The sequence below is a fragment of the Cydia strobilella genome, chromosome 23, assembly GCF_947568885.1.
Source record: "Cydia strobilella chromosome 23, ilCydStro3.1, whole genome shotgun sequence".
Lineage (NCBI taxonomy): Eukaryota > Metazoa > Arthropoda > Insecta > Lepidoptera > Tortricidae > Cydia > Cydia strobilella.
Window position 1 is genome coordinate 1,249,950 of NC_086063.1, and position 547,182 is coordinate 1,797,131.

Genomic DNA, 547,182 nt, shown 5'->3' on the forward strand with positions numbered 1-547,182 from the left:
TAAATAAGTTTAACATAAAATGGAGTAATAAAACACAGTTAAAATGCGTGGATAAAAGGCTATCGTTACTATATAATTCATTTTTTAAACTTTATGCCTAATCTGTAAATAATGAGTTAGGTAATCATTTGACGTTAATGTTAGGTACTTTTAGGTACAGTGACCCGCAATAATATATTATGTTACACAACGAAGCCTGCAAAAATATATGACAGGATCTTATTTATAGAAAGACCCTGGAGCTCTGGCAACCTTATTCACCAGCAGGAACGCAACACTGAATTGGGCCTTAAAGGCTAAAATTTGAACGTAATTGAAAATTTATTTTTACTAAGTTTAACGCCAGCTCTTGTCCTATAAAGGTCTCATATGATGCGTTCGCATTTTACCGAGTTATAAAAGAAAGGGGTGCGTCGACAGAATCGTCAAATTGCCAGCCCTGGGAGCTGGGACACGCTATGAAAATTTGATGACAACCCTAGCGGTGATACTTGACCGTTGATAATAATGCGTGCAAATTTCAAGGTCTAAGTATTGTTAGTATGATTAAGATGTTTCGATACGGTTCTACAGGGTGTCCTTAGCCATTGGACAAAGCCGACATGTACATATGCATTAGGGTATTTGTATGTTGTATTTAAAGTATCATAACAACCGGTGTACCTACTGGTTAAGAAGAAATTAACAAATTAGGATTTTTTACTTTGGAGCAGCCTGTATGTGTTAATAGCTCTGGAGGTAATAAATAGTATAAAACCTTCTTCTACCTTATTGATTATCTTTTTTATTTATGACATTAATAAGATTCTGACTTTTGGCAAATGTCATCATTGCCGCACCTTTTCTAACAAATTGTCAAAAACACTGCCAATGATTAATACAGTATGTTTCTTTTTGTTGTCGATCATTGGAATTAATTTTTGTTTGAAAATTGATTTTTTTATCTTTGGTTCTAATTAAAAAAATATTAACGTTAGAGCATTCCTGAGAAGTAACCCTACGTGGGATTTCAGGGTTTGTCCAATGGCTAAGGTCACCCTGTATAAAGGCCTGGGTGCGCAGCCAACGTGCCAATCGCTAACGCTCCGTAACGAACTAAACGCAACTGTCACTGTCGCACTAATATGGAAGAGTGATAGAGAAATGACTACGCTATGCTTCGAAGCGTTAACGCATTCACTGCCAGGGGGCGTGGCCTAGGAACAAACTTGTATGACGGTGAACGCACATGTGCGTTGGGGGCAGTGAATGTGTTAATAATTGTCACGTTGGGTAAGCACCCTGTATCATTAATATAAGTGGCGTTAATTATGTAGAAATCATGTTTTAGAGTTCAGAGCCCGGTGTCGATTTTAGTCGCAAAAATGTAAAATTGATAGATTTAGTCGGTGAAATTGTACACCTTTTGTCACCTAATTGAAATAACAAGTACTGGTTTCTATTAGCACGTCTTTATCTTACCTTTTATCGGATAAATTTTTTGAAAACAGACTCACTAAATTAGTAATGTTTGCTTTTCTGATGGACGTTTAGGTAAACGCGGGTAAAGCACTGATTTTGTCGCTCTTATTTGTAAATTCCGTAAAGTTTGGACGGCTAAACTTGGTAATTTTGTATTACACATATCCTGTGCTTGACGTTTATCAGACTACATTTTTATTTTTATGACTTTGAAGTAGTGTAAATGAAAGTTAGACGAAATCAATTTTCTCCAGAAATTACTTCAAAACAAGTGACAATTTCTCTGAAAATCTACTTAAATTCAACGTCATTTTGATACTTAAACAATCTACAACATTTGCTGAAACTATTCTTATACATCAATTTGTATAATTTACCACCATAAATTTTTGATGAATTTTTAAAAACTGCCCCTGCTTTTCATATATTACCGGTGACGCACGCTCGCGACCTCATAATTAAAAGGCAAGATGAGAAGAAATGCTAATAGAAACCAATACTTGTTATTTAGTTATTACGTAACAAAACGTATATAATTTCAACGACTAAATCTATCAATTTAAAATTTTTGCTCCAAAATCGACTACGGCCTCTTCAGCATCAAAAACTTTATGTTAATTTAAAATAAAACATTTTTTAACGAAGCTTATAATTAGGTATTCGGCCTATTCGGCCACATTGCCGAATATTCGATATTCGGCCGAATGTTGCCTACTACTATTCGGACGAATATCGAATATTTCTTGCACCTACCTAAAAAGATAAATTAGACCCTTCAACGCGCACGGTCCCTATAAGGAAGTTATGTAGGTAAGTACCTACCAAATTAGTATAATCGCGAATAAATTTAAAATTAGCTTAATGAGGATAATGTGCTTATTTAAGTAAATAACTTGCGTACATTCTATATTAAAGCGCAGTAGGTTCAGCCAGTAGAGTTGTTGAAGAACCGGCCAAGTGCGAGTCGGGCTCGCGCACGAAGGGTTCCGTACCATTACGTACAAAACAGCAAAAAATCACGTTTGTTGTATGGGAGCCCCACTTAAATATTTATTTTATTCTGTTTTTAGTATTTGTTGTTATAGCGGCAACAGAAATACATCATCTGTGAAAATTTCAACTGTCTAGCTATCACGATTCGTGAGATACAGCCTGGTGATAGACAGACAGACATACAGACAGACAGCGGAGTCTTAGTAATAGGGTCCCGTTTTTACCCTTTGGGTACGGACGGTTTAGAAACTCAAAATCCCATACAAAATGACACATAACGCACGTCACGTCACGCTATATAATGAAATTTCAGGTTTAAGAATCTTTATTCTCAAGAAGATATAACAAACTTCACTTAAATTAAACTATTACTGAATTTAAACTGGAGTTCAGAACCCTCGGCAATACCTATTATTTAGTATTTACTAGCTATTTGATACTTTTTCTTTTTTTTTCTTTTTTTTTTTAATACCACGACGGTGGCGAACAAGCATACGGCCCGCCTGATGGTAAGCAGTCAACGTAGCCTATGGACGCCTGCAACACCAGATATATTACATGCGCGTTGCCGACCTTCCCTTAAACGAATAAGTTCGCCTTTGTACTGCCTATTCTGTGCCATATTTTGTGTTCTATGTTTTGTACAATTAAGAGTTTATACATAGGTACATACTTTATAATGGTCTAAGTTTTTTGGCCTTATTCGCTGCTTCCGTTAGATATAATAACTATTCATATGCATATCAACTTAGGATATCCTGTAATAACAGTAACACTTAACTCTAATAATGGGCCTTATTCCTCTACTTTAAGGTTCATATACAACTATGTCGGCTGGTAACGAACTTTAATTCCTTATCAAACTAAAACGTACCAGTGCAGTGGCGCAATACGTAGACGAAACTGCTAGTACATTTTTGACTACAAAACTTGCGAGTATTTAGTACTGGGTCAAAGCGGGAACAGTGGCTCAACGCAAACAGTGGCTCAGTCCAAGTATTGCTATACACTGTAGCACCCTTACGGGTTAGAATAACCATTGCTAGTCCATTTGAATTTGTTAGATTACCTGAATGTTTCTGTTATATTAGCAGAGAAGCACATAGCTTCTCTCATGTTGGAATTAGGTTGAGTGAGCCTATGTACCCGGCTTTTTTTCCGAGTCACTGTTCCCTACTTGACCATTATTATTATTTTTATTAGACCTTTAAATCCACATCTTTAAAATATAATTATGTTTGCTGGTGTTGTTTCAACTACCTACTAGAAATTGAAGATTTTTCCGTTTTTTTTTGCCGTAGGAAAACCATCACTGTGTCCTCATCCACATTTCATTAATTAAAAACTGCGGGTAATTTCAGCTATGAGATAACACTAAGCATTATTTAATTCAAAATACATTGATATATTACTGAATTATCAATTTATAAATTTAAGAATTATGTAAAGCGTAAACTTATTTCGACAGCTTATACACACACATACAAGACTACATGAATGATAAAACAACGTGGGATTAATTTTGATACGAAACGATTAATTATTTATTAGGTATATTTGATTAATGATGAGGAAATGGATAATCCAATGTATGTACTTCTTTTGTTTTTTTTTTTTACATTTAGATTTTATTCTAGTAACATTATAAACTAGTATTTTTTATACAATTTTTTTATGTTGACGATCTTTTTGTAAAATTCGTAGTATTAAATTTGATCTGTATAATAATTCAATATTATTATGGAATAGGCCTCCCCCAAGGCTCGCCACTCCGACCGAGCCTTGGGGGAGGCCTATGTCCAGCAGTGGACGTCTATCGGCTGACATGATGATGATGATGATGATTATGAAATAATATTAACATGGAGAAGTAGAAGTGGGAGTTGGAAGGGGTAGACCTCGGCGGACTTTGATCAGATCGGGGAAATCCTTAAGAAAGGCCAGGTCAAGAAGCACCCTAAACCGGCGAGCGTGTATGAAAAATGTTATGAAAGTGAAGGAAGCGAAAGAAGTGTCAGGATCGTAGCAAGTGGAAATCCGTGGTGTCTGCTTACCCCTCCGGGAAATAGGCGTGATTATATGTATGTATGTAATATTAACATTAATAAATTGCTCTGATAATTAGCTTAAGATACACATATTATTCACCATTCATAAGTGCTTGTTGCTAGGCCTACAGTAATAAAGTATATTTTAACTTTGAACATTGTTAAATTTCTGGCAAATTAGTTTACTTTGGTATTTCAAATAATATCGTATGTATACAGGTATACATACGATCACAGATTAGTAGATATATGTTATGTATACGATACGTGCCCTTTCTTACTTGATCCTTCTTTCTTGTATTGGAGGCCAATACTAATTTTGGGTCATCGCACCAAACTAGTAAGTAAACGTTCAAGTGAATAAACAAGACCAAGTGCGGGTAGTTCGAAAAATCGCGCGCCTAGAAGATGTTGATGTCAACTTTAGCCAGTCGTCTCCGAGACCACGGGGACAACGCCGTCTTCAAAACGTCGGAGATAAATTTAAAACTTACGCGATTAACTTAAGTCCCGTCGTTGTGAATAATAATGAGTAAAAATCGTGAGTTTAAATTATTGTTTAGTAAGTAAGTATTTAGTACGAGTTTAAGTCATCATAATCATAATTTAAGAGCATGATGGCTCTTCGGTTACTAACTTAGCTTTTTCCATTTTTTCCTTTAATATAAAATTAGGCGTACCTTTTTTGTATCGTAAAAATTCAAACAATCCAACACTGCATCAAAATTCACCACTATCACTAAATCTATGTACAAATAAATACCTATATACACCCATCAACAATGAATGAACCCAACTAACTAAATATCAACCATCCCAGTATGATTTATCATTTAAAACAAATGTCAAAAATAACAGATCATTCCTACACTTTCACCCGTTGTATTACGGGTCACAATAGCTCAAAACTAACAATGGTACTAACTTACCACGTATGACAAGTAGCCAAAAATACTGACTATTATTGTATTTTAATAGTATAGCAATAAGACTTACTAATGCTCAAAATTTTACAGTACGGTACAGCGAGGTTAAAGTGGTATAAGTGTATATGATATTGAATGGTACATAGGACTTTTTAACTCAGTTTACTTAGTGCATTTTATCCTGCTATTTGGCTTTTCCTTATGACTTGTAATAAATCAACAGTTAGTAGCTATTACCTATTTTTTATACATAACATACATGGTTCACATACTTACATATAATATAACCAAAGATAGATACAGTAATAGATGGATACAGTCTAAGGAAAAAACGTGCCTCGAAAATCAAGAAAATTTGATTCTCGTTCAGAGGGCGCTACTAGTTTTGGCCTACAGTCGTATAGATGGCGTTGACGGTTTCGTTTGTTATTTAACAATTTTAACGCATATCAGTGAAAGAACATGGGTCAAAACCATAAAAATAATTAATGCAAATAAAAAAAATCATTTATTTATATTTAAATACATTCTATGGTATTTTTATAAATCTTCATTTTTAGTTTTAAAGTGTGTCGACAGATGGCAGTGAATTTACTGGGGTTACAAAATTTATTATGACAGTACCGCTCTAGTATAAGTTACTCTATGATATAACGAATTATAATAACTTAAGAAGTCTGACTTTAGCTAGAGGCTAGAGGTCAAAAATTATCCCACGTGGCGCTCCGCGAGCGAGTCAACTGCATACCTATACTGCGCGCATGTGTCATCAATAGTATTTTACAGTACATATGGTGCTACTTTTTCGCACTAGTGCGTAAAGAGCACTTTTCGTGCATATGTCGAAAGTTTAAAGGGCCATATGTACTGTAAAACGTTGTACGATACACGTGCGAATAGGTAATTCGCAACTCGTGTCGATTTAAAACACTCCCTGCGGTCGTGTTTTAATTTATCGCCACTCGTTTCGAATTTCCTCTTTTCCGCACTTGTATCGTAAATAACTATTTCATCACGCTTACTCGAAAAAGATCATATTTCATGCAGGCCTATATTGTTCCCGCGTGAAATTTTGGCGCATTTGAATTTGGAACTTTCTTTTATTTCTATATATGAGTTCAAAACTCGAATTTAATTTGTACTTGTACAAGTACACGGGGACTTACGAGTATGTTTTATAATATTTAATTTGATTAATTTAATAGCCGTTTCAAATAATTTTAGACATTTTTTTTATGATGCAGGCGTTTGACCACGATTTCAATTGTGGCTGAATGCCGATGGGTGTGCCTCCGATGCCTAAACTGCCAAAAAATTTCAAAATGGCGGACGAATGTTTGAAATGTCACCGTATTTAAGAATGATTTCGCTTAACATTTTGTTTTTTTGTGATGTGATTGTGAAGTGTGATGAAAAACATTGTGTGTAACAATATTGTTACTCGAGTCTTTAATTCACAATGAATATATAAGACTCGTACAATTTTTTACTTACACCCCACGTTGTACCATGTTCTATTGTGCAACAGGCAGGGGGTATTACTGCAATGTTCTGTTACCAGAGTGCAGCACTAGCCGGTTTAGTAAACCATAGAGTAACTTATACATACTGTACCTTTATCAGGTTTTTGACACAGATAAATATGACATTGATACATCAAGGCGGTTTGATTACAGTACCTACCGGGAAACGCGAATCCGAAAATTCGCTATCTGCCTCTTTATCGCTCGAATATGCAAGTGACAGAGATGTTTTAGATAAAGAAATTTTCTTGTTCCACGATAGACCCTCAGATTGTGGTAGTGGCGCCCTGGCGCCCCCTACGCAGAGTTTCGCGTAATATTCCCTATTGTTTACTGGTCACATTAAAAAATTATTGCTCGTGTATTCCTTTCAGGCGTTTTTAACACTTTGACTGCCGTGTAGATTTTAGTGGACAATACTTAACTTTACTCGCGTTTTTAGGGTTCCGTACCCAAACCACCTCCACTGTCCGTCTGTCACCAGGATGTATCTCATGAACCGTGATGCATGAGCTAGACTGTTGAAATTTTTACAGATGATGTATTTCTGTTGCCGCTATAACAACAAATACTAAAAACAGAATAAAATAAATATTTAAGTGGGGCTCCCATACAAAAAACGTGTTTTTTTTTGCCGTTTTTTGCGTAATGGTACGGAACCCTTCGTGCGCGAGTCCGACTCGCACTTGGCCGGTTTTTTGACCTCTAGTCAGACTTCTGTAGTTGTTCTAATTCGTTGGAAGTACGTAAGTGCATTAGTAACCCTCCTTTTACGGTATCTGGTTGATTATAGTATAATACTCAGCAAATGGACCGCGTATAATACCTGGCGGTTTGCGTAATCGTCTGATGCGTGTGTCGTCAAGTTGTGAGACGCAGCGTTTTTTTTTTTTAAATAGCCTATATTGTGTCCCACTGCTGGCCAAAGGCCTCCCCTGTCTTCCGCCAATCGTCACGGCTTTGTGCATGCTCCCGCCAGTCGCCACAAAAAGAGTCCAGGTCGTCTCGCTATCTCCTTTTTGGCCTGCGTCTGCCTCGGGTGATGGTGATTTTTTAACCGACTTCAAGATTTCAAAAGGAGGAGGTTATCAATTCGGTTGTTTTTTTTTTTTTTTAATGTTTGTTACTCTATAACTCCGTCATTTCTGGACCGATTTTGAAAATTATTTTTTTGATTGTAAGTATATACATACAGATTGGTCCCGTTTTTCTCAAAACGCAGTTCTGATGATGGGATCCACGAGGAATCGAGGGAACTCCTCAAATGTTAAAGGCTTACATATAGTGATTTTAATATTTTCATCAACAAATCAAGCACTTACATTTAAAAAAGTGACATTTGATGAAGTGGAACTGCTGATGATGATCAGAACTGAACTCTTCAATGACGCATAGTTCACGTTTGGCGATTTGTCCTCTTCGTTATGTTTGTTAAGCAAGTTAGGTTTTCAAGAATCATTTTTGTCAAGCTCGAGTTCTGATGATGGGATCCATGAGGAATCGAGGGAACTCCTCAAATGTGAAAGGTATACATATAGTGATTTTTGTATTTTTATCAACAAATCCAGCATTTCCATTTTAAAAAGTGACATTTGATGAAGTGGAACTGCTGATGATGATCAGAATGGAACTCTTTAATGACGCATAGTTTACGTTTGGCGATTTGTCCTCTTCTTTATGTTTGTTAAGCAACTTAAGTTTTTAAGGCATATTTTTGTCAAGCTCGAGTTCTGATGATGAGACCTATGAGGAACCAAGGGAACTCCTCAAATGTGAAATGCATACATATTGTGATTTTTTATTTTCATCAACAAATCCAGCATTTACATTTAAAAAAGTGACATTTGATTAAGTGGAACTGCTGATGATGATCAGAATGGAACTCTTCAATGACACATAGTTCACGTTTGGCGATTTGTTCTCTTCCTTATGGACCCAGACCCAAACTTGGACCCGGACTCGGACCCGGACCCGGGTCTGGACATGGACCCCAACTCGGATCCGGACCCAGACCGAACTCTGACCCAAACTTGGACCCGGACAGCCGGACACGGACCCGGACTCGGATCCGGACCCAGACCCGGACCCGGAAATGCTACTAGAAAAGTGGGTTAGGTTGGGTTAGAACTGTGACCCTTACAGAAACGAAATGCTATCAGAAAAGTAGGTTAGGTTAGGTTAGAACTGCGACCCTTACAAAAACGAAATGCTACTAGAAAAGTGGGTGGTTTTACCTCCTTTTCTACATTATTAGGCAATATTATAATAATTAGGCAATTAGGCAAAATTAGTCAAAAGATGGATTAGGATAATTACGCAAAATATGCTGTCTATTTCATTTCATTGTCTGGAATCTAAGAGTGCACCATCAACAATAAGTAAACTTTCAGCGGCATCCCCCATTGAAGTCGGTTTTTTTTCTTAAAAATTATTTAATTAAAAGAGAAAAATACGCTTTAATGATAATTTATTTTCTATTCTACTTTTGTTACTATTTATTATCCCTTTTTAAGGGAAAGCGAAACATTGCTGTCCGAAGTGAACCTGGCGACGGCTATTAGGCCATGCAACGAATGCTAAAAAAAAGGTATAGAGGGAAATGTTTGGAACATAATTTTTGACTTCATAACTATGGACCATTAAAAACTAAATATAAAATGTAAGTACTAAACTAAGAAGATGAGGGGTAAGATGAAAAGTCGTCCGTAATGCTTTGGCATACGGATTTTTTTTTTGTCTTACCCCTCATAAAAAAACCCTTCAATCTTAACCCAACGCACCCTATCTCGGAAACAATGCGTATTTCTATAGCTCTTTTTATTTACGTGAATCTGTTTTTCGTGTAGAGTTAGCGCTATCTCTACTAAGCTCGTTCACTTACCTGTACTAACAATGGCATTCTGTTAAACAAAAGCCATTATTTCTTTTGGGTGAGCGCGTGGCCTTTGTGCCTGCGCGCGTGGCCAATTGTGTGTGAGCCTCAGGCACAAAGGCCACGCGCTCACACAAAATAAATAATGGCTTTTGTTTAACAGAATGCCATTGTTAGTACAGGTAAGTGAACGAGCTCAGTAGAGATAGCGTTAACTATAATTATCTAATAAAAACATTTTTATTATATTTTTAAAGGAAAATAGGCTATTACAATCGTCATGAGATGCCATTCCTCGCACCGAGACATTAATGTTACCTAATTGGAGCCACGGGCTTGATATGCAAATTTGTATATTGGCGCCATACCCAATTAATGCAGTGAGTCTTACAAGTTACATCAACTCAATATTAGTGAGATCTGAACACGCTTTCCATCAAAATATTCGTTATTATCACATGTTCAGACACACAAAAGGCCCACTGTGCACCGATAGCGGGCTGCACCGTTGGATGCGCCCCACCTCCCAAAACCAGACGCGATCCGAGCGCGGTCACGCGAACACACATCATACTTACCTATATATATTGTAATTTCCTAAAAGTTATTAAAAACTAGTTACATCATAAAGGGTGAATTTATTGAAGAGAACCTCATAGAAGTTCGAACATCACAGATTATTTGAAATTAGGCCTGTTCCGAATGTATAATTAACAAACTCGGATGGTCTCATCGGAAGATCAGCGCTGGAAGTCGCCAGCAACATGCTGAGGTGAGTCCATTTTGTGTCACTTTCTCTTTCCTATTTTTCTCTGTTTTGTATAATTTTTTATTTTTGTGTTTGTGCTCACGAATAAATTATTTCTATTCTATTCAATTCTAAAATCGCATTTTAGCCCAAAATGTCATGTGTCAGGAACTACGTTATAGGAAGATACCTTTCTAACTTCTAATTCCTACTTATTCTATTAGTTATAGAACTTCAGGTCCAGGTGCTTATTCTGTGGATTTTGGCTGATGTCTGACTTTCATGTTTTTGTATCAGAATTAGATTAAGTGAAATTAAAATAGTTTTAAGAAGTAAACTAAACTATATTACTTAAATATTCTACAACCAATATGTAGTACTTCTAGCGCAGCGAGCATTTGTGTTTATATAATGTACATTCTCGTGTTTTGTTATTTTTTTTTTTGTTATTTTTTTATCGTTGCATAATGTAACTCAATGGACGACTGTTATTGGCCTTGTTTTATGTAAACATAATTATGTCTTAGTTATATTTACGGCTGTTGTTATCCTTAATACCAATAAAATAAATAAAAAATAAAGAACTCCAATTTTCAAAGAACCGCTGTTCACTTATACCTTGCACCACATCCTAATGAGTATTTGAGTACAGAGGCAGTAACGCTCACAATACTAAGTGCTGCCTAATGAATATCTACATGTATTGTGTGCTCTTCTGTACTAGCCCTTACATCTGACTTTTATCTATCTCATAACAGTTTGCATAAAAATATACGTACTGGCATAGGAAATGTTTAGGCGTGTTGCGAACGCAACTTTTTATTTATATAAAATATTCCTAGCAGTAGCTAAACGCAGCCGTCGGGCTCGGTTAGTATGCGGAGGCTTTTTAGGGTTCCGTACCCAAAGGGTAAAAACGGGACCCTATTACTAAGACTCCGCTGTCCGTCTGTCCGTCTGTCACCAGGCTGTATCTCATGAACCGTGATAGCTAGACAGTTGAAATTTTCACAGATGATGTATTTCTGTTGCCGCTATAACAACAAATACTAAAAACAGAATAATATAAATATTTAAGTGGGGCTCCCATACAACAAACGTGATTTTTTTGCTGTTTTTTCCGTAATGGTACAGAACCCTTCGTGCGCGAGTCCGACTCGCACTTGGCCGGTTTTTTAAAGCACCAATAGGAGCGCTCCATATCATTGTATCGCGGCCAATTAGAGGCACCTAAATTTAAATCACCTTTTTTCTGTTTAATTTCGCTTAATCACTCTCTCATCAGCCTCCATACCATAACCACCACTTCTACACTTTTTAACCGTTTTGTCAACTGTACCTTGTAACCAGTACCTATTGAAAATTATATTAGTTTACTTCAAATCGAAGTCTTTTTATTTGAGTCGTCGAGACCTGCACGGCGGTTACAAGGCGCTACATTTGTAGATAAGTTCTTTCGTCGGTGAATAAAGGTAACAAAACAAATTATAAATGTGATTAATGTGTTCAAAGCGCGAAGGTTTTAAATGTTATACTCAAAATATTGTCTCTTTGACAATTGAGTGCTAAAATTGAGTAACTTTAGCGTTCTAACGTTCCTTTTATTCCTGAACAAGTCGTGGATTTTTTTAATTCGATTCTAGCGAGGATCCCATGGCGCTGTAATGGATAGGAATCTAATAAATCAGAGGGTAATGGCGCAGTGGTCATAATACAGCAGAACTCCTAATGTAAATTTCATTCGATATCGTGACGTGTCAAAGAGAAAGCCTGAAAGTTGCACCCATAACAGAAAAAGTAAGGTCAAATCGCCTAGCGTGGTAAGGGCATGTGATGCGGAAGAATGAAAGTCATGTGACGATAAAGGTATTAAGAATGAATGTGGAGGGAGGTACGAGGAGAGGAAAACTGAGGAAGAGGTGGACGGACTGTGTGAGAGATGATATGAAACGAACGCAAGTGAATGATGAGATGACGGGTGACAGAGAGGTGTGGAAGAAAAAGACATGCTGCGCCGATCCCAAGTGAATGGGACAAGGGCAAGCGAATGAAAAGCGTGACGTGACGTACTGCGTTAAGTCTCATTTTGTATGGGATTTTGAACAGCGCGCCAAGCGGGACGTTTTGGAAACTCAAAATCCCATACAAAATGAGACTTAACGCAAACGCGTACGTCACGTCACGCTGTTAAAGAATTTTGTATTTTGTTTTGTTTTTTGTTTGTTTGTATTGAATGAAAACACTAGGGGTACCTACAAGCTCTATGCCTGTCGGGTCAAATTGTGATCCCTAATACCAAAGAAAATTTAGTAGACATAGGGTGCTCACTCCATACATCTGTTTTGTTACCAAAAAGACTGTTATTTTCGTAGTCGACATCTTGCGTCAAGTAGCGGAATTATCAGTACAGAAAAAAACACGTTTGTTGTATGAGAGCCATACAACAAACGTGATTTTTTGCCGTTTTTTGCGTAATGGTACGGAACCCTTCGTGGGCGATTCCGACTCGCAATTTGGCCGGTTTTTAGATATTATTTTTGTGATCATCCGACATCCGATACCGGATCGGACAATGTAAAAACGCTCATACGCGTCTAATCTCTCTACTGTTATTGTGTAAACTGTAGCACAGAAGAGAGGTCCCTATAATGGTGTTATACTGAGAACATTAAGGCCGCGCTCCACCGCTTTGGATGCCGGATTTAGCTGAGACGTATTTTATAGCTTTTACTTATATCTCATTTCAAACTAGGTTCACTCTTAATCGAACATTTATCTGTCTAATTAATTTCCTATATATTATTTTACTCATATTGAAACGTAAGATAATTATGACTTACCGTTTCTCCCAATCACCACTGAATGATTAAAAAAAAATTTCAATATCCAAGGAAGAAAATGAACGTTTGAATTAAACTAAAGGGGCCCACTGAATCAGTCCGCTTGATGATATCGGCCTGTCAGTTGTTCGGAACTGTAAAATTTTTGTTCTAACTGGCAGGTCGATATCGACAAATACGATATATACAAATGTAACTTTTTACTCTTAGGATTCAAAATCCAAATTAAAATTATTCAGAGCCAAAGAGGATATAATAAGATAGAGCGGTACTGTCATAGTAAATTTTGTAACCACTGTAAATTCACTGCCATCTATCGACAAACTTAAAACTAAAAATGAAGATTTATAAAAATACGTTAAAATGTATTTAAATATGGATAAATGATTTTTTTATTTGCATTAATTATTTTTATATGATTTTGACCCATGTTCTTTCACAGATATGCGTTAAAATTATAAATAACAAACGAAACCGTCAACGCCCTCTATACGAGAGTAGGCCAAAACTAGTGGCGCCATCTGATCGAGAATCAAATTTTCTTTATTTTCGAGGCACGTTTTTTCCTTAGACTGTATCCATCTATTACGGAGTTATATCTGTCTTTGGTCAGAGCTAAGCCAGGTAGTGGACGGTTGGCCTTAACCGAACCGGAGTGCGTGGTTTTAGTGAAATCTGAAGCAAATCTGGACCAGGGCAGATTTAAAAGCGAAATCCGCCTAAGCTGTGTGACACTTAGCCGAAAAATAGGGCTTGTTTAGATAGCTGCTGGGAACTTATGACCGAATAAAAGTTTGTTGTCAAATATTTCAGTTTTGATACAAGTTTTAACACTGAATGTACCTTTTTTTCGTACATCTAGACAGTTCTAGCAAACAAAAACAATTACGTTGCGATGTACTCGTATTATCACTGAGTTATGGCCACCTTTTGTGTCCATCATGAGATCAGCTTGCTGGTACCACAATATTGCATTGTCACCTGACTTACATATGTATGTGCAGTTTCAGCTCAATGGGAATGGGGTCAAATTATTCAGCTTACAAAATTTGACCCAAACATACATTAGGTAAAACTATGAAATCGGATTATATCGCGTATATTGAATTTAATACATCCCGACGTTTTAACTTACAGCGTTCGTAGCACAGAATAAGTAATAGTATTATCATACAGAACGGCCACGCACCGTTTGCCGGCCGCTGTACTATTTTTAAGCAACTTACACTATGACGCATGACGCGTGTACAGACGTGCCGTTCACACATAGAAACGCAAGTGAATTTTGATGTATAGCGTGTCCGCCCTGTGGTTCGTAGTCAACGGGAGACTCGTTCGCTTGGTCGGGTGACAACCCTATAGGGTGAAAGCCAGCGTAGCTTTATTTATGCCTACTTGAATACTATCTTTATCTTATCTTTATCTAGTTACTGGGTTCGTTCATACTTGGGTGTCCCTCCACAGACAAGACAGTTGCAGTTTATTTGCAGTCCGTAAGTAACCGGTGAGACGATGCAGCCGTTTTATTGCCGTTCCGGACGTGACTGTCTGAATAGTGACAACTGTGGAGTCGATAGCGATAAAAGAATAGTAAAGAGTTGAATTATGTATGTACCTACTTATATCCTTTACCCCTTATTCATAAAACTTTACGGCCTTTACGGGCCTGATTTAGTTAAATTATGTTTTATCCCTTTCTTACAAATACATTAGTCAAAATGACAGATAAAGACAAACGGTTCATAGCTAATTCAGGCGAGTAACGCGTTTATGAAGCGCCATATTGTCTTTATCTGTCATTTTGACGTACATGTTGTACATGTTGCGGCATTTGTCATGCTCTTTTCACTTTCTTTAACTAGAGAGATCGCAAAAAGGGATAAGTTCGCCTTTGTACTTCGCTTTACCTAATTGTGTGTTACCTTTTAATATCTTTTGTACAATGAAGAGTTTACTACTGCTTGTACTACTAAAAAGTTACTAGGAAACGAAAATAAATATTTTAAGTCGCCTAGTTTAAGTAATGTAATGTGTATATACTATCTTTGCATGTTCTACCGTCTATACAATGGGGAATGCTCTGAAGAACTTTTTGAATTGGTGCCATCGTATTGCTTTTATTATCGCAGCTCCCGCCAAGGAGCAAAAGTCATCCCCACTTCTTAGATACAGGACGCACCAAGAATAAGCGGTCATCTCGCTCGTTTCTACGAGTCAACGATTGGCAAAAAGTAGCGTAGGACCGAGAAAAGTGGTGCCGTCTTGTATTGGAGGCAAACTTTTATTTTGGGTCACTGAGCCAACGAAGTAAGTAATATAATTTAACGGGGGACACAGTAGTGAATACAGGGCTACAGGCATAATGTGAAGGGTACACGGTAAGAACATGTCTAGTCACTTAAGTAACATTTTGAGTAATCGCGGTTTTACAATTTGGAACCATCTCAAAATGTATGGTAGTTCAGTGACCAGGTTTTTTTAACTTAAAAAAAAGTTGTGTTACATATATTATACAGTGGTAGCAAAATATATAACTAATAGTTTATCAAGAGCTCTACATTTTGAGATGAAAATCTCATTTTCCGAAAAAAGTGACGACATGTTTTTTCCGTGTACCCTTCATGTGCTTATTTTATGTTAGGAAACATCTTTTGCCTAAAATTTAGAAGCTCAATGTTTACTCCACATCTCTGTGCCAGCTCCCTCGGCTTCTAGTGTAACTTATTGTCAATAACGTACGTCAACATACCGGCTTACTGCCAGGTGCGTATCTTCCAGTTAACTATAGCGTGTGTGGATGTAGGGTTAGTCCTAGATAGGTATTTGAATAAATTCGAAGGATTCGGATAAATTTACAAATATAATTAATTTATTATGACCATACCAGCAGTTCGTAAAGGCTCTCTTTTACCGTAAAAAAACTGATGAGAAAATTGCATTTTATCCACAAGAGTGGCAAGGTGATGCAATGTTAAGTTGATTTCTCATTAGACTTATATTGACCGGGATATAGACCGTGATTAACTTTTGTATTATTTACAAAAGGTAATCACGGTCTATATCCCGGTCAATATACCTATAAGTCTAGTGAAACTAACCGTGAATCATTCAAAACTCTAATTGATTCCTTATGTTATCTGATGGAATTGAGTATTTTGAGTGACAAATATTTAATACCATTCATTTGAATTTTATTTGTAATGTTTAACAGTTAGTGTTTTCCTCTCGTTGGTGTGGGGGAAAAAATGTGTTTTACTCGGTAACAAAATTTACCTATAAATACTTGGTCTACTTATACAAAATTTGTGCCTAACTTGTTTCGATAGAAATGAACTTTGAATCCGCAAGACATTAAAACAAATTAGGTATTAACGCTTAAAAATTCGATAGCAAAAACATTCACGTCAAAAAACTCCGCTCTAACAAGCGGAAAAAAATGGCGGCAATTTTACTTTCCGAGCATTAGTTACGCTCAAAATGCAGGTGTAAGATAAGAATACTTATAATTTCAAACTCCACTTAGAAATTCAGAGTTGTGGAAACTTCTCAACAATAAGTATTCTTTGCATTACAGATTTTTTATACACCCGCAGGTTTTAACTTCTTACGCATGTATAATTTCCACTCATTTCGGTCTTCGGCAACTTTTGTTTTCTAGGGTTCCGTACCCAAAGGGTAAAAACGGGATCCTATTACTAAGACTCCACTGTCCGTCTGTCTGTCACCAGGCTGTATCTCATGAACCGTGATAGCTAGACAGTTGAAATTTTCACAGATGATGTATTTCTGTTGCCGCTATAACAACAAATATTAAAAACAGAATCAAATAAATATTTAAGTGTGGCTCCCATGCAACAAACGTGATTTTTTTTGCCGTTTTTGCGTAATGGTACGGAACCCTTTGTGCGCGAGTCCGACTCGCACTTGGCCGGTTTTTTTAACTAACAAGAGGGCGCAAGTTGAAGCCTTTGCGTTGTTTCTTTTTTTAAGTTCGTTAAGCTTGAGCCAATCAAGTACAGCCTGGCTTGATTGTAAGTCTTTGTAAGTTTTTCCTTTTTTTGTTTGTTTCGTGGAGGTAGAAAATAGTAAAGTTTGGAACGGATGCTTAATTTATCATTATTTCACCTCGGGAAAGTTTGGGATCTTCAGTAATGAGATGTTAGTTTGAGTGTTTAGTTTAGTTTGCAAATTATTTGGAGAGGATAAACGGTATAGTTAGCTAAATATCACGGCTAAATATACATACAAGGTGATTGAGTTGTTGCGAACTTCATTAAAACTAATTAAACTGAGTAAAGGATGGGGTCGCCTAATAATTGATTGTCCTTATGTAATGTTACGCATAAAACTCATTTCGCATAATAGGCTAGATGACAAATTAATCGATCAGGTTTATTTTTAGGATCAAATGTCTATATGGGTCCCATTTCATTAAAGCAATACAAAAGTCAGAAATGATATGCAAAGCCATACAGTCGTACTTCACTCGCGAAACGCTTCTAACAAAACGATAAGTGAACGTGACGTCAAGTTCACTGAGAGCCCATTTTGAATGTATGGACAAAATAAGAAAATTGCGTTTTTGTCGGTGAAATCTTGCGTTTATGTATATAGTTGATATACAATATTTTTTTGGATAAAATTTAAGAAATCGAATGGTACCCTTACTTTATTCCTTTTTGGAAGTTGAAAAGTTACTTAAATTTTAAAACTTTCTATTTTTGTATTATTTCCATATATTATTTTAATATCTACATTATTGTGATAAATTACTCATTTGCTATCTATGTTACTCATCATCTTCCTCGCGTTATCCCGGCATTTTGCCACGGCTCATGGGAGCCTCAGGTCCGCTTGACAACTAATCCTAAGAATTGGCGTAGGCACTAGTTTTTACGAAAGCGATTGCCATCTGACCTTCCAACCCAGAGGGGAAAACTAGGCTTTGTTACACCTATGCAAAACATTTTCGAAAATACTTTCTGTTTCAGCTGGAGATAAATTATGCGAAAAGAGTTTTATGCTATTACACTAGGACAATCAATTATTACGCGACGAGATAGGCACCCGCAACGGATAGTTATTTGGCCGGATACCGGATGTTCGGCCGGCGGAACTATACCTACATTACGGTTTTTCTACGACCGTGACTGTTTCTTAAATCCAATTTATTTACTCCGAAATCAAGCAAAGATACTATCCGGTATCCGGCCGGATATTATAATAAGGGACGGATACCGGATAGTAACCGAATATCTGGTGCTACTACCAATCTACTACTTCTCTTACCGCTCTGCCAAATTTACTTGTGCGGACAAGTCTGAGCAAAATGAGCGCACTAATGACAGCTAACTAAACATTTTTGGAATGAGTTGCCTCAGCACGGTAACATTTTTATCACCTATCACTATGCCTGTCACTTTCGCACTTACATACTTGTTAGAACGTGACAGGCATGGTGACAGGCGATAAAAATGCTAGCGTGCTAAGCCCGCTGAGGTATTTCCTTTGCGTTACCACATGGGATTCTTCAAGAAGCGGGTATTTAGGGTTCTCAAGGGTCGGCAATGCTTAAGTGGCTCCTGTGATGCTGCTTATGTCCATGGGCGACGATGACCGCTTCCCATCAGGCGGCTCGTCTGCTCGTTTGCTGACTATCACATAAAAAAAATATTTAACTGATATGCTTCAATATCATTCTAATATCGGGTTGTCAGTGCGCGTTCGAATTCGCCTGTGAGTGTGTTACAAAGCTCACCTAATTGTTCCATATAATATGTTTGTTTCGAACTTTAGATTACTGGCAGGAAGTTTGCTGCTAACAGTGCTAACTTATAGTGCTTCACTTTAAGGTAATTACATTAAGAGCCAGTCGCACCAACCACAATTAACAGACTGATCAACGTCACGCAGGCACTGCAAAGATTTATGAAACTTCCCATACAATAAAATTTAGCGAACGCTTTAACGGTGACAGAAGGTTTGGTGCAACCGACCCTAAGAGTCCTCTGCAAGCTCGGTCGAATTGCACCTTCCCATACAAACGTAGTTCCGCTCTCATTTTAAAACTACGTGTTGGATTGTAATGAAACTTTGCACATACAATGATATGAGCTAGGTATATTTCGGTCTGAAATTAGTTTGTACAGCTCCAGTTTATAAAACTCACGAAATAGATCAATAACAAGTTTTGTATGAAAAACTTAAATTCGCTGTATTTTTTTAACTATGGTATCTGAAGCTACATAGACTAATTACAGACATAGATATACCTTATCGTATTAAAAGTACAAAGTTTCAGAGCAATCTAGCTAGTCGTTTTAAAATGAGAGCGGAACTACGCTTGTATGGAGAACTGAGCTTGCCAGAGACCCGTAATTCTGTTAACTAACATACTTTGCCTTTAGCGAGAGATTGACAAAATGAAATATCGACATAACTTTTATTGATACGTTAACTCTATAGGCCTCCAGTTTAGGGCTGGAAACGAAGCGTCCTCTGTTTACGCGACAGATGCCTAAACCGCTTGGCCACCCGGCCACGGTGGCAAGGGGTGCCATAAATCCTCAAGAAAATGCATATACATACTTAGAAATTTCGACCCATGCCACCGTGGCCGGATGGCCGTGCGGTATAGGCATCTGTCGCGTAAACAGAGGACGATGATTCGATTCCAGCCCTGGGCACTGGGGGCCTTGGTAATTGTTTCCTTCGTATATGACAAAAACTTTCAGGATAAAAGTATACGTTCTCCTTATTCCTTTCCAGAAGCACAAAATAAAGAAACTTTCATCCGGCGTTCGTTAAATTTCACTTCCCGCGAAACACTTCAAACGAAGTAAACTCGTGTTCTAAATTTGAATGGCGGAATTCAAATGGCGTCAAACTTCCTGATTTTGTCGGAAACTTTTTAAACAGATGTTTCGGCACGTCAACTCTTTACAAGTTTCCGTGACCTTTGGAGTCTTTGTAAAATTTTCACTCGAATTGTTAAAAAACGGTGTATATCTTTTGTAAAACATTTTTAAATTTATCTTTTCATTTTCAACTTGTGGGATCGGAGGGGATCAAAGAGATTTAAAGATTCAAAGTTACATTTTGTCATGAAAATGATATCTAAACATTGAACTATTATTACTAACGTATAAAACCGGCACAGAGAACCAGTATTTTGCGTCATGAGTTGCTGCCGTTTTGGCATCAAACCATAGAAGCGTAGCGTGAATCTCGCGACCTAAACGCGTAAGCGCTAATTTTACGGCGCTTACCACGTTTTGGTCGCATGGTACAGTCGCCATCAGATATATCGGAGCGGCCGAGGTGCTCAAAATATCTTAACACGCACTCTAACGCCTTGACAATAGAGACGTGTTCAGATATTTGTGAGCACCTCGGGCGCTCTGAAATATCTGATGGCGACTGTACAGGGCGTGGTTCTTTTATAGACAAGCCATTCCAAATAATAAAATTGTCGTAATAACTCAATTTTGGTAACAATCTAGATGTAAATCTACCAAAATAATTATATTAGGTATACTTTAAAACCAAAGATAGATATAACTCCGTAATAGATGGATACAGTCTAAGGAAAAAACGTGCCTCGAAAATCAAGAAAATTTGATTCTCGTTCAGAGGGCGCTACTAGCTTTGGCCTACTGTCGTATAGATGGCGTTGACGGTTTCGTTTGTTATTTAACAATTTTAACGCTTATCAGTGAAAGAACATGGGCCAAAATCGTAAAAATAATTAATGCAAATAAAAAAAAACATTTATCCATATTTAAATACATTTTATCGTATTTTTATAAATCTTCATTTTTATTTTTAAAGTGTGTCGACAGATGGCAGTTAATTTACTGGGGTTACAAAATTTACTATGATAGTACCGCAGCGCTCTAGTATAAGTTACTCTATGTTAAAAACTAATGAATACCCCATCAGTATTGTAAATCTGATTTTATCTTCATAATTTGTTGTGCGTTTCATATCAGTTGTTTGGCGACCATGGATTTGAATATGTGCAGTTTTGTTATTTGTTTTCTAACCTTAACTGCGACTCGAATAAGTTTTGCTGAGGTAAGTTTATGACAATTATAACCTACTGAATTTGTAAAATTTGCACACTACACTAAAAATAAAATACAGAATTTGAGAAAATCTTAAAAAATAATATAGTTACATGTAAAAAATCCGCAACGCAGGCTTCGTCAGGTGGCCACAAATACAAATAAGCAACATGCTTCGTCCCAAAAATACCAATGATGATATCCGCAACAGGCTTCGTCACTTTTTATCACTGAATTTGTGAAACGTAACACATATGTGCCATTTTTAATCAAAAGGGTACTTATTGTCGGTTGTCAATAAGGCGCTATTTCCATATAGCTTCAAATTAGGGTTCATTTAGGGTTCTCAAGGGTCGGCAATGCTTAAGTGGCTCCTGGGATGTTGCTTACGTCCATGGGCGACGATGACTGCTTGTTTGCTGAATATCACATAAAAAAAAAAAAATAAATAAAAAAAAAATTGAAATCAACCTTATCGACAACCGACAATGTGGTACCTTTTGATATAAAACGTCACCATTCCAAAAAGCACTCAGTACCTAATTTCCATTAATTCTAGGTTATTTTTCGTTGATTTTTTACACGAGTTTCATGACGCGTTTCCATTATCAATAATAGGGTATTTCACAATTTATTAATGGTATCAGTCGATCAGGTTTGTTTTGAGGATGAAATGTTTGTATGGGACCCATTGTCTTAAAGAAAATCACAATTTAATGACTGATCGTAACAGTTGTGAGCCGAACATGGAGGTACATAAAGAGAGGAAATGGCCCCTCCCCCATTTGACCGAACGAGATGCACTTGTCCGGTTGCTTGTTTAATTATTTCAGGTAGGTAATTAGAGAGTTTTGGTTGTCACCTGACTATAGACATAGTATAGTAGTTATAGACATGAAACCGAGCGACCAGGGGTAAGAGAAAGACATATTCATGTATTGACAGGTTAATGTATGGCAGCATAATCCTTTTTCTCTTTCACTCTTATAAATTTCGGTATTTCGCCATCGCCTCCTTGCTATGATGCCATAACCCGACCATGAAAAAAACCCGGTCGGTGATAAGGATTTTCTATCAAAGAGTGTCAGGCCCTTGCACCTGACGTTATGTTTGTTAGCAACAAACCACTGTGTGGTTTGGCAGAAGAAAATAGGTATTTAGTTGTAAGTAAGATCTTTGAATAAACGTTTATTTATTTATTTATTTATTTTTTTTTTTGGATTTTTTTTCAGAAATCCATATATAACATCTCTCACATAGGAGATTGTGAATTATCACAAAAAGCATATGCTCCAAAAACTATAAAGCATTTTGCGAATGTCGTCACAGTAAAGAAAAAGAAGATTCTTGAGTTAAATTTCACGGTTTTGGAAAAAACTTTGCCTGTAATCGTAAGTACTTAGGCTAATTCGAATTTCAGTTATTCCATCTGTATTCGATATGATACTGATCTGTCATTGTCAGGAGTGACGTTTTTGGTTGAAGAAATGTCACTTTTTTATCGTAAAGAGATCTTATAACTAAAACTCGAATTGGCTTGTTATTGATTCAGTAATTTAAGTAAATAAACTTATCGTATAAACACGACCAGCACGGCTACCACGAGTTGGCATTTGACATTTACGTTAGCGACTGCGAACTCGATCGCATTCCTTCTCTATCGCACCCAATCAGTGCGAGCAAGTTTAAGCAGTCGCTAACGTAAACGTCAAGTGTCAACTAATGGTACGGCTACAGGGGCCTAGGGAATATAAATAAGTTTTTGGCAAAAATGTAGTTTTTGGTACAAGCTTTTATCGCTGACTGTACTTTTCTTTCCACAGGCAACTAATACTCGAGACAATTCTAAAAACTTTAAACACAATTAGGTTTCGTTGTTTTATCACAGAGTTCCTATGGCCACCTCCTGTCTCCATCATCAGATCAGCTCGATGGTAACATAATATTGCATTGTCACCCGACTTACATGTGTATGCAAATTTTCATCTTCATCGGAAACCGGGAAGTAGGTCAAATTTAACTTGCAAAACTTGACCCTTACAAGGCACCCTTAATTTACAGAAATTTGTATGCAGTAGGGGTGCCTTTTCTCTGCAGCTGACTGTACAGTCAGCAAACCTAGCTTGGCACCCCTGCATAAACATTTACGAACGAACGAACTGTCGTGACCGAACGAACGTACTGAACGTGGTACGAACTGTCAGTTAACAGAGTGTGGGCGACGGTACTCCCCGTTGACCTAGAACTCTAGAATTCCTAGAACTATGAAATTTGGCAAGTAATATCGTCTTACACATTGTACTTGTGTACAGGGAAAATAAAACTCTGAAGACTCTCTTCTTCCTACCCTTATCCCACGTTATGTGGGGTCGGCACAACATGTTTTTCTCTTCCATTCTCCTCTATCTTTCGTCATCTCAGCACTCACTCCTTTCTTTCTCATATCCTCTTTTACACAATCCATCCATCGCTTTTTGGGTCTACCATACGCTCTCCGTCCATCAACATTCATCCCTAACATTCTTTTGCCTATATGGCATTCATCCCTCCTCATCACATGCCCATACCACGCTAACCTACTACTTCTTATCTTCTCCGTTACTGGTGCTAAAACTCTGAAGACTATAAATAAAAATAATTTGTAAAAAACAAAATAATAAATATTTTTAATTTGTACGGTACCCTCAGAGAAGCGCTGGTGGCCTAGCGGTAAGAGCGTGCGACTTTCAATCCGGAGGTCGCGGGTTCAAACCCCGGCTCGTACCAATGAGTTTTTCGGAACTTATGTACGAAATATCATTTGATATTTACCAGTCGCTTTTCGGTGAAGGAAAACATCGTGAGGAAACCGGACTGATCCTAACAAGGCCTAGTTCCCCCTCTGGGTTGAAAGGTCAGATGGCAGTCGCTTTCGTAAAAACTAGTGCCTACGTCGATTCTTAGGATTAGTTGTCAAGCGGACCCCAGGCCCCCAGGAGCCGTGGTAAAATGCCGGGATAAGGCGAGGAAGAAGGACGGTACCCTCGGTGGGCGAGTCCGACTCGCACTTGTTCGGTTTTTAGGGTGCATCTGTCTGTCTGTTCTGTCTGTCCGTCTGTCACAGCCTATTTTCTCCGAAGCTACTGGACCAATTAAGTTGAAATTTGAAACACATATATTATGTAAGTTCCTGACCTGACAGACATGTACTGAAACAAACGAATTTTAAACATGGGGGCCACTTTTGGGGTATAAATGAAAAAATAAAAAAAAAATAACCTAAGTCCTGCGGTACCAAATTTTGTACATAATAAAAGTCACCCTTCAGTCCCAGCATTAAGTAAAGTACGAGTACTATAGTAATAAACACCGATAGTACATACTCGTATTTCGGTACAAAATGTTTAGATGCCCCCCAAATTTGAATGCTCGCGCGGAATATTCTGACAGTCCATAGAGTTGTAAAAAATCTGTTCAGGACTGACAGCAAATATTTATTACTAGCTTTTGCCCGCGACTTCGTCTGCGTGGACTTAGTAACCGCAGCTAGAGTAAGAATAGCGCCTGGAAAAATTCTCATAGCAATCTAAGTTTGAGCATATTATGCACACAAATTAGCAGGCACTTCGTTAATTATCTCAATTCCACCCCGCTTTTTACTTTCTTAAGGGATGATTTTCGGGATAAAAACTATCCTATGTCCTTCTCAGGGACTCAACCTATCTCTATGCGAAATTTCATCTAAATCGGTTCAGCGGTTTAAGCGTGAAGAGGGAACACACAGACAGACAGACAGACTTTCGCATTTATAATATTAGTATGGATGGATGGATGGATTTAAAAAAAGCTGGGACTTAGGAGGCTAAGTTTTTCAAACTTGTTAGATATCAAAGAGCTCATTGTGAGTATCTCAAATATATTTTTGCTATAATTTTAGGATCAACAGTTTAGAAGTTATTTAAGAAAATAGGCAAAAAATTACCATTCCCCCTTTATCTCCGAAACTACTGGGTCTAAAATTTTGAATAAAATACATAAAATTGTTCTTTACCTGTAGATGACAGGGAAAACCTATTAGAAATGTGCAGTCAAGCTAGAGTCGGACTTAATTACTTGGTTTTTGATCCAACCCCTAAGGGCACGTTAGACACGTTTTACATTAAAAAAATAATACATTTGTAGGAAATTACCAGAGATATAGCCCGGATGAAAACACGCCCTAAACGTTTAGCCATTTATTTCAGAGTGACATTGATTGTAAAAATCATATAAAATACAAATTTAAATATTTGACACATATCAAAAAGGAGTTTGCAACAACATTGTTAAAAATTGTGTAATGTACGGAACCCTTGGAACGCGAGTCCGACTCGCACTTGATCGGTTTTTTGCTCATTAATATCATATTCTCTACATTCTTTATGCTCATATATCTACTGCTCATTAATATCATAAACTCATATTCATAGCTGATTATGCATGTAAACTAAGTGTGGTAGAGAGAGATAGTAAAGAATTAATCTTGAAACGCGTTTAACATTCCCGCGTGGCTGCTTGTAAATTCCAGCTATCGCTTTACAAAAGCTCATTAAGAGGAAAAGGGACAGCCACTTCTCCATGCAAACGTAGTCCCCATTTTCCTCTCCGGATATTGACATTATGGAAAATATTTTTACATAGTTTGATGTATATTAACAATAGATACACTACGTTTGACTTTTTTCTATTTTTTGATAATAGCAAAAATTGGGAGCAAAAAACAGATTTCATACATATTTTTAAATGCTCCTAACTTGTATAATAATAAAAAATTCGGAAAAAATCAAACGTAGGGGCATAGCTGTTGTTGATATATAACAAATAGTTAAAATATTTTCAATACTGTTAATATCCAGGGAGCAAAATGAGGACTACTTTTGTATAAAAGGGCGATTTCGCGCGGGTCCTCCACTTTCGTCTTAACCGTACACAGTCTTGTACGAACCGTACAATAATCATCGTATAATTTAGCTCTCAATACCTTGACACTGGCTAAAGTGTTCCACTGGACAAAAGCCATTTTAATTAAAAAAACCGGACAAGTGCGAGTCGGAGTCGCCCAGCGAGCGTTCCGTACTTTTTAGTATTTTTTGTTATAGCGGCAACAGAAGTAAATCATCTGTGAAAATTTCAACTGTCTAGCGGACGGTTCGTGAAATACAGCCTAGTGACAGATAGATAGACAGACAGACAGACAGAGAGGCGGACAGACGTACAGACGGACAGTGGAACCTTAGTAATAGTCCCGTTTTTACCCTTTGGGTATGGAACCCTAAAATTGAACTGAACTCATTATGGCAATCATTTCAGAACACAATTAGAGCATTTCGAATGATACAGAAGAAGAAACAGCTACATTATACTATTGCAAATTTGACTTGCACTAATCCAGTAGCCAGACTCGTTTGGAAGAAACTCCACTTGAAATACGATAGAAACTGTTGTTTACTACCTGTAAGTATTAAATTCAATTCTAATTGACCTTTACTTCATTTTTTTAGATTAAATAATTTCACGGTTTAAGGATGACTCACGTTAGACCGGGCCGTGACAGACGGACAGACGGACAGACAGACAGACAGACGGACAGACAGACAGACAGACAGACAGACGGACAGACAGACACGGTTTGCTCGCTCATTTTTTCCAAAGTCACAGAAAACTCTGGTGACCAGTAGCGCGGAGACCGGCACGACGCGTCACGCACGATCAGTTGCCGACGCGTTACTAACCGGTTTGTGACTAGTCGCGTCGTGTGCGAACCTCAATGAGAATGTATGGGCGGTGACGCTCAAGCAACTCGTTAGTAATTTACGTTTGTAACTATAGTTATTTTTGAGTAGCTCCGTGAGCGAAGGGCCTTAGACTCACTTGTTTTAGTCACTCGCGCGACAAGTGAGTCTAAACCGTGAAATTGTTTAATGTTAGTATGTCTCACAACAGTTTAAATAGATTTTTTTAGATTAGTATTTTTCTAACCTCAAAAGTAGGTAGTTCATAACTTTTCCTTCCGAAATGCTACGGTTGCGATGATATATGTTATTGCGGTACAATAATATGACAGTATAATTTAGAGCATAGTTACTCAGATAATCTGTAAGATTTAATTTTGGAGGCAAAAAGGCACTACTTTTGAGGTTATAAAATTTCTAATCTAAAAAGAACGGGGTATAGCGTAGCGTTAGCGAAGGTTTTCGTTTCAGCTTGAGCAAAACTGAGAGCCTACCGCGAACCACGTTCAACGTGTTGCCTCTCTGTCCCACTTGTAAATTCGTACGTAAGTGTGACATAGGCAACACGTCGAACTTGGTTCGCGGTAGGCCCTTGATTTCGTATGTTCAGATGTTCTCGTCTACAGTTGGCAATTCTTAATCGAATCTTGTAAAATTTTATGACAAGATTCTATAATTAAATAGATTTTTTGTTTTGAATTGTTCAGTTTTTGGATTTCAAAATGGCGGAGCTATACATTTATTTAGTTTTAAATTATACTCGCGAGGTCTACAGCTCACAGATTTCAAATTAAACAACCTAGTACCCACTGCTGAGCATAGGCCTTTGTGTACGCCACTTATTCCGGTCCTGCGCTAGTCTCATCCAGAAAAAGCCCGCGATCTTCCGAATGTCGTCCACCCAACGAGCCACCGGAATGGATTCCATTTTAATGGCGTCACCCACACACTTATTTAAAAAATATTAGCTTTATATTTTAGGGTGTTGTCACAGTGAATAACTTATCCTTGGACGATATCGTAAGCAAACGGGACCCCGCATCGAGTGGTGCCTGGGACACTGGCGTGTAAGTGTTTTACTCGTCTTAGATTTTACAGAATAACTAGGTGGTTAAGGTGGTAATAATCTTCGACGTCACCATCCCTCAGAAATACAGACTTTATTAGTAAATATAAGCATAGTACATTTTACACGTCATAAACTTAACACTATTGAGTACTTAATTATGTCCTTATCATTAGATATAAGTAACATACAAGTAACATCATGAAGAAGAATCTCGCGAAAGAAGGACCTAGACTTGGCTCACGAGATAACCGCCATGTGGAAAGTTGACTCGACGATCATTGTTCCGATAGTTGTGTCAGCGAACAGTCTCATAGCGAAGAGCCTCGACCAACACCTGAGAGACTCGCTGGGTGGCTGGATCAAGGGTCAGATGCAGAAGGCGGTCGTCATAGACATGGCGCTGATAGTTCGTCGGTTCCTTTCTCTGCGGCCTTATCCACCGGCAGCTTGGGCCCTGCCCCGCTGCCGGCAACACTACATACACTTTTGAATTTATATATTTGTGAAAATTCTTACAAGTATTTTTGTTACAGCTCAATGTTTGATTATCAGTTCCACACTAGAGCGGGCGTTCTTCTGTGTATCTCCATCAAAATCGACATTATAACATAGAAATATTGACTATTCAAGCAAAATGTACAATTTTACAGTCACGGAATTTGAAGGTTTATCAATTTGAGATTCAATGGTATTGGCATTAATGTTCAAAAGTGACAAACCTTCAAATTCCTAACCTAACTTTCGTTTCTTTTTTGCAAAATAAAGGTCTAACACTGGTATAAATATGATTGGTTATCTTTGCTGATACTCATCCCTATCATATTACCTATTGTAAATGCTAAAAAGTAAAATGTATCTGTCTGTCTTTTACCTCTGCGTCTTACGTAAGCGAACAACTCGCGAACGCGAAGCGAAGCGGCGCGGCGCGGCGGGCCCACGGCGTTCGCGTTCGCAACGAGATCGCCCACGTAGGACACTTCTATAGGTATCAAAGGATTGATTCATCTCGCGCCGCATCGCTTCACTTCGCGTTCGCGTGTTGTTCGCCTATGTAGTACGCTGCGTTTATTCAAACACGCGAATGACAGCCGATATGATTCCAATATCATTCTGATATCAGTTTGATGTCAGGGCACGTTTAAATTGGCCTGTGTGAGTATCAAAAATTTATTTACAAGTCAATTATAGTTTACATGAAGTGCGTAAAAATTGTATACATATTAATGACCGTGACCGTACCTAAACATGCGGGTATGTAAAAGGTATGGTGGATGTTTAGAATATTTTAACCCTCAGCTCTTTTTTTTTCTTCCATTATTCTCTTTTAATTTTATATAATTTTATTTATAATGCCGACAAATGTTTATTCTGTAGATATACATAGTTGTTATTCTGTTATTCCGTTCTGTTTCTTTATTTTCGTATACACGTTAGTAGTTGGTGGCAACTTCATTGGTTCATGTATTAATTTAATATCCTGTAAGAATTATTCTACCGTTTGTGCCCAATGAAACATTAAAACATTAAAAATACGTTGCGAACAATTCAGGGTTTTTGAAGCACTGAAATATGGCTCAGTAATTTCAGGTAGCTATTAAAAAGTTTTCGTTTTTGTCAAAAGCGGTACCACTGGTTTTTGGATGATAAATCAAATCGAGATCTCACAATTTAAACTGAAAATTACGAACTACCCCTACCCCTAGTATAAAGCCCGCTTCGCATTTGTTTGACGCAGCGTGCATACAAATGTAAGAAACTGATATGCGTCACGAGTAGTCACGACACAACACAACACGACACGTCAGGCAAATGTGAACTGGGCTTAAATTTCATTCGATAGCGTGACGTGACGTATGCGTTTGAGTTGACAAATTTCCAGAAATTTCGATAATCTTGAAAATGTTCTGTAACCGGGATAATGCGTCTTTTGGAAATATCTTCGAAACGCAACATATTATAACTATTATAGCCGTCTGCATTAAAAGTTGAGTGACTACACTTCGAATAGAGAGATATATTACATACCTCAAGTGACGCATTTATCTCGGTTGACCTTAGGCCGCTTCCCCATTTGGCGGCGCGGTATCGGTGCAGTACGCAGTATTTCTTCCTGATTGGCGCGCCCGCGACTCCGCCAATCAGGAAGAAATACTGCGTAAGTCTCTCGTAACGTACTATACTTACTCGTAAGTCGAACAAAACTCGAACCGTTTGATTTAAAAATAGAAGAGTTGCGTAGTAACACTGAAGTCCGCAATTTAAATCTGAGCATTAACGCTTTATATGGATTTTATGAATAGCCTGTTTGTATGTTTGTTCATGTAGCTCGTTAGGTTTAACTTTATGAGGTATGAAGTTATTTATTTTAGCTGTGTGTAATATAAGTTGAATGTGTGCGAAATACTTGTAAGGTACCTGCGCCTAAAAAGGCCCGGTTCTTAAGCTTGCCTACTTTCATAATTTTATCCTCTACAAGTTCGCTAATAGGGGAGACCGAGGTGAGTTGTGACAGTAGATCGTCGATTTAATAACGAGCTCGCTCGCCTACCATAGGCAAAACTGCAAGTTGATATATTTTTTTGTAAATGATGTACCTTAGACGCAAAGTACCTTACAAGGTATTTCATGCTAAAGTCCTCTGGAGTTGCAGGCGTACATACATAGGCTACGATGGTCGGAGTTTGCTTAGCATCAGGCGGGCCGTATGCTTGTTTGCCACCGACGTGATATAAAAAAATACTAAAGTAATTTTAATAACAAAACTTCGAGACACAGACATATTAAACATATTAATAACGGGTCATTCACGTATTTTAAGTCGAAAAACGCTCGACATGTTCGACTTAAAATACGTGAGTGACCCGTTATTAATATGTTTAATAATACTAAAGTAATGTTTTCAATATGAGTAGCAGAAAACTAACTACGTCAAAAGATTAGAAGTTATGTCATAGGAAACTAAATAAAATGTAAACCAACACCCTTACCATCCCTTACAGAATCCATGTCACAGATACGAGAAATGAGGTGGGAACAAATTGTACACATATCGGCATTTGTGACAACCGAACGTTTCCAATGTTCACCGACATTTAATATACTCGTATTATGACTTTTGATACCTATAGGCGTATTTCAATTTCAGTACCAGGTTGTAAATTAGATCTGAATTAGTTATGAATCTGATTCGCCAGTGTCAAAGGTGACGTGCTTCAATCAAAAACGTCAATAGTCAAGAGTCAAAATATTCTTTATTCAAATAGGCCTAGTAACAAGCACTTTTAAATTGTCAAGTTTTACAAATATTACCTTAATCTAAATATCAGAGCAATTTATTAATGCAGTTATTATCGTTCTTAAGGCTTCACTTCACTTTCACTTTTGACACGGACAGGCCACAGACCAGATCCATAACTAATCCAGATCTAATTCACAACCTGTTATTAAAATCAGAATATTATAACAAATACCGCTGGTTTATGGTTTTAATCCTATTAAGCTTACCTTCATCATCATCATCTCAGCCGAAAGACGTCCACTGCTGGACAAAGGCCTCCACAAGGATCTCCACAACGAACGGTCATTCGTTGCCCTCAACCAACGGTTTCCCGCGACTTTAACCAGAACGTCGGTCCATCTAGTCTGGGGCCTTCCCACGCTGCGTCTTCCGGTACGTGGTCGCCACTCTAGAACCTTTCTGCCCCATCGGCCATCGGTTCGGCGAGCAATGTGGCCCGCCCACTGCCACTTAAGTCTGGCAATTATCTGAGCTATGTCGACAACTAGTTCTCCTGGGGATCTCCTCATTTCTGATTCGATCGCGCAGGGAAACACCGAGATTGAAAACATATCAGTTAGCTGTCATTCGCGCGTTCATTTCGCTTGTCTTCGCTTTCGAGTTGTCCGCACAAGGGTATTACGCAGCGTACTACGTAGGCGAACAACACGCGAACGAGAGGCGAAGTGATGCGGCGCGGGGTGAATCAATCCTTTGATACCTATAGAAGTGTCCTACGTGGGCGATCTCGTTGCGAACGCGGACGCCGTGGGCCCGCCGCGCCGCTTTGCTTCACGTTCACGAGTTGTTCGCTCACGTAAGACGCTGCGTTAGGTTCAGCAGTAGTTCAATACTAAATAGTGCTATTTTCATTTTGTCGAGGCTTTTATTGTCAAATATGTTTAACAGAAAAGCTAAAATATCGCATGAACAATGGAAACGAACGCTTGCCACAACCTCGACTTAGGTTTCTATTAACGACCCGATATGTCGCCTGAGTCTAGATATGACGAACAAAACGCCATACGGCCATAACAGCGATTGAACCAGTTTGAAAATGGAATCTATTACATTAGGATACGGTAGATATTTGAATGAGTTTCGGAATGGCTGTTACGCTGTAGTGTGCGGTGGGGCATCATTTTCACACTGGCCAGTTTGTAGTTAATTATGTTTTGAGCTTGTATGATCCTGCCATGTTTTTTGACAAGCTATCATACTAGCGTGGAATAATAGGCCAATACTAGCGTGGAATAATAGGCCAATTCGAACGTGCATCTGACATGCACGATGTCTAAATGATGCCGCGAGGTGAATCAATCCTTTGATACCTATATAAGTGTCCTACGTGGGCGATCTCGTTGCGAACGCGAACGCCGTGGGCCCGCCGCGCCGCGCCGCTTCGCTTCGCGTTCGCGATCGCTTACGTAAGACGCAGCGTAATACTAGTTTAAAAGGAACTAAGCGTTAGTGAGTTTTACAAATTTCAATAAATAAAACTAATTTACAATTGAATTCGAAATAAAATCAAGATCCCTATTTTAATAAAAACGAAAGAAGAAATAAAACGGGATTTCCTAAGGATGCTTGGGCCGATAGAACCTGCAGTGAATAATTCAGTGGCTAACCGACCGTCGGTAATTAATGGTACAACCGGGCGTCGGCCGAGAAAATTGCACGGGTAATGGGAGAACCAATGAATAGAAATGGGGGAAGCTGATAGACATATTTAAATAAACGGAAACAAATAAGTAAATAATCGAAATTAAACTATCGTGAGACATATTTCAAAACACTAACGGTTTCACTCACTATTATTTCTAGTCGCTTTTGGCGACATGTTTCGGACTATTCGGGAGTCCTTCCTCAGGCACGAGTGTCCGCGGCGGCTCTGTTATTATTTTGAATAATGTTTTTTTTTTCAATCGTCAGAATAAGGATACTGCTCTACATTATCTAAACCTGTCTGTATAATAGTCTGACATGCTCGAGTATTTCAATATAATTTTTGCTTTGTGACTGCCATTTGCTTACGGATCGTTGAAATCGTCAGATTACTGAAATATACACTTTTGTAGGGTCCATTTATAGTCAATAGTCAAAATATTATTTATTCAATTAGGCCTAGCAACAAGCACTTTTAAATTTAACAACCCCTTTGAATATCTGACCCGCTCGAGTAAATTATTCTTTTTCCAAATTTTCTCACCTTCCGTATGACCACCCTGACCGTGACCATGTAAACCGGCAGAAACATACCCTTGTTATCAGAGACATGTTGCGCGACTGACACTATCAATATCTGACGCGCTCGAGTAACTTCACATGGTGTTCTTTTAACATTTTCATAAATCTGTAGACGCTTTCCTGCTCGCTAAAAAAGAAAATAATACATAACCTTTTATTCTTCTTATCATCTAATCTTTCGATTCCAATAGGTCTTTACGACACTCGAGTAACTACACATTTAGCATCGCCGCCTCCCCAGCTATAAGTATAGTAGGTAGTAGGTACCTACAAAACATAAAATAAGAAATAAAATGTGTACTGTTTGCAAACCTATCGTATTCATTATGAATACCGACTCTTCTCGACTAGATGTCATGCCTTACAGTATCGATATTAAAGCAACGCGTGGCTTCACACGGGTTATAGTGCCAGTCATATACTTTTTATACTTATAGCACAGAATAAGTAATAGTATTATCATACAGAACGGCCACGCACCGCCCCGCCCCGACTCGAATTACCTCGCCCCGCGACACCAGAATCAGATTGACGGCCGTTTGCCGGCCGCTCAGTACTGTTTTTAAGCAACTTACTCACACAATGACGCATGACGCGTGTACAGACGTGCCGTTCACACATAGAAACGCAAGTGATTTTTGATGTATAGCGTGTCCGCCCTGTGCTTATAGCTAAATTTATTATAATTTATAATTCATTAATATGGCCACATGACCCCTATTTCACCACGGTGACAGGATCGACAATTGTCGACATCACTGTTACTGACGTCACAGGCCTCCATAGGCTACGGTAACCGCTTAACATTGGACGGGCGGTGTGCTTGTTTGCCACCAACATTTTAATTAAAAAAAAACCTTTATATGGCCAATCAACAAATAAGTAATTATTTTGTGAAGCTAATGACAATTGTCACAAGAAACACCCATACACGCATAGTACAAGTTTTGGGGCTAAGTCGGTCTGTGTAAGATTGTCCCCAAATGTGTCGTTTTCAAGCAAAAGGTAACATTGTCGCTTGCCATAAGTACGCTCTGACAGGTTTTTTTCGTATAAAGATACAAGCAATTTTCGTCCTTATGTTAAGCGACAATGTGGTACCTTTTGATTGAAAACGTCACAAACATTTATTTATCCTATGTCCTTCCCCGGCCCTAAACTATCTCTATGACAAATTTTATCTAAACTGAAGATGTAACAGACATACAGATTGAGTTACTATTGCCTTAATAATAAATATAATTTTAATATTAGGGTTCATCCATTAATTACGTCACACGAATTTCGAGGTTTTTTGACCCCTCCCCCCCTCCTCGTCACACTTGGTCACCCCCTGGTGTGACGTCACATTTTTTAAATGAAATCGGCAAATCGAAAAAAAAAAATCGAATTAGGTATTTTAACTATAAAACTCCCGTGAGACTCGAACATATTAGATTATTAATATTTTATCGAAATATTTTTGACAAAAGAAATATTAGTGATTTTATAACCCAAAACAGATTAGAAAAGAAAATTAAATAAAAGGAAAAGACATTAAAAACATCGACGATGAGTATAAGTCTGGTTAAAATTAAATTATTAAAAACGATTATCGTTCCAAAAACTTGTTATTTAACTGTACAGCGAATAAAATAATTTAAATCAGTTAAAGTGACGTCACAAAGTTTATGACTCCCTCCTCCCCCATGTCACAACATGTCACATTTTCGTGACCCCCCCCCCCCCCGCCCCCTAAACGTGTGATGTAATTAATGGATGACCCATTAGTAGGATTTTTTTACTTTTGAAGGGCCTTCACAGAAATCTATCGCTTCCTCTTTTGACTTGACACCGTTAACCAGGGGACAGGCAGTATAAACAGATTTTTACATTAAAAGCATTGATTAACTTCTGACGTTCTGACCTGGCTTCAGGTTAATAAATAATGTGGATATATAATGTCAGGCCAATTCGCACGTCGCTTGACATCAAAACGATATCCGAATGATGTCAGCAGCGTACGTAGGCGAACAACACGCGAACGCGAAGCGGCGCGGCGCGGACCGGGGTGAATCAATCCTTTGATACCTATATAGGTGTCCTACGTGGGCGATCTCGTTGCGAACGCGAACGCCGTGGGCCCGCCGCGCCACACCGCTTCGCATTCGCGAGTGTTCGCCTACGTAAGACGTAAGTAGTTAGGTATCATTCGCAGACGTTTCTGCTTGTTAAAAAATAAGTTCGAATGGGTAGCACATCGTAACTGGTTAATTTCTAATATGACTTGGAACTCCGGTGGCCGTTTAAGAAGTGTAACGCTCTTACGGTAGATGTCGCTAGGGTCCCCTAGACCCATATAGTGGGAAGATTTGCTGACTATGGATAAGGGTTTGGTGGCTCAGTTGGCAGAGCGCTGGAGTATCGATCCCCCGGGCAGTAATTTTTCCATTTTTAAATTTATTCTAAGCTTGATGTCAGTTAGTTCGCCCGTGCGTCTCGGTCGCGCTAATACGTGTGGCCAAGTCCCAGGTAGCAAAGTGACGTCAGCGACGTCATAATGACGTAATAATGACGTAATTATGGCGTCATAACGACGTCGCTGACGTCATTATGACGTATAAATGCTGTTAGGGAGTGCGAGCGAAATGAACGCGCAAATGATAACTAACTGACATCATTCAGATATCGTTCTGATGTCAAGTGTTCGTTCGAATTAATATTCAGAAACACGTTTGCTTGTATTTGTTCTCGTTGATTGTGTGCGCGTTCAGGCGTGCGCGACGCAGTAAATGCTGTGATAAGTGATAACAGTATGGCAAGCTGACGGTCTGGCAGACTGTCCGGGTGCCTACTTGAACCATTGGGTTGCGTAACTTATCGTAGCCTTAATGTCATGAGTCATGAATCTAGTATAACTGGATCGGGCATGAGGGGTGGGGGAATGACCGAACGGGATAGTCTTATACCCTAACATCATTTATACGTCATAATGACGTCAGCGTCGTCGTTATGACGCCATAATTACGTCATTATGACGTCGCTGACGTCACTTTGCTACCTGGGTACCCATTGACTTGCCCAGGTGGGAGAAATGAACCATTTTATTGAAAAAAGTGCCAAAATCAAAATATTTATTCTATTCCGCGCTCCAACATCACCTATATCACCAATATTACCATAGTCTCACTCAAAGTACCTACTGCATTTTTCTTTTAATTATACAGTTGCCATCAGATATATCGGAGCGGCCAAGGCGCTCACAAATATCTGAACACGCCTTTATTGTCAAGGCGGCCTTGGCCGCTCCGATATATCTGATGGCGACTGTAGGTGTGCATCCATTACTGTTTTAAACACGTAGACTGTGCCCAAACGCAATATGCGGGCGACGTGAAGGTACTACCGGATTTTTTGCTTTGTGTTTTTTTACGGTAACACGACAATGGGGGAGGATACAAATACGTGTTAATATAAGGCTGTTTAAACCAATTATGGGAAGGGAAATTTTGGTTTTTAGGGTTCCGTACCCAAAGGGTAAAAACGGGACCCTATTACTAAGACTCCGCTGTCCGTCTGTCCGTCTGGCCATCTGTCCGTCTGTCCGTCTGTCTGTCACCAGGCTGTATCTCATGAACCGTGATAGCTAGACAGTTGAAAAGTTCACATGACGTATTTCTGTTGCCGCTATAACAACAAATACTAAAAAGTACGGAACCCTCGGTGTGCGAGTCCGACTCGCACTTGGCCGGTTTTTAAAGGGAAACAAGGGTATGAGTAAGGTTAGGTGGGGGAGGTAGAAATCAGTGTGGCTACCACCAGTTTGGCACTGACATTAACGCTATTGAGAACGTAACTTACTTTCTATGCATCTCGCTCGTACTGGCATATTAGTGCGAGCGAGATGTATAGAAAGTAAATTACGTAGACGTTAGCGTATATGTCAGTTTTGACGCTGTCAGTGACTCATGGTACGGGTACAGGGCAAGAACACTTGTAGTAAGGAAAATAAACAGAAGGGACACTTGCACCATCCCACTAACCCAGGGTTAACCGGTTAAATCTGGAGTTACCATGGTTACCAGTACAATTTGACACTGGGTTAACGGTTTAACTGGTTAACTCCGGGTTAGTGGTATGGTGCAAGTGGCGCTTACTGTACTACAATCGGATCAGGCCGAGTCACAGAGAGAAAGTTTCCTACAAAACCGAAGTTTGACAGCGGCTCAGGGTCGAATCATGATGTTCCTTTCTAATATATGGCACTATCCCTTTCGGCTATTTAGGGTTGTCAAAATTCAAGTCATTATCTTATCTTATTAAATGCTAAGTTTAGTAATAAGGAGTTAGTTTTAGTTTAATGTAAGCATTTACATTTAGTTTAGTAATAAGACTTAGTAATAGTATTTTGTGTGACATTCAGCCACAAAATCTAGACTTAATATTTGCATACTTTTTAGTAGAGTATGGTGGACTATGTAATTAAAATTGTAACAACTTATTGTAACCCATATTCCGAAAATAAACATTCATTCATTCATCTGTGGTCGTGCACGCAAAGGGACGTCAAGTTGTGCCAATCCTAATAATTGCTCGGAGCAATGCTGAGCCGAACGGAGCCGAGTTTGCCCGAAGCGAGGAAATTCGCACCCCTGACCAGGCGTGCCTCACTCTGCGATTTCGTCGCGTCGCTACAAGCACCTGCGGCCGCCTCAATTTTGAGGTTTTGCCATAGTAATGAGGGCTAACGCGTATGAATTCGCCGCTAGGGGCGCTAGTGTAGATGGTGGTCTTTTCCATAGTTCGAAATGACAAATGTCACTTGTCACTTCAATGACTGACAGCTTTTCTATACCTAGTCTTTTGGACCACCATCAACAGAGGCGCCAACTGGTGAGCAAAAAAACGATAGCCCTCATTGGAACGGACACGGCCTGCACGCGCTTGCGCCGCCTTGCGCGTAGTAGTCGCGTTTTGTTAGGGAGTGAATCTTCTGTACCTAGTACTATTATATGTATATTCTGTGCCCTGGCCGAGTGTGAATTCGCTTCCCGTTATCTCCCCGGGTCTTCTCGTTTCTAGACGGAGAGTAATCGTACACTATTTTTTCTTCGCCCTTTTGTTATCTATTGTACGCGTTATGGGGCTTTTGACGAGCAAAAATACGTGTATTTTAACATGTTTATACTTAGTTTGTAGGGTTCTGTAGATAAACGATAAAACGGACACTACAGTTTCTTCATGTCCGTCTGTATTTAATCGAATCGATGACACTGACATTTTGTAATTTAATTATTAATTTATAACATTATTCTATGATTATTAACTTGAACCAATAACTGACATATTGAAATTGTATTTAATTATATCTATCGTACATTTAAGTCTAATCTTCTTAAGTCTAATCTTCTTAAGGGAGCACTTGGAAATATGGCGTGTAAAAAGTTGTATTATTTTTACCAATAAATAATCTGAATCTGAATCTGGATCTGTCAGTACATTTGTCGCAGCCGTTTTAGTCAAAAACTATTTACAATGCAAATGGCAATAAAAACTAGTGCCTCCACCAATTTCTAGGCTGCTAAAACGAACCCGGTTCTTTTCAAGGTCACAATATGTTATTAAACTTTTCGGAAACGACGATATTTTATCGTTTTTTTATGGGTGTGTCGTAAAATGTGAGTGATAAAAAATATTGTATTTTGTAATCGTATCCTTTCATGCGTGGAGATTAACTGTCATTAAATATGTCATTATTGACTGGTGTAGATAACGTTTTTCCAGTTTAACTTTAAGGTGCCGTAAGTTCAGCCAGCCTGTCTATCCGTCTGTCTGTTACCAGGCTGTATCTCCCGAACCGTGATAGCTAGACAGTTAAATTTTTTACAGATGATGTAGGTATTTCTGTTGCTGCTATTACAACAAATACTAAAAAGTACGCAACCCTCGGTGGGCGAGTCCGACTCGCACTTGACCGGTTTTTCAGATCATAATACGGTTGCCTAAAAATATGAGTAGCCATCTTGATGCCTTTCTCAAGTAAATCCTGATTAAACAACTTTCACATCTAAAAAATCACAAACATTATAAGTGAAAAGAAGCATTAAAAAATTGTAATCATTTTTGCACAAAAGCTCTATCAAACTCACTAGTAAACTGAACATTTTAATAAAATAAATCAAATAATAAGCGAAAATCTTTAATCGTGATATCTATATAGAAATTTTAATAACACAACTTCCGTGAGACACAGACATATTAAATACAACACATGAATGAAACATGTTAAGCGTTTTCGACTTAAAACACGTGAGTGACCCGTTATTAATATATTTAATATGTCTATATAGAAATATTTGGGCAGATACCATAATATCCCATAACCGAAACGTTCACGCTTCAAAAAACTAAGGATCACCTTCAAAATCGGTTTATTGCCACCACCCACCCCCATACCTCGGGGCAGGGAGGGGGAAGGGGGTACAGGTGAGAACTAATATCGCAGGCACGGATTTTAATTACGTACACTCCAAACAATGGAACAAAAGTGGGGAGGAGACGAATAGAGTTTGTAAGTAATATGAAATGTTTTACGAAAATTACGATTGTACGTCTACGCTGCAAGCGATAGGCACAACAATTTTTTATACTAAAGGAAAAATGGAAAAATTCACAGTTTCGGACAAGACTCGAACTTGCGACTGTTCGGAACACCGGTCCGATCGCTCTTAACTTAACCAAATGAGCTACCGAAGCTTACTGGAACAGGTAGCAAAGTGACGTCAGCGACGTCATATTCACGTAATAATGACGTCATATTCACGTAATAATGACGTCATTATGACGTCATAATGACGTAGAAATGCTACCTGGGAACCGTGTGAATATTTCCATTTCTTTCTTTTTTACACGCCTTAGGAAGGCACATAGCGACATCTACCTTGAGAATGTTCTATAATGTTCAGTTATGAGCACAGACGGTGCCACACCGCAGGCTTCTGAGTAAAAATGGACATGAATGGACATGACATGACTTAAATGCCGCGATTTTGTTCGAAAAAGTAATTCTATTGCTATTTTAAATAAGATTTATTAAGAGTTTTTAAATAAGATTTCTACTCGGAATCCCGCGGTGTGGCACCGTCCGTGCCGATTACTGATCACGTCACAGTTACCTAACGTTTTATCTTACTGTGAGGTCACACGTTCCAACATTCCGGTCTTTGTTAAATAGGAGAAAAGAACTGTCCCAAAATTTACCTACATATTTCGCTCCTCCCGTTCCGATACCGTCATACAAATTCTATAAAAATGGCAACGGAGTGGAAATAAAACTGGTGATGGCACCAAAGTTATTTAATAAGTTACCAGAATCATGGCAAACGGCACCAATACAAACATTTAGGTCCTTATTTTTTTTTTACTAGTGTTATTATAGTGTAACTGATTATTTTAATGATATTGACATATGCCAAATGTAATGAATTTTATTGTAATTGTAATTTATTAGCTTAATTATTTCCTAGCTTAGCATAACATATTTGACATTGTTTTAGCGTTCCTAATTTTACTAAGTTCCTATTACTAAGACTCCGCTGTCCGTCTGTCCGTCTGTCCGTCTGTCCGTCCATCTGTCCGTCTGTCTGTCTGTCACCAGGCTGTATCTCATGAACCGTGATAGGTATACAGTTGAAATTTTCACAGATGATGTATTTCTGTTGCTGCTATAACAAAAAATACTAAAAACAGAATGATATAAATATTTAAATGGGGCTCCCATACAACAAACGTGATTTTTTGCTGTTTTTTTCCGTAATGGTACGGAACCCTTCGTGCGCAAATCCGACTCGCACTTGGCCGGTTTTTATATATGAATTGTCTTATTAAATTATGTTTGCATATGCCAATCTCATTACCCATGTAAAAAAAATGTATATACCTGTTAGATAATAAGTAGTAATTTCTTACGCCAAAATGCACATCATAGCTGTTCCTTAGAATACTAAGTTCACCTATTTATGTACCTGTGATGAATGAATAAAAAATTGATTCATTGATTGATTGATTAAATAAAATGGCCCATAAACCATACCATTTTTTAGCTACTCCACAGCCGGCCCTGTCCCGAACAGATATCTCCTATTGAGTGCTATAATTCCGCTAAAATTCAACCGTTCCAATAAAACTCTTATTGGCTCGCAGCCAAGACTTTACATAGCTCCTAATAGCCTATTGTCATCGGCTAATGAGAGCGCACAAAGGTTTTCGTTAGATAATGGGTGATGATATGGGTGTCTTTGCCAGCTTCATTATTTATTTATTGATAATAACGATAATCATATCATAACAGTTGCCCAATGCGATAGTGTAGCAAAATGTAAACTAGACATAATGAAATCAATCAATCAAACAATCAATGAAATAAAAATGATTGATTGATTGATTGAAATATTTATAAAACTATTCCTAAGTATAACATAACACAAACAAAGTGAATTTGATGAAGTCATTCTCATAACAATGGAACACATCAATCCGGGTAGCAACTTTTGAGCGTGCTGGTGGCTCTCGTCCACGGCGCCTCGTGCAGTAGGTCGGTGCGTGCGCGCGGCACGGCTAGCAGCTGCGGTTGGTGTCGGCGCCACACATACGGCGAGGGCGCCACACATACCGCGAGGGCGCCACACATACCGCGAGGGCGCGCATAGGTTTACCGCGGCCAGTACCTCTGGGATACTGATCTTATGAGGGTCTTGGTCCGGTCTTTGTTTGAAGGGTTTTTGTATTCGGTTTAGCAATGTGCAATTTGCTGAATATTTTCAAAACTTCTGAAAATTTTCATGAGAAAATTCTCATGCTAGATTCCACTTAAAAAGTGCCCGTTCAGATTAGGGATTATTACTCAATGTTCTAAACTGGTAACGATTATTTCATTTAACATTTACATCACTCAGGGCCACTTGCACCATCCCACTAACCCGGGGTTAACCGGTTAAACCTGGAGTTATAATGGTTACCAGTATAGTTTGACAATGAGTTAACGGTTTAACCTGTTAACCCTGGGTTATTGGGATGGTGTGTGCGCCTTAAGGGCTACTGACTATCAGTCCGCCGGACGATATCGGCCTGTCAGTTAGAACAAAAATTTTAACAGTTCCGAACAACTAACAGGCCGATATCGTCCGGCGGACTGATAGTCAGTGGGCCCCTTTATGGCGTCTATTTTCAAGTGACATAGAAAATAAAATTCGAATACCATATATGTTCGACTTTGTACACTTGACTCCAAAAGTGGAACAACACTCGTCCGCGAAGCATTATCATTATCAGAGGCACTTACCCTACCAAACCATGTCCGAAACAGCGCTGTTGTTATCATCGCTTAAGAGTGTAGGCGAGATGGTCGCTCTGCCAAAATTACTAGAGACTAGAGATACACCGGATATTCGGTTACTATCCGGTATCCGGCGTATCCGGTACTTATTTTAATATCCAGCCGGATATCGGATAATAACCTACTATCCGGTCGGATACCGGATAGTGACCTACTATCCGGCCGGATACCGGATGGTAACTGCTTGATTTCGGAGTAAACGGGATCATACCGTACTCGTTTATTATTTTAAAACAATTTACTTGTAGCGACGCGACGATATCGCGGAGTGAGCCACGCCTGCCGTATAAGTTTGAATTGGCCTCCTATGAGTCCTATGCTTGCCGGCTACATTTCAGTGGTTATTACTCGCTCGTAAGCGCGCCGGCAATGTGAATTCCTGGCCTACGAACTGTTTTAACGACTTGCATTAGAGCCTGCAACTTGTTAATAGCGGCGGAACAAGCTCAAACATGCTCGTTGTACAACTTGTTTCATTTTGAGTTAGAATTGCTAATGCGTCGCGTCAGATGAATCTGCTACTGTAGCTAAAGGCCGATTCGAACACACACTTGAGATCAAAACTATATCATAAATTTATTCGCTTGAAAAGGGTACAGTTACAGATGTTCACGTTTGTTGTTTGTCCTTCAGCTGTCCACAAACAGCATGCAAACAATACAATTCTAAGCAAGAATATTGAAATATGCCTACTTACTGCGTCTTACGTAAGCGAACAACACGCGAACGCGAAGCAGCACGGCGCGGAGAGGGGTGAATCATTCTTTTGATACCTATAGAAGTGTCCTACGTGGGCCATCTCGTTGCGAACGCGAACGCCGTGGGCCCGCCGCTCCGCGCCGCGCCGCTTTGCTTCGCGTTGCGAGAGCGTTCGCCTACGTAAGACGCAGCGTTACAATATCATTGGAAGACTATGGTTCTTTACATGAGGACGTATTCACAAGAACTACAACGAGAATCGCCTCGTAAACCCGCGGGGAGCACATATCAACTTCTGTCAGGTCGCGGAACGTTCACATTGTTGGCCGGGACGGGAATATATATTTCCGGACAACTGTCAACAAATAACACTGTGTTTGTTTAAATGCTTTGGTTGAACTGAGTGAACAGAAAAATAAAGAAACAGGAAGCTTTGGGCAAAAAGCCACGGTAAATGCGCTCCAACAGTTTAAAGATATACGGTAAAAAACGGGAGAAAAAACAATAGTACTTAATTATTTATTTATAACTACGAGTAATTACGTATTGTGGTCCATAATTGGGTGGTTTGACGGTAGATATAATAGACAAAAAAAAAATTAAAAGCTTTTACTACCGAACATACCTATTACAAAATTAAATCTATATAATAAGGTAAAACAACATAAATTAAATAATTACATAATTAAAATGAGTACAAATTATTAAAATTAAGTTACATATTTATAAGTTACATTTTGTGCATTGTCACTTTTCGCTCAGTGGCCAAATATTTATTTATTTATTTATCTATTTAATCTTTATTGCACAAAAGAAAAACTTATCGTACAAAAGGTAAATTTCGGGCTGTAAAACAAACAATGGAAACACGCCGCACCCTTGCCGAAAATAAAAAGGGGCACCGTAGTTTTATGTAAAGTTTTACTCTAAGCCTTCAGCGGGCGTACTAAAACTGGGCTTCCCTATAATTTCACGACTCGAGAGAGGATGAAATGTGGAAGGATTTACCTACCAGAGGTCCAGTGGCGTCATCTTTTGCAGACAAAATTTAACTTTAGCACTGTATGTATAGAGTTCAAACTATGTAATAGATTTATGCCACGGGGCTTCCAAAGGTTAGTACCGTTTGGATTCTGACTACAACAGCATTACTGCAGCAGTATTGCAGCGCGACATTGCTACCGCAAATGTCAAAAGCCGGATAGCAACATCGATTTTGTAGTTGGCAAAATCGATGTTTTCCCCGGATTTTTGATATTTGCGGCAGCGACATTACTGCTGCAAATGTCGTAATCCGGGCAGAAATATAGATTTTGACAGTTGCGGCTCCGATATAATATATATTAATTGCTTATTTAAAAACGCTACTGTTAGTACATAATGTATTTAAAGATGAATAAATAAAAATAAATAAATAATTAATTATCATAATGTTATACCCAGACAAGTCATTAATATAATAAAATAATAAATAAATAAGCTTCTAATCTTATGCCTGGGACATTAAGTAGCAAAAATACGGTTAAATTAATTTGTCCATAATATGTGCCTGCACCTTTCTAATTTTAAGAAATACTTGCTGTGCCCTAACGCAGCGTACTACGTAGGCGAACAACACGCGAACGCGAAGCGAAGCGGCGCGGCGCGGGGTAAATCAATCCTTTGATACCTATAGAAGTGCCCTACGTGGGCGATCTCGTTGCGATCGCAAACGCCGTGGGCCCGCCGCGCCGCGCCGCGCTGCGAGTTGTTCGCTTACGTAAGACGCCGCGTTAGGTACTATGCAGTCAATGAATTATGAAATTAAATGAATCATGAATTACTTTAGTGGCCAAAACACAAATATTTCAGTACTCTAGTTTTCCCCTTCACCCACCATTTTCATACAACACAACATTTGTTGTAACGTTTTGACTGATTACTCAAAACTTATCTTATGATAAATGACCGTCGCAATTAAGAACCTTTTAAAAGTTTAAAAATTCCAGACTGGGATCGTTAATCTTTCCAGCATCAGTTATACGGAGATTCGTTTTGTATACATTGCTCCTTTATAATTTTAAAACTAACAAGGGACTTAATCGCGTACAAACTTACGTTTATTTCTGGCCTGACGTTTCGAACGTGACGTTACGTTCGTGGTCACAGGCAGACTGGCGAGGAATTGTATCAACATCTACATCATCATCTTCGTGTTAGTTTTAAAATTATGAGTGAAAATCGTGTTAGTTTAAATCAGTATATGATGTCATTTAGTTATCGTACGGCGTACGGTATTTAATTTATGTCATTAACGGGTCTAACGCAAATTTCATTATTTTACCTTTTTCCGACGTTTCAGCTAGGTTGCACTTAGCTGAAACGTCACGGATGACTGACGTCCCAGCAAAATGTCAATTGAGATATTGGTAAATAATACTAAACTAAATTAATTTTTAACAAGCAGAAACGTCTGCGATCGATGCTATTAAGCTTAGAATAAATTTAAAAGTGGAAAAAATACTGCCTTGGGTTCTCTCATCTTATTGGGGCCATTGTGGATACACTTCGACCCATAGGGATTTTTTGTGCAGTTACCCCTTAGGAAAGATCCGTCCGCTACTCAAGAGCTTTTCCCACCATCTCCATATGCCGGATGATGGATCTCATGGGTAGCGTTTTGAATTCCTTTGGTTCTAGATAGCCAGTTCCAAAGTCCTTTATTCTTTGTCTGGCGAGGGCGTGACATTCACACATAAGGTGTTCTACTGTCTCTTCCTCTTCGCCACACATACGACAATCGGTGTTGTCAGCGTGCCCCATCTTTGCCAGGAGCCTTGGGTTCTTACTCAAGACAGTAATTTTTCCTTGAACTCAAGACCTCTGGATGGAACACTAAACTACCCGGTATTATTTAGGTGTCATTTGATATCAGTGTACGTTCGAATTTACCTGTTTACTAACATACAACATTTCGCAAATAATAAGCAGTTTTTAATTTATACAAATTTTCACTTTATTTCCATTAATTTCACGTAGGGACAATGCTACTTATCTGGATATATAAATAAGAAAAGAATATTCAGTTGATGTTTCGAGTTGACTAAATAAAGATTATTTAGTAACCAACAAAAATAACAAATTGAACTTGAACATGAAAAACTTCTGAGAAAATATATATTTTTTTAAGTGGAAAAGGTACAATTTTATTTAGGCTTAAGTATTCCCAAACCTATCGCTATATTCCTGTATCGTAAATGTCCACCCACGCTTTGAGTATTACGATATTTTGAAATGTCTCTGATAAATAATTTTCTCAAGAATCGAGACAAGGAATTTCTAAGAAATTGAACAATTGCTGATCCTCCAGTTTGGTATTTTAATATAAATAATGTAACGTTCAATGTATATAATCCATTCACTCTATTCATTCCGGACTACAACAGATCTTTTGTGTAGTTCTTAAAAGGAACGCTTTCCGATACAAAGAGTATTCGCATTAGTTTACGAGCACGGGTGAATTAATTCCTCAAAGAAAAACCGGGTACTAAATTAAGCAAGAGTGGGTCTATATTAGGTAGCATAATAATTGATTGTCCTAATGTAATGTTACGCATAAAACTCATTTCGCATAATTGTAATTGTGCAAAACAAACCTAACCTAACCTACCCTAGTCTACACAAACTATCCATACTAATATATCTATCTATCATAAGTTCATATACTTCCTCCAATACATAACTATTAAATTCAGCTTGCACACCATACTAGCAATTCTGTCCAAATTCTAATACATATAGTTTACACTCATACATACATATTCTAAGCCATTTAGTTTTCGACTAACAGCGAGTAAGGGATAATGTATCAAGGGTCTGCCTGTAAACCAGCGTTGTAGTAAATACACTGCAACATTATGCTGAAGCAAGCTCCTATTTAACACGCATGAATATTTCTCTCTGATATGTGCAACTCAATTTAGGTTTTTAAGTCTAAATTTAAGGTTTATCTGTAAAAAATGTATTATGCTATCTTAACAGATAACACAAGTTAACACTTTACTTTGCCATTTCATGTGATTAGAGTTTTGAATGATTCACGGTTAGTTTCACTAGACTTATATTGACCGGGATATAGACCGTGATTACCTTTTGTATTATTTGTGAGTTCCCGATATTTCGACGCAGTTACATGCATCATGTTCACGGGTGACTGAAGCCCACCCGCTATCTTCAGCCCCGTGAACATGATGCATGTAACTGCGTCGAAATATCGGGAACTCACAAATAATACAAAAGGTAATCACGGTCTATATCCCGGTCAATATAAGTCTAATTTCATGTGATGTTGAATAAAAATGTTCTATGTCTCTATGTCTATTATTATAAATGTATAAGCCTGTCTGTCTGTGTGTTACCTCTTCACGCTTAAACCGCTGAACCGATTTAGTTAAAATTTAGTATAGAGATAGTTTGAGTCCCTGAGAAGGATCCCGATTTTATCCCGAAAATCGTCCCTTAAGAGGGTGAAAGTGGGGTGGAATTGAGATAATTAATGACTTGCCTGATAATTTGTGTTCATGCTCAAATAGAATGATTTCCATGAGACTTTATCCAGGCGCTATACTTACTTTAGGTGCTGTTACTCAGTCCACGCAGACGAAGTCGCGGGCAAAAGCTAGTGCAAAATATTTTCGAAAGTACTTTGTTTTAGCACAAAACCAATTATGCGAAAAGAGTTTTATGCGTAACATATTACATTAGGACAATTAATTATTATGCGACGAGATCGCCGAGCAAGAGTATCTGCTAGAGTGAGAAAGTTATATCGGTATTACCATCTCACTCTATTGTAAAGATGGGACCCAAGACAGAAGTAAAACACAAGACTGTCGAGTACAACTGAACTATTTATTCATTAAACTAGGTATATATAAACTTATGAATCTAGGTTACACGTGTTTAAGTGGGGATGGCTACACGTGGAAGGTGTCATATGGTGTGACCTCCATTCCTTATATAGAGGAGAGTCATCTTACATGAGTCTCCGATGACTCTCCGTATATGGCTACATTCCTAACCTAATATGGAGGAGAGTCATCTTACATGACTCTCCGTATATGGTACCGCTAAGCTATATGATCCTTATGATCTAATTACATGTTATTTGAATCCTATAAATACCTAATATTCTATACCTACACTTCATCTCCCTCCTTTTGGAAAAGGAAAAATATATTATTGAATATATTTTTTCTTTTTTTTAAAATTTTATATTATTGTTTTTATATATTTTTTTTTACACTTTTTTTTTTTGACACTTTTTTTTATAATTATTTATCCATAACACAAAAATAATATTCATATGTCTTCCACTATAGTGGAAATTTTATTTTAGTATAACCATAATTATGCTAAAATAAAATTTTACTTACATGTTAAAATAAAACCATTAATAATACAAAAATCTCTTATCTTAATAAAATTAAACTTATTTGATAACAAAGTAATTCTTAATTCAATCTCCTCTTCTATTAATTCTCTTATTTCTCATTGTCATTGTCATAAAATAATACGCGTATTAATTATTTGTCACAATCATAGGTACCTTAAATTACACAGGTTTTTTTTCATATTGTCAGTATGCATAACTTTTCATAGTATCGTCTTTCCTATTTACTTGCAAGAAAATAATGTTTCACAATTTATTTATTTATCTCTTTCTTTTTTTATGACGTCTTCACATGCTTATTATGTTTATTATTTGTTTTCATACTATCTCTTTTATAAAGCATGCACTGTATGCGATTCTCATTGCAAGGGTATACAGCATAATTATCTATTCTGTAGCGCTACAATATCTCTTCAATATATCATATATTCATTAATTCACTCATTTATTATTTTATTCATTATTTCTTTCAGGATACAAGGTATATTTTTATTATTATTTCTTTCTTTATTGCGCATATATTATTTATACCATTAATTATTTCTTAACAGGCAGTTCTTTTAACACTTCCTTTCTTTAACAAACATACCACGTGTCCAAGGACCTTCACGAAAGGTAGCTCGACCGAATCATGATCAGGTAACAAGGATTTCGTGCCTGCCCTTGTATCCCCGTGTACCTTGCTACATTATTTTAATTCGCACAACAGGTCCCTTCGGGCCACTGAAGCTAACGAATATCATTACTACCGCTCTCATATAATCTCTTTTAAAATAATTAATTTTCCTCATAACCTAAAAACAATTATTATCTGCTTCATATTGCTCACAAACCATCAAAACTATAACATATAAGGATTTAATTCGCTCTTAGGTGATCAGGCTAATTGCATCATAAAAACTTATCTGCTTAGCTTTGCCATCTTTAACACAACTTTATAAACCTCACAATTTTAACCTTCTATCTTCGCGAATTTTATCTTTAAACCAGTCCTTTACATTGTAATAACTTCATTTTCTAAAATAATCATTTAACTTCACTTTACAAAATGTTACCTACGAACATTTAATTTTCCATATCCCATAGTAAAATAATATCAAGTTTTATTTCATAGACATATCATAATATTTAACCTTTTTTCGTTTAATCTTTGTTACATATATGTATTCCACGTTTATATCACTTACTTTCTTCCTAGTTATTTGTTTATCATGCATCAAGTCCGTGTTAACAAAGTAAAAACCGGTAAAAAAAAAAATATTTTTAAATATAAAGTGCAAGTTAAATATCCACATGTACACTTAAAAAATAATTCAAATCTCGAACACAATTATTGAGTGTACCTTAATATAATAGGAGTCCATTTCTTCTTGTCTATTTGGGTCCACTTAGAGTCATCCAGCCGCGCCCACAGCTTTCGTTACTGGTTAGCAATAACCGTCATCACATACACATGCAGTCTTGGTTCGCGGATTTGCACAGTACTTTATCCGAATAGTTAAATCACGTTTTCACATTCACGCTGATAGATTTCTCATCTTGTCCATATTATGTCTTGCTTTATTTAATTTTACGTATGTTTATCACTAGAGTCCACTTTCCCACACATTATTTTAGTTTATTTAAATTATTGTTTGTTTTTCACTTTCAGTTTTTGCTTTTTGATATTTTAGTTTTTCACTGTTTTTTTTTTCTTGCGAATGTCCACATATTAAGAGTTTTAAATTATTTTCTTGTATTTTTCACACGAATTTTTGCCATTGAAGCGCGCCCCGCCAGTGCAGAACTACCTACTGCACCGGCAGGCGCCATATGGCGTAGACTTTACGCCACTGGCAGGATCGCCATGTAAGGATGGGACCCAAGACAGAAGTAAAACACAAGACTGTCGAGTACAACTGAACTATTTATTCATTAAACTAGGTATATATAAACTTATGAATCTAGGTTACACGTGTTTAAGTGGGGATGGCTACACGTGGAAGGTGTCATATGGTGTGACCTCCATTCCTTATATAGAGGAGAGTCATCTTACATGAGTCTCCGATGACTCTCCGTATATGGCTACATTCCTAACCTAATATGGAGGAGAGTCATCTTACATGACTCTCCGTATATGGTACCGCTAAGCTATATGATCCTTATGATCTAATTACATGTTATTTGAATCCTATAAATACCTAATATTCTATACCTACACTTCACTATAATATAGCTGTCTCCCGCGGTTGCAGGATTGCAATTAGGATCGTGAGGTAAGTGCAGTTGCCATCAGATATATCAAAGCCGCCAGTGCTAAAAAATATCTGTACATGCACTTTAATGGGTCCTGTTAATAGAGGCTTTGCTCAGATATTTGTAAACACGTCGGCCGCTCCGATATATATGATGGTGACTGCAATGCAAAAATATCCTCACATCCTGGAATCAAAACTGTAACATCGCCCATATTTGTAAAGCCTGTTGCGCCATGTTGCGGAATTTCACTGGAACTAATTTTTTCATACTAAACTGAATTGTCTCCCTATACATGAGAATAACAGCGCCCTCTTGACAATAATTATATATATTAATGGTCAGGCTTTATCTCGACAGGAGTGATTGGAATAGTTATAGTAGTAGTAGTAGTAAACTCTTTATTGTACAAAAATACATATTAAAAATTACATGGTACAAATAATAAGATGTACAAAGGCGAACCATTTATTTAGGCGAGTTATTTGTTTTTCGCTGCGTCTTACGTAAGCGACAACTCGCGAACGCGAAACGAAGCGGCGCGGCGGGCCCACGGCTTTCGCGTTCGCAACGAGATCGCCCACGTACTTCTATAGGTATCAAAGGATTGATTCACCCCGAGCCGCGCCGCGCTGCGCCGCGCTGCGCCGCTTCGCGTTCGCGTGTTGTTCGCCTACGTGGTACGTAGTTGAAATTTTCACAGATGATGTATTTCTGTTGCCGCTATAACAACAAATACTAAAAAACAGAATAAAATAAATATTTAAGGGGGCTCCCATTCACCAAACGAGATTTTTTTGCCGTTTTTATAGATAATGGTACGGAAACCTTCGTGCGCGAGGCGTGAGTCCGACTCGCACTTGGCCGGTTTTTTTTTGTGTAAGATTTCGTTAGGCGGTGGGAATATCACTGAACTGTTCAGTTAGTAATTCATTTGCTATGAGTATCAAGTTTCGATATAAAGTAGCGAAGCACCTTTATGTAATTAGGAGGAAAAGACTTATGAAATAAAACTATGAAAACGGATTATATCGCGTATATTGAATTTATAATACATCGTGACCCGTCACCCCCCCCGTCACCCGTTGACCACGAACGCTGTAAAGGGTTCGAAACGTCGGGATGTATTATAAATTCAATATACGTGATATAATCCGTTTTCATAGTTTTATTTCATGAGTAACTATCGCGGTAACCGAAGACAATATTAGGAAAAGACTTGTTAAATTGCTTACACGTGACCAGACATAGATTGGGTAGGTTCCATAATATAAAGCGAGGTTTAGACTAGCAAGAACTTGCATACAATTTAAGTTACATTGACGACTACTAAAGTAAACTGTATTCAAAGGTTGATCAGATACCGCAATGTAACGAAAATTGCATGCAAGTTCTTGCGAGTCTAAACCTCGCTTTATTCGCTTTGGAACCTACCCAATCTATGTCTGGTCACGAGTAAGCAATTTAACAAGTCTTTTCCTCCTTATTACATAAAGGTTCTTCGCTACTTTATATCGAAACTTCGTTTCATACACATATTATAGTATGTTTAACTTGTTCGCGTCTTTCATGTAGACATCGCAAAGTTAAGGCAATCAGTAATTTTTACACCATGCCTTACAGTAATGTTACTGCAGCAGTATTGCAGCGCGACATTACTGCCGATGTTGCTGCATGGATCTTGACATTTGCGGCACTAATGCAGTCGGCAGTAATGTTGCGCCGCAATACAGCAGCAGTAATGCAGCAGTCTCAATCCGAACGGTACCTTTATTGTCGGCTGGCTGACGGGACACAATAACAGGGCGGACACGCTATACATCAAAAATGTTTTCTTCGTGTGAAACTTCGCGTTTCTATGTGTGAACGGCACGTCTGTACACGCGTCATGCGTCATAGTGTGATTAAGTTGCTTAAAAACAGTACTGGGCGGCCGGCAAACGGCCGTCAATCTGCTGTCGCGGGGCGAGGTAATTCGAGTCGTGGCGGGGCGGTGCGTGGCCGTTCTGTATGATAATACTATTACTTATTCTGTGACACAATAACAACATGAAATTTGATTAACCTACTTACTTACTGTGCGGTTTCAACCGTCATGTGAATGCTACATCAGTAGCCATCAGATATATCTGAGCGGCCAACATGTTCACAAATATCTGAACACGCCTATCATCAAGGCGTTAGTGTGCGTGCTTAGATATTTCGGCTTTGGACCGCGTGCAGCGCGCCACGTATGTCGGGCTCCGCTCGACTCCTTTCTTTAGTATGAGGGCGCCAAAGGCGCCCGGTTTTGGACCGCGTGCAGTACGCCACGTACGTGATACAGTGATACAGTACTTTATTGGTAAAAGAAACATATACAATTACACGTCATTTCATTACTTAATTACTATTTACATTTTAATATACAATTTATAATAATAACATTCAGACACGTCGGACTACGCCACTCTTTTAGTATGAAGGCGCCCTCGGCGCCCGTCTTTAGAACGCGTACCGCGCGCCACGTACGTCCGGCTACGCCGCTCCGATATATGTGACGTTTTCAACCAAAAGGTACCACATTGTCGCTTGTCGATTGAAGCTATATGGAAATAGCGCCTTACTGACAAGCGACAATAAGTACCCTTTTGGTTGAAAATGGCAGATATAATTATCTAAAAATGGCTGTACCTAACACTACATCAATAACGCCTGACCTTAAATATATTTACATTTAAACCCAACATGTCCATATTCTTAATCACGAAACCGCATCTACCAATATCCGTGTTACATCCGGATCCGATACCCGGTCAAGCCGGGCATGTATTGATAAAGGTCAGAGTTCGGACATACACCGATCTATAAGGACTGGAAGTGCCTGTGAAATCCGCCAGATCATGAAATCTCTCGGCATATCGTGAAACATGAAAATCATTGTCTCATTCCCTGAGTCGACATTCCCTATTTCTGAACAGTTTACCCTTCGGGCTGAATAAATAAATGTGCCATTTTCAACCAAAAGGGTACTTATTGTCGCTTGTCAGTAAGGCGCTATTTCCATATAACTTCAATTAGAAATTTAATCAACCTTATCAACAAACGACAATGTGGTACCTTTTGGTTGAAAACGTCACAGATGTTGGCTGCTCTAAGGGCTGTCGAAAAAAAGAAAAAAAGAGAAAAAAATTTAAATTTACCAAAAAATTAAAACGGTTCTGAAACAGAAAATAATAATACACACAGTGATCTCTTTTTATTATTTTTAATGAGTCAATAATAGTAGTTTAACAAAATACAGTTAAGAAACTAAGTTACAAAGAGTATAAAACTCCCGTGAGACTCAAACATATTAGATTATTTTAAAACGGGTCACTCACGTTATTATTAAGTCGAATAGCTCGACATGTTTCGACCCAATTTAACAACATGTCGAGCTATTCGACTTAATAATACGTAAGTGACCCGTTTTAAAATAATCTAATAAGTTACAAAGAGCTATGAAAGTTATTAGCATAACATTCGTAAGTCAAAATAAAAGTAAATATTAAGCAGTTTTATGAAATAATATATATAATTAATAATCAATAGTATCAGTTGATTATTATATCATGATTGTAGTATATCCCTATTTAGAAAATATACCTATGTTTATACCTATTCATCGCATTTCAATAGTTTTTATTATATGGTACTTAAATTACAAATGAAACTACAAACAACAGGGTCGAGTGGAGGAAGCGAGGGGAGGCCTTTGCTCAGCAGTAGACACTAAATTAGGCTAGTAAAAAATATATATATATGGGACTTAAATTACAAATGAAACTACAAACAACAGGGTCGAGTGGAGGAAGAGAGGGGAGGCCTTTGCTCAGCAGTAGACACTAAATTAGGCTAGTAAAAAAATATATATATGGGACATATAGGTAAATTACAAATAAAACTACAAACAACAGGGTCGAGTGGAGGAAGCGAGGGGAGGCCTTTGCTCAGCAGTAGACAATAAATTAGGCTAGTAAAAAAAATATATATATGGGACTTAAATTACTGGGTCCAGTGGACCCCTTAGCGACTAAAAGTGTTTGAAACTAGACCGTGACAGTCCAAGTGTTAATTTAAAGTTAGCAATTTTAAAGTTAAAGCCATAAGAATGCAAACTTTTTTTATTATGCTTAAAAAATAGTTACTACATAGTATAAAACAAAGTCCCCAGGTAGCATTTATACGTGATTATGACGTCAATGACGTCTTTACGGCGTCATAATGACGTCATTATTACGTCATTATGACGTCGCTGACGTCACTGCTACTTGGGTCGCTTTCCGCTCTGTATCTATGTCTGTCCCTATGTATGCTTAGATCTTTAAAACTACGCAACAGATTTTGATGCGGTTTTTTTATAGATAGAGTGATTCAAGAGGTAGGTTTATTTATGTATTATTTGTAAAGGTTTTGTGTAAATTAGTTGAACTATCCGTGCGAAGCCGGGGCGGGTGGCTAGTTGTATATAAAATTGATGACAATGCGCTTTCCAGTTATCCGTAACGTTTAATCCATGTTCGAAGGTCGGGTGTTCGTTGAATATGCTGTTTTTACATAATTTTCAGCACCATTTTTGTGACAATGTTCCGGGTTTCAAATCCAATTTGGAAGTCGTTTCATCGTTATGGGCATTCGCTGTTTCTGTAAACTATATTACGTGCTGCAGGGATATATACCTACTAAGGTATATAAATATATTTTAGCATTATTCAGGTGGTCTAAAAATATGAATAATTATTCCTTTTCTACAAGGTTATTTTTTAAGGAACGGACATAGAGACAATATCGGCCTGTCAATTGTTCGGAACTGTCAAAACTGACAGTACTCGTTTGCTCGACGTTTGTATGAGATTTTGAGTTTCCAAAACGTTCCGCTTGGCGCGCTGTTCTAAATCCCATACAAAAATAGACATCATGTAAACGCGAACCCTCGTCACCCTATCGTCACAGAATAAGTAATAGTATAGAACGGCCACGCACCGCCCCGCCCCGACTCGAATTACCTCGCCCCGCGACAGCAGATTGACGGCCGTTTGCCGGCCGCTCAGTACTATTTTTAAGCCACTTACTCACACTATGACGCATGACGCGTGTACAGACGTGCCGTTCACACATAGAAACACGGTGATTTATGATGTATAGCGTGTCCGCCCTGTGCTATCATATTAAATTTACAATAGGGTATATTGTAAGACTTATTCAAATTATTTATTAAAATTCCAATTAAACCTTATAGAGGTTCGGAGTCTGAAACATAAAATACAACGTTCGACATCGAATCCGGTATACGGGTAAAATCTGGGTATCATTACTAATTCAAAACACTTTTCTGGAGCCTTATTCTGAAATGCGTATTTTGAAAATGGGTCTCTATTATTTCCCATATAGTTTTAAATCATAATGTATTTTGTCCAAATTTTCGTTAGTCATAATTTGGTTTTTCTCAGAAACGCGCAACTTTTCAGGATTGCCATAAAGCAAACCTAACCTAACCTATCTGAGGAAAATCCTAAAAAGTTAACGGTTTCAGAATTATGACTAATGATAATAATGACAAACATTACATTACAATATGAATAATTATGTCAAACAAGGGGACTCCTTTGAAAATGTATTAGTTTTGTGCTCAGTTCATAGCACTAGCTAGCCATACACGCACGGATTTGCCCGTCGGATCTGCCTGAAAGATGTGTCTGGCGACTCTGGCGGACACGTCCGTCAATGTGTGGCGAGAAATAGACACAGATGGGCAGCGGACGGGCATCCGGCGGACAAATCTGTGTCTGTTTCTCGCCACACATTGACGGATGTGTCCGCCAGACACATCTTACAGGCAGATCCGACGGGCAAATCCGTGCGTGTATGGCTTGCTAATGCCACATAATGTGACAGCGCCGTGTGCTGGTATTTACATAAAGCCCAGTAAAGATACGGAACCAATTGCATAACAACCTTGTAACTAAAATAATATTAGCGGTAGTCTCTTTCTAAACAAAGCAATTGAAAAGAGACTTCCGCTAATATTATTAGTAACAAGTTTTTATGCAATCGGCCCACGGTTTGACATTCAATTAATAATGTTAAAAGCGTTAAATAATTTATAAAGTTTGTAAAACATGTATGATGCACAATTAACCGTTTATTAAAAAAATACAAAAACCGGACAAGTGCGACTCGGACTATCCCACCGAGGGTTCCGTACCTTTTAGTATTTGTTGTTATAGCGGCAACAGAAATACATCGTCTGTGAAAATTCCAACTGTCTAGCTATCACGGTTCATGAAACACAGCCTGGTGACAGACAGATAGACAAACAGACAGACGGATAGTGGAGTCTTAGTAATAGGGTCCCGTTTTTACTCTTTGGGTACGGAACCCTAAAAAGGATATTTTACTAATTAATGTTTAGTATTTGAAACCTACTAATAATCAGCCCAAAGATAGCATATTTTAAACCCCTGTAATCCGATACCCGGATGAAAACCGGGTGTAACATTACTAATTCAATACACTATTCTGATTACTTACGTACACTACATTATATCCGGATATACAGGGGGTATGTCGGCTAATATACATTTTATATGCCATGGCGTGAGAGCAATTTACCCCGGTTTATCCGCCTAAGTATAAACAATTGGCGCAAGTCATAGGCGGATAAAAATATGGATGGATGAATAGGAATCAGTTTATTTGATAAAAAAAAATTAATTAAATTCTAGTTTTGGCTAAGTTTCTCCCAGTCAGCCGGTAAGGGAATGTTCAATTACATTTTACACCCACATTTGACACATACATTGGCATTTTTTTCTCTTTCTCATCTACGTAAGTTTTCAATAATCATATTATAATAAATTAGACATTTTATTACGGTTCCTCGAAAGGAATAAACGGTACCCTTATAGGGTCACTTTGTTGTCCGTCCGTCTGTCTGTCTGTCAAGACCCTTTTTCTCAGGAACGCGTGAAGGTATCAAGCTGGAATTTATATCAAATACTCAGGTCTACTGTCCCTTGGAGCTGTGAAAAAATCAAAGTTCTAAGCCAACGCAATCAAAAGATACAACCGTTTATGCCGCAAATTTTCGACACACAAGGGAATCAAAACCTACAAGGTACTTCCCGTGAACTCAGAATCTTGATATTTGGCCGGTTTTTTTTATTCATTACATTTCACAGCATAACAGTATTCCAAAGCACTGTGAATCCAATAGACATTTCATACACATAGTACATAAGTCAACATTAACATATCACTGAAGTTTTTTGTAGTTCGCAGTGCCTTAATAGTAATACTACTACTAAGGCACTGCGAACTACAAAAAACTTCAGTGATGCTGTGTAACGACGATGACTGCTTCCCATCAGGCGGCTCGTCTGCTCGTTTGCTGACTATCACATAAAAAAAACTAATTTGAATAATAATAAAAAAAAAAAACACAGAAGAAGGCCGTTCATTCATCGTCTCGCAGAACCTCAAGCATTCATAACATACGGCATAGGCAGGGCAGGGGTTAGATAACTTTTCTTATACATGTACTTGATATTTTGACCGACGAAATTTCAACGTTTTCTACTAGTAACTTGCTAACTCAAATTCCGCCGCCTGACAGCCAGATTACTCACAAGAAATTAATTAACCTAAAATTAGAATCTCTAAAATCTCAGGATTGTTTTTTTTTTTTTAAATTGTCAATATTCGAGCGTATTCGAATCACTTTTGCCGGATGTTTTGTAGGTGCAATATTCTTTATTCTACCAGATAACCAAATACTCCATTAAAACGACCTGTTTTCTGTAGGAAAACGTGTCCACAATTTGGTAAATATATAATAAGTGTAAATTAATAAACCAAATTTAATAACATCAAACCATTAGTAATAATAAGTTGGAAATAGGTTAGCAGGAAGCGAACTGTCTAAATTACCTAAATTTATAAAGAAAATCGCGATTCGCTCATAACTTGCAGCCCGCAAAGAGTTGACCCCGCCGACCCAGATGAGCAGCCTTCTTATTAAAACTTGTGCTCTTTCGCTTTAGATATTCCAACAACCGAACATATATGCGTTGTTCCGGCGATATTGAGAGTTTGCTGTGGAGCCGCATTTTGCTGGAGATTTTATAGGAACAAGAAACTTTAGCGTGATATCCACTTTAAATGAAAACGATCTTAAAAAAATGCATTTTACTGAAGTAAAAATTTAACAACGCTGTATGGAGAATAAGAAATTTACGGAATCCAATTACGATTTATTGCAAATTCATACAATATAACAAAATAGGGAAAATACGAGTTCTTTTTAGGGTTCCGTACCCAAAGGGTAAAAACGGGACCCTATTACTAAGACTCCGCTGTCCGTCTGTCCGTCTGTCTGTCTGTCACCAGGCTGTATCTCATGAACCGTGATAGCTAGACATTTGAAATTTTCACAGATGATGTATTTCTGTTGCCGCTATAACAACAAATACTAAAAAGTACGGAACCCTCGGTGCGCGAGTCCGACTCGCACTTGGCCCGTATTTTAAACTTTAACAGCTTTTGCAAAAGCACTCGTAGTAATTGTTTCCTATGAGTGGTAATATTATAAACAGGTATATAGGGTTAGCTGGTCTAGGAGTACCTACACATTTCAAAAAAAAAAAAATATATATATATATAATGATAAACAGGTAATCAACTTTTCCATTATGCCACGTATATATTATTAATCTTTTATAAAAAGACATAAAAAGTAACAAAACTAAGATAGTTTTCTAATAACAAAACAAAACAATTAATAACAAAAATGGCAAATGCGTACTCTTACAAGCCCTATTGTGTAAGAACTAAGAGCCTATGACATTATGTCAATCGCCCGTGCGTCACACTCGCGCCGATACAAGCACGAAATACACATGCGGTTGTCATCATTTTGATGTCACAATGTATTGAATTGGCCTCCTTGTTAATCTCCATAAAAAACCATATTACAAGAATACTCGTTATTACAAATAATCTTAAACATGTTAGAAATCCACTCCCACTCCCTTTAAACTTTAAACCCAAAGGCCACAAAGCACCCACCCGGGTAACCGTTTGCGCGCACCGGATCATACCGCTCTAAACCGGATTAGCTGGGCAGGCGGGCGGTTAAGCCGATGTGTTTTTAAAGGTTTAGTTTTCATATAGTTTGGTAGATTATGTTCTCATTTTGATGCGTGATTTCGTTTTAATATAACATTCAATTGCATTATGGCTGCGTATGATTTCGTTTAGTTGTTTTACTTTAACCCTTATTTCTCTACATTTAAATTAAAGTAGATTATTATATATTTTAAATGATATACAGGGTGATCAATCCAAATGGGTCAGTAGGGATAGGTCAGAAACTATCAGAGATAGCGACATCTGTTGTTAGGAACCATGGCTTCGATTATAGATTTAATAATAATGGCATTCAGTTTTTTTTAAAGCGCTGTTGGCTGGTGAAGGGCGTGCGACTTTCAATCCGGAGGTCGCGGGTTCAAACTCCGGCTCGTAAATGAGTTTTTCGGAACTTATGTACGAAATATCATTTTGATATACCAGTCGCTTTTTGGTGAAGGGAAACATCGTGAGGAAACCGGGCTAATCCTAACAAGGCCCAGTTCCCCCTCTAGGTTAAAAGGTCGGATGGCAGTCGCTTTCGTAAAAACTAGTGCCTACGTCAATTCTTAGGATTAGTTGTCAAGCGGACCCCAGGCTCCCATGAGCCGTGGCAAAATGCCGGGATAACGCGAGGAAGAAGATATTTTAAATGATATAAAATCAATCTTTATTCAGGTACGAAAAAAACAAAGTAGAAACAAGTCATCCATCCATATTAAACATATTAATAACAGGTCACTCACGTATTTTAAGTCGAAAACGCTTCGACTTAAAATATGTGAGTGACCCGTTATTAATATGTTTATCGTTTATCGTATGGCAATACAATATACACTTCTTAAATTAAACTTAACATCAAAATTTACAATTCTGCAGATACAAACTCGCGCCAACCAGCCACCACCAAACCAAACCAACCAAAATCAACCAAATGAAGCTAATATTAAATAAATAATATGATAATATTAAATAAATAGTAAATGAAGGTAATAAAACGATTTCCAATTTGCTGGGAACTAATTCTTCAAAAAAATCGAATTTGATTATAAAAATAAATCGTTAAATATAAATAATTACAAAAATCTGCCACCGCTCCTATCCATCATGTCATAAACATCTTCCAAAGACAAAGGGCCAAGTAAAATCCAAGACAAGTCCCTATTAACTGACTACATAAATAACAGACCCACAAAAGGCCCAAACAATGGGAGGATTAAACGATTATCGACCTTATGATGTGAAGAATAAGGCGCCGCTGCAAATGACTGGTTTGGAGAAATATGGGCGCTTTAGATAGCAAGGATGAAGGAATGTTTTTGGAGGAGGTAATTATGAATTGTCGTGTCGTACGAATCCTCAAAGCTTAGAAATAAATGACAAGTGGAATTCACTATGTACATACATAGTACTTGTATTTATAAACTCTTTATTGTACAAAACACAGAACACAAATATGGCACAGAAATAGGCAGTACAAAGGCGAACTTATCCCTTTAAGGGATTTCTTCCAGTTAACTTTTGAGTAAATGAGAATTGATGAAGAACGGTAGACAAATATAGCACTGCGTACAATAGACTAGAGGAAAGTCAATAAATTTATAAAAGAGGGCGAAAATAAATAAAATAAGATAAAAAGATAAAAATCTATCTATATCTATAATATAGGATAAAAAGATAAAACTATCTCAGACGAGACGAACTCGCGTCTTTGGATCACTAAGTCCATCGCTCTACCAACTGAGCTACCAAGACTTCACTTGATGGCAGCGAATATTTCCACAATATCAGTCATACCTGTTATTTTACAGCTGTCAAATATTTACACTAATGTGTCTCCCATAGCCGCCAAGGCGGCTTCAAAGTCACGCACAGAGCGAATTGACGAGAATCACAACGAGGATTCCAATATGACTTGGAACTCCTGTAGCTCATACAGTAGTGTAAAGCTCAGTAGATGTTGCTAGGCGCCTCTCTTAGGCGGGCATATGAGCGATATGGTGGAAATATTCGCTGTCATAGAGTGAAGTCTCGGTAGCTTAGTTGGTAGAGCAATGGGCTAGTGATCTAAAGTCGCGAGTTCAAACTGCGCCCGAGAAAGTAGGTACATTTTTCCACTTTTCATTTAGCAATGTTATGTGAAAACATTACGAAAAATACCTCGAGTACTATACAAGGGGCATAGCACAGCTTCGCACTTGAGAATGACGTCCGATGCTGCGATTTTTAACTTGTACTGTAGAATCTCGATTTGTATGCAAAAATCGCATGGTATAACACATTGGCTCCGTCACTCCGTGCGAAGGTGCGAATCGCACGACGATTCGCGCTTTCAGACGAAGATGCGGTGCGCGCCGCAGGGTATGCCGAGCTCCATAGTACCGTACGGATTTTTGTACATAGACACGATTCGTCGCGCATCGCACCACCACCGGACCGTCGTCGCCGCATGCGAATTCGTCATTTCGCACTTCGGAACGACATTTTTATTTTATTTATTATGGCAACAAACAGTAATTACATAGAAAGATATATACAATAGATGGACTACAGAGAAGACAAACAGTGCCGAAAATTTTACATGTGATATTATAGAAACATTATAAGTTGATACTAAGTGGTAGAGAGAGATTCATCGTGCAACCCAACAGACAGGTTTACAACATTTCAACTGATGATCTATTACTTGACATGCGATCCCCCTTTAAAAACTGCCTCATCCAAACCGCAGACATCTGGCACGCGGGGCGAGTAATTGCTCGTTTCTCGCCCCCTAATTGTGGATGGCGAACCACCATAAATCGGTACACAGATTTTTGGCGCCTTCAAAAATTTACAGGTTTTACATTTGGCGGAATGGAAACAAAAACAATATAACACTTTAAACTCTCGCGTTTTATACACATAATTAATGTTATTAACGGGTTTAACGCGATTTAATTTCATTAATTTACCTTTTCCGACGTTTCAGCTAGGTTGCACTAGCTGTGGTCACGGAAGACTGTCAGAAACAGGTAGATAAATTTATTTGTCTACCCCGAGCATGTATAATGTAGGGTAGTTTAGTGTTGTTTGCCAATATCTCAATTAACATTTTGCTGGGACGTCATGCAGTCTTCCGTGACCACAGCTAGTGCAACCTAGTTGAAACGTCAGAAAAAGGTAAATTAATAAAATTTTATCGCGTTAGACCCGTTAATGACATTAATTGTGTGAAACAAAAACAGTCGAGAAACAACAAAAGTTCAATACTCAAATACAGTGTCAGAAGGCTTTTGAACAGCGCACCAAGCGGGACGTTTTGGAAACTCAAAATCCCATACAAAATGAGACTAAACGTAAACGCATACGTCACTTCACGCTATCAAATGAAAACACTAGGGGTACAGAACCCTAAGAATTCAGTAAATTATATGATGGTCCCTATGACACTTCATTTTTATGTCACGTAAAATGTTTGTAGACAATTTTTTGCATTACTTAATTCATTTCATCATCATTAAGAGTCCAAATTCCGATCACCTAAATCGATTTTGACATTTTGACGATTCCTGCAGTAATGCAGTCGACTGCAGCAGTATTGCAGCGCGACATTACTGTCGCAAATGTCAAATCGATTATTCGATTAGATTTTTAATTACTTTTGACACTTTACAATTCAAATACCGTCACTCCGTCCGTAACCTAATTAATTGATAAAAATATTCATATCAATATTATAAGTAGGTACCTACTCGGTAGGTACAATTTGATAGTCATGTACAACCTCTCCTCTTCTTCCTGCCCTTATCCCACGTTATGTGGGGTCGGCACAACATGTTTTTCTCTTCCATTCTCCTCTATCTTTCGTCACCTCAGCACTCACTCCTTTCTTTCTCATATCCTCTTTTACACAATCCATCCATCGCTTTTTGGGTCTACCATACGCTCTCCGTCCATCAACATTCATCCCTAACATTCTTTTGCCTATATGGCATTCATCCCTCCTCATCACATGCCCATACCACGCTAACCTACTACTTCTTATCTTACATAATCATACCTTATCTTTCGTAGTCATGTACAACCAAAGTCACAAAAAGTCACAAAACAGGTTTTATCATGTCACTTTACCGCTCACGAGATAAAATGACGTTGAAGTTGTAACACGGGCCCACACGGGCCCCAAACAGGTTAAAATCATCAACGCAGCGATATTGGAATTGGCGATGAATCCGCTTATGCGTCGGTCTGTTGCGGCGGGATACACGGGATCGAATTGGGGACTGTTCAATTCAGAATGTCAGCTAGTTCTTTAATAGTAGTTTTTGTGACTGTTACATAATGAAAGGTGTTAAAATACGAGTGTGGATTGTACGCCTGTTGTTTTTTCTACACTCATAATTATAGCTGTCTATGATGTGTTCAGGAACCGTATGTTACGATAGGTACAAAATTGGCAATTAAATGCAACGTTAAACCAAACGCAACAGGGTAACGTAAGTACTCGACTATAATAATGCTGCTTTTGCTATTTTAGAATAGAGTAGAATAAAATAGAAACGTTTTTATTGAGTGAAAATAAAGTGTCACGAAATTGCCCCATCTCAGCATGCTGCTGGCGACTTCCAGCGCTGATCTTCCGATGAGACCATCAAGTGAGAATCACGGAAGGTAACAGACAAAAAGAAAGCAACATAAAGGAAAGAGACGTAAAATATGGCGAAAAATAAATTACACATCGTTTACACAAACTAATACAAAAAGAGATACAATATGACGACATAAGAACATAACGTAAGTACATAACATTAAGTAGACTTACACGGATCAACCGATCGAACATGTACCGGTCCGGTCGGACCATATCGTGGCGCTACATTATTTTCTGTGGCAGATTCTCCATCTTCTAATTCTAACCTTGGAAGTATATAACGTATAAGTATGCGTCTTGAATCACCCACCCGCTGACCGCTCTTTTGATGTCAATTATCTAAAAACTTAAACAATTGGGTCAGCAAAATATTATCAACGCGTGACAATAACTTGAGAGAAGTTAGCGCACGCGCTGATCCAGTTAAGATTATGTATGCATCACCGTAGATTGAGAATGTATGATTATGATAACACGACTGTATATAAGCCTTGTTAATAATGAATTAAATCATTAAGTTTACCCTCTGGAAACTTTACTCATATTGCCCCTTCCCCTAAATTGGGCAATCTTGTCGAATCAAATAACGCAGCGTTTTTTTTCCAAACCATCACCCGTATGTTTTACCAGAATGACGTATCGTGCGGCCGGCAACCCGTAAATTTGGCCGACGCCCCCGCCGAATGAGCCGTAACTGTAATTTACGATACACGCTCACCTCGGTGTTAGCGCGTAACTAGGACTAGGACTAATGAACAGAGTCTTTTATTAATAGTTGTTTAAATCCACTGTTATGTATTGAAATCGATTGTTTTTTGCAATATTTTTCGCCTAATATTATGAATGAGGTGTAAAGGTTTTTTTAATTTCACAAAAAGTGTATCTGGAAATATTTATACCAGTCAAAAGCCAAATCTAGCTGGCATTTTCAAAAATAAGTGCACGATTTAGTTTTTTTTTTATCATCGACTTTTTGGGTTAACTATTTCGACTCATAATTCAATCAAGAGTTGTTAGTTTTTCAAAGTAAATGGTACACTTTTTTCTGAAAACCCCCATCTAGGTATATAATTATAATTTAATACTCTGCACTCAGCTCTACTATTAATTCTTGGGTAATTATAATTAATTAATTTTAGTTACGTAACTGTATTTGTAAATACACGATGTTTCTGCCAGACACGTAAAAATAAAGCATAAAAACAAGAAAGATATTTAATTTCAAGCCCAAACATTAAACCCAAGCTTAACTCATATTTAAAAACAGAGCGCGGTTTTTAAAAGTCGTTAAAACTGTTTGAAATTCGAAACTCTGGATTCGAATTACAAATCGCCTCCACAAAGGCTCGCAAAAATTAAAACTAAGTATTTTTTAGTTTTTCTTTCAAGAGGGTTCTGCTGATGGGAAAATAATTGTCAAATGGTTAGTTAGACCAAGAAAAGTCTGCAACGATTTTGATAGCATACGCAGTGCAAGTGTTATTTATACGTCATAATTACGTAGAAGTTTGACGTTTGAAATAACACTTGCACTGCGTGTGCTATCAAAATTGTTGCAGACTTGTCACAAGACAAGAGTAAATAGAGTTAGAACAATCTAACTCTATTTAATTTTTAGGTAATCAGGGATAAAGAAATAAAAAAACTTTCGTATGTACAGTCGAGTTCATAAATATGTATACATATCTTCACCTTAATTCAACGCAATAAGATGAAAAAATGTATAAATATTTATGAACTCGGCTGTACAGTCAGTTTATTATTGTATCAAATCTACTGCGGATGGTGTACCGAGACAAACCTTACTGTTTTAACGGTACTTTTGTAATTAAGTTGTATATTTTCAATTTCAATTTATTTATTTCGCTTGTTGTTATGGTTACATGTAATTGGGATGTTATAGGTACATAGTGTAGCTATTAAGTGTTACATGCATGTATGGTCTACCACAATATGGCATGCAAAATCTTAGACTAACTTAAAATAATAATCTAAATAATCTAATTACAATGTTTTAGGTTAGTTTAATTTTTATACTTTAGGTAGTTATTTATTTAATTTTAAATTGTATTTCAATAAAAACTTTAAATATTACAATTAAAATGTAAAGTTATCAAAATATTCATTCAGATTATAAAATGGTCTTATTAGTAGAAATGATTTTAATTTCTTAGAAAAGTCAATAATGTTATCACATTGCCTTGCCATGTGATAATATTATTGTATTTACCTTATTACCATTATGTGTATTTACCTGAATAAAAAAAAATAACTTTATTTACTATACTATTAGCTTAGCACCTTTGTATAATGCAAGTATGACACTTAACATGAACATTAACGTAACACTCATATCTATCTGGTACGAGTTTTTGTTGCTAAAAATTGTACTTCTACTCACCCTAAATTTCTTTGTATTACAATTTTAAATTTTAATTTTGGAAAGTTTTAATGCGGCTCTATTATTAATAAAAAAAAGCATGAAGCAAGCATTTTTGAATAAAAAAAAATTGTACTAAGTAGGTATACCAAATTTTCCAGACAAATTCCCTCTTCATATAAAATTACGAGCAATATTCACATTTTTTTCGGTGAACCCTAAATTATTCAAAAATGGAATTTAAATGTAAGCAGCCTTACACCTGTGTACGAGTTGTAAAATAATGTTTTTCGTTTGAATTGCAAATTATTGCTGCTAAAAAGTATGCGACCATGAATAGAGTCCCACACAAGGGGCCTGACACTCTTTGATAGAGAAAGATAGTCTTATTGCGATTCCTATAAGACGAAAGAGAAAATAGTGGCATGCTTTGTCCTTATCACCGACCGGGTTTTTTTTCATGGTCGGGTTATGGCAGCATAGGTAGGAGGCGATGGCGAAATACCGAAATTTATAAGAGTGAAAGAGAAAAAGGATTATGCTGCCATACATTAACCTGTCAATATATGAATATGTCTTTCTCTTACCCCTGGTCGCTCGGTTTCATGTCTATAACTACTATGCCTATGTCTATGGTCCCACAAGAAAGAATAAGAATATAGAGGGCTCCACTGAGCGAATGCAAGTATCTAAAATGTGCCTACTTTTCTTCAAAATATGCTCTAAAATTATGTATTTAATTAAACACATTCACTGGCAGCGACTTGCTTTGCGGGTTCCCTTGCTGTATAATATGTACCCCCCCATCCTCTAACATTTGAGCCATAGGTACAAAAAATATGAAAAAAATCCTGAAAAAATATGATTATAAATATATTATTATTGTGTGTATTGTGTGTATAAATTATTGATTGATTGATTGATAGAAACAAATGCTTAATAAAAGATATATACAGTGGTACTACGTAAACTCTAGGTCCATGGGGTCCCAGCGCGCATAAGTTGTTTGCAGAAATCGCGAAGCGTCTGGTTGACGTAACTGGTGACCGAAGAGCTGGCGGCTTTCTCGCACAACGTATCAGCATTGCGATACAGCGGGGAAATGCCGCCAGCATCCTTGGTACAATGCCTCAAGGGCCTATTTTAGATTTAAGCTCATGCTTAATAAATACTTTCAATGAAAACTATAGCGAACATGATCGGTCCAGTCGTTTTTGAGTTATTGCAAAAACTGTTCACTTCCTACTAAGCAGACGTACAAAGGGCTGCAAAGGTACTCCCTCGTGCTTGTAATAAATATAAATAAAATAAATAAATATTATAGGACATTCTTACACAGATTGACTAAGTCCCACGGTAAGCCCAAGGAGGCTTGTGTTATGGGTACTCAGACAACGATATACCTATATATAATATATAAATACTTGAATACATAGAAAACATCCATGACTCAGAAACAAATGTCTGTGCTCATCACACAAATAATTGCCCTTACCGGGATTCGAACCCAGAACCATCGGCTTCACAGGCAGGGTCACTACCCACTAGGCCAGACCGGTCGTCGATGTAATGTACATGATTAACATGATTCTTACTAAATAGCCCCCGTTTGGCCTGTTTTTTTTTGTTTTTTTTTTTGACAGAATGGTAATCACGAAACCCTACACTGAGCATGGCCCGACATGCTCTTTGCCGATTTTTTATAAGGTCTTTGACCCTGTACTATCACTATATCGTTGATAAATTTCGTGAAATTTCTGTAGACCACTACAGACTTACTTATCAGCGGGCTTAGCACGGTAGCATTTTTATCGCCTGTCACCATGCCTGTCACGTTCTAACAAGTATGTAAGTGCGAAAGTGACAGGCATAGTGACAGGTGATAAAAATGAAACCACGAGGACACCGCAGGTGATCAGGGTATCAGGAAGAGGAGGTGTGAGGTTCGTTGATCAATTTCGTGAAATTCCTGGAAATAGAGCGAATCGTATTACATTTGGAAGCCCATTTCAGCCTCGATCGCTGTAATTTCGAATGAAACCGACTAATTTCCGGCCAACTCTGGTTTCAATGTTAATTATCACTTTAGCCAGATTCTTCAACTGAAATTGTTTCTGCGAATTTTTACTTTTTTTTTAGTCATTTAGTCATTTATTCCATATTGCATTGTCATGTACATAATAAGGTGTTACATTTTATATAGCCAGTTCATGACACCCTGTAAGGGCACACAATAGTACAGTTTTTCTATTCTATTAATTCTAATTTACACATTGTAATTAAGGTAACATAATAAAATTAACATATTAGCGTATCAGTGGTTTAGTAACCTATTAGTTAGTCTCATAAATTAATTTAGTAACTTCAACAATAGCAACGTCAACAATGCACCGATACAATAATTTCTGATTGAATTAACTTGTCAAATTATTATAATTATTATTTATTTAATGAATATCAATTAATATTAAAGTGATGGCAGCAATATGTCAAGTTAACAGTCTTACACTAATTCGGTGTCATATTTATCTAACGTATTATCTTCCAGGAATGATTCGACTGTGTAATAACAATTTTCTATTAATAGGCTTTTTAGTTTAGAGTTAAAAGTTTTCTCATTTCATTCATTCATTCTCATTTAGTTCGTATCCGACATCCGATATCGTATCGGACAATGTGAAAACGTTCTTAGAGTGCGTTTTGTGGTGTTTTTGTGTTTAACTACAAATATAAAACGCCCGTGACCTTAAAACGGATCACTATCATGCAAGTATAAAACTTCCACCAAAATTAGGTAATAATAAGAGCAGTTTGAAATTTTGAATAATTGTTTTATTTTATCAATTACTATGTATTAAAACAACCTGTAATAAAAAGCGTAATTGGCCTCTGAAAACGTATTAAGAGAATCGCTTGAAAATCTTGAAAAAAGCTTAAACGACTTCGAGAAAAATACCTACTTGAATTTATTGACCTTCCAAATCTCAGCAAACTCTTCAATAGCTCAAGCACCCCAAACTCAAATAAAACTTAGCAATTAAATTGATTGACACAACCAATTTCAAGTACAAAACGAATTTCATTGCAAAGTTTTTCATGAATCCTTTTATAACGCATCTAAAAGCCACTAGAAACTCCATTTTACATTCACAAATTGGACGCCGCAAAATAGAGTTACTTTGACAGTCTTACTTAGAATCGAAAAGCAACCTTGCTTTACAATATATAAAGTGGTTTTTACAGTAAAGATTATGTTAAAGTAGAACTTAAGGGGTTAAGCAATAGAAAATGTAACCTGCCCGAACAAAACGAGACAGTTTAAGGGACGTGAAAAGGTGTATTTTAGAATTATTCCCAAGTCTCGAGGGATCGGAAGGAAACGAGAATCTATTTTTACATAATGGCTATTAAATTGCGTTTGTGCGAACATGTGTCTTATATACAGGATGGCAAAAAAAATAAGTGCATTCCCGTTGCCTGGGAGGTTTTGGGATTATACTGAGCAACTTTTCCTATGGGACCGACCACGAAATCGCGAAAAAAAATTTACCCTCCCATAGAAAATGGACCAGCCAAAATGTATGAAACAGCCAAATTTTTTTTCGCGATTTTGGGGTTGGTCCCATTGAAAAAGTTGCTCAGTATAACCCCAAAACCTCCCTGGCAACGGGAATGTACTTATTTTTTAGCCACCGTGTTTAAGAGAAAACGAATAAAGTTTTTGAAGTAAAACTTCTTTAGGCGCGACTAGAGGGAACTCAGTTTTTTTTCCGACAGAAGTAACGCTCAGTATTCTATAGTCTATGTAGATAGTTTCCGCTATTCAAAAATATAAAATATATAACAAATACTAGAAACAGAATAAAATAAATATTTAAGTGGGGCTTCCATACAACACACGTGATTTTTTCCGTTTTTTGCGTAATGGTACGGAACCCTTCGTGCCCGAGTCCGACTCGCACTTGGCCGGTTTTTATTTTTGGCCAATCTACTTCACAGCGTACTCAAAAATACAAACTGCTAGAGTTAACACGAAACACGGAAATGACCTCGTAGTAAAAAGTCGTTAGAACCGTCTTGAAGGTCCAACGAATTAGACTAAATATCTCTATGAATAAAAGATAAAGTGACATAAAAGAAACCTTATCCTAAATGACCATTCTCAGGTAATGGTGGCCATACACCATCCTTCCTATCGTCCAATCGGCAAGACGCTGCAGGCTTGATCCAATCTGCAGTTCGTCTATATACACCAGAAACGATCAGTTTAAATTGTCCAATCGGCAGCGACGTTCAGTTGTGGTAGCCATACACCATCCTTCCTATCGTCCAATCGGCATGACGCTACCGATCACGGTGCCCTGATCACCGACATAAATCTTGACCTGACTGAACTGATGATCGCCGACCGCCATACACAGTCCAATCGCCATGATCAAGCTAAAAGAATCGAAATTCGATTGTGCCGTCAAGTATAACTGTCATGCCAATCCACTCACACACACGGTCAGTTCTAACTGATCCAATCGGTAGCGTCATGCCGATTGGACGATAGGAAGGATGGTGTATGGCCACCATAAGTATTCAGGTATGTATCTAACGCGTGACGTGTGACATGAGTGGTCCTTTATCTATTATTTGACTTGTAATCTATTGCATATAGAAATAAAGTTGATAATCCGTTGGACCTACAAAATAGTTGTAATGAATTTTTACTACATGGTCATTTCCATATTTTGCGGTAAATAAAACAACTGTGTTGTATTCTTAAGTACGCTGTGAAGAGTGTGAAGTGAATTAGAGAAAAGAAAAATGAAACGCTATAGTAATGTCATTTGTTGCCTTTTTTGTGACATTTTATTTGGCTCATTTCTTTTATTTAATGTGAATGGGAAATTGCCATTTAAACAGAATTCGACTGTTAATTAAACTGTAAAAAGCAGATGTATTAAAACTCCCCCGTTTTAAAGCAACCGCCGAATAAATCAGGGCACTCCGCGTCTAATATATTCGGCATCGGACGGTAATAAATCGTGCTAAATTATCACTCCTAGGATAAGCGGCTCTATAGGCCGAATGAGGGCTAAAACGTGGTAAATATAAAATCGTGAAAATCGTGAAAACATATCTCGCAGAATTGCAAACCTTAAGTGACAGTGGGCGGGGCACATTGCTCGCAGAACTGATGGCCGGTGGGGCCGGAAGGTTCTGGAGTGGCGTCCGCGTACCGGAAGACGACAGACAGACAGACTTTCGCATTTATAATTTTAGTATGGATTATAGTATGGATTACCGAAGACGAACTGCTGGTAGGCCTCCAACGTGGTGGAGCGACGACCTGGTGAAGGTCGCGGGAATTCGGTGGATGCGAGCGGCACAGGATCGGTCAGAGTGGCGAGCCTTGGGGGAGGCCTATGTCCAGCAGTGGACGTCTATCGGCTGACATGATGATGATGGTGATGATAAAATCGTGATATAACGGAGAGATTTTCAGTCGAGTACCGTGTTTAGGCTACGAAACTTTTTCCACTGGATGCCCTGCGGCCCTGGGTTTGAATCCGTATAAGGACATTTATTTGCGAATAGCGCTGGTAGCCTGGTAGCCTAGCTGTAAGAGTGTGCGACTTTCAATCTGGAGGTCGCGGGTTCAAAGTTCAAACCCCGGCTCGTACTAATGAGTTTTTCGGAATGAGAGACGAAGTGCAGAAAGACCTCAGCGAACTCGGCGCCGTCGACTGGACAGGAACGGCTTTGGACAGAGTAGCATGGCGGTCTTGGTGTCGGAGGACAAGATCCATTTCGGTGTAAGTAAGTATGTATGAAATATCATTTAATAATTACCAGTCGCTTTTCGGTGACGGGAAAGATCGTGACGGGAGGAAACCGGATTTATCCCAACAAGGCCTAGTTTCTCCTCTGGGTTAGAAGGTCAGATGGCAGTCGCATTCGTAAAAACTAGTGCTTACGCCAATTCTCGGGATTAGTTGCCAAGCGGACCCCAGGCTCCCACGAACCGTGGCAAAAAGCCGGGATAACGCGAGGAAGATGAAGGACATTTCTTTGTGGGATAACCACGAATATTTTTTCGCGAATTATTCAAGCTTTCTATGATTATAAATATTTATTTTAATTTCTATTATAGATATAATAGTGCCGTCTAGTATCCACAATATAGGCGTAATTGAGCTTGCTGTGGAATTATTTTTGTAAAATTGTCTTATTATATAAACAAACAAGCTTCTGCCCGCGACTTCATGTGCTTGGGATGATGATGATTAATAAAAACTATCCTATGTCCTTCCTCGGGCCTCAAACTATCTCCATACCAAATTTCATCTAAATCAGTTCAGCGGTTTAGGCGTGAAGAGGTAACACAAGAAACATAGACAGACAGACAGACAGAGCTACGTTCATATTTATAATATTAGTAGGGATTAACAAATTGTAAAATCGAAATACCCTAATAGCCATCGGTTAATCGGTCACGTACCCGGTCTTGTTCCTCGCCAGCGGCGGTGGGCGTAATTCTTTGCGATAAGCCGGGATTTAATCGTTAATTTGGACTTATAGGTTTATATGGTTTTGTTAGCAGCTTGATGGGCTCACGATATACTCGGCCGTTTGCCAGGGGACTTCACCATGTATTAAGTACTGCGGGGGTAGCAAGGTCGCATTTTTATAGCTTGTCACCATGCCTGTCACGTTCTAACAAGTAAGTGAAGTGTGAAAGTGACGGTCATAGTGACAGGCGGTAAAAATGGAACCATGCTGCGCCCGCTGGACAATGGACATACGCACGGGAGGAAACGCGCGGAGGCGGGCAGCACGCGACGTCATTGCGGCAGGCCGCGAGCTACGCGCGGCACACACTCGGCTTCACCTACTTCACCGGCAACGGACGAGTACCGAATTAGTTCTTATAATAATAATAATAATAAGCCCGCAGGGCAGCTTGTGGCGAGCTGTTGGGGAGTGACGACCCCACGGACCCGAGTGCTCCAGAGAGTCGGTCAGGGTCTCCGTCTCCGGCGTGTCTTCGTCGGTCGGAGTGGACCCCAAGGGGACCCGCAGGACTCTCAGCTCTGGCTTGCCTTCATTGGCCGTCCAGAGGGGAGTCGTAAGAGTTATATGCTCCAGGGGTGGAAGTGTTAAAGGGCATAACGCCGCGAGTAACTTCGGAGAAAGCGCAGCACACCTCTCGACACCCCTGAGCCGCTCACTCCGGTGTTGCGTCTGGCCATCTTTACGATGGCGCATCAGGTGCCCATCTAACGAGTGGCGAGTCACCGTCTGCCTCGATAACTTGTGCAAGCAATGTTATGGCAGGTGTCCGGACTTCTATGTAATAGCCCAGTCTTTTAACCACCCAAACTTAAACCATAGATCAGTACTCTGTCCATACTCTCTACAATAGTTTCCAATGCCTGCTGAAACCGGTTCACGGATATCTATTGATGTACCCGTGAATGGGTTCCACCAGGCGTTCTACATGACATCAAATCTCTCCAAACGGCCTCTACGTGTTGGATCTATATCCCCACGCACGCCTTATAAATGACCGGGCTCGAAAGACCCGAGAGTTTTAAAACGGAGATACACATAATAATAATATATTCTTTATTGTGCATAATTAAAACAAATTTAGATACATTATAATTAACATAGCGAACTAAGCAACAACAGGCTTATAATTGTTTGGTCGGGATTTCTAGTTCTAATTAAGGCGGAATAAACCAGCCTATTTAATACAGTCCGCGATATCATTTATACGTCCCTGCCAGGAAATAAATGCCCAAAAAAAGGTATAGAGGGAAATGCAAGGAACACAATTTTTAACTTCGTAGCTTTGTTTGGACTAGTTAGGAGATGAACATATCAAAAGTCCCCGGCCATAACCCTGGTGCTGGGGGGGGGGGGGGGGGGATTTGAAGGTTCCATTTTTCGGTTTTTCGATTATATCTCGGAAACTATGCGTCTGAGCGACTTGGCCACTTATACAAAATGAGAAGAGATTTAATTTGTTACAAGTTTTATTCAGTCAAGATTTTCGATATCTTTATAGTTTTTCAGATATCCGCTCTTCAACGTTTATTTAGGACTCTCATTTTTATCTTGATTATCTACATCGGTGAAGCTGCTAGGCCGGGTCGGGGTCTTCAAATATATCTTGGGTCCCATCGTGTGTAGACATTTTCTCGATTTGGCAAGCCGTGTTCGAGGAGGTCACCGCGTGTAGGAAAGTGCGCAAGATTACGTCGCACGTACTTTGCCACCTCGAGAATGTATACACACGGTAATGTGAGTATTTTAGTGGCTTTAAATAGCTCTTGAGCCGGATGGTCCCATGGTACCCCTGATATACAACGGATCGCGCGTTTCTGCATAAGGAATGGTCTCATTCGGTCAGCGGCATCCCCCCATAGGTCAACACCATATGTAAGTAAGGAATGGGCGTAGCCAAAATAGGCCTTCCTGACATTGGACGTCTTATTAACTACCAAATTGACCAAATTGTATGCAAACATGTTTCATTTCTACTTGTCATCTGAAATATAATCATCATTATTGGCGATAAACAATAATTAAAAATGTCATTAGGTTTATCTTTTAATTCTGTATGGTCTTGTTCTCTTGCTCCACGAACCCGAAATCATTCTGTATAGTAGTGTAAATACTTACTTAAAAACACAAATCAAAATATTTGATTAAAATAATTTGACATGCTTTTTATGAATATCTTGTCAAAAAAGTGCCGGCCGTTTTTCAAGACATGCGTCGCTTAATGACATAATCCGTCGGTCTCTTGCCACCATCAATGTACCCGCTCTTCTTGAGCCGACTGGCATTATCAGAGATGATGGCAAGAGGCCCGATGGGGTGTCCTTGGTTCCTTGGAGCTTGGGACGGATGTTGGTGTGGGATGCTACCTGCGTAGACACACTGGCACCGTCCCACCTCCAACGGACTAATGTAAAAGCGGGCGGAGCGGCGGAAAGCGCCGAAATTTTAAAACGTAATAAATATAAGAGCCTCGGTAGAGAGTATCATTTCGTTCCATTTGGAGTTGAAACTCTAGGTCCATGGGGTCCCAGCGCGCATAAGTTGTTTGCAGAAATCGCGAAGCGTCTGGTTGACGTAACTGGTGACCGAAGAGCTGGCGGCTTTCTCGCACAACGTATCAGCATTGCGATACAGCGGGGAAATGCCGCCAGCATCCTTGGTACAATGCCTCAAGGGCCTATTTTAGATTTAAGCTAGTTATTAATTTCGTTTACGTAGTACCACTGTATATATCTTGTTTTTTATGAATTAAATCAAATTATATATATATATATATATGTATGTACAGAACAAAGCCAATTTATCCTAAACATAATTATATTTGTGCCTCACTTAATGAACATCTCAATTCCTTAACTAGATCGCTTTGAGAACACGAAATAATTTCAGCTAGACCTCAAAGCTAGAAGATTCGTTTGTAGCGTTACTGGGGCATATTATTCATAGTTAAACTTATCTGACTTTGCCCGGGCATAGTTTGGATATACGAGCTGGTTTTTTATTTTATTTTAACGAAAGAGGGGTCATGATTTTCAGACTTTAAAATACCGTTATTTTCGGGTATCGTTAACATTTAAATATAGGTACCACGACCAACATTTTAATATAAAGTTATTGAAACATTGTTTAAATATTATTATTATATATTGTTTAATACACTAGAAGCTGGAAGCTGATGCGTGTATATCACTGCACTTGTTTTTTTAGGTCTATTGTGTTCATTTTGTTAGTTGTTTTAAGTGTTTGTCAAGTCTGTTTTTAAAGGTGTTCACTGAAGGAGCACATATCACTGCTTCTGGTAATTTATTCCACTCGCGTACAACGCGGTTTGATAGAAAGTGCTTCCTAGGATTGCTTGTGCTGGGAACTCGAATAATCTTTAAGCTTATAGCGTTATTTCGTACCGTTACTTAATATTATAAATGCGAAAGTGTGTCTGTCTGTCTGTCTGTCACGGTCAAACCGCTGAACCGATTTAGTTGAAATTTGGTATAGAGATAGTTTGAGTCCCGGGGAAGGACATACGGTAGTTTTTATCCCAGAAATCACCCTTTAAGGGGGCGAAAAGGGGGTGGAAGTTTGTATGGGAAATCGATAAAAAGCAGATTGGATAAAAAATAAGCTACCCAAATTACTAACTCTACGCAGACGAAGTCGCGGGCAAAAGCTAGTAAGCTTTTTTTGTATAGTTTTTTGACAACAAGCACGACCACTGCTAGAACAGGTAGATGCTACAATAGGTAGACAATAGGGGGTATTACTGCAATGTTCTGCCCCCAGAATGCAGCACTAGCCCCTTTAGTGGTTCTCTGCCTTTTCGCCGAAAATTGTATTGCCGAATTTCACTTACCAACTTGAATTTTACTTACTTTTGGCAGAAGTCTCATTTGGCCGAATTTAATTTCCTAACATTACATAATCCAACCTAACCTAACCCAACCTAGTACGTCATTTTCATTTCCCAACTAAAATTGAAAAATGATTGGGTAATGAAATGGTTGGGAAATAATTATTTGGTAAAAATTATTCGGCCAAATGAAACTTATGCGAAAAGTTGGTTGGCAAGTGAAATTCGGCAATACAATTATTGGCGAAAAGGCAGATCCCCCCCTTTAGTAACTTATACATACTGTACCTTTAACAGGTTATTGACAAGTTTTCAGGGATAATAAAATATGTATTGTTTACAGAGGACCTATCGGGAAATGCGAATCCGAAATTTCGCTATCTGCCTCTTTATCGCTCGAATACCTATGTAAGAGTGACAGAGATGTTAGATAACGAAATTTCGATTTTCTTGTTTCGCGATAGACCCTCAGATTGTGTAAGTGGCGCCCCCTACGCAGAGTTTCGCGTAATATTCCCTATTAGTTTCGAATATGAAACTTGCCTCTGTCGCCAGTGTAATAAAACCTTATGCTATAAATTATCATACTTAATTTGTAACGTTATAATACTATACTCAATACCTACTCAATATCTTTATTGCTCATATAGAAGAATCCAATAAATAATAACGTTCATATGAAGTAATAAGTATTAATAGCGATACGTTTTGAACGGAATTTCAAACAAACGAAATATAACGAAATATTCACATTTTTTCATAACTCTGTAAGGATCGATCAAGTTTTAGCAGTCTTTATTTATGTATGTACGGTTAAGATAAGATAAGATAAGATAAGATAAGATATCTTTATTTCATTATAAAATACATTATAAATTTGCCTTCAATCAAACCTAAAACGCATAACTATAATGATCGTCAGAGATTATGTTCATAGGAATACAATTTTGTATTATTATTATTATAGTACAGTATATAAGGAATTTGATTTCTCTGCCATTTCGAATTTTGTCACAGTGACAATAATAACCCTCTTAACTTGAAACGGCGAAACAGGCATTTTATTAAACGGACACCTTACAAATTTTAACTCAATTTGCGCTTTGATAAAAATATTTCGTTAGCATTCGTCTCCACTGCGCCATTCAAATTCATTTAGCACCCGACTCAACTGAATAATATGATGAAATTCTGATTTTAGTTGCCAAAAATATGATTCAGAAATTCTTAGAAAGGAATGTTACAGCCAATATCTTCCTCGCGTTGTCCCGGCTGTTGCCACGGCTCATGAGAGCCTGGGGTCCGCTAGGAAACTAATCCCGAGAATTGGTGTAGGCACTAGTTTTTACGAAAGCGACTGTCCTGGAAGGGTAAACTAGACCTTATTGGGATTAGTCCGGTTTCCTCACGATGTTTTCCTTCACCGAAAAGCGGCTAGTAAATATCAAATGTGCCATTTTCAACCAAAAGGTTACTTATTATCGGTTGTCAATAAGGCGCTATTTCCATATAGCTTCAATTCGAAATCAACCTTATCGACAAGCGACAATGTGGTACCTTTTGGTTGAAAACGTCACAAATGATATTTCGTACATAGCTCATTGATACGAGCCGGGGTTCTAACCCGCGACCTCCGGATTGAAAGTCGCACGCTCTTACCGCTAGGCCACCACAATCGCTCTGTAAATTGTTATAGCAAAGATAGATATAACTCCGTAATAGATGATTACAGTCTAAGGAAAAAACGTGCCTCGAAAATCAAGAAAATTTGATTCTCGTTCAGAGGGCGCTACTAGTTTTGGCCTACAGTCGTATAGATGGCGTTGACGGTTTCGTTTGTTATTTAACAATTTTAACGCATATCAGTGAAAGAACATGGGTCAAAATCATAAAAATAATTAATGCAAATAAAAAATATCATTTATCTATATTTAAATACATTCTATCGTATTTTTATAAATCTTCATTTTTAGTTTTAAAGTGTGTCGACAGATGGCAGTGAATTTACTGGGGTTACAAAATTTACTATGACATTACCGCTCTAGTATAAGTTACTCTATGGTTATAGCCAATATTTTTACTATATAAGATTTTAAAAATGTATAAGGCAACTTCAATAAATTACTTGTAACATATTATATGTAGAATGACGCTTAGATACGTTTAAAGATAATCAAAGTGTGCAAATTGGAATCCATCACAACTTTTATTAGAGTGTAGAGTGAGTATTCTTAGCCCAAGTACAAGTTCAAAAATAATAGGGAATATTTAATTTAAAAATATACATAAAATCTAATATATCAAGAAGCTCGATAAAACACGCACTTTCGTAAAAAATTACATCAAGCGCAGCCGCAACCTCCCTTTCTGACTGTATGGATGCTACTGAGAAAAGAAAATAGCGACGCGTGCGAAGACTCCGTTGTTGCCAGCTCGTTATATCTGCTACTTCTATGTGTGCGTGCGTGTTGAACAAATAATACTAGTGCAACTACTATTTTTGAATGCTGGGCCATGTTACCCGCCGGGCCTTATGTGCCTCACCAACCTTACATTTTGTATGGGCCGTCACAAAGCTGGCATCCAAAATTTTTATAAAAAACTGGGGACAATTTTTTGTTGTTTCATTCAATAGTCCTCGTGATTTTGAGTCGTAATAATCCAAAAGTTGATAGTTTTTCGAAGTAAACGGTAAGTACCATTTTTTCTGAAAACCCCATATATCAAAAATTTTAGATCAAACTTTTTAAACCATCAAGATCCCAGCGCGTCTGACACCAGTTAAAATCAAAATGTTGCATATCTTAACCGGTTTTAAATTTCAAATTCATACTTGTCCGTATAGACAGAGAGCTAGGCCCGGAAAACTTAATTAAATAAAGTGTATAGGAAGATATACCACACGACATAAAAATGCCACTAGTATAAAACCAAGTCGCTTTCCGCTCTGTATGTATGTCTGTCCCTATGTATGCTTAGATCTTTTAAACTAGGCAACGGATTTTGCTGCGGTTTTTTTAATAGATAAAGTGATTCAAGAGGAAGGTTTATGTGTATAATTTGTAAAGGCTTTGCGTAAATTAGTTGAACTACCCGTGCGAAGCCGGGGCGGGTCGCTAGTTTAGAAATAAACTTAAAAATAGACTACTGGCTGAGGCCTCATAATATGTGCCATTCTCAACCAAAAGGGTACTTATTGTCGGTTGTCAATAGGGCGCTATTTCCGTATACTCGTAGCTTCAATTTGAAATCAACCTTATGGACAAGCGACATTGTGGTACCTTTTGGTTGAAAATGCCACATATGTTAGCAGTATCTGGTAGTAGCTTGTAGCTCCGCCCACAATCTCTGCTTTGCCTTAAGGTTGAATGCCTTTTAGAATAGAATAGTTTTTATTCGTAAACACACAGACAACAGACATATATTAAAAGAACAAGTGAAAATAAAGTGTCACGAAATAGCCCCATCTCAGCATGCGTGTTTTGGCGTTAAGTCTCCCTTTTGTACGATAAGTTTTCTTTTGCGCAATAAATTTATAAATAAATAAATTAACTGCACCTTGGAGGCCTTTCTTCGAGTGCCAGACTAAGCAATATATTTAAATTGATTTTTATTCTAAATGATGAAGACGTGAAATGTAAACTGTTTTTTAGGGTTGGCCAAAGGGTAAATACGACCCTATTACTCCGCTGTCTGTCCGTGTTTCACCAGGCTGTATCTCATGAACCGTGATAGCTAGAAAGTTGAAATTTTCACCGATTATGTATTGCTGTTGCCGCTATAACAACAAATACTCACAACATAATAAAATAAATATTTAAGTGGGGCTCCCATACAACAAACGTGATTTTTTGCCGTTTTTTGTGTAATCGTACGGAAACCTTCGTGCGCGACCCCGAGTCGCACTTAGCCGGTTTTTTTATCATTTTATTGCTCTTGAAATCTTTGACCATTTTCAAAGGCCAGCTCTTAGCCTAGAACTTTCGAGCTGCAATTGCCACGCTCTTGGACTTTCGCGAGACTTACAGTTTAACATGATACTTGGTTGGAGTTTAAACCTGATTTTCAAATTTGCGTTTACTTTGTTAGGATTAAAAATCAGCGAATTAAAATTTGAAATTCTTGTTCCTTTTAAGTTTATCCTGGAATGTTCGAATTTTAGAATTTGTTGAGGTTTTAATCTCGTTATGATACCTTAAGAGGATAGTGGACTACTAATACAAAAGTAGTCCTCATTTTCCTCTCTGGATACTGAAGGGCTACCGCGAAAACCGAAATTCGCAAATTGCGGGGATCCTTCTCTTTTACTTCAATGTAGGCGTAATTAGCGTGACAGAGAAAAATGCCCGCAATTTGCGAACTTCGATTTTCGCGGTTTTAGCCCTGACATTACGGAAAACATTTTTACACAGTTTGTTGTAAATTCGTAGCAAAAGCGCGTAGACTCGACGCATCGTAGAGGTTTCGTAGCAGTGCCTACGTAACAACGTAATGACCATCTCGCGTCGTCACTTGGGTACTTATAGACATTTGTGACGTTTTCAAGCAAAAGGTACCACATTGTCGCTCATAATGAAGACGAAATTTACTTGCATTTATAAAGATAAATCGTATCAGATCTATATAGAGATATAAACCTCTATGAATAACCTTTTAACCTTTTGGTTAAAAACGTCACATTTTAGGATGTTGTGTCTATGGCGCGCTGTCAGCGATCTATTCATTCTGTGCCATCATAACCGATTGTAGTAGTAATTTAGCTTTCAATCAAAGTAATTGCATTTTGATTCATACATGCGATTGTTGGTCCTTCTAACCGGATATGAACCAGTGACCTATGGATACGGGTACTTATTTTTAAAATACGTCAACACAAATGCATTTGAAATAAAACATCAAAATCCCAACCATATCAGATCATATTAGAATTTTGCATAAACGGAGTTTCCGCTCCGTACGTCCAATATGGTGGATTGAGTCGCCGATATTTCAACAGGCCCCGCTGAAATGTGGGCAGGGTCAGCAGAAAAATTCTATTCTTTTTATTCTATTCTATTCTATAACTAGCGACCCGCCCCGGCTTCGCATGGGTACAATGCTGATGTAATTATATCATATATTAAAATCCGTTGCGCAGTTTTAAAGATCTGGGGGGGATGCAGCAAGCCTTCCAGAAGAGCAGAGCTTACAGCCACAACTCACTGCTCGGGCCCTCCCCGTGAGTAGCGGCCCACCAGCCGTGAAACCGATTGCTGCACACCAGAGGTGATCAAATAGTGCCAAATATGCTAAAGAAAATGCCACGAATGCTACCGAGAAAAATGCCCTTCTCAGAACCAAGCATGACAATAATATCCATCAATATAGAAGGAATATCAGCCCAGAAAGAATTTATCCTCTCAAACATCATCATCTTCCTCGCGTTATCCCGGCATTTTGCCACGGCTCATGGGAGCCTGGGGTCCGCTTGACAACTAATCCTAAGAATTGACGTAGGCACTAGTTTTTACGAAAGCGATTGCCATCTGACCTTCCAACCCAGAGGGGGAAACTAGGCCTTGTTAGGATTAGTCCGGTTTCCTCACGATGTTTTCCTTCACCGAAAAGCGACTGGTATAAATATCAAATGATATTTCGTACATAAGTTCCGAAAAACTCATTGGTACGAGCCGGGGGTTTGAACCCGCGACCTCCGGATTGAAAGTCGCACGCTCTTACCGCTAGGCCACCAGCGCTTATCCTCTCAAACATGTGCATGATAAATAAGTGTGACATCCTCTGCATGCAAGAAACCCATAGAGGACCTGACAATTGCCGCCCTGCCATCGAGGGGATGGTCCTCATAGCGGAGATCAAACACCGTCAGTATGGAAGTGCACTGTTCACTAGACCAGGGTTAGACATCAAATCTGTACACAAAACCAATACGAACAACATCGAGATCATCACTGTAGAGCTTAACAATTGCACTATCACATCGGTGTACAAACCACCCAACGAAACTTTTCAATTTGATAAACCCCTGAATTTCGACTCACAGCCCACAAGGTTTGTGGTGGGAGACTTTAATAGCCATAGTGAGAGCTGGGGTTATAGGGCTGCAGATGAAAATGGAGATCTAGTGGAGGAATGGGCCGACTCGTATGGAATTTCGCTGATCCATGACCCCAAGTTGCCATCATCTTTCAACAGTGGTAGATGGAAGAGAGGCTATAACCCCGACCTCATTTTCGCCAGCGAAAGCGTCTCAAAACAGTGCAGAAAGTCAGTATGCGAAGTCATCCCTAAAACTCAACACCGGCCAATAGTTTGCAGGACATACGAAGCAGTCCGACCACGCATAGTTCCGTTCAGGAGAAGATACAACTTCGTAAAAGCGGATTGGGAATGCTACTCGAAAGAGCTAGACAACCTCGTGTCACACCTCCCGCCTACTACCGATGGCTACGAGCAGTTCATTAGATTGGTGAAATTGGCGTCAAGACGACATATACCACGCGGCTGTAAAACCCAGTATATCCCAGGGATGTCCGACAGCCTTAAGGACCAAGCCAATTCTTACTATAACGCATATGCGGCAGATCCGTTTTCCCAGGAAACTATCCTCCTGGGTAATAAATTCATGGATGAGATATCGGAAACCCAAAGGAAAAAATGGAACGAACTCGTGGAAAGTGTCGATATGACCCACAATAGTTAGAAAGCGTGGAACTTTATAAACAAGCTTAGCAGTGACAACAAACAACACACTCACTTAGCTAACATAACAGCAGACCAGATAGCCCACCAACTTCTACTTAACGGAAAAGCGACAGATAAGTGCAAACCACTAAAACTCGCCCGGCACCGGCACTCACCTGAAAATGAAAGAGACCATCTAAGAGACCCCTTTTCGATGTCGGAACTGGAGGCGGGTATCCAAAAGCTTAAAGTAGGGAAAGCTGCCGGTATCGATGACATAAGAGTCGAACAAATAAAACACTTCGGGCCTGCAGCTAAGCTGTGGCTACTGAAATTGTTCAATGCTTGTGTGGAGACTACATCTTTCCCGAAGATATGGAGGAAATCCCACGTAACTGCCATTCTTAAACCTGGTAAAGACCCCGCCGACGTGAAAAGTTACAGACCGATCTCTCTTCTTTGCCATACCTTTAAACTCTTTGAACGCCTCATACTTGAACGCATGACAACAACCCTGGAGGATGCGCTCATAGCCCAACAGGCAGGTTTCAGGGCAGGTAAATCATGTACCTCGCAAGTGCTCAACCTGACACAGCACATCGAGGACGGTTTCGAGAGGGGCATGGTGACAGGTGCAGTCTTCGTCGACCCCACGGCTGCATATGATACCATAAACCATAGGAGACTAGTATCCAAGCTATATCAAACTACAAAAGATTATAAACTCACGCAGGTTATATCTGAACTACTCTCCAACAGAAGGTTCTATGTATCGTTTCAAGGGAAAAAAAGCAGGTGGAGGTCGATGAAAAATGGTCTTCCTCAGGGTAGCGTACTGGCACCAGCACTCTTCAATATCTATACGAACGACCAACCGATCATAGATAACTTACAACATTTTCTTTTTGCCGATGACCTTGCACTTACATCGCAAGAAAAATCCTTTGAGGCAATAGAGAATCGCCTGGCGGAAGGGTTGGCGAACTTGTCACTGTACTATAAAGAAAATCAGCTTAAACCGAACCCACCTAAAACACAGGTTTGTGCGTTCCACCTAAGAAACAGCCAGGCCACCAGACAGCTGAACATCGTTTGGGAAGGCAGCCGGCTGGAAAACACTGCCGCCCCCAAATACTTAGGGGTGACGCTGGACCGTTCACTGACCTACAAAACTCACTGCCTCAACACCAAGCAAAAAGTGGCGGCGAGGAACAACATCTTGCGACGCATCACCGGGACCACGTGGGGGGCAACCCCACATACCCTACGCACAACGGCTCTGGCACTCAGCTTCTCTGCTGCGGAATATGCATGCCCAGTTTGGAATAATTCTACACATGCTGCCCAGGTTGACATAGCTCTCAACGAGTCCTGCCGCCTAATAACTGGATGCCTAAAACCCACCAAACGTGACCACCTATACCAACTGAGTGGAATTGCACCGCCGGACATACGCAGAGACGTAGCCGTGGCTGTGGAGCGAGAAAAACAATTACGCGACCCGCGTCACCCACTGCACGACCACAAACCAGTTGCTGCAAGGCTTAAGTCCCGGAAGAGCTTCATTACAAATTCAGCTCTACACCACCAAACCCCCCAAGAGACTCGCCTCAAATCATGGAACCTGCAACTCAGCGAGACATCGTTACGAATATCAGCTGCGGAACACCTGCCTCCAGGGGGAAAGGAAAAGTGGGCAGTATGGAAAGCCCTTAACAGACTTAGAACGGGAGTTGGTCGGTCAAAAGATAATCTTCTGAGATGGGGAATTGGGCGACAAGGTGATACATTCTGCGAGTGTGGAGTAACCCAAACAACAATACACATGAGACAGTGTTCTCTGTGCTCAACGATGTGCACTGAGGAAGATCTCCTGAGGGCCACACCCCGAGGGCTAGAAGTGGCAAAACATTGGCAGACAAAAATTTAGTTTAAGAAGTTTGATCCCTCTACACGAGCAAGAAGAAGAAGTTTTAAAGATCTAAGCATACATAGGGACAGACAGACAGCAGGGAGCGACTTTGTTTTATACTATCACCGAGTTTGGCGTGTTTATCTAAAACGAGCATGTCGAGCACATATTTACACCGCCTTATTATCCAGCATCTAATGGAGCCGCGGAAAATGCAGTAAAGACTTTAAAGAGGGTAATTAAAAAGCCTTTGACGGAATCCAATGATGTTGAAATGGCATTACATACCTTCCTAAAATACTATAGGAATACTAACCATGCTAGTACTGGTGAAACTCCTGCCGCGATTTTTTTATAAAACAAAGTAGCTTCCTGCTGTCTGTCTGTCCCTATGTATGCTTTGATCTTTAAAATTACGCAACGGATTTTGATGCGTTGTTTTCAATGAGTGAAGTGAGTGGAGTGAGTGAGTGAAGTGAGTGAGTGAAGTGAAGTGAGTGAGTGATAAAGTGAAGTGTATTTTTTCCATTTTTTCCTTTAATATAAAAATTTGGAGTATCGCTCGCAGACGTATCTGCATGTTAAAAAATTGATTTTGAATAAAGTGAACCAAGAAGAAGGTTTATATGTATAATACATTAGCATTGCATCCGTGCGAAGCCGGGGCGGGTCGCTAGTGTAGTGATATAACAGGAAGATTTGGTTGCAATAGGTTTGTTGACTGTATTCTGAATTATGCTTTCTCGTGTTATTATGTGTTTCTTAACCTGTAACTTTAAAAAACCCAGCCTTCAACATAGTAAACAATCGAGTTTAAACTATCGTGACACATATTAACTTAGCTAACTTAGCGGTTTCACTCACGTATTTTTTGTCACTCGCGCGACATGTTTCGGAGAGCCTAGGTCTCCATTTTCAAGCACTAACAGTGCCTGAGTGAGTAGCAGTCACGACGGGTGGGCGTCACCAGCGTCACGTACTGCGGCGCGCCGCAATACAAACTAAATAGCCGCCGTAATAGTAAACAATGTTTTTGCAGACCGTACACGCTTAGTTTAGATTCCCGCAAGTTCTTTATGTGAAACAATATGAGCGGGTCAGCTCCTTACGATAGCCGCGATAAACGAAATATTCAAAATACAGAGCACAACAGCTAGGTCACTTTTATTTTAGGGGAAATGGTGTGAAATAATGAATAGAAATCAGGCGTTACTTTACGGAAATCCATATTTATATAAAAATATTACTTTTCTAATCCGCGGAAAGATAACGTGCTAGTCGGTCAGTGCTAACCCGTTATACTGACTTGCGTATTTTTAACGTGTAAATAATATTCCCACCCTGCCGCCGCGAAAATAAATACGCAAATAAATATAACAAACCACCACCAAAAGAACAATCTCTCAATCATCTTTATCTTAAGTCATTTAGACGTTTCTGTACTGATTGTCAAGTATCTATATCAGTTAACTAAAGAGGTTGACAGATGATTAATTCTTACGAAAATACTAATTGGAATCATAGTCTATGTGGCGTGACGTCATTTTTCCGTCAACGGCATGAAATGTACGGGCCCTGCTTATGAATAACGCAGCGTACTACGTAGGCGAACAACACGCGAACGCGAAGCAAAGCGATGCGACGCGGGGTGAATCAATCCTTTGATACCTACATAGACTACGTGGGCGATCGCGTTGCAAACGCGAACGCCGAGGGCACGCCGCGTTCGCGAGTTGTTCGCTTACTTACGTAAGACGCTGCATGGTAGTATCACAGGGCGGACACGCTATACATCAAAAATCACTTGCGTCTCTATGTCTGAACGGCACGTCTGTACACGCGGCATGAGTCATAGAGTGAGTAAGTTTCTTAAAATTAGTACTGAGCGGCCGGCAGCCGTCAATCTGGTGTCGCGTGGCGAGGATATTCGAGTCGGGGCGGGGCGGTGCGTGGCCCTTCTGTATGATAATACTATTACTTATTCTGTGGTAGTACCAGTGACTACGCTGATCACTTCTGTGCAAGGCCTTGTATCGTCGAAAGGCAAACACGATTGAAGTTCTGATCTGATTCCTTTCAGATGCTTCTCGGTAAACGGATTATAAACATTTCTAAGGAAAATACGAGCAAAGGGATCAAAATGTTGGGGAAAGAAACTATGAGCATAGTTATTTTTGTCTGTTTGAAAAAATCGTCTATAGATTATACAGAGCAACTTTTATTATTGGATCAACCACGAAAAAATGGCTGCTTTATACATTTTGGGTGATTCAGATGTCAACGTTTTGTATGGGAGAGCCAACATTTTCTGGTTAATCTCATAGTAAAAGTTACTTAGTATGACTCACATTACATATTCATCTCCTAAAATTTGGCTAAGAGTAGAAAAACATCCCATTTATTATATTATTATATATACCTTTCACACCATGAGAATTAGTATAAAAAATTTTTTTTACATGTTCATGTCATCAGCTGACGGTCTTTCCACCGCGATACAACCGGCTGACTATTTTTTTAAATCATGATAGCATCTAAACTATCATCTGACAAAGTATCAACCGGGAGGCGATGACTGACGATATATGCTCCTGGCCCGCGGTCTATAGGTAAAATTTCTATTCGGATTCCGATTTTTTATTGGTAAAAAATACATGTTTTTAATCCGTCGCATACTATTTTACGTTAACCCGCTCAACCGCTCCGTAAAACCGCGCTAGCTAGCGGACGCCCTAAAAAGTTAACGGTGCTATCGCAAGGCAGTGTTTTCTTTGCGTTTGCAACAGCCATTAACATATCAATATGTATTCCAACTCCACCCGATGGTGGTATAAATTGAAGGATATAGCGGAAACAGAAGGCCTAAGATGGACGGCTCTTTATCATTTGTCACCATGCCTGTCACGTTCTAACAAGTATGTAAGTGTGAAAGTGACGCGTGACATGACAGATGATAAAAACGCGACCATACCGCTGCAGGACCTTTAAAGAGGCCGCAAAGCCACGAAATTTGAAAGGAATAAAAGATATGGCGTGCTGCGCGAAACTTGCGACGGAAGATTTGGCGATCGCGTGGGTTTTGACGTTATACGAGTACTTCAGTAACTCTGAAAGTAATGATAACTAATACTGACATTGTTTTGATATCAATTGTACTTACAGCTGTGTACAATATGATAGCAGTCAATAGGAAAATGAAAATTAGGGGAAAGCTATAACTGTAGATCAATCATATTGTATCTTTTGGTGAAATGAATGTATGAAAATTGGCTTTTTTACTACCTCACGGTCATGACTCCACTTTTGGCACTCGCTATGCTCGTTGGCTCCTTTGGGCATTGTAAAACAAATGACTATTATTCCGCTACACTAACAAAACATATTCTCCTAGACTGTAAACAGGTAGAAGTATATAGGAGCAAATACCTAGGGAATTCATGCACACTGAAGGAGGCAGCTAGCAACCGGTAGGGCTAAGATGGTCGGCTCTTTATCATTTGTCACGTTGTAACAAATATGTAAGTGCGAAAGTGACGCATGGCATGATAGGTGATAAAAAGGCGACCATGATTCCGCTGCTGAAGACTTTGCTAGGCTTCGTGGAGGAGCTGGGGTGGTTAGAGTAGCGCTACCTCGTTTCACGCAAAATAGGCACATTTGGATGTCGATTTGCGGAAAATGCCCAGCAAAACTAACTATTCCGCTACCTCTCCTGTCCCAGTCCCCGCTCCGAATCAAACTAGTCTGGGTTTGACGTTTGGCCCTGTATTTAGCATATTAGGTTTAGATTTAGACTCTAGACTGAATATTAACTGCCGCCAACACTTCAGTTACGGAGTGACGTATTTCAATATGTCTCCTTTGGCGCTTACGCTCTTTTCGAGTTGATGAGTGTGGTGGAGGTGATTTTGTATGCATTCACGCGGGCCAACATTTCCTTAAACAAATTTAGGATTTCCCGTATGAAATCTAAATATATTGTTTTTAAATCATGTGCGGTTTCTCATTAGTAGGGGAGACCGACTCGAGGTGAGTTGTGACATCGTCGTTTTTTTGGAATCTATTAACTAATAATGAGCTAGCAATAGCGCGCGTTTGAAAGTTAAAGTTACTAGCTAACAAACGCGCACTGTTGCGAGCTCGCTAACAGTTAAGAGGTTCCAAAAAATCGACAATATCACAACTCTCCTCTGTCTGTCACAACTCACCTCGGTCTGTAACACAGGGTGGCTCAGAAATATGTAGACAAATATTTTTTTTACTGTGCATATTGTTGATAGGACAATATTTTGAAGATAATAACGCGTTGTTTTGTATTATACAAGGAACACGTTTAAAAAAATCGGGTAAAACTATATAGTCGTCCATGTCGTGTCCGACAACGGCGACCTTTACAAACTCCTCTGATGAGCACGTATATGGCTCGCAAAACCGAACTCAGATCACTCACTCATCACATCACACTCATCAGATCAGTCGTATCGATCACATGGGTAAAACTACAATGACAACAATGGCTATCGGACCAGAATTAACTGTTTGTGACTATGGATGTATATTTATTTTATAAAACGTAGGTATTATATATATTTGTTATACTGTTACTTCAAATTTTTATCTTATTTTATTTATTTTCGCCCTCTTTTATAAATTTATTGACTTTCCTCTAGTCTATTGTACGCAGTGCTATATTTGTCTACCGTTCTTCATCAATTCTCATCTACTCAAAGGTTAACTGGAAGAAATCCCTTAAAGGGATAAGTTCGCCTTTGTACTGCCTATTTCTGTGCCATATTTGTGTTCTATGTCTTTGTACAATAAAGAGTTTATACATACATACATACATACATACAACAAACAGTTCATACTTATATTACAAGAATAAGTTATATATTACTGCGAAGTCTGCACATGAAGTTGAAATTCATTTCTCTTTTGTTCAGCACGCTCGGTTCGCCTGAAGGAGCAATTATCGATCGATGCCTATCTAGAGTATTTAGTTAGACCAGTTATTCTGTGAAATAGAATGCTTTTCAACTATTATATACACATGAAAAAATTCTCGATAAAAATATACGAAACAGACGCACTGATGGATAATTCCCAACCTAAGCTATTGAAGGTAGATTACTCGTTACTTAGTTTTAAGATTTAAAGTTAACCTTATCTTTATTAGTTTTTTAACTGCAGCCTGATCTTAGGTTACTTAGGTTCAGTTACTAGCTATTTATAAATTTATTTAACAACATATTACCATAATATTATTCAATTAAAAGTAAAACTAAAACTAACTAAGAATAACAACTTATAAATAATAAAAATTAAAAAACAAAACTACTCTTAATTAAAACACATCTAAATAAGGCCCCCGCGGCATTGTGCCAAAGATGCTGGCAGCATTCCCTCGCTGAATGGCAATACTTACGCGCTGCGAGAGAAAGCCGCCAGCTCTCTGGTCACCGGTTGCGTCGACGAGCTTTTTGCTAAGTTCTTTAAAAATAATTTTTGCGCTTGGACCCCACGGCCCCAGTGTCTCGACACCAAATGCCACAAAGTGGTATTGTGGGCCGAGACCTCTGTAGATTTAAAGTATAAATGTGAAACATGTCTTGCAAGTTAAATTTGACCCACTCCCCGACTTCCAATAAAGCTGAAAATTTGCATACATATGTAGCTCAGGTGACAATGCAATATTATGGTATCATCGAGCTGATCTGATGATGGAGACAGGAGGTGGCCATAGGAACTGTGATAAAACAACGCAACCTAATTGTGTTTGGGGTTTTTAGAATTGCCTCGATGAGTATTAATTGCATGTGGAAAGAAAAGTACAGTCAGCGATAAAAGCTTGTACCAAAAATGAAATTTTTGCCTAAAATATTTTTTCCTAATTTCCTCGCTTTACGACCCCTCTTGGGTCTACCCCTTACAAAATATAGTCTACGAGTGATTTTTTTTTCATGGCATTTGCTCTTGACTAAAACGTGTCAAAATTCAATAAAAACCGGACAAGTGCGAGTCGGACTCGCCCACCGAGTTTTCGTACTTTTTAGTATTTGTTGTTGTAGCGGCAACAGAAATACATCATCTATGAAAATTTTAAACTGTCTAGTTATCACGGTTCATGAGATACAGCCTGGTGACAGACAGACGGACAGACGGACAGAACAGACGGACATCGGAGTCTTAGTAATAGGGTCCCGTGTTTACCCTTTGGGTACGGAACCCTAAAAAACTAAAACCGTGGTGTCATTGTTACATTCATCTGTCATCAGATACTTTCATCAAATACATGGTATTTTGATCGCTCCCATAGAGAGAGTAATATCATCATTCGCTTGCCCTTGTCCCATTCACTTGGGGTCGGCGCAGCATGTCTTTTTCTTTCATACCTCTGTCGCCCGTCATCTCATCATTCACTAGCGATGCTTTCAAATCATCTCTCACACAGTCCATCCACCTTTTCCTCGGTAGAGAGAGGCAGTAATTTATTTTATTTATTTATTTTATCAAACAAGTTAAACAGCATGACAGTAAATTACCAAACCACTGCTAACTTACACAGAAAATACAAAAAGAAAAAGAAACAATATACAAATAATCACAAATTAAAATACTAACATTTAAAAATAAATAATTAACACATTTTAAACAGTCGAAGGACGTGCATCCATCTTCTCACAGAACCTCAAACATTCATCACGCACAACCACCTGTCTGCCTGCAAACAAATCACACTGAGAGGCTGATGCAAGGAGCGCATTCAAAAGGAGCAAGGAACGAACCAGAGGGGAATTCCTACGCGATACAGTACGCAAAGCCGGGACTGCCAGGAGACAACGGTCACGAGGTCTGAAATCGATTCTGGTCCGCGAGGGAACGTACAGACGTACCAATTGCTCCGCCAGTTCGATACAGTCCGACTCCCCGCGCAGGATACAGCAAGCAGTAGTGAGAAGTGCAAAGTTACGCCTTACCTCCAGCGAGTTGAAACCCAGTATGCCTAGCAAAAATTTGGTTGGGTATAAAAACGGATAGTACCCATACATTTTTTTATAGAGGAACCGTAAGAATACTTTTTGCACTCTCTCCAGAAGTAAGACATAAGATGCTTCATAAGGGTTCCAAACAACGGAGGCGGACTCCACTTTGCTTCTCACTAGGGCACAGTAAAGGAGCTTTATGGTACCTGTGTCATGAAAATCCCTAGAATTCCTGATTACAAACCCTAACCTCTTATAGCAGTCACGCGCTAATGACAACATGTGATCATGAAAGTTGAGGCGGGAGTCAAGGATAACGCCAAGGTCCCGAATGGAATTGACACGGGATATAGCCTCTGAATCCAGAGTATACTCGTAGAGAAGTGGATTGCGAGCTCTACTAAACGTCATGACTGCACACTTTGTAGTATTAAAAGTCAGCCTATTTTTGATACTCCACCGGTAAACTCTGTCTACGTCTTCCTGGAGAGATAAACAGTCTGATATGTCTTGGACACCGTAAATAATTTTGAGGTCATCGGCATACAGTAAGCATCTGGCAGATCCAAGAACAGATGGTAAGTCATCGATCATGATTCCAAAAAGCAATGGTAATATATTAATAAACTAGATTTAGACTTAGTAATCCCAACTAGAGTAAGAATAGCGCCTGGAGAAAGTCTTATAGCAATCATTCAATTTGAGCGTAATATGCACACAAATATTAGGCAACTCATTTATTATCTCAATTCCATTATTCCACCCCGCTTTTCACCCTCTTAAGGGATGTTTTTCGGGATAAAAACTATCCTATGTCCTTCCCCGGGACTCAAACTATCTCTACGCCAAATTTCAACTAAATCGGTTCAGCGGTTTAAGCGTGAGGAGGTAACACACAGACAGACAGACTTTCGCATTTATAATATTATAGTATGGATTACCGAAGACGAACTGCTGGTAGGCCTCCAACGAGATGGAGCGACGACCTGGTGAAGGTAGTTATTGCTTAGTTATTGCATGTTAATTGTACTTTTGTGGACATCTGTTATTGGCTATGTTTTCTGTTCACTATGATTTATATTAATTTTTGTATTGCTGTTGATGCCCCAAATAAATAAAATAAAATAAAAAATAAATAAAAGATCGCGGGAATTCAGTGGATGCGAGCGGCACAGGATCGGTCGGAGTGGCGAGCCTTGGGGGAGGCCTATGTCCAGCAGTGGACGTCTATCGGCTGACATGAAGATGATGATGATGATGAGTATGGATTAAAATAAATGAAATCTCCAGTTCTTAACATACATCTTTAATTCAATTTCATGCAGATTATACAATGATGAGCGTTACGTAATAAAGTCACATTTGGAATTATCGAATAATTTACAACCTTACAATTTTAACGAGCGAGTATAATTTACAATTAATGAAGATGAGTTTAATAATTCGTTAATTATCGACGGAACAAAACCTGAGTGGATATTTGTACTTGTATAAAAGAAATTACGGTGGTAAGCCGCGTAACTTATAATATAACTTAATATTTAATTAAAATAAGGTTTCAATATCTTTACAATTTACTTTTCCCGAAAATAAATGAATAATTAGAATTATTCGTTATTGAAAGTTATGCGTTATTTGACATTAGAAAACAGTTAACGCGTATTGAAATAATTTAATTAAGACAATAAAACAAAAACGTCTATTATTCGCAAATATAAAATACTATAAATACGGCATGTAAAGGTAAACGGGCGGAAAACGTCCGTCTGGGCGTCCCAGATACCGCTGGAGTGACGAAGCCCTTAAAGACCTGTCCGCCCTCGGAATATCCAACTGGCGTAAAGTGGCACAGAAAAGGGCAGAGTGGCGCTCTCTTGTGTCAGAGGCCAAGATCCTTTTTGAGTCACTGAGCCAGTGAAGAAGAAGATAAATACGGCGTAAGTGGTGTTTAAGTCAATAGTTTTATAAAACTTATATGGGGCATTTTCTATGAAGAGGGACCTTATTGTCGATGGCGCTTACGCCGCACAGCGTCGCGCGGCTTTGTGTTTATATCGGAGCATCGTTAATAATGGCGTAAGCGTCCCTTTTTATAGAAAATACCACATATTGCAAATGACAGCGATAAACTAGACAACCATTGTTTAGTACAAAAATCCACTAACAAGTTGTACAAGGTCTTATACAGGATGGCTGAAGATAAGAGCATTTCCGTTGCCAGGGAGGTTTTAGGATTATACTGAGCAACTTTTACTATGGGACCAACACAAACATCGCGAAAAAAAATTTGGCTGTTTCATAGATTTTGGCTGGTCCATTTTCTATGGGAGAGCAAAATTTTTTTTCGCGATTTCGTGGTTGGTCCCATTGTAAAAGTTGCTTAGTAACCCAAAAGTCTGGCAATGGGAATGCACTTGTTTTTAGTCAACCTGTATAAAAAAACAATTCGTTATTAAAGTTGAAGATACCGAAAGAAAAGGTTTAAATTGTTCTGAACAGAACATTTGGAAACGCAAATGTTTTTGAGAGCCTCACAGGAACTTCTCAAGGTATCTCCATCTGAAAAGTTACCAGTTACCAACAAGTTAATTAATTTAGTCCTTTAAAATATTAAAGATTGATGAATTAAATTTAACGACTTTTAACATTCATTTCAACTCTGAAATTAAAACATGTATTTTGTGAAATTAATTGACTACAGTACAGTTTTAAAACTTAATTAACTGGACTGGACTAAGTTGTACTTCGCTTTGAAGCTCTTTAGGGAAATAGATATTCACCAGTCGCTTTGAATTAGATATACATATTTATGTATAATGTTTGGGTAAACATTATTTTTAGGACTACGAATCGCAGATTTTTCAAAATCTGGTTCGTTAACGTACGTACGTTCGGTTCGTGGTTCGTAGTCCTAAAAATTCAGTATGACAAAAATAATAAAAAAGATCATATACCTAATAAGGTCATCATTTTTGACTTACTATTTAGATAATCTAAAACATATGCAGTAATCGCAGTAGCAATGTCATGCAATTGTACCTATATATCTTGTTCTCTTTGAATAAGTTCTATATTTAAACAATGTTTTTCATGCGAATACTGCACATGCGATTAGCAGGGCAGAATAATTGTGCTCTATAATTTGTTGAAGATATTATTTGAACATGAAGTCTATAGATTTGAGGGTACCTCTAGGAACATGAAGGGACATCGAGGGAACATGAAGTATATAGATTTGAGGGTACCTCTAGTGTAAATTTCATTCGATAACGCGACGTGACCGTACGCGTTTGCGTTGTGTCATTTTGTATGGGATTTTTAGTTTCCAAAACGTCCCGCTTGGCGCGCTATTCAAAATCACATACAAAAATATAACGCAAACGCTATCATTACAAATACATTCTTAATTCTTTGGGATTTTGAAACTCGCATGACTGCATAGGTTGTAATGAGGGTTCCGTATTTTTAAAATGTTTTGCCATGTGACGGTAAAATACAACTTACTTGCCGGAAATGTCCCCTTTTGTGTTTGGAGGGTTTTTTATGGAAATAATGTCACGTAACGATGAAAAAGATTTAAAATAGTAGGTTCAGTTTATATGAAAGTATGTCGAATTAAGGGTCTCCGGCAAGCTCGGTTCTCCATACAAACGTTTCGCGCTCGAAACTTTGTACTTACAATAGGATAAGGTATATCTATGTCTGCAATTAGTTTATGTTGCTTCAGTATCAACATAATCAAAATGAAGGTCATTATTTCACACAATATTTGAAATGCCTACATTCGAGAATACGGTCCAAATACTAGCAAATGTTTCACTTAGTTTGAAATTAATTGAAATTTTGCTATCAAAATAGAAACAGCAAGAAATCAATTTCATTTAATAACAATAAATGCAATATTCTGAATGAAGTTCATCGATAATTGTGTTTTGACATTGAATATCATTTTAATAAGAATTGTCACTTAGGTAAATAATAAATATTTGACGATCACTATCAAGAAAATGGAAGTCTTGATTGATTTTCAGTCATTAGATTCTCTATTGTCAAAACATTATCATTGAAAAATTGGCCGACACTGCGGGGTTGAGAAATGCGTGTCTTTTACTTTTAAGATATATTTATAAATAATATGTAGGTTAGGTATGCTAGTTTTAAGGTATTTATGTATGGGCCAATACTTGCCGGAAAATAAAGATTTCTTTTTTTATTTCACAATAATAAAAAAAACGAGATAATCATGTTTTAATTCAGAGTTAACATCAGATTAACTAATTTATTTACTATTTAATTTAACTGTATTGACAATATGTTTTGAACATTTTAATTAGCACTTACACTAAGATGACAAGCTCTTGAGTTTTGAAAAAAGAAAAAAAAATGGTCTTTTTACGAGATATAACACAATTTGTTGAAGCAAAAATTGTACAAAAATAGGCATTTGAATAACCTCCAACGAAGAAAAATTAAATACTTATTTAAATAAAAAATAAGTACTATCTTTATGATGTTACTGCATAATTAAAACTCCTGATCCATGAAGATCGGTTACTTATGTCAATTGTCAATTGGATTTTTTTAAATACCTGGGCGTTTTCTAAAATAAATATTGAAAACCTGATTCTTTCAAATCTGGACATTCTTGGGCTCATTCTACTCAGAATCGATAGACTTCTCCATCTTACCATTAAAAAAGATGTCCCAAAATGACCATTCTATTACGTCACGTTTATGTGCGTGACGTAGTGGAATGTATGTGCGTGACGTAGTGGAATGTACAGTTTTCACACAAATTTTTGGGATTTTTTTATCATCAGGATTGAATATGCTAGTGATTCTGAGTTGAAATAACCCAAAAACACCAGGATCTGTGAGAATCAGGTTTTCAATATTTATTTTAGAAAACGCTTACCTACCAACATAGTTTTCCGGGTGCAACTTTTTTGTTTACTTTGTAATGGTAGATAACACACAATGTTACCTACTACCGTTTACGTGAGGCGGTTGGTAAGTACTTACTAGTGTCTCTGTGAGCTGTGGACCTCAAGGTAAGCTTAAAAATTGTAAAAATAAAAAATAGTTACCGTCGATTACGTTTTCGACATTCTGAGGAAGATTTTGTAGGACATACGTTCATATTGTGCAGAATAGGGAAGTCTATTCATTAACCAAATTTTATCGAATTCTGTTATAAAAAAAAAAAAAAATATCGGCCCATTTTATAAAATGCAGTAACATCAATTTGTGATCTCAAATAAGTTTGTAAAGTTTTGACGTGTGAATGATATTCATAATATAAATTGAGGCCAACATAAATTTGCTTTACTTCAGTCTTGCTTTGTTTATAATTCTCTGAAATTTCAGAACTAAATAATGTGAACAACATGTATTTGAAAGGATTTCACATAATTCACTCTTATATTCTACAAAGTTCGTATTTTAATCTAAAGTTTCGGCATTATTTAAGTGATATTTTAATTTCAAAATGGCATATAAGTATAAGGCACGATTTTAATATTTACTAATTTTACTTAAGATAACGTAGGGACGTTTGACACAGCTACAATTTTTTTTTCTATCTAGAAACTCTTAAAGACTATTTAAATAACGAAGTTAGAAAAAAATAAATTGTAACTATACTTGGCACTTTTATCACTCATAAAATAAAATGGAGAAGACTTATTCAGTATAAAAAAATGCCGTTTTTTAATTTTGAGAACAATGATATGTTTGGAAATTTTATTACAACTTAAAAATAAACGGAAAATAAGGAAAATAAATAAAACAAAAACATTTCAATTAGTTTTTTTATTTAAATTCGAAATGTAACAACAAATATGTTTGTTCATGTATATGAAATCGTATTTTTCATCAATGGATGGATTTATAATTCAATTATTAATCAATAGACAAAATCAATTATAAAATCAGTCCATGGCAGTATCGTTGATTAAAACATTGTTACAAATTCGAAAAACAAAAATAAAATAAAAATAATTAAGTAGCTTATTAACTTAAAAATAAAAATTAATAAAACTTTGGTATCTGTATTAAAACCGATTAAATTTTGGAGTAGAAAAGCTATTAATGTAATAGTAGAGAAAATAAAAATAATTTATTTACAGTTATCTAAGCAGGATAAATTAAAATTAAACGATAAAACTTACATTTATTGTCAGTTTGCGATTGAGTATTAGTTTTATTTACATGTGATGAAGAAAATAAAATCTAGTCATTTAAATTATACATAATGAAAATTTGGCAGTACAATTTAGTTAACTTAAACCTAAAACGAAGATACTGAGATAGTATCAAGATAGTCAAAATGAAGGTCATTAATACACACAATATTTAAAATGCCTACATTCGAGAATACAGTCCAAATACTAGCAAATCTTTCACTTAGTTTGAAATTAATTGAAATTTTGCTATCAAAATAGAAACAGCAAAAAATCAAATTCATTTAATAACAATAAATGCAATATTCTGAATGAAGTGCTTGGACAATTGAGATTTGACATTGAATATCATTTTAATAGGAATTGTCACTTAGGTAAATAATAAATATTTGACGATCACTATTAAGAAAATTGAGGTCTTGATTGATTCTCAGTCATTAGATTCTCGATTGTCAAAACACTATCATTGAAAAATTCTAAAAACAAACGACGGTAACCGCCGCTGGGAAAATTCAAAATTCTCCCATAAATTTTGTAAAAAATTCAAGATCAATTTTATTAACAATTAATAAGAAAATCTATTAAAAACTTAATCAAAAGAGATCCTTCGCGGGAATCGTTTGTATCAATTACAAATTACATACGTTAATTTCAATCAGCAAACATTTCGTAATGAAATCAATTATTAGTAAAATACTCTAAAATGATTACAATTTTGGACAATGAAGTATTTTCAATAATTCGCATAAGAGTGGACGTTAATTAAATTTACAAGAATATTGATAAGTCAGTCAATCATTGAGAGGTTCGTTCAATAATGACTTAAGTATATCATTATTGAAAAATGTTTGGTACTACAAGTAAATTAGTTTTACATTTATAGTTTTCATGGATTTAGTTTTACAATACAATGCCGAAATGCAAAGTTAATTACTAGGTGTTTATTTTCGATAGATACTTCTATTATTATAGGTTATTCAGGCTTGACTTATTTAACCTTCAGAATACAAATAAACATGCGGTTTTGGAGATGTATTTATATTGAATTGTTTTTATAAATTAAGTACTTAACTATGTAGTGTTTTATATTGCAAATACCAAATTTACTTGAAATACCTACTGCAAAATCAGCCATCTTAATAAAGATCAACTATAAAAAGAAGTACTTTAAAAATAATTATGGAATAAAGATACGTTTATCAAATTGACCAATTGCTATGTAGAATATTATATCTACTAAACTTATAGATAAAGAAGAAAATGTTTGTAGTATATTTAATGATGGTGCAAGAAGCAAGGTTATATTTTAAGTTTTCTTAGTTCATAATAATTAAATAAATATCATAACCCTGCTTTCTTGTAGCTTGTCAGACAAAAAGTTGACTTGAAAACATCATCATCATACTTAAATTTTAATCCTTGTCCATTCATGGAAAGATGGCATGACTTTGCTTTATCCCAAGCCTTAGATTCAAAATACAACAATGTAATTCATCCATTTAGGCAAGCATATTACTTTATCAATAAAACTGGATTTAAAATAGTCACCGAAATGTCCAGCAAGCGGTTTTGATTTTAAATCCAATTCATCTGATAAAAAGCAACAAGACCGAAAATTCGAATTGTGCCATTTTGGAACATTCCCAAGGTCACAAATCGGTCCTATCACGTTTATTGTGCCGAACGGCACATTGAAACCAAGTTCAAAAGTCCAGGTACCACCGTACCAAAATCACTTACTAATCACTAACTACACTTATCACATTGAATAAATTTTTAAGTCTATCTACATTACCTAACTGTATTTACACAAACACTAACACTTATTTATAATTTTATACCACGTGCGTTTCACTTCTTTTATTATATGATTCATCTATAGTAACGTTTTGTTTTTTGTTTTCTTTTCTAATGGTACCGTATTGTGGTACGTCTGAGGTGAGGTTTTGCACTGTGAGGATCTGACTGGAGTTACTTTGGGGCGTGCTTGAGGATATGGGGCTGCCGTATTGGTTTCCATATTTGTGTCTCGATGGGTCTTTTAGGATGGACTGTGGCTGCTTTGGCACTGGTGTTTGGGAGAGCTGGTGCTGCAACAAAATATTCTTGTTAGTCTGAATAATACAAAACACTGATTTAATCTTGCACTATTTTTACACTTTTTTTTAATAAAGTTTTAAAATTATCTTCGATGTTTCTCGTGGTCGTGGTTTTCCGAGACCACGGAGACAACGCCGTCCTCGAAACGCCGGAGGTAATTTTAAAACTTTATATGCGATTAAGTCCCGTTTTAGTAAAGAAAAAAGTCTGGTTAGTGACGGGATTGAAAGGTTATAAGAGCAATTTGTCACTGGAATGACCACCAAAGGTTGGTTTTATACAGTTGACAAAATATTATTCAGTGCAAATTATATATCGTCAACTAACAGAAATGTGTTAAACTTATTCACTTGCTACTACTACGTATAAATAACATTATTGCAATTTTGAATTTATTCCATTACTTATAGTTTTTTAATTCGATTTGATTTTGTCCTTTTAAAATGACATCAGGATTTAGGAGGTTCAGGGCACGTTCACATTTCGATTGTAGTTAGCAGCATACTATCTGTTGTTCTGTAAACGCTCTATTATTTATAGCACAAAATGAGCCTGATAATAGTAAATATGAAAATATATGAGCTACAATCGTGATATGTATGTTCAGGAACGCATTGTTCTCAAAACGCAGTCAACTAAAGATGTCACCGTAAAGTTAGATGTTTTGTTTGGCAACAAAGCATGTCGCATTGTTTTTAACAAACAAAACATTGCAACTTTGCTGCCCAAAACTAGATTCAGTTCAGAGAAATTATCCAACACCATTTTTACCGACTTTCTTTCACAAACACCAAACAGAGGAAATAGGTACCTATAGGTATATGTCACGTTGTCTTTCACTAAAAGCATCGATATATCCGTATTAAATTTTTTGCCAGATATTTATGCACAGGAAAATCTAAGTTTTTTAAGATATAAATCTTTCGGTAATTCTTTATGAATCAAGACCTTTTCAAAAACATAAAAAACATATTGTAGTTGATTTTAAATAGAACCTGTTTATTTTTAGTCGCCATCAGATAATTATATCGGGGCGGCCTAGGTGTTCACAATTATTTGATCAAATCATTAATCATTTAAGTGCAGGTTCAGATATTTACGAGACCTTGGCCGCATCAATGTCCTACCTTATTTCCAAACTACTTGTAAGCTTCAAAAGCAGTCTGTTTAATGTATTAAACTAGTCCAAAACTGAACGCAGCATCCAGACCTCTGTGTAATGAAGCTTAAACCGTCTCATTTTCGCCTGGGCGACGTCAAAATGAGCTTAATTTCGTCCCCGGTAAGCCAGCGAGAGTTGGAGAAAATTAAATGAACATGAAATTAAATGTGCTTAAAATTTTAGTGTCCGGATAACCTTGTGGTTTGAATGGCGCCTGGAGAGTTTAAATGTGGGGTTTGAAATGTGCTGGATTTATTCGTCTTTCACTAATTATTATTTGGACTGTTGTTTAAAAAATAGTCGATTAAATGATTGATAGCACGTATTATAATCGAACACCCACCTCTGTTACCATATTGTAAAACAAGCGAGCTAGTTGAACACTGCTTTTATCCGAGCAAGCTTTTTTTTTGTTAATTTTTTTTATCCAAGTAGGTAGGTACAGTATTTTACAAATACCCTTAACTAATATACTACAGTCTCCAAAATTTAGACGAGTAAGATAAAACTCAGATTTATGAGACTGCGGTTAAAAGACCTTTTAGTCAGTCAGTCAGTATTTTGAGTCATAAGTCCAGTCCAATCCTTTTTCGAGTATTTGGTGCTATTCATACTACTAGTGTTATAAACAAACACACATTTCACTTTGCTTAATGACGTAGTCTCGGGCTAATTAAAACATAGACTGAAATCTAAATTATATCTTTCAGTTATCGTGCATTTCCCTCGTTATTGTCAGTAGTGTCATTCAGATATCATTCTGATGCCAGTGTACGTTGGGCGTTGGGCCTGTTAGTCTCTGCATTAACTACAATAGGTAAGATTTGTAAGCCGAGGGACAGTAAGTACTACGATACTCTGGATAGTTTCCCCGTACTTGACTGGGACAGCTACAATGAAACCTAATATTCATCGCAAACAAACATTATAAATGCTAGGAGGATTGTCGTCGTCCCAACGCATCTGGGGTCAAGGACGTTCTTATCCCCATGGTCGCCATTCGAGTAGTTTACTCCACGAATCGGTGTTTCGTGCTATATGACCAGCCCATTTCCACTTCAAACTGGCTACGCGTTTTTCAACATCAGTGACCTTGATCTGTTGTCTCAGCCACTCATTCGTTTAACGGTCTCTCAATGTGATCCCCACCAGTTTTATCTCTAGCTGGACAACGCTCAATTTACGTAGTATGTTTGGTGAAAACCCGGGTTTCAGGAGGATATAATGCTATATACAGGACCTCATGAGATTATAGGAACCAAGGTCTCACCTGATTACACCCTGGATGTAGCACGGTGACGTCTGGTGGAGGCACGGGGGCCATTTTTTCGTTTCGTCGTCGCAACGTGCCGCCTGCGGATTGCCGGTCCAAGGGAACTGTGGACAAAAAAGGTAACTGATGTAGCCCTCCGAATCGCTAAACTTAAGTGGCAGTGGGCGGGACACATTGCACGTTTGGGGCGGTAAGGTTCTCGAGTGACGACCTCGTACCGGAAGGCGCAGCGTGGGTAAGCCCCCCACAAGGTGGACTCATGACCTGGTCGCGGGAGTCCGCTGGATGCGGGTGGCGCAAGACCGATCGTTGTGGCACTCTTTGGGGGAGGCTTATGTCCAGCAGTAGACGTCCTCTGGCTGATATGATGATAATGAATGTATCGAATATTGCATGCAAGTTCTCGCGCCATGTAAATGGGGTTTTAAGCAAGAATAAAATCGATCATACATAACGTAGCACAGATTAAGCGTAAGATCGTTAAAAACTGTTTTGTACGAATAATCCACAATATGGGAGCAATTATGTGGTTTGTTAGTAGAAAATCGACATGATTCTGCAAGAAATAAGTTACCAAAGGGTCAATATTCTCCGTGCCTTATTAATAATCGGCTGTATGAGATTCAGACATATTTTACTATAGTGTTAATGTAGAATAAGGTCACGAAGCATGTGGCATGTGTGGATCACTTTTGTGTTTGATTATGTTTGGCTAATAAATTGGTATAGTGGTTGTGTTTTACCAGATTGTCGCTTATGAACGTTTTTTCGGGATTGATTACTTCTGATAATGCTGGAAATCTGAAGGCTTGACTTAAGAATTGAACAATATTAAGCCAACAAATACTGTTCTAACTATTCTCAGAAAAACCAAAAGGATTATTTAATGGTATTTTAGTAGTTTGTCTGATCATAAATTTTCTTACCATCAATTCCATAGCTCATAGGCGGACTCGCGACGTGAGAGGGAGATCCACTCATCCCATTCAGCATGTGCTTCTGAAGTGGTGCCGCTCCGTACTGCTGAGGTGGGGTTGGAGTTCGTCCGGTTTGCTGCAAATAGGGTACGGTCATGTCCAGTCATCATCTCACCAGGCTTATGTACAGTCAGCTACAGAGTTAGTTGACCTCAGTGCAAACAAATTTCTATGCAGGAGTAGTCAGTTATATTTGCAGCTGACTGTCCACACAGCTGCAAAACTGCTTCCACTAAATTAATACTTTTGCACCTCGCTGTACGTGGCATAATGGGCACAGACCTTTCTCAGAAGAAAAGGTGATGGGGATATACTTATGAATTCTTAGATGAGTGCAGGGTACTCACGATGGTTTCCTTTATCGAAAAGTAAATAGTAAAACGAATGATTTTTCGTGCGTCAATACCGAAAAACTCACTGATTCTACCTCTGATTTGGAAGTACGCCTTACGTGTATGTAATCGGCTACATATCGAAATTAATAAGGTAAATACTCGTAATGTTTGCTCGAGAACTAGACTGGAAATAAATCCACATCGATTTGGGCCCGTCTGTTAGGCTCCAATTTATAAAGAACTTTAAGAGCTTTTCTCAAGAGCTTAGATACCTACCAAATTAATCTACTCTTACAAGCCTTTTATTAATTTTGTTCATAAGTTTAGGTCAAAATTACTGCTAACTTATTCGCACGTTATCTTCAATACGATCTTTGTCGAATAAGTCTTCGATATTACGCTTAATCGCTATTAACGGTTCTTCTGCCGTATCCCATTAAATTTCGCGCTGTTCCTTTATTTCAAAGTTTACAAGAACATACCTGTTGCTGCAAGTACTCGCCGATAAGAGGCGGGTAAGAGAGGTAGCGGTCAGAAGCCATGTTGTAGTAGGAGCCATCCAGCGGTGGCATAGGCGAAGGTGCGGGGGCATAGTTCTGTTTGCCTGTCAACAATAAATTGAGTTAATTTGAATTGTAGTTACACTTAAAATATACGTGTAGTATGGAACTCACTTCCTGCAAATCTATTCCGAGCCCACTATAACTTGGATCTTTTTAAATCGAGAGTGAATATCTTTTAGGTAAGCATGCTCCATCTTAGTTACATCGGCACTTAAGTATGAATTAAATTCTTCTGAGATGATTTTTCTCCTCAAACCCTAATCAATTAAAAAAAACCTTTGTTTCTTTTATGCAGAGCGGTCAGCTCCCGTCTTAAGCACGCGGCAAATTAACAATGTCGTTTAAAAAGCAACTGTATCGTGATAGTATTTAAGTTCAAATCTATGTAACAGCTCATTCCAGATATGTTTTGGTAATTTCGAATGATCGACCACCCCAATGTAGGAGAGAAAACACAGCGCTCATATTATACTCGTACTATCGTGAGATTATGGTCGAATGCTTAACTTTTTCCGATAAAAAAAATATCTTACCTGCACTACGGCCAAGCGTGCTATGCCCACTCATATCCTTATGCCTATGCGGATGCGGCAGCGTCCTAGCATGATCCCCTTCATACACGGCATAGTTCGGAGGAGGGTAGTCCAATGGTGGAGGAATGACTAAACCTTGGTCATCCATTAGGTAAGCGTCGGTTTGCTGGAAGGAATAAAGTAGTTTAGAATCTGATTTTTATTATCATCCTAATTAAAATCTGTGCTCTTGTTGATGCATCACAAACTAATGTTATAAAGGTGAATTTACGGTACGTAGTTTTTCTAACGGGTCACGTCTGCCGCATGCATCCGAAGTAAAGCCACCAAGTGGATGCCTCAAGGTGAGCGCGGACGTGGCAGGCCCAGACGGACACGGAGGTACGACTTATACACCTTTTAGTAACTGGCCCGAAAAAGCACAACCACGGGAGTCGTGAAAATGAAGGCTTTGCCTAGCAGTGGGACACTATTAAGGGTTAAGAAAAAAAAAGTTTTGCCAATACCAATGAATTGCAGCAATGATAATGATTCTTACCTGCAGCATATGTCTGCTCGGCATACTCGGCACCTCAGGTATCGGCGGCGGCTGCCTATCATCCATCCCCTCATCTTGTGAATACGTCTCGGACTTCTCAGACACAGAACTCAACGTTTCTCCCGTCATAGTATCGTTGTAGGAGGATGGCGCGTACATCTCTATCGTTGCTGATTTTGAAGCTTGACCGGCTTGTTCTGCGAAAAATATTGGAAGTTAGGGGTGAAATTTATGAATAGAGATGAAAATGTGAGGTGAAATTTGTGATTGAGCATCACAAATTGCAAAAAAATCACAAAAAGCAGATTTGGGGGTTTATTATTAAACTAGGATTTATTTTCCTAGAATATCTTTCTTTTAATCTACATATTTAAAAGAAGCCTTTATCAATGAGACAAGGCGGCTCCGTTGGGCCTCTACATTACAGCCAATAAGTGTTACTAGATATCAAATAAACTGTACACGAATTTCGCAGTTAGACAGGGGTTCCGCCAATATCGAGTGAAAAACCCCAATATATGTTACTGCATAACCCATAGCTTCAAATAGTTGCGCCCTGTTTTCTCGAGTCCGAAGACATTCCATTAGGAAGTGCTGTACATCCTCGACAGAGTCGCAAATATCGCAGTTGGGCGATTCTGCTTTCCTCATTAGATGAGCAAACATGTTTAATGGAATGTGACCGGACCGAAGCCTGTGAGCACGTACAATTTTCGCCCGGTTTGGAATATCTTAATCAGCGTTGGATTCAACATCACTATTTGAGCGCTTATGGAAAATAAATACAATTCGAAATTTTGAATTGTAGATAGAAGCAAATTTTACAACAAACTGTAATTTTCACTACAGATTAAATATACGTAAAATTAAAGTTGTTAAGGTTTTTCCTATATTAGTTAGAGTATCCGTAAGCGCCCTCTGTCGTTATTGGGTCATAATTACCATATCAAAATATTATTATAACGTATTTTATAACCAGAATATTATTATATCGTTTTAGAGGCCGATTTTGATTTTAAAGAAATGTTAAGGTTGTGATACGACCTGATGGCTCACGTCGTGCAAAATGCTACCAAAGCCGTGTCATTACTTTAATGCCAATAAAAAATAGTTAAGTCGGAATTGGCTTCCTAGTATGCAGAAAATACATGAAGCATCATGATTGAGTGCAATGCCAGGGGGTAATCAATTAAATTCGATTATCTACGTTCACAGTCGAGTAAACTAATCGACATGAGAATCATTAAGTGCTAACGCAAGAGGTTGAAATTTGAACGCTGACGGGGGTGAAATTAGGTTCATAGTCGCTTGTGTGTGTTGAAACTTTATGGTTCCTTTTTGCAGTGTAAGCATTTTAGAATTTAGCTTGCATTTACATAGTAGTAGTTTTTTTAAATCAATAGAATAAACTTGTTTACGACTAATACCTTAAAACGACATTTAAAGGCACAATAAAAACTATTTTATATTTATCATGACTAAACAGACAAGAGTATAGACAATAAAATATCTTATAAATTCTCTGAACAATTTTGTACTAAACCTTTTTTGTTCTAAGACGTAATGATATTGCGTTTGAAAAAGCATTAAATTTTAATGAAGGTAAATCAATGTTAATTTAACCTAATGTATGCAGTGCATATTAATGGAAAAGAAAATTGGAAGAAAAATTTGATTGTTTCATTATTCTAATAGCTTGTTAACTGATGTGATGAATTACTTTAAGATAACCACTTATTACTGATAGATACGCAGGAAGTGGATATTTATATTAGCAGGAGATCTGCAATCAAACTTGCAATAATTCTTCTGTCGAAAAGAAAGTGAGGAATGAAGGACTGACATTATTTTACTTTTTGTTGGTACATAATTTAATTAGAGACATAAACGGAGACAAACTATTCGCCTTTTAACACAATTAAATAATAAAAGTAGCTTTTAGGAACTACATTCGCCATCAGATATATCGGAGCGGCCGAGGCGCTCACATTATCTGAACACGCCTCTATTGTCAGGGCATTAGAGTGCGTGTTCAGATATTGTGAACACGTTGTCCGCTCAGATATATCTGATGGCGACTGTACAATACAGAAACGAACTACTACTTAACACTTATAACTTAAAAAATACAAATGATATACAACAATCCAAAGCTTTGCACAATTTTACTAAATTCTGTGGAAATAAGTATAACAATGGCAGCTATCAAAATAATGAATTGACAAAAAAAGGAAAGAAAATGTATATTATCAAAGCTTTAGATTAAAACAAAACAAAGAACTAAACAAACTCACCTTTCAACCGTCTAGATCGGCGTTTAAAAACAAAACAAGCGACTAACGCAGCGTTAACCAAAACTAGAAGTGCTCCTGTGATAGACACATAGACAACTACGCTCTTCGATACGTCGGCTGTTTCTACGTACTCTGTAGTCACTACGTTCAACTCGCCTACTTCTGAAGAAGCTTTAAAGAAAATAAATAAACGAAATCAGCAAATGAATAGTGGAATCTTTTTTAAAACATCTTTATTGGCAGTTTTTGGAAACAATGTTGTCAATATTAGGAATTTTCTTATATTCCTAATAAATAAATAAACCCGACCAAAAAAAATATATCACACGTTATTAAGAGGAAAGGGGACGGCCGCTTCTCCATTCAAACGTAGTCCCCATTTTCCTCTCTGGATGTTGACATTATGGTACATATTTTTACAAAATTTGATGTATATTAACCATAGGTATGCCCCTACGTTTGACTTTTTTCGATTTTTTGATTATTGCTAAATGTAGGAGCAAAAAACAGATTTCATTCAAATTTTTAAATGCTTCTAACTCTTATAATAATTACAAGTTCGAAAAAAGTCCATGTTACGAAGCAAAACATGTCGAACAATTTTCGACATAAAAAACGTGATTTGTCTGAATCATAATTATGGCAGTTTTGTATCTAAAGAGCCTCTTGATTCAAAAGTTTTTCGATTAAACAAAGCAAAACTATTAAATGTAACTTTAGTAAGATCGACAAAAAGTAAAGCTGCCAGTAAAGATCCTTTAAAACTCTACAAGCACATTAACAAAGACAATGATCCTTGTCGTTTACAACTAAACATATAATCGACGAACATTCACATCAAAAACATCAAACATCACACCTCTGATCCTCTTATTTGTCCTCCTGTGCAGACAAAATCCTATCAACAGTACATTCAGTAGAATCAGCGCAGTACCGACAATGGTGCCGGTTATGATGAATACGCCGGGCACATTATAGTTATATTCTTCAGAACTTGAATGTACTGATGATGGGACGAAGTCTGGTGCGTGAAAAAGTTGGGATATTTCATTAAAAAAATTTTTATTAATATGTAAAAAAATGGAGTTTATGTTGCACTGGTCAACATAAGGTATTTTTACGTTTTAAGAATATTTTACCTAAACAAATGAAATTTCAGAAATAAAACTTTTGTACCTACACTGATAAAGTGTAGAAATAGCAAAAATGCATTGGATTTCACTAGTCCTCAGACTACTTTTTTAAATGTGAAATTAAATAGTAGGTACTTAGTACAGATTTTATCTGATACAAAACCAGGTACTACTATTTCACATTTTTTTGCATTATAGTATTTTGAATGAATATATTTTAAGTTCATTTCCTTTATTGTAGTAATTTAAAGTCATTTTGTGCTACCGGTTACTTTATATTTGGTTTAATAATATTACAAAGATAAATGTAAAATTTGCTTTGAATATACTGTATAAATACATAGTAACTTTTTATAATTGCTATGCATTCATTACACTAAGAAAATTAACTCGTCTCATCCGGCGTGGAGGCTCTTCTTAATAATTTATGCCTTTTCCTTAATTATTTACTAAGATTTCTTTGAGGAAAACCATCAAACGGAATGGTAATTCTTTGAAGTGGGTCTCATTTTTGTTCAAGTTAAATAACCTTTAACTGAGTCATAGTAATTATTTCTTTGGAAGCCTAAGTCCTTTTTCAATATTTACACTTGGGGGTACTTATAGGAAATCGACGGTTAAAATTTTTTTTTTAAGTTTTTGTCTTTTTTAATTTAATTCGTCATTTCAATCATAAAATAACGTTAAGGCCGTTCCATCGGTTTGCCGCTGTCTCTGTGTCACATTTCGCAAGAAAGAACGGGAAAGATCATGCGCGCCAAGTGTCAATTTTGATCGAATTTTGTCGATTTTTATTTATTTTAAAAACGTTACCCTACAATATCAAAATTCAAAAGCTATGAAATTATTATTTAAGTTAAGATTGTTTTTTCTTCTTTTATTGTTTATAGTATCAGATAATAAATAACCGAGTGAAGTTGGATTAAAAGTCCGAGTTAGAGGTTACTTTGCGAATTAATTGTATCGAGCGAAGTGTCATAATTCGTGTATCGGAAGCTATGATATTAAAGATAATATAGTCAAGAACTACATATATTTTTTCCACGTCTACGAATATCAACGCCTCTTAGAAAAACAGGATCATATAAGGAGATTTTTCGCCTTCTGGCTCAGGGAACCGTCTTAACAAAATCACTAGTTCGACCAATGATATAATATCATAAAAACAAAATGTAAGTATTTATAATTTACGTAGTCTAAAATTGTTAAATGTTTCAATAAAAATAAAAAACATAATTATTATAGTAGTTTTAGATGCAATATTTTCTTGCTACATTTTTCATTCTACCTAGTACCTACATTAGAACTTTATTAGTTAATTTACTTTTTTGTGTTTGATTTATTTTAACTATCAAACCAGTGGAACATAAATTATAGTTTATTGTATTCTAATCAGAACTATAAAACTAAGGATACTTACTAAGTGTTGTGGCTTTAGTATCGTCTGGCCTATATTTGCTCTGTCCTATTTTGTTAAGCGCCATAACGGAGAAAACGTAGTCTGTATTCTTTTCCAGTCCACCAATCGTATACGACGTTGCATTCCTTGGTGATACGTCGTCATATCTGTATGTTTCTTCATAAGGTTTCCTGCAAAGACCAAGAATAGAACTTAAAGAAACTTAACGCGTCTTTTGTTTTGTGCGCCTCTTCATGGAGTAACCTTTATAGGTCGTGAACAATTGCTAATTCGTTAGACACATGATGTACTCGTAACAGAGAAGCATGCCAATGGTATATCAGGTCATGTCAAAACATTTGCGATTTTGTGCATAAAGCAATATGGTTGAGGCTCTTCTTAGTCATGAGGACACAAGGATAATTTAGGCGTATAAAAATGCAAATTCTGCCTTATTAAATATTACAGAGGATGCATAGAAGTCATTTAAAAACTTACCGATATCTAAGTCTAAACCAAGTAGTAAGGCCGCCGTCAAACCCTGGTACCCATTCCAAAGTCACTGAGTTGTATGTTACGTTTGTCACCGATATTGACATCACTTGATCTGTTAAGAAATCAATGATTATAAAAAGGAAATACTTAATGTACTGAAAAAAAAACATACAAAATATCTAGTTACCTAGTCTAGCCATAAATGCAGTTATAACGTTATTATTATAACGTAAATTACACATAACAACTATAAATTAAAAGTTATTGAAACAAATTTTATATACCAAATAGACAAACTAATGAAGAATTTAAAAACATAATGATTATTAGATTTCATCATCTCTTGCGTATTTACGTGCTTTTTAATGAAGCAGAGAAGTGCCTCAAAAATATGCACGCCTTTTTCACCACCTCCGTCGGGAATTTCGACCCCATAGATAGCTTTAATTTTTTTTCTGTAACAAACTATTTTTTATGTATCGCGTAGAGCAGGCCTTGTTCTCTAAGATACATAACATTTATTTTTATCCAGTGGATCAATCATTGACTTGCCGAGAGTCAGTAAGTTACCTCATTAACCTTGGTAAATTAGTCCATATTCAGGTTTGGGAAGTAGCAGTTACGTCTTTTACAAAATCTTTTATCATGGAATATGGTGTTGTAAATAGGTTAAACTTTAGCGTCTTTTACGGTATTTTGTTACACTCGTGCACGTGTATTCACTAAAATGTATAATTTTTCTGGGCCTGCTCACAAAACCAATAAAATACACGAGATAATAGTCTCGCAGCACTTTATTAACTACATCTGCCGCTTACCTAGATCTGTATTCAAAGAAGGAATGCGTAGAAAATTGAAAAAAATTGGTCACCTGAATATTTTTTTCACAACAAGAATGCCTAATTTCCGCAAAAAATGGTGCGTAAATTAGGCCCTCTTCGTTTGCTCCTTAAAAGGCATGTATTAAGGTGAGGGCTGGCAACATGGAATAATTATTAGGCATTTTTTATTCGTTATTAGTCTCTTTATTAGGTATATAAAACTTAATTAAATAACTTTAAAATAATAGTCTCTAGAGGCAATTAACTTTGTAACAGAATGTATGGCTAGATTAGGTATAAAAAGTGCGTCACTACTCCTGATACTTGGAATTGATTTTTGGACTATAAATAAATTATCAGTGATATTAATGCGAATTAAAGTTTTACTGTTGAAATATTTGAAAAGAATAGGTCTTTTTCTACCAGGACAGACTTTAAACAAATATATGTGATTGAAAATGAAAAAAACAAGACTGAATTAATTCGGAGCAGAAACAGAATTGATAAAACATCATTAAAACTGTAATAAAGAGGAATTATAAAGTTGACAGGATCCTATTAAATTAAAACAACATAAGATTTACTCCGCTTACCTGGTGCACTAGTGATATCCAACTTAACCTTAGCCGTATCAAATCCCAGCTCATTTCTAGCATCACATACATAAGAACCATAATCAGACGAAGAAACGTCGTTAATCAGAAGAATGGACATATACGTCACTGGGTCGATTTTGTGGTATTCAGCGTAGTATTTGGTGGAAGTGTTTACTGGCAACTTTGCTCCGCTTTTGGACCATGTAAAATTTGGTGCTGGAGCTGATTTGCACCTAAATAAAGATTAAATTGTTAGCAAATTTTTAATAAAACAAACTACAAAATTAATTTAATTTAAATTTGATATATAATTATCATATAAAATGTAAAATGTTGATGTTATTTAAAATTTTAATCGCAAAAGATGGTTGTGAAATGATTGGATTTGGTTGGACGATTGTAATCTTATCAAAATGTATACGTACTTGCAAATTAGTCTTCCAACTTGTCCAACATTTGAAGCAGACTTGCTCAAATTCGGAGCTGTATCCATCGTAGGCTGAGTCTTCACTACTAGCATTACTTCCTGCTTACTCTCTCTTTCACCTATACCATTGTTTACAACACATTCGAAATTGCCAACGTCATCTTTGGTGGCTTGATTTATAACTAAATAACTAGTGAGATTCTTTGAGTCGAAACTGCTTGATGTTCTTGATTTCAAGTTGAAGTCTTTTCGCTCCCATCGAATATGTTCGGCAGTGAGAGGGTTACCTGAGGAATAATAAAATAGTGTTAACCTTCTGGTTCAGTAGCATAATGAAGACAACCAGCTTCATATTTAGTTTTTAATCATAAACTAAATTGTTTAAGAAAACTATAAAGAATAGAAGACCCAGAATTGGGCCTTGGGGCACTTTGAAATAAGTAGCCAGTATGTTAGTTTAGATTTAGAAGTATTTAACAGTGGGGTCAAATGTATGCAATATGTTTTCTTTGTCATTGAAGCCTAATGTGGATACTTCGCTTCCCCTTTTGTTGAAGTTCATCACATTTGTATGCATTGTTTGTATGCAGGTTTCTTCCTCTGGTAAACATGAAAGGAGGTTTCGTACGATAAGTTTAGAAGTTTTGAAACTGCATGACTACAAAAAAAGGCGTTACTTATTACAAAAAAAAGACCACACATGTAATGTTTTATTACTGTAACTAAAGTTTGTATAGAAGTCGAAACACTATTGGAAAATGCTACAGATAACTTACCAGTAGCAGTGCACGCTAGTGTGGCGTCTTCACCAGAATTTCGTATTTCGTTTTGGCTGACTGATACTACACTGGCTGAATCTGTAACAAAAATATAGTTATTACGTTTCCTGCTATAAACGTATTTTTGGCGTGGTCCCTTCAGATCCTTCTTAAACGAATTTAACTGTATTGAATAAATTAATGATAATTTAAGTGTTTAAAATGATTCACGGTTAGTTTCACTAGACTAGACTTATATTGACCCAGTCATCCGTGAACAAGATGCATGTAACTGCATCGTAATATCGGGAGCTCAAAAACAATACAAAAGGTAATCACGGTCCATATCCCGATCAATATAAGTCTAATGATAAGTTTTTTTTAAATCAGCGTCCTCTTATTGAATACAGTAATTGTAAGCAAAAAGATATGAATTTCGTAATAAAAACATTATTAAATATGTCTTCTCGGGACTATACTGAAATACCAAAAAATAACTTTACGCACGGTTACTTTCGCACCTGAATAAATTTAAACTTTTTGCACAAAATATATACAACAATGTACAAATAGTGGATTTAACATCAAATGGCATTTTCTACCAGTCAACCATTATATAAACTACAATCATAGTAATATATCAGTAAGAATATTATTTAAACTTACAATGAACTGAAACGCTGATGTTAGCAGTGGCGGCGCCCTGAGAGTTGACAGCTTCGCAGGTGTACACGCCGGCATCGTTGCGAGACAGCCGAGTTATGTTCAGCATGGAGCCTTCGGAGATTATGCGGTCGCCTGTTGGAACAAATAAGTGCCATTATAAACTGCCATTATAAACTGAAATAGATGACCTAAATAAAGATGAATTTAAAATCTATATAAATCGCCCTAGATTAACAAGAATAACGAGTAAAAGAATGAAATAAATATCATATACGAAGGAAAAAATGACCAAAGCCTCCAGTGTCCAGAGCTGGAACTCTGGACACTGGAGGCTTTGGTCATTTTTTCCATCGTATATGATATTTATTTCAGTTTATAGTTTAAATAGTAGTGTGTCTACTTGAAAAACCACAAATTAAAATATTTTCATAGAAAATAATTTAATTTGTTCTTAGAGTATTAATGGCAGCGCCATCTCTCTTCGCTAGCCCGTAATCACCTGAGTTTATTCAGTTAGAAGGTCGAACCATACTGTTCTACCTTAGAGATGGCCAGGGGGCGCCACAAGCCTTCGGGAATTGTCATATACTTGGAAATTTCGACCCATGCCACCGTGGCCGGATAGCCGAGCGGTTCAGGCACCTGTCCGGTAAACGGGGTACGCTGGTTCGCTTCCAGCTCTGGACACTGGAGGCTTTGGTCATTTTTTCCTTCGTATATGATATTTATTTCAGTTTATAGTTTAAATAGTAGTGTCTACTTGAAAAACCACAAATTAAAATATTTTCATAGAAAATAATTTAATTTGTTCTTAGAGTAAAAGAATGTTAGAGGTGTGGTAATAATTATTATGGGAAAAGAAGTAGAAAGTACTTGGTCCCCAAATTGTATAATGAAATATCGTATTATATAAGGGAATGTAAATCACTTAGGATGTTTAAATTTAAAATGAAATTGTTTCTATTAAACAAAATTAAATTGAAGTTACCACCATAAGCAATAAGATGTACCAATGTACTTAATAATTAACTAGGCAAACATAGATATGGAACCTTAAAACATGATGGAAATTTAAACGTTGTATCGTGTCATATCAGGCTGTCAACGAGAGGGCAGATGACAGACATACATGGAAATTGCTCGATCGTCATGAGGCCGATACTAAAAACGATGAGAAGAAGTTTTCATTTGTTAACTTGTACTTACTAGCACTGCTGTACGACGACTGCGTGATCGGCTGGCCGTCTTTAGTCCAAGTATACGTGATGCTGCCAGGGTTGCCATCAGCTCGTAACACGATGATGAGAGGCTCGTTCTCAACGCCGACGGTGGTGGCGGGAGTATTTTCGTCGAAGATTGGCGCGTCTGTTGGGAGAAATGTTAAATTTTAAAGAGGTAAAGGTTAGGTAATGTCAAGGAGTTTGATTTCTGTGTAACGTTATATCTTGTCCCAGTGACATAAATTAGCGGTTTTCATATAGATTATCACTATAACAAGGTCACACAGTGTCAAGTGTCATGGTCCCATAGCACATAATTTTGATTCCTTGGCTGTATCTTGTTTGGTGTAAAAGAACTAACACAATTAGAAGGTGGTCCCTTTTTTAAGTTTTGTAGTCAAATTGCGAATTGTAAGTCTGGCTGTTCTTAACAGGTATTGTAGTTAGAATTAATTACCATTTATCGCTGATTATTTATATATTTAAATGTGTCAGAATAACCAATAATTGCGTGTATTTTAATATAACCCGTGTATAAACATTAGTTTTATACACGAAAACAATCCAAGTTTTATTTTTTAAGCATGCTCGAAAATATATTGTTCAACAAATATAACAGCAGAAACAAACACTGTTGTTTGTAGTTGTCAGTCTGCCTAGAAATACAGATTTAAAAAATAACTTTAAAACGAGGTAATAAATGTTGGATTATATTGTGTACGACGGCCGAGAGATTTATTTTGCTTGCATTAACAATTCAGAATATCGAAATTGTGGCAGTTGTTGCCTACTTTTGGTTTTATCGACAATTGTAATCCATGTTATATCCGAAATTCGGCAGGTAAGATCAAACTTGGTGAATTGATAGTATTTTTGAAGTAAAACTTCTTTAGGCGCGACTAGAGGGTAACTCAGATTTTTTCTGACGGAAATAACGCTCAGTAGTGACACACGCACAATAGGATACACGTCAAAGTGCCAACATAGCGATAAACGTCATCGTCAAAGAAGTTTACTTCAATTGCGCGTAAAAATTACATGCACACACTTTATTTTACACGTAAAGAAAGTAATTCCGTTGATTTTAATTAATGTTTGATTATGTACCATCAATTGCTCAAAGGTTAACTGGAAGATATCCCTGCAAGGGATAAATTTGTCTTTGTACTAATGATGTGGTTTTTCCTGTTTTATGTTTCCTTTTTGTACAATGACGTGTTTTACTACTACAAACTTCTACTTACATAAAACTTTCAACGCAGTAGCATCGTGTACGCTCCTCTGCAAGGCTTCGTTCATCGCCTGGCATGTATATACAGCTCCGTTCATGTCCTTAGTGACGTTCAGTTTAAGCTCCATGGTCGACAGCGTCCCGCCGTATAGGCCTTGGTTCATCTTCATTGGGAGACCTAGAATAATTAAATTGTTTTAATATTGATTACTACTTATTGAGGTCGCGGGAATTCGGTGGATGCGAGCGGCACAGGATCGGTCGGAGTGGCGAGCCTTGGGGAGGCCTATGTCCAGCAGTGGACGTCTATCGGCTGACATGGTGATGATGATGATGATGAATATTGATTAATATTTTAGTCTCATCACTTAAAAAACTTTACAGTGCATCTGGTGCTACATTACGACACCAGGTGCTATAATAAGCACATTACGTAACTAGGGTAAAAATTTAAAGGACCATATGTACTGTAAAACGTTGTACGATACACGTGCGAATAGGTAATTCGCAACTCTTGTCGATTTAAAACACCCATCGGTCGTGTTTTAAAATTCGCCACTAGTTGCGAATTTCTTATTTTTCTCACTTGTATCGTAAATAACTATTAAAAGATACGACCTCCTTTAAATAATCGACTAAGGTTTAGTCCTGGTCCTAGACAAGTCCTCAAAATTATAAAATAATCAAAGAAGATTTAGCATTTAAATAATTCTGCAAAAAAGTTTTTTGGGCCTTTTTCACATAATCTGAATTTATAGCTTCGACAATTCCGGAAAGAAAAAACTCTGGAAGAAACTTAAAGGGCTCATACTCATAAAATATGTGTGCGGTCTAATTGCCGCGACCGATACAAAATGTATGAAAAGAGTCGTGGAAATTAGACGCAACCGCATACATAATTATTCTCAGAAAATTACTTGCCTATTTTTTTTTTGGGAAACCGTTCTTAGTTAATCACAATTTAGGTCCCATATTATATAAATTTTCAAATAATAATAATTCTGTATGAGATTAAAAGTCAAAAGTATAATAAAATTAATTTAACAGACTTCCTATTTCTAATTCAAACGTATGGCTATAAAGAGTCAAGGGAGACCTGAGCTTATACAATTCAAAACAGTCTAATAAACCAACATCATTCAAAGGTTTTGTTACCCTTCTTATCTCTCACACTGGGCGTAATAAAACCCAAAAAGTTATACATAAACATTAATATTAACTTCAACTGTAGTTCTTATTTCACAGCTCGAGTCGTAAAAATTTTACTCTTCTGTAAACGTTTTTGACAGAGTTGGTATCATCGTTATGTGCCGTTAAAAAAGTTCATTTCACTGCGTTTATTCTTTGTTGGACTCAGTGAATCTCGGCTTTAAAAATTTGATATGGTTTTGATCCTATTTTTATACGACCCAACCTGACAGTGACAATTCATCGCAGGTACACTGATTTTTCAACAAGAAAATATGTAGGAACGCTACGTACGGTACAATTTTATGGCGTAAACGTAAATCCTACAGACCTTACGGATTCAGCCGTCCGTAAACTTCGCGGGGACTGGATTCGAAGTTATAAAGGCATATAAAAAAATACTATCCTTACTTATCAACCTAGAATTGTGTGAAAAAAGTGGCCTGGAATCTCACGCGTGCCAATCAGTGGGAAAGAAAGGCCTTATGAGACGACTCCTGGCTGCACTCCGTGAGGAACAATCAGCTTATTTGTGCGTACCAAAATAAGATGAAAACCGTGATTCCGATTTCGATTTAAAATTCTTATTCTAACACTTTCTTATTATGGATAATTAAATATACGATCAGCTGTCAGAACATTAAATCAAAATCAAGGATCGGGCTCCATTTCAAATTTTCCAAACAGAATTGGCTTCAATGTCTGATTAAGTTTATTAAGCGTGAGGTGGTAATGGTTTCTAGTTAGGTACTTAAATATTGCGACTGAAAGGAGCACAGTAAAGAAGTTTTCTTTAAAATGTACACTGAAGAACTACTTTTGCCAGCTAGAGAGAAATTAACCAACTTGCTTTTATTGTGCAATCAACTTTGTGATACAAATTATGAAAATGTTTGTTAACTCTTCTTTATGTTTCATTCTTGTTTTAAAGCAAAGTAGTATATAGTGCGATTGCAAAATAGTACATTATTGTCGAGGCTCGGAAGTAGCTACTTGCTGGCTGAGGATTCGTTTTAAACGGACGACCCTGGGAGTCCGTTTAATTGAATCCGAACCCAGCAAGTAGCCTTCCAGCCGAGTCATATATAGTGCTTTTCGAAAATGGCGCAATAATAACAAATATAATAGAAATATTTAGTAGCAACGTTCTTATGTATATATTTTCACAGAAAAAAGTAAAAAGATTTGCTTTGCCGCCGTTTTAAAAATAGAAGTGTATTTTTCTGCTGAAAATACGCCAACCTATTTGAGACACCTAAATAGTCGCGGTACCAACATTATAATAATAAGTACTGATCATCTGTTTGGCTGTTTAATGGACCTATGCCTTCATTTGATATGGCCACTTCAACTTTTAAAAAGTTTGGAACTCGACAAATAATGGAATTTGTATGCAACATTGCAGTCCTGAAATAGAGACTGCAATGTTTTTAACTTTTTAATTTTTTGACTGACCATAAACTACGCACTTCGCGACCTACTTTTTAACCGGCAACGTCGACTTTGCCGTCCATTTTTGAGAAAAGTTTCTTATATTACCCAACATAGAATGTGTTTAAAATAATCACCGCTTGCCCTTGTCCTGTTCAGTCCCAAGGACTCCCAGGGGGCCAGCGTCTTGAATACATTGTAAGTAAAATATTCCTTAAATCATCAGTAGTTTTATTTCTCTTGACGATAAAATAGTACTTGCAGTTAATCTCGATTCCAATCCTGTCAAATATAATACAACCGCAAAAAAAAGGACGCTCTAATCTTAAATATAAGATTAGAAGAAAACATAATTAAAGAAAATATAAGTTACCTTGCACGGGTATGCCATCTCGCCACCAAGATAATGTTGCTGGCGGGTTGCTAGCGGCCGATTTGCAAGATAGTGTGGCTTCGATTCCCGGTTTGAGCTCGCTGGGTTCCGTTGTCACTTTCACGGTTTCTGGAGCGACTGTTGACAAAAAAATGTAAGGTGAAAATGTAACAGCAAAAAAACCTATAATATTTCAACCTAAGTGACTGGCAAGTTTAATACATAGAGAGAAGAATATATGAAGGTCCGTATATAAATGTAAAATAAAACAAAATTATAATAGTTACCATTTTGTAAAAGAAAATTCTGAAGCTAGACTCAGAATCAGAAGGCTTATTATTTTTATTAACATGAAATACTGTTTATTCCAAAACATCGTCAGTAGACCTTTTGATTGTTATGTTGATCTTTCAAGCAGAAATAAAGTAAAAAGGCCAATTTAATTAAAACAATATTTACAATATCAAAACTTAAACTAGAGAAATATCTCGATACGCAAACTCAGAAGCCGAATAAAGGACTTAGAATAATTATTTTAGTAAACAAATGAAAGTATCTAGCCAACTGTAAATGTAGGTAATTAATGTTTAAAATTTGTGTCGTAGCTTTACTTATTTGAATTTATATATTTTGTCGTAAAATTTTAATGTTAAGTTTTTATTAGCATTTCGTTTATATTATTAGTTTCTTTGTCCATTCGACCTGCCTCGTTTAGTATGTCTCCTTTCTTTATGATGTCTGTTAATTTATTTAACTTCTTGTCCTCGCCTCTCTGTATCTCTGCCTATTATGCTGTATCTATTGTTAGGCCTTCATGGTTTAGCTATCTATGACTAGAGGACAAAGTGCTGTGTCTGACTCGGTAACATTACCTGTACCTACGAATGTACAACCAGAACCTCAAGCTTTAGAAAAAGCATCGGAAGCTACATTGCCAGAGACAGTTGAGATTCCTACAGAACGCGTATTTCGCCGCAGCTCAAGAAATAGAAAAGCACCAACACGCCTAAACCTCTAGCCTGAGCTTGAATTCAATAACGAGGGAGAGTGTTAGGCCTTCATGGTTTAGCTATCTATGACTAGAGGACAATGTCAATTTGAATTCATTGACTTATCGATTGAGCTATCAAATATAGCATATCTATATTCGTATATTATTATTTAATGTAATTAGATACACAACATCTATAATTATCGAACAAATTGTTACTTGCCTAAAATGTTCTTGTTATATCTGCCTAACTCTCGATCAACCGCATGTTTGGTCGTTTTGTCTTGAAATTGGCAAAAATCCGTACATCTTTCTGACTACTTCAATTTAAGCATAAAACAAGGAGCTTATGGGTGCTTGTAAAACCTCTACTGGTACGTTATAAAGAACCAGAGAATATACAGGCGCAAGAAACTGAGCGTCTGTTTAAACTCTTTCAAAGCGTCGTTGTTAAAATGTTCTATTGATCAATTGTCCTAATGATTTTGGTTAGGATAAAATGCAAAAATATTGATCCTTCAAGTTACGGTGTTTCTGACCTACAAAGCACTTCAAATTTTAATCAAATACTTACAATGCACATTCAAAGTAACCGTCTCGAACAGTGGTATCTCCGTGGCGCTGTTAGTAGCCTCACAACGATACTGAGCTTGATTATCAGTAACGTTGGCCAAAATGGAGATCTCAGCGGTGACAGACTTGTCCGCAGTTCGTGTTATGGTATGAGGGATCTGTTGAAGAAAAACAAGATTAATAAAAAAAACGAAAATAAGAATACTGAGATAAATTTTCCTAATTTCAGTAGTTTGGAAGATTGCAAATCAGTTCTGTATGATAGTTCAGGAATGGGATAAGTGTGGTCTCTGCTCAGCAATAAGAATAAGCGATAAAAGGCTTAAATTGCAAGGTTAGTCTTAGAAATCATAGTGTGAAAATGATCCAGAAAGTTATGAAAGTTCAACGTGCTTTTAACAAAGAATTTAAGTCTGTAGATAGGGTCGAAATTACAAAGAATTCATGGATTAGAGAAACAACTATTCGCAATGTGCTGATCTTTGTCAATGTACAGTTTTTCGGCTGATATGACAATGGCGTTACTTTCATAATTTGTACAATTCATCATCTCTCAAAATAATTTTGCTCGTTGTAATAAAATAATGTGATCTAGTAACACAAATGGAATATAACAAACATACTAACAAAAACATTACATTCCCGTAAATAATGCTAGGAGTGAGAGTTTATCTGATTAATTAATTAACTTTATTTACTGCCCATTATATTCATTAACTAATGAATTCTAATAAAATATTCCACAACTTATCCAATTATTGTTCGTGAATTTTAATAATCAAATTTGCAAAACAACGATGAACTGCAAAATTCTGAAAACTAAACAATATTCTTATCCACTTTACTTTATTGTGTCTACCCTTTTCAATACAATAATGTAACCAATTTAGACTTTTAGAAACTTTATACCTAACTTTATACCTATCTACTTAAATAACAAAATGATCTTTCTTACGAAGATATAATAAAAACCCTTGTTTCTCTTTTGCAACAAAACAATTATATAATCAGTATCTTAATTACTTTAGCCTTACATTTAAGTACGTAATGTTAGCAGATAAGTTGACTAGGACATTGTCTGAAATCCTATGTCACTCAAATACTTAAGCAGTTTTAAAATTTATCAAAATGCTTTATTTGATCGTGATTTAGGACATTTTTTTTTGTGTTGATACATACATTTATTCACTGTTCATTATTATTTTGTTATACAATCTTGTTAGTAACGTAACGGCCAAGCCACATATTTTGACTAAGGTTTAGCTGTAGAGTTTGTGAAGTTGGGGCTTGTAGAGTTAGGGCGTGTAGAAGAGTTAGAAGCTTGGATCTTCATGAGATCTGATAACTTTTTGACAGTGCGAGGCATATGGTCTCGTCTTGGCAATTTTTGGTGTAATCAACTTAGTTCATTCAAAGATTTTGATATATTTAGCAGTCACTATACTGGTTACTTATGCTACGATCTCACGCTTCGCTGACAGCGTCCTTGGAAATACATTAGCTCTTATCTGAAGGCACTACGTTATAATAACATTTTATCTTTATTCGTACTGTTCCCCACGTTTTCGTTCGAGAGTTGTCACATGTCCGTATATTGGGGACAGTTTGTGTAGTTCAAGTTTATTTACTTATTGCTTACTGCTTACTTACTGCTAGCCTTTCTCCGCAGACGTCTTGTCTGGTTGCTCTTGGCATAGGCCTGTCCCATATTCCTCTACGAGTCCCTGTCCAGAGCCTGTCTTCTCCAGAAGGCTCCAGCCACCTGCCTGAACTCTTCTTCCCATCTCATTTTTTGTCTTCCATCATTCCTTTTTCCGTCTCTTGGGTACCATGTTGGGTCACGTTTATTTACTCATAAGTAAATAGACTAATATACGAAAACAAAAATTGAATAAGGCTTCCAGTGCCCATGTCTGGAAAGGAAGCGTCCTCTACATTCGCGGCAAATGCCTTGACCACTTGGCTACTAGGGCCACGGGGCATTAGTCGATTTTCTCAAGTATATGCAATCGCATAACGCAGGGCTCACGGCGCCCTGTAGCTAACTCTAAGGTAAAACAGTGTACACCTCCTATCCGAATCAGCTCTGGTAATTTCGGGATTGATTTGATTTCTGACACTAGCTACAATAAAATAAACATGTTAAAATACTACGAGTACTAGATTCCCTATTAGGCATCGCCTTGCATAATCTCACCATGCCAGGGAAACCTTAGCTGAGAACCGTGATGGATGGCGCAAGCGTTGTGTGGTATTCGACCAAGCCTGGTTTAATGTGTTAGATAGCAGAAGGTGTCACAGAAAGCAAACCGGGACTGGAACCTCAGGTGGCATGCGAGCTTTCTCTGCTAAAAATGTGGGAGGTCGTGCCGCTCATCGGCCTCCACAGTCACCAAACCCGTTGTCTAAACAGCAATGCATAAATCGTCTGCAATAGACGCAAAAGCCTGTGATGATGCATAATCTCCAACATTACTGGGGTCATACGTTTCGTGACGCATTGGTGATACTGCAATTCTAGTAATCGTTTTTATCAATAAATATTTAGAGCTGAGTCATACCTTCTTATCGTTTTTGAACCACGTGAGAGTAGCCAGAGGATTGCCGCCAGTAGACATGCAGGCTAGCTTCTGCACCGTTCCGGCTTGCAGCGTGGTGCCTGGGATGTAGCCAGTGATCATTGGTGCTGAGGGGGCGTCTGTAACAAAACAACAAACGTTTAATTAAATATCCTCCTCTGTCTTGCTCTTATCTTTTCTCTCATCTCTTTCATAGCTTTGGCCCGCGACTTCGTCTGCGTGGAATCAGTAATAGCAGCTAGAGTAAGATTAGCGCCTGGATAAAGTGTAATAGCAATAATTCAATTTGTCAAGCAAGCTTATTTGCTTGACATCAATTATCAGGCAATTCATTAAATCTCTCAATTTCACCCCCCTTTTCACTCTCTTGAGGGATGATTTCTGACATAAAAACTATCCTATGTCCTTTCGCGGGACTCAAACTATCTGTAATTGAGGCATTTTCTATGAAAAGGGACCTTATTGTCGATGGAGCTTACGCTATTATTAACGATGCTCCGATATAAATACAATGCCGCGCGACGCTCTGCGGCGTAAGCGCCATCGACAATAAGGTCCCTTTTCATAGAAAATGCCTCAATTAATGTCATTACCGGGTCTAACGCGATTTAGCTATCTGAAAAAATATATATATTTTTAAAGGTACCATTATTAGTATAAATATTTAGGAGGTCAAGGGTTTAAATCTCGACACGTACCTTCTAATAAGCAAACCCCATGATTAATGTTGAAATTCATTAAAAATATCATATTATATTCATATCAGTTTCTTCTAAGATAGCCTCTTAAAAACCTCAGGAACCAGGAAACAAAACAATTCAGTTTTTACGCTCATTATAATCATGTTATAAAACGAATATAAACTAAAACCTTTTACATCACAAAGCATTACTCAAACTCAACCATGTATCTGATGTTCAATAAAAAGTGTCATTTGCCCTGCGTTGCGATGTACAATGAAAGCGCACTAACATTGAACCTTATCTTGTTGAATTAAGGTTCATATTAGATTAGCGACGTTCGTTGATAGAACATTCCTCGTGTTTTGTCGCCGCTTTCTAGCAAAAACTCTTGTACGCGGTTCTGTTATGAGTTATGTGAAATGCAAAAAGTTCACAAATTGCTGTTAAAAATTTGTCATTAAGAGGAAAGGGGACGGCGGATGGCCGTTTCTCCATACAAACGTAGTCCCCATTTTTCTCTTTGGATATTGACATTATAGAAAATATTTTCACATAATTGGATGTAAATATTAACCATATACATCCAATGGTACCATTTTTTCTGAAAATCCCCATATGAAGTTAGTCTTTGGTTTACGGTTTGTGCTAGTGCTGCCTCTGGCGGATGAAACTTGCTGTATTACTCCCTAACTTCAAACAATAAATTAGCGATATCAGAAACACAGGCAAAACAAATAGCGCTTATCATGTTCATACACACAACCTATAATTGTGTGTGTGAGACCTTCCCTTTCTGTGTAGGTTTCCCTTTCTGTGTAGGTACATAGGCATAAATCATCAGACAAAAATTTGGTAGTTTACCGAAACAACATCATTTCAAGTTTTTTTATACCACGTCGGTGGCAATCAAGCATAGATAGATATATATGCGCGTTGCCGACCCTTTAAAAACCTGTACACTCCTTTTTTAAAGAACCCCATACTGTAGCCCGGCAGGGAGCTCATTCCACAGCCGAAGCGTACGCGGGAGGAAATTCCTCTTAAACCGCACAGTAGAATAGAATAGAATAGAATATTTTTTATTCGTAAACACACAGACAATAGACATACATTTAAAGAACATAGTGAAAATAAAGTACGCGACCATTTAGGTTCTAGGGTGTGAGGATGAACACCCTGCCGACGGCGAGCGGTGCGGTGATAGAAAGCGGCCGTTGGCATCATGTCAAACTATTCTTCAGAGCACAGCCCATTGTTTGTACAGAGCATTTATTTATATAATTTACTAAAAAGAGTAAGTTTAAAGGGATATATTTTACATAAGTAGATAACAAGAACTGAAATACCTTGATCTAAGATAATTTCACTATCGGTTCAAAGATATTTAATTCTCAAAATTCCAGATTGAAAATTCTTGTGACTACAATTTTATAACTTGGGTCAAGAACTCAAGATGCACATATTAAATCAAAACAGAACTTTTATCGGGTTCCGTGCCCAAAGGGTAAAAACGGGACCCTATTACTAAGACTCCGCTGTCTGTCCGTCTGTCTGTCTGTCACCAGGCTGTATCTCATGAACCGTGATAGCTAGACAGTTGAAATTTCCACAGATGATGTATTTCTGTTGCCGCTATAACAACAAATACTAAAACGTACGGAACCCTCGGTGCGCGAGTCCGACTCGCACTTGGCCGGTTTTTAGGGTTCCGTGCCCAAAGGGTAAAACCGGGACCCTATTACTAAGACTCCGCTGTCTGTCCGTCTGTCTGTCTGTCACCAGGCTGTATCTCATGAACCGTGATAGCTGGACAGTTGAAATTTTCACAGATGATGTATTTCTGTTGCCGCTATAACAACAAATACTAAAACGTACGGAAGCCTCGGTGCGCGAGTCCGACTCGCACTTGGCCGGTTGTTAGGGTTCCGTGCCCAAAGGGTAAAAACGGGACCCTGTTACTAAGACTCCGCTGTCTATTCGTCTGTCTGTCTGTCACCAGGCTGTATCTCATGAACCGTGATAGCTAGACAGTTGAAATTTTCACAGATGATGTATTTCTGTTGCCGCTATAACAACAAATACTAAAACGTACGGAAGCCTCGGTGCGCGAGTCCGACTCGCACTTGGCCGGTTGTTAGGGTTCCGTGCCCAAAGGGTAAAAACGGGACCCTATTACTAAGACTCCGCTGTCTGTCCGTCTGTCTGTTTGTCTCCAGGCTGTATCTCATGAACCGTGATAGCTAGACAGTTGAAATTTTCACAGATGATGTATTTCTATATCGCTATAACAACAAATACTAAAAATTTATTTCTCGAACGAAGACATTTTCAAACCTTATATCTAAATTCGAAAAAATCTTTAAACATAATACCTCTTCCTTGGTTTAAAACCGTTTTTTTATCCGCGTTCAGTAAAAACTATGCAGTCACAAGATAAAGTAAAGGAACTTACATCTAACTGAGATATAAAGAGTCTCCACGTAACAAACATTAAGTAGAGTCTCCTCAACAGCAATGGATGGTAAATGTAGTCTAAGAAAGAAATTTTACCAATTTTCAACCCTAATTTTATACAGCTAAGGTTTAAAATGGTGGTTTTTGTTCCGTAAAGGTACTCGTTCATTCGCTATCAGATATATCGGGGCGGTCAAGGTGCTCACAAATATCTGAACACGCCTCTATTGTCAAGGCGTTAGGGTGCGTGTTCAGGTATTTTTGAGCACCTTGGCGGCTCCGATATATCTGATGGCTACATACGAGCTTCAACGATTGCTATTTGGACTTCGGTGCTCCGGGCTCCGGCATAGTTTCAGAATTGTTTAGTTGTTTCTACATGTTTAATTTTATAACAAAATCTAGTTAAATAGATAGAAAATGAGCAATTTATCACAAGACTTATTCATTAAATACAAGACTTCAGTTTAAAAAAAAAACCAAATAGGAATAAAATAATGGTACCATTCGATTCCACACATTTTATTTAAAAAAATATTGTATGGCATATTGTACGTTACATGCTGACGTCATGATGTTATGCCAATTTTCATAGACATTTTGATCCTCAAAAGAAACCTGATCGACTAATACTAATAATAAAAAAATGTCGAATACCCTATTATGTACAATTACAACGTTTGGATACAGAAATTAGTTGTTGTAAATTATTTTATCACCAAAGCGAGTTAGTTTTAATTAATTAGTTTATGTAGCTTCAGATACCAGCATAGTTAAAAAAATACTCTTTGCTCTAATTCGTTTGTTTTATAAACTGGAGCTATATAAACTATTTTCAGACCTAGATATACCTCATGTCACTGTATCTGCAAAGTTTCATTACAATCCAACCCGCAGTTTTAAAATGAGAGCGGAACTACGTTTGTATGAGAAGCTTGCCGGGGACTAAATAACTAGCTTAAATCCAAAATGCTGATACGTTGTGCGAGGAAACCGCCAGCTCTTCGGTCACCTGATCATTTGTGTCGTTTTCAAGTAAAACGTACCACATTGTCGGTTACCATAAGGCCGCTCTGACTGGTTTTTCGTATAAAGATACAAGCAATTTTCGCCCTTATGGTAAGCGACAATGTGGTACATTTGCTTGAAAACAACATTATCATTTTGATGTCAAACTGTAAGTTTGAAATAGCTTCCCGATAGGCTTTAACACTGTTCACAAGTCTCCAAAATTCCCGGCATAATATAATTTTCGTGTAAGCATCCATCAAAATCAGGGTAGCTCCCGGGGCGGTAATCGAATGACTGATTATGACAGGCGAGCGGGATTTTTATGCTAAGAAGTTAATAGTTTTAGTTGTGAAATATGTGATCCATGATCTTTTAAAGAGTTAGGTTGAAAGGTTTTGTAGCTGCTTTTGTGAAGGTATGAAGTATAATATTAGTATGGATATGGATTGATCCTTATGTTTTTGTTACTTACTTAATTTTGAACTTATTTTTGCTACCTAGTTAGTTTTAGTTTAAGTTTTAGTTCTAGTTTTAGTTTTATCAGGCCTCACTGAAAATCAGCGTCACGTAGTGTGTCCTAGGATTCACTTCGGGACGGTGAGGACCTTTTAAGACAATTCTGTTCGTATAGAGTATAGACTCTAAATGAATCAATGTTTTGTGTTCTTTTTTTGTGCTAATAAATATTTCTTATTCTTATTCTTAAGTATACGTATTTTTTGATGTTCAGGGTGAACATTTAAAACTTGCTCGAATGAAGTTTTATGATGGTCTTTAGGTGGTAGGTATTATTTTATTCTTTAAATACACTGGCATATAAATCATATAATATTTATTTGGGCTATAGTAATAATTAACCAAAATCAGTTTAAAAATTTAAGACAAATTCAAAAATATCTTAAATTAAAATGGTGTACTTCCTTTTTGGCGAAATTTATTTCGCCAAATTTCACTTGGCAACCAACTTTTCGCCAAAGTTTCATTTGGCAAACCAATCGTTGGCATAACCTTACTTCGCAACCATTTCATTTCCCCAACCCCATACTTGCGAAATGAAAATGATGTACTAGGTTGCGTTAGGTTAGGTTGGATTATGTAAATTTGCGAAATGAAATTTCGCCCAACTAAAAATATGGGATAAATAGTTTGGGAACTGAAAGTTTGTCAAGTAATTTTCGCCGAAACATCAGTAAACCAATTAAAATTAAAACCGGTTTGTCGCTCAAAGTTTAGCTGATCGTATGTTTTTTTTTAAATGAATGTTTTCAATTTTCATACAAGATAATCCTGTATGCCCATATATAACAGGTTACATGCAGACTGAAACGTGGTTATTCTAATAGCTTAGCATTGTTTAAACTCAAAACATACATCTTTATATATCAATAGTTATTTACGTACCTACTTCACGATCATATTGAAATTATGTATAATAATGTATATTAATTACATTAATTAATAATGGCGACAGCGCGAAATTATTAGTAAAAGAAACTACTTCTCGGTTTAAAAAAATTTGAAACTATTTTTCGGTTCACGTAAATAATGCGAACGCATATGATTTACTTCTGAGATTTGCTGATAAATAGTGTTTAGGCTATCTGTTAGTGCGAAATTCGAGGCACGTAGTTGCGTCAGTCAGCAGAGGGTTTAAGATGGAGGTTGAGGGTGAATTTATTAGTAAAGGAAACTATTTCTCGGTAAAAAAATGTTGCGTTGAAACTATTTTTCAGTTTACATAAATAATGTTGCATTTTGTGGGTGCATATGATTTTCCTTTAGCTTATATATGTATGTAACGTAGTACTAGGTTTATGTATGTATGTATATTCTTTATTGTACATAAAAAACCAAATACGAGAAACACAGTTACAAAGAGAATTAAATACAACAAAGGCGAACTTATCCCTATATGGGATCTCTTCCAGTCGACCTTTGAGGAAATGAGTGGAAAAAATGTAACAATGAATGACAAACAAAACAACAATGTACTAAAAGTAATGAAATATAAATCGCAAAATAAAATGAAGCGTGGCGCGTAGGCGTGGGTGCGTGGTGGCGCCGTGGGTTTAACCTGGAGGTTGAGAGCGAATTTAGTAGTAAAGGAAACTAATATTGTCTTCGGTTACCGCGATAGTTACTCATGAAATAAAAGTAATAAAAAAGGGAACGCGTAAATATATTGAATTTATAATACATCCCGACGTTTCGAGGAAAGAAAACTAGTTCTCGGTTATGGCTGCGTTTCGACCAAATGTGCAAGAGATGTGTTTGTTCAGAACCATAGAATCACGTCATTTGTTTTCGTCGCTCAACGTGCAGTGATTCTATTGGTTCTTAAAAATCGATTGTAAGATTAGAAGCACTATATATATACAAAGGTAAGTATATACAGGGTCAAGCTAAATAAAACCGTTTAATGTTACGTTGAAACTATTTATCGGTTCACATAAATATATTGTCGCGTTGGTGCATATAATTTTGTTTAAGGTTATGTTATGTTATGTTAAATTTGACGTATATTTATATGTGGTATTTCCTATAAAAAGGGACCTTATTGTCGATGGAGCTTACGCCATTATTAACGATGCTCCGATATAAATACAATGCCGCGCGACGCTGCGCGGCGTAAGCGCCAACGACAATAAGGTACCTTTTCATAGAAAATGCCCCATATCATCGCCTAGTACCAACAACACAATCGTAATTGAGCTTGGGTTCTGTAGGAGTCGGTCGTCTTGTGTGAGATTGTTTCATAATATGTGTCGTTTTCAAGCACTACATTGTCGCACCATAAGGGCGAAAATTGTTTGTATCTTTATACGAAAAACCTGTCAGAGCGGCTTTATGGTAAGCGGCAATGTGGTACCTTTTGCTTGGAAACGACACATATTTATTTACCGCGCACTCCTTAAACTTACTCCACCGGTAACCGGACTGAATCGATGCGTACCTTATTTACGTCGGTAACGTCTCCGCCGACGCCGCGTCACGCAACATTGATACACATTCACCAATTTATATGAAACATTGACATGTTCCACCAATTTATATGAAACATTGACACGTCCTACAAATTTATGTGGCGTGGAAGTTCGTGTGGAATTATCGTCAGGTTTTTATGGTAGCATTTCGATGCCTTTTTGATGCGAGGACATAACTCAGAAATGATTTAGAGCTCCCGCTAGCTAGCGCGGGTGCACGAAGCGGGCGGATTCACGCGGGTGCCGTTGAAGGTAGATGAAATCCGTTGCACGCTGTGGTTGCACGCGTCCGCGCCAGTTAGCGTTGCTCATTACTATTATTGTTATTATTCAGAGCCCAATGTATCCCACTGCTGGGCAAAGCTAGACAGTTTTTAGTATTTGTTATTATAGCGGCAACAGAAATACATCATTTGTGAAAATTGAAACTATCTAGCTATCACGGTTCATGAGATACAGCCTGGTGACAGACAGACAGTTGGACGGATAGACGGTCTTAGTAATACGCTTTAGGTACGGAACCCTAAAAATACATTTCGTATGAATATAATTTTATAAAAGAAACTACAGAATTAAAATTAATTTTATTATAATCTTCGAAATAAAGAACTTGACGGATAAAGGAGTCACCCAAGAAAATGTTGATGTTGATAATCGTGAAAACGATGGTAATTATGACGAAAACAATGGTAGTAATAATGAAAACGATGGTAATAATCATGAAGAAAAAAACGATATTAATGATGAAATAGATCTCTGAATGTCGGTGGAAATAGTAGCAGTATTAAATGGTTTTAGAAGTATAATATTTTAGTCTTCGGTTACTGCGATAAGTACTAATGAAATAAAACTATGAAATAATTTACGTCCTGTAATCAGATTTTATAGTTTTATTTCATGTTTTAGAAGTATTAACTTAGCATTTCACATCTACAAAATAATAAAATTTAAAGAAAATACTTCTGTTTTACTAATTACTAACATATATTGTATGTTTCGAGTTATCAAACGTAAAGCCTATTGTCGTAATTTAAATCCCGCAATATTGGTTTTGCACAAAATTATACGCAAACAATATTCAAAAATATAATCATATCTATTAAACAAATAAACATTCACGCATATTCCATAAATGTCATAAAGGAAATCCACATTTCCGACCAACCCGTCTCTCGCTTCAATATTTCATTAATAAAACGATGTATCATCAGTTTGAGAGTTGAAAATTGTATTAAAATTTTCGCAGAAATAATGATCGTTATATTTGTATTGTTTAAGGTGTCAGTTTGGGTGATAATTAAAATTTGTATTCGCTGAATCGTGAAGAATACAGTGAACGCTTTCGGATCTATTTTGGCTCGGCAAATTAAAAATTCAATCAGTCGAGCCGATTTATAAAGGTTTTAAGCCTCATATCTATGTTATTGTGCCGTTGCATTATATAAGTTATTATGATAAAGAAAAAGTAAGTACAACATTTAGTAAAAAAAAATAACAAATATTTTGATTTGTCCAACTACGCTATTAACTACTTTATTATTTACCTCGAAATTCAGTAAAAGGCTGCAAATGGTGTTAAAAGTATGAAAATCGGTACGATTGATCTTTAGGCCATTTAAATCAATTTGACCCGTAGAACCACAAAAAAATAAAAATCTGGAGAGGAGTTATGACGTCATCTTTTTTTGTGTGGAAAAAAATGTTTAGACACCTATCATGTGTGGTATTAAATGAAATGGCTTTCTGAAATATATGATTGATCTTTAATCAATAAGTTTTTTGGCGTACCACTAGCACTAATCCTAACTATACTTAGTGCACAACAAATGTGAAAAAATAATGTACATTTTTATTAACAAAAAAAAAACAAAGGAACAAATGTGGTGCAATAATATTAAATTTACATTGATATAAATACTGCTTAATTCACTATTGGGTCGTAATACTAGTTTAATTAAATAATATTTGGGTATTTACGAAATTTTACGGTAAACAAAGTTCAATGTCCTTCAAATTCAAAACCCTTTACCATATAATATTACTACACGAGCAACACTATACGCTAATCAACGCGTAATTGCCGTAAACTTAGCGTATGGTGACGTCATTACGCGTAACATATAATTTCGAGAGTAATTAAAATAATTGAAACCTAGAAGGGATAATTTAACACTGTAATTAACTACTATTCAGTATTCGTTATACTTATTGTTTATTTAATTAATAGGTATAGACCTACATAGGTATAAACAAATATGCGATTTTAATAACAAAACTTCCGTGAGACACGGACATATTAAAAGCGTCATCAGGAGCTTGCGACGACGGTGACGCAAGCTCCTGATGACGCTCCTCGGTACGGAGTGAAACATGTCGAGCGTTTTCGACTTAAAACACGTGAGTGACCCGTTATTAATATATTTAAATATGCGATTAGCTGAAAATTTAAAGCTGTATTAGTAATATGTGCCATTCTCAACCAAAAGGGTATTTATTGTCGGTTGTCAATAAGGTGCTATTTCCATATAGCTTCAATTTGAAATCAACCTTATCGACAACCGACAATGTGGTACCTTTTGGTACCTTATATAATAGTATCAAAATTAATATAATGATTTATTCGATATTTTTATGTAACTTTTAGATATCATGTTTGGTAAAAGTTGCATGTCGTTTTTGCGGTTGACTACTTTGCCCTAGAATAATTATAATAATAATAAAAAAATCCTTTATAAAATAAAGTTACAGAAAATACATTGGCGTATATAATAACATAAAAGTATAAAAAAACTTTATCTTTATTCTCTTCTTTTTTTATTTATTTACAAAGTGGGCCCGAACAACTTGAACCACAGAACTCGAAATTAATTTTTAACAAGCAGAAACGTCTGCGATCGATGCTATTAAGCTTAGAATAAATTTAAAAGTGGAAAAATTAATTTAGAATGGGTAGCACATCGTAACTGGTGAATTTCCAATATGACTTGGAACTCCGGTGGCCGTTTAAGAAGTGTAACACTTACGGTAGATGTCGCTAGGGTCCCCTAGACCCATATAGTGGGAAGATTTGCTGACTATGGATGAGGTCTTGGTGGCTCAGTTGGCAGAGCGCTGGAGTATCGATCCAGAGGCCGTGAGTTCAAGTCTCACCCAAGGCAGTAATTTTTCCACTTTTAAATTTATTCTAAGCTTCACAGAACTCGAATTAATCAAATATAAAATGTAACTGAATTCATGTTTATAATATCAATTATATAAATGAAAACGTAACTGATGACATCGTTAAAATATGTTGTTTATTTGAACGCAATACCATCAGAAATACGAGATTATATTTAAGCAATTTATTTATTTAAACTTTATTGCACAAAGATATACAATTATGTACAAATGGCGGACTTAATGCCAAAAGGCATTCTCTACCAGTCAACTATATATTATTCGGTACATTTGGTTTTTGAAATTATCATAAAACAAATAAATACTTATAGATTTAAACCAACAGTTAATAAAAAGGATGCTTATTATGGGCTCTAATCTGATAATTAAACAAAAAGGAAATATTATTACTACGAATTACGAATTAAATCTTATTCTATTCTATTCAAATGTCAGCAAACACATAATAAAAAATCATAAACAACCAACCGAACATAAAATAAATAACACCCAGTCTAAAACGGTAGTCAACGTTATAAATTTCTTGTAAGTAGTCACCAGTGAACACAAAACAGCAATTCCTCGCTAAATAATATACGGATCTATCTGTTTACGACTCACTGATTACGGCAAAAACGGATGACATGTTTTGTTACTTGTAATGACACCTGTCAATTGGTACCGTTGTTTGATCACGACTTGTCAAGTAATTTTCACATACAAGTATATGATTTGAGAAAAATCATATAACTGCATTATAATTATGTAGTTGCATGTAAGTACATTAAAAAAAACAATAGCTGATAAATGATTATAAAGCGCGCGGTTGTTTTATGCGATGAACGCAGCGTTGAGCGGAATCAACGGAATGTAGGAAAAATGACAATGCTTACCGCAAAGTCATTATTAGATTAGGTATCCGATGTAAAATTGTGTGCGGGAAACGCATCGCGTTTATCGCATAAAACAACCACGCGCTTAAGAGAGTTCGAAGACAATCGGGCATCAAATTAAACCGAGGAGTTTCAAGTTTAAACCGTAAAGACGCAAAATATTAGCTTCAACTTGCTAAAACTTCTAAAATCAGAGCAAATCTCAGATTAAATAATTTTACGGTTTAGATTCACTTGTTTTTAGTCACTCGCACGACATGTTTCGGAGTCTAGGTTAGGTTAATGTTAGTATGTCTCACATCAGTTTAAATCGAGCAAATCTCAGCTTTAATATTTGTGGTACACATTTTTGAGGCAGTATTATGAAGACACATTTATGGTTTATCACATAATAATACTTTATGAAGCTGAAGGTGGAAGAGATTTTATGAAGTTGCCGCCGTCAAAATAACCTTATAAAATTTGTGTAGGTACCTACCGCCTCCTCCATAGTCGGTTAGACAATGAATCCGCAATAACAGCGCCTCAGAAATTATAAAGAAACAGTATTACGGCGGTAATGCCTTAAAAATTACGTTGTTTTCCGGACTGGCGTAACCCCGCGGCCCCGTGTTTCAGGGGTCCGTGTAGCGAGAGGAAACCCTTGGTTGAACTATGAACTATGTGGCCTAATTCCAAGGAGGCCTGGTTTAACGCCAAAGTTGAAAGGTCAGATGGCAATCGCTCCCGTTACTACGGTAGTAAAGATTAAAAATGTTCTATGTACGATAATTGTATCTACAATGAAAAACGGGTTATTCACCATTTGTTTTTAAAAGTTTCCGATATTTCAACACAGTTGCACATATTAAATATATTAATAACGGGTCACTCACGTGTTTTAAGTCGAAAACGCTCGACATGTTTCACTCTGTACCGAGGAGCGTCATCAGCTGGAAAACTGTTTTGGGTACTTCGTCGGTGGACAGTGTGGACGAACCATTAGCGAATGACGTAGTGAGTGTTGTGTGCAACCCATCATTTGACAATAATGCCGTAAACGAGGGTAGTTTCTCGCCCCCCCTGCCGCCACCGGCGCCCGCGCCGAGTCATCGGGCGCGGAGGGCTGCGGCCCGCAGTCTGCGTCGGTCCGTCACCGTCGACGCAAGCTCCTGATGACGCTCCTCGGTACGGAGTGAAACATGTCGAGCGTTTTCGACTTAAAACACGTGAGTGACCCGTTATTAATATATTTAATATGTCTATGTCTCACGGAAGTTTTGTTATTGAAACAGTTGCACATGTCATCTTTTGGGAGTAACTGACATCCTGCGAGTTTTGTGGTATAGCCTGTAGCCACACACCGCAGCCACCATTTTCATGAAGCTCTATGACGCGTAATAATAATTATTATAAAATTAAGATCAAGTCTATGTCGTGTCTCGTGTCCAGATCTTAGAATTGATCATTTCATGATGCGGCAATCATTTTATAAAATGATCGCTTGGCCGGCCACATCATGAAAAAGTCAAACCTAACCGAACCGCATGAAGTGATCAATTCTTAAATGGCTTTTCATAAAATGACAAAATGATCTAGGCACGACATCTACATACTATTATGATTTAAATAGAGCAGGACTTATTTGAAATCTGATATCTTGTACGCAATTTACGTCTTTCTACAAAGCAAAAGGGTCACTCAAGTTCCAACTTATACTTTTTGGTCTAAAAACCGCTCCAGCAAAATGTTATGAATCTTTTAATAAAGTTTGAACCCTCTCGGTCTAACGTGATAAAACCCAGTGGGGCATAAGCTGGCTTTAAGTACGTCCTCGTGTTTTTTACCCCCTCTTTAACCCCCCTTCACCCCTCACGAAGTCACGTTCGCTTTAGTGTTGATTATTTTTTCCTAGATTTTATCAAGTCATTTGGTGAGTAAAAATGTTACGGCAAATTTTGTTTTTATGAGATTATGGTGTTCCGTTTTGCGATACTGAGAGTTATGGCTTGTTTTTTCTATAAAAGCTGTGACGTAAATTTTAAATGAAACTTTGGATTTTGCTGGATTTATGTTTTTATCGGATACTGCTGACGTGTTGTTTAAAAATATGTTTTTTTTAAGTTATAGGAGTCAAACGAGCGAATCGCCTTGATGGTAAGCCGACGCCTGCAATACCAGAGGGGTCGTAAGTGCGCTGCCGGCCTTTAAGCTGGGAGTATGCTCTTTTCTTGAAGCTTTGAAAACGTATCGGTTCAGAAATACCGCAGGCGACAGTTCATTCCACAGTTTTAGCTGTCCAAGGTGGTAGGCAGGAAGCAGCAGGCAGTTTAAAATAATTTTGTTCATTTTTATTTTAAATACGTGATATATGTACTCTAAAATTAGTCTTATATATTAGTTTTTTTATATATTGTTGTTGTTTTTTTAAACGCATTTCATACTAAGTCATTTAAGCAAATTTATGAGGTTACATATTTAAAAGAGTTTATTCGCCCAAATTTCGAGCACAGGCCTAATAAGGGTTTTGGGCTATTCCCTCGGTATATCATGTAAATAGGAATTTATAATACTACCTTTCACTCACAACAACAAAATTACTTACTTAACACAGTTATATAGAAAACGGATTATATCGCTATATAAATTCAATATACGCGATATAATCCGTTTTCATAGTTTTATTTCATGAGTAACTATCGCGGTAACCGAAGACAATATTACATATTTATAATGTACAAATTCTTAAGTACCTTGGGCTTAACAAATACATCTATTCTATTATTAGCACAAAACTATTCCTCAGTGTACATTAAATCGTCTCACCACAACAATCACACTCACATCACACTATGATCTATGTTTAATGAGACATCCCTTTGAACGTTATATGTAACGTCCTATACGAAGTACGTATGTATTATTATGTATAACGGCCTATATGTAGTACATATGTTTGTACGTTAACCGGCATATTGGGGAGCACAAACTTGTTATCTGCCATGCATTAATCATTTCTTCCGCCGTGCGATGGTGTTGGTGTTAAGTTTAAAGCGGATTTAATAAAGAAAATCTACAAAAGCAAATTTAATTTTTAAGTAGTATCTGTGTGTTAAATAGTCTCCATATAGATACCTGTTGACTTTAAAACTTTACTTACTAACTAACTTACTTTACTAACTTTACTTTACTTTGAAATCTACAAAAGCAAATTTAATTTTTAAGTAGTATCTGTGTGTTAAATAGTCTCCATATAGATACCTGTTGACTTTTGTATGAGTTCTACATTTCCTGCTACCCAAAGATTGTTTGGAAGAGATCGCTGTTTAGCGATAAGACCGCCTGTTTTGTTAACTGGTTCTATTTTTCTTTAAAATGTCTTTGTACTTTTACATGTATGCAAAATTTATAATTATTGGTGCATTAAAGAATATTTACTTACTTAATGCTTAAAGGTATTAGAAAAATGTTAGTAGCTGAAATTAAATATTATAAATTGTAATTTCACCATCATAAAGAATAAACCGCAATTGACTACATTTTTTGAGAAAATATAAGTAATATTTAAACAATAAAATGTAATTTTAGAGATAAAACATAAGGTAAGGTAACCTGTAAAATAGTAAGAGCGTCAATAATATTAATAATTATATATATTGACTGGTAGATAAATATATTTATGTAGAATGCGTGAAAATGTACGTATGTGTAACACGTAAATATAATATATGTAATCCATTACTACTCAACCATTATTTATTACAAATCTATCACACACTAAGTCATAATCAAACTATCATATTCGTTTTGAAGAAAATGCAAAAATACTTTTAATCAAACCTAAACAAGCATCGAAACACTAAAATTACTTTATTTCGTTGAATCGCTAATAGCCCCCGCTACCTTCTATCCCAGATCCCACACCTCCTAGAGAGGTGACAAGGCGAAAAACCCTATTCAGATATGTGTATGAATGAGGCTCACGCTCGCATTACGGCTCAAAAACACGTCTTGTCTCTGATGAAAACTGAAGGGAACATCTCTTTTTCAGAGCCCTTTTTAGGATTTGCGTAGGTATAGGTTTGAATAACAGACAGGGAATTAGCTGAGAAATAGGAGTCTGTTCGAGTTGAGTTTTTTTAATGATTAACAACTCGGCCATCCTGATATAAAGGGTGTCCTCGTGACTCAAGCTCTGATGAAAACTGACTGAAGGGAATGAACATCTCTTTTTCAGAGCCCTTTTTTAGGATATTCGTAGGTATAGGTTTGAACAACAGACAGCGAATTTGCTGAGACATAGGAGGCGAACAGCAAGCAGCAGTTACGTTCTTTTTTGTAAAATATGATGTTTCACAACTTGGCCATCCTGATAGAAAGTGTGTTCCGTGATTCTCAAAAATTTTCAAAATTCGCTGACAAAATATTAACATTGTTATGACATAATTATGTTTTAGCGGGTCTTTAGCGAATTTATTTTGTTTATCTTTATTTTATGATTCATTCTTGCTGTTTTGATTGTTTAATATGTGTCAAAAGTATTTCAAAGACATTATTGTTGTACCGCTGAAAACATTTAAAAATAATAATAATATCTAGCTTAAAAATAACTGTTTTACTTTACTTAAAAGTAGCACAGAAAATTCATAGTCTACCCGAACTCCTTTTTGATAATATGCCATAAAATATGTACAAAATTACCTACAGGGTCGTTATTTCGCAACTTTAGCTCTACTGCGGTTCTTCGTCGATATACCCCACTTCATTACACATTATAATATATTATTGTTTGAGTATAGACCTATAACCCTGCACGTAGGTGTGTAGGGTTGCCAACTAATACACAACTAAGCAAAAAGGAAAAGTACACGTAACTAAAAATGAAAATTTACAGCACGATAAATATAGTTGGTCAAGCAAATCTTGTCAGTAAATAAGAACAAAAAAAAACTATACTCATCCTTTCCTTTTGGGTGCTAGTACTAGTGTGAGACAAATATAGTATGATTCTTTCTGTCTATGTTTGAAATGAGACAGTCCTTTGACAAACTATAGGTATGATATGAACATTGAGCTTAAACCTTTTTCCGGCGGTCAAATATATTTTTTATGATATTAGAGGCAAACGAGCAGATAATTCGTAAGCGATTACCGTCGCCCATGGACACTCTTGCAACACCAGAATGGTTTTTAAATGCGTTGCCGGCCTTTAAGATGAGAGTACGCCCTCTTCTTGTGACTGAGTCCCTGTAAAGTTGATAGTCCGATGTGTAATAAATTTAGTTATTAAAAACCGAATGCAATTGTTACTAACTTACCAATATGGAAGCATAAATTTACAAAAACCAAAAAGTAGTTGCTTACATGTTCTCACTTAATAAAAAAGTTTTTTAATAAACTTATTAAAATCTTACTAGCCTTAGTAGCGATCCACATAATGATAAAAAAAATACCATTTCTTAATCTACTTGAAAAAACTTATTGAGTATAATGAGTATATTTCATTTGCGTTTAACACAAACTCACTTACTTTGCTCATGTTAATTAAGCAAAAAATAAGATAATCAAATAACGCCTTGTCACAGCCCTGACACGCACGTAGCTCGCAGGGCTGTCACCGCGTCACGTCGCGCTCATTACGGTAATGAGGGCCCGTGAATTAATTACAGCACTATTTTATGCGCTCGAGTATTTGTGGCAGCCCTAAGCTTTGTACTTTATATATAAAACCGGATAAGGATACGTGTATGGGGTTAATGGGATTTTTATTAAGTTTATGTGGAGGACAAATTAAGGGGAGGGATATAGCAAGATAATTATTGTTTTATGAACATATTAAATTATTTTAAAACGGATCACTCACGACTGCTTCGATCCAATTTACGAGGATCTTCTTTACGGAGCAACGACACGTCTTCACTGGTCGAGGGCGCGCCTCGTGGGCGTGATGCGTGAGAGACCCATTTTAAAATAATTTAATGTTTGATTCTCACGGGAGTTTTATAGTTAAAATTGTTTTATGAATATAGTGGCTGAAATAGTGTAATATTTTTTTTTATATTTATTTGAATCAATCTGTAGGTAAATATTATAGGACATTGTTACACAAATTGACTTACTCCCATGGTAAGCTCAATAAGGTTTGTGTTATGGGTACTTAGACAACGATATACATTAGGTATGATACAAATACTTAAATACCTACATAGGAAACACCCATGACTCAAACACCCACAAAAAAACTCAAAATCTGAGTTAAAACTTGGCTGGGTATACTCTTATTAATCAAAAAGAAAATTGGTATTACGAGTATTAGGGCCACATTACTAATAAATCAAAAGAAAATGTCAATGTCTTGGATAATTAATATTTCCTGCAGCAATGCAGCACAGGAACTCTGCAGGAGCATGCTGGTGCAGTCTCACTCCAAATGTTACCTTGTCATAGAATAGATGCTATGCATACTTTAAATTAAATTAAATTAAATAAGCCTTTTATTTTTCTTATTCTTAGGGTTCCGTACCCAAAGAGTAAAAACGGGACCCTATTACTAAGACTCCGCTATCCGTCTGTCCGTCCGTCTGTCCGTCTGTCCGTCTGTCTGTCTGTCACCAGGCTGTATCTCATTAACCGTGATAGCTAGACAGTTGAAATTTTCACAGATGATGTATTTCTGTTGCCGCTATAACAACAAATACTAAAAACAGAATAATATAAATATTTAAATGGGGCTCCCATACAACAAACGTGATTTTTTTGCTGTTTTATTCCGTAATGGTACGGAACCCTTCGTGCGCGAGTCCGACTCGCACTTGGCCGGTTTTAACACATGCATACTTTAGACACCCGCAATCTTTGGGAAAGGTTGTCCGAAAATAGCAACGGTCATGAAAATTAGATTTGTTTTATACGCAGTCACATCGTATTGTAGAAAATTACAAAATAACCCGTTAAAAATAAAGGCAAAGATAACAAACTTACAAACAACACTTCACGAACTGACTCTTAGTTTCATCCCCCTTAAAATAAAGACAATGTCGAGTGACAAGATAACTTTGTAGTTCTTTGTACCGCTATTATTTGCAAGGAAAAGACCAGTGCATTGAGTTAAAGGGTTGAGACAAATCTTTTATGAATCTTAATGTGTTGGTTTAAGGTTCATTTTTGGTGAATCAGGGTTTTAGTGAAATGATTTGATAGCAAGTTTGTGGCTCAAAAGATGAAGATAGTTAAATAGCTGGACGGAGCGAATCTGAAGCGTGAAAGGAAATAAAGAGTTGGGTGATATTTATTTTATTTGAGACAAAAGTTGCTGTCGGATTGTGGAAATGATAGTATGAAAGCGTGAACGCAGAAAAGCGTTTATGACACATGGAAAGACAGATTTTGAAGTGATTCTACAATTCAATTTTAAAGTAGGATGGTATTTTTAAAATTTGAAGTCACAACGAATCATTGAGAAATATATTTGGTAAGGCTCTTAGGTATAAATTTGAGTAACATCAAATCAAGAATATTTTTAGGAATAGAGGCCAATTCGGAAGTACACTGACATCAGAATGATATCATTTACGTCGCGCCAATACAATTGTCATCTACGAGCAAAATGCACGATAGCTAAATGCGACGTTCCATGTCTAAAGGGTCCTTATGCACATGGAGCACAAATGACATTATTCAGATATAATCCTGATGTTAGTGTACGTTTGAATTGGCCTGATAGGATTAACATTCACAAGATAATGGATTATTTCGGCTCTCAGACCTCAGTGAAACTTTATTGTTAGTACATGATATTAGCAGCTTAGTTATATATATTTAGATTCACTATGGGCTGCAATGTCAATTATTTAAAAAATGTCTGTGATGAAAATTTCTAAAGTAAAATTTCTTTAAGAATGTCCTCCTGACGAAAATTTCTAATAGTACATTGTGATACAAGTGTGCTAAGTTGGCCATTACATACGAGCCGATGTGTGTAATGACCAATGCACACGCGTTTCATACGATGTTTTTCAACACACTTGCGAGAAGAAAAAGTAACATTATTTCTTCGCTTAAACGTAAAATTCGTACAAAGCTTACTTATCCCATTTTCAAGTATTTACCAGTTATCCTATACTACAAACTTATAATATAATCCCTCCAGAGATCAAGTTTCAACCAAACTGTCGACATTGAAAACTAAATTCAACAAAACGTCAAATATTTAAATTTGAACTAACGTAAATTACAGTTTGAATTTGAATTGTGAACTATCCGTAAACAGCCACGCCGGACTTCCGGTTGAATTATCATATTTCCGGAAACGGAAGCGACGGCCCAACCTGGCCGCCCCTTTTTTAAGGCTAGCTGCGTTTTTTGGGAAATGACGTCACATATTTGGTGTGAAAATTTTGTGAAATTTGCTTCCGATGAAAATGAAATCGGGTGAAAGATTTTGTTAAGAAGTATAATGAAATATAATATGGCACAACTTTTTAAATATGTAAAATAAAATGTAACTAAGGCTAAGCTAAGCTAATTTACGGTTTAACTACGTGAGTTAAATCGTAAAATTAGCTTAATGTCTCACGATAGTTTAAATTCTAAAATGGATATCTTTTAAACTCGTATTTTGTACAGTAAATAAATTGATGTTTTCTAAACTCTCTCTTGTTTGTATCAGTAAATTAGGATGAATTTCGTTTGTTGAAAAAACAATGAAAAAAAAAGCTACTTTATTTGGTTCATGATAGCAAAGATAGATATAACTCCGTAATAGATGGATACAGTCTAAGGAAAAAACGTGCCTCGAAAATCAAGAAAATTTTATTCTCGTTCAGAGGGCGCTACTAGTTTTGGCCTACAGTCGTATAGATGGCGTTGACGGTTTCGTTTGTTATTTAACAATTTTAACGCATATCAGTGAAAGAACATGGGTCAAAATCATCAAAATAATTAATGCATATAAAAAAAAACATTTATCTATATTTAAATAAATTTTATCGTATTTTTACAAATCTTCAATTTTAGTTTTAAAGTGTGTCGACAGATGGCAGTGAATTTACTGGGGTTACAAAATTTACTATGACAGTACCGCTCTAGTATAAGTTACTCTATGATGATAGGTTCTAATGAGGGCTACCGCCTTTAATTTCGCCGCTAGGGGCGCTAGTGTAGATGGTCTTTCAAAATGTCAAATGCACAGAAGTTTTGGGGGTTTCAAGCTTTTTTGTCGGGAAGTTTCACTCCTTATTCATAATTGTGGTAAATCTTTATCCATCTTTGATGAATCATGGTAAACAATAGATATAGCTCAATAAATGTTAGTGGTTTAAAAAAGTGCCAACTAAAATATAAACAGGTTGAAAAAATGGCACATTTAGACGTTAAAATACCTTTGTGTATATAAGAACGTATTGATTTTATAAAAATAAGCATAGAAGAATTTTGAGATCTGTTTTTCTGGACCTACATCTACAGTGGCGCCAAATGGTGAGCACAATAACGGTAGCCATCATTAGGATGAATTTCGTTTGTTTAAAAAAACAATCAAAAAAAAAAATATATATTTTTATTCGGTAGCTTAAAAAACACAAATTACAATATCTGCGCTGGTGCCTCTTTTTAAGTGAGAAAACACTTGTGCTAAGAGAGCACCGCTCTTCCACGCGGTTAGTTAACAGTTATCTTAGAAGTATATTAAAGTATATTTAACTACATTTTTTTTTTTTTACATTAACAAAACAACTAAACATGATTTCAATGTAATTATACTACTATAGTAGTACTGTAATTATACAATGAAACAAAATAAAATATTATTTGGTTGTAATTAGATTGCAAAAAATGTTCATGTACATTGTATTGTACATTGAGCCTCACGAGGATAAAGAGTTGGCTACATGGACGAGACGACCCTTAGTGTAACAGCCGTAAACGCAGCGGCCCCGCAGCTCGCGTTAGCGCATCATCCGCCTCGCTGAGCTCACGCTCGCAAAACGCTGTAACTGCCTTGCGGAAAATTACGGATATAAGCTAGAAAATCTGTCGATGGTTTGCGGAATTAGGCAAAAATGTGTCCGTGGACGGATCTGTAGACTTAACAAATTAGTATTCCATACTATCTCCTATGGGCAGTAATTTATAGTTAAAAACCCGGCCAAGTGCGAGTCGGACTCGCGCACGAAGGATTCCGTACCATCGTATGAGTTAAATTTTAATTTTATTCTGTTTTTAATATTTGTTGTTATATCCGCAACAGAAATACGTCATCTGTAAAAAATTCAACTGTCTAGTTATCACGGTTCATGAGATACAGCCTGATGACAGACGGACGGACAGACGGACAGTGGAGTCTTAGTAATAGGGTCCCGTTCTTACCATTTGGGTACGGAACCCTAAAAAACAGACTATGAAATAAGTTAATTACAACTTTGAAACTTTAACGAAGTCATTTAAAAAATCGCGTTACATCTTTACCAGTCTTGTTACTCTTCAACGATATAAAGCCCTCAAAACTTCAAAATGAACTCCAAACCTTGACCCAGCATTTTTATCGGGACCTTTGGACCCTTGGAATGTCTTACTAACTCAGAGCGACGCGTGACTCGAAAACATAGCAGGCAAACGTTACGAGAGGGTTACACTGTGCGTTTACTGATGTCTTATGTATGTGTATAGCCAGCTTTAACACAACTGGCATGGCATAAATACTTACTGTACTTTATGAGCAACGAGCTAGAATAACTAAAGAAGTCTGACTAGAGGTCAAAAATGACCCCAGGGTCACTTTTCATGTGTATTGTGCCGCGAGCGACTCAACAGTTAAGCACATTTACTGTGCTGCGCGTATGTTGACAACATCAAATATTGTAATACTGCGCAATATGTCTGAAATATAGAGGTAGAATTTTGTTTGAGCCAATCAAACCTGTATTGGCCAATCACAACTTTTTTTACTAGCGGGAAAGGTGTTAAGGTGTTTATGGAGAAGGGATAACTTTCAGTGATAGGTATGTGTCAGACATTTGAAATGGTTGAGCTGTTTATGGTCGGTTTATATTTACAAACACTGAGCGTGCCACACATGTGCCGTGGCAGACAATAATATAATATTCTTCTATACAGTGTCTATTAACGTATTAAACGGCCACGCAGACGCCGACAGCCAACTCTATAGTAAAAAAACCGGCCAAGTGCGAGTCGGACTCGCGCACCGAGGGTTCCTTACTTTTTAGTATTTGTTGTTATCATCATATACTTAAGAGTAAGTCTCTTGTCGGTGGAGCAATTTCCATGTTTCGCGGTCCTCTGCCTTCTCTTTGACAGCCTGTTATAGCGGCAACAAAAATACATCATCTGAAAATTTCAACTGTCTGTCTAACACGGTTCATGAGACAGCCTGGTCACAGACAGATAGATGGACAGACGGATAATAAGGTCCCGTTTTTACCCTTTGGGTACGGAACCCTAAAAAAGTGTGTGCGTGTAATCTTTACGTGCGATTGAAGTAAAACTTCTTTGACGATGACGTTTATCGCTATGTTCGCACTTTGACTTTTGTCCTATTGTGCGTGTGTCACTACTGAGCGTTACTTCCGTCAGAAAAAAACTGAGTTACCCTCTAGTCGCGCCTAAAGAAGTTTTACTTCAAAAATGCACGGCACGTGTCTAGCACGCTAAATGTCTTTAGATATAAACCGAGCTTTAAGCGTGAAGTGGTAACAGATAGACAAACATACCAAGTTACTTTCATATTTATAATATTAGTAGGAATTAACTAAAGTTATGTTCATAGTTCTCTATAGAGATATGTTAATCTGTCCGATTGTTCGACCAAACCAAACAGTGGCATAGGTATATTATGATAGGGATAGATGTGTGTCTTATACCGCAGTCATGTATATGTGTTATGTATAGCTAGCTTTAGCTGCAGGCGTTAGTCTACATAACGTCTAAAATTCACTGGCTATATAAACGGTTTCTTGGTCGAGTTAGACGTGAGGTGCTCAAACTGGAGATGGTGTGCTCAAAATTTGAATACCTTGAATTTACGTTCGAATTTTGAAATTATTGCATTTGGATTCATTATAGAGATTGTATATTTGTGTGCGGCGATATATAAACAAACATATAGTGACAAACTTGCAAGTTATCCCACAAGATCATCAATTTGACCGTCTACCTCAAATTCTCGCTGTATTTGGTTGAATACTAGTAGATCTCAAGCTCGTATTAATACTCGAGACAATTACCTAACTACACTCGAGTAGCCATTCGATAGAACCACGAATTAATAAACTAGTGGATGTGAAATGACTCCTATTTAGTATGAAAACCAGTGTCGCTAAACTCACACATTCATAGCCACGTTAAAATACGTCACACACTTACAAAATTGCTCTGATTCGTAGCAACTTTCCATACCAAAAAGTTATTACCGGTGGACATTTCTCGAACGAATATCAACTGTAGGCTACATGAGTGACGGTTTAAATTATAATGTCAAAGCTATATGACATACGACTCTTTCATTATCTCATTCATCTCACAAAAGCTCGCTCAACGTTCACCTAATACAACTACTCAACACCAGATGGCGTTATTTTATAGTTTTAAAATCACTTACTTATTACAGGCGAGAAAAGGGCTAAAAACCCAGTATAAGTAAGGTCTAATTACGCATGGTTTGTTACGGATCTCACGGTCACGTTACACTGGTGTTTTCGAGATCTCTACACGCCTGCGAGTAGCTAACCGTTGGAACATCGTTCCATTCGATATAGGGAGGGGACAGTGTAATCGGAGTGTTTTATCGATATTTGTGTGTTCAGTTAGGTATTGATATTTCATTACCGTATGTACACATACACATATACACATTTAGATGATACTTTATTTATGATTATAATATAGGTAGTGATAATCGTGATTGTATGAAAAATAATATGTAGTACAGTACAACAATTATCTAACTAGAAATTTGTTTCTTATTAATTGACCAACTAGGTTGTTAATGTGAACATTAAATATATCTTAAAGTCAAACAGATAAAATCATAGTTCTTTAAAGGTCTATTAACTCGGTATTGCTGTTATTTTGTGATCACAAATCTGCAATTACTTACATAGGTAAGTATTCGTCTTTAACAATATATTTACTTGTAGCAGCATTTAAGGCCAATCTAGACGGGACAACCTGATTAAATTGTCAAATTAATTGTATGGTGTGAAAGCATACATGAAACTGGCTCATCGATCCCACTTGATTTGATTGTAAGATTGTGACCTATCAAATCAGGAAGGGGGGCGGCAAAATTCCAATATTTCACGCTAGTTTGCGTGGTACGGAACACTTTTTATTAATTAAGTGAGCCCGAATGTCACTAATAATTACTAAATTAGTAACTAAGTTTTAGGCGTGTGGACGCTAGATGAGATGTATGGCAATTTTATCCCCAGAAATCTTTCTCTAAGAAATGCTCCTAGCAAATGGTGCTATATTTTTGCGGAAACTAATTTTCTTGCCCAGTAGCATTGACCCATTTATTTTTAATATCGGCATCTTGTGGTAACCTACAATAATTAATAATAAAGAAATAGAAAATATAAAACGTTTATTCATGGCACATTGTATGCATTGTACGCATAAGTGCATTAAGTACCTAGTCTAATTATATTAACGATGAAAATATGATAGGTGTAAAAAACAAAAACTTATATAAAGGAATACGAAGGTTTGAAAGGTTGCCATGAAATGACCCCGACTTAACTTAGTGCTTGATGACCAGAGCTGCCATATTTACTAAGACATTGATTATCCCAAATAATAATTAGAAACGTGTCTAAAATAATAATTTATTACCGAACTACCAAACATCAAACTTGAAATATCGTAACTTTAACTTTATCGATATAAATATCGACATTGCGCAGCATCTGAGTAGCGAAGTTATTTGACATTTAGGATAGCGAATATTCCAGATAAACGTAAAGAATAGTGACAAAGGATTGTGAACTCTAAGTTCTAACTGATAAAATATAGATTTACTTAACGAACATTCGTAAATAATGCAATAGAAACAGATTTTTCGTATTTATCGGATTATATTTAAATAAATAACCACCGGTGATAGGAAATACCTCCACGTGAAAGATTTTTTAAACCGCTGTGATTTCTGCAGCTTAATACTGCACAATACGGCATTTTAAATTTAATTATCAATTTTTGTTAGACGAGCGTACGTACGACGTGAATGTCATTCGAGCATGAAGTTTACACAACAACTGAGCATAGTCTGTGTATAAAGTGAGTCGGTCGCTACTAACTGTCGGATAGACGGGAACGCCCACTTGCCATCTCCATCCTACTCCGTGGATAGAACTAATATCGATATCGATAGAGTCATCAACATACTCCGGGGTTTTGGGTGCGGGAATAATTTCGTGTTTTTACTCGAACTTAGTTTACTGTAAAATACAATAAGTGTAAGTTGTAACACTAAGCTTTTAAGCTTTATTAGAATATGTACTTCACATAGATAATTCAATAAGTATAGATTATAACAGCGGTTCTTAAACTTATTTGGTAACGGAACCCTTTTAGAAAGCGAAATATTTGACGGAGCCATAAATAAATAAAAAACATTCGTCACTGTAGACCTATACCTATAGAAAAGCTGTTATATTTCTTATTATTACAAGTATTCTCGCGGAGCCCCAACAGAAGCTTTGCGCAGGGATCCCGTTGTTTCATAATTATTGAAAGTAGCATAAGCTTTAAATTAATAAATCTTATCTTATCTTATCTTATCTTATCTTATCTTATCTTATCTTATCTTATCTTATCCCCAACAGAGGTTTTGCGGAGGGATCCCGTTGTTTGACATAATTATTGAAAGACGTAATGATTGTCGTTTGTTTTATTTATGGCAATCCTAAAAAGTTACGCGTTTCTGAGAAAAACCAAATTATAGTCATAATTCGGACAAACAATACATTATGAGTTATGACTTAAAACTTTACGAGAAACAATAGAGACCCTTTGCGGAGCCCTAGGCGTCCGCGGAGAACACTGATGACTTAAAACTTTACGAGAAACAATAGAGACCCTTTGCGGAGCCCTAGGCGTCCGCGGAGAACACTGAGAATGTCTGGGTTATAATATTGGATGTACTTACATAACACGTTGATAGTATGCGTAGCAACGACATTTTCAGTCAGCTGCGCGTTGATGCCATGGCAGACAACGACGATGGACCGTCTGTCTTTCTCCACTGTCACTGTGATGTTCGACGTTGTGATCCAACCGCCTAAAATATAAAAAAAGAATTTGTTTGTATTCTATGACTGTTAAGACCACATTAGATAGATAGATAGATAAACTGTTTATTTGTTTGCCACAATACACACAAAATATTCAAATACAGAAATGTCATAGGTACACAGAACAATCCAGAAAAAAAATAAAAATTACAACAACAAATAAGTCACACAGATTTTTACATAATAGAGAAAAAGGAAAAAATACATAAAAATACTGTTTTATACAAATAAAAACACATTACATAATACATTAAGACCAATGAAATTCCAAAGTAAAAATTTACGCATTTACGCAAAAATTGGGGAATTTCGAAAGCTTACGAAAAGCGTGTAAAGGAAATGACTATTCAATAAGGACCACTTTCAAAATGTAAAACGACCTTTAACTTTTTGAACGCCACGCCTATAATATGTGTCGTTTTCAAGTAAAACGTACCACATTGTCGCTTACTAAGGACGCTTTGACAGGTGATTAGTATAAAGATACAAGCAAATATCATCCCCAAGGTAAGCGACAAAGTATTAGTAGTAATTTCAGTTGTCTTAAGAGGAGACTAATGCAATAATTGTAGCTTTAATTTATTTATTTTTACGTTTTATCACGGGCTAATTCTATGAGAAAATTCACACGGAAACTAGGCTACTTATATAGGGTGCGTTGGTTGGTTTTTCGTGAGGGGTAAAACAAAAAATCGACCGCATGCCGAAGCATTACGGGCGACTTTTCATCTTACCCCGCATGAAAACCCCGTTCAATCTTAACCCAACGCACCCTACCTACTACTTATTCACGTCGCACTCTGGACCAGTAAAGGCGGAACTCTATGAAAACGATCCTCGAAAATTGGATCGAAACATGTCGAGCATTTATTCTACTTAATAATACGCAAGCCATCATCATTGGCCACATACAGCCAACTTCACCCACTAACTGGTATAATCCGCAACAGGCTTTGCCAATCTTAACTACAAAATTAACTTGCATGATGCATCAACTTGTTAGCGAAGCAACGTTTCAGTTTGGGCAAAAATTCGTATGTCCGGGTGTTGTCCTCTGATGCAAAAATTGCAGCAACTTAAACACCTAAAACCTCACCTTCAGGGGATATAACAGTGCGATTGCTAGCTTCCTTATGATGCTTGCCGAGCACCAGCCACTTGATGTCAGCAGCGGGATTCGAAGGGGCTGTGCTGCAGGTTAAGGGTACTGGATCCCCTACCCTGGCTTCAGTTGGGCCGGTGATGGTGACGTGGGCTGGAGCGACTGCGGAAGAAAGAAAAGTAAAGGTGAGATTATATTATTACATCAATCTCCCTATACCCCAAGGTTTAAGCTTGATAAGGCTTGTGCTGTGGATAATAGACGACGATATATATGATAGATAGATATAGAAACGTCCCAATTCGAACAATGTTTATAAGAAGTCACACCGGTACGATACCGATCTGTCGTAGTCAAAAGCGACGTCTTTGGTTGAAGAAATGTCACTTCGGTACTATCGATGTGACATCTTTAAGCATTGTTCGAAATGGGCCGTATTACATAGAAAACATCCATAACTCGGGTACCTAACTACAAGTATCTGTGATGAATACACAAATAAATGCTCTTACCAGGATTTGAACCCGGGACCTCCAGCTTCGTGGGTCACTACCGACTAGGCTAGGAGGCTGTTAAATGTCACCGCATTGTAAAGTCCTTACTTTAAGTACGAAATATAATACTTATGCTAAGTACGAAAAATTTCGTATATCGTTATGCCTTCCTTTTTTACTATATATTTTTAGTCCCCAAGTCGCTTAAAAGGTCAGAACTTGAAGACTCTACTTTTACTTGTTCAAGCTCCAATCTTGTAAGCCTCAGAATATTAACTATCTAGAAAAGATCGTTCTCATTCGTTTTATATTCGATATCTACATTTCAATCTTATAAACTTACCGAGGCTGTCTCAAGGACTTACTCATTAGGGCAAATTGTCTTGAGCTGGGGAGTACCATAGGTTCTCGATAAGTGCTTTCTCATCTGAGTTACAGTCGAAGAGTATTAATTTTCTCAAAAGCCAGGAGAAAATAAGTCCTGTATCAATGCTATAAATTATTTACCATAAAAGCCTGGTTATGACGGTATTTCCTCAATAAATAAAAAAGTTTTGAATGCTCGAACAATATCAATACCTATGTAAATTAAAAAGAGAATTAATAATTAAATATTGTCTTTGGTTACGGCGATAGTTATTCATGAAATGAGTCACCCGTTGATCACGAACGCTGTAACGTGTTCGAAACGTCAGGATGTCCTATAAATTTATCATACGCGACGCGAAATATCCGGTCAAATTCATACCTAGTTTTATTTCGGAAAAGTACAACATTTAACTAACACAAAATAAGTAGGCATATTCTTTGACTTAACGGTTTTAAATAAATACTTTACTAGTTTCAAATTTTTGTGAGATAAAATAGTAACGAACCTTGATTACAGTAGGTACAATCAGAATGTGATTAAGGTATAATTCAGTAGAATGGGACTAATGTAAATGTCAATATTAAGCATCAGGTATTCCACTAACAAACGGAATTGAGTATTCTGTTTAGGATAGTTATACTTAAGAAGACGTATACATAATCATGTTGTTTTTTTCTACGAGTAAATAATGTCAAAAGCTTTCACGAAAACATCTTAAATTCATGAAAATTATTAGATTCATCGAAAATTATTTTTTAATTGTTACTTACGAAGTAATTTCTCTTTTATTTTAAAAACAAACCGAATCCAGACACTAATCGCTTGAATTATTAAAAAAAATACCAGGTATTCCACTAACAAACGGAATTGAGTATTCTGTTTAGGATAGTTATACTTAAGAAGACGTATACATAATCATGTTGTTTTTTTCTACGAGTAAATAATGTCAAAAGCTTTCACGAAAACATCTTAAATTCATGAAAATTATTAGATTCATCGAAAATTATTTTTTAATTGTTACTTACGAAGTAATTTCTCTTTTATTTTAAAAACAAACCGAATCCAGACACTAATCGCTTGAATTATTAAAAAAAATACCAGGTATTCCCCAAGGCAGCACTCTGGACCCAAATTTATTGCTATAACAGCTTAAGTGTTAATAAAAAAAGTTTGATAAACTCCTTAAAAAAATAACGCCAATCGCCTCGGAGTCGTCGATTTGACATTTATTTTCGTTCAACGCAAACCTGAAGTTTTAATTTCTTTTCACAAGTCCATCGACGCGCCGAACTTCGAGAATTTACTTAAAAAACGGACCAAGTGCGAGCTGGGATGAAAAAATGGGGTTTGTGATAGAGTTTTATTTTATTGATCATTTTTTTATTACACTAAAACATCGAGTTGTACAGTCGCCATCAGATGTATCGGAGCGTACATAGTGCTTAAAAATAACTGAACAGGCTATATCTAAGGCCGTTTGGGCTCTTTTTGTAACAGAAATATTTCTGTTAAATTACAGTAACCTCAAGATGAGGACCAAGGGGACTCAAAGCATGTAAATAAATCTGTACGGCTACCACCCGTTTGACACTGGTATATTCGCTAGTGTGTGACTAACTTTCTAGGCATCTTGCTCGTACTGGCATATTAGTGCGTGCGAGATGTATAGAAAGTAAGTAACGCAGGTGTTAGCGAATATGTCAGTTTGACACTGCAGTCATAGCAAAGATAGATATAACTCCGTAATAGATGGATACAGTCTAAGGAAAAAACGTGCCTCGAAAATCAAGAAAATTTGATTCTCGATCAGAGGGCGCTACTAGCTTTGGCCTACTGTCGTATAGATGGCGTTGACGGTTTCGTTTGTTATTTAACAATTTTAACGCATATCAGTGAAAGAACATGGGTCAAAATCATAAAGATAATTAATGCAAATTAAAAAAAAACATTTATCCATATTTAAATACATTTTATCGTATTTTTATAAATCTTCATTTTTAGTTTTAAAGTGTGTCGATAGATGGCAGTGAATTTACTGTGGTTACAAAATCTACTATGACAGTACCGCTCTATCTTATTATATCCTCTTTGGTCATAGTAAGGCTAGTTGGTTGTAAATTAAATTACGTAATTAGAGAAATAAACTGCAAATTTTTTAACTTAACTAAATAATATAATAGAAATATCACCGAGGAGCCCTAAAAACTTGTCACCAAAGATCGCCATCGCTAACTGAATGGTTTCGTAGATTGACTTTAGAAAAATATTGACGATTCCAAACTTCGTCGCTCACACTGTTTTTTGGCGGTCTGGAAAGTTACCACTAACCCTAGTGTAAATTTCATTTGATAGCGTGACGTGACGTACGCGGTTGAAAGTGTCATTTTGTATAGGATTTTGAGTTTCCAAAACGTACCGCTTGGCGCGCTGTTCAATCAAAAAAAATAGAGATAACGTAAACGCGAACGCTCGTTCGAAATTTACTCTAGGGGAACAGGTATCTAGTAAATTAATGTTAATCCTTAATACTTTACATATGATTACATATATTACATATCCATGTAAAAGGGTAAATATATTTTTGATTTCAGGGTTTATTTCCTCTAAAAAGTTCAATGCTGGTATTGCCCAGTGCGATTATAAAGTAAATCGTTATGTTTCTTTTAATTCATGATTTTACTCTTCAAGTTTAGTATCAGTGAAGCATTTCTATCGTTCGTACTAGCTTTGTGGTCACTTACTTTCCTTCTGTGCCTTTCTTACGAGTCATTTTCTTATTGATACCATCATTTTGTTATACAAATTTTCTTTTCTAATTCCAATTATATACGTAGGTACTCCCATTTTCTTAAGTACTGGATTGAAATCATTTATTAGGGTTCCGTACCCAAAGGGTAAAAACGGGACCCTATTACTAAGACTCCGCTGTCCGTCTGTCCGACCGCCTGTCCGTCTGTCTGTCTGTCACCAGGCTGTATCTCATGAACCGTGATAGCTAGACAGTTGAAATTTTCACAGATGATGTATTTCTGTTGCCGCTATAACAACAAATACTAAAAACAGAATAAAATAGAGATTTAAGTGGGGCTCCCATACAACAAACGTGATTTTTGACCGAAGTTAAGCAACGTCGGGCGGGGTCAGTACTTGGATGGGTGACCGTGTTTATAGTTAATGGTACGGAACCCTTCGTGTGTGAGTCCGACTCGCACTTGACCGGTTTTTTACATAATAGTTAAATACAGAAGTATTAAAATAACTGTACAAGTACTGAACTAAATTAATAACTACTTGCCCTTGAGGCACAATACCAAGGATGCTGGCGGCATTTCCTCGTTGTATCGCAATGCTGATATGATACGTTGTGCGGGGAAGCCGCCAGCTCTTCAGTCACCATTTATGTCAACCAGACGCTTCGCGGTTTCTGAAAAAAACTTGTGCGCGCTGGATGGATGAATTAAAAGTGACATATCCTTTTAACAAAGAGTATGGTGAAAATAGCTTCAAACGAATCCAAATTCCAAAATTTGATTAGTACCTACCCAATAAAAAAAAATGGTAATCTTCATTTTAACAAAAAAGATTTACATTAATATTAAAAGACCTCAACAAAATAAAATGGCACTGCAAAATTTTACATACATGATATATACACCCTTCCCAAAGAGCTCAAGTTCTGATTGGACAAAGAAACCAATCATCGAAGGAAATGTGTAAGATATAAAGGATTGCAGAACAAATCATTGCTTGTTTACACACAAAATACAAACAAAACAGTTAGAAAACTTTGTATAGAAAATTTCTCTTGAACGGACTCTCTTATCCATAGGTTTACTGAAATCTCGAGTAGGTATAATTCTCGGTCTATACTTTTCGAAATGTTTTGTATGACTGAATTTATCTTTTTTGGTATGAGTCGCACTGTTTTTTTACAATTATCACTTCAACTATAAATAGTTGAATAATACCTATCTCAATAAAAATCTTTTATCATCATCATATTAATCAAAACATGATTTTATATTTCCGAAATATAGAAATTCTTTCAGTACGATCTTCTTTTGTAAATCTAAAAATATATGTTTTAGAAAAATCTTCAACACAAATGTTCGTTAAAGGGAATTTTAATTAGGCATAATAAACATCAGTACCTAACCTATTTTACTTTTCGCTTTCCTCTCAAGTTAAACCAGTACACTTACTGACCCACTTAGCCAACCATTTAGAATGTAAAGTAAATCAAGGACTTCATTTTATTTATCCTTGTCTAATTCCAATTCAATCTTAATCAGAGTCTCACTTGCACACCTTCACCAGAACGATTTTAATCTAATAGCAAGACAGTAAAAATTTTATTCGAGAATTGATTCCTAGGTTCAATATTAAGGCAACGTCTCGCTTCGCCGCTCACTTTGAGACCACGACAGTCCAAAATTGGGTACCTCTAGGGAAGTTCAAATCTTGAATCGCGTATAAATAAAGAATCAGGTGAATGGCAGTAATTTAGATGGCTCAAAATCCTTCGAAGTCCCAATAGAAATCTGTTTTTACGTTTTCTTATAAGATTTACTTAGCTATAACAAGTGGTGAAGTATACATATAAGTAGGAGTGGCGTTAAACTTTAAACTTCAACATTTATTCAGTACATAAGCCACAAGTGCACTTATACACGTTAACATCGAATTTACATACAAGCAAAAAATAATAATACATCAACAGGAGCACTGTGTTGTCAAGATGTTGCTAAAATTTGTAGCAAGCGCCTTTGCTCTTGAATTGTATCCAATATGGGAAAATTGATCAGAAAAGGCTAAACCAATGACAAAATCATTTACGTTGGTACAAAGCGCGGGTAAAACCAAACATCATATTTTGTGACCTTTGTTTGTACTTTTCTGAAACTATTGTTACTTTTAGGTGAAGTAAAACATCGCGTGGAAACCTGCATACATCTGCGCTGTGTGTTGATTATAAAAGAAATCCATCATAATAAATCCAAATAATTTAAGACAGCTAAAAAAGTATACCGCGAAAAACGAAATATTGCACGAATAAGGAAGGGCGATAGAGAGGCAGATAACGAAATTTCGAGTTTTGTTTTTCGTGAACGTAAGTACTAATAGTAACCCTGGCCTCTTAAATTTACCATAGATAGATTTATGTTTTCGCATGGTTTACGAATTTTCAAACTATTAACCGACAGTAGTACTTACAAGGTTTACGGAAATAGATTGGTACTGAAAGATAATGTATAAATTTGAAGGATTAAAAGAATTGGAAATATAACTAAGTAGAATACTTACAAAGGACAGTGAGATCGATTTCAGCCTTCAAAGTGTTGCTGATCATGACGTTTTTGGCCTCACAGGTATACCGAGCCTTATTGTCAGATGCGTCCGCCTTGAATGAGTAGATGTTTTCGGACATACGGCCACTGGTTCTGTAACAAAGAGATAATAACATTAATACAAAGGGAAAATATATGTGTTGTGGAGACTAAAAGCTTCCGTTAAAACGATCTTAATACTGCTATAGACTAACTAGATAGATGAAAGGAAATCTGTTTTGCGTCGTACTGTTTAAATTATTCAAGTTCTTTTAAAACATAAAACTTCAAAAAATACAGCCTCATCTTTACATGAAAACCTGAAGAGAACACCCACTGCCCTCTTTTTTACTAAACAAATATTTGCAGGTAAATGCCGAGCCGTCTGACCTTTAAGATAAAAGAACTCGCAACATTTCACTCGAACGTTTAAATAGGCAAATATTTTTAATTTTGAACATTAAAATACGTAAACCAATAAGTAGGTACCTATATTTTTATTGCAGAAAATATATGGCTACTTGTTAATAAAGTTTATCACATGATTTTAATTTCAATATTACGAATTGGTACAAACTTACCTACTAATAGGTACTACTGTAATGCATATTAGTTTTTCATTGTAATGAATATAAGAAAAACAAATATTTAGAAATAAAAATACCGAATAACAAAGTAATCCTATTGTTTACAGAATGTTTTCTATTTCCACGAATATTCTATTCTTCTTTGTCATTATTGAATTTAAGTATCAGAATAAAACCATAAGTAGTCAAGTTTATTCAGAACATTACGATACTTTTGTAAGAGGACAAAAGATTGAGCCAATATTAGACAACGGTTTTGTATTCTTTCACTTCAAAGAAAGTTTGCTCCTCCAAATAAATTTTTTTCTTTTTTTTTTGATAAAATAATAAACGACAGATTCAAACGCAGTTACTTATAGAATTATCATAGAGTAACTTATACTAGAGCGGTACTGTCATAGTAAATTTTGTAACCCCAGTAAATTCACTGCCATCTGTCGACACACTTTAAAACTAAAAATGAAGATTTATAAAAATACGATAAAATGTATTTAAATATGGATAAATGTTTTTTTTATTTGCATTTATTATTTTTATGATTTTGACCCATGTTCTTTCACTGATATGCGTTAAAATTGTTAAAACCGTCAACGCCATCTATACGACAGTAGGCCAAAGCTAGTAGCGCCCTCCGAACGAGAATCAAATTTTCTTGATTTTCGAGGCACGTTTTTTCCTTAGACTGTATCCATCTATTACGGAGTTATATCTATCTTTGGAATTATGTAAAAAAAGAACAATAAGTCTTCGATGTGTGAGTTTTACACTACTAAAATATAATTCAGTAATTTAACGAAATGACCTGCTTAAAAATCAATTAAATTTTTCTATTTTAATAATTGTAGATTAATTTAAATAGGCTATATTAAAAAACAACATATCTAGGAATTTTGTTACTCAAAAGAGTAACACCCAACGAGCAGCAAATGAATTACCGACAATGAAACGAAAATGTCAAACGTAACGCAAATCCTATAGACGAACAACCTCAAGATAGCTGTTTATTACAAACAACAAACGTACACATCTGCTCTAAAATCCTCATTAACGAAACCACCAACCCGGTTGCGTAAGACGGATAATAGAAATGATATTGAAATCAATTCACACGGAGCCGTGGGAGCGGCACGGGGCGGAACGGGGCACCCTACCATGAAGAGGGCTAATGGTTTTTGTCTTAGGAGAATTATAAAGGCCTACTCTCCCATCTTGACCTGTGGGTGCATTTGAAGAGATAATATTGAAGATGTAAAAATTATGCCTAAGACTGTTCCTTAAGGCCACCGTCAGTCAGACTGTTCATCAAAAGTCAAGTTATTTAAAGACAGTTATGTAAAACAGTATTAAAGGGAAGAATCGTTAATGAATAGAAATAGTAAGGCACAATATAGACCTAATTAGATTTAAGTCTACTTTTTTGATCTAGTGAGCAAAATGGGTTAAAATATTAAGTCATTTGACTTAGTATTAATCTTGATACTGATACAATTTTTTTTTGTATTGTCCAGTTTCAGAAACAATAACAAATTCCTGCTAATACAGACCTGCTAATTCTTAAATCCATGGATAAAATTAAAATACATTTTCCCTTAGCTTATTTTAACCATGCTTATCGCAGCATTCCCAAACAGAATCATTATGTATTCAAAACCGTCAAGACGAGGAGGCCGATTGTGTTTTAAGAATTGAACATGGTTTTCAACTTATTTTGATACGAACTGTTAGCACCAATCAGCGTTAGCGGCTCACACAGATTGGTTCTGGCGAAATGCAATCAGGAGTCTTCTCATGAGGCATCTCGCTCGCACTTATTGGCACGTGAGATGCCCGATGACACGACTCAAGGTCGTATCAAATTGAGATTAAAACCTATCAAATTTGTATAACACAATCGGCCCCAAGAAAGAGCTCCTGCCCTTCGGAATATATTACAGAGAAACAATTAAAGTTGGACTTTCCGCGTTTCCATTTAAAATTCTAGCAACTAGTAATAATAAGGCATTTGTAACTGTCTGCTGCAAAGGGAAATGTGTCTTATACACATTTGGATAAAATTTATTGTCTTCAAATAGACGTGTAGCATTTGTCTTGTTAGCACCAAGACTGCGAAGTAATTTTTGTCCTCCAATCTAAATTTCTCATTTGTTGTCTAAGTTTACTTCCGAACTTGGGTGTAGTACTTATTTTTATTATATATTATTTTCTAGAAATAAATGTTAACTGTTTTACAACCCTGTTTACAATGGGTTTTCTTCTGTCAATACCTATTGTACCTTTCTCAAAATTAATACGTATTCTAACACTAGTCATCTCATTTCCAAAGGAATAAAAGAAAAAGTCACTAGTGTAGTTTTTCTTATAACTTTTGGTCTTCTTCTTCCTCTCCTTGCATTTATTTTTGATTCAATGATGTTCCTGATGAAGCGGTCGTATCGTAGCAGGTGGCCGATAATTTTTCCTCTTATATTTTTAATAATGCTCAAAACTTATCTTTTCCTTCACTCTTTTAGTTATATGAGCCAAGTAAAGGAACATCTAGGGGCCGTGTCGTACCAGGACACGAGGGCTGGCTTCGGATCGACCAAGGTGGAGACAACTTCATCACGCTCTTAAATTGATTGAATGAATAAGTGTAGTTTTTGTGTAGTTTTCTGTACGATTGTAAGCCATCCAAATCAGCTCCGAAATCCCGTTCCTCAAATTGTTGTTACCTCAAATTCTAAGAAAAAATCAGCTTATACTAAGAGCTATTTAAGTAGCTTCTTTCCAAAGGCTAAACCTCAAGAGCTTCAACAAAAAACTACTTCGCCACAATTTCCTCTATTTTCTTGAAATAATTCAAAATCCTTCTTAAACTGATGGGAGTTACGGGTAGTTGAGAACTTTGTGGAAATAATTGCCGTCTAAATTTAACTGGGACTTATCTGCCGGTTAAACTGCTAGTTGGAAATGTTTTCGACGGTTAGGCGGCTCTGGTTCACTGGCTTGATTTAAGTAATGTAAGTCTGGGTAATGCTGATTTTAAGTCCTATTTCTCTGTATGATAAATTTAATATATAAGAAGAACATCTAGAGTGATTTTTTTTTATGTATAACATTTTTACTGTATTTTTGTTATTTTCTATTTCCACCTCCTTCTTTCTCTTACAGAAATAGTTTCGCTTTTAAACAACCATTTCGGTACGATTGTATAGTAACGTATATTGTGTGAATAAAGCCTTTAATAGGTGCTACAAAACATTTTCTAAAACTAAAACCCCTTTGTTACAAAATCTTCAATGATCATTCTTTCATCACATTCATCTGTAGTTTCCAAAATCTTCATCTTTGTATTCTATTTATAGTTTATTCTGTTTACAAGCATAAAGCAGAAATTGTTGTACAGTTTGTAAGGTCGATTCGATGCCATCATTAAAATAGTCCGAAACTATGTAATTATAACGCTCCTAACCAACTTAACAACTTTATGCGAAAGGGCGTCTCCTAATACAAAGTCTGCGTCAGTTAAGTCACTGACTTGACTTTAAGGACCGTTCGCTCCTAAAATAATTATCCCCGAAATTTCAAGCTTCCTGTTATTAATTCCATTAATGCAATACGATATTATTAACACAAATAATCCCAATTGATTAACATCGCCATTAAAGTAAGATGATCCCGTGCGATGCTTTGACCACAAATGTCTTAGCGTGGGAATTGTGGTTGAGTTTTAATAATTGAAAATTTCTCTTGTGAGTTGTTTAGTTGTTTTTTAGAGAAACCATTCTTTGGCATTAAATATTAAGCTGTGTTCGGTGGTCGTGTTGTTTCTTAAGAGTAAAATATAGGTATTTAGAAAAAGTTTGTTGTGAATTGCGTTAGCAAGTGATAATAATATTAATCTCAAATATTTTAATAACGATCTGGTGTCTCGTTAGTTTTTGTTTTGATTTTTTTGATATTATTATTTTAGATTTTAATAGTCTATTATTATTTATACCTATTAATACAAATCCTGTTAAAATATTAGTTTTAACTGAGCATTATTCAAAAAGTGAAACAAATTTTTAACATGCAATGCTATTGCCTATTGACTATTGACCCAATTTTTTTAAACATATATTTCTTTCGGGACTTAAAACACACAAGCACAAGTTGGTATGCAAAAGGCGAACTAAAGGCTATCTCAAACCAATTATGCAATATTGTTATATTATGTAGGCATTGTACGTATACAATTGTAAAGGCCCCTGTAATGTCGAATGACCAAATTTAGGCTAAATACATTCCATGTTTCAGTAATATCACGTTTACAAAGTCAAATAGAACCTTGTTAACAAAGCAATGACCAAAGTTGAAATCGAATGGTAAGCGTGTTTGTAATGGTCGAAATAAACCAAAACCAACTGAAATGTACACAACTCCAGTATTAAGGACAAGCGACAATTACAACTGAATCATTAGTCGTATCATAGACTAGATCCCTTGACTAATAGATGGATGATGTAGAGAAATTTGCAGTCACATTTTAGAGATTGTATTTTATTTTTCATGTACATGCTTTCGGCAACCTTTACGGCATGTGTTCGCAAAATTATATTTTGATAATATTAATATAATTCAGAGATAATTTTGAATAATTGGTCACATCAATATACTACTCTTGAATTGGGTAATGATTTATTGATACAACGAAATACAATTGTTATTAAACATGTAGAATGTTGCAGAAATTGTAACTGAAAGGTTGGTGTGGGTATGAAGGTGGTACTTAAGGACGACAGAGTTGGTTAGTGAAACGACCAAAATAACAATACTTAAATACGTAAGTAAGTATAACGGGTTAACACTGATTGACTAGCACGTTATCTTTTCGCGGATTAGCAAAGTAAAATTTTGGTATTAATTAATAAGGATTTCCGCAAAGTAACGCCTGATTCTATTAATTATTTAAAATAGCACAACCTAATTGTGTTTGGGACTGTAAAATCTTAGCTGGTCTCAGGTGTTGTTTAGGTGGTGAAATAAGAGGACTGTAGTATTAACACTGGTTTACTTTCTAAATTACAAAAAGTGCAAAAGTGGCAAAGTGAATTGTCGTTAAGAATCGAGATGAATGGTCTAGAATGAAAGCTCTAACTATCAAAAGCTGCGAATATAACAATTGCCAGTGTAAAATTTGAACATTGAGATTTGAATTATAATATCATTGAATATTTTAGTAAAAAAACATGCAATTTGAATTGAATTAATTATAATAACATATTGATACATTAAATTAAATTACCTATAATGTAGAATTTAATTTACCTAGTTAATTTTTAATATACCTAGATATTCGCTATTTATCGTAACGAATACAGGATCGAAACTGAGTACATTTTCGAACGATTCGTGACAGGGACTTTGGATTTGTTAGAATTTCCTCGATGAGTATTAATTAGTTCCTTATTGAAAGAGTGAAACGTAAAACAGTCAGTGATAAAAGCTTGTATCAAAAATTATATTTGTCAAAAAACATTCAATTCTAAGCTACGCGGTCGTTAAATATTTTTCATAACGCGTAGTCTATTGGAGACATTCAACGTGTCGCAGTCAATAATCTGCCTAACCACTAACTAGGACTGGACTAACCCAGGTTGTGGTTCCAACTAGTTAGGTTAACTGTCTGTTATTTTGGTGGTAAACTTTGACATTGATTGGGCAATGAGAAATAACAAGTTTTACTTATAATTATAATGAAAAACGCGGTATTACATTTACCATGTGTAAGCGACGTTCACAACACTGCATTAGGAATTAATAATAGTAATTAGTATGTGTGAACAGTATTTGCAACTCCAGAGGAGTTACATGCGCGTTGCCGACCCTGCACCCTCGTTGAGCTCTGGCAACCTTACTCACCGGCAGGAACACAACACTATGAGTAGGGTATTTGGCTGCGGTTTTCTGTAAGGTGCAGGTCTTTCCCGTTGGGGTCTGCTCTAGATCTGGAATAGCATCCGCTGTGCTGTGCCCTACCATGCACAACGCGATATGACATTCACAGTGCCCCTATCTCTCTTACACCAATGACCATGTTAAGATTACTGAACATATTCTAACGTAGTTAAATATCTACGCAATCGGAATAACTGAACACCCCTAGCTTAAATTAGCTCGCGACAGTAACAGACGTGCTTCTGAGATCTACTCAAGAAGCTAGCTGAGAACGTTGTCTGAAATAGTGATGCGCAAAGGAACATTACTTGGAATTATCGTGGGATCTTTTAAATATTTATACGTTAAACCATTTATTTTTGGTATAAACAAAATTTATTTTATTGTTTGGACTAAAATTCTCTATTTTCAATATCTCAAAAAAATCTGTTTATTTTACTCAATTTCCAAGGTGGTTTATTGAGTGCGAGTAAGTGCGTTGAATTTGCAATAAGAACCTATTATTGACATAGAGATAAAATTATTAACTTTTCAGGTAAATCCTTATCACGACTATAACAATATTGCAATCAGATCCCCTGTTTGGAGAACATACCTGGAATTTCACCATACTGTTGACTAAGCGCAGCAAGCTCTTGAAAATCAAATTCCCTTATCCTCTAAGGCCCCCTTGCACCATCCCACTAACCCGGGGTTAAGTGGTTAAACCGTTAACCCTGTGTCAAATTGTACTGGTAACATGGTTAATCCAGCTTTAACCGGTTAATTCGGGTTAGTGGAATGGTGCACTGTAAAACTAAACGGATATTCCCGTTAATTTCCCGTATCACTAGTTACCAATGAATGGATTTAACCAAGACCCAACGAAGATACCACAAGTGCAGTTAATTGCGGAGCACTCACGCCAATCGCGAGCATTCATACCGCTAATTTGTTTAGTAGTGGTACAAATTATAGGAATTTAGAGCTTAAAACTGCCTAGGTACCTAAGGTTAGGTGGGGTAGAAATACTTGTAGGGAAAAGAAAGAGTTAGAGATACTTAAAGATAATAGAAACTATATTAAATGGTAATAATAACAATATAACTAATGCACAAATAAAAATAATTGAAAAATACTTACGTAGAAGGACTTTGCGAGCAAAATAAATGATTCAGTGACAGACAATCCCTTGTGGGAGTACTACTTATGTCCAATAGTCCAATATTTATTTATTTATGTTATCAAGAAAATTATTAAACTTACTGGTAAGTTTTAAATATGCCAGTCTTTGTTTGAGTTTGATTATTAGTATTCAACAAGAACAATACAGGACTTAGGATTGAACCCTGAGGCAGTCTTCAATGCAACAAATATAAGTTAAACGTTTAAATTGCTTTAAATATGGAAATTTCTCCAATCTAAAATAAACAATACTTTGATATGAAATAAGATAAGAATATATGAAGATATTGAGGAAAAAAAGTATAAATCGGTACTTTAAATGTATTTAAACTAACTAGGTATAGAGCTTGACTGATCAAAAGCTTAAATAGTTACAAACATTAATCAGTTTCATGTTTGATTTACCTTTTTTTTATCTAAAATTATATTCAAATTTTTAAGTCAAGTATTATAATTGTATCATCGTATAGATATTAAGTTAGATTATTTATTGAATATAAATCTAAAAGACCGCTTTCAAAGGATTAAAAAGCATTTTCTCTTAAAAGCAAATGCAGCGAAATGGAATCTCATGCAATTTCAAACTCCCTATGCTAGAGATAATCATACTGTCTTATTCTTATGCTAGTATTTAATTAGGCCTGAGATACACTTGTAAGTTTTACTTACGTAAATAGGGACAAAGCTATTTGTTAGAATGAGATAACGATATTCATCTCTCATTCTGTAGTATAGCTGTCCTGCTTAAGTAAGTAAAACTAGAAAGTGTATCTTAGGCCTTAGGCATATTCCCAAAAAAGGCATGGCTATAGTTTTCTCTTTCTACTGTTACTAACAAAACTTGTTAGCCAGATTATTCGCTATCTCCCGTAACTTGATTCGTTACGGTTTCCAATCAGAGATAAGTTTTTATAAAGACGGCAAACTTCCCACGGATTTCCGGGTCAAACGCTCTCAGTTCAGTTTGAGTTCGTAGTTTTTACTCAAGTTTAGAAGGAGATGGATGGCATAAGTTGAGACAAGTGAAACCATTATGCCATTGGTTAAGAAAGGAGACTAATATATTCGAGTGTACGGATATATATACAGGGTGGAATAAACTAATGGGCCCTGGAGGGAAAGTGCCTTAAAAGCTTAATTTAGGTAATTTTACATACATTTTTTCCACAGTGTTTGAGTTGTATGTTTTAATCAAAAGCAGCGAAATATAAAATAAATAATAGTGGCGAAATAAAACATGTGAAGATGTTTAAAAGAGTTTTTATATATACATTTTAAGTATTTAAACAATATAAGAACTTCATTCAAGTGTTACAACATGATAGTAGTCAAGTGATGGTTAACATACCAGATAATAATAATAAAAAATATAGAATTTTGGAGCAAATTCAAAGGTATAACATTCTAAGCATTCCGATTTCTCAAAACTCTCTGTTTCTGGGAAGCACTATTTTTCCACCATCGTCGATTTACTCTTTTGTCGAACGCCAAGCCTCGAGTCTTTTATATTCGCGAAACAACGACACGCTTCTACATAAATAGCTAATCCCCCGCCCAAAATCTTTGATACCAAACATCCGGCTTCCCGTCTCCAAATTAAACTTTTCCACCCTTGTTAAAATTCCCATTTCCTTTCTGAAAACATTCTGAGATCTAATCTTGGAACCCTTTTTGTAGAAGTTGCCCGTTCGATAGATGTCACTTGAAACGACCTATATACGTTTAAGGGCGTTTTGAGAACGTTAGTTCAGGGTGGGAAGCAATAATAACAGGCAAAGAAATCCTTTACAAACTGTCCGCATATTGTAAAGGATTCGCATTTCACTTCACAATGAGGGACAAGTGTTTGCTTATCCTCGAATTGTAAAAATAAATGAAAAAAAATATTGTAATGACCGGCAAGACCAGCGCTGGCTTTACAGCCAGCATTATGCTGAGTTGGGTCCATTTTGTGATGCACACTCAATGATTTCTTTTTTTTTTCTTGCTGTTGTTGTCTGTACATGTTCGTACATGTGTTGTGATCGTCATAAATAAATATCTTTTATCTTTATCTAATGAGACTGACATTGAAATGACAACGAATTTTCTCTTCTTACTTAATAGGGAATAAAGTTATTTTTCAACGACGTTGTACAATGAAAAGTTAAGTTAAGTTAATTCAAATGGAACAAATAATGAATAATTACAATGGTAGTAGGAATATATTTGAGTAATCACACAACTATAAAATTGCAACAGGAGCATAGGGTCCAGCAAAAGTTGCGAAGCGGGCGCGGTGGTTAAAATAACCTACACAAGCACTCTTATTTTCTTAAAATATATTATGCTGTGTTTTTTGTTTTAAGGTTAGGTTAAATTAGTAGTTTTTGCTAATCGTTTAAATAACACGTTTTTCCTAGTAACAAAGATGTATGTTTAGTTAGTTACAAACAACTCTCCCGCTTAGTTATTTCTGCTGCTATATCTTTGACCAATTCAATATAATAATAAAAAGAAGCCTTATTACGAAAACACATCAAAATGCCGAGCAAATGCCCCGAAACTCCGAGCATCTCTCCCTCAGCCAAAGATAATATTTAAAACATTAGGACGGCACTTATGGAGCTCTGGCAAAAAGGACCACGTTTTCTGACTTATAATGTCGTATACAGCGTGACCTCCGAATAGGTTAGTGATGTCAATAACTTCAAAGATAGATACCGACATGTTTCTTAACAACTACTACATTGAAACAGTTAAACACGATACGATATAACAGCTGTACGTAATTATGCCATTTATTGGAATATGTATTTTTAACTTATTTCTGTCTTAGTCTTTTGTATGTTATATATTAATTTGTTGTTTTTCTTGTTACCTGTCGTGATTATTTCACCGGATGGCCTCATCGGAAGATTAGCGCTGGAAGTCGCGTTACGTTTACGTCTTACTTTTTTATCTTATACATATTTTTAATAAAAAGAAGCATTGTGAGAAGATTCTTTTAATATATTTGACCCGGTTCTATTTTAATTGTGAGATGATTAAAACTAATGGCAATTTTCATAAAATCCGTCATTTTGACATTTTTGTTGGTTAAAATTACGGAAAAGGACAGTAGGTTTGTAGTAGGTTTTATGAATAAGGGAGTAAGAAAAGAAAGCAATTTTTATCTGCAAATTCAAAGTTCATATTCCCTTATCTACTCGTGTTTTTTTATAGTTTCAAATATCCTCCATTCGGGTTCTTCACCCTGTATTTCTAATCTAATATGTCGCGCTGTGTAAATGTTTGGAAAAATATTTATATGACATTATAATAAGGATTCTACAAATATTTCCTGTAGGTAGTGGAATGTACTTAATATGATTTCTCGTAATTTTTGCCTGAGGCTATATAATAATACGATATTTACAATGCTTTGCTCAAAACGAAGCAGTCATCCAAATTATTACTAAGGATATTCCTTAACACTCAATATCCGCTCGAGCTAAGCCATACGAGCGTAGTCGATAACGTTGTTTTTCCCGTTTGTAGCGAAAAGCAGATTTGAACAAACAGAAAACCCGCCTAGTGACAGTGAATGTGTTAAAATTCAATCTTCACCAACAGCTAATTACTTATCAATTATGTAAATTGACCTCAAAGAAGCTAAAAACAACAACTGAGGTTTGAAAAGTTCTTAATCTACCAAGTTAATACCGCATGCGTGAACCATATTATAATTGCTTGTGAAGCAACCAAATGTACCGCCAGTAAGTTTGCGAGTCCTCTATCTCGGGGCGGGAGAAATATGTCACGGTACCCTTAAGATGTGGGGCAAGGGACGAGATTAGAAATTACATTTTAATTTTACCCGCTTCCTATCTTCTCGTAAACGGCAGTTGCCATTCCGTTAGTGGGTTGAGGAACAACCCTCACTGTAAACCACCTTACCCTATTTGATATAAATTTATAAGTAATTATGATTTTTTTCCAAGTTAATTGAAATAGCAACAACTGATGTTCGCGAGGTTTCATTTTACATCTTCTATATCCACTTTGGTGATGAAATAGGGTCCTGGTACATTTAAATAAGTGATAGATGTCCTCGTATGGCTTCTGCGTTACGACTTTTAGGGGATCAGCTGACAGTCTTTCCACCACGATACAGCCGGCTGACGACATAATGAAATAAATTATTATTAATATTAGATTTGTCGTTTTTACACAGTGTATCTTTTGGTAAAATTGTGAATTTGTAAAAGGATAGTTTAATTAGTTTACTATCTATTTATTTTTTGAGCGTAACTTTAATGTTAAATTTAGGGTAAGCATAGAATGATAACAACTTAAGAAGGTGCATAAACTTGTAAAAAATGAGCGCTGTCTCGCCAACAAACTGCATAAGCAGTTTGGCGAGTAACTTTAAAACTGATTATGTATATTTGCCTTTGAAAAGTAAATGAAAAAATATATATTAACATCTGACAAAGTACTTTTAATTGGGTTGCGATAACTAAGTTGCGTCTTTACGTGTAAGTAAGTAAATACACTTTATTGCACCACAAAAGAAAAGTCAATAACATATTTACAAAGTAAATAAAGGTAGCAACAGGCGGTCTTATCGCTGTAAGCATGTACGTGTTTGGGTGGCTCAAAGCTCGCTCCGTTGGTGGGTTAAGGAACGGCAGCTGACGTTCACGAGAGTTCATTACACATCGTCATCAATGAGGATATAATAAGATAGAGCGGTACTGTCATAGTAAATTTTGTAACCACTGTAAATTCACTGCCATCTATCGACATACTTTAAAACTAGAAATGAAGATTTATAAAAATACGTTAAAATGTATTTAAATATGGATAAATGATTTTTTTATTTGCATTAATTGTTTTTATATGATTTTGACCCATGTTCTTTCACTGGTATGCGTTTAAATTATAAATAACAAACGAGACAGTCAACGCCCTCTATACGAGAGTTGGCCAAAACTAGTGGCGCCATCTGATCGAGAATCAAATTTTCGTGATTTTCGAGGCACGTTTTTTCCTTAGACTGTATCTATCTATTACGGAGTTATATCTATCTTTGTCGTCATTAACCACTTATTACATTACGAGCTATCGCCCGGGGTGCTATTGGTCAGTACTTACTTGCTTAAATTGATTTTTCTCTAAGTAAATCATACTCCATTCCTTCATCCTCAAATCTTTACAAATCCCATCTCATACGTCAGAATATATCAAACTTACAACCGTTCACGTAACATTAATACTCCCGCTCATAACTTACGCCGGCAAAGTAAATTCTCTCTAAATTTCCCGGCCCGTTATTTATTACTTAATCTGGCCTGCAATGTTTTCTGCCTCCAGTTCTTTTACAGTCTAGTCTTTATGGTTTTGATGATCTATTCCTTTACTGAACTTTATCACTGATTATGCCATATTTAACACTAATGTTGGGATTTTTTATTTATTTTGCAACATCAGATGATACTTACGTGTTACATGTTCTAATTTTTTGCCTTAAAAATTTCAAATTATTGATGTATTTTTTTACCTGTATCATCACATTTTTTTAATTAGTCGTAACAATGTAGGTAATGAAGGTATTTTTTCTCTAATGCTATTTAGTTTTAACTTAGTTTTTTGCACCTCCTAATTGGTTAATTTATGTGTCATTTCTCCACTACCTACTTGCTGGTTGTCTGGAAGAGATCGCCTGTTGTCACCTCTGTCTTCATGTACTATTTGTGTTTCCATGTACATTTTTTCTGAGGTCGTGCAATAAAGAGGATTTGTATTGTATTTTTTTCTTTTGTAATGATCATCTTCATAGTCCGTAAATTTTTAAGCGTAAAATCATTATAATGTTGTGTTTTCAATGTTACTGTAATATTTTTGAAAATATTTAGTGATATATCCAATACTACTAGGTAACAAAATTATAAAATTAGGTATAAGGTAACAAAATTAATTCGCGATAATCCTGATAAAATTATGTTTTAATGTGTTTAAAACGCGAATATATTAAATATTATAATATCCAAAGACTTTCACAATAGCAAAAAAATACTTTTACTGATACAAATATCAGAAGCCAAAAATACTGGAATTTTTAATCAAACTTCGTAATGCAAACTTCCAAATTACTTCGAAACCCTTGAACTAAGCTTCCTCGCCTTACAAACTACTTTAGAAGAAAAACAAAAGACCAATTTAAACGAAATGACGATAGATGGCGCACGGAAGGTCTATTTATTACTTCAGTTGAACTAAAAAAAAGATAGCACATTGCACAAGGTCGAGCCCTTGAGCCATTTATCAATCTATCATTAGACCCTGCGAAAAGCCGGCTTATCAACGTCTACTTATATACTCGATATGTTTTTAGCTGTTATGCTAAGGAACTTAAGGTATAAGATTGAGTTAAACTATATTTGTGTCATTTGCTATGTTAATGTGTAATTACTCATATGACATTTTGTATACAAACATAAAAATGGTTAATACTTATACTTTATTACGTCTTGAACTTGTGGACTATAGTTGATGAGTGTCTTTTCAAAAGGGCTTATTTCTCTATGAAATCCATACAAAAATAAACCCTTTTAATAGCCCATATATAACCCCATGAAATAAACCTTACTTAAAGTTTATTTTTGTATGGATTTCAAAGAGAAATAAGCCCTTTTGAATAGACACTCCTCAGTTGTACTGGACTATCCTCTAGCTGCCCACTGTACAAGGAAAATTGGCAATCGAATTTGAATCAATGATATTAGACCATAGAGTCCAATTTGTTTTATTTTAAAATCGAACGAAAGAAAACACACGACCGGTCTGGCCTAGTGGATAGTGACCCTGCCTGTGAAGCGGATGGTCCTGGGTTCGAATCCCGGTAAGGGCATTAATTAGTGTGATGAGCACAAATATTTGTTTCTGAGTCATGGGTGTTTTCTATGTATTTAAGTATTTATGTATTATATATATCGTTGTCTGAGTATTCATAACACAAGCCTCCTTGGGCTTATCGTGGGACTTAGTCAATCTGTGTAAAAATGTCCTATAATATTTATTTATTTATTTAATGAACCCCAACGGCTATTGTTGGGTGGTTTTAAGGTACGTAAAATGTTAATTCTGTAGGCAATTGACTACTTGGTTCTAATTAAAGTTATTGTCAAAACCAGGGACCCGTCAACCCCTTCCCAGAAAAAGCCTTAAAATGGCTTAGTCGTTTATCGAATAGCGAATGTGATTGACATCTGTATATACAATTTATACTTTCAGATACCGCTAAAATAAAAGGGTATCCCCTTCCTAATAAAAAAAATGATATCTGTGCTGTCAACGCGTTAGACACCCAGTCCTTCACTTTAAACATAAATAAGCAATATATGTAAGCATAGCAAAAATAAGATTCTAATTTTACCGAAATTTGAAAATGGAATAAGCGTTATAATTTATAATCGATACCCCTTCAAGAGCTTTAAGCCTCATGAACGGGTATCGAAAGGGTATCATTTATATGCTTACGTGAAGTAAATACCTAAGTCTTGATAAGGAAAAAATAATAATTTGTGTGTTACCAGATTCCTTATAAAAAAACTTTCCCTTTATTAGATTTAGCTATTGAGTAACAAATCACCAGAATTGTACCTACAACATTTCTACTACTACTTCGAAAATTTAGGACATCACTCCCATTATATCTGAATTCTACTTAAGCAATGAGTAATTTCCGTGCCCTAAAAATCTGACAAATTCTACTTTACTAACAATCAACAAAAAACTTAAACGTTCCTTAATTTGTTTACACAAATATATTTCTCGTGAAAAATTACATTTGGACTCGTCTCCCATGATGGATAGGTCCGGAGTCAACAAGACTTGAATTATGTATCAGTAGGGACGGTATTTTTACACCCTCTATGAGGCCTATTCTTTTTAATTTTATTTTGATACGACCTCCAGTGGTGGCTACTAGGTGGGCCAATTATTTTGTTTTCGATTTTATTTTTAGTTCGATTTTGATACCTCATTCTGGACGGAAAAACAAGATATCCCAATATTAGGGACAAAACAATTTATGTAATTTTATAATGAGTTACAAATGAAGGACATATATACGCATATATTGTAAAGAATAGGGAACTTTACGAGTATTTATTTACCAAAATTTTATAGATTTTTTTATATGATAGCAAACGAGCAGACGTGCCGCCTGATGGGAAGCGGTCATCGTCGCCCATGGACATAAGCAGCATCACAGGAGCCACTTAAGCGTTTGCCGACCCATGAGAACCCCATGTCGTAGCGCAAAGGAAATACCTCAGGAACAAAAAAACAAAAATAAGATAAAAATCAGCCAACGTATCTCAATATAAAAATAAATATCACCAATAAAGAGCGAATTGCCTTATGAGACGACTCGAGGGCCTACCGCGAACCACGTTCGACGTGTTTCCTCCTTGACACACTTACGTACGAATTTACAAGTGCGACAGAGAGGCAACACGTCGAACGTGGTTCGCGGTAGGCCCTCTGGTTACATTTTGTCAGCACCAATCAGCCTGCGCCGTTAACGCTGATCGGCGCTTACAGTCAAGGTCATATCAAAACAAGATGGAAACCAAATGAAATTATAAAAACGGATTCGGCCCCCACATTGGTCAGAATTGAATCGAGATCCCTCATTGTTTTGATTGTCTTGACCTTTTCGGCTCCGCTTTTTATAGGGTTCGTACTCTGTATATAGATTGAACGGTTTTAGTTGAACACGCCTATCCTTCTTATGAGGTTTGTATTTGAGTGTCTAGATATTTTGATGTTTCTTACTCCACGCGCAAACACCTTTACATATTTGGCTTAAATTCGGATTATAATATATTATTATGGTTTGTCTGAGAAAAGGAAGGATACATTTTATCCTGTTTTTTTTTTTTTCATATTGTGGATTATAGTAACGGGGTTAAAAATTAGTTAGACGGAGACTGTAGAGGGAAAGTTTAATAACTTCTACACAGATAATGTTGCGGGTACAGGCTTAGAGAGAATGAGTATCTCTTGTTAGTAGAGTTGGACATATATTACTTAAACACAATTTATTTCACGTATTTTACGGACTCCATAGGAGGTTATATGAAAATATAATATACTTAACAAATGTCATTATAAAACATGTCCATATACTATTTAAAAATTATATTACAATAGGCATTATATAGAAGAAAGAAAGAAAGAAAGAAAAGACATATATATCAATGATAATTTAGATGAAATCACAATATAACAAAGGAAACGTATAATAAAAATTACATTATAACATATAATATATCAAATGGCGTTATAACAAATGTATGTTATTATATATATATATATATATATATATATATATCAAAATATTTATCAGTACGGTTTTTACTCCTTTTATTGCACGTTGCACGACGAACAACCGCCGCGGACACTCGTGCCTGAGGATGGATTCCCAAAGAATCCGAAACATGTCGCCAAAAGCGACTAAAAATAATAGTGAGTAAAAACCGTACTGATAAATATTTTGAAATATGTCTCACGATAGTTTAAGTGCGATATATATATATATATTAACATTACACACCCCTCCTATGGTATATAATGTAGTATTGGAATATGCAAACAACATCAAAATTAGATATTTATTGACATCGGAGGGAAAAAAAGGGTATCGACATAGTATAGGCACCAATTTTTGTTATTAACACAAATATTTTCCATCAAAAACTTATTCTTCGATAAGGACTTGTATTACTTATTTTGCGGAGAAGTACACATTTATCTATACACATAGGTACTTATAATATGTGCCATTTTCAACCAAAAGGTACCACATTGTCGCTTGTCAATAAGGTTGATTTTCAATTGAAGCTATATGGAAATAGCGCCTTATTGACAACCGACAATAAGTACCCTTTTGATTGAGAATGGCACATGTACGTATACAAACATCGCTATGATAATAAGTCACGAATTCTCTTAGATTTTCCTCCTTCGATAAACATTCAAGCATTTCCTTTTCCTATACCTACGTACTTTCGTTACCAAGGACAGAGACAAATATGTAATATAGACTGAAAATCTCTATATGTTATGATATGATATGATATAATTTATTTATCTCACAATTGTACAATTGCACTTAAAATTACACATGGTAAATTCTAAGGAATTTATATTGTGATTGTCGGTTTTTTACATTATGAATAATTGAATATAAAAAATTACAGTGACCATCAAAATTACATTCAAAATTATTGCATTACGTGACGTTCGACGAGTAAAGGTACATTATGGCGGTTGGCGTTTATATTTGTCACGTAGCACCGCATTAGTATCAGAGCGTCATTAATATCGACCTAGCCCTACATTAAGCTTAATTCGGCTTGTTGTGGGTTGTTTAGTATTCCACCTCCTCCTTGCTTCGTTCTCCTCAGTGCTGAGAATAGTATTCCACCTAAATCCATACTAATATTATAAATGCTAAAGTCTGTCTGTCTGTCTGTCTGTCTGTGTGTTCCCTCTTCACGCTTAAACCGCTGAATCGATTTAGATGAAATTTGGCATAGAGATAGGTTGAGTCCCTGAGAAGGACATAGGATAGTTTTTATCCCGAAAATCATCCCTTAAGAAAGTAAAAAGCGGGGTGGAATTGAGATAATTAATGAAGTGTCTGCTAATTTGTGTGCATAATATGCTCAAATTGAATAATTGCTATAATATTTTCTCCAGGCGCTATTCTTACTCTAGCTGGGGTTACTAAGTCCACGCAGACGAAGTCGCGGGCAAAAGCTAGTGCTATATAAACTCATTAAAAGTAGCGCGGCTACTGGCCGGTAACACAAAAGAGGTCTAGAAAAACAAATAACTGACAACTTCAGTGTCATTAAAAACGTGAATAAAACTAACACGAATCCGAAAATAATACTCAGTAAAAACCTATTTAAAGTACTAAATAAAGAAAGGATACCAGAAAGCTACCACCAGCCACCAGCAGAGGCCTCTGCCAGCCGCAGACCCGAAACCATACCGGTAAGCAATCCCCAATTACAGTCCACTGGCTTTATGCCACGTGGGTACTAGACTATACATTTGTATATATTTGCGATGAACACACAAACAAATACCCTTACCAGGATTTAAACCCGGGGCTTCGAAGGCAGGGTTGCTACTGACTAGGAGGCCGTTATTTATTTATGTATTGAATCAACATTACGGCTTACGCCAAAGCGTTACATATATTCATAACTTAAAACTACTTATTTACTAATTAAAAAGTAACTTACACCTGCGAATCTTACATCCTTCCAAGCACTTCCTTCCACTCAGATATCAGCCTCCCTATCGCAAACAAATCACTCTCAGGTAGTGCCGTGAGTAAGGAGTTGGCGAGCGCAGTTGCGCGCAGTACGGCGGAGTGTACAATAGTTCATATAGTAAAGAGTACATGTAAGTTGTAGACAGTCTTTATTACTCAATATCTTTGATCTTGCCTGTAGATATGTGGAAATAGATTGACATAAGCTACAGTGTTGGCTTACAGTCGCCATCAGATATATCGGAGCGACCAAGGTGCTCACAAATATCTGAACACGCCTCTATTGTCAAGGCGTTAAGTGCGTGTTCAGATATTTTTGAGCACCTCCGCCGCTCCGATATATCTGATGGCGACTGTACAAAGAAAATCTCCACGTGTTCTATTACAAAAGGGAAGACAAAAGACTATTCGATAGTTCTTAGAACCAAACAAAGCACGAAAAAGAACGAAAATAATTCGTGTTCCAGCGAAATAAGGTAGTAATATCATTATAATGAGGATCAATACGGGGTTTTTTTTGTTAGGGATAAGAATGGAAAGAGTTTATCAAGGTTTACCAGAAATTGGTGACCTACTTTTAATAAATAAATAAATAATAATAAATAAATAATAATAAATAAATATTATAGGACATTTTTACACAGATTGACTAAGTCCCACGGTAAGCCCAAAGAGGCTTGTGTTATGGATACTCAGACAACGATATATATAAATACTTAAATAAATAGAAAACACCCATGACTCAGGAACAAATATCTGTGCTCATCACACAAATAAATGCCCTTACCGGGATTCGAACCCAGGACCATCAGCTTCACAGGCAGGGTCACTACCCACTAGGCCAGACCGGTCGTCACTTTTGATGAAGAGAATAACCAACGTCAATAATAAAATTAATTACCTTCCTAATTCTGCCAATCAAAATACAAATATCGATAATTACCTATACCAAAGATAGATATAACTCCGTAATAGATGGATACAGTTTAAGGAAAAAACGTGCCTTGAAAATCACGAAAATTTGATTCTCGATCAGATGGCGCCACTAGTTTTGGCCTACTCTCGTATAGAGGGCGTTGACTGTTTCGTTTGTTATTTATAATTTTAACGCATACCAGTGAAAGAATATGGGTCAAAATCATATAAAAATAATTAATGCAAATAAAAAAACATTTATCCATATTTAAATACATTTTAACGTATTTTTATAAATCTTAATTTTTAGTTTTAAAGTATATCGATAGATGGCAGTGAATTTACAGTGGTTACAAAATTTAATCTATCTTAATATATACTCATTGCCTATACCAATCAAAATAACGAAAATCATTTTATATCGAGTTTATGATATAATTTCCTCATTGTAATGAATGCCTGTTTGTCCTCAAAACATGTGGAGCGGAGCTTTTTTAGGGTTCCGTACCCAAAGGGTAAAAACGGGACCCTATTACTAAGACCCCGCTGTCCGTCCGTCTGTCACCAGGCTGTATCTCATGAACCGTGATAGCTAGGCAGTTGAAATTTTCACAGATGATGTATTTCTGTTGCCGCTATAACAACAAATACTAAAAAGTACGGAACTCTCGGTGCGCGAGTCCGACTCGCACTTGGCCGGTTTTTTTAATTCATAGAAGATACAAGCGCGACAGAGTGGTCTGAAACAAGACAACGGAAATAATTTTGTCCCGACGAACGAATAAGATATAAAAATTCGTCAAATTCCCGAAAAGTAACATTTTCTGTAATCCTCTTATCTCCAGTTATACCACAAAAACCTCGAAGACAACCTGATAAATGTCCCTGGATTAGCCCGGGGTGGGTCAAAGTTCGATTCCCGGGCCAGACCTATCCGTAAATACGAAAGGCATTATCTTATTTGTACGTTTTTCTGACTTATGTCCTTTTAAGCTTAATTTTGTTGAAAACGTTTTATGTCCGGTCTGCTTGTGTTTGTTCTGAGGATTTGAATCTTAATATCTTTTTAGCAAATGAATTATAGAGTGGTTTGGGATTAGTCCAAAAATACTTTGTTATTAATGTTGGTTGCTTAAAACAAAAATCTTTTTAGAATGTACCATAATAATAAGGAAACATCACAGAAATATAATATCTTTTAAAATCAAATCTCATTTACGGAAATATACAGATAGATATATAAAAAAAACGAAAGTAGAAGTGACGCGCACGATTGGTTCCGTACCATTCCGTAATATCGAGCAAAAAACGGCAAAACGTTTGTTGTATGGGAGCACCACATATATATTTATTATATTCTGTTTTTAGTATTTGTTGTTATAGTGGCAACAAAAATCATCTGTGAAAATTTCAACTGTCTAGCTATCACGGTTCATGAGATACAGGCTGGTGACAGACAGACAGACGTACAGTGGAGACTTAGGCAGCGTTACGTAGGCGAACAACTCGCGAAAACTAGGCGGCGCGGCGGCTGACAAACCATTGATACGTAAGTATAGGTGTGTTCTACGTGAGCGATTTAAGGGACCCACTGATTATCAGTCCGCCGGACGATATCAGCCTGTCAGAACAAAAATTTGAAAGTTCCGAACAACTGACAGGCCCCTTTAGACGCGAAGCGGCGCGGAGCGGCGCTGCGCTTCCTCCCCTCCCCTCCCCCCTTTATCGATATAGGAACTCTCTACCTGTCATTATTTTTTGCGCCCTAAATTCCTAGGTGCGGACGGATAAGATCTATTTTTGGTCAGCTGCAGAGAAAAGGTACCCCGCGTCCATACTAATTTACAGAACTTTGTATGCAGGGGGGTGCCTACAAACACCAACACTCTTAACCCAACGCTTCATCCAACTTTTTAAAATCCTTTTGTGTTACCATTTCCCCATATTTGTATGGCGGTAACAAAAAGGAAAGTTTGAAAAATGAGTGGAAATTTTGGGACACTTCTTTTCTCCTATAAGTTTGAAAAGGGCTCGTGAGCCTAACCAGAAATAACGCAAAAGTGGCAAAAAAATGGCAAAAAAAGAAACGCTCAAATAATACTTTTTTTCCTTTGAACCCCAAGTCGTACTTAATATCTGAAAATACACTGTAATCCATCCATCAAATATTCATGCGTAGGTTTAAAGGAGAGAAGCTAATTAAGAGTCTTTTTTCTAAGACGTACAAAAATAACACTGGCCTCAAAATACACGGCAAAATTCGAACTTCTACAAGACAGCAAATTAAGTCTGCGAGATACCAGAAATCCCTACAAAACGACTTGAAGCGGTATTTAAATTTTAAAATGTATTAATGTTTTGATATAAGCGCTGGTGGCCCGTGAGACTTGCAATCCAATGAGTTTTTCGGAACTTATGTACTAATTATCATTTGATATTTACTAGTAGCTCAGCAGCTTTTTTTGTGAAGGAAAACATCGTCAGGAAACCGGACTAATCCCAATAAGGCCTAGTTTACCCTCTGGGTTGGAAGGTCAGATAGCAGTCGCTTTCGTAAATGCCTACGCCAATTCTTGGGATTAGTTGCCAAGTGGACCCCAGGCTTCCATGACCCGTGGCAAAATGCCGGGACAACGCGAGGAAAATGATGATGATGTTAATGTTTTGATATTAGTGATATTACCTAATAATCAGGGCTCGAAATTTTATTAGTGCCGGTGACGTCAAACCACACATAGGTGATTTCAAATATTAGGGGGATTTTTGTAGTTACTTGAGCGTGTCAGATTAAGTTATGGGTGATATCTTACCCGTGGATAGATACCTTAACTACTTTTAGCCGTCTGTTTGTGGCTTGGTTCGTGGGGGGTTGGTAGGCTGTTAACCCGTTAAGTAGAATGTGGAATTGGTCATTTTGGTCCAGTCCAAGTCCAAGGTTCAAAAAACTCACTCAGCGCTAACGCTCGTATCGTTTCAATATCCAAACATACAGATTTTGTAATCAGAATACCGCTCGAAACTTCGGGAATTTTCGATTTCCCGTAAATCTAATTATCTGATGGTAATAATATGTCTTGAGTGCTTTTGTGCTTTGGAATAATATGAATATTAATGATGATATCGACTGCGGCGTGTTTTGTATGTAGCGTATTATTAAACTCATTGCGGCTGTATCGTTTTATTTGAAGAAATTAAATGAAGCATAGAGCAAAAATAGGTACTAAGTGTTTAAATGAATTATTAAAATTTTCAACCAATTTTCAAATTAAGGAAAATATACACGGTGTTTCATGACCGACTGAAAACCTAAAAAACAGTTTGTTCAGAATCGATAGGAGAATCGATATTTTATTGGGGGTATTTTTTTTTTTTACATGCAAAGTCTACAAATTTGAAATGCAACGATATCAATAACTAGCATTTGACACGTTATTTGTTAATGAACCACCCTTAACTGGCCATTGGTAAACCTTATCTCGTTGCAGTAAGGTATGCAAATGGTCAGTTAACAGTGTTTACGATGGTAACTAGCAATTGTTTGACGTCACTCAAACAACGAAGTATCTTGTGTAGCATTTGACCAGTAGAATAGAATTGTTAAGAAAACTAAACAACAAATATTTTTTAAAATATTTATCGGATTAAAGAATAAATACTAAAGATGAGTTCCAAATAAAAAAAACTGTTGGGGTGTCTCAGTTTGAATTAGTTTATCATACAAATATTTGTATTGAACGATGACTAAACACAAAAAAAATTGTAAACTTTTTAAATTTTTTAAACGGTTGCAGGATAGTGCATATAAAGGGGCCCACTGACTATCAGTCCGCCGGACGATATAGGCCTGTCAGTTAGAACAAAAATTTGACAGTTCCGAACAACTGGCAGGCCGATATCGTCCGGCGGACTTATCAGTGGGCCCCTTAATATATGCATTGCACTATTAGAATAAGCCACGCGCACACCGTGTCGTGTATGTATGAAATTGTAAGGCTTAGGCAATTTTAATTTAGTTTACATTTTTTCTATCTGTGTACGAGATGCTTTTCTTTTACCATTTCCATTTGAACACAAATTATGTCAAAGCGTATAAATCAATTGAAAATGTTTTTAACAAGTATTAATCCAATAGCTTTACTTCTTGCCCCACAAAATTTTTAAAAGATTTTAGAATCACCTTTAAAATATCGCCCAGCGAACATCGTAAAACTGTCACCGCTCTATTGTAGCGGCGCGGTCGGGCTATCGATATGTCGATATATAGACCATTACGATGTGCATCACTAGTGATGTATTTTCGCGCCATAATACCGTTTTTGTGGTAAAAGATACATGTAATGTGTGTAAATATTGCGTTTCGGTAGTGTTGTGTGTAATATATATCGATGAATAGGGTAATAAAAAAAATATCTAACTTACTAAATTGGGGCATTTTTTTTATTTTATTTTTATTTAAATATGAAACAAACGGTCATATATAAAATATTGTTACAGTTTCTTCTCTTAGTCTAGACCAATAGTTTCCATTTTTATTAAACATCTTTATATATAGCACGAAAAAGTACCTATCTTGGCTTAAGTTTCTATGAAAAGAGACCTTATTGTCGATGTCGCTAACGCCGCACAGCGTCGCGCGCCATTGTATTTATATCGGAGCATCGTTAATTATGGCGTAAGCGTCATCGACAATAAGGTCCCTTTTTATAGAAAATACCACAATTAGCATTTAAATAAAATTATGATTATTTACCTACTTACTGATCTTTGATAATGTATATTTTTTATTGCTTGACTAAAGTATAGGATATAAAAATATACTGCGACGACTAACGTCTTAACAGGTTTAAGGGAAAAATTATAAATATAATAAAGCTATAATAGCAAGGCCAAAACACCTTATCAGGGGCAATATATAAATAAGGCGAAATCCCCTTATGCCATGAGAAAAAGATTACAATTGATATGTCGATGACGTATAAATTTACGGTAAAATTACCTGCATTTTGAGTAACAAATTTACGCGTCAAAGAAATAAACAGGGTTTGGCTAGTCAATATAAAGGTATATGTGCTATTTTCAATCAAAAGGGTACTTATTGTCAGTTGTCAATAAGGCGCTATTTCCAAACAGCTTCAATTTGAAATCAACCTTATTGACAAGCGACAATGTGGTACCTTTTGGTTGATAATGTCACATATTAATAATTATAATAAACGTAGAGTAAGATACTCTACGTTTGTTTTTATCACTTGAAAGTAGCAACACCATTTATTTAAACAGATAAGTAAGTATTATCCAAAATGTATCGTGTAAATTCGCTTTGAAGTGGATTGCAGCAAAATTTCATTGTCTTTAAAACAGGCTTTAAACAAAGACATCGTAAAGCTGTCAGCGCAGTATTGGGACATTATGTGCCTCCTGGGATACATCGACTATCGATAAACAGTATTAACGACACGAGATATCGACTATCGATAGTCTATTAACGACACTAGTGATATACGTCTGTGAATAAATTTTGAACGAAATTTCCTTAAAAAGATGCCCGTTTTATTTATTATTTATGTTATCAGTAGCGAGGTCAGGATTCGGAACGGGAGCGCGATATTGTATTTATACAATATTTTTAGCTTGTGACATTGCCTATATTAATATATAATTTATTATAGTCATGATATCATAAATCATCATGAATGATATCATGATATCATAAATGATATAGGTAAGTATAATGTACTTTAACTAACTTATCTCTCTCTCTATACATCTCGTCAAGTCTCGGTACCTCGGTAGCTCACTGAGCAGAGCGATGGGCTACTGTTTCAAAGTCGCGAGTTCGAGTCTAGCCCGAGACATGGAATTTTGCCACTTTTCATTTATTTTTAAGCTTTGTAGAAGTTTCTGCTTAACACAGTCGCCACCAGATAAATATCGGAGCGCCCGTGGTGCTACAAAATATCTCAACACGCACTCTAACGCCGTGACAATAGAGGCGTGTTCAGATATATGTGAGCACCTGTACAAGATTAATTTAAATAAAAAAATATTTAAAATAATTATTATATTATTTCCCAAGTTGTATCATTCGCTATTTAGTACGTTATACTGCATTTGGCTAAAATGCAATTAAAAAATGGGAAGGTGCAGGATTTTTCGGAAAACAACCCTCCAGAGGGTAAGTCGAGTTTAAAAGTTGGAACGAAAGGCCAATTTGCGTAATTAATTCATTTAAATGGTGGGGTACAATGTACAATCTACTTTGTTTCTTGGTGAGTACTTTTATTTTTATATACATTTTGCTCGGCTAATGCTTTTCTGTACCCCTAGTGTTTATAATTCGATAGCGTTACGTGAGGTACGCGATACGCGTTTGCGTTAAGTGTCATTTTGTATGGGATTTTGAATTTCCGAAACGTCCCGCTTGGCGCGCTGTTCAAAATCCCATGCAAAAAGAGACATAACGCAAACGCGAACGCACGTCACGCTATCCATGAGTGTATAATGTCATGCAAAGTTAGCTCCGACTCTAACGCAGTGCACTACGTAGGCGAACAACACCCGATATCGAAGCGATGCGGCGCAGTGAATAAATCCTTTGATACCTATAGAAGTGTCCTATGCGGGAGAACTCGTTGCGAACGCAAACACCGTGGGTCCGCCGCGCCGCGCCGTTTCGATTCGCGTTCGCGAGTTGTTCGCTTACGGAAGGCGCTCGACTGACACGAGATGACGGTCAACAGGCCGCCGGCCGGTTATCTGATAGTGTGCGTTTAACTGGCTTGCAGGCCACGGGCTGTCAGGCAGATATCTGTCGACGCTGACCGGAATCGAAGAGTCGTCAGTCCGAATAGTCGTCAGTCCATCGTCAGTCCGAAATCTAAAATAGAACTGTTAATGTGTGGCCTGTTGCGATTAACTGACAAGCGATATCGTCCGGCGAACTGTCAATTTGTAGGGACCTGTCAAACTTATATTATACGGTTGCCGGTGGGCGGCCGTATGGCGGAAAACTGACGACTCTCAACTGCTAGTTTGTAGCCGCAGAGCCGGCAGGCAATAATCGCTTATGTGTGTGGACGTGGTCTAGGACTGCAGGCCGCCCGATAAGATCTGAGACTGCAGGCGGACTGGTAGTCAGTGGGCTCCTTAAGACGCTGCGTAAAACATTTATTCTGTGAAAATGTCGTCTGTACATATCTCAGAAAGTAAATGTCAAATTTTAATTAAAACCTACAAAGATTACCATATTTTATGGAAGACGTGTGCGCCGCACAGTTTTAAGCATTACCGGCTTTGAGAGCCACTTGAAAGCTTTTTCGGAGTTAATCTTAAGCTTTGGCGGTCAATTTGCACTTTTTACTTAGGTTACTAATTGTGTTTATACTTATATATGTATTTTGTTTTAATACTAATAAATTAAGTTCATTTTTGATATAAAATTTAAATAATTATATTTTTTATCATATTACCTACATATTTATTATATTATTTTGGACATATCTGTGTATTTTCGCATTCACCGGGAATTCGGTGGATGCGAGCGGCACAGGATCGGTCGGAGTGGCGAGCCTTGGGGGAGGCCTATGTCCAGCAGTGGACGTCTATCGGCTGACATGATGATGATGATGATGATGATGATGTATTTTAAATAATTTACTTTCATTTATTATGATTTTGTGTAACTAAAGTTTTTTGTACACAATGTTAGCCAAGTAAACAATAGTATCTAAAGAACGGGAACATTTATCTACTTTTGCTGACACTAAAGACCCGTTTATACATAATAAATAATTTAAAATAACCGCGTAAGAAATTGCCAATACTAACAAAGCTGAAGGAAATAAAAGTGCCTCAATATAAATTTATGTCAGTTGTATAAACACAAACCTCCGAGACTTACTTGCCAGGAGATTGAAATACTTGGTATAAATACTTTAAAATACTAACTAGTATTATACCCGTAAAATATGACATGTGATAGCGGTGATAAGACCGCCTATTGTCTGTCTCTATCTTTAATCAATTGTTTTCTGTTAATGAGGTGAGTTAATAAAGAGTATTCTATCTATCTCTCGCCTGAAACACAGGGTACCCAAGTTCAGCCACATGTAAAACGTCACTATTTTGAAAGTCTTGCATGCCACGTATTATTGAATAAATTATGTTTATGTTTATCTATTTATCTAAATTTTTCTTACAATTTAATCAATTTTGTAACCTCTTTTTTACCATTTTTTTCCTTATAATTTCGTAAATGACTCTTGTTATGTTATGCAAGATAAAATTCACTTTAATAACACAAATAGTACTTTTTCGCAATCGGTCTGTTCACCATTCAAATATCTATCACCGATTCGAATTAAGACAATCACATAACTCTCTCATTCTCTTATGAACTACTCAAATAACAAAATGTTTTTATTTTGTTTATTTATCGTATGGGATTGAATTTACTGGATTTAATCAAATATTTATCCAGAGATAAATATTCGCATGCTTCAGATTCTCATTGACCCTTTTACTGAGGTTTGCGTAGTCTTCAATCCGTCCCTTGAATTGACGATTAAAACATGAGACAAGATTTTTAAAGTACGAATTTTCTTTTTTTAACACTTGGTTATCATGCCATGAGTTTGGGCACAGCCTGTAAAAAAAAACTTTCAACGCTGATGCAACAAAAAGTATGGTTCTTAAAGTAGTAGTAGTAGTAAACTCTTTATACTCTTTACTCTGCTTTATACTCTTTATTAAAGTATACCTGTTCCTAAAATACCAAGTACAAAATACTTGTTCCATCAACGAAATGCAAACAGAAAAAATGAGAGTACTTCTTACACCTCATTGGTCGAGAGATATAAACTAAAGGAGGACTCTTTGGAGTTTTCGAAACAAAAAGTGGAGCGGAGTGCTTCAAATGAAATGGTTTTTATAGGCTGAGTGTACGGATAAATTTAGAATTAGAAATGTGTGCGACTGAGTAGAACTAACGTGATACTTTTTTGATGGAAACGTCAAATTATTGAATAATGACAGTTGTTGAACTGAGATAATAAATAGATCTTACATGCCAAATTGTTACGTACACTCACATCAGAATGACATCGAAATGATATCATTCAGTTATTGGTTATAAACTGAAATTAAATAGATGTCATATACTAAAGAAAAATCGGCCAAGTGCGAGTCGGACTCGCGCACCGAGGGTCCCGTACTTTTTAGTATTTGTTGTTATAGTGGCAACAGAAATACATTATCTGTGAAAATTTTAACTGGTCTATCACGGTTCATGAGATACAACCTGGTGTCAGACAGACGGACAGACTGGCAGCGGAGTCTTAGTAATAGGGTCCCGTTTTTACCCTTTGGGTACGGAACCCGAAAAAGTAACCAAAGGACCCTAGCTAACTAGCCTTGTAAATTTTTTAAATTTGGGACGGGTACCGCCGTGACCGGGTAGTCTAGTGGTTAGGATGTTAGCCGCGTAAGCTGAAATCACCGGTTCAATTCCGGCCTCGGCCACCAGTGGGAATTAATAAATAAATAAATATCTGGGGACAATCTTACACAAATCAACCTAGCCCCAAACTAAGCAAAGCTTGTACTGTGGGTACTAGGCGACGATATGTGATGTTTTCAACCAAAAGGTACCACATTGTCGCTCGTCGATAAGGTTGATTTCGAATTTAAGCTATATGGAAATAGCGCCTTATTGACAACCGACAATAAGTACCCTTTTGGTTGAAAATGGCACATATACATACTTACATAGATAAATACATACTTAGATAGATAAATACATACTTAGATAGATATAAAACATCCATAACTCAGGAACAAACATTTATGGAATACACAAATTAATGCCCTGACCGGGATTCGAACCCGGGAACTCCTGTTGCATAGGTAGGGTCACTATACCGACAGGCTATTAAATGGCTAGGTAATTTTTTCTTTAGTATATGACATCTAATATAATTTATATATGTATTGTGACTACTTAAAAACCCAATATCAAAAAAATATTTGTTATAGGTAAATATTGATTCCTAAAGCTTCTATAGTAAACAGTCGAAATATCAAACCGTTTATTTTCCGGGCCGTTACTAAGGAATGGATCGAACGAACGAAATGTATATAGTGAACGGATGAATGAATTGAATGGATTGTTATTATCCGAGCGGATTTGATGGCAAACAGGGAAATGTTCCAATCGCATTGAGTTGCGGCTCAGAGGAACTTATAGTAAAAGTGTTTCAACCACATATGCTTGTAAAAACTATTCTTCAAAAACTGATGAAAAGTTACATTTTATCCACAAGTGTGTCAAAGGAAATTGATGAAATTTTTTTATTGTTTCCCTTATGTTGGCTGGTAGAATTGCCTTTTAGGTTACGATTTTGAATGTTAAATATTTAACTTTGTTTATTTGTAAAGTTTTATAATTTTGGGACACTTTTTTTAGGGTTCCGTACCCAAAGGGTAAAAACGACACCCTATTACTAAGACTCCGCTCTCTGTCCGCCTGTCTGTCTGTCCGTCTGTCACCAGGCTGTATCTCATGAACCGTGATGGCTAGAGTTGAAATATTTACAGGTGATGCATTTCTGTTGCCGCTATAAAAACAGATACTAAAAACAGAATAAAAGAAATATTTAAGTGGGGCTCCCGTGTGGGGTGTACAACAAACGTGAGGTTTTTGCCGTTTTTTGCGTAATGGTACGGAACCCTTAGTGCGCGAGTCCGACTCGCACTTGGTCGGTTTTTCTCCTATTAGGATTGGATCGGAAAATCGAAAGAGCTCGTGATTCTAAGTAGAAATAATACAAAAAATCTCAAATCTAAAAAAGTGTAATGTCCAACTGTAAATGAAATGGCCAAGTAGCCTTACACAGCGTACTACGTAGGCGAACAACACGCGAACGCGAAGCGGCGCGGCGCGTCGCGGGGTGAATCAAACCTTTACGTAGGCGATCTCGTTGCGAACGCGAACGCCGTGGGCCCGCCGCGCCGCGCCGCGCCGCTTCGCGTTCGCGAGTATTCGCCTACGTTCTTACGCAGCGTTAGCACTAATATGCAAGTACGAGCGAAAACGACATAGCGAGTACTAGTGCGATATATGGAAACTACATGTAATATTATAAATTGGATGTAATTAATTTTTCTTTTCTATATGCCTGTATTTGATTTTATTTTAATTTGACAATAATGATGAGATCCATGCTTACTTGCTTAGCCATATTGACATTGTTTTCATTTTAAATAAATTATTTGACATTATTCATAATTTAGTTAATTCATTGATTGCTTATAACGGTTTTTTAACATTTGCTTGACATTTGTATAATTATTGTCAATCATAATATAAATTCGTATAGATTAGTGTAAAATAATTTATATTGTAACTTCATATTATAAAAAAAATGCATAGAAAGTAAGTTACGCAGATGTTAGCCAATATGTAATGTTTAAACCAAAAGGTACCACATTGTCGCTTGTTGATAAGGTTGATTTCTCATCGAAGCTATATGGAAATAGCGCCTTGCTGACAAGCGAAAATAAGTACCCTTTTGGTTGAAAATGGCACATAATATAAGGAAGAGATCGCTGTTTAGCAATAAGTCCGCCTGTTGTTACCTACCAATTTATATCTTTTCTCAATGTCTGTATCTTTTTTCATGTAGTGTGCACAATAAAGCATTTTATTATTATTATTATAATATATGTCAATGCTGGTTTACCGATAAATCTCCTGAACTCGCGTCGCAGTAGGAACATGAACGGGGCTTTTCAGGCGTATGTTTATTTTCAGAATGGATTTTTTACAAAAAACAGATTGTAATAGTAGGGAATGGAATGAACCATCTCTTGATTATTAAAAAAAGCTAAAAAAAGCTGATGAAAATCTTGTTAAAAAAATATTTCTGGGGTTTTTTTATTAGTCGGAGGCAAGCCTACAAACGGTTCTCGTAGCCCATAAAATAAATAAATAAAATAAATAATATATATCATAACATATATATCATATCATATCATTTATTCATAAAAACAATTTTACATTGTGTTTGAAAGAAACATGTGTTCGTTTTTAGGGTTCCGTACCCAAAGGATAAAAACGGGACCCTATTACTAAGACTCCGCTGTCCGTCTGTCTGTCACCAGGCTGTATCTCATGAACCGTGATAGTTGAAATTTTCACAGATGATGTATTTCTTTTGCCGCTATAACAACAAATACTAAAAAGTACGGAATTCTCGGTGCGCGAGTCCGACTCGCACTTGTCCGGTTTTTAAGAACCCTTATTGCAATGGTTTACAGTAAAGAAATGGAGAGTTGCAAGCGTCCATGATCCATATGCTATGATCGCTACTTACCATTAGACTTTATGCTTATTTGCCACCATAGTATAAATATTATAATATGTTTTAAGTGTTATAACTCTTAGACTATAAACAGCTCTTGGCCTATAATATGGGCATTGTAAAAAGCAACCCCACCCCGTTCAGGGATCGTATTAAGCCGGCAACAGATAGGGCGTATGTCGCCATGATTTATATTGGTTAGTAAGGGGACAGACAGAGTCGATGGAATCTGTCGAGTTTTTCCAAGCTACTGGTAAACAAGAGAGACATGTCGATAATCAGGCCAATTCGAATGTACTCTGACATTAAAATGATATTTGAATCATGTTATTCAGTTAACCTGCATCTCGCACGCTAATATGGGGGTTCTCGCACAAGTTGAGCGCCACTTTGACTGCGAAGACATCTCTTCTCATGACATGGCCGTACCAGTTTAGTCTACGTTCTAGCAATTTATCCGTGATTGGAGCCACTTTAAAACTTTCGCGGATGTATTCGTTGCGTATCTAATCGGGTACCGCCGCCAGCCCATCGAAGCATCTTCATTTCATTTACATGAAGACGTTGCTCATGAGTTTTCTTCTTGCTCCAACACTCAGTGCCATACAGCAAAACAGGTCTAACAGCTGTAATCTTTGCCTTTTACCTTTATGGGCATATGGGCATCACAAATAACTCCTGAGAGGCTTCTCCACTTCAGCCATGCAGCGTTTACTCTGTGGACCACATCATCATCCATCCTCTGTATCCACATCCATTTACTACATTACATTAATTAGTAATATTTACAATAAAGTAAAAAGCTTGTAGGTGTACAACTGACATCTACAAAGCGAAATCCTACAAGCGCAAATTTAGAATTGTCCTCTTGACAGGAATAAACTATCGATATCGATATATTCAGTCCATCCCTAAGGAATTGTATTAAGACGTGCGTGGCGGATCTGATTTACGGGCCGACTGCAGCGACTGCGAGTAATTTTATTAAAAATGACAGCCCGCCATCTTTGCGATATGCCGGAAGCATTTCCTACAAGAAATTACATTACTATAGGTATATACAGATTTTGCAACATTCGCTGCTTCAGGGTTTCGTGAAACAAAAACTTTTTTAGTATGAGTTAATGTTACGTGACTCTTGTAGACATCATAAAATAATAGTATTTTGTGCAACAGGTACATAATAGGGGTTCTTAAAATTTAAGGACCGAAGTTACAAAACGAAACGAAGCTGTGTTTTGTTAAGACAGCCCCGAGAATTTTAAGACCTAATTAAATGTACCTACCGTAAAACACAATTTATTTTCTAAGACAGCAGCAGTAAACACCTAAAATTATAAATAGAATCAAAGTAAATAATTGTTTGTAGATCTTTGCCTAGAAGTCAGATTTAAAACAAAAAACACAACAGTTACATAATATTGTATGAATATTCCTAAGAACACTGCTGTTAATAGGATCCTAAGAACAGTAAGAACACTGCGCCGGGGCCCCGCGGGCCGCACTCATTATGAAGTTGATTTCAATCTCACAGGCAGTCATTTAATCTACAAATAAGAGTGCTGGAGTAGAAAAATGGACTTTAAAGCCTTATTTATCCTTCTAATTTCAATTCGTATGATGAAAGTCTTCGAAAAATGTATCCAAATCGTACACTTTTGTGATTTCCAAAAAAGATGCCGGTTAACCCGAACGCTTTTGACTCTTAAATCATGACATCTAATTCGAAGTATTCATGTATGTCTGTAGTGACACTGGCGTTCTTATATTCTTTAAAATGGCATTTAATTAAAATATATACTTCCTCGAATTGAAACTATCGTGAGACATACTACTATTAAGCTAATTTAGGGTTTAACTCGCTTGTTATTAGTCACCGGTGTCGGTTAACCCGAACGTTTTTGACTCCTAAATCATGACATATAATTCAGAGTATTCATGTATGTCTGTAGTGACACTGGCGTTCTTATATTCTTTAAAATGGCATTTCTTTAAAATCACATTTAATTAAAATCGAATTTAAACTTTCGTGAGACATACTAACATTAAGTTAATTTAGGGTTTAACTCACTTGTTATTAGTTACTCGCGCGATATATTAAACTTCCTATTTTCAAAGTCGGTACAAAACAATTTCAGTAACAACGAATACGAGGAAAACATAACAAAGCAGAGAGAAAAGCCACGTTGTTCAACCGTATCACGTTGCGGCAAATATTATATCTTGGCTGTATGTTCTGGGAATCATATGTCGATTTATTTTTCAATTACATAGAATTTTCCAATTGGATGGAGCAGGTGAATTCATATATAGGAAATATGTTAGTACAAGGTATCTACACTAACTAAATATACATTGGGTTTGGATGAGTAAAGGAATGTAGTATAAGCAGACAAATAATAGTCGGTGGATTTAAAAAAAAAAACATCTTTAAGACGATACGCGAGTAATATTTATGCTCAGCAGATTCTAATTTTCTTCGCAAACGATTTTAAACTAGGTACTTATATATTACCCAAGTTTTTTTATAATCATATAAGCCCTTTATTGCCCACTGCTGAACATAGGTATCCTTCTAGTGCACACTTGTCCCGGTCCTGAGCTAAATCTCATTCAGAAATGACCCGCAATCTTTCGAGTGTCCCAACGAGCCAACGGACGCCAGGACCAAATATTTTGGCCATAAACATGTCTCCTGGTAAGCGTTGTTAAAACGGATTTATAATACTTGTTTATGTCAGCGGCCGATCGTAATATCCGCCATATCATGAAATAGGCATATCGTGATACGTGAAAATCATTGTATCGTTCCCTGAGTCGACGGAGCCCCGCCTAGCGGGACTCCTATTTCTGGAGAGTTTGTCCTTCGAGCATCCCGCACCTAAAGCAACCTAACGAACCTATCCTATCTATTATTATAACTATTGATTGTAGTGACACTAACTTGTGACAAAAACCCGTCAAGACATTACACAGGAATTTTCTGATCGGGCGGATTATCCGATCGGCCGCCGACATATAACATTTACAAAAATGCACTGAAAACTTAAACTGAAACCTACCTGTACGCCATCCGTATCTGCTCTCCGTTCTTATACCAGATGAGCTGAGCTGGTGGGTTCCCTCCACGGCTTCTGCAGACCAGCTCCAGGCTTTGTCCTCGCCTGACTGTCTCGCCTTCGGCGTAACCTTCAATGTACGGGGCTCCGGGGGGATCTGAGGACGAAGAAAGTTTTTGTTAATTAGGGAAAATCAAGGCATAACACTAGGATCTGTATTCAATGAAAGAATAATCCAAAATAATAGAATAGGCTCCTGTGATACAGTTTTTTTAACTAGTACGGGGGCCACTGTCCATTTTTATCATTAATAAGTAAATCATAGCAATATATTAAAGATTTTGTAACATATATTATTATGAACATACTTGTGTTCAATGACAATACAATACAAATTTTAATGATAAGAAACCTTTCAAGAACCTCCAAATCAATCTAAACGAAGCTATATCATCACACTAACCGCCATAAGAGACTTTACACACTGTCCGATATCCGAGTCAAGACACTGTGCGGTGGTCTCATGCTAAGCCAGGTCTTTCCTTTGATACCTACAACTTAGGCAATTATTTATTATAATACCTATTTATTATAAATCTGTCGAAGTCAAACAGACTAAAATATTATTTAACCTCTCGCTGAACAAAAACAACATGAGGCAAGCTTTATATTCCAGTTAGGTAAATGAAAAAAAACGACGCCGAAGTGAAGCGGCGCGGCGCGGCGCGGCGGGCCCACGGCGTTCGCGTTCGCAACGAGATCGCCCACGTAGGACACTTGTATAGGTGTCAAAGGATTGATTCGCCCCGCTCCACATCGCTTCGCTTCGCGTGTTGTTCGCCTACGTAGTACGCTGCGTTAGCGTCCTTTCTTTATTAGACATCACAAATGAAGTGAATTTGCGTGACGAAGGACTATGGGCATTTAAAGCTCAATCCTTTACAAAGTTATTAAATCTTTGCTTGTTATTAAAGTATCGGCTCCGTTATCGTACCGTGTAAAAACCCCTTAAAGGTTAATGAACTCTTTAAATTTTCTTGCCCAGTCATTCGAAAAAGTATTTAAACATTCTTTGTGGGTAATCTTATGAGTTTCTTTGAGAAAAAATGATGCGACGGATTATTAAATGGGTAATTTTAAATTAAACTTTTTTAAGTTTCCCCTTCGAAGTTGATTGGGAAATTGAGCTTTGTGCCCTGGTGTTTAGATTAGGTTTTGATTGGTAAATTTCAGGTTGATTTTATTTAGGAAAGAAGTATTCGAAACACTTCAGTTACTCTTACCATTTTGAGATAAAGAAATACGCTCGCTTAGTATTTTCCGGATTTCTTTTCATGTTTTTTTAAATGATATAGTAGGTATGATTATAAAACATGAAGAAAATGAAATTATCTGACACTAGCTTTGTTTTTAAGGTTCCGTACCCAAAGGGTAAAAACGGGAACCTATTACTAATTGCTCCACTGTCCGTCTGTCTGTCACCAGGCTGTATCTCATGAACCTTGATATGATTTGTGTTTCTGTTGCCGCTATAAAAACAAATACTAAAAATTAAATTTGTACGGAACCCTCGGTGGGCGAGTCCGACTCGCACTTGTCCGGTTATTTTTCAAGCAGGTTATCTATACCAGGCAAATAAAATGGATGAAGTTAAGCAAATAACTAGGAACCATTCTCAATAGATGTAGAAGCGAAAAGGAACCATTGTCAAAAATTTGTAGTTACTGAAGTCAAAGACTTTCCCTATTGACGAGCCGAGCGCTGGACCAGCGAGATGGCCATGCGATGGTTATGGCTCCTCTACACGATGGCCCAGGGCTGGACCAGCGAGATGGCCATGCGATGGTTGAGAGCACGCACTATGGAATGGGCCACGTGTGGATACGTACGCACCATCGCTGGCCCACTGCCTTTGATATGCGGACGAAAAACTGAGACCGTGGCCATCCCATCGCCATCCCGCCGCGCCATAAGCCATCCGACATCACTACCCTCTTTTGGGCCCATTTTAGTGGGCCAGAATGATGGCCCATCGTGTAAAGCCATTATAAATTAAAACCGATTTGCATTTAATGTCTCTAGTGCGAAACCATCCTGTATTAAGTTATCCGCTACTAACTCCTGAGCTATTCAAATGAGGTAATCCAATTTGTACAAATTCCAGAACATTGGTTTAGGTTAAGTTCATAGTAATGATTAAAGTTAGCTTTTAGTTTTAGTTGGATTACGTTTAGTTTCCAATCTGAGCGAAGCAAACAACGGAGACATCTTTAGAGGACGATGTTACACCGAAGACATATAGGGTGATGAATCCTAATGTCCCAGAAAAAAAGGGGAAAAAAAGAATAAAAGTTATAAAAAAATATAAAAATCGAATTTAAACTGTCGTGAGACATACTATAGTCAGTCACATGTTTCAGAGAGCCTAATAAGTTTGCAATTTCAAGGACTAACTAAATTGATTAATAAAACGACGTAAGTGCCGCGAAGATACGCCTTTTTGCTTGTATGGCTTATTTGTCTCTAAAATCGGCCTTGCGGTTCCCAAAATGAAATTTAGTTTCTATTTTTACTATCTACTCGTAGTAAACTTCCTGTATACTTTTATAGCTGCAATAGGCCGTTTAGCCGTTTTATTGTAAGTCTTTTTAGGGTTCCGTACCCAAAGGGTAAAAACGGGACCCTATTACTAAGACTCCGCTGTCCGTCTGTCCGTCTGTCTATCACCAGGCTGTATCTCATGAACCGTGATAGCTAGACAGTTGAAATTTTCACAGATGATGTATTTCTGTTGCCGCTATAACAACAAATACTAAAAAGTACGGAACCCTCGGTGCGCGAGTCCGACTCGCACTTGGCCGGTTTTTTTCGCAAGCTCTTTCGACCCTTATAGGAGAAAAAAGGTGTCCATAGATTTTTCTTTCCATTCCATAACCGTTTTTCAAAGACTTTGTGTCATAAAAACGGGTAACGGAAGAAACGAAAAATAAAACGAAAATTTTAGACAGTTTTTTTCTCATTAGGATAGAAAAAGGTCGTGATTCTGAGAAGAAATAACATAAAAACACCAAAATCTAAAAAGTGTAGTACACAATATTTATCAGTACGGTTTTTACTCACTATTATTTTTAGTCGCTTTTGGCGACATGTTTCGGATTCTTTGGGAATCCATCCTCAGGCACACAAAACATAACAACACATCGCCAAACATGTCGCCAAAAGCGACTAAAAATAATAGTGAGTAAAAACCGTACTGATAAATATTTTGAAATATGTCTCACGATAGTTTAAGTGCGATGAGTGTAGTACACAACTTCAAATAAAATAGTCGATAGACCTCCCTGTATAGTTAACCTAACCTAGCATCCACCTAAACTGCAATACGTCACGGGTAGAGCAACAAGAGTAAGCCAAGTTCGAAACAATTCGGTGTGACGCGCGACTCGAATTCTCGCTTCACGCAACAATGTGCGTTTAATTACTAACTCTACTTGGAACTAAATTACTTGCCTCGGGGCTAAATTACTCGCTTACTCGCACGGCGTTTAGCTTTGCGAGTAGAAATCACGCAGGCGTTTTGGTTAACGGTTTTAGAAACTGTCTCTGTCTGTGCTGTGTATTTATAAAGTTTAATTTTATTTTATAAAATATGAAATGGCAGGCTAGGTTTTTTAGGATTCCGTACCCAAAGGGTAAAAACGGGACCCTATTACTAAGACTCCGCTGTCTGTCTGTCTATCTGTCTGTCCGTCTGTCACCAGGCTGTATCTCATGAACCGTGACAGCTAGACAGTTGAAATTTTCACAGATGATGTATTTCTGTTGCCGACAGACGGACAGACGGACAGAAGGACAGATGGACAGCGGAGTCTTAGTAATAGGGTCCCGTTTTTACCCTTTGGGTACGGAATCCTAAAAAACCTAGCCTGCCATTTCATATTTTATAAAAATAAAATTAAACTTTATAAATACACAGCACAGACAGAGACAGTTTCTAAAACCCTTTGGGTACGGAACCCTAATTATGCGAGCACAGGTCCTTCACTTTATACGGTTCCTCAAGAAGTCAAGACTACTGCGTTGCTCGCTCGCTAAGGACATTAAAATAGATATCGTTATGCCAAAAAAAAATTATTTCCAGCAGACCCCAAATAATAATAATAATATAAAATAAATAATATAATATATGGACGCATTCTACCCCAAATGGTGGGAAAATGCCGATGACAGGGTCGAGTGGAGAAAACGAACGGGAGGCCTTTGCCCAGCAGTGGGATACCAAAGTAGGCTAATAAAAAAAATATATATATAATAATATAATTGGCTTACTGGTATTCCGAAACTCGTTTTTCTTCAAAAGACCTTGAAAAAACATCAAATCCGATTCAATTATTTTTACTAAGTAAATTTTATTTCGTTACAAATTTGCAAAGGTCTTTTTTAGCCCATTACACCTCCAGGCCATTTTTCCTACCTTTTATTTTTTTACGAAACCCAAACGAAAGCTTTTGTTTTCGTAAGCATGTTAATAAATAAACATTGAAAATACGAAGGCTCTGCGCGAATTTTCAAAGCCGTGTAGAGAGGTGGGTAGGTCGATGAAAATGTAAGGTAAATATCGATAAATTCGAAAACACTGGCGACTGCTGTGAGATATAATAAAAAAAATCGGACAAGTGCGAGTCGGACTCGCCCACCGAGGGTTCCGTACTTTTTAGTATTTGTTGTTATAGCGGCAACAGAAATACATCATCTGTGAAAATTTCCACTGTCTAGCTATAACGGTTGATGAGATACAGCCTGGTGACAGACAGACGGACAGACGGACAGAGGAGTCTTAGTAATAGGGTCCCTCTTTTACCCTTTGGGTACGGAACCCTAAAAAACACAAATGAGTCAAAAAGCTAAAACTGAACTGACTGTGTACTCGCGATAAGATAAAAATAACAAGAAAATCTTTGAAATAGAATAAGTTAAAGCAAAATAATGATATAAACAGGCATTTTTATATCCATATTTATTGTACATTACGAAAGCGAATACTATTTAAGAGTGATTAAGAGAAATACTTATTGTATTCAAGATATTTTTATTGTACTCTTAAGTATGGTCACCTAAATCTTCAAAAGAAAAACACCAACATTGTGCTTAAAATTAATGTAACTTTCTTTTAAAAGAGAACCCTTATCCTAACCCATGTCGACAAAATGACATGTTAATTAATGCTATTAAACATTCATCGACACCCGGTCCCATCCCTACACGTAAGCTGAGCATAGGGGCAAAGCAAACAAAGTGTACCATGTAATTACGAACCGATGGAATCCACTCTCCCATCTCCCCTAATATACTAATTATGTGATATTACATTAATATAGACATGTCAAAGACTTATTCGAATTTAATATCAGTACGAGTATTTGCGTGCAAGCTTTCATTTTGAATTCTCGCTAATATTGCTTCGTGGAAATAAGTATAATGACATGTGTTAATAAATACCCCGAAATTATTATTATAAACAGTTAAATATACAAAACTTGAACGTATTTAAGACTAAGTAGCTTTGTGAATCCCAAACGCCGACCCGCCATTTTGGAAAATTTGCAAAAACCAACTCGATAAACTTTTTAGGGTTCCGTACCCAAAGGGTAAAAACGGGAATCCGCTGTCCGTCTGTCCACTCTGTCTTACCAGGCTGTATCTCATGAACCGTGATAGCTAGACAGTTGAAATTTTCACAGATGATGTATTTCTGTTGCCAAAAACAGATACTAAAAAGTACGGAACCCTCGGTGCGCGAGTCCGACTCTCACTTGGCCGGTTTTTTTATATAATTATCAAACCTTGAGCAAAGTTTTATGAGAATCGGTTGAGAAATGGGACCTGAAGAGCAGAATATCCTATAACCATTTTTGTACAAGCTTAGTTAAGTATTTTAAAATTGTTTTTGGCCAATAACAGAGTTAAGGCACAGAATAAGTAATATTATTATCATACAGAACGGCCACGCACCGCCCCGCCCCGATTCGAATGACCTCGCCCCGCGACAGCAGATTGACGACCTTTTGCCGACCGCTCAGTACTGTTTTTAAGCAACTTAATCACACAATGACACATGCCGCGTGTACAGACGTGCCGTTCACACATAGAAACGCAAGTGATTTTTGATGTAACGCGTGTCCGCCCCGTGGTTAAGGCACTCAAGATCTTTCGAATAATATTGGTTTTCTTTTTGGATATAAATATAAATATCAACATACAAATCGTTGTTATGAACGAGCCTAACCTAACACCCCAAAGCTGAACGCAACGAGATTTACAAGAAACCCTTTAAGCGACAAGCTAAATAGAAAAATCCAATTCCCATCAAAAGGGTTTCATTAAACAGCTTACAGACGAAGAAAAGGAGATCAAAATGAAATAAAAATAAACCTCGTCTGTGACATACATTCAATTTTAAATCTCTAGTTGAATGAAACAGGCTTTACTTAGCTACAAAAAAGATGGGTGGATAAAAAAGCCAAGTTTGAGAATTGAGAAAGAAGCCTTTCTGTTTTATATTTAGTTATGCATTTTATTGAATTGGTTTAGAATTTAGATAATAATATATCCGACATTTTTCTTTATTTTTAACGTTATTAATATAAGACAAGTGATATGTAAACAAAAGTCTCTAACGTAAAGTTTCTCAATAGCTTCATAAAATGCGCGGTCACATTTCTAACGAAAACAGTCAAATAATGAATAAATTGCAAATTGCGTCCGGTAGTAACGAAATTGTACATTTAAAGCAAATACCTACTTAGCTTGTTAATGACAGGTTGTTATCAGTACGATTGAACATTTTATTACATAAATATACCAAATATATCAATATAATTGTTATAATTGACAATGACAATGGAATTTTCCAATACATATCGATTACAAGACATTATAAAAGCTTCCTCTAAATGATTGAATCAAAGGACAATTAATAATTCATTGGACAGTGTCGTGCTGCGAAAACATTTGAGCATGGCACGTTTAAACGATCTTACATCCATTGGCAATCCTTTGTAAAATGAACCTTACATAAAGGTAGATAGGTTCAAATTTCAACGGAGAATTTAAATGTAATACGAGTTACTGATAGTTAATATGATTCGAACGTCGAATTGTGAAAATGGAAACGTTGGAATTTGAAATTTGTTTATACAAGAGTCTTTGCGGTGTATTTAAAATGAGGTTCGGGTCTGTTTTCTGAAGTCGTGGTGGCTGGTGTTTTTACAGCGTTAACCATGTGCATTTTGTGGAACTTGGCGAATCGTCTACCGTGCACAAAAAAACTTGCTGCTGATATAAGTCACAAGCTTTTCTGTGGATCGCGTATTTATTTAAAAGCATGACTCTGTATACAGCTTGGATTTAAATGTGGGATTTAAAATAATATGAAACGATTTCAACTCTTTTTGAATTCATATTAAATCAAGTACAATCGGGTCTATCGCGAATTTATTATGTTACCTTTATTTACCGACGTTTCGACACAGGTTTCACTGGTCGTGGTCGCGGCTAACTGATGTCCTAGCAACATGTCAAAACAGAGATTTGAGAATTATTAGTGTTTATTACAAATTAAATTTTTTTGTGGATCTACAACATTTCAACGTGTTTCAAATTTCAAGGACCTTTAACGATTTTTTTGTGCATTTTATTTTAGTATCTATGCAACGGAACTATTTTATCCTAGTATGGCCCAATCTATACGCCGTTTCAATCAAATTAGAATCTTTTATAAACCAAATAAAGCTTTTCTTTTGTTTCACTGCTTTCTTAAATAAAAGAAATTAATCCCAATTGAGTAATACAGCAGGGTTAAAATCAAAAATAGGAAATTTAGCCTTAAAGGGATTATGGATTTGGCTAAGCCCTCTAGCCATCAGAGTTGTACTAAATCTCTGTCTTTCTGTGGTCGCTCCTTCATGACTGAGGATAGTGGTGATCAGTGGATGTAGATGCTCCACACCTGGTTCTTGTGATCTGCCTCCATCGGTGCCTGTCCATCGCATCTTACGACCGAGCAAAAGCTGGTTGAGGATGGGGCCCCTTTTACTTGATCTTGATCTAGTTGGAGACCGTCCCCGGCCTTGTTTGCCCTCCGTGTTCCCAACAATGATCAGTTTTTCAAGACTTTCATCTCCCCTCCTAATTATGTGGCCGAAGTAGGACAATATGAGCTGCTGGCAGACTGTGGATAGGCGAGTTTGGACACGAAGCTGTGAAAGGATCGATACATTTGGCGATCCAGGGTATCCTCGGTATACATCAGGGTATAAATACGCCTTCAGCGCCACATCCTACTACTAAATAGACTTAACAAAACTTAACTTGTACTTAATAAAGTTACAAAAAGGGTCAACGGCCACTCTCAAAGGTGAAAGCCAAAAATCCCTAATGAAGTCGCAGAATCTGAGGGAAATAAACTATTTATGTATTTATTCTATCCCGCAGGACAGACGGAATACGATATTGCTGGGCACAGACTACCTTACATAGATCTCGCCTTAAAAGAAAATTCAAAATTCGCGCTCAATATACATCCTTTTACAACAAGTCTTAAACGTGGACGCAATTGAAATAAGTTTAATAGTTGATTTACTAGAAAATTAAGATATTTTCATCCAGTAAAAAAGTCGAAGTCACACGCAGAAATTGTTACTTTATACAAAAAAACCGGACAAGTGCGAGTCGGACTCGCCCACCGAGGGTTTCGTACTTTTTAGTGTTTGTTGTTATAGCGGCAACAGAAATATATCATCTGTAAAAATCACGGTTCACGAGGTACATCCTGGTGACAGACAGATGGACAGACGGGCAGTGGAGTTAGTAATAGGGTCCCGAACCCTTTGGATACGGAACCCTAAAAATAACATCGTATTATCTCATGCTTCCTCTGCCATTTCTTGAAGCTTACCGCCTTAAAACCGCCGTATAACCGCCTTGAAATGTCAGTATAAATTAACGACTCTTTTTTTAAACAATAGACTACAAAATACACTAACTAAATAATGGCTAACATAACTTTATTTGCATTTTACAACCGTCGACACCCAAAACGAATGCACTTTGTAGAAAACCATTTGTTACAACATGTTTTTAGACCATTTTAACCCCATTCAACAAGGAATAAGTTAAAAAATTCAATATACATACAATGCACTTCTAACTCATTTTGTAAGTAACTAGTTGGCGGCTACGAGAACAAAAGCAGATAATAGTATCGTAATAATACAATGCCATTGTTAGTACAGGTAAGTGCATTAGCTCAGTTGAAATGATTCCATCTATACTAGTTTTCGTTGCTAAAAATTGTAATATAAAGAAAGAAGAAATACTAAAAGAGACAGATGATTTTGTCGCAGTTACTCCATCTAATGTTAGGGATCAGTCACCAAGGGTCGGATGAATTATTAATATCCCATTTAAACCGACTGTTGACGGCGACTGTTGACTCTATCGGGGCTCTAATTGCGTGTGCAGTCGAATTGATGTGTTTTGCAATTCCGATTGTCGCGGACCGTCGTTAAGTGTTTACACCCCTTTTTACCAGGAAAAAACGCAAATTGCCTGTGACATCGTCGGTTTTCATTGCAGAAGTAAATGTTCCGTTTGGAATCAGACTACAGCAGCAGTATTGCAGCGCGACATTACTACCGCAAATGACAAAAAATTGGGCAAAAAAAAACATCGGCAAGACACCTACGCATACCCTGGACGGCTATGAGAACCAATAAGTCCATCCTAGAGAGCTGAAATCAACAAGGCTCTCTACAACATGTCAAGAACGCGCACTCAGCTTTTTTGGTCATAACATGCGGTCTAAAAAGCATGACCAGGCGTGACTCACTCCGCGATTTCGTCGTGCCGCTACAAGTACATGCGGCCGCCCCCAGTTCTGAGGTCTAGCCATATAGTAATTGCCGCGCACCGCTACGGAACGGACGCCTGTTCGCGCATGCACCACCTAGCGGTCATATCTGTCGTAATAGACAGGTTTTGTTAGAGAGTGAATCTTCTGTACTGTTCTGTGTTGTGTTTCTGTTCTGTTCTGTTCTGTGTAGTACTATTATTTATTCTGTGGAATGACCTAGAAAGGCAGATTATCTTGGGTCAAATGGATGGCAAGCGTGAGCAAGGAAAAGCACCCACGAGATGGTCTGATGCTGTGAATAGGGTGGTTGGTGCCTTGGTGGCAACATGCAGTGCGTGATCCATATGGCTAATGACCGCACAATATGGAGACGGAGCATACATGGTCGGGATTCTCAGCAATGAAGGACCGAAGAAGATGACATTTGCGGCAGTAATGTCGCGCTGCAATACTGTTGCAGTAATGCAGCCGACTACATTGCTGCACAAAACGTCATAATAGTCATTTTATCGAGAAATTTGTGTAGATAGAGAATTTGTGTAGACGTTTCGTGCAGCAATATAAAAAAACGTAAACATTCGCTAAAAAAATATCGCTATATTGCTTTTTAGCGATTGGTTACCTTTTTAGGGTTCCGTACCCAAAGGGTAAAAACGGGACCCTATTACTAAGACTCCGCTGTCCGTCTGTTGACAGTTGAAATTTTCACAGATGAAGTTGGAAGGGGCAGACCTCGGCGGACTTTATCTGATCAGATCGGGGAAATCCTGAAGAAAGGCCAGGTCAAGAGCACCCTAAACCGGCAAGCGTGTATGAGGAATGTTATGAAAGTGAAGGAAGCGAAAGAGGTATGTCAGGATCGTAGCAAGTGGAAATCCGTGGTCTCTGCCTACCCCTCCGGGAAATAGGCGTGATTATATGTATGTATGTATGATGTATTTCTGTTGCCGCTATAACAACAAATACTAAAAACAGAATAATATAAATATTTAAATGGGGCTCCCATACAACAAACGTGATTTTTTTGCTGTTTTTTTCCGTAATGGTACGGAACCCTTCGTGCGCGAGTCCGACTCGCACTTGGCCGGTTTTTTTTTTCTGTATTATTTATATAGTTTTCTGTATTGAGGTGTGAAATAGAGAGTATTTTTTTTGTATTGTATATTAATATCCCATTTAAAACCGACTGTTGACTATCGGGACTCTTAATTGCGTGTGCAGTCGAATTGATATGTTTTGCAATTCCGATTGTCGCGCACCATCGGCGTCGTTAAGTGTTTATACCCCTTTTTGGCTTTAGCCAGGGAAAAACGCGAATTGACTGTGATATCGCCGATTTTCCGCTGCAGCAACACTGCAGCAAGAGGAAAGGGGACGACCGCTGCCCCATACAAACGTAGTCCTCATTTTCCTCTCTGGATATTAACATTACAAACAATATTTTTACACAATTTGATGTGTATTGGTCACGGCTATGCCCCTTCATTTTTATTTTTCCTTACCCAAAGGGTAAAAACGGGACCCTATTACTAGACTCCGCTGTCTGTCCGTCTGTCACCAGGCTGTATCTCATGAACCGTGTTAGCTAGACAGTTGAAATTTTCACAGATGATGTATTTCTGTGGCCGCTACAACAACAAATACTGAAAACAGAATAAACTTGACCTCTCTCTTGAAATTGGACCGAAACATGTCGAGCTATTCGACTTAATAATACGTGAGTGACCCGGTTTAAAATAATCTAATATGTTTTATAGTTAGAATAAACTTAATATTTAAGTGGGGCTCCCGTACAACAAATGTGATTTTTTTGCCGTTTTATGCGTACCATTACGCATAAAACGGAACCCTTCGTGCGCGAGTCCGAATCGCACTTAGCCGTTTTTTTTTGTTATTATAAAAGTTAGCTTTTAAAATTTGGTATCGAATTTGTTTTTTGCTCCTTATTCGGTAATAAAAAAAAGGAAAAAAGTAGCGGAAACCGAAGCGGCTTAAATATGGTTAGTATAAAATACTCGTAAATTGTATAAAGGTTCAATTGAACTTCAGCTGTCAATTATGCGACCATTCCGTCAAATAAACGCGCCGTATCACCAAATTAGCTAAAACCATAAGACCATAACTATACGATCATTCTCTCGTAATTGGTTGTAAGTCTCCCGCGTCGCTTATTCCAGTTATAGTTTCATTAAATTGGGACTACTCCCTGTTATAAATATTACGACCTGGGTGGTACTTGTTTTATGAATGCCTATTGCAATGGGATAAGGTGCATATTTGTGTGTTCTGAAAGTTCGTATTATGTACATTTTTACGTATTGCAACGGGAGGTTATACAATTGTGTTTTTATGAACGATACTGTATTGTTGTGGTGTAATAAGGATACCAAAAATAATAATATAATAAGAGTAGGATGGGAAATAAATTGATTGCTAATAAATGCTATATTACGCGTGATTGGTCATCTTAATTCTTTCTAATATCTTATTGTGCTCTATAATAAAACACGCTTGATATTTTTTCTGCGTATCTTCGTTCTGATTTCATGACCACTGTGAAATAATTTAATTCATTATTATTCACAACGACGGGACTTAATCGCGTAAAATAAGTTTTAAATTCACCTCCGACGTTACGAGGACGGCGTTGTCCCGTCTCGGAGAAGACACCACCACCGAGACCACGGGGACAACGCCGTCCTCGAAACGTCGGAGGTGATTTTAAAACTTATTTTACGCGATTAAGTCCCGTCGTTGTGAATAATAATGAGTGAAAATCGTGAAAGTTTAAATCAGTGTTTAACAATTTAATTTATCTAAATATTGCTACTATTGAAAGCACCGATACCTACAGTAATGGCGTAGTAACCGGGCGCCCTCAGGGACTGTTTCAGGAGCTATTGGCTTGAGTAAATACAGCCCCTTGGCCGTTATCACGTAGCCATAATATTATTAGTTTAATATCGTTACTAAAATGGCTGCACCATTTACGTTAGTCAGTGTCAGGGAGTGTTTGTTCTTTGTTGCACCACACTGACATTATCAACTGATAATGACAATTCACCGTTTTTTTGTTAGATTTAGATAAAATATGCCCCGTTCGTTGAGCTTCTCATTTTGAATGGAATAAATACGAAATCACAACTTGTCCTGAAACAAATTTATGCAATTTTATGGGCTACAAAAATAACTATACTTTTTGTATTTTTTTATTTATTACTGTAGTGTTGTTGGCCTTTTTGCTTTTCGTAACTGATTGGAAGATTTTTTAGGACATATACTAAGAAATTTCGCTTATATTGTACAGAATAGGGAACTCTTTATTTCAAATCATTTTGATTTTGATCCATATAGTGTAATAATTACCGTATTTACCTTTCCTACATTTAACATGTTTCTTTTTTTAAACTATGAAGTCGTATTTCGACCTAAAGGCACGAAAGAAATTACTTCTTTTAAGACTCTTTATAAAGTAAAGAGGTCAATACTGGAGCACTTGAGCCTGATTTCTCTCAGCCTCTTTATCTGAGATTGCCGGCCTAGGGACTTAAGTGTATCACGTTTTATTAGATAAGTGGTTTCATTTTAAGTATGATACCTTATTAATGTTTAATATTGTAATTGTTGAATTTTCGGTTCGGATTCTGACTACACCATAAAATCGAACTTAAACTATCGTGAGACATATTTCAAAATATTCACACACACTTTCGCATTTATAATATTACTAGCGACCCGCCCCGGCTTCGCACGGGTTGTTCAACTGATTTACACAAAACCTTTACAAATTATACACATAAACCTTCCTCTTGAATCACTCTTTTAAAAAAACCGGCCAAGTGCAAGTCGGACTCGCGAACCGAGGGTTCCTTACTTTTTAGTATTTGTTGTTATAGCGGCAACAGAAATACATCATCTGTGAAAATTTCAACTGTCTAGCTATCACGGTTCATGAGCAGCCTGGTGACAGACAAACAGACGGACAGACGGACAGCGAAGTCTTAGTAATAAGGTCCCGTTTTTACCGTTTGGGTACGGAACCCTAAAAAGCATCAAAATCCGTTGCGTAGTTTTAAAGATCTAAGCATAGTGGTTTCAAATTCGCATTGTTTAGTTCTTTAGCACTAGATCTAGAGATAGTTTAATTGAATTGTACAAACAAGTCTTGTCTGAGCAACCATAATTATCTAATTTCAGTAGTGGAAACTGTTTTGGCTTATGTATGTATTTAAGTGTAATTATCTATATGTGTCATATTTCGCTGTTTGTTTCCCATTATCAATAAAATATATATATATATATATATATATATATATATATATATATAGGGACAGACGGACGGACAGACGGCGGAAAGCGTCTTTTCTCAAAAATGGACGGCAAAGTCGACGTTGCCGGTTATAAAGTAGGTCGCGAAGTGCGTAGTTTATGGTAAGTCAAAAAATTAAAAAGTTAAAAACATTGCAGTCTCGATTTCGGGACTGCAATGTTGCATACAAATTCCATTATTTGTCGAGTTCCAAACTTTTTAAAAGTTGAAGTGGCATATCAAATGAAGGCATAGGTCCATGAAACAGCCAAACAGATGATCAGTACTTATTATTATAATGTTGGTACCGCGACTATTTAGGTGTCTCAAATAGGTTGGCGTATTTTCAGCAGAAAAATACACTTCTATTTTTAATTAAAAAAATAAAAAGGCGGCAAAGCAAATCTTTTCACTTTTTTCTGTGAAAATATATACATAAGAACGTTGCTTCTGTAAAATATTTCTATTATATTTGTATTTATTGCGCCATTTTTGAGAAAAGCACTATATATGACTCGGCTGGAAGGCTACTTGCTGGCTTCGGATTCAATTAAACGGACTCCCAAGGTCGTCCGTTTAAAACGAATCCTCAGGCAGCAAGTAGCTACTTCCGAGCCTCGACAATAATGTACTATTGTTTTATACTCGTACTATAGTGAAGTATGGATTTATTTGTACGCTTATTTGACACTGACATAAAAAGTAAGTACTTACAGAGCACACTAAGTTGCACTGTGCTTCGTAAAGGCGCATCTCGCTGCAATGCCTCATGTCGAGCTTCGCACGTGAAATCTGCGTAGTCATCGTCTGCTGTCGCTTTGAAATGGACCCTGTGGACAAGGAATAAGGTTCAATTTAGATTGTGGTGCAACATAGTGGGGTTTACAATAACTGCTAGAGTCTTGTGGGACGAGTAATAAAGTTACATTTAGATGAATGCTGGTAAATAACATAGTTTATGTCAAAATTTAATTTGTAGTACAAGCTTGTATCGCTGACTGTACTTTTCTGACCACAGGCAACTAACGCTCATCGGGACAATTCTAATAAGCCCAAACACAATAGATAAAGAGCTGTTTTGTATATTTTTTGCAAAATTTTAGACCCCTGGTAGTTTCGGAGATAAAGAGGGAAAGGTAATTTTTTGGTTAGTTTCTTAAATAACTTCTAAACTTTTTATTTTAAAATTAAAAAATATATATATTTGAGATTCCCATAACGAGCTCTTTCATTTGATATGTAACACGATATAGTTTTAAAAACTTTATTTTTATTTTTCTCATTTACCCCCCAAAATTGGCCTCCATGTTTAAAATTCATTTGTTTACGTTACATGTCCGTCTTTGGGTTACAAACTTACGGTCGTGTACCAAATTTCAACTTAATTGGTCCAGTAGTTTCGGAGAAAATAGGTTGTGACAGACGGACAGACAGACAAGACGCGCGAGTGGTCCTATAAGGGTTCCGTTTTTTCCTTTTGAGGTACGGTACCCTAAAAATTGTCAAATACCCTATTCGTATAAGACTGTCATTCAAATCCAATTCAATTAATAAGCTAACAAAAAACTTGTCAACTTCTACAAACTTGTAAAAATGCAAACTCAACCCTAGGGTGACAAGGCGCTAATTGTGCCAATTTAGGACAGTCCCCGTCTGGCAGTTTTCAAATTAGTTTAATATTACAAAGTGACTGTAAAATGGTGTCCACGCTTCAGGGAATACCTAATGCAGCGGGACGGGAATTCCATTTTCTGTTCGGGAATTTTATTCTCTTAGAATTTAGATGGTGCTGGTGATAGATGGAAATGCTGGAAATGCTAGTGTGCCTGGGATTTGGGTGTAGTGAAGGATATATTTGGCTAAATGTTGTATTATTTATGATCTCTTGTTTGTTCAAACAGATCATAAAGCCTTTTATATACATTTACAGTACATATGGTGCTACTTTCTCGCACAAGTGCGTAAAAGAGCACTTTTCGTGCATATGTCCAGTTTTAATAGCCATATGTACTGTAAAACATTGTACGATACACGTGCGAATAGGACACTCCCTGCGGTCGTGTTTTAATTTATCGCCACTCGTTTCGAATTTCCTCTTTTCCGCACTTGTATCGTAAATAACTATTGTTACAATACTAATCATATTACTGAATTATCATATGACGACCGGTCTGGCCTAGTAAGTAGTGACCCTGCCTGTGGAGCCGATGGTCCTGAGTTCAAATCCCGGTAAGGGCATTTATTTGTGTGATGAGCACAAATATTTGTTCCCGAGTCATGGGTGTTTTCTGTGTACATACAAGTATCTATATATATATATATATATATAAGTATGTATATCGTCGCCTAGCACCCAAAGTACAAGATTTGCTTAGTTTGGGGCTAGGTTGATCTGTGTAAGATGTCCCCTAATATTTATTTATTTATTTTATTTATCAATTAACAAATTTAAGAATTATGTAAAGCGTAAACTTATTTCTAAAGCTTATTATACCACACAAGACCACATGAATGATAAAACAACGTGGGATTCATTGGGAGCTTTTGCCCGCGACTTCGTCTGCGTGGACTTAGTAACCCCAGCTAGAGTAAGAATAGCGCCTGGAGAAAATCTTATAGCAATTATTCAATTTGAGCATATTATGCACACAAATTAGCAGACACTTCATTAATTATCTCAATTCCACCCCGCTATTTACTTTTTTAAGGGATGATTTTCGGGATAAAAACTATCCTATGTCCTTCTCAGGGACTCAACCTATCTCTATGCCAAATTTCATCTAAATCGATTCAGCGGTTTAAGCGTGAAGACGGAACACACAGACAGACAGACAGACAGACTTTCGCATTTATAATATTAGTATGGATATTGGACTAATGTGTTTTTTATTTATTACAAATTAAATGACCTAAAACTAAAGCTTACAAATAAAAATTAAAACTATAAATTTAAAAAAATTAAACCGCACCCTGCCGTTCCCGGTGCAAAGGTGCCCATGATATTTATACTAATCATAGGTATTTAATTTTAAATTACGAACACATTTTAAGAGGAAAGGGGACTAACTTTTCCATACAAATGTCATCCCCGTTTTTCTCCCTGGATATAGACATTATGGAAAATATTTTTGCACAATTTATTGTATATTAACAATCTCCTAGTTTCACTTTTTTGACTTTTTGATTATTTTAGGAGCGAAAAACATTTTGTATTGTTTTTGCCTACGGCTACGTAACCCCAAAACGGGCCATTATTGATGATCCTAAAATCTTCTATAATAAGGTATATTAATACTGTGTAGTTTAAGATAATAATAAGTAATTATTAAGAAGTAAAACATATTTAAAAATAAAAGCATTGCTAGAATAAATAAGCTATCTTATTCTTAAGAGCTGGAAGAAGAGAATTCCGCTTAAGTGATAAGTTATCGATAACATCCAAGTTTCCGTCCCAATTAAAACTTACTTTGAAATTTCTGAGCTGAGATATTTACAAGGTCACGCCAAACTTTTGAAAATGATCTGTAACTTTCAGTAGACAGCGGAATGAACACGAGATATTAACATTTCTTTATACAATAGAAACCTCGTTATATGAAATCTCAAGACTAGCAAATTCGACAACGAACTGAGTTTATAACTTTAACATAAAATAAGGGTTTCATAAGTTTAACATGGTGTCGAGTCTGTGTTTGTGGCATCAATTCCTGATCTACTGCAAAACCATTAATTGATTTAAAACCGGACAAGTGCTAGTCGGACTCACCCACCGAGGGTTCCGTACTTTTTAGTATTTGTTGTTATAGCGGCAACAGAAATGCATCTCTTCTTCCTACCCTTATCCCACGTCATGTGGGGTCGGCACAACATGTTTTTCTCTTCCATTCTCCTCTATCTTTCGTCACCTCAGCACTCACTCCTTTCTTTCTCATATCCTCTTTTACACAATCCATCCATCGCTTTTTGGGTCTACCATACGCTCTCCGTCCATCAACATTCATCCCTAACATTCTTTTGCCTATATGGCATTCATCCCTCCTCATCACATGCCCATACCACGCTAACCTACTACTTCTTATCTTCTCCGTTACTGGTGCTACTTTCAAACTGCCCCTAATATACTCATTCTTAATCCAAACCTTCCTCGTCACTCCACACATCCATCTCAACATTCTCATTTCCGCTGCGTGCACTCTTCTTTCATCCGTCACTTTCGTCGCCCAGCATTCTGATCCATACATTACAACAGAAATGCATCATCTGTAAAAATTTCAACTGTCTAGCTATCACGGTCCATGAGATACAGCATGGTGACAGACAGACAGACAGACAGACGGACAGTAGAGTCTTAGTAGTAGTCTTTGGGTACGAAACCCTAAAAAATCACACAAATCGGTTTGTTCAATTGCACACCCTGTCTCGTCGCAGATATTTAATGCCTTGTCCCCCTTACTTGACTAAATAACTCAAAAGCCATTGATGAAACAGAGCAATGAGTGCACTGCACTTAATGTTCTGTGTTCACACTCATATCTGTCTCAAGGGACGTACTCACATAAAACATTTTAATGCTAGCCATTGTGGTTGGCGTTCTACACTTCTACATTACTGACACTTCAGGCAGAAACGTCTGGCCGGTCGCTTAGAAATAAGTGGAAATACTTACTGTCTCGGGCGAGACTCGTACTTGCGAGTCTCGAATACCAGCCCATCGCTCTCCCAACTGAGCTACCGAGGCTTACCCGATGCATAGAGTAACTTATACTAGAGCGGTACTGTCATAGTAAATTTTGTAACCCCAGTAAATTCACTGCCATCTGTCGACACACTTTAAAACTAAAAATGAAGATTTATAAAAATACCATAAAATGTATTTAAATATGGATAAATGATTTTTTTTATTTGCATTAATTATTTTTATGATTTTGACCCATGTTCTTTCACTGATATGCGTTAAAATTGTTTAATAACAAACGAAACCGTCAACGCCATCTATACGACAGTAGGCCAAAGCTAGTAGCGCCCTCTGAACGAGAATCAAATTTTCTTGATTTTCGAGGCACGTTTTTTCCTTAGACTGTATCCATCTATTACGGAGTTATATCTACCTTTGCCCGATGACAGCGAATGTTTTCATCATATCCTTAGGGAGGCGCGTAGCGACATCTATCGTAAGAGCATTACACTTCTTAAACGACCGGAGTGTCAAGTTATATCGGAAATTTACCAGTAACGATGCGCGACCCTATACGAAATTAATTTTGCATTATGCAGAAACTTCTGCAAACGATACCAAAATAAGTGCTGCAGAGAGTTATTTTTAGTCAAAAATGGCACTGTGTTTAAAAAAAGACAATGCTAAGAAATCTCTTCATCCTATCATTAAAAATACAAATCAACCGACTCGTCGCGCTGTCAGTTTCTTGTCACGTTGCTGACAAGGCGAGAGTGACAATTTTACAAAGCTGAATTAAACCGAAACTGAATTGATGTGGGTTAGGGTCTGGAACATATTCACTTCAGAGTACAAAATCACTGTAACGAAATCCAGCCGAACGTACCTATTTTTATTGTCCTTGAGTATATTCATTACAGGCCTTTGTCCGCAACAATATTTAATTCAAATTCTATTAATTCCATTGTCTTGAAGCCTACTAAATTCCGAGAATCAGGTAATCCAGGTCCCTGGGGTTTCAACCCCTGTCAACGCCGCGGGCAGTTCAAGAGGTATTTCCAATAGTTTACAAGTTTAATTAAAAGGTTTTTCGATTGTGAATATATTGGTATTAAATTTAATACGTTTTTGATGGAGAGATTTACAATAAATAAAGATAAGGAATAAATATAAATACTTATTTTATTTATTTATTTATTTTTATTTCATACATAGAAAACCAACAGCTATAAACATTTTTAAAGCTACAATACAATTACAGAGCCAATTACAGGTTCTCACTTATAAAAATTTAATATACAAAAATCAAATATAACTCATTAGTTTTTATTAGGTGTTAATTTATTAGTTTTTATTATTCACAACGACGGGACTTAATCGCATAAAATAAGTTTTAAATTTACCTCCGACTTTTCGAGGACGGCGTTGTCCCCGTGGTCTCGGAGAAGACTGGCTAAAGTTGACATCAACAACTTCTAGGCGCGCGAGTTTTGCGCACTACCCGCACTGACCGTTTTTCGCACTAGGGATGTCACCGGATCGACACCAAAATTGGTGTGGGCCGCATGTACTTGTAGCAACGCGACGAAATCGCGGAGTGAGCCACGCCTGGTTCAACCTACATTTAGTGGCAGACTGTGCGTTGTCTGTATCTATATAACTTGACTGTTTTATTGATCGAGCGTTCGCGAAGGTCTCCGTTTCAGCTTGGGCAAAAATTATTACGTATGTCCTGAAGTTCTCCTCTACAGTTCGCAATTCTCAACCGATTCTCGTGAAATATTTGCAGTTTCAATGATTAAATAGTTTTTTTTGTAGATTAATTTGGATTTTTTCAAAATGGCGGAGTCGCACATTTATTCAGTTTTAAGCTATGCTTGCGAGGTCAACAACTCACACAACCACTACTACCATACAGGGTGGCTAAAAATAAGTGCATTTCCGTTGCCAGGGAGGTTTTGGGATTAAACTGAGCAACTATTACTATGGGACCAACCACGAAATCGCGTAAAAAAAATTTACCCTCCCATAGAAAATGGACCAGCCAAAATGTCTGAAACAGCCAATTTTTTTTTCGCGATTTTGGAGTTGGTCCCATAGTAGAAGTTGCTCAGTATAATCCCAAAACCTCCATGGCAACGGGAATGCACTTATTTTTTTGCCACCGTGTATAGCTAAATAACATAACTTCCGTCTCGAGGTTGTTTTAACAAGATAGCGAACCCGCGTCAAATGTTGACAGAAAATGTCATTATGCGGAATTGGCTGCCCGCTTTTTCATGCAGAATAGATGAGCTGTCAAAATAACTGTCCGGAGATCGCAGGAGTTGAAGTTTGAGAAAGTTTTCTTTATACAGGATGGAAAAAATTAATGGGCCCTGGAGGAAAAGTGCCTTAAAACTTTAAGTTAGCTCATTTTACTTAAAGAAAATATTCCTTTATTAAAAAAAAAGTCAAAACTGCATTCAAAAGTTTTATTTCATTTTTTTATTTCGCTTGTCTAAAAATATTTTTGAGTAGGTACTAAATATTCAGTTTTATTGATATTTTGTACCACAGACGAGTGTAAGACCTTAATATTTCTTGGAGAAATGTTTTCATTAACAATAACTCTATCGACTAGTAGAATAAAATAGCGTATTTACTTTTTGAAATTTTTGTCGGTTCGATTCCCAGGCGAGACAAGCGAATTTAAGAAATCTTTGAATGTAGTTTTGTTTCTTTTTAAAAATCAAAGAATGTTTCCTTTATGTAAAATGATTAAGTTACTTTCCCTTCAGGGCCCATATTATTTTTCTACACTGTATACCTAGTAGAGCCAAGCTCCTAACTCTACAAGCCCTAACTTCACAAACTCTACACCCTGCAGCTGAATTGTAATGATTTTTTTAATCTATATCAACCCTTCCATTTCCATGGGAGCTAAAATTAAATGTGTGTTGGAAATGTGGGTTTTCTTATAACATTTAAAACTTTCTCGTTTTGAACACATATTAAATCACATTTACAATCGGGTCTATCGCGAATTTATTTTGTTACCTTTATTTACCGACGTTTCGACAGAGGTTTCACTCGTTGTGGTCGCGGCTAACTGACGTCCCAGCTAAATGTCAAAACAGGGATTTGTGTGACTACCCGACGAAAAGTGCATTTTTTTTTTATTTGAATGTGGTGGACGGAAAGTGGTGAAGGGTTTTCTTACCTCGATATGGTGGTGTATCTTGTAGACTTCGGATTTCCATTCTGGCTTTCGACATCTCTGATTTCCTCCTTCGACACTGTAACAAACAAACGAACAATTAATGAGTTGAATATCTCAATATAATTATCATTTTAAACAATGAAGAAATAAATTGGTACACAAAAAAAATGTACTTCAAGGTCTTTTGGAATTTCGATATAAGGAAAGTCGAAAATGTCTTCGCCAAGAAATAAAATGTCTTCCAAGTCAGTCAAGTACTACTTTTTTGCATCAATAGAACAAATTAGTAGAAGGTATTTAGTAGTAAGTGAGGTTTAGACTAGCAAGAACTTGCATGCAATTTTCATTACATTGCGGTATCTGATAAACATTTTGAATGCAGTTTACCTTAGTAGTCAGCAATGTAACGTAAATTGCATGCAAGTTCTTGCTAGTCTAAACCTCGCTTTAGTTCCTAGTAGTAAAACTCTTTATTGAACAAAATAACATATTAAAAGTAACATACTATTAGGAAAAACGGAGTACCTACAAACTATCAAATAGAAAAGTTCAGTTTTGATTCAATATGTATACTCGTATCTTGACCCAAGTAATAAAATTGTTGTCAGAATAATAGGATATAATATAAATATTTTCCAATGTACCTAATGGATGTATTTAAGGGTTCGTATCTACACGTCATCTCATACCCACAACACAAGTTTTATTGAGATTATGGGACTTTTTTTATAACTTAATGGCCTTCTAATCGGTAACTGTAGCCGCCCCACTAAGTAGCAAAAGCGCATAACCCCAAAATTAGCAAATTTGTCAGGTAAGTCACGATTCCGGTAAAACAAACGATATCCGTTTTAAGCTTGGGAGTAATTAAAATGTGCCGTAATCGATGCTGGGTTAATGGCGCAGAGAACTTGGCCACTAGATGGCGCATTAAGAGCCACCCCACACAAGCGTCTTTTGAGCGCCGGCGTCTAAGCGCTATGGAAAATGGCGTCGCCGTTGCCTCGAATAGCAGCCATAGTGTAAGGCCTGAGTGGACGCTCGAGTTGGACGTGCAGCGGGGCGGGGCGTGTGGCGTGCATGTTAAACAAATGCAAACGTATAGGAGCGGCCTTAGTGCACGCTGCTCACATCACTTGTGAGCCCGACGCCACACTGCACGCCCCGCCGAACGCACCGCTTCGAGCGTCCACTCAGGCCTTACACATAGTTGAGTACACGCCGCACTCGGGAGACGCCAGCGTAGGGTGGCTCTAAGAATGACTTGCGTCATACATTAGCCTAGGTTCTAATAGGTTCGTATTTTGATTAATGACCTGTTTGTTGATTTCGTAAATCAAAGATTAGTAATAATATAATTACTTAAATAAATAACAAGAAACATAATCGAATTTAAACCATCGTGAGACATATTTCAAAATATTCATTTTTAACATGTCGCCAAAAGCGACTAAAAATACTAGTGAGTGAAACCGTAGTGATCTAAATATTAAGAATACATAATTTACATAATTCATCACAAATATTTGACCACCGACTATTATGACTCATAATAGTCGGTGGTGAAATTTATGAGGCCATTAAAATTTACCTTCTTGAAAAATGAATTTGTCTTTCTAATGCGCCCTCTATAGGGGGTGGTCTACGTTTAATGGTCGGTACGAGGGCCCTCTTAATTTCGTCTAATTGGTTTTTAAATTTCGCCGGTTATCCCCGGGTCAGGAGTTAAATTTTACGTTTCATCCGATGAGTAGGCATATTACTGTTGTGAGTACGGGCTAATATCATGGGTACAGGCAGAGTTGTTTACAAGAATACTAACTTTTGCCCGCGACTTTGTTTGCCTTGGAATCTGTCATATATTAGCATGTGGAGGGTTGTTGAAGAAAATAATAAACCAGTCTTAAAGCAGTGCTCGTCTTTGACTCACGCTCCCTGTGCTCATCTACTAAACATGGCGCAGTCGGTAGGATACGAACCTACGCTCCCATAAAAATCATTTATTTCAAAAAACATAGGTTCCATAATATGGTTAGTAACTCTTTACTTAAGAACTATGTTAAATAGAATATATTTAAAGAAAAACTAAAATAAAATAAAATTAAAATTACAACAAATTAGTTCCAATTAAATAAATATATAAATAGGTAACAAAACAAAACAAAAACAAATAAGATGCGACCACCCCCTCCGCCGCTTCATGCATCCCGTGAACTCCTTCTCATAACATGCATAGGGAATCGGATTACGATACTGTTAGAAGTATTAGAACAAATTAAATTATTTCCGTTTATAATCGGATTTCGGTTCGAGATAATTTTAGTCGGTTTTATATACCCACACATTTTTTTCAAATTTTCGTCATCCAAGGAATAAGTGGTCAGTAAAAAATAAATAATAGGTAAAGCCTGACAATATTATACTTGGCCCAGAGATGTCGCTACAAGCAAGACGAAACTACAACAAGACGAATTTGCTATCATTTACCCAAACTTTAAACTGCTAACTTGCCATATTAAACATATTAAAAACGGGTCACTCACGTATCACGTACGTAAGTTTGTGATTCAGCGAAAAGTACGGGAGGCTATCGAAATTAGTCGTCATCCGAATTTTAACCGTGATTGTGGTTGGTCAGTGCCTCCGAGCTGGAAAACTGTTTTGGGTACTATGTCGGTGGACAGTGTGGACGAACCATTAGCGAATGACGTAGTGAGTGTTGTGTGCAACCCGTCATTAATGCCGTAAACGAGGGTAGTTTCTCGCCCTCCCCTGCCGCCACCGGCGCCCGCGCCGAGTCATCGGGCGCGGAGGGTTGCAGACTGCGGTCTGCGCCGGTCCGTCACCGTCGACGCAAGCACCTGATGACGCTACTCGGTACGGAGTGAAACATGTCGAGCGTTTTGACTTAAAATACGTGAGTGACCCGTTTTTAATATGTTTAATATGTCTGTGTCTCACGGAAGTTTTGTTATTAAAATTGCTAACTTGCCTTTTATATACAAAATATCATACTTTGTATTTGTTCACAGAATGTTCAAAATTAACATAACACTAGTGTTTTACGAGCGAGAGCGACGCTGGATATAAAGCCGACAGCACGCTCTGGGGGCGGTTCTACCTAATTCTAGCAATTTAGGTGTTACTGCGACACAGTGGATTCTGCCTCAGTAGGTTCAGTAGCCTTGTCACTGACATATTCGCTAGCCTGTGCGTAACTTACTTTCTGTGCATCTCGCTTGTCGCATATTAGTGAGAGCGAGATGTATAGAAAGTAAGTTACGCAGACGTTAGCGAATATATCAGCTTGACACTGCTAACGGCTCGGCCACGACTTTGCGCGATTCGCGACGGCGGCGGCGACAACCATTGGTGGGAACGAAAGGCCCGATCGCTGTTCCGCTTCAACCTATGGTTATCGCCGCCGCCGTCACCAGACGCGCAAAGCCGTGGCCGAGCCGTAAGCAGGGGTAGGAAACTAGAGCGTTCGGGCTTTTTCAGCTCAGTTCGGCTCAGCATTGCTCCGAGCAATTATTAGGGTTGACACAACTTGACGTCCATTTGGGTGTACGACCACAGATAAGATACCCTGAATTTGGACAACCCTAAGTAGCCAAAAGGGATAGTACCATATATAAGAAAGGGACACCATGATTCGTCCCTGAATCGCTGTCGAACTTCGGTTTTGTAGGAAGTTTCCTTTCTGTACGGTAGTACTACTATTACTTGACGACCGGTCTGGCCTAGTGGGTAGTGACCCTGCCTGTGAAGCCGATGGTCCTGGGTTCGAATCCCGGTAAGGGCATTTATTTTTTGTGTAATGAGCACAGATATTTGTTCCTGATTCATGGGTGTTTTCTATGTATTTAAGTATTTAAATATTATATATATCATTGTCTGAGTGTTATGGGTATAACACAAGCCTCCTTGGGCTTACTGACTTAGTCAATCTGTGTAAGAATGTCCTATAATATTCTCCTATAATAACTCGCCAACAAACTGCATACGCAGTTTGGCGAGTAATTTTGAAATTGATCATATTTTATTCTGTGCCGTAAGGCAGTTGTGGTAAGGCTACTTGACTATGCCTGACCTACTGTCGCTGTATGCACAATGCAATCCCACAACGATCGTAGCGAGAGACAAAGCGCTCATAGCGCGGGACAAAATAATTACATCCACCTTAGCGTTGTCTTACTCATATCTGGTTTATAGGTCTACTTTATATAAATGTCTTGCTTGAAACCGAACAATGCATGTATTTATTAGGGTATCCAAAGGGTAAAAACGGGACCCTATTACTAAGACTCCGCTGTCCATCTGTCCGTCCGTCTGTCTGTCTGTCACCAGGCTGTATCTCATGAACCATGATAGCTAGAGAGTTGAAATTTTCGATGATGTATTTCTGTTGCCGCTATAACAACAAATACTAAAAAGTACGGAACCCTCAGTGCGCGAGTCCGACTCGCACTTGGCCGGTTTTCTTGTTTTATTTAAGTTGCAGTAGAGTCACTACCAAACTCGATTGCGCCTTTCATTTCATAACATAGTGCTATGTTTTTAAATTTTTAAAATGCATATACAGGTTGGATAGAAAATAAGTGCATTCCCGTTGCCAGGCAGGTTTTGGGATTATACTGAACAACTTTTACTATGGGACCAACCACGAAATGCACTTATTTTTTTGCCACCCTGTATAATTATGTTAGTCTGTAAGGTATTTGTAATATGGGTTTTGTTGTCTGATTTAAAATAAATAAATAAACTACTATTAGTTTATATAGTACCTACTTAACTACTGTAGTAGCTATGTTTGTATATTTTTAAATATTAATATCTGGTCGCGATTTTCATTTATTTTTTAATCTTATTTTAATAGTGAATAAAAAATATTGGGAATAAATGAAATAAATTACATATTTTTATAATATTAAAAACTTTCGCGTTTAAAAGTGTATTTAAAGTTCGGGGTAGACATCACATTTTCGACGTCTTTTCGTCGGGTTGTCACACAAATCTCTGTTTTTACATTTTGCTGGGATATCATGCAGTTAGCCGCGACCACGACCAGTGAAACCTGTGTCGAAACGTCGGTAAATAGAGGTAACATACACATACATATAATCACGCCTATTTCCCGGAGGGGTAGGCAGAGACCACGGATTTCCACTTGCTACGATCCTGACATACCTCTTTCGCTTCCTTCACTTTCATAACATTCCTCATACACGCTCGCCGGTTTAATCCTTTCTTCAGGATTTCCCCGATCTGATCAGAGAAAGTCCGCCAAGGTCTGCCCCTTCCAACTCCCGTCAAATGTGATTTAATATATATTATATTACATATTATTCTTATCTGACTATCATTACATTCATTACTTTCAGATTAATATTCAGACTTGAAATTGATAATATAAAACTAAGATCAACAATTCTAAACCCGTCACAATCCTAAATTAATATCTACAACTTATAATTAGAAAACTTTTTTCTTCTTAATCTAAAGTTCCGCGGATCCTTAGGTCACAGATCAAACTTCTGATATCTTAGTTATTCATAGAGTTCAGTGCTTGCTAACTTGCGTACATTTCGAATAAATATAAGTTTCCTGTTGGTGGTGAAAATAAATATTTGTTGTTAGGTGTTTTGTATAACATTACTTCTCTCTTTCGTAGTATTTATTTATACTACGTCGGTGGCAAACAAGCATACGGCCCGCCTGATGATAAGCAGTCTCCGTAGCCTATGGATGCCTGTAACTCCAGAGGTGTTACATGCGCGTTGCCGACTCTAACACTCCGCACCCTCATTGAGCATTATTAAAGTGCATGTTTAATATTAAGTTTGTATAGGTAAGTGCTGTATCTTCCGTCGCAAGTTCGTAGCGACATCTTTTGTTTCCTTCTAAAAAAAATGAATAAAAATAAAATAAATTCCTAGCTCTGAAACCGTCTGAAGAGGGTACCGAATGAGAACTTTACGTCCAAGGAGTGAGCGCCAGGCATTTTCGACCTACCGTAGGGTAGGTATTATAACATATTTTTCTTGCTATCTGTACAAGACTTTAAAGCATTTATTAAATCACATATACAATCGGGTCTATCGCGAATTTGTTTTGTTACCTAAAGCAATTTTTGGAACATTTTCTACTAACATGTAGACAAATTTACAATATTTAGTAAGTACAACTTAGTAACTTTACAGGTTTTTAAAGGGTCGGCAACGCGCATGTAATCTCTGGTAATACTGTAATATAATACTGTATTTAGTAAGTAATATACTGTATTATACTATATTTAATATACTGTAATATACTGTATTTAGTAAGTAACTTTACAGGTTTTTAAAGGGTCGGCAACGCGCATGTAATCTCTGGTAATATACTGTAATATAATACTGTATTTAGTAAGTAATTTACTGTATTATACTATATTTAATATACTGTAATATACTGTATTTAGTAAGTAACTTTACAGGTTTTAAAAGGGTCGGCAACGCGCATGTAATCTCTGGTAATATACTGTAATATAATACTGTATTTAGTAAGTAATATACTGTATTATACTATATTTAATATACTGTAATATACTGTATTTAGTAAGTAACTTTACAGGTTTTTAAAGGGTCGGCAACGCGCATATAATATCTAGGGTTGCAGGCGTCCATAGGCTACGGTAACTGCTTACCATCAGGCGGGCCGTATGCTTGATTGCCACCGACGTGGTATAAAAAAAGTTTTATCACATTTTATATTTGCTATTTTAATAAGCCTATGAAATACAGGTAGGTAAAACATAATAAAACACAAATAAATACCTTTAACATTAGCGGAAAACAATCCATCATATTTTTTCAAATACATTTGCATATTTTTTGGTAATTTCTCAAAAACGGCTCTAGAGATTACGATGAAATTTACAATATCCGGACGTATGAAAAGGACAATTCGATCAAATTAAGTACGGTACATTATTAAAATAATTTATTTTGCCTGAGTTTTCGCGGTAGCGTATTAAATTGTGAAGTGATTCGATTTAATGTTCAAACCAGGCTGACGAGGGTGAAAAATCGATCCATCTAGGTTTTATTGTTGGTAAGATTCTCTTTACGCGTGGCGTGCTTATGTTTACTTCAAACGTATCCAAAAATACTTCAGAGGTAGGTATTAAACTGAGGTATTTAAGAAAAAAAATTGAGATTGTAACAACTTCGGTCGAATGGAGTATTTCTTTACAAAATAATATTTCTGCCTGAGATCCAAGAGTAAAAAGAATTTCGCGAAATTTGTTACTCTTTAATTATATATAGGTATAAAAATGTTACTAAAAGATTTGTCTATAAACTAACTAGTAGAAGGGATAAAAGCTATACCTAGAGCAATATTTTGATTTTATAATACCTATGTTAAAGTTTTTTTTTTATACTACGTCGGTGGCAAACAAGCATACGGCCTGCCTGATGTTAAGCAGTCTCCGTAGCCTATGTACGCCTGCAACTCCAGAGGAGTTACATGCATGCATGTGATGGAGTTGCATGTGCGTTTTAATATTATTATGATAATATTCGTTGTTGTTACTTAGTGGTATCTACCCGATTGCGCGATGGAAAAGAGGATCGTGTGTTTATCAGTCTAGATTTAGGTATATACAGTACCGACCAATAATATATCACCTTTGAGTGTTTTTGTATGAACTTGTATAGAGTAAACAATATAGGTTAGTTTGTAGATTGCATATTTTACTAGTCATTTTATACAAAATATATGATAAATACTGCAATGAAATATTGTGAATTACAGGATACTCAGCATATTACTAAAAAACCTCTAGCAAAACAATGAAGTTAACAATACATTTAAAAAAAACTATGAAAAAACCATTACATGGGACCAATTTTTCTCATCGCCCGTACGAAGGAATACTACTAGCAAAGATAGATATAACTCCGTAATAGATGGATACAGTCTAAGGAAAAAACGTGCCTCGAAAATCAAGAAAATTTGATTCTCGTTCAGAGGGCGCTACTAGTTTTGGCCTACAGTCGTATAGATGGCGTTGACGGTTTCGTTTGTTATTTAACAATTTTAACGCATATCAGTGAAAGAACATGGGTCAAAATCATAAAAATAATTAATGCAAATAAAAAAAATCATTTATCTATATTTAAATACATTCTATCGTATTTTTATAAATCTTCATTTTTAGTTTTAAAGTGTGTCGACAGATGGCAGTGAATTTACTGGGGTTACAAAATTTACTATGACAGTACCGCTCTAGTATAAGTTACTCTATGCTACTAGACTACCTAAAGCAGTGAGGTGGAAGTCACTCACAAATATATAAATAAAGGTATAAGTACCGTAAAAACATGGAGGTGAATTGGCCGGTACTGTATGTACCTAATATGTCTCATTCCGGCACTTTAAAAGTAACATTCGGATGTAAACTTTTTGATAAAATGAGTTAAGGGTCTCCGGCAAGCGTAGCTTCGGTTTTCCATACAAACGTAGTTCCGCTCTCGTTTTAAAACGACTAGCTATATTGCTCTGAAACTTTGTACTTATAATAGGATAAGGTATAACTATGTCTGTTTAGTTTATGTAGCTTCAGATACCATCGTTAAAAAAATAAGGAGAATTTAAGTTTTTCATACAAAACTTGTTTTTGTTCTATTTCGTTTGTTTTATAAACTGGAGCTATCAACTAATTTCAGACCTAGATATACCTCATGTATGTGGAAAGTTTTATTACAATCCAACACGTAGTTTTAAAATGATAGCAGAACTACGTTTGTATGGGAAGGTGCAATTCGGCCGAGCTTGCCCCGGCATAATCCCCGGATTATGACGTTTAATCCTTCACTCCTTTTATCGAGAAAATTGACAGATACAGCGGGCGCAAAGCAGTAATATAGCAACAGTAAAGCAGCTGCAGCTGACATGCGAAGGTCACCTTAATTTTACATATGAATTTTACCGCTATTGCCATGTTGTTAAGCTTCCAATTGATATAAATCTTACTCAATATCCTATTTCGAGCGAAAATTTTCGAAACAGGTAATTCAGTGAGAAAGTTTTTTAATTACCTACCCACCTCGCAACTATCGGGGCCCTGTCAAACTATAACCATTAATAATAATAAGTTCAGTTTGAACGGGGTAAAGTGGGGAATAAGGGAGTTAGTAAAACTACCGATAGATGGCGTTAAACAAGAAGAATGGACGTCTAAGCTAATGAGGGCTACCGCCTTTAATTTCGCCGCTAGGGGCGCTAGTGTAAATGGAGGTCTTTCAAAATGTCAAATGCATAGAAGTTTGGGGGGTTTCAAGCTTTTTTATCGGGAATTTTCATTCCTTATTCATAATTGGGGTAAATCATTGTCCATCTTTGGTTAATTATGATAAACAATAGATATAGCTCAATTAATTTTAATATGTACTTAACAACACACAAAAATTAGACATACGCACACATAAATCCACACACACAGACAGTTTAGGTAATTTGTAATAAATGTTCAAAGACGCCTAGTCTTACAAAGATGGCATATAGTCGAGAAATTCGGACGGGCACCGCCGTGGCGGGGTGGCCTAGGGGTTCATGGCGTTAGCCGCGATAGCTAAAGACGCCGGTTCGAATCCAGACTTCACCACTGGAGGGCTTCTTCACTTTTTCTTTAATATATGACATCTATTACAGTTCTTAATTTGTAATATATTAAAATTTCCTCAAATTTAATCAAATCAAACCAAATTAAAAGAAGTGGAAGTTTGTATGGGGAACCGATAAAAAGCAGATTGGATAAAAGAAGGCTACCCAAATTACTAACTCCACGCAGACGAAGTCGCGGGCAAAAGCTAGTGAGGTTATATATTTCGATTTATGGAGGTTTTGGGCTTCGAGGGGGGAATAAATAGCATTTTATTTCGTGTTAAGAATTTCGCCTTATCGAGGTTCCACTGTAGTATATTAGGGATACGGATACCTTCGCTCAGTAGTGGCGGGTAGAGTATTTTGGCCCCATGCCAAGAAACGACCTATCACAATAAATCAATATTGTAAATTTAACAGACATAAGTTGCTTCAACAAGTATCTACGCGGCGAAAACTTGGAAACTAGTAACACATGATTGACAAATTTCAATAATACTTCGTCACAGTTTGGCCAAATGGTTTCGGAGTAAGCTACTCGAAATTTTTTTGAGCTGCATGGAACATTGCTTTTTGAAAACGAATATATATATATATATATATCCGTTTTCAAAAAGCATATATATAAAGTAAGTATATATATATATATATTTATTAATATAGTGGAGCACTTTTTTTTTCACACAAGACGTTTAAAAAAAGCTTTACGAATTTTATTTTTTTATTTGTATGCACAAACTGAATAATTGGTCATTTATACAAAGGTTTCGTATTGTTTTTTTTAATAAATTAGTGTTTTATATTTTTTCAATATAAGAAAAAATACCCTTTTGAAATAAATAACATTTAACGTTCGGCAGGTTCGCCCACACATGGAATACTGTTCTCATCTATGGGCAGGGCACCCCAATACCAGCTTCTCCCTCTGGACCGCATCCAACGAAGAGCGACTCGAATTTGTCGACTGCCAGCGTATTTCGGAACGGCTTGACTCCTTGGCGCTGCGTAGAGATGTGGCCTCGCTCTGCATCTTCTATCGCGTGTATAACGGGGAGTGCTCCGAGGAATTGTTCGGATTAATCCCTGCCGCTTCTTTTCGCCATCGCCCTACGCGACAACATTACCATCCTCACCACTTAGATGGTTGGCAGTCCTCAACTGTGCGTTTCTCTAGAAACTTCCTGCCTCGCACAGCTAAACTGTGGAATGAACTGTCGCCTGCGGTATTTCCGGACCGATATGACCTTCAAACCTTCAAGAAAAGAGCGTACTCCCATCTTAAAGGCCGGCAACGCACTTTCAACCCCTCTGGTGTTGCGGGTGTCCATGGGCGGCGGTAATCGCTTACCATCAGGTGATCCGTCTGCTCGTTTGCCTCCTATTTCATAAAAAAAACGTACTTTTAAATTGTCTATTTCAGTAGTGAAACTGCAGTAATTATATTTTAACTTTCATTTTAAATAACTTTGCCAAAAATAGTCCACCAGTATGTTATAACTTAAAAATATTACCTTTTACTGAACAAAAAAATTGCGGTTCAAAAGTGACAGTTTAAATTTCGAACGCTAAAACAGAAACAGTGACGTCATATCTGTTCAGTGATACTATGGATGGTATAGAAAGGATCGCAATCTCTTATGGCAGAATTGTTGTAAAAGTGACCGCGTTAAGCTTTAAATAATAGTTCCTAATCTCTCCGGTGGCGCTAGTTAGGCTCTGGGACATGAGTATAACATGAACCATATAAGGCAACAAATAACCCGACCAAATTACGTAGGTTGTTTTTGGTAGAATTTCGGTGTATGGTGGCGCCGCCTAATTACTGTTTTTTGATGGACACTTTTCATACATAGAGATTTGGCTCCTTTATACAGTCTCCACTACAACAAAATTATGACGCCATACCGCGAATAACGAACATCGAAATTTAAACCTTCCTTTTCGTAAAAAAAGTTTAGCCAGTGATTTAGGAAGAATATAAATTTCATACCCCGGTTTGAATATCAAAAGGAGGCCAATTCGAACTTACACTTATATCAGAATGATCTAAATTAATGATGTCATTTAGTTACTCTCGCGCCAAAACGTACAGCCAATCCATACTATAATATTATAAATGCGAAAGTCTGTCTGTCTGTCTTTCTATCTGTGTATTCCCTCTTCACGCGTAAACCGCTGAACCGATTGAGATGAAATTTGGCATAGAGATAGGTTGAGTCCCTGAGAAGGACATAGGATAGTTTTTATCCCGAAAATCATCCTTTAAGAAAGTAAAAAGCGGGGTGGAATTGAGATAATTAACGAAGTGCCTGCTAATTTGTGTGCATAATATGCTCAAATTTAGATTGCTATGAGATATTTTCCAGGCGCTATTCTTACTCTAGCTGCGGTTACTAAGTCCACGCAGAAGAAGTCGCGGGCAAAAGCTAGTATGTAATAAGTACTAGCGAAATGCATTCCCGCGCTGGATTGCTATGGCTAATCTTTGCGCGAGAAAGCCGCCCGCGCTAGGGTCACCTTTTATTTTTACAATTTTTATTTTGCTAAGTAGACTGTCACTCTTTCTTTATTTGATTGACACTGTTAATTTATATAAATCTGCTAAGTTCCAAATAATGACATCATGTCATTTAGTTACGCTCGCGCCAACACGTACAGCCAATATGTAATAAGTACTAGCGAAATGCACGAAAACTAAATTACATCATTTTGATATCAATGTACGTTCCGTATCTGACAGAACTGATGACGATACAGGCAAAATAGTCGCCCAAAATTCAACGTTATGGAATCCATCTGACGTACACGGATCTAGTTTCACTCTGAAGCATTTTCAAGCAAATGTAATAACGGCCAAAGAACAATCCCGAATGTCCTCGCATACCGGTCCTAAACGAAATTGGAATACCGGCCGTGGGGACCATTGCCGGTTATTTGTCCCCGTTTTCAATATGGCGACTGTGGTGCATTGAACATTGTTTTTTGGAAGCTTGAAGTGTAAAATGATTGTAAAACGAGGTTCGACGGGTTATTTTTTTTATTAAGATTGTTAATAGAAATTATAGCACGATGTTATTCTATTGGGAATTTAGCATGCCGAGTTCTGGGATGTTTATATTAATAGTTTATTAATTTCAGAAATCGAATCATTCTGAAAATCAATCATATACTTACAGTTGCAATAAGAGTCCCTTTTCGGAATTATCCGCCACTTATTTTTGGATTTTTTTTCTTTCGGCATTACCCAAATACACATTTACGTTTATAATTAAATAAAGAGAAAGACATTTATTTAACCAAAACAAATTACAGTAAGAATATAAAAACTAAAAGATACTTAAACAATAAACAAATTACAAACTAAATTAAATGATAATACTAAAGTAAAAATATTTCGGACGGGCACCGCCGTGGCGGGGTGGCCTAGGGGTTCATGGCGTTAGCCGCGATAGCTAAAGACGCCGGTTCGAATCCGGCCTTCACCACTGGAGAGCTTCGTCACTTTTTCTTTAATATATGACATCCATTACAGTTTTTAAAAATATTTACATAAAAGGACCTTCTAAATTTTGCCCCCTAGGCAAGGTGCCCATCACGCAGGCGGTATTCCTGCGCTGGATTGCTATGGCTAATCTTTGCGCGAGAAAGCCGCCCGCGCGAGGGTCACCTTTTATTTTTACAATTTTAATTTTGCTAAGTAGACTGTCACTCTTTATTTTAAATAAATGCGCTAAGTTCCAAATAATGTTACACACATTTTACGTTACAGCTACTTCGGTACAGGAAAGTCAAGTATAAAGAAGTTACATTGTTAATAGTTTAAAGTACCATCAAAATAAGCTTGAGTTGCCGGTGTGATGAGATGCGCTCACTTGTGATTCTTTGCAATTATTGTGTTGTTTACGAACTGGATGTGTACCTAAGTATTGTATTGTATATTTGATTATGTAAGTACTGCGGAATAGAGTATCGAGACAAACCATTCTGGTTTAACAATACTTTTTATTAATTACCATGTAAAATTTGTGATTTATCTCTAGTAAATAAATAAAATAAATAAAAATTTCAAATAAAGATAGTTACAACTTGGAATATTCCGTGATACATTATTTAGGTTATGAAAAATGTAAAAAACTACTAACATTTTGTTACAAAGTTGTCTAGCTAAAGTTAAAATGAGAAAAAACAGCTTTAGTTCAAGTATCATTAAATCGAGGCTCCTCTAGCCAACATAATATAAATCTCATAATATTAAATTTATGATAAAAAATATCCACGTTCTAGAGATGAGTTAAAATTTTGACTCGAAAAAAATGTATTTCATTTTACCATCCAAAGGTTCCGTTTTGGAGTGAATTTAATGCCAAATGCATTAAATTTAGAGGCTTTGGAGAAATTTAGTCGTTGTAGTAGTTTTTAAGATAAACATTTATCTTTTATCTTTTTCTTTTGCTAAGTAGGCTGTCACTATTTCTTTATTTGATTGACACTGTTAATTTATATTAAATTTAGGTTGAAGTATTTTTTAAGTGTTTTCCTTTTAAGATTTTTTCTATTTCTTTTAGATATAGTTTTAAAAATCAAAATCAGAAGTATTTTTAGTAGAATTGTAGGTATACACTTAAAGTATATTTTTTTCTGATGTTTACTAACCAGTAACCAGTGTAATTTTAATAACAAAACCTCCGTGAGACACAGACATATATTAAACACCGTTATTAATATGTTTATTATAGTAACCAGTGTAATTTGTTCAAGCTTTCATTAAAAACCGGCCAAGTGCGAGTCGGACTCGCTCACCCACTTTTTAGTATTTGATGTTATAGCAGCAACAGAAATATCGTCTGTAAAAATTTCAACTGTCTAGATATCACGGTTCATGAGATACAGCCTGGTGACAGACAGACAGACAGACGGACAGACAGACAGACGAACAGCGGAGTCTTAGTAATAGGGTCCCGTTTTTACCCTTTGGGTACGGAACCCTAAAAAAGCATGACATGATTGTATAATGGTATCATTATGACAAATTTGATCACACAAAAGTAAATATATCCATCAAACTTAAATGTTATTTAGGTACACTAAATAAATTCATCGTTTCTTTAAAAACTTTTAAAATACATTTTGGCAAACAGTCAAACTCTATCATTCGGATTGAAAATTGGTCGTCATATTTCAAACTTTAAACTTTTCGTACAGTCGCCATCAGATATATCGGAGCGGCCGTGGTGCTCAAAAATATCTGAACACGCACTCTAACGCCTTGACAATAGAGGCGTGTTCAGATATTTGTGAGCACCTTGGTCGCCCCGATATATTTGATATCGACTATACATTTTGTAAGTTACATGTGGGCTCCTACTCGATCGTTATAGGGGCTTTTATTTGATGATTCATGTGCATTTTCCATTTGGCTTTGCAGACAAACATTTTTCAGAGTTCGATTTGTATAATAACTTACGGTTGTTGCGAACGCAACCTTTTATTTGTATAATTCAGTAGCAAAACGCAGCCGTCGGGCTCGCTTACTATGCGGAGGCTTATTTAAATGCACCAATAGGAGCGCTCCACATAACCTGTATCGTGGCCAATTAGATACGAAATCCGATACGGCTTAATAATATGGGGTAACTCTACCGAGGCCGATAGAGCTTTTAAAGCCCAAAAAAAATGTGTGAGATCAATGTGCGAGGCCCACTACCTAGATAGCTGCAAGCCATTATTTAAACGAAAAAAAATACTGCCTTTACCATCCTTGTACGTGTTCGAAATGTGCAAATTTGTTAAAAATAATATAAATTTGTTTAAAAAAAAGGGCAACGATAAACGGCACAAATACGATCTAGAGATACCGATGCATCAAAGGCTAAAGCTGTTCCAAAATAACTGCTACTGTATGGCTATAAAGTTGTATAATTCTATTCCTGTTGGTATAAGAACACTAGAAGGAAAGGCTTTTCGAAAAAAACTGTACAGTATATTACTCGAACATTGTTTTTATAACATAAATGATATAATACAACATTTTAAAATTAATAACTTTTAGATATATAATTTAGCTAAGTACCAAATTTGACATTGATACATATTAACATTTGATTCGTTTTCTTTATTTTACATTATTCTGTCATGCTTCTTTTACCTGTAATTTATTTTTATTTTTGTGCTTAATAGAATGCTGAAGCCAGACATGGGAAGAACTGTACAGTTTACTGTTGGAAAATTGTTTTATGACATTAATAATTAAATATAACTATTTAAAATTAATAATTTTCAGATAATTTAGTTTAGTAGTTTGACATTGACACACATTGACATCTTTTCAACATTTTTTTGTACTTCTTATTTAATATTTGTAATTATTTTTGTGATAAATATTTGAATGCTGAAATTCCGGCCAGACATGTAAAGAACTGAATTTGTACATATTTACATCCTATATGTAACTCGTGTATTTATCAAATAAACGATTATCTTATCTTATCTTATCTAGAGGCACCTAAATTTTGACTACTTTTATCCATTCAAAATTAGCTTAATCACTTTCGCATCAGCCTCCATTATATTACCACCACTTCTACACTTTTAACCGTTTACGTCAACTGTACCTTGTAAAGCAACCAGCACCTATAATTACACGTTTACTTCAAATCGAAGTCTTTTTATTTGTCTTCGAGACCTGCACGGCGGCTACAACGGTCTAGTATTTTATTTTAACTGATAGTATTTATATAATCTTTGTCAGTCTTATTTCACATTTATTTGAAGTGTAACATTTGTTTAGGTCAGCGTTTTAAGAGTCCCCGGTAAGCTCGGCCGAATTGCACTTTCCCATACAAACGTAGTTACGCTCTCATTTTAAAATTACGTGTTGGATTCTAATAAAACTTTGCACATACAATGACATGAGGTATATCTAGGTCTGAAATTAGTTTGTATAGTATAGTTTATAAAACAAATGAAATAGAGCAAAAACAAGTTTTGTATGAAAAATTGAAATTCGCTGTATTTTTTTAACTTTGGTATCTAAATGCACATAAACTAATTTATAGACATAGATATACCTTATCCTCTAGCTTACACTTACTAGCAGAATGTACTATGTACGCGGCACCGCGTTATAATACATTCGGTAGAGACATACTAGAAGAAAACGAACTAAAGGATATCGAACTTAAAGATGTCCTTCTGTTCTGCAGGAAAACAAGAAGATTTGAGGAGAATGGTGTGGGAATGCCGCCGGGACAGTAACCTGCAGCTCCAACTACAGGGAATCGGGCTGAATGAACACGACATGTGATCGACAGCCCGCCTGCTTCCGGCCGGGCGGCCCTACACTACATCTACTACATCTACCTTATCCTTGAATTTAAACTGTTGTGAGACATACTAACATTAAATCATTATCTTATCCTATTGTAAGTACAACGTTTCAGAGCAATCTAGCAAGTCATTTTAAAATGAAAGCGGAACTAAGTTTGTATGGAGAACCGTGCTTGCCGCAGACCCTTAAGATATTCTTTGTCTGATTTATTTTTTGCTCCAAAAATATTCTAATGTAAAAAGCTCCTTTTGCTATAAAAGATAGACATTGAAAAATTTATATTTCTACAAAAATATGATAATTAAAGACAAACTAATAAAATGTTTGCCTAAGATAAGAAAGTTTCTACAGAGTATCATACTGTAAAATTCAGAAACAAAGGTCAGGCTCCAGCTTCACGGACCCTAAACCCAAGGGCCCTTCAGCACGCAAGAGGCAGAAAATGATTCGCAACGGCTAACGAGTTGGAGGGTAGGCAGAAATGTTAAATAAATGAAGGAGCCGCAGGCCTTTACTTATTGGTGTATCACATGGCAAGGCCAGGTATACAAAACATGTGTTTATTTGTTTATTTGTTTATTTGTTTATTTGTTTATTTGTTTATTTGTTTATTTGTTTATTTGTTTATTTGTTTATTTGTTTATTTGTTTATTTGTTTATTTGTTTATTTGTTTATTTGTTTATTTGTTTATTTGTTTATTTGTTTATTTGTTTATTTGTTTATTTGTTTATTTGTTTATTTGTTTATTTGATTATTTGTTTATTTGTTTATTTGTTTATTTGTTTATTAGGATCACCAACAGAAGATACACTTTACATACTAGTATTAACTTACAAAAAGGGCACATTTTTTATTGATCCCCCACTTACAGGCAATCACAGCATGCATTATTATTATTAACATTATTATTTTTGTGTCATGAAACTGTCAGCGTCTTTTGAAATTAAAGTGCAATTTTGTAGCGCTTTTTAGGGTTCCGTACCCAAAGGGTAAAAACGGGACCCTACTACTAAGACTCCACTGTCCGTCTGTCTGTATGTCACCAGGCTGTATCTCATGAACCGTGATAACTAGACAGTTGAAATTTTCACAGATGATGTATTTCTGTTGCCGCTATAATAACAAATACTAAAAACAGAATAATATAAATATTTAAATGGGGCTCCCATACAAGAAACCTGGTTTTTTTGCTGTTTTTTTCCGGTACGGAAATGGTACGGAACCCTTCGTGCGCAAGTCCGACTCGCACTTGGCCGGTTTTATTTAGATCACAAATGATAAGATGTTGTGAGTGTTGTGTGTCGGACTATTGACAATAATCAACATTTATGTGTAGTGGGTGGTTTGAAAATGTGATGTCTCCCCTAAACTTTTCGTCGGGTAGTCACACAAATCTCTGTTTTGACATTTTGCCGCGACCACGACCAGTGAAACCTGTGTCGAAACGTCGGTAAACAAAATAAATTCGCGATAGACCCGATTTTAAATGTGATTTAATCTTTTATTTTTTTATTTATTTTTTATTTTATTTTAATATGTGTTCAAAACGCGAGTTTTAAATGTTATAAGTATTTATCTTGTTTGAAATGTCTAATTCTATGAAATAAAGGTAAGAAGTGTTACAGAATAAAACCTCATAGAAAACATTTGCCGTTTTTGCTGATTTATACGGTACCCAGGTACTAGAGTTTTGTTAAAAACCCTCCAAAGAGGTAGGAAATGATCCCAGCTCCGTAATAACAAATAATTTTTCCCTGAAGTCACGCAACGTTTCCATTTCTGTGGAAATATATATTTTGAAAACATAATTTATGCTATTTCTGAACAGCACTGATGTAATACATGACTTTCTGACCTTTTTGTATATTTCTAAGGACTAAAACATATCAAATTAATTTCATATATTTATAGAGACAACGTAACACATCAGAGTTTTGAATGATTCACAGTTAGTTTCACTAGACTTATATTGACCGGGATATAGATCGTGATTAATTACCTTTTGTATTATTTGTGAGCTCCCGATATTTCGACGCAGTTACATGCAGATGAATTATATCGGGAGCTCACAAATAATACAAAAGGTAATCATGGTCTATATCCAGGTCAATATAAGTCTAGTGGAACGTAACACATCACTATATCAGCGACATCATTAAAATGTAATTGTTATCATATAAGTCCCGTTTATATCATAATTTTAATGTAAAAATGCAAGGAACTATAGAATTACATTCGTTATCTTGCTTGGTGAATTTGGGTGGGCTAATTTGTAGTTTTAATAAATAAACATTATTATAGGACATTCTTACACAGATTGACTAAGTCCCACGGTAAGCCCAAGGAAGCTTGTGTTATGGGTACTCAGACAACGATATATATAATATATAAATACTTAAATACATAGAAAACACCAATGACTCAGGAACAAATATCTGTGCTCCTCACACAAATAAATGCCCTTACCGGGATTCGAACCCAGGACCATCGGCTTCGCAGGCAGGGTCACTACCCACTAGGCCAGACCGGTCGTCAATCCACTAGGCCAGCCCGGTCGTCATAATTCAATTCAGTTTTAATTCAATTCAATTTTTTATTTCGAATCATGTTGATCCATATAGTGTTAATAAGTACAACAAAACTTCAAGTTAATTAAGGTTAGTGACATACCTAACAACAAATAATACCTAGTAACAAATTTTAGAGTTTTGTAATAAGTTTAGTGTGGAATTACATATTAAATTGGTTGTCATAATTAGCCAGTACAGAAAGCAAGTATCATACCCGCAACGGCCTTGTTTATAAAGTAATGTCCAGGTGTGAAATAAAACTAAACAACTTTAAACCAAATTTTTCACGTAGAGGCGTATTTAGATTATAATAACAGGTTATGAATTTGAGCTGGATTTGTTACGGATATGATTTGTTCGAAACGTCTCGAAAAGTCTAGGGGTAGACCTTTGTCCACCCGTGGGAAACTTTCTAGACTTTAAAAATAGTAATAGTTTCTCAAAAAAGTGAGGGGACACGCTTTCAATCAGAAAGGCCGGTTTTTTTGTTTTTAATTATTAAGCAATCATTATGCCCTTGCCGGCCTTGTCAATAAGGCTAGATGAAAATTTACTCTACTTACCAAACTTTTTACAAACTCAAAATGGATATACAAGTACGTACACAGTAAGTACGATAATTACAAGCAAGGTAATTGGCAAGTCGATTGGCCTATGCGTTGGTGTCAGCTCTGCCTACTAATTACGCAAGTTTTCGATTTCAATTAGCGTTACAATTGGCGTGTTTGATGCTCGTTAGTGATATGCGAGTGTCGATGAGTGTATCGATATTTTAAGTGGTTTGAGAGAAGGATTTTTTTGCGCCAGAAATTGAATTCGTTTTAATAGGGTGGTGTATTCCTCACTAGCTAGGAAATTCATACCAAGAAAACAGGCGGCCTACCCAAGGTGACAATCGCTTGCGCTTCGCCATCGTATCGCTTTGTTCGCTACACAGCGTTAGCGATGAGCCTGTTTTCTATGATATTGCGACTTAATAATGATTGAAAAAATAATAGTCTCAGTGAGTGGCTTTCATTTGTTTTAAAGAAGTGATGGTAAGCAGGTAAAAACATTAACAAGACTAACAGATTTTTGTTTAATGCGACCAAACTAGCTAAAGATTTTTTGATAAACAGTGTCTTAGGACTCGCGGTAATGGTACAACTGATAGCAATACTTAGTTCCATTTGATGGATGAGTTTTCACTTATTATCCAAGTTTGCTCAAGATTTTGTGATTATTTAATCTAGATAAATATTCTAAGAACAAATTAAATTATTTTCTATGAAAATATTTTAATTTGTGGTTTTTCAAGTAGACACACTACTATATATACTTGGAAATTTCGACCCATGCCACCGTGGCCGGATAGCCGAGCGGTTCAGGCACTTGTCCGGTAAACGGGGTACGCTGGTTCGTTTCCAGCTCTGGACACTGGAGGATTTGGTCATTTTTTCCTTCGTATATGACATTTATTTCAGTTTCTAGATAAATATATCAAGAAAAACTAATAATTTGCCCTAAAAGCACCTACTTAAGTCTTTTGTTAAGCCTGTCAGATTATTCAATCTCAAAGTGTTAAATAGAAAAAGGTCGTTATTAAAAGAAAGTAAAGAAAAACCTAAACAAAGATCAGTATTTTTTTATTTCAATCTCCAGTCTTTGTAGCAACAATTATCTGTGTCGCCGACACTAATCTTGAAAGAAGAAAGTTCCCAGCTTTTATTTCTAAGTTTTCAATTCGATTGCGGGCCGCAATCACCTGAGCCACAGGTTGGTATTAGTTGGGGTCTTAATTTTAACGAACTTGCACACTGCGCTATTACGAGGTATTGGGCGAGTTTACTCTGTCTATTAGGTGCCAAGTCACAATTTGATTGGGCGTGAAATAAATACAAGTATGATTATCATGTAAATATTTGATATTAATAAAAAAAGATTTGATGGTGTATAGATGTCACAAAATGAGTTGTTAGCGGTTTTAGTGTAAATAAACATATTGAAAGCGTGATGTGTGTTTACTTGTGTTTAGTACAAAGTGAGTTCGGTTGACCAAATGTCAGAAAGATGACTTATATACAAACTCTAATTGTCAGAAAGATATTTGAGCCCTTCGTATTATGAAATACTGGCTTCTACCCGTGACTTCGTCTGCGTGGAATGATGATGATTGATAAAAACTATCCTACGTCCTTCCTCTGGCCTAAAACTCCATAGAAAATTTTATTTATTTATGATATTTCAAAAAGTACAGTAAATATCCGACAAGCTTTGTTTTTCTTGTTTCACGATACACGAGGCAGGTAATACGAGAATCTATAAAATCAACGTGCAATGGTCCGTGTACCAAGTAAGCTACTAGTAGTAAATAAGTGACTATTCACGGTCAAGTAACTCGCATCTTATAATGCAGCCTTAAGTTCAAAGGTTCAAACGTGGATCCAGTGTTGGAAAGTTTTCATTGAATTGATGTGAAAAAACTTATAGTTACCGCAATCGCTAGTCTGAACACGTCTGCTTTTAAGATTGGACAGTTAGTGGTGCTAATAAAGTTAGAAATGGCTTTAAATAAAGTTTCAAGTTAAGGAGAAACTTGAAGGTTATCAGTCTGGGACTGGGACTTAATTATACAACTGGGATTAAATAAAATTATTTAATAAATATTTTGATTTGTGTTTTTCTATGTAGCATGTAGTAGTATTTTTAGTGGACGGCTTGTTTACTTTTTTTTTAGTATAACATTTATTTCAGTTTATAATAATTATGTTAATTTGATTTGAACAATTCTAATGATGTTTAATGATATCCTAATAGTGTATGGTTAAAAGTAAATTGACATCTTTAATATCTTTATTAAATAACTTGAAAATAAACTTGAATAAGCAACCACTACAATTAAAAGCCGATTGGTACAGATATTGACAAAATTTGAATAATTGTAATTTTGAACTGGAATAGATGTTTTATATAAAAGTGGCTTAGTCACTGTTTCTTCAGTATATGGCATCTATATCGGTTTACAATTTATACTCGAATATTTTTTTTTCTAAAGACATATAATTCAATTTTATAATTTCATTTGTTCCCTAACTTGTATCGTAATATCGTCAAAACAAATGTATAAGTGAGTGTTACACTCACATTGTTTTTATTTTCACTGAATCCTTAAAACAATTCGTCTCAGGTGGAAAACAGTGCCGATCATACCGATAGTTTTGAAATTCCATTACACCAACATAACAGATTTCGGAGGCATAATATATTGCCTGTCGATATAACTTAGTCGCCTCACTAGCTACTGTGGAAACGCGCTCGCTGGATATGGCAGCCATTTTTTTTTATTTGGCGTGAGTGACATGTTAAAACATATTTTTAAAAGCGTATAATTTTTACGCAACGCGTAATGGAGAGCTATTTAAATTATTAAGTAATATGCGTATGAAAAACATACATAGCAAAGTGTTTGTTGCGAGTGCTGATTTTGAGTTCCAAGCGGCACATTTCGTAATTTATAATCATGGGCGTAGCGTGAGACGCAAGAGGCACGATGTCAAAAATAACTAACGCAGCGTACTACGTTGGCGAACAACAGGCGAACGCGAAGCGAAGCGACGCGGGGTGAATCGATCCTTTGATACCTATAGAAGTGTCCTACGTGGCTACGTGCGAACACGAACGCCGTGGGCCCGTTGCGCCGCGCCGCTTCGTTTCGCGTTCGCGAGTTGTTCGCTTACGTAAGCCGCAGCGTTAAGCATCGTAGATATAGACATAACCCTTACCTTACTCCTTTTTCTATAACTACCATTGTACCTAGCTTTAAGTGTTTAGTGAGTAAGTTCTTTTTTGTAACTGAGGTGGCGCTGTTTGTAGAAGGTCTTTACAATAAATGTCTTTTCTTTCTTTCTTTCTTTCTTACATACTGTAAGGTGTGGCGTCAATGATACAACTGTTGGTGTCTAAATACGAATATATTCTGTTAAAATAACGCGTACATGCTATTATATACTACAGCTACGTACATGTGGTGGTGAGGCATAGTACACACACTACAATACGGCCCAATTCGAACAATGGTTATAAGATGACACAGCGATACAATTCCGATTTGTCAGTGTCAAAATTGACGTTTTTGGCTGAGGAAATGTCATTTTTGACACTGACGTATTGATAGGTATCGTATCGCTGTGACATCTTATAAGCATTGTTCGAATTGGGCCGTTTCGTATACACCATACCATAGGTATAATTTATTTATTATCCGGTACGGTATATGTTCCGTGTCAGCTCAAAAACAATACAAAAGGTAATCACGGTCCATAGACCGTCCATAGACCGTCCATAGACCGTCCATAGACCGTGATTACCTTTTGTATTGTTTTTGAGCTCCCGATATTCCGTGAATGATTCAAAACTCTTAGTATTTATTAATTATAAGTAGTATCCTGTGTTTAACCTGTCAACTCAGTGTATGCTACAGGGTGTAAAATGTCGCTAACGCTGTCCCTGTCGCTGATCCATACACTACGGTGTCAGCTTTACATCAGTTGTTTGCGACTTTTTTTGTATTTCAGTTAGTTTTTACCGTCTTTGATATAATTCACAAGAAAAGATAAAGGTAAAATCAACTTCCTGCTTATTTATTTATTTTTAAATTTAACATACATACATACATACATATAATTACGCCTATTTCCCGGAGGGGTAGGCAGAGACCACGGATTTCCACTTACTGACATACCTCTTTCGCTTCCTTCACTTTCATAACATTCCTCATACACGCTACCCGGTTTAGGGTGCTCTTGACCTGGCCTTTCTTCAAGATTTCCCCGATCTGATCGGAGAAAGTCCGCCAAAGTCTGCCCCTTCCAACTCCCGTTTCTACCTCGTTTCTCGTTTTAAATTCAAGTCAGGCAACAAGGCCCATATTACATATACCTTAGACTAACATACATATAAATTGCATAAAATTAAAGACTAAACACTATTTTGGCGATAGAACGGCGTGGCTCCGTTGAATCGTCTGGTCTTGTGTCGGATTCGGCAGTTTGTCCGAAACACGACACCCTTAATATTAATTACTTGTTTTCCATTAACTTAATCAATTATTGAGAAACCTTATTAAAGTTTTATTTGCCGGATAATTCCATAAAGTTATTTCAATTTATATTCTTAAAACAAACTTTGAGGGCCTTCAATTGTAAGGAAACTCGAGTTTATGACGAAATCGTATAACTTATAATTATAATTTTAAGTGGCAATTATATGCTTAATTTAATGTAATATCTTTGAATTTGTTTTACTATAGTATATTTAAATTCGATGATTGGCGAACTGATTTTACGAGATTTGGTGTTTCAGCTTATAAGACCAGCGCTAACCCAGGCAGGCTCTCCATGCTGAGTCGAGACTACTACACTAACTTGACCTAGTGGGGCATTTTTCATATTTAATAAATAAAATAAAAAATAATAAAATAAAATAAAAAATATTAAATAAAATAAAAAATAATAAAATAAAATAAAAAATAATAAAATAAAATAAAAAATAATAAAATAAAATAAAAAATAATAAAATAAAATAAAAAATAACACAGCGTTATTCATGACTATTCCAAATTTCAAATCAATATCTTAAGTAGTGACATGTGCTAGACAGACGGACGGACAGTCGCACCATAACGGTTCCTTTTGTACCTTTTTGGTACGGAACCCTAAAAACGAACCGTCCCACACGCCGCGCTTTTAATGAAGTTGATTTTTAATTGATAAATAGAAATGCTGAAGTAGAAGATATAAAACAAAAACCAAAATAGATTTAGATGCCTAATTGGAATAAGGATTAAACAAAGCTGAGATTGGATGGAAATTCCGTAGAATCACTGGATTTGTCTATTTTTGGATCCATTGTTAAGCAAAAAAAATCTCTGGCACATGTATTTATAATACAAGTTTTTTCAGCGTCAGTAACGACAGCAACCGAAACGATTTTAACAACGTTTTCTTATAAATCAACTTTATGGCGTCTTTAACTCAAAATAGGTACTTTAACAATGTTTTCTTACAAAAACACGGCAAAATAATTAAGTAGACGTATTTATTCAGACAAAACAAATCAGTTTACAAGCCGTGCTAAAGTAAAAAATATTAACAATTGAAAACTGAATGCGAGAGGTATATGACATTTTCCATCTGATTAACATAAGATTACCAATTTTTAATAGTCACGTTTGAAAATAATAGTAAGGAATATATCGTAAGATAAGCTTTTTCGAAATTACGTCAAGAATATTTACGTATATTTATCAGTACGGTTTTTACTCACTATTATTTTTAGTCGCTTTTGGCGACATGTTTCGGATGCTTTGGGAATCCATCCTCAGGCACGAGGTTCGATACAGCCGCCCTACCAGACCTTCACTTGACGACTCCATCTGCGGACTGCCCCGCGCCCCCCGCCCCATGCCCCGCGTGCGCAACGAGCGATGAGGCGGGCGGCGCGGGCAGTGCACGACGTACAACCGCCGCGGACACTCGTGCCTGAGGATGGATTCCCAAAGAATCCGAAACATGTCGCCAAAAGCGACTAAAAATAATAGTGAGTAAATACCGTACTGATAAATATTTTGAAATATGTCTCACGATAGTTTAAGTGCGAATATTTACGTATAAAAAATATTGCACGACACGTGTCTGGCACGCTTAATGTCTGTAGATATAGTTGGTCAAGCAAAACTTGTCAGTAAATAAGAACATAAAAACTACCTATACACTCATCCCCTTCTTCTGGGCGCCAGCACCAGTGCAAGTCAAAGACAGTATGACTCTCTCCGTCTACGCCCGAAATGAGACAGTCCCTTGACAAACTATATAGCTTTAATCCGAACTAGGGTTGTCACACATTAAAATCCTACGCAGGGTTTCCACACAAAATAGACCTGACCTGTCACATCCAGTGCCTGTTTAGTTCACGGCCTGACGCCAATAACATTGAGTGACAGTGACACGGCCATATTGGATCGCGATACGAAACGCTATTCGCATTGATTTTGTTTTTTTAATTTCGGTTCGCGGTAGCGATGTGGGTTAGTTTTTGAAAAGAATCTGGATTGTTGTGTAGTTTTATTGATGTGTTTTGGTATGTGATTCGAAAAATACGACAATGAAGAGGAATCCAAAAAATTTAGTTTTTTCTAAAGACAAGTAAAACGACTCATAATCATGTTGATTTTCTGATATGAGTTCAGTATTTTTTTTTGTGATTTTCCTTTAAAAGCTGTTTTATATTTTAACCCATTTAATATCGCTACCCTTAAACATATACATCGTATAGAAATTTTATAATTTTCAGATATAGAGAATATTTAATTCTACGACAACAAAAGATAATATTGTAGTCGAAAAACATTTTTTTCCGCAATATTGGCAATTTATAATGGAAAAATTTAAACATTCCCGTTTCTACAACGCAAGCCGTTAAAACGTTCGAAAAATTCAAATTGAGATATAAAATGGCCGGTTTTTTTCCAATAACTGCGACTAGGATTAATAGCTAGTTTTGTTTCCATTTCAATATAGTAAGAAATATAACGAGTTATTCGTCAAACTATTCGTTTAAGCCGTTTTTCCGATATTAGATTTTTTAAATAGTAATAAGATTAAAAATTCCAATTGACTACAATATACCATCGTATCATGATACAAAAAAATAGCGATGATATTTATTGTTTCTGTGTCTTCTGCTCGCTATTCCAAAAATATAATGTCATTTAGCTACCTATTTTATTCCTCTGATTACGACTAAATATAATTATTGATAGTGTAGTTTTGTCTTGCCTCCAATGGGCATGGGCATTCAAGGTTTGCGTAAAACGTAGCAAGCGAATAGTATGTATATTCATGATTGAGACCCTGTGCTCATTGCTATTCTTGCCTTAGAACAACAAAAGGCTTTTGCGATCTGTGACGGAGTGGCAATGGCAGCGCCCGCAGGGTTCCAACGATTCCCAGTTGTCTCGTTTTATTCAATACTAGCTTTTGCCCGCGACTTCGTCTGCGCGGACTTAGTAACAGCAGTTAAAGTAAGTATAGCGCCTGGAAAAATTCTCATAGCAATCTAAACTTGAGCATATTATGCACACAAATTAGCAGGCACTTCGTTAATTATCTCAATTCCACCCCGCTTTTTACTTTCTTAAGGGATGATTTTCGGGATAAAAACTATCCTATGTCCTTCTCAGGGACTCAACCTATCTCTATGCCAAATTTCATCTAAATCGATTCAGCGGTTTAAGCGTGAAGAGGGAACACACAGACAGACAGACTTTCGCATTTATAATATTATAGTATGGATATTGTACCTGACGGTGACAAGTTACGTAAAACTTTTTTTACTTAATTTGTCACCGTGAGGTTAAACGGTAAACTTATTTTACGTAGCTTGTCATTGTCACCGTCGTCATTTTTACTTCATCAGCACTAAAAGTTCGAGCCCTGTTTATGAACCATTTGGGTAAAAACAGGGGCGTAGCTAGAGGATATGGCGCACGGGGCAGTCACCAAATTTGCGCCCCCTGACGACTGACAAGTGCCCCTGCTGCTGCCTTTTGCCCATTTTGGCGCCCCCCCTTGGATGGCGCCCGGGGCACTTGCCCCCTCTGCCCCCCCTAGTTACGCCACTGGGTAAAAAAACTTACCTTTATCTCCTTTAAGCTCCACATTGCCCCGATACCACACGATCCTAGCGGCAGGCTTGGCGTTCTTCGCCTGGCACTCCAGCACCACGTCCTCCCCCTCCTTGACTTCCAGTTTGGGGTTGGGGTGGTTCGTGATCTCCACTGAGGTGGGGGGTGCTGGGGACAAAAAGGGGGGTAAGTGTTTTATAGGGAAAAAAGTATTTAAAAGGGCGAGAGAGTATTTTGAAATGTCGGAGCGGCTAAAGTTAACGTTCAAATGTTAACTGCAGATGCATTACTGCGGGTGCGGTGGCATCTTCATGTTTCTGCCAAAAAAATAGTTTTTAAAAATGCACTTCATTATCGTCGAATCTCTCGATCGTCGAATCGTCGATCTTTGTCTTTTACTCCAATGAAGACGTAATAAGAGTTACAGAGAAAAAATCCCGCAATTTTCGAAACTTCGATTCTCGCGGTTATAGCCCAGGAGCCAGATTATGATTTAACTTTGTTACGATTTTAATCTTATTTTGATACGATCCTGAATATAGCTCTCATTGATCGGATTAAAATGGTGTGTTAAAATATGAAAGAATTCTGTAATGGTTACTTAAGTTTCCATTTCGTGTATAAAGTGAATTTAATATTGAATATTAATTTAAGCTCATTACATTATTTTACAAACGCTAAATTCTAAAGTGACCGTACCCTTTTTAATCACTGTGGCTTTATGTTTTAATGAATACCCAAAAGCGGTATTCCTATTTTAAAAAATGTTAAGGGGATCCCATGCCCCAATGACCTTCGATTTGAATCCCTTAGTTTTCTAATGTTTGTTGTAGCTTATCATATTAACAGCAACGGATTTTAGCAATATAGTATCCCATATTTACTTCAAAGTTCATTGTTTTCGAAATATTTGGCATCAAAGTTGAACAATTTTAGGCCAAAAAATTGGTTTTCTGGCCATAACTTTTGTGTTAATTAGTTTAAAATTAAAACCTTATACAAATTTTTAGGGACGTCTAAGACGAACCCAATTATGTAGATTTCGTATAAGTAAGATCTTTCACAGCAATCGAGATACGAAAAAAGTGTTTTTTTAGACAACGTTTAAAACAATCATAAATAAATAAGTATTCATTTTTTTCACAATCCGGTAGACAAAAATGGAGATAAAAGATTGAAGAACCGATAGCCGCTTGTCTTATAATTCTATATGTAGTGCAAAAGTAGGAGATACGATTCAAAACTTGTCAAAAATCGATGAAAACCTCAGGTAGCCCCTTAAGTTCTGACATTTACATTATACGCTCGCGCTGATTGGTGAATTTTACCGCGAATGTATCACAGGGTTCACTGATCCGTTGGGTTGTGTTGTGTCGCGTCGTTGCAACGCATTTAAGCATAGTAGCATGTCATAAAAATATATGTAAAACGAAGCAGCGTTGACGCTGCGACGACGCTTGCGGCGAAACAACGCGACGCAACGTACCATTGGAGCCTTTCTCTTAGAGCTACGCCACCCTAGACTATATGGGGCATTTTCTATGAAAAACCTTATTGTCGATGGCGCTTACGCCGCACAGCGTCGCGCGGCATTGTATTTATATCGGAGCATCGTTTATAATGGCGTAAGCGTAAGACAATAAGGTCCCTTTTTATAGAAAATACCACATATATAGCGTCTGGCCAACGTCGGCGTTTAGTCAACTCTATGTAGTTGCTCGGCTCGACGCAACGTTGGCGCAACGGCGCAGTGACGCTATTTTACATAGCGTTGACTAGGCACCAACGCTCAAAAGACGCTAGTGTAGGGTTGCACGCGTTGTGAATCGTGAGTCGTGGCGTGATGTTCGTATCATATCAATATCAAAACTACAAAAACAGAATTCCTCTACGTTTTAAAAGAATTAATAATTTGGATCGTTTTTAATTAACTTAACGACTATAAATCATCATTTAATAGATAAAGAGGCATAAATTTAATATTAGAGGAAAAATGTCGGATTACGCCAATTAATACTAATTGAGGCCGTGAAAAATTACCTGCCTGTATTACTTTATTTGATTTGGAAACCGGGCTTCAGGGAAAAGGTTTTTTCGAAAACGTAGTTCGCGGAGTTGGTTTTTAATTTGATTTTAAATGGAAACGAATATTTTTTGTAAATCTTTTTATTAGCTTCCTGGAACAATTTATTAAAATATTTTCAGTCTCATATATTTTGTAAGGTTTTATTTATTTTCAGGTTGAGTATCGGTTCAATTACAATTTGAAGTTTATATGAAGCTGAAAGCTGAAATGAAAATTGGAAATACACTGTCCTGGGCGAAACTCGAACTTAGGATTCTGGATCACTAGCCCATCGCTCTGCCAACTGAGCTACCGAGACTTCGATGATAGCGAACGTTACTACCATATCACTCATATGCGCCGACAAAATAGTACTGAAATTAAATTCCTAGACTGTAACATCATTATTTCAATTTTTTTAATTAAAGGAAAAAAAAATTGACATCGGCAGAACTCGAACCTGCGACCATTGGAACACCGGTCCAATCGCTTCTGCCAACTGAGCTACGGAGGCCTACCAGATGTGTGCGTATCTTTCCATCCCTTCCCTCAACGCCTTAAGGGTGGTGTATAGACATCTACCTGTAAGAATTGATCTTAGCAGGCACCGGAGTCTCAAGTTATATAAAATTTGGAGTAACGCCCGCAAACGTTTCCGCTTCATAAAAAAACATCTTTATTTTCAATTAAAAACTCATCGTTCACAAAGTGCTATTTGAAGGAAAATTTACTTCTAAAATGCACTAAATATTGTCACGAGCTCAAACGAAAAGTGGTTGAAATGTAAAATGTCTGGCATATTCTGGTTATTTATTACGGGGATTGTTTAGTTGAGGTAAGTTGCAAGTCAACTTGAATAGTTGCTAATCACACTGAAAAAAATGCGCGAGCGGTTAGCTCCCGTATAAGCCACGCGTCAAACCACCTGTCCACCTGTGACCGGTCTGGCCTAGTAAGTAGTGACCCTGCCTGTGAAGCCGATGGTCCTGGGTTAGAATCCCGGTAAGGGCATTTATTTGTGTGATGAGCACAGATATTTGTTCCTGAGTCATGGGTGTTTTCTATGTATTTAAGTTTTTATATATTATATGTATCGTTGTCTGAGTACCCATAACACAAGCCTCCTTGGGCTTACCGTGGGACTCAGTCAATCTGTGTAAGAATGTCCCATAAAATGTATTTATTTATTTATTTAAACCAACAATGTCCTTTAAAAAGCAACTGTATCGTAGTGGTTTTATGGTTCAAGTCTATGTACATCTAACATGTTTTGGTATTGTAGGACGATCGACCACCTCAATGAAGGCGAGCGCTCATATTATTAGATAGATTTGAACCTTAAAACCAATACTATATAGCAGTTTTTTAAACGACATTGTTGCTTTGACACGCGTTAAAAAGAAGCTGACCGCTCGCTTAAAAGAAACAATGGCTTTTGTTTAACAGATTAGGGTCTTAGGCGTAAAAATAATTTGAGAAAATTCATACTATACACACTCCAAAGTTTCATCAACGTTTCATTTCGTTTCATATTTTATGAATGCCTTTCAGTTTTTGGTTCGCTCAGTTTGCTTGGATTGGTCTAGTTCTTACTTCTCACCTACTTACCTATTATTTAGTGCAGTCATATCAGAATACATAAAAGCGGGCAAGATGTTTAAATAATTATCTGGACCTATACTCTATAGTTGACAAAAGATGTGTGTTCAGAAATTATAGAGCACAGCTTCCACAAAAGCTAAATCAAATCTACTCACTTTTCCGTTAGTAAATGTAAACGAGGCACAAGTAACAGGATATTGCCCGCAACAGTTCCGCACCCCTGCCGCCGCACAAAGGTGCCAGGCCGGCTTTGACGCGGCCAGGGAACGTCAACCGCCGGTCCGGTTGTCAATTTGGATATTTTTGCCTTTGTACTTTATCGAACGCGTGGGTGTTATTTCGGAATTTCGGAGTGATAAGGGATGACCCGAAATAATTGTATTATATACACTAAAGTTTTCAAAGTTCAAGATGTCACTAGACATCTCTAAAATCGTGTCCACATTTTTTACACAACTACGTCAACTCTTCTAATTGAAAGTACTTACATAGAACTATTTCTAAATAATCTACGTAAAGTCAATTTTATAATAATAAGAACGGATGTATAATTTAACACATGCGACCTAACAACTAAGGTTTAACGTAACACGAATAAGTAACCTCAACAGTAATACGAGTAACTTTGTATGGAAATATTACACATACTGATCCGTTTGCATTGCGCTTAAGGTGCAGTTGGTTCAGCCAGCAGTTTTAGAAAAATCGTAGTGAAAAAAAAATCTTTATTTCAGAACATTAGATTCCAAAACACATTAACCTTGTGGTAACATAAAAAAAAACACTTTAAACAACAAACACAACAAAAAACATTTTTTTTTTATAAAATCTTTAATTTATTTTTATTTATCTTATTTCAGATCACATTACGGTTGCCAAAAATTAAATTCCCAATCTTGAGGCCTTTCTGTAGTAACTTCATCGATTCGAAACCTGTTTTCTGGATTTTCGCTCGAAAGACAAATATCACGAACATAGGTTTAAACGCACCTTAATAATTTGTAACAAATTTTGCACAAAAGCTAATAATATGAAAATTTCTTCTAAAAATGCGCACTTTTATGTTTGATCGAAGTCATCGATTGTTTTTGGTAAAACTTACAAAAACATGATCCCAGGCACGCGGCTATCTCGCTCACGCTTGCGCTCAGAAAGAGTGTGCTATCCTGAACCCACGGGTCCTTAAAAAAATTAAATGTAAGTCGTTTGGGTAATGTTTGGTTTCCGTGACTTTAAAGATGGCGGCCGGAAGTCGGAGTCGTGATTTAAAACTTGACAAGCTAGTGGCTTTTTCTGTGTTAGTTTTCTGTTACATATTTTAAATTTCTAGACATCAAAAATGGTTAAAATTATTAATTTTCGGATATTGAAAGACATAAGTATTTTATGATATTTTTTGGTACATAAAAGTGTACTAAATATTATTTTAGAATATTAGCTTATCAATTACCTATATTTTATTATTTACTAGAAAACTAGCCTCCGTTTCGTCATCCTCCGTGTATACGAAGTCATCAAAAAGGTAACACCATTAGTATTTAAATAAAAAAAATACATGTTTTAAATTGTTCTATCTATAATACTTTAGGTACTATCTACATAATATATCATTCTTAAGTATAATTTGAACAAACTTAAATATTACACAAACGTAGCCCCAATCAAATCTAACAAGTACTTCCACTGGCATGCGAGTAACTCGCATTGTAACTTGGCTTCTAAATTAACAATGTCCGCCTTCCAAACTTTCAACTCAGATTGCCAATTCTTGGCAAAGAATTCAATTTCCGCACAGTTAACCAATAAAAACCAATAACAATATATTAAATAATAAATTAGACTACGCATCCCCCGTAATTCAATCCCTAAAAGATACGAAAAAAACAACTTCTCAAACCCCCGCCGAAAACTGCTTACCAGACAGTTTTGTCCAATAATGATTTATGGTACAGAAATTGTTGTACAGTTTCTTTTCGGAGTAAATGACAATGGGAGAGCATAGCCCAGCAATTTGTTAAGATTTTCGTATTTTGTTCTTTAGATGAAAAAGGTGAAAATGTATTGATAACGTTTGATGGATGGAGTTTTATTCCGAGCGTATTTTCAGTGCTTTAGAGGTATTTAAAGAAAAATTAAGAGATCATTTTGTAACAAATCTGATCGAAGCTTAGTACGAAATAAAATGATAATGCAATTTCTGTGTTAGGTGTCGTGTCACAAAAATCTAATAATTGGCATTTACTATTTTATAATTATTTGAATGTAACTAAAACAGTTGTAGGTACATTTCAAATATTGTACATACTTATTATAGGTTAGTAAAAATTTGGCTGTTTCATACATTTTGGCTGGTCCATTCTCTATGGGAGGGTAATTTTTTTTTTTTCGTGTTTGGCCCCATAGTAAAAGTTGCTCAGTATAATCCCAAAACCTCCCTGGCAACGGGAATGCACTTATTTTTTGGCCACCTTGTATAAATAAATAAATAGGTACATAATCGCACTTAAACTATCGTGAGACATATTTCAAAATATTTATCAGTACGGTTTTTACTCACTATTATGTTTAGTCGCTTTTGGCGACATGTTTCGGATGTTTCATGTTTGAGTGCACGACGTACAACCGCCGCGGACACTCGTGCCTGAGGATGGATTCCCAAAGAATCCGAAACATGTCGCCAAAAGCGACTAAACATAATAATGAGTAAAAACCGTACTGATAAATATTTTGAAATAGGTACATAGAAAACAACCATGACACAGGAACAAATATCCTATTGTTTATCAAACATAAATGGAATTCGAACCCGTGATCTCACTCTGAATGTATATTTAGCAACAAATCTCTATATATACCTAAAGTGTAACTTTACTATAACATAGTATACATACGTTGTGTAACCCTCCCAGTACCCGGGCACATTGTTTACTTTGTGTATGCGGGTTTCTTGTCAGCGTTTGAGGGTTAAATTTCATACGTTTGAATCGGGATTGCTATGGTAAGCTTGTTTATAATGGTTTTCTATTGTATAAGGATTAAGCGTGACGTTTTCAACCAAAAGGTACCACATTGTCGCTTATTGGTAAGGTTGATTTCTAATTGAAGAAGCGTTATGTAAATAGCGCCTTACTGACAAGCGACAATAAGTACCCTTTTGGTTGAAAATGCCACAAATATACAATAACACTAAAATGTTGATATAATTTCTGACTACCTAGGGTACCTACACCAATCCCTTTTGAATATCTGGTTAAGATGAGATAGGTAGACTTGGTAATATTATTTCATTCCCAAACATTATAATTAGTATCTACCTACTTAGGTTGGTATAAAACGGTAAAATTACTAAGAAATTACCTTTATTTTTGAGTTAGTAATTTGGTTTTTTTTTATCCAATCTGTTTTTTATCGATTTCCTCTACAAAATTCCGCCCCCTTTTCACCCCCATAAATGATGTTTTCTTTAATAAAAACTACCCTATGTCCTTTCCCGGAACTCAAACTGTCTCTATAAGTACCAAATTTCAACTTAATCGGTTTAGCGGTTTAAGCGTGAAGAGGTAACAGGCCGACAGACAAACAGGCAGACACACTTTCGCATTTATAATATTAGTATGGAGTAGTATGAATTTTTAACGAATTGTGAAGGTAAAATGCACTGTGCATACTCTCACTGCAAGTAGTTTACAGGGCGTATCAGAACAATAATCAAACTTAATATAAATATCTCAATATCTTTTGCTTTTCAACATAGAATCCACAACTTTATCATTTTCATTACCAAAGCAATTCCTAATTCAGATCACTCCTCACTAAAACCTGAGGGTTCCGAAACTCTATAAAAACTTTACGGAACCCCAACGGACCCCTTTTAATTACAGCCTTATCTTCCCCGCCAGGCGAAAGTCAATAAGTACCTTTTCTCATGGTCTGAATTGGTTCTTACCATAGACAACCAGCTGCCAGATGTCGCATTAAGAAGACTTGCCAAACATTCTTCACACGATCTTCTTCATATGTACCTAGCGACCGCCATGCAACCTACGTCCTCGAGGAGCTGCGCTGGGAGGACTAGCCCACCCCCCCTGTCACGCAAAATAGGCGTCAGTCGTCGAGTTGCGGAAAATCGACCGAACTACAATAATACAATACAATACAATACAATACAATACAATACAATACAATACAATACAATACAATACAATACAATACAAATAGTATAGGACCGCCTTATTTAGGCGAGTGCGTGTGACTTTTAAGTCAATACATTTTTTACCATAAGTTTTACTATTAGGCTTAAAATAAATTAAAAGTGGAAAAATTACTGCCTTGTGTCAGGCGTGACTCACTCCGCGATATCGTCACGCCGCTACAAGTGCATGCAGCCGCCCCCAATTCTGAGGTCTAGCCATAGTAATTGCCGCACACCGCTACGGAACGGACGCCTGTTCGCGCATGCGCCACCTAGCGGTCATATCTGCCGTATTAGACGCGTTTTGTTAGAGTGAATCTTCTGTACATAGTACTATTATTTATTCTGTGCTTGGGTGAGACTTGAACTCACGGCCTCATTAATAGCGTTCGCAGACGTTTTTAAGTTTTACTATGTCTAAAAAATAATCAATTTTCAATGTCATAGCCTTTTATTAGGCCTTCGGGTGGCTAGAGGATAAAGCGGAATCTGAATGTGGTAATCTATGGCTCTAACAGTACGGGGTTGCTAGATAGCTGGTTTTAACTGTTTGAGGCAATTAAAAACTTCAGAAGTGGAGAAAATAGTGCATTTAGGTGTAAAGTCCTTTGTACACTTGGTGTTAAAACATTCGAAAATTAAATAAATAACCCGTGGAGCGCTCCAGTATCACAGTAGTATGGAACTCCTATACCACAGAATAAGTAATAGTATTATCATACAGAACGGCCACGCACCGCCCCGCCCCGACTCGTATTACCTCGCCCCGCAACTGCAGATTGACGGCCGTTTGCCGGCCGCTCAGTACTATTTTTAAGCAAGTTACTCACACTATGACTCATGACTCGTGTACAGACGTGCCATTCACACATAGAAACGTTATTTGTTTTTATATTTGCAGTAGTTAAAAGTGCGTAGGTACTCTAGGTACCAATGGCGAGGCGTCATACTTTCCTGTTGTGCGAGACACTATAACATCAATGTCATATAAGAAAGCTAAATTCTTTGTGTAGGATTGTTTTTATTGGGTATACTAATTTATTAGATGATTCAGTCCGAATTCCATATCGGCGAAACAATGGGATTTAGTAATAAAATAAAATTATAGCCATTGCAGCATATTATTATAATTCAAAACCAAACTACTCCCTTCAAATCATAAACAAAACCTAATAACACCACACATACATTTAAACTCACAATCAACGCAACAATAGGGGTCCTTGGTAAACAAACCCGTGCAAACTGATCTGTTACAGAGAAAAACAGAATGGACAGTCGAAAATTAAACGCTTATAAAATCTAGCCTAGTAGGTAGCTGTCTAAAGGAGCCCACTTACCAGTCCGCCTGCAGTCCCTGGCCTGTCAGTTGTTCGGAACTGTCAACTTTTTGTTCTGACAGGCTGATATCATCCGGCAGACAGGTAATCAGTGGGCCCCTTAAGAAGCAGGAGGTAGGATTGAATCCTAGTACGGGTATTTATTTGTGTTTGTCACAAATTATCACGGTGTGCGCTAAATCCGCTGCGAGTCGTTCCAAATTTGTATCAAAACATTATCAAACATGACACATTTTAACAGCCTCCTATCCTAGTCGGTAATGACCCTGCCTACGAAACACGAGGTAGTGTTCAAATCCTGGCAGTACCTGACTTAGATATGTCTTGTCGATAAGCTACGGTAACTGCTTACCATCAGGCGGGCCGCTTGTTTGCCACCGACATTATATAAAAATGGATAGTTTATATCCCTCCCTATGCATAATACTTAGCAAACCTCTGTTAAATTTTGTCTCTTTCTATCAAACACAAATGCCAATTTACCGGATAAGGACAAACGGATACCGGATAAGGTATTGTGATATACTACAATTATCAACGGCTTATTACAGTTTATAAATAACGCCAAATGTATTTAAGTGTTTATCTATATCTATCTATTGTATACATCGTAGTCTAGTACCCACAATTGAGCTTACTGTGGGATTAGGTAGTCTTGCGTATGATTCTGCCATAATTTTTTTTTTTAAGAGCGTTTTTTCTTCACCGCTCTAGAGTTTCTACTCTACGAGGGTAAGTCAAACAGCTTTTGTCACAAAACCCACTGCCCACTACTCCAAGGGCCCTTTCACGTTTCGGGATATATAGGCGAAAACGATACACTGGAGTCGGACCAAGCTAACTCTGCATGCAATTTGCAATGACCAAGTGTGGCAATGTCATCATTAAGAGCAAAAGGGACGCAAACATAACATATGAACAGATATGTGTGATAAACACACTTAATGCTCTTATCAGGATTCGAACACGAGACAAATCCATTCGAAAAGCGCACTACAATAAAAATAGAAAGACAAAACTCCCTGAGGCAGTCATGTGGATAATTTACAACTCGCATTTCCATCCTAAAAAGCCAAAAACATCTCAACTCTACTGGCACTTACGTCATTTTGCTTTTAAGTTCCACAATTGGCTAAAACGTCGTAGGTTTCATAGAAAATTTTAGGACTTACGCCTTTTCAACACGATACTAAAGAGATACCGCTTTTGTGTAGAAGGCAGTAAATTATGTGTGAGAATATGTCCGTTACGTCTTTTTTGTCGCAAGACTGAAATTGCAGTCACTATGCGTTACGTATTTTGGATGGCCGCCAACGAAATATGGGAAGGGGACAGAGATAATCTAGAGGGTTGTAAGTTCCATTGCCTACCACATACCAGTTTGCTTGGACCCTATATTTGTAACAACTATATTATAACCAGAGATCACGCTTTTATTGGTCTTTTCAGGCTTTGTGTTTCGTATTCGATGAAAATACAGATTTTCAGGAAATTTTTGCTACGGATGGAAGATATTGATTTGGATAATGAATGGTCATAAAATCATTCGCGATTTATGTGTTTTAAAAAACGATTGCGTTTTTTAAATTAATTCAAGCAGTAATAATGACAAGCGAAACGTGAAAAGCGATGTTAAAATTTAACTCAATCAAACTGCGAAAAGACAATGTTACTGAAAAATGTTGTCCCTAACTTTTATATGAATTTGATTTAAAATTTGTAAGTTATTTTATCACTGAGTTCTCACAAGTTTGTGCAAGACTTTTGTCATATACAGAATTTGATTAATTTGATGCAAAGTATTATTTTATTTAAAATAAATGAAGCCTTAACATGTTTCAAATTGAAAACCAAAGCAATTTTTTAATTAAAATGTGCCATTCACGCTACTAGGTATATTTAAACAAAAGTAATGTATCGGAAATCGTATTCATAATGTATATATTACCGAATTTTATTTGAAGCAATCTTATTTATATAAAATACGTAACGGACAATTTTTTTTTAAACGTACCGTGAAGTTGCTAAATATTTAACAACGTTACACCCCATTTGCGCTGATGAGGAAAAACCTGACTGTACTCCCTTGGGTTACCAAAATAAAAAATATTATATAATAATATATGAGCTCTAGATACATAACAATTGTGTGTTATCGGAGACCATACTTAAATTGGATTTCCTGAAAAGCTTTTATACTGTAAGAAATCAGAATTAGAAATTAGAACTCATAACGAGTTAACGTAGCGTACGAAAAATGTTGCAATGACTATGAAGCTTATAATGTACTTACGTCCTTTTTGATATTATACTACGTTTGCCAGATTTTTATACAAAATTATTAATGTTAAATTCTACTTGTAGAAAAGGAAAATATCAAGCTACATTACTGATATAGAGATGGATGGATACGTTTGATAATAAGGTAAAAATCAATACAAATGAATTTCAGAGGTGTCTATTATCAGGTGTCTATGGGGACGTAAAATTTACATAAATATGATCGGTGAAACATTAGCATGTTTCATGTAGCTAACATTTATCATCTTCAACTGACGGATTTTTTTCCATTGCCGTAATGTTTTTGCTTGTTAATTATTGCTACACGGATGCTTAACCTTAAGAAAATACATTTCACATCATACTATTTAAAATTAACGGCTAAGCACGTATATCCATAACTGTCCAATACGTCATTAAAACCTATAATTGTCCTTTACGCCATTAAAACCTATAATTGTCCTTTACGCCATTAAAAATGCACACTCAAAACCCAATCGTTAACCTTAAAAGCCGCATTAAAACCAGTCATATAAATAAATCCCATAATTCACGCAGCCTGTGGTTTTAAATCACGTTAAATATAGCCATTAATTAACCGATTACGACGATTACTAACCGGAAGGGAGGTTCGATGTACCATACTTCACATTACCGAGCAACAGGGAAGTGATTTTAAAGATGTTATTATAGGATAACGTATATATTGTGAAAACTGGAATTTACATAAATTATTTGAATCTTAATTAAGTCTCGCTACCTTGTATATTAATTTTAAAAGAGTAATCAAAACCACCCTGGTTCCAAGAAACATTTAGTGCCTAAGCTATAAAATTATGTGTATGTATAGTTACAAAAAATTGTTTTTTTAAGTAAATAATTTTATAGTGCCCGCCTGGCTGCGATGCCTTTGAGATATGGGTGTCGGCGCATGCTCCGAATACCCTGGATGGCACGACGCACTGAAGTATCCACATTAGCGCAGCTCTAATTGGAAAAAGAACCTAGACTATCCACCATCTGTCTTCAACGAGATACTTCGGTCACATAGCGCGCAGAGACCCTGATAACTTGGAGAGACTTGTGGTGGGGAAAGGTGGACGGCAGACGGCCTAGAGGACCAAGTCCAACGAGATGGTGTGACCAAATATCCGCCCGATGGACATCACACTAAGCAACGCTTTCCATAAAGCAACCAATAGGGAGAAGTGGAGAGCTGCCGTAGGGAAAATTAGAAAGAGAGTCACCACAGAAATAAATATACCAATAGAAAACACAAATGCATCTACTTCGCGTGTCCGAACCCCGACCAAGCGTGGATTTTGACCGTCGTTACAGTCCTCGCCACCGTTTGTTGCCGCCGGACGTCCGTGAAAACTTAAAAAATGCTTCGTTGCATGATAATTAGCTGCAACAGCCCAAAAATTGCGAGCACCTAAAGGCAAGAACATATTTCCTATCACAGATAAGTAATTTTAAAATTATATTATGCGTAAATTTTGTATGAAAAAGTTGGCACGTTTGGTTTCAATACAAATCGTGGTATTTGCGTCATCTAGCGTATATATTATATTAAATCTGTGGGAGTCACGATCCTCAGCAGTGAGGGACCGACTTAGAAAAAGAGAAATCATATTATAGTAATTTCTGTAAAACAACATCTACACCAAAACTATCTTACGCGACATAAAAACAACAAATAAAACAAGAACATCTTCCACGGACATTGATCTTAAATACGTTACAACCAAAGTGCAAAACGTCGTAAGTGCATTATTTAAAATAATACTTAATCCCTTTGAATCTTATATCACTATTTTCGTATCGCTAGCTGTGCCAACTTTTCAAGATATGCATCAGGCAATGCTTGGCATACGATACGTATTGTTTAATTTTTAACCCCCCCTTTTGGGGGGTTTGGCTTGGATTGGGATTTTTTTCCCGGTTTTGTTTCTACGGATCGTTTTGGTGATGCCTGTGATAGGTATAAGGAATAGTAACGTAAAATGTTCGTGTGAATTTGTTCCAAAATTTGTTTTTTTTTTTTTAATTATTATATTGTGACTGTTACTTTAAATAGCTTCTGCACGCAATTACGTCTGCGTGGAATGATGATGATGATTGATAAGAACTATATGTGACATTTTCAACCAAAAGGTACCACATTGTCGCTTGTTACTAAGGTTAATTCTTAATAAATTGAAGCTATATGGAAATAGCGCCTTATTGACAACCGACAATAAGTACCCTTTTGATTGAGAATAGCACATATCCTTCCCTGAGCCCCAAGCTATCTCCATACCAAATTTTATCTAAATCGGTTCAGCGTTATAAAACTGAAGAGTTAACAGACTGTTATTTTTACATTTATAATGTAACCAAGGATTCTTTTTTTTAAGCACTAAGAAAATAAATGAAATATACAGGGTGGCTAAAACATAAGTGCATTCCCGTTGCCAGGGAGGTTTTGGGATTATACTGAGCAACTTTTACTGTGGGACCAACAACTAAATCGCAAAAAAATTACCTAATGGACCAGCCAAAATCTATGAAACAGCCAAATTTTTTTTCGCGATTTCGGGGTTAGTCCCATAGTAAAAGTTGCTCAGTATAACCCCAAAACCTCCCTGGCAACGGGAATGCACTTATTTTTTAGCCATCCTGTATAACATATACATAGACACCTTTAAAAAGCAGTAAAATAAAAACCCCTACAAAAAGCACCTGAATACGTTAAAGAGCATTTTAGCCTAATGAAACGCTTGGATGTATTAAAATGGCGGATTCTTTTCAACCGTTCAAGAGGAATTGGGTTCTATTTTAAAAAAATTTAGCTAGGACCGAAATCGACTAACAATTTAATGCGTTTTTGCCAAAAAATTACAGTTTTAGTACAAACTTTTTTCGCTGACTGTACTTTTCTTTCCATAGGCAACAAATAGAATAGAATAGAATAGAAATCATTTATTCAGACAACACATCAATACAACACATATATAGCAAATACAAGACAAAGATAAACGAAACAGTAGAAATAGAGATGTGAAGCCGAAATGGTCTCCACTCAGCAATGCAGCTGGCACGACTAGCGTGGTCAACGGCGCTGGTTTTCTGTGGAGCCAGCGGAGTGTGCGGGACAGCATAGTGCGGGACGGGACAAATACTCATCGAGACAATTCTAACAACCTCAAACACAATTAGGTTCCGTTTTTATTGCATATGTAGTTCCTGTGGCCACCTGTCTCCATCATCAGAGCTGCTCTGTCATCATAATATTGCATTGTTATCCGATTTACATATGTATGTAAGATTTCAACTCTATCGGAAATCGGGAAGTAACTAAGTAACAGGGCAATAGGGGGTATTACTGCAATGTTCTGCCATCAGTGTGCAGCACTAGCCCCTTTAGTAAACCATAGAGTAACTTATACATAATGTGCCTTTAACAGTTTTTTGGCAAGTTTTCAGAGATAATAAAATATGGCATTGATGCATCAAGGCGGTTTGTTTACAGAGGACCTACTGGGAAACGCGAATCCGAAATTTCGCTATATGCCTTTATCGCTCGAATATGCAAGAGCGACAGAGATAATTATTGTCTTCGGTTACCGCGATAGTTACTCATGAAATAATACTATGAAAAGGGATTATATCGCGTATTGAATTTATGATACATCCCGACGTTTCGAACCCTTTCCAGCGTTCGTGGTCAACGGGTAACTGAGGAAAAGCTACAAAAATACCCACATACAAAAATTATGAACTAAGATCATAAACTTTAAACTTTAAGGCTGGTTGTACATGCAAAATCGGTCCATTAGCCTAAATAGTTACGTCGGGATGTATTATAAATTCAATATACGCGATATAATCCGTTTTCATAGTTTTATTTCATTAGTGACAGAGATGTTAGATAACAAAATTTCGATTTTCTTGTTTCGAGGTAGATTGTGTTAAGAGTTGTGCGTAATATTCCCTATTTAAATAAAAGCTTGTAAAAATTGAGACACTGTACAAACCGATGTTATTTATTAATTTCAGTAGATTTTAATGTATGCATGCCTAAAGAACCCTAAAATTCACACGAATGTTGAGCGTACTTTAAAATCGTATTCATTTTGTTTCTAAGGGTTTCTCTCTCATTTTAAATCAAAGCGCTCTTCAATGCGTCGCCATTTTCTTTTTCCTTTTTTCTGCTTTGACGCGGACCCCGGAATTCGGGAAGTCGGAGTGTGAAAAAACTACTGAAAGTGTGATAGTTATTTAACATTTATTTTGTGGTCAATACTCCAAGTAGATCCTTTGAGCTTAGAATAGATTTAAAAGTGGAATAATTACTGCCTTGGGTGAGACTTGAACTCACGGCCACTGGATCGATACTCCAGCGCGCTGCCAACTGAGCCACCAAGACCTCATCTATAGTCAGCAAATCTTCCCACTATAGGTCTAGGGGACTCACTATATCGTTCGCAGATGTTTTTGCTTGTTAAAAATTAATTTAGGTCCTTTGAGATTGCTATTATTTAATATCATTCTCGTATACCTGTACGAGTATTTAAGTCTACTCTTTACATGTTGGAGTGATTTCCATGGACCTGACAGTCTGATACGATGATTTCTCCTTTACTTGATTCATGTACGCTCTCCTTGGACTTTTCATCAATTACTATACCTAGGCTTATACATATATATATATCCCTAAAAATGTAGATTATGGACGGTATAGAAAGGACGACAATCTCTTATGGCAAAACTATTGCAAAAGTGACCAACTTTCAGCTGTAAATAATAGTTCCTAATCTCTCCGGTGGCGCTAGTTAGGCTCTGGGACATGAGTATAACATGAAACATATAAGCATAGAGTAACCTATACTAGAGCGGTACTGTCATAGTAAATTTTGTAACCCCAGTAAATTCACTGCCATCTGTCGACACACTTTAAAACTAAAAATAAATATTTATAAAAATACGATAAAATGTATTTAAATATGGATAAATGATTTTTTTTATTTGCATTAATTATTTTTATATGATTTTGACCCATGTTCTTTCACTGGTATGCGTTAAAATTATAAATAACAAACGAAACAGTCAACGCCCTCTATACGAGTGTAGGCCAAAACTAGTGGCGCCATCTGATCGAGAATCAAATTTTCGTGATTTTCGAGGCACGTTTTTTCCTTAGACTGTATCCATCTATTACGGAGTTATATCTATCTTTGATATAAGGCAACAAATAACCCGACCAAATTACGTAGGTTGTTTTTGGTAGTATTTCATTGTATGGTGGCGCCGCCTTAATTACTGTTTTTTGATGGACACTTTTCGTACATAGAGATTTGGCTCCTTTATATAGTCTCCATGATGTAGATATTTAAATACTTCGCATAGCGCGGTCTGATACTATGTTTGAAAATGGAAAGCAAAAGTTTGTGACGGAATTATCTAGTTACGAGTATACCTACTTTTAGAGCGCGATTATTTAGAAGTCGGGTTTTAGTTTTTCGAACAACATACATAATATATAACTAGCTTCTGCTAGCGACTTTAACCATGACTAAAGAAAAGAAAAGATAATAAATATAATATCAAAGTTGACTGAGATGCCTAGAGATAATGGATTTACGAAGTATTTTTACCAATATTTTTTATCACAAAAGCGAAATGCTTACTTTTTAACTTTTTTGTGCAATTTATTTCATATTACTTTGATATCTAGTTTGCAGTTTAACCCATAAATTATATTGTATGCATTGTATGACGTCACACGTTATAATAAGATAGGAAATATTTGAATATTTGATTTAAACTTTCACGATTTTTACTCATTATTATTCACAACGCCGTCCTCGAAACGTCGGAGGTAAATTTAAAACTTATTTTACGCAGTTAAGTCCCGTCGTTGTGAATAATAATTCGAATATTTGTCATGTCTAACATTATTTTTCTCCCACTTTAATTTTAATGTCCGGATGTTCTCTTCTACAGGGGCCCGTTTCTCAAAAACTTGTAGCTTGTAATACAAGCGGATGTCACTTTTTGTCAGCTTTTGTCAGAAAGGGACTTCCACTTTGTATTACAAGCTACAAGCTTTTGAGAAACGGGCCCCAGAGGCCTATTTCTCGAACGGTATTAGGCTAATATTGTTAGTGCGTCGCCATGGCAACCCATACGATTTGACAGTTCGTGGACTAATAATATTAATGTAATGCCGTTCGAGAAATGGGCCCCAGGTCGCAACTCGCAACCTATTCTCATAACATTTTGTGAGCAGGTTTGATGATCAAATAGTTTTTTTGTTGTTTAAGTATTTGGTAATTATCAAAATGGCGTGGCGGAGCCATACATTTATTAGTTTAAAGCTATCGTCGCGAGGTCTACAGCTCACAGAGCCACTAATAGGGTATGTCATACCTAGTTATTGGCCACTACAATATAGTAATTGGCCACTCATAATAATAAGACTTCTTGTGGCTTGTTTCTTTCTGATTTGTTAGGAGTGGCCAATTACTATGTAGTCGCCAATAACTAGAGCAGTCACCCAACATAATACCTATTGTTCTAAAAAAGATATTGCTTATTTTTTTATGTCCTAAATGTAATAAATTACGCACTTGTATCGAAAATAATTCGATTCTCATACCGCGCTTGAAATAGAATTCGATTTGAACTCAATGACGTCACGGTTCACTTGTTTGCCGTATCATGCCCACATTGTTGAATGAAAATGAACCTTACTGGAAGAATATAAGGTCGACCAGTGGTCAGCCAGAAGTGTTGTTAGGAAAATGGCGGTTTTGTTATGTTAGAAGAAAATAATGAAAACGTAAGTATATTGAGTAAAATGTATTTGCAAGCGACGCTCGCCCGTGCACGCAATCCATACTAATATTATAAAGATAAAAACCGGCCAAGTGCGAGTCGGACTCGCGCACGAAGGGTTCCGTACCATTACGGAAAAAACAGCAAAAAAACCACGTTTGTTGTATGGGAGCCCCATTTAAATATTTATATTATTCCGTTTTTAGTATTTGTTGTTATAGCGGCAACAAAAATACATCATCTGTGAAAATTTCAACTGTCTAGCTATCACGGTTCATGAGATACAACCTGGTGACAGACAGACAGACAGACGGACAGCGGAGTCTTAGTAATAGGGTCCCGTTTTTACCCTTTGGGTACGGAAACTGCTGGAAGGACATATTAGGGTAGTTTTTATCTCAGAAGTCATCCTTTAAGGGGGGGGGGGGGGGGGGTGAAAGTTTGTATGTGAAATTGATAAAAAGCAGATTGAATAAAAAATAAGCTACCCAAATTACTAACTCCAAAAGCTAGTAGTTAATAAATACCTCTTTTGAATTAGTTCGTCAGGTTGTCGCCGTAGACGAATACGACGTCGTCTGGGAGTACATCATCATCATCATCATCATCAGTATTCTCGTATGTAGCCAAAATCTATAAGTAACAACGACAACGTGTCGTGGTGCCGAATAAATTGAAATTTCAAAATCTAAAAGATTAACTCCACCTTCTGCTCCATTAAAAACAAATAAAACAATAAACCCCCATTCACTCCGAATCAAGTCATCGGCTGAAATGAAGCAATTAAAAAAAGAATAAAGGGCGCCACACACTGCGCAATTAGTGGGGAAGTGCCAAATGTGAATGGCGCAGGGGAAAGGGGAGAAGGGGGCGCATTGTTGACGGTGTCCGTTTGAATCGGCATTTAGGTCGACGTTATTTTGCGAGTACCTATTTACGTATAATTATTTGACCTAAGTTTGGACATTTATGGTATTTAGTTTTATATTAAGCAGAGACATAACGATATGGTGTCGTGAACCTGAATCCTGTCCGAGTCAGTAATTTTTAATTTTTTCCTTCTTTCCAAAACATTTAGGGCATCTGTGTAAGATAAAGATTATAGACCGCAAGCCAGGAACAGATTACCATGACCAATCGCCTCCCAGGCGATAACTCGTATAGTGGTTAACGGCTATGTATGATGAACCCTCGGACGTCAGCTGACGCTCCGTTGGTAGGTCGAGAAATGGCAGACACGTAAAAAAAATTGTCATTGCCTTCCATTTGATACTCTGTCAGATGATAGTTTAGTAGCTATTGTGAATAATAATCGTCAGCCGGTTGTATCGCGGTGGAAAGATCGTCAGCTGGTCGCATAAACATGTAAAAAATACGTGCCGTCTAAGTCTAGACTTTATTAAAAAAACTTGTTGTTATATAATATATGTTTTTATTTAGAAAACATGAAACGACGATAATAAGAGTCCCGTCTGCCAACAAACTGTCTTGCAGTTTGTCAGAAGAATGTAAAAATAGGGTTTTTTTTTTTCGCCAGAATAAATGATTTATTTATTTATGTATATTTTAAATATTATATTACCATCTCACTCTAACATGGGGCTTCTCTGACTGTAAGCACTAGCTTTTAAATAGGAAAAAAGACAACAATCGAAAGTAGATTCTAACGAGTGTGTCATATTTCCAAAACCTTCATTTTAGGAAATTCTTTATTACTTCATATATAATAATTTCATATTCCATGTTTATAGCTCAAACCATAATAACTAGAAGTGTGACATTTTAACGTCTTTACTGCGCTCAATTTAGAGTACATTTTTGTATAGCAATGTCAAAAGCAATTATGACTCGCGAGTACCTACCTACGAGTACCTACCATCTAATTTTCTCCCGATTGAAAGCAAATTTGTATTTCGTAAATGTATAATTTTCGCGTCCTGATTGAGTTTCATTTTGTGCATTTAGGTCGTAATATTATTTAATATAAACATCCGTACCTACATTAATAAACTTAATTTAGACAGTTTGTAAATTTAGATTTGGAAATGAAATTCAATAGGAGCATTTGCAAATCTTAATGGTATTAATATTGTTTTCAATTTTAATTAAATTATTACAAAACTTCAATTTGTTATTTTCATGCATATGTGTAGGGGAGACTGGGGTAAATTGAAACTATCCCAGTCTTCCTTATATTTAATATGTTATAATTAAAATGTGTTTTTATATTACGATACCACAAAATGTAAGACGTCTACGTGTTATCAACGAAACAACGAAACATAGAAGTTTATTTCAAGATAACCTCACATTAAGAAAGCGGAAGAAATACTGAGAAAAGAACAATTTAAAGACTATTAAATATTATAATGCTTCCTTTTGGTTAGATTCGATTACAAGCAGTCGCAAATTTTAGCCACAACTTAATGTAATGGTAATCAATCTACCCCCCCCTCCCCCCCCTGAAAGTGGGATCCCTGAAAGGCCCTTTGTACAAAATGATGTGTGATTTCATTAAAAAAAAAAACAATTTTCTAAATTTCTCATTTTATGTGGTTATTAGAAATCCATGGTTCTGTTTAGAACCACGACAATTATTATTTTGAGTCTGAATGTTTCACGAGATAAGTAACGATTGTTGAAATAATAATTGCTATGGTAAAATGCTTTGACGACAAATTTTCATTACTTTCGTTAGAAATAACGAATACCATGACACATTATTTTATGACAAGCATACTGAAAATCTAGTATTTATTACGAATAGTGATTTAAAACAATTTTGTTTTCCGGGTCGTGTTTTTTCGCCATGACAAACTCCATTCATTCCCAATTTTAAATTTTAATGTTTACCTTGTTAAAACTTGTTGCGCGCTCAATTTGCAATAATTTTACAAGCTTTAACTATAAAACTCCAGTGAGACTCCGTTACAAGCTTGGTACAGTATGATTCTAACTTCCTACTATTCGTACAGCTCACAGCCTGAAACACAAATTGTTCAGCAGGAACAATGTTTTTCAGGAAAGGTCAATATTAGGCCTAAAATATCAAATACGGAAGGAAAAACAAACCAATGACTAGGGTACCTAGCCCTAGGTAATATAAGTCTAGTTAGAATCGAAGTAGGCCAAGCAATTTTTCACTCAATTAAAAACCCGCTGATTGCCAAAACCGCTCTTGCCCAACCCTATCCCCCTGCCCCGTTCGGAACATAATAATTCGTCATATTTATCTCCGCGACCAGCTTACGCTTATCTTCCTCCAAAACGACATATGTATATACATTTATATTGTCACTTACGACGTTCCTAGCAATTCTTTACGACCTCTTTATATATTTTTATTTCCTCTATCATTGTGTTTTTGATATTAACATGTGGCGAAATGGCTCTGAAATATTACGGAGGAGGAATGGATGCATGACAAAGGTTTTAACTGCCCGGAAATAGTGTATGGGTTTGTATGGACTGTGAAGAAAACAAAAACAAGCACTTAGTTTCAAAGGGCAGTATTTGTGTCTTCAAAGAAAGTCTTTGTTATGCTTAAAAATAATGTTTTATAAGGGGGCAAAGTTGTTTAACCTCTTGTGCTAATATTGATACCCGATCAAGCGAAAGATTGAGCGTTGCGAGGGTTTTAAGGCACGAGGGTTAAACAAATTTTGCTACCGAGTTAAACACAAAAAATTTCACCGCACCAACACAAGGAAAATACTAACTGTAAAATATCAAACAAAATCAAAGCAAATCGATTCAAAATGAATGTTATTAAATCTTTATCATTTAAAATGATAATTTGAAAGTTAATTCTACCAGCCAATATAAGGAAACAACTCAAAATTTTGTGAAAAAAATATTGTTTATTTAAGCCTATAAAGTGTCCCACTGCTGGGCAAAGGCACAGGGCGGACACGCTATACATCAAAAATCACTTGCGTTTCTATGCGCGTCATGAGTCATATAATAATAGTGTGAGTAAGTTGCTTAAAAATAGTACTAAGCGGCCGGCAAACGGCCGTCAATCTGCTGTCGCGGGGCGAGGTAATTCGAGTCGGGGCGGGGCGGCGCGTGGCCGTTCTGTATGATAATACTATTACTTAATTTGTGGCAAAGGTCTCTCTCATAGACTTCCCGATTAAGTGCAATATCCGACCAGTTGCTGAGAAAATCCGTCCAGGGGCCTAGTCAAGGTGACAATTATTGACAGAAAACGCCAATCTCAACTTAAATAATGTATGGAAATAGTCACGTGAATTTTCGGGTCTGTCATCCGTATACATTTTTCTTTTCGTTTAACGTTTGTACGATTGTCATTTTGGCTAGGCCCCCAGGTCGTACCGCCATCTCCTCCTAGGCCGACCATTCCGTAAATTTGGTATGGTAAATTTAATCACATAATAAAATACAAAATACCTACCGGCAAAATGTTAACCAGCGGCGGTAGCACGGTCGCGTTTTTATCGCTTGTCACCATGCCTGTCTCGTTCTAACAAGTATGTAAGTGGGAAAGTGACGGGCATAGTGACAGGCGATAAAAATGGAGCCATGCTGCGCCCGCTGATTAGGTAATGTTTAAAAAAGTTACAAAACCTATAACCACTTATCAAAGTCGCTATGCAAAGTCATTTAGACCAGTTGTTTACAAAAGCACTTTTTACATTTTTCGACCCATTGCGCATTACCTCGACCTAATTGGGGCCAATCTTTGCTTTTAACAAAATTACTTTCAGTATACGAGATTTTGTTGAAACAAAGTTATCGGAGTGGTTTTTATGACAGCTATTTCATCTATTTAAAAGGTTAGGTATAATACTACCTACACTTAAAAAAAATAAGCCGATCTCAGTGACCAATTCTATAAATAACTGAAGCTAAGTAATAATGAAATAAATTTTGCTCAATATCCTAAAACGGATGTTGTACCAGGAAAACACATAGTTCTCGTTGAGGGCTCGGCTGAATGAAGCTGTTTTGTATGTTAAGTAAAGATGTAATATATATTATGGCTCCTCTACACGATGGCCCAGCGCACTATGGAATGGGCCACGTTTGAATGCGTACGCACTATCTCTGGCCCACTACCTTTGTGCGGACGAAATACCAACACCGTGGCCATGCCATCGCCATCCCGCCGCGCCATAAGTCGCGCGCGCTCGAAACCCAAAACTCCAGTCAAGACTTGTGAAATTACCCTATTTTAGCAACGTGCCCTAAAGCAATGGCTTCTAACAAGGTTTTTTAATGCCGATCGAGAGCTACAGGGTGATTTATCTTGTCCGTAGGGCAGATGAGGCGATAGTCGGAGGCAGGAAAATTGGATAAGGCGAATTTTAAATTGTGATACGTATGGTAGGTATGATGATTTTGTTTTGTCCATCCAAAAGTCCGACTTCCCAGATGTTATTCGTATAAAGAGACAAGCAAATCTCGTCCTTATGGTAAGCGACAAAGTGGGACCTTTGACTGGACTTCGAGACTTATAACAAAGAAATTTGCAAATAAACTTGGGCCAATATCTTGTTAATTACTAGCACTAGCTTTTACCTCCGAAAAACCGGACTATGTTCATGTTTCACGGATTGATAGCGTAACAATCATACAAAGCAGTTCATATCCTGCCTTTTTTAAGTCGGTTATAATTATAAATGATAATTATTCTCAAAAAAAAGTTTGTTAAAATATAACGCTAATAAAACTAAGACCTAAAGAAAAGCCAAAAGTAAAACTGCCGTATCCCTCAAACTTTAGTTCTCAGACATCTAATCACAAAATTCAAAGTCGGAGCGATATGGACCCATAATGGGCGAAGTTGTTCTACTTTCCCCATTTTACTACCCGCCTAATAACTTTAGCAGGAAAATTTTTAATATTTTATATACTGTATCGAAAGCGGTCACGTAAAATTGGATTTTCGTACGTATGCGCTTTTATTACGAGATTAGAGGGCAATTACGTTAATTAACATTTTAATCTCTCATTATTTATACAATAAAACCAAGAAGACAAGATAACTTTATAGGTTTTGCGCCCTCTAGACTTATGCCTTCCCGAAAAAGTGCTCCATTTTATATGGAAAACGCTTTCGATCGAAAATATTTCCCATGGTTTTAACATTCTCGAGAACGTCAGAAGACTCAGCAAACGAGGCGTAAGCGTATTGTAAAAGCGATACAAGTACGAGAGGCGTAGAGTTCTGGGCACCAAGCGTTGCGTAAGCGTGATCGTTCTGTTTGCAACTTTGCATACAAGTTCATCACGCTTACGCCTATCGTAATAACGACAAAGATCTCGTACGCTACATTACGACTACGCTTCGTATGCGGACTTGTTTAAGATTGTCCGTGCTCGTAGCGCTCTTGTTCTACGCGCGTATTACGCTACGCTTATACGCGACGCTTACGTCTACGCCTCGTGTGCTGAGGGCCTTAATAACAGAACTGCTTGATATTGGGCAAATAATATAATTGATTTTGATAGTTTACTATTGTAAAATTAAGTTAAATTAATGCATGTCACGTTTGTGGTTTCAAATTGTTTAGTTCTTTAGCACTAGATCTAGAGATAGTTTAATTGAATTGTCAAACAACTCTTGTCTGAGCAATCATAATTATCTAATTTCAGTAGTGGAAACTGTTTTGGCTTATGTATGTATTTAAGTGTAATTATCTATGTGTCATTTTTCGCTGTTTGTTTCCCATTATCAATTAAAAAAAAAATATTTTCCTCTAATTTTCGAGATTCATTACGATTTTAAGAAAAATGATGATTTTACACACCTATAGCGTAAACTATCATTGGCACATTCAGTAGTGTGCGTAGCTACAAACGTAGCCGATAACATGGGAAAACCCGTACGTAGCGAAAAGCGCCTACGAACAGAGAACCCGCCTGCAGTGAATGTGTTAAGCAGTTAATTAAATCATCATTTATACAACAAAAGTAACATGCGCCTGATGGATTTCCCCTTAAACGCGTGTTAAACCAAACACATTGCATTGCAGGAATCAGTTCAAAAAGCCATTACGGCACCTCGCCTGATTTATCCCCGTTCCGCAGGATATATTAGGGTTCCGTGTGGGGTTCCGTTACTTATAGCGCGGTTACGGACCGGCTCAATAATCGTATGTAAGTTTGCGGGTTGTGGTTGGATGTCTTAAGCGGAGGGATAGGTCTTTTAAACGTGTTCTAATAATACTTAAAGATCGATGAAAATGCAATAGTTTGAAATAGGATAAATGACAAGTTTTTGACCGAGTGTTATCGTTTTTGTCTACGCGTTTTAAGGGGCCCACTGACTATCAGTCCGCCGGACGATATCGGCCTGTCAGTTAGAACAAAAATTTGATAGTTCCGAACAACTGACAGGCCGATATCGTCCGGCGGACTGATAGTCAGTGGGCGCCTTTAGGCGCTCGACTGACACGAGATGACGGTCAACAGGCCGCCGGCCGGTTATCTGATAGTGTGCGTTTAACTGGCTTGCAGGCCACGGGCTCTCCGGCAGATATCTGTCGACGCTGACCGGAATCGAAGAGTCGTCAGTCCGAATAGTCGTCAGTCCATCGTCAGTCCGAAATCTAAAATAGAACTGTTAATGTGTGGCCTGTTGCGATTAACTGACAAGCGATATCGTCCGGCGAACTGTCAATTTGTAGGGACCTGTCAAACTTATATCAGACGGTTGCCGGTGGGCGGCCGTACGGCGGAAAACTGACGACTCTCAACTGCTAGTCTGTAGTCGCAGAGGTGGTAGCAGGCCATTGCCGGCAGGCAATAATCGCTTATGTGTGTGGACGTTACTGGTCTAGGACTGCAGGCCGCCTGATAAGATCTGAGACTGCAGGCGGACTGGTAGTCAGTGGGCCCCTTAAGAATGTCCGGATGTTCTCCTCTACAGGTCGCAATTCTCAACCGATTTTCGTAAAATGGTGTGAGGAGGTTCAGTTTTTGGACACTGGTGGAGCCATACATTTATTCAGTTTTAAGCAAGCTCGGTTTTCCATACAAACGTTGTTCCGCTCTTATTTTAAAACGACTAGCCAGATTGCTCTGAAACTTTGTATTTACAATCATCATCATCATCATCATCATCATGATGATGAGCTAGATTGCTCTGAAACTTTGTACTTACAATAGGATAAGGTATATCTATGTCTGTAGTAGTAGTAGTAGTAGTAGCAGTAGTAGTAGTAGTAGTAGTAGTAGTAGTAGTAGTAGCAGTAGTAGTAGTAGTAGTAGTAGTAGTAGTAGTAGTAGTAGTAGTAGTAGTAGTAGTAGTAGTAGTAGTAGTAGTAGCAGTAGTAGTAGTAGTAGTAGTAGTAGTAGTAGTAGTAGTAGTAGCAGTAGTAGTAGTAGTAGTAGTAGTAGTAGTAGTAGTAGCAGTAGTAGTAGTAGTAGTAGTAGTAGCAGTAGTAGTAGTAGTAGTAGTAGTAGTAGTAGTAGTAGTAGTAGTAGTAGTAGTAGTAGTAGTAGTAGTAGTAGTAGTAGTAGTAGTAGTAGTAGTAGTAGTAGTAGTAGTAGTAGTAGTAGTAGTAGTAATCACTTTATCGTACACAACACAGGTTTACAAAAATAAACTACAGTAATGGAAGTACAAAGGCGAACTTATCGCTATAAGGGATCTCTTCCAGCTAACCTTCGAGTAGATGAGTGGAAAACTATAGTCTGTAATTAGTTTATGTAGCTTCAGATATCATAGTTAAAAATACAGCGAATTAAAGTTTTTCATACAAAAACTTGTTTTTGCCCTATTTCGTTTGTTTCATAAACTGGAGCTATATAAACTAATTACAGACCTTGATATACCTCATGTCATTGTATGTGCAAAGTATCATTACGATCCAACATTATTGTAATATTACATATTATAAGGCTTTATGTTTAGATTTTGTACACTATTCATCTTCGGCAAAGATCTCTTGTAAACTCCTAAGGGAGATACGATGATACAGGTTTCAAACCCATAAATTCTTCCATACTGACGCGAACCCTCCGAGGAGGCAAATTAATATGTCTTGTGTTTGCCTTACAATATTGCGACGCAAAATGACTTATGTGAGCTGGCAAGGAATCGGAATTATCACTTGGAAATGCGGAAAGCAAATTTTCAATCCTGGTTGTTGTTTTGTTTTAATTAAACCATAGAGTAACTTATACTAGAGCGGTACTATCATAGTAGATTTTGTAACCCCAGTAAATTCACTGCCATCTGTCGACACACTTTAAAACTAAAAATAAATATTTATCGAGAATCAAATTTTCGTGATTTTCGAGGCACGTTTTTTCCTTAGACTGTATCCATCTATTACGGAGTTATATCTATCTTTGATTAAACAAACAAATGACAGATGCCGGGTAAGGTGAAGTCGCCCGTAATGCTTCGGCATAGGGACGATTTTTTGTCTTACCCCTCATGAAAAACCCGTTCAATCTTACCCCAACGCATTCTACGTTTTTTAGGGTTCCGTACCCGAAAGGTAAAAACGGGACCCTATTACTAATACTCCGCTGTCTGTCACCAGGCTGTATCTCATGAACCGTGATAGCTAGACAGTTGAAATTTTCACACATGATGTATTTCTGTTGCCGCTGTAACAAAAAATACTATAAACAGAATAAAATTCATAATTAAGTGATCCAACATTATTGTAATATTACATATTATAAGGCTTTATGTTTAGATTTTGTACACTATTCATCTTCGGCAAAGATCTCTTGTAAACTCCCAAGTGACATACGATGATACAGGTTTCAAACCCATAAATTCTTCCATACTGACGCGAACCCTCCGAGGAGGCAAATTAATATGTCTTGTGTTTGCCTTACAATATTGCGACGCAAAATGACGTATGTGAGCTGGCAAGGAATCGGAATTATCACTTGGAAATGCGGAAAGCAAATTTTGAATCCTGGTTGTTGTTTTGTTTTAATTAAACCATAGAGTAACTTATACTAGAGCGGTACTATCATAGTAGATTTTGTAACCCCAGTAAATTCACTGCCATCTGTCGACACACTTTAAAACTAAAAATAAATATTTATCGAGAATCAAATTTTCGTGATTTTCGAGGCACGTTTTTTCCTTAGACTGTATCCATCTATTACGGAGTTATATCTATCTTTGATTAAACAAACAAATGACAGGTAAGGTGAAGTCGCCCGTAATGCTTCGGCATAGGGACGATTTTTTGTCTTACCCCTCATGAAAAACCCGTTCAATCTTACCCCAACGCATTCTACGTTTTTTAGGGTTCCGTACCCGAAGGGTAAAAACGGGACCCTATTACTAATACTCCGCTGTCTGTCACCAGGCTGTATCTCATGAACCGTGATAGCTAGACAGTTGAAATTTTCACACATGATGTATTTCTGTTGCCGCTGTAACAAAAAATACTATAAACAGAATAAAATTCATAATTAAGTGGGGCTCCCATACAACAAACGTGATTTTTTTTCCCGTTCTTTGCGTAGTGGTACGAAACCTTCGTGCGCGAGTCTGACTTGCACTTGGCCGGTTTTTTTCTATTCAGGAAAGCAAATGATACAGGATGTATAATGTCTTTTACTTTTAATATATCTTGAAAACATTTTCTTTGAATATTGAGGGTAATTCTCAGGGGACACAAATCAATTTCCTTTAAGTATTTGCATAGATCTTTTTGTTTTAAAATATTATTTTCCTTGCTTCAATATCCGCTAAAGGGTTATATTTTAAGGTATATTTCCATTCTTTTGCATCTCTCATCATCATCTTTTCAATATTTTATAATATAACATGTTTTTAATATAACATGTTGTTTTCATCTTGAATTTTTTTCGATAATTATTTTTTATGCTCAATACAGCACAACCGAGGTTTGAACCCACGTCTTTAAGGGGCCCACTGTCTATCAGTCCACCGGACGATATCAGTTAGAACAAAAATTTGACAGTTCTGAACAACTAACAGGCCGATATCGTCCGGCGGACTGATAATTAGTGGGCCCCTTTAGACCGCCACACACATCGCTGGCCAAATATTACAGGATTCTATGTTTCACTTTTATTGAACTGAAATTTGAACTTTATCATAGTGACATTAAGTCGAATTTTAGCTATCTTGAACCCTTGTAACATAGAACCCTGTAATATTGGGGCAGCGACATATGTAAGGTTAAGCACCCGCTCTGACTTTAAAGGGGCCCACTGACTGTCAGTCCGCCGGACGATATTAGATTATAGAGTAGGCTGTAGAGAAGGTTGACTACTATGGTTATTGACCACTACATAGTAATTGGCCACTCTTAACAATAAGGCTTCAATTGGCTTGTTTCTTTCTGATTTGTTAGGAGTGGCCAATTTATATGTAGTGGCCAATAACTATAGTAGTCACCTATATCAATTTTGTTTTTACTAAATTTGAAAATACATAAAAAGAACAAACAATCAAATGTGTTTGTATATACTTTTCGTGAAATTAAGTTAACATTTACAACACCTATTTTACCTTACTCTGAACTTCCCCTTAATACCAATCAATATCCCGATGATATATGATTCATTACTTTATACCTCGCCAACTTTTCCTCCAGAGAACCCTAACCTGAATTATCTCTCATACTAACAAATCTCAGCCTCTAAGCACCTGCTTATTCCTTCCATTTCTCCTAACACACTCATAAACATATTTTTCCACCCCTGATTTAATTTCCTCTACCAATAATTTAAGAAGGGCTTACGTATGGCCCCAGTAGTAAGAAATTGTGGCGTTATCGAGCACGGAGGCAGAATATCCATTACATGAAGAAGAGCTTAACTACCGCTCGAGTTGTATGGAATTTTGACGTAATGGATATCACAGGCTACATTATCAATAATTAAAAAGACTTAAGAACCGCTCAAGTTGTACCAAATTGTGACATTATGGATATTAAGACGAATGATCAATATTTAAAGAGCTAAAGTACCGGTCCATTTGTATGAAATTGTGGCGTTACGGAATACTGAAGCAGAATATACGGCCCAATCCTACTTCGAGAGATAAATTTCACAACTTTTACGAATAGCGCGAGGGACGGCGGAGATTTGACACTAACTTCGGGTATTGGAATGTTCTGCAGGTGAATTAATGATGTTGGGAGAGAATTGATGAAATCCATATATAGTAAGTATATATGCTGACAATATTAAAACACGTGAAATTAGAGGATGTTCCTTGTCATGTTATACCTATAATGACATTTTAGATTACTCATCCGTCTCTTACTATAACTAGAGCAATATCATAAAGTGATATTTGATTTATCTTCATGTTAGATTGCAATAAAATCACCTTAGGGGAGAGATATGTCTGAGCAGTGGAGTTAGTGTGGACTGAATTATGTTTTCTACAAACATTTCTTCTGTAGATAGAGTAGCTAATTCTGTGACATTGACAGAAAAAAGTGTGGAGGTTAAATTAGAAACGTCATATTTTCACAGATATTTGATGTTTGTACATTCCCACGCTTTACTTAGCAAATTCCATGCAGACAGCTCTATATAACTAAAGGCATCAATAGTTGTTTAACAATAGTTGTTTAACACATTCAGTGCCAGCGCGTGCTTACGCTACGAGAGTAGCCGATAGCAAGGTAAAAACCGTATGTAGCGAAAAACGCCTACGAACAGAGAACCCGCCTCGCGGGTCGCTGGCAGTGAAGGTGTAGGTTAAGATAAGATTCCTTTATTCGCATAACTGTGTACATTAGATGTTGTGGGTAAAATAGAGTCCAACAGCTTGCCCATTTCGGACGTTCAATAATAAACTTAAAAGTAGAAGTAAAACAATAACAACAATAGTATTTTAAAATAATTTTAACCATTTATACACATAAAATATTTATCAGTACGGTTTTTACTCACTATTATTTTTAGTCGCTTTTGGCGACATGTTTCGGATTCTTTGGGAATCCATCCTCAGGCACGAGTGTCCGCGGCGGTTGTACGTCGTGCACTGCCCGCGCCGCCCGCCTCGTCGCTCGTTGCGCACGCGCTGATGGGGCGGGGGCGGGGGGCGCGGGGCAGTCCGCAGATGGAGTCGTCAAGTGAAGGTCTGGTAGGGCGGCTGTATCGAACGAAGTCAAGCACACTGCACTCACTATGTCCCCGCGATCGTCACAACACACTTGCCGCTTGACCCTAGGTATTATAGGCTTCCATATACTGATAAATATTTTGAAATATGTCTCACGATAGTTTAAGTGCGATCATAAAATATTCATTTAGATTCTTCTTCTTTTCGTGTCAAGGTTCCTTTTCATACGATGGATGCCCAGTAGGCAGCGGTGTTGTTAATTAAGATTGTAGAAACTTTATAACATTGTCGGTTTCCATGTCAAGCCACAAAAGTTAAACGTAGTAACGCCAAATATCCGCCAGACCTCGTACCACACATTTGACTAAATCTCATTTAGCTACGAGAGCCACTACTCGTACCGATGAGATTTTAATTGATTTCCTCGAATAATTGCCGCCATTACGCGAAATGAGAAGCGAATTGATGAAACTTTGAGAATCACTATTGGATATCCGTATCCAAGAATCCTAATAAAATTCTTCATAAGGTAAGTTATTCTACTGTCGACGATACCAATGGTTGGCACCTTACACCTTGTTTAGATAGCTGTTATAGTATGAATCTTCTGAAACGATTTTTACGCCTAAGACCCTAATCTGTTAAACAAAAGCCATTGTTTCTTTTGACCAAGCGGTCGGCCATTGTGTTTGAGCGCGTGGCATGCGCTCAGATACAATGGCCGACCGCTCACACAAAAGAAACAAATGAATTTGTTTAACAGATTAGGGTCTTAAGCGTAAAAATCATTTCAAAAGATTCATACTTATAGTATGAATCCTAAATATATTTGGGACTGGGTCGATTTGTGTAAGATTTTCCCTATAATTATTTAGAATAGTATGTCTTTAGTCAGAAAGTGATATCATCAGGCTTATATTGACCGGGATATAGACCGTGATTACCTTTTGAATTATATTTGAGCTCCCGATATTTCGATGTAACTGCGTCGTGCGATGTAAAAAACAATACAAAAGGTAATCATGGTCTATATCCCGGTCAATATAAGTCAACCGTGAATCATTCAAAACTGTTAATATCATCATCATTATGTAGTTCGCAAAGGCATTTGAATTGAGTAAGCAAACCCGGCCGCGATGGCCTGTTGAACGTATAAACGTTTGCACAGCCTCAATACCCACTAAACTGTACTGCCATTGGTTTGGAATACCTGAAGCTTGTTAGGTACCTATTGCTGTCCAAATACTAAATACCTAGTCTAGAGTTGTTTACCAACCAGTCAAATTAGCCACTGTAAAACCACCGAACTTCACAGCAAATACCTAGTTATGTAAACACTAGCAAATATGATCATTTACATTCTTTTGGTTTCATAAGTAATAGTTACAATGTTTTTAGACAGATCATTTATTTACATACGTATATACAGTGATATTACTAAAATAAATTAATAAGTAGTTTAAATTAAAAGCCGCTAATGTTAAGTTCTTAGGTATACATTTAGACACACAATTGCGCTGGTCCACTCATATAGAACTTCTAAGAAAAAAATTAGCCTCCGCTGTTACACCCTGAAAAGCCTCTCTAAAATTTTTAGCTCATCTGCACTTAAAACAGTTTATTTTGCATATTTTGAAAGCCTAATGCGATATGGCCTTGAGGTCTGGGGTAACAGTGTCCATGTGAAACCTGTTTTGATTTTACAAAAAAAGGCTGTGAGATATGTTGATAAGGCGAAGCCACTTGAACATTGCCGTCCTCTATTTGTGAAGCATAAAATATTGACAGTGATATCGCTTTACATATACTTAGTCTGTATTTTTGTTTATAAAAATAAGACCCGACTTGCATGTAAAAACAAAAATAGACACCCTAGATTAAGACATAAATTTGACATACAATTACCAGAATCTAAAAATTATTCACATTTCAAAAGTAGTCTGGAATACAAAGGAATTAAAATTTATATTTTTTTAAATGAGGACATTAGGCAATGTGATAATATTATTGACTTTTCCAAGAAATTAAAATCATTTCTACTAATAAGACCATTTTATAATCTGAATGAATATTTTGATAACCTGACATTTTAATTGTAATATTTAAGGATTTTTTATTGAAATACAATTTAAAATTAAATAAATAACTACCTAAACATAGAATATAAAAATTAAACTAACCTAAAACATTGTAATTAGATTATTTAGATTATTATTTTAAGTTAGTCTAAGATTTTGCATGCCATATTGTGGTAGACCATACATGCATGTAACACTTAATAGCTACACTATGTACCTATAACATCCCAATGACATGTAACCATAACAACTGTGTATGTTCAAGCGAAATAAATAAATTGAAATTGAAATTGAAATCTAAAATAGGCCCTTGAGGCATTATACCAAGGAAGGACGGCATTTCCTCGTTTAATCGCAATGTTGAATACGTTGTGCGAGGAAGCTTCCAGCTCTTCGGTCACCAGTTACGTCAATCAGAAGCTTCACAATTAGTACAAACAACTTGTGCGCGCTGGAACCCCATGGACCTAGAGTTTCAACTCCAAATGGTACAAAATGGTATCTACCGAGGCTCTTATACATGTTGTAATATTTTTAATTTTTTCTAATGCTGAGAAACTGAAGAAAGTTTTTTTGCAAATAAAAAACAGCGTTGAAAGTTTTAAGAATTCAGATGAAGTCAAGAGCGAAGACCGAAGCGAAGCCAATGATAAAAATAAGATGATAACGAGTGAAAAGATTTTCGCAACATTTCAACTGTGACGGTACCCAAATTAAGTTAGGATCTCGAACTTTATATTTATCAAATTCTGAACAAATAAGTCAAACGTCAATGTCAATACTTCGTGACCTTAGCACAGAGAACATTAAAATATACAGAAGTTGGTTTTTGATTTTGTAAGTATTATCTCACAACCTGATTACTGACCTGTGAAACCTTTTTACATTTACTACCTGACGTAGGTTGGCATTACATTGATTTAATTTTTTTTTACAAAAAAAAACCGACTTCAATGGGGGATGCCGTTGAAAGGTTAATTATTGTTGATGGTGCTCATGGATCCCATCATCAGAACTGCGTTTTGACAAAAACGGAATAAATCTGTATGTATATACTTACAATCAAAAAAAGATTTTTTCAAAATCGGTCCAGAAATGACGGTTATGGAGTAACGAACATTAAAAAAAACCGAATTGAGAACCTCCTTTTGAAATCTTGAAGCCGGTTAAAAACTAAGATTATTATGACACTTTCTTTGAAAACGTTTTATGGTGGTTCACAAATATTGTACCTATTCAGAACAAGGTATTTTAATTCAATTCAATTATTTATTTCAAATAATTTTAAAGTTGTATTTTATAATAAACGATACAGTCCGTAGTCTGTCTTATCATTCTCTGTGCCAGTCTGGCTCTGTTTGCGATTCCCGCCTCGTCCCACGAGTTATTTGACCAGGTATTTTGCGTTAATAAAATGTGAATGTTTAGAATTTTAAGTCCCTATCTATCTGAGACAGCAAAACATGTTTTTAAAACATTTACAGCAGGCTTAGCGAAAATGAGTGTATTAATGGGACTTTACAAGAAGAATTTTAGTATAACTGGTTAATTGCAAAGAGATTTAGAGTGTTAGTTGGTTTAATAACATTTGCAATTAACTGCTCTTTTAATGAAAATATTTAGGTATTGTATTTTTAGGGTTCCGTACCCAAAGGGTAAAAACGGGACCCTATTACTAATACTCCGCTGTTCGTCTGTCTGTCACCAGGCTGTATCTCATTAACCGTGATAGCTAGACAGATGATGAATTTCTGTTGCCGCTACAACAACAAATACTAAAAAGTACGGAACCCTCGGTGCGCGAGTCCGACTCGCACTTGGCCGGTTTTTAACTTGTTTTTGCCTGCCTTAAGGTTGTCTGGAACAGATCGCTCTTTAGAGCGCCTGTTGTTAACCATGGTTTATTTTATGTGCTTAATTTGTATACCATGTATCTTTTGATATTGGTGAGCAATAAATAATTTTTCACCTCAGCAGCCCTGGAGTGACGAAAGTGCGACTTTCCTCACTCCAGGGAGTGAAACAAAGTAGCTTTTTAATTTAGTGAAGGCCATGAACTGCCACTTCATACTTGGGGGTCTATTACAAATTCGAAATACGTTTTTAACTTTAATATGTTCTCACTACTGAGGTAAAAAATTATATGTGTCACACGAGAGCAAAGTTATTTTACATCTCGTGTTTTTGAGTCCCTCGTTACGCTCAAGATTCTAACTTAGATTATATATCAATTATAGAATCTTTCGCTTTCTCGGAATATCAACTCGCAAATAAAAACCAACTATCCTCTCTTGTTGCACAAATAACTATTGGTCAATATCAATACTTATTTGTACAATACAATTATTGTATCACTTATTGCGATCCCAATCTTATGTATTTACTTATCTTCAGCTCAAAACCACATCATTACCCAAGCTTAAACTATACATATACATAAACTTCGGCGCCCTTAGGGGGGAGGGGAGTGGGGGGCTAATGATAAACTGCAGAGATAGGCAAGCAATAAATCGCGACGAAGGAATGAAAACAACGGAAAACGAAACCCTTATTAATGGTACAATTGCGTAGGGCTGTCACGGTTAGGTTTACTGATTGCGTATTGTTTACGGTGCACTGTTTTTGCGAGATTCGGTTGAATCCAAAGAGGTACAGTCGAATTTAAATTGTCGTGAATAATACTAAGCTAATTAAAGTAAGGTTCAATAGAAAAGGTAGGTAAATAATGTAAAAAAACTAATTTTCCTTCATTTCTTCGTAATCTTGCACTTTTTGTGGACAGTCATGGTTTTATAGACGTGAGTTAACTCACGTATTTTTAGCTTACAATTAAACCGTATAATTAGCTTAAGGAGGTATCATTTTCAGGTAAAGAACAACATTGCAATTAAATTACAGCATGACTGAAATCGATATACATATTTTACGACTGAATATAGATTAAGCTTGGTGTCAATTAGTGATAAAGCTGTATTAGAGACTATTTTTAAATTGAGTTGATAGTTCGAAATTTTCCGTTGTTTCTTTTACTTCAATCTTATTTTATGATTGCGTAACTAAAAAATAGATACCTGCCTATATTTCTAATTAATATTATATTCAAAGCAAGTTCATTTATTCATCGATTTAAAAAAAGCAAGTTATGATATAGGTATTTATCAAGTACATTTATATTACTTGTGTATTCCATATGTATTATTTATCAATTCAGACACGAACACAATATTCTCTTGTGACATAGGTAGGTACCTTTTTTATCATGTCTATTTATTTTGTTTGACACATTTTTCCAAAGTATTGGGTAAACGATACAGACTCCATGCGCTAATTAGGACCCTTTTCTGATGGAAAGATCCTTATGCATATATTATGAACCATAAGGACCCTTCTCTGATGGAAAGCCACATATATCATACTTCATAATTTATATATTCTATTTATTTATTTTATCTATTGCGTATATAATATTATGATGGAAGAATCATTTTAATTAATAAATGAGACAACCCTAACCGAGGCATAGGGCTGCCTACCAGATTAGATTCTTTTTGTTTCTAAGTTACTTATGTTACAATGCGCGAAATATGGTTATTAAGAAATACTATTTATATTACCTTCAGTTTTGTGGCCTTGTGCGGATATGTACAGTCGCCATCAGATATATCGAAGCGGCGAAGGTCCTCAAAAATATCTGAACACGCACTTAACGCCTTGACAATAGAGTCGTGTTCAGATATTTGTGAGCGCCTCGGCCGCTCCGATATATATGATGGCGACTGTACTTACATAGCATTGGTTGTTTAATCACATGTATTGGTCGAATCAACAGTGCCTGAAAAAATGTGGTCAGGCGTGATCTTGCGATCTGAGCTCTTCTTAATAAAAATTTATAAATATAATAAACACGCTCGGGTCAGATGCGGATAATTGCCCACTCAAATTTTAAAAGCAGATCATACAACCACCTTAAAATCTTTCAGACAACTTTTACGAAAAACTTAAATATTCCCCATGGTCATAAACAGCGTATTAGATAAGATAAAATCAGATAATCTTTATTGGTAGCATACTGATACGCGTTAAATAAAATTTTGTACAATAAACATACAAATTGCACATTACAGAGTACATAAGTAAGAAATACACACAGCATAGTAATGTCAGTTTTTCTGAATAAATGTCATGCATTCGGATTCACGTGCATATTGCTAACGTGATCGTATATCCTAAGGGGTCTCTGTTGTTTCCCAAATATTACCAAAACTCACTGTAAAATATAAAGAGCATCTATGACGAGACAGATTTAAGTTTAGATAGTAAATTGACTTGGAAAGATCAGATTGACATTACATGTAAAAAAAGCTTATTAAATGTTCTTATGCTTTATATAACCTGGCTAAAACCATAGAGTAACTTATACTAGAGCGGTACTGTTATAGTGAAATTTGTAACCCCAGTAAATTCACTGCCATCTGTCGACATACCTTAAAACTAAAAATGAAGATTTATAAAAATACGATAGAATGTATTTAAATATAGATAAATGATTTTTTTTATTTGCATTAATTATTTTTATGATTTTGACCCATGTTCTTTCACTGACATGCGTTAAAATTGTTAAATAACAAACGAAACCATCAACGCAATCTATACGACTGTAGGCCAAAACTAGTAGCGCCCTCTGAACGAGAATCAGTTTCTTGATTTTCGAGGCAGAGGGCGCTACTAGTTTTGGCCTACAGTCGTATAGATTGCGTTGATGGTTTCGTTTGTTATTTAACAATTTTAACACATATCAGTGAAAGAACATGGGTCAAAATCAAAAAAATAATTAAAGCAAATAAAAAAAAACATTTATCTATATTTAAATACATTCTATCGTATTTTTATAAATCTTCATTTTTAGTTTTAAAGTGTGTCGACAGATGGCAGTGAATTTACTGGGGTTACAAAATTTACTATGACAGTACCGCTCTAGTATCAGTTACTCTATGATTACATAATAGTACTAGGATTGGTGCTATAATCAGACGAATATACAGGATATACGAATATAATTTACGAGTTGATTTAGTTACGTATGTACTTGTAAACTAGCTTTTACTATAACATGATATTTACTGCGTTGTATACACAGATTTAATATTATACGCTAGATGACGCAAATATCACGATTTGTATAGAAACCAAGCGTGCCGACTTTTTCATAGAAAATTTACGCATTTAAAATTCCTGTGATAGGAAATATGTTTTTGCCTTTGGGTGCTCGCAATTTTTGGGCTGTTGCATTATCACGCAACGAGGCATTTTTTTAAGTTTTCACGGACGTCCGGCTGCAACAACTGACGCGCGTGGACTGCCAAGAGCGACAGTCAACCCCGAGGATTTCTCGAAATTCACCAAGTTAGAGTGTATAAATAGCCGTTTTAAAACACGTGTAACACTCTTACGGTACATGTCGCTAGGGGCGCTTACCTAAGGCGAAATATTCGCGGTCCTTGAGTGTAGTCTCGGTAGCTCAGTCATCAGTGGGCAGAATATGGGCTAGTTATCCAGTGACGCGAGTTCGAGTCTCGCCCGCGACAGTGAATTTTTCCACTTTTAATTTATTTCTATGCTTAATAGCATCGTTCGCAGACGTTTTTGCTTAATACAAATATAATATATAATTTGAAATGCAAACCATTTCGATATCCTACCTCAAGGCACATGGCGGACACGCTATACATCAAAAATCACTTACGTTTCTATGTGTGAACGGCACGTCTGTACACGCGTCATGCGTCATTGTGTGAGTAAGTTGCTTAAAAATAGTACTGAGCGGCCGGCAAACGGCCGTCAATCTGCTGACGCGGGGCGAGGTAATTCGAGTCGGGGCGGGGCGGAGCGTGGCCGTTCTCAAGGCCTCAAGGCCGCTTCTGGTTCATAATATCTATAGTACACGTGTACAATTATGATTACCAAGAATTTTTGGGAGTTTGTGAACTTGGAACTTTAATACTACTTTAAGTACTTTGCTATTTTAATTGGGTATTACCGTTAAAATGGAATGTATGTAAAATATTCGCTGTATTGCGTACGGTCTTGGTAGCTCAGATGGCAGAGCACTATATTGGTGATCCAGTGGTCGTAGGTTCGAGTCCCACCCAAGACAGTGAATTTTTTCCACTTTTAATTTGTCTCTAAGCTTAGTAATGCAGTAGTTTATTGTTACAAGTGACATATTAATGACTACAAGTGACATTGTTTCTACGACTACAAAAACGTAGCGTGATAAACCGACCAGTAGGTCGGGTTTACATTTTATATTCCAAATTTATGGTTGGCTATAAATTTTACGGCGTGGAAACTTCGCTGGATGGAGGAAACATGCGTGGGGAGGACAGACTGAGCAGCCGTCGATCGAACGCCTTCGATTTTTGGCTACCATTACCCTACCTATGGTAAGATTGGTAAGAATAAGAATAAGAAAACATTTATTGCCACACAACAATAGAGAAATTACAGGAATATATTTATAAATAACATTAAAAATTGGCATGCGCGACAAAAGGAACGGGATCAGCATATGCTGCGCCAGCCACTTTGTTAGGAATTGACCGCACCGCGCTGATTTTCAGTCCGCCCCCTTACTGAACCACATTGATATGTGTGCGGGATATTATTTTTAACATATATATATATGCAGGCTAATTTTATAATAATTAAATTAAACAAAAAATTACATAGATAAACTCTAGCAAAGTATTATTACGGTTTCATACAGTTTACAAAATTTCATACAATTAACAAGTCTACTAGTTTGACAGTTACAAGAAAAAGACTAAAGTACTTTTTGTATGAGAGAATACTTATAATATTTCTAACATTTTTATAATATTTTTAACGATTACCGTCGCCCATGGACACTTAAAACATCAAATGGGTTGTAAGTGCGTTACCGGCTTTTTAGATGGAAATGCCGCAGGCGGCAATATTTGGTGTGGGTATTTTGGCACTGTCAACTGCATTTCTGCCGCAAATGTCAAAATCTGTTTCTGCTCGGTTTTTTGGTGATCATAGGCTAAAAAGACTTTTATTTTTCTTAAAGGTTGCAAAGCAGCCGGTTTATTTCCAAACTGAATAGTCTATCCTGCCTGGGTTACAGATACAGTAGAGTCGACAAAAACACTTAATTAAAATTGGAGAAAGCAATAACAAACGGATATTTGTATTTCGTACAGTCGCTCACACTAACTGACAGTTCCTAAACCTTATTACCAAAGACATAAGGTCCTCCGACGGACAGTTAAGAGCCGTTTGTAGCAACTCTGAATATTTAATTGATAAGACCCCTGGGAAAACTGTAAATTTGCAATTTCGAAGTTTTCATAAAGTACCTAACAGTGGAAAAGTTATTTATTATAACCATCTAAATGAAATTAATTTCATCTTATCTTATCTTTTCTCTTCTTATATTTTATCTTATCTCATCTTTTATATTTATCACTTTTTGCAAGCTTAGGGCATTTATTTGTGTTTTTATTATAAACTAGCTTTTGCCCGCGACTTCGTCTGCGTGGAATCAGTAACAGCTAGAGTAAGTTCTGCGCCTGGAGAAAGTCTAATAGTAATCATTCAATTTGAGCATAATATGCACACAATTATTCAATTATTATCACAATTCCACCTTGATTCCACCCCGCTTTTCACCCTCTTAAGGGATGATTTTCGGTATAAAAACTATCCTGTCCTTCCCCGGGACTCTACCCCAAACTACTAAACTATATCTATGCCAAATTTCAACTATGTAAATCGGTTCAACAGTTCAGCACACCGACAGACAGACAGACAGACAGACTTTCGCATTTATAATATTATAAAGTATGGATATTTGTTCCTAAGTTACACTTACACACATCTCTGTACACAGTTATTCAATAAATATTATCGTATCTTATCTTATCTTATATTATCTTAGCTTATCTTATCTTATCTTATCTTATCTTATCTTATCTTATCTTAGGGGTCCTCCCTACCCTAAAGAACTGAGAATCCGCAACTAAGCAACTATATTTCGCGATTGTATTATTATTATAGTTTTATCATAACATTGTATTTATTCTGTTTAATGCGGCCTCATCCATGTATTGTTGATGAACAATAAATGTAAACTATTATATGTACATATATCAAGGCTTAAGGCTAATCCCTTACATTACGGATCGGGGCTATTAGGCATGATAGTTATTACTATGTTCATATTGGGGTTACTTTGATCATAACTGTTGATAGGCCTTTGAAATGTATGTGGTTTAGGCAATCTCAATATTGCTATCGTTTATTTAAACCTCTAATTTGTCATGCCATTTGAAAGGGATTGGATAGGTCCTTAACCTTTTGCCAGGCAAAGGGTGATATGCCAACCAAATAAGTAGTATTCAGTAGCCGCAAAAAATCTATCATACTGCTATTTTTTGCAGGCATTCATTCGAAAATTCATGAAATCCATACTTAATATTATAAATGCGAAAGTCTGTCTATCTGTCTGTCTGTGTGTTCCCTCTTCACGCTTAAACCGCTGAATCAATTTAGATGAAATTTGGCATAGAGATAGGTTGAGTCCCTGAGAAGGACATAGGATAGTTTTTATCCCGAAAATCATCATCATCATCACCTTAAGAAAGTAAAAAGCGGGGTGGAATTGAGATAATTAATGAAGTGCCTGCTAATTTGCGTGCATAATAATAATTATGCTCAAGTTGAATTATTGCTATGAGATTTTTTCCAGGCGCTATACTGCTGTTACTAAGTCCACGCAGACGAACTCGCGGGCAAAAGCTAGTTAGACTATATATATATATATCATGTAAACAATGATTGTATCTTCATCACAACTATATAGATATATATATATATATAAACTTACTTCAGACTGCACGTGGCAACGTGGGCATCCACGTTAGTATAATGCGGATTGGGGAAATAATATACCTCAATATTGATGTATGTTATAAAACGTATAAACATTGTATTTATTATTAAAAAACACTCAAAATCGAATCTTATCAACAATAAAACCTAGATGGATCGATTGTTCTGCCTCGTTAGCCTCAGGTTTAAAAATTTAATCGCATCATTACTTTACAATTTACCCACCGGGCTACCCCAAAAACTCGGGCAAACTAATTATGTTCAAAATTAACCCTAGCTTAATCGAGTTGTCGTTTTCATACAGCCCTATATTGTAAATTTGATAGAAATCGCTGGAAATCTTCATTCACAACATGCTTCTAAATCCAATAATGTTTCTTTGGCAGTCGTTTGAATTCATTTGATCAGTAATTTCGGTGGTTTATGACGAAAACAGAACACTTCAGAGAAATGAAAGCAGATAGGTCGGATTTTTTTTCATATTTTGTAAATTTCATGCATTTATGTAATATGACCAGAATTAGGATGTGTGATAAAAATATTCGATCCGATTGCATGGAAGCGGCTTATTGGTGGCTTGTTCGTGTGAATCTTAAGTTTAGATTGATGTTTTCTATAAACAATTGGCACTTATCTAGTCCTGCGCACTCCTGTTATTACAATGTCCATAATACTGGACATAACCTTTTTTGTATGTTTTTGTATAAATCTGGTATAAAGAAAAACAATTTCTATAAAGAAACACAAAACTTGGAAGCTGTTATACGTAACTGCCCGTTCTAAAAACTTCTAAACTAAACAAGACTTGGTAGAATAAACCAATATTCATTATTCGACGCATCCTATGGGATTAGGAGTTTGGGCGAAGTTTTTTTTTCCACAAAAACTGGGGAGATTGATAGCTTTCTACGCGCATGCAGAAAAGTTTGGGAGATACATACGGGCTTGAAGATTGTAGGTACAACAGTTTTATTCGACTGAAAAGTTGGGACTTTTGGAAATGTTTTATGAAATTTACAGGAGAGCTATTGATCATGAATAAAACATAAATATTTATATAAATCATACCTACATACATCATCTGTACATTTAAGATTCATTTACGTTTACAGTGTGACAGCTTCCTAGCCTAGTAGGTAGTGACCCTGCCTGAGGTCCCGGGTTCGAATCCTGGTAAGGGCATTTATTTGTATGTTTATCAAAAATATTTGTAGTTATGTTAACAGAAAACAAGTATTTATATATAATATTTTATATATCGTCGTCCAGGACCCATAACACAAGTCTTATTGAGCTTACTGTGGGACTAGGTCAGTCGGCAATCTTGCAAATTAAGAATCTTTATCTTATCTTATCTGTGTAAAATTACTCATACACTGTCGCTCCCAAATTAGTAAAGGGTTAGCTTATACGGACTCTAGTCTCCATACATAAGTAAAACAAACTCCCAACACAAAACATTTTAAAAGCAGTGAAACACAAAGTAAACCTTAACATTCGGAAATCTTTAAGCGAATACTTTGTTTCCGCGAAATTTGAGATCTATCAATCAAAGTATTAACAAAACTTGGTATTTCTTCGCGAAAATCTGTTATTCTTAGAGTTTTTCGACTTTCAGAGTTAGGAAGTTAAACGTGCATTGTTTGATCTTAATACTTAAGGGAAATGTGAATTGGTATTTTGTAGATATACATTTCGAGGTTATGATCGTTCGTTATAAAGTTGACCTTTTGTATATTTTTTACGCGTCTCGTTAAATACTGAGATATCTAACAGGTGTTATGCGAAATTAACCCTTTTTTTTTAATGTCCTTCATGAAGGACATATTTCTTATATTTTTTTGTTGATTTACCGGTATTGTTTTTGTCAAATTGAAATTAATCATAACCTTATCGAATCGAATGAGTCGATTTTGAGAATTTTAACTTACATACTGTTTACCTTTTTACCCGCATTTTTTTATCGCGTTAGACCCGGTAATGACAATAATTATGTGTACAAAACGCGAGAGTATAAAGTGATACCGATCCTGTGCCGCTCGCATCCACCGAATTCCCGCGACCTTCACCAGATCGTCGCTCCACCTCGTTGGAGGCCTAACTGCAGTTCGTCTTCCGGTGCGCGGACTCCACTCCAGAACCTTCCGGCCCTACCGGCCATCAGTTCTGCGAGGAATGTGCCCCGCCCACTGCCTCTTAAGTTTGCAATTCTGCGAGATATGTCGGTGACCCTAGTTCTACTGCGGATATCATCATTTCTGATTCTATCACGCAGAGAAACCCCGAGCATAGCTCTCTCCATTGCCCTTTGCGTGACCTTGAGCCTTCTTATGAGGCCCATCGTTAGCCTTGGGGAGGCCTATGTCCAGCAGTGGACGTCTATCGGCTGACATGATGATGATGATGATAAAGTGATAAACTTGTCTTGTCCACGAACGATTGAGTTAACGTCATTGCAACACAATATAAGGAAGGAAATCGGTAACTTTCAGACAATTCCATATCTTGGTAGTATTACTTTATTACGGAACCCTATAAACTAGACGTTAGTCAAATTGTTATACCTACTATAAAACAGAACTAAAAATTAAAACAGATACCTAGTTAATTATTTGCACTTTCCAAACTAACACTAATTTTGTAGTCGAGGCGTCCAGCTACCATCTCCGTAAGAACAGTCATTTAAAAATAACATCATTATTATACCTAATTAACATAATCCCTATTTACCCCAAACATCTTAGTCATAAATCAGGCCGTTGACAGTCTGACGTCACGATGACAAGATGACATGTCGTGTCTCAGATAACGATATGCGATAGATGATAAATGTACGAGGTGTGGTTAATTAGCTTAAATTTAATACTGAAGTTCATATACACGAGTATCTATAAATAGGAATAGTAATTAGTACAATATGTTGATTGCTATCTTATTGATAATTGTAGGATTTCACGGTAATTAAAATAAAGAGTCCATTAAAAAAGACATCAACAAGGTCCAATTGACCTGTAACTCGAGCATGTCCTTTAAAAAGGACTTTTTTTATTTGGGCTTATACCTAAACGAAGATACATGTTAAGCGACATTTCACGTGTTAAATATTAACTGTTAATACAAAGATTTCACGCGTGATCATTAAGAAAGTCCTTTATAAAGGACATGAACGAGCTACAGGTCAATGCATTCTGTTGATGTATTTATAATGGATTTTTTTAATATACCTACAAACGTAAAATTCTTCTATTTCCAATAAGGATCAAGCACATTCTAATTTCAAAAATATGATCCGGACTAAGCGTTAAATATAAATGCTAGAATATATACCTAGTCGGCTCATAAGTTCTGTCATATACATAGTATCAAATAAAATCAAAAGTTTAAGTTTATTCCGTATAATTTGTACAGCGTTTGAAAGCTTATAAACTAGAGAATCTAAATGTATAACATTTATTCAAAATGACCGCCATAATTATCTACACGGGCTTGAAGTCTTCGTGGCCAGTCGTCAATGGATTCACGCACCACTTTCATGTCGATATTGGCCACTGCCGTAGCAAGAGATTTTTTCAGCGAGTCTAGATTTGCATGAGGTTTTGAGCACACCTTTTCCTCTAAATACTGCCATATTTTATAGTCTAAAGGATTAAGATCTGGGCTAGAGGAGGGCCAATCTTCATGCCGTATAAAGTCGATTTTATTGGAGGCGAGCCAGGCTTGTGTAGACTTTGCCTTATGGGCTGGAGCAGAGTCCTGCTGGAAAACCCAATGCTGGTTTAGAAACATCGTATGGGATAGTGGTTTCACAATATTAGTCAACACCGTGTCTTGGTACACTTTGGCACTAGTTTTTACTCCTTTCTCACAAAAATGCATACTAGTGACGCCCGCATAAGAAACTCCCAGCCAAACCATCACAAATGAAGGGCGATGACCTCTTTGAATACGGGGAATGCTATTAGACGCTTCTTTACTATTGCGAGCGTACACTCTATCATTTTGTTTATTACAGTTTTCTTCTATGTCAAAAATTTTCTCGTCCGAAAACAGTATACAACGGTGCTTATTTTTAGCGTACTTCTTCAATAAAGCTTTAGATCTTTTAAGCCTTAAAGCTTTAAGCCGACCATTGAGAAGATGGCCAGTTTTTCGTTTATATGCACGAAGTCTCGGGTCTTGATTAAGCACTCTTTTCACCGTGTTTTTGCTCAAACCCATCTGGAGGGCCATAACTTTTTGTTTCCTAGCGGGATTTCTGGCAATGCGTGCCCTAATTGCTTGTACAACCGCTGGAGTCCTAGCTGTACGCGGACGACCGCTTCTTTTCTTGTCATTTAAACTAGAGACCTCACTGTATCTTTCTATGGTACGATACACAAATCTTAGAGAGAATTTTAAATTTTCAAGTAGCTTAAAAATTTTAGTCGGCGAGTGACCACAACGATATAGTGCAATTATTGCGGTACGGCTATCTTTAAGCGTCCACTCCATGTTGAAGAAAACAGAAAATTGCAAAATTATACTACTCAAATATTTAATAAAGATTCGAAATTCAAATGCAGAACGGTTTTTGTTTTAGGAGTTCCAAATTTAAATTTTAAAGGCCAGTGACAGAACTTATGAGCCGACTAGGTATCTCGTGTAAGGCATTTTATATAATGTAGTTCCGAATACTCAGTTAAAAATGGAGTACAGAAACTTGACAGATATTAAATTTTACACGATTGCGAGAGCGTATGCGTATTATATTAAATTCGTTGCATTCGTACATTGAATTCGATAATCCTATCAAAACATCCTCATATCAGATTGCAGAAGCCAAACAAATGCATTTCATTTCGTTCGATTCGAAAATCGAACCGGATTTGCTTGACCTGATTTATTTTAAGTAATTGAATTAGAAAAGAAATACTAACGTAAATCGTACTTGTAGAATTTCGGTTGATTATCATTATTTCATGATGTAACTTACATTACATTACATTATTATTAATGTACATTTTTATGAAATAAAGAATTTTGTATTGTGTATTTGTATTTAACTTGGTTAGTTAAAATATATTTTAATTACTGGTTTAAAAAACCAAACAATTATCTAAAGGCATATAAAAAAAACCGGCCAAGTGCGAGTCGGACTCGCGTTTCAAGGGTTCCGTACACAATTTATATAATGTATTTTTTATGTGAAACGTGAGTGAAATGTCTTTAAAAAACCCGTAGGGGTCAGATCAAAAAGTAATTAATAAATCCGACTCACGCTTGACTGCAAAGTCTAATAGGTTTTCCTGTAATCTATAGGTAAAGATCTATTTCATGTATTTTTTTCAAAATTTTAGTTCCAGTAGTTTCGGAGATAAAGGGGGGGAATGGTAATATTTTTCCTATTTTCTTGAATAACTTCTAAATTTTTTATCCTAATATTATAAAAAATATATATTTGAGATTCTCACAATGAGCTCTTTCATTTGATATATAACACGATATAGTTTGAAAAACTTTATTTTTTAATTTTCTCATTTACCCCCAAAAGTGGCCCCCATGTTTAAAATTCATTTGTTTACGTTACATGTCCGTCTTTGGGTCACAAACTTACATATGTGTACCAAATTTCAACTTAATTGGTCCGAAACTCGGAGAAAATAGGCTGTGATGGACGGACAGACAGACAGACACGCACGAGTGATCCTATAAGGGTTCCGTTTTTTCCTGTTGAGGTACGGAACCCTAAAAAAAGTTACCTTAGCGATATTATTACTGTGCTACTATCACAAAAGTTCTCATACCATGATTATCTGCTATCTTGAGCATCGAATCTGTATCTAAAAATCATTGATTATTTAATTTATCACTGATTATTGTCACGTTTATCACATATTTATTTACCTATTTTGTAATATATTTTTCTATGTAACATATTGATTTTAACTTTCACAATTTTTAGGTACTCATTATTATTCACAACGACGGGACTTAATCGCGTAAAATAAATTTTAAATTTACCTCCGACATTTCGAGGACGGCGTTGTCCCCGTGGTCTCGGAGAAGACTGGCTAAAATTGACATCAACATTTTTTCATGTCATCAAGAGTTTTTCGAACTACCCGCACTTGGTCTTGTTTATTAACTTGAACGGGGACAACGCCGTCCTCGGAACGTCGGAGGTAAATTTAAATCTTTTTTTACGCGATTAAGGGGTGTAAGTACCGTTTCTTTATAGTTCGTTTCACTTAAGCCGCATAAATGTAGGTACCCCAATTTTTCACGATAAATATGACGGCATGCGGGGGCGGGCGCAAATTATATTACCTAACAATCTTTCTGATGGTCCTAGGGTCACTTGTACCTAGAGGTCCGCCGCTTCGAGACCTCTGTTCAAGAGTCAACGTACAAAATTATTTATTTATATTAAGAAATGCACGAAACTTCGAGGTAATTTTAAGTGTATTGAAAGCAAGCATGGAGGATGTTGAAAATTTACTTGCCATTTGGAAAAGATTAAATTTCAGTGATCTATTCACCGGTGTAACTTCGCATGGCGTAAAACCAGAATTATTTATATTGGAATATATAATTTAATAATAGGACTTTTAACTGCGGTTAGAAAGCTGTCGTCATCTTGCTTGGAAATAAAATTACAGCGGTTCGAAATTTACAGTTTTTTTTTTCGGTACACCCCTTAAGTCCCGTCGTCGTTGTGAATAATAATGATGTAACATATTTCTGTCTACATTTCATTCCGCACGCAAACACCTTCCATCATTAATGTTTACCTAATTCTCACGTACGGCACAGAGGCTACAATTACGCTCCGAATAAAGGCTACGTCCCTCCGGGGCCAATAAATATACCCCCATCGTCTGTAATTATGAAAATTCGGGCGAATTGGGGGAGACTGACGTATGTACAACGTTGTGGATACATTTACTTTTCTGCAGGCGTTGGAAGCGTAGTGTCTTAATTTAAGAAAAACCGGGCAAGTGCGACTCGGACTCGCGTTCCAAGGGTTTTTTAACAATGTATTTCTTGTGAAACGTGACTGAAATGTCTTTTTAAAAACTCGTAGGGGTCGGATCAAAAACTAAAGTAATTAAGTCCGACGCACGCTTGACTGCACATTTCTAATAGGTTTTTCTGTCATCTATAGGTAAAGAACTATTTCGTGCATTTTTTTTAAATCTTAGACCCAGTAGTTTCGGAGATAAAGTGGACCCCACCTTTAAAATTCATTTATTTACGTTGCATGTCCGTCTTTCGGTCACAAATTTACATATGTGTACCAAATTTCAACTTAATTGGTCCAGAAGTTCCGGAGAAAATAAGCTGTGACAGACGGACAGACAGACAGATGCACCAGGGTTCCATTTTTTACTTTTAGGTACGGAACCCTAAAAAAGTTTTGTTTTTAACTCAGCCATCTTGTTAAAGTGAATCCCGCTAGCCTAGTAGGTAGCAACAGCCTATGAAGCTAGAGATCCCGGGTCAAATTCTGGTAATAATATATCTGGTGGTTCTGGTATTCTAGTGGTAATTCATTTGTGTGTTCACCATAATTAAATGTTCGGATACGTCATTACCAAACTTAAATGGAGCTGGGCGGGATATGTTGCCAGACAGTGGTGGCAGGTGGGCGAAAATGTTAGCGGAATGGTGGCCGCTTTCAGACGAAAGGAGTGCCTGGAGTCCGTTGGCTCGTTGGGTGGACGACATTCGGAAGACTGCGGGTCACTTCTGGATGAGATTGGCTCAGGACCGGGATACGAGTAAGTGGCGTACTCGAAAAGAGGCCTATGCTCAGCAGTGGGCGATAAAAGGCTGATATGATGATGATATCTCTTTCATCATCATATCTTTCTTTTTTCGTGTCTGGATTGGTTACCTACGTGACAGGCTACGCCTAGTGTAGGAACCGGTACAACCGTCATTGTAAATGCATAAATGTACATAAATTGTCCCTTAGTTTTAAGACCAGTTAATTTTGTTTCTGCCTAATCCTTTGTGTACAATAAATGATTTTTACTTTTACTTTTATATGATGAAATGTTTGTTCCTGAGTTATGGATGTTTTCTAGGTATTTCATTATTCATCTATATGTATCGTCATCTCTTACCTACAACACAAGCCTTACCTATTGAACTTACTGTGCACCGTTGGGCTAGGACGACTTGTTAAGATTGTCCCATAATATTTTATTTATTTTCTAATCCCTTAGTGTAAGGCCTGAGTGGACGCTCGAATTAAGCGTGCAGCGGGGCGGGGCATGCAGCGTCCATGTTAAACAAATGCAAACGTATAGAAGCGGCCTTAGTGCACGCTGCTCAAATCACTTGTGAGCTCGACGCCACGCTGCACGCCCCGCCGAACGCTCTGCTTCTAGCGTCCACTCAGGCCTTACACTTAAGGATCACATTTGTAAACAATGACATAACCTAAATCTAGCAAACATACTTCCAAAAAAATCTTATTACTATCAGTGTATTTATGGCTCAGAAAAAGCTTGGAAGCCGGGAAAGTTCAAAGGCGCATGATTAATAGGCCCTCAATAGAGCTTCTGTCCCTTATCTCAGTTGATAACGCTCCCTCATTTCCCCATTTTCATTTCGCTTAAAATCCCAATTAAAGGAAAAACGGCGAGTTATTGGAACAAAAGTAATTTTAATGTTTTTCGTCGGGTTTGGTTGAGACTATAATAAAATTAATTTACGGTCTTTGTTCCTTTTTCGATAATGAGCTACCAATTTATGTACGTTCATTGGAAAAAAAATTAAAAAAAGTATGTTTTCTATTAAATTATTTTTGGTGTAAAAATTTGGTTGCAATTTAAAAAAAAGTACCATACTTATTTATAGGTAAGAAACAAAATATATAATTTATTCTAACGTTAAACAATAACAGATTTTTTATATGTTAACCTTCAAAGAAATCCAATCGATAAACATCGTGTTATAATAAAATAATATGTCCTTTACAAAGGACGTATGGAAGACAGCGTAATGAAGTTAATAATCGTTAATGAAAACGAGGAAAATGTTCCAAAATGTTCCCTTATGAACCAATACATCAATAACCTTTCATAACGACATGTATTTTTAATACCATCCCATTATTTACTTGCTAAACACGAAAATGGAGGAAAAATCGAATGTACTTATCACTAAAAAAGTCCTATGAGGAAAAAATAATACATTTCCTGACAATCGTTAGGAGAGCACTCAGGGCGTGATTGTTTTTGTTTTTGTACGATATAACAGATTGTATTATGTGAAGACTAATTTGGGAAGATGGGAAGAAAACATTTATTAGACGTCGACATTAGAATTATAGGTTGTTGAATCTTATTCTTCTTCTTCCTCGCGTTGTCCCGACATTTTGCCACGGCTCATGGGACCCTGGGGTCCGCTTGGCAACTAATCCCAAGATTTGGCGTAGGCACTAGTTTTTACGAAAGCGACTGCCATCTGACCTTCCAACCCAGAGAGAAAACTAGGCCTTGTTGGGATTAGTCCGGTTTCCTCACGATGTTTTCCTTCACCGAAAAGCGACTGGTAAATATCAAACGATATTTCGTACATAAGTTCCGAAAAACTCATTGGTACGAGCCAGGGTTTGAACCTGCGACCTTCGGATTGCAAGTCGCACGCTCTTACCGCTAGGCCACCAGCGCCATTGTTGAATCTTATTCATTGAACCATATATATCTAATGCAGACTTCGATAATGTATGGAAATAGTCACTTGACATCTGCCATCTCAAGACCTTTTTAATTTTCGTTTTGCGTTTGTCATCATGGCTATGGCCCTTGAAGCTGACACATGACAGACACATTTTCTATTTAATATACCCGAAAGAACTATAAAGAGAAGGTAACTTAACCATGACGTCATTGTTCTCTTTTTCATATAGATTCCATAGTGACTAATCGAATTGACAATTCGAAAAAAGAAACTGATTTGACTAGTCAGTCAACTACCTACCCTATAAGTTAGAATTTATTATGATTAGGGAGTCGCCGACCAGTTGGGAAAGCCGACTATCCGGCCACATTTGTAGTCAGCGGTTAGTCGGCAAAAAAGCACAAGTGTCTGAATTTGACTGTGTATTTATGTGGTACTGGCTGTATAAAACTACACAAACATAATAAATGTATGGTGTAACTCTACTTTGATTAATCTATTTTAAATATCTGCCAAATAGGCAAAGCAATAGGAATCATATTCGCTTGTCAAACATAATATTATATCCAAACATTATTATTACATCTGGTTTGAAGGTCTACCGCTCAAACACTAATTCAAACGCTGAATACGGGTAACATTTTGCACAAATATAATCAAAGTTCCCATGTCCATTATTAAGTACAAACCGCGTAAAATGTACAATTGACGAAATACAGTACAATTTTGTACCTTACTCCATTGTAATAAGAATCATATCTTTGACATCGACCAGCTCTCAATGTACACGTGGGTAGTCAAACACAATTCAATTTTATCTCTTACCTACCCTTATAATATTTAATTAAATTTCGTCCCGTACTAATTCATTTCGTCTCATCAAACAGACAGATTGCCTCGTACATATATACATACTAATGCCAATTAGAACGTTCTAATTTGATTTCTCGTGTAAACCAGTAAATTAGCGATTAATGTAAATATACTGAAACTTGATGATTATTTATTCGTATTATGTTATCTCATTTGAGATTCGTAATTTTCACTTGTTAAACACGGAGTTTCTCGAGATATATTTATTATGAGGCGCAATATTTTTGATAAGTACCTATTTACATTATTAAAAAAAATATTTAAGTACTTACTTAATAGCGCAGCGACTCAAAATAAGTCTTGGCTTCCAACACGAGTAAACGCCAGTTGTCTCGATAGAAAATATTTTGATGCGAAAAATTAAATGAATAGGTTAACAAAACAAAAGGAGACGAAGTCACGATTTTTTTTCCATACAATCGTAGTCCCCATTTTCCTCTAACTAACATTTTAGGAAATATTTTAACGCAATTAATTAATATTAACCACAGATATGCCCCCTCGTTAGATTCTTTAGATTTTTAAATTAATACGAGACTTAGGAGCTTTTCAAAACAATATAAGGATTTTTTTTTCCCTCCTAACTCTTGTAGGTATCACAAATTCGAAAAAAGTCGAATAAAGGGGCATAGTTATGGTCAATATTCATCCAATTATGTAACAATTTTTTCTATAATGTCAATATTCAAATAGGAAAATGGGGACTACATTTGTATGGAAACAGTCGTCCCCTTTTCCTCTAATGAAGGTATTGTCTATCAACACACTCCCAGTTTAACCTAAACCTCCCCCCCTCCCTAAGAGATCCCTTAAGGGGATAAGTTCGCCTTTGTACACATTTACTGTATTCTCTCTGTGTTATTTACTTGTTTTGTGCAATAAAAGTCTCACGATTAAGTGTCTGCATAGTAAATTTAGTAGCAGGTACATACATATATATATATTATATATATTTATTGATATTTATATATTTATTGTTGTATATATTTATTTTATCTACATATTACATTTATATTTGTGTCTATTAAAGCATTTAGTTTTAGTGTTCTTTACATACCCCGCACCAACTATGTTTCTCTGTTTGGCCTAAAGGTTGACTGGTAGAGAATGCCGTGTAGCATTAAGTCCGCCTTTTGTCACTGTATATTCTTACTGTGCAATAAAGTTTAAAATAAAAATAAAAAATAAAATAAAGTGTTTACTACTACTACATATTTCTTACTAAGTCTAGTTACTTACAACACTTGCTTAAATTTCTTGGCAAACTTTAACCAAAACATTAACATGCATAATATAATTATTTCGCCTTGTACTGTACAAAACAGAGTATAACAACACAACGGGGTATAATTTTCTCGAAAGTTCCCCAAAGTGGAGGTATAATCATCGGCCAGCTTAAAACCACTCAACTATGTCCATTATAATGGACAAAAGGGTGGATGCAACTAAGAAATTATTTACAGTTATAACGTTCTGGTATGAGAAGGGTTGTATGGTCGGGCTTATAAACTAGGTTTAATTGGACTGAAGGTAAAATGGGGTAAGCGGGAAAATTGAGTTTTCGTGCCTGTCATTAAGGATAAACTGGGAATTTAAGCGATATTTGATATTATTTGGAGACAGTTTCATGATGTGATTAAGTAATTAGTGATGTGACTTACGTGTTCTGTGTTAATTATTTTGATGATGCTTACCTGAAAAAAAATACAATAATAAGTACTTTATGCATTGTGTACGTTTGTTGTCCCAATAAAAAAAAACCCAAAAAATGGTACAAAATAGAAAGAATATAGGCTTATTATATTAGTATATGTATAAAAATAATTTAAAAATAGTTTTTTTTAACATACCATCTACTTTTGAAAAATAAAGAGAGCCTTTATTCATCAGTTTTTGAAGAATAAAGTCTTTTCTTCTTCTTCAAAGACTGATGAGAAAAATGCATTTTATATACTAGTAAAATTAAAGCTTGTAAAAAGCACACACTCGCAACTGAATTTGCCAAAAACTCCAAATTACACACGGGTCCAGTAAAAACTTTCATTCGGTTAAACAGACTAATTGCATACCTACAAATAACTGAGCTCATCAAAATAACTCAAAAAGTTAAAACCAGGCCTCTATTTAGGTAAAACTTTTGATTAGCTGTAACCAACGAATTTTACAAAAACACAGTTGTAGGCTTTGGCGCGTGACCAAAGGGTAATATGATAAATTTGAGTATTCACGTATTTATTTATTATTATTTACTAAAACGGGACTTAATCACGTAATTCGCGTATTATTCAGTTTTTAAATTGACCCCCGACGTTTCGAGGACGGCGTCGTCCCCGTGGTCTGCATCGGAGGTCAATTTAAAAACTGAATTATACGCGATTAAGTCCCGTTTTAGTAAATAATGAGTAAAAATCGTGTAAGTTTAAATCAGTGTATGAATTTATTTTGTTAAGCTTTCGTTTAATTTGCAAAACCGTTTTGTGCTTTTGCGGTTTTATACGAATTTTCAACTATTTTTGAGTTAATTGACGATATTCATTCATTAATTTATAATATTAATCCGAGCCAAAAATAAGCTGCAAGTTTTGTTTAGTTTAGAGCTATGGATCGATGTAAATTAATCTCCATTCATTACCATGTTTGTATTTAAAATTAATTAATTAATTTATTTAATTAAATTATGCTAGAGATACAATAGAAAAAAAGTCGTGCCTCCAGTATCACTGCATAGTATAAAACAAAGTCGCTATCCGCTGTCTGTCCGTCTGTCCCTATGTATATTAGATCTTTAAAACTGCGCAACGGATTTTGATGCGGTTTTTTTTTAATAGATAGAGTGATTCAAGAGGAAAGTTTATAATATATGTATAATTTGTAAAGGTTTTGTGTAAATTAGTTAAACTACCCGTGCGTAGCCGGGGCGGTTCGCTAGTAGGCTACATAACCGAATTTTAACGAGGTTCCATTTCTCGAAAGATAATATAATTAGTCCACAAACTGTCAAATGAAATGTCTCCATGACAACACTAATAATATCAAACTAATATCGTTTGAGAAATGGCGCCCTGTAGTAATTCATATTAAGGGCCATTTTTATTTTGATGCCGACTTTTTTTGTCAGGTTTTTATAAAATTTGGTGGACAGTTCCGTATTCTGTACAATAAAAGCTGAGGAAAAACAGTACAGTATTGTATTTTTGCTTTTTTTTACCCTTAAATCGACAAAATCAGCGGTTTATGAGTTCAAACCTCCTCGACTCACAATAGTACCTATCAAATGATTCTAGTTAAGGAAAAAATACAAAAAGAGGGTCAAAGGTCAACGTCCATTATTTTGGACGTTGCCGAATTACCTAAGCTTTAAATTATTGTACAAGTAAATTGTTGAGCGAGCAAGATAACAAAACATTTTGAACTCTATTTGCTTAGCAATTTACGCTAAGCACTCACTTTAATAACAAGTGTCATAACTAACTCATCATTTAATCAAGGCATCTGAAAACTAACGCCCATGAAATTAGAACCGACACCGTATAATTATGACACCATACCGTCACACTACGATAAATCATATACCACGCTAAGCGATTGATAATCTAAGGAACAGTTTCAAACAAAACACAACGCTATCGAAATTGACATAAGGTTTAATTTACAATAGAAGGAATGCGGTAGTTAGGACGTTTTGATAGTTGCGCGTGCGTCGCAGTTTAAGCACGCAACGAGGCGAGGTGGTAATCGGTAACAATTGTAATATTACGTGTTAACTAGTGTGATATATGATTTTTATAGTAACGGTCACTGATTTGGCTCATAATGGACTTATAATGAAGGGTTAAGTTCAATTCGTGTCCACACAGTCATTAACTATAGGTGGGCTATCTGTCCGTAGGCGCTTTAAGCTACAAAGCGGAAAATACGTGTTACTGATTACAAGCGTAGCAGTAATTTCGTTAGGAGTCACACAAACTTAGCCACCAGAACAGAAGATCATTTCACATCCTCTGGTACTAAGAATGTTATTTACCATATCTTGCTCACAATGTATTTCAATTGAGTAACATTGTTACATTTAATGAGTCCATTAAACGGATGGGTCTTGTTTTATGTTAAGAGTCCCCGGCAAGCTCGGTCGAATTGCACCTTCCCATAAAAATGTAGTTACGCTCTCATTTTAAAACTACGTGTTGGATTGTAATAAAACTTTGCACATACAATGATATGAGGTATAGATGGAAATTAGTTTATAAAGCTCCAGTTTATAAAACAAATGAAATAGAGCAGAAACAAGTTTTGTATGTAAAACTTAAATTCGCTGTATTTTTTTTAACTATGGTATCTAAAGCTACATAAACTAATTACAGACATAGATATACCTTATCCTATTGTTAGTATAAAGTTTCAGAGCAATCTAGCTCTAGTCGTTTTAAAATGAGAGCGGAACTACGTTTGTATGGAGAACCGAGCTTGCCGGAGACCCTTAATGTGTGTTTTTGACTGATTTATGTGGATATTAAAAGGGATCGCTGTTTTTAATAATTTGCTTTTAAAATAACAAGCTCGTGAGGATTGTTGAGAGAGTGTGATAATGAGCAATGTTAACATTTTATGTAACAAAAAATAGTTTGTGACTGTTACACAGGGACCGGACAACCCTTTCCGCGATAAAACCCTTTCAATGGGCGACACTTAAACACGGCTAACACATTGAAAGACTTTCCCTTTTGAACTGCAAGCCCATTCATACCCTTACCTTTGACTAACCCTTACCGAAAAGCTAACCAAAAATAAGGCTAGCTCTTAATAAGGGTTACCCTTATCTTTAAGCGCTTTTTATAAAGGTTTCCCTTTGCGTGAAAGAGACAGGATTAGTATATATCTATGGTAGTGTATGAAAAGGAAAGAAAATACGTGCCTAGTCAAAGAACGCCGCCATCGCCGCCGACGATCGCTCGGATTCGAAGTAATGTGTGCTTTATGAACAAGGTAGACGACTTAAATTAGCACGCTTATATGCTAAAAGGGAAGCCCTTTATAAGGCTAACCCTTATAAGCAATATGCAAGGTGTTGGTTAACGGATGATAAGGGTTTTGTAAGGGTATTTGGGCTACCGATTACTCAAATGTGGTAGCTTTATATAAGGGTTATTAAAACCAAAACAAAGGGTTTCGTCTGGCAAAGGGTATGGTGAGTTAAGCCTTATGCAATACATAAAACCCCGATAAGGGATAGCGGGCCGGTCCCTGCTGTTACATAATGAAAGGCATTTAAATACGAGTGCTGGTGCCATGTGTTTAATGCAAAATTATGTAGAGTTGCATACACTGCTTTAACTACAGACATTACAAGATTTTATTATATGCTCAGTAACCACAAGTTACGACCGCCATTACGGCATTTGATCACACTGTTTACAAATGACATTTCATTTCGAATAAAACGTCATCTCGACTGATATAAATGAGGTCAAATCAAATTCCTGTTTATGCGGTTAAATAAATTAATTTTCACTTAACATTTCACTTAAATAAAGAAAATCCATACTACTATTATAAATGCGAAAGTCTGTCTGTCTGTCTGTCTGTCTGTGTGTTCCCTCTTCACGCTTAAACCGCTGAATCGATTTAGATGGAATTTGGCATAGAGATAGGTTGAGTCCCTGAGAAGGACATAGGATAGTTTTTATCCCGAAAATCATCCCTTAAGAAAGTAAAAAGCGGGGTGGAATTGCTCAAATTGAATAATTGCTATAAGACTTTCTCCAGGCGCTATTCTTACTCTAGCTGGGGTTACTAAGTCCACGCAGACGAAGTCGCGGGCAAAAGCTAGTATAAGGTAAAACATAAAATATTAGTGAGCATGCAGGTAATTAACAAATTATAATAACTAATAAAAACTAGAACATGTCATTTAGGAGAATTACATGTAAACAGGCATACGAACATGCTTAGTAAAGTTGTATACTTATAAACTTGTGGGTATGTCCAAGTTAAATACAAGTTTTTTAAAGATTTTCGTCGCGACATTCGCATATTTATTAATAATGACTACATACATGAATTTACACAAAATTGGCACGTGTCATATAATAAAAACATAACTGTTAACAATAAAACGGATTACAATGGTGCGATTCGTCATGATGTCAAAAAAAGAAACGCGAGCGAAGCAAATCGATGAGACGGTCACTTTATAATTTCACGCTTTGCGTAATTGAAATATCGCTTGGTGAAATTCGACGTGTTACGGGTGAATAGACCCTTTGTTTCTAGTCTAGTTTTTGCATAATAGTTTGGCATTCCGTGAATCACCATAGAATATAATCGTAATAATCCATACTATCCATACTAATATTATAAGCGCTCCTGGCATCGACGCCTGAGTGCGACCTATTTGCGTGGCGATGGACGGCAGTGTATAATGAATGCCTGAGATTCTGTGAGGCGATGGATGCTAGGTGCTCAACTGTTCCAACATAATTTGTCTGTCTGTCTATACTAATGTTATGTGATATTATTGTTGTTATAATTGTTGCTGTTTTATGTATTATTATTGTTGTTATTTTTAAGTTTCGTGACGCATTGGTTCAACTGTAATGTCATGTAAACATTCTTATCAATAAAATAAATAAATAAAATAAAAATAAATGCGAAAGTCTGTCTGTCTGTCTGTCTGTGTGTTCCCTCTTCACGCTTAAACCGCTGAATCGATTTAGATGAAATTTGGCATAGAGATAGGTTGAGTCCCTGAGAAGGACATAGGAGAGTTTTTATCCCGAAAATCGTCCCTTAAGAAAGTAAAAAGCGGGGTGGAATTGAGATAATTAATGAAGTGTCTGCTAATTTGTGTGCATAATATGCTCAAATTTAATAATTGCTATAAGGCTTTCTCCAGGCGCTATTCTTACTCATGCTGGGGTTACTAAGTCCACGCAGACGAAGTCGCGGGCAAAAGCTAGTAATATTATAAATGCGAAAGTCTGTCTGTCCGTCTTTCTGTTTGTGTATTCCCTCTTCACGCTTAAACCGCTGAATCGATTTAGATGAAATTTGGCATATAGATAGGTTGAGTCCCTGAGAAGGACATAGGATAGTTTTTATCCCGAAAATCGTCCCTTAAGAAAGTAAAAAGCGGGGTGGAATTGAGATAATTAATGAAGTGCCTGCTAATCTGTGTGCATAATATGCTCAAATTGAATTTGCTATGAGAATTTTTCCAGGCGTTATACTTATTTCAGCTGCTGTTACTAAGTCCACGCAGACGAAGTCGCGGGCAAAAGCTAGTAAGGTAATAACTTGAGTTGGCACAGTGGCTGTTAACAGCCACTGGGTAGCGGCGCACACCTCTCGACACCCCTGAGCCGCTCACACCGGGGTTGCCCTTGAGCCATCCAATCTCGCTTTTTTTGGGGCCCATCTTGTGAGGGCGAGTTACCGTCTGCCGGAAATAAAATTGCATACTGTCTTATTAGGCAGGCGTCCGGTTTTTTATGCATAGCTCGGTACTTAGTCCATCGCTTTCACCCAGGGACCGGACAACCCTTTCCGCGATAAAACCCTTTCAATGGGCGACACTTAAACACGGCTAACACATTGAAAGACTTTCCCTTTTGAACTGCAAGCCCATTCATACCCTTACCTTTGACTAACCCTTACCGAAAAGCTAACCAAAAATAAGGCTAGCTCTTAATAAGGGTTACCCTTATCTTTAAGCGCTTTTTATAAAGGTTTCCCTTTGCGTGAAAGAGACAGGATTAGTATATATCTACGGTAGTGTATGAAAAGGAAAGAAAATACGTGCCTAGTCAAAGAACGCCGCCGTCGCCGCCGACGATCGCTCGGATTCGAAGTAATGTGTGCTTTATGAACAAGGTAGACGACTTAAATTAGCACGCTTATATGCTGAAAGGGAAGCCCTTTATAAGGCTAACCCTTATAAGCATTATGCAAGGTGTTGGTGAGCGGATGATAAGGGTTTTGTAAGGGTATTTGGACTACCGATTACTCAAATGTGGTAGCTTTATATAAGGGTTTTTAAAACCAAAACAAAGGGTTTTGTCTGGCAAAGGGTATGGTGAGTTAAGCCTTATGCAATACCCTTATAAAACCCCGATAAGGGATAGCGGGCCGGTCCCTGCTTTCACCCAAACCTAGTTCATTTTAGATTCCATGAACTCTCAATAGTTATTACAACCTGGCAGGTGCTGTCTCTGCGAGCGTCCCATGACACGGGCAAGGGCAGAATCCGCTCGGTGTACACCTTACATTTCATTAAAGTGTCAAAAGGGCCTCTACGTGTTGGCTTTGACTCCGCGCACGCCTCCCAAAGGTCCCGAACACCATTGTTCCGTAATATGACAGAGATACCTACTAAATCTAGATTCGTGAAATGTTGATTCGAAGAGCATTGTCCCGATAGTCGTTTCAGCGAACGGTCTCATAGCGAAGAGCCTCAACTGACGCCTTGAGAGACCCAACTAAGTTTGGTACGCCAATATAACATCAAACGCGTGACGCACTGGGTGCGTAGCCAACATGCCAATCGTGTAAACGCAACTGTCACTATCGCATAATATGAAAGAGTGATAGAGAGACACAAAGCGTTTCGTCGTAGTGGCACAGCGTTTGTCACCTTGGCTAGGCACCCCGATATCCAAAAAAATGGAAGAATAGGTTGGTTACATGTACATAGTCGTGTTTTGTCATACGTATTGTTTTTCCAAAACCGTTTCTCCATAGCCATTCAAAAAAAATTCGAACACAGAATTGTTTGAAAAATATTGAAAGCACTTGTGAACAAGCAAAACCGAATCAAAAACAACGGAAAAAACTAAACAATATTGGAAAATAGGAGTTTTAGCCAGAACCTTTTGAATTCAAAAACAATGACATGTTTTGGTAGGGTTGAAAAGACCTGAGGGAGTTTTCGCTTTGATATTTCACTGTATCACTGTATGTGACGTTGTCAATCTTATACGTAAACAAGGTGGCTAAAAAATAAGTGCATTCCCGTTGCCAGGAAGGTTTTTGGGATTATACTGAGCAACTTTTACTATATGACCAACTTTTACTATATGACCAACAACGAAATCGCGAAAAAAAATGGCGGTGAGTCTTGCCCGATAAAGGGCTAAACGAAACCTTTAAACCAACTAAAACTAGCAATAATAAATAGTTAGCAGCAGAAGTTGCTAAGCAGGCGGGGGTTCAAAATTACCTTGACACGCTCTTATTCCCTTAACAATAGTCGCGTCAAGACCATTTTGAACACCTCGCCCGCTTAGCAACTTCTGCTGTTGACTGTATCATTTTGTTATACCTGATAACAAAAGAACATCTAATACTTTTTAAATTTCTGGCCACTTCTGTGGGAGCTTGTTTTAGATTTAGGTACATACTAGTATGCACTCCAGGGATGCATGCGCATTGCATAAATGGGATCTATTCATGAAATGGTTATGCATCTGTAGAGCTTGATGCATAAAACTAACTTTTTTAATACAGTTGCTCAGAAAGTGGTACTTTTTGTGGCTGCGTAGCGTGCGAGAAGCTCAATTTCTCGAACTAGTGCTTTTTACTTTTTAGTTCCAAACTATACTTTCGAAACGCAGTTAAAATTGAATTTAGCTTGAGCAGGTACCAGGGCCTCACTCGTTACTCGGAGGTGTCGTTGACCAACCCGCGCCGGGCCCGCGGCGGCCGCGGCCGGGGCGCGCACGAGTATGAAGGTATCGCGGGCTGCGGCAGCTCAAGTATCGCGGGCTGTATAGGTACTTTTGGTTTTGGTTTGGTTTGGTGGTATGATTCTACTAATGATATATTAATTTATTATTTTTTCGCAATTGTATTAAAAAACGTCGTTTACAACACGTGTGAAATGTCTTTTCACACTAGTTGTAAAACGTACTATTAATGTTGTAATTTTGTAGCACAGGTTAGGTTTAGGTAAGATAAAACAATGATAAGAGCGCACCGCCAACAAACTGTTACACAGTTTGGCGAATTTTTTCTTTATATAACAATAAATTAAAAGAAAATCAATACAAACAGTAAACAAAATGTCTTTACCAATTCCGCATCAAAAATCTAATTTTTGTTTGAAGCAGCAACCCTAGAGCCAATTCCATATGTTCCCAATTTTTAAAACCCGACTTCAGTACAAGTAGGGGTGTGCGGAAATATCTGGCTAGTGCCACAGAAATTCAGGTTCTTGTTAAAAAAAGTGCACGAAGTGAGAGAAGGCAGCCGTATTGCTTGGAGGGTTGGCAGATGAATTTGGGAATGGAAAAAATGTTTTTGCTTTAGGAATATACGTATATACAGACATGCTAAAAAATAAGTGCATTTCCGTTGCCAGGGAGGTTATGGGATTATACTGAGCAACTTTTACTATGGGATCAACCCCGAAATCGCGAAAAATAATTTGGCTGTGTCATACATTTTGGCTGGTCCATTTTCTATGGGAGGGTAAATTCTTTTTTCGCGATTCCGTGGTTGTTCCCATGGTAAAAGTTGCTGAGTATAATCCCAAAACCTCCTTGACAACGGGAATGCACTTATTTTTTAGCCACCGTGTATAAGGCAGAGGGAATATATTTCCCACCTGATTTTGAACTTCATTTCAAAGTGACCATATTCAATTTTGCATAATTTCTGAGACTCACAATATTGTTACTTGTAGTTTTATAAAACTAAGCTTAGATATAGTAAAAAATGCTTTTACAAAAGTATCTTTTGTAGAAAAATCTTAGTAAATATTAACACCAAATATCATCCCCTTTTCTGCCAACCCTCCTTACCTTGCCAAGCGAGCCGTTACTTTTAATCTCGAATATTGCGATGGCGACAATTCGAAACGCTCCTTATCTATCCCTGTCACTCCCGTGTCATTCCAATATTCTCGTCTCTGTCTGCTGTTATCAGTGTGACATTAGGCGTCATACTATAGCCGATTTCGGGTACAATTTGTTTTGCGTCTTACGCCTATAAGTTTAAGGTAGTATTTGTAATGAAGGGGGATTTGAGGGCGCACATTGAAGATTAAATTTGATAATAAGGAAATGTTTTAGGGAAACAAAGGTTTTCAGCATATATATAGCTGTTTACTAGTTTGGTATAGCTTAGTAAATGGAACAACAGATATAAGTGTATAAATGGATGTTTGACTTATACATTAAAATAGGTCAATAATTAAATTAATTTTTAACAAGCAGAAACGTCTGCGATCGATGCTATTAAGCTTAGAATAAATTTAAAAGTGGAAAAATTACTGCCTAGGGTGAGACTTGAACTCACGGCCTCTGGATCCAGAGGCCGTGAGTTCAAGTCTCACCCAAGGCAGTAATTTTTCCACTTTTAAATTAGGTCAATAATCATTTATTTAATATTGTCTTCGGTTACCGCGATAGTTACTCATGAAATAAAACTATGAAAACGGATTATATCGCGTATATTGAATTTATAATACATCCCGACGTTTCGAACTCTTTACAGCGTTCGTGGTCAACGGGTGACTGAGGAAAAATTACAAAATGCAAAAATACCCACATACTAAAATAATGAACAATCATAGACTACAAACCTTAAGGCTGGTTGTACATGCAAAATCGGTTCATAAGGCTAGTTATACACTATAATTATTTTTCAAGTAAAGATATATATATATATACGCGATAAAAATAAACTATGCCGGCTCCAACCCTACACCACGGACCCGAGAAGATTTAATTCCCTCCTAAATTGTAGGAGGGTATCCCAATATGGGACCGGCAACAAACTCGGCGGGACACATCTTTTCAAAACATCAGAATGTCCAGCATCATCCAACACTACGGTCTCACAGTCTATGTCTCGCTTGCTCCTTTATCAGGTGGACTACAGGATCCCAAGCTGGTGGTAGAGAAAAGCCATCTTCCCTATTAAAGTTTGGATATTTCTTAATCTCAATGGCCTCGCGCAGCATTCTGGGTATGTAACGCTTCTCCTTGGCAAGAACCAGAGGCTTATCAAACTTGATTGAGTGATTGGCTTTATCCATGACAAGACCAGACAGGCCAGACCTAGTCGGTCGGTGTCAGACCTAGGTCGACGGTGCTTGACATCAGCTATGTGTTCCTTCACCCGAGTGGAAATGCTCCGTTTCGTCTGCCCGACATATGATAGGCCACACTCACAGTCCAGCCTGTACACTCCTGCAGTCTGTAGAGGGGTATTGCATTTTACAGGCCTCAGGAATTGTGACATCTTCTTCATTGGCTTGAAATATGTTTTTATAGAAGCACGCTTCAAGATGTGGCTGATCCTGTCCGTGACCCCCCTGACAAAAGGCAGAATGGCAGGCCTGCGCTCTTATAAATTCAATATACGCGATATAATCCGTTTTCATAGTTTTATTTCAATCATTTATTTATTTATTTTTATTTTAAAATTTATTGCACAATATAACAAATAAAGTACAAATGGTGGACTTAATGCCTAAAGGCATTCTCTACCAGTCAACCATCAGGCTAAACAGAAACAGTAATAGGTGCAGGCATTGAACGAAAAAAAAAGCAGAATAGGTAACTTAAAACAAAAAATATAGCGAATAACACACACTACCGAAAATAAACTTATTATACCTACAAATAGCTAAACAAATGTTCTGACGAAAAGTATTAAGTAAATATAAGTAGATAAACATATACTTTATAATCACCACGTAAACTATTAGTTACTTAAAAATAGAAATTTAATAGAAATAGATCTGCGTTAAAAAGTACTTTCTCACAACTAAAACTTAATAAACACTAATACTATAATATTATTATTATTAGAAGTATTAGAAAAAATTAAATTATTTTCAGAAAATATTATAATTTGCTTTTAATTCAAGTAGAAACACAAGCATTAGCACCGCCCACAATCTCTCTGCTTTGCCTTAAGGTGAAGCTTTTGGCATTAAGTCCACCTTTTGTACGATAAGTTTTTCTTTTGTGCAATAAATATTAAATAAATAAACTCTAATATTTATTTACGACACAAATGCGAAAAATAGTAAATTCGCAACGAGTGGCGAATAATGCACTATGTACTTATGCTGCAATACTGCTGCAGTCAACTGCGTTATGCAAGAAATGTCAAATTTCGTATAAAACAGTACCAATGCTGGTGCAGTATGAATTCGAACGGTACCTTAAAGCAACAAAAATTACTTAAATATAAAAGGTAATAAAACATTGTTACAAATATTTCTATATTGAAAAAAAATTTTTTTTACATATCTTTAAATTTCCTCAAAATAAAAGCAACAATTTTCCATCCCCACCACGCCCAAACGCCCATAATAATCACCTCCAATTTCCTAGAACACAAAACAAAACATAAAAAACAGATTGGAACAAATAAAAGGTGGAAATCCCTTTCCCACATTCCGAATGCTAATATTTTACAGGAAATTCCCTAAGATTTATTTCACGCCTGCTTTCGGCGCAAGGAAATATGATTCCAATTTGATATTTGTAAATTAGGTATTTTTTTTTTCATTTATGTACGAATTTATTGAAAGGTAAATCTGTTATTCGATGAAAATACATATGAATTTGTTTCCTTATTTGTGTAACGTTATGATATTATGATATATTAAATATATTAATAACGGGTCACTCACGTATTTTAAGTCGAAAAACGCTTGACATGTTTCACTCTGTACCGATGAGTGTCATCAGGAGCTTGCGTTGACGGTGATGGACCGGCGCAGACACGGAGTGAAACATGTCGTGCGTTTTTCGACTTAAAATACGTGAGTGACCCGTTATTAATATATTTAATATGACTGTGTCTCACGGAAGTTTTGTTATGATATTATGATATTTTAATTTCCGCTACCCTAAAGTTTGTCCGGAAGAGACCGCTTTTTAGCGATAAGACCGCCTGATGTTTACCTATACTTGAGTTGCTGAATTCATTGTGTTTCCTGTATCACGGTGTGCAGTAAAAATATTTATATGTGGTATTTTCTATAAAAAGGGACCTTATTGTCGATGGCGCTTACGCCATTATTAACGATGCTCCGATATAAATACAATGCCGCGCGAAGTTGTGCGGCGTAAGCGCCATCGACAATAAGGTCCCTTTTCATAGAAAATGCCCCAATATTGTATCATTACATACAATATTAATTGTGTCGCACTTTCAAAGACTTAATGACCAAAAGAGACAACTCAAAAAATACCAATCTAACATCAATAAGTCAGTTCCGAATGCGCCCCCAGGGGCATATTCGTGAATATTTTAACGCCTCATATTCTAATACGGTTTAGCATAACCCTCTTTTTCTGAGGCAGGTGATATGCTTATGACATATGAGTAATAGTGCTATTGCTAAGAAATTGGTGCTATTCGTGGCATAAATGGTTTTAGAATGAGAAACGATTTCATTTTATCTGCGAAATTTTATCCATATGTGGTATTTTCAATAAAAAGGGATGTTATTGTCGATGGCGCTTACGCCATTATTAACGATGCTCCATATAAATACAATGCCGCGCGACGCTGTGCGGCGTAAGTCCACCATTTGTACTTTATTTCTTATATTGTGCAATAAAGTTTAAAATAAAAATAAATAAATAAATGATTATTGACCTAATTTTTCCACTGAAAATGCCCCAATATTGTATCATAACATACAATATTAATTGTGTCGCACTTTCAAAGACTTAATGACCAAAAGAGACAACTCAAAAAATACCTATGAAAAGGGACCTTATTGTCGATGGCGCTTACATCGCACAGCGTCGCGCGGCACTGTGTTTATATCGGAGCATCGTTAATAATGGCGTAAGCGCCATCGATAATAAGGTCCCTTTTTATAGAAAATACCACAATTTATGATATATTATGGAAAAAAATCGATGTGATATTTTTATTGTATTTTTGTTGTTGGTATTGTATACCAGAAGTTATTTGCTAACGGTACCGTCAAATAATTTAATTTCAGTACCATTTCGTCCCTTGTCACAGTGACAATGAGTATGAAAGTCGCTAGAGACCTCATACTATTCTCAGTGTGACAAGGTACGAAATTGTACTGAAATTAAATTCCTTGACCGTCGTACTATACTATAAAGTAGGTATCCATTGTCTACCACATACCAAACACGAACTAACAATAAAAAATATTGTGAACAGTATGTCAGTTTCTTACAAACATTTGAATTTAGACCTCGTAGAATGTAGATTGACATTAAAGCCGTTATTTTATAATGAATTATTTTCGACTAACTCGAGTGGTTGCTACGAGAGATCTACGAGCAAGCTACGACCGCTACGCCGTAGTTACACGTAGCACTACAATTGTATTGAAAATATTTTCCGACATTAGGGCAGGAAATGAATGCCTAAAAAAAGTTAAAGAGGGAAATGATTGGAACACAATTTTTTACTTCGTAGCTTTTTTGGACTACGTGGTACCTTTTGATTGAAAACGTCACAAGTAATACAATACATTTTTACCGCAGCCTACGAGTACCTTGACGTAAGTTGTAGCTTTGCCCCAGTTTACCCCCAAACTCCGTAACTTTAGCTAATTCTATATAGAGGAACCTTTTTTAATTAACTTAATTGATTTAGTAGCTCATACAGTTTCATTAGATAATGGGCAATTGGGGGGTTAATGCAGTTTGGGGGGGTTAAGCTAGTCTTAGATATTGGTTGGAATTAGCTATTTAATTTTTAGAAATTTAAGCACTAGTTATTATCATGGTTATTTGTTATTAACTCGGCGTGTAAAATCATAGTTTTCAACCCCCATCACAAAAAGAGGGGTGTTAAACTTTTAACACGTTTATGTATGTCTGTCTGTGATATCGTAGCTCAAACCGGACCGGTTTTGATGGGGATTTTTTTACGAAAAGCGAGTTTCCTTATAATAATTTTATATTCATATATTCATATTCATATTCGTATATTCATAATAATTATTACATGTCATTTTATATATATGTAGTTTATTTGTAACTCCTTAAACTGAAGAATAAATACTGATTAGAATATTGTAAAAAAACTTAGATCTTATTTACAAGATTGTTACCAAACACATTCCAAGCAACAGTTTAGAAATGCTCATAAAAAATATTGCGTAATTATTGCCTAACCTAACTAACCTAACTTATTCTGCCGGGCTAACACATGATTGGCGCGAGAGTATCTCGCCGCGACATAGACTACCCGTCCCCCTTCAATTCATACAGTTAGTAAAAGACGGGTAGTCTATCTCGCGGCGAGATACTGTCCCGTCAATCATGTGCTCGGCCTACAGTCATAATCTAAAAACTTTCAGCGCTTCCCTCAAAAGGCTTCCAAATGACAACTATCACCATGGTAACAAAATTATATCGGGATACGAACAAGCACAAGGTCACTCACTACTACGATAAGGTTTCAACTTCTATAAAGTATGAAAAGTCTACTCTATGTCCATAGTTACAAAGTTTAAGTTGCAAGCGCGAAATTGATAGAACTGTTTTATTCTGTGTGCGTAGAATCTCGATATAGACACGGTAAAGATGAGATTGGAGAACTCAGGAACATATTTGGTAAAATCTCATTTTTGTCCTCAATTGTAAAAATATCATTCTAGTTAACTAGCATGACATAAAAATGTACACCGTCTCCCGCGATACAGGCCTAGCCTAGTGCGGGGACTCCTGGAGTCTCCGAATGTCAAGTCAGTTATGCACCAACTCTTTTCAGTAACTTGTGTTAAAATAAGGGCGTTCGCTAGCTGGCGCGGTTGCACGAAGCGGGTGAGCGGGTTAACGAAAAATAGTATGAGCTAACTAACGCGGACGCGTGCGACGGATTTAACCTACAATTATGCGGGTGCGTGCGCGCACCACGCTAGCTAGCGGATGCCCTAAAATAAGTGTGCGTGTAATCTTTACGCGCGATTAAAGTAAAACTTATTTGAAGATGATGTTTATCGCTATGTTGGCACTTTGACGTGTGTCATTGAGCGATACTTCCGTCAGAATAAAAATCTGAATTTCCCCTTAGTCGCGCCTAAAGAAGTTTTACTTTAAAAATTTCAAAATACTTATGGGGGAAATGTTGAAGGTAAGTCTAAGTAAGTCTAATTAGTGGGGACAGGCTTCCACCCATTGTGTAAAAGGACTTGCGTGGTATTTGATGCGATATCTGATTCTAGAAAGGGGACTTCACATAATAGTTACACCTACATATTAAATTTATTCACATCTATACCATTTATTCCAAGTTAAATTTATTCCAGCGCTAAACCGTGTGGACACGGAATGAAAGAAGAATTAAATATTCACTTTACAAGTAAACATTCTTTCGAGTGAACCGCCTCACCTGCTAGCATAACTTGCGTTCTCGCGCGACACTCCATACATCTAGCGTGAATTCAAGTATGGACTCGCACGCGAGAACGCAACTCATGCTAGACGGCTTTTATTAATAAAAAGTCACCTCCACTGTCTTACTTGCTCCGTGACAACGATAAGTGTCGCGTGTCGCGTCGACAAAGCCAGTTTCATATTCAACTCTTTATGGCGCGGTGTCTGTCTTATACTAACCGTGTACCGTGTATACCTACATTTATCTTTATCTTTTTTTGCCTTAAAATGTTCTGAATGGCCTAAACTATCACCTACTTTCGGCTTTGCATCCTGTTACCAAACACCCTGTATACAGTTAAAGTAAGGACGATGACCACGAATAATTTCGTACATTGACCTGCCTGCTCCTATCTCTATCACACATCCACGATAAGAACCACGAAGTAGCGCACAAACGCAGCTGCGCAGCGAGAATAGTTTTTTTTTGCAAAATGTGTGTAAATTGCAAAAAGGTTAAAGAACATAATCACAATATTATTATGTGACATTTTCAACCAAAAGGTGTAGAACCTTATTATTATTGTCGCTTATCCATAAGGTTCATTTCAAATTGAAGCTATATGGAAATAGCGCCGTATTGACAACCGACAAAAAGTAGGTACCCTTTTGGTTGAGAATGGCACATATATTGATTTAAACTAACACGATTTTCACTCATAGTTTTAAAACTAACACAGGACTAAGGGTCGGTTGCACCAAACCGTCTGTCACCGTTTTACCGTTCGCTAAATTGTATTGTATGGAAAGTTTCTTAGTTTTCTGCCGCTTGACGTTAATCAGTCTGTTAATTGTGGTTGGTGCAACTGGCCCTTAATCGCGCAAAACTTACGTTTATTTATGAGCTTGACGTTTTGAACGCTGACGTTACGTTCGTGATCACAGGCAGACTGGCGGACAATCAGAATGAGGGACAGGGTTTCGTCTTCGTGGAATCCATTGATTAGCAAATGTAAGGGGGAAAAAACATCCCATCACAAACCATCGGATTTTGACGACCGGTCTGGCCTAGTGGGTAGTGACCCTGCCCGTGAAGCCGATGTTCCTGGGTTCGAATCCCGGTAAGGGCATTTATTTGTGTGATGAGCAGAGATATTTGTTCCTGAGTCTTGGGTGTTTTCTATGTATTTATGTATTTGTATATTATATATATCGTTGTCTAAGTACCCACAACACAAGCCTTCTTGAGCTTACTGTGGGACTTAGTCAATCTGTGTAAGAATGTCCTATATTTATTTATTTATTTATTTATTTATTTATTTATTTATTTATTTATTCATCGGATGTCGTGAGCGTTGTGTAGTGACAACCCTAGCGTACAAGTGAATAAGCAAGATCAAGTGTGGGTATTTCGCAAAACCCGCACAGCAAGATGTTGATACACTCTCCTCGCCTGTTTGCCTGTGACCACGAACGTGACGTTCGAAACGTCAGGCTCATAAATAAACGTAAGTTTTACGCGATTAAGTCCCTCGTTATACCAATTTGTTGACACTTCTTCTTCTTCTTCGTCGTAACCTCATGGCTGAGGGACGTGACGAGTGTGGACACTCTTCACCAGTGCTCTCCAGGCCGCTCTGTCTTGGGCCCAGTGCATGCTAGCCTGCAGTATGGCGTTTGTCACTGCTGTTATTCTGTCCGCCCAACGCGTGGCCATACGTCCATCCCTACGCTTCCTTGCCATGCGGCCAGTAATTATGAGCCTTTCCAGGCTATCTGGCCCTGGCCTGCTCAGATGACCGAAGAAACCAAGTACACGTTGGGAGCAAACAGTGGAAAGCCTCGTTGTAATGTTAAGTTCGTCAAGAATAGACGCATTTGTACGGCGTTCAGTCCATGAAATCCGGAGCATTCTCCGCCAGCACCTGACACTATAATGGAATAATTGAATAAACTGACAATATAATATCCCTTTTAACATTACTGCATTCTTTTAAAAATATCGTATTGTAAATATTATTGTAAGTTTAATGTTTGCTTTTTTTATATTGAATAATTATTTTTTTATTATTGATAATGTATTGTAAATGTCATCGGAAGTATATTTGGATTATTAAATTTAGAAATTAATCAAATCTATGTTATGTTAAGTTTTGTAAAGTATTTTTAAGTATTTAGTTATTAAGTTTCTCTTGCTATACCCTCGATTCTGCTACAATTAAAATGATTATAACACCTATATGTACCATGGATTGCAGTCAATAAATGAAATAAAAAAGTGTTAGTTTTAAAATTACGAACATAGTCACAATTTGAAACGCCTCAATTTTTGTCCAAAGTTAAATCACCGAGCCCACGGTGCGTGCGTAACATTATAACACAACAGCTATTGGGTTAGGAGTGTTTGCGTGCCAAAATAAAACCGGCCAAGTGCGAGTCGGACTCGCGCACGAAGGGTTCCGTACCATTACGGAAAAAAACAGCAAAAAAATCACGTTTGTTGTATGGGCCCGGGTATGTCCTTAAACTGCGTCCAAAAAAGAGGTATGGGCGCTGTGAATGACATCTCGCTTTGTGTAGTAGGGCACAGGACAGCGGATGTCATTCCAGATCTAGAGCACAGCCCAACTGGGGAGGTACCTCCACCTTACAGAAAACCGCAGCCAAATAACACTAGACCCTACTCATAGTGTTGTGTTCCTGCCGGTAAGTAAGGTTGCCAGAGCTCAACGAGGGAGAGGAGTGTTAGGGTCGGCAACGCGCGTGTAATATCTCCGGTGTTGCAGGCGTCGATAGGCATTTAAATATTTATATTATTCTGTTTTTAGTATTTGTTGTTATAGCGGCAACAGAAATACATCATCTGTGAAAATTTCAATTGTCTAGCTATCACGGTTCATGAGATACAGCCTGGTGACAGACAGACAGACAGACGGACAGCGGAGTCTTAGTAATAGGGTCCCGTTTTTACCCTTTGGGTACGGAACCCTAAAAAACGCCACTGTTTACCGAACGTGATTCGGCTTGCGAAAACAAACGTTAGACGAGTCAAGGTTTTTATCGCTCAGCGATTCACCCTGTATATACAGATTAGCGTGAATGACAGTATGACAGTGTTGGCTTATTTTAAACTTGGTTATGGTGCAGCTGTATGCACGCTACTTTTTATCAAGTGTCATTTATTTATTGTCGTATGGCATTAATACAATTCATGGCCGCTTGACCTTTTTTTTTTTACGCAGGGGTAAATGCATTTACGCATTTCGCCCCCCGGGCAATGGAGAAGCCCGTTGGGGGGGGGGGGGTGGTATGTGGGACTCGCTCCTCCCAAGGCTCCCTGTGTTAGTCAGAGAGAGAGGAGGAGAATACCCACTAAAATCCCCTGCGGCGTTTCCGTCACCTGCCGTTGACGGGAGGCGCCATGTAATTGCTAGCATTCTAACCACGACGCCTCCCCAGCGGTCCTGGCTATTCTATGCCAGGACACCCACTCCAAGGAGGGGTTGTTTGTTATTGTTTTGGATATTTTACAAATTAATATCTAGATTCTTCACCCAATGGGCTGCGTATTCGCTTAGCTTAAGTAAGTCCAGAGGATCTCCTGTGTACTTTCTTTTTGGGCAGTGGACAATGTGGTTTATATTCCGTACTACAGGTGCTCCACAGTCGCACTTCGGTGTAGGTATCTCGCCACCCACACATGAACATAAATTGTCATAAACACGATGTGATTTGCGAATTCACTACCGATATAACTAGTTTTCATCCTTCAGAAAATTGTTTTTTGTTTAGTTTAGAAAGTGTTTTTGAATGTGAATTGTTAATTAGCATTTTTGTGTACAGTAAGCCTGCAAACAAATCTCTCAGGGGATGTCTTTTTAGGGTTCCGTACCCAAAGGGTAAAAACGGGACCCTATTACTAAGACTCCGCTGTCCGTCTGTCCGTCTGTCACCAGACTGTATCTACCGGAACCGTAATTTTCACAGATGATGTATTTCTGTTGCCGTTATAACAACAAATACTAAAAACAGAATAATATAAATATTTAAGTGGGGCTCCCATACAACAAACGTGATTTTTTTGCTGTTTTTTCCGTTATGGTACGGAACCCTTCGTGCGCGAGTCCGACTCGCACTTGGCCGGTTTTTTTTTAAACTGCAGCTTACTGAACATTAATCAAAGTTAGGTACTTAGGTGCTATCCGAGCAATAGTAGGTACTTAGAAATTAATTTGATGTTAAATACATGATTGCTATGTTTCACATCAATTTCAAAATGATTCAACTAGTTTAATTTCGTTCGTTCGTTCTTCTTTATCCTATTTCATGTTTTAATGGACGTTAACGGACTGACTGAAAAAGATAAGCCTAAATAATTCAGAAAAATATGTCCACAAAGACACCACGCTCAATAGGGAATAAACAATCTTAAAGTAGGTACAACCTAAGCCGTACCTAACCCTATCTTAACCTATGTTTTGTCCGATATCTTCGCAACACGACCCACTGTGCACAATTTACCCGGAACACCTATGCCCCGTGGTAACCCCGGCGATAACGCATTTATCCGAACCTACGTCTGACAAATGTTTCGCATTACCCTGCACAGTGGTGCTGACGGCGTAAGCTCCGGACATAATTGATGATTGGAAAAAAATATTTTAAGTGTTAAAGGAAAAAACAGTCATGTTAGAAAATAAGGTCGTTAGTAAGCATGAGATTTTATATTATAAAATGGAACGAGTGCCGTAAAAGTAGCGAAGCTCGAAAAGTAAACGGACTAGGTTTCATGGCTGTATTACTGAAAAAAATACTTAGTTTCTGTTTTAATATAATTTCGCAATCACAATTACTTTTTATTAGCACCATTGGCGTAATGTTCTGCAGACTTGCGTCTAATTACGAGTAATATTTATTAAGGAAATACACTGGTTAAGAGCCAACAGGAGCCGAGACCAAACTCAATTTTGAGATTTGAAAGAGAATATCGTCGTCGCGCTGACGGGGGCGGTACCGCGTACCGAGGGACTATCCCAGTGTGTGTGGTGCACGCAAGCTGACGCGCACGTTATTTGCGCTCCTCGCCGGCCTCACGCCGCTCGCGTTTTTAGTAACTAAATTCAATATCCTTCTACAAGCTGCAATCTAATTAACATTTCGAGTTACAGAATAGTAAAAAAACATAACATAACATAACATGGACATACAAGAAAACATTGTTGTATAAAAACATACAAGATAACGGCTGTTAAATTAATCCAATTAAATATTTTTAAATATGATAAACAAAAATATTAAATTATAGTCGTGAGTATTTTAAAAGTAAAACTCCCTTATACCTTGATTTTAAACAAAGTATTTTACTTATAACTTACTTGGTTCGTATGAATTAGTGACATACCTAATTAAAAAAGAAAGCTATAACTCCCGCGGGAACAATATAGGCCTTTTCCCTTCAGTACACCTGCATGAAATAAGATCTTTTCGAGCAAGCGTCTCGAAAAACAAATTTGCCGCTCTCCGGCTCCGTTGAATAGAAAAAAAGAAAGCCTCAGGTTAGATAAAATTATCATAATAAATAAACATGTGACATGTGATATTTCTTACTTTGATGTAATTATACAGTTTTATTGATGGTCCGTTTTTTTATTTATGTGTCAGATTTTGATAAAAATAGGTATAAATTGAAGAGCTCCTAATTCTGATCGGAATAAATATGAAACCCAATAAATAAATAAATAATAATAAATATTAAATCAATATTATAGGACATTCTTACACAGATTGACTAAGTCCCACGGTAAGCCCAAGGAGGCTTGTGTTATGGGTACTCAGACAATGATATACATAATATATAAATACTTAAATACAAATAGAAAACACCCATGACTCAGGAACAAATATCTGTGCTCATCATATCATATCATCGAACCCAGGACCATCGGCTTCACAGGCAGGGTCACTACCTCCTAGGCCAGACGACCGGTCGTCGCCCAATATTTTGGGACAATAGTCTAGTCTACAAAAGGTTCAAGGTGGTGAAAAAAATAGTGTAAGCTGTTCGCATAAAAAAACCGCAAATTGATGTACAGGTTAGCCGTTTGGTACACGTATATACTAGTCAAAACAAAAATTTTGACCCGCAGTTCCTAAAAAAAATTCCCTTAGGAGGGGAGTGCTGAAACCTTTTTTTGTATAAAAAAAAATTTTTTTTTTAAACCTATCGTATACTTCTCATCTATCATACGAAAGGGCTTTTTGAAGCGATTCTGAAAATATACCACATCATTGCATTTTAGCCATTTTTAGGGTTCCGTAGCCAAATGGCAAAAAACGGAACCCTTATGGATTCGTCATGTCTGTCTGTCTGTCGTCCGTCCGTATGTCACAGCCACTTCTTTCCGAAACTATAAGAACTGTTGAAACTTGGTAAGTAGATGTATTCTGTGAACCGCATTAAGATTTTCACTCAAAAATAGGAAAAAAAAATTTTAGGGGTTCCCCATACTTAGAACTGAAACCCAAAAAAATTTTTTTTTTCATCAAACCCATACGTGTGTGGTATCTATGGATAGGTCTTCAAAAATGATATTGAGGTTTCTCATATATTTTTTTTCTAAACTGAATAGTTTGCGCGAGACCGAGAGACACTTCCAAAGTGGTAAAATGTGTAACCCCCCCTCTAACTTCTAAAATAAGAGAATGATAAAACTGAAAAAATATATGATGTACATTACCTTGCCAACTTTTACCGAGAACTGGTTTGAACGAGATCTAGTTAGTAGTTTTTTTTTAATACGTTATAAATCGTAAACCGCAATTTAACTTTCACTCACGTTTCACATAAAAATACATTGTTTAAATTGTGTAATGTACGGAACCCTCGGCGCCCGATTCCGATTCGCACTTGGCCGGTTTTTTCTTAAATTGAAAGAAAAAGAATTTTCAAAACATACCAAGTTTGGGCTCCTCCAGATACGATATGGCTAATTTTTTTTGTACAAATGACGTGATATCCTCATATGTAACCCCAAAAAAGCAATAAAAAATTTATTTAGTTTTTTTTTTCAATACAAAGTGACACAGTTCTACTTAACCCTTTAACTTGACCCCAAACTTGGTGTGTTTTGAAAATTCTATTTGTTTTAATTTACAAAAAAATGGCTAAAATGTGGTATAATTTTAGAATCGCCTCAAAAAGCCCTTTCGTATGATACCACACACGATAGGTTTTTGGAAAAAAAATATGTTTTTTTTTTTTCATACAAAAAAAATGTTTCAGCATACCCCTCCTAAGGGATTTTTTTTAGAAACTGCGGGTCAAAAATTTTGTTTTGACCTCTTAGTATGCGTGTGCCAAACGGCTAACCTGTACATCGATTTGCGGTTTTTCTTTGAAATTGGGCTTGTACGGCTGCCACTAATAGAGATACTAACTCCTAAAAATACGTATGATACCTCATTGGATTCAGAATGATGTCTAGAAAAATGTATTCGAAGCGTTTATTCCCACATAAAAAAAGTTCAAAGCTATTAACAAAAAACGGCCAAGTGCGAGTCGGTTCCGTACCATTACGCAAAAAACGGCAAAAAATCCCGTTTGTTGTTTGGGAGCCCCACTTAAAAAAATATTTTATTCTGTTTTTAGTATTTGTTGTTATAGCGGCAACAGAAATACATCATCCGTAAATATTGCAACTTTTTAGCTATCACGGTTCACGAGATACAGCCTGGTGACAGACGGACAGGCAGATTGACAGACAGACAGACAGACAGATATTATTTTAAAGGTATTAAATATTCTTTTAAAAATTAGGAAATAATATGGTGTATTTAAAACATATCATGGAATATACTACGGTTATAAATTGATATTATGTAAAGTAATTTTTTCAACAAGTTAGGCAATTATTAAGTAACCACATTTTTTTCGAACTTTCGTCTTTATTGTAAATTAAAAAAAAAAATTGGCGTAAAAAGTATTTCGCCTCGTGGAGCCCCTTTCATGAGATCACGTCACAAAAGTTTCAATAAAATTAATACTTTGTTTAAAATAAATTTTTGAATAATAGTGAAAATTGTAAAATATAAAGCAATATAATAATACGTACTTAGAACTGATACTTTTCTAAATAAAGAATGAATAAACTAAATTGTGTAATTAATTTTTAGTGCAAATCACCACAATTTGCTTCTAAAGAGCAAATCTGTCACCAAAAATTATATATAGTTTTAATTTTTCGTTCGTATATTCAGATTTGTGTATGAAAATGTGAAACTATTATTTCTAAAATAAATTATTCGTCCCTAATTTACACAAAATTTATACCAAATTTGATCTCATATCAAGAGATAGGTAGAAATAGAGGCAAACTGGACCGCAGAAGCCGACTTATCCCCTCCCTTTTTGGGGGGTAGCCAGGACTTAATCTCGTAGCTAGTGCGTCAGCTCAGCTTTGTATGAACCAAGGAATAATAAATAGTGTTAAACGATATCCCCTGAGGCCAAAGTGCATACTCACTTTACTTACTTCGCCTACTAAGAGGCAAATCGCGACTTTGTTATGGTTTATCGATAACTTATCACATCACTAGATTATCGACTTTCAATGTCGACTATTGCCCATCACTTTTCTGTCCGTGTACGTATTTAGAAACTTGACCCCGCCCCTAAAATTAGTGCGATAAGGACAACTGCAGCTTAGGCGAAAAATCCTGCGTAAAAATCTCAAAAATCGAGGTTTCGTACTCGACTGTTTCCTCCTCCAAAACTTAAGCAATCGTAACCAAATTTGGAAATCTAAATGATTATGAAATTGTCTGTGTCGGACTGTTTTGATTTTTTGGCTAATTGATACCAGTTTTGAATACCACGCCTCTCATTGCGGCATAGTCAGTGAGGCCATTTTTGGCCATGTTTGAAGGGCTCTAGCGCCTTAAAAAACAAAAATATCAAAAAAAGCAAAACACACCGACACAGATATTGACAATATTAATCTGTGTTGAAAAAATCATTCCTCTAGCTTCAAAAACCAGGGAGGAAACAGTCGAGTACGTTTGTATGGAGAAATGACCACTCCTGTTGGCTCTTAAGTACCTACCAGTAAAAATGCACAAAAAGCGTGTCTTTTTTTTCTAACTCAAATTGAATGTGAGAAAAACTAAAGTCACATGAAACGAAGTGAAATAAAATTGTAAGTTTCAAAAAAGTTTCAAAATAAAATGTCGCTAATAAATAAATAAAAAGGGTTTATTGCTTATTTCAATACTAATCTTGTCTGCTTAGTTATTGCAAATTGCACAAAAAATACTGAAATCATCCAACGAGAAATTATCAAGCCATATAGATAAATATTCCAAAGCGCGCCAAATAATCTCGAAAAAACTACCATATCTTTTCCGTCCATCGAGTAAAAACTAAAGTAAATGTGAGGTCAAACTTTGCATACAAACAGCAGTCCAGTACGATCAAATCTACTCAACGATAAAGACGGCACTCCAATTACCAATTTCTAAATCACGCATATCTGATTTTGGACCGAGTGCCACTTCTTTTAAAATTGGTTATCATATTTCCAGTGTTAGTGCAAGTACTAAACGGCCGATTCTGCTCTAACAATTTGTTTTGTTTCCATCTTATTTTGATACGACCTTGAGTCTCATTGGGCATCTCACGCGTACCAATTACAAGCGACAATACCTGATTGTATTTCGTGAGAAGTGTTGGCCGAACGTTAATTGCAATTAACCATTAACCATTGACCAAATTGAACTGTAAACCGTAACATACGGTTACAGTTTACGGTTCAATTTGTACTGGTTCATTGCATTAACGTTTCGGCCAACACTGTTCGTGAGCACCAATCGGCGTTAAGTCATAAGTCATTTATTCATAAAGCTAATTTACACGTTATAAAAATGGAACATATTTACAACATATTTTTTTTTTTTTTTTTTTCAATTTAATTATTTTATTTAGCGGCTCGCGCTGATGTGTACAGTAGTCAAGGTCGTCTCAAGATTAAAACCACATTCAGGTCCTTCTCCATACGCAGCTTGCTGAGCACTGAGCGGACACGCGGGCGCGCGACAGCCGCCACCGCCGCCTGGCCATCGTGGCTAGTAGGTGGGACAGTGGTCTTCTGAAGCACTGGTCCTCCATGCACGTTAGCCTCAATAATAGATTTAAGATGTGTAATTTAATTTAATAGGTTCGTCTTATCAATCAATTTTTAAAATTTTAATTTAATTATCTGTTTTAATTCTATTTTAATTGTAATTTTAATTTGAATTTCTAAAGTTGATTGAATTTTAATTTTAATTTTAATATTTGATATGTGATATATGGATTCCGAATTATCTGAAATAAATGATTCTATTTATTTATTTTTTATTATTATTTTTAACAAAAAAGGTAATCGATGGGTTCGATCAAAATTACACATGTTTATGCAGTTTTCATGTTTATAGCTTTTGTGCAAAAATAATTTTTATTTTTATAATGCCTTTTAGACAGAGTTTTAATTATCTTTCAAATCAGTGATACTAAAGAAAAACCTTAGATTAAAAAGTAACCGATGGGTTCGATCATAAATAAAATTACACATGTTTATGCAATTTTCATGTTTATAGCTTTTGTGCAAAAATAGTATTTATTTTTATAATGCCTTTTAGTCTTAGAGTTTTAATCATCTTTCAAATCGGTGATACTAAAGAAAAACCTTAGATTGCTATTCATATTTTTAGGCAACCGCATTTTGATCTAAAAAAGCATTACGATTTTTCAAATACTCTGCTGGCTGAACGTATCAGAATCGGCTTCTAAGAAGTCCGTGAACCCGAGCTCTCCGCAGTTTCCACAGATTGTATTTTGACCATTTGGGCCCGAGCCAGGCTTTAAGTAATAAAGACACTAGAACTGGTTGGAACTATTTTTAATTACACCGTAGAGACAAAAGATGGCGGTGGAGAACAATGTGAGGGAACAGTTATAAATATCAATAAGAAAGGCTTGGGAGTTGGATTGCGATGTTCGAGTTGGCATAGTGCGTCAAAACTATATAAGATGAAGAAGTTTATGTTGAAACTTGGAGTTATGTGTTGGCATATGATATTAATCTAATTTGATTTGAAAATTAACATACGATATTTATTAGTAGTACCTATTTACTTATATTATTATATTCTACAATAACACATTACAATTATTTGCTTTACATTGTCTGCATATGCTAATATGTTACATTATGTGGCAATGTTGGAGTTAGGACCCTTTTGAAAACAAAAACGACTTTAATCTGAATTAAAAGATACAGATTTTTTTCATTAACTGAAAATCAATAATAATTTTCAATAATATAATATAGATGTCATATACAAAAAGTAGGCATTTGATTTATTCCTCAATTCCTAATTGCTTTGCAAGGATTTACAGACCCTCATTTTAGAAATAATAGGGTCTTGACAACCCAAGTCAATTATATATCAAACTGCCAAATTTAATGAGAGACAAATACTTGTCCTGACACGAATTAGGTCTATTGACAGACCTAAATCAATAAAGTTAGAAGGGCAAAGTCTAGACCAGATTGTTAACAATTATATCATAAACCGCTCAATTTAACAGTCTAGTAGAAATATTACGAAGTAAATTTTATTAAAGCAAAAACATCAATTATTATTCAATTTATACAATTGGAAACTGATAGAAACTGATTTGAGGTATATCTTACATTCATTGTAAGATAAATCAATTACTAAAATATCAAATATAATTCAGACGAACTAAACTAAATTACAAATTAATGTTTTTAAAAGTTGAAAGCTAATTGAGTGTGGTCACGTATTGGCTTTGAAAACTCATTCAATAAAACCCACACACACGTAAGTTTAGCGAATCAATTTTAAAAGCTAAAATTCCCGACTCAAAAATAAATCTGAGGGAAAAATATTTTAACCCGCTGAATTTCTAAAAGAAACACGGCGCAGGTGGAACTGACGTGAATACAGAACTACGTCTTACGATACCTAAATCTCTCGAACCCCGCAACCGTTTAAACTTACCTTTTTTAATATCGGCCAAATTCCTTTTTTATACGCCGTGTAATTTCATATATGAGTTCCGGAGACAATAAAGAGGTAAAATATTACTCGTGTAACCGTTTTCTTTTTATTTCGCGATGTAAAATATAAGCCCATCTGTGCCAGTGACGACTGAGAATTTCTCCGAGATAATTTCTTGTGACATTTTTGTCTGGTTCGTGGCGGAACGGGCCCAGTGTGCGTGATGGATGGGGACGTTATTCAAACTGTTTAGGGGTAAAAAGAAATTTACATAGTACCTGTACTGTCTGTTTATATTTTTTCCGCAGTCATCGCTCACGCATTTATCTTTTTGTCGGAAAAATTGGGAGGTGTCGGAGAAGCTGTGGAAATGTTTTTAGACGATTAAAGCGTCGATTCGCAGTTTGACAGGCTTTATTAGGATTAAGAGTGGTTGGGATGAATGCTCAATTATTCTAATGGATTTTTTTGCTTTTAGACAGGATTCTTAAAGCCCATTTAGACGGTTCAACTTGCATGCAATATTTGATACATTGCTAACTACATAACACAGATAGAATATAGCAAATATGTTCAAAGGCGATGTTATTTCTTGGATAACAATTTCTTGAACCGTCTAAATGGGGCTTTAACTAAGCCTATTTTTGTGTAAGTACTTATGTTCTTTTAAAAAGGTACTGTCCTCTCTAGAATAATCTTCTTTATTGTTTAAAATCCTATCGGGTATATAAAGAAATAATGAATGTAGTTTCTGTTTAGCCCAATGGTTGACTGGAAGAGAGGGTATTAATGCATTAAGTCCATTTGTACAATTTCATCTTGCAAAAAATTTCAAATAAATAATAAAATCTTCATATGGTTTTTGAGGTATTTATTGTTTTTTTGTTTTCTGAAAAAAGTGATTAAATTCACCCACTATGACATGCAAATAGATTGAGACAAAAGCGTAGCTAAGTATTTAGTATCAAATGCCATGCCATGACTAGGCATCGGCACAAATTATCAATATTTTTAGTTTTATCAAGTAAAGTTTCCTTTTTTACGGTATACCATAAAGAGTATTGTATTGCAATATTTATTCTATTCCCAGATACCACGACAATAGATGTTGTTTATAGTCCCCGCGGCACGAATATTGCAACAATGAGCTAGTTCGACGATAAGATGCACAATGCATTATAAAATATGGGTGACATCGTCTGTTACAGCGGATTTGCATTGCTAAAATACGTATTTAGAGAAAATTAAAAAAAAATATCAAGTAAAATATTTTTTTCTCTGTTTTAATATTATTAATTATTTTTTGTTGGATTTTTAAGGCGCGCGATTTTATTTTATTGCAATTTACCATGATGCTCGGTTACCTCCTATTAAAAAAAAATAGAAACATAAATATCATCTAACATGGATTGTATATAAACCTGAATTAGGTATTACCAAAAACTCAAGTAATTGATTCATTTTTAAAACAATAAAATTTAGGTTAGTAGGTAATAAGTACATAGATTAGATTAGATATATTTATTTCACAACATATGATAAACAATAATTAAATTTGTTCGCTGGTTTAAAATGAACTGACCGAATCAATATAATAAAAAATAACCCTATTACAATGACCTTACACCAGGCGTGGCTCACTCCGCGATTTCGTCGCGTCACTACGAGTACATGCGGCCCCACGCGGTCCTCACCAAATTTGGTGTCTAGCCATAGTAATTGCCGCGCACCGCTAGGGAACGGACGCCTGCTAGCGCTTGCGCCACCTTGCGGTCATATCTGTCGTAATAGATGCGTTTTATTAGAGTGAAACTTCTGTACCTAGTACTATTATTTATTATGTGCTTTAATTTTTTAATTTCTCTACATTTTGTTTTCTGTACATGTGTTCACATATATTTGTAATTGTCACGAATAAAGGTTTTTATTCTTATTATCTTCATTAATCGTTTATATGTTTTACGAGTAAATCGTCTAAATGTCATAAGGAAGTTCACATTCATTCACATTTTCCTTATACTTTTACAAAAATATTCCTTTTCTGTATAAATGACTGATTTCATTCTTAGGATGGGACTGATGAAAAGTATAATTTTCTGTCTTTCCTTGTGCTTAAGTAAACCACCATGACTTTCCCTATTAAAGGAAAAATTTCTCGAGATCCATCGTCATAATTCAAATTACTGCGTCGGCTTAAAAAAACACAAAAGGCCTGATTCGAACTAAGAGACGTCAAATATTACGTCTAGATACGATATGGATTAGATATGTCAGTGTCAAAAGAACGTTTTTGTTTAAAGAAGCGTCACTTTTGACACTAACATGCCCATATCGTATCTAGACGTAATATTTGACGTATCTTAAAGTTCGAATTGGGCCGAAAGTCATTTTTATTGGATAATCATTCGGAAAAGACCTGACGGGTTTGATGACATTTACCTATTATTATTTACTTTTGTACTTGTACATAAAAAAATTACTTTAAATAAGAACCACTTCTATTGGCTTGACTTAACTATACCTAATGACCTAAATCTCACATCATATTAACTATCTAAATATTTTAACTCAAATAAACCTGACAAAAAATGTGTATATTTTTGTTGCTTATAACAAGGTATCCAACAGATAAGCTTCATCGTATCAAAATATATTGCTCAGATTGAAGGTACAAATGGAATCCCCATTTATTAATATTCACGAAAATATTTATTTTACTTTCCTCCATACGTATAAACAGCACGTCTCGCGCACCTCAAATACAATTTCCCACTGGTTCTCACCTTCAAAAATTCTGGACAAAAAATATTCTTTCTCCGCCGACATTCTCGCCCCGCCTCAACACCTGAACACGTTCGAAAGTCGTAAATAAACTTTAATCGAATTTCCTCCACTTTATTGGTTGCCCATGTAAATGGAAGGTGATGTGGGGCACCTTGACATCAATACGCAGTCTGGGTGGTAATACAAACATTTATAATCTTATAAGGTTTGAAGAGTTTTCGATTAAAAACTTTTATAATAATGTTAGAATCGCTTTGAATATATGCTGAGACGCCTGATAAATTTGGGAGTTGGCAAGTTAAAAATATGAAAGAAATGTTAACATTGCTTGACAAAGGAGACCTAGGCTCTCCGAAACATGTCGCGCGAGTGACTAAAACAAGTGAGTAAACCGTGAAATTATTTAATGTTAGTATGTCTCACAACAGTTTAAATTCGGTAAATGTTAACATGAAAAAGTTTATTTGTTTTTAATTTAATTTAATAAATTAATGTTTACATTATTTACTGTTAACACAAATGTTAATATATTTTTCCTTTTTTTATTGTGGGACGTACCACATTATTACAATCTATAAATCTAATCTGTTAACACAATTTAATTTCTCTTATAAAGTTTATCTTAAACAGAGACATTTGTGTTGTTTGATTAGGCGTCTCTGAAAATATTTTAATTTTATAAACACAATCAAATAAACATTTTTAAAAACCAATTCTACACAAATTTGCATTCTTACTTACTTACTTACTGCTGTGGCGCGACGACCCGGAGTGGATCTTGGCCTTCGACACCATAGACCGCCAGCGCCATGCTACTCTGTCCAAAGCCGTTTCTGTCCCTTCTGTGCATTCTTAATAATCCTAAAATTTTGCAGTAGGTAATTTGAATCCAAATGTTTTAACATTTTTAATAATAATGAACATATAGGATTAACAGTTGCATCTTAATCAATAAAAATAAATTAAGAAAATTAAATTGCTAACAAAATTTGGGCAAAAGCCATAAAATTTTAATTTCGACATCCTGCTCTCTAAATCTATTATCATTTCACCAACGATTCCTTGACGGAACTCAAAACGCCTTGAAAGGGACATTTTAATTCAATTCCAGTAAAAAAAGACAACCAGGAAATGGCCACGTCATCCAACGATGAAATATTACACGGGGAACATCCAGATAATCCAGAAAAAAGAATAATGCTCTTGTAATACGAAAGCTGTTCCGACCTTTTGGTATCAGCGGACCACTGTGCGATTGTACGTCAGAAGAGTATTGTAACGCTTGTGCAGTTGAGCTCTTTTTGCACAGTGGTTTTGTATTCTTAGAACGCTTTGAGGCTAATTTGCCAGTTTCTAGAAACAGTGCATTTTTCTGCGAATCGAAAATAGGGCACTTGTTCTTTGATGCATATTTTTCTGTTATTCGTGTTTGTCGGTGACATGGCAAAGGAAATCCTGTAGTACTGCATTTTGTTCAATGTTTTATAAAGCAAGAATATATACATATAAATAAAGAATTTTCCTGTTTGCAAATGGTTCAGTTTGTAATTTATAAAACTTCATTGACAGCCAACACGTCTTAAACATTGTACCTATTAAAGTTTCACACGGAAAATAAGTTGACTATATTTACAAGGGCCAACTCTAACCAAGACCTTAAAAATTGGGCTCGATCGATTGGGATCGTTACCCTGCATACCACCTGACTAGCTAAATTTTAAACAGATTTATAATGACATAAAAGGTAAAAGCCCGCGCGACAGCCATATTTTCCGTCGCAAGTTTCGCGCGGCACGTTATATCTTATGTACCCTTCTAATCCTGGCTTTACTTTTATAATTATTTTTGACGATATATTCTTAGATTTAGTTTTAAGATTTGCGGTCATTTATTTTATTTTAATTTAAATTGATTACTAATAAGTAAACGTAATTAGCCTAGAATAATATTACTATTGTGTGCCCTTACAGGGTGTCATGATTTGACTTTATATTATGTAACACCTATTATGTACATGACAATACAATAAATAAATGATAAATGTAAAGTACATCAATACTCGAATATAAACTATCGTGAGACATATTAACTTAACTAACGGTTTCACTCACGTATTTTTAGTCACTCGCGCGACATGTTTCGGAGAGCCTAGTTCTCCATTTTCAAGCACTAACAGTGCCTGAGTGAGTAGCGGTCACGACGGGTGGGCGTCACGCACTAACACGTATTTAGTTACTAAAAATACGTGAGTGAAACCGCTAAGTTAGTTAAGTACATCAATACTAGTTATAAACTGTAATAGATGTCATATATTAAAGAAAAGATAGTGATAATAAGAGTGTTCATAATTAATGTCATTACCGGGTCTAACGCGATTAAATGCGTTAAACATAATGACATAAACATAATGTCATGTTGGTAATGACATTAATTATGTGTACAAAACGCGAGTTTAAAGTGTTATAATAAGTGTTGTTATTATTATAAGAGATTCAAGTCATTAAATGCGTTAAACATAATGACATAAACATAATGTCATGTTGGTAATGACATTAATTATGTGTACAAAACGCGAGTTCAAAGTGTTATAATAAGTGTTGTTATTATTATAAGAGATTCAAGTCATTAAATGCGTTAAACATAATGACATAAACATAATGTCATGTTGGTAATGACATTAATTATGTGTACAAAACGCGAGTTTAAAGTGTTATAATAAGTGTTGTTATTATTATAAGAGATTCAAGTCTTCCTGTAAAAATAATAATAATAGAGATGCGTCGGTCCAACGCTTATCTACTCGACCCAATTCAATTTTTACAACAGAAAAGCAACATAAAACGCCAACCGAAGTCCCTTCATGATTGTTCAATTCATTCGTCCTTTCCCCGGAGATCCCAGCACTCAAGAACATTAAGTTTATCTATCTTGGATTTCCTTTTTAAAGGATTTACAGTCATTACGGTCAGCGTTAAGTGGTTTAGAGGTAATCAGTTTATTGGAATGTTTGAAAGGAAATTGGGAGTAATTTTGGTGAGTAATGAAAGGTTAATTACAGTTCCTAATAAGAATTACTTGAAATAATCTTTAATGTCAACCAACAAACTAGAATCAATATAGAGGTCTGATTAGGGGCCCGTTTATCAAAAGCTTGTAGGTTGCAATACAAGTGGAAGTCCCTTTCTAACCGAAGCTGTCAAAAAGGCACTTCCCCTTGTATTACCAGCTACAAGCTTTTGATAAACCGGTCCCTAGAGCTCAAAAATCACCGTGTATTGTGCCACAACTGTACTGCGCGTAGCTTGACAATTTCATAATATTGTCGTGCCGAAGGGACAACAGAACTATCAGAGATAGATGAAAATCACTGATTTAAACTTTCACGATTTTTACACATTATTAACCTTTGGTATGCTTAGGAGCAGATCTGCTCCATATATATTCAACTTAAACATGAATTTGCCTCATCATCATAACTCTTAAGAGCCTGGCTCTTGTCGGTGGAGTAACCGCCACTCCGTTCTTCCTTCTGCCGCTGTTTTGAGCTCCTGATACGTCACTACGTTGATTTTCTCCTTGGCTTGGTCCAAAAACGCACGTCTCGGTCTTCCTCTGCCTCTGCTTTTTTCAATTCTTCCTTCTATTATAGACTTTATGTAAGTATCGTGACGATCCAAACCGGCCATTACACTGCGATGTGGAAGGCAAGTGGGGAAACCACCACATAACAAGTTCCCGATACGGAGTAATGAAAACGTCACGAATTTGCCTAGATTGCTTTAAATAGAGATTTTTTGACAGGAGCATACGAAAGGTTAACTATAATGGGACTTTTAAGTTTTAAAAGTACCGTGTTACAGTTAAGTTATAGAAAGTTTTAAAACTTAAATACGCGATCAAGTCCCATGTTATTATAGAAAGTTTTAAAACTTAAATACGCGATCAAGTCCCATGTTATTATAGAAAGTTTTAAAACTTAAATACGCGATCAAGTCCCATGTTATTATAGAAAGTTTTAAAACTTAAATACGCGATCAAGTCCCATGTTATTATAGAAAGTTTTAAAACTTAAATACGCGATCAAGTCCCATGTTATTATAGAAAGTTTTAAAACTTAAATACGCGATCAAGTCCCATGTTATTATAGAAAGTTTTAAAACTTAAATACGCGATCAAGTCCCATGTTATTATAGAAAGTTTTAAAACTTAATTACGCGATCAAGTCCCATGTTAAAGTTAAATGAAAATCGTTGGTAGAAGACGCCAATCGTAACTTAAATAATGTTTTGCAATATTATAAATTAAACGTTAAAACATAATACGCCTAATATTCTCTTGACTATTGATTTCGTTAGCAGTTATAAACTATGAAAAGGTGTAGACAAAGCCGCCAGCCAAAATCTACCTACAAATAGTAGATTGTTAACCAAGGGATGAAAGGCACTCATTTCTGCCGAGGTGGTTTGACGCTCGAACGTAGTGAGAGCGCAAATAGCCGGAGGCTGAAATGATGCCTTTCACCCGAGTAAAATACATGTTTTTTTTTAAACGACTAAGTATAATTTTTTATAGCATTTCTTGTTTATTTTCAATTAACGATTTAGGTAAAAGTATCGTTATTTATGGAATGGGGAGTTAAATATCAAAATAGAAATTGTGCAACAAATCCATTTAAAACCAAATTTCAATTGTTTATCATAAAAAAAGTAAAAAAACCGTACTTGGAAAGTAAAATGCTCTAGTGCAGACAGACACGTATCACTTTCTGCACACTTTTTAGAACAACAATGACCCTCTTTTAGAGCATGAGAAATGAAAATACTATTTTAATTCTTGCTAGAACAAATGCTTTTTGCTTAAGTGAAATTACCGTCAACTCAGATCAAACAAATCCGTCTGGAGCAAACAACGAATCCAATTCGTTATATTAAAATCTTAAAGTAAAATGAAAGTGAATAATTGAAGGACATTTGCGTAACTATCTTTAAACCTACTTTTAAAACAGAATCCCTACTTTTTCATTCGATAGCGTGAAGAGCATTCGGGTTTGCCTATGTCTATTTTTGTAAGGGATTTTGAACAGCGCGCCAAGCGGGAAGTTTTGGAAGTTCAAAATCCTATAGAAAATAACACTTAACGTACGTCACGTGACGCTATAGAATGAAATTTACACTAGGGTTACAGAGATACAGTGACATTTGTGGTTAATTTTCATCATCATCATCATCATCATGTCAGCCGATAGACGTCCACTGCTGGACATAGGCCTCCCCCAAGGCTCGCCACTCCGACCGAACCTGTGCCGCTCGCATCCACCCAATTCCCGCGACCTTCACCAGCTCGTCGCTCCACCTCGTTGGAGGCCTACCGGCAGTTCGTCTTCCGGTACGCGGACGCCACTCCAGAACCTTCCGGCCCCACCGGCCATCAGTTCTGCGAGCAATGTGCCCCGCCCACTGCCACTTACGGTTTGCAATTCTGCGAGATATGTCGGTGACCCTAGTTCGACTACGGATATCAGCATTTAATTCAGTGGTTAATTTTAGTACTTTAATATTTATTTGTAAGTTGCTAATGTGATAGGTAGGTTACGTTACTTACTTGCGTTTCTACTCAAGAAAATAAGCATCTATGTTTATTTGTTTGCATGTTCGTAGATATTATGTTATATGCAATGCGGCCAAAACTGGTTAAGGAAATTTAATCGCCTACTTAAGTATGTATCTACTGGGTGGCCAAAAAATATGTGCATTCCTGTTGCCAGGGAGATTTTAGGATTATACTGAGCAACTTTTAATGTGACCAACCCCGAAATCGCGAAAAAAAATTTGCCTGTTTTATACATTTTGACTGGTCTATTTTCTTTGGGAGGGTAAATTTTTTTTCGCGATTTCGTGGTTGGTCCCATAGTAAAAGTTGCTCAGTATAATCTCAAAACCTCCTTGATAATCAGAATAATTTTATTTACGTATTTGTTTTCCTAATTTGTTATTAGTACTTACTGTACGTAATAGTATTAGATACACAGAGCATTTTATTGTTCACAATGGATATCATTATATTTCAACACAATCAAGGTAAATTTGGAAAACATTTATATGGCATTTTAGAAAAGATCATATCTCAACTAACCATTTTATATTTAAAGCCGGCCAAGTGCGAGTCGGACTCGCGCACGAAGTGTTCCGTACCATTACGGAAAAAACCAGCAAAAAAATCACGTTTGTTGTATGGGAGCCCCATATAAATATTTTTTTTTTTTTTAATTTATTTATCTCAATGTACATCACAACAATTTTCTTACAATTATATTCCTCGCCAAACTGCGATTGCAGTTTGTTGGCGAGATAGCGCTCATTTTTAAATTTTAAGCATTTATGCACTTAAAAAACTAAACTTAAACTAAACTTAAACTTAGATACTATCCGAAAAGCGAGCATGCATGGCGATAGTTTATGATGACTATTAAAAAAAAGATATATTATTTTATCTTTTTGTTTAATTGTCACTACACCTTTTAGACTATTTTAACAACTAATTAAGGTATATTCAAATATAGTTTACAGTTTTAATATTAGGGTATCTTTTCCAATAACGTTTTTTTTAACTCATTTTTAACTCATTTATATTATTATGTTTTTAGTATTTGTTGTTATATCGGCAACAGAAATACATCATCTGTGAAAATTTCAACTGTCTAGCTAACACGGTTCATGAGGTACAGCCTGGTGACAGACGGACAGACTGACGGACAGCGGAGTCTGAGTAATAGGGTCCCGTTTTTACCCTTTGGGTACGGAACCCTAACTAGTGATCCGCCCCGGCTTCGCACGGATAGTTCAACTAATTTACACAAAACCTTTACAAATTATACATATAAACCTTCCTCTTGAATCACTCTATCTAATAAAAAAAACCGCATCAAAATCCGTTGCCTAGTTTTAAAGATCTAAGCATACATAGGGACAGACATACTTTGTTTTGTACTATGTAGCGAAGAAGCTTAATTATTTAAATGCAACTTTTCCACCTAGAAATAAATCTTATATTTCCCACGAGTCTTTTGAGTAAAATGTCTCGAACTATTTTTGCAGTCTTTTGCTAATTAGTGTCACTAGTCAAACACTTTTGTAGACTTTTTAAAATAATTTGTTTTAATGAAGCAATTTAATAGATCCGCATTCACGAGGGATTTTATTTTTGCACATAAAATGTAATTTTTGCGACATTTTCCTCGAGTCGTGGAGATTATTTAATTTTCAGTCCGTTTCCAGTCTTTCGCTTTTATTTATTAAATTGTGCGGATAACTTGCCTTGCTCTGATTCAGTTTACTGTGATAGTGAACTAGAACAGGACATAAAATTACTGAACAGACATTTCCCTGCCTGCCTGTGAAGCCGATGGTCCTGGGTTCGAATCCCGGTAAGGGCATTTATTTGTGTGATAAACACAGATATTTGTTCCTGAGTCATGGATGTTTTCTATGTATTTAAGTATTTGTATTATAGGTATTATATATATATATGGTTGTCTGAGTACCCACAACACAAGCCTTCTTGAGCTTACGGTGGGACTTAGCCAATTTGTGTAAGAATGTCCCTATAATATTTATTTAATTTAGGGTTCCGTACTAAAAGGGTAAAAACGGGACCCTATTACTAAGAATCCGTCTGTCACCAGGCACCTCATGAACCGTGACTGCTAGAGAGTTGAAATATTCACAGATGTATTTCTGTTGCCGCTATAACAACAAATACTAAAAAGTACGGAACCCTCGGTGGGCGAGTCCGACTCCCACTCCGGTTTTACTTTTACGCTGCGTCTTACGTAAGCAAACAACTTGCTAACGCGAAGCGAAGCGGCGCGGCGTTCGCGTTCGCAACGAGATCGCCTACGTAAGGATTCACCCCGCACCGCATCGTTTCGCTTCGAGTTCGCGTGTTGTTTGCCTACGTAGTACGCTGCGTTACCTATACGCTGCGTTACCTTTATTTAAAAAAAATCGATCAAGGAGTTTGAAAAGTTTCGTTCTCTTCCAAAATAATGCCCTTACATTATTTTGAAAGAGAACGAAACTTTTAAAGGTATTTATGGTATGAAATGGATGAATGGTTTGTTTGGGCATAATGAGTTGGGATTTTTTAAATAATATGAGAATGAGCCTCCTTTGTTCTTATGCACCTGACACTGGCCTAAATTGTATGCTTAAAAATTTACTACCATATTAACTTATGGGATTGGGCGGGACACATCTGTAGGATGCACACGGACAGATGGGCCAAAATAGCGACCGAATGGGCACCACAGATCACCCGAGGCAGAGGCAGGCCGAAAAGGAGACGGCGAGACGACCTGAACTTTTTTTGTGGCGACTGGCGGGAGCGCACAAAGCCGTGACGAGTGGCGGAAGACAGGGGAGGCCTTTGCCCAGCAGTGGGACACAATATAGGCTATGAAAAAAAAATTAACTTAAGTTGAATTGACCTAGGTTACTCGAAGAATACAATGTACGAATCATAAGTAACTTGCAAAATATTGTCTTCGGTTACCGCGATAGTTACTCATGAAATAAAACTATGAAAACGGATTATATCGCGTATATTGAATTTATAATACATCCCGACGTTTCGAACCCTTTACAGCGTTCGTGGTCAACGGGTGACTGAGGAAAAATTACAAAGTGCAAAAATACCCACATTCTAAAATAATGAACAATCATAGACTACAAACTTTAAGGCTGGTTGTACATGCAAAATCGGTTCATAAGGCTAGTTATACACTACAATTATTTTCAAGTAAAGATATATATATACGCGATAAAAACTACGCCGGCTCCAACCCTACACCACGGACCCGAGAAGATTTAATTCCCTCCTAAATTGTAGGAGGGTATCCCAATATGGGACCGGCAACAAACTCGGCGGGTCACATCTTTTCAAAACATCAGAATGTCCAGCATCATCCAACACTAAGGTCTCACAGTCTATGTCTCGCTTGCTCCTTTATCAGATGGACTACAGGAACTTGCAAAAGTTTCAAATTAATTAGATTAGGTTAGGTATTATTAGGTCAGAACGTTTTTAAAACCATGTACCTATCAGCATTACTTTAAATAAAAACAACATAGGCATAAAAAACATTCCCATATTTTTCCAAGCAAACATTGTTAGGTTTCGTTAAATTTCGTTCCGCCACGTTTTACAGTACGATAAAATTCAATGGGCGCTGTGAAATATTTTAAATTTCCCATTTACGACCCTATTGCATCTTCCGTGAAATATTTTAAATTTTGCAGTTATATCCTTTTGCATAATAACGGTCGGTTTATGCACGTTTCAGTGATATGAGAGTCAAAAGGCATACTTTTCCAAGAAATTTTGATAAAGACACTTTTGTTTCTACTTTGCAAGGAAATGTGATAAAAATATGCATTTTATTTACGTACCATCTACGTGTATGCTTTACATACATAACACATAATGTAACTACATAATAAAATATTAGGACAGCATTATCTGCAATTTTACAGTCAAACTGATAAATTATGTTTTTAATGACAGAGGGCACTAGACTACACGAGTATTTGTATTTGCAACCTGGGAAGACTTCAATCAAATACAAAAAACCGGCCAAGTGTGAGTCGGACTCGCGTTCCAAGGGTTCCGTACATTACACAATTTATACAATGTATTTTTTATGTAAAATTTCTTTAAAAAACCCGTAGGGGTCGGATCAAAAACTAAGTAATTAAGTCCGACTCACGCTTGCAACTGCACATTTCTAATAGGTTTTCCTGTGATCTGTAGGTAAAGATCTATTATGTATATTTTTTTCAAAATTTTTGATCCAGCAGTTTCGGAGATAAAAGGGGGGGGGGGAATGGTAATGTTTTGCCTATTTTCTTAAATAACTTCTTTACCGTTTATCTTAAAATTATAAAAAAAAAATTATATTTGAGATTCTCATAATGAGCTTTTTCATATGATATGTAACACGATATAGTCTGAAAACTTTATTTTTTAATTTGCTCATTTGTTTACGTTACATGTCCGTCTTTGGGTCACAAACTTACATATGTATACCAAATTTCAACTTAATTGGGAAAATAGACTGTGACGTCTGTGACAGACGGACAGACAGACAGACGCACGAGTGATCCTATAAGGGTTCCGTTTTTTCCTTTTTAGGTACGGTATCCTAAAAGCGCCATTTTATGTTTCATTATTTTTTACTCGCTTTACGCCCTTTCTTAAAATCGAATAACCACCTAAAGTACCTAAACATACAAATCTTGCAGAGTTTAAATGTCTATTTATTTTACGTAATTATCAAACAACATATTTAATTGTGTCCCCAGGGCCAAAAAACCCTACAAACACATTTATACACCGGAACTATCATTTGACAGAGACTAATGTCTCCTTTACTGCATTTGCTTTGGCATCTCAGGGGAACCTTCGGATGTGATAGCGTATACGGAAATGTTACGTAAGGTTACTGAGCGCCACTTGCACCATCCCACTAACCCGGGGTTAACCGGTTAAACCGTTAACCCAGTGTCAAATTGTACTGGTAACCATGGTAACTACAGGTTTAACCTCGCGTCCGCGCCAGTTAGCGTTGTTCATCTCCCTATATCATAAAAAACCGGATGTGGGAATTGGACTCGCCAACCGAGAATTCCGTACTTTAATGACAACAGAAATACATCAAAATTAAAACTATCTACCTATAACGGTTCATGAGATACAGCCTGGTGACGGACATACAGACGGACAGTGGAGTCTTAGTAATGGGGTCCCGTTTTTACCCTTTCGGTACGGAACCCTAAATATGGATGAACCTAGGATAAGAACCTACCACATTATTTTTTGCTCCACTTTCGTAGCATATTAATCATTAAATGTTTTTATTCGTACTCATAACGAAAACAGATATTTCATGTAACCTGTAAATGTTTGACAAAGTTAAGGGACCGTCACAGTTTAGATTTGAGTTTTGATTTATTTGAATACATGAGAAGTTTGAGCTGAATTCGGACCATTTCATGTTACACTTTCAGTTTGAGTTGCGGGATATGTGTGAAAGTTCTGTATTTGAATGTATTAGATGTGTTTTATGGGCCATTTTACTTTAAATCTTCTCGAGGCAGAGGTTAGAGCCGGCGTAGCTTTATTTGACGTTCATAAGCGCATTGTAATGCCTACTTGAATAAAACTATCTTTTCAACACACTTGCTCAAAACGACGTTTTTATTCCACCGATTTTTGGCTCATAATCCTAGATATTAACACGCGTGCTTTTTCAGTGTATTATTCCACTCTTGCTTTTCCATTATATTATCCGACTGAGTTAAGAAGCTAACTGATTGCTAATAATATGCATGGAAAGGGGAGCCTTCTTTAATTGGTCGGACTGGCGGGCACGGGCGCGCCCGACCGCCTGCGCGGTGCGCGGCCCGGCCGGCCCGCCCGCCGCGCCGCCCGCGGCCGGGGCGAGCGAGGGCCGGCCGGCAGTACGAGTATGACAGATGAAACACACAATACTAACTGTTTTAACTATTAAAATTTGATTAATATGAAAGTTTCTTTATTTTCTCGCAAGTGTGTTGATAAACGTCGTATGAAACGCGTGTGCATTGGTCATTACACACATCGGCTTTCTTATTGCGCGCTCGCTTACAGCTCACGCGCACAATATCGCCTCCTGTGTAATGACCAACTTAGCACACTTGTATCATAATGTACTAATCTTAAGTCCTATATAGTTAAACCAAGAAGTCTGCAGAGATTTAGACAGCACACGCAGTGCAGGTGTTATTTTAAACGTCAAACTTCTATGAAATTATGACGTATAAATAACACTGGCACTGCTGTGTGTCCTGTCAAAATCTTTGCAGAGTTTTCTTGGTCTAACTACTACACTTATTTTATAATAGACATTTATGTTATATCTACTCAGAATCACGATGTCTTTCGATCCTTAGTACTATGTTATTCTGTGCTTAGGTCAGGGGGGTGTCACTGCGCAGTTTAGGTATATTTGGCCGGCGCACCGCCCGGGCAGGTGTATGGCAGTGGCTGCCGCTCGGCTCGCACGATAGTCGTGTCACGTGGCGCTCGCGCAAAATTGAAAATACGCAATGGCTTCGAAACCTAAATCGCGATCTAATCTGTATAAAAGATAGCGTTCTGTTTACAAATGTCTGAATAAACGGAAGAACAAGGAAGCAGAAAAAACATTTTTTTTAAATTCCGGACTATATTGACCGACATATTTTCAAAGGAATAAGTATAGGTAGTACTTCTGTGGCATACCTACTTCCGTGAGAATCAGACATACTATCTCCGGCTAAAAATGTTATGTTTACAGAATCAACGTTTGTAATTCCTATCTATTAGTATCTTAAAAATAATAAATCAGTAGGTATAGGTACAAAAACTTGTCAAGTGACAACCCCGTGCCGACACTCGCAGCTCGGTCATAAAACTGCGGCGCGCAAAGAAGATTCACGGTTCGAGCGCGGTTATAAGTTTCAATTTTGCTTGCAGGCGGCGAGTGTAGGTATAATTTTATACCTAAATCTGGCTTTTGTGAAGGAGTGAATTTTCTGTACGGTAGTACTATTAGTTATTCTGTGCTTAGGTATAGGGACCGTGCGCGTTGGAGGGTCTGCCATCTTGTGGCCTGAATCAGAACCATAGACATGTACATCACATGTACATTGACACTTCACGCCAAAGCAAGTGCTGCCATCTGGTGGGCTACTTTGGAAGCATAAACTACACATTTATGCCTCACGCCAAAAATCTGGCGTCTCCTGTGCTGCAGTTTATGCACGCTCCCTATAAAAGAAATAAAAATGTCAAGTTATTATTTCCATTACGTTATCATTTTTCACAGGCTTTTTATGACGAACTTACAAAGAACGAAAAATGTTAAAACTTTTTTTCTCCTATTAGGATCTCTTTCTATGATTGCGATGATCTCGTGATCCTGGGTAAAAATAACGTAAAACAGTACAAGTGAAAATTGTAAGATTAAAAATACGCATTTGGAGACAGTGAATAAAAAAATATATTATGATTAGCATTAACGTAGCATGACGTTCTTTGGTGTCGGAGGCCAAGATCCACTTCGGGTAAGTAAGTATTAACGTAGCATTTTTCGGTTTTTCAGCCAGAAAACTAACTTATAATTCTCACTTTAGGTCTAGTAGGTAAATCCGGCAGGCAATACGTTACGCTCCGAAAAAGAAACAAAGTTTCCTCGGTTAAAAATCGGCATGTGATATCCAAACGTATGTCTAAAATGGCGGACTGAACGGAGACAAATCGAGATTGTGAATAAACAGAGAGTGATGGAGCTGGTAGGCTAGGAGATCGCTCCGGAATTATTTTTTTTATTTTTTATTTTTTTTTCATGATAAAGTAAAATACATTTTATAAAATACATAAAAACTCACCAAACTGTGAAGTTTGATGGCGATGGTATACCGTTTAATGCCTGCACCTATTACTGTTTCTGTTTAGCCTGATGGTTGACTGGTAGAGAATGCCTTTAGGCATTAAGTCCGCCATTTGTAATTTATTTGTTATATTGTGCAATAAAGTTTTAATGAATAAATATACAAACAAATACTACACGCGATTACGTAAAGAATATTGGACCAGGTTCGATTCTCGGTTATGTATGAGAGTTTAAAAAAAAGTTTGAATGTCATTATTATTAAATCTATAATCGACGCCAGAGTTCTTAAGAACAGATTTCGCTATCTCTCAGTTTCTGACTTCTCCAAACTGACCCATTTGGATTAATAGCACTGTAACATAACTGTTGGAAAACAATTACCCAGTGGGGAGCAAAGTGACACATTTAACGGTACTATACCTCTCACGTCAAATGATGGTTCATTGTATATGGAGTTTAGCTGTCACGTAAATCATATTTAAGAATACAATAATAATATTACAGATATTGATGTCAATTTACCCAAATTGACATCAATTTCTGTATTATTATTATTGTATTCTTAACTTTTCTATAAGTAAAATGTATACCAATGACAATGTATGATTATTACTGAATAAATGATATGATATGATTATGATATATGATATGATATAAAATGTTTGTAGACTTTTTCTTTGACGTTTAATTTATTTAGAAATACATTTAAGTAATAACAATACGACAAAACGTAAGTAATATTATTACTATTTTTTTATTAAATCAAGCCCATGCAAAAGGACCTGCTGGAACTCCCATAGGGACTTTAAAAAAATCAAAATGGCGGAACCATGGAGGATGGAAGTCCGAGGCTCACAGAACCAGTCAATGGCAAACGAACTATCAAGTTTCGTTACTCTCAAAATCGTGAACTGTTTTACGAGGCTAGCTCTTTGTCTATGATGGATCTGCGCTGTTTCGTTTTGAAGTTTCCTTTGTTGTTTTGGGACTAAAAAGGTTAATGATGTTTTGGAGTACTAGTTGCGAGTTTGACGTTTTTGCTACGAGGAAACATTTATCGTATTTTATTACTTTTATTCGTTTTTATTGCTTTTTATATATTTTTATTTTATTAGTGACTAAATTACACTTATTTGAGCATTTTTCTATGTTTTTAAGCGTATTACAAGTCCTGTTATTGACTTTCTTACACAAATTGACTAAGTCCCACGGTAAGCTTAAGAAGGCTTGTGTTGTGGGTACTCAGACAATGATATAATATATGTAATATACACAATACACAGAAAACATCCATGACACAGGAACAAATATCTGTGCTCATCACACAAATAAATGCCCTTACCTGGATTTGAACCCAGGACCATCGGCTTCACAGGCAGGGTCAATACCCACTAGGCCAGACCGGTCATCATTATGATTATATGATCTTTTATAATAAGATATATTCCTCGTATATTTTACGTCACTGACTTACACACTCACGATGACTGTGAAGTTAACTTACCTGTAACAAAATAAAATATAAAATTAGTAAATGAAAACCACATTTTATGCCTATTTAAAACAATGAATAACAAGTCAAATGCCTTTCAAAGATTGCATAATGCATATACCTACTCGAGAATTTGCGATGGGTGGCCGGGTGGCCTAGATGTCTAGGGCCTGGTCACTTTTTCTTTAGTAAATGGCATCTATATGGCACATCTAAACACAATTTTTTTTAATTTAAAATGTAATTGATCTGTATACATAGAAAGGTATTGTTTTTAGCATATAAACAATCCTTATAATAAAATTATTTACTTTAAATTTAAAAAGTAAAAATTGAAATTGAAAATGTAGTTAATAAGCTATAATATATTATTTCCTTTTTTCTATACAGTTTCCATTGTCTGGGAGAGGACACCTGTAACACAGGTTTTTACCTATCTCAGAAGTCAGGGACTTCAAAACCTATTTTGGACTTGCTTTTGTCAATAAAAATATTTTTATTTTTTATTTTATTTATATTAGTTTCTAAACTGAATAATAAGATAAGTAACAAATATAATATATACCTAGGTGCCTGCATCGAAAACGTATGCAATAAAACACTATATAAATTTACAATTCAGTCCTAAACTAACGCGACGAGCGTACATTTCAAAGTACACATTACTCTCGTCCCTCACAGATGTCGCTAGTAAAGAATGTATAAACTAAGCAGTTCTGTTCCTTCGTGAATCTTTGGGGAAATCTGCACGGGCATGTTAATAGTACGTACGAGTATTATGGTAGGATAACTAAAGGAGGTTTTTGCGGAGTTCCGACATTAAAATAACATTGATATTTTAGAATTGAACTTTTTCGCGATAAGTCACAATAACTAAATATTAACATTACTTTAAGGCTTAACACCGCAAGAGTAGATAACTAGATATGTTTGCTGGAAGTAATAATGAATTACCCCCTTCAAAAATATCTCAAATAGGTCACAAAAGGCTAAACCAAAAAGAAAATGAGAATTGATTGCGCATAGATCGGGTAGCGCGCCAACATTAATATTTTGTCTTAAAATCCCCAGTATTTCAGCAATATAGCAACGTTACTTACACAAAGCCAAATTTAAAACAGTTTTCATTCAAAAGTAGGCCTAGCAACCATGCACTTATGAATGTATATATATTATGCTATAGTTATAGTAAAGCGTATTTTGTTACATGGCAATAATATTAAGTTCGTTTGATACAAAATTGAATCGAATATTCGTCACATCAAAGATAGATATAACTCCGTAATAGATGGATACAGTCTAAGGAAAAAACGTGCCTCGAAAATCAAGAAAATTTGATTCTCGTTCAGAGGGCGCTACTAGCTTTGGCCTACTGTCGTATAGATGGCGTTGACGGTTTCGTTTGTTATTTAACAATTTTAACGCATATCAGTGAAAGAACATGGGTCAAAATCATAAAAATAATTAATGCAAATAAAAAAAATCATTTATCCATATATAAATACATTTTATCGTATTTTTATAAATCTTCATTTTTAGTTTTAAAGTGTGTCGACAGATGGCAGTGAATTTACTGGGGTTACAAATTTACTATGACAGTACCGATCTAGGATAAGTTACTCTATGGTCACAGTCAAACCTTAAAATAGAAACTCAGTATAATCAAAGCGACATCTATTTGTTAAATTCTCACCACGCTGACAGCTATCAGATACCGAATACCCCAGCAGAGCGCATTTTCTGGTAATAAATTGTCTAATTGACGTATTGGGTCTACGGGGATAGGTATTTTCGGTAGTAGGGGAAATTAAAGCTCAGTGAAAATGGGTTTTGAGAGGCTGTAACTTATTTTCATATTTATTGCTCTTAATATGGAATTTTAGGATGATTGGTGAAAACGCCGCGTATTAATAAATATTGTTAATAAAATAAAATATCAATAGTTCTGTAGTTCCTTTTTATACGGAGCGACGCATTGTGTAGGTATGTCGCTTCGGTCGATTAATATGATTAATTTATTATTACCATAGAGTAACTTATACTAGAGCGGTACTGTCATAGTAAATTTTGTAACCCCAGTAAATTCACTGCCATCTGTCAACACACTTTAAAACTAAATTTGAAGATTTGTAAAAATACGATAAAATGTATTTAAATGTAGATAAATGATTTTTTTTATTTGCATTAATTATTTTTATGATTTTGACCCATGTTTTTTCACTGATATGCGTTAAAATTGTTAAATAACAAACGAAACCGTCAACGCCATCTATACGACTGTAGCGCCCTCTGAACGAGAATCAAATTTTCTTGATTTTCGAGGCACGTTTTTTCCTTAGACTGTATCCATCTATTACGGAGTTATATCTATCTTTGCTAATTATCGAATAATGTAGCTTATTAGTTGTATTTAAATAAAAACATTGAATTAAATAATTAATTAGTTGGGAAATTAGTAATCTATGTAGGTATGTATCGTATGTAAATAATTTTGTAAGCAGGTTCGGTTTAGAAGAATTTTTGTGTCTTTTCGTTTTTGGAAAATGTTTAAAATGGTGGAAATTGGCATAAAGGACTTGAGTGCCTTAAGACCATTGTGACTTCGCAGTAACAATGAATCAACGAAATATATATTCCTTTATTTATACTTATTATTACATTAAAAAAATAAATGAAGCTTATCGCGATGTCTACAGCTAGCTGACAGAGCCAGTAGTTTAAATGTGAACAATATTTATTAGTGTTACATTTTACCGAAACCATGTATATTATAACAATTGTCATAACACAGTCATGCACTTGACACCCAGTTTCCCCTTTCCCCCACTAGATGCAGACACTCGGCGCGTTTATTCGTGATCTTCAGGGAAATTTCTTGCTGTCTTAATGTCTTCCTTTACAGCGCAGTATAACAGAAAGCATATTCTGCTTTTAAAACTTGATGATTTTCATCTTGGTTTGATGATTAACTTTCGCGTTTGAATACTGGGACATAAGTAATCCGCGAAAAACAGGCCAATTCGAACGTACACGGATATTAGAATGACATCTAACTGAAGTCATTCAAATATCGTGCCGTGCATTTTGCTCGAATTTTTCCGTACATGTATTTGCACAGGCGAGACGCATGATAACTATATAATATCATTATAATGTCAGTGTGCGTTAGAATTGACCAGCCATATTATTACAACAATCATAACACATGTACTTGACAGCAGTTTCCCCATTCCCCCACTAGATGCCGCTGACACTCGCCGCGTTTATTCGAGATCTTCAGGGAAATTTCCCGCTGTCTTAATGTCTTCCTTTACAGCGCAGTATAACGCGGGGCTGATTCTGTTATTTTAGAATTTGATATTAAATTTGATCTTGGTTTGATACGCAATATAAAATACACAATATAACTGATAAACTCGCTCCTCGAATCAGCACCAAACTGTGATGTGTTTGCGAGTGGATGGTTGGACGTGCGTGATGAATGCTTGAGGTTCTGCGAGACGCTGGATGAACGGCCTTCTTCTGTGATATGTTAATTTTGGCATTTGTGTATTATGTGTATCAAATTGTGTATTTGTTTCACAGTGCTTTGTAATACTGTTATTTAATGAATCAAAATTCACAGCTCTACTACCTCTTAAAATGCAATCAGCAATCGCCTCATAAGGCGCACGTGACTTACGTGACGTACTTATTGGTGCGTGTGAGACGCCTGATGCCACAAATCGAGGTCGTATCAAAATAAGATCAAAACTATATCAAATTTAAAAATCAAAATCGGCCTCCAGGAATACTGTATGTGTTAACTGACGTCTTTTTACACACAACTACTGCAACTACTAACTTTCTTAAGGTTGTTCGAACGTAAAATTCGCGCAAACGAAAACAAGGAGGAACAGATGTTTTTAGTTTAACGTTTGTTTTAAAATAAGTTTTTGTGGGTACCAGCTTTTACTATAGAAAACAGTCATAGCCAAGCAGTAAATATATAAAACCCCGCTTCGATATAATTTATTCAATGCATTTTTGTATACGTAACTACGCAAGATGATTACTTAAGTTTTTATTACCTTTACCTTTTGATTGCCTATACGCTATTACAATTCAAATATCCTGCACAATTAAATTCCTTCCAAAACCTGCATGAAATATAATTCATTTATTTACTCTATGTACCGTCTGTGTACACTGTATATTTTTGAACACTTCTGCCGCTCCGATATATCTAATGGCGACTGTACATAACTGCATGCAAGAGGATTTTAAAAAATTTTTACTTTCCCTATGTTCTTCTACTTCGCCTAGCCTTTTCCCATATCATTTGGGGTCGGCTCTCCTTGACATTCTTCGCCAGGCGTATTTTTTCTGGATCGTCGAGACATCTACTTGGGCTTTCTTAAGTTCTATGTTTATGATGGACATCCAGGTCGTCTTTACTTTACCTATGTTGTACAACTAAAAATATCCTGCTCAATGAAATTCCTTCCAAAATGTGCTTCAAATATGTAATTCATTTATTAACTCTTTGTACGGTTTGCAGCCGCTCAACCATGCTCGCAAAACGGTTGCGTCCTTTTTGCGTCCGTTTTGTTTCGTGTGTTTTGGAGCGACTATTGACAGTTTGTGAGTTTAGCTTCATCGGATGCAGCTTTTATTAAATTTACCGGTGCTGTTGCACTTTTTTGTGTGTTTTTAATACGTCTATCAATTCATGACCTTTCTAATGACCCCAAACTCGATGAGGTTGCGTTTCGTAGAGTTCTTTTGATCACTCTTTCGCTTGCGTTATTCCATTGTCATCAAAATTAAGGAAGCATTACGAAATTTAAAGTCAATCAGACACCGTCAAGTGGTTAAGATTTGCGATACCTAAATTGCGAGAAGAAGAAAACATCGCCACCTGATCAGGCGAAATGTTTGAAACTGTTTTTTTTTGCGATTTCGATGTTGGTTCCGCTGTAAAAATTGTTCAGTATGACCTATAGGTATACCTAGTAACCTCACAGAATATGGCTGAGGGTAGAAAAACACCCTGTATTAGGTACTTTATAGGTCAATGAAACCCATCTCAATTAAAAAGTTTCCCACACTGAATGAACTATTGTACTAGACTATTATTGCAACTGCTTAGCGAGCATTTGCTTCAAGCAAACAAGTAAAAATGTGACTAATAAATTTGGACTTTAATAACGTTCGTTTTTATTAGAACGGTTTCTTTAATCGTTATTATAGCGCATAACGTTAATTATAACGGTGTTTATAGCACATTTATACACAAAAACGGGCGGTATTCATACTTAAAATTTGATCTTAATTTGATCTTGTTTTGACATTCCTCGCAAACAAGTATTTTCAACGCTTTTTTGTAGAATTTCGCACCAACATGCACATAACAGATTTAGTGTTCCTGTACTTTATCTGGAAAAAAACATCTTCGAAATTTTTCTGACATTATTTAGATGCTGACTGACAACAATTAGTCTTTAAAGGAGGAACTTAAAATTAACATTTTCAGGAACTTAAAAATTAACATATTCAGGAACTTAAAATTAACATTTTAAGTTCCTCCTTACTCAGCTTATATTCATAATTTTCTGGAATTCATAAGGGGATCTTCTGAAAATGGGCTGACGATTTTTTGCGCAGACAAACTCACGGGCACAAAAAACTTTTTTTTGACAAAAAGTTCGCAAGCAGAGCTCAAACATAACTGGTTTTGCAGAAACATTACAATTAAGCTAAAAGCAGTAGACAATATCCCTGCATTTAGTTCCCGTGGTCCGTTATCCATTGTTTTCCATAACTGTGCCTTTTTCACACCACCGTAATAATTTGTCACATGTCAAACAACTTAGGTTGATGACATAAGAATTACTTTTGAATGACAAGTCGAATGAGAATGTAGTTTGACAAACGTATGTAATTTTATAGTGATGATAACTTGATTGAGTTTTAAGCATTGCGTATTGGTATTACAGTAGGTAGTGCCTACTAGGGTTGTGCCGTTCCCGGTAACATTCCCCATTTTGTATGGGGAATATTACCGAGCGAGAAATTTCTCCATACAAAAAGGGGAATGTTACCGGGAACGGCACAACTCTGCCTCAGTAATCCGGACCGTCGCTAATTCTGGGATCCCTGTACTCCGGACGGATTCGACGCGGGCGCACTGCTTTTTATGTTAATGTTGTGAAAAACCACTAACTAATAGTTATTTAATTAAAAAGAAAAAAAAACAGGATTCTGGCCTACCACAAAAAGGTATTACCCGTATTAAAGGGTGCGGCATCGAAAAATATCCCGTGATAAAAGGTTAAATGAATGCTTTATGTTTGAAGTGCTCTTCAAAAGCCATAAAAGCATTCTGTGCAAATAGTAAAATAAACACTAAATTCCTTATTAAAACTGAACAGACCACGGCATTGAAAATACGATAAAAAAGCGTGTTAAAAACCCAACATACTCGTAAAGTTCAACAACGAAATGTAGAGGGAGTTACGTTCAAAAAGGAGTTTTAACAAACCTCTCGTCGGAGACAAAAAGATGAAGTATTTGAGTTTAAACGAACAGCCGGCTATTTCGCTGAAGTTTCTACGATAAAGACGAGTTTAGTGATGTGTCGATATTATTGTTCTAACGGGTAATATAATTATACTGAACTAGCGACCCGCCCCGGCTTCGCACGCACCTTCCTCCAGAATCGCTATATTGATAGGTGAAAGTCGCATGAAAATGCGTTCAGTAGTTTTCGAGTTTATCGCGAACATACAGATAGACAGACAGACGCGGTTGGGGGCTTTGTTTTATATATTATAATATGTAAGTATATATGTGTAATCGCACTCGTAATGTGTAAAGTGTAAACGTGAATCCATGTGAAAGTCCTTTCAACCTTATGATTCTTTTCAACTCTTATTCCGGTTGTATACACTCGTCGAGAGACCCCGAGAGACCTAAGTTAATACAGCATTTTTTGAAATCAAACCCTTTATAAAGGGAGCAGCGTTTACACAATCGTTCTCAGCCTGACTTTGGGTCTGTGGACGAGTGTACAGTCTGCATAAGAAGGCAAAAAAAAATATTGAATGTATTTTTCCCGCCGATTTTTAAGTCGCGGACAGAAGTTACATTTGATCATTGGTAATGTATTATTTCTAGATCTCTTTTTGTTTGTTTTTTGTTACTATTTTTTTTAGGTTTTTTTTTGTTGACTTTGTGGAATTAGGTATTTATGTGATATTTTATAATTGTATTTGCGTGGCTTTTGTCAGTATTATTAGCAAATAAAGATCTGAATACTGAATTTCATTTGATAGTTTTTTTATATACTATATCGGTGGCAAACAAGCATACGGCCCGCCTGATGTTAAGCAGTCTCCGTAGCCTATGTACGCCTGCAACTCCAGAGGAGTTACATGCGCGTTGCCGAGCCTAAGACCCCCCACCCTCGTTGAGCTCTGGCAACCTTACTCACCGGCAGGAACACAACACTATGAGTAGGGTCTAGTGTTATTTGGCTGCGGTTTTCTGTAAGGTGGATAACCTTCCCCAGTTGGGCTCTGCTCTAGATCTGCAATGACATGCTATGCCCTACCACACAAAGCGAGATCACATTCAAAGTGCCCTTACCACTCTTTTGGACGTAGCTTAAGGACATATCGGGTCCAAAAGTATTTTAAGGAACACTGGTTTTTTAAACGTTCTTATGGAGGTGTCACTTCCTAATTTTCTGGTAATATTTCAAAATTATCGACCACGATCACATCACTACCTAAACATCCGCACGTCGCCAAGTTTATTTAGTAAGATAGTTTTCAAATAGCCCGTGTTCTTACTGCCAGGCTAGCACATAATTGGCGCGAGAGTATCTCGCCGCGACATAGATCACCCGTCCCACTTTTATTCATACAGTAAGTAAAAGACAGGTAGTCTATCTAGCGGCGAGATACTGTGGCGTCAATCATGTGTTCGGCCTACAGGATTGGATTTTTAAGGCTTTGAGTTTGTCGATTGTTAGACATTAAACCGGCTAGAAACCTTTATGTAATTTGGAGAAAGAAAAATAAATATTTTATAGGGTCAAATAGGTACTTCAAATTTTTATTGGTTACGAATTTTTTTTTTAACGAGCCTATAAAGTATCCCTCCAAAATATAATAAATAGTCATGGTTTTGAACTTCACTTAAAGGTAGTTTTTTGCATCATTGTTTTTAAATTAATTTTAAGTTATGTATAGGGAATGCAAACTGGTTTTCAATTGTATGGAAAAACCGATTAATAACCGGTTATTAACCGAAATTTCATATAAATAAAAACAGTTTTGCATTCCCTATTTATGTATGTAATTGACAAGAGACGGTCCCTAAATTTTCGGTAATTAATTATCTATTATCGACAACGACCCCATCACTAAAACTTCCTCACGTCGCCACTAGTCAGTACTGTCAGTAGGATAGTTCTGAAAAAGCCCGTGTTCTTTAGGGATTGGCTATTTAAGGCTGTGTCGATAGTTTTTTTAGGATTTGTTATTGAGCTCTGTTTGCTTGGCTAAGAGTTTCATTTGACCGTATTTTGTTATCGTGTTTCAATCCTCTTTTATATAAGAGAAAAGACACGGTGACTTTTACTAGGTACAGTAAGGTGCATAGATAACTGGCCCCCAAGCAAATAAGTTTATATGCAGGAAGGGTCAGTTATTTTTGCAGCTTACTATATATATAGGCAAGTAAAATAATAATATATTATATATATAAATATAAAGGAATAGAAGATTTGTATGTAAAATTCTACTTGCTCAAATTTTTTGTAGTTATTTAAATGTATTGCGACAAAAACCAAGATAAGTTAAGGACCCTGTGAAGCCGGTGGTCCTGGGTTCGAATCTCGGTAAGAATGAATGTTGATATCAAATTTTATGTTACAGAATGTCGTTTTAAAATAAGAGTAGAGAGCTTAACTTTAGGCCAATTCTAGTTTTAGTTATTAGATCTGTTTTCAATATGATACTGTGTTCAAAAGTGACATTTCTTCAACCAAAAACGTCACTTTTATCACTGACAGATCAGTATCATCAGATCTTATAACCAATTCTAATTGGCCTGTAAGTTCATGTGACTCAAGGGGGTTTTACTGTGTTTTTTCAACAAACTCTCAATTTCACCTACAATTTTTCACTGGTTACATTCACCTATTTCACTTTGAGCGCTCCGATTCGCCCCGGTTGTAAATTTGTTGAATGTTTTTTTGCAGTTTCTGCCCATTTCGTACAGCGGAACAATACGAAACGACTTTTCATACATATTTTAGTTTGCTTCAGTCAACTTTGATGCCAAAAAGTTGGGCCAACACAGTCTGTCATAGTCATAAATATAGTATTTATATACTTACTTACTTTGATTTAGTGAAATAAGGTAAGAAACCGGACAAGTGCGAGTCGGACTCGCGCGCCGAGGGTTCCGCACTTTTTAGTATTTGTTGTTGTAGCGGCAACAGAAATACATCTGTGAAAATTTCAACTGTCTAGCTATCACGGTTCATGAGATACAGCCTGGTGACAGACAGGCAGACGGACAGACAGACAGAAGGACAGACAGACAGACGGACAGCGGAGCGGAGCGGAGTAGTAATAGGGTCCCGTTTTTACCCTTTGGGTACGGAACCCTAAAAGTAGTAGCTATGTTCAGATATTTATGAGTACTACGTCCGCTCCAATATATCTACAAGCGACTCAATGTCTTCAATATGTATTTGTAAGATAAACCAACTGCAAAAAACCACAAAGAAAACTTTGCTCAACTAAATTCAAGATCTCAAGTTTCATACTTCATAAATATCTAACCGAAGAATTTACGCCGCATAAAAGAATTCTTCAGGATTTTCAGTCTGAATGAGATCTAGATCTTGTTCAGTTCCAATTTCAGTGCTTGTAAACAAAGGCACTTTTTCAGCTTTACAGTGCTTGAGCACAGACATATTTTTAAATAGACACATCAAGTACCGCTAAGATATAAGGAATATACCTAAACACAACATAATTTTTATGATTATTTGCATACTAATATATTCGTTTCCGAAAGTTAAGGATACTGGAGTTTTCTAATTACTACTTATATTTTCCAAAATCGCTCCCAATGTAGTTTTAGCTCTTTTTAAGACTATGTGAGCCGTGAGATTATCTCGCGATAAAAAAAAATTAAAAAAATTAAAATACTTATTTCGTTGAGTTATTATCACAGCGAACTCATAAAGGTCTTAAGTGCCATAGATCCGCGCTTAGGCTTAGAACGCACTGCGGTTTTTTTCAAAAACGGTTCCGCAACCGCAAAAAATGTAACGTACGGCATGCTTTATAAGCGCACGCACTTAAAAGACTGAAACCACAAGAAATTAGACTGAAACCGCAAGAAAAAAACCGCAGTGCGTTCTAAGCCTTAAGTCCTTTATGTCAATTTCCGCAATTTTGAACTTTTTTTTAATAAACGAAAAAAATTTCTAACTATCGAACCTGCTCACAAAATGTGGCTTTCCATCGGAGAAGGGTCCTTATGCTTCATGTGCAATAAGGACCTTTCTATCATAATTTCTGTTGGAATTTCAGATAAAAAGGACCTTTTTGCACTTAAAGCATAAGGACCCTTTTGTGATGGAAAGCGACAAATATTCCGAAAATCTGTTAAGAAATGCGACCTGCAGAAGAAAATCTGGACATACGAAAGCACTTTTAGTCAAACGGAAACCTTCGCTATCGCTCGGTTTTTTTTAATGTGATAGCAAACGAGCAGACGAGCCGCCTGGTGGGAAGCAGTCATCGTCGCCCATGGACATAAGCATCACAGGAGCCACTTAAGCATTGCCGACCCTTGAGAATCCTAAATACCCTAATCATAATCCTAAAACATATTATAAGCATTAGTTTGATCAGCGTTACTAACTTTCGTAAACAATAAACATAAACTAGTACCTTTATGACCCCATTTGCGTAGTCTATTTATAAATATATCCCCAAAACTCTGGTTGAATTATACCGTCCATGTACGCAATCTCGCCCGGTATAAAATTTGCAAGATAGTATGAGAAAAGTTATGCTTGCGCCTTAACCCTTCTTAAATATTGATATAACGATACCCATGTTAGCTTTGCGATAAAAACGTACGGGGTTCCGCAGGGGTCAGTATTCGGACCTTTTATGTTTAACATCGAACTTTTTTACGATAGTGGGGAAAAGCAAGTAAGTAGATGCCGTAGCCTAAAGGCACTTGCAACTTTAGATAATTAATCGTATAGTGAAATAATAAAATTGGATGTGCAAGTGAAAAATGAATGAAATAAAATTAAACTGCTTAAATATTTATGTAGATGTTCTTAGTACAGTACAGAAGCCTTTAATTTGATATAGTTTTGATATTTTTTGTTATGACACGACCTTCACAAAACAAACAAACAAACAAATTATTTATTCGTCGATCACAAGACTCGCTATACATTTTGCACGCACCAATTAGTGCGAGCTATCATATTATTATCTTACCTGTATCAATATCTGAATAATTATATGATAATAAAACCTTTTTAAAGATTTTAAAATCGGAACTCCTTTCCAGTTTGAAATCTTTTTTATCATTATACAAACCGTAAATAAATAATAATTGAAAAGGCACCCAACAAAAATAAATATCGGAAATATTTCTAAAAAGTTATTGATAGCGGGTCAAACGGGGGCTAATAAAACCGGGGGTCGGAGGACACAGCGACCAACAGTTTACGATCCCTGATAGTAAATATTATTGAGTGGGGTCGGCAACACTTTATTGGATTATTAGCAAATATAAAATTATTAGTAGTTGAACTTTGGGCTGTAAATCATAGCGTACGCGGATAGCTTTTCTTGTGTGTCTTTATTCATATATATTAAACTTAAGTTTTGTTTATTTATATTTAACTAACCAAAACTAACCAGTTTAAACCGTTGATAATCTTTTGTTTTGTCTATCCATCATTTTGACATTTCTGCTTGTTAGAAAGAGACAATATTTAACAGAGGTTTGTAGAGGTCACACAGTTTTATGTAAACAGTTACTTAGGTACTCTCTAAAAAAACTTTTACCTTGAAGTAAGTATGAGAAATAAGACGATGACGTCATAATCAATCCATCACCTTATTGTGAATTTGTCGATTATAAAACAATTGAAAGCGCAAAAACTTGTCTACTTTTGATTTTCATTCGTTTTCAACGAACAAACACAGGCCAATTCGAGTTATAATTATTAGATCTGTTTCCAATATGATTCTGATCTGCCAGTGTCATATTGGAAACAGATTTAATAACTAATACTCGAATTTGCCTGACAGTATCTGTAGCACACTAACCATGAAAACTATCATACGTAGAAAATTAATAGACGCGCAGATAAGTTTTTGTTTAAGCCAAAAAAGCTCCATATCCCTCAGTCCCCAAAAGAATCTCAGTATTATTTGACCCGGAGATATATTATCCGTAACTGACATTACTTTTAATGCCCATTGTTTACTTTAACGACGCACCTGAGCAGAAAGGATTGTCTGCAAAACCTTTATTTTTATGCCGAAACTAACTCTTTCCAAATGGGCAGAGATAGGCCTCTGCTTTGTGTGCACTTGGTTTACTTTACGGTTTTTGTTTAGAATGGGTAATGGTCATAAAAAATCTTTTTTGCCAGATTTCAGTTAGGCATTTACATATTTACTTAACTTTGCTAAACTGTGTCCCTTTCTAACAAACTCAGATGTCAAAGTGACGGATAAAAACAAAAAAATATCAAGTGCTCGTTATAACACTTATGAATAACGCCATAAAGCCGTTTCACATTTATCTGTCGTGTCGTGTTGTGTTGTGTCGTGACGCATATCGGTTTCATACATTATGGTTGCGTTCACATTTGTCTGATGTACGCTGCGTCAGACAAATGTAAAACGGGCTTAAGGAACAACAGTAAATGCAGCCTTAATTAAAATGTTGTAGACCCCTGACAATTAATCTTCTTCTTTTTCTTTGCCTTATCCCACATTAGGTGGGGTCGGCTCTCCTTATCCTTCGGCGCCAAGACGATCTGTCTTGAGTTATCGGGTTGGGTAGTTGGGCTTTTTCCAATAGTTTGGCCATACTCGTCCACCACGTCAGAGGGGGCCTTCCTCTACCTGTTTTGCCTTCTGGCAGAGCTAGAGCTTTTTGCACGACATGGCCGTCTTCTCTCCGCATAACATGGCCGTACCACCTTAGTCGCGTTTCCGTAAGTTTTTCGGAGATGGGAGTGACTTTGAAGCTGCCTCTGATAAGTTCATTTCGTATCTTATCTATTCTTGTAACTCCACCTGACCATTTAAGCATTTTCATTTCGGCCACATGTAGCTTTTTGACGTGTGTTTCCTTAACCGGCCAGCACTAGCACCATACAACATTGCTGGTCTCACCGCAGTTTTGAACACCTTACCCTTTGTACGTATGAGCATTCGTGGATCACAAAGAACTCCGGTGAGTGTCCGCCATTTTTGCCATGCGACATTGATTTTATGGAAAACATTTACCTTCGCGTCTATGGATGGTATAGAAAGGATCGCAATCTCTTATGGCAGAATTGTTATAAAAGTGACCGCGTTAAGCTTTAAATAATAGTTCCTAATCTCTCCGGTGGCGCTAGTTAGGTTCTGGGACATGAGTATAACATGAACCATATAAGGCAACAAATAACCCGACCAAATTACGTAGGTTATTTTTGGTAGTATTTCGGTGTATGGTGGCGCCGCCTAATTACTGTTTTTTGATGGACTCTTTTCATACATAGAGATTTGGCTCCTGCCTGATGGTAAGCAGTTACTGTAGCCTATGGACGCCTGCAACACCGGAGATATTACACGCGCGTTGCCGACCCTTTAGAAACCTGTACACTCCTTTTTTGAAGAACCCCATACTGTAGCCCCTCGGGAAAACCTCGGCAGGGAGCTCATTCCACAGCCGAAGCGTACGCGGGAGGAAATTCCTCTTAAACCGCACAGTACGTGACCATTTAGGTGCTAGGGTGTGAGGATGAACACCCTGCCGATGGCGAGTCAATATATTCAGGGAACAGCCACAAAGGTTCACTTCTAGTACTGAGTTGGGAACTTCCAGCTTTAAACACTAGTAACTCGCTTCAAAGAAACAGAACAGAAAAAGTTTTTAAGTAACCTCAAAATCAAACAGAAAAAGTTTTTAAGTAACCTCAAAATGTAATACTCAAGGTTTGAAATTCTCTAATATAAACTTAACAAAGAAGCTTAATAAAAGTCCAAGATATCTTGAACACGATGTCACGAAATACCCGCTAAGAAGCAGTCTTCAAAATTTCAACTTGTAAAGGTCTTATTGTTAATGTTTTCGGCGGCCCTTTATTGTGCGGTCCTTTATTGTCTTTTTGGTATGATCACTTGCTTATAGATGGTGCGTATGATAGCGAGGACAAATGGAAATACACCATTAATAAATAATACTTACTTTCTCAAACATTCCAAACTAAAAACCTCAAATCTACTTCATAATCATAACCCTTCCATAACTCCCGCTTGTAAAAATCCCGCATGAAACTAGAAGGCCTTTCGACTTAACCCGTTATAATCAAAGGGATAGTTTTTATAAGGGGTTTAACCCTCCGCCGAGTTTATGGCCCGGTTCAAAGGTTGCAGATGATAGGGTAGTGATGGGGCGCATCGATTTTTTGCGACGTGTTTTCATTTTTCGGGTGAGAGGTTATTTGAGTGTTAGTGGAAAGCGGTAGAGAATTTTAGAAAAGCCGAAATAGTGGCGTAGGATAAAAAATGCGATAGAGGAATGAAATTCTACTTAAGGTTCGATGTAGGTACAGAAATGAGTGGACAGAAAGTCACTTGCATTGAAGTGAATAAACGAATATCACACTCATGCAAGCAGGTAACTAATAGGCTAATTCGAGTTTTAGTTATTCGATCTATTTCCGATATAATAATGATCTGTGTCAAAAGTGACATTTCTTCAACCAAAAACGTCACTTTTGAGACTGACAGATCAGTATCATATCGGGAACAGATCACTAAAACTCGAAATGGCGTGTAAGTTAATGATCGAGACAAATAAAACTATTATCCTTAACCTCACATCAAACAAAACAGTAATTCCCAAACTTTTAATCCATTACCCCCATAACCCTCAAACTTGGACATAAAATAAATTCATAGACCCATTACCTTAAACTGAACCGCAATAAAAAATCTCATTCTCCTTATCGATAAATTTTATCGACTTTTCCCCTCACTCGCAATAATAGCTAGACTATTTTATAGTCGATAGCCTTTTATTCAAATATAGGCCGGATCCAATAAGCAATTGTGCCTTCTATATATCTTGGACCTCGTCTGACCTCCGAATAACCTTACTAACATTAACACAGAAAAATCTACTTTATAACTTCAAGAAAAGAGTCCAGAATCAAAGAAATAAATTCAAGTCGCTTACGTTATAAGTTTCGTTCGTGACGTACTCAGACGTATTAGGATTTTTATCCTTATTCTGAAATTTTAGGGTTGAAATTATTATAACCGGGTTTATGTCACTTATGACGCAAGGGAATTCCGTAAGTAAATGTAGGAGTATTTTTAACAGTATGACTTTTACCGTAATATATAGATGTCATAGTTTATTCCGGTACTAGGTACCTTCTCTTCCGTAACAATATAGGTACGTAGAGCTTCGTTTTCTGGGAAATTATACAATAAGTAGCCTTACCACAAGTTTGACACTGACATATTCGCTTAAGTCTGCGTAACTTACTTTCTATACATCTCGCTCGCACTACTATGCCAGGACGAGCGAGATGCATAGACAGTAAGTTACGCACACGCTAGTAATATGTCAGTGTCAGGTCAGTGTCAAACTCGTGGTAAAACTATGAATATAATATCTCATTTTTAAACGACATGCTGAAAAAATGTAATAATAAAAAATTTGAGAGTAGAAATTGTACATACAAAACTTCTATCCATAACAAATCAAATTCAAAACCTGCTATTAGAATCAGAATACGCCGCCGGATCTAGACCCATTTTAAGGGGCCCATCCATTACCAGTCCGCCGGACGATACCGGCCTGTCAGTTGTTCGGAACTGTCAAATTTTTGTTCTAACTGACAGGCTGATAGGACTTCCGGTTCGAGCGCCATCTTGATAGTTAGCATCGTGATTAATTACTTTGTTTTTTGTTCATTAATATTGTTTAAAGTGTAATATCGATAGCTTATTATACAGTAAACTAATGTGGTAGTGTGCAGTGAATGGAGAATTAATTTTGAAGCGCGTTTAACCACCATCTTGGAGTCAACGGCCGGTAGTCCACGTGCTTCTTGTAAAGTCCAGCTATCGATTTACAAGAGCTAACAAATCACCGTACACTGTCTTGTACAACCGTACAATTTTCGTCGTTTTTAAACCTCTTAATACCTTGATACTGGCGAAATAGTCCCACTGGGCTGAAGCCATAATTTTAAAAGAAGAAGACAGGCTGATATCGTCCGGCGGACTGGTAATGGGTGGACCCCTTTATACGTAAAAAAACCGATTAAGTATTATAAAACTTTATCTAAATAATGGAATACCTAGACACGGGTTTCAGTAGTTTAATTTATGATACAAATTGTTAGAGCATAAACTGAAACAAATAAAACTTTTAGATTGTTTGAAAACACCTACGTGTTTTATCTTTGTTAGCTATTAGTAATATTTAGTTTTAAGTGCTTTTTATCGGTTAGCTTTATGTGAATAAGTATCAAGTAGGAAATCGTGCGAAATTCGTCTGTCTGTCACCAGGCTGTATCTCATGAACCCTGATAGCTAGACAGTTGAAATTTTCACAGATGATGTATTTCTGTTGCCGCTATAACAACAAATACTAAAAACTACGGAACCCTCGGTGGGCGACTCCGACTCGCACTTCTCCGGTTTTTTGAGAAAAACTAACGAAATGCCATTCCACTTTATTACAAGTTAGTCTTAGCCCTTTTAGCTTGATTACGGTGGGATGATAATTTTTAGGGTTCCGTACCCAAAGGGTAAAAACGGTATCCTATTACTAAGACTCAACTGTCCATATGTCCGTCTGTCTGTCTGTCTGTCTGTCATCAGGCTGTATATCATGAACCGTGATAGCTAGTTGAATTTTCACAGATGATGTATTTCTGTTGCCGCTATAACAACAAATACTAAAAAGTACGGAACCCTCGGTGGGCGAGTCCGACTCGCACTTGTCCGGTTTTGTTAAGAAAAACTAACGAAATGCCATTCCACTTTAGTTGCAAGTTAGTCTTAGCCGTCTCAGATTGATTGCGTTAGTGCCTAGGCAATGTTTTAGCAATTTAGGTCAGACGGCGATTGGCCTGGATCCTGTAAGCAAATTAGGTCTAACAGGGACTACAAAATCGTTCGCTTTACATGCTGGACGTTGGAATTTGATCGACAATATGGAGAAGAAAAATAAATAAATAAATAACTCGTAAGAACAAATTAAATTATTTTCTATGAAAATATTTTATGTGTTTTTTCAAGTAGACACTAGACACACTACTATTTAAACTATAAACTGAAATAAATGTCATATACGAAGGAAAAAATTACCAAAGCCTCCAGTGTCCAGAGCTGGAATCGAACCAGCGTCCCCACCATGCCACCGTGACCGGTTAGCCGAGCGGTTAGGCACCTGTCCGGTAAACGGGGGACGCTGGTTCGATTCCAGCTATGGACACTGGAGGCTTTGGTCATTTTAAATAAATGACTATTACAGGTGTAAACAGGCCCAAAAAGAAAAACACTCTCGTTGACTATACAATAATATAATAAATTCAATAGATAAAAAATAAAAAATTGTTACAATAGTAATTACTGTGCAATGTACCCATTTCTCTCTATGATTATGAAAAAATAAAAATATTTTTATTGACAAAAGCAAGTACAAAATAGGTTTTGAAGTCCCTGACTTCTGAGCTAGGTAAAAATCAATACCTCTATTGAAAGTCGTAGCAGCCCGGAAATAAGGTACTTTTCAGAATAATTATTAATAAACTTACATTAAGGGGCTACCTGAGGTTTTCATCGATTTTTGACAAGTTTTGAATCGTATCTCCTACTTTTGCACTACATATAGAATTATAAGACAAGCGGCTATCGGTTCTTCAATCTTTTATCTTCATTTTTGTCTACCAGATTGTGGCAAAAATGAATACTTATTTATTTATGATTGTTTTAAACATTGTCTAAAAAACACTTTTTTCGTATCTCGATTGCTGTGAAAGATCTTACTTATACGAAATCTACATATTTGGGTTCGTCTTAGACGTCTCTAAAAATTTGTCTAAGGTTTTAATTTTAAACTAATTAACACAAAAGTTATGGCCAGTGTTTTGGCCTAAAATTGTTCAACTTTGATGCCAAATATTTCGAAAACAATGAACTTTAAAGTAAATATGGGATACTATATTGCTAAAATCCATTGCTGTTAATATGATAAGCTACAAAAAAACATTAGAAAACTAAGGGATTCAAATCGAAGGTCATTGGGGGCATGGGATCCCCTTAACCGGGATATAGACCGTGATTACCTTTTGTATTATTTTGTATTTGGTCAATATAAGTCTAGTGAAACTAACCGTGAATCATTCAAAACTCTAATTATTAATAAATTATTAAACAATTTGCAAAAAAAATATTAACAAGTTAAACATATCATCATCTTCATCTTCCTCGCGTTATCCCGGCATTTTGCCACGGCCTGGGGTCCGCTTGACAACTAATCCCAAGAATTGACGTAGGCACTAGTTTTTACGAAAGCGACTGCCATCTGACCTTCCAACCCAGAGGCGGAACTAGGCCTTGTTAGGATTAATCCGGTTTCCTCACGATGTTTTCCTTCACCGAAAAGCGACCGGTAAATATCAAATGATATTTCGTACATAAGTTCCGAAAATCTCATTAGTACGAGCCGGGGTTTAAACCCGCGACCTCCGGATTGAAAGTCGCATGCTCTTACCGCTAGGCCACCAGCGCTTCAACAAGTGAAACATATAACGGAAGAAAATATTAACAATATCGAAATGAACATATTTTTTGAGAGCACAGTTTTCAGTCTCTTTTTGTTTTACTTTTCTATTTATTTCGTAGGTACGTCACAGTACGTCATATCTTTTAACAATAATAATAATCTTTTAAAAACGGGACCCTATTACTAAGACTCCGCTGTCCGTCCGTCTGTCTGTCACCAGGCTTGTATCTCATGAACCGTGATAGCTAGACAGTTGAAATTTTCACAGATGATGTATTTCTGTTGCCGCTATAACAACAAATACTAAAAAGTGCGGAACCCTCAGCGCGCGAGTCCGACTCGCACTTGGCCGGTTTTTTTAATTAGTCCTGCCTAATAGCAAGCAATACTCCATATTTTATATTAGGCATCATCATGATGATGATGATGAAGATGCCTAATATAAAATATGGAGTATTTCTTGCAGACTTCTGCTTGTTACAAATTGGTTTAATAATACCTGCCTAACCAATTTATTGTTTGATATTCGGAAATTAATTTGAGAGGAACAACTCAATAGGAAGGTATATAAAATATGAATCATCGTATTCCTGCACCAAAATTTTCCTCAAGGTTTACACAAATTTATAACGCTCAGTATATCACGAAGCTATTATACCGCTACCCACATAACTCAAGGCATGTTTGTTCTGTACTGTCCTTTAATTATACTGTGCCAACAATGGTGTAGTGGGAACAGCCCAATCATTTAACTTAAAACTCTGTGAAACCACACAACTGCTATATCCAAAAAATCCCAACTGTGGTCCAAACTGAACTTGAATATCTTTGTTTACGTGCGACTATTATTTGAATGTCGAAATTAATATTAACAAGTAAACTATTTTATTATAATAGCAAGAATAGACTCAGACAATACCAAAAAGAATATTTGTATTTAAACATGTTTACGTGTTGAACTGGTGGAACATAGTTGCAGTACTGCAGGCGGATTATGGATGGCTTTATCCATCCGGGCTAGCACAAGATTGGCGCGAGAGTATCTCGCCCCGACATAGACTACTCGTCCCACTTTAATTCATACAGTTAGTAAAAGACGGGTAGTCTATCTCGCGGCGAGATACTGTCGCGCCAATCATGTGCTCGGCCTACTGGTGTTAAATAACTGTCACTTTTTAACACCATGGGATAGAAAGTGACGGACACCGTTTTATCACGTTGTGACGTAGACAAGAACGACCGTCATATCCGTACTGGACTATAGTTTGGTAGTTTTGCGATATTAAATATAGTATGGCAAACCAATTGTCCGTAGAAACGGGCAAAAATACTAATATATGTCATTCTAAAACAGAAACGAAACGTCGTTTCGCATAGGTAACGACCTATGCCTCTATGCTTAGAATACACCGTTGCAAATTACCGTTGTAAATCAAAAAAGGCTTATGTTACTCCAAAACCGATGGAGATATGACGTTATGGTTACACCTTCTAAAAGGTTTCAGTAAACGCAAAGCCTAATTGCCTCGATGCTAAGGCGGGTGCGCGGCAGCAGCAACAGTATGCTGAGGGTGTCAGCGGAGCGCCTGGCCTGCCCGCTAACCAAGTACTGGGTGGAGGTTGCCATTGGCAGGGCCAGGTAGTGAATAAAAATATCTACTACTTGCCCCTGTCAGTGGAACACTTATTTTTATTTTATTTTTTTAAATTATTTGTTGTTTTTTGCCTTTATCTTTATTTATAATTAACATGTAACACTAACATAGCCTTTTAAGTTTGTACTACAACTAATATTTTTTATGGACACAATGTCTGAAATAAACAATTTTTAATTTTAATTTTTAATTTAATTTTAAAAAGCGAATAGGCTGTTCTCTTTGCGACGTATCTTCCGTATATTTAACGACGTTCGCAAAAATATGATTATATTTCCTCAAACATACGGGAAGCTCGTAAATTTTCAAATAACACATAGTTATGGCGAAAATGTCTTTTGTATATTGTAGTTTTAATGTACACTTGGGTTTGAAAAGGTAACATTTGCATTGTTTTAAGCCTACAAATACACTTGGGAGCAATAAAAAAACGGGTAATTTTAAATGGATATTTAAAGACCCATTATCAATAAAGTGACTCGTTTTAATTACTGTCGAGTATTTGAGAGACGTTATAAAAAGCTGTATACCTAGGTCATTAAATCATAGGCACCTACCCTATACTTTATATTTTCATACCTGTAGCATTTTGCAGGCGACAATTCATTCCACGGTTTATGTGTGCGAGGCAGGAAGTTTCTGGAGAAACGCACTGTTAAGGACCATGCCACAGAATAAGTAATAGTATTAACAATTTATCATACAGAACGGCCACGCACCGCCCCGCCCCGACTCGAATTACCTCGCCCAGCGACAGCAGATTGACGGCCGTTTGCCGGCCGCTCAGTACTATTTTTAAGCAACTCACACTATGACGCATCCAATTCTTTGAACGATCCCAATATAGCACAAGTAGTGGCACTACGTTTTGAACTCATACTTATAAATCGTAACTAATTAACTCAACTGTACTTTTATAGCATAAATAATAACTTAGGCACAAAGAAAACACTCGCGAGTCAAGTCATAAACATTCTAGACAAAAGTTGAAATTTGAGGGTAGTTTTAAGTTGAAACGTGACAAATGCGAATGCAATGGTAACGTTTCGTTTCACGCAAATCATAATATCAAGTATGTTATACAACTAAATATAACAAAAAGTTATTTTTTTTTGAAAATTTAGCTAAAGATTAAATATTTCGTATGGATAAAAAATGCAATTTTTTCAAAACTTTAAACGTCTGTAGAACCCTAATACCGTACTTGTATAACATTTTTAAATATATTTTTGTAATCTACATTTAATTACGCAACTTTTGAGAGGTCTTGCGTTGGTGAAAACTAAAAAAAAAAAATTCGGGACACCCTAGTGTACAGACGTGCCGTTCACACATAGAAACGCAAGTGATTTTTGATGTATAGCGTGTCCGCCCTGTGACCATGCGAACCATGTAAGTGACTACAAAAAAGCAAAGCTTACCTGTAACAGTGAGCGACGCGTTGGCCCTTATGACCTTATGCATCTGCGCGGGTCCCACTTGGCATTGGTATTCCGCTTCGTCCTCCAGCGTCGAGTTCACTATCCTAAGGTTGTAAACGCACTTACCTATAACAGTGAGCGACGCGTTGGCCCTTATGACCTTATGCATCTGCGCGGGTCCCACTTGGCACTGGGTACTCCGCTTCGTCCTCCAGCGTTAAGTTCACTATCCTAAGGTTGTAAACGCACTTACCTATAACAGTGAGCGACGCGTTGGCCCTTATGACCTTATGCATCTGCGCGGGTCCCACTTGGCACTGGATACTCCGCTTCGTCCTCCAGCGTTAAGTTCACTATCCTAAGGTTGTAAACGCACTTACCTATAACAGTGAGTGACGCGTTGGCCCTTATGACCTTATGCATCTGCGCGGGTCCCACTTGGCACTGGTACTCCGCTTCGTCCTCCAGCGTTGAGTTCACTATCCTAAGGTTGTAAACGCCGTGGCGGCGGTCGCCGATCATCGTATAGCGTGGGTAGCCGGGTATGACGGAGGAGAAGCCTGGGGAAGAAAATAGGTAAGTTAGAAATATGAAAATTTGAGCAAAAACATTTGGAACATGCAGGCTTAACCCATTAAACTATTATTAAGTAGAATTGAATAGAATAGAATTTTTAGAATATCATTTATTTCAGTATACACAGTTATACAATACATACAGAGAAAGAAAGAGAAAAAAAGACTTTAAACTGTATATTACACTGAAAAAGGTGAACACTCAGCATAATGCCAGGTCCTACAGAAGTAGTACGCTGACGCTGGTCTTCCGTGGACACCTGGTGGTATTATTAACTTATAACCGACACAAAGAACCAGTATTATGCGCCATGTTAATAATGTTGTTTTGACATCAAACAATAGAAGCGGAGCGTGAATCTCGCGACCTAAACGCGTAAGCGCCATGAATTTTGCGGCGCTTACGACGTCTTGGTCGCATGTTACAGGTTGTGATTGCGATAATTTCATTGCTTGGTATGGCTTTTCTATAGTAATAATAACTTAATGTCTTAACCCTAGTTCTGGGGGGCGTCGTGGTAGTAATTCCGCGATCACAATACGCACATTGCGGGAAACACCGGTGGCTATTAAACTTTAAGTCACAAAGTGTGGCCACTGACCCCATGGCAAAAGGAAGGCGGGAAAACCCATAACAAGGTGGTCCAAGGATATTATAGCCACAGCCGGAGAAAATTGGCTAATCAAGGCAAAAGACCGAGAAAGGTGGAAAGATATGGAGGAGGCCTATACCCAACAGGGGTCCTTAAAATAGTAAAAATGGAAAACAATAATATTACAAAACTTTTTTATCATGTAAAACTATTTAAGGAAAAATAAAGGCTTAAATAAATAAATAAATAAGGGGTAGGCCCTTACCCCTTTTTCTCAGTATTCAGTAGAAAGAGCCGAGGGGTGATTTGTAACTACATTCCCACACCGACAAAAAAAGCTTAACCGTAGTTGAACTTAAGACTTCGCTTCGCTTGTTCGACAACAAGTGTGATTTTTAGTGTTCCGTGCGAAACTTTGTTTTGACAAACGGAACACTTATGGGATCACTTCGGTCTTGCAAATCAGTTAAATGCGTTTTTTATTGATAGATTATGTGAATTTGTCACTCGAAACAGAGATGAATTGATCTCATAATCAACCTTCATAAACAAATCTCAAATAACTTAAATAGGTAAAAGAGATCTCTTATAAGACTAGGTAACAAGCAACCAACCTAATACTTTAAGAAAAAGGAAATTACTGTGATTCTGAACAAAAAAAGCATTACCTATCTATTCGTCAGTTACATTAGCAGTACTTCTCTCCTTTTGTGTTTCAAAAAGTTCAAAGCCTACACGATCTAGTTAATCTAGATATCAAACAGTCCAATCAAACTCCACACACAGTAAGACAGGCATCAAGTAGTGACAATCGCAATTGGCGCGACGCAACAACTCTCGGATCAGCGGAGCCATTGACAGCTAGAGATGACGGCACAACTGACAATCGCAATTGGCGCGACTCAGTGAAGCTATTGACAGCTAAAGATGAAGCTGAAGGGAAGCTGACCTGCTAGCATGAGCTGCGTTCTCGCGCGAGACACATCTAGCGCGACTTCAAGTGTGTCTCCCATGGAACGGGTGGAGTGAGGAGTCGGCGCGCATTTTACATTTGTACGGCCGCAAGCCGGTCGGCTTCTCGCGGACGCGGACGGCTTCGATCGGACTCCATCGCGTCTGCCATACATAATGTATAGCCACATTGAAAATGCGCTCCGTCATGGCCCGACTCCAGCCGGTAGATGTGAATACATGAGACGGTTGACTGCCTATATTAGGGCGTGAGTTACAAGAGGAAGCGTTTACAAGACAAGGTGAAACCATAAAAACGGATTATATCGCGTATATTGAATTTATACTACATCCCGACGTTTTATTTCATGAGTAACTATCGCGGTAACCGAAGGCAATATTAACCTTTCGCGACCCGTCGGCTCCCTGGGGAGCCAGCTATATGTACCGTATGCCGTATTATATGTCGCCATATTGTATTATGGTATTGTATGTTGCCATATTTGTTCGGGTCTCGAAAGGTTAAGACAAGTGTAGTTTTCAACGATACATGCATAGCCCTACTCAGTGAAGACACAGCTAGAGATGACGGTTGGTTGACTGTATTATTAACGTGCAAGTAACAAGAGGTAGCGTTTACAATAAAAGTGTAGTTTACACAAAGACAGACATAACTGATAATCGCACTCGGCTCGACGCGACAACATACGGATCATGGAGCTATTAACAGCTAGAGATGACTGAGGTTTGACTGCTATATTAGAGCGCAAGTTTCAAGACGTAGCGTTTACAAAAGTGCAGTTTACAAGACAGGCATAACAGACAATCGCAATGGCGCGACAACATACGGATCTGTGGAGCCATTGACAGCTAGAGATGACGGCTGGTTGACTGCTTTATTAGGGCGCAAGTTACAAGAGGAAGCGTTTACAAGACGTGTAGTTCTGTTTAGGTAAACCAATAGACGCATAACTGATAAACGCAATTAGCGCGACAACGTACTCGTACGGATCAGTGAAGCCATTGACAGCTGCAAGTTAAAAGCGATAGCGTTTATTTAACACAGTCGTAACTGACAATAGCAGTAGTAATAAAATCAAAATTACGGAAATATTACACATTACAATTTGCGCTTACCATTTTTTATAATTAATAAAACCTTATTAAAAGGAGGTAGATTCATTGTGACGTCACAAAATGCGTCGCCATACTATCAGATTAATTGTATTTGGCATTTCATAAACAGAAGCTGTTTTGATTAGACTATACACTACGCTATTGGCGCGACGCAAAGCTATGACAATTCACGGATCAATGACGCCATTGACTGCTAGAGATGACTGTATTATTTACCGCCCAAGTCATAAAATATAGCGTTTTGTAGCGTATAATACCAGAAACAGTCTCGTGCAAATTCAAGGCTCGGAACCGGTTTTTTCTTCATACAAAAATACCGGTAAATAAATAAAAGAGAAAACCTGAACTTCAATAATTTTGCGTGAAATACGACCTAAACTTTGATTCACTAGTAAGTTTTTTTGTATACGGAGTAAAAATATATCACATAACTACCAATGTCATCACATGTGGCAATACGATATCTCACAACAGATGTGAGAATTACAGACAGATTCCAAATAATGTTACCATTAACTTGTAATGCAATCCATTTTAGTTCGAAAAATATTATCTATCCAGTCTAATGCCTATATTATCCAGTAAAGGAATGGAACTAATGAAAAGAACCAAAAACTAGACTTTCTAGTCCATAACCAGAAAAAAACTAAAACATCTCAGAAAAAATGTAACAAACAACAGTCAAAATATTGCTATACGGACAACGAACCAAAACACATTACATCCCCTTCGTCGTGTTTTAAAAACAAAGGGCATCGTAAAGTCAAACCAAAGAGAATACGAGTACATCGGGAATCACGCAACGTTGACAGCCACAATGCAACATTCACTGCTTCGAATCACAACTCGGTCGAATACACTAGGCGTAATAAGTTATAGACAACTAGCGTTTTTGATTTTTTGTGATTTTTTTAGACTACGGCGGTGGCAAACAAGCTACCGACGTAGGCGGAACCTATGTACGCCTGCAACTCCAGAGGAGCTACAAGCGCGTTGCCGACCCTAACACTGCACCCTCGTTGAGCTCTGGCAACCTTACTCACCGGCAGGAACACAACACTATGAGTAAGGTCTAGTGGTATTTGGCTGGTTTTCTGTAAGGTACTTCCCTAGTTGGGCTCTGCTCTAGATCTGGAATGACATCCGCTGTGCTGTGTCCTACCACACAAAGCGAGATGACATTCACTGTGCCCATACCTCTCATTTGGACGTAGTTTAAGAACATACCCGGGTCCAACGAGCAGAGGAATCACCTGATGGTCAGCCCACTGCCATGGATACACAGAGGTGTTGTAAAAGCGTCGCCAGAATTTAATATACGCTCTTCTCTTGAAGGTTTGAAGGTCGTATCAGTCCGGAAATACCGCAGGCGACAGTTCATTCCACAGTTTAGCTGTGCGAGGCAGGAAGTTTCTGGAGAAACGCACAGTTGAGGACTGCTAAACGTCTAAGTGGTGAAGATGGAAATGTTATTGTGTTGTGAATACCCATGTAATAGTAATGAGTATAATAGATATATTCAAGTAATGAATAAAGAAACTCATTTGTTTGCAATTGTCGTGAAATGAAGTTAAAATCCCAGCTCATTTTAATTTCTTGCGGGCATTAAGTATTCTTTTAAAGGGAAATCACCTAACTTTTAAGACGTTAAAATAGAAACTTTCGTATCAGATACAGTCACAGATTTGTTGTGTTGTCAACAAAAATGGGTATATATTTAAGTTATCTAATAGATCATTGAACAACTCCGTTTTATTATAAAGCAATTATCTTTTTGATAATTTTGTTATTATGAAACATTTTATGGATGTATAAAAATAATAATTATTTTAAATTTACTCATGAATTCTTTATTATATGAGGTTTCATATCCAATTATCATAATTTAAATGAATACACAATTCGTGGTGATTGTGACAATCATTCGAATATTATTTATGATATCATTTTAATTGCCGAAGCACTATCAATACATTAATTAGACTATTTGTTTGAATTGCGAATGTATTGAAATGATCTGCGTTAATTAATAGTGTTGTACTTTAAAGCTATTTAACTTACAAAAGAAGAAAAGTTGTTCCATTTTGAAAACGTGAATTCGCGAATACAGATGAACACGAAAATGAAGTAAACGAGTATGAAAATGAACATAAGAATTAAGAGGACTCACCGAGTGCGAATCCATCTTTAGCCCACTGCACCTGCCCGGCCAGGTTAGCGACAGCACATTCTAGAACTGCCTCTGAACCCTCGTGAACTCGCAGGCTTCGGGGGACTATCCTGAAGTACTGCTGCTGGAAGCCGGCTACACACGCCAGCGCTGGAAAGAAGAAAATATGGTTGAGATATAAGTAAAACGAGCATTTCACATAAAAGATCTTTGTCGGGGACGTGATGCGTATGGTACCTTAATAACCATCATCATCATCATTAACTTAAGAGTTATTCTCTTGTCGGTGGAGTATCTTCCAGCTTTCCCTATCCTACGCCAGCTCTTTGACTTTTTGATACGACACGAACCCTACTTTTTCTTTCACTTGATCTAAAAAGCTGTGTCTGGGTTTTCGCCTACCCTCTTCCTTCCCATCTGCCCTTCCAGCATAGTTTTAAAGAAGAAGTCGTGTCGTATTAAGTGTCCAATAATTTTCCAGAAACCTCTAGAAATCTGTATTATTATCAGTATTACAGTTGAATTTAAAGCTAAATTATCATGACAAATATCGGCTTCTTAGCTTTACCAGTAGTTTTAAAGAAATGAATAGGCTGTTACTGAACCGGTGAGCTTCATCTTAGGCCCTGTCTTCACTTTCCATCAGGTGTGACTAGGGCCAATCGCCGATCAGTTTATATTAAAAAAAAAAAAAAAAATAGCGTCACGTACAGATATAGTGCATAATTATTTTCCATCGTTTCCATTTCAGTCAGTCTCGGTACAAAAAGTACTGAGGTTGACTGAAGTAACATGTCACAAATACGAACGTTTCCGATAAAATACGATGGAAAATACGACACTTTTCTGGAATGCCCCAAAGAGATGTAAATTTTAATTTAGTTTAAATATTACCTTCAATAGCTGTCTCATAAATATACTACTTTCTCGTTTATTTTCATTTTTTACGAACATTCTAATTTAGTTACTTTAAAAAGGTGATAAAATGTAGGTATTACAAGCGTATTTAACAATTAAGAATCTTTTACCTTCTTTGAAAATGCCGACAGTTAAAACTTGCTGTCAAATATAATTTGAAGATAACTAATTTAATACGTTTATAGAAGTAAAAAAATCTGCACTTAGCTAATAAAAAAAAACGATAATTAAGATAAGAATCAAATGTCATTGCACTTAAATAAAGTGCATTAGTCATACCATTAAGAAGATTTTAAAAACAGGACCGATTTTATGATACAAGAAATAAAATATAAAAATATCTATACACATCTCATTAGTTATTTTGAATGGTCCCTCCATAATATAGCCTTCGGTTACCGCGATAGTTATTCATGAAATAAAACTATTTAAACTGATCATTTGAGTGAACACAGTACAAACTAGTGAAATTGCAGTTTTGTCTAGCGAACATGGACATAATATTTATAAAAGTATGAAATGATAAAAGTAAGCTTAAGAACTGGGCCCGTTTTTGCGCAGACACCTTATTTACAATATTTACTTATTTTTAGTATATACTTATTTTATTTCTAAAAAATCTGCCTTAGGCACTTTTCTCTTCTGAGCGTTTTCCAAATTCATGTCTTCAAAATATTAACTTCTGGGGTTATTTTACTCAGAACTATTTGTACATTCACGCCTCATACATGGAAAAAAAAGTGTCCCAAAATTTTGTATGAAAATTTTTTTTTCTAGTGCGTCACGTTCATAATGAATAAATTATTCATACAAAAATGTGACGATCTGGAAAGGAAATCTTGGAACACATTTTTTCATATATGAGGCGTGAGGCGTGAATGTACAGATGATTCTAAATAAAATGAGCCCAAGAAGTCAATATTTTGAACACATGAATGAAATGTACTTTTATGTACTTTGAGGTTCCGTACCTCGAAAGGAAAAAAACGGAACCCTTATAGGATCACTTTGTTGTTCGTACATCCGTCCGTCTGTGTCTGTCAAGACCCTTTATCTCGGGAACGCGTGGAGGTGTCGAGTTTTAAACCATGTATTGATAGACCTGAGTCTACGGTCCGGTACAGGGAAAAATCTCAAAACTATTTTATAAAAAAAAAGAAATGTTTAATTTCTACGGAACCCTCGGTGGGCGAGTCCGACTCGCCCCAGGTAGCAAAGTGACGTCAGCGACGTCATAATGACGTAAATATGGCATCATAATGACGTCGCTGACGTCATAATGACGTATAAATGCTGTTAGGGGCACTTGTCCGCTTTTTTCCATTGACATTACACCACACCCTAAGATTAATTTATAATAAATCTGATATCACTTGAAGCTTCAAAAGGTCTAGCGGTCTTAAGGGAATAATCAGTCCTGTTTTAACTTCCAGTATTATGAACAAGAATGACAGGAAAATTATTTCTCTGATAGCAGGAAATCCATAATTTCTTCTTCAAGATAAAAACGACGGGGTCCCTTTCTTTGACATAATTATTGAAAGTCATAATGTAATGATTGTCATATTGCACTGCGGCGTACAGGCAATCACCACGGCTTCGCGCTTTGCACTACATCAACGTACTTCTCAAGTCGGCTCCGGACTGTGACGTTTTTGCCGGTAGTTGGAGGCTAATTTGTGAGGAATGCAAAAACCTTTGTGAGGCAATGGATGACCGTCCGTCCTCAGTTAGTTATTAATATTTCTTTGTATATTGTTTTATTTTGTGTATATACCTCGTTTCTTTGAATTTGTGTAAAAAAAAAAAATGTCATACCTAGTCCCAGATTGTATACTGTACCTTGTTTGTATGTATTACTTTCTGTCCTAAATTTCGCAGTGCATTAGTACCTACTGTAATGCTGTGTAATTTTTTTTAATCAATAAATAAATTATCATTAGTCATAATACTGAAACCGTTAACATTTCAGGATTTTCTTAAGGCTATCCTATAGATAGGTTAGGTTAGGTTTGTTTTATGGCAATCCTGAAAAGTTACGCGTTTCTAAGAAAAACAATATGACCAACGAAAATGTGGACAAACAATACATTACGACTTAAAACTATATGGGAAACAACAGACCCAAAAACAACAGCTGTAACGAGCATAGCTTTAAAGTCAAAGGTTGCGGGTTCGAAGCTCTGGCTATGTAGCGGTTTTGGCTTTAAATTAAATATCAGAAAAAATTAAAATAACAATGGGCCTTACACATAACTTAAAAAAAAATTACTAACCAACTAAAATAAATAGTTTAAAATTAAATGGACGTCGCAATCAATCGTAAAGAAGAATTTTCGACCGAGTGTGAATTGAAGCCCGAAGCTGAAGGCAAGCATCACACGTTAGGAAACAAAAGGTAAAAAAAACTGCCTAATTTCATACGTACATTACAGCCCTAGGTCAAAATTTAAAATTTACGGACCGATGCGACGTGTTTACGAATGATAAGAATTCCGTAAATACCTACTAAATGTTGTTTCAAGGTAACATTGTGTCCATTAGGTACATGATATTTTATGTAATTTATCTGTTAATTTCTCAAAATACTAACCTCAATTTAAAAAATCGGACAAGTGCGAGTCGGACTCACCCACCGAGGGTTCCGTACTTTTTAGTATTTGTTGTTATAGCGGCAATAGAAATACATTATGTGTGAAAATGTCAACTCTAGCTATTACGGTTCATGAAATACAGCCTGATGACAGACAGACGGACAGAGAAGTCTTAGTAATATTAGGGTCCCGTTTTTACCCTTACGGAACCCTAAAAAACAGTGTTCACGTATTTAGTATGACTTTAGCATGTCGCCTTGTGCGAGTTCGTTCACCCGTCGCCCACTCAAGAACCCTCATATTAGCTTGTATGGAGCCTAACCGAGTTGACTGGAAGAGGCTCTTAGGCTGTCTGGCGCGTTCTTAAGCCCCCCTTAAAAACCAGTGTTATGTGACCTAAAGAGACCTAGGAGCTAACTACAGCATTAAGGGCTGATTTAGGCTTTGTGCCTAAATTTATATGAATTTCATGTTAACAATTTTTGTTTTATACGATAATAGTACATTTCGATGCTAGTGCGGAAAGTATGTCATTACTTCACGAGTACCGAGATATCTCGGACTCAGGACGAGTGAAGAATGACATTTCCGCACGTGTATCGAACGACGTTTTTTTAATACAGTTGCGAAAAAATAAGAAATCAACAAGTAAGGAATGGAATTCGGAACGCTCTTCGGAACTTTTATATTATTAATTCTGTGACATCATTGACGTTGACATTATGAAGAGGTGTTTTTCTTCTAGATTTTATTCGACTAGAATAGATTTTGTTATTATTATTAAACCCACTTCAATGAGTTTTTTTTTTTTCAAATGCATGTTCTATAAGACAGAAACAATTGTATATATTAAAACATTGTACTATTATTACCTAAATATAGTTATTTACGATTATTTGTGTATCGTATATTTATAAAAACAATATCTAATGTTGCCTTTGGAAACTTAAAACATTCTTGCAGTAAGAAAATACGCCTCTTCTTTGACAAGCGTTCCGTTCCATTCAGACAACTTATTAAGAATGGTTTTTCAACATTAAAAAATAAACGTGTTATAATACTTATAATGATGAAGAGGTAAGTAATAAAATATGAAATATTATCATATTTTTCGTATTCTTACATTAACAGTAGGTTTTTATGTTGATTACGACGTTTAAAGGAAACTAATATTAACACTCATCAATAAGTAGTCATGAATTGGAACAAGTAAAAATTTAAAAAGATTGGAAAAGTAAATAGCACTAGTTCGCCTAAACCAACTTTCCGCACGCTAAACAGCCACGAAAAGTAGCACTTATTGTAAACTGTAACTGTATTAAAAAGTGATTTACTAACTACTACTACTACTAAATAATAATTTCGTACCTACGCGAAAAGGCACATCATTATAGCTGTTCCTTAGAATAATGTACAGGTTGGTGGTCTACCTCTATTTGTGTACCTGTGATAAACGAATAAAGAATTCAAGAGAGTCAAGAGTCAAAATATTCTTTATCCAATTGGCAACAATCACTTTAAAAAAAAAAAAAAAAAAAAAAATTAAAAAAAAATGTTATGTTAAAGTGTCAAGTCCTACAATCAGAGCAATTTATTGATCCAGTGATTATTGTTCATAAAAACTTGTCAAAATGTCAAATTTCATAATAAGAATTTCAGAAATTTTGTAGAATAAATGTCAAAAAATACGCATTACCTAATATATTCATTGAATTATTAATTTCATCATTATTAACATAACAACAAATATTTAATTATTTTCAATCACACTTAATCCCACGGTGTTTCATCATTCATGTAGTCTTGTGTGCTATAATAGGCTTTAGAGATAAGCTTACGTTTTACATAATTTTTAAATTTATTAACAGCCAATTCAGTGATGATATTTGGAAGTTTATTATAAAAAAAATTAAGAGTTTTACATCAGACTGGTTCGGTTGATCTTATTTCTCGTGAAGCTTGGAACAACGCATCTTGTAAGTGTGAAAAGTGTACATGAAAGCACTTGTTTTCCGTTCTTTTTACCTGCATTTTTTCAGTGAAAACCTGTGGCTGTAATATTTTTACAGAATATTTATAAAGTACAGTAACGAGGTAAAATTTAAAACTGACAATGAAATGAAAATTAAACGATTTAGAAATTTTTAAGACAAATTCAAATAGATTTTTTTTAGAGCATTTCGGTGTCAATATAATATATCACACCAGGCGGTCTTATCGCTAAAAAGCCATTTCTTTCAACATATGTAACATATGCAACATTCTAATAACATATTCAAATAGTTAGGTATTTTTTAGTTAGAAACAAGTACCTATTTATATATATTACTTATTATTATTTTCATTACTAATAATCATTATTATTATTTGCCAAGTAACTTAAATAAAAAAATAACTTCCTCATAATCATGAAGTTTCCAAGCTATATTTCATTCGATCACATCCCTTCCAATTAATAGAACCAACCTCAAACAAAAACTTGCATCAAAAATACCATCGTCCTATAACCACAATTAACACAAACACAACCTTATTATAACCACATAAGGTCCAAAGCCGGCCAGTCAAGTTACTGTTATACTATCCGCAAACCAAAACTGGCGACCAGGATCGTAGCTTCCCATTCACGCTTACGTGGCCACGGCGAGAGTGAGAGAGATAGTGAAATGACCTCGGTCGTCAGTTTGGTTTACGGCAGGTATCTGAACGCATTTCCTCGACAAAAACCGGTCGAGAAAAAACCGATAACCGGTAGATAGTAACTAGAAACCGGTAATTAGGATGAACTGCACCTGGCTTGGTATAGTCAGTCGAGGGATAAATATTAACATGTGTCCTCAGGAAGGATTTAAATCTAGGGCAGAGATGTGGGTTAGAGCCGGTGTAACTTTATTTGACGTTCATAAGCGCATGGTAGTATGCCTACTTGGAAAATAAACTTTATTTTTTTTAATTGTCTTCTTCGCTCTTCACTGGGTAATTGTGTACCAACAGTTTTTTTTATTATTATTGAAAAACTATCTCAAACTCAATTATAGCAAGTATGATGGTCTACTTTAAATCAGCATTAAGTAATATCAACATGCCTACCACAATAAAATTATTTTATTAAATTTTAAATTTTGGAGCAAAGTTGGCAGAATTTACAGTACTTATACTTAAGTACTATATTTAAGTTGGATGTCGCGATTAAGTATTTTGTGTTCAAAGTACATAACAACAGAATTACAAGAAAACTCACTTTTTGTAGGTTTACGTATTTTATGAATCGTTTTTAAAATATTTTTAATAATTATTGTAGTTAAATTTTTACAAGCTTTATTTATTGTTTATTTTATTTAATAAATAAACACATTTATTACTTGATTCTAAAACAAATACAGGCGACTGTGCACCTGTTGTTATTTAGTTTTAGGATACTTCTACTTTTATTGTTCTTGTGTGTTGTGTTTTTATTGTTTAGTGTAAGTTTTGACATTGTAAATCTACTTATATTTTGGATTTGTAAGTATTTATCTACTTACTCTTATTGTAATTGTGTTGACAATCCTTAATGGATTAGCTATAATTTTATTTTCATCAGTATTGTTATTATTTTCATTTTTATTTTTATTTTGACGATCATGATAGAAATTCTTATATTTTTGACATAAATGCAAACTTATTATGTAAATTGTCTTTCATGAAATAAATCATCTAATCTAATCTAATCTAATCTAATTGTCACATATTCAAAAACATTGTGTACCTACTAAATTTCTTAAGAAAGAAATATATATTTATACAATCTTACAAAAGAAGTAATTAGCAATATTGGAATAAAAATTGTAACTAGATTCTACCAACCAGATGGCTTTTAAAACTATCATAAGTAGGCACATTAAAAGTTGTTCGCAGAGCACATTCAAAAATATTACGTTTATATTTCCAAATTAAGAAGCAAAAATTTCTTAGAAAAGTTTAAATACCATTAAAGTCTGCTCCGTTTTTAGTATAATAACATATTACTTTAAGATGCTATTAAGCATAATTTTCTACGTGATAAAAATACTGACATTACTATTAAAAGTTAAATAGGAATTTTTCGTCTTACCATTTTGATTAAGCATTTTGATTGTTGCATCTGTTAGATCTTTTATAATTTCAAAAGACGAAGAAAATATGAAAAGAATGTTTAGTTTCTGGATAAATGAAAAAAATTATTTCACTAAAATTAAGCACCAATCGCGAGGAATATATTATAGCTAAAGTCGAGACGTCGGGGTTTTGGGTGCGGGAATGTTTTACACAAGCCAAAAAATAGGTAAAAACGGTAAAAACAGAAACTATTTTAACATTTCTAGCACATTTGAATTCATGGTTTGGTAATTTTTTCACAATTGTTAAGTTACATAACTTACACGAAATCATTCCCGCACCCAAAACCCCGATATATGGTCGGGACTAAGCTCACTCTGCATGGCATTTGCTTTGACAAAGTGGGGAAACGTCATGATTCGTGTCAAAGTTCTATGAAAGTACGACGTTAATGACATTCCCTAACTTTGTTTTGTTTAATCCAATGCAAAATTAGCTTTGACAAACTGACAAATGGTGTGATGTTTGACTCGTTTAGTAAATTTGCTTCACATGCACATTCGAGTTTCAGTTATTAGATCTGTTTCCAATGTCATATGGAAACAGATCAAGAAACTAAAACTCGGATTGGCCTGTTAGATTTGCGTACAATGTCCCTCACTGACTGTATAACATATATTAGTAGGCTGCACGCTTGTACGAAAAAAAAAAAAAAAAAAAAAATGTTCGCACAAACTATCGTGAGACATATTTCACGACGCACAACCGCCGCGGACACTCGTGCCTGAGGAAGGATTCCCAAAGAATCCGAAACATGTCGCCAAAAGCGACTAAAAATAATAGTGAGTAAAAACCGTACTGATCTAAATATTTAAAATGTTTTAAATAAAATATTTAAAATTTAAAAATGTTATTTATTATTTTAATATACATCCCAGCTTAATATTGCCGTTAAATCTATCGGATTTCGTTATAGAATCACACGACTCCTCTCTTATTGGACTATTTGTGTTATTGTTTAGCAAAGGCAAAGCACAACATCTTTAAAATATGAAAAATAACTTTATCACGATGCAATAAGGTCAGTTTTCGTATTGAGGCCATTTTTCTGCAACTGGTAAACATTTTCGCAAGTCTGCTTACATTTTATCCGTTGATACAAAAAGTTGGAAAGATGATACACAGGAAAAGCATCTCTGCGGTAAAGGTAATAGGGATTTTATTTAAAACATAAAAGATAATATTGGTCGCGGAGCTTTCATTCTTTTTGTATATTGGTAGCAAGTTATTATGAAATGTGTTGTCTACGAGATTATGGGCCTTGAGCTTTTACAAATGATGTTAGATTTATTTTTCCTCATTTTCTTTTGCTAGGGGCGTGCTTTTGCTTTTTGAAGATTATAGGTAAGTAACTAGAGTATATAATTCTAATAGGCACTGTCTTTTGTTTAAACGTACTTTTCAGATAGGTATCATATTATATTCACGTGTAGGGGAGACCGAGGTCAGATCGAGCTGGAAAAAATGACGTTTAGCCACGTCCCACCGTCCGCTGGTCCGTCATTATGCGCTCCTGCATTAGGACGATTATAAATATCGCAAAATTGACGTTGCTTCAACTTACCTCGGTCTCCTCTTCCTTTACTAATAAATACTGAGCCTATTTTTATGATTGAAGTATCAATAAATTTATTTTTTTATTTGAGTGGCATGAGCTTTTTTTTTAACCAATGTTCAATAAAACCGGCCAAGTGCGAGTTGGACTCGCGCACGAAGAGTTCCGTACCATTACGCAAAAAACGGCAAAAAATCACGTTTGTTGTATGGGAGCCCCACTTAAATATTTATTTTATTCTGTTTTTTGTATTTGTATAGCGGCAACAGTAATACATCATCTGTAAAAAAAAACAACTCTAGCTATCACGGTTCATGAGATACAGCCTGGTGACAGACGGACAGACAGACAGCGGAGTCTTAGTAATAGGGTCCCGTTTTTACTCTATGGGTACGGAACCTTAAAAACGGTAGATCAATACGTTACATATTTCAAATGTTTTACTCATTAATTAGTGTACATTATGCCAATGATTTTGATAATTATTCAACCTTTATTGACACAAGAAAAAACCTTACAGTACAAAAGGCGGACTTAATGCCATACGACATTCTCTACTAGTCAACCTTATTCTTACAGAGAACTCATTATCAATTCACCATTCTCGAGAATTGGGTCATGTCATAAATCAAAATGTACATCCTTCGACTAAACTTGGGGTAAAAACTTTTTGTGTAACGATACACCTGTATAATACATACACACAAAATTTAATATTCCTAAGAGAAAAGGGCCTAAAACATGTGTAATATTCAAAAAAAGACCTTATCATTCAGGCGTTTACGTCATTTTTGATGATACTTTAATACAAAAGTTGCATAACGTAAGCGCCTATAGTACGAAGGTACCTTTTCTTAAAGAGCCACACATATGTCTTTTTGGTTTAAAGATGAAGTATGTAGAAAGTTCTCCCCTATCCTAAGGGAGAACATTACAGGTGTGTTGTTTTTGTATACATATAGGTATATAAGTTTTATATTTATTTGTATTTTCATGGCAAAAACCAGAAACAGTGTCATATCAGAATTTTCACCCTGTACTTTTCATACAGGTTGTTTTTTTAATAATTTTTCATGCTTTCCCCAAAGTCAGTGACTTTTCATGTTTTAGGAAATTAAATCATTGCTAGTTTCTATGAAATCGGTCTCAATTAATTTATTTGGTAAGTAAAGGCACCTAAACGATACTCAAGAATAAAATGCCACAAACATTTAAATCAATGCGTGCATCGAAGAATTTTTCGAGTCCAACTATACACCTATTATACACTTGACAATAATTATTACGAGACCAGATTTTATACACCTCACTCACACAACTTAACACCTTTTACAAATTTCCACCATATGTATAACTAAATAAAGTTTAATTTAAAATGACACGAGAAGTTACATCTCACGCACACCTTAACGATCAAATATCGAAATTCCACCTTTTCACTAGCAAAATAAAGCTCATTTTTAAATGTTGAAAAGCTACTGATAAATTGTCGATACAAAAACGAGATCCAGGGATTATTATTGCTATTCCCTTACTTTAACGTAAGCGAGCTATCGCCTCATGAATGTTACCAGTACTAAGCGAGCCTCAAGATCTTTCACTAGTATGCGCATTTACAGTTCAACGTATACTGGATGTAAGCGGCGAATCGGTGAGCTGTTATAATGCCAGGATTATTACTTTTAAATTTCGAACGTTAGAGGGAATTTTATCAGTGGCCAGTGCTTTTTGAGGTTTCGTTGGGTTATGTTGGTATTACGGTTTTTGTAAAGGTTTTCATTTAGTTTGGAATGTAAAAAGGTTTGGGTTTACTTACACATCATAATAATATTTATTAGAGTTAGACCAAGAAAAGTCTGCAGAGATTTTGACAGCACACGCAGTGCCAGTGTTATTTATACGTCATAAGTTTGACGTTTAAAATAACATCTGCATCTTGGTGTAACTCTCGCTGTATAATATGTTTCAGGCCCAATAAGTTCGTGTTCTTCTCTCACTCTCACTGAGCGTAAGCGTGAGCGAGATAGTTATCATGTTATTTAATATAAATTTTTTGGTACGTTTAAATAAAAAAACTAATCGATACGTTCCCTCAAACAAAATATTACCTATTTTTAAAAGCAATTTTCTTATTTTTCGTAAAAACTAGTGCCTACGTCACGTCAAGCAGACCCCAGGCTCCCATGAGCCATGAAAAAAAAAACAGTTAAAAATTTAATCGTACTTCACTTTTGAATGTGATATTTTTATGAAATTCCAGAAAACACGAACATACAAAAGGAAATAAATCTCACAAAGCTAGCGAATTATTTTCTAAGCCCCCAAAGCCCCACATGATGGCACGCTTGTCTTTGTTGTCATTTCATCTCACTGTCACACAGTGTAGGGACGATGACAGTAGCTATCTTTAAAGAAATTTTAAACTGAGAAGTAGGGGAGACCGAGGTGACTTTTGAGAAAGGAGAGTTGTGACATTGGCGATTTTTTGGAACCTATTAACTGTTAGCGAGCTCGCAACAGTGCGCGTTTGTTAGCTAGTAACTTGAACTAACAAACGCGCGCTATTGCGAGCTCATTATTAGTTAATAAATTTCAAAAAATCGACGATGTCAGAACTCTCTTCTGTCACAACTCACCTCGGTCTCCCCTAAGTTTGACTAACAGGAGTTAGAAATGAAATCAAAAGAGATAAATCAATGTTAATGCAAAAATAAAAGGACTATATCGCCGCTATACTTACTCAACCTCGTATCTGCAACACTCATTTGATGACAAAAACACCCGTATTCCGAATGAAAGAAAAGCGACATTTCCATCAAATGATTGTTGCAGATATGAGGTTGAGTAAGTATAGCGACGATATGCCATTGGGCATTTTCTAGCATCTTTATTTTTCCAAAGCATGCAAAGTTTTGCATGTTAATTATAAGATGTAATGTTTTGAAAAGATGTGTCCCGCCGAGTTTGTTGCCGGTCCCATATTGGGATACCCTCCTCCAACTGAGGGAGTATTAAAATTTTCTCGGGGCAGAGGTGTAGGGTTAGAACCGGCGTAGCTTTATTTGACGTTCATAAGCGCATTGTAATATGCCTACTTCACTACATAGTATAAAACGAAGTCGCTTCCTGCTGTCTGGATGGATGTCTGTCCCTATGTATGCTTAGATCTTCAAAACTACGTAACGGATTTTGATGCGGTTTTTTTTAATAGATAGAGTGATTCAAGAGGAAGGTTTACATGTGTAATACATCAGCATTGCACCCGTGCGAAGCCGGGGCGGGTCGCTAGTGAATAATAAACTTTATAATATTGTCTTCGGTTACCGCGATAGTAACTCATGAAATAAAACTATGAAAACGCTGTTTTTTTTTTTTATCGCGTATATATATATCTTTACTTGAAAATAATTGTAGTGTATAACTAGCCTTATGAACCGATTTTGCATGTACAACCAGCCTTAAAGTTTGTAGTCTACGATTGTTCATTATTTTAGTATGTGGGTATTTTTGCACTTTGTAATTTTTCCTCAGTCACCCGTTGACCACGAACGCTGTAAAGGGTTCGAAACGTCGGGATGTATTATAAATTCAATATACGCGATATAATCCGTTTTCATAGTTTTATTTCATGAATAAACTTTTTCTTTAAACGTCATCCGACTTTTCATCATTCGAGTATGTGAAAACGCTCTTACTATTATTTATTTTCTGCTTACGCGTTGGTCAAGCCATAAATTGTCGCGATCAAAAATTGACGAAGGATCCCTAAACCTCGAGTTTACGACTCCTATCGGAGTGATTCCACGCACACTGATTTAAAACGCATTTGTGACGGGATCCAGTTTGGTTTATTGTCTTTATTGATTGGAGTAAGAGTAAGACACAACAGTGCCGCGGTTCGTGAATGTTTTTACGAACAAAGGAATTAATCGCACTTTAACTATCGTGAGACATATTTCAAAATATTTATCAGTACGGTTTTTACTCACTATTATTTTTAGTCGCTTTTTGCGACATGTTTCGGATTCTTTATTCGGATAATAGTGAGTAAAAACCGTACTGATAAATATTTTGAACAAAGGAATTATTTATAGTACTTCAGTGGCTACTTATTATGATTGATATGCTTAAAATGAAGATTTCCCATACGATTCAATTTAGGGCAAATCCAGAGAGGAATATGGGGGCGTTTGTATGGAACGGCCTTTTTCCGCTGTCGTCCACTTTAAATACCTCTCTCAATACCGTCCTCTGATATCCATTTCTCCTTATCTGTATATGACCAAACTAGCCTCTGCGTGGAATGTTTTTTTTATTTTATTTTTTTTATTTAAAAGGTCTGCCAACAGCGGTTACAATTATACATTGTTAGGTTACGTTGTTACATTCGATTCCATAGACATAGTATAGTAGTTATAGACATGAAACCGAGCGACCAGGGGTAAGAGAAAGACATATTCATGTATTGACAGGTTAATGTATGGCAGCATAATCCTTTTTCTCTTTCACTTATAAATTTCGGTATTTCGCCGTCGCCTCCTACCTATGCTGCCATAACCCGACCATAAGAAAAAACCCGGTCGGTGATAAGGACAAAGCATGCCACTATTCTCTCTTTCCTCTTATAGGAATCGCAATAAGACTATCTTTCTCTATCAAAGAGTGTCAGGCCTTTGTTCGATTCTAATATGTTGATCATAAAAACTATCCTACGTCGTTCTCCGCGCCTCAAACAATCTCCACAGTTATTAATTTTCGCTAAAATTGGTTCAGCACTTCTAGCGTGAAGAGGTAACAGACAGACGGTTATTTTAGCATATAAATGGTAAGGAAGTATAAACGTACCCGATTCGAACCATGCTTATAATGTCACGCCGATACGATACTGATCTGTCAGTTTTAAAAGTGACATTTCTTCAATCAAAAATGTTACTTTTGACACTGACAGCATTGTTCGAATTGGGCCGTTAGTATAAATAATAGTAGGGATAGTTATTATGAAGTTGTTCAAACAAACACTTATCTCCCTTTTAATAAATGCAAGTGCAATTTTTCTTTGTGCCAGACATGCCAATAAAAATCAGTTAGTCTGTGTTGAGCATTTCTTCAAATCTCTATCTTATTAGTACGACTTAAGGTTGAAATTCCAAGCGAAACTGCCACAAGAACTAAGTGTTTTGAAGAGACACTTGGTTAGTGTCCATCTTTTCAAGTAGTTGTCAATAGGAGACATTTGCGTCAATTTAATGTGGCATTTGTGTCGTTCTGTGTAAAAAGGAAACAGATGGCATAAGCACACTAACACCTTACTCGTTAAGCAACTTCCGTTAATAATTGTGATAAACAAACGTAATAAATAAATAAAACCGGCCAAGTGCGAATCGGACTCGCGCACCGAGGGTTCCGTACTTTTTTAGTATTTGTTGTTATAGCGGCAACAGAAATATCTGTTATCTGTGAAAATTTCAACTGTCTAGCTATCACGGTTCATGAGATACAGACGGACAGACGGACAGACGGACAGCGGAGTCTATATTTATAAATATTTATATTTACAAAGTATTTCTCAAGCCTTAGTCAAGAATTTATTAGAAATGTTTAATAAGTGACGGGTAAAGCGTAAAAGCTATCAAATGTAAAACGGGGGTATAGACCTTTCGACTTTTAAACGTACTTTTGTACGAAAAGACATTCTACAGTCACTTTCAATAATATGTTACCCTTCGAAGGCTGCAAAAATATGTGACACGTTCTTATGGCTCTACAAATACAAATTGTTTGTCCTCTAATATCATTTTGAAATTTTTGTTTGTTAGAAAGAAGAAAAATTAAACAAAGTTTGGCTATCATAGTTCATACTTTGACAATTTAAAATTTTAAAGGGTTTTCTGCAACTTTATGTACATGTTGGCAACACTGGCGCAGCGTACTACGTAGGCGAACAACATGCGCGGCTCGGGGTGAATCAATCCTTTGATACGTATAGAAGTGTCCTACGTGGGCGATCTCGTTGCGAACGCGAACGCCGCTTCGCTTCGCGTTCGTGAGTGTTAGGCATCAGATGTGCTAAATAATTTTTCTTGAATTTAGTGGAATTTTACTAACTATTGGCTTAAGTACAATCTAAGAAATTGTAATATAAGGCCTCATTTTTTAACCTCAATAGTAAGTTATTAAGGTCAACATGGAATGCCTTTAACCTAATTTGTAACAAAAAGGCAATAATCCCAATACTACCCCAACCTCCACCAAAAGAGCACATACGCCATATTGACAAATGTCCTTTACAACTTTTCCGGCTCGATGTATCGGATACGATGTCAAACGCACCACTCGATCATAGAGCTACAGATTCCAGGGTACTATTTATCATGCCTTTACCCTAATTCCTGTATTAATGTTGGTCTCTCCGACGAAAATACGATGACGGATCTATGCGTTACCACGGAGTTACTAAAAGTAGAAAAAAAAAAAGAAATATTACATTCAACTAGATAATAGAAGTATTTTTTTAAAACACAAACGAGACCAATTACACATTAAAAAAGTAGAAAGGATAAAGTTCCACGAAATGGCCTCATATCAGCATTCAGCATGTTGTTGGCGACTTCCAGAGCCTTATATAAGCATGTCATACCAAGGTTTCGTTGGTTCTACCTTACGCTATGGGGTTATCTAATGGGGTAATTCAATCAACAAGGAGACCGTTTTAAAGCACAAAACATATGATTGTGATTCTAGGGCTAAAGCAAATTGACAGCAGAGCTGTGTGTGTCGCTTTTTAAAGAGCTGAATTACCTATTGTGACTGTCCCTTGTCTCCTTATTTTTACACGTCCATGTTTGTCAGAACCATCATTTTTGACACGATCTCTAAGGTATTTACTAGAAATTCCAGGTACCCTCAGTTTTCGAGGGAAATTATCTTAGCTGTGTCTACAAAAACTGACCTAATGCGCATTTGCGCTCTACACATCACACGCTGTGAGATAAAATAAATCCAATTATCTTGTCATTCATTTCTGTGTCTGTTTTCGGGAATTCTGCGAGTTTCTGTAGTAACCCCAGTGTCTGTCTCTAATTGATGGCGTCACGTTATTTTTCCACATTAATTGTTCCGTTTTCCCGGACGTTAGCGTCGCGGCCATTTTGATTCCAAGCGAAAACGGGCCTTAAGGCAAACTGGCTCTTACGGCAGTATCAACCACACTACAATACAAATAAAACAGTCTAGGTCGTAAGTACCAAAGTCACTACAGTAATTTTTCCTTGATCGACGCAATTTGTTCTGATCTTATTAACTTTAAAATACCTACTGCTTTTATAAGCTTTTTTGTTACGTCTTAAAAAGGCATAAGTTAATGGCAGTTTAATTAGAAATAGCAATTGTTTTAAAAACACATAGTATATAAATCCAGCTACCTTTTAGGGTTCCGTACCCAAAGGGTAAAAACGGGACCCTATTACTAAGACTTCGCTGTCCGTCCGTCTGTCACCAGGCTGTATCTCATGAAGCGTGATAGCAAGACAGTTGAAATTTTCATAGATGATGTATTTCTGTTGCCGCTATAACAAAAAATACTAAAAACAGAATAAAATAAATATTTAAGTGGGACATACAACAAACGTGATTTTTTTGGTGTTTTTTTGCGTAATGGTATGGAACCCTTCGTTCGCGAGTCCGACTCGCACTTGGCCGGTTTCTTGTCAGCTTATGAAAGCTCATACTTTCCCTCCAGGGCCCATTAATTGTTTCCACCCTTTTATACTAAGCCTTAAAGTTTCCTTTTAAACTATGAAGTTTAAAAGGAAACTTTGAAGTTTAAAAGGAAACTTTAAGGCTTAGTCTAAAAGGGTGGAAAAAATTAATGGACCCTGGAGGGAAAGTGCCTTAAAACCTTAAGTTAGCTCATTTTAAACATTTCTTTATTTTTAAAAAGAAACGAAACTGTAAGTAGTTAGTTTGTGCCGGTTCTAGCCCCTCCTCCTCCTCCCGTTCTAGACCAAAACTTTTCCGCTAGGGGGCGCCACTAGTTAGTTTGGCAAAGATCCGTCAGATGGCGCCACTAGTTAGTTTGGCAAAGATCCGCTAGATGGCGCCACTTGCTAGTTCCATAAAAGTCCGCCAGAGGCGCCACTAGTTAGTTCTAAAAATATCCGCTATGAAATGTATAGATGGCGCCACTTGTTAGTTCCGCAATGATCCCCGCTAGATGGCGCCACTGTGTATGTGTAAGAGCGCCTGTTGTTATTTTCATAGCAAATCCGTTAGATGGCGCCACTTGTGAGTTCCATAGAAATCCGCCAGAGGCGCCACTAGTTAGTTTGGCAAAGATCCGTGAGATGGCGCCACTTGTTAGTTCCGCAATGATCACCGCTAGATGGCGCCACTTTGTATGCGAGTTATCGATTCGCTTAATGGTTCTCGATGAAATGTATAGATGTCGCTAGAGTCAGTGGACGTGGAAGTTTTAGTTCCAAAAACATCCGCTACAAAAAGGTATAGATGAGCTGCCGTCCGAGTAGTTCTAAAAAAGTTCGCAGCTAGTTAGGCAAAGATCCGTTAGAGGAAGCTACGTTTCAAAAGTGCGCTAAGAAATGTATAGATGTCGCTAGAGTCAGTGGACGTGGAAGTTTTAGTTCCAAAAACATCCGCTACAAAAAGGTATAGATGAGCTGCCGTCCGAGTAGTTCTAAAAAAGTCCGCAGCTAGTTAGGCAAAGATCCGTTAGAGGAAGCTACGTTTCAAAAGTGCGCTAAGAAATGTATAGATGGCGCTCGCTAGCAGCACTGAGTACACTTTGTAAGCTAAGTTTATAAAGAAAAAAAAAAAGAAAAAAAAAAGAAAAAAGTGACGGGGTGGCGCATCCATGCACAGTGGCTAAGGTCGGATTCGAACCGGCGCTATTCTTTAGCTAACCGGGCTAACGTCTCTCATTCATGATGATGAACCCTTAGGCCACCTCGTCACTGTATAACAGGTTCAAATTTCGAGACTATATGTGAGCAGCAGCAGCAGAATCATAGTAGGACTAGGCGTTGTGTGAAATTTGCAGCGAGTCCTACTGGAATGTCGGAATGTGGCATCACAGCAGTGACACGTGCAAATGAGGTATGCACCCAGACACCCCGCCCCCTACGCCCACTCAGCCGCGTACGCATTCCATGATTACGTCATGCGTCTAGACACCCGGCGCATGACGCAAGTTATTCTCTCGCCCAGTTGTTGTCGGCCAGCCAACCTCACGCCACGTCACGCAGTACGGTGTCGTTTGAGCTCGCGATTCGTAAACAATATTTTTATAAAACAGTCATCTTACTACCATATTCTACTACTACTACTATTCCAGTGTCACAACGAATATCGCGTTATAGTCAATAACGATGGATCTGCAAGCTTCATCACATGCCAAATGTAAGTTTTTATTTCAATTATATACAAGTTGTACTAACATGTTGAGTATTTAAACTCTGTTCTATGTAATTTGAAAATCTATCACTTTTACACTTGCTTACTTTTAATATAAATAATTACAATATTTTGTATTATATCTTCCCCAGCTGCAGCTGACACGACTGACGGTACCAACACCACCACCACCACCACCACTTGGTGCTGCCAGTGCTGGTTGTCCACCATTAAAACAGGCGGCGGCGGCGTCGGCGGCAGTGGCTGTAGCAGTTCCACTTCTCAATCGCCACCAGCAGCAGCAGCAGCAGCAGCAGCACAACCGATGACAACAACAACAAAAGCACAAGACGATGGGGCCATGTACTGCTGCGATACCGAGAGCGATACCAGCAGCAGCAGCAGCAGTGATGAAATGAAAATCAAGTGGCTAAAAGCGTTCGAGGACAATACTCTGATTAAAAGATGGCGCCTGCCCATGGCATTACACACATTTAGAGGGGAAGTAGCGAAATTGTTGAAACGTATATATTTCGAAGGTCACCATGCAGACGATTGTCATGTTTACTGGTTAATTGTAATGTGGTATGATTTAAACGATACAGTGGAAGAGATTGTGGAAGACGCTCAAATCAACTATCAAGACTGGATTGTGTTATTAGGCGGTGTTAAAGCGGAACTTTTTTCACGTGCAGTGTTCAATATGAAATCTTTTAATTGTTTGATCAATGTTATATTTTGTGTGGTAGGTCCGAACATAATAGCTTCCGGTGATTATGAATGTGTGTAAGAGTCCTCGTACAGATATAGATGTTTTTTTTCCCATTCTAATTGTTTAATTTTAAATTGCTAGCTCGCTGCGAATGTATAAATAGGTACTACACAATTATAAAATAAATATATATATATATATATATAGAGAGATGTTTTTATTGAATGAAACCTCATTGACTTAGAGTAGATAAATATTTATTGAGAAAAAAAAGAAAACTTAGACAATGTTATCTTTATCTATCCAACTCTTTTCATTTAAGCCGAGCCATTTTACATACACTTTATTTCCACGACGTTTCAAAACTTTTTCCACTAGATAAATGTCATTGTGTTTAGTTTTCTGCAACTCTTGTTCGTAGAAACATCCAGAGATGGGTTGGTGATTAGCGTCTTGAAGTAAATATGTCACTGGATTCGTAGTTTGCACTTTAGTTATTGTAAATATCTCCGTAGTCCAATTGCCTATGTAGCCTTTGGCGAAAGTGGATTTATATTTACTAATTCTCACATGTTGACCCACCTTGAACTTGGCACGAGGTTTGATTTTAATGTGATTGTAGACTTTATGTAACAACTGTTTAGAGTTGTTTTTATTCACACTCGCCGGCGCCATACCGATAGTGCGGTGCAGTTTGTTGTTGTAACAATATCCCACTTGGCTTATCAGTTGTAGCCATTTGTATGAACCATTCAAGCTAAATTGTTTCCAAATCCAATGTTTTAAGGTTCTAATTAGTCTTTCCACTATGGAAGCTTTCATCGCACTATAGGTAGAGTAGTGATTGATGTGATGACGATTCATGAGCAATTGAAATTTGACATTGAAAAACTCTTTCCCATCATCTGATTGAATATTCTTGGGCTTTCTGCCGACTTGACTCAAAATTCTGCTCATTGCCTTTGTAACATGTTCAGCGCTTTTAGATTTTAGCGGTTGCATCCAAGCGTACTTTGAAAAGGTATCAATACACACTAGAATGTATTTATAGTTGTTATTATACTTGGAGTACTTTTGCATATCAATTAGATCAATCTGCCACGTGTCATCGAGCCCCCTCTGAACGAATCGACGACGTGGAAATGTTTTTCTCGCATACTTATGTATCTCGTCGACTACTTGAGCTTTACTCATTTTTCTTCAATATAATACGCTTTCCTGGAAACGCTGCCGCTTCCGATGGTGTTTGTGGTTGTGGTGTAGAAATTCTTTGTGATAATTTTTCAAACTTGAACCGTAAATCTTTTAAATCTTTAACATTTGCCTTTAGCTTTGCGTTTAAAAATACCACTTGTTCATCTAGTTCAGCTCTACATATGGCATCAGTTTTGAGAAAAGACTTGTGAATTCCCGCCACTCGTCTATTTTCAAAATTTACCAAATCTCGTTCCACTTTTATGTCGTCACGGATTGTAGATTCGCTACCCAAGTATTGTCCAAACTTGTTAAGAGGCATTGTGAAAGTGAACCATGGAGAGAGTCCTCATCCGTATTTATAACAAGGGGCGTGTACGTGTGGGGAGGCTTGGATACAAAACAGGTCTGTTTTATTAGATAACAGGTTTAAAAAAAAAAACAGCCAACAGAAGAGGGTCAGTTTTCTTACTTTAAAACTATACCGCTCTCAGTCAGTTCCTCAACGATTGCATTGATCTCGTTCGAATGAGAGGTGTTGCCAGCACTCTGTGATGCTATCAAAAGCTGTAAACGACTCACCAGTTCGTTTGGATCATCCCAATAGATGTAATCAGTTTTCGGATAAAAAGTTTTAGTTGTTAATAAATCCCTTTTACCAGAGTTCAAACATCCACCTCCTTTATGTTTCTTTGATTCTTGTAGTTGTTTAATGTAGCGTTGATACTTTAAACTTCTATCTCCACTCAATTGACCGTTTGGTGAGAATCCTCTACGATGAGCGTTTGTCATGTCTAAAATCTTATTGTAATCCTCTACATCTTTTCTCGAAACAATATGCTTGTTTGGTAGTCTTTTAAAGATGAGTTCCAACAGTCCAGGAGTCATGTTGAATCGTGCATGTTTAACATGTAACACGTCATCAATGATTTTAACTCGACTATTACCAATATGCATTTTATCATCCTCGAGATAAACACCAAATGGTATTTTTGGCGTTTTAATAAGATGTTTAATATATTTGTTTTGTAGATCATCAATACTACTATTATTACCACCACCACCTTCATCAGCGTCAATGTCAAGAGCCGATTTCATATCATCATCATCATTATCGCTACTCGTAAGCTCTTCATCTCCCTCTGTTTTTGTTCCATCATCTTTTTCTTCATCATCATCATCATCATTAAAATCATTCGAATCATAATCATCATCATCAGCAAACTGTTGTGTTTTTTTTAAAAGATTATTACTGTACTTGAGTAGTTTACTATTGGGCTCTTCGGTTTTGATTAGATATTTCCTTTTACGTGATCCTTGTGGTAATGGTGTGGAGGTATTTATCAAGGGAGGATGAGGATGATGAGGGTAATTCATTACTGTGGGTTTGGCATTGTCACCATTATCATTCTTATTATTACCCTTTGACTCTAAAGCTTTATTCATCAAAACATTGAGCGGTTTTGTAATTGGTTCAAAGGTTTGCGCTAGCGAAGTGTCGAGCGACGTCTTATCTGCTCGCAACGCTTTTACTTTTCTCTTTACACTCTCAATGGAGTCTACGAGTTTCCGTTTCAACTTTTTGTTACCAAACATGTCTTCTTCTTCTTCTTCTTCTTTTTTAGTACAAGTGCACCGTTGCTAATGTAAATTAATAGAGGTTCGTCCTCAGTAGCTGACCGCATAAAACTGATAATAAACCGGAGATGACACTAAATTTTATACAATAATGAAAACGTCAAATCCTTTACGATATCGACCCTTGTTAATGTCTCTCTCCTTGTCGATTGTTAAAAAAGTGTACTTTTTCTGCCAACACTCGCGACAAATTTCCTTAAACTTTTCCCAACTCATATCGGTGTTTACGTGATCGTCATAGGCATGTTTTAAATTCAACTCGTCCTGCTTGAATAGCAATATAAGATTGGCATTGTCACGTACCAACTGTTTAGGTATCCTACTATATGTCTGGCACAAGTAGAAACAATCCAACCAACGATGACGTCCCATTGCAAAGTACTGACGAATGGCATCTTGATCTTCCAAAGCCACATCATCAAATACAATGACGCTGTCCTCGGCGGCTTCTTCCGGTGGGACGACTTGACTCTTATCATTGTACGTGTGAAACGGCATGTCACCCGCCTGCTCTAAAACTTTACCCAGAAACTTGTATTTAGGTTGATTCAATGATTTCGAATACAGATACACATTATGAAACTTTACACCGTTCGGATGTAAGAGTAGAGACAACAAAACATTTGTCTTGCCACAATTGGAAGGTCCACAGATGAGACATCTAATGTTATTCGCCAGCAACGAGCCATGTTTAAAAGAGTTTTGATCATGTGCTTTTACATTGTCATCCAGCACAACACTCCAATCTTTAATAGCGAGTGACGTGTTTTGTTTTTTAAGCTTCATTTCAGTGTGATGTACCAAATCGTAAGGACGTGTATTTTATACACATTCACATGTCCAAAAGTATAAAAATTATATAGATATATATAGGCATACTTTATAATCACCGGCACAGTCAAGTAGTGATACTTGAGATGATAACACACATTGGTGGGGTTAGTGTTAAACATAATCCCAAACGACGTAGACGACAGCAACCTCATAATAGCTGTAGCGGTGGTGGTATAATAAATAGTTTAATTAATAATCTACCATTTGAAGTGCACATACCCGGTTACAATTATTGCGGTCCCGGTACTAGATTGAAGGAGAGATTGGCTCGCAACGATCCTGGTGTGAATCCGCTTGACGAAGCTTGTAAATTACACGATATAGCCTACTCGCGTGACAAGACATTGGAGGGACGACATCAAGCAGATTTACTATTGGCCAAAGCTGCTAAAAATCGTTGGCTTGGTGGCCACAATCGTCCAATTGGTGAACGTATTGCCGCGTTGGCGGTAGATAAGATTATGAAGTATAAAGTTAAACACGGTATGGGCATGATTCCCATATCAAAAGTCATAAAAGCAAGTCGTGATGCTGTAAAGAAACACATTGCGAAAAAGAAGGATACAACTACTAATACACTACTCAAAGTGGGTGTAAAAGCGGCAAAACATTTTGTTAAAGGAAAGATTGTCAAGGGACAACACAAACAGCGAGTCATCCCGATACCCAAGAGAGGCGGTTTCCTGCCAGCTTTGATACCGCTACTGGGTGCTTTAGCCGCCACGGGAACTTTGGCCGGTGGTGTTACCACTGTTGCTAAAAATATTTATGAAATGGTAAAGAGCAGAAATAATAATAATAATAATACCGAAAGCAAGATTGTCGGTAGAGGTTTATATTTAGCACCTTATAAACGTGGAATGGGACTCTACATTACACCGGCTAATGGAGGCGATGAAAAAAAAAAAACAAGAAATTAAATTTACCCCCAATGGGTAAAGCTCTCACCGATGTGGACATTGTGAGATTTGAACGTAGAGTGAAAATCCCCTACTTTAGAGGTGTTTTCATGCGAGATAATCTCCCAAAGAAACCTCACTATTATGAAACTGGTATTATCAATTTGGACTCTCAGCGGGGTGAAGGTACGCATTGGTGTGCCTATGCGAAAAAGGGTGATTATTGTCTATATTTTGATAGCTTTGGTGATTTGAGGCCACCTCGAGAGTTTATTGATTATATAAATGATGTCAAACAACAACAACAACGCAACGTGCGAATAGAGTATAATTACAATCGATTGCAGAAATTTAATACTGTAAATTGTGGACACTTGTGTTTGGATTTCCTATATACCAATGCTAAGCGTTTGTTTTAAATAAATATCATGAGCATTACATGTGTAGTTTCATTCTTACATTAAACGTGGTAGACGTCAGCAGGTATCATCATCATCATGTCTATGACATCATTCACAATTAGTGTGAGCGGTAACGAGCCTGTGTTGAATGTAGACTTTCAACCGGCTCTAGAATTGGACATTGATGGTTTTTACGAGTGTGCTCTCGTGTACTTTAAGACTTTCAACACTATTCCCAATGTTGATAAGAGCAATAATCTGTTTCACTATGGGGATGATATAATCGCAATTCCTGAAGGTTCATACGAGCTCTCCAGCATAATACACTTGTTGAAGGAGGAAATGTCAAAGAGGACTAAAGGGTCAGAGGGTGAAGGAATGGTGGCAGTGGCAGACATCTTGGTAAATAACAATACCTCCAAATGTATGATTTTCTCGCCAAAGTATGATATTCACTTTGACAAACCAAACAGCATAGGGTCACTGTTTGGTTATTCACCGAAAAAGCTCAAAGCAAAAACTGCACATTGGTCGGATAAAACAATTAACATAATCATAACAAACACTATAAGAATAGAGTGCAACATTGTGGAGGGCTCATTCGTAAACAACAAGCCGTCACATGTTTTACACGAGTTTTCACCTGACGTCCCGCCCGGCTATCAAATTATTGAACAACCCACCAACATTATATATCTGCCTGTCAAGAAGAGTAACATTCGCATACAAAACATTGGTTTGCGCATTGTAAACGAGCACGGTGATACGGTGAATTTTCGAGGTGAAAGCATTGCACTTCGTTTGCATATTCGTAAAAAGTAAAATGATTATTCATAACAATAAAAGCCCTGGTAACAACACCTCTACAATTAGTCGAGATCTTGCTCTCGTTGAGAGAACTACTACTCTTCGTCCTCATCGTCATCGTCGTATTAACAAGAGACAGCTGCACCAGTCACTACAGAAACAACAACAACAACAACAGCCAAAGAAATTGACTAGAGAAAACAGTGCATTTTTACAGAGTATCGGTTTCAAAGTATGTCCTCGTCATCTATATTAGACATTGGTGAGAAGGTGTTATTCGACGATAGTATAGAAAGTATAGAATTTCACCCATACACTCCGTATAATGACTCTTTCAAAAATAACGACAACATCCACATTTGTATCAACCGTCAAGATCTAATTCTACTGCCGAGTCAGAGTCAAATATTAGTGGAGGGCACAGTGGAGAAAGGATGTCTACTGGTGAACAATGGTGCTGCATTTTTATTTCAAGACATTCGTTATGAATTGAACGGTGTGGAGATTGATCAAGCGAGAAACTGCGGTATCACGTCCACCATGAAGGGACTAGTCTCCTACACCAAGGAAATGGATCATAGTCTTCAGACGGCGGGGTGGGAAGTTGGCGCCAAAAAGATACATGACAAGTTTACTGTAACTATACCACTATCTCATATCTTGGGTTTCGCCGAGGACTATAAGAAGGTTATAATGAATGGGAAACACGAGTTGATATTGAATCGCGCCAGTACAGATGTAAACTGTTTAGATTTAGCAGCCGTTGATGCCAACACGGTACCGCAACCGCCGGTTCCAAATGGTGAGATTGAAATCACCCGTGTCACATGGAGGATGCCTGTCATAAAAGTATCAGACAAGGAGAAACTGCGCTTAATGTCGTATGTTGAGAGAAGCATACCGGTTCAGATAGCGTTCCGCACGTGGGAGCTGTATGAATACCCCATACTACCTGCCTCAGAACGTCATATTTGGTGCATCAAGACGAGTACTCAGCTGGAGAAACCTCGCTATCTCATTGTTGGTTTCCAAACGGCTCGTAGGAACGACAAGAGCAAAGATATGAGTATATTCGACCATTGTAATCTCACCAATTGCAGGGCGTATTTGAACGCACAGTATTATCCATACGATTCCTTTTCGGCTGAATTTAAAACAAACAACTATGTGCTTTTATATGACGCATTTACCAATTTCCAACTATCCTACTACAACCGTGATCATACCAGCCCCCAAGTAAATTATGCTCATTACAAGACACAATCTCCATTGGTAGTCATCGACACGTCAAGACAGTGTGACAGCTTCAACTCGGGAGCTGGGGCTATTGATATTAAATTGGAAATGGAGTTTAAAGGGAACGTGCCGGCTAACACCACGGCATACTGTCTCATTATCAGTGATTCACTGTTTGAGTACAACGCACTCACCAGTACCACGCGTAAAATCATTCAGTAGACCATTGACCGTCTTCACTTGTAAACGTGTCTTGGAGCTTTAAAAAAATAATAATTAAAAAAATGAATTATTCAAACATTTTTTCACCTTCTTACACACCGTCAATTGATTGTTCCGGTGCTGCTGCTGCTGCTGCTGCTAATGTTGTTGGTTTCGGTTGCTGTGAGCTGAGCAAGAGTGTCTACAATCTTAAACGCTGTCCTGCTGATGCAAGTGCTCTGATTGAAAATATCCATGTATACTTAAAGTTGCAGTTTATTGAAGCTAAAATCAGATTAGATACCTGTGTCAGTTTTAATGGACAATATGAACTCACCTGTGAAGAATGGAATGCAATGTTTGCGGAAAAAGTTGATGTAATTGGAAACTACTTTCATAACCCAATGAGTGTTTCACCAGAGCTGCTTCAGTGCGATCGTCTTCGGATGTGTATCTCTCCAGTACCGTTGCTTTTACTCACATGTGACGGTGACGATGATGATGAATCTATGACAAACTCACACCCCTTGGTGATTAACCACATGGAATGGAGTCTTATCGAATGTGTTATGGAGTGTATTAACGCACGTATCGGATACTTGAACAAGATAAAGTCTACATATGAGAACCGTCTCAACTTTTTCAAAAAGCATTTCAAGATATATTACCCCACCAATATTCAGCAGGCACGCAATATTATAAGTAGTTTGTGCAACGTAAACGATATTGTCGACTCTGAAATAAAGTGTTATGCAGCCGATATTTTGTGTAATACCTATATTTTCATTGAATAGATTAAAGATTGATGAAAATAAAAAGTATCAATAACTAACCAATTTTTTTATTTTAACATAAACCCTTATTATTCTTTAAGCAAAAAAAAAATGCAGTCTCTTCTTTGACTTGTCTTTGATTGATGATGCAATAATCACAATAATAATAATATGTGCGTGGGCGGCACCCGCCGTCCTGCACCTGCCGTCGCGACATTTGTGTGTGTGTGTGTGTGTGTGTGTGTATGTGAGTGTACCAGGCAGTGCCAGCGCACCTCACCGCCGCATTCCTGAGTTACGTCATCTTTCTAGACACTTCCACGTCCCCCGCTCCCCGCGCCCCGCAGACGCACGCCCAGTTGCCTGCGAGTCAGCCGTCACGTGGCACGCCCCGTACCTCGTAAATAATTTCCAGCTAATAATAATTTCGTCAGTCTGAGTGTATGTAGATGTGTAAAAAGTAAACATGGTCATTGTTTGTGAATATTGTAACCAAAACTTTACTCGGAAAGATAACATGCTTCGACATGTGGTTTACTGTAAGAAACATTTAAAGTCGGATAAGTCAGCGTGTTCTAAACGTGATAAGACCTTTCCAAAGCAAGATATACCTGCCAAATGTGAAAATTCATATCAGCGGTTGGGGGAGAAACGCAGTCGAGTTAGCGATGAAGAGCTACCACTACGAGCTAAAGATGACGCATCAACCTCCAAAAAGCGAAAATGTGATATATGTGAAACAGATGTCACGTCATTACATAATCACCTGAAGAGTGCAATGCATAAACAGAGTCTAAAATGTGAGATGTATGATGGAGATACGGAAATAGTAACATCCGCTTTCAAGAGCCGGATAATCTCATATAGACTGTTTTCGAAGGATGAATATCTCACTCCTGAAGATTTCATGGAGAGTGTACGCCTGCGAGTTATTAACCTTATAGAGGAGAACATTTCTAGGGTTAAGAGCGCTGTTAAGGTGAATTTAGAACTCTTCGGACGATACAGTAAATGGATAAAGGTTAATGATAATGATCAGGAGGTGGAGGAGGTGAAATCTTTCAATACTAAGAATAAAGTGATTTCATTAGATGCTAGCAAAATAAATAAAATATATCAATCGTTTATGGAGGAGATCCGAGTCAAGGCTGAAGACTTTCAAGAACGTGACAGTGGGTGGGCTATAAGTAAAGTGCTGCATCTAGAAGTGAATATTAATAAGTATCAACCCTTGCAAGGATCATCGTACATCCCCCTTCCAAAGTGGGTGCAAGCGAGGAAGGCCTGTATTAATGTTAAAAATGATGATAACGCATGCTTTGCGTGGGCCGTTGTTAGTGCTCTCTACCCTGGTGATAAACATGTGGATCGCCCCACATCATATCCCCACTATAAGGAGATACTAAACCTTGAAGGAGTGTCTTTTCCCATGTCATTGAGTGGGATTAAACGTTTTGAAGTATTGAATAATATAAGTGTAAACGTATTTGAAATCATTGAGGAGTCAATAGCGGGACCTGTGTATCATTCGAAAAAACGACGCGACCGTCATATAAATATGCTTATAATCGAAGATGGTGAGAAGAAACACTTTTGTTGGATAAAAAATTTTAGTAGATTGATAAGCGCGCAGCTTTCAAGACATCATCATAAGATGTGGTTTTGTGATGGATGTCTCTTACCTTTTTCTAATGAAATTAAATTCAAGCAGCATATAAAACATGACTGTTCCCATGTTAAAACAATTATACCAAATGATGGGGATAATATATTAAAGTTTAAAAACTTTCGAAATCAATTACGAGCACCAGTTGTCGTGTATGCTGATTTCGAGGCTTTATTAAAGCCTATAATACCTACATGCTCGCCGTCTCAATCTTCCTCATATACTCTAGACTATCAGTCACATGAACCGTATAGCTTTGGTTATTTTATTAAATGCTCATATGATGAATCAAAATCGAAATATGTTACATTTCGCGGTGAGGACTGTGCGAAAGAGTTTATTAAATCATTAGAGACAGAGTTAGTGCCATTTGTAAACAAGATTAATACTATAGAACCTATGCGTTCTCTTACACGAGAGCAGCAGGTAGAATTCCAATCTGTTATAAACTGTCATATTTGTGGGGGTGTGTTAGGAGATGATAGGGTACGTGATCATTGTCACCTCACAGGTGAGTTTAGGGGCGCTGCACATTCTAACTGCAACTTAAATTATAAGATTATTAACGCAATCCCCATCGTGATGCATAATTTCAGTGGGTATGACTCACACTTTATAATTAAATCATTGAAAAAGTATGATAATGTTAATGTTATACCTCAGAATAAAGAGAAATTTATATCACTTAGTTTAAAGAGTGAGGTTCTAAAGTTAGATCTTAGGTTTATAGACTCTTTTAGATTCATGGCATCCTCATTGGATACATTAGTGCAAAACCTTCCAAAAAATCAATTTAGCATTATCACCTCGCATTTCCCTCATGATAAAATAGATTTACTCACGCGCAAGGGGGTTTTCCCATATGAGTATGTACGAGGGTGGGCCCAGCTTGAGGAAACTTCACTACCTCCTGTGACTGCCTTCTATAACAGCCTCGCCAGCTCCCCCATTTCCGATGAGGATTACCAATATGCCCGAGATGTTTGGGATGCCTTCAATATCGGAACTCTGGGGGAGTATAGTGACCACTACCTTAAGACCGACGTCATGTTATTGGCAGAAGTTTTTGAGAACTTCCGTGATGTTTGTCTTAAGACGTATAAGCTTGACCCGGCTCATTATTATACCGCCCCCGGACTCAGCTGGGACTCTATGCTAAAGCATACTAAAATCGAGTTAGAACTACTTACTGACATATCTATGATAAAATTCATTTCATCTGGAATACGAGGGGGGCTGAGTCAGTGTTGTGGGAAATATGCAGTAGTAAATAATAAATATATGAAAAATTATGATTCGGATAAACCTTCCAATTACATCGTTTATTTAGATGCTAATAATTTATATGGATGGGCTATGTCCCAGTATTTGCCTACAGGAAGTTTTCGCTGGCTGTCTCAAGAGGAAATAATCAGTTTCGATATGAGTACATTATGTCCTGAAAATGATAAGGGTTACTTTTTTGAAGTAGATTTAGAGTATCCTACGAGCTTGCATGATTTACACAACGACCTCCCGTTTTGTCTTGAAAATAAGGTTCCATCGATAGGTATGAGTAAAACAAAGAAATTATTAGCTACACTAGAAGATAAAAGCAATTATAAAATTCATTATATAAATCTGCTACAGGCTATAAGACATGGATTGAAAGTAAAAAAAATTCACCGCATCCTCGAGTTTACTCAACGTCCATGGCTTAAATCGTACATTGATCTCAATACAGATAAAAGAATACAGTCTAGAAACAAGTTTGAGAAAGACTTTTATAAATTAATGAACAATGCAGTCTTTGGTAAAACTATGGAAAACGTTGAAAAACGACAGGATGTTAGAGTTGTTAGTGCTTGGGAGAGTCAAGGAAGACGGTTAGGTGCGCGCGCTCTAATCGGTCGTCTTAATTTTCATAGCTCATGCATAATCAGTGATGATATCTCGATAATACAAATGACTAGAAATAGTATAAAGTATGATAAGCCTATATATGTAGGGTTTACAGTCTTAGAACTAAGTAAAACCCATATGTATGATTTCCATTATAATTACATGCTACCTAAATATAATGAAAATATACAGCTATTATACACAGATACAGACTCATTCATCTATAACATTAATACTAATGATTTCTATAAGGATATCAAACCGGATGTAGAAGGTAGATTCGATACATCAGATTTGCAAATTGATAATATTTACGCTTTACCTAGAGTTAATAAGAATGTATTGGGAAAAATGAAGGATGAGGTTAGTGGGAGAATAATTTCTAAATTTATAGGGATAAGATCCAAATGTTATTATATAGAGAAAGCAGAGAATGCTTTTATGGGGGAAATAGGGGGTAGAGAGAAGGAAGAGGAAGAGGATAATGTTATTAAAAAAATCAAGGGCATAAAAAAATATGTCATAGCTAAAACTGTACGAGGTGAGGATTTTTACAACTGTGTAATGAACGCTCCACCTCAATATAGGAACATGAATGTTATACGAAGTAAAGGTCATCAGTTATATTCACAAACTGTCAACAAAATCGCTCTAAAGAATTATGATGACAAGCGATTCCCAATCCCATCAAAACCACATCAAACATTGGCATTAGGACATAAGGAGATAGATGCATATTATAGTTTATTTATAGATTTATGTTAGATATTATATTCTAATTTTACACGTGTTTGTTTTAGATTTTAATATTTGATAATATTTTTTGTATTTTACATATATATGGTATAAATTTAGTTTTAAGTCTATTGACTAAATAAAAATGTTTAGTGAGTGAATACATTATTTTATTATGCATCCAATCACCCACGTGGAGCATGAACCACGCGATCAAAACGTCGTAAAATGCGGACTTTTTTAGAACTACTCGGACGGCAGCTCATCTATACCTTTTTGTAGCGGATGTTTTTGGAACTAAAACTTCCACGTCCACTGACTCTAGCGACATCTATACATTTCTTAGCGCACTTTTGAAACGTAGCTTCCTCTAACGGATCTTTGCCTAACTAGCTGCGGACTTTTTTAGAACTACTCGGACGGCAGCTCATCTATACCTTTTTGTAGCGGATGTTTTTGGAACTAAAACTTCCACGTCCACTGACTCTAGCGACATCTATACATTTCATCGAGAACCATTAAGCGAATCGATAACTCGCATACAAAGTGGCGCCATCTAGCGGTGATCATTGCGGAACTAACAAGTGGCGCCATCTCACGGATCTTTGCCAAACTAACTAGTGGCGCCTCTGGCGGATTTTTATGGAACTCACAAGTGGCGCCATCTAACGGATTTGCTATGAAAATAACAACAGGCGCTCTTACACATACACAGTGGCGCCATCTAGCGGGGATCATTGCGGAACTAACAAGTGGCGCCATCTATACATTTCATAGCGGATATTTTTAGAACTAACTAGTGGCGCCTCTGGCGGACTTTTATGGAACTAGCAAGTGGCGCCATCTAGCGGATCTTTGCCAAACTAACTAGTGGCGCCATCTGACGGATCTTTGCCAAACTAACTAGTGGCGCCCCCTAGCGGAAAAGTTTTGGTCTAGAACGGGAGGAGGAGGAGGGGCTAGAACCGGCACAAACTAACTACTACTGTATTCATAGATTTTTCATATTTTTTTTTCAATTTCTGTCTTAAAATATTCTTGAGTACTAAATATTCGATTTTGTGGATATTTTGTACGACAGACGAGTGTAAGACCTAATGTTTCTTGAAGAAATGTTATCATTAACAATTGTATCGACTAGTAGAATAAATTAGCGAGTGTTTATTTTTTGGAATTTTCAGTAGGTTCGATTCCCGAGCGAGACAAGCGACTTTAAAAAAATCTTAAAATACAGTTTTATTTCCTTTTAAAAATAATAGAATGATTCCTTTAAGTAAAATGAGTTAACTTAAGGTTTTAAGGCACTTTCCCTCCAATGCCCATTAATTTTATTTACACAGTATATATATTTATAGGTACTTAAAAATTATAAATATTATATGTGGTATTTTCTATAAAAAGGGACCTTATTGTCGATGGCGCTTACGCTATTATTAACGATGCTCCGATATAAATACAATGCCGCGCGACGCTGTGCGGCGTAAGCGCCATCGACAATAAGGTCCCTTTTCATAGAAAATGCCCCAAATATTATATTATAGTCGTATATATTCTCGTTACCGAAAAATCATCTGCTCCACACAACGGGCCAATTTGCGCAAAATTAATTTACGCCAAAATAACCGCCATGTTCGGTATTAAATGACTCCCGTCTGTCAGTACCAGAGGCGCCAATAAAATTTCTCATTAACGTCAATTCCTTGGCTCGCGAACACTTTTGGGGGTCCGCCGGATCGGAAAGGGGGTTTTGGAATTGGTGTTTGGAATTAGTCAATTTGATTAGGGGGTTCAGTTTTAAGTTTTAGAATTCGATAGCGTGACATGACGTACGCGTTAGCGAAGTCTCATTTTGTATGGGATTTTGAGTTTCCAAAACGTCCCGCTTGGCGCGCGGTTCAAAATCCCATACAAAATGTCACTTAACGCAAACGCTTACGTCCATTTTTATCACCTGTCACTATGCCTGTCACTTTCGCACTTAGTTAGAACGTGACAGGCATGGTGACGGGCGATAAAAATGCTACCGTGCTAAGCCCGCTGGTATATTTTCTACAAATTAACAACGCTTTTAGTGTACAAACGTTTTTAGTTCGCTTTTAAGTTGTTTTAATCTTGTCTTAATTTTAATACTAACAAAAGTTTTAAATGTGACGTTTTGACTCATTTTATCAAGGAAATTGACAGATATATAACGGCGGCATCAACGACGCCGCAAGTGATGCCGCTGCAGTTTACTTCCGGACGTCATCTTAAAATAGTGACTTTTTAGTTGTTCTATTTTTTTCCAATTTATAAATACCTAAAGATTTAAGGGACAAAATATAGGTTTAAATTTAAAAAAAAACAGGAAAATGTGCGCAATTAGCGCTTATATTGTGATCACAAAGCATGGCTTATGTTATGTATTGAAACATTATTAACAATGGAGTAACTTCCAGCCATTCTGCCAGAAAGATCTCGAATTGCTCACTCTCACATCCAGCTGAAATGTGAAATAAATAAAGCCATAATATTAACTAGCCAGATCGTAAATAATATAATTATTTATTATATGACACCAACACCTAGAGACTGAAGGGTCAGATGCAGAAGGCGGTATCTTGGTCACGGCGCGTATAGTACGTCGGTTCCTTTCTCTGCGGCCCTAACAACGTAACAACCTGGCAGCTTGGGCCCCTCTGCCGTGTCAGACGTATCTCTGCTATCTCAAAAAACATAGTTTTGAGTAAATCGACTTTAAAGTTTTGGTGAGCGTGAAAACTAATAAACTCATATATTTCGTGAGTTTATTGAGTTAAGTCATTTTTAATACGTGTTTTGTGTTTCAATAGACGTGAAGAATAATATTTCTTTACTTTTTTTTTGTAAAAGTACATAGTTTTTGAAATAAACGCATAAACATAGTTTGGCGTAACCACTGTTTCATACATTTGGTGGTTGCGCGTAACTATGTTAACTTAAAGTTAGACGAGTTCGTTGTATGAGCGCTCATACTATTTCGCGTGGCCACGGCTCGCGGGCTTATTGCGGTTTTCGTTTATCTAAAGTTAGAAGACTACATTGTATCAATTTCTAGTAAAACGTGTAACCAGGGCATGGGGAATATTGAGGTGGTCATGCGTAGTTCTTTTATCTTAAGTTGTAAGAGTTCGTTGTATTAGTGCTCCTAGTGAAACGCGTAACCAGACTACACAAGATAATCCATTTTATATTGTGCTAACTCACATTACATACAAGGAGCCCGATTTCCATCAGTCCTTACATCATTGGTTATAAAGTAGATCAATCGTATGGTGGAAAGAGCCTTATGTTTAATAGCGTTTGCATGTATTGTATGTATGTACGTATGTATGTATGTATGTATGTCTGTATGTATGTATGGGTGTGTGTGTGTTTGTTTGTATGTACTTTATTTAATATTTAATCCCAGTAAGTGTAAAAGGCGGAATTAACGGCAGAAGGTCAGTTACTCCAAAAATGTGAACCGCCTTAAAAAAAGGTTCTCAGTGTGACCCGTATGTTTGTCCGAGATTATCTCGCGTTTGGCTGAACCGAGTTTGATGCGGTATTCAGAAAAATGTTTGTTATATTTTGGAGAAGGTTTTAGTATACATAGATCTGAGCTGATGTTGAACCCTGGCTGTACCTAGTGGAACTCAGGTTTGGTGCAACATAGGCACACGCTGTTTTGGTCATCCAACACGTCTTAATGAGTAGTTGGGGGAGCAGTACCCAAGATAAAGCTGATGCTGAACCCTGGCTGTACCTAGTGGAACTCAGGTTTGGTGCAACGTAGACAAACGCTGTTTTGGTCATCTGACACGCCTTGATGAGCACTTGGGAGAGCAGTACCCAAGATAGAGCTGATGCTGAACCCCGGCTGTACCTAGTGGAACTCAGGTTTGGTGTAACATAGGCACACGCTGTTTTGGTCATCTAACACGTCTTAATGAGCAACTGGGAGAGCAGTACCTAAGATAGAGCTGATGCTGAACCCTGGCTGTACCTAGTGGAACTCAGCTTTGGTGCAACGTAGGCAAACGCTGTTTTGGTCATCCGACACGCCTTGATGAGCACTTGGGAGAGCAGTACCCAAGATAGAGCTGATGCTGAACTCCGGCTGTACCTATTGGAACTCAGGTTTGGTGTAACATAAGCAAACGCTGTTTTGGTCATCCAACTCGTCTTAATGAGCACTTGGGAGAGCAGTACCCAAGATAAAGCTGATGCTGAACCCTGGTAGTACCTAGTGGAACTCAGGTTTGGTGCAACGTAGGCAAACGCTGTTTTGGTCATCTGACACGCCTTGATGAGCACTTGGGAGAGCTGTACCTAATAGTGGAACTTAGGTTTGGTGCAACGTAGGCAAACGCTGTTTTGGTCATCCGACACGCCTTGATGAGCACTTGGGAGAGCAGTACCCAAGATACAGCTGATGCTGAACCTCGGCTGTACCTAGTGGAACTCAGGTTTGGTGTAACATAGGCACACGGCCACACGCTGTTTTGGTCATCCAACACGTCTTAATGAGCACTTGGGAGAGCAGTACCCAAGATAAAGCTGATGCTGAACCCTTGTAGTACCTAGTGAAACTCAGGTTTGGTGCAACGTAGGCAAACGCTGTTTTGGTCATCCGACACGCCTTGATGAGCACTTGGGAGAGCAGTACCCAAGATAGAGCTGAAGATGAACCCCGGCTGTACCTAGTGGAACTCAGGTTTTGGTTCAGGTTTGGTGTAAATTTATTGTGGGTATTAGAAGATATATAGTAAAAATATTAAGGTCAGTTACTCCAAAAAAATTATTCAGAATCAGAATCATTAACTATACGTTTCTATGTATTTCAAAATAAGACACTCCAGCGATCAAAATATATGTTTAAACTAATATTTTGCCCCTACTGACACTGTTTGAAACTTTTTCTTGCTTTTAGTAATAAAAATGAAAAGAAGAGTAAAAAAATATGTTTTATAAATTATGTTCATAACTTTACTTACTTTTTATGCATTTATTAGTTATCTTCTACAGAAGAAAGAAACTACTACAGAAGTATGTAACAAGATAGTACTCGTGCATTACTTATGTTATATTGTCAGTTATTTCAATTAATTTTATTTTTTATTTACGTTAAAATTTTTGTAAGTAGGTACCTGTCGGGGCTTCTAACCTCCGTGGCGACCTGACATAGACCGACTGACTGACTGGCTGACTGACATACATATTTGGAATATTGGAACATTTGGAACGACCGACATTTAAATTAAAAATTAGACATGACAATCACAAGACCAGTTGACGACTCGTTCATGACAGACAGCGGACGACGATAAACAGTTTAGTACCTATGTAAGATAACCTTATGTTAAGATTTAAAAAAAAAAACGAAATAGTTTAGTTTTTCACAGGGTTTTCAGCAATGATTACAAAGTGAGATTAGCTAAGATAATTAGTCGCACAACCTTTGTTTTCTACCACATTTCTATCACTACACATTCGTAACAAGGCTTTACTTCGTAAAAACTCATTTCAAAGACTAATTTATCATATTTTGAACAAACAACATAAAAAAACACCGGAACGCTAACTTAACCGGGTCAATATTACGTACGTAATGAAATGTAAATGTGACGTTTTCAATCAAAAGGTCATTGTCGCTTACCATAAGGACGAAAATTGCTTGTATCTATAAAGATACAAAACCAAGACAAGATACGAAAAACCTGTCAGAATGTCCTTATGATAAGCGACAATGTGGTATCTTTTGTTTGAAAACGACACAAATAAACAAATACACGTGGCAAGGAGCGACGAGCCGCTCCCTCCGCGCCCCGCCCCCCGCCTCACCGCGAGCCGCCTGTCGCCGTACTACCTGCGTGTGGTTACGCGAAACTATGATAACTCGAGATAGTAGATATCCAGTTTGCCGTAAAAAAACTGCGAAGAGTTACGCATAATTATTCTAACTTGAGTTAGAAGAGATACGCATAACTCAATGTCCAAAAATTCGAAAACGTCTATCTTAAAACATGAAATATCTCAGTAACTAAAGACATTTTTTGAAATTTTGTTTAAGTATTATATAAAGCATAGTGTCTAGTTTCATTTTGCACTGGTTAGGCGTATCTCTGCTATCTAAAGATAGCAGAGATACGTCTGACACGGCAGCCCTGCCCCGCTACCGGCGGCACCATATGTTACATTTTTTATAATGTGTTTATGTGTATATTATATGGGGCATTTTCTATGAAAAGGAACCTTATTGTCGATGGCGCTTACGCCGCACAGCAACGCGTGGCATTGTATTTATATCGGAGCATCGTGTATAATGGCGTAAGCGCCATCGACAATAAGGTCCCTTTTTATAGAAAATACCACATATAGTTTTTGTATCTTACACCTTGATATTCATATTGTAAAAAACCTAAACTTTACTGAGATTCGAAATGAGTAAAGGACAATATTAATATTATATAAAAATCATGAAATAAAACTATGAAAACGGATTATATCGCGTATATTGAATTTATAATACATCCCGACGTTTCGAACTCTTTACAGCGTTCGTGGTCAACGGGTGACTGAGGAAAAATTACAAAATGCAAAAATACCCACATACTAAAATAATGAACAATCATAGACTACAAACTTTAAGGCTGGTTGTACATGCAAAATCGGTTCATAAGGCTAGTTATACACTATAATTATTTTTCAAGTAAAGATATATATATATACGCGATAAAAAAAAAAAAAAAAAAAAAAAAAAAAAATAATAATAATAATAATAATCCGTTTTCATAGTTTTATTTCATGAGTAACTATCGCGGTAACCGAAGACAATATTATTATATAAAAATATTTCTGACTCGATTCCCGCTTCACCTCGCCAAACAATCAATATTGGAACGATGTCATCGTAATTGACTTACCAAACTTGTCGATGGACTAAATACTCAAAAACTTCGTAAGGATATTCCAACTTGGGAAACTTTCCTTTTTTCCTGACGTTAAGTCAAGGGAAAGTTAGGGGGAAAAAATGGAGTTAGGAGTATTTTTTCCTTTATAGAAAAACGCTGTAAGTCAATGGACAAAAAATGTCACTTACTCCTTTTTGTAGACGACGAAAATTTCTTCTGAAATGGCAAAATGTTGTAAGTGAATAAGAAATAATTGTGACTTACGACATTTTTGTAAGCGAGTATTTATTTCTGAGTCAAGGTAGCGTATTGGCAGAATTCGTTTTTGTAAGATGCACTGGACTGGATATAAGCCGCATTTTAGGAAAAAAGTTAAAAGTTTTATTAATAGTCTTATGATACGTGTTTTTTTTTTATAAAACGTATAAAAAATACGTGATACAGTGGAGGTAGGTATAATCTGCATATGTAAATAATAGCGGAAAAAACTTTCTGCCATTTTCTAATAGTATTAGAAATTAAGATAATATATCTACAATTCGCGCTTAAAACATCTTCTAATTGTAATAGTTTCACACATGAAGGCATAACCCCTTTTTTATAAACTACCTATTACAAAATCATATAGATAGTTTTTTTCTGTGGTTAGTGGTGGTTGATTTATTTTCTATTTTCTATTGATGCTGTAGCAATTGGCCTGGGGCTCGTTTCTCAAAAGCTTGTAAACTTGTAATACAAGCGGATGTCACTTTTGACAGCTTCTGTTAGAAAGGGACTTCCATTTGTATTACAAGCTACAAGCTTCAAGAATCATGGTGTCCCTTTCTAATATATGGCACTATCCCTTTCGGCTATTTAGGGTTGCCTAATTTAAGTCATTATCTTATCTGTGGTCGTGCACGCAAAGGGACGTCAAGTTGTGCCAACCCTAATAATTGCTGGGAGCAATGCTGAGCCGAACGGAGCCGAATTTGCCCGAAGCGAAGAGTTCCGCACCCCTGCTAGTACTCCAATATGCAAGAGCTATAAATATGCAAGTTAGACGTTAACGATTTTTTTTTTTTTCGATTTTCAAATTCTAGGTGGTTTAATCTCTTTTTTTAGGGTTCCGTACCCAAAGGGTAAAAACGGGACCCTATTACTAAGACTCCACTGTCTGTCTGTCCGTCTGTTCTTCTGTCTATCACCAGGCTGTATCTCATGAACCGTGAGAGCTAGACAGTTGTAATTTTCACAGATGATGTATTTCTGTTGCCGCTATAACAACAAATACTAAAAACAGAATAAAATTAATATTTAAGTGGGGATCCCATACAACAAACATGATTTTTTGCGTAATGGTACGGAACCTTTCGTGCGCGAGTCCAACTCGCACTTGGCCGGTTTTTTTCTCTATTTATATTTGTTGTCACTGATTAGACAAAAAGTTAAAATATAAAGTAAACATTACAGATGGTAATTTTTTCATATAAATTAGAATCTTTTTAAACAGGCAAATGATGAATTAATGTGAATTAGGCAAAGCATACCAATTAAAGGACTTAATTAAAATGGGATACGCCTTTTACCAGGGAAGAGGATTACAGTAGGTATTTGAGTATGAAAATATTAATATTAAATTTGTGGCAGAATTAGGAAAGGATCAAAATAATTTAGCATTTATACGTAATTAAAATGGTATTCATCATGAAAATACCGGTATACAAAGTAATATATGAAAGAAAGGTGAAAACATTTAAATAGGTAATTTAGACGTAATATATAGGCGTGGTTTTTTCACAATTTCTACAGAAATTACAGTTATTGAAGAATATACGAACATGCTACTTATATTAATCATAGAGTAACTTATACTAGAGCGGTACTGTCATAGTAAATTTTGTAACCCCAGTAAATTCACTGCCATCTGTCAACACACTTTAAACTAAAATTGAAGATTTGTAAAAATACGATAAAATGTATTTAAATATAGATAAATGATTTTTTTATATTTGCATTAATTACTTTGATGATTTTGACCCATGTTCTTTCACTGATATGCGTTAAAATTGTTAAATAACAAACGAAACCGTCAACGCCATCTATACGACTGTAGGCCAAAACTAGTAGCGCCCTCTGAACGAGAATCAAATTTTCTTGATTTTCGAGGCACGTTTTTTCCTTAGACTGTATCCATCTATTACGGAGTTATATCTATCTTTGTATTAATTTAAGAAACACGATTTTCACTTATAATTTTAAACTAATACGGGACTTAATCGGCTAAACAAAAGTTTATTTATGGCCTTACGTTTCGAACGTGACGTTACGTTCGTAGTCACAGACAGACTATAAGTCTTTTCCGCGAACACGATGAGTATTTTTACGCGGTTTAAAATTATAAAATTACTTATTTTAAAAAGTCAGTACCTGACTGAATTCATGCACAAAATAAATATCTCCACTTTCCAGTATACGTAGGTACATTTCCTAAATGTTTACAAGAAACATAAATACTTATCCACAAATTAAAATGTCTAAAACCTAACCCTACTTAAATAATCCGTACATCCCTCAAAGTCCCAGATAAGCATTTTAGTCCCAAAATATTCAATTAATTTCTTGCCTGGTCCCGATTTTAGTAATATGTGGATGAATTGACTTCAGATTTTTGAAATTAATTTCAGCTTCAAAGGTTTGTCGTTTTTTCGTAAAGGGACGTGAGTGAAATAAACCTTATTATTATATTTTAATGGCTTTTGCCTTTCGTAGGTACTTATTTATTATAGTCTGGTTATTATTGGAAAACAGAAGGTTGAGATAGTAGCGAAATTCTGAAGCGTTTTGCCTTCATGTACATATTATCTTAGTTTGACTACAAATTCGTTTGTATCTCTCTCAGTTACTTAAAGGTTAGCTTAAAGAGATCCCTTAAAGGGGATAAGTTCGCCTTTGTACACATTTACTGTATTATCTCTGTGTTATGTACTTGTTTTGTGCAATAAAGTGTTTACTACTATTACTACTATTACTACTAATTCATGTTGGTTCACAAAAAATATTAGCTGAAATCAGGGATCGTAACCGGTTTTTTGCAAAAACTTCCAAATAGTAATATTTTTCGAACTATTTTATACTCTAAAATGGAGGACTTTTTTAGGTAAAAACTTCGTATTATTAGATTGCCCAATTAGAAATGAAATAATTAACAATGAACGAAACAATTCCCTTTTCGTTCCCATACAAAAAATACTGGTATATGATCCCTGGCTGATATTGATAAAAAATCTTAAATACCTACATTTTTTACTTTTATTTCGTATCAGTTCAGTACACAATCATAAAAAGGAGGGGTGTTTTTGTCTAACCCTTTGGGATGCAGACTAATGCTATTTGTTTCATGTGTAATAATGTTATAAATTAAGACCTATTCGTATAAATTATATGTTACGAAATCAGATATTGAAAACGGCTGTAAAATAAAAGTGTCTATTAGTATATTATTATAACAGTATAAATAAATATTTTGGTCGATGATTACATAAACAATATTGATTTTACCTTTTATTCGTTGCACTACACTTGTGTACGTACATTCCAACTATCGCAAACTAATAGCAAATACATATGGGGCATTTTCTATGAAAAGGGACCTTATGGTCGATGGCGCTTACGCCGCATAGCGTCGCGCGCCATTGTATTTATATAGGAGCATCGTTTATAATGGCGTAAGCGCCATTGACAATAAGGTCTCTTTTTATAGAAAATACCACATATGCACTTTCCCCTTAACGCCATACGCTTTCCTCCCTAGGGCCCAAAGTGTCCGCTAGCAGCTGCCTTCACTCAGAGGTAATGGCGATTCAAATAAAACAATATAAACTTTTTACTGACACTTAAGCCTTGTTTGTTTGTTTAATTAAACTTTTGGTTAATAAATAAGGGCTGCGCCAAGGTGAGTTGCCTTTGGAAATAAAGGTAAGGATTTTGTTGGTCAATTTTGTACTTAATGAAAGTTACTAAATTATATATATTTTATATATTGATTAATTATATTATGAAGATATGAAGATGACTATTATTTTACTCACCGTGTTTATTTAACTGTGATGTATGTTTTGATTTTGAATAATTGTATATTTCACAATCAGATAGCAATGCAATTATTCAACATATCACATTTCAGAAGAAAAGTATATTTATATTTATTATAAATAGTAATTTCCTAATTCCTATTTATCAAGTGGACGGCTTTCTAAAGAAACACTACTTACACGATGTTTCTTCTCAATTAAAATGTTTGTACCTAATTAAACAACAACTCTAAACTAAGTGAGATACTCCACCTAACTTACAGAAAACTTTAACAAAGATTAACACCGAGTGATATTCATTTTCCGACACGGCCATCCTGACATTTAGCACGACCTCTGATTATACACACTTGATACTATATTTGATATCAAATTATACTGGGTATAGAGGAAACGTCGTGATGAAACGTTTTGTAAGCACGCTGGGGTATAAACTTGATTCTGAGTTAAATTTGGGGCCATGTGTCACTCGAAATTACTTCACGCTCGTACTTTAATCGTTCTTTGTTTGAATGTAGACATTAAACTTGAATTATGTTGATGGGTGTCAAGGGAAATTATCTGGGGTTTTAGGCCTTTAGAGAGATACTTGTACTTTCGTTTAAAAATCAATATGTTTATATGCATTCGTATAGAATTATTTTGTTATGTGCTTTAACTTTCAGTCTCATCATCATCATAATTTAAGAGCATGACGGTCTCGGTGGAGTATGCGCCAGTTTTCTCGCTCCTCGGCCAGGTTCTTTAGGTCCCTGTAAGACACGACATTTGCTTTCGCTTTCAGTTGTTGTGTGTAGCTTGCTCGTGGTTTTCCTCTGCCTCTTCTCGCTTCGATCTTGCCTTCTAATGTAAATTGCCTTTCAGTCTCATATGAAGCGCAAATTGTGATAAATATTATTACTTCGGCAACAGATAGTAGAAGTTGACTAGTGGCACAAGCTAGTTTGATCTTCCTACCAGTTAGCCTTAATTGTTTCTTATACGTATCATAGCTCCTAAAAAAACTCTAAACTGCGCTCTACCACATATGCCTTTAGTAGGTGAGTAACATTATAAGCAAAGAATTAAATAAGTAAATAAATAAAGTATCCTCTTTTATTATTGATTAATTTGGCTCTTAAACGTGTGGGTAAAAAATGGAACCTTCTCTTCGTAGGTATATTTCCATAAACATAAAACTCAGATAAAAATTGCTGACCTATAGCACAAACAGACAATATATTCTTCACGCGTATCTCTGTATTCTTTCTTTCATAGAGCTTCGGATTAGAGGGCTTTAATAAACGACGTGCCGTTACATTTGTCTTGACCCTACGGATGACAGAGCTGAGATTTTGGACCTTGAGTGTAAAAGGCCATATACTCGCTGAAATTATTAATGCTCACGGACTGAAAGAGGATTTGTAGTTGACAATTATAAAAAATGATATAAATATATGATATATTAAAATTGTAGATGACAAATACTTATATTTAACAATCAGGGATATAATTTTATAAGTAGTTTTTATATTGACATAAGTACCACCATAGAGTAACTTATACTAGAGCGGTACTGTCATAGTAAATTTTGTAACCCCAGTAAATTCACTGCCATCTGTCGACACACTTTAAAACAAAAAATGAAGATTTATAAAAATACGATAGAATGTATTTAAATATAGATAAATGATTTTTTTATTTGCATTAATTATTTTTTATGATTTTGACCCATGTTCTTTCGCTGATATGCGTTAAAATTGTTAAATAACAAACGAAACCGTCAACGCCATCTATACGACTGTAGACCAAAACTAGTAGCGCCCTCTGAACGAGAATCAAATTTTCTTGATTTTCGAGGCACGTTTTTTCCTTAGACTGTATCCATCTATTACGGAGTTATATCTATCTTTGTTACCACTAAATGACTACAGCATCATCTTTTGTCCATACGCTTTTTATAACCTACCCACACATTAATGCTTAATCAACCTACGTCTTGATGGTACGCATCAATTAAATTATAACTTAAAAAGGATTTTCGTTATAAAAGAAAACGTACTTAAGTTATTGTACCTACTATATAATTGTGTATTTTGTTAACTGTGTATTTCTTATGTTTGTCAATTGATGTTTAAAACTGTGTCGTGCAGCAATAAAATGAATGCCATCTATCTACCTATCTACTTCAAACGTATTTAAATATAAATTTACCAATAAAATTATTAGTTAAGACAGAGACACGTAACATCTATTCAAATATAAACCTAAGTTACCAAATTCATATTTATACCAGCCTATTCGTGCGTTAATTTGGCGCCAAACTAACGTACGAGCAAATTAATATGTAGAAAATGAATATTCAGCACAACCCCACAGCCCTACCAGTACCAGCCCCCGGTTTTACAAACTATTGCTTGCTAATATACAACAGGGTGTTATTCTCGTGCAAACCAGTAAAGATTTGACCTTCGATTATATATTGTTGTTTTGGATGGAGAGGTCACTTATAATGGTTTTCCTGCGCTTACTAAGCACAAAATAGGAATAATCAGGTATTGAACTCGGACAAAAGAAAATATGGCGACCACTTAGCTTGATTGCTTTTATTTATAAATTAATCCTTTATTACAGTTTCGTGTAGAAACTTTTCTTTTCTTTTAAAAGTTAATTTCTTGAATTAACGACAAAAAAGTACGAGTTATTGCAAGATTGCGATGTAATTACTAATGTAATCGCAATTTTTATACATTTTTAATGCGATGATACTTTTTCTAGAGAAAAAACACTCGGCGTTTACAGAATGGTACTCAAGAGATTAAAATTGCTCTTTTTTGTCCCTTACAACGTTTTTCTAACACAAGTCCAATTGTATATATTTTTTTTATTTACACGCTTCTTTTTTGGGCAATTCGTTTTGTTTGAATAAAATATATTTAGTTTATTTGAGCATTCGTGAGTTACATTTGTACGCCCTATTTAAATTCCCTCGTGCAGAAAATTGAACCTTAAATCACTCAGGTGTACATACGCAATATGAAATTCTGTTTTAATTATAATACGCCGCCAACGAATTTACTCGCTTTGTAAATAATATAGGTAGATATCAGGTTTATAAAGGTCTTGTCACATGAAACGGATTTGAGTTAAATATCAAATTAATTTGCTTAGCTGATGCAGAGTGCATTAACTTCGTACTAAGGTACCTAATCCCGTAACTCCGATATAAAAAATGTAAATACCAAAAAAAAATTTACAAATATCACTTAGTAATAATTAGCTATATGCATGATGTAGGTCATTATATGGTACTACATCATTTGGATCTAATTCAGATACAACCTTTTGAAGTACATAATTTTGACGATCGGTCTGGCCTAGTGGGTAGTGATCCTGCCTGTGAAGCCGATGGTCCTGGGTTCGAATCCCGGTAAGGGCATTTATTTGTGTGATGAGCACAGATATTTGTTTCTGAGTCATGGATGTTTTCTATGTATTTAAGTATTTGTATAAGTATTATATATATTATTGTCTTCGGTTACCGCGATAGTTACTCATCACCCGTTGACCACGAACGCTGTAAAGAGTTCGAAACGTCGGGATGTATTATAAATTCAATATACGCGATATAATCCGTTTTCATAGTTTTATTTCATTATTATATATATTGTTGTCTGAGTACCCACAACACAAGCCTTCTTGAGCTTACCGTAAAACACTTAATAATAAAACACTTACCACACAATACGGCAACCAGATTCCTCGTAGTGGCACACATTTTGGCTACCACCAACTACACTGCACATAGTCTCACTGTCAAACACTGTCTCACTGTCAAACACTGTCTTACTGTCAAACGTCTAGCACATTGTCACTAACACAACACTACACCATGTCACTATTTGAGCGTTTTATGATGTCTGCATATCTGTAAAGAAAAAAACACATTTGTAAAAACATTTCTTTCCCGCTAATTCAAATTTAATGTGGTATGGTATTATTGCCTAACACGATGACAAGATCCATCCATGCAATTAAGTTAAGTAAAAAAAAACAACAAAATATATAAGTACAATAATAATATGGTCATAATACTAGCAATAGTATATATTTTAAATTATAAAAATAATTACATAAAATATTTGGTGTAAAATAACGACGGAATTTCTTGTCCAAGAAATAAACTCAAATTCTTCGAAACGAATATATTAACAGTAATAACTAGGGCTCGCGGTCGAATCCGTGTTTCGTTTACACGTTTCGAATACCCGTGTCCGAATAATACGTAAACGGTTTTCTGGCCCGTTCCGCACGTTTAATTAAGAAACGTGTAGTTAAGACCCGTGTACACGGATAAACGGGTATTCGAAGATACGTATCTTATTTATCCGTGGCTCCGGACACGTCCTTGACGATAGTAGCGAAGGAACGAACGCCAGCTACAAATGAATAGACAAAAGATTCATGACGAGTTTCTGTCATATTTAACCTTATTCCGTGGGTCATAGAGTCGAAATTCAATAAACGGTTTAGAAAACCCTTTCTTGAGCAGGTAGTTTTTGCTTGCAATAGGTATTATATACGAGTATTCACGCTTCTTATCAAAGTAGTATTTTATATAGCACTTTAAATAGCTACTTTTTTTATGTTGCAGGTTACCAATATAGTAAAAAAAACCTGCTAGTACCTATTTAAAAAAAATATTAGAACCATCGAGTTCAGTATGTAGGCAGGAAGTCAAACTAATGTTCGAAATTGGCATTAAGTAAGTATTTATAAAAAAAATACATTTTTAACTTGCTTCTTTATTTTTAGTTTAATTTGAGAACATGATATGAAATTGTATTTCTTGTCTTGTAGGTACACCTTATAAAACAAAGTCCCCCGCCGCGTCTGTATAGGTATGTTAGCGATAACCAGACCTCACCTATGAATGAAGTGTTTCTTTGGGAATGTTTATGTGTATATTTTGTTAAGGTTTTGTTTAAATTGGTAGAAATATGACGATGTTTGCTAATGAAGTTAGAATAAATCACGCTGGCTAGGAGCTTAATCGAAAACGCTGCCCAATCTATTTGAGATATAACGACACAATGTATGGTGGAATTGTCTATCTTTCATTGGTCTACAAAAAAGTGCGCGATGGCTGTCTGTCTATATTTTAAGAATAATTAACCCATTATTAACTTCTAAAAAAACCGGACAAGTGCGAGTCGGACTCGCCCACCGAAGGTTCCGTACAAAATTTAATTTTAAATTGTTTTTGTTATGGCGGCAACAGAAATACATCTGTAAAAATTTCAACTGTCTAGATATCACGGTTCATGAGATAAAGCCTAGTGAGTGGTGACAGACTGATGGATAGTGAAGTCTTAGTATTATTAGGCTTCCGAAGTGAATACTTGTTACAGAATGTATTTTATTATGCTTGACTCTCCATGCGAAGCCGGGGCGGGTCGCTAGTTATTAATAAACACTTTAAATCAACTTGATAAAATTGCACCTTCTCAATAAATTCTAATTGTTTTTGCTCTAGGTACCTCTTACCATAGTAAAACGCTTTTTAGTGGGGTGCGGCTACAAAACAATGGAAAACATTTTCTTGTGCAGATGTTTTGACCTTATTACAACGACATAAAGCTTATAATTGTCGGTGACACTTGTGATAATAGTTTGGGAACCTACATGTTTTCGACGATGATAAACAAAAGGATATTGGAAAACAATGGATGGATGGACCACCGGTCGGCAACGTGCGCATTTAAGTTTATTACCTGAACTCTAGTGAGAAAGTGACTAAAGTGAATTATGAATGATTACCAATTTAAAGATCTATCTTAATGTAATTAGCAATATTATCGCAAGTTATCCAAGGTAGTATGGGTTTTTATGGTTCTTGGGTAAAATTCTGCCTTTCATTTGAGCATGATTACTCGATAATCCCGCTTTTGTGGTCCTAAGTTTTTTGCGCCGTTGGCAGGTTTGTTGTTTTCGCAAAGCAGTAATAGACCCGAGATAAAAATAACCACGAAATCATTAAACTGTTATTTTTAATTAATATTGTATTCTGCCTGCACACCTATTATTAACGAAAATACTATACCATTATGTAATTATAAAAAAAAACTATGATCGATATCAAATTTATGTAATTAGCTTAGAAGCAATCGGTTTTATTAAATGATATAAATAGTTTAAAATAAAAATTATGTATACCTACTATTAAACACAGGAAGATGGCTCAGTACCTATGTTTTATCAATACGGTTAAAAACAATTTAAAAAAAAGTAATTGTGCGGTTTTATGAAACCACGATGCAAGTGAAACTTTTTTCGGATTGTAGGTATTTAACTAAAAAAATTCGGAAATTAATTCGAATTACGGTATTAAAATCGCGGTTTTAATGTTAACTTAATAAATGGGGGCGATATAATAAAAGTTTCACTTTAAAAATCGTACGACAAACGAATTCATCTGAAGTCAACATAATAATAGTGGAAAGTGGACCTTGTTACTATTGTACATTGGCTCAAACTGGTTCGGAGTATTTGGACCCGTTCGGAACGGTCTTAAGTACCCGTGTAAACGGAGATACGTGTCTGAGATACGTTTCTTGGGAACGTTCCTTCGAAACGTTTTCGAATCCCGGCGGTTCCGTGTAAACCGGGTTCTTAGTACCGCCGGGCTTAAGAACACGGGTATTCGTTTCGGCGTGTAACACGGATACCGGGAGCCCTAGTAATAACGTTTCGATTATTAACATGGGATTTGAAATATAAAGAGTTCAAACCTCAATCTCTAGATTAATATTTAATTAAATCCAGTTACTCTAATACCATACGATAAATAAATATTGTTCAAATTAAAATAATGAATATTAAAATGTAAATTTGAAATAAGTATATAATGTAATCAGAATCAGAAACACATGTTAAAATAATGACAAAATTTGCATGTTTCACTATTAGGTATACCTATGTTAAGTATAGGATTAAGTGTATGTTGCTATGCCCTGACGGGTGCATGTTGTAACCTAAACTACAAAAAAGACCTATTGTAACACATGTATGCAATAAACGATATGATATGATATGAAATAGGAAACACCAATTAAAAGAAGACCCCATCATGTATCATGTCCCTTACGTCACTTTAAATATTAAGTACACGTTTACCCCAAGCTAAGCGTGTCCCTTACATCATTTTACGTATTAAGTCCGTATCCGAAAGCTATCACAACAAGATTCAACCATTACGGTAAAAACACCAAAAGCATGTCGCGCATCACCCACACGTTATTTTTTCTACGAGCACATGGCATGGCAAAACCACTTAACCCGAGAACTTGTAGTTTTAGTGCCGTGTGATTTGGATGATGTAAGCGTTCATTTTGGCAATTTGCGGATAGAAAGTTATGGTAAAAATGATTGTACTGGGAATTATGATATCAAAAAATTACATTATTGTTGTATTACAAGTTACAATATACACGCAATATACTAAAATTTAAAAAAATTGTTAGATATTTTAAAGAGTTACATTTATTTAACTGAAATAATTAAGTCAAACTTTAGGCCAAACAGAGAAGAATACTTGATTATTAATATTGAAAAAATCATACTTAAAGAAATGTAAACATACATTATTTACTACATGCTCAAAAAAGGCATTTCAGACCTACCAAAAATAGAGTATAACTATAATTTAATAAACTACTATAAAACTTAAGCTTCAAATAAATCTTAAACCTTCTAAAACACTTTCTTCCACAGCATTAAAATCGCCTTTAAATAGGATTATACGAAAATGAATTCAGAAATTACGACACTATTATTTTTAAATCAAAATAAATAACGCTCATAAATTATGCCCATAAACGTCTCAATTTGAGTTATGGCAGTTTCCCCCGAGCACAAATCAAAAGGAACGATTTTGTTAATATTTGGACTTAATAAAATAAACTTTTATTTCTACCTAAGCCTGAAGCAATAAACGCTGGATTTATTTTCATGCACTTTTATATGGATTTTGTTTGATATAAAATTATATTGAAAGCTTTTACTTCTACAATATTGAGTCCGGAATATGATATTCAATTTTTTTTAAATAAACTGGTTACTTCGATTGAGAATAAGATATATTATCAGCCCTATCGTACCATAAAAAGCCTTATGACTATGGATGGTATAGAAAGGATGCCAATCTCTTATGGCAGAATTGTTGCAAATGTGACCGCTTTCAGCTTTAAATAATAGTTCCTAATCTCTCCGGTGGCGCTAGTTAGGCTCTGGGACATGATTATAACATGAACTAACAAATAACCCGACCAAATTACGTAGGTTGTTTTTGGTAGTATTTCGGTGTATGGTGGCGCCGTCTAATTACTGTTTTTTTGATGGACACTTTTCATACATAGAGATTTGGCTCCTTTATATAGTCTCCATGCTTATGACTGTGAGTTTTGACGCTGTTTACGCTTTCAGTGGCATACGTCATATTTAAGTTGTAATCATAACTTTCTCTCAATTAATAAAATTACAAATTTTATCGACCTAATCGACAGTTTCCGGCTCTTGCCACTTTAAGGGATATTATATAATTACACAATATAAATATGATTATAAAACAGTCACTCTATCAAATTTTAATTTATATTTCAAGCCTTGGTAAGCCTTTGTAAATAGGGGTGTTAAAACCATTTTACTGAAACCTTGATTAATCGATGGAGCCTAAACACACAAAATATTTTGGCGTACTCAGAATTACTTTTACTTTGACTTTTTTTTGTAAAGATAAACTAAATTAATGGAAAAAAAACCAGCCAAGTGCGAGTCGGACTCGCGCACGAAGGGTTACGTACCATTACGGAAAAAAACAGCAAAAAAATCACGTTTATTGTATGGGAGCCCCATTTAAATATTTATATTATTCGGTTTTTTGTATTTGTTGTTATAGCGGCAACAGAAATACATCATCTGTGAAAATATCAACTGTCTAGCTATCACGGTTCATGAGATACAGCCTGGTGACAGACAGACAGACGGACAGACAGACGGACAGACGGACGGACAGACGGACAGACGGACAGCGGAGTTACCCTTTGGGCACGGAACCCTAAAAAACGAATTTCAATTCAATTTACGATCTAGGAACCCTCGTCTTCCAAAAAACCGTTTACAATTTTTCTTTTGTTACCCATAAAAACGTAACGACATATTAATTTTGTAGATAAAAAGTATTATATTCTGGGTAATAGTTGTAAAACACGACATGTTGAGTCCCCCTGGCATCGTAAAATTTCGTTTGGCTAAATAAATAAACCGGATTTTGTTATCATTCTTTCTGGAGACCGCACCGCACTGACTGATCCGATTTGGATTGAAATTGTTAGAGTGGAAGAATCAGGGGACATGTTTTCGAATGTCCTTTACGTCAAAACGATATTGACGTCTTGGATGAGTTTAGGTTATTGCCAAATTTGAAAAGTGACGCATTGATCTTTTTGTAGAGATTCGCCAGTTACCCTGAACCAGGCTAATTAGCCTATTATATTATATTAGGCCCAGACCTAGAAAATTAAGATATTGTTAGCTTATCATAATTGTAGTATATGTGGTTAGCTAAAAGATGATAATGCACTAAATTTTCGTATAAATGATATGGATAATAAGTTTAAAATCCAACCATGTTTTGACAAATAGTAAATGTTTTTAAGCCTCGTGTGCTTTACGACAATAACGAACTCTACCGACCTTTATGTTTTTTGTCGCTTACGCTGAAATGTTTTTTTGCCACACGCTTTCGAGAAATATTTTATCGATAAGACAAAGACCAAACTAGGTTATCTTTCTTATCTGTTCCATGATTCATAAAAAAGTCCATATTTATATCTTTAATTCATGAGTATAGCTTGGCTGTGCTCCAATATATTAAGCATTCGATACAGGTCAGTATTTATATTAGTAAGTACATATCATATGATTTATATCAGAGTTGTTTACCTTTTTCTAAAAAGGACCTTTTACCCTTTACTTGTTCTTTGATAAATATATACATTACCAAATTCGATATAACTTATGTCATAGGTGTTACTTACGTGTTTTGTTTTCACTACTTTCCTATCTTTCAGGTAAACGGTAAACAGGTTTAGTATTTCAACAACATATCATATAATATTATGAATAAGAAAGGTTTTTGGTTACAATAAAGCTTATTTACTTTATGTCATGCCCTATAAAGATGGACTTTAGGGTGATTTAATTGATATGTGTAAACTAGTGATTCGATTTTAAGTTAAAAAAAAGCATCAAATCCAAACCACAGTATAGGCTTCTATATGTTTCAAAAGACATTGGGAGTGCAAGAAGAAATTGAAAACTCACATAATTGGAGCTGCGATTACTTCAAGGCAAAAAAATATAGCAGAGTCGAATATCTACGCTATTTTATAAATAAGTGAAAAAAGCACGTTTTGCTTGTTTTTCTAACAAACCGCGTTTAAAATTAAACCACGTAAACCTACACAAAACCTAATTAATGTGGCCCGGTCGCAGCCTCATTATGTGTTTTTCGAAAAGCTCACAGACTGGTTGGTTGCAACACTCTTTAACCCACGCTCTAGTGTCGCGTGTGCCGTGATTTGGTGGCGACAGCGACGAATCTGTCCAACCACACTAACAGAGGGCCTACCGCGAACACCAACGTTCGCAAATTTCGGGCATCTTTCTCTTCAATATTTAAGGCTTACTTAGAGTAACGGAGAAATACGAACTTCAATTTTCGCGCGGTTATAGGCCAGGTGCCACAGTTGTCAACTTTGTTATTGTCGTTGCTAGGCGTCCATAGGCCACGATTACCGCTTACCATCAATAGACTGTATTGTATATGTAAGCTTGATTACCACAAAATTGTAATGCCTATTTTGAGGAATCTTAACACTGCGATGCGAGGTTGTATTGCCCACGTGGTACGGTTTTTTAATTATTTCACGGTACTACTGTGGAATAAAATTCATTAATATTTTGAATTATGTGTAGTATAGCAGACATTAATGCTTGTCACTTGGCCCACCGCCTCAAACCCTATGTAGGCGGCAAAATGTTTGTGAGAGGCAATTATTTTGTCTGCCCGTCCGTGCGTTTGTCGAGCCTTTGTTTCCGTCGCATCGAATCAAACCTTTTTGGTGTACACATACACAAACAACACTAGTTCAAAAAAACGCTTCTACATCCTACACAATAGAGTACACACGTTATCTTTTTTTATTGTATAAAATGTACCGTACGTCCGTTGGCACTTACGACCGAATGCTTCCCAGTTGTATTGGACATTTGAAAAAAATAACGTAAACGCCATTCTCCCTTAGATCACATTTTACACGGAAATATACGCCAAAATATGCAAGAATTCAATTTTTTCGAGCAATATCAATCCCAATTGAATGGCGTAAAATGATATTTTTATGAACGAACGTGAATAAGAGCTAGCGAAAGTAACGAATGTTAATTTTCATATTCTATTTGCGAAGTTTTGTTGATTTTATTTTCGAATTGTTAGTTTTATTTTCACGTTGGAAACGGAATTTGAAACATTATAATTTCGAAACGAACGTGTTTATATAGGTTTTTTTTACAACCAACGTAGGTAATATTTGTTTTACTTGCAAAAATAAAAAAATTCCGTTATCAAAAAAAGTTCACTGTTTACCCTTATTACATTGAAGCTGAAAGAAAAACATTTGACAAGGCGTACTCATATTCAATTTCTATTACATTATATTTATTAAATTATCTTGTCTTCTTCTTCTTATGGTGCAGTCTCCTGCCAGAGGTTGGCTATCATTAAGGCTGTTTTTACTTTTGACGCTGCAGCTCGAAACAGCGATCTGGTGCTTGAACCAGCACCTGAGGTTTTTGAGCCACGAGGTACGTCTTCTCCCAGGTTTTGGATTTTCCCCTGTATTATCAGCTGGAGGAGGTGGTATTAGTCTTTTCGTAATACATGACTAAATTACTGCTGTTTCCGAATTTTCTTGGAATAAATATAAATTTGATTAGTACCTACATAATAAATTATAGTTAATAAAAAATGTATTAAATGACATAATAAAAGCCAAAAGGTTAAATAGTTTAAAACCGTTATTAATTGCCGTAAAAACTTACTTTTTTTACTAAAAGTGTAACATAATGATATTAATGATCATTTTATATCATAATAAAAACGTTATACTGCTTATAACCGTAACTTTTGTGTGGTATTTAATTTACGACCAACGTTAAGCGAAATGAAATAAGTAGGTACAGTCGAAGGCAAAAATATCGATCCAGACAAATGCCACAAAAATATATGAACACGACTTTATTGTCTAAGGTGTAAGAGCGTACACATATTTTTGAAACTTTGGGAATGTATATATATTTATGCCCTTGGCTACAAAAATACACGCTGGCTGTACGTTAAATTACGAGTATATTTGAGCTTTATGTTTTTATCGCATATTAGGAAATAGGGAAACTTCTCAACTATTTTCTAATACTAATATTATAAATGTGAAAGTGTGTCTGTCTGTCTGTTACCTCTTCACGCTTAATTAAAAAAAACGATAATTAAAAATAAATAAAACCCAAAAAGCTTAATCCCTTTATGAATATTGCCTTTAAGCGGCGTATTGTAAACGAGAGTTTATTGTTCTCGCCCCATTTGAAAATTATGTAAATTCATTTTAATATGCACCATACGAGAATTTTCGGTACACACTTCCGAATTATTTAATTAACAAGCCATTAAAATGTAATAACTAATAATAGATTTAACACGAGATTAAGTAAACATGATTATTATGTTAGGGTAATAAGTGCAATAATGGCAGATAACGTTATGTAAATTGCTAAAAAAATTAAAATATGTTTACAAAAAAAATTAGAGACTAAAACTAAAAAACCGGCCAAGTGCGAGTCGGACTCGCGCACCGAGAGTTCCTTACTTTTTAGTTTTTTTTTTGTTATAGCGGCAACAGAAATACATCATCTGTAAAAATTTCAACTGTCTAGCTATCGCGGTTCATCAGTTACAGCCTGGTGACAGACAGACGAACGGACAAACGGGCAGCAGTCTTAGTAATAGGGTCCCGTTTTTACCCTTTGGGTACGGAACCCTAAAAAGACAACAAAAAAAGTTACCTACTGTTTTTATTAAAAATAAGTCTAGTTCTTTATTTGAAATATCTTTATAGAATGAAACGACTATTTTCAGTTCTTTTTTTTAAGGAATAAACTCATTTTTTACGTCGTGACGTAACTGTGTCACTTTGCTTAGAAGCCGTTTCGATGTATGTAATTATTAATTATGTATGGAAAACAAGCGATTTTGTCGGTGAAATGTTGCGTTAATGTATATTGTTACTAAACATTTTTTTTTTATATAAAATGGAAGGAATCGAATGGTACCGTTATTTTTTTCTATTAGAAAGTTAAAAAAAAAAATTTTTTTTAAACTGTTGTATTTTTTTTTATTCCCATATATTTTTCCAATTTATTGTGATAAATTGCTCATTTTCTATCTATTTAACTAGATTTTGTTATAAAATTCAACATGTGTCAACTACCCTATTGCTTTTATTTATTTATTATTATTCGGAGATCCAACAGTTGTTAACATGTCTATAGGTTTTATAAATATGATACAAAAAGCCAATTACAGGTTCTCACCAGTAGCTACATATTAACATGTAGAAGAAAGAAAGAAAGAAAGAAAGAAAGAAAAGACATTTATTGTAAAGACCTTCTACAAACAGCGCCACCTCAGATACAAAAAAGAACTTACTCACTAAACACTTAAAGCTAGGTACAATGGTAGTTATAGAAAAAGGAGTAAGGTAAGGTAACAACAAATTTTGGCGCCGCTATAGTAGCTACAAAAGGACGCCACTCAGCATATGCTCTGGTATAAATAAATACCACAGCGCTGGTTTTCTGTGGCACCCCGGGCCGGAGGGTAGCTTAGAACTATTTGGGATAAATATAAAAATACAAATAATATAAATACTTACTATAAAGATACAGATAGGTTATAGATTCATGTAGGGTAAAATGTTATGATGGTAAGGGTAGGTAGATATTATTAGTATTATAGACTAGCTACTTTTAGTTTTTCATTTAGTGTACCGGTACAACAAAAGTATCTCGCCATCGTAAAAATATGTTTATTTACTCAAGCGGGAGCTAAAAAGAAAACGAACTGTCCGCCATTCGTGCAACACATGTGACTTTTCTCACGCGTGGTTATTGCACATCATGTCAAGTGGCTGGTATGTAATATAATGTTTGTATATAGGCTGGGATATATTGACATTAACTGTCCACTTAGGAACGTCATTTATTTACTTGTGATCGTTTAAAAAAAAATGTTTATCAATAGAGTGTTGAATGAGGTCCAGAAGAACATTAACCCACAGACAACCCGAAATAGAATTCTTTGGCGCAAATGTACGGGAAGACCCGACCCCAGATAAACTGGGATAAGGGTAGGACAAAGAAGAAGAGAAGAGTGTTGAATGATTCACGGTTAGTTTCACTAGACTTATATTGACCGGGATATAGACGCGACGCGCAAAATTGAGGGTAGACCGAGCGCTGTCTACACAACTTTGACACCCACCCGCTATCTTCAGTCACCCGTGAACATGATGCATGTAACTGCGTCGAAATATCAGGAGCTCATAAATAATACAAAAGGTAATCACGGTCTATATCCCGGTCAATATATGTCTAATGTTTATTTTCTTGAACAGTCTGATCATCTTAAAGTTAGTGGTTGGAACCTCCTTTTAAGCTTTAAATAGCATTTACTAAGACTCCGCTGTCCGTCTGCCTGTCTGTTTGTCCGTCTGTCAGTCACCAGACTGTATCTCATGAACCGTGATAGCTAGACAGTTGAAATTTTCAGATGATGTATTTCTGTTGCCGCTATAACAGCAGATACTAAAAACAGACTATTTTTATATGATTTTGTTTAACCCATGTTCTTTCACTGATATGTGTTAAATTTGTTAAATATCAAACGGTGTCGTCAACGCCATCTAGCCGAGCATAGGAAAAAGGTATAGCGCCATCTATCCGAGAATGATTTTTTCTTGATTTCCGAGACACGTTTTTTCCTTAGACTGTATTAATCTTATACGGAGTTACTTATGTATGACTGAGTAAACTGACCTATATTTTGCCATAACTTAAAGGGAAAAGATTAAAGTACATTTTCGGTTAAAAATAATGTATTCACTTTATGTTCATTTTTTGAAAAACATTATGTGGCTTTAATGAAATACATCAGAAATTCAAATGTAATATTTGTCCCGGAATCAAAGAACTCTAAGATGTTTTTTTTTGCTGAATGTATTTGTTTATAGCGATTTATCTGAAGGAAATGAGGGTTTATGAAATGACTACGAGTTATTAGCTTATATTTAGGTAAAAAAATGTATGAATGTAGATATTTAAATGTATTTTTTATCCAAGTACGGGAAGTGTTATGAGTTTTGCAGTCTGTTAAATATGTGTGCAATGTATTTTTCCCCTCACTAGCTCGGAAAGTTGTCTTTTATCCTTTAAAACAAGCGGGGAAAAACGCATTTTATCCACTAGTGGGGAAAGTAATTTGACCTTGGATGGAGCGTGTTTAAGTAGCTTGACAGATAACAAAACGTAAAACGCTCATAATAATGATTCGTTTGATATTAATTATCATTAAACAAATGGTTTGGGAATCTAATAAAAAATACCAAATTTAGCTTTATTTAATAATTTTATGTCATAAACCTTAAAGTTCCATAAGAAACGTTTGTTTTATAATAATGATGTTAAATATAATTCTGAACGCACAAGTTGAGTCGATGCAATTTCAAAACGCATCATTGACATTTCATACGTCAGAAATGTCAACATTGTAAACAAAATTTTTACTTAAAAACTTCTCACGTAAAAATACAGAACTTCCAGAGTTTTTTGTTATAATATCGTAAAAAAATGAGTGATTTCAGTGATGAAGATGATCTAACGCCTGTGGATGTTGCACTTTCCTCGCTATAGTGAGTTGAAAAGTTTTGTGTTACACACGGGTGCAAATGTATTTTACTTCTCGTGTGTTGAAACACTTGCTACGCTCAGGATTCTATTTTAGAACCACTCGCTTCGCTCGTGGTTCAACTATAGAATCCTTTCGCGTGCTCGTGTTTCAATTCCACACTCGCGGGTAAAATACAACTTTGCACCCTTGTATAACAAATAACTATTTTTATCACACTTGTTAGGCGATGCGACCCGTAAATTCTAAATTTCGACCTAGGGTTGTAATGTACGAAATTAGGCAGAAATTTTAGCTATTTCCCTTTTTTCCTCCCAAGTGTGATGAAAAACATTAAAAAACTCGTGTTAACTAAGCCCTCGCCTTCGGCTTCGGGCTTCAATTCATACTCGTTCGTAAATTCTTGTATACCGCCTTTAATACACAATGTTCTATTCAGATTTATCTACAATACCTTACACATATATTACATGATATCAAAGAGGATATAATAGGATAGAGCGGTACTGTCATAGTAAATTTTGTAACCACAGTAAATTCACTGCCATCTATCGACACACTTTAAAACTAAAAATGAAGATTTATAAAAATATGATAGAATGTATTTAAATGTGAATAATTTTTATTTTATTTGCATTAGTAGTAGTAGTAGTAGTAAACTCTTTATTGTACAAATATACATATTAAAAATTAAATGGTACAAATAATAAGATGTACAAAGGCGAACTTATCCCTTTGAGGGATCTCTTCCAGTTAACCTTTGAGTAGATGAGAGGAGAAAGTGAAAAGAGGGTGACAAATGTAGCAAAATGTACAACAAGGTACCAGAAAGATAAACGATATAAATACATACAAAATTAATAGGATAAACATATAATATATTACACAAAAAGACATTAATTAGTTTTCTTTGATTTTGACCCACGTTCTTTCACTGATATGCGTTAAAATTGTTAAATAACAAACGAAACCGTCAACGCCCTCTATACGAGAGTAGGCCAAAGGTAGTGGCGCCATCTGATCGAGAATCAAATTTTCGTGATTTCCGATGCACATTTTTTCCTTAGACTGTATCTATCTTTATCCGACTGTATCCATTACGGAGTTATATCTATATTTGATAATATTAACCAATATACTACTATATTCATACAATATCATTAAAACTAACGTAGAAGCTCAATTACAAGCTAACCGCACTAACCGAACCCTCCCGCCGAGCCATGTGGGCAACATATGTCGCCCAACACTTACGGGCCAATTCGAGTTTCATCTATTCGATCTGTTTCCGATATGATACTGTCAGTGTCAAAACTGACGTTTTTGGTTGAGAAATGTCTCTTTTGACACTGACAGAGCAGTATCATATCGGAAACAGATCGAATTAATAAAACTCGAATTGGCCTGACGGTCGGACAGATCTGACTTGGCCTATAAATGTCACGTATATATAATGGACTTTATATCAAGGGAATAAAGTGTTGAATATGATAGTAGATGTTGCGATGCGGGAGTGATTTAACCGTTTTTTGTCATCGGCGCTTGGATAAATTAGTAAATTAGATCTTATAATTATTGTTAGTTGGAACAATTATCTGTAATTATAGGTACGTAACAATTTCCATATAATATTTCTAACCTCAAATGTTCCCATTATATCTAATATTGCCGTACAATAACATATATGTAAACGACATAACTCGGATTGAATTTTGGAGCGAAAAAGTCACCACTACTTTTGAGGTTATAAAATGACTAATCTGAAAAAAAAACCGACCAAGTGCGAGTCGGACTCGCGCACGAAGGGTTCCGTAGGTACCATTACAGATTCGACTGTCCAATTCAAAAACACTGGGTTGGGCAAGTCGAATCAGTTTGGCAATATGTCAAGTGATTGTGTTTTTAAAATTTATAATGTTAATGTAATTTAATTTAATGTATTTATATTTTTAATGTAATTAGATCTATAATATTGTCTTCGGTTACCGCGATAGTTACTCATGAAATAAAACTATGAAAACGGATTATATCGCGTATATTGAATTTATAATACATCCCGACGTTTCGAACTCTTTACAGCGTTCGTGGTCAACGGGTGACTGAGGAAAAATTACAAAATGCAAAAATACCCACATACTAAAATAATGAACAATCATAGACTACAAACTTTAAGGCTGGTTGTACAAAATCGGTTCATAAGGCTAGTTATACACTATAATTATTTTTCAAGTAAAGATATATATATATACGCGATAAAAATAAACTATGCCGGCTCCAACCCTACACCACGGACCCGAGAAGATTTAATTCCCTCCTAAATTGTAGGAGGGTATCCCAATATGGGACCGGCAACAAACTCGGCGGGACACATCGCGGGACCTAGGTCTGCTGTCTGTGAGCATGTCATGGATAAAGCCAATCACTCAATCAAGTTTGATAAGCCTCTGGTTCTTGCCAAGGAGAAGCGTTACATACCCAGAATGCTGCGCGAGGCCATTGAGATTAAGAAATATCCAAACTTTAATAGGGAAGATGGCTTTTCTCTACCACCAGCTTGGGATCCTGTAGTCCACCTGATAAAGGAGCAAGCGAGACATAGACTGTGAGACCGTAGTGTTGGATGATGCTGGACATTCTGATATTTTGAAAAGATGTGTCCCGCCGAGTTTGTTGCCGGTCCCATATTGGGATACCCTCCTACAATTTAGGAGGGAATTAAATCTTCTCGGGTCCATGGTGTAGGGTTGGAGCCGGCATAGTTTATTTTTATCGCGTATATATATATATCTTTACTTGAAAAATAATTATAGTGTATAACTAGCCTTATGAACCGATTTTGCATGTACAACCAGCCTTAAAGTTTGTAGTCTATGATTGTTCATTATTTTAGTATGTGGGTATTTTTGCATTTTGTAATTTTTCCTCAGTCACCCGTTGACCACGAACGCTGTAAAGAGTTCGAAACGTCGGGATGTATTATAAATTCAATATACGCGATATAATCCGTTTTCATAGTTTTATTCGTAATTAGATCTAATTTAATTGACTTATAAATGTACAACTGTAAACTAACAAAATATGGGCCGACAGACTGAAATAAAGATTTTCAATTCAATTCAATTACGCAAAAAACGGCAAAAAAATCAAGTTTGTTGTATGGGAGCCCCACTTAAATATTGATTTTATTCTGTTTTTAGTATTTGTTGTTATAGCGGCAATAGAAACACATCATCTGTGAAAATTTCAACTGTCTAGCTATCACCAAAGAGGATATAATAAGATAGAGCGGTACTGTGATAGTAAATTTTGTTACCACTGTAAATTCACTGCCATCTATCGACATACTTTAAAACTAAAAATGAAGATTTATAAAAATACGATAAAATGTATTTCAACATGGATAAATGATTTTTTTATTGACATTAATTTTATTATTTTTATATCATTTTGACCCATGTTTTTTCACTGATATGCGTTAAAATTATAAATAACAAACGAAACCGTCAACGCCCTCTATACTAGAGTAGGCCAAAACTAGTGGCGCCATCTGATCGAGAATAAAATTTTCGTGATTTTCGAGGCATGTTTTTTCCTTAGACTGTATCCATCTATTACGGAGTTATATCTATCTTTGCTATCACGGTTCATGAGATAAAGCCTGGTGACGTGGTGACAGATAGACGGACAGACGGACATTGGAGTCTTAGTAATAGGGTCCCGTTTTTACCCTTTGGGTACGGAACCCTAAAAAACGGGCTATATAGGCTTAAAATCAATTTTTTGGACCATACCACAGAATAAGTAATAGTATTACAGAACGGCCACGCACCGCCCCGCACCGACTGGAATTACCTCGCCCCGCGACAGAAATCTGGCGGACTTCTGGCGTACTCTCAGTACTATTTTTAAGCAACTTACTCACACTATGGCGCGTGTACAGGCGTGCCGTTCACACATAGTAACGCAAGCGATTTTTGACGTATAGCGTGTCCGCCCTGTGACCATACATAAAGCTTTCGGTTGAGCATAACACATTCGGAATAGCAGTGAATCGCTACATATTTTAAGAAGACCAACGCGTTACCCCGAAATAGGGCAAGCACGTGCGTCCCCGGGATCAAGTGTTACCACTGCCAGTATTTATAGATGGATGACGAAAATGCGTGATTTGTTAGGTTTTTTTAACAGATAAAAAATATTGTTTACTTATGCTGTTGGAAGTAACTTAAAAAAAAATTGTCGTGATAACAGTGTTTGTAAACACTTGTGTTTTTAGGGTTCCGTACCCAAAGGGTAAAAACGGGACCCTATTACTAAGACTCCGCTGTCCGTCTGTCTGTCACCAGGCTGTATCTCGTCAACCGTGATAGCTAGACAGTTGAAATTTACACAGATGATGTATTCTGTTGCCGCTATAACAACAAATACTAAAAAGTACGGAACCCTCGGAGGGCGAGTTCTACTCGCACTTGTCCGGTTTTTTTTTATTGATTCTATATATATATTAGATTAGAAGTAATGTCACACTAATCCAACCTCTTGGCCAATCAGTCATGCTTAATTCATCTTCCTCGCGTTATCCCGGCATTGTCACGGCTCTTAGGAGCCTGGGGTCCGCTTGACAACTAATCCCAAGAATTTGCGTAGGCACTAGTTTTTACACAGAGGGGAAACTAGGCCTTGTTGGGATCGTGGGGTTTCCTCACGATGTTTTCCTTCATCGAAAAGCGACTGGTAAATATCAAATGATATTTCGTACATAAGTTCCGAAATTTTTGGTACGAGCCGGGGTTTGAACCCGTGACCTTCGGATTGAAAGTCGCACGCTCTTATCGCTGAGCCATCAGCGCTTATAATCAGTCTTGCTTAATTAAATTACAAAAATTACGCGTGTAAATTAGATTTTAAGGAAAAAAATACCGAAAAAAGTTTTTTCCTTAAAACTAAATTTAGCACTTCTAAAAATCTTATAATCACTTTAATTTCTTTATATTAGGTACAACTTCTAGCAACTTAAACAAGTACCAAATATAGATATAATATGTTACTTTTCACATCACCAATTCGAAAAAGGGGTTTTTCTTCCCTGCTAGGAGGGATCAAAGTGGCACTTTTCTTCCCTGCTAGGAGGGATCAAAGTAACACTTTTCTGTTCTAGTGTCACTTATTTAAAAAAAAATTGCACATTATTCTTATAGCTTAAATAATATTTTTAAACATCATAATTACCTCATAGGTGATGTGAAAAGCAGTATGTGTCACATGGTAGCAAAATTATTTCCATCTTGGGCGTAACACACTTGAATCCCTCACTACGCTCAGGATTCTACTTTAGAATCCCTCGTTACTCTCGGGATTCTATCATAGAATTCTTCGCTTCGTTTAGGATTCAATGTACGCCTTCGCCGTAAATATGTCATTTTGCTCCCTTGTAACACAATCTTCTATTAATATTCCTGTTATACACTGATTTAAACTCCTGTTTAGAGTGTCTTTTTAAAATGAGTAACTTCAGTTGTATTGCTGCTGCTTAAATTTAATAGTATATAAACACGTCTTTTTAGGGTTTCGTACCCAAAGGGTAAAAACGGGACCCTATTACTAAGACTTCGCTGTCCGTCTGTCTGTCTCCAGGCTGTATCTCAATGAACCATGATAGCTAGACAGTTGAAATTTTCACAGATAATGTATTTCTGTTGCCGCTATAACAACAAATACTAAAAAACCGGCCAAGTGCGAGTCGGACTCGACGAAGGGTTCTGTACCATTACGGAAAAAAAAACAGCAATAAAATCACGTTTGTTGTATGGGAGCCCCATTTAAATATTTATATTATTCTGTTTTTAGTATTTGTTGTTATAGCGGCAACAGAAATACATCATCTGTGAAAATTTCAACTGTCTAGCTATCACGGTTCATGAGATACAGCCTGGTGACAGACAGACAGACGGACGGACAGACGGACAGCGGAGTCTTAGTAATAGGGTCCCGTATTTTACCCTTTGGGTACGGAACTCTAAAAAATACGGAACCCTCGGTGGGCGAGTCCGACTCGCACTTGGCCGGTTTTTTAATTCCCACTCCTACTAGTTTAATAAACTATACAAAACAGGCTCTCATGTTAATCGACCATATCCCTGCGTTCCCAGCCTTACACCGGATGGGCAACCGGTCCATCTCGATATAGATACTGGCTGTTGGCCGTTGACCATGGCTACTAAGCGTCTTTACTTATCATGTTCACTTTGGCAAGTTTACATGGGATTTTCTTGTTATGTTATGCATGTTAGGTACGCGATTTAAGAAATAAAACTATGAAAACGGTTTTTTAGTATGTGGGTATTTTTGCACTTAGTAGTTTTTCCTCAGTCACCCGTTGACCACGAACGCTGTAAAGAGTTCGAAACGTCGGGATGTATTATAAATTCAATATACGCGATATAATCCGCTTTCATAGTTTTATTTAAGTTTAGATACAGTTGTTGTAGCTATACTTATGCTTATGCGAGGAGAACCGACCCCAAATAATGGGATAAAGGCAAAGACGAAGAAGTTAGCTATATTTATAACCTCTATCCATCCACAGTCACAGGTCAAAACTTGCCAAGAAAATACAAATATGATTAGTCAATATGAAGATTTAAAATAGAATGGAATGATAGGACTTTTGTAGGCTGTCAAGTAGATATATGATTTTTCTTAGTGATATAATGACTGCTTCTAAAAGGGGCCACTGACTATTAGTCCGCCGGACGATATGGGCCTGTCAGATAGAAAAAAATTTTTACAGTTCCGAACAACTGATGGGCCGATATCGTCCGGCGGACTGATAGTCAGTGGGCCCCTTAAGAACATGTATTACCTTCCATGGTTGTAACGAATAAAAATGATTATGATTATTAGAGCTGAGATGCCACTGTACTTAGTAACATATTCTGTTTATTTTTATCCCGATTTATAATTTTTTTTAATTTTGATGGATCTGTTTTATTTTTCTTTTTGATTATAATGTGTGCATTTAGAAGATGAATATTACAAGATTTGTATTTTTTAGAAGATGAATATTACAAGATTTGTATACGTTTTTCTTCGTTGTTTTTTTTTGCTAAATTTTAACTTTCATTTATATGTAACTAGCGATCCGCCCCGGCTTCGCACGGGTAGTTTAACTAATTTACACAAAACCTTTACAAATTATACATATAAACTTTCCTCTTGAATCACACTAGCTATTAAGGCGGTTCCCTGAGCCAGAAGGCGAAAAATCTCCTTATATGATCATGTTTTTCTAAGAGGCGTTGATATTCGTAGACGTGGAAAAAATATATGTAGTTCTTGACTATATTATCTTTAACAACATAGCTTCCGATACACGAATTATGACACTTCGCTCGATACAATTAATTCCCAAAGTCACCTCTAACTCGAACTTTTAATCCTACTTTACTCGGTTATTTATTATGTGATACTATAAACAAAAAAAGAAGAAAAAACAATCTTAACGTAAATAGTAATTTCATAGCTTTAGAATTTCGATATTGTAAGGTAACGTTTTTAAAATAAATAAAAACCGACAAAATTCGATCAAAATTGACACTTGGCGCGTATGTTCTTTTCCGTTCTTTCTTGCGAAATGTGACAAAGACAGCGGCAAACCGATGGAACGGCCTTAAGAAAACCGCAACAAAATCTGTTGAGTAGTTTTAAAGATCTAAGCATACATAGGGACAGACGGATAGCGGAAAGCGACTTTATTTTATACTATGTAGTGATGATATACAGCCCATTATTGGTTAAGTACTATGATTCATTTGCTTCATTACTAATTATCTCACATGATATGCAAATGAAATGAATATGACATAGTGTAAGTGCTACTGACTTTCATCAATCCTATGAAATAAAACTATGAAAACGGATTATATCGCGTATATTGAATTTATAATACATCCCGACGTTTCGAACCCTTTACAGCGTTCGTGGTCAACGGGTGACTGAGGAAAAATTACAAAGTGCAAAAATACCCACATACTAAAATAATGAACAATCATAGACTATAAACTTTAAGGCTGGTTGTACATGCAAAATCGGTTCATAAGGCTAGTTATACACTACAATTATTTTCAAGTAAAGATATATATATGCTCTGCTCTGTAAAGGGTTCGAAACGTCGGGATGTATTATAAATTCAATATACGCGATATAATCCGTTTTCATAGTTTTATTTCATGAGTAACTATCGCGTTAACCGAAGACAATATTATTTATTCATTAATCCTACTTATTATTTTAATCGTATGGCATATATATATTGAGGGCAATCAGAGTGTAGCCTTGAAGTTGCCAAGCCAAGCAACCAACTCAGGTGTCACGGTGCTCAGATCCTCAGCAGGCCCAGGGTATGAGTGGAGTGGGCAGCGTTTAAAAATATGTTCTGTGGTCTGCTCTTCCTCTCCGCATTCGCAAAATGGGGAAGCCGTCCATCCCCATTTGAGAATTAGTTACAATTTTAAACAATTTAAATGCCTATTAGATTATTTCAAACCGGGTCACTCACGTATTATTAAGTCGAATAGCTCGACATGTTTCGTGTCGTGTCTCCGTGAAGACGGTCCTCGTAAATTGGACCGAAACATGTCGAGCTATTCGACTTAATAATACGTGAGTGACCCGGTTTAAAATAATCTAATATGTTTTAGTCTAACGGGAGTTTTATAGTTAAAATTTAAATGCCATTTACCTACTTATTGGTTGACTTATCCAAGATAACTACCTAGGTAATACCTGATAGTTAAGTAGTAGGTTGGTATAAACTTTTTTGTATCTTTTTCTATTCATTTAAACCTCCTATACTGCCCATTAAAAATGACAAGCGACAGCGAGAGGCTTTATAATAAGTAGTTTTGCTTTTTTTATCATTTCACTCTTGGTAAGTGAGTGAGTGCAATTAGATACTATGTTGCCATTAATAATATACATAAATAACATAGCAAATTACGTTTGCTTTAAAACTATATGCACGACACATTGATCATACAAAATTACATGCAATAATTTAATGTTGTAATACAAGATAATTATAATTTCATTTTAGTTGCGGTTTTGTGATAAACACATTTTGTGCGCTCAATAAAATGCGGAAAATATTTGTTTTCCATTCCACAATATTAACATTCACAATTAGCTATATTGCATAACATATTTTTAATTTAATAGCATCCAGTATTAACATGAACCTTTGAGCATCAAGTAGAACCTATTAAAATCTATTTTATCCTGCTTATACGCTGTCTTATACACTGAAATTACTTTTCCAATTAAGCTAATGCTATTTTATAATTAATATTCATAACATTATAGATTTATTTTTATTTCTGACCAGTGTACTTATGGTTAACGTTTAATATGTTTGTTTTTCAAAAATTTATTGGCACTTTACTAACCTTACACTTTTAGAATCATGCTGTGAGCAGCTTTTATACTCCTTACCAGTCTAATTTATGGTATACCAGAGTACTTAGATATTATGTTGCATTATATAGCCTATATATCATGAGACTTCTTGTTTATGGTTATATGGAAATAATTGAATTTTAAATTACGTATATTACGCAAGCTTTTCATTAAGGTGTTTCGTATAGTGAAAATTTACGATTTTCGAGATAACCCTGAATCATGTTCGTCTACCAACGCCTGTTGTAAGTTGTTGTAAGAATTATGGGGTGAAATTTAGTTTTTAATTTTATTCAAGATAATTATAATCTATCTAGAATGACATGCAATAGCACAACTTTATTTATTTATTTCATAAAGACAAAGATAGAAGCGTGAACAAGACGACGAAAATAATTTTGACCCGCCTGATAGGTCAAAACGCCAATATATAAATAAATAAATATTATAGGACATTCTTACACAAATTGACTAAGTCCCACGGTAAGCTCAAGAAGGCTTGTTGTGGGTACTCAGACAACGATATATATAATACTTATATAAATACTTACATACATAAAAAACATATATGACTCAGGAACAAATATCTGTGCTCATCACACAAATAAATGCCCTTACCGGGATTCGAACCTAGGACCATCGGCTTCACAGGCAGGATCACTACCCACTAGGCCAGACCAGTCGTCAAAATAGGTAATGTATACATCATTATTACCAAATTTCAAATCAAACAGCATTTTACTTATTATTCATGACATTACTGATACGAAACCAGATGGATCATGGTGACATGGAACAGACAAACCGCCCACAATTATCGATAAAACATGTAATGTAATAATATTATGTATTAATATTACATTACAGGTTTATGTACGAATTTGATTGGCATTGTCCAGAGATATATTGACTCATTTTCATTAACAGACAAATTAAAAATTGTTCAAAGATGGTGGAAGACGGTAGAATTTGTGGACATTTGTTATTGGCTATGTTTTCTGTTCACTATGCCATGTATTATTAGGGTTCCGTACCCAAAGGGTAAAACGGGACCCTATTACTAAGACTCCGCTGTCCGTCTGTCTGTCACCAGGTTGTATCTCATGAACCGTGATAGCTAGACAGTTGAAATTTTCACGATGATGTATTTCTGTTGCCGCTATAACAACAAATACTACAAAGTATAGAACCCTCGGTGCGCGAGTCCGACTTGCGCTTGGTCGGTTTTTTGTATTGCTGTTAATAAATAAATAAATAATAAAGATCAGTCTACTTCGTTTTTTGTAGCATTTGAAAAAAGGTAATAAATTTTGACGTGTATTTCTATTGTAAAACGCCTTTTAAAAATCAGTAACTACGAGTATTACGAAAGCAAAAGAATGTTAATAATCGTAGTTAGACCAAGCTAAGTTAGCAGCTATTTTGAGAGCCTTATCTTAAATGTCAAACTTCTATGAAATGATGACGTTTAAACATCGTTAAAATAACATTTGCGCAGTCTGTGCTATCAAAATCACAGCCAACTTAGCTTGGTCTTACTCTATATGATTTATAATTGTTACATATTTCAATTCAATTCAATTCAATTATTTATTTCAGGCAAATGCCCATATAATTTGTTAGTAATACAATTAAATTAATCTTAATATGCTAATGTTAGTAAACACACATTAAATTACAAATAAAAATATACATCACATTTAACTATTTACATAATGAAGACTGCCACATTCCAAACACTACCGCTGTACATGCAATAGCATCCAGTGGTGTTGGAACGGGCAGTCTAGCCTCTCGGCCAGCACACGCAACAGACTTGTTGGAGCTACCGCGCAACCGCCGCATCAGTGAGGCAGTACGCTTACGCATTATGGCCTGGATATTTGCCGTGACTTATTTTCCAGTGTTTTTCAATAAAAAGACACGTAAAGATCGCTTACCCTCTTTATAATGCGAAAAAAACGAAGTAAAGTAATTAATTATTTAACCACCTTAGGCCTCCTAACCCCCACTTGCACCATCCCACTAACCCGGGGTTAACCCGTTAAACCGTTAACCTAGTGTCGAATTGTACTGGTAACCATGGTAACTAAAGATTTAACCGATTAACCCCGGGTTAGTGAATTGTGCAAGTTGCCGTAAGAGTTAAAAGCTTTTACATAATAAAATTTGTTTTTCGCTTCTAACTCTTAGGCCAACTTGCACCTTTTCACCCGGGGTCAACCAATTAAACCTGGAGTTACCATGGTTACCAGTACAATTAAACCTCGGGTCAGTGGGATGGCGCAAGTAGGCCTTAGACTAGATAATCAAAAAATCGAAAAAAGTCAAACAAAGGGAAATGGCCACGTGAAAATCTTTTCCATAATTGACATTATTTCCAGGGAGGAAAATGGGAACTACGTTTATATGTAAATGCGTTATTCAACAATCCGGTTCTTTTAATGATACCTAATTGTAATTTAATAAAATAACATTCAATCTGAAGTTATCTGACGTATGAATTAAAATGGGAAGTGACATCTTTTTCAGTCGTTTCCTGCGGGTAGTTGAAATAGTTCAATGAATCATTAAAATTTAATGGCATGCATAGTTTTATAATTGAGTCAGGTTTTTATATTTAAATTCTAGGTTTATAGAAAATTATGGAAGGGCTGACAGTAAGTGGACACCTGGACAACGTAGTCTAAGAACGCTTGCAACTATTCAGAGGTATGTGTTCGCCCACGATCTCTGCTTTGGCTTGAGTAAGGTTGACTAGTAGAGAATGCCTTATGTCATTAAGTTTACCTTATTAGGGTATGTTAACAGTTTTACTGTAACACTTTTTATTAATTAAGAAAAGGACGTATTTTAAGCGGATTAGAAATTGGTTTACTTGTACATACAACACATACATACATACAGGTTACATACCGTACATAGGCCAACGGGCTACCCTAAGGTAAATTTTAGCTTAGGTTAGTCTCCGTTGGTTTGTTAGGTAATATTATACAGGTTGGCTAAAATAAGTACATTCCCGTTGCCAGGGAGGTTTTAGGATTATACTGAGCAACTTTTACTATAAGACCAACCATGAAATCGCGAAAAAAATTTACCCTCCCATAGAAATTGGACCAGCCAAATTGTATGAAACAGCCCAATTTTTTTTGCGATTTGTGGGTTAGTCTCATAGTAAAAGTTGCTCAGTATAATCCCAAAACCTCCCTGGCAACGGGAATTCACTTTTCTTTAGCCACCGTGTATGCACTTTTGAGTTAAAAACGTCTATAGGTTACGGTGCCAACTTACTATCAGCACTTTCAATAATAGGGTAGGTATAGTACCTACTTAACAAGCAAAGCAAGTTTTGTTTCAAGAGATTGTGATCAATATAAATATTTTATTTTCATTTGTACATAAGTTATGTTATTTGCTAAATAATAATCTTAATTTAATTTTATATTTTGTATTTTTAATAATAATTGGAAATTTGAAATCTGTTGATTATTTTTATATTGTATTATTTTACTTTATTTTAATTAATGATTATTTAAATGTATTGAATATATTATGTAAATCCAATTATGACGTGTAATATGAAATATTATTATAAATAAATAAGTATGAGTATGAGTATGAGTAACTCAGTATACTTTGAGTATCTTCAATAGTACATTGTGCAACATGGGGCGTAAGTTAAATATTGCAAACGAGAGTATAGTCAAATCGCGACGGCTTGCCGGAGCGATTTATTGACCCGAGTTTGCAATATTATTACGCCCCGCATACAATGTTTTTCATCACACTTGCAATACAAAAATGAAGTATAAAGACAAAAAACTGTTAATTATAATAATAGATACTTCATAATTCCCTAGGGAAAACGCTCTTTCTATAGTTCCCGCTAAGCCTGCATGTAATTCCACATTTACTGAGCGAATGTGATGAAAAAATATTTATTTATTTAACTATAAAATTAGAGAATTTTTATACCTACATACATACCTACTTATCAGATTCTTTCATAGGTATGTTACACTATTAAATCTAAATTGTTTAAAAACTACATAAAAATGTAGCTACATCACATGTGCGTCATTTTTTTATGAACCACTTGTACAGATTACCCCCCACTGAGAAAAAATTAACCGCCAAGTCTGGCTTTCATACGTTTCATACACTAACTGCACAATTTTACATACTAGTATTTAAATATAATTTTCCATTTAAGTATTTTTTTATCATGTAAGTGTGCGCTACGTACGCACTAACGTACTTAAAAATATCCTTACTTGATAAGATTGGCATACAACATATTCATACGTAAATAAATATAATAATAATAACATATGCCGATGACTATTACCTATCGAATATAAAGACACCGCGAGAAACCATAAACGAATTAAAACAAATCAAATAAACAATTAGAAACTCACAAAAAACGTTTCCACACAAACTGGTATCGAACGGAAATCCTTACCGGTCACTTATTCACACATTCACTAAACACTGTAATCCAAAAACAATCGAATATCGAACACACACAATTTTTGTCTCTCTCGAGCCACAGGTGTTTTAGGACAGCACGGTACGTCCGTCGCGCGCGGGCGCTGCTAGCGGTCTGAAGGCTTGGTGGGTGGGGGGGAGGCTGCGCAGAGATGCCCGGACTGCGTGAGCCTGCAGGGTCGCTCCTGGAGCGGAGCGGGCCGTACGCGTTTGAGCGTTCGAAATTCAGAAACGGTGGTTCGAAATTTTGAAAGCCGTTGCTAAGGTACACAGACCAAAAGAATGGAAATATATATTTTTTTAAATATAAGGTATGAAAATTTGAATACAAAATAGCAAAAAACCGGCCAAGTGCGAGTCGGACTCGTGCACGAAGGGTTCCGTACCATTACGGAAAAAAACACAGCGAAAAAATCACGTTTGTTGTATGGGAGCCCCATTTAAATATTTATATTATTCTGTTTTTAGTATTTGTTGTTATAGCGGCAACAGAAATACATCATCTGTGAAAATTTCAACTGTCTACCTATCACGGTTCATAAGATACAATCTAGTGACAGACAGACAGACGGACAGCGGAGTCTTAGTAATAGGGTCCCGTTTTTACCCTTTGGGTACGGAACCCTAAAAACTGTGATTTTTATATAATTCGCGGGAATTCGGTGGTTGCGAGCGGCACAGGATCGGTCGGAGTGGCGAGCCTTGAGGGAGGCCTATGTCCAGCAGTGGACGTCTATCGGCTGACATGATGATGATGATGATGATGAAAATTAGAATACAAAATAGTAAAAATGATAACATTTTACAAATAACTCAAATTCTGGTTAGGGTAACTGCCAGTTTAATGTTTGTAAACAAAAAATATGTCTGTAAAGTCAGTTTACGGACGATACTTTTGCGTAATAACGTCATAAGAAAACATTGATGAAAAGGCCGTAACGTTACCATAGAGATCTGTCCATAACGTTACCATGGAGATTTGTCCACAACGTTACCATAGAGATCTGTCCACAACGTGACACTTTTTCGTGCATGCTACCGGTGTTCATCGATTTATAAGACGATTTCACGTCAAAAAGATGGTAATATGTAACTTTTACCAAATATAGGTAACTAGCGACTCACCCCGGCTTTACACGGGTGCAATATTGATGTATTATATAGGGTGGGCCAATGGTAAATGCACATTAACGAAAGACTTCAATACGAAAAGAGAATTTATCACTGGCCCACCCTATACATACATATAAACTTTCCTCTTGAATCACTATCTATTAAAAAAAACCGCATCAAAATCCGTTGCGTAGTTTTAAAAATCTAAGCATACATAGGGACAGACAGACAGCAGGAAGCGACTTTGTTTTATACTATGTAGTAATATTAGGGTTATGTTTAATGTTTTGGCCTAGGGTTGCTTAATATAAATTATTTGTGAACCATATACAACAACACCAACAACCACATACCAAAACATAATTATTATCCCATAGCTCAGTACTTAGTCCATCGCTTTCACCCAATAACCTGGTACATTTTAGATTCCATCAACTCTCAATAGACCTTACACCCTGGTGGGTGCCTCTGCGTGTGTCCCATGACACGGGCAAGGGCAGCATCCGCTCAGTGTACCCCTTACATTTAATTAAAGTGTTGGTTTCGGCTGCGCACGCCTCCCAAAAGACCGGAACACCATTGTTCCGTGATGAGAAAGACAGAAATAAGAGATGTTTCTATGTATTTTTCATGTCACTATATGATGTCATTGTGAATTATGAATGTTGTATTAACTTTTGAAAGAGCCCTTGAGGCCTACTTACAGAATACATTATAGAATGTTGACAAAAGTTGTGAGTAGGTAGTGATATCGGTTAATTATTTTCAAATACAGTACAAAGCCTGCACCAACAAACGTCTCTTTTTGGCCCAGTGGTTGACTGGTAGAGAATGCCTTAAATTAAAGCATTAAGTCCACCATTTGTACTTATTTTATGTGCAATAAAGTGTAAATAAAAAAATTAAAAAAAGTAATTTTACCCATAAAATATCATCATTATTAATGAGCATTCGATTCGTAATATAAAAATACATTACATAAGTACTTATGTACTTACGTAAGTACTTATGTAATGTATTGTAAGTACTTATGTATTCAAACAATGCTTAATGTAAATTAAGCATTGTTTGAATTTGGCTATGATTTGGATATGAATGATATGATAATATAACGTTATTCAATACAGTATAAATGTATTCCATTTTAATAACAAAAGTATCTATTATTGTTTGGTTTCCTGAAAGCATTGTTAATGAAATGTATTAAATATATTATTAATATTGCAAGTAATTATGTACTATTTGGCGAGATATGATACTGCACAGCATTAATTAAAAAGCTTATTAGTAAAGCAACCTACATTGTAGTACCTACCTACGTATTTACAAACAATAGTTATTTTAAGCCATAACTTTTATGAAAGATACAGAAATTGTAGACATCGCGAACCCCTTCTTCTTCTCGTGTCGATGATTTCAGACTGTGCGGGACCAGAAGGTAGCGACATTTATCGCCCTGTCTGTTGCATCACGGAGATCCCGCTCAGAGCAGGCGTGCGGGCATGCTGGACAGGATATCATGTGCTCCATGGTATAATAATATCAAGGTACTCTCTTCCGAGACTCGCGAACCACGTGACTGACACAAACCTACGTCATCATGCTGTTAACAGGTTCACGATGACGTAGGCTTGTGTCAGCCACGTGGTTCGCGAGTCTCGGAAGAGAGTACCAGCCGGAGTATATTATTATACCATGATGTGCTGCATCGTTTGTGGAGCCATCCCACATGGGCATTGGGTGTCTGAGCCGCTTAGGGCGCCCCTCTTAGCGAACCCCTATATCTTCGCCATTTTGAAAAACATCCAAAAACTGCTTTCATAATTTCTCAAGAATCAAATCGGTTCCTGGTGAATCGGCGTCAGGATATCCTATACCGGGTTGTCGTTGGTGTAAGTTTCTGGGCTTTTAAATAATTCTCCACAGTTGACCACCAGAGTCGATTGTGAATTGAAAATATCTATTTTTAAAATTAACTAGTGCTGGCTATGTTTTCTGGTTTCTAGTATATTTTAATCGCTTTAAGTATTTCAGTTTAATTTAAGCTTCAGTTGCATAAAGGGGTGCCCTGAGGCGATTTATACAAGCGTTGCATTCATGAAGCTTTATCAACATAGGCGATCCCAACAGCGTTAAAGTTTGATACTCAATCAGAATTAGGCTTTAAGAATATGTTTCTCTTTTATGTTAGCTAGTTGTACCTATTATTTATTACTAAGCTTTACTAATTTGAATTACCTTCATCATCATCATGTCAGCCGATAGACGTCCACTGCTGGACATAGGCCTCCCCCAAGGCTCGCCACTCCGACCGATCCTGTGCCGCTCGCATCTACCGAATTCCCGCGACCTTCACCAGGTCGTCGCTCCATCTCGTTGGAGCTCGTTGAATTACCTTATTCTACTTTTAATTTTTCTGTTCTACATGGTTGCAATAGTCGCTTATGTATATTTTTAAGTAAATCGTATGATTTCCCTCACGGGACAGGCCTTGCCTAGTGTGGGGGTCAGTATAAATTGTAAATGCTCTAATGTTTCTGGAAATTAACTATTTGTATTTGTCTGGAGAGGTTCAAAAGATCGTGGATGAATGCCTGATGATCGTAAAATAGACCAGACAAAATGTATGAAGCAGCCAATTTATTTTTTCGCGATTTCGTGGTTGCATAGTAAAAATTGCTCAATATAATTCCAAAACCTCCCTGACAACGTGAATGCACTTATTTTTAGGGTTCCGTACCCAAAGGGTTAAAACGGAACCCTATTACTAAGACTCCGCTGTCCGTCTGTCCGTCTTTCCGTCTGTCCGTCTGTCCGTCTGTCCGTTTGTCCGTCTGTCCGTCTGTCCGTCTGTCCGTCTGTCCGTCTGTCCGTCTGTCCGTCTGTCCGTCTGTCCGTCTGTCCGTCTGTCCGTCTGTCCGTCTGTCCGTCTGTCCGTCTGTCCGTCTGTCCGTCTGTCCGTCTGTCCGTCTGTCCGTCTGTCCGTCTGTCCGTCTGTCCGTCTGTCCGTCTGTCCGTCTGTCCGTCTGTCCGTCTGTCCGTCTGTCCGTCTGTCCTTCTGTCCGTCTGTCCGTCTGTCACCAGGCTGTGTCTCATGAACCGTGATAGATAGACAGTTGAAATTTTCACAGATGATGTATTTCTGTTGCCGCTATAACAATAAATACTAAAACGAAGGGACCTTCGGTGCGCGCGCGAATCCGAGTCGCACTTAGCCGGTTTTATTTAGCCACCGTGTATATACTGGTTCACCAAAGAGTCCGACTCGAGTGTACTTTAAGAAATTAATTCCGTTATTTTATGAAGATAACAAGTTCGTTTGATACCAAGATGCTGGTTTTCTTACTGTAACCGATATCGTTTTATTTACTAACGATAGCTTAGTCGTTTTATCGTTTGTTATTGTTGAAGTATAAAAATGTCTTATAGTAATATTGTCTTCGGTTACCGCGATAGTTACTCTAATTCCAGGATTACACTCGTAAGTTTTACTTACGTAAGTAGGGACAAAGCTATATGCTAGAATGAGATAACGATATTAATATCTCATTCTGTAGTACAGCTGTGTCTCTACTTACGTAAGTAAAACTTACGTGTGTAATCCTGGCCTAAAAGCGATCTTCCAGCCAAATCATTAAATCATTTATTCATTTTCAAGAATGTAGTACACAAAACAAGTTCTTACAATATAAAGATGTCCAACATGCAAAGAAGGCTTAGACTATTAACTAAATGACAAATATTTTCTCCTCTACACTTTAATTGCTAAAATCTATGGAGCAATTAAAGTTTAAGTTTAATTATTGTCAGTACTTATTGCTATTCACACAAACAATTTAGTTTAACTTGTCATAAACGAAACACAATTTCCTTCCGTTTATGAACATATTATCACCACCATAATAAAAAGCCTATAAAATATCTATAAGGACTTCTCACGAAGTAAAAGGTATTAGAGCCCACAGAATAAATAATAATAGTGAGTAAAGAACTAATGGGCCTTGGAGAATATCAAAGATTTTTTTAAAGTCTCTTGTCTCGAACCGACTAATAAATGCAATAAATAAAATAATGTTAATGATAACATTTCTCCAAGAAACATTAGGTCTTACACTCAAGAATATTTTTAGACAAGCAAAATTGAATTAATGTATGGTTTTTAATTATATGGGAAAACCGGTTAATATTTAATATCCGGTTATCCGGTGCGCCGAGTGCGTGGCAGTCCCAACAGCATCCTACGAATGATAGCGGACAGGGTAGACTGTCCCACTGTGACTTACTTGTCGCACTGTAAGGGAATGCATTCCCCCTTCTGTATTGTATTATTTTAAATCTAAGTTCGTTGTACATACTAACCCCTTAGTTTGTAAGTTCTACTAATATAAATATGTGTCCATGTGTTACACGCAATAAAAATATTCATTCATTCATTAACCGAAATTTCATATAAATGAAAACCGGTTTGCATTCGCTAATTGGGTAATATTCATAGCTGCGAGCGAAGTATATCTAGGAGGATATAACCAAACGGAGCCGCCACGTCTGTAATTTGCTATACTAAAAAGTCTGCCAATTTTTGCGGGGAGAGGGACGTCAAAAAACGTAACGTCAAAATAGCCATGTCAGATAAACGTCAGTCCATACATCATTGTGTATGACCATTGGCCGACTATTTTCGACAGAGGGGAATGACTGTTAATGGCTTCCGCTCCGTTTGGTTATCCTCCTAGGGAGGGATATGGAGGAGGGATAACTTTCAGTGAAATTGTCAGATATCTCGCTTGGAAAGTATACAAAAGCACCCATATTCGCGGACGGTAAGTGACGTCATGTGTCATACCTAGGCCAAAGATAGATATAACTCCGTAATCCGTAATAGATGGATACAGTCTAAGGAAAAAACGTGCCTCGAAAATCAAGAAAATTTGATTCTCGTTCAGAGGGCGCTACTAGTTTTGGCCTACAGTCGTATAGATGGCGTTGACGGTTTCGTTTGTTATTTAACAATTTTAACGCATATCAGTGAAAGAACATGGGTCAAAATCATAAAAATAATTAATGCAAATAAAAAAAACCATTTATCTATATTTAAATACATTCTATCGTATTTTTATAAATCTTCATTTTTAGTTTTAAAGTGTGTCGACAGATGGAATTTACTGGGGTTACAAAATTTACTATGACAGTACCGCTCTAGTATAAGTTACTCTATGCCTAGGCCAAAGGTAACAAAAGACGTCGTCGGGGTTCGAATCCCAGTAAGGTCATTTATTTGTGTGATGAGCACAGATATTTGTTCCTAAGTCATGGATGTTTTCTATGTGTGTATATTGTGTACAGGGTGGCAAAAAAATAAGTGCATTCCTTGCCAGGTAGGTTTTAGGATTATACTGAGCAACTTTTACTATGGGACCAACCACGAAATAGCGAAAAAAAATTTTTACCTTCCCATACAAAATGGACCAGCCAAAATGTATGAAACAGCCAAAATTTTTTTCGCGATTTCGTTGTTGGTCCCATAGTAAAAGTTGCTCAGTATAATCACAATATCTCCCTGGCAACGGGAATGAAGATGCACTTATTTTTTAGCCACCGTGTATATCGTTGTCTGAGTACCTACAATACAAGCCTTTTAATTTAATTTATTTTATTCATAGACCAACTGAGATCATTGTTGTTAGTACAAATAAAACTTAAATATATGGTTAGTATTGTACACTATAGAACGAGTATTAAAATTGAATAAAGTGAAATTAAATCCAACAAAATACAATAAAAACAAAATTCAATAAATTTTTTGAGCTTACCGGTCAATTTGTGTAAGAATGCCCCTATAATATTTATTTATTTATTAAATATTTATATATTCGTGTCCGCAAAAGTGAAACTCACTTTTCGAACTGCGCTCAATAAATGAAACATAATTTAAAAACAAAACACCATCGCCATAGCGTTCCCAAAACATTTTAAAAGCCATTTTCGACAGTTGACGAGCTGTCCTGAAATTATTCGTTCGGAAACATGACAAATTAGACATTTGTCATTGTCAGCGACTGAAAGAATTTTTGACAGGCTTTGTATAAAAACCGGTCAAGTGCGGGACGAACTCGCGCTTGGAGGGTTCCGTACTTTAACAGTTTTTTTCCTGAAGTCCAAAGTAACGCTTAGTCAGTTTTTAGGGTTCCGTACCCAAAGGGTAAAAACGGCACCCTATTACTAAGACTCCGCTGTCCGTCTGCCTGTCTGTCCGTCTGTGTGTCTGTCCGTCTGTCCGTCTGTCTGTCTGTCACCAGGCTGTATCTCATGAACCGTGATAGCTAGACAGTTGAAATTTTCACAGATGATGTATTTCTTTTGCCGCCATAACAACAAATACTAAAAAGTACGGAACCCTCGGTGCGCGAGCACTTGGCCGGTTTTTATTATTTATTAAGAGAGGGGACGACGCCACGTGATCGCTTTTTCATACAAACGTAATTCCCTTTTTCCTCTCTGGATCACATACATTTAGAACATATTTTAACGCAATTTGATGTTTTAATATTAACCACACTCATGTCCCTTCATTAGATTATTTTCATTATTGCAAGTTTCAGGCTTATAAAATCAAAGAATCTAAAAAAAGTCAAACAAAGGGGCATAGCATATATGGTTCCGTTTGTTACCCTTTGGGTACCGAACCCTAAAAATGGAATGTCCCCTCCCCTCTTTATATGTTGTCACGACTTGGAACCCGTGCCAAGTAAGTGACCTCTACGAATATTATAATAACTATTCCACCACACCAGCTCGTAGACTTTCTTTTTACTTCAAAACCTGATGGGAAAGTTGCATTTTATCTATGGTTTGGTGAAAAATTTTGTGTCTCAGTCGGTAGCAAAGCTTGAAACCCTCGCAACGCTCAAGATTACATTTTTCGAACCACTCGCTACGCTGATGGGATTAACAACAACTTTGCCCCCTTCCTAGATAGCAGTGACGTCCGCGACGTCATAATGACGTAATAATGATGTCATAATCACGACGCTGACGTCATAATGACGTGTAAATGCTACCTGGGTTGTAAAACAAATAACTAATGTGTTTGTATCCATGGATAACCGTCGTCAATATGTGGATTGCCACACAAATTGCTGCTATATAAATTCCAGTTTAGGTATAGATAGCCCTTTGACCTAGATTGTATCCACAACACTAGATTCGGGCATTTGAGTAAGCTTACACTACCTGGTCAGTCTAACGAAGTGGGCTAAGCTAGGTTTCATGTTTTGTATGTACTAACAAAGTCTAAATCAGGGCTACCGTTTTTGTGCGCACCAGTTGGCGCCACTGTAGATGTAGGTCCAGAAAAACAGATCTGAAAATTCTTCTATGCTTATTTTTATAAAATCAATACGTTCTAATATACACAAAGGTAACGTCTAAATGTGTCATTTTTCAACCTGTTTAATTTTGCATATATTTTAGTTGGCACTTTTTTAATCCACTATCATTTATTGAGCTATATATATTGTTTACCATGATTAATCAAAGATAGACAAATATTTACAACAATTTATGAATAAGGAGTGAAAATTCCCGATAAAAAAGCTTGAAACCCCCGAAACTTATGCATTTGATATTTTGGAAGACCTCCATCTACACTAGCGCCCCTAGCGGCGAAAGTAAACGCGGTAGCCCTCATTAATAATTACTAGTGGATATGTGAGCTTGTAGACCTCGCTGAACCCAATGCCCTGCCATTTATAGGGTTCCGTACCCAAAGGGTAAAAACGGGACTCTACTACTAAGACTTCGCTGTCCGTCTGTCTGTCACCAGGCTATAGCTATACAGTTAAAATTTTCACAGATGATGTAGTTCTGTGGAACCCTCGGTGCGCTAGTCCGACTCGCACTTGTCCGATTTTTTCTTTAACTAGTAATGTCACTTTTGAGTGCTTTTGACAGCTAAAAATTGTTTTTTTTATTTTTGGTCTCCACATTGTTCTTAATAGTCAAAAATGTATAAAAATTATGTAAACCAATTTTCCGAACAATCAAACATTATTTAGAGGTCACTCAAAATAAAGCAATTCTGCCATACTAAATCGTATGAAATGAACTTGACCAAAGAAAAAAAAAATACTTGGAGGCGTTTTAATGGTTATTAAATTTACAACTATTTTGTTACAACTAAATAAAACATAAACCGGCCATTTTGTTATTATTGGATTTTTTTATATTTTATGTATTGTATGAGATATGAAATTTTAAAGCGATGTTGAGCGACCAGTAAATAATGAGCAAGTGAGTCAAAGGGAGCCTTCAGGAGAAAGATTGCAAATACTTTTTTATTCCATACAAAAGTGGATCACCGATTATTATACATATTACCCATTACAAATTAATTATAAAAAAATACTGTCGAATAGATTTCTCTCCGTGTTATAAATTGCTTTCAAGCTTACAGTACAAAAAGTATTGCATATTATTTTAATAGTACATTACGATACAAGTGCGAAAAATAGGAAATTCGCAACGAGTGGCGATAAATTACACGACTGAAGGGAGTGTTTTAAATCGACACGAGTTGCGAATTAGGTATTCGCACATTTATCGTACAACGTTTTACAGTACATATGGCCCTTTTAATTTTCGACATAGTTACGTAATGTGCTAATTTTCGCAATAGTGCGGTAAAGTAGCACCATATGTACTGTAAAATCATTTTTCATTTCTCATGCTCTGAAAGAGGGTCATTGTTGTTCTAAAAGGTGTGCAGAAAATGATACGCGTCTGCACTAGAGCATTTTACGTTCGAAGTACGATTTTTTTGATTTTTTTACGATAAGCAATTCAAATTTGAGTTTAAATGGATTTGTTATACAATTTCCATTCTGATATTTGACTCTCCATTCCATAAATAATGATACTTTTGCCTAAATTGCTAACCGAAAGTACCCTTAAGAAATACTATAAAAATGTATACTTGGTCATGTTTTAAAAAAAACACATGCATTTTAGTTTCCTCGTATTCGAAATGAAAAGTAGAGTGTTTAACTCGGGTGAAAGGCGTCATTTCAGCCTCGGACTATTGGCGCTCTCACTGTGTTCGAGCACCAAAATACCTCGGCAGAAATGAGTGCCTTTCATCCCTTGGTTAACAATCTACTATTTAATTTTATTATTCGATATTTGACTGATTTAATAAAAAATCAAGTATTTTGCTCTATTTAGGTAACTATAAAAATGATGACGTTTATACTACGACGTTATTGACAAGGACATGTTATGTCTTAATTTATTTATTTATATAGCAAAGTATTTTAGGATTATCTACTATCTACTACATTTGAATTTTAAATTTGGCTCCTCTTTATGGTAATAGTGGATTTAATATAAACAAATACATGTTTGATTGTCATTTTGGCATAATTATGTTGCCAGACAATTTTAAAACAACATGCGTATATAGAGCTAGACCAAGTTAAGTTGGCAGCGATTTTTACAGACTGTGCAAGGGTTATTTAAACGTCATAATTTCAAGTTTGACGTTTAAAAAAACACTTCTGTCTGGGCTATCAAAATCGCTGCCAACTTAGCTTGGTCTAACTCTAATAACTTAGTATTGAAATTGGACAAACAAACTATTGACTAAAATCTATAATAAATATATATCTATCTATACATATATATTTATATGTTTAATAAGTCATTTATTTAGGTAAAAGTCAAAACAAAAACAAAAACAATTAAATAAACTTAAAACTAAACTTATGCCTAGTCAAAGAGTCCCCCCACGAGTTGTCCCCGGCGCAAATGTAATATAATAAATTATATATTATATAAACAAAATTGCTGCAGTATATTTTTTATCAAACGTAACTTTCAAACATATGTTACAGTTTGTTTTACTACCAAGTTTTACGTGCTAAAATTTCTGCTTATAAAAACTTAAAAACCCATTTGCACATGTACAGATGCCGGTACAAAACACGTGTGAACCAAAAACTAAATCATAAAATAGTTTACCCTTTTTAAAAACTCGAAAACAATCCCAAAAAACCAGATACCGATGTTTATTTATACTACCAAACTACTGATAAATTACAGCGTTATGTCGAAAAAAAAATAAAGTAGCATCTTGCTCCGATTTTTTGTTCACACGCATCCAAACAGGTTTCACTTTTTTGATACCCGTTTTTGTGCCCATCACTAAATTGGAGCTTCGATTTTTAAATTTTAAAGTCGAGATTCGTTTGTCGTTTTAAATTTCGAGCGTTTGTTTTTTTTAATTGAGGCACAGGTGTGTGCCAGTACTCTTTTATTGGTTCGAGTCCTTGTCTCTTTTGAGGCATTTCTTTGGCGGGAAACGGGAAAAAGCAATGGAATGTTCCGTGCCAGTGGATTTATTAAACTGAGTAATTTTTTCGAATTTATGCTTTTATGGTTGTTTTATATAAACAGTTTTATTTGTTGATTCAGACATTGATACGTTTAGATACATTTTGTTGAAAGCTTTTTTTTTATTACGGAAAGGAAAGCATTTGACTGCAATCTCACCTGATGGTAAGTGCTGCTTACCTAAAAGATTTCTATTCACTCTCGATTTAAAAAGATCCAAGTTATAGATTAAGTGGACTAGGAATAGATTTGCAGAAAGACAATTCCACTCCTTAGCCGTTCGCATGATAAACTTGGATGCATAGCGCTTACGAATCAGTGGTAGAGTAAAGGGGCCCACTGACTATCAGTCCGCCGGACGATATCGGCCTGTCAGTTAGAACAAAAACTTGACAGTTCCGAACAACTGACAGGCCGATATCGTCCGGCGGACTGATAGTCAGTGGACCCCTTAACGACGTAAGGGTGAAACGCAAGTCCGCGTCTAGTCCCACGGTAGCAGAATGGAGATGGGGGGATTAGCTTTAGATAATTTATAATATTAGAGTTGAACCAAGAGAAGTCTGCAATGATATTTATAGCACACGTATTGCAACTAGTGCAAGTTTTATTTTAAACGTCAAACTTCTATGAAATTATGACGTATAAAACTACTAATAATTAACTAATAATTAATTAATTAATTAATTAATTAATTTGTAATTATGACGTAACTAAAATGGAGTTGGGCGGGACATGTTGCTAGGCAGAGTGATGGCAGGTGGACTAAAATGTTAACGGAATGGTGGCCGCTTTCGAATGAAAGAAGCCCCTGGCGTCCATCGGCTCGTTGGGTGGACGACATTCGGAAGATTGCGGGTCACTTCTGGATGAGATTAGCTCAGGACCGGGACAAGTGGCGTACTGGAAGAGAGGCCTATGCTCAGCAGTGGGCGATAAAGGGCTGATATGATGATGATGATGATGACGTATAAATGACACGTGCATTTGCGTGTGCTATCAAAATCGTTGCGTTCTTGGTACATATTTTTAAAGTTCACATTAATTTATTACTTGTAATTTTTTTTTGGTTACCTACAACTATATTTTAGAAGGTGTTTAGAAATGAAAACTAAATAAGTAAGATTCAGATAATATGAAGCTGAGTGGATACTTTTTAGATTACGATTTTTAAAATTAAAAGTTCGTTTTAGTAATAATACGAATATCGTAAAGGGGGGATTCATATATCGCATGCCTCGGTTGTGCGTGGAGCTAGATGGTTCATCGACAACCTAGGTATCAAACTGAGAACTAAGTAGCATAGGCAATTGTAAAGAGATTGTAGTGAGCGGTGACATACAAGTTTACAAAAACGTTAGAGCGGCGACATTTTGCCGAAGGTCTTGAATCGTTTGTCCATAAGCGTGGGACTCGATGGTGTCACGATTGCATATTTATTGGCAGATCATATTGATATATGTCGCTGACTTTTGAATAACGGCCTAATTCTAATTTTAATAAACGTCAAAAATTAGACCTCGATACGATACATAGACAGAGTATATACAAGTAGTTATAGACGCGCCACCGAGCGACCGGGATTCATGTCCAATGTCTTCTCTTTCACTCTTATAAATTTCGGTATTTCGCCATAACCCCTTTGCTATGATGCCCACATGATGCCATAACCCGACCATGAAAAAATGTCGGTCGGTGATAAAGACAAAGCATGGCACTATTTTCTCTTTCCACTTATAGGAATCGCAATAAGACTATCTTTCTCTTGAAATAAAACTATGAAAACGGATTATATCGCGTATATTGAATTTATAATACATCCCGACGTTTCGAACTCTTTACAGCGTTGTCACCCGTTGACCACGAACACTGTAAAGAGTTCGAAACGTCGGGATGTATTATAAATTCAATATACGCGATATAATCCGTTTTCATAGTTTTATTTCATGAGTAACTATCGCGGTAACCGAAGACAATATTACTATCTTTCTCTATAAAAGAGTGTCAGGCCCTTGCCCCGATAAGTCGATACGATATGGATCAGATCTGTCAGTGTCAAAACTGACGTTTCTTCAATGGGATGTATGGATGGTATAGAAAGGATGCCGATCTCTTATGGTAGAATTGTCGCAAAAGTGACCGCTTTCAGCTTTAACTAATAGTTCCTAATCTCTCCGGTGGCGCTAGTTAGGCTCGGGGACATGAGTATAACATGAACCATATAAGGCAACAAATAACCGGACCAAATTACGTAGGTTGTTTTTGGTAGTATTTCGGTGTATGGTGGCGCCGCCTAATTACTGTTTTTGATGGACACTTTTCATACATAGACATTTGGCTCCTTTATATAGTCTCCATGATGGGATGGGTCGGTTTTTTTTATTTTATGGCCTGGTCTTCTTCTTCTCGTGTCGATGGTTTCGTATACATTTCATATTAAGCGGGACCAGAAGGTAGCGACGCTTAACGCCCTGTCTGTTGCGTCCCGTAGATCTTGCTCGGAACATGTGTGCGGGTTCGCTGGGCAGGACAGCATGTGTCTCATCGTTTGGGGAGCCGTGCCACATACGCATAGGGTATCTGCGCCGTTTAGGCCGCCCCACCTTACCAAATTCTCTTTGCTGCGGCCAACTTGGGAACGCAGTCTATTTAAGGCTTTCCAGATCGGCCATGGTTGTTTGTATCCGGCCGGGAGCGTTTCGGCGGGACGGACGTAGTCATCGGGAGGGGCGCGAGTACTTTGCCAGTGTGCCAGCCGGTTCTCGGGTGGCGGGACACTGATAGCGGTAGTGCACCGCATAAAGCTCTTTCGGCTCTTTAGACGCGACGGTGGTAGCTTGTGGCCGTGGAGAGGGTGTCTTGGGTCTTGCTCCTGCTTGAGTTTTTCTATAGCGCAGGCCACCTCCCTGCGGGTCTCCGGGGGCGCTATACCCGCCAGGGAGTAGAGCTTACCGAGCGGCGTGGGTTTCAGACAACCGGTGATCGTGCGGCAGGTGTCGTTGAGTGCTGAAGAAACTTGTCCTGCATGGGGGGAGCGGTGCCACACCGGGCATGCGTATTCACCCGCCGAATAGCAGAGTGCTAGGCCGGTTGTGCGGAGTGTGTGTGCAGAGGCACCCCAGTGCGTAGAAGTAAGTTTCCTCAGCAGGTTATTTCGTGTTGTGACCTTTTGGCGTGTTTTTAGGCAGTGACTCTTAAAAGACAAAGTTCTATCGAGGGAAATTCCCAGGTACCTCGGGTTCGGGCAATGCTCAATGTTAACGCCGTCCCAGATTATGTTGAGCGGTCGATTTGCGTCCCGATTTCGCAGGTGAAATGCGCACGACTGTGTTTTTGTAGGGTTTTGTTTTAGGCAGTTGGCTTTAGTATGGCCTGGTTACTAGACCTTTAAGCAAAGTCTTTATTTCTGTTGCACTGCACTACTATTAAAGTTTTAACACTGTGTTTTTAATGTATTTGTAAATTGGTTTTGGTCAGTCAGTGTTGCGTAGCCGCTTTAGACATGTGAAACTGTAACTGGTAGCTTGATAAGATACTAGCTTTTCTCCGCGACTTCACCTGGAACTATGATGATGCTTGATAATAACTATCCTGTGTCCTCCCCTGGGCCTCTAACTATCTCCATACCAAATATGATCTACATCTATTCAACGGTTTAAGCGTGAAGAGGTAACAGACAGGTAGACAGACAGAGTTGCTTTAACATTTTATAATTACTAGCTTTTGCCCGCGACTTCGTCTGCGTGGAGTTAGTAATTTGGGTAGCTTATTTTGTATCCAATCTGCTTTTTATCGATTCTCCATACAAACTGTGACTTGAAACTTCGTAAGCGCGATGTAGGTTTCTAGCTAATTGCGTTCTAGCTCCCTAACGCCATCTGTTAGATGACGTCGACAGTGGCAGCTACACAGCACTCCTTCAATTTTTCCATCTCCCCCTTTTCATCTCCTTAAAGGATGACTTCTGGGATAAAAACTACCCTATGTCCTTCCCTGGGACTCAAACTATCTCTTTACCAAATTTAACTAAATCGGTTCAGCGATTTAAGCGTGAAGAGGTAACAGACAGACAGACAGACACACTTTCGCATTTATAATATTAGTATCAAAAAAATCGGTTCAGCGGTTTAAGCGTGAAGAGGTAACAGAGAGTCTGAGACACACTTTCGCATTTATAATATTAGTATGTGTTAGGCAATTTAGGGATGGTATTTTTCGCAAAACCGTTGATAACTAAATTATTTGTATACAGTTCATTATAACTGAATATTAGTATCCTAACCTTGACCATGTAAAGGTGTCCACGCAGCTGGCGCACGCGCACCTGTCAAAGTGGGCTGCAGCCTACTGACATCTGTACTACTTATTTGTTGCCGTATGCTCATTGATTAATAGTTATTTTATACTGCAATTTCAACTATACATATATATAACTGATGTAAAGTTAACTGATACTATATGATTGGTTTGCAATAATGCATGGTTTATTGTTCTGTATACTTAGCCTCGGTAGAGAGTATCATTTCGTTCCATTTGGAGTTGAAACTCTAGGTCCATGGGGTCCCAGCGCGCATAAGTTGTTTGCAGAAATCGCGAAGCGTCTGGTTGACGTAACTGGTGACCGAAGAGCTGGCGGCTTTCTCGCACAACGTATCAGCATTGCGATACAGCGGGGAAATGCCGCCAGCATCCTTGGTACAATGCCTCAAGGGCCTATTTTAGATTTAAGCTAGTTATTAATTTCGTTTACGTAGTACCACTGTATATATCTTGTATGTAAATAAATGTATTCGCTTTTTATAGTACCTAGTTAATAAGGAATGTTTGCATGCTTCTTCAAGTAAAATGTACGCACTTAAAATTACCCACTGGACAGTTTTCAGGACAACTATGTTTACCACTACATTTTTGCAAATAAATATATCTTATCTTATCTTATATACTAGCTGTTGCCCGCGACTTCGTACGCGTGGATTTGTATGTTGGTGGTTATATATTCTACATGAGCATAATATAGAACATTATGCAGCAAAAGATATCAGTAGGGACGGTTAATCATTTGTTAATAATTATACAACGCATGAAATTTGTCTTTCACAAACTACGAAGTTTCAAGACCCTAACTGAAAAAAATTGTTCCCGATATAATCCCTCTCGACCCTCTTAGAAGATTTACAAGTCCACTATTTAAAAAAAAATCGCTCCCGAAACTATTAATACAAACTTTTCAAAATCAATTTTCGTCTATTTTAATATAATGCCCTTTTTACCAAGTTTCAAGTTCCTAGCTTAAAAGAAAATTTGTACCACATATAAATTTACATCCCCTTTTTAACCCCTTTAGGGGTTGAATTTTTAAGAACGTTGAAATAACTTTTTTGAAATCTTATACAATGCCTTTCTAAGAAGTTTCAAAGCATTTGTAATAGATTCATTTTGAACCCCTTTTTAACCCTTTTAGGGGATGAATATTTAAAAACGCTTAAATTACTTTTCTTGTATTTATACAAAGATTCAATTCCCGCACTCAAAAAAATATTTGATCTCAAACTTTCAAGCCTATTTTTACCACCTTGGGGGATGAATTTTCAATATGCTGAAATAAGTTTTTTTCTCTTTTAATTATATATATTTCTATGAAGTTTCAAGTACCTAGCTTAAAATTAAATTAGGACCACGACAAAATTTCAACCCCTTTTTAACCACTTTAGGGGATGAATTTTTAAACACGCTGAAATCACTTTTCTTGTATTTTAATAACATGCCTTTATGCAAAGATTCAAGTCGCGCACTTAAAAAAAATGTTTGACCTCCATACAAACTTTCTACCCCCTTTTCACCACCTTAAGGGATGAATTTTCAAAAACGCTGAAATTACTTTTCTAGTATTTTAATAATATACAAAGTTTCAAGTCCCGCACTCAAAAAAAATTATGATCTCCATACAAACTTTCAACCCCTTTTTCACCACCTTAGGGGATGAATTTTGAAAAGCTCCTTCTTAGTGGATACTAACGTCATAAAAGCTATCTATTGTGAAAAATTCAGCTCTCTAGGTCCAACGGTTTGGGCTGGGCGTTGATTTAAGTGAGTCAGTCAGTCAGGACTTTTACGTTTATATATATATAGATTTAGCAAGACAAGCAAGCAAGAGAGGTCCCAGCAAATGTACATTATATTGTTTATAAATAGACAATAAAGATTTTTATTTTTTATTTTATTTATTTGGGATCACAATCATGAAAAAATAATCTGCAGCTTACATAACATCGAGGTTAGATGTTTGTCAAGATATTGAAGAAGATGTTGATGTCAACTTTAGCCAGCTTCTCCGAGACCACGGGGACAACGCCGTCCTCGAAACGTCGTTTTACGCGATTAAGTCCCGTCGTTGTGAATAATAATGAATAAAGATATTTTTCATTTTTAGGGTCCGTACCCAAAGGGTAAAAACGGAACCCTATTACTAAGACTCCGCTGTCCGTCTGTCCGTCTGTCTGTCCGTCTGTCCGTCTGTCTGTCTGTCACCAGGCTGTATCTCATGATCCGTGTAGACTAGACAGTTGAAATTTTCACAGATGATTATTTCTGTTGCCGCTATAACAACAAATACTAAAAAGTACGGAACCCTCAGTGCGCGAGTCCGACTCGCACTTGGCCGGTTTTCGCGGGCAAAAGCAAACATATTTACATAGTATTTGATTCATTAATGAATATCCATGAATGATTTTGTTTTGCTAAAAGATACAAGCTCGCCATTTTTGCATAAAAACATCATTAACATATCGAGAATTTGTATTAACACATAATTGATTATTTTGTCTGTCTGTACGCCCACATCTAATCAAGTTGAATGAAACCCCTTTCTAAAAAGAGAAAAATAAACCTTATATTATTGAAATAAGGACTAGGGTTATCAATGTACCTATTGACATGTGATTCGAGATATAAATGTTATTGGAGTTGAGGATAAATAATTATGTTATATTCATCTTTTTTATTGTTAGCTTTATAGAAGACTTTTAGATCGATTAGTAAGAATTTAGCAAGACGATTAAAATAAAAGGTCTCGGAATCAAGAACTTTGACATTTAAATAGTAATATTGTCTTGGTCAATATTATTATTTGACACGATTTCTGAGTAAAATGTACAGTGAAATAAATGTAACCATGTCAAAGTGACATTATAAATAAAATCATAAGAAATCTTTATTATTCTTCAAATTGACATGGTTCATGGTTCTATCTATGAAACAAACATTATTTAGACATTACCATCTTACTATAACAACGTTCATTCATAAACCGAGGCATCGCTCAAAACTAGGTCTCAGCGCTTCTTTCGAATCCGGTAGCAAACGAGAATCGTCGCTCTCTTTCTGGCGTGCATTTTGCTGTATGTCTGTCTCTGTCGCAGCGCCCGCGCCGATGCGCAGACAAATTAAGTGACGCCATTTTCTTTTTTATTTGGCAAGGTTTTAGGGATGGTCCTGGTATCGATAACTTTTGCTTTATAAAATTAAGTAAAGATTTTTATTCTGATTTTACAATTATATTTCGATAGTCTTTTCGTACTTCATTTAGGTCAACTAATATAATTAAATTTAACAGTTATTTAGTAGTAAATATGTATACGTTTATTAAATGTATTATTCACTTGTTTGTATAAGTACCTAAAATTTTATTGAGACAATTTAATCAATAGGAATTTTGATGTACATATGTTTCTACGCCATTAAAATATGTTTATAAGATATTGTGGAAAAAAACTGATGACAAATGGATACGTTTTTTCCTCAACTATTTATGACAATGTACCTTAGACACTCGTATAAGCTTGTTTATGTAGTATACACACTACATCGAAATTACTGAGCCGAATTGGATAAAATGGGGTGTTATTGTTTTCTTCTTTATGGTCTGTATTTTAAAGACTATTAATCAAACTTTCATAAAAATATTTTTTTAACGAAATATATAGCATTCGTTGATTCGGGCCTAAATCTTTCATTTATTTTTAACTATAATGGTACGTTCGCTTATGTTTCGAAGCTGAATCAACGTCCCTGTGCCTTAAAAACTGTGTTTAAAATGTATGAAAAAGCTTCTAGTGTTAATCGCATGATCTGTCTATACAAATCGTACATCACTATCGACATGTTATCGATAGTTGAAGCCCCTAATTTGGGCTCGACAAAAAGCCTTAATGTCGTCACATCCGATTCCCCTGAGAAAGGATGTCCAACAATTAGCGTGGTACTTGTTTTAAGATGTTTATGTAGTGTTGACATGCGATTTGAAAAAAGTTAATCCTTAGAAAAAGTGTTGTAAGGTTAAGGTTTTAATGGAGAATATTTAGAACAATAAACTTAGGTACCTGCCAAATGTGACCGTGTGACAAGTAGGGGTCAAAAAGTCTTGAAATTCATCAGACTGGCAAATGTTATGTCACTATTAAGTAAATAAAGTACATTAAAGAAGGGTACATAATATAATAAAAGGTCTTGCATTTTAAGAGGAAGCATATTATAACGAAATGGGCAGCACAGGTAAAAAAATATGGAGATAACTATTTTGGTTCAGTGATCCAAAGAGAATCTTGACCTCCGAAACGATAGTGTGCCACCTGTCTCGATCCTGCGCAACTTCCTGCCAATTACTGACGCTGATTGTGATGCCGAGATCGAGGAGTTCGTGGCCGAACGGCCAGTGGCGTAACTAGGGAGGGGGGCAGGGGAGGCAAGTGCCCCGGGCGCCATCCAAAATGGGCAAAAGGCAGTAGTAGCAGGGACACTTTTGTCAGTCGTCAGGGGGCGCAAATTTGGTGACTGCCCCGGGCGCCATATCCTCTAGCTACGCCCCGGACCGAACCCAATATCATCGGCGAAACGAAAGCCCACAGACGCTGGTTTGGTCACCTACTCAGAATGGGAAAGGATCGGGCTTTCAGAGGGCGTTCCTGGGACGACCGACTGGTAGTCGTCCGGTGGGCTGGCCCAGGTATGAAAATGAAAATGAAAAATGAAAATTGTTTTATTTCCTTGTAAGCTTAGTCTAGCCTTTTTAGCTGTTTTTGGCAGCATGCAAATGGGTCCTTATAATACATATTTAATGTTGTAATACATAAGACTACCTTAAATTAACTTAATTAATTACTAACTACATTATGGTACCCCAGAGATGGGAAGAGAAGTGCAGGTCACCAACAGACAAGATGGGAAGACGACCTAAAACTCACAGTTGGACATCACTGGAGAAGAGTTGCACGTGACAGGTTCCAATGGAAAATGTTAGAGGAGGCCTATGCCAAGAGGCAAACTGAGCTTCGGGACATAATATAACAAACAAGAACATGCCTAGTACTCATACAAAGCAGAGAAGCTCAGAATAAAAGGCTTATTATTATAACTACATTAACTTAAATTAAACTAGAATAGGATGCACAATAAGTTAACTTTACAATTCAATACAAATTAAAATACAGTCCCAGCAATTGATAATAAAATAACTAAGTTCATATGTAATGTCCAGGTAATAAATATTTATAATACAAATTTGACTAATATTAATTTTAAAGATTATTATGCGCAATAAATTCATTAACAGAGTAGAATGATTTTGTCAGTAGCTATTTAAAAAGCGCTGTTTTAAATTTAGTATATGGCAGATCTTTTATATGCTGTGGTAGTTTATTGTATATAGATAAGAGTTCTCAGTTTTATATTTAAGTACGGTACCTAAGTACAATTTTAAATGCGGTAAATACAAGTCATATGGTTGCGTGTATGGGTCATCAAGGTGCACTACCAAAGTTTGATTAAGAGGAAAGGGGACAGCCGCTTCTCCATACAAACGTAGTCCCCATTTTCCTCTTTGCATATTGACAACATACATACTTACATTGCAAGTTAATTAAAAGCTTGTAAAATATAGTAATTGAGACTAATTCAAACGACTTTGACCGTTATTCTTGGAAATCTTTCTCAGTGGACCCGGGTATGTCCTTAAAATACGTCCTTAAGAGAGGTATGGGCACTGTGAATGTCATCTCGCTTTGTGCGGTAGGGCACAGGACAGCGGATGTCATTGCAGATCTTGAGCAGAGCCCAACTGGGGAAGTACCTCCACCTTACAGAAAACCGCAGCCAAATAACACTAGACCCTACTAATAGTGTTGTGTTCCTGCCGTCGAGTAAGGTTGCCAGAGCGCGAGGGAGAGGAGTTTTAGGGTCGGCAACGCGCATGTAACTCCTCTGGAGTTGCAGGCGTACATAGGCTACGGAGACTGCTTAATATCAGGCGGGCCGTATGCTTGTTTGCCACCGACGTAGTATAAAAAAAATCATAGCTATACCCCTTACGTGTGACTTTTTTCGATTTTTTGATTATTGTAAAAAGTAGGAGCGAAAAACAGATTTCCTACAATTTTCAAATGCTCCTGACTCTTAAAATAATTAAAGATTCGATAAAAATCTAACGTAGGGGCATAGCCTGTGGTTTATATACAACTAATTGTGTCAAAATAATTTCAATTATGTTAATATCCAGATAGGAAAAGGACTACGTTTGCATGAAAAGGCGATTTTGCGTGGGTCCTCCACTTTCGTCGTAAGGGGCCTACTGACTATCAGTTCGCCGGACGATATCGGCCTGTCAGTTGTTCGGAACTGTCAAATTTTTATTCTAACTGACAGGCCGATATAGTCCGGCGGACTGATAGTCAGTGGGCCCCTTTAAAGTTCAGTGCTTTTAACTAAATCAGCGCGTGCTCAAACCTATACTAAGTTATCGACACGCGCCAATAATATTTTGCTGACCGCCATATTTACTTTTTGTATTAACTCTAGTATTAAAATTAGATTCTATTCCAACATGTAATTCTCCTGTCATATTTTATCGCTGGCCATTAAAACTGCAAAAAAGTATAACATTTCATAACTATTCTTATTAAAGAAATCGAACATGATAATTACTCCATTAAACCCATTGGCACTTATTAATTTCTAATGACGTTTTTAACCGAAAGGACCACATTGTCGGTTGTAGATAAGGATGATTTCAATTTGAAGCTATATGGAAAAAGCGCCTTATTGACAACCGACCCTTTTTGTTAAGAATGGCACCTATAATTCTTCAATTTCTTTAATCCTTATTGCTTTCGAAAAAATACTTTACTAACAGTCTAATTCGAGTTTTAGTTATTCGATCTGTTTCCGATATCATACTGATCTGTGAGTACCTAAAGTGACATTTGTTTAACCAAAAACGTCACTTTTCACATTGATAGGTCAGTATCATATTGGAAACAGATCACATTGAATAACTAAACTTCGAAATTGTCCTGTATAACATTTGTCTATGGGAATGTAGGTTATAGGTTTTCGCGGGCTTGGTTTCCGCAACTCGACGTCATATAATGCGCCTATTTTGCGTGATGGGTTGACGGCACTACTCTTGCCAACCCAACTCTTCCAGGAAGCCTAGCAGACCCTTGATGTTGCCGACGACTTCTGGGAGAGACCCCGGCGAACCGAGGTATTGTGCCCGGTATTCTGCCACCCCTGGACATTCGAGGATGACGTGGGCGGCTGTCTCTTCTGCCTCCATGCATGCCCTGCAAAGGGGGCTATCTGTAACACGCATGGTTAGTAAGTGCTTGTTTAGTGGGGCGTGGCCAGTTATGGCTCCAGTCAGGCAAATTTCAATTTTTTGTGTTGAGCCGGAGCTGTGGCCTCTTCAGCAGTCGCAGCCTCCGTGACAGACCTGGGTTGATCGTCGGGAGGGCTTCCTTCGCCTGTCTGCAAGTACCTAGGTTAGTCCAGTAGTGTGCCGCATTCCGGAGCCAGGCATATGGCAGAGATAGAATAGGCTCCGGTCCTGCCACCTTCAGTTCCGAGCCTCCTCTTGCTAATATGTCGGCTGCATCGATACCACGCGAGTTGCTGTGTCCTTTAATTTACTGCAGAGTTACGCTATTGGTGGTACATACCTCTGACAGAGCTCTGTGGCATTCGTAGATTAGCCCTGAGGTCAAAGTATAACTTTGCAGGGCTTGTAGTACCGACCGACTATCGGAGAGTATGGGAATGTAGTAATAATAGTGTTATGATACTTCTTTAATGTATTTTAGTACTTATTTACATACTACTTAGAGTTAGGGTTAGGTTATAAAATACAAAGTGAACTACATTTACATAAGACTATGCATTGGAACTATTTAAATAGCTTTTTGCCCAAAGGTCATGTGTGAGCGTTATATTACCATAATTATGCATTTTCTTCACTCCAAATGGGTTAGCTTAGTTTTGTTCGTATTTCGTACCCAAAGGATAAAAACCGTACCCTATTACTAAGACTTCACTGTCCGTCTGTCTGCTTGTCTGTCACCAGGCTGTATCTCATGAACCGCGATAGCTAGGCAGTTGAAATTTTCAAAGATGATGTATTTCTGTTGCTGCTATAACAACAAATACTATGTACGGAACCCTCGGTGGGCGAGTCCGACTCGCACTTGTTTAAATATCAATGTTAGTCTTTTTTAAAACAGTATACGTTTGTATACGACGATAATCGAAACTTTACGCAATTTTGCTGATCCCCAAAATATATAATTATACTTCCATGTATATTTATCCTATACAAATATCCATCACTATTTCATCCTTTATTATTTGTATCTCGTATAAACTCACGGGTATATACATCCCGGTCATTTGATAGGCGTGCATGGGGATACAGATCCAACACGTAGAGGCCCTTTGGAGAAGTTTGCTGTTATGTAATACACCTGCTAGAACCCATTCACGGGTACAAATAGATACCCGTAAATCGGTCCCAACAGGCGTAAGGGCTATTATAAATACAGTGGAAAAGATTGCCGGTTATGGTATTGAAGTTTGGCTGGTCAAAAGATTGGGCTATTGCTGAGAGGTCTGGACACCTGCCATAACAATGTCTGTACACGTTATCGAGGCACATCACATCCTTTATTATTATTAGGGTATCAAATGTCTCAATAATCCTGCGAAAAAATAAATAAGATACTAACTAGTAAGAGTACATTTTAATGTTCTTAACTTTAAAAATAGAAGCTTTGTAAAAACTAGCAAACAAACAAACATCGTAAAAACATTCACATTTTAAAACTGACAGTAGAATCTATAACACCAACAGGTAGTTATGTAAATACTGATAAAGCTTACATAACATGAGAAACGTGTGATAGTGCAACAAAAGCTTAAGATATGCAAAGAGACATGCAAATGTATGGAGAGCGCAGTAAATGAGCTCTAATAGGCGGAATAGATTAGTTCTGGGAAACGAGATTGGTGTTAAAAAGTTACAATTTTATACCAGGACTCTGACCTGGGTGCCTAGCCAAGATGCCAATCGTTTACGCTCCGTAGCGAACGAAACGCTAATGTCTCTGGATTTCGTATATAAATTTATCAAGTGTCATACTTTGAACTTCAGTATTATACTTATATGTATTCCAAATTAAATGTAGGAGGAATCAGAGGCTTTCATATTTTTAGGGACAAAAAACTACTAATTTAAATATACTAGGCGAAAACATTTATTTATTTATTAGGTATTTATTTTAATATTCAAATTAGTTAAATAACATTGCAGTATCACCAGGGTACTACTAGCAGGGCACTGCGAAACTACAAAAAAATTGAATACAATTAACTGAAACAATACAAACGAAACACTAATCAGATTTGGGCGACGCTGAAATAGCGTATACATGCTTATATGGAATTAATACGCAAGTCGATTTAAAAACTGTAAAAGGTGTAAATGTTAAAGTTAATCCACCTTACCCTTCACAAAGCGTCTAAGATCCCGAACGTGCTTCCGTTTTTTGCCACCCCTCTGCACCTGTTGTTTTTTAAATGCACCGACCGGTTTTACTGCACTAAGTTATCGAAGTGCAGTGCATCGTAACTTCTTATAACACGCTAGCGTTTATAAACTGTAATAGATGTCATATATATATTTTTTACTAGCCTATTATGGTGTCCTACTGCTGGGCAAAGGCCTCTCCCCTTGTCTTCCACGACTCCCGATATAGTGCCTCCTCCGGCCAGTTGTTGAGAAAGGTGTCTAGGTCGTCCCGCCATCTCCGTCTGCGCCTGCCGGGTCCGCGCCCCTCTTCTGGCATCCACTTGGTAGCTACGCTAGCCCATCTGTCTGGATGCATGCGGCAGACGTGACGGGCCCAGTCCCATTTGAGCCTAGCAGTCTTCTCGTCGACATAACGACTCGTCGAGATGTCATATATTAAAGAAAAAGTTTGCAGAATGGAGAGCCTTGGTGCACAAAATAACGACCTCATGTGGTCGCAACCCTCAGCCATGAGGAACCGAGGAAGAAGAAGGTACCTAGGTACGTGAGGCTCGGTTTTGCCCAGATCGTCCAAGTTGTGGTATGAGCTACCTTCTGAGGTGTTTCCCTTGCGCTATGACATGGGGTTCTTCAAGAAGCAGTTATTTAGGGTTCTCAAAGGTTGGCAACGCATAAGTGGCTCCTCTGATGTTGCTTATGTCCATGGGCGGCGATGACTGCTTCCCATCAGGTGGCTCGTCGGCTCGTTTGCTTCCTTTTACATAAAATAAAAAATTGGGACGGGTACCGCCGTGGCCGGGTGGCTTAGAAGTCCAGGGCGTGAGCCGCATAAGCTGAAGACACCCAAGACAAGACGAGTGTTCGAACCCGGCCTCCGCCACTGGAGGGCTTGGTTAAATTTTACAAGATTTTATTTAGTTTCACTTTTTCAGTTTTAATTGGGTCTGGGTTTGTTAGAATTGTCTTGATGAATTTTAGTTGCCTATTGTAAGAAAAGTACAGTCAGTGATTAAAGCTTGTATCAAAAATGAAATTTTTGACCAAACATTCTTTAGTAAATAATTCAAGAAAACATGGATATTTTAAAGGTAACATTTTGAGTAGGTTAGGTTTTTAAGACAAGGACCGTTGACATGACAGTCATCTTGGTACCTTATTTCTTTGAATACGTTGTAATTAATATGTACCTAGTTTTGTGAGTAAAATAAAGTTCATACTACTATTAAGTATTACTACTACTACCGCCACTTATATCAGAAGTCAATTATGACAGTTGTTATTTCAATCAGTACATTGTTTGTCAAGAACATCGATTTCTAAGACAATATGACAAAGTTCAACTGTTATTACTTTTATTTCTAAACAAAATATGGAAACCTCCTTGGCGCTCACTAGTTGTATAATTCTGTCCAGAAAAAAATCGAGGTTCAAAGGTTATGCCCATTATTTAGGACGGTGTTGAACTAAGAACACTGTGAAGTAAAACAAAACAACATTTTTACATCTGATCATGCTCTGTTTAATTTATTAGGGGAAGTCTTTAGACATCAACTTTGACTCATCAAACCTACACACTAATTTCAAAGACAAAACCCGAACCCCACTTTCTTGCGGGGATCGAACCTTGAACAAAAGACCATAAAAAAAGGATCCCACGAGTCGTCTGCGCACTGACCCGTGGCCAAACTTCCTCGGTACAAAAGCTACATGTCGATTTACAAAGCTTGACAATAATTTGCACTTGACGAAGTCTTTAATACTTTGAATTAAGGGTTAAAGTTCACTGGAGTATACGAAAAGGTTTCCCAGTGAACTTATATGTGACGAATGAAGAGATATAACGTTTTGGTGTTACAGTGATATGACTCACTGCACGGTGCTTGCGCAGGTGAAGACACTGATATTTTAGGCTGTACTCGTGTAGTACAAATGTAGATTGTGAACGAAAGAAACTGTCGATTGAACATGATTGATCACAATAACTTGTCAAAAATGTACAATTTTGATACAAGCTTTTATCGCTGACTGTACTTTTCTTTCAACAGGCAAATAAAACTTATCGAGACAATTCTAAGCGTTCAAGCGGTCGTCGTGAACGCTGCTCGCACTATTAGTGCTTGAGAAAGGGGACCTAGGCTCTCCGAAACATGTCGCGCGAGTGACTAAAACAAGTGATTCTAAACCGTAAAATGATTTAATATTAGTATGTCTCACAACAGTTTAAATTCGATAAAATTAAATAAATTAAATTAAAACAGAACAGCAATTTATAAAGAATATTTGGACGTTACTGACATTTTTAAGTGTACCATTTACTTTTTTTCGAAAATCGATCAACTTTTGGGTTATTTCTACTCAGAATCACGAGGACTATCGATTGAAAAAGAAAAAAAATGTCCCCAAAAAATGTTAGTTATGTAACGCATTTTCACATACATTTTGTATGCACCGTTACAAAACTGACACCCAAAATTTGTATAAAAACTGAGGACACTTCTTTTCTTTGTCTCATTCAATAGTATTCGTGATTCTAAGTCTAAATAACCCAAAAGTTGATGGTTTTTCGAAAAACAGTAATAGAAACTTTTTTTTTGAAAACCCGCATATTAGTTCCTAAACATAGATTTAATTTATTTTTATTTTTATATTATTATGTAAAATGTTACATTAGGTAGTTACATTACAAATCATATTTTGTAAATCATTTCTTTTAAATAATATTGTGACAAGTAATACGAACTATTAATATGAATCATAGAGTAACTTATACTAGAGCGGTACTGTCATAGTAAATTTTGTAACCCCACTAAATTCACTGCCATCTGTCGACACACTTTTAAACTAAAAATGAAGATTTATAAAAATACGATAGAATGTATTTAAATATAGATAAATGTTTTTTTTTATTTGCATTAATTATTTTTTTGATTTTGACCCATGTTCTTTCACTGATATGCGTTAAAATTGTTAAATAACAAACGAAACCGTCAACGCCATCTATACGACAGTAGGCCAAAGTTAGTAGCGCCCTCTGAACGAGAATCAATTTTTTTTGATTTTCGAGGCACGTTTTTTCCTTAGACTGTATCCATCTATTACGAAGTTATATCTATCTTTGGAAATACTAAGGACCTATGAAAGAAAAACTGGCAGTGACGGGCAATAAAAAGGAACTTATGCATAATTATAGAATACAATTACATAACTTCCTTTCTTGCTCCATCGGAGTTTAATTAACTCCTGTATTAGCATAGCTGTGAAATTGCTAGGGAGAAATTAGATATTCGATGAATTAATAATAGTGCTAAGTGCTGTCGCTAATAGAGTTAGACCAAGTAAAGTCTGCAACGATTTTGATAGCATACGCAGTGCAAGTGTTATTTATACTTCATTAAAATGAAAATTAAAATATATTTATTCAGTAAAAAAAGATTACGTTTACAATAGCTGTGCAGGTGCCTCTTTTTAGGGTGCCGTACCCAAAGGGTAAAAACGGGACCCTATTACTAAGACTCCGGTGTCCGTCTGTCCGTCCGTCTGTCCATCTGTCCGTCTGTCCGTCTGTCCGTCTGTCCGTCTGTCCGTCTGTCCGTCTGTCCGTCTGTCCGTCTGTCCGTCTGTCCGTCTGTCCGTCTGTCCGTCTGTCCTTTTGTCCGTCTGTCCGTCTGTCCGTCTGTCCGTCTGTCCGTCTGTCCGTCTGTCCGTCTGTCCGTCTGTCCGTCTGTCCGTCTGTCCGTCTGTCCGTCTGTCCGTCTGTCCGTCTGTCCGTCTGTCCGTCTGTCCGTCTGTCCGTCTGTCCGTCTGTCCGTCTGTCCGTCTGTCCGTCTGTCCGTCTGTCCGTCTGTCTGTCTGTCACCAGGCTGTATCTCATGAACCGTGATAGCTAGACAGTTGAAATTTTCACAGATGGTGTATTTCTGTTGTCGCTATAACAACAAATACTAAAAACAGAATAATATAAATATTTAAATGGGGCTCCCATACAACAAACGTGATTTTTATTGCTGTTTTTTTCCGTAATGGTACGGAACCCTTCGTGCGCGAGTCCGACTCGCACTTGGCCGGTTTTTAAGTATTTAAAATACTTGTGTTAAGAGAACACCGCTCTTCCACAGGTTGTTTCGCTTACAGTCTAATATGTATGTTCATATAGTATAGGTACATAGTGTTATCTTTCGCAGACAAAGATTTTTACTGGTAAAAGAAAAAACAATAGGCTTTTAACAACGCGTCAGCGAAGGCCTTACAAATTTTACACTAGAATGTAAAAAAAATACAAAGAGAAAGAAATATTACATAGTACAACAAATTTCATAATGTCATAGAAATTTGACGTTTAAAATAACACTTGCACTGCGTATGCTATCAAATTCGTTGCCGACTTTTCTTGGTCTGACTCTAGAGTCGCCATCAGGGCACCATTTCTCGAACGGTATTAGACTAATATTATTAGTCTACGAACTGTCAAGTCGCCTGCCTGCAGTGTATGTCATGTTCTTTTTTAGGGTTCCGTACTCAAAGGGTAAAAACGGGACGCTATTACTAAAACTTCGCAGTCTGTCTGTCTGTCTGTCACCAGGCTATATCTCATGAACCGTGATAGCTAGACAGTTGAAATTTTCACAGATGATTTATTTCTGTTGCCGCTACTTACCCAGTTGGGCTCTGCTCTAGATCTGGAATAACATCCGCTGTGCTGTGCGCTACCACACAAAGCGGGATGACATTCACAGTGCCCATACCTCTCTTTTGGACGTAGTTTAGGAGCATACCCGGATCTAGGACGTAGTTTATGGACATACCCGGGTCTAGGACGTAGTTTAGGAGCATACCCGGGTCCAGGACGTAGTTTAAGGACAACCCGGGGCTAGGACGTAGTTTAAGGACATACCCGGGTCTAGGACGTAGTTTAAGGACAACCCGGGTCTAGGACGTAGTTTAAGGACATACTCGGGTCTAGGACGTAGTTTAAAGACATACCCGGGTCTAGGACGTAGTTTAAGGACAACCCGGGTCTAGGACGTAGTTTAAGGACATACTCGGGTCTAGGACGTAGTTTAAGGACATACCCGGGTCTAGGACGTAGTTTAAGGACAACCCGGGTCTAGGACGTAGTTTAGGAGCATACCCGGGTCTAGGACGTAGTTTAAGGACAACCCGGGTCTAGGACGTAGTTTAAGGACATACTCGGGTCTAGGACGTAGTTTAAGGACATACCTGGGTCTAGGACGTAGTTTAAAGACACACCCGCGTCATCAATAAAGGTAACATCGTCATAGGAAAATAAAAATGTTATTAAGTCATATAATAATCTGTTATTATTGTTATTAATGCCTTTCTATTTGCATTCCCTTGTTTATCTTCGTTTACTCTACGTACCTACTTATTAAAACGTATTAAAACATCTAGTTTCATTCACTTGCGGTCTTTCAAGGAAGTTGTTGTTAGTCAACCAAAGGGCTACCATGGAACTTTGTCTAATTGACCTTGTGAAGCAAATCATAAGAGTTCCCTTACTATATGTTATATCGACATGGTTCTATAAAAGTCAAGGGTTCTATTTAACTTCTCTTCGACATATAATGATATATTTTGCATAATCGTTCCCATGCATAATTAGTTGTCACCGGGAATCGAACTGCTGACCCGTGGTATTATAGTAGCTTGCATAGCTTGGGCGAAATAAACTCAGATGGACTAGAATGTAGTTAAGAGATCTAAAAATAACTAATTACTAACTAACTAAAATAACTAATAATTAACTACTTGAAATAACACTAATTAAAATATTTAGATGAAATAACCCGTCCCGCCCGCCGAACCCCGCGGACGCTTCGGCTGTGGAATGAGCTCCCTGCCGAGGTTTTCCCGATGGGCTACAGTATGGGGTTCTTCAAAAGGTGTGTACAGGTTTTTAAAGGGTCGGCAACGCATGTAATATCTCTGGTGTTGCAAGCGTCCATAGGCCACGGTAACTGCTTAGGCGGGCCGTATGCTTGATTGCCACCGACGTGGTATTAAAAAAAATAGTTTCTTAAGAGGATATAATATGTACGAAAGGGTCGCATGTTACTGGTTGCACAAGAGCACTCGAGCTCACGCCAACAAGAATGGTGACCGCTAAGACAATTACACGAATGGTCATTCTCGGAATGTCTGTAATGATGTCTACTGCATTTCCTGGTGTCATTGGTTGTTTGAGTAACGGCCCAATCCGAACAATGCTTATAAGACGTCACAGCGATACGATACCGATCTGTCCGTGTCAAAAGTGAAGTTTTTGGTTGAAGAAATATCACTTTTGACACTGACAGATCGGTATCGTATCGCTGTGATATCTTATAAGCATTGTTCGAATTGGGCCATAAGGCGATTCACACATTGGCATCACTGTCTAGCAGATGTGATAGAGCGACATAATATAATTATATACTTATCGTCCTCCAGTATGTTTTATGTAAATATACGGAAGTAAGACGATGGTACACGTTTCAGGCGCTCGACTGACAGGCTGCCCGACCGGCTATCTAATAATGTGTGTTATATTGGCTTGCAGGCCACGGACTGTCCGGCATGTCTATCGACGCTGACCGGAGTCGAAGAGTCGTCAGTCCGAATAGTCGTCAGTCTAAATAGTCGTCAGTCCGAAATCTAAAATAGAACTGTTAATGTGTGGCCTGTTGCGATTAACGGACAAGCTGATATCGTCCGGCGAACTGTCAGTTTGTAGAGAATTGTCAAACTTATATCAGACGGTTGCCGGTGGGCGGCCGTACGGCGGAAAACTGACGACTCTCAACTGCTAGTCTGTAGTCGCAGAGGTGGCAGCAATAATCGCTTATCTGTGGGGACGTTATTGGACTAGAACTGCAGGCCGCCGGATAAGATCTGAGGCATCACGTCAAAAATAAACTTAGGCTTTGACAAAACAACACATTTTTAAATCGAACCATTTTCACAGTACTCGTAATGCTTATACTATCAAACCTGGCCTAATTAAATTATCCATATAGATATAGTAAAGTTATTAAGGTTCGGTTTCTATCGTGGGACGGTCCCACAGAGAGCAGCCACTGTGACCGGGGGTTCAGATAAAACGGTGATGACTGTGTACAGGCTGTTTGTAAACAGTCGGCCCGATTCAAACTTTAAAGCGAGGTTTAGACTAGCAAGAACTTGCATGCAATTTATGTTACATAAAGGTTGATCTGATACCGCAATGTAACGAAAATTGCATGCAAGTTCTTGGTAGTCTAAACCTCGCTTAAGGTAGGTCAAAAATTTGCTAGATACGATATGGATTGGATATGTCAGTGTCAAAAGTGACGTTTTGTTTGAATAAACGTCACTTTTGACGCTGACATATCAATTCCATGTCGTATCTTTAGCAAATTTCTGACGTAGGTATCTTAAAGTTCGAACCAGTCCGAGTGGCCTTTTTAGGGTTCCGTACCCAAAGGGTAAAAACGGGACCCTATTACTAAGACTTCGCTGTCTGTCTGTCTGTCCGTCTGTCACCAGGCTGTATCTCACAAACCGTGATAGCTAGACAGTTGAAATTTTCACAGATGATGTATTTCTGTTGCCGCTATAACAACAAATACTAAAAACAGAATAATATAAATATTTAAATGGGGCTCCCATACAACAAACGTGATTTTTTGCTGTTTTTTTCCGTAATGGTACTGACTCGCACTTGGCCGGTTTTTTAATTATATATGAGGCAAACGAGCAGTCAAATCGCCTGTTAGTAAGCCAATTGCCGTCAGTTAGTGTAAATTTTTTAGATATAAAAAATACGATACTTTTATGTAAAAAACCATGTAAAATATCACTATGAAGAATCTGTAGATAAATAAACGTTTTACTAGTAAAATAATTTTTTTACTTATCTTGTGTTTTAATTAGGTGTCTATAATTTTATCTTATTTTAGGTACCTACTAGAAGTTTTGTCATAATACAATAGAATAAAAATACAATCTATTGATTGCGAAACATGTTTTATCACAAAAAAGTAGGTATGTAAAAATTGACTAACCTATAGTGTGACATAAAGAAATGAAATAAAATGGAACAAAAAAAAACATAATAAATTTGTTGCCATGTTTAAGCATTTTACGTCAAAAATAAGACAGTTACGTAGGAAGTGGCACCCTCAATACTTTTCTAATACATTCCGACTGTCTCTGTTTAGCCCAATGGTTGACTGGTAGAGAATGCCTCAAGGAGTAAAGTCCGCCATTTGTACTCTTTTTGTATAAATTTGTGCAATAAAGTTTAAGTTTAAATAAATATACATTAAGTAATATTTTTTGTTGTTTACTTGCATGATGTTGTGTTTTTACATAAAAATTATAGTGAAAATATACAACTGAACATTTCAGTTGATAAATTAATTAATTGCTTTAAATTCATTGCAAAATTAAACTCGGTTTTAATTTTAAAAATAATCTATATTTCTTCCATTGCTGTTCACTATAAATTTGCTGTTAAAAAATACACGACTCTCCGATATGGAACCGTCATAAATGATTAATGTGCTGCAGATTTCTGGCATTATTTACTGCATTCAACTTCCTATATATTTTAATAATCGTAATTTATCTGTCTATTATTAATAGCACTAATTATTTTTATGCCTATTGAGACTCGAAAGTTTCCTAACATTCGCAATGTTTATTGCTGAATTTGTTTATTTCTATTAAGTAAATTTTAGAACGAGTTCAAAATCGAAATAAATGTTACAAATTTAATAAAACTGCTAAAAATCTTATGCACATTGAAAATTAAAGTTTAAAACAGAATAAGTACAAAAATAAACTAAAATAAAACCGGCCAAGTGTCAAATTTAACTTTTTAGTATTTGTTGTTATAACGGCAACAGAAATACATCATCTGTGAAAATTTTAACTGTCTAGCTTACGCGGTTTATGAGATACAGCCTGGCGACAGACAGACAGACCGATGGACAATGGTCTTAGTAATAGAGTCCCGTTTTAACACTTTGGGTACGGAACCCTAAAAATTAATACGAAATATCACTAATTTTCTGTCATATTTATAAGGTACGATACGATAACATAAATTTAATATTTTATTTGAAACAAATTTAAATTTTATTTATTATTTAATATATCAAAGAAACAGAACATCCTGTACCGCTACGCTTTTAAAGACACACACGCCAAGACTCTAACTACCTCTGGATTTGAACCTATGAATAAATCCCATTCATGAGTCGTGGGAGACTAATAATTACTCAACTATAAGGAGTTTAACAGCGTACAGACGGTTCAAAAGGTTTACTATCTCTGACATTTCTGTGCAAGCAAAAGTCAACTTTAAGTCCATTAGAATTTGGTTGAAATTTGTTTGGAGTATTGTAGGCAAAGTAGGGCAACATTTTTTGCTGTAAGATGAGATTAGGTTGATTTTTAAGAGCCCGGTTACGATTTTAGTCGCAAAAATGTAAAGTTGATAGATTTCTTCTGTGAAATTGTACACCTTTTGTTACCTAATTGAAATAACAAGTACTGGTTTCTATTAGCACGACTTCTTATCTCTAGGTTTATCAGATCATTTTTTTGAAAAAAGGCTTACTAAATTAGTAATGAATTTTTTTCTGATGGATGTTTAAGTAAACGCGTGTAAAGCACTGACTTTGATGCTCTTATTTGTAAATTTCGTAAAGTTTGGACTGCTAAAAATGGTAAATTTGTATTACACATATTCTGTACTCTAGGTTTATCAGATTACATTGTTGTTATATGACTTAGAGTTCGAGGAAATGAAAGTTAAACGAATTCAATTTTCTCCAGAAATGACCTCAAAACAAGTGACAATTTCTCCGAAAATCTACTTATTTTCGACGTAGATTGCATACTCAAATAATCTGCAATGTTTACTTAAACTGTTGCTGTACTTCATTTTATTTAAATTGCAACTTTTATTTTCTGACGATTTTTTAAAAAGTTCCCCTTTTTCTGGTATAACATCGGTGACACGCGCTCGCGGCCTCAGTCCCGCGCGGGAGCTGGTAGAGGCAGGACGTTTGTTGATCGGCTCCGCACGTTGCATCGACGACGACGAAGTTATTTATCATTGTGTGCGTCGCTCGCCGTGTAAAAAGTTATATTTGTTTGCGTGTTTGGCTGTACTGTGTGCGTGTAAACTGCGACCAGAAACTTTAATCCTTGGGTTGTAAGTACTTGTTTATTAACCGCCTTAAAAAAAAAGGAGGTTCTCAGTTTGACCCGTATGTTTGTATGTATATGTATGTATGTATGTTTGTTCGCGATTATCTCGCATTTGGCTGAACCGATTTTGATGCGGTTTTTAGAAGTGTTTGTTACATTCTGGAGAAGGTTTTAGTATACATAGAGCTGAGCTGATGCTGAACCCTGGCTGTACCTAGTGGAACGCAGGTTTAGTGCAACATAGGCACACGCTGTTTTGGTCTGTCTTGATGAGCAATTAGGAGAGCAATACCCAAGATGGAGCTGATGCTGAACCCTGGCAGTACCTAGTGGAAATCAGGTTTCGTGCAACATAGGCACACGCTGTTTTGGTTATTCGACACGTCTTGATGAGCAATTAGGAGAGCAGTACCCAAGATGGAGCTGATGCTGAACCCTGGCTGTACCTAGTGGAACGCAGGTTTGGTGCAACATAGGCACACGCTGTTTTGGTTATTCGACACGTCTTGATGCGCAATTAGGAGAGCAGTACCCAAGATGGAGCTGATGCTGAACCCTGGCTGTACCTAGTGGAAATCAGGTTTGGTGCAACATAGGCACACGCTGTTTTGGTCTTCCGACACGTCTTGATGAGCAATTAGGAGAGCAGTACCCAAGATGGAGCTGATGCTGAACCCTGGCTGTACCTAGTGGAACGCAGGTTTGGTGCAACATAGGCACACGCTGTTTTGGTCTTCCGACACGTCTTGATGAGCAATTAGGAGAGCAGTACCCAAGATGGAGCTGATGCTGAACCCTGGCTGTACCTAGTGGAAATCAGGTTTGGTGCAACATAGGCACACGCTGTTTTGGTTATTCGACACGTCTTGATGAGCAATTAGGAGAGCAGTACCCAAGATGGAGCTGATGCTGAACCCTGGCTGTACCTAGTGGAACGCAGCTTTGGTGCAACATAGGCACACGCTGTTTTGGTTATTCGACACGTCTTGATGAGCAATTAGGAGAGCAGTACCCAAGATGGAGCTGATGCTGAACCCTGGCTGTACCTAGTGGAACTCATGTTTGGTGCAATATAGGCACACGCTGTTTTGGTCTTCTGACACGTCTTGATGAGCAAATGGGAGAGCAGTACCCAAGATAGAGCTGATGATGAACCCTGGCTGTACTTAGTGGAACTCAGGTTCATTTATTGTTATCAGAACTTCCACCCCCTTTTAACCCCCAGTACCTACTGCATGTTAAACGTGTGGTAGCCCTGGTCAGGTGCCTGCTTCATCTGGCAGCCCTCCAGGTGTTCCAGGTCTTGAAGAACTTAACCTGCCTACAGCATACTCTACCAACTTCAGATTAAAAGAGTTTTACCCCTGATCCGATGCGTCCAGCAGCACTCCAGGTGTTCCAGGTTTTGAGCTGTCTCCGTCATACACTACCCACAACACGTTGAGCGAGTGTTACCCACCCTTTGCCCTTGACCCTTTGCACTCAGCAGCACTCCAGGTGTTTCAGATCTGGAGCTTTCCCCATCATACACTACCAGCGGCACGTTGAGCGAGTGTTACCCGTTACCCCTGACCCTTTGTACCCAGCAGCACTCCAGGTGTTCCAGGTCTGGAGCTTTCCCTATCATACACTACCAGCAGCACGTTGAGCGAGTGTTACCCCTGACTCTTTGCACCCAGAAGCATTCCAGGTGTTCCAGGTCTTGAGCTGTATCCATCGTACACTACACACTACCAGCGGCATGTTGAGCGAGTGTTACCCCTGACCCTTTGCACCCAGCAGCACTTCAGGTGTTCCAGGTCTTGAGTTTTCCCCATCATACTCTACCAGCGGCACGTTGAGCGAGTGTTACCCCTGACCCTTTGCACCCAGAAGCACTCCAGGTGTTCCAGGTCTTGAGCAGTATTCATCGTACAACTAACCACACGTTGAGCGAGTGTTAGAAGAGTGGAGAAGAGAAGAGGATGACTTTGGAAATAAAAATTATTATCACCCTTCCCAACGATTAAGACTATCTCCATAATATCAAATTCCATCCAAATCGGTTTTATTGGATCCCATACAAATTTCCATTACCCCCCCCCCCCCGTTTCTGGGGTAAAACCTATCCTATGTACTTCCCCAGGACTCAAACTATGTCCATACCTCATTTCATCTTAATCGGTTCAGCGTTTATTGATTCCCCATACAAATTTCCACCCCCTTAAAGGGTGAGTTCTTGAATAAAAAGTATTCTATGTCCTTCCCCGGGATTCAAAGTATCTGTATACCAAATTTCAACAAAAGGCTAGTTTCCCTCTGGGTTGGAACGTTGGAAAGTCAGATCGCAGTCGCTTTCGTAAAAACTAGTGCCTACGCCAATTCTTGGGATTAGTTGCCAAGCGGACCCCAGCAGACTTCCATGAGCCGTGGCAAAAAGGCTGGGATAACGCGAGTAAGATGATTATATATAGGTATATATAAGATATTGCCTTAGTGCAAATCATTATCATCATGCTATATAATTTGTATGTATTATATGAATACATAGGTAAATTGTTAAGAGTAATAAACGATTATATCAAATTTACCGAAAGTTTTATTTTAACCTAATTAAAGTTATAAAGTGACGCATAATGTTGCGAAAGTATCAATATTGTTTAGGCGGTCGCGTTATTTCAAGCAGCGGCCGGCGTTCGGTTACTGTGTAAAAGTCGTATCTTCGCGCGTTTTCAAATCGACTACGGGCTCTTAAGATGGACACCATTAAAATTTTGATGTCTTCAAATTAGGGCAATTATGAAGTTTGGGGTTTGGAGGCTACATTAAAGACGAGTAAGCTTAATATGTGATACGAGTACTTGTTATAAAAATGTGTAATGACAATGACACACCCTTAGCCTTATTAATTATTATTATAAATGCTTCAGCAGGTGGTATTAAGCAGGTTCGATAGTGATAAATGTGGAAGCTTTTTGTCCATCCAAGTTTTTTTTTATGGTGGAGCCGTGTGGGTTTTTGAAGTCTGCAGCTCACAGAGCCACTAGTTAATTAATATAAAAAAATAAAATTAAAAACATAAATATTAAGGTTTCCAAATAAATATTACTTTTGAGTGCTACGCATAAAATCGTATAACCGTAGGAATAACATCTAAAAAATAGAAAATATTTACTATTAATGAACAGGTGAAAAAACCTCCATAAATAGGTACATTCAGCCCTTTAATATGTCATCCCCACCACATGAAAATTACCTTTCGCCATTAAATTAAATTGAATATGAACTTCGCCATAAGGCGGTCATTAAGTTTTTTATTACCCCTAAAGGAATCGTCAAAAACCGCACCTTGTATTTAAATTCCCATTCATGAGTATTTTTTGTATAAAGACATATCCATTGCTTCTTCTATATAAGCTTACCTGTGGCCTACCTTGTACTTTCCATATTGAACCAGCAGTGTATGTGGTACATAGCGATAGGCTTTGAAAACTGTGGTCGAACGAAATAAGACGTTTTATCGAAGAATACACTTTTAAAGGGACAGGTGGCGATTACAGTGTGGGACAATTTAAGTGCTCATTTAGGTGCATTTACCGTTTCATAAAAAAAACATTATTAGGTAGTCTTACATATTTATTGTAGCCTAGGTACAGTACAAATAAATGCCCTTACGAGGATTCGAACCCAGTACCATCGGCTTCACGGGCAGGGTCACTGTCACTAGGCCAGACCGGTCGGCATACATCCGCAAGCTGAAACAATTTCTACAGTCCAAATGTTATTATTCTCTAAATGAATACTTAGAAGAAAATGTAACTTATACCTAGAATTAAGTGAAACCTAGATTTATTTTATTATTATATTATGTAAGTGCTTTTCTCCTTATTTGTTGCACCCAACAGGACACATGAAAAAAAAAAATAAGAATTAATTATTTTCAGATAGCTGAGATCCATAAATTGTTAGTTACTAGACACTTATAAAACTACATTAGTAAACTACCTATTACATAAAAACAAAAATACTTATTTCCTAGGTCATACGACATGAAGGTCGATATATCGGCGGAGGATATCAGAGTCCCACCTTTCGGCAATCATTCTCAGGATGCTATTTGAGCTCCCCCTCATCCGCAGCACCACAGATGCCGTAATAATGCGATCTATAATTATATTTATATTTTATCTGACTTGTGTAACCATTATGTAAAATGATTAAGTATTGTAAAAGGATACGCATAGCGGGGAAGATGTGGTAGATATTTAAACATAGAGCATTGATCTTCAATATATTTTCTTTTCACACAGATTAGCTAAGTAACAAATATCGTCTATACTGTATGACTGCCTTTTCAGGAATGGCGATCCGCACCCCCGTTCCATTTAACAGGGAGCTCCGATTCTAAATTTAAACGTGTGTCTGTTGATTGTAATTTTGACATTTTAGTAAAACGCCAGATTTAAGTGCACTAGAATATTAGTTTTAAGTACTCTAAATGCGTACCGTTGCATGCTTTCTTTTAATATTTAGGTACTTTAAATTTTGCATGCCAGTTTCTGGTGGAATGTGTGTGACCACGATATATTTTTATAAAATCTCCCGGCGCGAGCGCGAAGCGAAGCGGCGCATCGGGACCACGGCGTTCGCGTTCGTAATGACTGTACCACATTTTAAAGCGAAATAAAGATATTCTATTCTATTCTATATTAATAATAATAATAATGTCCTCCTCGCCGTGTCCGACGACGGCGACTCCAACCGTTTTTAATGGGACGCATGGAACGCTCTAATGTGGCTTGCGAAGCCAAACTTGGTTTTGAAGATGCGATTGCATGGTACGCAATGGAGCTGGCCGGCTGAATTGTAGGTGTAGGTGTACGAAGGCTTCGGGCGCGTCTTACGGAGATGGAATTCTATATTATATAAGTATTCTGCTGCCAGTCACTGATCAAAAAGGCTGTAAAGGTTGCAAACCTGTACAGTATTGAATATAGAACATGCGTTTGTTACACGATGTGGGGCAGAACAAGGCTTCGTATAGGGTGTAGTAGTAGTAGTAGTAAACTCTTTATTGTACAAATATACATATTAAAAATTACATGGTACATGGTGAGTGTATTCCTGCGATTGTCCCCAAGTGTACGGCCGTTGGCATTGTCAGCACCTGCGACCCAAGCTGGCGACTGTTTGGACTATTGTAGTTGTACATGCTTGCGAGTACAGCTTGTATATTTGATGTGACCTCATAAGGGTATACCTAGGTTTCTACATATGTACAGTACCTACCTATTACTAAATATCAGCCACGGACGTCCATTGCTGGACAAAGGGCTACCCCATAGACTGCCACAGGGAACGATCTCTAGCACACTAAACTTGCTTGTATTTTCGGTATAATATATATTATAACGATAAATACTTAAATACATAGAAACATTTTGTGATAAATACACAATAAATACCAGGATTCTAGCCCGCGACCTCGTAAGCAAGGGCCTTAACGCAGCGTACTACGTCGGCGAACAACACACGAACGCGAAGCGAAGCGATGCGGCGCGGGACGAATCAATCCTTTGATACCTATAGAAGTGTCCTACGTGGGCGATCTCGTTGCGAACGCGAACGCCATGGGCCCACCGAGCCGTGCCGCGCCGCTTTGCGTTCGCGAGTTGTCGCTTACAGACGCAGCGTAAAAATCTTAGAAAAGAAAATAAAACAGAAAGAGGTTAGACAGATTAAGTGCTAAAATCACTTTAACTTGACCAAAAAGTGCCGAAAGCCCATTTTGCTTTCAGACCGTTTACTGAGCATATCCAAAAACAATGTAACAGAACTGGAAACAAAACGTTAATTTCGGGGCGAAATTAATTAGTCGCCAGTGAAATATGCTCACCATTTCAAGTGTAATAAGGGCGGGGGTATATAGTACGGCCGACTCATTTTTTAGCTTAAACTTGCCAAAAACTTATTTTAACCGTTTTGAATGATTCACGGTTGGTTTCACTACTGTGTCGAAATATCGGGAGCTCGAGAACAATACAAAAGGCAATCACGGTCCATATCCCAGTTGGTAGAGGTCTAGAAAAACCTATTTTACTTTGATATAAATATTATAAAATAATAAATATTATAGCAACATTCTTACACAGATTGACTAAGTCCCACGGTAAGCCTAAGGAGGCTTGTGTTATGGGTATTCAGACAACGATATATATAATATATAAATACTTAAATACATAGAAAACACCCATGACTCAGAAACAAATATCTGTGCTCATCACACAAATAAATGCCCTTACCGGGATTCGAACCCAGGACCATCGGCTTCACAGGCAGGGTCACTACCCACTAGGCCAAACCGGTCGTCCAATGATATACGTAAATATATAAACATTCCTAACCTTTGTCTTAAAAAATCAAGTTAAAACAAACATCACCACAACACATAAATCTCATAATTTAATAAACAAACATCAAAATCCCGCCATTATATTCAAAATGGCCGACATTACGCTTACGTGTGTTCGCGCCCTTAGCAGATAATTTACAGCGCTCATATTGTGCCGCGTGTATACATGCCCTTATTTTTATTAAATCAGATAAGTATTTGTGCATTTAATAATTATTTATAAATAACTATTAGCTAGCTAGCTAGGTAGCTTAAACGGACTCGAACCTTCTTTTTTTGAAGTCGGTTTAAAGCCTATGGAACCTCATTCTTTCCAAGTCAGTTAACTAAGCCATACTTCATCTCAACACCATTTTAAGGTAAATTAAACAGAAAATTAACCTTAATAATGGTTTCGTGGTTGAGGGTAGTCGTAAATTTATTAATATACTAACTACCCTCATAAATATATTAATGACTAATTTGGCGAATCCTTTTTCGTAGTAATGGAGAATACGTGACGCTCTATCTTAGATGAAGTATATAATATTTATATTTCGTTTACTTGGTTTGTTCATTGTGCGTTTTTAGGGTTCCGTACCCAAAGGGTAAAACGGGACCCTATTACTAAGACTCCGCTGTCTGTCTGTCTGTCTGTCTGTACGTCTGTCACCAGGCTGTATCTCATGTCCCGTGACAGCTTGAAATTAACGTTACACGTAACGTTGAAGTAGTTTTGAAATTTTCACAGATGATGTATTTCTGTTGCCGCTATAACAAAATAAAATAAATATTTAAGTGGGACTCCTGCATACAACTAACGTGATTTTCTTGCCGTTTTTTGCGTAATAGTAAGGAACCCTTCGTGGGCGAGTTCGACCCGCACTTGGCCGGTTTTCCATGTACCTATCTTATTTACTTTTCCAGTATTTTTTTCTAATTTTTCATATTAAATTCAAGTCTAGTAAACTATTCAAATTACTTAAATATTAAAAAAAAAAATATCTTTATTTCAGAACATTCAAAATTCCATACAATATTGTTAGTACCATCGTTATACCTATGTGTTAGTAAATACATTAAAAATAAAAACAAAACTTTTAACAATAAAATCAAAATCCAATAAATTTAAATAATGAATACTATAATAATAATTAATATGTCAGTTTCAAAATAATATAGACTAGAATAATAATTAGAATGTCAAAAATTTACCATTTTCTTTTAATTTAATTATTAGTTCCTAAATAATAACCAAGCAATTTTTATAATGCTTCTACAAATGTTGTGCATAATTGTTTTCCATCGTATTTTCTCGGAAACGTTCGTATTTCTCATGCTACTCCAGTCAACCTCAGTACTATTAAATTTGTATCGAGACTGAAATATCAAGACACGTTCTTACGTTTCCGTGAAAATACGATGGAAAACAATTATGCAATAAATCTGTAAAATAAAACGTTCAAAATTGCAGAATAAACATAAAATTAATCACCGCGGCTCAATTCGCAATGATAGACACATGTTAGCAGCCGTGTACTTAATTGAAATATTAATTAAAATCATGCAAGCAATTATTTGAGCTCCAAAACTATTGAACAACTCAATGGGGAATCGTTTAGCAAATAAGTAGCGAGGAAAGGGACAGTAGGGCTTCTCCTAGCCAAGTAACAATTAAAAGTAAAAAACCGGCCAAGTGCGAGTCGGACTCTGCGAGGGATCCGTACTTTTCTAATATTTGTTGTTTTAGCGGCAACAGAAATACATCATCTGTGAAAATTTCAACTGTCTAGCTATCACGGTTCATGAGATACAACCTGGTGACAGACAGACAGACGGACTGATGGACAGACGGACGGACGGACAGACGGACAGACGGACAGACGGACAGCGGAGTCTTAGTAATAGGGTCCCGTTTTTACCCTGTGGGTACGGAACCTTTAAAAGTGGAAAAAAAATCACTGTCTTGGGTGGGACTTAAACCCACGAGTCCCACGACCACCGGAACGCTAGCCCGGTGCTCTTCCATCTGAGCTACCAAGACCTTACGCAAGACAGCGAATATTTTCACCATATATGAGCCTTAGGGAGCTTGATATCATTGTTCGCAGATGTTTCTTCTTGATACCAAATTAATCAAGTAACAATTGTTAATAGACAACGCCGAAAGAAACTTAAATAATTTGTGTTGTTATCACAGGGCGGACACGCTATACATCAAAAATCACTTGCGTTTCTGTGTGAACGGCACGTCTGTACATACACGCGTCATGCGTCATTGTGTGAGTAAGTTGCTTAAAAACAGTACTGAGCGGCCGGCAAACGGCCGTCAATCTGCTGTCGCGGGGCGAGGTCATTCGAGTCGGGGTGGGGCGGTGCGTGGCCGTTCTGTATGATAATATTATTACTTATTCTGTGTCATTATGCAATTAAATAAATAAATATTACAGAACTATTTTTACTCAAGAAGGGTCAGGTCAAGAGCACCCTAAACCGGCGAGCGTGAATGAGGAATGTTATGAAAGAGAAGGAAGTGAAATAGGTATGTCAGGATCGTAGCAAGTGGAAATCCTTGGTCTCTGCCTACCCCTCCGGGAAATAGGCGTGATTATATGTATATAATTTTTACACAGTACGCCTTCCAGCCTGCACGATCTTAACTCATCTGGACTATTTGCGAGAGCCATCGGAGCCTGGCGGCTTTCGTTTCTCCAATTATGTTCGGCTTGGACACCAGATCTTCAATTCCATTCTCTTCATGTGTGGGTCCAAATATTTAAATAGTTCGTAGTTTTGTCAAATTGGTAATCACTGTGCATTTCTTTCTGAATATGAGCAAATATAACATTTAGTAAAATTGGTTCTACTGTATCTTTCTCAGTGCGTAATAAACATGCCCAGGGGACTGCCAGTAACCCGGATAACAGCATTACACGGATAATAATGTAATTTACAGCGGATAACCGGACGGTGTTCGCCTCATTATCGACTATTCAATTGGCATCGCTGTAAGCTATAACCGGATGTATTATGGTGAATAATCCTTTTGAATTGACCAAGGAGAATTTGATTTTTAAATTTGAGTTAGTTTTATTAAGTCTGTAGTCTTTTTTAACTATCGAGCGTATTCTGATTTTAATAAAAGCTTATGAATTTGATCTGGATTAGCTATGGGTCTGATCTAATTCGTAACAATCATCATCATCCTCGCGTTGTCCCGGCATTTTTGCCACGGTTCATGGGAGCCTGGGGTCCGCTTGGCAACCAATCCCAAGAATTGGCGTAGGCACTAGTTTTTACGAAAGCGACTGCCATCTAATTCATAACAATGATAACCATATGAAGCCTGTAGCGACTTTTATCAAATAATGTGGCCTGTTAGGTTAAGACTCATTATATTATAGCGCGAGAAGTCCGCCTGTTGTTACCTACATATTTAAGTTGTGTCTTTGTTTGTATTAAAATTTTCTTTAGTGCACAATAAATAATTGTATTATTATTATTATTCATTTAAGTAACTAATACGATATGGACGCAAGGTCTGAAATAAAAACAATTAAATTGAATCGAATTACTAACATGTATCTTGGTCGCACTTAAACTATCCAAAAGCGACTAAAAATAATAGTGAGTATAAACCGTACTGATAAATATTTTGATGTATCTTGGTTATTACATTATTTAATAACGATATAAATAAATGTCAATATTTCGCTACCGAAATTGATTGTCTTCACACAGTTATAGGCGCTTATTTATATACCGTAATCAAAGCTTAAAACTCATATCAGTATAAATTTTGATTCCTGAATCTTGGTATATTTAGTCAAAGGTCCCCTCGAACGGCTCGAACCCTTTCGATTATACAGGTGAACAAACTCTCTAAATAGACCGGATCCGAATTTTCCGGCAAATATGTTCTAATTAATATAGATTGCGGCTAAAGTCTTTGGTCGAGTATGTCAAACGCTTAGCTAAAATCTTAGCGACTTAAGACGTTTCGGTGTGTGGTGCTGGGTTGATTGAGAGCATATTTGCAGTTTCATAGTGAAAGGCTTATTTCCTTTTAGTTATTTGTAGTTGAGGTAAGTTAGATTTAATGAAGATTGAAATAGCGTTGCTAAGGTTACGAAAAATAGATATAACAACAGTACATCAGAGGCAAGTTGAACGTGGATTATTAATGGGTGAATAAACTTTTTCTTTTGCCTCATTGCCATGGTTACGGTCTCCTGGGCCACTGTAGTTATTTAAAATAACCAAATATACAGTTTTACGGTAGGTAAGCCGTTTTCACAATGGGTCATACCTGACCTCCCCATAACGCCTCCCCCTGGATCCGTCCTCACCACTTCTTTAGTCAATTTATTTTTATACCCTAGGGAATGAAGTACTTACTCTGTCGTTTTCAAGGTCATAAGATTATTTCCAGGTTAATCTAAATTGAGTGATTGAGTAACCAATATTTAAGTCAAACTAATCCGTCTAACGAGACAACCAAAATAGACATCATGACGGGGTTTGCCAAAATTATACCTACCGTTTGTATTACGATGAAAGCAACAGTCTTAAAGGATAGATAATTTTGGCGCAGATATAGATGTCAATTTGAATTGCGATACAGCGAGGAAATGCCGCCAGCATCCTTGGTACAATGCCTCAAGGGCCTATTTTAGATTTAACCTAGTTATTAATTTCGTTTACGTAGTACCACTGTATATATATTGTATGTAAATAAAGAGTTAAAAAGTGTAACTATATTTATATGTATAGCAATGTAGCATATACCGCTTTATGTGCCTAAGTTATGCTCCTATGTTTTAAAGTAAGCAATAAAGATATTGATTTATTTGAATTTAAATACCTATATCAAAATGATGTAACTTCGTTATCATTCTTCTGTAGGTCTCGCTCGCGCCAATTTACTTCCTAACAAGTACAAGCGAAATGTACGCACGAACGATAACTAAATGACATAATTTTTGGTCAATTCGATCGTGCACCTGACATATTTACAACAAAACATAACCTATATAATTAAGGGTCCCCGGCAAGCTCGGTTCTTCGGTTCTTCATACAAACGTAGTTCTCATTTTAAACGAGTAGCTAGTTCGCTCTGAAATACTTACAATAAGATAAGGTATATCTATGTCTGTAATTAGTTTATGTAGCTTCAGATACCAGTTAAAAAAATACAGCGAATTTGAGATTTTCATACAAAACTTGTTTTTGCTCTATTTCGTTTGTTTTATAAACTGGAGCTAAATAAACTAATTGCAGACCTAGATATACCTCATGTCATTGTATGTGCAAAGTTTGATTACAATCCAACACGTAGTTTTAAAATGAGAACGAAACTCCGTTTATATGGGAAGGTGAAATTCGGCCGAGCTTGCCGGGGACTCTTGGCTAAACTGAGATTGTAACTGAGTTCTGACTGTGTCTCTAACATTGAACTGAAATAAACAGATTTTTTTTTCTTTACATCAAACCGATATGATTCTAATATCATTCAAATAACTATCGGTTTGATATCAAGTGCACATTCGATTTGGCCTGTTTGTCACAAAAGGTACCACATTGTCGCTTGTCGATAGGCTTGATTTCTAATTGAAGCTATATGGATATAGCGCCTTACTGACAAGCGACAATAAGTACCCTTTTGATTGAAAACATCACATATTGTTACAGTTCGCATAATCCGCATTATGTATATTTTATGTAAACATGTATATTATGTATAATAAACACGTCGGAGCCTGATTGTCCCGATAAGCCACTGATTGTGTAATAGATCATCACGGCATTATGGGAAATTGGGCCAATTAGGTATTCTAGGCGTTGGAGGCTCTTAATCAAGCCTAACTAACTAACTATTACAATTCTGAACGTACAGTTATTTGTGGAAATGGATAATGTAGAAATCACTTCTGTAACCCATATTAGCTTTTAATTAAAGTAGCCTACATTTTAGGTGTGAAGAGGACCGATCGTATCCGGAACACCACGCTGCGCGCAAAAACCCGCATTGCTGACGTCGGTGAGAAGACTGCTAGGCTCAAATGGGACTGGGCCGGTCACGTCTGCCGCATGCATCCAGACAGATGGGCTAGCATAGCCAATGGATGCCAGAAGAGGGGCGCGGACCCGGCAGGCTCAGACGGAGATGGCGGGACGACCTAGACACCTTTCTCAACAACTGGCCGGAGGAGGCACTATATCGGGAGTCGTGGAAGACAAGGGGAGAGGCCTTTGCCCAGCAGTGGGACACCATAATAGGCTAGTATAAAAAATAAAAAAGCCTAGATTTATTATGTAACTCTAAGTGCAACTGCATATACAGCTCATAGTTTTGACGTAATTCAGCGTGGGTTGGAGATTTCACATTCACTTTTAAATTATTTATTTACTAAGATATATGTGGTATTTTCTATAAAAAGGGACCTTATTGGCGATGGGGCTTACGCCATTATAAACGATGCTCCGATATAAATACAATGCCGCGCGACGCTGTGCATAATTCCCTTTTCATAGAAAATACCCCATATAAAGATAGGTAACTAAACGAAATGAATAACTAATTTAAATTTTAATTGGTAAACTTTAAATTTAATTTGGCATTGACATGTTTTATTATTATCGTTTTTTACTTTTATTTTTATTATTTTTAATGTTTTAATCCATGATCCAATTAATTAATTTTATTTTTACCTCTGACGTACCTAATTTTGCAATGATAATTTTAATTTTGAATTGTATAATTTTATTGTACCATTGTAGTTTTATTATTTTATTGACAGTGTTAATCAAATCAAAACAAACCAAAGAAAACCTTACATTTAAGTATCTTTGTGCTCATGCGGTTGTGTCTCTGTTTATAACTTGATAATTATTAACAATAGTCTTGTAAGTTTTGTACATGTACCTAATTACTAACACTTTTATGGGCTTTGCCTGAAATAAATGGTTTATATACCGACGGTTAACCACTGGATACTAATCTTGTTTAACCGACCCTGTTATAATGCTACTTAGCAGAAGCGCATGCATGTCTCGTTGCTTATATCTACCCGCTTTAGTTTTAACAAATAATATAATAATATTGTCTTCGGTTACCGCGATAGTTACTCATGAAATAAAACTATGAAAACGGATTATATCGCGTATATTGAATTTATTACATCCCGACGTTTCGAACTCTTTACAGCGTTCGTGGTTAACGACGACCACGACGACGGGTGACGGGGTGACGGGTGAGTTCGAAACGTCGGGATGTATTATAAATTCAATATACGCGATATAATCCGTTTTCATAGTTTTATTTCATAAATAATATAATAGTTTTCGATTGTTGTATGCTTAGTTGTTTTTGGAATTGGCTTTGTATTTATTATTTTGTATAATTATTATTAATTACACTCTTCTTTGTATTAAGTTAAGTGTAAACATGTATTTCTCAGGAAGTGATTATTCTTGTAATCTTTTGAGAAATAAATATCTAAAACCTAAAACCTTATATTAATATTAAATCTAAAATAGGCCTTGAGGAACTGTACCAAGGATGCTGGCGGCATTTCTTCGCTGTAACGCAATGCTGATACGTTGTGCGAGGAAGCCGCCAGCTCTTCGGTCACCAGTTACGTCAACCAGACGCTTCGCGATTTCTGCAAACAACTTGTGCCCGCTGGGACCCCATGGACCTAGAGTTTCAACTACAAAATACTCCTTTAAATTACTAAGCTTATGATAATTAATTAATGTAGGTTATATTTATTTATTTAAATTTAATTGCACAAATATATACAAATGGCGGACTTAATGAGAAAAAGCATTATCTACATCAATAGGGCCAAACAGAAACAAATAATCCAATAAAGACAGTAAACAAATATGTACATTATAAATATATACTTACGTTTTATACAAACATACATATACATCATCATCATGTCAGCCGATAGACGTCCACTGCTGGACATAAGCCTCCCCCAAGGCTCGCCATTCCGACCGATCCTGTGCCGCTCGCATCCACCGAATTCCCGCGACCTTCACCAGGTCGTCGCTCCACCTCGTTGGAGGCCTACCGGCAGTTCGTCTTCCGGTACGCGGACGCCACTCCAGAACCTTCCGGCCCCACCGGCCATCAGTTCTGCGAGCAATGTGCCCCGCCCACTGCCACTTAAGGTTTGCAATTCTGCGAGATATGTCGGTGACCCTAGTTCTACTGCGGATATCATCATTTCTGATTCCATCACGCACTGCCCATGTGGTGCCGGGTAAGAATAGCACCTGGTGCTAGGTGGTAGGTGTCGTAAGAGGCGACTTAAGGAAAATCCGGTGGATGGGCAGCAGCGTCCTCCGAGAACTACCTTCATCAAACTGCGGTCGCCAACCCGCCTGCCAAGCGTGGCGACTACGGCAATCCCCCCCAAGGGATAAAAACAAAAATACATATACATATATATATGAATAATAAATACTACTAATAAATATATGGGACGACGTACACTAATAACATGACAGTATTAGTTGTAAATGTAATTATAATTGATCCCGTGTCCTTATCAATCAGTTCCGGACAAACAAACACACACACAAACACACACACACACACATACAGACAGACGGACTGCACCTGCGGCTGACGACCTGTTACCGTTTTTATATAACCGGTTCAAGTAGGATGGTGTTATGCGAGATGTGCGCTTTGGTAAATGGGCGTTTTCTAAAATGAATATTTAAAAACCTGATTCTCAATGATCCTGGTGTTTTGGGATCTTTCAATTCAGAATCACTAGCATATTCAATCCTGATGATGGTTAAAAATTGTATGAAAATTGTATATTCCACCACGTCACGCACATATTTACAAATGAAAAAATTGCTCACACTAAAACGTGGCGTAATGGAATGGACATTTTAGGACATCGTTTTTTAATGGCAGGATGGAGAATGCTGTCGATTCTGAGTAGAATGAGCCCAAGAATGTCTAGATTTGAAAGAATCAGGTTTTCAATATTATCAGGAGAGATACAAGGTTTCATGTCCTATTCTTTCTCTATTCAGGCAGCTCGCCTTTGGAATAGTCTCCCTGTTAAAATTAGACAGTGTCCGAATAGATTTGCATTTAAAAAATCCTTACGTGAGTACTTTGTTGGCTGAACGATGAATTCTTAGTGTTTCTGTTTTGAAAGTTTCATCTGATATTGTATGTATTTATATGAATATTATATATACAGATATATGTATGTATGTCTATGCCTATGCATTATTTAACTATACTTGTATATATGTAATCACTATGTTGCACCGCCTACAAATTCTCTGCTTTGCCCGAAGGTTGACTGGTAGAGAATGCCTCATAGCATTAAGTCCGCCTTATGTACGATTGTATTTTCTTTTGTGCAGTAAAGATTAAATAAATAAATAAGATAAATACTCTTTTGAACATCCTCTTGTCTTATCGTGTAAAAACGAAGGTGGAAAATTAACATGTCACACATTCCACATATAAGATTATAACCATTATCAAATATTAAAAGCTAAAACAAACACGTACACATAAAACTAAACAAAAACACTAAAATTTACTAGAAAATACACATTATCTATACTAAATATAAACCCCATTCCGACCCCCCACCCTGTCCAAACGTGCCAAATATACTTGCGGCATTGCCGCGCTGGATAGCAAGCTATATTTGTTGGACCAAGTAGGAGCCTGAACGGGGATCGCAACCTCTATCACGTAAACGCCGCCCCAAGTCTTACCAACTTCTTCGCTTCCAAACACCACGGCCCAGCCGTGTATCGTGTATACAAACAAAAAGTCAAACATGGTAAAGTGTAAATTGTACTACTGTACCTACGTACGTACGTAGTTTTGTAAGCATACCTAAATAGTAACGATTATGTTATTCTAATTTGGTTTATTTTCCTATTTATGAGCAGTGCTTATTAGGCCTCGTTTCGACTTGTTATGCATATTAGTATTTCTATATCTATAAGTTTTAGGTAAAACATTTGCGACTGTTTGTTTCCTTAAGGCGGTTCCCTGAGCCAGAAGGCGAAAAATCTCCTTATATGATTCTGTTTTTCTAAGAGGCGTTGATATTCGTAGACGTGGAAAAAATATATGTAGTTCTTGACTATATTATCTTTAATATCATAGCTTCCGATATACGAATTATGACACTTCGCTCGATACAATTAATTCCCAAAGTAACCTCTAACTCGGACTTTTAATCCAACTTTACTCGGTTATTTATTATGTGATACTATAAACAAAAAAAAGAAGAAAAAACAATCTTAACTTAAAAAATAATTTCATAGTTTTCGAATTTCGATATTGTAGGATAACGTTTTTAAAATAAATAAAAATCGACAAAATTCGATCAAAATTGACACTTGGCGCGCATGATTTTTCCCGTTCTTTCTTGAGAAATGTGACAGAGACAGCGGCAAACCGATGGAACGGCCTTAATAAATTAACGCGTATCAACTCCGACATTGCTTTTTCTTTATATAGTTACTTCCGGTTAAGTAAATAGAAAGTGTGTCAAAAATACCTACAGAGCTACAGTTTTCTTTTATTGTTATTCTTCTTCCCTTTCATACGATGGATGCCCAGTAGGCAGCGGTGTTGACAGCCCTGGCTGTCGCGTCCCTCAGATCCAGCTCCGAGCAGTGATGTGGGCATGCGGGGCACGCCAGTAGATGTGCCATGGTTTGCGTTGCTGTGTCGCAGGTACACTGAGTCGAGGGGCTACAGAGCAGTACCCATCTGGCCATGTTTTACTTACATCGACCAACTTGGGACCAGAGCATTTGTTGTTGTTGTTGATGCGTGATGTAATTTATTTTTATTTTTATTTAAATATTTCTGTACCTATTTAAAACCTTTTTTGTACTTTTTGTACGTAGACCTTATTGTGCGTTATTTTTCTTTGACCATTGCTGTGTTTTGAAGTTTTCTGTTTTTTTCGACAATAAATGACTTTTTATTTATTTCTTTAATTTAAAAACATCTCGATTCCCTCCCGCAAACGCCATCCACGATCCACGCCATCCACCGGACGCGGCCGGGCCAGTTTTTTTCGTTTTGTGACATCAGTGTATCTTGTATCTAGTTTATAGTTCATTATCTGTGGACAGTCGATGCTGGTTACTACCGAAATAGTCCCGTTCCCACGATCAATGTATTTATGATGTCCTTGAAATTTATTGATAATTATAGATGAATTATGTATGTATGTACATATGCTTTATCATACATAGAAAAAGAAAGGCGTGAAACACAGTGAAAAAGTTAATTAAATACAACATAGAAGAGCTTATCTCTGTATGGGATATCTTCCAGTTAACGTTTGAGAAAAATAGTAATATTATAGTACATTTCGATGCTAGTGCGGACAGTATGTCATTACTACCGAGTACCGAGATATCGCTTCGCCTACGGCTCGTGGCAAGACTCGGGATGAGTGAAGAATGACATTTCCGCACGTGTATCAAACGACGTTTGCGATACAGTTGCGAAAAAATAAGAAAAACAAAAAATAAGGAATAAAAACAATATCGAATGTTGCCTGTGAAAACTTAGCTTTCAGTAAGAAAACATGCCTCTTCTTTGACAGGCGTTTCGGCAGCTATTCCTACCTCTACCTTCCATAGCTATTCCGTTCCATTCAGACAACTTATTAAGAAAGGTTTTTCAATATTCAATATTAAAAAATAAACATGCTATAATGATGAAGAGGTAACTAATAAGATATGAAATATGTATATTTTTCGTATTCTTACATTAACAGTAGGTTTTTATGTTGATTACGACGTTTAAAGGAAACTAATATTAACACTCACACAAGTATAAATTTAAAAAAATTGGAAAAGTTAAAAGCACTAGTTCGCGAATACCAACTTTCCGCACGCTAAACAGCTACGTAAAGTAGCACTTTTTAAGCAACTGTATTAAAAAAGTAGTATCTAACGATGAATGAAAAACAAAGCTGTTTCCCGCCGCGTCTGTCTGTGTGTATGTTTGTTCGCGATAAACTCAAACTAAACGGATTTTTATGCGGCTTTTACATATCATAGAGCGATTCTTGAGGAGAGTTTAGGTTGTAATATGTTAAGGTTTTGTGTAACCCGTACAAAGCTGGGGCGGGTCGCTAGTTTATTATTATTTATATGTATTTCCCATCACGGAACAATGGCGTTCCGGAAATTTGGGAGGCGTGTGCGCGCACTAGTTAAATTGATAGTTTAGTTTAGTTTATTTCTCACATGTATACAAATTTCACACAGGTAAAAATATACGTACATTTCAGCTTGTACTACTTGTCGTATAATGATAGTTTTTTTGTAATAATAATAATAAGAATTAGAATTGAACATCAGAATACAAATGAAGTTACAATTAATATTAGTAATTGACAAAACAATGCAAATAGAAATAAATTAAAAAAACGCCAAAACGTCACAATAGTAAAAAAAAAAAAAAAAACTGTCGATACTTACAGCAGTCGATATTTGCAGGAAGAGAGTTCCACTCCTTAGCCGTATGTATAACAACGCTAGATGCATAGCGTTGTATGCGAATCAGTGGCAGGATCTTTAAAGATTAAATAATATAATAAAGATTTATTCATAAGCTAACAGTGAAACCAAGCCGCTTATTTAATCAAAATTAATTTGTAGTACATGCATATACAGAGCGGCTAAAAATTAGTGCATTCCCGTTGACAGGGAGGTTTTGGGCAACTTTTACTATGGGACCAACCACGAAATCGCGAAAAAAAATTTACCCTCCCATAGAAAATGGACCAGCCAAAATTTATGAAACAGCAACACTACAAAACCGGTCCAAACTCCAAAACCCATCCACCATCCACCATCCATCCACCAACCATCCTTTGGTTGGTTCGGACTAAAAAAGTGGCTGTCGCAAGAATTATTTTATAATTATCGAGATTTTTTTGATCAACCTAAATTATTTAAATGCAATCAATTTATATACTTAATATTGTATAAATGTTATTAATATTGTGATATTTAAAATGTTGACGTGTAACTCTGTTATTAATAATAAATTTCATTTCATTTCAGCCAATTTTTTTCGCGATTTCTGGCTTGGTCCCATAGTAAAAGTTGCTTAGTTCTCTTCTTTGTCCGTGCCTGCTCCCGTTATCTGGGGTCGGGTCTCCTCACATTTCTGCGCCAGGCCCGTCGGTCCTGGATTGTCGGTTTTGGCAATTGGGTTTTCTTAAGGCCGTTCCATTGGTTTGCCGCTGTCTCTGTCACATTTCGCAAGAAAGAACGGGAAAGATCATACGCGCCAAGTGTCAATTTTGATCGAATTTTGTCGATTTTTATTTATTTTAAAAACGTTACCCTAGAATATCGAAATTCGAAAGCTATGAAATTATTATTAAGGTTAAGATTGTTTTTTCTTCTTTTTTTGTTTATAGTATCACATAATAAATAACCGAGTAAAGTTGGATTAAAAGTCCGAGTTAGAGGTTACTTTGGGAATTAATTGTATCGAGCGAAGTGTCATAATTTGTGTATCGGAAGCTATGATATTAAAGATAATATAGTCAAGAACTACATATATTTTTTCCACGTCTACGAATATCAACGCCTCTTAGAAAAACAGGATCATATAAGGAGATTTTTCGCCTTCTGGCTCAGGGAACCGCCTTAAGGTCTCGATGTTAGACCACCAGGTCAATGGCGGGCGGCCGATACCTTTCTTACGTTCTGGTAAGTTTAGAGCGATTTTCACCACATGGTCTTCACTGCTCATTACATGGCCATACCATCTAAGACGAAGTAAAAGTTGCTCACTATAATCCCAAAACCTGAAAACGGGAATGCACTAATTTATTTTTTAGCCATCGTGGATAATCGTTACACAAAAAGTGATTCAATTCAATTCAATTCAATTTATTTATTTCGCTTGAACATACACAGTTGTTATGGTTACATGTCATTGGGATGTTATAGGTACATAGTGTAGCTATTAAGTGTTACATGCATGTATGGTCTACCACAATATGGCATGCAAAATCTTAGACTAACTTAAAATAATAATCTAAATAATCTAATTACAATGTTTTAGGTTAGTTTAATTTTTATACTCTATGTTTAGGTAGTTATTTATTTAATTTTAAATTGTATTTCAATAAAAATTCCTTAAATATTACAATTAAAATGTCAGGTTATCAAAATATTCATTCAGATTATAAAATGGTCTTATTAGTAGAAATGATTTTAATTTCTTGGAAAAGTCAATAATATTATCACATTGCCTAATGTCCTCATTTAAAAAATTATAAATTTTAATTCCTATGTATTCCAGACTACTTTTGAAATGTGAATAATTTTTAGATTCTGGTAATTGTATGTCAAATTTATGTCTTAATCTGATACACATTCTAACGTTTATTCCTTACATATACCGGTCTGTTTAAGTTTACACGGCCTTCATTTTACCTATGTAACTTCACTTTTGAGTGGCATTAACGTGAGGCACTTCATTCGGTTCTTGTCTGTTTGTCTGATTTAATATCTTGTCTTTTTATTAATTATATAACAATTCAAGTCTTGGAGACCCTTTACATCTCTGGATAATTTGATGATCTTTTTTATTATTGTATACATTTTATCTCTGACACCTAGAGACTTTTACATCTCTAAACAATTTTAGTACTTCTGATATTTGTATAGTTTTTATTAGTTTTTTTTTCTTGTGTAATTTAACATTTATATTTATGTAATTGTTTTTTGTAATTTTGTAAAAATTGTTTGTAAACATTGACATGTAAAAGTGCCCCTGTGGCCTATTTGCTGAATAAATGTTTGATGTTGATGTTGATGTTTTTGATGAGGTTCCTTCAGAATGTTCTTAAGCGGGTTTTACTGTACGTAATAATGTACATTTGACGACACAGCCTCCTAATAATTGAGGTGCATAACTGGGAGGAATAAAGGCGGACATTTTATGGGAAAAGGAAAAGCGCGTAGTATTTATGATGTCCATAAATACAGGGAGTCTTGGGAACATTCGCTAAAGACAGGTGCGATTGCGTCTTTAAACATATTTATTTTATTATAAGCGACATTTTTTATAGTAGAAAAAGTAAGAGCGAATCGCCTAGCGTGGTACGGACATGTAATGCGGAGGGATGAAAGGCATGTGACGAGAAAGGTATTACGAATGAATGTGGAGGGAAGTATTGGGAGAGGAAAACCGAGGAAAAGGTGGATGGACTGTGTGAGAGATGATATGAAACGAATGCGAGTGAGTGATGAGATGACGGGCAAGAGAGAGGTATGGAAGAAAAAGACATGCTGCGCCGACCCCAAATGAATGGGATAAGGGCAAGCGAATGATGATGATGATGATGATTTTTTTGCTACCAAAAGCGATCGATTTTAGGTGAAAACCCGTACTAATCATGACCTGGTTTCTGGTCACATGGTAATCGCGTTCGTAAAAACCAAAGATAACTCCGTAATAGATGGATACAGTCTATGGAAAAAACGTGCCTCGAATATCAAGAAAATTTGATTCTCGATCAGAGGGCGCTACTAGCTTTAGCCTACTGTCGTATAGATGGCGGTGACGGTTTGTTTTCAATTTTAACGCATATCAGTGAAAGAACATGGGTCAAAATCATAAAAATAATTAATGCAAATAAAAAAATCATTTATCCATATTTAAACATCCATTATCCATTTTTATTTTTAGGTTGTCTGGAAGAGATCGCTTTTTAGCGATATGACCGCCTGTTGTTACCTGGTTCTATTTTTTCTTTAAATATTTCTTTGTAGTTTTACATGTATGTAAAATGTATAATTTTGGTGCAATAAAGAATATTTACTTACTTAAATACATCTTATCGTATTTTTATAAATCTTCATTTTTAGTTATAAAGTGTGTCGATAGATGGCAGTGAATTTACTGTGGTTACAAAATCTACTATGACAGTACCGCTCTATCTAATTATATCCGTTTTGGTAAAAACAAAATGTGTACAGTCTGACAGTATAAACTAAATAACTGTACATTTTAGTCAAATTACTTAGCTAAGGTACCCAACACTTTATCATGTTATGATTTAATTTTAATGTACATACTAACTTTTAGCTATAATGATATGGTACTAACAATGTTTTATGGTTTTTTTATAATATTCAGAAATAATTTGTTTGTTTTTTACCAAAACAGGTTTATAAAATATTTTTTAGGGTTTCGTACCCAAAGGGTAAAAACTGGACCCTATTACTAAGACTCCGCTGTCTGTCTGTCTGCCTGCCTGTCAATAGGCTGTATCTCATGATTCTCATGAACCGTGATAGCTAGACAGTTGAAAATTTCACAGATGATGTATTTCTGTTGCGGCTATAACAACAAATACTAAAAACAGAATAAAATAAATATTCAAGTGGGGCTCAGATACAACAAACGTGATTTTTTAGCCGTTTTTTTACGTAATGGTACGGAACCCTTCGTGCGCGAGTCCGATTCGCACGTGGTCGGTTTTTTTTATAAAATATGATAAAATATTTATCGGTACGGTTTTTACTCACTATTATGTTTAGTCGCTTTTGGCGACATGTTTCGGATTCTTTGGGAATCCATCCTCAGGCACGAGTGTCCCGAAAACCGAAAACAGGAATGTGAAAACCGTACTGATAAATATTTTGAAATATGTCTCACGATAGTTTAAGTGGGAAATATGATAAAACTTGAAAGACGCACTACATATTTTGTCGAACGCAGCACTATAATATTAACTAAAGTAAAACGTAAAAAGAGTGCGTGTAATTACTTCATTAATTAAGAGGCACGTGCCTCCAGACCAGTGTACGTGAGGCTTCAACTAAGTAGGTATTTAACCGACTTCAAAATAGGTTGTGTTAGGTATTTACTCCTTAGTCTCCTCCTTTTTAGAGTTCCGTACCCAAAGGGTAAAAATAAATAACATAAAATAAAAATAAAAAGGAATTTGAAATAAAACTATGAAAACGGATTATATTGCGTATATTGAATTCATAATACATCCTTAAAGTTTATAGTCTATGATTGTTCATTATTTTAGTATGTGGGTATTTTTGCAGTTTGTAATTTTTCCTCAGTCACCCGTTAACCACGAACGCTGTAAAGGGTTCGAAACGTCGGGATGTATTATAAATTCAATATACGCGATATAATACGTTTTCATAGTTTTATTTCATGAGTAACTATCGCGGTAACCGAAGACAAAAAGGAATTTATTTCAGACGAATAAGTGTCCATAGTTTGTTAGTACCAAAAAAATACTTAAAATAATACTTAAATAACTATATTAGTAACTAAGTGAAGCGAGGACCAGTGCCTGATTAGGCCACTGTCCCACCTCCCCGCTATTACGCTCAGGAGGCTGTGGCGGCTGTCGCGGACTGCGGAGCGTCGCGGCGCAGCGCTTGCGCAGCGTAAAAACCCTAGGACCCTATTTACCATAGAGTAACTGATACTAGAGCGTTACTGTCATAGTAAATTTTGTAACCCCAGTAAATTCACTGCCATCTGTCGACACACTTTAAAACTAAAAAAGAAGATTTATAAAAATACGATAGAATGTATTTAAATATAGATAAATGATTTTTTTTTATTTGCATTAATTATTTTTATGATTTTGACCCATGTTCTTTCACTGATATGCGTTAAAATTGTTAAATAACAAACGAAACCGTCAACGCCATCTATACGACTGTAGGCCAAAACTAGTAGCGCCCTCTGAACGAGAATCAAATTTTCTTGATTTTTGAGGCGCGTTTTTTTCCTTAGACTGTATCCATCTATTACGGAGTTATATCTATCTTTGCTATTACTAAGACTCCGCTGTCCGTCCGTCTGTCTGTCTAGCACCAGGCTGTATCTCATGAACAGTGATAGCTATACAGTTGAAAATTTCACAGATGATGTATTTCTGTTGCGGCTATAACAACAAATACTAAAAACAGAATAAAATTAATATTTCAGTGGGGAACAATACGTACGGTACGCGTACAGATACGGATCCCTTCTTGCACGAGTCCGACTCGAACTTGGCCGGTTTTTATGATATAGGAGGCAAACGAGGACACGGATCGCCTATTGGCAAGCGATTGAATTTCCAATATGACTTGGAACTCCGGTAGCCGTAAGTAGGGTCAAAGCTATTTGTTAGAATGAGATAACGATATTCATATCTCATTCTGTAGTATAGCTGTGTCCCTACTTATGCAAGTAAAACTTACAAGTGTATCTCAGGCCTAAGAAATGTAACACTCTTACGGTAAATGTCGCTGGTGCCTCCCAAAGGTCCTAATGGTGGAAATATTCGCTGTCCCGGGTGTAGTCTCGGTAGCTCAGATGGCAGCGCATGGGCTAGTGACGCGGGTTCAAGTCTCGCCCAAGATGGTGAATTTTTCCACTTTTAATTTATTTCTAAGCTTCTGTAGAGATTTAAGGCCTTTACATCGGTTTGCCGCTGTCACTCTCACATTTCGCAAGAAAGAACGGGAAAGATTATACGCGCCAAAAGTGTCAATTTTGATCGAATTTTGTCGATTTTTATTTATTTTAAAAACGTTACCTTACAATATCGAAATTCGAAAGCTATGAAATTACTATTTAAGTTAAGATTGTTTTTTCTTCTTTTTTTGTTTATAGTATCACATAATAAATAACCGAGTAAAGTAGGATTAAAAGTCCGAGTTAGAGGTTACTTTGGGAATTAATTGTATCGAGCGAAGTGTCATAATTCGTGTATCGGAAGCTATGGTATTAAAGATAATATAGTCAAGAACTACATATACTTTTTCAACGTCTACGAATATCAACGCCTCTTAGAAAAACATGATCATATAAGGAGATTTTTCGCCTTCTGGCTCAGGGAACCGCCTTAATGCTGATGACAGATGATGATGATGAACCACAGATTATATAAACGAGCTAGTCCACTTCCTAATAAAAGCTACTTACGTATTAAACGTGAAAAGGACCTTGTCCGTAATTCACGTATCCCGGACCCTTTGTTAAGGGTCCTTAACCCCCTGGCTAGATAGATAGATAACTTCTATTAGATTCCGTATTAGCAAAGAGAATTGAGTATAGAGGCGTATTGTCAAAGTACATTTTGTAGTCAACTTTTACTGCCATCTTTCGACACAGAACTTAAACTTTATATAATAATTTTTTCTTGATTTTTCGAGGTAGGTTTTTACCATAATTTAATTACTTATGTTACCTACATATAAATATTAATTGTACCTATACTAACACACTATGGACCACGGTCTGTAATAAATATTTCAATTTCAATTTCAATTTTAGGGTTCCGTACCCAAAGGGTAAAAACGGGACCCTATTACTAAGACTTCGCTGCCCGTCCGTCCGTCCGTCTGTCTGTCTGTCACCAGTACCAGTCTGTCGAGTCCGACTCGCACTTGTCCGGTTTTCTTTTCTTTATTCAAAAATAAGACGAGGAAAAAATCTTTTTTCAGACCTTTGTAAAGATCAGTGTTTTGCTAAAATTTTGCCTGAATCTTTTTAATTGCATTCGGAATGCCTCGTACTACTACATTATCTTATTTGCGATACTTTCTTCTTTTACCTTTTGGCCCCGTTTCACAAATTTAAAAGTTTTTTTTTTATTCGAATACGTAAATAATGTAAGAGTAAAATTACAAATCCAAGCAACCATTTCTACGTTACCAAGCAACAAACATCTAAATACACGAACTTTGTAACGAGTGTTTGAGCTTTCGTATCTCGAGATGATCGCTCTTTAGCGATAAAGGGGCCCACTGACTATCAGTCCGCCGGACGATATTGGCCTGTCAGTTAGAACAAAAATTTGACAGTTCTGAACAACTGACAGGCAGATTATCCGATATCGTCCGGCGGACTGATAGTCAGTGGGCCAATCAGCCATACACGAACTTTGTAACGAGTGTTTGAGCTTTCGTATCTCGAGGTGATCGCTTTTTAGCGATAAGATATGGGATACGCGGAAACCAAGGAATAATAAATAAATAATAATAAATATTACAGGACATTCTTACACAAATTGACTCAAGTCCCACGGTAAGCCCAAGGAGGCTTGTGTTATGGGTACTCAGACAATGATATATATAATATATAAATACTTAAATACATAGAAAACACCCATGACTCAGGAACAAATATCTGTGCTCATCACACAAATATATGCCCTTACCGGGATTCGAACCCAGGACCATGGGCTTCTCAGGCAGGGTCACTACCCATTAGGCCAGAACGGTCGTCAATCCTTGTATGATCCATCTTATGTGTAGCGATCTGTGCCCGGTTTCCTCGTATACACACCGTTTATTAGGTAATGGTATCTTTTTGTAGCAACTTCTGATTTTCTACTCAATCGGATACATCAAATACAGATATTAGTGTTGTTCTGAGGGTTAAGTGTGGGTGGGATTACTTGAGTACTTGTACTGATATTGTATCTTTGGTTTACACCAGATTTAAGAGGCCGTAGTCGATTTTGGAGCAAAAATTTAAAATTGATAGATTTAGTCGTTGAAATTATACATGTTTTGTTACGTAATATATAAATAACAAGTATTGGTTTCTATTAGCATGTCTTCTCATCTTGCCTTTTAATAATGAGGTCGCAAGCGTGCGTCACCGGTAATATATGAATGTATGTATATAAAAATTCATCAATAAATTATGGTGGTAAATTATACAATTTGATGTATAAGAATAGTTTCAGCAAATGTTGTAGATTGTTCAAGTATCCAAATTACGTTGAAATTAAGTCGATTTTCAGAGAAATAAAATTGTTACTTGTTTTGAAGTAATTTCTGGAGAAAATTGAATTCGGTTAAATTTCATTTCCTCGAACTCTAAGTCATATAACAAAAATGTAATCCGATAAAGGTCAAGTACAGAATATGTGTAATACAAATTGACCATTTTTAGCAGTCCAAACTTTAAGAAATTTACAAATAAGAGCGACAAAATCAGTGCTTTACGCGCGTTTACCTAAACGTCCTTCAGAAAAAAATCATTACTAATTTAGTCTGTTTTCAAAAAATTGATCTGATAAAAGGCAAGATAAGAAGACGTGCTAATAGAAACCAGTACTTGTTATTTCAATTAGGTAACAAAAGGTACTGTACAATTTCATTGACTAAATCTATCAATTTTACATTTTTGGGACTAAAATCGACACCGGCCTCTTATCATTTGTGAAAAACATAAGTTAATAGAGAAATAGGTTGTTTGGGAAATACGTTAAAACGTTTGTATATAGGTACCTTTCGGATTCAGACTTCACCAGCGTTATAGCTGTAGTGTTTTAGCGCGAAATTGCTGCCGACTGCATTGCTGTCGGAAATGTCAATGTTGCCCGGATATTTGACATTTGCGGCAGCAATAGCAATAGGGTAATTTGACAAATGTTTATTTGTCTTTATTGCTTATAGAAGCCGTTTCGACGTGTGGAAAAGAAGGAAATTGCGATTTTGTCGGTGAAATATTGCGTTTATGTATATTGTCGCTGTAGAACTTTTTTTTATAAAATGTTAGGATAATTATAATTAATGTCATTAACGGGTCTAACGTGATTAAATTTCATTATTTTACCCTTTTTTTCGACGTTAATTATATGTACAAAACGCGAGACTCGCGAGAGTTTAGTGTTAAAATTTAAGGAACCGAATGGTACCATTGTTTTTTCCTATTTGGAAGTTAAAAAAACCGGTCAAGTGCGATCGGACTCGCGCACCGAGCGTTCCGTACTTTTTAGTATATGTTGTTATAGCGGCAACAGAAATACATCATCTGTGAAAATTTCAACTGTCTAGCTATCACGGATCATGAAATACAGCCTGGTGACAGACAGACAGACGGACAGACGGACAGCGGAGTCTTAGTAATAGGGTCCCGTTTTTACCCTTTGGGTACGGAACCCTAAAAATAATAATTTTGAAACTTTGATATCATGTATTTTTTTTATTATTCCCATATATTTTAAAGTTTCCAAATGATTGTGATAAATTGCTCATTTTCTATCTATTTAACTAGATTTAGTTAAATTCAACATGTGTCAACAACCGCATAGTAGGTACTTTTAGATTACATCTTTATAAGTAGGTACATAGTAGTTAGTTACATGATTATGCTATAATAGCCCTTGAAGAATGATCTGGGTGCCTAGCCAAGATGCCAATCGTTTGCGCCGTAGCAAACGAAACGCTACGTCTCTCTGTCGCGCTAATATGGAAGACAGGAAGAGTGATAGAGAGAGATTATCGTTTCGTTCGCTACGGCGCAATAGATTGGCATCTTGGCTAGGACCTCTGGTACTTACAGAAATATTATGTTTGTTATGTTTAGTAAATATGACTACAGAAAATGTGTAATATTATCAGAAGTTATGCAAACTTGCAATGCTTGTATTGCATTTGATTATTGTCCGAGCGTTAGCAAAGGTCTTCGGTTCAGGGGCAAAAACGCTTTCATAAGTCCTGATGTTCTCCTTAACAAGTCGCAATAATTAACTCATTTTAAATCATTCATTGTCAACAAAAAAATATTCACAAATTTATTTACATACAAGATATATACAGTGGTACTACGTAAACGAAATTAATAACTAGCTTAAATCTAAAATAGGCCCTCGAGGCATTGTACCAAGGATGCTGGCGGCATTTCCCCGCTGTATCGCAATGCTGAAACGTTGTGCGAGAAAGCCGCCAGCTCTTCGGTCACCAGTTACGTCAACCAGACGCTTCGCGATTTCTGCAAACAACTTATGCGCGCTGGGACCCCATGGACCTAGAGTTTCAACTCCAAATCATTCATTAAATCAGTAACTCATTTTGAAATCTCTTTCAATTGTAAAACATATCGTACAAGTACAAAGTATACAAATTGAATGACATTTCAAAATGTGTTATTTGCTCTTATGCTTAGCGCGGCCAGGCGTGGCTCACTCCGCGATTACGTCGCGTCGCTACAAGTACACGCGGCCCGCACCAATTTTGGTGTCTAGCCATAGTGGTTGCCGCGCACCGCTACGGAACGGACGCCTAATAACTTTAAGGAGTTAAAGATATTGACAGCTCCCTCTCTTTATATTTTAGTTCTCTTGACGAGTGTCGTGAAACATCGAGAGTGTTATGAGTCACAGGCTGACATGGCATTAAGACTACAGTCGAGAACGAAAAATTTCCCTCTTACTGCAGCGTCGCGATTAGCGGTGGTGTCGCACACTGCTAGAGTTCAAGCAGTGAAGTTGTTCAACAAGTTGCCTATCGAGTTTAAGTCTATGACATGTCACAAGAAATTCAAAGCGAAACTTAAATTATTTCTGTTGGAAAATAGTTATTTGTGCAACAAGAGAGGAAAGTTGGTTTTTCTTGCGAGTGTTTATTTTGAGCCCCGAGAAAGCGAAAGATTCTATAATTGAATCACGAGCGAAGCGAGTGATTCTAAGGTAGAATCTTGAGCGTAGCGAGGGACTCAAAAACACGAGATGTAAAATAACTTTGCTCTCGTGTTGCACACATAATTTTTCACCTCAGTAGTGAGAACATATTAAAGGTTAAAATGTATTTCGAATTACACAGAATAAACAGAAAAAAAAAGTATTATAATATGTACGATACGATAAGATACGATACGATACGATACGAGACGAGACCGGACCGGACCGGACGGACCGTACCGTACCGTACCGTACCGTACCGCACCGCACCGCACCGCACCGCACCGCACCGCACCGTACCGTACCGTACCGTACCGTACCAAAAAAAATGTAATAAAAGTATGAAGTTCATGGCCTTCACTAAATTAAAAAGCTACATTGTTTCACTCCCTGGAGTGAGGAAAGTCGCACTTTCCTCACTCCAGGGAGTGACGAAAGTAGGCTTGTTCGAGCTGCTGAGGTGAAAAAATTATTACAGCGTTGACGAGTTTTAACTTTTATTATTTGACTTTTAATCATGATTCGACTATTGGCTACCTATTTATTTTTGACATATTGTATTATTTTGACATTTTGTATAATTGTAAATGAAATTATTTAATTGTAAATTATTTGTAAATATTGCATGTTTTATTTAATAATGTAAACATTCAAACACAATGTATTATTGTTTATAAATAAATGAAATGAAATGAAATAAACGCGTTTTGCTAGAGAGTGAAAAACCTCCCTGATGGCAACGAAAATACACTAATTTTTTACCCATTCTGTATAAGACAAACTTTAGAGTTAAATACGGTACTAATGTATAACCCCAGAATTACGAAACATAAGGTCTTTGTACCATTCGTAAGACATAGCATGACCAATCAACAATGGTAGCCAGTTCGATGCCTGGCAGGAAACACATTGTTTTGACACTTTAAGGTTCAATGGAAGAGTTTGTTTAACTTTTTTGTTTGGAAATAGAGAAATTAGTTTTTGGTCTAAATTACTCGGCGTGTTATTTACTTGGGTAAAATCGATTTTTAAATGGGTACATTGAAGGGTTCTGCACACGAACGGCGATAAACGTTATCTGTATGTATAATATACAGGACATGGGCGTAAAAGATGTGACGTTTTCAATCAAAAGGTACCACATTATCGCTTACCGTAAGGACGAAAATTGCTTGTATCTTTATACGAAAAACCTGTCCTAGCGTCCTTATGGCAAGCGACAATGTGCCTTTTGCTTGAAAACGACACATATGAGAAAGAAAAAAAAATGTGTGGTTTTATGTACACATAATAGGTTTAAAATTTACAATAACTACACTTTATAAAAAAAACCGGCCAAGTGCGAGTCGGACTCGCGCACCGAGGGTACCGTACTTTTTAGTATTTGTTGTAATAGCGGTAACAGAAATACATCATCTGTGAAAATTTCAACTGTCTAGCTATCACGGTTCATGAGATAGCCTGGTGACAGACAGACAGACGGACAGACGGACAGACGGACAGACGGACAGATCTAATCTAATAGGGTCCCGTTTTTACCCTTTGGGTACGGAACCCTAACAAAATCCCCCGCCGCGTCTGTCTGTTTGTGTGTATGTATGTATGTTCGCGATAAACTCAAAAACTACTGAACGGATTTTCATGCGGTTTTCACCTATCAATAGAGTGTTTGAGGAAGGTTTAGGTGTATAATTTGTTAAGGTTTTGATAACGCGTGCGAAGCCGGGGCGGGTCGATAATGTAGGTACAAAGCGGACTTATACAAGGAATCCTCATCTTTTATGTGTATTTCGACACGAAAATAAACTAAATATTAAAATTAAAACTGATAATAGGTGGGCCCCTTAAGTATGTAGGTCAATTTGGGCACAAAAAGACAAAATTTTATGATTACTAATGCCATGTGTGCACTGATTACGTGTGACGACCGGTCTGGCCTAGTGGGTAGTGACCTTGCCTGTGAAGCCGATGGTCCTGGGTTCGAATCCCGGTAAACGCATTTATTTGTGTGATGAGCACAGATATTTGTTCCTGAGTCATGGGTGTTTTCTATGTATTTAAGTATTTATATATTATATATATCGAAGCGTAATTTAGGTATTAGGTTATTCAGGAATGGCTAGATGCACTAGATAAAACATCTTAAGGCGTAGGTATTCAACGCGACACTAGGTATAACGCGAGATCACTCAACAACATAATGCGTATTCCGAAAGGAGTTAAATACTAAGTTAGGACTACTGGGCGAGATGTAGTCTCACGGATGCGTGTTTCATGCGCTCAGTCACAGAATAGAATGTCATCCCTTCATCGGTTTGCCTGGCTTGGCGCCTCATAGGATAAGCTTCGCCACAAAAATCACTAACGTAATTAATGACCAAACACGACCCGTGAGAACACATCCAATCGGCATTTTAAGTGCGCCAATTGCCGCCAAATCAAGTGGTGTCAAGTTCACACTCTATTTGTTGGAAGTCTTAATGGAGAGTCGCGCAGCGGGACGCCGGCGCCTTCGAGTTTTTTGTATCAAACCATAATAACAAAGTTCGGACTCGCACATGTCCCGTTTACAGGGCACCTGAAGTAATTCTACTTAATCGATCTTTATTATCCACATCGCTTACAAGCTTTTATGATAAATCGCAAGTACGTCATATAAGCGACCATTATTTGAATTTACTAATTATATCACCTGCGCGTCGACACGGCGATCCTGACTGTCACACGTCCTCGTGTGCAATGAGCTATTAAATTGTCATCACGTATGACAACTCAGCAAATTTTAATTTAACTTTACCGTTCGGCTATTCTGCCACTAATATCACTACAGATCACTAACATCCATTCTGCTATTAACATCACTACAGATCACTAAGATCCATTCGGCTATTAATATCACTACAGATCCGACCTAACTTTCGACGAACGATCGGCGAAGATCCTACCTAACTAACGAAGTTTATTCTGCCATGAATATCATTCAGAGTACAACGATAAATGATCAATGAAATGCTACAATCGATTGAACTCTAGCATACGTACAAAGTAACAAGCAACAATTAACAGTTTCAGTTTATTTTCTTATAAGAACATCATCAATTTCATTAAAATTTACGTTGATCAAAACAACACCTCGTTGTTAAAACATTTATGTGACTTCTAAAATAGTACTATGCCCCTTACCACATTCGGCCACCACATAAAAATATGACACTTTTGTCATCACGGAATATTTTCCGCTATAGTGTCTACTAGTCAACAGGCACTACGGCTTGTACTAAATGTCACTGTCTCATGCTCTATTATAGTCATTCTCACACGGCACGCCCACCGTAACCACATGGTCCACCGGCCACGTCCGTCACAAAGCTGTCATGTCTCAATTGTCTCAATACCTGTGGCACACCTTGTCAAGTCACAGCACGTGTTACGTACACCGACCACATCCATCACAAGTCACAAAGATGTCATGTCTCAACTATCAAATCTCAACTCTCGAAAGTCTTAATACCTGTAGCACATCGGCCACAACACATGCGAGCATGCGACATACCTTGTCACATCTCAACACCTGTGACACACCGGCCACAACACATATGAGCATGCGACATACCTTGTCACATCTCAACACCTGTGACACACCGGCCACAACACATATGGTCCACTGACCACCATCACATCCAGCAGCACTCAGGCCACTTCCAAAGTGATACACCAATCACTCCAACGGTTCCACACAGGAACCCAAACTATGCCACACCAGGCATAAACACCACCACGGGTGTCACACAGGAACCCAAACCATGCCACACCAGGCATAAACACCACCACGGGTGTCATCATCCCTAACACAATGTATCATCATCTGTGGGCGCCGCGCAGCCTCCTTTACCAAACACATTTTCACTACATATGCGTGACAATATATCTGATTCGGGTATGTGACCTACGATCGCCCAGCGGATTAGACACAAAGTGATGCACCTAGGTCACTAGTCATCAGTACTCAAATTACTTAACTCTCACTTTCTAAAATAACTTTGAAGTCATTGAAGTCACATAAACCAACTGAATATCAGTTCCAATATTCAACCATCCAAATTATTCAAAGAATAGGTAAACATTCTTATGCGTCGACAACGGCTATAACTGACTGTTCTTTGCAACTTGGCTTACTTGATCTCAACAAAAAAAATAGAGCATTTACTAGCAGCCCCAAACCAGGAATCGAACCTTTAATATTCACTTTATCTAGATTAGCATTTCAGTGTCTCGAAAACTTTATTTCCATTCCACTAAAAATTAAACCAGAAAATGCAAAAAGTTAATTCTCTAAAAAAATTGAGCAGTTTCATATGACTGGAAAGCGCTGATTTAGTACCTAAACAAAGAAAATTCACAGCATTTCATTCGTTTTTAAAATTCACAGTTTTCAGATATCTTTTATAGTTAGGTATCGATTATAAATGTACCTATCACGAATGATGTTTTAAGATTCTTATACTAACATCATTATTGATTAATAATCTGAAGCAAACGGTTGTTTTTTTCTACGCACTTCGACTTCAACAGTCTAAAGAGAAAAATCCGAGAGCGGATTTCAGAAACTTTGTTTTCACTTCATAAGCAAAAACGTGTCTTTATCGTACACAAACATACGCACATACTACAATTTAACTTGTAATTCCGATTTAGATTTCGTGTATCTATACTTAGTATCACTGTTATGTTTAAAACTTGGTTTTACCACTACTACAACTCACAAAACTATCAATGCAAGTTTCTAATTTTCTTACGCGCCGAAAATACTATAATTTTAAAGCCGAAAATAACGGAAATTAAAATTGTTTTAATAACTGAAAATTATAACTCCGCCCTTTTATTATTCGAGCTGCAAGTCATACAATAAGCATCTACATCCAGGTATCCTTCATTCAGTTAGGTAGGCACCTATATCATTACATACCTTCCATCCATCCTTACGTGAGGACAAATTGATTAATGTCTCCAAAAAAAATAGTTAATCCAAACAGAATTTGCAATTATTGCGCTGCTTATTTCTTCCGAATAATTAAAAAAATAACGATGAAAAAGAGCCAATACTCTCCCAAATATCATATTACATCACTGTACTTCATCAATGTACTACTGGCTAATCATCATTCAAATTAACTCGATTTCAATTTTTTTTTTTTTTTTTGGTCATGTTTTTGCCGTCTTCCCAAAGCATATCTGCAATATTTTTTATTGCTAAACAACTTTATCAAAGAAACGTCAAGTGTCGTCAACTTTACGACCCAAAAAAACGACCCAAATCATTGGGTACTCCAAAAAGCCAAACAACTTACGGCCACAAACAAAAAAACAGCAGGTACCAACATGACCCAACTACTCCCTACAAGGTACACTGATTCATTGCCAACATACTTTAGACTCTATTTCAATCGATAATAAGGTTTGTATTCTTCACAGAAATGGGCGTACATCTTACGTCTCGTAATTTGTCGGTTGTAATACTTTGACTATACGATAAGTAATGTGTTGTAAGCCATACCTAGACCAAAATAATCCGATTGAAAGCCTCAACCTTAATTTAGGTCCACGAGCTTACATCTTTAATTGAAAACTGGGTGACTATGTAAAAGATTATTATCTATGACCTCTCCAGTCGCCACAAAAACGATTACCTTACAAAATGTTACTAATCGGATAACTTTCTTGTAATCAATCCATTGACATTACAAAATTCATTGCTCTTGTATCATGTTCATTGATCTTAGCATTCTTTCTGATTTAACATATTATTCGGGTATATCAAAACCAAAACACCGGTCACACTTAATAATTGACTAAACTCCCCTTAACGATCCCAATTTCAATCATGTAAATAACTGCAGTTTAAAGCCCATACTAATTAATGATGAAATAAGAGTGTTTTACTCAGTCAAAACATTCGTTACAAAATCATGTAAGTTCTTGTTCCTCTCAAAATCAATTTTCATCCAATATCCGTCAGTTCAAATGACACAACTAAATAATTCGTTAGTTTGTTACGAAAAGTCTCTTTTCAATTTTCGTATAATTTAATTACTCGCTCAAAACTAAGCATTGAAATTTATTGCATTATGAATTAGCGGATTAAACAAGAAACCAACTTCAATGTTTCTTTTAGCCTTTTGGGTAGGTATCCTAACAATGGACTCCATGACAGGTTATAAAAGCGACAATTTCATAATTTGAAAATATTCGGTTTTAAATACCTCATTCAAAACTCTAGTCTAGAAACAGACAAAATGTTAGTAGGTAATCGAGAATCTCAAATTATCTCAATCGTGTTAGCCCATCTACGAGTTTATAATAAAAACAATAAAATGCTTCACCGTAGATACACTATAAAAACTGGTACACAATCGAGCACAAAAAGAAACCGGTACGTAACAGCAGACGGACTTATCGCCAAACAGCGGCCTCTTGAGCCCTTATTTATTATTATAGTGAAATGAATGACGTAAGTTGATTACTCTTCGATTACTATCTTAAACTTCTATCGCAAAGCATCTCAATTTTAATTTTAAGTTCACTCATAGATATTATGATCCATTTATCATCAAATAAAAACATCGACTTATTGTCTTGGAAAACCATTACAAATTCTCCAAACAGGCTACATACCATATCACCATCGGACAAACGCCACAATATTCTTTAACTATATAGTGACAAAATCCTCAATTCAATTTTATAATAAATACTCAAGAATAATATCTAAGGTTTTATTTTAAATAAAACCAACAAACCAGAACAATCCACTTTTTTATGGATAATCTCATGTGGGCAAATTAACAATGGTAAATCATAGGTATCAAACATAAAGGAACGAACTGACCAGATTCAGATTCGACGTCCAAACTCCAGACAGGATTTACAGGAAACCACCAGTTTCACCTTCTTTGCAAGTCTTTGCACAAATTGAACTATGTATTCACCTTTCAGTCCATAATTTCACGATATCACAAAATAAATCACAACGTTCACAACCTCTTTAGGCAAAAACCTCGCGAACCCTTCACGTAACGATCCCACGATCTGATATCGAAGCGTAATTTAGGTATTAGGTTATTCAGGAATGGCTAGATGCACTAGATAAAACATCTTAAGGCGTAGGTATTCAACGCGACACTAGGTATAACGCGAGATCACTCAACAACATAATGCGTATTCCGAAAGGAGTTAAATACTAAGTTAGGACTACTGGGCGAGATGTAGTCTCACGGATGCGTGTTTCATGCGCTCAGTCACAGAATAGAATGTCATCCCTTCATCGGTTTGCCTGGCTTGGCGCCTCATAGGATAAGCTTCGCCACAAAAATCACTAACGTAATTAATGACCAAACACGACCCGTGAGAACACATCCAATCGGCATTTTAAGTGCGCCAATTGCCGCCAAATCAAGTGGTGTCAAGTTCACACTCTATTTGTTGGAAGTCTTAATGGAGAGTCGCGCAGCGGGACGCCGGCGCCTTCGAGTTTTTTGTATCAAACCATAATAACAAAGTTCGGACTCGCACATGTCCCGTTTACAGGGCACCTGAAGTAATTCTACTTAATCGATCTTTATTATCCACATCGCTTACAAGCTTTTATGATAAATCGCAAGTACGTCATATAAGCGACCATTATTTGAATTTACTAATTATATCACCTGCGCGTCGACATATATATCGTTGTCTGAGTACCCATAACACAAGCCTCCTCGGGCTTATCGTGGGACTTAGTCAATCTGTGTAAAAATGTCCTATAACATTTATTTATTTATTTATTTATTTATTTATTACACCCACCACCAACACCAACCACCACCCCTGCACCAACATTGTCTGACTGGTAGAGAATGCCTTTTGGCATTAAGTCCGCCATTTGTACATTTCTCTTTGTTTGTGCAATAAAGTTTAAATGAATAAAGAAATAAATAAATTAGAAGGCGGTCCGAATATCTACGCTCTGTGAGTATTTAGATGGTCGCTAATAATAGGTTCTTTGGATTCCGGGAAGATTGGAGCTCCAAGAGTCTAAGGGAGGTTTTGTCTATGATTTCGATATTAAGAGCTAAAGTGTTAAAATTTAAAATAATGCTTTGCAGGTCGGTACTGGAGAGTGGTTTATTTTAAAAAGTTCGCATTTTGTAAAGTTTAACTCTTCTATTATTATATAACAAACAAAGATAAGAAACGATATTTCCAAAAAAGCTTACAAAAGCGTTTACAAGAGTACAATATATCAGTATAGAGTTGCAACTACCCCATACTACCCTCGTCTGAGCCGGATATCCGGGTTGGAGCTAGTGATGTTACACTTAACTTGCAGAAAAACACTTTTTCGCCACACCTATATCTATATCTATATTCTTTAAAAACTGATGAGAAAGTTGCATTTTATCCACAAGAGTGGTAAAATATTTAAATACACTTTTGAGCTGTTTCCTCATTGAGGATAATGGTGTCTGGTGGAATTGACTTTTAAATGATAATTTTGAATGAGAATTGTTTTTAGGGTTCCGTACCCAAAGGGTAAAAACGGGACCCTAAGCTATTACTAAGACTCCGCTGTCCGTCTGTCTGTCTGTCACCAGGCTGTATCTCATGAACCGTGATAGCTAGACAGTTGAAATTTTCACAGATGATGTATTTCTGTTGCCGCTATAACAACAAATACAAAGTACGGAACCCTCGGTGCGCGAGTCCGACTCGCACTTGGCCGGTTTTTTAGTATTCATTTGAGATGTGTTTATATGAAGAACCTTTACCGTATGTTAGCGCCTATTTGCGCTGTTTAAATAATACAAGGTATCAACTGGAGATTACCATTTTAATGGGTTTTATTACAATGTACAATAACTATATGTATAGGTTCTATGTCTAGGACACGCGCGTTTATCGTGGTGGTTAGATAGCAACAGAGGGATGCACTCGCAGCGATGCCCGAAGATGCGTCGTATGTGTGAAACTCTGGCGCTAGCATCGCGCTTTCTGGTTGGACGCCGATCCCGCCGTCTATGTTGGCATCTTGGGGCTGCAGGGCTACGTTTCCACACATCATTGGTTGGCGAGGCTAGCGGTGTTGCCACAGCGCTAACACTGTATTTATCTATATCAGTAATAGTATTTCAGGGTGGCAGGTACTATCGTCGCGTTTTTTCATCCGCTATTATTGATTCAGTCTGTTAATTACAGTCACCTGCAATAATATGTTACACGACCAATTATTATCTGTAGAGCCATAAGAGTGTCACATATTTTTGCGGCCTTCAAAGTGTAACATATTAAAAAATTAAAAAAAAATAATTAAAATATCTTTATTTATCAATTAAAACAACACAACAACAGGCACATTGCAGTGAACCCCGCACTAGGCATGGCCTGTATCGCAGGGTTCAAGGTCATTACAGTTATATTACATAATTATATTAAACATAAAGATAAAAGAAAAAGAGGAGTGTGAAGTGTGAACTTGTATGTGTGTAATTTGTTGTGAGGAAGGAGTGAGATGTGTGTGTTTGTGTGAAATCTAAAAGTGTAATGTATTAATTGTGTTCGCGCGTTATGAAAAAGTGAATAGAAGAACTCGAAAAAGAAATCTTATGAATATGTAGTGTTAGGAGTCTCGTGGGAAGGTTTCAGAATTGCTTCTGATTCCTCATAGTTCCAGGACTTGCAGGTGATTGCACAACACTAGATTAACCCCTCAATGCAGGAGTATGTGAGGCTTTTTAAATGTGGTATTTTAAGCTCCTTCAAATATCTTCTAATGCGGGTGTTAAGACGAAACAGGAGCTGAACCCGTTCTCAATTTTGAGATTTTAAGGTGAATATCGCCGTCGCGCTGACGGGGGCGGCGCCGTGTAGCGAGGGAAGGGACTATACCTGTGTGTGTGGTGCACGCATTCGTTATTTGCGCTCGCGCGGGTCTCACGCTATTTTTGTTTTGTTGTTCGGTGTTTTTAGGGTTCCGTACCAAAAAGGTACAAAAGGAACCCTTATGGTGCGACTCTGTCCGTCCGTCTGTCTAAATATCCCGAGAGCTACTGAAGCTATCGATTTGAAATTTGTAATAATTATGAACAGTACTAACCCAAACACATTGGAAGTATAATCTCTTTAATTTATTTTTATTAATTATGGAAAATACCCAATTTAAAAGGGGGCAAAATTTCAAAGTTTAGTTATCAAGGTCTAGTGGGATATCATTTAAAAGAGCTCAAATTGAAAATTACAAAACAATTTTTTTTATACTGAAAAAAGTGACTTATTAAAGGGATATAGACCGTGATTACCTTTTGTATTATTTGTGAGCTCCCGATATTTCGACGCAGTTACATGCATCATGTTCACGGGTGACTGAAGATAGCGGGTGGGTGTCAAAGTTGTGTAGACAGCGCTCTGTCAATATAAGTCTAGTGAAACTGTGAATCATTCAAAACTCTAATAGTAGGTCTGTAGTCATTATTATTGTCACCACAATTTAAATACGTGGAAAGAAATCAGCCAGGGTCAAAAACGGCCTCACATCGTCTTTTAAAAAAACACAAAAACACACACACACACACACACACTTTATATCACACTGCGCCGGCAATGCTCTATTTCCCGGACTTTATAGTAATACATTATTATTTTATTTCAAAATGCGGCCTGCGGATAGAAATATGTTGAAATGTTAAGCTGCGAGAGCCAGTCCCAGAACAGAGAAAAAACTGCATACATTATAAATGTTTTTGAATAAGGCTTACTGTTTTAAGCTTAATATTCGCATCGTATGCTTGAAATAAAGTTTATTAAAATATGTGAAACATTTCTTTATTTTTAGAAACGTTGAAGTACCTTTATTTACTCGTTTTTTTAAAGTTGATAGTATTGATTATGTTTAAGAGGGAAGTATAGCTACCAACTGGCAATAGGCACTTTTATATACAATTTCCATTTCGGGAAAAAAGATTTCCACTAACTTAATCTTGATAAATCACTTTGATTTTAATGTCGATCGCTTGTTTAATACATTCTAGGTTTATATTTAATTTATTTTTATTACAAATTTTGAAAACAGGAAAAGCTATAAACCTAGTTTTTCATTGTGTCAATAACATACAAAAACATGGATAATGTTTATTTAGAAGTGGAAAAACGTTTTATCTTTTTATATGGATGAGTACGAGCAATTACTTCCCTGTTAAATTAATATTTCGTATCTTGTATGTATTTGTTTATGTCTTGTGAGAGATACCTATACATTTCAAACAATTACAGGTTTAATTTTTAATTACCAGCAATTAATTGCGAGATGAATAGGTAATAATAGGTCATACTGAGAAACTTCTACAATGGGATCAACCCCGAAACCACGAAAAAACATTAGAATAGAATAGAACAGAACAGAACAGAACAGAACAGAACAGAACAGAACAGAACAGAACAGAACAGAACAGAACAGAACAGAACAGAACAGAACAGAACAGAACAGAACAGAACAGAACAGAACAGAACAGAACAGAACAGAACAGAACAGAACAGAACAGAACAGAACAGAACAGAACAGAACAGAATAGAATAGAATAGAATATAATATTTTTATTCGCAAGAATATGTATGTACAAAGGTGTCCTTATAAATAGTGAGTAACAATATTCAGCCATTTGGCATGGAAATTTCGATAACATCAACAGCACAAGAATTACAATTATTTACATGTCCAGAATCAGGTAAATGTATCTGATACATTTCATGGTCACGATGTGGGAGGGGGGGTCAGAGAAGATATCACGTGTAATTTTTTCAAAGCGGGAAAAATAGAACTGTCACAATCTACGGGAGCTATGAGATGTTTTTCCTCGATCATCCGCCATTGCTACCAAAAACGATTGAATGCATATGAAAGTATGTATGTACATGTGATGAGCAAATTTTTACGATGCCTGTTTCTGAGAGATAGCATCTCAAACATATACGCAATACAGTAGAAACGGCATTAGCATTAGACTTGCTTTAGCGTCATTTTATAGCGCATCGATAGAAAGAAAGAAAGAAAGAAAGAAAGAAAGAAAGAAAAGACATTTATTGTAAAGACCTTCTACAAACAGCGCCACCTCAGTTACAAAAAAGAACTAATATCGCATCATGGCGCATGATAGCGCATCATAATCACGTGATCTTGTCACTGGGGGAGGGTTGAGTTAAAATCACCAAATATCACCAAGGGGGAGGGGGGGGGGGTCAAAAATAGGCCAAATATGATCACATGATTTCTGAACGACCCGATCCCTTAACTGCGTCAACATATACGACCTTCTATCACCGGCGTTCTTGTGACTAGCGAGGCGTAAGTACGTCCGTGACGTCAGAGGACAGTGAATCACAGTAGGAGATAATAGGAGTAGGAAAGTCATGGAAAATGGGTCACTCGCATTTTCTTCATCTACGGATAGTAGATACTTATATGTATAAGTAGTAATTGTAATACGTGTGTTTGATGTGTTTGTGTTTAAGGGGCCGTAGTCGATTTTGGAGCAAAAATTTAAAATTGATAGATTTAGTCGTTGAAATTATACACGTTTTGCTACGTAATATCGAAATAACAAGTATTGGTTTCTATTAGCACGTCTTCTCATCTTGCCTTTTAATAATCAGGTCGCGAGCGTGCGTCACCGGTAATATATGAAAAGAAGGGGTAGTTTTTAAAAATTCATCAAAAATTTATGGTGGTAAATTATACAAATTGATGTATAGGAATAGTTTTAGCAAATGTTGTAGATTGTTTAAGTATCAAAATTATGTTGAAATTAAGTCGATTTTCAGAGAAATAGTCACTTGTTTTGAAGTAATTTCTGGAGAAAATTGATTTCGTCTAACTTTCATTTACACTACTTCAAAGTCATAATAATAAAAATGTAGTCTGATAAACGTCAAGTACAGGATATGTGTAATACAAAATTACCATGTTTAGCCGTCCAAACTTTACGAAATTTACAAATTAGAGCGACAAAGTCCATCAGAAAAGCCAACATTACTAATTTAGTGAGTCTGTTTTCAAAAAATTGATCTGATAAAAGCTAAGATAAGAAGACGTGCTAATATAAACCAGTACTTGTTATTTCAATTAGGTAACAAAAGGTGTACAATTTCACCGACTAAATCTATCAATTTTACATTTTTGCGACTAAAATTGACACCGGCCTCTTAATAGTCTCCATCCATATTTAGCTCCTTGCACTACCTATTGACTTTTGTATGAGTTCTACCATAGAGTAACTGATACCAGAGCGTTACTGTCGTAGTAAATTTTGTAACCCCAGTAAATTCACTGCCATCTGTCGACACACTTTAAAACTAAAAATGAAGATTTATAAAAATACGATAGAATGTATTTAAATATAGATAAATGATTTTTTTTATTTGCATTAATTATTTTTATGATTTTGACCCATGTTCTTTCACTGATATGCGTTAAAATTGTTAAATAACAAACGAAACCGTCAACGCCATCTATACGACTGTAGGCCAAAACTAGTAGCGCCCTCTGAACGAGAATCACATTTTCTTGATTTTCGAGGCACGTTTTTTCCTTAGACTGTATCCATCTATTACGGAGTTATATCTATCTTTGGTTCTACATTTCCTGCTACCCAAAGGTTATCTGGAAGAGATCGCTTTTTAGCGATAAGATCGTCTGTTGTTACTGTTGTTACCTGGTTCTATTTTTCTTTAAAAATGTCTTTGTTACATGTATGTAAAATGTATAATTTTTGGTGCAATAAAGAATATTTACTTACTTACTCAATACCTACTTCTGCTGACTGACCCAAAACACGCAATAAATTCTGTTTACTGTGACCGGAACTACCGCCATAACGGCTTAAGCGTCGGTGAAAAAATTACTCGCGTTTTTGGCGGGTAACGAGTGACTTCCGACCGAAGTGTCCAGAATTGATGGTGCTTGGACGGTATTTACGGGAATTTTATATTACGTGGAAATAATTCCCATTCTGGATTTCCGCGAATGCGTTGAAGGGTTAGGGATTATATATAATAAAGTTTCATTTATTTCGTAGTTTTGCAGTGCCTTGGATACTTTAATGTTGTGGAAATATAAAAAAAATATAGATCTTCTTTTAAATGTATATTTGTATTCTAGATTTTATTACTTATTTCTGTTCTGCTTTTAATTTAATTTAATTTATTTAATTGTAATTATGCTTTGTTACATTGTAATGTGTGGACCTATGTTGTCTTTTAATAAACGGATTTATTTATATGTTTAGTCGATTTCCGTCCCCGAACGTACCCCGTATACCTATACCTACTTAGATGTTTAGCTTCTCATTAGTCACAATAAATAATGTAAAGAGACCAGACGCGTTTGCTTCAAATCTTCACCTGCAATCGATATTGAACCCTATTCCGCAAAAAACATGGTCCATACGAACCCGGATGCTTAAACAGTGACACGTTCAATAGAAAATTGGTCATCAAAAATGTCAATTGGTCAAAAATTTATTTATTTAAACTACTACTGCTGTGGCAGCATAATATCATCTGTCACTATGTCTGTCACTTTCGCACTTACATACGTGTTAGAACGTGACAGGCATGGTGACAGTTGATAAAAATGCGACTGTGCTACAGCCGCTGGGTATCAAAATACAGCTTTTTAACTTTGTCAAATTGACAAAGAGTGCAAGATGTCGGTTGTCAGAAGGTTACGTCATTCTTATAATGTCCCTTAACCTTTAAACTCGGGTAAATCCATTCGACCATCTTAGGAAATATCTACCCTATTACCTTTTCTTAATACCAAAATCGCTAAATCTGACAGTTGGATTTACTCGTAGTTGAAGTTACGCGACTCAATTGTAATTACCTTTTTGAAGTAAAACTTCTTTAGGCGCGACTAGAGGGTAACAGATTTTTTATTACACACTTTTATTTAGCTTCACTGCGTATATACCTACCTTGTATATATATAGTGCTTCAAATTTTGTAACAAAAATTTGAACCACTTCCCGGTATCTGATTCAGTTGAAATTTGGAGTACTGTCGTAATTCCGGTGACAATGCAATAATATGCTAACATGGAGGTGTTCTGATGATGCAGCCGGTAGGTAGCCAAAGGAACTCCTCGATGGAAAAACACAAACACATCAAGTTTAGGCTCAAGAAAAGATAAAGGTCTCAAGAAGTACTCGATAGACATGCAAACGAGAAGTACAGTCAGCAATAAAAGTGTGTCACAAAAAAAAAAAAAAAAATTTGACAATTGTTTCTGACGGAAGTAACGCTCAGTAGTGACACACGCACAATAGGACACACGTCAAAGTGCCAACATAGCGATAAACGTCATCGTCAAAGAAGTTTTACTTCAATCGCGCGTAAAGATTACACGCACACACTTTTTTTGTTATATGTACATATGTACCTTTAAATAAATCTTATACCTATAAACGAGCAATTCTTGTATATATATTTCGGGGATCTCGGAAACGGCTCTAACGATTTCGATGTAATTTGCTACATGAAAGTCAAGTACATGAGATGTTATTGAAGTTATACAGGAAGCTTCCATGACACCCTGTCAGGGCACACAAATCTTGTCAGGGCACATCTTATGTCTGGGAAATCGCGTATTGCGGAGTTTTTATATGTTTTCCGGGCAAAGCTCGGTCTCCCAGATATTACATTATACATTACTTAATCCAATACAAAGTATTCAGAAAACGGGTGCGAGAGAGGAGCAAATGTCAAGTATCACAGATTTCTGGTTAAGGAAAACTAATTTTCCGGGGGAGATTATCCCTGCTTTATTTATTTCTCCCTTCTATATTTGGAATACTAAGGGTCTCGCCAAATATATCGACGCGTTTTTTCTATCGGCTTTTTCCGAATCCGCGTCGATATATGGGGCATTTTCTATGAAAAGGGACCTTATTGTCGATGGCGCTTACGCCGCACAGCGTCGCGCGGCATTGTATTTATATCGGAGCATCGTTTATAATGGCGTAAGCGCCATCGACAATAAGGTCCCTTTTTATGGAAAATACCACATATGTAGGGAGACCCTAAGTTTATCATTTGTGGCTTTAAATCACGGAAGTGCAAAATAAGCCTTTCTGTTTCAAATTCCAACAGAAATTCTGATAAAAAGGGCCTTATTTGCACATGAAGCATTTTATATAATTTTATAGAATAGAATAGAATAGAATTCATTTATTCACGGTAAACTACATTTCATAAAACGTATTACAAAGAAAAAGTATATTTAAAACAAAAGAGTATATACCTAGTTTACCAGGAAATGGTCCCGCCTCAGCATAATGCTAACCTAGTCAGCGCTGGTCTATATTGATTTTATACCTATTTTATTATCGTGACATTTAATTTAATTTGATATGAATTGACATTGCCATTGATATTGTTTAGCTATTAAGTTCGTTGACATTTAATATATTTTTTATTTTATTTTTTATATAAACACTGATGAAGTTATTTTATAACTTGGTATTTTTTTTGTAAATATTTTTGTTTTTAAATATATTAATAACGGGTAACTCACGTATTTTAAGTCGAAAACGCATCAGCAGCGTATCATCGCAGTCGTATTTTTTTTTGTTGGGTTTTTTTTCTTGTTCTTGACATTTGACAATACCTAGGTTGGCCCTAGCTATGTATACACTGACATCTCTTTTTTGTGACATTTGTTTCATTTATTTATTTTATATTCTGTTATTTGATTACTGTTCTAATGTTAAGTTGACGATCTTTAAGCCTTTGTTTTATCCCTTTTTGTAAAATACTGTGCCTTTTTCTTTAAGAAATAAATATATCTAATCTAATTATAAGGACCCTTCTATAAGGAAAGCCACATTTACAAAGACGGCTTATTCGTGTATAATTCAATTTTAAAATTAACTCCGACGTTTCGAGACTTTCGAGAGCGGCATTGATCCCGTGGTCTCAAAGAAAGACTGGCAACATCATCTAGCTGCGCGAGTTTTTCGAACTACCCACACTAGGTTTTGTTTATCAACTTGAACGTTGAGCTTGGTGACAGACGGATAGACAGACAGACGGACATTGGAGTCTTAGTAAATAGGGTCCAGTTTTTACCCTTTGGGTACGGAACCGAAATGTTTTAGAATATGAGGTTGTTTTCAGCTTTAAATATTTGCTTCGCGCTTTATATTTCGACTAAAATTTAGGTATTAAAGTTTTATGAAACATTCCTTTATCTACACATATATCATAATACATCCTTTCTGATGCGTTAAAAAACCGCAAATTACGATCAGCATATATTTATTACCAGATTATATTTTGTTAGAACATTTTTTTATCTGTAAAATGCAGTCGTCACTGTCGTCAGTAATTTCGCACTGCAATACTGCTGCAGTTATAAAATAGTAGATTGTGTTACAAGGGAGCAAAATGACATATTTACGGCGAGGGCGTACATTGAATCCTAAACGAAACGAAGCGAAGGATTCTATAATAGAATCCCGAGAGTAGCGAGAGATAATTTTGCTACCATGTGATACATACTGCTTTTCACATCAACTAGGTATGAGTAATTATGATGTTTAAAAATATTATTTAAGCTAAAAAAAAAAGTGCAAAAAATGTAAAAATAGTGTCCTAGAACAGAAAAGTGTTACTTTGATCCCTCCTAGCAGGGAAGAAAAAGCCCTTTTTTGAATTGGTGATGTGAAATAAAATCCGAACGGTAGGTAACTTCAACCCTGTAACACAATAAGATAATTATTATAAGGAAAAAATTACCACCCAACATTACCAATATTATTAACTTCATTTTCCTGTAATTTTATCTTAACCAGAACTTTTAAAAATGCTGGCAATGAGACTTCAGTTGAGGATTCCTTATAATCTGGACCTGTTAAAAGCGACATAATCACAATATTTATTTACTTTTTCCGCATTTTGAGCTTACCTTTTCCGAGAATGTGTTTGCAATGAAAGGTTTAGGGAAACGACCGCTTTCCGGCCCGGGGGCTAAGTTGCGGAATCAGCGGCATCACCGGCGTTGCGTTACACGTGTCTTTCACGAATATTATATTGTAGGGAAATTATTTGAATTTTGCGGTGAAAAAAGAAGGGTTACTTGCAAATACTTTTTTTTTCACAAGCTTTTATTTAACTTGCAATATTTGTATTGTATGTATGAACTATGTAGGTAATGGTATGTTCGGGTCAAATCGTGCAAACTAAATTAGACCCACTTCCTATTATCGATATTTCGATTGAGGTGAAACCGAACATAATATATGTAAATAAGTTGGATGAAAGTGCAATGTTACCTCTTAAAAGTGACCAAATTTCTCGCAAATGTAACAAAACATCTGGTTAGGTACCCTTAGCTGAGGTAAGTAAATTAAAAATGTAGAAGTAGACGCAAAGTGAATTTAGTTATAGCAATTAATTACTGCAAGTAAAGACTGCCGAGAAAGCTCGCAGGCCAAAGAATAAACAGGACAGACGAGAATAGGTGCCGAAAATCAGATACTTTCGAAGAAAATCAGCTCACACACACACATTCACATACGCGCAGACACAGACACACACACAGTACACTATCGTATAGTTTATATTAAACAACAATAAATATATTTAATAATATTTGATTTGCAGAAATCGCGAAGCATCTGGTTGACGTAACTGGTGACCGAAGAGCTGGCGGCTTCCTCCCACAACGTATCAGCATTGCGATACAGCGAGGAAATGCCTCCAGCCTCAAGGGCCTATTTCAGATTTAAGCTAGTTATTAGTTTCGTTTACGTAGTACCACTGTATATATCTTGTATGTAAATAAAGAGCTATAAAGTGATAAATATCTTTAAAAAAATTAATAATATTAGCTTAAGTTGAATGAATATTATTTATTTAGCTGCATTAAGAAAGAGCGGATTCTCCTAAGACAGGTATACTTACAAGGAGGACTCAAATCCAATTGTTTTCAAATTGTACCTATAATATTTAACCTAATAAACTTTATTTATTTTCATTTGTAATTTAACATACAGGCCAATTCGAACGTACAATGACGACAAAATTACATCTGACATACAGAATGATGTTATTTAGGTACTTTCTTATCGTGCGTCTCGCCCGGGCCGCGCCAATACATTACAAGTACGAGTTAAATGCACGATAACCGAATGACATCGTTCTGATATCATGTATGTTTTCGAATTGGCTTGACAGTCAAATAAAAGCTTTTACCTCGGAATGAGAAACTCCTATACTTATATACAATTCTTGGTGGCCTTGCTTTATGGTACCAATGTATGTCAGTTCTGCGCTTTCTGTCTTGAAAACGGTTCAGCGTATTACTGTCATATCTGTCTATGTCTGTGTGTTGTCTAGATACCTATTAGAAAACCAAAACTTCAGCGTAGGATGTAATTCAAACTAGTATTGTTTTCAATCTGACTCCACAAGACAGGCATAGCCTAGTGTGGCAGTCATGGGTTTAGAAAAACTTTTTTGGGAAATAAACAATTTTTTTTCCTCCATTGATTCGTAATTATAGAAGAACTAAGTTTTCGCTACGTTAGTACCTTAAAGCTGCCAAACATTGATAAAACTTGAAAGAAACATGGATTGCCTGCCTCGTGATCACTAAACGATCTCGCTTGCTCTCATCGCAAGCTACTTAGTACGTACACCCAGCAGTTTCTGTCTTTGCTTGCTCTATGCGATGGCAGATACACTCGATTTTACTGACCCGTACCTATATATTATTGACAAGTATTCTCAGAGATTTGTCCTATCTACCCTTCTCTCTCTAGCTATAGCTAGCTTCGTATAACTGTCGCAATTCACTGGAACCTAACGATATTACATTCCTAACCTTTGTAGCGCGATTTCCCGGCTACTCGTAATTATAGGACTTAAATCACGTGCTTTTCGACGAGGAGCGTTCTTAAATGGGCTTAAAGATTGAACAAACCTCCACTACCTCTACCACCAGTTTACTACCTACCACTAAACAAAATAAAAACCGGCCAAGTGCGAGTCGGACTCGCGTTCCAAGGGTTCCGTACATTACACAATTTAAACAATGTATTTTTTATGTGAAACGTGAGTTAAAAAACCCATAGGGGTCGGATCAAAAACTAAGTAATTAAGCCCGACACGCTTGACTGCACATTTCTAATAGGTTTCCCTGTAATCTATAGGTAAAGATCTATTTTGTGTACTTTTTTCAAAATTTTAGACCCAGTAGTTTCGGAGATAAAGGGGGGGGGAATGATCATATTTTGCCTAGTTTCTTGAATAACTTCTAAATTGTTTATCCTAAAATTATAAAAAAAAATATTTTTAATTCTCACACTGAGCACTTTCATTTGGTATGTAACACGATATAGTTTGAAAAAGTTCGAGTTTTTCGGAATTTATGTACGAAATATCATTTGATATTTACTAGTTGCTTTTCGGTGAAGGAAAACATCGTGAGGAAACCGGACTAATCCCAATAAGGCCTAGTTTCCCCTCCGGGTTGGAAGGTCAGATGGCAGTCGCTTTCATAAAAACTAGTGCTTACGTCAATTCTTGGGATTAGTTGTCAAGCGGTTGTTTTAAAAAATAAATAAATAAGTAAATAAAGATCCCTTTAATTTGTAACGGTTCGTGTTGTATGTCGCGTGTAAAAGCCTAAATCCGTTATTAACGGAAACTCGAATTACTAGCTTGTGTAGAATGCGAAGAATTCTTGCGTCCGTTTGGCCGTTTGCTGGTAACTTTAATTAAAAAGCCTATTTTACAACCACGCGATAAACTGCGTTAGCAAGAGCCGGAAATATATTTTCATGCAACATTGTCGGCCTAGGCATGACCTTGTCTTGTTTTTCATTTGATATACGATTCTCATCTTTTATATCACATCGGAGGCAAACAAACATACGGACCGCCTGATCGTAAGCAGCCACCGTGGCCTATGGACGCCAAGTATCTCGACTAACATTGGTCCATTTAGCCACGGATCAGTGAAAAATGAAAAGTTCAAGGAAGCTATATAAAATAACAGAAAACGCCATTAAAATTGCAATTAAAACCATAACAAATAAATAACCGTTCACAGACATTTGTAAGAAATAAAGATCCGTGACTGACATATCAAATCAACAAATCAAGGTGCGTAGTCAACATTCCAATCGATCACAGTCACACTAGTTGGAAGAGCGATAGAGATACACAAAGCATTTCGTTGTCGTATCGTAAGCCGTATTGTTACCTTGGCTAGGCACCACCTGCACATACCTGCGAAATGTCGCGTGTGTGTCGAACAATTCCGCGCGACCTTTCTGAACGTAAACATGCGTGTCAAATAGACGTCCAGCGATGCAATAAAAGGAGTTTTTGATGTAGGGGAAGCTAGGGCAATATGGGATGGGCTCTAAGGCTTCTTACCCTTGTGACGTTACCGCCGAAGGCACTAGGTGAGATTTGGAATGGCTACGGGCGGGACCGGAGGTTGAAGAAATAATGTAAATGCAAAGGATGATATTTCCTCAAGAAGGTTACACCTAGTATCTACTACATGTCTTCAAACATTTTTAGGGTTCCGTACCCAAAGGGTAAAAACTGGACCCTATGACTAAGACTCCGCTGTCCGTCTGTCTGACAGTTGAAATTTTCACAGATGATGTATTTCTGTTGCCCCTATAACAACAAATGCTAAAAAGTACGGAACCCACGGTACGCGAGTCCGACTCGCAATTAGCCGGTTTTGTATGTATGTGTATGTATTTTAATTTAAATGGCATTTATGGTTGACTAATAATGAAACTTTCTACACACTAGGCGAGAATTGAGACACTAGCGGGCTGAGTTCCCGCCTTCGTCACCGGGCATAATTCTCCTGCCAGATATGCGGTCGCGGCTACCGCTCTCGCATTGGACTTACAAGTTATTTGCGTAAGAGCGTTTTCACATTGTCTGATCCGATATCGGATGTAGGATCCTACATCCGCGTAGTCAGGCCGCGGGGGCGCGCTCAGGCGCCGTCTTTAGCGGTCATGCACACTACAACAAGCATTATGCCTACACATACGCACATAAACAAATATTATCGGTCCGACAGCTGACGGGGGGCTCCGAAATGGGACATGGCTGAATTTATCGGAAGCGGCTTTCCGATAAATTCAGCCATGTCCCATTTCGGAGAGGATGAATAATGAATGAATGAATGAATGTTTATTTGTATGAAACAAGCATGTACATACAGGTGTTTCAATCCTTCTTATTGGGAGATTTAAAATATTAGGGGTACATATTGACCCATGGTCCCATCCCTAATACCCTTTGAGTCCAACACGCGCGTCCTAAATATAGCACTTGGTCATCTTGCCTGTAATGGCGGATCAGGATGCTGGCATTTCCAAGATGGTGGACAGGTGATGGCTAATTAAGTTTTTGCTTATTATGTTGTGGTCTAAGTTACAAGAAAAACGCGATCGTGAGCAGTACGTTATTAGAAATTAGTGGTAAGCTTGTGGTTATGTGATGTTTTAATAGTTACTTATCTTTGTTGTCTCAGCTTTTTAGATAGTTGTCCGCTCGGCAAACTAATCCCAAGTTTGTCGCAGAAACGTGTGTAAGAAACGAGTGTATCTACGGCTTATTTCTACACACTAACTTTCTAACATTCTTACAAAAGCCAGATAACTAGGTAGAAATTTGGCCAATCTAACTGTCAATTTAGAATTTGGGGTAAGTCCGGTAAGTATTAAAAAAATTGAGACAATCTTACACAGTTCGACCCAGCCCTAAACTATAAGCAAAGCTTGTACAATGGGAACTAGGCGACGATATATGTACATACTTATATACTTAGATAGTACTTAGATACAGAGATAACATACATAACGAACGAACAAATATTATATTCGTGATGAACACACAAATACCCTTATAAGGGTCCCCGGCAAGCTCGGTTCTCCATAAAAACGTAGTTACGCTCTCATAATACGAGTAGCTAGTTTACTCTGAAACTTGAACTTACAATAAGATAAGGTATATCTATGTCTATAATTAGTTTATGTAGCTTCAGATATCATAGTTAAAAAATATAGCGAATTTAAATTTTAATAACAACTCGTGAGACACAGACATATTAAATATATTAATAACGGGTCACTCACGTATTTTAAGTCGAAAACCGCTCGACATGTTTCACTCCGTACCGAGGACAATCATCATGGCATCATGTGACAATAATGCCGTAAATGAGGGTAGTTTCTCGCCCTCCCTGCCGCCACCGGCGCCCGCGCCGATTCATTGGGCGCGGAAAGCTGCGGCTCGCAGTCTGCGCCAGTCCGTCACCGTCAACGCAAGCTCCTGATGACACTCCTCGGTAAGGAGTGAAACATGTCAAGCGTTTTTCGAACTTAAATTGTTCATACAAAAATTGTTTTTGCTCTATGTCGTTTGTTTTATAAACTGGAGCTATATAAACAAATTACAGACCTAGATATACCTCATGTCATTGTATGTGCAAAGTTTCATTACAATCCAACCCGTAGTTTTAAAATGAGAACGAAACTCCGTTTGTATGGAAAGGTGAAATGGAAAAACCGTTAAGCCACAAGTGTGAAAAAATCGCTCCCGCTACCTCCTATGCGTTAACCCTTTATCCTCTATAGCACGCGCCGAGCAGGTGCAGTGTTAAGGCTAGTAGTTAGTAGAGAGCTGGCGAACTTACGCAGTTTAGTGTTAAAGCTTGTTTAGCCATTGTTTTACTTTTGAAAATATCGAATCAATTTTATGGTTTTTAGGGTTCCGTATCCAAAGGGTAAAAACGGGACCCTATTACTAAGACTCCGCTGTACGTCTGTCCGTCTGTCTGTCTGTCACCAGGCTGTATCTCTGAACCGTGACAGCTAGACAGTTGAAATTTTCATAGATGATGTATTTCTGTTGCCGCTACAACAACAAATACTAAAAAGTACGGAACCCTCGGTGCGAGAGTCCGACTCGCACTTGGCCGGTTTTTTCTAAGTTTCTAAGTATTTGTAGAAACCTAAGCTATCTGTTATGGCTCCTCTTTACGATGGCCCAGCGCTGGACCAGCGAGATGGCCATGCGATGTTTATGGCTCCTCTAAACGATGGCCCATAGTTTGTTGTATGGGAGACCCACTTCAATATTTATTTTATTCTGTTTTTAGTATTTGTTGTTATAGCGGCAACATAAAGACATAATCTGTGAAAATTTCAACTGTCTAGCTATCACGGTTCATGAGATACAGCCTGGTGACGGACGGACAGACAGACAGACAGCGGAGTCTTAGTAATAGGGTCCAGTTTTTACCCTTTTGGTACGGAACCCTAAAAACAACACGTACAATATTGTGTCGCCTTAACCCTATAATGTCCAAACAATTAAATCAACAGGTGTAAGATATATCTGCCACCTGCCGCTAACCCACCTGCAGTTCGCAATCTTAGGAACGATAGCTATTTCGGAGATAAGTCTGTGGATTAAGAGGATAATACGCAAGTTTGTAAATAGTGCTGGTAGCTTAGTGTTAAGAGCATGGGATTGTCAATCCAGAGGTCGCGGGTTCAAACTCCGGCACACATCAATCATTTATCCAGAAAATAGGTAACAGGGACACTTTTACATGTCAATTTTTTACAAGTAATAAAAATAATATATCCAAAAATGAAAATACAATAAGTACGATATATTATAGTCTGCATTTTCTCAAATGACTTGTACGCTTAAGACGGTAACCTGCTAAACAAAAGCCGTTGTCTCTTTTCTGCGAGCGGTCGGCCATTGTGTGCGGGCGCGTGCTACGGGCTACGGCACGTGCGGCGCTCATACAAAATGGCACACAATGGCCGACCGCTCGCACAAAAGAGACAATGGCTTCTGTTTAACAGATTACCGTCTTAAGCGTACAAATCATTTGAGAAAATGCAGACTATATAGGGCATTTACTATGAAAAGTGACCTTATTGTCGATGGCGCTTACGCCGCACAGCGTCGCGAGGCATTGTATTTATATCGGAGCATCGTTAATAACGGCGTAAACGCTATCCACAATAAGGTCCCTTTTTATAGAAAATACCACATATATCGTTTTACATTTACCAGTCGATCTTCGGTGAAGGAAAACATCATGAGGAAACCGGACTAATCCCAATAAGGCCTAGTTTCCCCTCTGGGTTGGAAAAACTAGTGCCAATTTTAATTCAACTGAATTTCATTCCTACTAAAATACCTACAATCAGCTTCAACTCAAGCTAAGCATTTAAAATAAAACTAACCGATATTTAATTCCACTAAATCCGTTTAATTTCCCCGAAAATCCAAACGTCCTATTTAAAGTACGAAAAAATAAAAGTGGCGACCGGACTGTCACTCAAGACTCTTAATTAAAGCTGAAAAAAGGACCGAAACAAAGGCTGCTGAAATTCAATTAGAGACTAAAACTGGAACTTTTTGTACTATTTTTAGTACAGCTGGTTTTTTGGTAGTTGGGGTGTTATAGTGGATCTGTCACGTAAAATTGTTAAAGTTGAATGCTTTGATCTGGGAAGTATTTTTTTTTGTGTGGAAGCATGTAGCTTGGTAAAATGATACGTTTAAAAAACCGGCCAAGTGCGAGTAGGACTCGCGCACGAAGGGTTCCGTACCATTACGCAAAAAAAATCACGTTTGTTGTATGCGAGCCCCACTAAAATATTTATTTTATTCCTTTTTTAGTATTTGTTGTTATATCGGCAACAGAAGTACGAGTACATCATCTGTGAAAATTTCAACTGTCTAGCTAACACGGTTGATGAGATACAGCCTGGTGACAGACGGGCAGACGGACAGACACAGACAGAGGAGTCTTAGTAATAGGGTCCCGTTTTTACCCTTTGGGTACGGAACCCTAAAAATGAGTTCGAGGTTCAAAAATGGCAAATTGACAGATAAGGACAAACGATTATCAAGGGCTTGTTAGATTTAACAATCTATCACGGGCAAATTCGAACGTACACTGACATCAGAATATAATATATTAAATTCCAAAGCAACATACAAAGACTAGAAATAATGTAAACTAATTAAATACTTTACATAAATTTATTAACCAAAAAAACAAAAAGGCATACCATCAGATCCACAGCGCAGGCTTCGTCACATTACAATAAGCTCATCCACCTCAGGTTTCGTCAAAACAGAACGTTCGTTTACACGTAAGTTATCTGCAACACGCATCGTCAACATTGATTGAAAACAAAGAAAAAATTATGAGTACAATAATAATAACACAAAAGAGCAAACCTAAACCCTAATCCGGTAAGTACCCGGCCCAAACGTCCCCATAATACCAGCGGCGTTCCCCCGCTGAACCGCCAAAGATATACGTTTGACCAGGTACGCACCAGACCTAGGATCACAATTTTAATATTACAAAATTAATTGAATTGAATTATCACTTATTCACAGTACATGGGATGTTACAATAAAGACATTGAAACTTAATACATTGTGCCGCCAGGCAATTAAAAATTAAAAGTTAAACCTAGAAAAAAAAAACAAATGACATCAGTAAAATAAAAACAAGTGACATTCTGATATCAGTGTAAGGTTGGATTGGCCTGACAGTTTAGGACCTCGGATATGGAAACAGAAAGAAGCCTTCCTGAACTTTAAACACGGTTTAAAAATATAATTCGTTTTTTTTTTGTTCGATACTCTATTGCTACGATTGTTACTATTATTTATTATAATATTAAATATATAAACCGGCCAAGTGCGAGTCGGACTCGCGCACCGAGGGTTCCGTACCTTTTAGCAAAGATAGATATAACTCCGTAATAGATGGATACAGTCTAAGGAAAAAACGTGCCTCGAAAATCAAGAAAATTTGATTCTCGTTCAGAGGGCGCTACTAGCTTTGGCTTACTGTCGTATAGATGGCGTTGACGGTTTCGTTTGTTATTTAACAATTTAAACGCATATCAGTGAAAGAACATGGGTCAAAATCATAAAAATAATTAATGCAAATAAAAAAAAATCATTTATCCATATTTAAATACATTTTATCGTATTTTTATAAATCTTCATTTTTAGTTTTAAAGTGTGTCGACAGATGGCAGTGAATTTACTGGGGTTACAAAATTTACTATGACAGTACCGCTCTAGTATAAGTTACTCTATGCTTTTAGTATATTTTGTTGTTATAGCAGCAACAGAAATACATCATCTGTGAAAATTTCAACTGTCTAGCTATCACGGGAATGAGATACAGCCTGGTGACAGACAGACAGACAGCGGAGTCTTAGTAATAGGGTCCCGTTTTTACCCTTTGGGCACGGAACCTTAAAAACGTGTATCATTTTCCAATTTGTACGCCTAAAAACATTTTAAACACCCAACGCGACCAAATAACAACGAGCCTTTTAAAAGTACTTACGGATACAGCAAAGCTTTGCAACACGAGTTGTGCTGCGGCTCAAACTTGCCCGTTAAGCTAAATATCGGATAACACAACTCCGTATCTACTAAAAAAAGAGTATTCTTGCTGGCCGAGGTAGAGCGAGTCCAATAAAAAGTCGAACCAGGCTATTAGAAATTTTTACCTCTCGCATCGATCAATGGTTCCTTTGACAGTTTCTTCAAGACTCTTTTAGTTGTCATTTTCCCTAATGCTAGTTATTCTAATACAAAGTCAGTCACTAGATTTATATTGACCGGGATATAGACCGTGATTACCTTTTGTATCCCGGTCAATATAAATCTAGTGAAACTAACCGTGCATCATTCAAAACTCTAATCACAAAGTCATTCAGCCAAATCCTTACCACCATATACCTTATGTAACTTTACTTTTGAGCTGCCATTAACGCGAGACACTTTATTCGGTTCTTGTCTGTTTGTGTAATTTAATTTCTAGTCTTTTAAAACTTATTTAACAATTCAAGTCTTGGAGACCCTTTACACCTCTAAGGATAATTGATAATTTGACGATCGTTTTTTATTATTATATATATTTTATCTCTGACACTTTAGGCTAAGCGTATGCTGAGGCAGGCGACGCAATTCACGCAACGCAGCGCAGAGCAGATTTTGTAAAGTATAGAAAGTCCTTTAGCTACGCACGGTGCATTTCAAGGACCTTCCATACTTTACAAAATCTACTCTGCGCTGCGCTGCGTCTCATCTCAGCATACGCTTAGCCTAAGCGTGAGGCTAATGCAGCGTTCTACGTAGGCGAACAACACGCGAAGCGATGCGACGCGGGGTGAATCAATCCTTTGATACTATAGAAGTGTCCTACGTGGGCGATCTCGTTGCGAACGCGAACGCCGTGGGCCCGCCGCGCCGCGCCGTTACGCTTCGCGTTCGCGAGTTTTTCGCTTACGTAAGAAGCAGCGTAAGGAAAGGACGTGGCGTCCCACAAGAGGCACCGACCGACTCTTTTGCCAATTATAATAATTGTGCCCAACTTTAAACTGGTTCAACAGATCGCTCGATTTTATCAAGCGATGGTAACAGTAATGGAGTTTATTGTTCTTTTTAGGAGCGCGTCTAGCGCGATTTTGTTTACAAGCGAACTTTGGATACACGTTCAACTTTCTGCTTATACGATGGTTGCAAACAAACGTACGGCCTGTGGTAATATAGAGATTGGGACTTTGGGACTTGCATCTTGGTTTGGCTTGGTTGGTTGGTTTGTTGTATTGTGGCCGCTTTCGAATGAAAGAAGCCCCTGGCGTCCGTTGGCTCGTTGGGTGGACGACATCCGGAAGATTGCGGGTCACTTCTGGATGAGATTAGCTCAGGACCGGGACAAATGGCGTACGCGAAGAGAGGCCTATGCTCAGCAGTGGGCGATAAAGGGCTGATATGATGATGATGATGAGCTTGGTTTGGACAAATACCTTTTTGATGGATCGAATAAAACTGCAGTAAATGGAGAACCAGTCGTCCCCTTTCCTCTTAAGCGTAAGGTATAGTATGAATTTTCTCAAATGATTTTTACGCCTTCTCCTAATCTGTTAAACAAAAGCCATTGTTTCTTTTATATGAGCGGTCGGCCATTGTGTCTGAGCGCGTGCCAAAGCAACAATGTCGTTTAAATAGCGGCTGTATCGTGGTGGTTTTTAAGGTTCTCATCTTATTTTTCTTAAACAGTATAGAGTTAGACCAGGTGTTATTTTAAACGTCAAACTTCTATGAAATTATGACGTAAATAACACTGGCACTGCGTGTGCTGTCAAAATCTCTGCAGACTTTTTTTGGTCTAACTCTAAGACCGCCTGTCCCAGCTTTCCGCCTGTTGATACCCAGCTTTTATTAAATATTCTGTTTATTTTTAACTGTATGGTGCACAATAAAAAATATTTACTTACTTATAATAATTATTTTAGGTAACTAGTAAAGCCTGACTAGTAATATATGATCACGCGCCATGTTGCGGAATTTCACTGGAACAATTTTTTTCATAGTAAACTGAACTGTCACCCTATACATGAGAATAACAGCGCCCTCTTGACAATGATCATATATTATTTAGCTACAATAGAATTTCAGACACAATTATAAACGGCCTAATTCCTAGAAATTAAACTCACCATTAAAAAAACGCCAGAAAGAACAATAAAATTCAAATCTGTAACGCATTCCGCAACGGCTTTCATTTGGAATCACTTTTTAATTGTTTGGAATTCGAAGCTCGCTTTTTGCGAACGTTTTGAATACTTTGAATTGGCGCTCTGTGAAAATGCCGCCTCACTGCGACGTTTTTGCAAAGTTAGTACGAGTTCGTTCGTATAGATGGCGCTGTTTTCAACTTTTTGTTGTATTAACTATAAGCTCCAATACTGTGTTAGCTACTAACCAATTCAAACAGCAATCCTTAAAGTTTGTCCCTTTCGTAAAAATATAAATTAGTAGCTCTGTTTCCTGTAGACCTCGCGAATAAATGTATGGCCATGGCTCCGCCATTTTGAAAATAATCCATAAAGTATATCGACCAAAAAACATTTAATCACAGTAGTAGTAGTAATCACTTAATTGTACACAACACATGTTTACATAAAATTTACAGGAATAGAGATACAAAGGCGAACTTATCTGGGGATCTCTTCCAGTTAACCTTAGAGTAGACGAGAGGGAAAGTATCAAAACATCACAAAACCATTTTTGCCCAAGCTTAAACGGACACCTTCGCTGAGGCTCGGTCGGTTAATATTGTCGGTTGTATTGGTTAATTTTGTCGGTCGATAAAATTATATGTACGTTTACACTTGATTCTCTAGGTAAATGAATAGTTACATCGATATATTCGATTACAGGCTTCACATAAGTAAGTGTAATTTAAGCTTATTGTACCTAATACTGTTTTTTTTTCTGCGACAATAAATTACTTTTTTAGGGTTCCGTACCCAAAGGGTAAAAACGGGACCCTATTACTAAGACTCCGCTGTCCGTCTGTCTGTCCGTCTGTCACCAGGCTGTATCTCATGAACCGTAATAGCTAGACAGTTAAAACACCACCAAAAGACTCGACATGTTTCGCTTCATAACGAGTAGCTTCAATGTTAGCACGCGTTGGCGGAAAATACTTGAGTGACCCGTTTTAATATATCCAACACGTTTGTGTCTCTTCAGGTTCATGAACAAGAAATGTGTGTTTTTTTTTCTTCTACAAGAGTTAATTATGTCTTATTATGTACCTTTGGCTAGTTTTATTTACCTTCAAACGGCCTTTCCGCTACAAATCTCGTCAATATTGACATTTGGCTCTGGTAATCCGCTCGGCTTGACGTTAGGCATGGGTTACGCCGGGCTAACGTTTATACAAAGATTATATCCCTAAATCCTCACAGAAAGCCCTGTGGGCCAATTCAAACTTATATTATTGCAGGCCAGGCGTGGGTACGGTGGTTTGGTCTCAACACACACAAATAAATGCACTTACCAGGATTGGAATTTGGTACCTCCTGCTTTGTAGAATTATGGTAGTGTTACTACCGATCAAACAATAATTATAATACCACAATTCATCATCATCATCATCATCATATCAGCCGAAAGACGTCCAGTGCTGGACAAAGGCCTCCCCCAAGGATCTTCACAACGAACGGTCATTCGCTGCTCTCAACCAAGGTTTTCCCGCGACTTTAACCAGATCGTCGGTCTATCTAGTCTGGGGACTCCCCACGCTGCGTCATTACGTCATACTTCCCACAATAAAATTTATATAATTCTAAGAAAATTGGTAATGTTTCATAATAAAATATTAATATGATAGACAATTAACTCGCTTTTTCTTTAATTTGTCACTTTTTGTTACTTATATATTTCAGATTAAAATTATAATTACAATACCCCAATCACCACACAGCTCATATAACTGGAGCCGCAATTTGTGTTTTAATAGCCTGCCGCTCACAAAGCTCTCTATTGGAGTCGATTAATTCATGTTTAGAATAGTTAGAAATTATCAGGTTCAGATTCGAGCTGACGGCTTATGTACCGGTGATACAAGTAACAAGAGATCCGCGGTTTGAAATTTAATATAAAGAGAATATCCCAAGGATTTTATCTATATATTCAGCCTGTATTATGTATATACATTATTATCAGGCGATTCGTCTGCTCGTTTGCCTCCTAAACCTATCATTAAAAAAAATTGTCTGAGTGGGTACACAGACAGTTTATTTATACAATTGCGTTGTACAAGCCTTCTTGAGCTTACTGTGGGGCTAACTCAATTTGTGGAAGGATGTATTCACTAACTACTGAATACTTGCCACTCTCCATGATGATGATGATATGGTATATTGGCTGACGTCGAATACTTTCCGATCTCGGAAAAAAATTATATGGAAAGTCGGTTATATTTTGTCAACTATATACAATGTGGCCTGTAATAGAAGCAAAAAATTAAACTGTACTCCTCAAACTGACCAACATTTGTTCAGCGACTTTTAAAAATAATGAAGACTTTAGACTTCGTATTTTTCATACAAAATAAATATTATCTTCAATGTACGCCATTATCATTGTGATTGACGTTGCCTGTCACACCTTAAACATATCAAAATTCGCAATACATTGCGTCTTGGAAAAAACTTTAAAGTGTATTAATAATCAAAACAAAAGTTATTTTTAAAAGTCGCTGAACAAATGTTGGTCGGTATGAGGAGTACAGCCTACAGTTTAATTTTTTGCTCCTATTACAGGCCACACATTGTAGGTATACGCTATTGCTACACCATATACAAAACAAAAAACTTTATTCTGAGTGAAACATCTATAAGACTATAATTCTATAAACACAGTCATGAAAGGGCGGTTGCATATCGCTATCCGGGAATTGGTGCAAGTACAGGTTTAGCCATCTGATCTTCAATGAGGGGAAAGAGACTTCAATGGGATAAATTTGATTCCTTTCCTCACTTTTTTGTTGTCTCTTAATCAAAGAAATCTAATAAAATCTATAATATTTTCCGTTATGAAATCATTGGTCTCGCCTGAGTTCTTAATTTGCGCCACCATTTCACACATGAATTGCGTAATGAGGCATACGATTTGCATATTATAGATGTTTACTAGCGGAATTAGTTTTGGCGGTAATAGTGCTAATATATTATATTATTAAGAGAATTTTGTGCTCGTGCTGATAGTTTATATGAAACTAAATGATGAACTTAATCGGTAAAAATAAGTTTGGGCGTAACCTTGTTTACTGAGAGTTTCTATGAGAAGTCGAATTAGATTAAAGGTGGCATTAAAAAAAACAACAAAATATTTATTTCACGAAAATAATATATCATCAAAAGAAACAATACAGTGATCCCCACACTAGGCACAGAAATATGCCTAAGAGTGTAGTTTTCATAGGTACGTTAAGAACTACTTACACTAACTAACTTACTCCGTTGGCTCAGCGACCCAAAATGAGACGGCCTCCGACACAAGACAGCGCCACTTTTCTCGGTCCTGTTCGACCTCTCGCCAGTTGTTAACTCGGAGTTCGCGCAGATCCGCCTCCACCATGTCGCACCAGCGATAGCTGGGGCGCCCGATAGGATGTCTTCTTGCTGGGCGGCCCAGGCTATTTTCACGTTCCGATCTTCATCCATTCTCTCAAGATGGCCCAACCAACGGAGTCTGTGAGCTTTAGTCTCCCCCATGATGTTAGTTTCAGCCACTAGGTCTTGAATCTAACAGTTTCTAAGGACTGTCCAAAACGTATATTTTTAATAGGTCCTGCAAAAAACTTCAGGTTTATTTAACTATCTTGAGAATAATAAAATCGTCGCTAGTAGCCGGCACTCGGCCTGTGGCTACGCCACACAAAAGGACGACAGGAAATTTGCGTCCCTGTCCTCATACTAACTAATTGGTTTTGCTCTTTAGCGCGCATAGTTTCTGCATTATACTGGGGAGCAATTAGAACATTAAAAAATAGGTCAGTCTACAAAACATCAATTATGCATAAAATCATTACATTATTTACGCGACAACATAAAATTATAACCTATATAATAAATTACAAATAAATTAAAACGAACTAAAATAGTCCCCCAGATCTGATCCCCGCGTAAGGGTGCCCATAATGCTGGCTACATTGCCCCGCTGAATGGCAATTCCGATCCTTTGGCCAAGGATCAGAGCCAGCCCTAGGATCTCTGGTGGTGTCAAGGAGCATCTTCTATAAATGTGACGTTTTCAATCAAAAGGTACCACATTGTAATGTTGTACATTTTTGTAATGTGGTAAAATATGGGTTTGTAAGACCTGAAATAAATGTTTTTTTTTTTTTTTTTTTATTGTCGCTCATGGTAAGGATGAACTTGGATCTTTATATGAATAACCTGTCAGAGCGTCCTTGTGGCAAGCGACAGTGTGGTACCTTCTGATTGAAAACGACACAAATAATCATCACATTGTTAACAGGTGAACAATAGCAACATTATCAGCTGTCAATATTGAAGAGACAGATGTTCCGTAATTGTCTTCTAGTATTGGTATTTTTCTGAATATTTATGAAAACACCTGCAATGTAATTAAATAATGTTACATTCTTACTCACCTTAAAAGGCAAAACCGGAACCTGCACCATAGTATAAACAGGGCAAAGTATGTTATCTTCATACAAACGCACCGCGCGCGACTTGTACGTGTGCGCCATAAGTATCTATGCGTCGCCGCACGCACACTCAAACCAAAGAGGGATATAATAAGATAGAGCGGTACTGTCATAGTAAATTTTGTAACCACAGAAAATTCACTGCCATCTATCGATACACTTTAAAACTAAAAATAAAGATTTATAAAAATACGTTAAAATGTATTTAAATATGGATAAATGTTTTTTTTATTTGCATTAATTATTTTTACATGATTTTGATCCATGTTCTTTCACTGATATGCGTTAAAATTATAAATAACCAACGAAACCGTCAACGCCCTCTATACGAGAGTAGGCCAAAACTAGTGGCGCCATCTGATCGAGAATCAAATTTTCGTGGATTTTCGAGGCACGTTTTTTCCTTAGACTGTATCCATCTATTACGGAGTTATATCTATCTTTGCTCAAACAAAATCTCTACTGGCGCACTGAGAAACGGGTCGAGATTTTGTTTGAATGTGCGTGCGGCGACGCATAGATACTATGGCGCACACATACAAGTCGCGCGCGGTGCGTTGTATGAAGATAATATACTTTGCCCTGGTTATACTATGCCTGCACCCTCTAATTGCTCCTGTACACGATGGCCCAGCGTAGGTCAGTCCAAGGGACGCAGCTATGCGGTGGAATGAGATAGCAATATCATTTGCTCCCTCTAACGCATAAATGCGTCCCTTGGACTGGCCTAAGCTGGGCCATCGTGTAAAGGAGCCATAAGGGCAACTAAACACTGGGCGTTTTTTGAGCGTCAGCGTCTAGTGAGCGTTAGGCCCCATTCGCACGAGAGCTTAAAAAGCGTTACGTGTGCGACGCACCCATAAGTAAGAGCGAGAAAGAGATATCGCTTTCTCGCTCTTACTTATGGGTGCGTCGCACACGCAACGCTTTTTAAGCTCTCGTGCTAATGGGGCCTTATGGAAAGAGGCGTCACTGCGCAGTCGCGCCAACGTTGCGTCAAGCAGCTGATGACAATGTGATTGGTATACTAACATCAAATTGTGTAAGTAAAAATATTTTTTAATAATGTTTATATCCAGAGGAAAATGGGGCACTTTCGGGGCAGTCGTCCACTTTCGTCTTAAAATCACTATAACTACATAGTATAAAACAAAGTCGCTTCCTGCTGTCTGTCTGTCCCTATGTATGCTTAGATCTTTAAAACTACGCAACGGATTTTGATGCGGTTTTTTTTAATAGATAGAGTGATTCAAGAGGAAGGTTTATATGTATAAAACATCAGAATTGCCCCCGTGCGAAGCCAGGGCGTGTCGCTAGTACGTAATAAAACTCCATTAAAACTGTACCTAAAATAATGAACTCCTCCAATCAAGGCCATAACCGACACTAATTACTTCATATACCGGAAGTGTGATGGCGGCGGCGGAAGTGCCCACTTCCGGTGGACGTTCGTTAGCTAGTGGGGATTAATTGAAGATGGCGACAATTTCCGGTTCGAGTTTTGGGGGTTTTAAGGCTTAGAAGGGTCGGATTAAGGTTCTTGATCTTACTGTGGGTTTTTGGATTTGGGTTAGGTTAAGTCAACGTTAAAATACTGTGTTTATTTAGTTTTCCTCTTTATTGCCGTATGGGGCCTCGACTTTTATTTTTTGGCGATTTTTTTTTCTTTAAATTACGATTAAAGATGGATAGATTGGTGGATAGTTCCCTAGTCTGCACAATACGAGTATAAGCTCATTTTTAGGGTTCCGTACCCAAAGGGTAAAAACGGGACCCTATTAGTAAGACTCCGCTGTCCGTCTGTCCGTCCGTCTGTCCGTCTGTCTGTCACCAGGCTGTATCTCATGAACCGCTTAGCTAGACAGTTGAAATTTTCACAGATGATGTATTTCTGTTGCCGCTATAACAACAAATACTAAAAAAAGAATAATATAAATATTTTAAACGGCTCCCATACAACAAACGTGATTTTTTTGCTGTTTTTTTTCCGTAATGGTACGGAACCCTTCGTGCGCGAGTCCGACTCGCACTTGGCCGGTTATTATTTTATACTACGTCATTGGCAAACAAGCATACGGCCCGCCTCATGAGTTATATACATACCACAATTTTTTTAAATATTTATCACCCAAACAAGCATAGATTAAATAAATTTTACTGAACTGATTCCCAAACTTGTGAATTCCACACTAAGTTACGAAGTTGGTAGTTACCGAAGTAGCTACATGTGTTAAGTAATTATATCAATTTGTCGCCCCTTGATTGGCTGGGGGGGTTATTGATTGGTAGTTCACCCCTACTAGTTTAGGTGCAGTAAGTCACATATTAGTTTCCTATCACGGAACAATGGTGTTTCGGACATTAGGGAGGCGTGCGGAAAGATGCCTCGAAATGGATGCTTTCCGACAACCGCGCATGCGGCGGCCGCCATTTTTAACCGACTTCAAAAAAAGGAGGAGATTATCAATTCGACCGTA

General features: G+C 36.7%; 2 protein-coding genes and 2 non-coding genes across 5 annotated transcripts; 1 reads left to right on the plus strand and 3 right to left on the minus strand.

The window, feature by feature from the left end:
* Window positions 1-99,504: 99,504 nt before the first annotated feature.
* LOC134751772 (nephrin-like) lies at window positions 99,505-367,303 on the minus strand. Of its 2 annotated transcripts, none has more exons than XM_063687242.1 (26): window positions 367,242-367,303; window positions 244,947-245,102; window positions 216,727-216,802; window positions 209,564-209,679; window positions 194,631-194,784; window positions 159,282-159,418; window positions 153,108-153,275; window positions 151,867-151,998; window positions 125,523-125,659; window positions 122,963-123,119; window positions 121,398-121,535; window positions 118,419-118,583; window positions 117,161-117,319; window positions 115,955-116,086; window positions 115,307-115,387; window positions 114,529-114,817; window positions 114,101-114,336; window positions 112,690-112,798; window positions 112,213-112,382; window positions 109,660-109,830; window positions 107,366-107,562; window positions 106,828-106,993; window positions 106,214-106,335; window positions 105,346-105,472; window positions 104,417-104,523; window positions 99,505-101,974 (listed from the first exon to the last, which is right to left on the minus strand). In XM_063687242.1, exons 1-26 carry the CDS (start codon window positions 367,282-367,284, stop codon window positions 101,720-101,722), a joined length of 3,900 nt encoding a protein of 1,299 aa, XP_063543312.1. In that variant the 5' UTR covers window positions 367,285-367,303; the 3' UTR covers window positions 99,505-101,719. The 2 variants fall into 2 exon arrangements, with proteins under 2 accessions (XP_063543312.1, XP_063543311.1); XM_063687241.1 differs by lacking the exon at window positions 367,242-367,303 and adding an exon at window positions 367,116-367,230.
* Window positions 135,758-135,830, plus strand: Trnad-auc (transfer RNA aspartic acid (anticodon AUC)). Its single transcript has one exon. It is a non-coding gene; the product is annotated as a tRNA-Asp (tRNA).
* Window positions 367,304-367,403: 100 nt separating the features above from the next.
* Window positions 367,404-445,249, minus strand: LOC134751677 (irregular chiasm C-roughest protein-like). The gene is made up of 4 exons (XM_063687122.1): window positions 445,049-445,249; window positions 418,835-419,024; window positions 372,542-372,691; window positions 367,404-367,675 (listed from the first exon to the last, which is right to left on the minus strand). The coding sequence occupies exons 2-4, from the start codon at window positions 418,872-418,874 to the stop codon at window positions 367,404-367,406; spliced, it is 462 nt and encodes a 153-aa protein (XP_063543192.1). The 5' UTR covers window positions 418,875-419,024; window positions 445,049-445,249.
* Window positions 445,250-488,998: 43,749 nt separating this feature from the next.
* On the minus strand, window positions 488,999-489,080 carry Trnaa-agc (transfer RNA alanine (anticodon AGC)). Its single transcript has one exon. It is a non-coding gene; the product is annotated as a tRNA-Ala (tRNA).
* Between the last annotated feature and the right edge of the window lie 58,102 nt (window positions 489,081-547,182).

Excerpts from the sequence above, each read along its gene's own strand:
- LOC134751772 (XM_063687242.1), bottom strand. The coding sequence starts at position 367,284 with ATGCATAAGGTCATAAGGGCCAACGCGTCGCTCACTGTTATAG. Across the intron at positions 245,103-367,241 it reads CGCGTCGCTCACTGTTATAG|CACCCCCCACCTCAGTGGAG; the intron begins GTAAGTGCGTTT and ends TTTTGTCCCCAG. Across the intron at positions 123,120-125,522 it reads GGTTCAAAAACGATAAGAAG|ATCCCTCATACCATAACACG; the intron begins GTATGACTCAGC and ends TTTCTTCAACAG.
- LOC134751677 (XM_063687122.1), bottom strand. The coding sequence starts at position 418,874 with ATGTGTGCCACTACGAGGAATCTGGTTGCCGTATTGTGTG. Across the intron at positions 372,692-418,834 it reads TCTGGTTGCCGTATTGTGTG|CGCTGGCGTGTGTAGCCGGC; the intron begins GTAAGTGTTTTA and ends TCTTCTTTCCAG. Across the intron at positions 367,676-372,541 it reads TAAAGATGGATTCGCACTCG|GCTTCTCCTCCGTCATACCC; the intron begins GTGAGTCCTCTT and ends TTTCTTCCCCAG.